The sequence below is a fragment of the Acanthaster planci genome, linkage group LG12 (assembly GCF_054643075.1).
Source record: "Acanthaster planci isolate LZ-2023a linkage group LG12, COTS_SCS, whole genome shotgun sequence".
Taxonomy (NCBI): Eukaryota; Metazoa; Echinodermata; class Asteroidea; order Valvatida; family Acanthasteridae; genus Acanthaster; species Acanthaster planci.
This window is the reverse complement of record NC_141788.1, coordinates 9,132,592-9,647,585: the sequence shown is the minus strand read 5'-3', so window position 1 is coordinate 9,647,585 and position 514,994 is coordinate 9,132,592. Positions and strand designations below refer to the sequence as shown.

Genomic DNA, 514,994 nt, shown 5'->3' with positions numbered 1-514,994 from the left:
GTGAGATACGCCGGTCGCTGATGGAGGGGGGGACAGGGATTCCAACGGAGCGAGCTTTAATGGTGATTATTTTCGGTGGAATTAGGACTTGAGACAACAGACCCACACTCATGGTTCGGTCATTTTTAAATGGAAAGCGAGGTAAAGTCTTCATTTCAGGAGGGAGCTTGAGAGTAGACGTGAACGAAATGAAATAAAAGCGCATTACAAATCAATACCAGTCTCCTTAGATGGGTAGTACAAAATTGCGATAAGACACACTTTAATCTTTGAAGCCAAAACGAACACAGCAAGCAAGACATCGCACGCGTGCAAACTATCAAATAGTCTGGTACCGTCCCAATCTACAGACTTATATTGCATACAACGGACTCGGGGAACACGACCGAGGATGACCCCCCCCCCAAGGAGCGGAGAAACCGAAGTCCTGCGAGCACGGCAGTACGCTGCCGGTTCGAGGTTCGTTTCCTTCAAGAGGAAGAACTCGGCTCAACTTCTCGCAGGGATATCAGGCAGAAAGTGGTGCTGAACGAAATCGCACGCTGCGCAAGAATCACCTGGGGTTCCTTGACGTCTTATTTATTTTATTTTATTTTACTTATTTATTTATTTATTCTGATATCAACAGCGGAGATCCGCCACTTACAGGTATCATGGGAAAAAAAACAACTAATAGGGCCTAATAAAAACTGACTTAGGGATAAAAAAAGGGACAAATCCAAATTACTTGTAAATAAATAGGTTGCTGTGGAGGCAGTCCAACTTTAATATTCTTCAGACTTCTCACATTTTGGTGATAAATGCTCAAAATTGTTTCCATCTGATGGTGAGAGTTTCTGGCTGAAGGTTGCAATTGATGACCAGGATGGGGTGGTCCAGGATTGGTTTCAACATCTCCAGATAAAGGTAGGTTGAATGTTGCATCTGAATTGGCATAATACCTGGCAGGCATATGCCCAATCTTGATTGTCAAACTGGTTTGGGGGATAGTCAAATATCCCTTTGTTCCGCCGTTTCCGCTGTTTTTTTTTTTGGCTTAGCGCTGCAATAAGAAAGCACGTTACTAGACGTAATCATGTCAAATGCACGGGATTCAGACGTAACACAGCGCAATATTATTGTCATGTCATGTACATGTACAGAGCTATACTGTGCTCTAATTTTAGATCTTAATGATGCCCGAACGATGTAGTTTTCAAGCAGTATTTGTAAAAAGCAGTATTTGTGTTCAATTTAACTTGGTTTCCAATTTTTGTTGGGAGATTTTAAGGGCATTGTCGTGTTTTCATTTTAATGCAACTGCGAGTTTGAGTATGCGCAAGAGAATAATATCATCCAAGGCATAATCCCCAGTGTTGGAGAATTCTGAATAATTTGCCAGAATTTCCGATGGTTTTGCTGTTGTAATTATTGAGGGGGGCCTTTGGTGATTCGTTGCTGTTCCTGCTGCTCGTGACAGCAGGCCAGTTCCCTCACAGAATATGAACAAATCTTGGGTTAACCATTTGAACAGGGAATCTTCAAAACGCAGTGTCTTGATCCAATGATGTCACAGCAACAGCGCCCTCAAATTAATGATTATAAAAAAAATGCTTTTCGATAATGACAGCAACCAATATGCGATGTCGGACAGTTTACTTACATTCGAAAAGGAAAGAAAGTTACAACAAACGAAACATGCTGGTCCAGAAAAATATCATGATGCACCCTGTGAACTTCGATTTTCTTGATTTTCAAGTGAAACACACGGTAAACCAGGGCTCTGTCTAGTCCTCGCCAACCGTTTGGGGATAATTCCATTAACAATGGCAGGCACAACTAAATCGGGAGGGAAAAAGCACCCTTGGATGACAAAAAGGCAGATCTCTCGACGTGGATTCCTGGGGAAAACTATTATTATACGGAACGCGCGCTTAGATAAACCATCGCGGGGGAATATCGCTATCCAAACGTTCCCACAGGGAAACCATTGTTTGTCGCCAGAAGAAAATTACAATCTTTTTCCTTCTTCGTCCAAGCCAAGACCTCTTAAAAGGCATCCGACACAAATTGATTCCCGTTCACTTGGGATATCAAGCTTTTTTTCCGAAGGGTAAAAGTGTACAAGAAAAGACGGGGAAAATCACTTTCTCTCGCCGAGTGGAAATCAGCGTAGGGAAAAAAAAAAGCGCGCGGTACAAAAAGCAATATTTACCGATGAATAGTCCGTTCACGTCGGACGTTAAGAGCGCCGGTGCGCCAGGGAGATGGCAGTTCACATTTGTTCCGCAACTTGACTTTTTCCTCCCCCCACCGCAAATTGAAGCCTCTTTTCAGCCGGCGAACAATGCCGTTTCCCCCTCGGACCCGCGCTCAGTCGCCCGCTGCTCCGTTCGCGCAAGTCTTTCTCGGCGTCATTTCGGTTTGTTTGGGAGGGAAGATTGGGGGGGGGGAGAGTTTGCCGGAGAATTACGTGTATTTTCTTTTTCTTAGCCAGGCTCATTTTCAGCGCGATTGTCATCCGTCTCCCAGTAATTGGATTAGCTCCGTCCATTTAGTACATGCCTTCTATTCATTACGGATCAATATTTTGGCATCGCAACGTGGCATGCAGCGCACACTGTAACATCATGTGGCGCGTCCATTACGTTTGTACATCTCAGCGCTAATGGAATAATTTCAGGTAAACCTTTACATTCGGGTCAATATGCTTTATCATCTGGTCGTGATTTTACTTTAACGAGGGACGAATCCGATTCCGATCCGCGTACATTGCTCATACCAGGAACATTATACATCTCATCAACGTGATTGACAGGGCAGTCCCCCCCCCCGAGGCTCAATGTATATATCCGCTGAGTATATACGGCTCGATGCTGCTCGATTCAACGAATTAATTATGGCGTTTCTTTTGAATACGACATTGTTCGCCTGGGCATATCTCTCATTTCGCATTTGTGCCCTGATGATCCTTTCATCTCTGCGTGTGTATACGCATTTGTAAATGTCACTTCTGAAACATCCCAACAGATTTTCAACGATCTAGGATTATAAGCAAAGACGAGAAGAGACAAAGGGGTATTTTTTTTTTTCAAACAAGGATCCGAACGCTTTCGTCGTCTCATTTTAAGACAACCAAAAATATCATGGTTGGTCATCTCTTGCCTGATACTCCAGCCGGAACTAAAGACAAACGAAGAGTGTGACTTTTGACATTAACTGTGCGCTTCTGCAATTAATTAGCCCTTCTTACGAGGATGAATAAAGTGCAGTCTGTCGTGTAGATGCAAAATATAGCATCTACAAGACAGACGCCATTTGCAATACGTCACAAGTCCTAAATACACGGAAAACGTCGAGATCGGTTTCACAAGAGGATCTGGCGACCGTTTGAAATAAATTCTACCGAAGAATGCGATGTGATCTATGGAACTTTCATCAAAGATCACATTTAGCGTACATTATTTGTATTCATTCGAACGAAAAACAACAAGGTCTGGGGAATTTGGGGAGAGGGTTGTTTTTTTAGGGCATTTCGTTTCTTCTTCTGCCTTCAGTCGCGATGTATGGATTTTTAGTCTCGTTCGATTCCCGGAAATGCGACACGGTGCCGCCGGCCACTTCACCCTTCCAACCCCTTGCGGGGCCAAACGGAGGCCCCCCATCACGCGCTACATCGACGGCGCTCAATATAATACGCACGGCGAGCAAGGCGCGCTCACGAAGGGGACTGGCTCGGGGCACCCGTGTGTGTCAATGCCTGCAGAGGGTCTCCCGCTCAAAGTTCCGTGTACTTTCAGGGTTTTTTTCTCTGTCTCTTCCTTGTTGTTGGCTATTCTAAGCTCGAATACGAAGCCGCATCATTTATCTTGAATAGAGAGACTGAGCATACCAAGAAAACTGATAAGTACAGGCAGACTGGAGATAGGTATACGTCAAGAGAAAAGCAAGGTGAAAAAGAGATAAACAACTCAGCTGACACGCGAGTGAAAAAAAGACTCTTACAAAGATTCAGTGTCTGGTACTGTAAACTTGTTACAGCACGATGCAAAGTACACAAAAAAATGCCCACCTGGCTTAAACCCTTTCAATCTCTGAGGCCCCACCCTGACTTTGAAAATCTGTCTAATCTTAAAATTCAAACTCACTTCCATGAATAACATCCCTGATCCATCCAGCAACAAAGACAATCTCCAAAAATAAATTCCACCTCCCAATCTGATTTCGTCTCATTCTCGTTTCATTCGGTAAAAGCCGAGGCCACAAATCCCTTCTGTAAGGTAGGTCTCACCACACGTAGGTTCTCTCTCGAACCTGAACAGCATTTTCCGCACTCTTTCTTACGCTCAAACCTACACGTAGGCCTCGAGTTGGACCAAGAGAGGGCGCTATTTTCTCACCAACAGAGGTTTCTGTGGTCGGAACTGAACTTCGCTGGTTCACGAGCGACTAGGAAATGCATGCGTCAACGGTAGCATCGCTACCAACAAATTATAGAACACTCCCGACCAACGCGGCTCTTTCCAACCGATAAGGGGGTGCTTCTACTCGAGGCGGATACTCAAACAACAATTTCCCACTCTTTTTTTACTCAAACCTACATTCAAACATTTCCTGCACTGATTCTTATACTCGAACCTTTGCTCAAACATTTCCTGCGCTCACTCTCGTACTTAAACTCAAACAACATTTTCTGCACTCACTCTTATACTCAAACATTCATACTCAACATTCTCTGCATTCATTCTTGTACTCAAACCTGCACCGCAATACATTTTTTCTATACTCAATCTTGCACAAGGAACATATGTTTCCGAACCATTTCCGATAGTCGCACTCTTGTACTCACACCACATTTCTGTATGTATACTTTAGCATCATCTTCCGCTCCCAGTATTTTACTTTATACGGAACTGGGCTAGAGCACTGTTGGGTACTCCTTGAAATAGTATGGACCGTCTTCGAGAGCTGCACAGGGGCAAAGTGCCCCCCCCCCCACACCCTGATATCTGGAACAGATGCCCTGATTTCTGGCCAAGTGTCCCCTATATACAATACCTTACCACGCCCTTTATATTTTTGAGCAGGTGCCTATCAAAATGTGTACAGCGAAGTGCTTGGGGAACAAAGCCTATAGACGCACTTGTCTCGTGATACTACATGTATAGTCGGCCGAGTCTTTCTCCGCGTATGTCTGTTCCTGTAGGACGGACAAGCCGATGACGCCATCCTCAAGACATTCCGGGCAACCAGGTAAAGAAAAGTTTGTTTTGACTAAGCCAGCTTCAACGGACCAAATTAATTAAAGACAGGTGTTTCTCGGTGCATATATACATATATATACACACACACTGATATTACATTTCACCAGCTCCCAGAATACGTGGCAAATAGTCTCTTTTTTCCCCCCTCCTGATATCAGGGACTGCCTGACCTGCTCCAAGTCCGATAATAGACATGCAAACATCACTCCTGCATTCTGGAGTGTTAAATGAGAAATATGCGGACGATGGCGAAGTCCCAGCACGCACACTCGTCGTCCGTTCGTTCCCCGAACCAACGTCCCCCCCCCCACCTCCTTCAGCAGCCCCCCCCTTCCCGTGCACCCTCTTTTGCAAATCGATGGTGTTATTCCTGTGGAGAAATGGAGGGAAATAATGAAGATTCCACCCGATTGGACCCGGGCCGATGGGATGGAAGCGCGGGACAGGTGCAAGCCGATGAAGCAGACGAGCCGAGCCGAGCTGAGAGAGAAAGCAGGCATGACAGCGCGCGCAAGGCAGGCCACTCACACCGAACTCGACAAATAACGCGCCCATAGAAAAGGAGGGCATCATCCGGCCAAATGCACACAGACGAGGGACAAAGAGCGAAGTAAAGCCAATGGTGACTTCCGCGCGAGCAACATGGAATGTCGAGATGTAGGTCAAACATCGCTCGCCGTTTACAGTCGTCCTGTACTGGACAAGCTGTTGACGAAGCCGGATTTCTAAATTTCTATAAGTTTTCTGTGTCTGAATACCTTCCCGGACGTTCAAAAAGTCCTTCTTTCCTTCAATGTTCCAATCATACATTAGCAGATTTTTAATGGGCTTTACGCAATCGTTTGTTTTTCAGTCAGATGTGTTATTTTCACAGTTTATGTTAAAGATCAACTTACATAGTCCCTCCACTTACAAAATCCACAGTAGAAGGCTATTTTGAGCATCTAGCCTAGCCAGCTCCAGACCTGTTTATAGAGAGAGGAGCGCTAACTTTGGAAACAAAATGGTTGATCTTTATGCGTGCAGCTGCACAGCATGCGGCTACTGTGTGCTAACTTTCCACGTGCATTGACGCATTATCCGCCATTTTGGGTCCAACAACTGAGATGCTCATGTTGCAACTCTATACATCATCTCTGGCCAACTTATGTACTACCTTTCAACCCTGTTGGTCGAAGAGGCATGTAACGCGCGCGTACCACCTGTCCACGAGCGTTATGCCACTGCAGTAATGGCTTCTAATTCTGCTGGTCGAATTACACTACACTGTGTGGTGTAAATTTGTTCTGGAGACTGGGGAAAGGGAGGACTTAAGATGGAAAAGTTGCCCTGCCGGGAAAATTCAAAAAGCAGGTGGGGCCTAGTGGACAATACATCACACAGGGGGCGCTAATCACGATACACAAAGATATTTAATTATGTAGGCCCTACGTACACCCCTTAACCTTACACCCAAACGGCGTATTTAATTGGAGCTTTTGTACCCCCCCCCTTTGGCACCACAGTACCACTGGATACATTTTGGTTTCTAGGATGCTCGAAAAACACCTCAAGATCCGGCCCTTTTTTCCCTTCACCGTTAGAAAGTGTGTGTGTGGGGGGGGGCGTGATTTCACAGCCCATTCCCCTGGTCAATGAGTGGGGGATGTTATAACTCCACCCACCCAACCCCCGGATTTTATATCAACAATTACAATTCCCAAAAGGCCAAAACATGAATTATACTTTGAACAGCAGGCATGGGGGGAACATTATGAAAGTTATGCTAGAGCAGGGACTGGGTTGGTTGGCACGAGGAAATCGTGACTGGTCAAAGAAGGCAGGAACCGAATTCATCCAGATTTGGTACTTGGGGATATCATTCGCCCCCGTGTTTACACGTATAAGAGAACTGAAATTTGTTACATCGCTGTCATCTCTCCAACAAAAATCCAGTTGGAGTTCAATCCAGCTGGAGCAGAACAGATTTTTTTTATATAAAAGACACAAAGTAAAATAATCAGGAGTCTTCAAGGCGAGATTGATACACAAACTCCACTCGAGTGATTACAGTTAGACACACTACCGTCTGCGGAAATAATTAACATTGGCCGACAGGCCCGTCTGGTTGGGGAGCCGACTTCCCAACCGGCTCCTTTTGTCAGCCGTGTGCGCTCCAGTTCAGGGATGACCGAGCAAGCCTAAACAAGCTGACGTGGGCAGGTGACACAACCCGCAACCAACGGGATGCAACTGTACGTATGCGACTCCTCGCGATATTAGACAGTTTCAGCATCCAAGTTAATTTGTAAGTGTCCGTACACGTTGCTGCGTGACACCGCACGTACACAGGCACGTATAAATTCGGCAAGTCCGTACGTGATGCTGCACGCAGCAAGTAAGAATTTTTTTGTTGTTTTTAGGAATACAATTTGGTACTAATAACGTGGTGCGCAAAACCGAAGCTTCATAATTGCCGATCCAAGTTGCCTTCATACGTCGCCGTCCGTGGAACTTCTCCGCATTACGTATAACCAGACAGCCGAAAGTGATGACGTTATCAGCGAAAAAAGATATGGATACGTGATACGCTAGCGGATCTTCTGTTTGCCGAAACTGTCTATTTCTGTCTAACGCACTGACCATGAACTTCAACAGTTTAGTAGAAACTAAACAACCACCGTCTTTCTATTTAAAAAAAAAACTATTTTTCCCTAGGAACCTACATGGAAATTCGTATTATTATCTTTTCGGCTCAGTTGTATTTCGCATTCGATTTCTGTTTTCTCCCTCTAGAGGTGGGAGAATATTTTAATGCTTTATTCCAAGTATGGTTCAACGATCAACCCGATGTAGTGTCTTTGAACTTCAGCAGTACCCAGGCTGAAGATTCAACAGAGGGCGCCCCCCTTTATTCTTATTGGCTACTCAGCCTGAATTATCATTTCAGGTGCGCGTGAGGTGGCGTCTTTTGGTTCAATGACATTTCTCTTTTTCCTATGCAGGTGAGCGGACAGTGTCACTGTCGGAGTGGAAAAGTCGTGACTTCAAGGATGAGCCACAGCAGTATTCAAAAACGGAAATTCCGTCTCGTAAAAACACACACCCGTATAAGAACACCCCCCCAAAAAAGAGGAACCTTTCCTGGTTCCAATTCTGTCAGAATCGTTTAACTCCGGGCACCGGGGTACAAGGTGTCAATGAAAACAAGGCAATCGCTACCAACATTGGCATGATTAAAGGCACGCGCACCTGTACGCAAACATTAAAAGCCTTACTAAAAATCATTAGAAAACCATTTTGCGACTTTGAGAGTAAATATCATCGACACTCATGTTAAGGCTTTTATTATTTTTTTTCAAATGACATTTCTTTGAACAGCATCGAAATCGCTCCCCCACACACACACACAAATACTTTGAATCGGGCGGGGGTTGTGTCAAAATATTAGCGAGTACATCCCCTTGAATGCACACCAAACTCCATTATAACTTTCATGTCCCATTGACTGGTTTAAACGAATCGCTCCTTCTGTGAAAATGGGTGCCGTCCGTCTGTCTTTTTAGCCACAATTTCAAGATTTCTCACAGTTGCTGCAACAAGTTTATTCATGGTTAACCATTCATCTATCACTTTACCTTTTCTTTATAAAATGTTACATCATGACAATTACAGGTACAAAAAATCTGGTGGACGATTTGAAGGTCATCAGTATCTTCCCTCTTTGCAAAAGCGCCACGTTTTGATTGGAGGTGTCAAATGGACACGCGTACATTCGGCACCCTTTAACTCTGATGCAGACATAAAAACCATCCCGCCAGGAGCGGGAACCTAAAAACAACACGGTCCCCCTTGTAACAAGTTCTCACTTTCCAAAAACAAACAGCACATGACACAAACAGACACTCCGGGTACCTGGGGTGGAATCCGGTCTGTCAGGAGCGGCGCAAGTGCTCCCCCCCCCTCCCCGGCCTTAGCCGCTGCCTCCAGTCGGGGAAGTTGTTTACTGTTTGTTCCCAGATTGTGGAATCGGCCTTAGCCGAAGGATGACAAATACACACCGCCCTGATCCCACAAGTCAAGAGCGGATACCCTGAACCAACATCCCGACAAATCCCCTTCTCTTGACCGTCGTGCCGCCCTCCTCGCACCGGGGGTGAGGGAGGGGGGGTGGGCGGATGGGACGACGCAGACCTGGAATGTTTGTGCAAGCGTCCCATCCGAATTTCACAGATTGCAAAAAGGGGGATGCCGGTTTTCTGAGAGACACGGAGGTCAACCGATCGGGGGTAAAACCGCACCTGCTCGCGCCCTACAGACGGAAAAATGCAAAGGTGCAAGCCGAGTCCAGCGATGAACTTCTCTGGATTCTCAACTCTTGACGGGAGCTGTTTTTAACGGAAATCGCCTGAAAAAAGCGAGTTGACTGACTGTAATGCGATTCCTGCTCCGAATTACATGTATGCCCAACGACACCGTCAGTGGGTGAAAGAAGGTTAAAAGGAGGGTCGCGGCAGAGGGGACGGGGTGTGAATTTGGCACTTGACTGGAGCAGAGCAAAAAAGAAAAAAAAGAAAGAAACCATCACCCCTGATTTTTACCCACTCCCCCCCCCTCTTCTCCCCGGCCCGAAGACAGAGTCGTGGCAATTAGTGGGCCCCATTTGACACAGCTCTCTCCTCGGTTCAGCAAAGCTTTCCCTTCCAAAGTAAACCGTCATGTGACAAGCCAGTCTAAGAGACACAAACATTGCTTCATCCGGCGGTAAGGGAAGGCGGCCTTGCTCGTTTTTTTCCCCCTTCTTCTCCTATAAAGCCAAACCGTCGACCAGGTATATGTCTGCTTTCACCTGCAGGCCTCTCAGACTGGAAGGCAGCACATGTCGGGCCCGATTAAATGTTTACCCCAGGTGTTTAGAGGCACTTGGGCCGTCTGATTGGACGTTGTGAAAAACATGGACGTGCGATCTAGCCCCCCCCCCATGTCAAGCAGGCGGCCTTCGCTAACAAGAGAGAAACGGTGGCGACTGCAGCTTCGACAAACACCAAGGAATTCAGATTCCTGCTTGGGCCATTAATGTTATGAACAGCCTGAAATAAGACAACTCTAGTTAAAGGGATGATGCAATATTTACCACAATTACTGCTTGTAAATGTACCTTTAAGTTTTAATTAATCCTACTTTCAATTTTTGTTTCGCCAATTTAAGAGGTACTTGGATGCTTTGAGGGTTTTTAACGCTAATGCAAATTTCCATATTCATGAGCAAAACTGTGATGTCATCCTAGGGGGACGGCTTTAATGTTCAAGTGATTTGTATACAAATAACACATACAAAATAAAATGGTCCACGAAATAGACAACTTTCTAAAAGGTCGATTTCTTTTTTCAAACTCCACTTTGTTTCATTTCAAATCATCCAGTCCCCTCTTTCAGAAGTCGAATCAGTGAGACTCCAATCTTTGGAAAGGAAAATGCGAAATTTGCCATACATGGCAAGAAACAGTCTGCCATTTTCATTCAAACAATTCCATCGATGCTTCAATCAGTTCGTCTCTTCTGTCGGTTGGTCGATGCCTCAGTGCATCTAGCTGTCTATCATTCCCATTTACTGCCTTTGATCAAGCCTTCCTTCACAGAAGCGACTGGAGGTCAGCAATATCGGGTCCTGTTTGTGTACCTAATCTGCCTATAGGTGTGTTCAGGTGTTTTGTGTTTGTGTACAATTTTCTCCCCGTAATCAGGGCCCCCGCCAAAAATTCTTGGGAGATGTGACCTTAGGGGCCATCTGCGTGTTCAATCACCGGCTGCCCAGCCCTCGGACAGATGAGCTTTAAAGGGAGAACTCGACGGATACAGCGAAGCCGGTAGGACCGTAGAGAGAGAGGACACAGTGAGGCACACTTGGGTCGGGCAGCCGCGGTGACATCGTCCTCAGGAAAATCTTACCCAAGGCCCGTACACATTCCCTAACCGTAGCGTCAAACACATTCTCTAACCAAGGCTAAAGTTTCAAGATTCAAGCTCAAAGACTTCAGCACTCAACTTTTTAGACTCAATTCCTACGCTCAACCTTCTACACTGATCATCGACACTCGACTTTCAGAATTCCACTTCTAACATCCAACCTCCAATTCTAAATCTCAGCCCCTCAACTTTTAACACTCAACTTCCAATATTCAACCTTCAGCACTTGATTGTCAGCACTCCCTCTAATTCCACTTTAAACATTCAACCTGCAACTGTAAACCTCTGGCACTCAACCTCCAACCCTTGACCTCCAACGCTCAACCTCCAGCACTCAAATTCTAACACCGAATCTCCAACACTCAACCTCCAACATCCAACTCTCAGCATTCAATAGTCAACACTCACCCTACATTATCTCGGTACTCAACCTCCAACACTCAGCCAACAGCAGTGGCTGCATCCAAAAGTCGTGACTACGGCTTACCGTAACACATGCGTCTTCGCACAATACTTGCCTATCACAATAGTAAGCCTCCAGGAGTTTGCAACCCGCTGACCAATCACAAGGCCCGAAATCTGTCGACCCTTTCCAAACTCGCATTGGGTCGACAGATTCAGGGCCTTGTGATTGGTCAGCACTTTGCAAACTCTTGGAGGCGCACTTTTAAGAATCGCCCGTATTGAGTTATTACTCACCATGGCTGGAACATTTCGGAAGCAGTCACTCAACCGCCAACACTCCTTCTACAACCCAACGGCCAACAACCAACATCAAACACTCAGCACCCAACACTCAAACCAAGCAACAACACGCCATCTCAAACTATCATCCATCACATAAATCAACCAACACTCAACTTCCACCATCAAAAGCTCAACCGCCGCACCCAACCTCCAACCAAAAGGTCAATTTTACACAGCCCCTAGGTTTTGTCGGAAACAGATTCCCACAACATCCCTTAGACTTTTGACAAATCCTTAATAAGTCTATGAATAAAACTTGTAGCATATGGCGTTACTAACTCCAAATTTTCATGTGGGTTCAGTTCCACTGAAAACAGGTCAATTTTTTTTCTGCTCCATCCACGTGTCTTGAATCGAATGGCAAACGTTCAAAATGTCTAAAACTGTGTTCACGTTGACGGGAGACACATGTGTCAAGGTGAATGGAAGATTTGTTTACCTCTGCACGTCAGCGCCCCGTCACCGGCATCCGCTGTTTTCACAAGGACCGAAAAGTTTGATCGCGCAAAGTGCCAAATGTATATTACTCTTGGCTGGGCGTAAAACACAAACAGTGTGTCTTATTTGTGAAGGGGTGGGGGTAATGGCGGGGGGGAGGTGGTGATTAGAACCTGCCTGTTGGTGGGCGGGCAGGCTGTCATCGTCTCGCTGGCAATTACAGGTTGCGTATATCAGGGAGATCATGGATCACTGTCAAGTTGAACAGTAGATACAATGTATCCCCAACACCGCTCCGAGTCCAACTGGGGCTTCGTCAGATGGCTAAGTGGCTGAAAATTGGGCCAATTACAAATTATTGTCCGGATATTCGTCAGGGGGTAACTCCACGGAGACTCTGTAGATTTATGTGCGAGGGGTGAAACGCAGATGTTCGGCCCTCTTTGAGTTTGTTTATTGTTTGTGTCATATGAGCGTAGATTCCAATGACATTCTTGAGTTACCAAATCAATGCACGCATGCCAGTCAAATTCACCCCCTCAAAATTAAACCAATACAAAAACAAAACTTTCATTATTCCCATCAGACTTCAGAGTAAACTCTTACAGGGGAGTTGATCCTGTCTCAGACTAAATATCAGACACGACATTAGACCAGAAACGTGAACAAGAAAACAATATCTCCAAATAGCCTAGCGCGAGTCCAGACTCGTCCCATCACCAACTCTCGCGCGTCCACCCACACTTACAGGTACCTTACTAACCTACTGTGTTTAAGAAAACTCAGTGAAAATACTCGTTTTCCTTGAACTGGGAACACGATTTTCAGCTATCTTTTTGTACAAGGTTTCCTAGACTACTCCTCTTCTTTTTACGACACATGACCCCTACCCCAAAATGCCTCTACACTTCTTTTTCAGAGAAGGGGAAACGTCCCGTGGACGTGTGTAAGTCCACAGAACGTCTTCCTTTCCTGCATCGCGTGGACACCCTTTTTGTTCACAAGTCCACACTAGGTATGTAAGGTTAGCGCGCGAGCGTCCACAGTTCCAAGCAGTTGTTTTGTGTGCGGGTGTAGTGTGTTCAACCTTCCTGACATGCCCGGGAAGACTAATAAACACGAGTCTAAATGATGAATGTTGATTTTTACCGGGGGCTGCCCCCTTAGCCACGTCACGCGACAAATTATTGTCAACAACCTACAATATTCCGGATCAATTTTTCCCCCAATGCAATTCGTTTTTTTTTTATAACTTGCAACCACTTCGCCGGTCCCCCGGCGAGTCCCGTGGCCGTTCCTCATTTGGTGGAAGGGACGCCAGCGAATGATTTTTAGCTCCGACCGAAAGATTGAGCATGGGGGGAGACATGTGATGTACAATAGACCCCAGTGCTACGTGATTTTTTTCTTAACCTGCCAAACGATTTCCCAAACTAGGATGTCAAAGAGTACTCAAATTTGTAATAAAAAAAAATTGACGCAGAACAAAGACCGGCTTCTTCCATCTTGTTTTTCTTGGGCAGCAACACAAGAAGCAACTTTTTCCCCCCTACATTAATTGAAAATCAACAATCTCCCAGCCACTTCTGGGTGCATTCTTTTGTTGATGTGAGGCTGAAAGGTCCAGGGGAGATGCCCCAGTGGAGCGGGGCTTGGAGTCAAGACGGAGAAGACAGAGTAGAGAAAGAGAGAGAGAGAGAAAGGAGGGGGGGAGGCTTACATCTCAGCCCAGGAGGCTTCGGACCATCTGCCGCCGACAGAGAGAGCTGGAGGAGTGTTAATCCGCTGCCGTGGAAACAGACGTGCGTCCCCTCCAGATCATGGGAAAATGTTGCCCAAAGTTTCGGGGTCAGTTGTTGCAATCTTGGGCACGACACCAACAGGGAGAGGTCATGAACCCTATTTTTTTCTTTCTTTCATGTTTGAGATTTTTCTACTAGCGATTGGCTGAACTGCTTTTCCAAGTGGGAGCAATTTCACCCCAAATAAGTGATTTGTTTCCCTACAAATTTTTACCTCAGACAATTGTTGGGTATTTCAAAGAAATTTACACACCACGTGGGTACTAGCAACACCACTCAGTACAACCTCCGCGTGCCCAAATTGTAGAAATGATATGACATATTGAGCATGTCCCAAACTCCTGCCACTAGGGAAAAAATCAAATCAAAGATGCAGTACGGTTACATCTGTACACAGCAGATTGAACCGGTTGGGTAATCTTAACCATCGCTTCCCCCTGCGAAAGTAATGATCTCACCGGTACACTCCTGCTCGAACAAATAAACAAGCAGCATCTCAGGTGTTAAGAAAAAAAAAGATGCAGCCCGTCATTAGGATAACAATCAAGTCGGCTTTCCTGTCTTTAAAGGTAACTCGACACAGAGATGGGCCGTACGCATTCCCAGTCGAGGCTCGGTGGCAAACGGAGCAAGAATTTCTTTGAGGGTTGTGGGCAAAGATGGAACCATAGATTGAAACGGACGTTCTCCAACTTGACGCGCGCGTGCATTTATCTAATCACGACACCCTGTTGGTCGAAAAGCATGTAACGCGCGCGTACCACCTGTCCACGAGCGTTGTGCCACCGCAGTAATGGCTTGTAATTCTGCTGGTCGAATTACACTGTAAAATGGGTTTTTCTACAATTTTATCTCAACAAAATGAAACAAACGAACGTCCACTCTAGGCGTGCAACTTCACCGAGTTAGTCATTCGGAGTGTTATTGTTTGTGTATGGTTGTTTGCGTTGTGGACACGGAATGTCTCAAATTGAAAGCGCTTAGCTGGCCATTTTTTTACCCAAAATAACTGCTCAATGAAAACAAAAATACAAACGTAAAAACTACCAAAATCAAATGAGTCTCTTGGCTCGATGTCAGAACATCCACGAGAAAAAAAAACGTTTGGCTTTTGCTTTCTATTCTGCTGTTATTTGTCTTCTTTTGGTTAATTGGCAGTTATCATCTGACCTCCAAGCAGTTTGAAAATTCTAACCATTTTTTTTTTCAATAAACTTTACTTTTCATGTGAAACAAGGTGCCTTTGCCCCGAGTTCACCAAGCAGAAAAACAGGTGGAACAATCTTCATGAACTGGACCAAACACTTCAAGAACCGTCAGCGGAGGCAATCATCCTTTTTCCAGAAGAAAATTAACTTTCCACCCAGGAGGAACGTGGCAAGACATGTGGCTCTTGCCGAGAACGTGTAGGCCTACCTCTTTCAATAATGGAAAGGGGGAAAAACAAGTGATGTGTTTAGATAACTTTTCCACACACTGCCACATCTCCATAATACTCCGTGATCTTGTCCGCTCATTATGGAATTCCTAGACCACAACCATCCAGCGAGTAAGAATGCATTTACGACCGTCAACCCCCCCCCCCCTTTAAAAAACAACTCCTCGCATTAATGCGGCGCAGTAATTCCGTCGGGTGATAAGCACACAAGCTCGTCCCTGCGTCATTACAGTACACGGATCACCGACTCAAGTTGACATTGAATCACAGCTTTGGAATGACCAATAATCTAAACAATTTTCCGGCGGGGAGGAGGGGGGGTCCACTTGTCTAATTTACCTGAAAAGCATATAGCCCATCCGGTGACTTCATGGCCCCCTGATTGACAAAGCTCTGAGCATAATTGCAGTGAAATATGGAGAGCCAGGTCTGCCAAAGTTAGCAGGAAATGTGGCACAATGGGAAAGGACAGTCAAATGACCATGGACACATACGAAGTTGCCACGATTTGGTAGTTTTACATTAATACACGATTACACCAAATCTCTCAGCATAGTTTCAATCAATCATGAAACTCTCACAGTTTAAACACATGTTGCCCTCACTTCACTTCCATGTCAGAAGATGTACAAGCAGAAAGTAAAACACATTTGCCAAACAGTTCATTTTGAGTTCTAAAATATCAAAAGCGTCACAGCGCATAATAAGTTTATGGTCAACTACACAAAACAGAATGTAGAACTCACTCAAATTTTGTAACCGTGAAAGAGAATTTTGTAAAAGAAGGAGAATATAAATTACAACTGTCAGACAAATTTTGTCACCGCGAGGTCTAACTTTTACCATTTGGGTTCTAACCCACGCCAAAGTTTGGAACAATTTGTAACTGAGTTTGTTTGCACATGTAAGCATCCATTATATCAAGGCAATGCATGTTTGTACTCTGATTTGACTCTTGAGCAAGGATGAAATGGGGGAAGAGGGAACGCCCACAAAACATCTGGCGGAAGGGTTGAAACAATGCCAATACACTGAATAAAAACACAGCGACTTTCCAGGGCTGTTAGTACCTTTTAAATCGGGAATTCATTCTCTCCGAAATGAGTATGATAGATTACAGACCACTAGACAACATTTAAACATCTCAGAAACAACAATCCTGACATCCAAAAGCATCCTTGGGCATCGCACCACCTGTCTGAAATGACCCAACCCAGCGACTACACACCACCAGCAGAGCAGCAGGCCCGCCATACCGTACCACCATCAAATGATTCAGCCCAACTTTCAAATTCCACCGACCGACCCCAGGAAAAGTCCAAACCTTGGCTCTGTGGCCAGGACAGCAAGCAACAAAAGGTCGAGGAAACTGGTTGGCTGTGAGATTTTTTAAAAAAAGGAACAAGAAGAAGGAAGTATAGGTGCTGGCAGGCCCAAGTCGGGAGGTGCTGACAAACGCATCATTAACTTGGAGCATTCTAACATCTGTTACAAATGGTTACGGTGTTTGCTTAACCTCAACAAGCAGCTCCTTTTCTCTCAACAGGCCGGCCAGATATGCACCCGCAGACTCTTTGCCTTTTTTTAACTCATTCCCAGAGAGAGTTTTTTTTTTTTTTTTTAGCTGAGTACTCTGCCTCTGCCCCAATGCGCTGGTTGCCTGTAATCTCACCTTGCCACATTCTTGTTAAAGGACACGCCCGACAGCCCCCCCCCACTGTCCCAAAGGAAGCGGTTGGAAAAATAGGATCCCGACTATGGGAACAACAAGCCCTGATTGTGCCAAAGGTGCGAGACAGGGGCGAGATTGGAGGGACTGATGAGAAATCCAGGAAACATCCAGCGGCGCGGTCGCTCACAATGACAACAAAATGCTGTCAGTTTTTAAAGGCTTGTAGTGGACAGCTAACAAGGTACATGCACAAGTTGTCACCCCAGTGGCCATGATTATGTGAACCTTGACTTTAGTTTTGTGCACAAAGCAGAACACATATGTAGTGAAACCCGAGTGACTTTAGCCCTAAAAGGCCAGAATTTTGAGGTCAGAAATCCTGGATTCAAGACACATCAGGAGAAATTATTCCTCGGGTCAAGTGATGTAAAATAAAATGTAATTTTCAATGCACTCAAACACAACAAGATGACAGTAAACAATCACTCCTGTATGATAAAAACACCAGCGAAAATGCAACAGAACAGAACCAATGACTGCTCTCACTAAGCCACCATCCCTTTAAACCTATAATTCCCTTCAAGCTTGCGTGTGTGCGGTCTAGCTCCCAGTCCCCCCCTCCCCCCCACAAAGACTTAGAGGCTAGATGTGGCCCCATCTGCACATGTCATCAGTGTCTGAAATTGCCTTCGCTGGGCCTTGGAGGAAGGTGGAGGGCTTGGGGGGGGTGTTGGGGTGGGGGGTGTCGGGCTTGGCTTTGGCAGTTGGTGCCGGGCTGACTGTGTTTGGGTGGCATGGGCAGGTGAGGGGCCACCACAAGAGGGCGGTATTCCAGGGTCTCTGTAGGTAACAGGTCAGTTTAAACTGCCATAGCCAACAGTGATAAATACCCATAACTTCAAAAAGTCAGGAAAAATACTCAAGAGTTTTTCAGGCGTTCGAGACGCACATCAAATCAAAGCCCAGTTAATGATTTTCATTTTCTTTTCAAATTTCCATTCATAAACCGCTGATTTTTGAAGATATTTATTTCCAAGGAAGGTCACCCCTAAAATGCAGTCTTGAAGCCCCTCGCCATTTTGAAATATCGATGCCTACACTTAAGACCGTTTAAGGCACCGATTTCTCCCAAATCTCACTTAGACGCAAGCTGGTATTTTCTTTGCCCACCTAAACCCCTCTCTTCTGCAAATTGTCAAGTTCATGGGCCACAAAATGCTCCATTTCATCGAGAATTCGAGTGCGTACAAATTGTGATTAAGCCCGTGCAAGCAGTTTTCGGGCCAACTTACTGACCTGCAACCAGGGGGGGCCCTGAAAGAATTATACTTGGAAACGTCTGTGTTATTGGACAAGGAGTGCGGAGGCAGTACTGTTTCCATTTTAATACACAAAATGGCAAACTGTATGTTGCTGAAGCTCTAGCATACGACATTTCAGAGTTTACTTTAATGATAAAATTCAACGCTCTTGCTGAGGGGATTCAGATGTCATTTAATTAAAGTGCAAATGCTTTAACGTACGAATGTATTTTTGCCATACTTTGTGAGCATACGCTATTTCAGAATTGCTTCATGACAATACTGGGTAAAGTAAGTTTGCCCAAAGGGATGCAGATTTTCAGAACTCTTATCAATCTCTCTTTTTTTCTTGCAACGGTAGACCGCACACGTGCCTTTTCCTGCATCCATGGTCCCATTCTGTTTCATTTCTCAAGGTATGCATTTTGCCACTCTTCTTGGCCCCTTTTTCTCCTTTTCCTGACTCATCCGTAAAAAAAATGAGGAGAAAGCGAACTGAATACTTGCACCATCCCCTTGTGGGGTTTGTTATGCATGATGACGCACACAATCGCCAGTAGTTGAGGCCCCTTAAAACCATCACAACCTCCCCCCGACCAGCACATGACCAGCACATGACCAGCACATGACCAGCACATGACCAGCACAAGACCTCCAGCCTGACCTCCAGTCACAAGCTATTTTGAAGGAACTCCAACAAAAGCATTTTTTGCCACTGTTCACCTGTACTTGTCACTAGTCCTGCGACAGGTCTTGTGTCTGGTCTGTGATAGGTCTTGTGTCTGGTCTGTGATAGGTCTTGTGTCTGGTCTGTGATAGGTCTTGTGTCTGGTCTGTGATAGGTCTTGTGTCTGGTCTGTGACAGGTCTTGTGTCTTGTCTGTGATAGGTATTGTGTCTGGTCTGTGACAGGTCTTGTGTCTGGTCTGTGACAGGTCTTGTGTCTGGTCTGTGATAGGTCTTGTGTCTGATCTGTGATTGGTCTTGTGTTTGGTCTGTGATAGGTCTTGCAATTGGTCTGTGGTGGATCTTGTGACCGAACCTAAGGCAGATCTTTGTGACTGTACTTCTGACTAGTCTTGTGTCTTGTCTTGTGACTGGTCTTGCATCTGATCTGTGACAGATCTTATGACTGGTCCTGCATTTGATCTGTGACAGCTCTTATGACTGGTCCTGCATTTGATCTGTGACAAATCTTGTGACTGGTCAATTGACAGGTCTTGTGACTGTACTTCTGACTGGTCTTGTGTCTGGTCCTGTGACTGAACTTGTGAATGGCCTTATGTCTGGTCCCTGCAAATGGTCTAGTGCCTAGTCTTGTGACAATCTCAACAACAAGAAGATCACTCACAGAATATGCGCACTTTCGGACAACTATCATTTTGGAGTGGCGGTGACACTTTCTTCCCTTTCCAAGGTCCCTTGAAAAGCATAAAGTCGAGCAAATAAGCAAGGCATACAAATGTACATCAATCCCTGTATAGTAAACTTCAAACTACCTTCACAGTAAACATTTTGCTTGCCTTGACAATTTACACGCGCATGCACAGTCAGTGTCGCATCCACTTTCTTCTTTCATCAGGCACATTTTACTGCTCATTTAGAAGAACCCCAGGTGAGGGGATGGCATCTTAGTGTGTGGCCAGACACCCAGCCGTACCCCCCTCCCTCCCTCCACTTCCTCCCCCCCCCCTCACAAACAACGGACAATGAAGGTTTGGCATGTCAGGAATGCTGAGGTTCTGCCACTAATTGATTCTGATTGCAGACTCCCCCCCCCCCACGGAGGAGCCAGCCGGTCTCAAGGCATGCAGGTGTGAGGGCTGGTGGGTATTTACCACTAGAGGGTGCTACACACACTATACAGTGTCCAATTTCTTCAAATACTTTTGACAGGTACTGCATGAAGTGAAATCAATTTGTGTACTGGTCACTTCAAAAAAAATCAAGAGAATAGCCTCAGACTCAAATTTTGACACTCTAGGTAAAGAGTTGGCAAATGAGACTCAACTTTTGAAATGGCATTTTAATGTTTGAATTTTATTGTGTGACTTTTAGAAGATATTTCTGCCCTCTCTAAACTTTGTATTGGAGATTTGTCCGGGTGAAAATCCTCTGACACTTGTTGGAACTATACAAGTAGATTTTGTAAGGTTTTTTGTTTATGGTTTTACGTTTTTAAGGTTGAAAACAATGCTTTGTTTATAATACAGTCATTTGCAAAAGTTAAAAACACCAGGAATTTTATTGGTATTTCTGTCACTGGGCCTGCATTACATTGTCTGATTGGATAATTACATAACATGTTTTTACAGTGGTGCATAACATCAGTGTAGTGCTATGTGCCCATTTGAATGAATTTTTTTGCGAAGGCAGGTCTTGTATGACATTTTGCCTGTAAGGGAAAAAAATGCCAGTCTAAGTAATCAGAAATAAAGGTGACTGTTAACATTTCAAATCATGGAAATGTAGTCAGATAGCTGTTAACCATGATACTATGGTTACACATTGAAAAGAAACATAATTTTCCATGATTGATTGGTTTAAATTTGGTTTTTCTTCAGGTTGATGCATTGATGCATGACTGTGGCACTCTGAGGCAGACTTTTCTGTGATTATTGCAATGAGTTTCTCTATTGTTATTTCACTTTTGTTACATTGATGATTCAACTCAAAACGGATCATGATCCATTTTAAAAAACTCAGCCCCAGTTGTGGTTGAAAGTTTGGCTGGATTGAGCCAAGCGAGGGCGCTGTAATTGCTGACTGGTGGTGCAATTTTTACGTAACATCTAAGCTGCTCAGCACATTCGATTATCCACGAAATATGGTATTTGTATTTGTAAAAGTATTTGTACTGTTTTACTTTTAATGTTGAGGTACAGAACTTTGTTTTGTTTTGTGATATTGTTTTATCTTAATTTTTTTTCTTATATTGTTTTATCTCAAATCGGAATTTTGAGTTTTGTTTTTTTTTATGTAATTTTTTCCAAGTCCATTTTCTTAACTGTGCCTTTCTTACTCTAACACACTTGGGTTTTTAGTTTGATTTGTGTAGTTTTCTAATTTTCTCCATGTTAGAATGTATTTTTCGTCATTGTTTTTATGTCTTTTATGCGGCCTTCTCAATTAGTTTTATTCAGTTTTAGTCTTACTGTTCATCTAGCTCATGATGTACCCTTTAAAATTTGTGCGACTTTGTCATTCTGTGTTAATTCTTACCTTTGGGGCTTTTTTTTTCTATGTCTTAATGTTTTCCTGTTTTACAAAGTAGTTTGGGTTTAATTGTTGTCTTCTCTTATTTATGAATAACTTTTGACCAAATTTTGTAAATTTTTCGTTTTGGTTTCTCTGTTTTATATTCCTGTATATAATAATTGGTTTATATGTTCAGGGCCCTCATTAATAGCAGTAAGTCTCATTGACGAGGCTACCCTGATTTAATCAAACAGTAAATAAAAATAAATAAGTGTTCATCGGAAGTTTTGAGGGCCACCCAGTGGAGCAAAGTTGAAGGTATACATTACTGTTTACCTCAAAGTACCCCTCAAAAATACCCATTTCTTGTCTTGAACATGTACATGTATGTACAAGCTTTTAGACATTAAAAGAAATCTTATTAGTAAACTCGGGATTTTCCAGATTTTTAACAAGGGCTCTTTGCAAGATCCTGAAATAAGGGAAATCTTGATGAAAAAAATCCTGAAAACATTGGCAAAAACCCTGACAGATCTCAACTCTGACATTACAGAGGGGTGTGTCAAGACTCTTCAATCGCGTGAAGATTGGGGTGGATTGGGTAACGGAGTATGCAGGTTTGGACAAGACTATGACATTGGCCGCCCCAATGTGATAAAAATTCTCCCACGAGAGCATCTGAACTTATAACAGTGTCCAGCAAGCACCTCTAAAAATCTCACAGAAAAACAAGAAGCGGGTTCAAAGCAGGAGAATCCTTCTCCTAATAATTACATCCTCTGTGTTCACGTGAGCACAAAAATTGTCCAAACTCTCTAAACGTATCGAGGGCATTCTTCGTCTTCAAGGCGACTCGATAACTGCCTCGTTCGCAAGATTATAAATCTTTAGAAATGGCTTTCATGACTGGGGCTTCGTCTGTTGCCAGCCTGTGCCCTAGTATTTACAACAGATGAAGACCTAGCAATAACTCTAGACACAAGACGCGGGCATGGCATCACACCAGAAGACAAGCCAACACGTCCAAGTCACAACTGGCGACAGCGATCGCAGACAGAGGCCATTACAGGAGAAGGTCACGCGATTTAAATGGCCGAGCAAACTCCACGGTCAAAAGAAATGGCATTGTATTCATAGCAAAGAATGACATTACCGACGAATGTCCATAAGTACCAAAAGCTGGAAAAACCGGATGTCTGTGTCAAATTCTATTCACCCACGGTCTCTCAAAGAAGACAGCGTCACCTTGATTCACACAGTAGATTTCAGTTTGAACACCTGTGTTCAGAACAGAACTTTTTGGCGGTCCGATTCTAGGTACAGCGACCACAAGGCACAGATATGTTCAGATTACCCAAATAAAAAAGTACCAATTGAACCGCCTCTGTAACCAATGGCAACTGTAAACTGGCTGGCAGCTGATGGCTCCCCGCAGTAAAACTGGTAAACTAATACAACCTATTGATTATTAATTAAAATATCAACGGTCGACAGTTAATGGTTGCTGGGCCATACGAGCTACATGTTAACATTCCACTTGAAGAAATAAACTGATCACTTACCTTCATCCTGAGAATTTCCATTGGCCGATTCTGTTCGTCGACGATACTCTTTTCCCAGAGTAGATCCTACAAAAGTAGAAATTCCAAACTTATAAAGCCTGATTTCCGAGAACTTGAGTGACCGTGTTTCCGCAACATCGGAAAACAGACTGAATTTGGCAAGAATAAATAAATCACAGAGATATGCATTTGTGCAATCTGCACTATGCACCTTTAGGGCTATAACGGTTTCATTGAACAAGACAGACAGAAACCCTTACGCAAGGCAGCACAGTGCAATTTCAAAAAGACTCAAAAATTTCTCAGGCAAACAATTTTTTTTATTAAACTCGGTAGATCAGCACAGATATCGGCCTACAAAGAACAAGGATGAAAACAACATCAAACCTCCGTCTGGGCAGACGACCCGACACCCACCTGCATAAAGGTGTCCAGCTCTTTGGACGCTATGCTGCCCTTCAGAGGCAGCGTCACCGTGGTAACCGAGGGGTCTAAATGATGACTGGAACCTTCAGATACGATGGCCTTTTCCAGACCCCTATCTTGTAGAACTTCTAGCCCACTGTGAAGAGGCGAAGCCAGAGTTTTCCCCGAGCATGCTGGGAATACGGGCATTTCGCAACAGTGCGCCTCCAAGAGTTTGCAACGCGTTGGCCAATCACAATGCGCGGAATCTGTCGACCAGATGCGCGTTTGGAAAGGGTCGACAGATTTCGAGCGTTGTGATCGGCACATTGCAAACTCTTGGAGGCGCTCTATTGTGAATCGCCCGTATTTTGAGAGGATTGTCTGATGGACTTTTAACACACGACCTGCTACCACAGACATTGTCCACCAATGGAGGCTTTGCATGGTAGCCATCTTTTGGGGCCATTCTTTTGTTCCAAAGGGAAACCTCCTTTGTGCATACCCTCCTCAACAAAAGCACTGGCCTGCAAGATGGCAGCCATGCAAACCCTCAGTCATCAGTCTGCTTTATGGCAAAAAGCCTACAAAGTTACAGTATTATCACAAATAAATTAGGACACTGTGATTGCTATATGTGTAACTTCTGAACAGGGTCGTCAAGACATCTCTTCACATTTACAAAGTCAACATCCACCTGCTCATGGGGTCAAATCAACTGACATCTAACTACCATGTGACTACATGTACATGGATTCTCCAAGATTGGCCATCACTGCAGTGGGTAAGCATCTGGTCAGCAACCGTATTTTGGAGTTAGTAATCTAGACAAAGGGGCTTGTTTTCACATAAAACAATGGTGAATTCTTTATCATAGGGCATTGAGATCCAGCACTGGGAGCTCGCTTCATGTTCGTCCAATACTTTTTGTCATTTGTGAAAGCTTCACAGGTGTGTTGGTAAGAGCGCCCTCTATGAGTTACAACTGTGACTTTTGTCAGCATAACCCACGTAATAGTAAGATTCGGAAAATGGTCCTAGTTTTGCCAACCTCTGACCCCCCCAGCAAGACTCACCTTTTCTCGCCTTTGCTGTCGTACGCGTGGAGATCTAAAATCATATCTAAATCTATCCTGTTAAATATGAAACAAAAGCTCTCAGTAATTAAAAAAAGCCATAGATCATCCAACTCGATTTACACAGCCGAAAAATTTCAGAAAATAAACAATACTGTGCAGGTTTTCATCAATTTAAATTTGGCATGAAACATCACGAAATGATTGAAGATCCTTTTCTAGTTTCAGAGTCTTAGTGCTGTAGACTTTTTCAAAAACTGTTCATTAAAAAACTGGTGGGTACACTTTTCATCGCGATGATGCACAAAAGCTACGTAATTAGTGAATCAAAATAAGCATCACCAACTGACTGTATTTAAGAAGCACACGTAGTCACTTACTTTGATCTCTGCGTCTCCACTAATTTTGCGAGACTGTTTATCGACCTGAAAAAATATTTTTCAAAAACATTTGTCTCAATCAAACAAGATGGGAACTCTCCAAGTTCACAAATCATCAGACTTGTCAAAATGTCCTAACTTTTGATCAATCTTCCCTTCCTCAAAGTTGATCCAGAAATTATCTTTTCACAGGGAAAGCAATGCCTTACAGCTACAAATATTTTCTGAGTAGTTTCTCCGAAGAACTTCACAACTACTGTGGAGTTTGTCTTGACAAATTCTGCGCCGCAGAAACATTTTGTTGGACACTAAGTCAAGACATACCTGATCTGTCTGTTGACATCGCTAAGCTCTTCCTTGGTAACCAAGTCGGTCTTGTTGAGAAGAACGAGATCCGCCAATGCCACTTGTCTGGTAAGCGGAATACCAACCAAATTCAAATCACCCCTTGGTTATGATGTATTCTTAAGGGATAGTTTGATCATTCCCATTGGCCAAACACAGATCTGTATTTATAGGGGCAGCTGACAAGGTCAAACATGTCAGCCCTGATACATGTCTAATTCCCAATTTGCTCTGCAGACGTTGTCCAGGAAGTCTGGACTTAAACCCGGCTACTGAGCACGGCTTGTGTTGTGTGGCAAATATCGCTCCATGGCCTACCTTCCAAATGTCGCAAATGTTGAGGTTTCGGTGAGAAATATCGTACAAACAGTAAACAAACATGGTTCCCAGCATTTCATGAAAGCCAAATTTTCTGATTTATCCCTGATGAAGTTTCCAAATTCCAGGACAACTGTTGCCACCCATTCCGCCCAATAGCCTATCCTAATCTGTTGCCCTATGCCGATCTTTTGAATAACTACAATGTCCGGACTCTTGGTGCTAGACACAGTGAATTATGCATCTTCATTAGAGTCTGAAAGATATCGTTCATTTCTGCCCCCAACTCGTCCAAATATTTCTGGTGACAATCTTAGGCAATCCCAACTGCTTGATATCCCCATTCAAGGACTCAGCGATATAAACAATCTCTGATCCCCTTCATGGCCACGCTACTGAATGCCGGTACTTGACTATAAATTTGTCTTGTGTTTTTGTTTGGTGTTATTGTTTATTTTTCATTTTTTTTTTTAATTTCATTTTATTTTTGCTTATTTTTTGCTTTTTTGGTTTTACTTTTGATTTCTTATTACATTTTATCCATTTATCTTGCACATCGGACATTGTTAGTCTTTGGTCAGGTTGTTTAATCAGTTTTAAAATAAACCGTAATGAATGAAATTTCCAGTTTGACACATCTTCAGTGTTGTCGAAGGCATGTCAGATGTGGACAGTATATAACAGAATGACCACATTCTCTTTTGAACCAAAAGTCACATTCTCTGACTTTTCCCTGACTGGAAGAAGGGAAACTCATCGGGCTTTTCCCTGATTTTCAGGACGGCTGGGAACCTTGTCAAATGACTTTTCCCCGGTCAGTGTTTGTAGCATTTGGCAGTATTTGAAACGTTTGCCGATACATTTTGCCTTTGTTGAAAGTTAGCTTTTCAGTGAAAACTACTACCGTTGGTTGCCTTTAAAGCAAGGCTATGCATGTGATTACAGCAAATAGTCAGGCTCCTTCCCAAGTCAGACTGTTTGCTGAATAAAGCGGATCAGGGAGAATGATCCAAAATGGCCATCTTGTGAATGAATCTGATTGGTGAATATAGTTCTCTGGTCAATCTTGTGCATTTCCTGCAAAATGTCTAAAGACAAATCCCTGCTACTTTTCCCACTCATTTCTATTCACCCAACAGTTCATTCAAATTCACCTGATGGCTTCATTGATAACCCCGTCCGGTTTGACTTCGTCAAGGTGTCGCGGGCCGTACTTGGCGTCAACTACTACCACAATGCCTGTCACGAGAAAAATGAACCGCAAGAAATGAAATCTTGGAGTTCGATTCCGCATTTTTGGTTTTAATACCTGACGCCTCCTTCGCAAATTAAAAAAAAAACACACAAAGCACAAGTTTTCATCAGGAAAATGCTGAAAAACATTTAAAACACTGTCATTTTTTTTCTTTTTCAGAAGTGTGACAAATACAAACTACTGCGACCTCTCTCCCGAAAAGAGTGACCTGAAATATACCAATCAAGGCAGTTTTTTTTTCTGTTCCTTTTAAACTGTTTAATGAATAATTTACTTTTTAAATCGTTGTAAGACTTCTGATGCATTTCATTTGAATCTGCTTGAAAGAAGCCTCCATAATGCAATTTTTCTCTTTTAAAACAGAAGAAAATTTTTCCTTCCTTTTTATGAATTTTGCATTTGAATATTCAAATTCGAAAAATAATATTCGAATATTTGACAATCGATCGAATATTCGGTTTTCAGATATTTGGCACAGCCCTATAACAATGTACACTTAGTGCTTGTCTGAGAGCATCAATACATGCGTCTTTGCATAAACCTGTACTCACCATCTAGGTATATGTCGCTTCCCAGTTCGTCGTCCAGCCAGAATATTGAGGCGATGGGCCCTGCAGAGCAAACGAGCAGTCAAAATGTTGGGATACAAATGAGGCCAGTGTTTTCCCCAAAACTGTGAGCTGCTGTGTCTCAAACTCTTGGGTTCAGAAACAATTTTGTTTTCAAAAATGGCATCCTTTTCCTGCTGGTATGAGGCCCAGGCGGGCCCAAGAGAGGGCGCAATTTACCTTGGAGCGGAGGCTTCTTTGGTAGGAAGCCCACTTCACTGATTCACAAACGCCTATGAAATAAATCCATTACAGTCGCATCGCTGACAACAAAATGAACACTACCTACCAACATGGCTTTTTTTCAACTGATGAGGGGGCACTTCTGCTTAAAGCAAATTGTGTTGTCATTAAGACTCAGGACGCTTGTTTTGGTGTCTAATACTTTATGAAGTTCAGTGCGGTAGTCCAGGTCATAAATAATGCACTGCGTACCTGGGTCGGCCAGACCTGTGGTCTCTAGAAGAATGTAGTCGAATTTTCCTCTCTTCAACATTAGGTTCTCGATTGCCTTTACACCGTTATCCCTGAAGGAGAAACAAATGCGTACACTGATATCTCAGCAGAACATTGGGCGGCACATATCGGTTTGGACGCAAATGGCATGCAAACCCAACTTTCACCGGAATGAGCACAAAGCCCGTAGCGTCTTTAAGTATGTGCTATAAGTGCACAGCAGTAATGGCATGCAAGATTTTTTCATCTCCATCAGTGGTCAGGTGGTGTGTGTTTGCAGACAAGGCAAAAGCCACGGCACATGCATGGCCAACTTTCAACAGAATGTGCACAAAGCCTATAGCATATTCATGTGTATGCCAGAAATACACAAGCAACAGCATGCAAGCATTTGCCATCTCGATAACTTTTGACGGCACAACAGAATCCATAGGATGTAGATACTTTATTTGGTCAGATTGTCACATAATCGATAACAATGAAACTGCCGAGCTGCAAACAATCAGAATAAGAATTAACAAAAAATTGACCGGAACAGGATTCGAGCCTATGACCTCCAGAGAACGGTGCCGGCAATCTACCATCTGAGCATGGTGGAGCACAAAGACAGTATTCTGGAGGTCACTGGTTCAAAGCCTGCTGCTATCAATTCTTTGTTCAGCGTCACAGTCTGGTCAGACCCAACTTACTTGACAGAACAGCAGAGGCAACCGTTGCGCAGCTCCAACCACTCCTCGTAGAGCTCACCTGATTGGCCAATCGACATGGACTTCTCCACAGCGCTGCCTGCAATTAGAGTCAGTACAACACAAACCGTACAGCCACTTTTTAGTTTACTGCCTGATGAAATGATTCATTGATAGGAACGGGTAAAGACCCATTCACATTTTGATACTGCACAGTTGCAGGGATCATAATAATGTTTTCATCTTTTTCAAAAGCGTACAAGATACATAATGGTGTGTGTTTGTCATATGCTTTGAAAATGGCATTTGGATTTCGTTTAAAAGAGTGGATGAACCTTTACTATTACAATAGAACTATAAACACAAACCGTTATTCAAATAGAGTTATAATCTTTTATCACTTCCTGAGTAGTGAGGTTTCTACTGCGACAGTCCTATAAGCCACTTTCAAGTCCAAGTTCTCCATACAAAAACTTGCTTCTAGGCGTAATCAGTTGACTTTGCATCTCGGGACTGCTATTATTAACTCTGATAGACATCGTCAATTACTGCCTTACCCACATCAAGTTACATCTGGACAAAACCTTAGACAATCACAATTATTACAAATTCCGCGGTGCCGAACACAGAGATAAGAGCAATCATCTGTCCCTTCTATGGTAAAGTTGCAGAATGGTTATGTTGATGATTTGTGATTGTCTTTTTTTATTGATGTTTTGCTGTTGATATTTGTTGATGGTTGATGTGAAACTTTTAGCTTTTAAGATAAAATGTAATTATGATACTTTTATTTTTATTAAAAAATTTTATTTTAAGTAACGGTTGCTTTAGTGTTTCCAAATACTTTCTAATTTTTGTGTAAATCAAACATCTTTAGCCTTCTGACTTGCACGTTTGATGCTTTTAAAACAAATAAACCATATCTATCTATCTATTAGTATAAGCAGCCAAAATTTGTAGAGAAATCCCTCTTTGGTTGACTTTCAAATTCACCTCAATGTCATTGCACATGTACATATCATCGGACACACCACGAACTGACACTCAGTGGTGCGCGAGGTGATGCAATTTGTGCACATTTTAGAGAACCGAGGTATTTTCATTTTCACGAGATGGCCCCCAGTACAGTGCGGCACTTTCAGCGCGCACTCCATGCACTTTTGTTTTCATGAACTGACACCGATCTTAATTTCACCAGTTAAAATGACTTTTCATGAAGTATACATGTGGATTCGATTCGTGTCAAACTTTCCAAAGATGTTTTCTTCGCGCAGTATCGTTTTTACAAGTTTGGCTGTCAGTTCGTGAAAAGGAAAATCAGTCTATTTCGTGTCTGCCTCCAATGTGCGCGTGCGCCCTACCGGGTGTAAGTTCGTGAAATCGAGTGAAATTCCCAGAAGTGGCTCCCTCGGGGCGGCCTACCTTCTCCAAACTCGTTCAGAATGACAGCGATCTTCTTGTCGTGCTGCTCAGTCAGAATGTAGTTCAAGAGCGTCGTCTTCCCGGCCCCGAGGAAACCAGTAATAATGGTGACTGGTATCTTGGTGGTCACCGTGGCAACCAGCTCTGGGCACTCCTCGTCAGAACTGTCTGCCATGATGCCAAAACGAATGCGTTCCTGAGGCCACTAGATGGATCTGTGTGCGACAAGAGCGATGGAATAAATAACATGTCTGAAATGTCTACAAGTCTGAAAATATCACGTTTGGATCTACACACACATTAAATTTGAAATGCCATTTGACCACACGTCAAAATTTGCAATTCATACTGTGACTTGTCTGTCTAACCCTTGCTGTTCAGCTTGGGAAACCCACTTCTACGGCTCATAACCAGCAGACTCTTCAAAAAAAATCTTTTTAACATCTGGAAATAATGTGGCAGAAAGAGTTCACAAACCCTACGAGACTGGTTTGAAAAATTCTAACATCCTTGACCTTGGCCATATACCAGAGTGGCCAGGTCCCTTATTTTGCCACCTATTATCACGTCTGATTGGCATTCACAATAAGGGGCAAAATAAGAGACCTGGCTACTGTACCGTCACAAACTTTGGGCGAAGTGTTTTTTAAATAAAGCGCTTCCACATTTTCCCTGTTGAATTTGATTTTTTAGGACATGTCTAGTCCACTGCAGGGGAAAATGAGTGATGACCGCATACACAGCTCCTTCCACAAAGTGTTTTAGGCCCTAAAATTTTAACAAGCAATCTGTGAAGTTATATTTACCCTGCTCACCAATAACAACAACATGCTAACTGGTTTATGTATTACACGGACTGAGCGATAAGATACTACATGTGCCAATGGGCTCTTCAAAAACTTTGGCAGCAGTTTAAATGTCTTGACATGGAACAGCCATCGAGACGATGAGGGGGGGTCAAGTGACGTAATGTTCACCGACCTTATTTCAAAGATGGCGACTGTGAGAGCGAGCCCGTTAGATTGAATGGGTAAAGGCAAAAAGACTGGAAAATACCTGAATAACGTGAGTGAAATCATTCAATAAATGGTTTTTAGAAAGCGGAAAGGTCAAGAATCATGTTCGTGCGCAAAAGAAATTGCGCCCACGATGATAAGTGGGTGCGCCGAAAATGTTCAGTACGCCGACAAGAAATTGCGTATCTGTGTGGTTAAGGATGGATCGGGGAGTGAGAGTCCGTGCCACACACGTGGGGCCGGCTAACGGCATGAATGATGTTTTGGTCAAAAAACTGTTTCTCCCTTTGGAAAATGAAAAGCACTTTTGATCATGTTCGTGATAACAACTTGAATGCTTACAATATAATACAAACAGGCAACCTGAATACAGCGGCGGTGAGACACTTACCGTCGTTACAACACAGAGATTCAGCTCTTCACTGCGAGTGCGAATGCAAGGGTACGTTTTGAGGATCGGATATTAGGACGCGAGGAAAACATTAGGGCGCCCTCTTTAGTTGAAATTATTCCATCCACACCGTACCGGTACAGGCTGATCGAGGGCGCCACCGGATCGGACGTGAGGTAGAAGGAAGGGGGCTGAATTAAATTTAGAATAAAGCTGGGACTCGGTACTGTCATGGCTGTGGACGTATTCCCAGTTGATAAATAAAGCTCACTGCAGACAAAGCCAATTGTGTACACAAGATAGTCATGTTAACTGTCTACCGCAGCTATGCCACAGTTGGAGGCAGCAATTATTACAAAGGCATATCTAAGTGCGCTGGAACAAGGGCGGATCCCGATTCCTGAGCCCTATCTCGAGGGAGGAGTTCTGAGGGAGCCAAAGTGTTTGAACATTTCCAATGTGGCATTTCCTGCGTCTTTGAGACGTTTTGGGACTTGTTACCCGCTTTAATTTGGTCGAGAAGGTGAGGAAAGGAAAGTTTGAGTCCTGTCCTTTACCTCTTTGTTTTTAAGACACAAAGAAGAAATTGACAATCGACGGGCGCAGTATGAATACGGGCCGGAGCTGTAGAAAAAAAATTCTGGGGGAGGGATCAGCCTTCGTCAGATTCTATATCCAGTTGTTGCCTATAGGAATATGCCAACCACGGTTGAGATGACTCGGTCGTGCTGTAACGAAAGAACAATCTCAAGCCGAGCCGGGTTGCATGTGCCTCGCCAACATCAGACTCGGCCAATAAGGCAGTCCAGCAATGATAGAGCGCGTCGCTTTCATCGCTTGCTTCTATTTTCTACGATGGTGAAGAACTCTAACGGGTGGATTGATGTTTAACTTTCATTTCTCCACTAAGCGTAATGAAAAGCCCACAGAAGCTACCTCATAAAGGGTAGACAAGGTTACATGAAAATGTCCCCTAAATATCCCCTCCCCGAACACACGTTTGGTCCGATCCCCGCAAATTAGACCCGTCCTAAGGATTCTATAGAGATCCATCGTGTATTCCCAAAAGAGCGGCGGGGACGGACAGTTTTTCCTATATCGCCACAGTAAATTTCTTTCAGGAGTCCAGCCTTTAGAAGTGTTTAGAGTAACTCTTTGTGGTCATTTTTACACTAATTTTGTGAAAATCGAACAAACCGTTTTTGCACTGCGCACATTTTTTCCGACACAGGTCAGCCAAAAATGTATACACTTTACTTCCACTGTACGCGCGGCCACGTGAATTGAGGCTGGCACGCTGTAGCCTTCTAACAAATGACCGAAACAAAAAAATACACAAATGTAATAATAAAGAGTGTCATTACATGCGTGCTAAGTTTAAAAAAAATCGAAACCTGGCACAGCCGAATGGGGGGGGCGTCCACCCCGGCCGTGAGATGGGCCCAAAAGCCCCGGTTTTAGGGTTAAGGGGTTAGATCTTATTTATGGGGAAGAGATGGTTGAAATATCCTGTAATCGGACCTTAATCGAGAACCAGGCCGTCTAACGTGTTTGTGTGCCAACAAAGACGAATTAAGAGAGCGGGAAATGTTTTCAGTGGAAGATTTCAGGCCTTTCAAAAGGACAGAAATATAAGAAATTCGAGAAACATGCAATAGAATATTCACAACGATCACGAATCATCATCGGCGCGATACTGTAAGCAGCAGATAAGGGCCCCAAAATATTTGCCAGGGACCAAACGGTCTTAAACTGTCCAACAACTACCTGGCATGAATTCTGGGGATATGGGCGGTATACATCCCTCCCTCCCACTTTTTGAGGGGGGTGGACTTTTGAATCATCCCCCACTTTTTGTGGTGAGCAAATAAATCAAAACGGATTTTGAAAAAGGGGAAAAATGTTAATAATCCATAAACATGCCCTTCTAATCTGAATACATATTACTGATGTACCGGTACATAAATATCATGAACATCGACCTCTATATAGAGTCATATGATGTCACCCTCTCCATTACTTTCAAATTTCCATAACCGGGCAAGTCATCCCCCCTCTTTTCTCAATTCCCCAATTTCCGGCACAGATTAAGAAAAAAGATGGATCAGTCTTTACTGCGTGAAACATAGGGCAGATAGGTACATATCAGGGTCAAGTCCCCCAAAAAGACACAAAAAAGAGTTTTACAAAATTTTGTCTTTTTTTTAAGAGAAAAAGGGCGTTTTCGGGTTCGTTCATTTCAATTCATTTCTTTTTCCCTTTTAAAACGTTCAAAAGTTCCCAGAAGGTGTCCTCACTCCTTGGAAAGTCCATATAAAAAGGTTACATAAATTTTGCCCTTCCCCATTTTTGTCCCCTCCACAAAGGTCCCAAAAGGCCTAATTTTTTGTTTGGACCCAATGTAGGTCCCAAAAGGCCTAATTTTTCGTTTGGACCCAATGTGACCTCATTTTAAATAATTATTTTCATTAACTTTAAACATTTTTCTAAATTTTCCTTCTCCTGGATTTCCTGTTATCTTTTCATTTCCTAAAACTATCCCTTTCGATCCTAAGCACTGCCATGCCCAACACCGTCCGGGACACTTGATAATAACATTCTGGCTGAAGCTGGGATATCGCACTTGACTATAGGAGGCAGATCTAGCCGCTTCCTCCGGGCCAGGGTAAGGGGCTATGGCTTATCAAGAAAGGGTGAACTCTTGAGAGCGCCCTTTACAGAGACCGGTGAAATCTTTTTGTTGCCCGCAGTCAAGTTGACGTCGATCACTTGAATTGAGTTTAGGAGGGAGCTTCACTTTGAAAGAAAACAGAAGTGGTTTGTAGTATCATCGTTCCGTCGCTTACCTCAGAAAGTGAAGGATATTTCTGTTCGATCATTGCTAAACACGTAAGTTTGTAAAATATGACGTACGGTGTTACTTTTAGTTCTAACTTCAAATGAAAACCTGGCTGTCTTAAAATAATAGGCCCATAATGTAACAATCCTAATATGCATGCCCGTATTACCGGGTACTGTGGGTAGAATTCAATTAAAGTGTACATGTGTAGCTAGGCCCACATGAAGTAAGAACTGGACTAGTACTAATGGGGTCATGGAGGTACACGTTCACCACGTCAGCCTCCTTTCTTTCAAACCATGTTGCTGTATCGACGTGCCGCATAGGCCTAGTTCAGTAGTTGGTAAATTGGCAGGAAACCAGGAAAGAGTCCCAATTACAAGAACACCACCCTGCAGTGCATGGAGTCATACAGTGTATCACGTATGCAGCCATCAGAAAGCGATGACATGTTTTTTAAGTAAAAAGTCAACTTAGCAGGGAAAAAACTGAAGCATGTGCACAGGGTGTCAAGTGATGTGGATCAGGGGAGATATATGCAACCATAAAATGAAGCCAAGCCACGGTGGTTGTGTTTGTATTGCACATGCCCAATGTGTATTAGACTCACGTTGCAGCCGTTCATCCGTATATCAACAGTAAAAACACCATCAACCTGTGTGAATTGCGGTAGTCAAGCGGTTACAGCATAATGGTTTGTGATGCATGGGGTGTGGGTTCGAATCTCAGGTCGAAATTGTGGGCAGGGAGGTTTTGTTTTTAAAGGAAAATAAAGCCCGAATGTTATAGGAGCCTAATTTCACACGTGAAGTTTTTATGGTTGGTTGAGCATCTAGATGTCATGCATTGTGCATGGTTGTGAACTGTGGTTTGGCTTCATACATGTGCTTGCATATATAGCTCGGTCAGGGTGTATGGAACTCTTTCCAAATATACATGGCCTACATAGGCCTACATACATACATGTAGCTTTGTTGGTCACGAGATGATGCCAGTATGTACGCACAACATTAAATTCCACTTAAGAACCGAGCAAGCACGTGTGCTTGTAGTTAGCACATTGGACCACTGTTGCAATGTTCAGCGCAGCGTTTGAAATCTACAAATTTAAAGTTTGCAGATGTACTTTTTATTTTAGGTTTGTATGAATTCAATGTAAACATTGGGTCTCTTGGTCCATTTTTGAACGTGATTTGTGATGCAGGATGATTTAAGGCGTGGGTTTTATCGGGCACAGGTACATTTATACATCTGCCATGATATGTCAGAAGAACTCGGACGTTTAACTCGGACTTCACCGGTGCTTCCCTCTAAAAAATCCTTAGAGCCAATAAATGAAAACCAAAAAAACAAAATCTGTTATAAGAGTAGGATCCCAGACAAAACAAATAACAATCAGGGAAAATAAGGATTTCGAAATGACCCCAAAACATCTTGTTTGTTACTGGAATTCTACGTGTAGCCTTTACGCAAGGAAAGAGTTTCCCAGCTTGACTGGTGCCAGACAGCTGGAGACTTCAAAGGGAAAGGAAACCAGTCTATATCCCAGCATCCCTGCCCGGTCGAATGTTAAACATTATGACTCCCTATCTGCCCCGAGCTGAAGTGCACCCCCAATTGGCGAAAGAAAGACAGGTTATAAGCGGGTTCTTGCACGCGTTTTGCTTGTATACAAAGACCATACATGCCAGAATAAATTAGTTAGGCAGACAGTGTGGACATTCCTTTGTTCTCCTGTGTTTTTTCTCCAACTAAGATAACTCCTCTGAGCTACATTTTTGATGATGATTTCATGGACTGTTCCTCTTCATTTTGCCACAGATAACCTTGACCCCAAAATGCCTCTGAAACTGTTTTTCAGAGAGGGGAAAACATTGGGTGGACGTGTGCGAGTCCACACAATGCCATCCCACCCTAAATTCATGAATAATTCATGAGTTTAATGTTAGCCTACATTCAACTGCAAGGAGCTGGAAATTGGGTTGTTGTTTTTTTTGCAGTAGAAATATGATGACAAATCAGTCCTCATATTGTTTTTACTACCCACCCGCGTGCCAGTGAACATACCCGTAGGGTGGGACTACATGTAAGACATTTCACCACGACAAGTCTTTGTTTGGTTCCAACTTTTGTGCTTAAAGTTACACATACATGTGTGTACACCCATGCAGGCGTGGTGGACTTCTTAACAAAAGAAGCCCACGTAACTGCTTTGCAAGCAGTTGAGTTTTTTCCTCTTTTATTTCATTGATTTAATACACATGTATTTGATATTGAAAGTAGTATTCAGATATATTTTGTAATTGATTTAATATCTTAATATTTGAATATTAGGCACAGCTTTAATTTACATGTACATGTAATAGCTTACTGTGTGAGCTTTCATGATTTTCTCATGCAGCACAAGGTGGAGAGAAACCCAATTACCCTTAACTGCTTGTTCCTCTGTCCCAATGCCCGTGTGGGTAGCCCTAGCCCCGGGCTGTGGCTGCAAAATAATGCATGTGTTATATGGGAAATGTACCAAGCTGCAAGCCAACAGCCTCCATAGCCGCCTGTGCTATTTTTTTCAGCCGCAGCCAAGCGATTTCGCACTCGGCTGGGGCTTCTCGGGGCAGCACGGCTCCCTCTCAGATGCAAGGATATGACGGGGCTCGTCGGATAGGAAGTGACAGCTTTTCTTCACCTGGCTCAGTTCCCTCTCCCCGTAGTCACTTTGACTGTCAACAGGGGCCGTCCTGAGGGTTACAGACTTGCACCCCCCCCAAGGCACTCGGCCGTGGGGATGACTTGCCTTTTTGGCAGTAATTTATTCTGGCGTGCCATGCCAGTTTCCTCCCTCAGAAGGGAGTTACCTGTGTCGTCAAACTTTTACCTGTGTCTTGTCTAGTGTTGTTTTCAATTGTTTAACGTCTGCAGACAAGTTTCTGCAAGTCTGCCATGCAGTCTTGTTTTTCCTCAATTAAAAAAAAAAGGTGTTTTTTTTGTTCAACATTTTAAAGGTTAGTGTGCTGTCCATTTGTCAAGCAAATCATGAGGCAGGGCGCCGCTCCAAACCTACGTGTACATCAGTTGGAAATTGAAAATTACAGTCAGCTATAAGGATTCAGAGATTAAATCACACGGAAATAATGAGAAGCCAAACGAGTACACTTATTCCGTCTTTCTTAGCATGGATTTGTGTCCAGAAATAAAAAACGACTCTGTGACCAAGCTGAGCAAAACTTCCAAAGATAAACTGGTTTGCCAACAAACTCATTCAAAAATCTGGATCTTGAAGTCCTGGCTTTTCTCCACTCTCATTTGCTGTTCTTGATTACTTATTCTCTTTTTTTTTCCCCCTCTGTCTCTTTTTTTTCTCCTCTTGTCTATTTTTTTCCCGACTCCATGATGTATTTGAGTAGAAAACATTGGGGATGCTCTATTTGTGTTCCTGGCACCGTTCAGCATGTTGGGCAGACATCTCAGACATGTGTCAGAACAGCTCCAAGCCCCCCTGCCCCCACTCCCCAACGGTACCATTAGCCTATTTGTACCGTTAATCTCTGAACCCTTGGCCCCGAGAAGTCCTCCGAGGTCCTCGGCTTCCAGAACTGTTCTTCAAGACATTGGATACACCTTTTCCTAAACGTCAACGGCTGAGTCTGCAGCAGTTAGCTTTCCTCCCCGAGGCGCGCCGCTCCTTCTTTTAGGGCCAGACAGCTCCTCTCGTCAGTCATTTTGTAGGCTTCGCAGCTTGCCTGAGCATGTATCCAGCTGTTGTGTGCGTTTGACGGTCAGGTTTGTAGGGGAACCAAAAGTGTGTTATCTTAATACAGTCTTACACATTCCCCGAAACTGACCGCACTTCAAGCAAATGGCCTTTGTCTGTCTGTACAAGCATTGCCGATCAACTCACTAACTTGTTGAGGAGACAGAAAAGTATGAACTTGGAATCACACTGGAGACTGCAGCATCTGGTACTTTCCCCTCCAAAAGGATTTTCCCAACGAGCAAAGACAATTTGTGTAGCTAGACGTTTTATTGATTCGTCTCCTTGAAACATTTTTGTTTTCATGAAGTGCAGAGGAAGCTTGTGTGGCGAAGAAGGAACTTTCCCAGCAGACGTCTGTGAACTCTAAGCAGCGGCAAAGGGACAAGCCCTTTTGACTGTCAGTGACGGAAGGCCAGCATCATTGTTCCCCGGGGGCACCCACGTTGATAGGTTATGGCGTCATCGTCACAATCTAGGAGTGATTCCTCACTTGACGTCAATGTGGAAAATATCGAAAAGGTACGCACAAGTTACGTACGTTTCGGAATGGATAGGGAATAGTGCTGTGTTTGCAATTAGACTAAGCGTTCCCATTCTGCTTAATAGCAATTTAATTTAAACATCTTATAAGCTACATGTAGTGAGCATGGTGGTGTAGTTGGACCTCCTAAATACCAGTTCCAAGCTTACCGCCAAATATTCAACTTGTGCAATGAGATGTGTGAACAAAGCTAGGAAATGTGGGTGTTGTGGATGATGTAAGATTACAAAATAAATGTACATGTAAGACTTCAGGCTCTTTTGTTGTTGAAATTCAGTTTATACCGAGAGAGAGTTGTTGGCTGAACACTTTTTGAGTACTTTTGTCGAAAGAATTTCAGTTTCACAGCACTGGTAGTCCGTAATCGTAAATTTATTTTGTAATCTCAACTTGTATGCATTTTATGTTCACGAATCTTTATTTACAAGTACCGGTACATGTGGAAAGCATATGGTTATGGGTAAAAAGAGCATGTTTGTACATGTACATGTAAGATTGATCCTTTTTTCAAGCTAGCTAGCCAGCTTGAAAATGAATGAATGAATTATGAATAAACATGCAGAACGGTGTACCGAAAATTGGAGTCTGGTGTTCACCATGTACATGTACATGGAGGTAGTAAGTTTGCATTTGTTATAATGTTTTGAATTTAAAAGAATTTGGTTTATTGTGATTTCTGGGGGATTGGGTCGGGTGACCAGAAACAAACCTTTTGGGGGGCCCTGATCTCTGACCTTTGACATGTTGCAGGCCATCCACCAGCTGTACTATGACCCCCACCCAGGGGTCAAGGACACGGCCCAGCGTTGGCTGCTGGTGGCCCAGCGGTCCCAGCACGCTTGGCAGTTCTCCTGGACGCTACTGAGCCCCGACAAGGTAAGCCATTTGGGAACAAACATGGGGCCAATCGTGCCAAAAACCAGGCTGGAGTTATTAAGAAATCTCCCAAACGTTGTGACCGACTGTACAGTCGCTGTTTGAAGTGTTGTCCACGTGTAACCTGCCTGTTAAGCTTTGATTTTTCTTCCCTTTTTCGTTTTGGACAAAAGATGATCCTTTCAGCAAATTTTCACAGGCTTCCAAGTTTTCTGTTGTTTAATTCTCTAGCTTTACTATTCAGTGTGCCCCCCCCCAATAAAGGTGCATGCAGATGGCAACCCTTTAAACCCGTAATGTCAACGAGTGGTGTTTATACTGTAGCCTACCTGGTTTTAACCACTTCCTGCCGGGGAGCCCGGTTTCGGGCACCATGTGTTTATACGCGTGGCCGGGGTCTCGGAAATTGGACAAAGGGAACTGGGCCTTGTAACAAAGGCGGTATTAGTAACAAAAGACCAGGCTGCCGGGCATTACCGACATTTTTTCACTCTCAATAGTGGAGATAATCCAGCCTTGCTTTGAAACAGTAGTCCACGGTTTGGGGCATTTAGTGCGAGCGGATTACCTCCGGGGACAAAAGCACTCCCCCACCGCAGCGATGAGCCACACAGCGCCGCTGCACGCTAATCTGGCCCCTATTGAAAAGAGGTCAGCAGTGCACTGTGCCAGGTTCATTTTTACATAACACCACACAATCTGGGCTCTTTTTACAAAGCTGCAGGCCTGGCTGAAATACTCGGGCATCAATAGATTTTGTCTGCCAGACTAGAGTGGCCACCAGACAGTAATTCATGGGGGTTTAAAGGTCCATTAATTGAAATGATGAATTTTTGAAGAATTTTGAAAACTGAAAATCTTGAAAAAGTCCCAATTATGTGCACGGCATTTTTCAAACCACCTGGCAGCAAGTGGTTAAAGAGAGCATTTGTAGGTTGGCATGCTTTTTTTTATGTTATCTTACTTGCTGTTGCTGATCTAGAGGTGCATGTGCGTTGCAGTAAACAGACTGCCTACTGACACTGAATGTGTAAACTGGACAATACAGTATTTTATGACCGTTTCCACAAATAGACAAAACTTACAGCACATGTACTTTACAGTGTAAAAGTAATCTTTCCAAAAACTCACATTTGAAGTTGGTCACTGTTTAAATCAGAATTTGTAGAGATTAACTTGAAGATTTGATTAATAAAGCACAAATCCCTTTATAAAAGTTCAGTCACAAGTCCCTTCACAAGTCCAGTCACAAGTCCAGTCACAAGTCCCTTCACAAGTCCAGTCACAAGTTCAGTCACAAGTCCAGTCACAAGTCCAGTCACAAGTTCAGTCACAAGTCCCTTCACAAGTCCAGTCACAAGTCCAGTCATAAGTCCCTTCACAAGTCCAGTCACAAGTCCAGTCACAAGTCCCTTCACGAGTCCAGTCGCAAGGCCCTTCACAAGTCCAGTCGCAAGTCCCTTCACAAGGCAAGTCGCACGTCCCTTCACAAATCCCGTCAAAAGTCCTTTCACAAGTCCAGTCACAAGTCCCTTCACAAGTCCAGTCACGAGTCCCTTCACAAGTTCAGTCACAAGTTCCTTCACAAGTCCAGTCACAAGTCCCTTCACAAGTCCAGTCACGAGTCCCTTCACAAGTCCAGTCACAAGTCCCTTCACAAGGCCAGTCATAAGTAACACGGTGAACAATGACAAAGGAATGCTTTTGTCACAGCTCATTTGAATGAATCGGCCCAAGACAGAATGACCTGTAAAGAACTCGAATGCAACACTGTCACGAAGTACACCGCACAAATGCATCTTGGTGTGCCATAGAAGAAGAAACTTTCCTCTGTGACAACTCCAAAACTAGGGAAATATCCACAGTGTGTGTGCTTTTGCCATTGGACATGCCAGGTGCCAAGTTGTTACATTGGTATGCAGCCCCTTCCCCCCCCAAGTGATTTGTCGCTTTGTAAAAGCGATCAAACAAGTTTTCACCTTCATTGCGTAAATCCTGTGGAGCACACATTTTGTCCTTTGGTGAAAACAAAAAAGAATCAAGATTTCAGTAGATTTGGCCGGAATGATTTCACCAAGTCGGCAACGTCACATACAGGTTGCTTGGTCGATTTGGCCACAAAAACTCTAGCCATTTGAAAGAGTGATGACTTTCGGCCAGTCTGTCTCTTCTCGTAAATCTTGACGATATGCTTGCTTTATTTTTGACTCACTGTTCATGTACATGTATAGGCGTAGTAAAGTTGTAGGCACAGTGGATGCCTACTGTAGCATTTGCGAACGCAGTTTGGCCGTTGTTAAAATTTAAATTACATGTACTTGCTATTTCTTTCAGGCCACAGAAGTGCAATATTTTGGAGCAAGTGCTCTTCACACAAAGATCTCTCGATACTGGTATGATTGTTACTGTCATTTTGAGTAACTAATTCAGTGTACTCATGGTTAGTCTTTATGGCTGTCATTGCCTCAATTTTGTATTGCGGGAATGATTTTACTTGAACTGTTCAGACGGCCTTATTGTTAGTCTGGTTCCTTGCCCTAGCAACCCTATATCGCGTCAGGTAACCTCTGCCAGCACAAATAATGTATGGCATAATGCCGGGGATGCAGGCCTGCTGCAGTACACATATGCCTACTACATGTAGTTTGTAAGATGCTGGTGGTACCAAAAGTTGTGCCAAGGTGACAAGACTAGTAGTTATTCAAAAATACGAGAAAAGCGGAGAAAAGCACGTTAGGATTGTGTGGCACAAGGGAAGATCAGAGAAAAGAAACAAGGCAGACATTTTACCCACATGTATGTAAAAACTGAAACATTGATGGCAACATCTACAAATAAACAAAGGATTTGGGAAATTTGGGCCAGTTTCAGAAATTTCCGGAAACAGGAAGAATTCGGCCCATTTTGGTCATGTGACTGTAGCAGCCACCGGAACTACACATTCTTTCAAAATAGTTGTCAACTTGGTTGTGCTTACGGTCGCTTGTAGAGAGATTTTTGTTGGTTTTGTTAGTACTTTAAACAAATTCTTCCCCCCAGTTACTGTTTGCAATCTCCATAAAATACACAGTCTCTGTTGTCACCAGTGTGCTTAGCAGCACTGTCAAGTTGGCCCATACAAAAACACCAACCAACCTAAGGAACCAATAACTCCAACCAGTGTGGAGTCCATGAGATTCATTCCTGTAGAACTTACCCATACATGGGCATGCACCGTGGCCACCTGTTGATGTGATATACCACTCACCATGAGTCCATCGGCCACACATGCCCTACAGGAAGGAAGCAATGCTTCATTTTCCCATCTTGCAGATTAAACCCACGTTCCTCAACCCCCCGTCCCCCGATCAATTCTGACGAGAACATGCCGACAGGCTGTTCTGTCGGGATCATTTTTATCGCAGCTCAACACAGTAACCTAAATGGCAAATTGAGAATTTCCCGTGGTGTTACCGAGTCCCAAAATGTCACAGGAAATCCCAATGTGATTGCGGCAATTTTTTTTTTTTTTTTTGACACTCAACTCTCCGAGTCGTCTCTTTTGGCAAACAGGGCGGAGATGCACCCGGAGCAGTACGACATACTGCGGACTCAGTTGTTTAGGCAGATCTTCACATTTGGCACTGGAGCCAGGATCGTCTTGACCCGTTTGTGCGTTGCCGTAAGTACACACGCCCCTTCAGGTTATCTTTGTTTAGATCGGATGTTTCCTTGATATCCCCAGTGCAAGGTACTTTAATAATTCATCAGGCCCGCAGTATTGTATACGGAAAGGTACAGTGCATGATATCCACTGGCCCGGGTTCGATTCCCAGCTCGTTCCACATGTGGATTAGGTTTTCAGTCCCTACCTGATCTTGTGGGGTTTACCTAGAAGTTTCTTCTCTGGGGTTTTCCTCCCACCTTTGAAACTCTAACTGTTTGTCATTGTCTCCTCTCTTTCCACTCTGAGTGGAACAACAGAGAGCTTAATTATATATAACAGGTTTGCCCTTACCCAACGTATATTAACAAGCACTGTATGCTCAGTGCTTGTCCGAGAGCTTGCAAAAAAAACCTCACAAGCTTACTCGGGTAGGTTTTTTCGCAAGCTCTCGGACAAGCACTTAGCATACAGTGCTTATTAATATACGTTGGGTAAGGGCAAACCTGTTATATATAATTAACATCTCCCCAAGGAAAAAAAAAAAAATACATCTTGAAAACAGAGAGCTTGTTTTTTTGAGTACTCACCGCATAGGCACCTCATACGCATTTCATGCTGAGTACGCGTAACTAATTTACTCCAGCATGTATGGTCTTTGCGTATGCATGGAACGTGTGCAAAAACCTGCTTGTAACCACCCGTCCTTCTTTTGCCGATTCGGGGTGCACTTCAGCTCGGGGCAGATAGATATATAGGTGGATGTGGGTCGTTTTGCGGCTGCCTGAGGGCGCCCTTGCAGGTCATGCGCTCGACCACTTTAAATGTCTCCTTTTGTACAGCACATTTGAAGATATCTGTATGAAATTTGCACTTTATAAATGAATAAATTATAATTATAGCAAGTTGTGAACGACCACCATGTTTCAAATGTTGGTACCCAGAATATATTATGTGTGCAGGCTACCAGGGAAAATCGATCTGTGGGAGACAAGTGGTCATTTGCTGGAATCTTTAGCCTTGAAATATTGTTGGCACATGCGCAAAACTCCTTCATGCTTTCTGCGAAGGAAATGTATGTGACTTTCCACCTTACATTACATGTACATGGACAAGAAATGATCATTGCAAAAGGAGATTTCCGTTGTTTGCGGTACATTTCTGATTTTAAGCAGCTGTTTCGCCTGGGGTTAAGCTTTTGCCATGCTTACTGCTACAAAAACCACCCTGATGGATTGGAGTGAGGCTCCGTCAGCCAAAAAATCAGATGCTGCATGTACATAATGCCATGAAGTAGTGCCCAAATTCGAGAATCCAGTCAGAAATATTGAAACAGAAATGGACTCCTGCCTGTGTTGTAGTGTTATTGGAAGGTCCAGAGCTGACTTACAGCAAAGAATAGCCTGGCCCTCTGCTCAGCTGAAGTTGTAAATTTAAATGCAAAGTTATGGATGATTCTTTCTTTGGATGAAAAAAAAATGGGGCAATTGTTTCATAAAGATGCTGATCTTTCTCGTGACATAACATGATGGTCAAAGGTATTTCGGGAAGTGTACCATGTTTGTGGAGGCGCGTGCATTTCCGAATCTGTATATTTCTGTTGGCAGTTTCATGTACGCCAGAATATTGAGAGACTTCGAAAGCATGCGCATTTCCGCGCACCTCTGCGTAAATTGAACACTGACTGTCAAAAATCGCGTCACTGAAAATTCTCTATACTACCGATCTTTTCTGTGATGTAATGCAGCTGTCCTCGTTTGCCCTGAACACAATGCCAGAGGTGTGGCCCGACGCCGTCAAAGGAATAATTGACACCTTCCAGCAGACCGATATACCGCAACTCGACGTAAGTGTGACATGCAGTCCACTGTCATTGTCATGGTCATGTTTGTTGTCGTCATGTGTATTGCATTCAGATTCCTGAGATCTTTGAAGTATAGATATCTTCCAGCAAACATATACCACGACTAGATGTCAGTGTGATATGCAGTTGGCCGTCATTGTCACGGTCATACATAATTGTCAACATACAGTATATACAATGCTCTCTGTGAAAACGAGTCACAAGTCGCCAGAGCCTCTTTGGAGTGTCAGTTTGTACTGGAAAGAGGACATTGAGCCCTTTGTTGTGATATGCCATTCAGTTTGGTATCCAAATGAAACAAACTAGTGTCAGATGAAACAAGTTATGGATTCCTATTGCTTTTGCGCAAGATTTTTTAAAGACCCTCAACTCGAAAGTCCCTCTAGCGACCTGCGACTCATTTTGACAGAGTATTGTGTTCTGTTTTTGTCTTTCTGCAGGCAACTCACCGATGTACAGCCCTTCTTGAGCTCTTAACAGTCCTACCAGAGGAGGTAATGGCAGTTTGCAAAGTTAACTATCCAATCACAGCACTGTAAATTGATGTCATAGTGTAGTCACGTGAAATTTGACCAGTCACAGGCAGGCAAAATGATGTCATTCATCGTCTTGAATGTCGTTCCACCAACAGTGGTTCTACATGGCTGCCATTTTTCTGGTTAGAGGTTTTGTTCCGCAGGGATCCACATGAGTAGACCTTGGTATTATTCCTCTGTAACAAAAGCAGAACTCAAATGCAGCAGTGTGGAAGCGGGCTTGCATGCGAGCCAAATTATATTCAGTCTGCATGGTAACACACGACCCTTTAATTTTTTGATATCCCAACTTACTGCATCAAAGAATCCAAGTATGGTAGTACGGTGAAGTCGCCATTTTGATTGAAATTCAGCCAAGGAAAACACGGGCAGCAGATATTATTTATCTGACTGTGTACATCTCCTATCCACTCCAACAAGATAAACCCTTCAAAATGGATAGGTATTTCACTTAACTGACTCAGGTATTTTTATTTTCTTTTTAATTTTCTGTTTTTTTTCCTGTGGATGACCAAGCATGAGCCCATAAATTCCTCCCCAGAGTTGTTGGTGATGGTTTGCATTTCTTTTTGTGGAATTTGTTTCCTTCAGTTCCACACGGCTCCCCTCCCTCAGTCCCGGAGAGGAACGGTCCGACATGAATTAGAGAACGGCCTGCAACATGGTAACAATTTTCCTTGTCAACTTTACGTTCTCTTGGGGATGCTACAAGAACTCAAACCTTACGATCTGACACTTTCCCAGTGCGAAAGGGTGAAGCTTGATTTTGTTTTGTCTCTTTCGTTAACAGGGATTGAATTTTGAGGGGAAAAAAAAACAACTGAGCCACTGGGCCATTTCTTCATAAAATTTACCGGACTGGAGCATGTTACAAACAGACACTGAAAAAAGTGATCATGATCCACCTGTTATGCCTTTGGAACATCTTCTGTCTCAGAAGTTACTTGTGCTGGTACCATCATTTCAGAGAAAATTAAGCTCATAAAAATTCACCATTTGCGAAACATTTTGAATGATTTGTACAGAAATACATGTATTTCAGACAGTAGGCTTCTTCTCTTGCACCAATATTGATGCTACAAGACAGATGTTAAACTCACTGGGCTTGGTTCACCGGTCCCGTGGGCATTTTCAACAACCCCCCCCCGCATTAGTAAACTATGGCCTTTTTAAACTTCTGACCCCCCTCCCCAACTCCCCTAGTCCTGCCCCTCATCAAGACCCTCCTGGGGCAGCAGGACTCGCCCGACGCCGTCCGCCTGCAGGCCCTCAAGTGCTTCTCCAGCTGGGTACAGCTCAACGTGCCCCTGCCGGACATCGAGCCCATCACCGAGATGCTGTTTCAGCTCCTGCTCAACCACGACCTCTTTGACCTGTGCATCGACTCGCTGATCAGCGTGGTGTGCCAGCCGGTGGCCTACAAGTGAGTGACAGCGACGAACCAGTAGCCCGAGGGGAGGGGAGGGGTCATAGAGAAACAGACTGCTGGGGAATGGCGACTTGGAAAGCAAGATCAATCAAAATCTAGGTGCCAGTAAAACAAAATTGGTCAGTGGAGGAAAGGTCCTTTTTTTGTGACGGGCAAATGTAGGAACGTTGAACGTTGGGTTGGATAGGACAAAATGCTGTTTTGGGATGGGCAAACAAAACCATTGCTGCAAGCCAGATCTGACATTGTATAACTGCTTAACATGAAATCCTCAAATGTAAGCATTCTCAACTCGCCACTTTCCATTTGTTCAAGCAGAATGTAAGCATTGTCCTCCGCAGCGATGCGAAGCTCTTGGTATGCAACATTCCAAGCCTGTAGGATTACAATAATCCTGTGCCTTTGTTTTTTGGTTGCAGGTATCCAACTTCGATTCGGAAGGTCATCAAGCAGGTCTTGCAGCTACAGGACCACTTGGCCTCGGCGGTCCGAGACAAAGACATGGTAAGCAGCCAATCACAATGCGATGTGGAGGTCCCACGATCAGAGCCAGTCCCCGATTTCTTACAGAAACCTACAGCTCAGAACTTTCCTGCACTGCATAGTTTGCGGCCAGTTGAAGAAGTTTGAAATGCGGTAACAGACCATCATTTAATAGTCAAGAGTATCAGTTGGTCACCTGAGTCATAAGTCGCAGTGCCATGCTCTATTCAGGAGCTGTTTTACCCTTTTTTGAGCAATTATTGTCTCTAAATTGGGACTTTGAATTGTGTGCAGTTTCAAGTACAGCCCCGTTACAAAACCAGTAACAGTTGCTGTGGTGTAGAAGTTTCTCTCAACATTGTCCAAGGTCTCAAATACTTTCAATTCTTTGTCCCATGGTCACAGTGTAAATGTGTACCAACATATTCTTGCAGACTCCAAAAATAAGGAGAAATCTTTTTCTTTGACAAACACAAAGTTGAAGGTGAGAAATGAAGCTAGTGAGTTGTTTGAAGGTGTGGCACGTATACTGAACCCTTCACCCTGATTCCATGCCCATTCTCCGGACTATGACCCATTTGAATTTCAGAATGAATTTTCGGATACTTTGATGCATTCTCACAGAATGTTTCACTGCCAATGTTTTCAATGCAGAAGTATAAAAACATGGAGCAAGCATCAACCAAAATGTCAAAGTCCTCTGGGTTCGAATCCCACCTGAGCCAGCTTGCAATTTTCTGTCGACTCTAGGACTACACTGAGATTGAGAATACAGTGTGGATATGCACTGGAGTGTGGGGGCAAAACTTGGTGTAAAAGTAATATCGCCGACTCAAAACCAAATTAATGTCACTGATGTCAGAGTACGCAAAATTGAAAGGCTCCACTATGCGTGTGTGACTTTCTTACTTCGAGTTCACCTTTTCAACTGGCTTTTGTTTTATCTTGGTCAGGACGTCGTTCAGGGTATCTGCCGGCTCGCCGTTTCCCTGGGAGAGAACAACTCCAAAATCCTGCTGGAGTCGGAAGGAGAAGACAGACAGCACGCGGTAGAGTTCACCAACCTCATCATTGTGAGTCCCGAGCCCATGAACTTTGAACCATGACCCACCCTAGATTTTTTTGACACAGGCTGATGGTTGCACACCAGTATTAAGATTAGCTGCCACAGGCAACAGAAATACCCCCACTTAAAAAAAGTTTTTAATCTGGCTTCCCAGGTGTTCAAGACACAGCAAATTAAAGTTGGTGTCCCCATCTTTCATTTTCCTGTCAATTTTTAGTGGCTTAACCAATGACTTTTGAAGATATTTCTATCCAGAGATAATCACCCCTTAAAAGTTTTAAGAAGCCCATCACCATTTTGAAAATTGAGGCCCACACTCCTTTGCAAAGCAGAGCAATTTAAAGGGCCCGTTTTGGCCTTTAGTTTCAGAAATACAAGCTGGCAGTCCTGCAGGTAGATTCCGTCCTCGGTTTACAAACCATCCAGCTCCACGTGCCACAAAATTGCAGAGAATTTGACATCATGTAACTCATGATTTGGTCCACGCAGGCAATTTGGGACCTACTTACAGGCACAAGTCGGCATCCTGAAGGGCTGTGTCAAATTTATACCCGGCTAGGGCTAGGAGTAACATACATGTACGTGTACATGGAACGTGACCGCAGCCATCAGGTAGCGGCTTTCATATGTGCCTGTGTACTTTGCAGCCACAGCCACAACTTTTTGACGCAGCCGTATCAAGGATTGTGCTTGAAGAATTATAAGGAAGGTTGACTGATGTGTGTTTATGGTTGTGTGGGGATAATTTCTCTTATTGGGGCTAATTCTTTGTCAGGCAGGGATTGTTGGCAACCAGACAGTGTTGTAGTTCAGGCCATTCACAAGATTAAAGACCTGTAAAGAAATTATTCACAAGACCTGTAAAGAAATTATTCACAAGCCCAGTCACCAAATTATTCACAAGACCAGACACAAGATCATTCACAAGACCAGTCACAAGACCTGACACCAGACCAGACACAAGACCAGTCACAAGACCAGACACAAGACCAGACACAAGACCAGACACAAGTCCAGTCACAAGACCAGTCACAAGACCAGACACAAGACCAGGCACCAGACCAGACACAAGTACTAGGGTGAACAATGACAGGAATGCATTCTCTGCAGTTGCATAATTTGAATAGCTAACAACTTGAATTTAGGCTGGAGGTCTTGTGTTGGTCTTGTAACGGTCTCTAGTTGGTCGTAAGAGTTCTCGACCACAACACCACATGTAGACAAAGACACCAGTGCACTCATGCTAAGGGTGGATCTGAACCAAATTTTCAGTCGGGGGGGTTGAGGGGAAATATTTTGGGGGATGCCAAAATATTTGGAATTTTTTATGTAACCTTTTATGGCCTTCACTAGAGGTGAGGTTGCATTTTGGGGCTTTTACATTCTTTGGGAAGGAATTGAAATGAAATAGACCAAGACTTATCGCCTTTCTCTCATTATTTTTCAAGATTTAGGGTTCCCTTTCAGGGGGGCATGGTCGCCCCAGATCTGCCCTTTGACCATGTTTTCCAACCCAGCCAATATTCCAGTTCATTTTGATTCAAAAGTATAAAATGTGGTTGTGTTCTGTTCAGGGTTTCACAGCTCTGCCTGGTCACTACCCCGTGGACGAGACGATAAGCAATATACCATTTGGATTCTGGTACATTCTGCAGGTAACCTTTGACCTCTGACATTTGCACTTGGATGAGAGGAGTCGTTGTTTTGCATGTCTCTTCCCTTTTGAGTAATGTTAAAGGGGCACTAGTGGGCCTTCCCCCCATCCCCCCGATTTAAACATTCCAAAGAGAGAGCCTGATTGATACAGCAAGTGAAGGAAAACATGCAGACCGTTCTACCCAGCCTCCGTCTGATATAGCTCACTAAAATTTTCATGAGACAAAGACAAGGTCCTTAATGTTTCAACTGCCAAGTGTTGAGGTTTCAGTTCAAATTGTAAAGGTGACTTTTCAACATTTTGCACCTGATGGTGAAGCTAAAGGATTTTGGTTCAAGGCCTGAGACTGTAGATGGGTGCACATCCAGTTTTTTTACAGAAGATTCAATAGTGTGATGGCATGATAATGGAATGAATAGAAATTGAGTCAAGGTTTCAGATATTTTCTTTGGCACAGTTGATTGATGCAGTACGAGTGAAGTGTTTTCTGGTTTTTCATTACCTTGAGTGGTGAGACTTTGATTTGCAGTATTGAGCATTCCAAGTAAACAAATCTGTGGCCTAGATTTGAAGGCATGGCACACCCTTTGCCTGAAAGCTCTGGGACGTGGGCACATGTCTCACCCAGATCAGCATGTGCGATACATTTGTTAGAATATTCCCTAGGTATGCGGCAGGTTCCATGAGTTCGGGGTTTCCTCCCTTGTGATTGAAAACTGAGCCTTTCAGAAATTGCTGCCACTCTCAAAACAACTCATGAATCAGCCTTTGTCATGTCCCAGCGGGCTAGTTAATGTGTTGCATGGACCGTTTGTTTCCTGTCGTGTCCCCGTCTCCCTTCTTGTCATCCGTCGTCGGGGTGTTCACAACAGTATCTGTCTCTCGTCAACCGTCAGGATGACATAGTTTCCTCGGACCAGGAGGAGTTTCGGGAGTACGTGCGCGTCTTTGCCCCAGTCTACATGCACCTCGTCGAGGTCATGCTGACGAAAGTGCAGTACCCGCCGGACGAGGAGTACAGCACCTGGAATGCAGGTCGGGTCAGGGGTCAAAAGGTCATTATTAGTAGAGCTGCTATTCGGCACCGAAATGTGCTAAGTAGAGAAAATATATCCCGATAGCAGACCAGGTTCACACCCTAATTGCTGGGAAAAGTGTACCAACTGAGACTGGTATTTTGTACATTTTTGTAAACCGTTTGCAGCAGCTTAAGTATAATTAAAGTTAATCCAAACCTCATCCCCAGGGTGACTTTATTTTCCACTTTGTTCCATTTTACTATAAATCACTGGATGGGAAACTTTCCTCCCATGTCCTGATTGGACGAAATGGCAGCGAATAATTTATTTATGTCATGTAGTTGATCTCATTAATTCTAATATGTACTGTGTGCTCTTATGCTTGCTTGGAACTCTCGTATCCCCACTGCTTCGTGAAAGTGCCTAATCTTTCCATTGTTTTCGTATTCATATGGCATGGAAAATGACGGCATGAAGCAGTTTTCTGCTGTTCAGGTTAAAGGCCTGTTCCGTACGCGCATGCATTGTTTGCCACGTATTGAAACTTACATTGGGAGACTTCAAATCTGCTCAGTGGCGGCAAATGTACCGGTCCCATGTGACCGGTGCACTGTTGTTTGCAGCATTTTTAGTGTGTACAGATCACTTCAAGCCTGACGCAGACAATAAAAATATTTGTATGTTTGCCGCCACCAAGCATCTCAAAGGTCTCCCTTTGCAAATGGGTCATTCCATGAAGTTCGGGCACAGTTTGTTATGGTGTCTTTTGTTACATCGGTAACTTTTATTGCCCATTATTTTCACGTTACAACAGATTAAGTCATTATTATTTGGCAAAGATGAAGCACACCACTACAAGAACCTAGCAAGATTTAGGTCAATGTGAATTTAGAATCCACATGCAGGGAAAAAAGATGTTTATTTTCAATGATGTAACAAGGGACGCAGTCACAAACTGTGCCCGAACTTCGTGGAATGACCCAAGCGCGATTACCAGTTTCAAAAGATAGTAAAATTAGTGATGGTGCTCTTTCGATATTTTGTGCCCTCTCTGCAGAAGAGAAAGAGCATTTCCGATGTTACAGACAGGACATAGGTGATACACTTGTGAGTAAATCCAAAAACTTTAACAAACTTGAATGTCAGAACCTGAAACTTTCCTTAAACCTGCTCGCCTTTTTTTCATTTCCCCTTTTTCTTACAACAGTTCTGTTTAGTGAAGCCCATGTTAGCTTCAGTTTCCCACAGCGGAATTCTCAAGAGCTTTTATTTCATGGCTGTTTCGAGATCAAAACTCTTGGGCTGTGGTCAAGTCTGTTACAAGCCATCTAGGCCCAATTTCACGGCGCTGCTTAGCGCACAGTTTCATGGTAACGGAGGCTCCAAGTATTTCAGGTTATGGAGACCATAAGCAGTAAGCATAGCCAAGGTCGTGCTAACTTTGGAGAAAAAAATTTGCTTAAACTTAATGATGTAACAATAGAAATCTTTATACGCATGCAAACCCCTAGCACAACCACGCCAAGCACTGCCGCGAAATAGTGCTTAAGGTAAGAAGTTAACTTTTCTGCTGTTAAGCAGCTCCACGGAAGTGGGCTCTCAGTCCAAGTCACAAGCTACGCTAACTGAGACAAAAGAACCCCTTTGTCATCGTTCATCCCGTTGCTTAAGACCGGTCTAGTCTCAGTCCAAGTCACAAGTTACTCAAACTGTGACCAAAAACCCCTTTGTCATCGTTCATCCCATTGCTTATGACTGGTCTAGTCTCAGTCCAAGTCACAAGTTACTCAAACTGTGACCAAAAACCCCTTTGTCATCGTTCATCCCATTGCTTATGATCGGTCTAGTCTCAGTCCAAGTCACAAGTTACTCAAACTGTGACCAAAAAACCCCTGTGTCATCGTTCATCCCATTGCTTAAGACCGGTCTAGTCTCAGTCCAAGTCACAAGTTACTCAAACTGTGACCAAAAACCCCTTTGTCATCGTTCATCCCATTGCTTATGATCGGTCTAGTCTCAGTCCAAGTCACAAGTTACTCAAACTGTGACCAAAAAACCCCTGTGTCATCGTTCATCCCATTGCTTATGATCGGTCTAGTCTCAGTCCAAGTCACATGCTACTCGAACTAAGACAAAAGAATCCCTTTGTCATCGTTCATCCCGTTGCTTATGACCGGTCTTACATCCGCACTTTTTAAAATGATTGTTAACTGGACCTTTGATGAAATCCTGTCAAATTCCTCTGACGACAAAAAAGAGCATTGTCTCTTTGTCTAGCCAGTAGACTTTTTAGCTGAAGTGACAGATTTAATTTTTCCCCTGTGAATGACATTTCTGGAGCCTGGCATACGAAAGGTTCTCACTCTAGGGCTGTGCCAAAAAAACCAATATTCCATTTGTTATCGAATATTCAAATATTATTTTCCAAATTTGAATAGTCGAATGCAAAATTCATGAAACGGAAGGGAAAATTGCTCTGTGGAGGTTTGTTTCAAGCAGATTTAAATGAAAAGCGACAGAAATTTTACCATTCAAAAAGTAAATTATTCATGAAACAATTTAAAAGGAATAGAAATTTTCAGCAGGGCAAGAAATATTGTTCTCTTAAATTTTGCTAAATCATGGCTGGAGATACTCCTAGATGTGAGAAGCTATTATGGTGATTATAATGTACAATTGTGTATGTTATTGCAACTGATTTTGTATATGGTTTGTTATCAACAGTCTGCCGGTGGATACGACCGAAGATTCAGATATCTGATCAAATTGAAGGTCAAATAATTATTGAAAGAGTGAATTATTCGAATTGACCCAGCCCCATCTCACTCTTTGTGTTAAATATTTGAGTTACATGAAACTGGTTATCACTAATCATTCCAGATGTATTGCTACACTCTTCTGAGGGAACCACTTCTAAATCATCTCTATGCAATACTCAGCAGAATACAGGAGCAGCAACTACCTTGGCAGGTATAAAAAGCAAATCAAAGTAATGATATTGACACTTTGTCATTTCTGTCATGACCCTCCCTGGGTATGCCGTCACCACGTCGTGGGGAAGTTTTTATTGTTTGGCACATACGGGCGGAGTTGTCGCTGTCCTCACAGCAATGTCAAGGTCCCCACAAAGTTGGCGTAATGATGAGCATAATGTCCCCACAACGACGGAACAAGTATGTGTGGGTACGGGGTAGACCTGCAGGCTGAAGGGGCAATTTCTTTGGATGGGAAATTTGGGATCAGGTTGTGGGGACAAAAAAGCTGTCCTCGTAGCATTTTTGGCCTCCTCAAAAAAGGTGAAAAGATGAGTGTACCTCTCCACAACTGCGGCACTGTGGTGTGTGTGTCACCCTTTCTGGGCCATCATGGTTACTCGAGGCAGACTTGGAGCGTTGCCACTGTTGCGAAAAACAAACACCGTGGAGTCGTCTTGAAATGCAAGTCAGACACGACGTGTTTAGGACTTGATGGGTAGTTCACTAGTAGATTCTTGATAAAGCTCGTTGAATTGGAGGCCACATGGTAACGAGATCAGTACTACTTTATCTCACATAGCATCATTTTTTATTTTTGGTATAAAACTGATCAACGGCAAATAATAATAATAATTTATTCATTTATAAAGAGCAAATGTCATAAAAATATGTTCAAATGCGCTCTACATTAAGCTTCCTTTAGTTTTACAGCACAAATATGCACAAGTGCTCAAGGTCACTCTCTTGCATGTTGGTGCAGTGCACAACACGACACAGCTGTGCTTCTTTGAGGTGTTTACCAAGTGACCCAAAGAGTGACTTCAGCATAGGAGGGTTAATAATATGTATAAATACATGTACATTAACCCTAACCCTCCACAATCCATCACCTGTTGGAGGACTGAGGAGGGTTAGGGTTAAGAAAATATATGTAACGGCGGTTAAAAACACTAGATACAGCAAAGCCAAATGATAAAATTGAAGATATTGAATTTGACAGCAATCAGTAACATCTGTAATAACATGTAGCAAAAAGAGGAGACAAGAAAAAGACACCTGCCAATGACATTTATCCTAACCACCAAGTGAAGCAAAGTAATCATTGCATAATCAGTAAGAGAATGCAGAAAAACCCACGGAGCGTTAAGGAGATTTCAGAGATGTACAGCAGCTTGTAGGGTTTGAGAGCTGCAACAGTAACCCTTGCCTCTGTCCCCGTCGCAGCAAGTGGAGGCTTGTCTGTTTGCGTTCCGCTCCATCGCCGAGGGGGGCGACTACGGGGATGACCAGTGCGTGTCGGACCTGCTGCAGCTCCTGGCCCAGGTCAACATGTCGCACACGACGCTAGCCTCTACGGCCTTGTACATGCTAGGTGAGGATTGCGCAATGCGCCGCTCTATGCTTGATAACCCCCCTCCCAGCTGTGAAATGATCCAAAAGAACCCGGCTCTTTTCGATTAAGATAGTTGCTTGTATGTCGTAAACCAACTCCATAAGTCGCCGTATGGTGGCACTACACTCTTTCTAATTCAAGATCAGATGTTAGTGCCGTCAAGTGTGTATAAATTTGACCTTTCCGGCTGCACTTCCATGCAGAGAGGCCAGAGTCCTGTCACGTTCCGATCAATGATGTTCTTTCACAGGTGCCTATTCTGAGTGGTTGGCCGACGCACCAGAAGCCTTGAGATCAGTGATACCAGTCCTTCTCACCGGTAAATATTGGTGTCCTTCTTTCCACCACCCGCACTTGCACTGATGAATTTATGAAAAACCCGACATTGCACTGGATGGGTTTGGACGGTACAGGGTCCCATGGGTTGATAAACTTGTGTCACGGTGCTTGAATATCCAATAGGCACAGCTCATACGAGGACCAGGGTCTAGGAAAAATGAAAAGGCGCACGAAGAGAGTAGGGCAGTAGGAAGAAATAGGACACACCCTTTTATTAAAAGTTTTGATGCCTTTCGTTTTATGTTTGATTTTGGAAAGCTATAAAAGTGAATCTGCTGCACAACTTTGTACAGGTCCACCAACCTGGCTCTTTCCAATCAAAGAGGAGGTGCTCCTGCTCAAGGCAGATAGAAGATCAATCTGAACTGGTTTTTGTGACCAGACTTTGGCTTTGTCTCAAGTTGTAGCCTCATCCCTGGTTCCTGAATCAGTCACAGACATTCACATTTGGATCCCCCAAAAATACTCCTAAGTATAGCCAGTGTTGTATTTGAGTCCATCACAAGTCCCTGTAAGTCCATCACATGTCGCTGTAAGTCCATCACAAGTCATTCAGTCTAAGCCAATGCACAAGCTATTGAAATGAGCTGTGACAACAGCATTCCTTTGTCATTGTTCACTGTGACAACAGCATTCCTTTGTCATTGTTCACCCTGTTACTTATGACTAGCCTTGTCAGGGGACTTGTGGCTGGACTTGTGAGAGGACTTGTGATGGACTCAAATTAACACTGAGTATAGCTTTGCATCAGACAACTTGATATTCTTGTAGGAGACAGCGTTTTGGAGGTGGAGCTACTAGTATGTGGGGGGGATTCTAAACTCCAACAAAATTTGTGAAGTCTCAACCTCAAGCCTGGAATGAAGCCAGTGTTTACAAACAAATTCCCAGGTGTGTCGTCGATTCAACTGGGGTTCGGTCTTTGAGATGGGTTTTAAGTTTGTTGATTGCTTTTGGTGTTGCTGTGGTTGTCTGCAGGTTTGAACGACCCCGAACTAGCGGCACCAGCCACCATGTCCCTCAAGGACATCTGCTGTGAATGTCGCAAAGAGATAAAGCCGTATGCCGAGACTATCCTGAACGCCAGTCAGGAAGTCTTGAGGAGGAACACCATCAAGGTCGGTGCCCCTCACTTACCTTTGACCTTTCACCTTTGACATTATGACCGTCTAATAATGTAGTGTCCCTTGCATTTCTTTGGTAAGCATTTCTTACTCTCTTGAGTAGCATGGACAAGTTTGATTGGGTGCTTTAGGGCTTCCTCAAAGTCACCCCCAGTAGGTACTGGACAAATCCAGTAACCATGGTAATGCTATCACTAGTCATTTGCAGTTGCCCCCCAGCGATGGCGGTAAGCAATGTGAGTGACTATTGAAAGTCTCCAAAAGAAGTATTTTAGCTGCAGTTGTTCAAAGCTTCTGGTGGGTGATTTTCTGGATATCTTTTCGTCCCCCCCGTTCCCACCCCTGAATAACTTTCCATTTCTCTTTTTTTTTATTTTTCTCAGGCGAGAGAGAGCGTGCGGCTCATGTCCATCGTGGGCCTGGTCCTGTCCACGCTGTCCCTGCAGGAGATCCTGAGCTACTTACAGCTCATACTAACGCCGCAGCTGCAGATCCTGGAGAGTGCAATAAACGAGCAGGTGAGAAATGGAACTTCACCCCACTGGTTACCGCTCTGTAGAGCGCCAGCGGCACTCAACCCTGGAAGAGTCAGGGGGGGGGCCCGACATTTCCTCCCACGTAATTGCAGTCAAATGTTTCAAGTGCCACGCCTTAAGGAGTTTTTATAGTAACAGACATGTACTCTCAGTCTTTTTGACATGATACTGTGAGAATGGAATGTGGCGTTCTTGCGCAATGCACAGCTTTCCGAGACGGGTCAGCGAAAAATCGATACTTTTTCCGTTCACAAGTTCAATGTACAACAGATGTGAGTCTGTGGACTTCAAATGACCTTGTCACAAAACTGTGCGTCATATTGAAATTGAAACTTCACATTTGTACTGATAAGGAGTGTCTTATTGTGCATGCTAGTTATTAAATGATCGAATGTGTGACAGCCAAGTTTTGGTGGTTCCCCTGTGAGATGGTCCCAAACAATCCGGCTCTTTGAGGGTTAAGTACTTGGTCACATCACGGGAGATTTAAAGTACCCACTTAAATGAATTTCACTTGCGCGTAGGTCTCTGGAATGTATTGAAATTATTTCATACCCTTTTGGTTAATCTTATTGAAAGAAGGAGTTCCTCAAAGATTTGAGTTTTCCTTGCATTCCCTCACAAATGAGGGCGCTGTTGCTGTGATGTCATTCTAGGAAGACTCTGGTCATTTCAGGGTTTTCTGCACAATGTATAGTCCCCAAATTAAATCGCCTGGGAAACGATAATTCAGGACAGCAAATGTACCGAACCCTGGCAGATGTTAGTGTAACTTCTTGAAAGAGCTTGAGATGCCTTCCTGATTTGTGATGCGATCAAGCAAGATGAGTCGTTCGTCGCCCCAGGCCAATTTGTTTAATTTCTGTCTTTTGAAAGGTATGCAGTGTCAACTTTTTTTCTGTGAAAATCTCAAGCTCGAAACAACCCTTGGATCAACAGCAGTGGAAGTTGAAAAGTGAAAAGATTTGATTATGGACATTTTATTCTGAGAACTTTCTTCAAACAAAAATTTGAGCAACGGATTCATTTTGCTTAATCGCATCATGTTTTATATTTTGGTGCTGATACTTTCTAACTGACTGTAACTCGCTGTCGTGTAGGAGAAAGATAGTGGTAGCACCTCCAGCAAAGACAACTCGGGGTCTTGCAAAATCCAGCCTGCACCCTCGGGGGTAGGTGTGGAGGCAATGCATTGTGGGGATGTGCACCTGATGCATGCTGGAATATGAGCCTGCTGCATGCCCCTTGCTTGGAGGAAACAAATACTCCTACAGAAATGTTTTTCATTTGTTATTTCTTCTTTTTTTGGCAGCGTTTGCCAAAGAAATCCTCAAAATCTGTTCAAAATACTGATGGAATGTGTGACTTTTTTCCCCTCAAATTTTGCTTTGCTGAATATTGTCTATGATTTTACAGCTTGCAAAGATCAATCTGTAGTGCATGAGTCCAGATTACTCAAGCAGTGTCACATGCAGTTGGGCTAGCCATTGGCTAGCAGCTGCCGCTCACTGCAGGCGTGCATTGCGCCAAGCCTCAGAGCCATAGGCCGTTTTCCAATACTCAACTTCGTCTCCATCTCAGGCTTCGTCTTTGAAACCAATCCCCGATTGTGGGCCTGAAGCGTTCAAATTAAATTGAAGTTCTGTAATGTTTAGCTCTTTTGCATCTTACTTGATGTTTTGTGGCACAATCAGACTTACCATTGCGCTCACAACCTCAAAGTTAGAAAGTAAAAAAACAGTTGAAGCCTTAGACGGAGCCCAAGTCGAGTATTGGAAAATGGCCATAGACTCTGCAAGAGTTTGAGAATGTTGTCATGTTCCCAGACTGTGATGACACAACAATTGCATTCCTGCATGGCCAAGCAACATGTTCTTTCAAAGGCTGCCGACTGGTAAATAGCGGGTGCCACAGACAACAGTGATTGATACCACCACATAAAAAAAATTCAGAAAAAATATTTACACGTTTCTCAGGTGTTTAAGACTTACATCAAATTAAAGCTCATTTCCTCATCTTTAATTTCTTTTCAAGTTTGGTGGCTTCACGTTGACTTTCGAAGATATTTCCATTCTAAGGTGATTGCCCCCTCCCAAACACGTTGTGCAGCGCTTTGCCATTTTGAAAAATTATGCCTACGCTCCATTGCAAAATAGAGCCATTTGAAGGGCTCCATTTTGTCCAAGTTTTTCAGGTCTGCAAGATGGCAGCCCTGATTAGCCCTAACAGTCCTCAATCCTTGAATTTCAATGTGATTTCACATACATCCTATGGGGTCAGGGTTAGGGCTTCTGCACCTCTTTTTTTACAAACCTGCCAGTCTATGGCCTGTAAAATGCTCTCAGAGCAGAGATTTGAGGGCATGCGAATTTTGATGGGGTCCGAGCAATCAGTCTGGGGCATAATGCTGGCCTGCATCCCTAGTGATTCAATTGTTGATTTGTTATTCTGTAATTTCGTTTTCTCCCTCGTTCTCACCCTCGACATCAAGCAGCCCGCCCCCGTCACCAAGTCAACCATCCTGCTGAAGATCAACATGCTGTCCAACCTCTGCTCCACCCTGGACCTGAAGCGGCCAGACCGGCCGGAGGAGGAGCAGGAGGGGGCGGAGTCCATGACGGTGAAGAGGGCAGCGCCGGCCCAGGACGAACCCCAGCCGGTCCTGTTGATACTGCAGCAGACCTTGCCCATACTGCAGAACCTCTTAAGTGTCTGGATCTCTGACGTGGGTGTTGTGGAGGTGAGACTTCGGGGGGGGGTATGATTACTTTGGATTTTTGTTTGTCCAGATTTCGGGATTTTGGACCCAAGAAATCTGGTTTTGAAGAGGTTTAATTGTTGGGATTTTTCTGCTTTTTGAGGGAGACTTGAAGTGATCACTGGCACTTGGGAGAGAACGCAAGCCTTGTTAGCAATTAAAAGCTTAAAAAAATTACAGAATTATTTTTGTTACCGTTACCTCTACGGGGTTTCTTGTTGACCTTTTCATCCTGCAACCTCTTCAAATATGATGTGTAAGCTCAAGATAAAAATCTCTTGTTTTTATCATGCCAATGAACATCAATATTATGAAGCCTAGAAGTTTTTTAAATTGCAACCTTAATTTTAGATTTTGTTGTATTTAATGCAACAGTGTGAGATAAGGCTGTTGCCATCTTGTTGACGTCAAAAGTGAAGAGAGAAGACAACAAATCGCACATCTTCCAATGCGAGGCTTAGATTTTGTTGTATTTAATGCAACAATGTGAGATAAGGCTGTTGCTATTTTGTTGACGTCAAAAGTGAAGAGAGAAGACAACAAATCGCACATCTTCCAATGCGAGGCTTAGATTTTGTTGTACTTAATGCAACAATGTGAGATAAGGCTGTTGCTATTTTGTTGACGTCAAAAGTGAAGAGAGAAGACAACAAATCGCACATCTTCCAATCCGAGGCTTTGTTTCACATCTCTGGCTTCATCCCTGTTATCAAACTTGTAGTCACTTGTAGTCCTCTAATTTTTGAATTAAATGATAAAACTGTAATCTTTTGCTTAATAGCATGTGGGTCAATGTTTTGATAGCAACTGTTGTTAAGGTAACAACTTTAAAGTCGGAGGATTAAAAGCAAGGCCAAGGCAGATACAGAGATGAGTCAGAGTTTTGGAAAATTCCCCGTGCTCCTCCCAAGGCAGAGTGTAACTCAGCAGTCTCTGTTTGCGCACCCAGGCCGTCTGCGAGTTGCTGCGGCGAGCCAGCCGCACCCTGCTAGACGACATGCAGCCGATGATACCCCAGCTCGCCGAGCTGGTAGCAACCATTTACAACGCTCTGCCACAGTCGGCCGTCTTGGACCTGGCCAAGCAGGTACGTCACTGTTGTTCAGCCAGGCCCAATTTTCTCCTGGAATTTCACTTTGTTTTTTTTTTTTGTCAGCAATAACATCTTTGATCTCTAAGGTTTAAGGTTTCGTGGACATACATGTTCGAAGGGACCATGTTGGTTGCCAGGGATATTTCAGGTGAGTCTTTTCCCAGCCCAAGTCTGTATCAGACTCAACTGTGTCAAGCATATTTTCTCAGTTATTATTATCATTATTATTTATTTCTGGTGATGACACCAAAGATTTCTTAAAAGCACCCTAGGCACTGTAGCTCGCAAGCCCGAAGAAACCTGTAGAGAGAGGACAATGAGATGTTGTTACAGTTTTAGAGGTGGGGCGAACGCCCCAGAGGAATATCTTTGGTAAAACCGAGAGAATCAGGCACATGCAGGGACTGAAAACTCAATCCACTTGTGAGCCGAGCGGAGAATCGAACCTGGACCTCGAAAAGAACCACTACGCCAACTTGACTCCCCCGTTTCGTGTCCTTCAGACTTCCATAAAATTTCTCTATTTATGGCCAAAGTTTCTTGACCCATTGTGGAATGCGTAAAGACAGTGACTTTTAAAGACCAACTCCAATGATGCTAACTTTTCTCATATTGAATCCAATTCAGAAGAGCCAAGTCTAATAAAAGTTGCAAATATCAATATCTCCCTGGCAGGACACATTTTTGTGTCAATAAAACACAAAAATATACCCATTTTCCTGCGAGTCCAGTCCGGTATTGTAAAAATGGGCGTGTCGTCACGACTCATTAGCATCTCATGAATATTGATTTGTGTGATGTATGACCGTGGAGAGGAGATACTACAGTGCATGCGTTTTAGGCATGCATGGACGACAGTACGAACTTGAAGAATGCTCTCATCCTTCGGAAACTCAAAGAATTTCCATCCTGGTTCTTTTGCAGAATTTCCAATACATCCACCAATGATGCGCAATTTTGGCATTATTGTAAATCTTGAAGAAAGGAGCACAAACTTTTGACGGAAGAGAAATAATGTGGCACAGTAGACCCGGCCCACAGATCGATCCTCGGTACGCGGTGCAGGCACATGTAGCTCCATGTTCATGCACATGTACGTTTGTTGCAGAACCACTCGTGCCATGGGTACCAATTTCAATGTTTTCTCCAGTATCAAATCATACAAATTTTGTTTCTCAACAGCCCTGCCAGTGGTCAGATTTCAGAAATTTTTCATAAAACTTGAAGTTTCAAAATTTTTAAAAGCGTTGGAGTTGGTCTTTGACATCCGAGAAATCCAGGTGTGTTTTATGAGTTGCAGCCTTGGGAAACCTACCTGTAGCTCTCTTCAACACTTTTGCATTTTATTATTTTTGAGTTTGTTGTAGTTTACAGGGTAGCATTTAACTTCTCACTTTAGGACTTAATTGTCAAGTTCGGGCGGGCCTGTTCTTGACACAGTTTTCGCGTTCTCGTGCTTGAACGGTGGGAACATGACCCAAGAACACTGTTCTCGGAACAGGTTCACACACCACCTCCTCGTCAGGGTTTTACACGAACACACAGGAAAACTTGCGAGATTTGATTTTTGAAAAGCTGCAAAAGCTATCGAGATGGCATCAATAATTTGCCATGACAGATATGACTTTTTTTTTTCGTTAGCTCAAATATTAACTCTCGAAGAATGCATGAGGACGCCGCCATGTTGCACGCTGCTTGTATGCTATAAATAACTAGTAACCACAACCGGCTGTACATTCCTAGCGTTTTAGCGGCCGACTCACGAACAAGAAATCAAGCTATTCCTGAACATTCGAGAACAAGCTGCCCGAACTCAGCCAATATTTCCGAGCATTTCTTATCATGAGCTACATGTATATTTGTCGGCTTATCATAAGCTGGGGGATATATACTTGAGGGCAGTGTTATGTACAGAAACGTGTACTTTATTACATGTATTAATTACACAGTGCCCATGTTGTGTTATCGTAAAATGAGTCTTGCAAAGTTCTAAAAAGGGTTCAAGTGGGTACAACTCAAACTGTAATGAAATTACATTAAAGTTTGAGTTGTACCCACTTGAACCCTTTTAAAACTTACCCACAAAGTCAGTCACGGGCTAGCTTAATCAGATAGTAGTATTGAGGTGGACATAGGTTTTGACCCAGGACCCTCCTTTGGTAATAAGAAAACGTTGAGCTTTGTAAAGCTTGTTTCAATATCCTTTAATCTGGGTTAGTTATGTCGTTACATTGTATATTTGCCCTGATTCAGGTATTTTTTTTTTTCTCTTTGTTATTTGGTTGCCTTCTTTTTTAAACTTGTACTTCTAAGGCAGAAACTAAAATGGGACCTTGAGACCATCACAAGACCCCGCAAGACCATTATGAGACCCCGCAAGACCATCACAAGACCCCGCAAGACCATTATGAGACCAATGCAAGACAAGACCTCCAGTCTGAAGTCAAGTCACAGGCTATTCAAATGAACTGCAACAAAAGCCATTGTTCAACCCGTTACTTGTGACTGGTCTTGTGCCTGGTCTTGTGACTGGTCTTGTGCCTGGTCTTGTGCCTGACTTTCTGACTGGTCTTGCGATGGCCTCGACAATATCGAATCAAAGTTCTATAGGTTTTTCTGAAATACCATGTGGGTCACTCTGTAAATTTGGAGACCAAAAGTGTGTCACTTTGGTGTCCCCTTTTCAGCTGACCTGTTTAATATGAAAACTACCTTTATTTGTGCGTCAAGTTATTTGCATTACTCAAACACTGTTGGAAAGTGAAGATGGCATTCTCAACAACGTGTCAGATGCAGTCCACTCCCTGGAATGCATTTCTGCTGTGCGTGTGTTCCTTGCCTGTGCACAGTGGCAGTGTATTATCCACCGACAGGGGGTCAAACACACAGAATTGAGGTGTGAGCGTCACATCTCTCCATTTAATTAACGGGCTTACGTGTACGCGTACGTGTACAAAGTTTTTGCACAGGGCGGTGAAAGAAATGATAAACAACTTTCTGAACTGGACTATGTCAGATGTGGCAGAGACGTCAAAAAAAAAATTGGACCAAAATTTATAGCACGACCCATACGAATGTGTTTGTCTCCAGATTTGTAATAGAGTGTTTTTCACTAGACTGAAAACAGAAAGTTAGAATGTGTCTGACCTGCCTGGGCCGGTTTTCCCAAGAGTTTCTCTCTATGTCAAGAACCCTCTCTGTTATTTTACGTTTCTTCAGCTTTTTTTTATATTGAATGAATGTTTGAGCGCAGTGAAAATTGGAAGTACTGTACCGTACATAGACGCTGCAGTGAGGGTTTGTGGGTCTAGTTATTATTTGATTTCACGTTTTGTTCTTTTTAAAATGGTTTCGAAGCCTAGTCACTACCATACATGTAAATGACTTTCTTTCCTTGCAAAGGTAAGCCAATCTAATGGATCCTGAGTGGGCATGCTCGGTGCGCACCCCCCTCCCCAATTATAATTAACTTTTCAAAAGGAAATACCTTTTCATTTTTCAAATTTAATAATCGAGAAGACAAAAGGTATCACTGCAAATATGCCTCGCGTGTATTTTGGAGTTCACCTCCGTCAGAGCTGGGTCTAGTTTCGTAGCACTGCTTAAGCAAAAAAAATTTTTAAGCGTAAAAAACCTTGCTTGACAAATCAGGTTACCAGCCAAAACTTCTTGTGATGTATATTGCTTTGGAATGGTATTTACCTGTCTTTTGGTTAGCATGACAATCACAGAGAGTTTGAGCTGGTAACCTTTGTTTATTAAGCAAGGTTTTTTACGTGCTTAAGCAAATTCTGTGCTTGAGCAGCTCTATGAAATTGGCCCCTGTGCATGGAGAGAGTTGCAACGTGAGTGTCTCAATTATCGGAACCAAAATGGCGGATTATGCGTCAGTGCACATGGGTAACTATCACACAGCAGCGACACGCGGTACGGCGCACATAATGAACGGCCATTTTGGTTCCGCCTGGTCCTTCCCTCCTTTGTCAATACTGTCCTTCCCCTCCGCCCCGTTTGTAAATGCTGGCTCCACCACTGAGAACGAGGATTGACAACTCAATCCACAGTCTACCTAGATTTTGAACAGCCATCACAGGAATTAAAGTAATGAATGGATGATTTGAAAGACTCGCCTGACCAACAGCATGTCCAAATCCTGTGGCTGTGACTAGGCCAAACACAGAGCCAATGGTAATTGAGTCTTTGCTGCCACTGCATGCTTTCCCAAGCCGCAGCTACAACTTTCCGATGCCGCTTCATTTTCCTTCCACATTTTGTATTCGTTTCACTGATTCCGTTGACAGATTATCATCCTTTTCGGAGACAACGAGGAGGTGTGTTCCGCAGTGGGCGCCATGTTTGTCGAGCTCTGCTCTAAGACAGTTAGTCTCTTTCCGGCACGTACGTGCAGAGAACTTGTTTCTTTGTCATGAAATTTTACTTTGCTTTATTAAAAATTACAAAAATACATACAACTTCAATTTGGGATTCTCAAAAAAACATTGCAACCTCACTATTACATATTTGAATATTTGCTACCAAGTGACACATTTTTATGGCAACTTTATTTTGCTTGTGTTTTCAGAAATTCTGCTTCAAAATTTCAGCAAATTGAATTGAATTTCATTCACTTTAACCACTTCCTGCCGGGCGACCCGTTTTCTAGTACATAGGCTTTATATGCAGAGCCGGGGAGCCCAGAACTGGGACAAAAGAGTTTGGCCTTATGACAAAAGACTCTGCTCAGCACAAAAGACAGCTGCTGGGCATTACCGTCATTTTTTCGCTCCCAATAGTGGAGAAAATCCAGGCTTGTTTTCAAACAGTATACTACGGTTTGAGGCATTTAGAGCGAGCGGATTGCCACCGGGGACAAAAGCTCTCCACCACCGTAGCGATGAGCCACACAGCACCGCTGCACGCTAATCTGGCCCCTATTGAAAAGAGGTCAGCAGTGCACTGTGCCGGTTTCGGGAACAAAAGAATCTTATATAACACCGCACAATCTGGGCTCTTTTTCCAAGGCTGCAGGCCTGGCTGAAATATTCAGGAGTCAATGAATTTTACCTTTCAGCTTTAGAATAGTGCCCAAAGAGTCCTTCATTTTGGTATAAACGGCCATTAAATGAAATGATGAATTTTTGAAGAACTTTGAAAACGGAAAATCTTGAAAATGAGCCGGCATCTTGTCTTGCTCAAGAAAAATCCACCCGGCAGCAAGTGGTTAATATGTACACTGTGTGATAAGCAGACATTGCTGACATTTTAACCCTTAATGCAGACCTTCTCCAGAAACACACCTCTGTCCATTGCTTCCAAGTTATGCATTTTCAATCCAAAAGTGCATCCAATTTTGAGTTTTGAATTCCAAATGTAAGTCATGATCCAACCTAATTTTTTAAAAAGAATTCATTCTTCCCCTACCTGAATTCTTTGCTCCTTCTGTTTGGAAACCAGAAGCCCAAGACCAAACTGACGTCGTCGAAACGTTCATGGCCGTCTGTGCAATCGTAAGTGTGGTGGTTTTAATGTTTTGGTATAAATCAAAATCTTTTCGATGAACGAATGAGTGGATAGTTTCAGCAGAAGCGTGCTGTTGTATCTAAGCCTATTGGCCCCGAGTGGGACCGAGAGAGGGCACAATTTTCCAGCAACGGAGGCTCCCTTGATGGGAACTCTACTTCGCTGGTTCACAGATGACCGAGGTGCAGGCGTTGTGTGTGCGTCGCTACCAGCAAAACGAACACTCCCCAACATAGCTCTTTCAACTGATGAGGGGCGCTTTCTGCTCGAGGCGGATTGGAAGAAAATTGGTTATACACGCCTTCCTTAGCGTATTTTCCTTGTACGTGTACAGATATTTGACAATGACGCTCTTTCCAATTTAAGCTATTAGATTGTCTTTCTTCCACCAACATAAATTATGCTCATTGTATTTTCCTTATAGTTCCTTTTATGCATCTTAATTAAAGTTACCCTTATAAATTGTTACTTGTCAAATTAAAGATCTTCCTGCAGGTATGCATTTTTAAGAGTTCCTGGATTTCCCGTGTTTAGGAAACTCTCCTTTGTATGTATGTTAACAACATTTTTTGAGTGTCAAAGCAGGGTAGGACAAGGCAGATATGTGCGTAGAGTGCAGATGACCCCAGTGTAACCAGTGGAGATGACCTATGATCTCGTTCTCTTTGTTTACTCCACTGCAGCTATTGAAGAAGCAGAGCAGTGTGTTTGTTCGTGAGGGCTGCAACCCGGCAGCCATTTTCCAGTGCGGCCTGATGGCAGTCACGCTGCCGGAGAACCCCACGATCAGGAGCAGCTGCAACTTCTTTGTGAGTGAATCCATTCTCAATCGGGAATGTGCAGGAAGTTGGGATTACTGCCGATGAAAGTCAGGAAAGATTGGTGTGCGTATAGACAGTGCAGGAACCAAATTTACTGACCCTACTGTGGTGCTACCCTACTCACCAGCAGGCCTTTATACAGGCATGTTAAATGCCCCTGCTATCAATCCGCCCAGAGCTGCAGTGCACCCTCACAAGCGGAAGAAAGGCAGATGGTGCTAAGTTTTCCGACCAGGTTCTTGCACGCATTCGGCGTTCACGCAAAGACCACACATTTTACACTAAAATCGTTGCGCGTACTCGGCGTGCTCCACGTAAAATGTGCATAAACTGGCACACCTGTGCGTGCGTAAGTACCGAAGGACTGTCAATTTCATTTCAAAAGACGACCTCTTTCGTTCCTGCTCGAAGCGGATAGGATATCTTGACTTAACCAAACTGCAGACATCCACATCAAGTCCAAATGAATGTACATAATGGTGCCAGCTCCGATTGGTATATAGAAGATTTAAGACCTTGGAACATAAGTTCACGGTTGTAAGAAATTTCATCTTTGTCTTTTTCTCTTTGATGTTAGGGTATGTTGCACAGTAATGCCAAACTGTACGGGCATCCCACATTTTTGTGAAATTAATGGTCTGCATGGGCCTCTAGGCACTTGTCTCTAGGCGCTTGATCTGTCAGAAAAGTAGTTACAAGAACAGACCAGACAACAGACCAGTCACAAGACCCATTTTATAAAGCCAGACACCAGACTAGTCACAAGAGTCGGACACAATTCCGAGATTTTTTGACAAGATCAGTAAAAAAAAACCATTCACAAGACCTAACATAAGACCATTCAGAAGACCAGTCACAAGTATCAGGGTGAACATTGACGAAGGAATACTTCTGTTGCAGCTCATTGGAGTAGTTTGTGACTTCAATTCAGACTGGAGGACTTGTGCGGGGCTTACGGTCGTCTTGTGGGGTTTTGTGGTGATCTTAAATTGCGACAGAGCATTGTGTGAGAGCTTCACGGATGCACCATGTGCTCTCATTTTCCTAATGAAGGCCATCCTTACCGTCATTTATTCTCTCACTAAACAGAGTATGGCAAGTGTTTGACAAATGCGAAGAAAGTCAGTGCGGTGGTCGAGTCCATCACAAATCCATCACAAATCACCCAGTCTTAAGGCCAAGCTAAGAACCCTTTCCGTTCAAAGAAACTGTGACAGAACACATTCCTTTATCAATGTTCGCCCTGTTGCTTGTGACCGGTCGTTTTGAAGGACTTGTGATGGACTTGACTGCAGCAACAAACAGAGAGTTGTGAAAAGTCAAGATGATTTTTGCCCATGTTTGACGAGAAGCTTGACGTATTTGTCCATCCCTAGATGTCGTTCATCTCCCAGTCTGAGAACCTGCCAGTACTGAGCGAGGCACTTGCGCAGCACGGCCGGTCACTGCTGGAGTTGGTCCTCAAGGTAATATTTGTCTTTGGATACATCATAGTGTTACTTCTCTCCTCAAAATCAGAGATTGTTGAAACTGCTCAAACGTCACCGTGGAAACAGAAATAACTGTTTTGATGACAAAAATACGGAAGAGGGTACAGATTTCTGCTGTGTCACACAACCTCAGTGTGGCCTTTGAAATTTCGTTCACACTAAAATACACTTTTTTGTAGATGACAGTCTTTAGGGACAGCCATTTATCTTCTCTTTGAAGGAGTAGAACCTTTAACATTCATTTCATTTCTTAAGCGCCATTTCTATCAACAATATTTAATAGTGCTGTACGTACCAAAATAGCAAAAATAATATGATTACACAATAACAGTCGTTATAAAAACTACCATTAAAATTATAATTAAAAGTTACGAATCTACATGTAAATTACAGGTTCAGCCACATGATTGATAAAGTATAAAGTTATATGAAGAAGACCTTGTTAATTATAACATTTATTAAAAAAGGCACGTCTTGATTGCACGCTTAAACTCGTTTTCATTTCTAATATCTTTCTGGTTTGGCAAAGAATTCCACAACCTCGGTCCAGCAATAGCAAATGCCCTGTTAAGTTTATTATACAATTGAGGAACCTGAAGACTCAAGGTATCCTGATTGCGCAAGTCATAAGCACAAAAAGATCTGACAATCAAGTCAGTCAGGTAGCTTGGTGCTTTGTTCTGCAACACCTTGAAAACCAAAAGCAAGATCTTAAATTCCACACATGCACGAACTGGAAGCCAATGCAAATGACTGTGTAATTCTGTTGTACTTATGCGATCCCAGAACCAATCAGGCTGCATTATTCTGTAAACACTGTTTTAGGGAAGGAAGAGGGAGAAGATCCGATATTAAGAGTTATTATCAACGTTTCAATGTCGTAGTTTCATTCATTGTTTCATTCTCTCAAATGATACCCACTTCCATGTGACACACACACAAAATACAAAGGGGCCTGTCTTGTTAGCACTATTTCCCCAATGGCTAAGAATTTCTGGAAGTCCCGTCTGCAGTCAAAAATGGACGGAACAAAATTTACCGCTCAGTTTATGCATTTAAATGGACATTGATTAAAAAATCTCTGGTGTGGATGTTGGGCATTGTTTGTTCCACCCGGAAGGGGAAAAAAGGAAGGAAAAAGCAAAAGAAATTTTAAAAAAGGATGAAAGGTCATGAAAATCACCAATATGCTGGAATCACCCAGAAATTGACCCTCATCCACTGAGAATGGTTCACCAGTTCGTTGCTGATGATTGCATTTCCCCCTCCCCCCCCCGAATTGCCTCTGCCCAGAAAATAGGGCTGAGTTAATTCGAATAATTCACTATTCGAAGACTTGACCTTCCATTTGATCAAATATCCGAATATTCGGTCGCACCGGCGGGCAGATTGTTGATGAACAATTGTACATTATGATCAGTATAATAGCTTGTCACATCTAGGAGTATCTCCAGCCACGATTTGGCAACATTGAAGAGAAATTGAACAAGACTTCTTTTCCTGTTGAAACTGTCTATTCCTTTTAAATTGTTTAATGATTAATGTACTTTTCAAATTGTAAGATTTCTGACGCTTTTCATTTGAATCTTCTCGAAGCAAGCCTTCATAGTGCAAATTTTCTTCCAATAAAACAAAAGAAAATTTTCCCTTTCTCTACATGAATTTTGCATTCGAATATTCAAATTTGAAAAATACTATTCGAATTTTCGACAATCGATCGAATATTCAGTTATTCAAAATATTCGGCACAGCCCTACCAGCAAAGGTGCTTCCCATTCCCCCCCCCAAAAAAATCTTGGTGTCTCCCACGCTCTTGGCACCAATCCAGTTATGGCCACCCCTCTGAGACACCCGGGGAATAGGTTGTGTAGTGCTCATGACATAGCAAAATTGTAAAATTATTTGGGAATACACCGTATCAAATAACGGTAATTTACTGGCCTCCTTTTTCTGTGTTCTACACCGCGTCCCTCTACACAGGCCATTGGGGGTGCGGCTCCGCGCACCGTCATCGAGTCGCTAGCCGACGTGCTCTTCACACTCAACAAGCACTGCTTCAGCCAGCTGTCCGGCTGGCTGCCGGAGCTCATGCTCAGCCCGGATCTGAGCCTGCCCCGGGTCACCAAAGACCAGCGCGAGCAGTTTGCCAAGACCGTTCTTAGGTAAGGCTTGTCCTTTGAGTTTCCCCCACACATCGTTCCAGTCCACCACCGTGACTGACCTAGCCCATGTTCGGGGTCATGGCCAAGTTGGTGATTGCGGTACAGGTGGGTCAACGGTATTGTGCGAAGGAGAGGGTTGTGGTCATGTTCTTACAATTCCGACTGAAAATTTTCACTAGTAAATCAGTTCCAAGTCGTCAGCTATTCAAATGGACTGTAGCGAAAGACGTTCAGCTGTCATCTCTCATTTGCTGCCAAAAAAAGAAAATTGGGTCTTGACTTGCGGTAGCCTCAATCGCATCTGCTGAGCTAGCATTTATTTATTTTAGTCACAGTGTTAGAAGCAAAACACATTCCATCACACCCGGTGGAAGTTTTACCTCAACCCATGGTGGAAGAATTCTTTCTGTGTGTGTCTGGTCAACCTGCTGTTGAAAAGGGAATTTCTTGGGCGAGTAACTTGAAACAAAAATTGATTGAATTCTAACAAAAGTTCGGCCAAGAATTCCAAAAATGTTCAGAAATGAAAAAAATCCCAACTTGGTGAGACGCTGATCCCACAAGACTTGAAAAGCGGAAAATGAAAATCAGCTTCCTCAAGAGGTAAATTAGGTTACTGTGAGCTTCATTACAATTCTGTTTGAAACATCAAAGGCCGGCTCAGAAAAACGACGACTTTATGCAGAGAGAAGATGCTGAGGGTCACCCAGGTCATTGACCTTTGGCAGTTGTCCGTCCAATTCAATTCTTAATTATGTCGAATCTAAGCATTCTTAATGAACATGACCGTTATCACCCGAAACAAGGTTCTTAACGTGCGCCTCTCTTGACGCTATTGAGCAAGGTGAAAAAGCCCGGTAAATTCGGGAAGTGATGTTTTTGCCCGAGTCTGTCGATTTATCAGACAATAGTCAATATACAGGTCAGTTCTACTTGACCGCTTGGTGACCATTGGACTGGTCAAATCTGTTGCTCCGGTCAAGTCATGGTAATGGCAATCCAAACCCGCCCGATCGAGTCTCTCTCTGTAGTGTTTTTTTGGCTTTTGTTTAACTTCCATCCATTGGTGGATGCTTCTATGCTGAGCTATTTTTTTCCTAGTTTCTCTCTGGAAATGATGGATTTTAAGTTCATATCCCATTGTTTGAATAATCTGTGTGCAGTTTGTGAAAACATCAGGCATTGCATCCTGACTGCTCCAATTGTTCTGGTTTATACATTGGGCCCCCCCCCCAACTCAAGTGTTTGGCAAACATTGATCTGACATCAACGGTATTGTCGTTCCAAAAATAAGCGGATGATGAACGTGCATTTATCTAGGCCTTGCAAATTTGGGGGTTGATATAGAGAATACATGGGTTAAAGGTCGAACAAACTCTCTCTTGAAAAAAAAAGAAAGAAAAACAAGAATGGACTCTGAATCTTCGTGACAAAAGTGTTTGTTAGGTTTGTTAAAAAGTACTAGTCGCAGGACAATGAGCTGTCAAAGTTTTGCTTGTCTTTCAGTTTTAAAGTAACCTTTGCTTTTGCATGGCGGCACTTGTATTTCGCAACAAATCAGTTCAAGGGACACACCTTGAATGCTTTGTTGAGAGTTCATATTCGATCATTAATGCATATTCATGAGATGACACAATATTGTTCCATCTGTTTTTGTTGTAGATTTTGGGGTAAATGATATTGAGTAGCCTCTCCATATTTGTGTCTGTTCGCGAAGTTGAGAAAAAGTTAACAGGCCGAGCCTGCATTCTGTAAACAGTTGACTTAGCTTCACGGTTTCTTCAAGATCGGCCGCCACTACATCCTATTTTTCTCAAACTTTTTGAAATTAAATCAAACTAGATGAAAATCTGCCTTCAGCCTGCCCCATGAAGGGGGAGGAGTTGCGTGGATCAATCAGGAGGGGTGTTGGTTAAACCTTTGGGTTTTAATTTAACGGGCAAAGAATAGAGTGGAGTCCCCTAACGTGGCTCACTTCAGCGTTTCTCCAGACTTTCCTCTCGCAGTGTTCCCAAATGTTAACCTCTCTGTTGCAAAATTTCAAATTCATTTAGTTAAATACCGTAGCTATTCCCTTCACAATATGGCTGCCGTTGAACCTTTGGGAACAGTGTCACTGTCATGAAAGTGTCATCCAACACAGTGGCGTCCGGATATTGGGCACAAGTTCAGCTGAGTGGTTTCCTAACATGGCGCCCTTGAACAGACCTCAGAAACTTCATTTCAGAATTTATTTCATGTGGATCAATTCTGAACAAATGGTCTAACCTCCCCTCTCGCTTCTGACCACAATTTTCTCACAACTTTGCGGGGAAATTGTTTTCTTAATTTTGGGCATGTTCTAAAAGGGTTCATTGGGCAGGTTAAAAAAAAAGTCGGAAAATGAGGCCCAAAATAGACTTTGATTGGAACTTTGTAGAGGGTACGTAAACTCAAGATTTGTGAATGGGAATGCTGAGGACCTGATGAATTTAACCCATTGAGGAAAGGAATTTTTCTCTGAAAGCGGACTCAGAGAATTCCAGCCTCACTTGGCCACAAAAGCCACCTGCCAAACCGCCAATTCTCGGTTTGTCCCTGGCCCTGCGTGCTCTGCACACTTTGATTTACACAGTGAAAAGGTTCATTGTTCGGTGGCAAGCAGCTCTACTCATGCTTCCACATTCCCGTTGCCTCTTTTCAAAGTGGGGACTATTGTAAAGCTGGTGATTATGATGCAAATTCAGCCTTTTCATTTCTTGGCAACACACAAAGGCAATCACCATATATACAAGAGCCAGGGTCTGCCTTCTTTCACCATATTCGCTCGAGTGTGGGCCGAGAATAATAGCCGAATAGCCGGCTGAGGCTCTTACCGTCATCCGTCGCGAAGGGATTAACTTATCGTGAAACTTTAGGTTTAAGTATTCTCTAGCTAGGCACTGGAGGTGAAAAAATCAATGTATGCCATGTTTGGGTCCGCATCATGTTAGATGTACATTGTATATCAACAATGCAAGCCTACAAGGCAGGAAAATGTTTATTAATATTACATATCTACATGTAGGTCAGGGGTAGTGACATAGCAGTGAAACAGTGAACCAGGCTAACTCCATGTACTCTTGTTTATGGCTTTGGACCTCTAGCTAAATTGTGCTTCTCAGCTTTCAATTTCAGTTTCATGCTACATAGCATTCTTTAAAAGGAAACTTATATCCTTACATCCTTACATCAGCACACAGCCAAAATGCCCGGCATAGTGCCAATAGTCCCCCCTTGCTGTTGATAAAAAGTCTATACAAACTCGCAAAATTCCTTTATGTTGAAAAAAAACTTGTATCAACATTTTGTACTGCACACTACCAGCTGATTGGCCAAGGATGCAGAGATAGCCTATCATCTGGGCACCATTTACTGGGCTAGTCTATACCATGTGTGGCAAAGTCAATTTGTAGTTAACATTTGACAGGAAGCAAGTTTACCAACACTAGTTTCGTGTGTCACTTCCACAGTGCAACTTCACAGTCTGTCACAGGTTGTGGTAAAGCGATACCAGTGAAACCCATCCGGTGAACCGGCTTTGCAGGTCATTGTACCAGACTTCTGGGATCTTGTTCACTTTCAGTTGGGGGCCTCCCTTCAAGTATTTGGAAACCGATCTTCACTCCTGCATTTCACCCCAACAGTTTTAGCTTTCCTTATTAACATGTTTGCCAAACATTGTCCTTAAATCTTAACATTGAAACGTTGCATTGTGAGTCATGATTTATCAGAATTCTGTTTACATTACACAACATCGAGCACGATTCATCCTTTCAGGTCATCTGCTGGCCCTGTACATTAAACAACATTCGGCACATTTGGATGTGATTTGGCGTGTCAACACGAACTGTGGATAACATTTGGATGTGATTCGGCATGTCAACACGAACTGTGGATCTATTTTTGAAGGCTACTCAAATGGCGTTGTCTGTTCACTTGCCTCCTGGGTTGATTGCTCTTCTCTGACTGGTGATGTTCATTGTTGTCCCCTCAACTCGATCCCAACTGTCCTTGGGAAAGAAAGTGTGCCCTCAATCCAGTAAAGGCCTGCCCATGGGTCCCTACTAGTGCAGTTATTTTCCAGGATACAGACTGTGTACATTTTGCCACAGAGGATAGAACACAAAGAGAATAAAAGATGTTTCCCTGTCTTCAGTAGTGGGTCTGACGTCCTCGGTTGTTGGTCTCTAGTCCTCAGATGTCAGTGCCTGTGCTTGTGTGTCACATTGCAGTATCAATAAGGAAACACTGGCGTCCAACCTGGGCTAGGAGTCACAATGCCTTTTCCGTAGCAACACAGTAAAAAACAATGCTTTGAATAATTTGCATTGTATGAATATGGAATGCGCCGAGTTGTTTTCCACAATGCTAAATCGCTTAATGTCTAACTCTTGCAAAGATATCATTTGTTCTAACCTTCACCACTAAAATACACTGTATGCATTGTTTCTGTATCTTCAAGATTACCGAGTTTGTTGCCAATGAAATAAATTATTTGCTCTCTTAGTAGTACATACTTCAAAAGGTATTAAAACACCCCGTTATTCACTGACAAACAATGATGGTCACATACTTCCTAGAGGTTGTGTTGCCATAAATGTGAGGGGTAAACCAGCCTTGCCTCCAGGCTATCAAAGATACAAGTACCTCAAGAGCACATTCATGACTTTTGCCCGACAGAGATAAGAACATATTTAATCATGAAACATTCAAGGATTCACCATGGGATTAAAGTACAGTGCGGTTGAAAGTTAAGCTGGGGATTGGGCATTCTTGTCACACTTTTTTCTCTTCCCAGAGATTTCATTTTCATTTCACAGAATGTGAAAAACAATATCCGAATGTTAGGAACCATTTTCGTGCCTTTTCACATAAGTGGGAAAACATTTTTTTAAGCCTTTTCACGCAAGTGGCAAAAACGCTTTCTCACCTTTTCACTCACGGGGGGAAAACATTTTTCATGCCTTTCATGCAAGTGCAGAAACATTCTTCCCATATTTTTCACACACATTTGAAGTTTTTTCCCTGTCTTTTCACAAAAGAGAGAAAACATTTTGATGCCTTATGAAATGTGAATGTGATTTTGAATTCTTCTTTGAGTTTTCCATTCCCTTTCACAGTGTTAACTTTCAATCACTGTATGTGTGATCTGCATTTGGAAACTTTTCTGATCAGTGACATTTGATCTTTTATTTTTCTTTTCAATGCTCGTGAATACAGATAAGAAATCTCTGATGTAACTCCAAAGAGTTGGGGGGGTAGGGAGACGGAATCCACCCCTTAATATGTGACCGCTCTAGAAAAATGGGTAATAAGTCACCAGATTCAGGTTATGAGTTTTGGTATGGCTGGATTCTGTACATCGAAAGCTACAATTTGATTTACATGTATGAATGACCCCTGTAGTGCACTGCGTTCCAGAGATATATAGGCATTTGTATGTCCACATTTTCAGATTCAATAAAAGCACTTTTTTAGAAAATGCTCATAAAGTGTCGTGCTTGGAAACACAATGCTATGTAGGATTTCTTACTGAATGATCAATTTTTCATCTTTATTCAACAGTATCCATGTTTGTAGTCGCAAATTCTGAAATATAAATATTGTAGAAGCCATTAAATGAAAAAAACACAAAATCACGTTTTGAAGAAATTTTGCCCTCTCCAAGTTGAACTGACCATTACGTGTTTGGCATTGCGCGACTCAATGCCCTTAATTGCAGTCACATACACGTGTATTCTCTGATGATGTCACAGTGCTGAGCCTTCAGGAGTTTTACAGTAATGTGCATGCATAATAGTCATTTTGACACCAATATTTTTTAAATTTTGACATAATCGTGTCTTCTTTAAATGCCCGTTTTTCCCAGACATTTTAGCCCCAAAAGTTAAACGTTGCCATTGAAATGCTCAGAGCACACGGGGGACCTCTGTGAGCAGTAAATAGCCATATGGACACAAACATGTCAGATTGAATTGAAACTTCACAGATTTAGTCATAAGGAATGTCTTTAACATGCATGCCAAGTTTCAAACTGATCAGTGGAGTGCTATGACTCAGTATGACTGGAAAGTCCCATGGGATTCATGGTAATAGACCGCCAAGTTATTTAACCGGAGATTACATGTGATGTGATCTGCAAAACCTCTTCACATGGTGATCTTCGTCATTTGGGTGCATCTAAACTTCATGTTAATATAGATACATTCTTGTTATTACGTGTAGATGTGTATTGCATTTATTACCCTAGGTCGTCTACAACATGAATCTACTAGTTGTCTAGAATCCCAAATTCTAGAATCTAGAATCACTGTCCTGTTTGAAAACAGGACAGTGTCCAGATCAAGTTTATATGCACCAAAATGACAAAGCTCACCGTGGAAAGGGTTATTGCAGTTCACATCACAAACTGAGTTGCTTTTGGCTCAGTGGAGAGTTGCTTGAGAAGCTCTGATTTCATGGCACAGGTCATTTTTTCTGATTTGCTGTGGCACAAAGCAAACAATCCAATTTCGTGGGTCCAACTTTTGAAATTCGCTATCAGCAAGAACGTAGGTTGCTCAAAGCATTATCAAACACCTTTTGCTCTCCGATAAACCCTGGTCCGTTTGTATCAGTTCATGTCACTCCCTGTGCGGCAGTCACGATAATGTGCTTTTTAATTAAATTGAGTGCCGATCTCCATTCTTCACAAAGCTTCAACTGAAATTTGGGAAGCTACCCTCCAAACTACCCAATCCCCCCCCCAAAAAAAAAATTTGTCAGCTGCTCGGCCAATGGGATCTGTGTGTAAACATGAATAAGGGACCTCTTTTCAATGAAATTCTCCTTCAAGTTGTAGTTGTTTTATTATCCCAGTGCTTTATTATTTCTTTTTCGGACTTCTTGCTTCAAAGCTCTTGGCTGCTGGACTGCTGTATAAATTTCAGCAAACCTAAGATCCTCAACCAAACAGTAAATTCAAACCTGTGACCAAAACTCGGAATCAAAACCCAAAGTTCATGTTCAAAACTCTATAAATGAGAAACCCAAAAGCAAATCCCAACTTTAACCCCCTGACCAAACCCTTAATCAAACTTCAAACCGACCATGCTCAAAATACCAAACCCCAAACTATATCCAAACCCCATACCAGCCCATCACTCAAAACCGCAACTCAAACCCTAAACTCACCACTCGAAGCCCGCAACCCAATCCCCAAGCCGAAAGCCTGTCCCGAGACTCAAAAACCCAAACTATCAAACCCAAAACTTAACCCTCAAATCCAAGCTAGAAAAAAACTCCAAACAATTAACTAACACATAAACTTTAAACTTGTTACACATAACTTTGCTTTTCAACTTCGACGTTGTGTGATGTCATTACTATCCATTTCAATCCTTGCCCTATCTCCTGTGGACTTTATTCTAGCACCTGCCCAATATTTAGGTTAGGTTCACAAAATTTATCACTTCAACCAGTTGTTTACGAAAAGTGCCATGCTCCCTTTGACCAGTTTTGAGCATAAACTATCTTTGCAGATATTATTTTATTTTTTGTTCTGAATTAAGCTGGGGCGTAGAAGTGTGTGCTGTCCTGATTGCTTCCAAACCACCCTCCTTACGTTCACTAAGCGAATGACTGGATCAAAGTTGACTTTTTCTGAATTTTTTATCAAGAGATTTTGGTTTGTTCATTATGAAACTGACTTGTGCAGAAAAGGGTGTCATGTCATGAATTTTACTTTTATTTGGAACTCAGCTTGTACAAGTTTCAAATCCTCAGAATTTTATGAAAACTGTGGAAGCCCAGAAGGGCCACATCACGATAAGTTATTGTCCATTGCATGTCTGTCTACTGGTGAGTAGTATCTCTTCACTGTGAGATGGTTACTCACCACAGCAAATAAGTGACTCACCATGGCCTTTTTAAGCTTCCATAGAAAACTGTATGAGATCTGTTTTAGTTAATTTTGTTGAAAATTGCACTCTTTATAAAAAGCCATCCAATATTTTCTAAGCAGTTCCCGACAAATGAGGGCACTGTTGCTGTGATGTCATTTTGGGAAGACATTGCTCAATTCAGGCTTTTCTGTTCAACTTGTGATCCTACAGTTAACTCATTCAAAACATTTTTGAGAAGATTTTGCACAGAGCCCCAACGACCCAGAAATGACAGAATCAAGGCACCATAATATGCAATGAAGTCAACTTTAACCATTGACATTGCTGTAAGCTGGAGGGTTCATCGCCCTTGCAACAGTGGACCTAGAGTCCATCACCCGGTCCCTGCAAGTCCCTGTCAGTACATCACAAGTCCCTGTAAGTCCATCACAAGTCCCTGCAAGTCCCTGTAAGTCCATCACAAGTCCCTGTAAGTCCATCACAAGTGCCTGTAAGTCCATCACAACTCCCTATAAGTCCATCACAAGTCACTCAGTCTTAAGCAAATTCACAAGCTAATCAAATGAAGCATTCTTCAGTACTTGGTCACCCGGTTACTTATGATTGGCCATGTTAAGGGATTTGGGACTGGACTTGTGAAAGGACTTATGACTGGTCTTGTGAAGGGACTTGTGAAGGGACTTGTGACTGGACTTGTGACTGGACTTGTGAAGGGACTTGTGACTGGACATGTGAAAGGACTTGTGACTGGACTAGTGATGGGACTTGTGAAGAGACTTATGACTGGACTTGTGAAAGGACTTATGACTGGTGTTGTGAAGGGACTTATGACTGGACTTGTGATGGGACTTGTGACAGGACTTATGATGGACTCGAATGCAGCACTGCCTCGCACTCCACACCTGTTATTTTAATTTATAATCAAATAATGATAAATTTATCAGCCCCACTGTAATGGACTCTATACATCTAAACTAAATTCAAATGGCATTCTGGATTTGTGTTTGTCGGTTTTCTTATCAGTGTCAGAAGGTTGGCTGTGCATTGTTGGGATGGTAGGCCTGACAAGTGTCCCACCATAAACAAGGTTAACAGTTTTTATCAGACCAAAGACAACAAAGTTCCAAGATCACTGGCAGAGGCCAATTATGTGCTGGTATTATCGCTTACATAGACACAGTTTGTCATCCTGGCATCATGCCAAGTTCAATATTGTTTTTAGTCCTCCGTAATGTAGCCATGTTGGTAGAGATAATTTGTTAATCAACTCAAGGATTTCAAAGACCTCAATAGTTGTGACGGCCACAACAGTTATGTGTTGTGTAGTCTTCTGATTTTGGCAGTTAATTCTGGGAAGAAGGTTGATATTTGAAGTTTGGATAAAGACTGGGCACTTGGCAACCTTTTGTTTAGTTGGCACGGTCGTGATTCAAGGTGGAAGTCTTTTTGCGTCTCAAGATAAGTTGATGAAGGCCTCGGAATGCGTCGGCTGTTTGCATGGTAGAATAGAGGATCACGTATGCAAGATGGCTAGCTGAAAAAGGCCTGCTCCTTGAGGCACACCCTGGGTTCATTCTGATGTCAGTTGCCTCGTCTACAGTGTAGAATTATGACACCCAAAAAGTAAAGGGGGTGCCAGTCTTATTAGCATTGTTTCCTCAAAGGTGGATGCTTGTAGCCCAATACCCAAAAACAGTTCATAAATGTGAATAAAAGATGTGCATGTAGTTGTTCTTGTTCCCTATTGTCTATATTGAAACATTTGTTTTAATTGAAGAGGACTTTCAGGGGATTTGTACATGATTTTCCGACTGCGTTGCCTCACTCAAGTTTGGACGCATCGTCATGATGAAATGTTCATACATCGTGCATTGCATAACATTTGATGTGTCATTTTTGCCCCGTGTTTGGTAAATAAGATACGACGAGACCTGACCTTCATGGCTCTTATATTGTTTTTAATCCTTAACCTTGAACAAACTGCAAATAAACAAGATAGTTGCAGAAATAGTGCCGTGTCATCACTTATCGGAAATCAGTTCTAAATCAGAGATTTGTGCCAGCGCAGGTGGAGGTCTGATAATGGAGTCCTTGGGAATATGACAACTGGAACAATTTCTGCAAGTCTGCTTGTAGTCTCGTCGCATTCTGGGGTGTAGCCAGCCTTGTCGGTTGAGGGAGGGGGGGGCGATTTTATGAACTTTGTCTAATAGCAGACGGAAATTGAGATACTTCAGTGTTATGTGTACTCAAAGCATTGTTTTAGTAACCGTAAATTGGATAAAATCAACCTGTGGCCAATTTGGTGGTGGGGGAAGCATCTGACACCCCCCTCTCGCATTCCTTGGTTGCCCTCGTCAGGTCAGGGTGGGGGGTTGGTTGGTGGAATTTTCCGTCATCTCAGATTTAACTCTGTTGACATGAGAATCTTCCATGTGTACCCAACTGGTTTCACAATAGGCAAAATCCAAAAGATAACATGTGCTCATCGCAATCTTGTCCTGAATAAATAGTCCCTCCTCTTAAGATAAAGCTACACAGCCCCCCCTTTTTTTAATAGATAAAGCTATCCCGCTTCAGGGGTATCAGTTCATAAAGCATCTTCTCCCAAACATCTTTTTCTGTCATTTTTAATCATATTTTTTTGAGTTAACATGAGTGTCTGATCTTGCTGTTACATGTATGTCTGCCTAAATGGACCAGTAGTTCCAGTAAACTGTCTTGGTTTGCATTCCTAGATTCTCAGGCTCAATTCATGATCTTTTTCTATTGAAGTCGCCGGTTATTTCTTACTTTTCCGGCATTTCCTGACGTCTCCCTCTGCCCTGTGGGTAGTCTTGGGGGATATTTTGTCCCCCAACACAGATGTCCACCCCTCCCTTCCAGAGTGGCAGAGGAGGTAGCAAGTCAATTTTTGCAAGTTAAGCCAAGTCATTTGGTCCAGTCACAAGTCAAGTCACAAGTCATTTGATCACAGGTCAAGTCCAGTCAAGTCACAAGTCATTTGGTCCAGTCACAAGTCAAGTCACAAGTCATTTGATCACAGGTCAAGTCAAGTCACAAGTCATTTGGTCCAGTCACAAGTCAAGTCACAAGTCATTTGATCACAGGTCAAGTCCAGTCAAGTCACAAGTCATTTGGTCCAGTCACAAGTCAAGTCACAAGTCATTTGATCACAGGTCAAGTCAAGTCAAGTCACAAGTCATTTGGTCTAGTCAGAATTCACGTTGGAGAGCCCCTCGACAGAAACCATGTTTGTTTTGGGTAATCCAGCGGGAGCTGGTTAGATACTGTTTATTTGTCTTTTTTATGTCTTGTGTTTTCTCTCTCTCTCTCTTTTGTAAACTGTGTTATTGTATTCCGTGAAATGTTGATCCCGAAAAATGGAATAAATGAAATGAAATGAACACTGTTCCCCAACTTTGTTGGAAAAGTGCGTGCGCAGCTGCCAGTGGGTTTCCACGGTGACACTGAACAAATGGCATTACCAAATCCTGATATCTAATTTATTTACTCTCAAGTTTGCCGAGGTGTAGCTAATGCTGGCATCCAGCAACAACATTGCGTAAGTGTAGATAGGGTTGAAGAGGAGCCCCTCACTTAAGCCCAATTAATGCAAACACGATCCAAAGAACAATGAGTTATTTATTGAGTTTGAGTTATGAGTTTGTGCAGTGATACGGTTGAGTAGATATGCACAGGCCTTAGTTGATTACGAAGCTTCTTTTTTTTTTTTGAGAAAAAAAGAGGGCAGAAGAAGAAAGAACAGTTATGGAGTAAGGCTACTCACTGAAGTATGTGGCACATCTGCCATTCCCAGAGTTACCTAGAGGTTTAGTGAACAGGGTATATTGAGGCCAGGTACAGTAGAGTAACATTTGTGACTGGCTCTAGGAGAACTCTACATAAGTCACGCTATTTTGTAGTTTGAGTTTCAGAAATAGGACAAGACAGGAGTTTCAGCATTTTTATGCTTTTTCCGAGTTTTTTTTAAATGCTGCAAACTGCATCCTCGTTAGAGTGACCTGAATTTGACACAGAGCTTTGTAAGATCAATGTGAGAGGGCGAGACATTCTGGTTCTTGCAGAGTTCCTCTCGGAGGCAAAAAGAGAAATTTTTCTGCTGGGATTGAAATGCCAGGTTAACTTTAAATACTTGTTTCTTCAACCAAAAAAAATCGCAATCGGGTCTTTTCACACAGTCGTTTCTGGTTGCAAGTTGGTTACAGAAATAAGTACATGTTGTGATGGCACATTTACTGTTCCCCCTCCCCCCCGCAGAGGCAGGTCTGAAGGTTTATGGTCAGAAGCAAAGCAAACTGCCTCTGGTGACAGATTTGTACCCAATTTGCAGGCTGGAATGCCTGTTTGTGTGCACAGAATAATTAAGAAACGATTCCATGAGATTCCTTTTTCTCTTTCCAGAGATATTTCATGAAATAGTTCGTTCCATTCTGTTCCAGTGAATATCACACATTCTCTCCAAGAGTTCAGTCCCTCCCGACTGAAACTACAAGGACAAGACAACCTCGAGTACAATTTACTCGCTAAAATAGATGGAGATTTTATGGGAGTTTCCACCGTGAGTAGTTTTCCTCAAACTCCTGCCATCCAAGTTCAGAGTGATATTTTGGGTTAAGGGATGAATGCAATGCGATTTTGTTTTCTACAGCCCCCAAAAAATGCATTTTGTGTATCGGTTAATCTTGTTTTCGGCATTTTAATTCGCCTTCTTTCATGGAATTTTAACGCCTCTGGTTTTATGCTATATGTATATTTCCATATTCATGAGTAAAACTGTGACGTCATTCCATGGAGAAAACCTCAATATTTCATTGATCTGTGGACAAAACTCTGCGGGGAGTTTTGACATGGTGCTGTTGAAAATTTCCTCTTCTTTGGTGATTTATTGTTGTGAGAGTACATGGCATAAAGCGAGTGTGCAGCGCTCTCTCAGAAATATTTTCAATGAGCGAATTTTGTGTTAGCAGTTTGAACAAAATACCCCACAAACTGAGTAATGTCTCCCTTTAGCAACATGACAGCAACAGCGCCCTTTGTTGTCCACGAAAGCACTACAGTTTTAAAAAGTGAAGAACTCTCCACTTGACCCAACTTGTTTTCATGCAGCGAAGAATACAAAATTGCACAAAAAGTGCATGTTAGAAAACCTTCATCACCTTTTGACCCTTCAAATCATCTGGCCCTGCTTTCAGTCTTAAAAAGTAAGAGATGGCATTCAATGGACTTTTCTTTTACATTCTGGGGTTTTCTGAGAATGGTTGCAAGGACACTCAATTTTGCTAGTGGGGTCAACAAACTTTTCCCAGCTGTGTCAGCGGCCTTGTTTTTCTCTCTGGTAAGCTCACTTCCTCAATGCCTATCCATAAAAGTGACCCAACGCAGCAAAAAGAGTCACAAATCGCCTGAGCCTCCTTTAGGTTCCAAGTTTTAGAAAGAACCGTGCACAGTTTAAATTAATACAGACCCTCAACATCTTTCCGCCTATGACGTAATGTCCATTTTCATTGGAACGCCAGACTGATTGATAGTATGAAGCTCAGTTTGCTGACAAACTAAAACTTAGACTCATTCTTGGACTAAAAAAAATTTGGACCCATTCTGCGGGAACCGGTAACACAAACTGGTACGTGTATTTCTCAACACCTAGTGCGACTGTACAAAAGAAGTGGTTTAAATTTGTGGCCTAGAGTTCATTGGTGTCATATCCTCTCCAATCCATTGTCACGTAAACCATGATATATACATGTCTATATTTTCTTCCCCTTGGCATGTCCTGGGGATCTGGGACTTTCAATGACTTCCTGGTAATGCGTGAGGAAACGTCCTGTATGAGCACACTGGTACACGGAATGGAATTACCTGACACCGAACTGCGTGGCCCTCTGGACACGTCCTTTCAAGCTGGAGTTCGTAGCTCCACGACAATTTGCACGTTCCGTGTAGCGCCAGAATTGGGCCGGGGTCAAAAGGAAAGTTTGGTGGTTATAGGAAATCGAATAAAATTCTCTCTGAAGCACTGTTTGTCGCACCTCAGTTGGAAAGTCCCTTGACAGGATATGGCTCTTGACATAATTCATTTATGGATATGTCAAAAAATAAAATACATGGGAAAACAGCCTGACATTTTGAATGTTAAAAATAAAAGACATCAGTTGTTTTGACATAAGGGACGCTTTTGTACTGTGCTTTTGATAGTTGCATTGGCATGCATAATATTTGAAGAAGATAAACATTACAAATGTCAGTAAAATTGAAAATGAAAAATAATCATCCCCATTCATTTTTTTTAATATTTTGCTCCACAATAGACAGTTGTCTAATTCTGCTATTATGCCAAAAAATCTCCAGCAATGAGCATGTGTCGTTCCGAGTTCGAACACCTTCCCTACAAAAAGAAAAATATGGACGGACGCATTGCAAATACACCTTTTCTCAGAAGGACCTCAAGGTGAAATTGAGCCGCTGTTTTCCTCAAAGCATGATCAAAGTTGCCAGCTTCCCATGTGTTTTGGGTTGAACACCATTGTCATTTCATAGTACCCACTCCCCATTTACAATAATAGTGCAGTGTAACCTTTAATATTACTGTGAACGGAGCGAGGAATATGTACCCCGCCCCTTTAATCCACACTCCACAGTAACAATTGTTGAACCAAACCCCTTCGTATCTGAGGCTTGGCAGAACATTGAGCAACTCCAACGTGTTGTTGTGCTGGCCGATCGCATTGTATGCAGATTGCATTGTGGCAGGCACTGAGGGCCCAGTCTCTGGATATTTATCCCAGTTGAGATCTTTTCCCGGGTGGTTCCTATTAGAGTGGTTCCAGTCCACCGTGTGATCTGCAGCATCGTGGTTCTTGCCTGGCTTGATTAATGAGCACAGTGGGCAATAAATCACCAACTTTTCTTTGGAATTTTTCTTGGCCTGTGTGGACAGCCGATCATTGACAAGGGCAAGGTTGCATGTTGCCTGCTACATTTGATGTTAGGTCACAGCTGCTCTGTGAGGGGTTTCTTGCTCTCACATTCATTGCTGTGATTGTATATACGGTCTCATGCAATAGCAAGAGGTATATTGTATTCAGATATCATTGTTCAGCAGAGACCACAGTCTCACAAAATCCCTCTTTTGTGCTGAATACTGCTGAAACCCAAAAATTTCAGAGAGTACTTTTGTTGCTGAGGTTTTGACACCTCAGGTCTGATTTTTAGTGATTTTTCCGAGTTTCTGAATGTGTGAGCTTATAACAGTCTGGAGTTTTCCCACTTCGTTATTCATGTGTGCTGGTCGTTTTTCTTCACTATGTACACAAACCTATACAAGATCCCGTCCGCACAATAGCTGGCTGTTAAAAGTTATCAAAGTCGCAGCATTTTATCATCGTCGTACTAATCTCTCTGCTGGATGTTTCAAGCATGTTTGAAGAACCTCTTCACCCTGCAATCTTACCCCTGTGCAGAGATTCGACTCAGAATGGTTAAATGTGGTATAATAAGGCGTGACAAGTTCAGTGGCTGAGGGGGAGGAGGGGGGCTGGCCCTCGTTCTCAGGGTTTAATTGTGACTCCAGATCGGAGGATCCAGGGTTCAAATCCAGCTGCTGGCCATATAGGTTGCGTCCTTGGGCCAGCCTCTCGAGTCTTGACTCCCCGCCCCCTCTCGCCTCTCTCCACCCAAACTGTGAATATGTTCGATCATTAGGTAGGGGTAACCTGCAGTGGACTGGTTTGTCATCCGGGGATGGATCTCGGTCGTTTCGTGAATACTGAAACTAGGGATGAGTGCCGACCTGTTGAGTCACATTTTGACCATAGCAGACTTCACTGTATTTTTAACGCCTGGGAGGAAAGAGTGTGCAGGTGTGGCATACATAGTGTGGACCTCTGCACAAAAAGAAGTCTACATAATGTAGGGCGAGGTGGCTTTGTGTGGACTCGCACACACAAGTGTGTATTTGCCTGCAACTGGGGACCCCCTATTGTTCCTCTTTTGTTTGTACTTTAACTTTTTTAGAAGACCACCCATATGTTTTGTACACAGTTGTCAATCGGGGACCCTCTGTCAATCAGGGACCTTATTGTCCTCTATTGTTCAGGGTCCTCAGTTGAATGCAGAAACAAACTCACGTCCACACAAATCCAGAGGCATCTTGGGGTTAGGGTTATCGGTGGCAAAATGAAAAGGGAATAGTCATCAGGAAATCATCAAAAATCCAGCTCGTTATCCTAGTGGGAGAAAAAGGAGCATTTACCTTAACCTCAGGAGAACAAAGGCATGTCCACACTTCGTATGTGAAACAAGTGTGTGTTAACCTCCCCCACACACTCTTAAACCCCGCCCTTAACACCACCAACCGGCAGATCTACCATCGGTCAATATTTTTTTCCCATTCATTCGTTTTGGTTTATTTGAAAAATCACCATTGCAGCCCGAAGGTTGAACTGCGATAGGTGAAAATTAAGAACCGAACATTAAACTAAACACAATATCGTTAGAAAACTTTGAACTTACAATTCATAGTCTGAATATAAAATTTCACTGAATATGTCTAGAACTGATGATGCTTGGCTCGGTGTTTATTGATTTAAACAAATAACACAAATAATTGTGAATAAACAGTGCACATGAAACCTTCTCTCACACAAAGGAAGCCGTCTTCACTTTGTTTTTTGTTTTTTTTTCTGTCTCTGTCGTGGCACGCGCAAGCAGAAATCGGGCCCAGAAACGGCAGCTCCGCGACCTGGTGAAGGAGTTCAGCCTGATGTGTCGGGGCCTGCACGGCACGGAGTACGCGGAGTATTGACTAAAGTGTGCAAACTGGATCAGGAACAGCGAATTCTCGGCCGCTGACATCCTCGGGCTTTGAGCAAGCGACAAGTAAGTTCGGATCGGAGGTGCAACTCCGACATGTCACACGCTGCCAAGACCCCGGGAAACTTCTGACTGCCGCAAGTGAGTGGACAACGTTTATCGCAGAGTGTCCTGCAAATTCATTGTTCGGCATTCTCACTTTTTACACCGAGTAAAAAAAAGAACACATTTTTCTCGTCCATTTTTTTTAAGGAGGAGGCAGCCAATTTTCATTTTTACTTTTCACCGAATAGATTTGGGTCAAAATGGCGGATGGATCTTCTGGACACTTGCTTTATACAGCTGTTTTCATTGTAACCGGTCTTTAACTTGCACATACAGCTAGCAAAAAACCTGGAAGGCAAAAAGAAGCTGACAGGGACGAGAGACTGTATTTGTTTTTTACTCGGCCACACTCGTGAAATAACACTTCAACTTTGACTGTAACACCACATAGACTTTCATTCTCTGAGGCCTGGCGAGACACCAAAGAACACGAAATTGGACCATCTCACAAGGTCCCCTAGAGCCGTTAAAAATGGCTGTTGTCAGGCTTGATTCAGTTTGCACTTATCGTTAAGGTCGAGGAAAGTCCAAAATATTATTTTTCCTCTTTTGTAGTATTTGTTCTTGTCCTTTTTAACAAAGTTCTCTCGTCGCTCTTTTTAGTCTAAAGGTGTAAAGGGTGAAAAAAAAACACCGAATAGATTTACCTTTCAATAATGGACTCTCCTTTTCACCCAGGTAAATTAAGAAGATACCACTTATCACGGTGGGTGTTTCGCAATGGGGATTATTTCTCTCTCATAACTTATTGCAATATCAGTTGTGTAAATATTTTTTTGCGTAAGTGACGAGAGATAAATGGTTGAAATCTCTGCAAACAGGAGCCTCTAGGGGGAGTGTTTATCGCGCAAACAACGGAGTGATTTTTTTATGCCTAACTCAGCAGTTATGCGTTTTAATAACAGGATTTTTTTAAAACAGAGAATAGTCAGAGAATGCATAAATCATTGCTGCCACTGAATTTATAATTGATGGAGTTGATTGCTTGATGGCTTTTAATCACGCCAAATTTTCTATATTCGGCAAGTTTGGGAGCAGCAGTGTACCTGTTGCTGAACTTCAATTCAAATCCTTCACACAGCGCTAGCCAGCTCAGTCTGCCGCGAGTTTAAAAGGGGGATGTACTTAGCACATAGTGGTGTATCCAGGTCTTCGGTCGGTGGGCTGGGGATTGGAACCTGTGTTCTAAAATTAACAATCCAAATATGCTCATTGGTACAGTAATCCTCAACCTCCACCCCCTCGAAAGGTGGTCGTACCGTTCCTGAAATGCTGGCATTTCAACCCCTTCCCCAATAATAATATTTGCTACACGCCCTCTCCCCCTTAATTTTTTTTTCTGAGTCCTCCTCCTGATTACGGCTGGTGGTTTCATAACTTCAAGCTTGAGGTTTTCAGCCAGGTAAAAGCGAAGTATGCCCTGTCTGTTCAGGTTTCAATTTTGTTTTGAAAAAAATATGGAACGAAATGTGGGACGATCACAGAGACAAGTTGCTTTAAACTTTAGCGGCACTGCCGTCTGCTAACCTCTCTATTATTATCGACTAAACCTTGCGTGAAAATTAGCGGGAAACAAATTGGCCGTTCTTTTGATTGAACCTGCCATCGAAGAGGGCATACGGTTATTCGACTGAAGAAAAACAGAGAGCAACCAACGACCTGCCGGCACTCGTCTCATTGAAGACGGGTTTAGGATCGGAAAAATTCGTGTGAAGTCTCGAAAAATCTCTCTCTATTAGGGCATTCTCACGTACTTTACGCTGCCGTTCAACGGTGAAAGTGCCGTCACCAAGAATTGTGGCAAAAAAAGACTGGGACCAGAACATATCTAATCAATCCAAGTTTCATTGCTTCAAGGCCGGTTCGTACTTCGCGCGAAAACGAACACGAGCGCGAATTTGTGACGTCAGGAGACCAAACATGCGCGTCGCGAATTCGTAAAAGTTGAACACAAAACATGTCCACCCGAGCGAAATTTCGCTGCAAAATTTTCCGTGACGTCAAATTCGCTTCGCTGTCGCATTCGCCTGCCGTATGAACTGGCCTTTTGTGATGATCTGTGATTCATTTCGTTTTTTAACAACCCGTGTTTTGCTCAGCATTACCCTTTTCTAACAAACCGGTTCGTCATTTTTTAAAATTCATTTTAAGTCATCTTATCAACTCATTACCAAGCACTCAACCTTTACCATTTATCTTTGGATAGCACGCGGGGTTTTTATGTAGGGAAGCAAGTATGAGCTCCCGTGTTCTTTATCTCTGTATTTTCATTAACTTGTTATGGGAAAAGCACTGTTAAATATCGCCAGGCATGTTATGCTGATTGATTAATGCTGATTAATTTCTTGTGAGATGCAACTTTACCGAGAACGGAAATACATGTATTTCAGTTACACGTGCTCTCTTCAGTTTAAGCCAGAATGTCATGAACCAGGCAGCAGGTTACAGCACTCACGAAGGCCGGTTCATACATCGTGCGAAAGCGAACACACGCGACTTTGTGACGTCCAATCAAATATTCGCGCTGCGAATTCGCCAAAGGCGAACACATTGCAACTCAAGCGACATTCGTTTGCAAGACTGTTTCCTGACGACGAGTTTGCTTCGCAGTCGCATTCGCCTGAAGGGGTGAAGCGGCCTTCGAGTCTTGAAAGTGCTGTATTTAGAACGCCTCCGCGGAAGGCATTACCCAGCGACATGCATCTTTTGGCGTACAACATCGCATGACGTGACTGACGGCCATGCAGTTTATGTGTACCAATGAAACTCGTTTAAAAAAATTAAAGTGCTAGTAGGCTTTTACGATTAAATTTTGCAGCTGTCACGTAAGTGTCTTATGTAATGAGAACGTGCGCTTGTATGTAGTATTTTTCTCAATGTGTATGGTTAACGCATATTCAAGTCAATGCTTACATAACGAAGATTTAAATAAATAATAACCATTAAAAAAAAGCAAATTACACCTCATAAATTGTCTAACATACCCAGATGCTGTAGGACTTTCGTAAAGGTACACGAAAATGACTTCCACCGAGAGTCAAATTGTCAAGTGAGACATCGAGAAGGTATCATGGAAGTTAGGGAAACTGCAAGTGAGATGTAATTTGTTTTCCTGTTCAAAGTAAGAATTCATGTACAATAAAAAGTCTCTCTTTTCAGAAAGACGTAATATATTGCAAGGTAGTTTTCATTGCTTATATAAAGTATTTATTTCAATAAAGACTGATGCATGATTGTAAATATTACCCAATGCCTTGTTGGCCTTCCTTTGTTGGTGTTTTTGTCCGTGCCTTTGTTACTAATTCTCTGCACGCGCGTTAACGTTGTCAGTAGTCGACATTGCAACCCTCGTTCCAATACAGAAATCCTTATATGTACACTTGTTATCACTGTGGATTCCCATCGACTATACCAAAATAAAAAAAGAAAAAAAACACACACAAAGAAACCTCTCATCTCCAGGTTGGCTTGCATGCTTGCTTGTGTGTTCGTAGAAAACTTACAAATATGCAAATTGAGGGATCGACTTCTGACCAATCTGAGCTCTCATGCGTGATCAACTTTAGTCTGGATTCTCCAACTCGCACCCAGAAGCACGAATAGCGCGTAACCGTACTTTCAAGTGCTGAAAATATATCGACTTTGTACATAAGGTGTGGCCACAGGTACATAGGTTGCGTGCATGACCAAACCGCTGCCTGTTCTAAAGTACAGCAACCCGACCAAAATGACAGCATTTTTCGCGACCTAAACCTTTGTTTACCTCGCTACTTCACTTAACAATACATTGCCACTCCGCTTTGCTTCTATAAGCAAACACGGAGTTATGAAACTGAAAATATCGCATTGTTCAGCTGTACCTAGATCTAGGATTCGCCTGGAAACCTTTGGCTTCAAATTCGTGGGCTTCAAATAATACCTTTGTTGGACGTAGCAAGATTTTTGTCGACTGCACAGGCCAAAAAAGAGCCGAGCAAACACAAATGTATGAATGAATTGGTTTTGCGTCTGGTAACATGCTTCCTCGATGACCTCGAAAGCGCTTTTCGAATGGAGATTTGGAAACGCCAGTCTGCGCGACAGAAAAATCTAAGTTGTAGGCTGAAACTTGGCTCATCGTGGCTGAGATAATATTGCACCAATCACCGAAGGAGCTTATGATAATGCGCTCTAACAGGTGCAGCAGAAAGAAAATTCTCAGAATGTCGGATTATTTTCAAACTATATTACTTGCAGTGGGACTGTTTTTCCCCCTCTGGGATAATGTGTGTTCCTCGTCCAAGGCCCCACAAGTTCGCTGTCCCGGCCATGACAGTGACCTCTGTGACATTCGTGTGTGGGACATTTCGAGGATCGCTGCGAATCACCCACATTTCGATCAATGTGTCCGCACTTCCTAAAAAGTCTTGGATATACAGCTTTTGATCACTGAAATGTTTGAAAGCCGATCGCAAAGTTCAATTTCCAATGAACTTATACGAGTAGATCACATTGCAAGTAAGCCTTTTTAAATTCATCATCCCTGAATCCAACATATTCCATGTAATCTGCTGTATGAGGTGGTGCCACATTATTACGGGTTCCATGCCTCTCTCTCTCTCTCTCTTTTTGGGGGGGGTGTTGCTTAAACGTTTAATAAATCACCTGTTCTAAATTATTCTCCATTGTTAATGAAATTAATCTAAATGAATTTCTCTTTCTCGCATGTTACCCGAATAAAAAGTTCACCTCTCTTTCAATTCAGTGTGGCCTACTCGTAAAGGTACAGCGTCTCCTGAAGTCAATTTCTCTGAGCATCTCGTTTCACTTCCTTCCTTGTGTAGCGCTTATGGTGCAACCTTGGAAGATTCAGACATATTGTCAGAAAAGACAAACAAAACCTCGGTCTCACGCAGGAAGTTGAGTGAGACAGACTGAAGCAAACAAGCTTGTGTCTAGCGAAATGCGTGGTAACTTGTTTGGGTGTGTAACTTCCGTGTGTGATGAAATGGAATTTCGCTTGACCGTGGAGATCGAATTTTATGATCCAATCGTGGTCATCCTTCCTGTTTTGAATTACGCAATGTGTACATGCAACAAGAGTATTCTAGAATGATCATGAAGGCTTACAGTTACTCTGAGCATGCATTTCTTTTTAAGTTTAAAAAAATTCTCATCACGACAACGGGTTTTGTTTTATTCACAATTCGATTTAGATCGATATGAAAATGACGAACGTCCGTTTTGGGTCCAATGCAGTTTCCTGTTGACATAGTTCTCGTCGGAGAGAATAAATATTAAATATCTATCTACCTCGAGTTTTAAAATCCCTCTGTATTTATTTTGCTCTCCTCTTATTGTTTTACTAGTCCTCTGAGTCCCAATTTCGTGGAGAGAAAGTTTAGTGAACTCGCGTGAAACCACACAATTAAATTTGCCTGCGCATGTGTATAACACATTAATCCACACTATCTACTCTAGCCCTGACGTTCATGTCAAGGAGAGGATGTTATAATTGTTTGAAAGGATTCTAATAATGAAGCATGGCTTTTGTTCTTATTTTTTACTTTTATTTTGGGGCTTTAAATCGACTTATTTTAGGTTTTATTCGGCCAGCGAGGGGAATTGTGTGTGCTAATTTTCATTGTAGTGTTTAAAAGAATTTGACAGACTTAAAGTTAAACACCAAAAAGATGCATCGTTTGTGAGTTCGCCCTGCCACACTTTTCGAGGTATATAAGAGATTGTGAATCGCTTAGTTTCACCTTGAAGAGCTTCCCAACCCCCAACCCCCCAAAAATACAGCAGAGATGTACCCCCTTATGCAGATAAACAATATTACCAAAAAAGCACACTATCAAGCCTTGTGCTAACCAAGATAGTTCGATGACACTGGGAAAACTTTGAAACCGCCTATTGCGTGTACGAAGGACATTCCTTGCTTGCGTTTGGAAGTGGTAAATCAATGAAGGACGTGATCCGAAATACAGTCCTGATGGACATACACAAAATACTTTATTCACAGAGTTCACCATTTTCATGTGTGTCGTTTGAACAGTGGAGCCTTCTCTAGACACCGGTATGAATCACAATCATGGTCCCCGTTGTTAGCTCCCAACATATTGTGCTGTGCACTTAATACTACGCAGAACAATGAAAGACGATATTCACGTTACCGCCTAGTGCCCAAATATACGGAAGCCCGTTAGGGCCACGTGTCTTTCTCTTTCACGGCGGTGCGTTTCTCTTTCGTTGTTTCCAGTAACTCGCGGTCGCCACTTATTAACTCGCGGTAGCGACTTATTTAACTCGCGGTAGCGACATATTTATGCGCCATGTCACCGTGATGTCTTCGTTGTAATTGGATTAATTTCCCAAGTGTCTACAAGCTGAGAGCATGGCGCTAGATTAAAGGTCAAATAATGTTTGCTGGTCATTTATGAATGTATTTATGTATCACATATTACATACCAACAGCCTCTCCACATCTTAAAAATATCGGTTCATTTTCGGTGTGAATCTAGGAGGCTACTATATTTGCTTTCCTTGGTACAAAACAGTACAACATACCACGCGAGTTAATAAGTGGCGGCCGCGAGTTAAGTAAGGCGGCCGCAAGTTAAGTAAGTCGCGGCTGCGAGTTAATAAGTCGCGGCCACGAGTTACTTGCAACAACAAAAGAGAAACACACCGCCGTGAAAGAGAAACGTACGGAGCTCTGGAAGTGCCATCCAACTTGTTCAGATATCGAGATAGGTTTTCTTATTAAGTCGACTTATAAAGCGTGTTTAGTCGATTTAACAAGATAAATGATGAGTCAAGTCGACTTACTAATTCTAGTAAGTCGACTTGGCGAGATAATCCATGTCAACAAGTGTACAACATGCAGGCATGAACTGACTACTCACAAGAGAACGTGACCTGCAGCGTATTTTCTCGCCAAGTCGACTTGCTAGATTTGGGAATTCGACTTGACAGCAAAATTTATTTCGACGAGTTGACAGAGTGAATTTTGAAAGTGGACTTGATGACATGAATTGTATCGCCAAGTCGACTTACTAGTAATAGCAATTCGACTTGAGTATTTAACTTATCTCGCTAAGTTGACACAAGAAAAATCCGGAAGTAGACTTGACAACAAAAATTATCTCTCCGAGATGACATACCGAGTCCTGGAAGTAGACTTCATGACGTATGTTAAGTCAATATAAGGAACTCTGCAAACAGGTGTGATGTCATAAAATATCTCGCGATAAAGTTAGGAAGTCGGTTTAGCTACATAATTTATCCCGTTAAATCGACTAAATACGCTTTATAATTCGACTTACTAAGATAAATTATCTCAGTATCTAAACAAGTCGGATGGCACTCACAGAGCGCCGTAGAAACGCACCGCCGTGAAAGAGAAAGACACGTGGCCTTAACGAGCTTCCGTACAAATACGAGCGCGTGTGCGGTATCCACACTGGAAAATGCCATTGCACGTACATGTACATGTACATTGTATTTGACCGTGCAGAAACATGGCATTGAATACACGACAGGCGAGTGGAACTGCAAGTTTTTCGCGTATTCGAAACCTCGTTCTCGTGTTAGACGAACACGAGAACGGGGTTTCGAGCGGGGAGAATCAACACGCGAACATTGTTCGCGAACAAGATTCTCACTCCTCACTTTCTGGGGAGTGGATGAATAACATCAAGAACAAAGATGGCGGATATAGGTACATACTGTAACTTTGGTTTTGTTACATAAACTAGAAAACACTCACAATAAGGAAAATGAAACCCAGGGCAAATACTCATGGCTATCGGAGGGAATTTACCCTGACCAATTAATATGGATATTTGGGGGTATTATTTAATGTGAGATAGTAAATGTCATGCCATCATTTCATTTGGTGTCAAAATGGCGACTGCTATCTTCTTGACCTTCAGCGCAGCTGCGCTCCTGGCCTTTTGCACTACGACGTTCGTAATCAACGACCCAAGAACAGTGTTCGTGAGTCCCATGAAAATGGGGTTTCAAATACGATCATGATTGCGCGCAAAATGTTGCGAAAGAATCGCTGGTACTTTCGGGGTGTGCTTCATGAATAGGATCATCAATCCATTCAACTTTGCAATCTTTTTTCGGGCCAAGATTGTGCGTGTAAATATGGCTTTATTCTTTGTCGATATGCGGCACAGTGCACAAATAGTACTAGATTAAGATCATGGTATGGTATATAGTGTATTGTCTCTTTTTGCTGAATGTCCCCAAACTTCTGAAATTAGAGTCTTGCAAAAGCAAGCTGTTTGTTTTTCGTTGACATACTTAACACACCAAGGTAGTCATTTTGACTTAATATAATTCCTTTCATGGGTTTGGGGGGTGTTATGAATTAATACAGGAGAGCAATTTATCGCTCTTTATTCACATTTGAAATAGGTTCCAAGTTTAAAGAAAATTTTTTTTAATCTCCTCTTTACAACGTACCTTGCTAAAATCCTAAAGAATTTGCTTCTTTGCCAAACGGGGATTATAGTAAATGTAAGCAAAAATTCTAAGGCTGCTCTTTCAAAACCTGAAACCCGAATAATAAATCTTTTTCATTTGGATAATTTGCGTTTGCTATACCAGTTTCCCTGTCTTTCATTCTGTGTCTTTGATAACCCCGCCTCTATCCTTCCATGATTTCCTTCCCCTCAATTAGAAGACAAAACTTTAAACCATCTATTCATTCACAGTTATTAATAGCAATCTCGACGAATATCATGTGGCTGCAATGTATACGTCGCTTGGCACTTTGTTGGGGGTTTATCGAATCCCAAGGCTTTGGTAAAAACTGTTTTTGCTGACCTGTTATTTTAATTATTTACTCGTTGAGAAATCATCTCTCGTATCGGCTCGGGGACGTCTAGATTGTTCTCTGAAAGGATTAAAATAGCTTGTGTAATAACAACTAAAATATGCTTTGTTGGAGTCGAACAATTGACACCTGCTTGTCAGATACCGCAAAAAGACCAAACATGGTGCTCGGGTGGTTCCCAGGTTTATTTATTTCCAAGGTTGCACGCTATCAGTATTGATACAGAGCACATTTTTAACGGGTGCGTCGCGTCCGTATCACGTATTGCCAGGCAAATTTGCTCATCATCAAATTCAAGTTTGCCAAACAATCAGGGTTCAGCGATTATCTGACCGCTCTCAAGTTGTAATCGCTCGGTCCCCTGGCTTTCATGAAACTTTGACAGCCTTGGTGTCCAACAACAGCTACTTGCACATACATGTATTGTGTTTCTGAAAGGCACTCATGAAAGAAAATATGAATCGAGTATTCATTGTTTTTCATTTTCCGCTGTTTTTGTTTCCGGGGGGCTTTTGCCGTTCACGTGTAACGGCGTTTGTGATTGGCCAACCAAGTTCGGCTATCGTGCACGGCGCGTGCACGCGCGTAGAGAAAGCTATACTTGACACAGAGAAATCCCACCTCTCTTGATTGTGTTTTTGAAAAGGCATTTATAGATAACAGGGAATTTTCCATCGAAGGGCTTTGTCCGCTGGAGTGTTTGCGGGTTTTAAACGTCTTAAAAACTAATATTTGAAGGCAGAATACTTTGTCTTGAAACTGTTTCTTGTTTTTGAAAAAGAAATGAATTATAGACATTGCCGTGGTCTATGTTTCAGGAAACTATCAGCTTCGAAAAACACTGAATAAGCAAGATCGAAATTATGTACAGGCCCCTAGCCAAACAGAAAATGCGAAGTGTCAAGTCTGCAACACAATGAACACATGACATGAAATTAATGAATAAGTCAAGATTTTAGTTTCCTAAGCAGTGTTTTTAATTTTATCATTCATAGTTATTCCCTTGTAGTCAACAGCTCACCATTTACCATTATTTTGTTCACGTCACAATAATTAGGCTCTCGTCGATTGCACCCCCCCTACAAGTCTGCGTACACCACCCCGCCTTTTTGCTTTCTATTGTCTAATGTAGGTTTTGCCGGTTAATTTAGCACGGCCTTCTTTCATTTAAAAATGCTTAAACGAAATTTAATTTCGTCAAAGAGGGGTCACTCTCTCTAAATGTTGATTCCAATTTCGAAATTACACGACTGGATTTCATTCTCAGGGCATTGAAAATCACGAAAGAAAAAAACACACTGATTCGTCTCACTCCGGGAATGGCGTTGAATTGGAAAAGCAAATTCGGGTTTTTTGGCCATCCATTTTACCGATTTAATCATTCAATTTCGTCATAGAATGTATCGCTAAGATGGTTTGAATTAGGCCTAGCGGTTATTTGGGCGTAATTTTTGTTGTAATTCAAATTGATTAAGAACGAATAGGCCGAAGAAATCAGGCATAATATGTAATTCACTGTTATTTGACTTTCTCTTGTTAATTAGATTAAGGGCTGATGCTCATCAAACTTAGGCTTTTATACTCCGCACTGCTGGTGTTACTTTACACACCTACATGTGTCACGATGCACTGGATGGTGGTAAATGTCACACCAACAGTGTTGAAATGATACTAAAACTTTGAACACTGGTGAAAAGTATTGGCATGGTCCCCTGTGAGCAACGATTTTTAATTTGTATTTAATTCTTTTTTTTTTTTTTTTGCATTGTTGTATCTGCCGGCTTCATCGAAACCGAATCGCGACAGAACGTGTCCCTTAAATTCGTGCGGCACTGTTCTAAGTCTTGGTTGGTGTAGCTACGTGTGCTTATTTCACACAAATTCATTTCCATTAATCCATGTTCCAGCAAGGCCCACTTCATTGGCCAGTGCGAGCTAAAGCTGTAACAAGACTGTGTATTAAACGACATCGAATTTTGTGGCGCCGCTGTCAAATGTTGCAGTGGAAATTTAGAACCATTAAATCACATCTTATCGTCGGCGACATCACGAACTAACCCACAAGTCCTAGTTTGGTTCAGCTTGTGAAAACAAACAATTCAGGTTTCACGAATTAACGTTAAGGAAAGGGGGTATAATGCACGTGCACTTGATACTAGTCTTGGGATTTATTTATGGATTGTATTTTTCGCGAATATGCGTATCGTGGATGCTCGGTTCAAACGAAATACACGGTAAATGTTTAACACCAATCACCCATTCGTGTACTTGTGGATCATAGTAGCATTGAGCGAAAACCATTCTTGCTTGGGAAATCGACGAAGATTTTATTACTTGAAAGCAAATACGTCCTGAGACTTACGCGTGTTAGTTATTGAAACCGAAAATTGCGGGAACTGTTAAGTTTCTACCCAGAGTGTGCACAGAGGTTCACCCTTGCTGTAGTTCGTGATATCCTCTTAAATTTTTACGCATTTACTCAAAAAAGTCAAACAAGAAAAATTTTAAAAATCACCCACTGCTCAAGAAAATCTATTGTAATCTCCAATTAGTGTAACCTCTTCGGGGGAAAAAGTATTTTACGCTAAGCAAGCTAAGCCTTAAAACGAGTGAAGCCCCTGCCCTAAAAATTCTTTCCGAAGTTCAAGTCAAACTCAAAGTATATCATGGTGAAAACGTGTAAGGTGACAGCATTGAAAAGTTTGTCCAGTAATACTAGAGTAAAGTTTGTGTAATATCAGTTGACTGATATACGAACACGATCAAGTCTTTGTTTTTGCAGTCTCAGAATCGCTTTCAAGTTCGTTTTAATCAATTGAGGTATAATTATGCCATGCAAGGATTGCCCGACGCGTGATCGACTGGAGGCTAGTCTAGCTGTTGAGGCAGCCCGTAAGCTGCAACTCGCCTCGTCGACAATAATAACCGGGAGAAATCCCAGGGTCGCGGGGGCATGTCTCTCGTATCGGAGGCTGGCCGAGGGGGATGCCCTTTGCACGGTAACAAGCTTCCCATTGGTCAGTCGCGGGGGGGGGGTTGATTAATTATTACTGTCAACAAGGCAGGCATGACCGAAGATCATGATCGCTGAGCTTTCACACAATTATGCAAGGCCTCAAATCCTCCCTGGCAGCTGTGATATACTGTGGAGGCACTGATTTGGAAACTCCTCTAAAACCCACTCCCACTCCAAGAGCTGTCGCAATCATTCACGGGGGGTCGAGATAACGGAGTATATAAAGCGCGCTCTGGTTGATTGCTGCTAATTTCCACCGAGTTCGTCTTGTTGTTTGGAGCCACAAGATGAGATTCTGCGTACTTCTCCTTACGGTGACCAGCGCCTTGGCCTGTGAGTATACCTTCTAAACTTTTTCATTGTCTTTTTTTTTAATGAAAATAACTTTCTTTCCTTCCTTTAAATTTTGGACAATTTTATTTAAATGTGGTAAAATGTTGTCTTATGTTATGCTTTTTAGAATAATTAAAACGTTTCGCTTTATTTCATTAACTACGTATAACTTGAATAATACCGATGATCTTTGAAAGTTAACATCTTAACGTTAAATGATTTGTTGTCAACCAGAATTAAAATATGAATGTTTCCGGTAAAAATCAGTCAGTTATGGTTAAACTCGTCCCTCTCCGGCTGAGATTGGTAAACTTGTTTAAACAAAGAGCAAAGTATAATTTGAAGGACAATCATGACAATACGTGAATAAAACATTGAGGTAATCATTTTTCTAACAGTCGATAAACTTTATTACTGAGGTCCTTGCTTCCTACATGTCATTTATAGCCTGCTTATTAGTACCCGGAAAGGATTTTATCCGTTCATGAACACTGCTTTTAATTTTTTAATTAGATCTATTTTAGTCATGTCACAGCCAGAAAGTACTGGTACCATTGTTCACTTTTCGGGACCTATTTCCCCCCGGCTTCTGTGTTCAATTAACACGAACTGCCTCACTTGTCCAATCCGCACACCGTTGTTAGGTGACAGTTTTACAGTTGAAACCTGTCAGAAGCCGGCAACTTGTTTACTTCCCACAGCTGATCGCAGGAACGGAAGGTCATTGTTTAACGCACACTGCGGTTCGTGGGTACTGCGCATGCCCGGCTCCATTGTATGCTAATTGTGTTTGCGCCAATAGCGAGCTCTTTGTGTGGGGCGAAGTTCGCGCGCGCAGGCGGAAAAGTTCTATATGGCGGTCAGAAAAATTGCGAAATCGCTGCATGCGCCCTCCCTCTCTGTACAGAAACCTGTGATGATTTATTATGAATGACTTGTTCTAAACAAGATCATAAAACGTCCACAAGGGCAGCAAACTTTAACAGCAATGTTGTTCTGTATTTATCTCGTTTTAAGAGGACAAGACAATTGATAGTTAAGCTTTCTAACTTGATCTTGGGAATGGAACAGTAATGAACAGCTTGGGTCGAATGCAAAAGCTCCAAGTTTCTTTCTTTTTAAAAATACGTCAAACAACTTCGATCCTTTGCTGTAATGCGTTCACGTTTGAGTCGGGGTGGGGGAACGGGGATTTTCTTCTTTGAAAAGATAGACTATAGGACCCCCCCAAAGGAAGACGCCAAAGTGTTGGGCGCTATCAATTCCTGAAAGGGGGGAAGCAGCCCCTGGGGGCAACCTAGCTTTAAAATGAAATGATAAAACTGACACAGAAAAACATGAAGTTTTCAACATCTAGGATGGAAGCGTGCACTATCGTGAGTGTTGCCTTGAACTAAGGCCAATTTCTGGAAAGAGGGCACAGGATGGTTTTTGAAAAGCTGTGACTGGTTCCCCCCAAAACCGCGGACATGTTTTATCATACTTTTCTTTTATAATAATTTCTTTTCTTTTATGCCGACAGGGCCCGTGGCTTGGAGGGGCGACGAACAGCAATGCCCTCCAATGAGTGAGTGACTGTTTTATTTCTTTGGAAGGAATGAAGCTCGGACTTAGAAAAACCATTGTTTCACTGCAGATTTCATAAGATTTTGGGGGAAAAACCACAGTTAATGCAGAACTTTAGACCCTATCCATTTTTTTTTACTGCACTCTGAAAAGTAGTATTCTCAGTTGATGTGTGGGCAATTTTGTTTCATTTACCGACAGTTGCAGAACATATAACTTTTTAAACCCAGCTTTTATGTCTTTTTGCCCAACAATTAAGGGATTCACCTGGTACCCAACTTTTGGGGCAAAAATTATTCGTTATGTTTCTTGGTGTATGACGCAGTATTATGTAACATTTCTGGAAAAATTTCGCAACATCTGACGCCCGGGTGTTCCACCGTTACCTATTCCATTTCGTAATAATTTCTTTCGCATTGTTAAGGTCGACCCAAATTGGCACTGTCATTGACAGTATCCTTTTTAGCACCTTGTTTCCCCAAAATTTGATAAATGACAGGTGTGGATGGGGTTTAAAAGTGATCGCTGATCTTGTTTGTTGACTTTTGATAATGTTATCTAGATGAACAAGGATCAGCGCTGAACAAAAGCTGCCCAATTGTCCACGCCGTTCCAAAAGTCGGGACCCGATATCGCGCACACAATGGCCAATAAAGTTAATTGGTTAGCGCCGGGTAAATAATAACGGGCCGCCGTTATCTCTTGCGCATTGCAAAATTTCTTTTCGAATCTGTGCCCAAGTTGTAAAGGTGGAGCTGCCGTAAGATCGATACAAACAATTCTCGTTTCATTTTTTTCAGTCGGGATCAAGGGTTTAAACGGCTGAGTGAAAAAGTCGGTGTTGAAAGAGATGGGGGAGCTGAAATAGATATAAATAACTTCTGTGTCTGTGTTAGTGGCGACGGAGCGGTGTCGCTTTTTGGCGGGAAACTCAAATCTAAATTTTGGCCATGTGCTCTTAATCTGGCATTTGGAATTCCTTTACTAATGTGACTTTTTTTTCTGTTGTAATGCACATTTCCCTTGCGGTTTTCTTGTCTTTTGAATTTAAATGGGTCAGGACTTGTTAAGAATATGATGTGTGGATTTTTTTTCTGATTTTGGAATATTTTTTTTCTATTTCTGTTTTCTTTTTTGTTTTTTCTTAGTTTTTTTCTTTTGGTTTTCTTTTTCTTTCCGGTAAACCTTCTGTTGGTGCAACGCACGACCTGTCAGTGTCAATATACTGGGGAAATAGATGGATTCTTAACCAGATAGTAATAATTTTTTTTGGAGGGGGGTCTGATCATGGTCGTCTGCTGCATCATGATACTCATCGCCTAAAAAGTCAACGAATGCCACAAAATGTTTTGATATCTCAGAAATGTTTCGATAATAAGGCTTATTCTTGTCTTGTTACATTTGTTCTTGTCGAAATGATATTTGACCTTGAAAACAGTGGAATTATTAAATTGTATTCGACCTTCAACTTAGTGAAATTGTTGTCAAATTACATTTGACATTCAAAACAGTCGAATTGGCCTTGTTCATATTTTTCCAAGTCTGATTTACTGCTCATTTGTCTTTGCTCATTCTGGGTAACTTTTGCCCCTTCTGAATAAAATTTAGCTTTTTGGGAAATCTGCATTGTTATTTACATACAGCTGAAAATTAATTTATTTTGATTCAAAACCATTTTTTCTTTGCACGTTACATTCACATAAAATTTGGTAAAAGCTTCGAGTTGAACTCATAGAATGTGAACATACTTATTCTCCTGAACCATTGCATGTTGTCACTGTCATTGTGTCATTTTCAGGTGACAGGCTGTTCGAGTCTGGCTTCAGCTACCTCCTCAAATATGACACCTCGGTGACCACCCTGATTAACGGCACCAGCGATGAAGTGACCGGTATGACCATCGACTGTGATGTCACAATCGAGGCACACTCGGACTGCATGCTGGTCTTAAAAACTGAGAAATGTAACCTCAAGAACACGGACCGACAGCGCCTGACCAATAACCGGGAGTTCTCCCAGGCGATGAGCGAGCACGAGTTGGTGCTGAGAATGGACAATGGCCGGCTGGTCGAGATGTATGCCCACGAGGATGAGCCCATCCACATCTTGAACATCAAGAGGGGCATTGTCAGCACCTTGCAGCATGACCTGAGGGAGGAGGAGATCGTCTCTGAGACCACCGTCAACGGAAACTGCACGGCCAAACGCACTGTGACCGACCGCTCTAAGTTGGGACGCATGCAGAAACTCTCCATTTCCACCGACCTGAACAACTGCAGCCGACCGCAGCAGAGGGCCGTTACTATGTCTCCTACCTCTTTCCTCACTAGCATGGTACGTTCCCACTTCTCCACTTTCTCCCACTTTGTTAGCAGCTTTACACTTCATACAGCAGCTGCCTGGATAAGACATCTTAATAAAATCGTGAAATTTCAACTGCTTCTCTGGAGCGAGAAAGTTATTTTTAAGAAGTAAAATGTCGGAGTCAAACCAGCTTTTCTTTGGCTTCATCAACAGACTGGCTGTATGTCACTGAAGCACAAGCCTCTTCAGAATCAATGTTAAAGGTTAATTTGTCTGCATTTCTCCTCTCCTTTTCAGCAAATTGCTGACAAGTTCATCAACTCAACCAGAATGTGTACCTATGAGCTGCGTGAGGACAACATCAAAAAGGTTAACTGCACGGAAAGCCATATCTTCAATCCGTTCAGCTATGATGGGCAGCGCGGCATCATGTCTGTTATCAAACAGGACCTCAAGTACAAGGATACCTTCAAGATGAATGCCATCTTGAAACTGAAGGGTGAGTGTTCCGCTTGAGAAAAAAATCTAAATATTTGCTTTTGTTTAAAAGTGCACTTATTTCACAAGAGCTGTCATAAACACGAGAATGTTAATTTTCATTCCCCAATATATCTCCGACACTTTTGTGATGACCACAATCCACAATACTGTAATTGTTGGATTACTAAATCATTTGTCTAAGTAATTTGGTTGACACTGTAAGTCTTGTTTTCATTTCAACCTTTTGATGTTTTCTGAGGTAAAATATTCCTGTCAAAAATCAAGGCTTTCCATTGTTACCCTTCAATGAGAGTGAGCTTCAAACCTCATTTTCTCATAGATTCCATGGTCAAGAAGAACCTGACGTACGAATTCGAGGAGCAGCCAGAGTCCGCCTCGGAGAGCGCAGCTCACACCCGTGACATCCTGGACAGGCTCGTTCGTGGATCCCTCGATGAGGTTCAGTTTGATTCGGCCCGCCTCTTTGGAGAGTTCGTGGTCAACATCCGCACCCTGAACTACCCAGCCCTGAAGGAGATGTTTGACAATGTCAGGATCCTAGATGTTGAGCTTGCCAAGTGAGTAGGATGTTTAATTCATTCGTTCAAAACAGAATCTCAGTATTGATGAGTAACTCTACCAAACCGTCAATATTCAACCATTTAGTAAGAGTTTGAAATACCTTCACCATTTTACAAATCCTGCATTGAAAGATTACTTAACTTGTAAATGGTGGTTTTTATCCCTTGTCAGAAGGGATTATTAGCGAGTAGTATGTTGTAGTTTTCCCAAAGGGGTGTTGGGAATATTGGCCAAAACTAATCATTATTTTATTTTCCCTAAGTAACTGATATTTATTATTTATTGTGTAAAGGAAACAAGGCTCTGGAGGTTTGGTATTTACTGCTTCCTTGCTTGAAAGCAGCCTTAATGTTGACATTGCATCTTGATGTTTTGATGTTTTTCCTGTTTCTTCTGGTCCAGGACCTACATGTATGATGCTCTCCTGCAGTGCGGTAGCATCCCTTGCTTCAAAGTGATGAACGATCTCATCATCGACGAGACTGTCCCCGCACCCATCTCGGATGCCATCATGTACATCATGGCCTTCCGCCAGTTCCCACCACTGACACTGATTGAGGAGAGCTTGCGCGTTGCCCAGACCCACAAGAGACAGTCGGTCCTCCTACCTCTCAGCATCATGGTCCACAACTACTACATCCAGCAAGAGGCCGAGCTGAGAGATGCCCGCAAGGTATGTGGGAAAGTAATGTGCCCTATACCAAAGGGTCAAATCTGTCTCGAAATATAGTAGAATATATATAATGTGACTTAGTGAGTATGGATATGATTTGTGGGTTTGATCCTGTGTCTCCTATGTATTAAAACAAATATTCTCTGATGTTATTTGTTCCTTGTGTGTTTGTAGCCAACTTTGTCGTCAAGAAAGTTCATATGCAAAATGTTACCAAAATTCTTAAAATGTTTTTTACAGTTTATCAACTGAAAGATTGCATTGCAAATTCTGAAAGTGAAAAAATGAGGGTGTCTTTTTTTCCTTTTTACTGTTGTGTTGTGACAAACTGCATTTTTCTTCCATCAGCTTCCCGATCCCTTGAAAGAGTCCATCCGTCTGGTGCGCGACATGCTCCTCACGGACTGCTCTGTTCCAGAGGACATCCAAGGAGAGGAGAAAATCGAACAGAACCGCCGCATTCTTTTGGCCCTGAAGGTGAGTTTCCTCTTCAACTTTTCCATCCTGCCAGTGGTGTGGTCGAATACTTTGCAAGCACTCCACGTGCACTTTTCACTTGTCATCCCAAGCTTTGTCAGAGAACTCTCATGAAAACAGCTTTGTTGTATGTCATGTGTTAGTAGTTAACTTGCAAAGCTGTTGTAAGTGCTTGCAAAGCACTTGACTTTAGCACTGGATCTTGCTGTCTTAAGATATGGTGGCAACTGAAGCAGTCTCGGACAATCGTCATCAGGAACTAAACTGTCACTCAACTTTACATTTCCTCAGTTTCTGTACAGCTTTTTTTGATGCTGTTTCTCCAAAAAGTGAAGTAAATTTGATGCCACTTTCCGTGTGGGCTAATGTGACAAAATCACTCTGCATAAGGCTTCCACTTACAGAATATTTCACTGAAAAGGAGCTGTCTCAATGACCAGTATGGATGGATTGAGCCAGCATATTTATTCTTAAAAAGATTTTGCTCAACAATCTAAGATAGATTTGTGTTTTCTTTGCAGAGCATTGGCAACATGGGTGAGGCCGTCCAGAAGTTTGACCACGATGAGTTCTTCACCTCGGAGCAGATCGTGCCTCGCCTGAAGGACTGCATTGCCCGCAAGGACCTGCACCACAACATTACCATGGCTGCCATCCAGGCATTCCGTCGCTTCAACATCCCAAGGTAAAAACCCATGCACTCGTTGTGCTGAATCCACTGATTTGATCAAGTGTTGATTTAAAATACCGTTCCTTTTGTGAGCCGAATCCACTGATTTGGGCATACGTTGGATTGAAAGCCTATTCATTCTGTGAGCTGAATCCACTGATTTGGTCAAATAATTAAACACCCACACACTCAGTGAGCTGAATCCACTGATGCAGCCAAGTATCTGTCAGTTGCATCCCTGTTACTTTTTGGCACTTTAATGAGTCCGTCATATATCATTTGGTAGAATAATCTTTCATATATTAGAATCAATTTTCTCAGCAGGAATTTGAGACAATGTTATACATTATTCGCTCTTTTCAGAAATTTATCTACTGTTCAGGGTAAAACATTTCTTGCATCAAAACATCAGGTGTTATTTAGTAGTGATGGAGCAATTTACAAAGCTGGTTTCATTCCCATAGCACTGACGAGAAGAGGGTCCGCACTGCCCTGAAGGACGTACTGGCCGATTCCTCAAGGGCTGTCCATGTCCGAATTGCTTCCTACCTGATGGTCATGCGCAGTCACCCCTCTGTGGCTGACCTGGAGTTCATCATTGACATCATGCTAAATGAGCCCCTCATGCAAGTCAAGGCCTTCGTCTTCTCTCACATTGAGAATGTCATGGAGTCTGAAGAGCCTCTGATTCAAGAGTAAGTCAAAAGAAATAAACTGTACAAATGCTTTGTGTTTTAAAAATCACACAAAAAGCAGAAATTGTTGCTGCGGTTTGATGTTGCTTAGACCAGGAAAAATTGGGCATAGCTACAAATGGACGGAGAGCTCAAAACTGGTTGTGGGTGATTTTCAGTGACTGAGAAATTTGTGGAACTTTGTGGTGTTCCTGATATTTAAAAATGTTTTGTAACAGTTTCAAACTGTGATTTGAAGTATTTTTTTCACTAAACCAAAACTTCTTTCGAACAGTCTCATTTCAAACTTAATAACTTACTTTAAGAGTGTCTAAGATGAAAAAGCAGCATTCCAAATGGCAGGCTTAAAGCTTTATACTTTGAATTCTTTCTCAAATGTGCCCGATTTTGATATACCATGTCAAATTTTTGTCTACATCTAAATATTCAGTTATTTATGATTGCTTGACTCTGAAGAGGAGTAATTTTTTATTGGTGTTTTATTATGGAAGTTCATGGTTCATCATGGTTCAATAAAAGATTTTCTCTCTGTAACCGTAGCCTGAAGATGAAGTTCACTGCTGCCATGGGCAACCGCCAACTCCCAGAATACCCGAAGGACCCACTGCGCTACTCGCGCAACATTGAGAAGTCCAAGGCTGTCAATGTGCCCTACTTCAACAAGACCCTGGCTACCCAGATTGAATCCAATGTCATCTTTAAACCGGAGCACTACCTGCCTCATCACGTCATGCTGAACACCACCATCAACGTTCTTGGACAGAGCTGGAACCTGTTTGAGGTTGGTTGGATTTCTTTCGCTCATTTCAAAATTTAAGGAAAGGTCTTTTTGGAGTGTATGACAAGGTTTCTGCACACGCAAGGCTGCATAATCAGGGCTTGATAGCTGATAGACTAAGGCACCACTGTTCTGTAGGTTCAACTCCGTCACAGGCACCAGCACCAATTTCGTGGTGCTTGTAGGGGCTGGGGGCTCCCATTTGTTGATGCTCAACTTAACCAGTAAACTGTGTACTGGCTTGGGTGAAGCTGTTCAAAATTTGAAACTTAAAAGAGACTTTAGCACTTTTTGGTACCTCCGTCAAATTTTGTGTAGGCCCTTACATTTCTTTGTCCCTCACATTTTGTAGGCTAAGGGCAGAGTGCCTTCTAAGCCCATTGGATAAATGGTCCTACTCATGGTCTGAGGAATACAAAATGCAAAATTATGACCTTGTGACTTTGAAGATGTTTTCTAGAGGTATCAACATTTTAAAGTTTGCCTTAGGAGTGATGATGCCTTAATAATACAGATGTATGTGTGCTTTTTCAAATCTGTAGACTGGTGTTGAGATGCAGGGATTTGAGCCAGCTTTAGAGGCCATCTTCGGCCCCATGGGCTACTACCCGGATGACGTCCTGGGCAGCCTCTTCAAGCAGATGGACACTAGGATCCTGGCCAAGATGAAGGATGCCTACACCTTCCTGTTGGAGGAAGCCAAGGTCCAGATCGAGGAGCTGCGGAACACTCCCTGGTCCGAACTGGATGAACTCCTCATGGCCAAGCTGAGGGATGCCAAGCAGGCCATCTTGGACAAGTTCAACCTCACCCGCCCAGCTGAGACAACACCAACAGAAAGCCCCATGGCCGAGCACATGAATGAGGTGGTAAGTGAAGAGATTACATTACTTTACATCCACACTGAAACAAAGTCCTGACAGCTGTTTTCAATTCAAAGTCAGCATTTTTTGTATACAATGGGGCTGTACTTGGATTGGATCAAGATTTTTGCCCCCCCCCCGGATGGTAGTAAAAAATATTAAGGAGTGAATGCTGACTTCACGAGAGTCAACAAGAAATAAGGAGTCTCTTGCTATTCCATGTTTGGCACAAACATACAAACTCGTGCCTTTACGAAGACAGATGTTTAATCACCAGGTTTACTGGACTCTGCTCGCTGAAATCACAGTGTATGTAACACAGGTACCAAAAATTTTCTGTCAAGAGTGTTGGTAAATGAAAATGTGATATGTCCATGCAGCCTGGGTGATTTCATATGATAGGTATGGGATTTAAATTATCACAAATTCCATCACTGTTTCCATTCTGATACTGCAGCTCCGACAGGCCCTCCCTGATGAGTTTGAGGACAAGCTGAACAGAATCCACAGCATGATTCCCCAGGGATCCAACATGCCTCATGCCTCCATCTATATCAAGATGCTCGGCAATGAGCTGGGCTACGTCAGCCTGGACAACATCAAGTCCATCATCCCGAAGCTCAACTTTAGCATCGAAAACATCAAGACTGTCGCCAAGAATGTAAGCCCAGCTTGACTTTCTTTTCCTTTCTGTGCTAGATGATTTTAAAACCTCTCCTAGATGAAAACCAGTTGACCCCTTTGAGCTCCTGATGTTTTCTCCAATATCAAGAAAGGGGATTTGATTTGGCAGAATGGACATTCTTTTTAGTCGTGATTTATTTCTCTCCATATTCAGTACGCACAGGAGTTGATGGAGAAGGTTGCTCAGGGAGTGGAGAAGAACATCACTAAGAGCTTCATCTTTTTGGAGCGTGACTACATCATCCCCACCAGCTCTGGTCTGCCTCTCAACTGCACCGTCAATGGAACTGCTGTGCTCAGCCTTCGCATGCGAGCAGCCCTGGGTATGGAGCCCATGACAATGAGGGCCTACGCCTCTGGTAGGATCAACCCAAGGTAAGTCCGTTTGCTACACAGAAATATCAAGATCGGAATACGTGGTTAACATGATAATAGAGGACTTGCACCATGTTCTCTTGCTGAACACAAATTTTGTCTGTCAAAATCAGTGACAATAAAATTACAAAGGCTCTACATATGTATACCATGGTGGAAGAAAGATGTGCCCTTAATCATGGCACGCGATGCAAGCCCTCGGAGAACTTATATTGAACAAAATGTTGAAACTTACTTATTGCTTAGTGGAGACAAAACAGGCAGAATATGTCTACTAAAACAGGCACCAGTTTTACATATCTTTAAATATAAGCATCAAAACTGGAAACAAGTCTTCATTGCATTCTCCATCAAACTTTCCCTGAGTTACTCCCCTACTTGAGATTAAAATCCAGACGGCAAGCTGTTTGACACTGTTATTTCAACCAATATTAACCTTTGAAACAATGTCCCATACCTGCTATGAAGATATTCCTCAACTACAGATCCTTGATAATGAAGGGCTCATGCCCTCACCCATGCCATATCTTCACTTTGGATTTTTTGTTTGGTTTGGTCATCTTTCCCAGTGCCTCGGTAGAGGTTGTTGGTACCATGGGAGTCAACGTACCCATCCTGGGTCAGGCCGCCGTCATGGCCAATGCCACCACGTATCACGCCTCCCACATCGAGGGCAACGTCACGCTCAATGGTGCCCACCTCAAGCTGAACCTGAACAACACGGACAGGCCCATGAACCTCCTCAATTTCTCCACCAACTTCTTCCTGATCAAGTGAGTGTACATCTCTGACTTTTCTGCCCGAGATGCCGTGGCTTGCACAGCTGGAGATGAACACATTAGAGGCTGCCATGGTGGTTTGGAAGATTTTATGAGATAGGTCCCATGTAAAACACTTCATTTAATCCAGCTGTTTATATCCATGTTAAAAAGAGGAAATGGACAAAATTGACAAAAGTAATGTGTTCAATACTTTGAGATCCTGATACCTCAAGCTCAAGTAAGATACCTTTACACATGCTTTTAATACAGAAAGGAGTCTGTTGCTAAAATAAACTTTAAAGCAGCTGAAGTAGTTAAGCTGTGAATGACAATAACCAAACTTTGACTTGGTGCTTCACACCAGGTAAAATGCCGTGTTCAAGTTTGACCAAACTTTATTCCTTCTTCCAGGCCGGATGGTCAGATCCAGTGGATCCCAGGGGTTGAACAGGACCGTGTTGAGGTCCAGAAGTGCCTCAATGTCACTAAGAAGGTTCTGGGCGTTGATCTCTGTGTCTCTTGGGCCTACCCCAATGCCAGCTATGTCAACATGGCCCCTCGATTCCCTATCACTGGCCCATCCAGCTTCAATATCACTCTGGATAACACTGACAAGTAAGTAGTACCAGAGCCCTCAAAGTGTTTTACTGTCAAGTTGTGAATATTTAATGGTTTCAGATCAAACAAGAAGGGAAAAAGCCTTGCCGCTGTTTATGGGCTTTGGTTGTTGTATTTTAAAACTTTATGTTTTCCTGCTTGTTTTCATTTCTGCAGGGCCCTGAAGACATATACCTTGGAATTCCTGTACAAGATGATCAAGAAGGGAGGCAGCCCCGCCAAGAAGACGCTGAGCATGATTGCCAAGAAGAAGCCCAGCCAGCAGCCAGCTGAGATCACCGATGTCATCTTGGTCAATTTCACCGCCCCAGGTGAGAACTTGTCTTTAAAGTAACCACATGTGGCTAAGTTTCCATTTCGTTGTCCAGAGAAAAGGGCCTTGTGGGCTCGGTTGAGCTCTCTGTCCTCTCCCATTGTTCTTCTCTGACAAAACCAGAAAATGTGTCAAGAATTTAAAATTTACAAAAAGCTAAGCAAATGTGGCTTGAGGCTATCTATTTTCTATCATGGTAACCCCTCACCAGCCCAGAAGAGAAAAGAAAATGGAGCTCATTTCAATTGGGCACCAGGAGCATGTGGTAAGACTGTACTTTCCAACAGAAGTTAGTCACATGTGCTTATGCATGTGTGTCTTCCGTGCCAAGCACAAGAGGGCCTGTGCATTCATGCAGTATATCCCCATCCACTACATTGCTATGGAAAGGTACATCTCTTCCATGTACCAGTAGTCGATCTGGATTAGAAGACTTAAAAGTTTCTGTATAAATGTAGCATAGTCAGGTGTCAGGCCTGCATTGTGGAAATCATGCTAAATGCTGAGCCCGCTGCATTCACTCACAGGTGCTGAGCTGCGGAGAGAGATCTCCTCCCTCTTCACCTTCAACCGTGCCAAGTTGGAGGCCAAGTGGAACTTCTCCATCCCAGAGCTACAAACCTATGTCTTTGCTGGCCTGCTCAACCTCACGGACCCCAGCACCTCGACCTCCGGCTTCCACCTGGTCGCCAACGCCACTGCCGGGCCAAAGTACACCGCATCTGTCTCCACCACCCTCAAGAACGTGACCACCCTGGAGAAGACCAACTACACAGCCGTGTTCAATGCCTCGGTGATGAACCTGCACTTTGCCAATGTGGCACAGTACGTTGGCATGGCTAACAACTGGAGAGCGAGTGCCACCAACTACTACTACTGGTAAGTAACATAGCCATGTCGAGTTTTTCACAAGTTCAGTCACATGACTATAGTCATAACAAGGTGAACAATGAGAAAGGAATGCTTTTGTCATAGTTCATTTAAAAGATTGTAAATGGGATCGTTTGTAATTTGGATACAGACTTGTTAGCACTTGCAGTGGATTTGCAACTTGTTGGGACTTGTTAGGACCTGTGATGTGACTCAATACAAATTTGGACCTTCTCTTACAGGGACAACATTGTCATTCAAAATGTCCTCTCATGGAAATGTGAGGACATTTCAGATATAAAACAATCAAGAGATACTTGAGACTTGAGAGGGAAGAAACTGTGAGCCCTAACAACATTGTAACAGTGTGTTGAGATCTGAAGATGTGATTCTGAAAGTTACCGCTTCTGTTCTTAATGCAGGGATGATGAGACACCGCTGTACAGGCAGATCCTCTTCCCCTTCTACAACTACAGCATCAACCATGAGAAGTACCGCCAGAACACTCTGCTGATCGAGTCCAACAAGCAGGTGCTGGGCCCCGAAAACCGTATCTGGGACTCACGGGTGCTGCTGAGTGCCTTTGAGCAGAACCTGACGGCAACGAGCCACATTGACCATATCGATGGTAACTACAACAATGACATGGAACTCAAGTTCACCAATAACAAAGTGGTAAGACTTTTTGTCATGACTTCAGTATCATGGACTTGCTTTCAAATGCTGGGCAGCATTTTTCAGAAAATGTCGCTGGCCTATTAACATGCTTAAAAGCCGGCCCGGAACCATTCAAAAGCAGTGCACAGTGCATGACATTTTGGCTACCTTGACTACCTTGGCTAAGTAAATCGTTTATGTGCTTATCAAATTTGGGCCTGGATCTTAATGGTGTGCTGAAGTAATTTATAATTGGTATGTTTAAGGTACATTTTGGCTGTTGTTGTTATCTCTTTTCACTCAAAAAAATGGTACGTTGAAACTGTTAAGATTCATCAAGGAAAAAAAATTAAACAAATATTCCCCTAAGTGAGGTTTTAATTAACTTCCCATTTCTTTCATTTTAATGTTTCAGTAGTTTCAATAACATCTCAGAAATGTAAACAAATTCTTTAGTGGACTTAAGGAAATTGAGCTTATTTGTCATTTTTCTCTTTGGTTGCTATGTAGAATTTCTCTATTTTGAACTCCACAATGTCCATCGTGAACAGCGTCTTGGACAGTACCCACACCAAGACCGACTTCAAGGTCTCTCTGAGCCGTCACAACAGGGCCCTTGTCTATGACCACCTGATGATCTTCAGTCCAAAGGAGCTGAACACCACTGTTACCATGGGCTATGAAATCACCGAGAAGGTCCTGAGGCCGAGCTTTGAGATCTACAAGGGCTGGTCCTTCATGAGTAAGTAAAGATTGTCATCACTAGTGATCCGAGCATGATATCTGAAGTGAGCAATGTGCATAGTTTCCAATCAACCGAAATTTATTTACATATTTAGGCGAGTTTTTAAAAGAAGAAAACATGCACTGTTTTAACATGACATTCACTGCAAGGAAACAGCACTTTGGTTGCTGATGATGGGGCTTCTAGGCATCTTTTGCGAGTCATTGATAATTTGCACTTTGCCCTTGAGAGCGAAACTGTTCTCTTTAACAAAACTTTCGTGGCTACCCCTTCCACACATCCAGTTGTATTATGCTCAAAAAGTATTTCATGAGTTAAAACATGTTTGAAGATGACTTTGCGATGGTACCTTAAATGCCCCAGTGTCTGTTGATCATGACCCTTTGTAAGATGAATTTTTTTGTTCAATGATCCTCTTCTCCTGCCATAAGGTCTGTATGGTGACAAGGCCTACATAAATGAGAAGACCTCCTACAATGTCTCCACCGAGCTGTGCCTCCGCAATGAGACCCTCGACAGCGAAGAGCCCACGCCCGCCGTCTACATGGCCTACTTGAACGTCAGCCTACCTCGCCCCTACAACGAGGAGCGACTGACTTTCAGCGTGAGCGGACGTGTGGCCAATGAGACTTCCCTGGTTGATAACTACTTCAGCTACTGGAGCCAGTTCAACACTACCGTCCCATCTCTCAAGGTGATTATAAAGTTGCAGGAGAATTTAAATCATGCCTTGTCTTTCGGGTATCTAAGGCTACAGTCTAGTCCCTGACAAGTCCCTGAAAGTCTGTCACCAGGTATCAAGACATGTGTGAATGATCTGTGCAAAGGAAATGTAATGAAAGCATTACTCATCTTTGTATTTGTTGGTGGTTAGGTGGCCAAGCCCGTGAATGCACTTATCAGAGGATTTATCCACCCCAAGCTGAAGTGCACCCACAATCGGCCAAAGAAAGACAGGTGGTTGCTAGCGGGTTCTTGCACTCATTCCGCGTGTACGCAAAGAACATACATGCTGCAATAAATCAGTTACCCGTACTCAAAGTGGACTGCATCAAACATGCATATACTTGCCCACCTCGTGGCATGCCTATGCAGTGAGTACCAAAAAACATGCCCTCTTTTGTTCCACTCGTAGCGGATAGTCAATGGATAAGTGGCAATGGAGAAGTATTTCAGTCATGAAGATATGTATTCTTCCCACAATACGAGACTATCAGTTCTCATCTAGACAATTTTTCCCCTCCAGTTCAAAACAACAACCCAAGGTGCAATCCTGAGTTCCGAGAAGGACTTCATCCTTCACCTGAACGACACCACGATGACTATGGATGAGAGGCCCTTACTGATCTTGGACTCAGATCTTGTCAGCAACATTGACGAAGGAAACTACTATGCCTTCCGCATTCTGACCCCAGTCTACAACTACACCTTCAACGTCACCCTCTTCAAGGATGAGGAGAAGGGTTGGGTACTGGGCTACAATTCCACCCACAACAACACGTACATTGACCTGCTGAACATAACCCAGACTGGTAAGACTTTTGTCCTGTAAAATGTGAAGTTTGTAGGTATCAGCAAATATAAAATGACCGCGGAACTGACGAAACCCCTACCCCCTCAACAAAAGTTTGATTGAGATGTGAGAACAGTTTCAAGACTGACCGGAATAGTAATCATGCTTTTCAACTTAGTTTAAGTTTTGACATATTTGTCGGTTAATAATTAAGATACTCACATTTCTTTTTCTGAAATTCGTACTTCATATTATCGTAATGTAGAAGACGAATTTTTATTTTGTAATATCAGTATGTTCTTATGTAATAAAAATGAATTTGGTTGTAACTGAAATCTATTTGGTCTAACATACTACTCTTCCTCTGTGATGAAATTCATATGTGTAATTTCCTATATATGTTTTGCTTTATATGTAGACACAGTTTTTAAACTTTTAAGTTATCAAACTGTCAAGTTATTTATTACTGTCACTAGAGGTAAGATGTATTTGTAAATTGACTTTGATTAGAAAAATGACTCCCCCAATTTTTTTTTTTGTGATCTACACAGCTAACATGACCTTCAGCCGCGATGCCATGTCCCTGAATGCCATGTTCTATCACCCATGGCTCCAAGCCACCACAACCAACATCTTGACTCCCGGCGGCCCTATCAAGCGATTCCAGCCCGTGCACATCAAGGAGTTTGCCCTAGAGATCTACGAAAGGACCAAAGAGCTCAACTGGGAGCGGCTGCAAGAGATGACGGAGGAGCTTGTGCAGAGAGTTCGTGACTCTCGCCTGGAGATGATCAACATAGTCCGTGCTAAGACACCCAAACTCGCCAACATGACCCTGGACAACTCCTTCATCATTGATGGCAGCATCATGCAGAGCATCTTTGAGATGGAGGTCAACCGCACCATGTGCGGATCCGGTGTGCGGTTGAACACATCTGCCCTGCTGAATGAGGAGGGTTGGAGGAGCGGTCTCACTTACCTGGTCAAGGGCCGTCGTCTCCCAGATGTGTCTGGTAACCACACTGTCAGCATCCTCAAGGTTGATCCAAGCAACCTGGGGGTAGATGTCCAGAACGACTTCTTGTTTGGCTCCCGCTTTGCCAACCTCACTGTCAATGGCGACTTCAAGATCACCCAGATGAACCGACCCTGGAAATTTGAAGCCATCTCTGGTGGGTTGAAGCATAACCTCAGCTCCCCACTGATAAATTCCTCCATGGATTCTGGTGTTAATTTTGACCGCTTTGTCAATTTGACCAACTTTAATGCCATTGAATCTTTCTTGGTGCACAATGTCACCTCCAAGTGGGCCAACTCATCTCTGGTGACTGGCATCAAGTTTGATGACTTCCGGTCTCTCTTCAATTTCAATGATATCACCACTGGGCTGACTCACAGCTTCAACTCAACTTTGACCAACATGACCACCGCTATTGACTTCAACCTGAAAAATGTCCGTTCACTGTTTGAGTTTGAGCGTCTTGATGCTGGGGCTAGGTACAACATGACCTCTCGTTGGTCAAACATCTCCACTGGGGCTGTCTACGTCATGGACAGATTCCGCTCTCCCCTTGACTTCAACCTCGTGGAAGGTAAAGTCCACCACAATATCACGTCTCCATGGTCTGAGATGACCACTGATGGTCTTCTTCAGTTCAGCAACTTCCGTTCTTTGTTCGACTTTGACGGCATCCATGCCTCTGGGGAGAACAAGATGAGTTCCTTCCTGGCCAACTGGACCAATGATGCTGTTGTCGACTTAACAACCTTCCGCTCCCTCTTTGACTTTGACCGCATCATTTTGAGAGCTGGTAACCGCATGAACACCACCTTGATCAATTCAACCAATGTTGGTCGCATGGAGGTAAATGGAGGTCACTCTCTTTTCAACTTTGATGAGATAAGATCCTCCTTGATGCACAACACAAACACTACTTGGGGCAACTGGTCAGCTGGAGTTGGGATGGACCTCATCCGCTTCGAGTCTCTCTTCAAGTTTGAAGATGCTGTGTTTGGAGCTAAGCACGACATGACCTCCCGTTGGTACAACACCACCACCGAGTCAGAGCTGACTTTCCATCAAATGCACTCTCCATTTAACTTCCAGAAGGTGATGGCAGTCATGGAGCACAACACCAACACTTCTCTGGGCAACTGGACAACATACTCCGGCATCTCGCTGAATGAGTTTGATTCTATCTTCCACTTCAAGAGCATCGATGCTGCTGTTGGCCACAAGATCGACTCTCGATATGTCAACTCGACCATTGACTACAGCATGATCCTTGATGATTTCAGGTCCCTCGCTGAGTTTGGCAGTGCCAACAGTGGATTCTCTACTATTCTCAACACGAAGTGGGGCAACATGACCACGAACTCTGGTCTTCAACTGGCCGAGTTCCGTTCCTTGATGGACTTTGACAGGATCACAGCCTTCTTCCACACCTACGTCAACACCAGCATCCTGAATGCCACCCATGTCTTTGACAATGAGATCAGTAACTCCAGAGGTCTGTTTAGCTTCGAACGGGCTACCAGCAAGATAGCCACAAATGCAAGCAGCATTCTGGGACTTATGGAGCTGTACAATGGCATCTCACTGGACAACTTTGAGAGTCTCATCAGGTTTGACAAGATCAACCACACTCTTTCTGCAAATGTGACATCCCGTTACATTAATGCCACCACCTTGAGTAAGCTGATACTCCAGAACTCCTTTGGCATCTTCAACTTTGAAAAGTTTAAATACCGTGGAAACTCCAAGATCCAGTCCCGCTTCATGAATATTACTGAAAATAGGCACATAAAGCTCAACAACTTTTCATCTCTGAGGAGGTTCAAGTCTGCCTCTTTTGAGATGCAATCCAATTTCACAACCCCGTTCACTGGTATGAATGCAACGCAGTTCTACAGTCTTTACAACATGCGTGACATCTTGAGCTTTGAGAAGGCCAATGCCACCATAATCTACGAAGGTGAGGGACCACTTGGGCAGCTTAAATTGAAGCACGACCAGGTGATCGAGAACATGTCTGGTCTCTTTCAAGTGGAATTCACCAACCTGATCCAGGAAGCCAACCTGACCTCTCGCCTATTTAATCTGACCGCAAACCACTCTCAGGTGACAGAACAGATGAACAGCCTGTTCTACTTTGAGCGTATCAATGGCAGTGTCAGCTACAACCTGAGCACCCCACTTGGACAACTGAAGGCCTATGCAAGCTCAGATCTAAAAGATTTCAGGAAGATGTTCAAATTCCGCCTGGTCAATCACACTGGCCTCCTCAATTTCACCAGCCAGTACGCGAACCTGACCCAGATTAGCAACCTTGAGTTCAAAGATTTCCGAAGCCTGTTCAATTTCCATCTAATCAATGGCAGCACCTCTGCTAACTTCTCTTCTCCAGTTGGGCAGGTGGCCACCACTTCTGCTGCTGAATTTAGCGACTTCACAAACCTCTATGAGTTCGTCCTTGTCCGTGTTAACAACACCTTCAATGTCTCCAGTGCTCTGCTAAATGTCACCAGCCTACAAGGCATGGAGATGAACAACTTCAGGAAGATGTTCTCCTTTGAGAGAGTCAATGCATCCAGCCGGGTCAATGTCAGTTCACCTCTGGTGGTTGTCAGCAACGTTGCTGAGATTGGATTCCACAACTTCCTCAGCTTGTTCAACTTTGAGCGTATCAACTTCACCAACAGTGCCAATGCAAGCAGCAGGTATGTGAACGGCACCAGCCTGACAGATGTTGAGCTCAACACCTTCACCAGTATCTTGACCTTCGAGCGCATCATTGCCACCACCAACAACAACCTTAGCACTCCTTTCTTCAACTCCACTGGCTTGGCTGGTATTGAGATGCACAACTTTTCAAGCCTGTTCAATTTCTCTCGCGTCAACGCCAGTGTCCTGGCAGCGCTGAAGAGCAGGTTTGTGAACTCATCTGGTGAGGCCGCCATCGAGTTCCACAACTCCTCCAAGCTGTTCTCCTTTGAGCGAATCAATGCAACTGCCAAGGCTAACATCAGCACACCCATAATCAACACCACAGCCATGGCATACATTGGCTTCCACAACTTCAGCAGTCTCGTGAATTTCTCTCGCATCAACTCCACCATCGAAGCCAACGTGACTAGCCGATTTGCTAACCTTACCACAAGCGGAAGCATAGATCTGAAGAACATGACTGGCATCAACCAGTATGAGCTCCTCAATGGCACCACCCGAGCAAACTTCACTAGCAAACTGTTCAACATGACAGCTGCCACCAACATGGAGATCAGCAACATGACTGGCTTTGCTCGCTTTCTGCGATTTATCAGCAATGTCAGCCTGAACGTGACAAACAAGCTAGCCAACTTGACCACTGTGCTCAACTCTGAAGTCAACAACATGACAGGTGTGATGATGTATGACCGCATGTTGGGAAATGTCAGCCTCAACTTCACCAGCAAATTGGCCAACCTGAGTGCAGGCACAGGCATGGAGGTGAACAACATGACCGGATTGATGGTGTACAACAGAATCTTCACCAATGCCAGCTTGAACTTCACAAGCTGTCTAGCCAAGCTCAACGGCAGTGTGAACATGGAGATCAACAACATGACAGGCTTCAGCAGATTCCAGCACATCATTGCAAATGCCAGCCTCAATGTGACGAGCCGATTTGCCAATTTGACAACTGGTGGCAAAATACTCATCCGCAACATGAGTGGAGTGGGGCAGTTTGACCACATCATGGGAAATGTCAGTCTGAATTTCACCAGCAGGCTGGCTAACGTGTCCACCCTCCACACTATTGAGATGGAAAATTTCACCTCTCTCATCACTTTCAAGAAAATAAATGGCACGAGCCAGCTCAATGTGAGCAGCCTGATTGGTGATGCCATCATAAAGGGAGGCATTGAAGCTCATAACATTACTACCTTGTTGAGCTTTGACCGCATCAATGGTAGCCTGTCCGCAAATGCCGACAGCCTTGTCGCCAACTTGAATGCCTACGGAGAGTTTGGTCTACATGGATTCACTAACCTGACCCACTTTGACAGGGCCAATGCCAGCCTCGTCTGGAATCTGGTCTCTGACTACTTTGCTGCCGGTCAGAATTCCTCCATTACCCTGAACCAGTTCCGCGGGCTGCGTGCTTTCAACAGCATCCTAGGTAACACCTGGATATACCTAAACTCCAACATATACAGCGGTGGCATCCGCACCATCCTGGATGTGGACAATGCGCTGAACTTCTTCCAAGAAGCAGAGATGTTCTCTGACCTCATCTTCTATGGAGACCTGTATCAGTTCATCCTCAGGCAGTCCTCCAACAATGAGCACCTGTTGTTCAATGTGACCATCCCATCCCGTGGTTCCCTCTGCCTAGACAACTACCTCAATGCATTCGGTGATGAGTTCATCATGACTATCTTCCACCAGACCGAGGTAAATTTTAAAGAAGTATTATGATAGAATTAACTGTGCTCAAAACACAAGACAAAAAAGTAGTACGTATTTATGTCAGTACTGCGAGGCAATTGAATGTTATTTTTCATGCTGGTGTCAGAGAATCTGTAATAAAGAACAGTTTATTGCAGAGAATGAATAACATTTGTTAAATAATGAATTTTGCACATGTTCTTGGTCTTGTAGGATGTTAAAACTGTTGACCTGAGTTGGCTTCTGAAACTGAACAACACTGGAGTGATTTACAGCAATGTCAGCTGGAATCCAGAGACTGTCCAAGTCATCAAAGAGTTCACTGAGAACGTCTACCTCGATCTTCTGCAGATAGCCCGTAACGTCAATGAATCCACCCAGATCTACCTTGAAAAGGCTCTCAACCAGACCTATGAAATCCTCAACCAGACCCTTGATATTGCAAACATTATGTTCCGTCTCCTCAACTACACTTACTACCACCCACGTGAAGCCTACGAGACTTTCCGTGAGAGGGAGGAAGTTCAGAAGTTGGAGGAGAAGATGAGGAATTCCATCCAGAAAATTGAGGACTACCTCCAGGAAGTGAATGACACCATCCGAGACATCATCAACAGGATGGACTTCACCACAATTGAAACCACCATTATGACCTTCAAGTCTTTGGAAGAGGTTCACCGGTTCCAGAGGAGACTGAGGGAGGTTTACAACAACTACCGTGAGGCATTCAACAATTACACGGAGAGAGCCCTTGCTAAGGTTGATAACATAGTTGATGAGGTAATTGCGATATCCAAAGATCCAGAAAACCCTATTAATCTTGTGCTCCTGGACTGTCTAGATATGACCATGTATGATATGAGCATCATGAGCCTTGAGTACCGTGACCTTTTGTATGAAAGATCACTGGTTCTAAGCCGCCTGGTTAAAAATGTCACTCTATACTCTGCCGAATGGGCCCTTAATAACACAAAGAACTTCACTGAATGGGCTGTCTACCAAGCTGGTAACTACACTTTCCTAGTATACAACAGCACAGTCAACTTCTCAAAGTGTGCGCTAGAATATGCTTTCAACTACACTGACATAATCGCCAATTACTCTCTGATTGCCCTTGATTATGCCAACTACATCAAGGACTGGGCCGTCAACCAGACGGAACTAATCATGGACGTAAGCAGGCCATATGTCATCTGGATGATCGAATACAGCGAACCTTACAGAGTCAGCGCCGTGCAGTATGCTAAACAGCTTGCCCTAGAAACCGGCAGGAAGGTGGTCATTGTCTTTAGGGAGACTGTTAAGCTGGGCAACATTTCCATCAAATACGCTGAGACTGGTCTCAAAATGGGCAAGCAGTATATCACTGACATATCTCTCTATCTGGAAACAATCAGCAAGGATCCCGAGCACATCATCAACAGGGTGCTCATGGATTATTTCACTAACAGACCCCTCTATGAAATTGCAGCAGAGCATTACAATGTCATCTACACTTCTGCTGAAGGGTGGTACTTGAGGACCAAACAGCTGTACGATGATTACTATGACAGGTTTGAGGAAGTGTATCGCAGATACTACTCCAGAGTTGAGGATATCTACAGTGACTACTACCTGAAGTTGGAGGAGTTCGTCCTGGAGACTATGAACAAACTGGAAACCTTCAGCATGGACGAAGATCATGTTGTCAACACCTATCTGCGCAAATACCTTGACAGGAACCTGTATGAGGTAAGTTTCATTAGTAATGATGCCCCCGTCATGTACCTGCTTCAAATGAATTCTGTTACTGTTGCTAAAAACTAGATTATTGGAATTATTTTATATGGTCAAAATCAAAGAGGAAAAATGTATCTTTTGCTTTGTCTGTAATAGGTTTATGTATTGGCTGAGACTAAAATGGTTTCCCTGAAGACAGAAGCCCTGGCCATGAAAACTGAGTTTCTGCAGTGGTTGAGGAGGGTTCGCACACAGCCTCTGGAAGTGACCAGGGAGGAGGTCAAACTCTTCTTCGAAGAGAAATATGAGGAGGTCAAGCTCCTGATTGAGGAATTCATGGCAAGTGAAGATGTAGTGAAAGCCTTGGAGAAGGTCAAGATATCTTTGCGTTGGCTGAACCAGACCCGTTTCCAGCCCATAGAGGAGACAATCGAGGAGGTGAAGGTCTTCATGGGAGAGACACGTGAGCTAGTACTCAACCTCACTGAGGAGCTCAAGCAGAGTGAAGTATATGGGCAGATTGTGGAAATGGTGAGCAACTTCATGGATCGAGAAGATGTCAGCAGGGCCCTGGATGTTATCAAGAAAACCCTGCAGTGGGCCAACCAGACCCGCTTCCAGCCCCTTGACGACACGATTGAGCAAGCCAAATTCGTCCTGGAAGAGAATTACAACATTGTCAAAGGAATGATTCTCACCTTCCCTGTTGAATCCAATGTCCGGAAGGTAGTTGAGATTATCAAGATCTGGGCCAATGACACTGAAGTACTTCTGGTCCGCACCTACAACATCACCAAAGAGACCTACTACCTTCTCAAGGACCTTGCTGAGGAGAACTACCTCCTTGTCAAGGAGTACACTCTTGAGCAGTGGCACTACCTGAAGGAGGAGACCCCTTATGTGGAGAAGGCCAAGGAACTCCTTGAGAAGACAAGGGTGTTTGTTGAGGACAAGATTAATATCACCAAGGAGTATGCTGGGCTTGTGAAAAATTTCACAGTCAATGTGACCAAGGATGCCATCACCTATGTCAATGGCACCATGGCAGGTATGTGCATTTTTAATGGAAAGATTATTTCTGTAATGCAATAATGAACTACGTTTAGCCAGTTTTTCTTGCTTCCATATAATTTTACCTGTTGAATTTTACAATTTTTTTACAGGTTGGATCTACCGTTACTATGAGCTTGACCAGCTGCCATTCCGTGCCTTTGACCGGTACATGGTATTTGTCTATGACACTCCAGAAATGGTCGGGTACATCGTGCGTATTGTGGTTGAAGAGATCCCGTTCATCGTAGACAGCAGCCTGATGGTCATAGACAATGGCTTGAACACCGTGGGCCGAGTGGGCAAGCACAGCTATGCCATGAACATTAGCCACCCAATTGTGTGGGCCAGCTTCCGCCAGATGCCCACCTTGACCGAGGAGCAGTGGCGTATCATCAATGAGACCGCATACCTGATTGACAGCAACATCATCAAGCCATCCATCATCAAGATCAAGGAGTGGCTTCAAATTGCAAATAAGACACAGAAGGAGATCCGCATCTACATCCAGGTGAGTCAAAATTGAAAAAAAGTCATAGATTTCCTGTGCCTAAAGAGGAAAGTGTCATTTTAGAGACACTGTTTTTCTCATGTTTGTTTAGTTTTTGAGTGTAGAAGAGGGGAAGATACAATTATCTTTAGGAGATAAATGGCAATACATTGTTACCGAAATTCCATTGCCTGAAGATAATTTGTGCTGAGAAAGAACCCAAGGTATGTTTGAAAAGGCCAATGTTTTTTCGTGTGTGGTAATTGTTTTTGTTATTTCAGATATATTTTCCGATAAGAATTTAGGGAAAAAGACAAGTTGCTCTTTGATTGAAAACAAAATTGATTTCGATTTTTCAGGAGGTGTATGAAGTCAACAAACCAATTGTAGAGAGGCGTCTTGAGGAGCTGAAGCAGAAGATCCTGGAGCTGAAGCACAACATCACCGAAGAGTACAAGAAGCTGCCAACCCTGGAGCAGCTCAGGGACTTTGACCAGCTGGCTGAGAAGTACCCCGTCCTCCTGGAGATCAAGGCCAACCTGACGGAGCTGAAGAACAAGATCGAGGAGCGGATCCCAACCATGGAGGAGCTGCGGGGCAACTGGACCCAGCTATGGGAAACCATCAGGAGCTACATCCCCACCCTGGAGGAGGTCCAAGGCAACTTGACCATTCTGCAGCAGAAGATCGAGGAGGGATGGACAATGCTGAGAGATGACGTGGAGGACAAGTGGACCCTGTGGGAGGGCTATATCCAGGGCAACTACACCTTACTAAAGGACACCATCACCGAGAAGTACCCCATCTGGAAGGAGAACACCATTGAGTTCCTGACAAATGTTACCGATAAGGTGAGCATTAGATAAACTTTCGCTAGATCTGTAGAGGGTAGCTTTTTGGAAAAAAAGAAACTTGTCTCACAAACTTAAACACAAGTCCCCATTTGTTTCGGAGTAAAACGCAAAGTGTCTTAATTCTTTTTCAATAGGTGCAAGAGATCTATGAACTTGTATTGACTGAATACCCCAATGCTCGTGAGCATGCCATGCGCTTCATTGAGTACATGAAGAACAAGACGATGGAGCTTCGTGACGACATCCCCATCCTCTTCGAGAAGACCAAAGAACTGGCCTGGGAGTACTACGACTTTGTCCTTGCCCAGTACCCATTGTATCTTGAGAAGATCAATGTCACCGCTCAAGAATGGATTGAGTACATCCGCGAGCAGTACCCGATTTACATGGAGAAAGCTAATGAGCTCATCCAGGAATGGATCGGCTTTGTTGAGGAGAGGTACCCTACCTATGTGCAGAAACTGAGGGACTGGGTTGAGGAAATCCGCAACATGATCGAGACTGAGTATCCTCAGTACCGTGAGAAGATCGAACAAGGTATTGAGAAGATCAAGGACTTCTTTGAGTACCTGAAACGCCTTCCTAGGCTGATCCCCTCAGACAAGATTTTGGCTCTGAGATACTACCGCCCATTCAGTTCTGAGGGTAAGCAGACCTTTTCATTTTAAATGACAAATATTGCTTTGGTACTTTGGCACACTTTTTAATTAGCTCTGTTGGCTTTTGTACACCTCTGTGAACACTTTTCGAAAATATCTAGCACTTGTGGTGTGCTGCCTTATTTCATAAGATTCAAGCTGTGACTTGGAGAACTTACACATCCGTATTTGAGCAGAATAATCAGATTGTTTACTAAAGTTCTGTTCATGAGGTTGATGCTCGCTCCAAAGCAAAGCCTTTATGATGACGGTGATGTTGTTTTGCAATCTTGATGAAACTTCAAATTCTTAATGGTGCCTTTTGCTCCTCATATTTCGTTACAGCTATTGCCATGATATTTGAAGATCTCCACATTTTGACCTTCGACCACCACCTGTATGAGCATCCTGGCTACATTGATCCTGAATGCACGTACGTCCTGGCCACTGACTACATCGATAACAACTTCACCTTGTTCCGCAACCAGTACAACATGTTCCTGGCCCTCAAGGGAGACCACGTAAAGATTGGACGAAACAACGATGTCTACTTCAATGGTGAGGTCCTTCCAAAGAACATCCCCTTCCTGTCAAAGGACAAGACGCTGAAGGTTGTGTACGACTTGCCATGGGTGAATGTTACCTCCATGTATGGCATTAAGGTCTCCTGCAACTCAGAGCGCCCTCTCTGTACCGTCTCCCTCAGCTCGTGGTACCACGGCAAGACCCGTGGCCTCCTGGGCAACCTGGACCGCGAGGCCCGGACCGACCGCATCAAGCCCAATGGGGAGAATGCCACCGACCTGGTTGACTTTGTCAATGCATACGAGACCACCGACCGTAGTCAATGCCAGATCAGCCGCTTCAACTACCCAGTCCACAACATCCTGGGCTGCAACGAGGAGAACCGCAACATCCTGACGGAGCAGTGCACTGAGTTCTTTGACAATGTCAACTCACCGCTGCAGCCAGCGTTTGAGAAGCTCAGCCCCACGGAATGGAGAAACGAATGCATCAACCACGCAGAAGAGTGCCATGATATCTGTGCACTGACTTTTGGTTATGTCTCGCTTGCTCGCTCCAAGGACATTGGCATCATTGATCCTTGTGGTAAGGAATACTTTTTAGTTTTGTCATTCTTCAAAATTTCTGTCTACTAGTTCCAAACAGTCAGTTCATGAGCATGTGATTATGGATATTTTCAAATTTTTTCAAATGTGGAAAAGTAATTTGAGTGATAAGTGCTAATACTGCGTTTGTGTTTTACGTATCCTTTTCACAGAGCAATGCGATGACCGCCCAAGGAACTCCGTGTGGATTGAGAACAAGATCATCTACGGCGCCGACATCATATTCACGGTCTCCGAAAACATGCGCTTCCGTGGCCAGGAGTTTCTGAACAACCTGAAGGTCCTACTTTCTAACCTGGAGAGCACCCTGATTGGGTCCCCGATGACCAATAACCGCTATGGCCTGGCAGCTTATGGTGGCATTGATGTCCATGAGGGGGCCCACAGCCACTCTATCCATGGCCAGCTGATCAACACAGCTGCCAGGATGCCTGAGGGCCTGGACGGCCTGGAGTTCAACGGCACCTACCCAACAGATGCCTTTGATGCCATCAAGCTGGCTTCTGACTACAAGTTCCGCCCAGGTGCTGCCAAGGTCATCATTCTCATCGCTGAGAGCGAGCGCTTGGTAAGAACCAACTCTCCTATACACACTGCTCTTCTGTTAATTATTTTCTTAGTTAGTTCAACCAAGATCTTCTAGCTTCTTTTATTCACTTTTATTTTTTAAGTGACTCATTAAAATAACCTTCTTGAAGAGCATGAACCCCTCGGAGCTTGACCAAGAGATGGTGCCATGTTCTAGTAACAGAGACTCCTTTGGTGGGAACTGCACTTCACTGGTTCACAAATGGCAATGACATGCAGGCGTTAAAGTTGCGTCGCTGCCGACAAAATGAATACTTCCTACCAACATGGCTCTTTTCACCTGATAAGGGGGTGCTTCTGCTCAAGGCAGATACCACAATGTTCTCATCTGCTGCATGGCAAGATGTGTGAAAAACAAGACCCAATGCATATCTGCCAGGCACATGATGATAAGTAATGACTGAAACAATTGTAAGAAAATGCACTATTTAAACGTGAACCATTCTGTTGGCACGCTTGCTAATTTTTCAGTTTTCCAGTACCAAGCTTTCATAAACCATTCCTTCTGTTTTCTTTACAGTACGAGGACTCCAAGTACAACTTGACAAGTATCCAGGAGTTCCTGACCCGCCGCGGCATCACGCTGTACGTCGTCTCCAACTACGAGTCCCTGCAGAAGTCCTACTCAGGCGCACCAGTGGGAATCCGGTATGACAAAACCATCATCTCCACCAAGAAGAGCAAGGACGCCAAGATCACAAAGTTCCTGGACATCCCCAGCGGCAACTATGCCAAGCTGGCTATCGCCACACGCGGTGAGTCATCTTGAAATGACACCCACTTTCTAGCTGTGAATGCAAAAGCTTTAACACGGGCCTTGCTATGTTTTTGTGATAAGCAAACCAGACGGAGATATGATATACACTTTCGTCATTCTTGAAGTTGAAATTCCAATTCCAATTCCACATTATGTCTTGGCTGGTTGTGGTAAACCCATTTCTGCTAGAAAAGTCTATGTTCTGCCCTTGGCTTATTCCTGAGCTCAGCAACCGTCTAAATTAAACCTGAAGTCAGGATGTATTGTGCGTTCGCAACCAGTTTTCACCAGAATGCACACAAATACAACATATCCTTAACAGAGCATGTGTGCATGAGGTGACACTCAAGTGCCCCCATTAAAAATGAAAAGAGTCAAAGTTGTTATGTGCAGAGATGGGGTACTATGCACCTTTGAGAATAACCATGACTTTCATCAGTATAAGCCAGAAAGAATAAGAGTGGAATGCCTCTAAGTTTGGACTATCTTAATCCTGACTTTGGTTTTAATTTTTTCTTACTACAACCACAATCAGGTTCCATCTTCCGCCTGGACATGCTGATGGATGGAGACAAAGCCCTGATGACGACGCTCCCAAAGATCGTCCGCAACGATGCCAATCCGATTATGGCCGGAGAGGTGGAGCGCGAGTGTACGTGCCTCATCAACCAGTATGGTTTGGCGAGGGTCGAGTGCCGGAACATCTGGAACTAAACTCAACTTCACACAAAAGTAACCTCTGAACCTTACCAACAACCAGTGTAAAAATGAAGGGTTTCTGCAATTAAGAGTTAAGAACAGGTGCTGCATAGAAAAAGAACATTTGTAGTTACACAAAGATGTGGGCATCAGATTTTCAGAATAAGGAACTGTTGTAAAAAAAAGAGAAACGCCTTCATTTTTGAAAATTTGGGAATATTAATTGCCGTCGACTGTTCAGTAAACATCCACATAACCTTTTTGAAAAAAAATTTCTAATTTTGTGATTCATGTATTGATGCCAAGTTTATTTAAGTTGCGTTGTGTTTTTATCTTCTTTAGGCAAGGTATCCATTATTATATTAACTCCATTCTTAAACACATCAATTTTGACTTGAGTTTTGACTTGAAACTTACCATTGTGTGATCTCGGTTTAACTTTAGTTCACTTTTTACTCATAGTCAGCACAGTACTGTTTATCCGCAAGTAGACTTAGGAAACTGCCGGGAAAAAAATGGGAAAAACCAGAAAAAAAAAATGCCTTTCCATCTGTCGTAGGAAATAGCTGTAGACATTGGGATCAGGATGTGTTCTATTACACATTGAGTTCTTGGATTGCCTTGCCTTACAAATTCACTATCAATGCAATTAGACGTTTTTTTGAACTAGAAGAGGAAATTATCGGAGAACTAATCAAAGACAAGTTTAAATAAATTTGTTGCAAGCATTAATTGGACTTTTAACCCCTTTTTCTATTTTTCTTTGTACTCTGTGACACAAGTAGCTATTTAAGTTTTAAAAAAAAAGGAAAACAAAAAAGGAGCAATTTCAATTCAATAAAAGTTTATTTCCTTGCAAGCTGAAACTCTTGCGGATGTTGGAATATGACTGTTTCGGTTCTTCTACACTGGATAAAAGGTAAAATAACCAGAAAAAGGATGCCTTTAGGTAATTACAGGATGTTGAAATTTCTCTCGTCCCTTTTACCAGTTCTGTTCTGAGAATGCCTGCAATAGTCATGAGCACGTGCAATACCGTGAAAAAGGACCGGTGATGGGTATATATCTGCTGCCACCAGCATTTCAGTTTTTATCAATCTGCCCGATCTGCCCGCCCATCCACACCTGCTTACTCTCAGCAGACAATCTCTGAATTGGAGATTTCAAACCAATGCAAACAGCTAAAATAACATCTAAAATACCAGGGTGAGGGCAGTGATTCATCTGCACTACTCAATCACAGATGCTCTAAATCTTCAAACCTTGAAGAACTCCTTCAACCAATATACATTAAAACAACTACGTACTTTTTAAAACTTGCAATATAGAAAATCTCTTTAAAATTCAAATTTATGATTTGTTCCACTCTCTACACACAATCAAAGCATTTGTCACGCAAACTAAATAAGATAAATTATATTTAAATTTACTTTAGGAGTTCAGATAATCCTAGGACAATAGTAAAAATGCACACACACTCTTTTAATTATGGATAAAAGCAATTTCACCCCAAATGAATATATGCACACACTATTTTACTCCGTACAGGTTTTTAGAGTGAAAAAAAAAATTAAGGTCTTGGCATTGTCTTTATTTGGTTATTGCATTTAACTAAAAACTCAATCCTCGTACATTTTTAATCCTCTTCATCAAACACAGCATCCCTTCTTGAAAAAATTCCTGCTTTGAAATACGAAGAGGTTCCAAAAAACCCAGTCACCAGAAATTTGTTGAAATAAAAGAGGAGGAAAAAGCAGTACAGGAAATACACCAATTTTTCAGGTAAAGGGAAATTCAGGACTCGTGGGAAAAAAACGGTAAAGACTTCTTGGGAAATGTTGATTCTTTCCACTCATGTACCCTCCCGAGTAAATCTTGACGTCTTGGTCAGAAGTGGTCTCTGGTTGTGATGGGTGTACATGGGATTGATCAGACGGCTCACGTCTCGGCAGAAGAATGCAGGGTTGGAGGACGGGGTCATGAGGAGAGGCTCTGTCGCAAAGAAACCAAAATGGGACGCTCGTATGACAAATACATGTCTGCAGATGTCACTTTCCCCTATCCATGCTTTGGCTTCAGTATCGAGGCTTTAGGCTTGTGGGCATCACCGGGATTTAATCTGGGGGATGGGAGGGGCAAAGCACCCATTAGCAGCTGATGGACAGACCATTAGTGGTGGAATGGATCAATTCGAGGTATGTTCACACAAATTGATGGGTTTCATCCCCTTTCCTACAATTGCTGGTTTCTTTTGTTATTCTCCCCTCCCCTATTTACAAAGTATTTTTTACAAGTTTGCAGGGGGACGGGGTTCAAGTGCCCCCTTCCCCTCCCTCGATGCCCATGGGGTTGGGAAGTGAGACTGCAACACAGAGGCTTTTCTTTCTCATCTGAAATGGTTCTGTGGAACAACACGCCATATGCTAATTTCATGACAATTCTACCTGCTATCTAATACAAGTAATCTAGGCTATAGAAGGCTCAGACTACTGGTCAACACGGGATCTGAGTTCTCTTTCTGCTATTTGTTTCTATCAAATACGTCCATATTCAAACATTGTGAATAAAAGTGGGCACTTTTGAGCTATGTTTGCAGACTGAGATCAGCGCTTCTAAACTGGGCAATAGACTACAACCGAGCAAAAATGCCATCTAGCTACCACAACAGTTTCTGAATATGTGTCAACAGCTGATGCAAAAAGCCAAATCCAGTTGCTCCCTTTCTTCTGAATTTCTTCTGCATCTCACAAAAATGAAATCATTCAACGACCACTATCCCTTCATCCCTAACTTCCAAACCTCGGACAAAAAACCCCAATAAATTCCAGCAAAGTAATTCCAAACATGCTAAACAATCACCAATAAGTGATACCACTATCCAAAGACATCAATTCAAAGCATTCAACCCTAATAATGTCGTAAATGTTAAGGTGCTTTGAAAAAACTCCGGCACACTTTCCAAACAAATCATCCATGCCCGCTGTGAAAAAAAGTACAATGCAAATAGCAACTGTTACATCTCTATTAGTTTTAATAAATGGTATTAGCAAAAGCACATGCAACAAAGCCCACTTCGTGCACATGGTTTCCAATGAAAATGCTTGTGATGAGGTGGAGCTTTCAAATCAAACAAGGGGAAATCCGTGCATGAAAATCAGAAATGTTAGGTTAATAATAAATCATGTTGCAAATTTTGACATCAAACAGTTCAACAATCCGACGTAATACTTACCTTGAAGACTGTAAAGTTAGTAATCTCACAAATACTGTAATTGCCAGTAACCTTTAAGCACAGTTTGATGCAGGTCAAATGGCACATATTGCACCATATGATTATTTTCACTGTCATTCAAGTTACGTGTAATGACTTCATTGAGTTGATGACATTAGATTCAGTAAAAATGTATGAAAGTGAACTTTGTTTGGCAAAAGCTTGCAATGAGTGAAAGGCACGCAGCTTATATTGTCAGCTGAAATTTGTCAGACAACATTATCAGCAACATCAAATATCCGCAACTAAAACTCAGAGTGTTAGCGTTTAGAATCAGCACTGCAGTCCAGCACACTAATTACCGTCGGCCGAGAAATAAGCTTGCGGGATGTTAACATGGGTTGGATGCATCACTTGATTTGCATGCTCAGTGGCGAAGGTGGCCTGTGTGGGCCACCGTAGGGTGGGGTCATGGACCTCTGGACAGGTTTAGAGTGGAAGTTATGCTGGCGAGCCTGGCGGAGGTAGTCCGGTTCCAGGTCGGTCAATGGGAAGTTCAAATCAGTGGAGGCAGGTGACGGGGGAGGCTGGTGAGAGACTTTGAGAGTTGCAAGGGGGGAATGTGGTAACACCAAATCTTACTGGTAATGAATTATGCATATGGTTGTTAATAACAAAGGAGACCATGAATTATGCATGTGCCAGCAGGCGAGCTTTTACGACTTCTTGTTAACTTCATACATTTTCATAACATTAAAACCATCATTACAGCATATTGTGCCATTGACAGTTTTATGGGCTTTCGAAAGGTTGAACATTTCAATATCCAGCAAGACAATTTGAAACTTACTTGAAAATTCAGTCTCATTTGAAGGGAGGTCTTTACCAATAAAGTAAGCACTAAATGTGTGACAAACCTAACAGAAAAATACTTACAAGTTGCTACAGCCATTTCTGAGTAAATATTACAGGGTAGATCTAAATAGAAATTGTTGACACTTTCACCAACATAATTATAACGTGCATTGTCATCAGGCTATCAAACTGAGTTACACATCAAAAAGGCACTTGGTTTGTTTTTTCAAAAGCAAACTAAAGAAGGATAACTAGAGGTGTGGGTGAAACACTAGCCTCTCACGACAGTGGCCCGGGTTCGATTCCCAGCCTGGGTTAAATGTGAACACAGACTTGTTCCTTGGTTCACTCCAGAGCCATGAGGGCATTCTCTCCGGGTTCACCAGTTTTTCACCCTCTGTAAAAATATCGACCCTCTCTGGACCTCTGGGAATTGCACTGTCGTACGTCAGACATGGGTCATAAAGCAACAGCATAAGGCTTCTTTATGGCTGGAACCCTTTACAAAGTGAGGATGATTACCTCTCAAGTAAATCAACTAAAAATTATTGTAAGACCCATTTGTTTGGATCTTTTCATATCACATTATGCTGGGGCACCACCTATGCTTCATCACATACCTGTGTATGTTGAAGACCCTTCCCTGGACATGCCGGCAGACTTTATCATTCTTCGGTTGTTCTGTCTTGGTGGAGTCCTGCTTGTGAAAGAAAAAATGACACACATATTGGTATCTGTGTCAGTGAGAAACGGTTGATCAGCTTCACGGCAGCACATTTTCACAGCTGCATTTCCAATGAATTGAACAAAAATGAGTGATGATTGCTTACAAGAGGAACAATCTTCCTGGGCCAAATGGTCTTTGCAAGTTGGCAAACTTTGGTAATTGAAAAGAGGCAAAAGCTGGGTATTCACACTATGACATGTGACATCACTCTCGGCAGTTCTATTCCAGAATATGAATAAAAAGATACTGGGTTTATACATCTAGGGAGGGTGCATTTTCCAACCAAAGCTATCATGCTTTTAAATGTACATGTAAACACCCTTCCCTCTAGGCACTACCTGTGACTAAAATTCACTCCAAGCCGACACCTTCCATGACCAGTCAACGCCAGAGGACGAGTGCACCAGCGGAAAGTTTCAAAGACAGTTTTGTGAGGATTCCTAGCACGCTCGGCAGGTTTAAAATCTGTTTAAGAATCTTACAAGATTTCCCCGAGTCTACGACGGAGGGCACGAACAGATGTTTCATGCCCTAGTGTTTTTTGTATGCACATGTCTAGCAAGTCGGTCGGACTGACCATGTGTTCTACCAAGTTTGGCCTATCAGAGTGAGTATTGCTCCGTGGTATTTTCGAGGGGCGTTGCAAAAGATGCATTAAATTGACAAGTGTCCGAAAAATGTTGTACAGTGGACTTCCTGGGGAATCAGCAGTTTTGTCGTGTTTGATTTCATTTTGAGACTTGGCTGGCACATCTTGTCTTTTTCAAAAGTTGTGCTTTCTGGCCGTGCTCGGGTGAGTTCCTTGTGAAAAAAAGTGCCAACTTGAAGCGGTTCCGTCTTTAAGTACCTGACCACTCACCTTGACCGGTTTGGCCCCACTGACTGGGGACGTCTGCCGGTCATCCCTTCCATCCATCCCGGGGTGTGGTGAACCTTCATCTTATTGGTCAGCCTCTCAATGCGGTGGACGTTCAGGCCGCCAGCTAGCCAATCAGTGCCCTGCTGGACCAGCACCGGACTCCCTGAGGGCTCACGATAGCGCCCTCGTGTGGGCGTAGAAGAACGTGATGCTTATAAATAAAGAAATTAAGAAAATCATCCCCAATTTCACTTGATTATAAAGTTTTGTGCCTATAGCACAATTAAAGAGTAATTATGTTACCCCATGCAGTAAAGGAGATTAACCGCAGCTGTCAAGGGGAAACTCATTTCTGTTCAAATACTAGGGAAGCACATGTACACGCAGCAGTGTATCAATAGAGTTTATTAGACGCCACAAACCTTTATCTCCAAAGTCTACTTTTACCCACGATAATATGACAAAAGTCAGGCAAACTGGGAAGTGAAAAGAATACCAAAGAAACTCAAAGCTGTACAAGGGTTTTGTGCAGTGCTTGCCCAATCTCTTCGTTATGGCATTCAGTACACTGCACTGGGCGTATGTACCGATGATATCACACCGTTTACATGTGCACTTTTAATTTCCTATGGAGCCAGTGGGGGCCCACGGTCCACGGAGGACCGCAGGAGAGCACGCACATTAACGACTTGCGATGTCATCAGAACAGAGGTCTATGAAACGTTAACACTCTCAATGGGGATGGGGAATTCTGTGGAGAGAGAAGTTGCGTTCACATTCTCATACACATTTCACAAGGTTTGAAAACGTTTTTCCCTCTTGAGCAAAAAGGCGTGAATATGTCTTCCCGCTTGTGCGAAAAGGTGTGCAGATATTTATCCACTCGTTCAAACAGGCGTGAAAGTGTTTTCCTACTTCTGAAAAGGTGCACAAAATGGTTTTCCCACTTGTATGAAAATGGTTTCCCCATTGTGGAAAATTGGAGTGAAAATGAATTTGCTGAAAAGAGTAAAAAGTGTGAAAAGAATTTCGCACTCCAAGGTTAACTTTCAATGGCAATGTACTTTAGTAACAACATGATAGGCTGTATTTAAGTTGCAAGCCGCTTTAATGTCACGAAAATAAACTGACTTTTCAAGGCAAAGATTCCACATGAAAACAGAGCGATAAACATGACATGCTTGAGGCTTCGGAAGAATAATTGGGGAATAACCTTTGACCTTGCATTTAACAAGTTTGTCCAATGAGGGCGCACTAACAATAACTTGGCTACTACAGTACTATACATGTGAGGAGCCCAGCTGATCTGAGGAAAAGAGCAAACTGTAAAATAAAATGGTTCTAAAATACTCCTGTATCAAGTTTCTGTATCACAATGCTTTTGAACATGTTATGCTTCAATGCATCTAAGAGACTGTAAGCATACACACAGAACGTTCACTGGCATTTATTGTAGCTGCCCAAAGTTGAGAACTCTCTGAGGAAAAAGAAATGAGTTGGTGAGTAACCCAATGAGCTTCAAGTCAAGGATGGAGGATGGATCAGTCTCGGAGACCCACACTCACCTGGTCCTATGCTCTTTGAGGACTGTGGTCTTGTGACTGATGTCCTCTTCCACTCCTCGGTCCGGGTGACTTGATATTCAGACAGCATCTCGCTCTCCGGTCGCAGGTCGACTTCAATGGTGCGGGATCGCGTGCTGCTGACGGAGACGTCACTGACCACCGACCTGCAATGGTTTCATCCCAGCTTTGTAGTTCCTCAATTTAGCCGAGTCTTAATTTAGTCAGCAATCATTGGCCAACCACTGATCAATGTTGCCTGGTACCCGTGATATACCAGGAAGGGGTTAACATTCAAACTTCATTAGTGGTTGCTGGATAAATGGTCACCATTTAAACTTTGTCCATGAGGATGACAGGTGTAGTGCAACTTGACTCAATCTGATACTTACATCCAACTTCAGTTCAATGATCCAGTGACCATTAGGCAATCACTTGTTAATTTTTTTCCAATACCCAACAAATATTGTGCTGCGGTTACCAGGTAGAGTGACCAGTGAATAGCAAATGGTCACCAATCGAACTTGGCTGAAGGTGGCAAAAAGTGTGTTGTGACTAGCCACTCAGTTGCAGGCTGCATCCAAATCTGCTATCTAGAGCTGGGTCTAGCTGAGGCACACTGACAACAGATGAAGCTGTTGCCCGTATCGGAAAGCTTTCAAGCAGAAACCATTGTTCTGCAAGTAAGTGAGCTGAGCAAAATGAGCAGAGCACAGTCTTTAGTAATATACTTTGCACTATACTTTGTCCGGTGACCAGTGTCTGCTAAGCATGAATTTCCTCTGCTTAGCAATTTTAGAGCTCAGTAGCACTTTGCCAAATTGGCATCTGGCTAAAATTGAAATCTGACCTGCTGGACTCGGCAAACAATCTTCTAATATAGAGATTGGCAGGCACGTGATGCACACCGCGTGACCGGCGTACTGCGAGCCAGTGCTTTATCACCCATATAAGACTGGCCACATGATGGGCTCTCGACCAGTAGCAATGGCTGAACTGTCTGAGGTATTTATGAATGACTACACTTCCTGAGAAGAAAGTTTTAGTGATGGCATTCTTACTTGGCAGATGTTGCTCTTGGCTGTCCAGTGGCCATCTTGGGTTTCACGGCAGTTTCTCTGTATAACAAAACAATGAATGCATCAAAATTCTAAGAAACCTTTTTTCAACTTTATAACCCTGGAATAACATGACATTTACATTTGATTTCAACATTTTGCAGGGTCCCTCCACCTTTACAGCGATGCAATACTGTGATTGTTCCCATGACGTTTCATTGACCAAGCTGTGAAGCTCCACAACCTAGTCCATCAAAATATTAAATCTGAACCAAAAAAACCTGTTCTGTGAAAAGGGCTCCACATAAAAAAACATCAAGATTACAAAAATGATTTGACAACAAAATTTGTCACATTTTGGGGAGCAGATTTTCCAATGCTAAATTGTGAATGAACAAAGTCTATAATTTACAGCATGTCAGTTGCTAAAGATAACATGACTTGTGTGGGACTTCTGTCAATTTTAAAAACCTTCCAAGGCTTTTCTAGACCTTGAAAATGGAAATAAAATAAAGCAGTTTTGTCTTTTTTTTTCCCAGGACACCGGAACCCTGATTTGCAATCAAACTGACCCCAAGTCAGCCTGCTGGGCCAAATTTTCTCCCAGCGACTCAAAGCTGTTTCTCCTTGTGGTTGATGCCGTCTGTGAGTTAGCCTCGGACACGTCCTCCAGGATGTGATTATCAATAGCTCTCTCCGTCAAGCCACTTGATTAAAAAAAAAAATGAAATATGGGATTACAGATATCGAAAATCAAAAGAAGAAGAAAAAGAGACATCCGGATTTCTTACACCACCAGTTTACATTTTTAAACTGACCTCAAGGAGCGAGCAGACGAAGGCTGTTCCTCTCTCCTGCTCGTCCTTTCCTCCTTCACTTCCTGCTCCCTTTTCTCGGCATCCGTCCCTGGGCTCACACCCTCGTTATTCGACTTAACCACCTCCATGGCACACTTCACACACTCATACAGCACGCCCTCTGGAGGCTCCATGCTGACGGGGGACTGCACTGGGCCTCTTTCTTTGGGCTGGGAGGGTTGGTCTCTCGCTTGGGAGGGGATGGGAGTGGGGACATTGAGGTCTACTACGTTGATCTGCGGAGTGAGTCTCAGGCGTTCACGTAGGAGGACCGACACAGAGCGAGGCAAATCTTCAGTCTGATAATTATCCCGAAAAAAAGTGAACAAAAGTCAACATAAAAGAAATGAAATCTATTTTTTCAATAATGGGCCCATTTATAGAATGAGAACTATTTGTGTGTAGATCTAGATTAATTTCTTGGGAGGTTTCAAGTGGCAAGATGGAATAGTTGAAATTACAGAGTTGAAACGCTCTGCTGCATCCTCAGGTATTCGATGGCCTAGACACACTGATCATTGTACAAGACTTCCACTTTCACTTTGCTGCATCAAAAACATAATTTGTTTGCTGTGGTTCATTCCAGCCTCTGAACAGTGAAGGCTCTAAAGTTGAGGTGCAAAATTTACTTGCACTCACACTGAAAGTGATGTAAGTGCTATTTTCGATTCTGAACGTTCCTGGTAGCCTTTTTCCCCTATTGGATTATCAGCAATTGGGTCCCCTACATTATTTCTGCTCTTTATTGACAAGTTGATTGGACATTCTGAATGCTCACCAACAGAAGGGTGGACTACCACTGAAGCAGCCTGACAACAGTGTGCATCACTTCAGACTAATCACCTTCTCTGTGACATCATTAGGTACTATCCTGTAAGTTCCACTCACCTCGCCTGCTGGTGAAGGGGGCAGTTGTGGGTCTTCTCTAGGGCTGTGAGGGGGCGTATTCCCTGTTCTGGGGCTGGCGGGTGGGTTGGCTGGAGGTAATTCATCAATATTCTGGATCGTAATCCTACGGAATATTTTGATCCACAGTTTATCTATCAGTTTCCCATTAATATAAACAAAAGAAAACAAGCAAAAAAGAACCAAAAAACAACCCAACCCAACTTAACCCAACTCAACTAAACCCAACTCAACCCTAGCCAACCTAACCCAACCCAACCCAACTCAACCTTACCCAACCCAACTGTACACAACTCAACCTTACCCTCCCCAACCTAACCTAACACAACCCAACTCAACTCAACACAACCCAACCCAACCCACTCAACACAACCCAACCCAATACAACCCAACCCCCAAAAAACCAACATATATACTTCTGACAGAAAAAACTATATAAACTGAACTTTTGTGGAAATAAAAAAAATCTTTTTAAAGGGCCCAAGGCCAATCAGAAAAAAATCCTCACCTTCAACCCAACTTGTTTTTTCAGTGCATTATGTTGTCCTTTCCGGGTATAAATCTTAATATAATACATCACAATGCAAGGGATACTAGAGAAATTCTCAAGTCCAGACAAACTGCTCATCATTTTTACTCAAATACACCGTTCCAGAATTAAGAACCCACCGGTCGCCAATGGTTCCAACTGGTTTCCAGTACTGATACTGCGCATCCCAAGTCACTTCTGCCATGTCAATGTAGCAGTAGTTCTGGTCCACATCACCGGTACTCGTCACCACTGACCCATTGGGTGCTACAACCACGGGTCAAAGGTCAAAGCACAGAATGAGTAATAAGCAGCAAAGTCAAAGTTCATTACGTATCCCAACAGTTTTAGCCTTTTGTTCAAGCAAGCGTGACCTGCTAGTCATTCAACTCAAATTTGTCATGAGCATAATTATTTCAGTGTATAAAGAAACATTCTGTTAGGTGATAGAGGTAATGTTTTTAGCTATTTTTTGCTAAATTACATGTGGCAAGATCCTGTAAGAACCCGTTAGGGTACTGTGCATGTATTAGAAAGAGCATTCATGTCTGTTAAGTGTGACAAAATGAAAACAAATTAGCTAAAAAAATCAGGTGGTTTTGATTTCAAATGAGGGTCAAACATTAAACCAAGAGCTTTCACGTCAAGCCAGCATTAGCGAATGGCCAACTCAGCCTTTTGTATCAGGCATCTAATGTTACCAATCTGAATCTCTTTGAACATAAAGGTACTTTGGCAAATTATTGGAAGAAGAACTTTACAGATGCATGTACATCGACTACATGGCTGGCAGAATGGTCAGCTGACCCGGCTTCCTCTGAATGCAATTCTGCCCAAAACAAGACGTGATTCTATCTGCGTAAAACTCTTTACTAGAGACACTCGGTGCAATAGTGCAGAAAGCAGTGCGCCACTCTCTTTGCTAACAAAAAAAAAATTCTACACAGGCCCAGCGAGTGATGTAGACAAAGATGTAAAAATTCCCTGAAGCTGAATATGTTCGGGAAAAAATGGGTTAAATATTTGGTGCCAAAAACTTCCTCAGGCAGAAAAATCAGCTCGCATCTGCAAAAAAAAGGTTGCTTATCAATTTAGCCAATGAAAACAAGGCTCACTTACACTGGCCAATCGCATGCGAGCACTGTAAGCGTAAATGTCTTGGTCAAATCTACAAAAAAATAATTCAGTTCCCACTGTCTCTAAAGATGACGAACCTTATACGTGTATGTGGATCCTACATTTTAATCAATAGCTCCTTTACACAAAAAACACAACTGTGTATGATGCTGCCAAATGATGATTTTATTGATGAATCTAGCAAAATGATGGTTGCTACAGGCAGAGCTATAAAATGATACTACTCATTAGGCGTAAGGCAAAATCCATGATGAAAAACTCTATAAATAACACAGTTATCAATGGGTATTACAATTTTTGTAAACAGCAAACACAACAATGCTTTCTTTTTATATTTTTTTTGAGCACAGCAACCAAAATCACAACTTCTGCAAATACCTTGAGCTTTAAGATTTAAAATGAGGTCTGGGAGAAGTGGACAGGCATCAGGAAAAAAGAAAAGAACTGACGGTTAACAAACAAAATATAAACAATAAGCATACTTGATGTATATATCACGTGAAACTTACGGCAGTCCAAGAAGCTGGTGGGCTTAAAAGTTAACATGTTAGAAGAAGAATGTTTGTTGGTGTGATGAAACATTAAAGTGATGGACAGAGGTGTAACTAGGGTAAAATTTCTGAGGTGGGACACTCGGGGGGGGGGGGAAACAGGGCTTACTCCTCAGAATGTTTTAGTGCACAGCACTGGCTGCATTTCCTTTGAAGTCGAATTGTAAAGGTGATATAGGAGTTTTGTTATTTCAATAAGGCCTAGCAATCAGACTAAAAATGGCACACGCCTTTTTCCCAATACTCAACTTCGTCTAAGTCTCAGGCTTCGTCCCCGAAACCAATCCCCGATTGTGGGCCTGAAGCGTTTAATTTAAATTGGATTACTGTAATTTCTGGCTTTCTTGCATCTTATTTGATGTTTTGTGGCACTATTAGACTGATTACTGTGCTTACAGCTTCAAAGTCAGGTAGTAAAAATACAGGTGAAGCCTGAGACACAGCCAAAGTTGAGTACTGGACAACAGCTACAAACTCAGTTTTGACGGCTGGAGTTTACCTGGGGTACGTCTTTGGATCGGCAAAGAGCAAATAAGATGAAGTAAAATGCACCACGAGCTAGCTGTGTCCTCTTTTAAATCATATGAGTTATAAATACCGAAAGTACTTGCTTGCACTGTCCTTTTTTGGGGGGGGGGCGTACTGTATCTTGCAATTCCATTCATCCCACCCCTGTAAGTCTTCTCTCTAATCCAGCACCGCGTCCCTCTCACTATTCCAATGCCACTCACCTGGTATGCTGTCCATCTGCACCAGGGCTATGTCGCACTCAGGCAGCGCAATGATGAACCCAAGGTTCTGAGGCGCCACCAGCACCTTGTCGCCCAGCTTCGGTTGCCGCCGCTGCTGCAGCTGCCGTAAGCCCGTCACCCTCAGACCCTGGGCAGTGGCCGGCCGGGTGCGGGCGGAGGTAGGAGGGCAGTCCGGGCTGGGCCGGCCGATGGCCAGGTACTTGCTGGCATGGACTGGGGAAGACTGTGGTCTCCTAGGGAGGGCCTTGGGCGTCTGAAAGATCAAATGTCAAGATTTAGGAGAACTTGAAAGCTGGAAACAAGTAACAGCATCCTTAACAAGCTACAAACTGTACCTGCCTTGGATTTGAAGTGTATCTTTTCTGGTGAATAATCAACAGACTGGTAGGAAGTTTTTGAAGTGATGCACATGCCCAGCTCACGCAAGACCAAAATTTGTATTCAAAGTGATATTGGTCATGCATGCTCAGCGTGTCCTGTGCCAAATGTGCATGAAACTCTGGACGTACGTAGTGCGCTCACACCAAAGGACCACCGTTGCTACGCCAAAACAAGCTTTCTCTTTCTCAGAGCAGATCATTTTGGCTGAAACTGTTGACTTTCGAAAGAAGCAAGTTGTAGTGGCCAATGTTGATGCACGGCCATGTGCCACAAAGACCGACTTAAGAGTCATTTGAACCGCACTTATAAGACATTTCTTATCATAACCTCATATTTTCAACACTCCGGGGCATGTCCATGGAGCAATATGTACCACCACATGAAGACATTCACCGCAGCGGAATTCAAGTTCAACACACAATCGATATCAGTGGACTCCTAAGACTTTGTGTGCACAAAACAAATTCAGGATTAGCATGTTTAAATGACAATTATCAAAAATTTGTATGAGAAGAGTTTTGTCATGTGGTAAAAACTACCCACGTGACAGGCTCTAACCAATGAGAACCACCTGTTTGAAGTATTAATGGATGCTACTTACAGAGAGGACATAGGTTGACAAGCTTTTGACTGGGATTCCCTTGTTGAGGACATCCTTAGTATTTCTGTTAAGGGCATTAATTAGAAACTCTGCCACTTCTTCGATAATTCTCCGAAGCTCGCCCTTTACCAATAAAACAAAAATCAAGACGGGTGAAACATTTAATTTTACAGGTTCAGGAAACAACTTTGTTAGACTTATATTTTAATACTCTCTTTTATTAGTTCTTACTTATACCGCTGTTAATTTGAACACAAAAAATGGCAGGAAGATTTATCAAGTCAGAATTCAGCACCGAAAAACAGGTGACAAAACTTGATTGTCAACTTTAAATTTCAAAGAGAGGAAACAGAGAGAAAAACACCATTCTGGAAGCTAACCCCTTGTTGCTTGATCCTCTCAATGAGATCTGCAACTTTGTCCACGATAGTGGTGTCTGCGGTTGCCACAGATACCAGGCGCATCACGCCGGACTCCTTGGTGATGTAGTCGAAGAAGACAGGCACAATGCAGAAGAGCTGAACCACCTCTGCAGCGAGCAAGGACTTAAACTCTTTGATGCTTGGATCAGAAAAAAAAAAAGCCAAGTGAATGAATAGGAAAAGACCTCTGGTGCATCAGCCGAAAAATTCTACAATCTCGGGCATGCTTTCATGACTCTGACCAGAAACACGTTTCCGATTTAGTGACCTGTCGGGCATTTTTTGGCAACTTAATATGCTTTTGTGTGATTGCTCTTCTAAAATGCAAAATAACTATTGAAGATTGGAGTTGGTTCATTGCTGGTTGAAAATGGCAGCAAATATTGCATTCACACGTTTGATGCTGCATGCAGCAAACCAAAACGTGATTTTCGTTCTGAGTGACAATGGCGTTCGTCGACATAATACTGCGTTTCCTTGTATTCTGTCTCTGTCAAATGATACAGCCGTAGACCACAGACAGAATGAAAATCAAAATGGAGGGTGGCAGCTACTGTTTCGTTTTGTTGCCGTGGCTGCCTATCAGCATGGCTGCCTGCACTTACTCGCTGGTTGCCACAACGCTCCGTGGTGAAGTTTGAGGTGATCCAACGCCAGCATGTGCATGCATCTTCTTGTACAGCTCGGTGACAGCGTGATAGAGACAGAGATACAAGCGGTCATACAGGCCTCCGTCCTGCACGACACACAGGGGAGGAAAATGAACAGAAACGCCGGGGTTTGGTCACTGAATTGTGTTGGGGTCAGTTCTGGCCTTGAGGAGGTCAAAAATGGCACACATTTCAGGTCAGTGGTCTTGAAGTGGCCGGCACAACTGCCAAACTGCATGATTTGAAAATCGCCCCCATTATGTTGGTTTTCATACAAACTAGGCCTGCGTATCAATAACATCAGACTTTGTCTACATGCACGCTTTCTTACAGAGCTTCACGCCTACTGTAGGTTAACAAAGTGTGACATCATATGAACATGGCACGGGCGTCACCAAGATTTTTTTCCGAGGGGGGGGGAGTGCTCATGACAAGCAAACTGACAAACCACCAGCGGTGGAAGGCAGTCCATTTCAAGGTATTTTTAAGCAAATTGGAGACTTTCATTCCTTCTCTTCCCCACCTCCTTCTTTTTTAAATTTGGGGGGGGGGTTGTTCTAATTTTCTGTATGATCTTCCATTGTTGGGGGGGGGCCCGGGGGTTAGGGGGCCCTTGCTGTGGCCGTGGGACTTGCGCCTACTGGAACCTGGCAAGGAAAAACAGCATCTGGTGTGAAATATGAAAGGGCTGCGTAGCACCGTGATTAGAATATTGACAAGAATATAATGTAAAATCAGTGCTCTGGAACATGTAATTGCCAAGCTTTCGGTAACTGAGTACCTTCTTCAGGGTAAGCAGATTCAGTTAAGATTCAACTAAATCGACTTGCCCAGAAGAAGGTACTCAGTTACCGAAAGCTTGGCAATCACATATTCCGGAGCACTGATTTCATATTATATCAGATGTGAAACTTTGTTTTCAACACAAGCACAGCACTGTTTCACAATGTAAGGCTACCTTTTTATTGTCTCTGTCCACTTTGACCGCACTGAGCAGTAGGGAAGAAACCTGGCACCGGTGGTCCCTAGGCATCAGGAACAGCTCGATTGTCTCCACGCCCCTGAAAGTATTCGACAAACACCGCAGGTCTGTCACCTACCCAGTGCTTCCACTGTTGCAGTACTACTTTTTGTAAAATATACTTCACAAGTGCTCACAACTGCTTCACAAGCACCCCGCTTCTAATTTCACCCTACAAGAGCCCTCAACATTTTCTCCAGTGCTTTTTTTTTTCCAGTGGAGCATTCAAGAGCTTTTTCAGAATGTCTTGCAATCATTTGGGCAACAATCTTAGACGAGTTCATCAGAAGTCCACCACAAGTTGTCAAGTCTTCCGTCAAGTCGCCAGCTATTCTAATATACTGTGGCAAAAGCATTCCTTTGTCACTGTTCAACTGGTTCCTCACAACTGGTCCAGTGAAAGGAACTTTTAGGAACCCTATCGCAGACCTACCCAACGTCGGTCAGCTTGGCAGCACTCAGCGTCTCCTGGACGAGGTACGTTGGCAGGACGAATTCCAAGGAGGCTACCAGCAGGAGCAGCAGGACGTTGCATCGGTCCCTCTCCTTGGGTCTGACATCCAGAAGGCTTTCCATGAAATGGGTCTGGTAGATTTTTAACCTCTGGTCCCTGTTTAAGCATTCCAAAAATGTCCAACTTTTCACGGCTTGTAAAATACAACAGCATATGTGACTGCCGTGCAGCTTTGAGGGGGACAAACGAGCGTGCAAACAGCAATAAGCCTTTTGTTGGTTAAATTTGAATAAATTCGGGTGAACTGAGTTCTTAAAATTCACGTAAACGTAATTTGAATTCTCCATACTAAAGACTCTGTTGCTATACCTTGTGATTCGGGGTAAGCTTTTCCCTAGTTACATAAGAGACGTCATGCATCAATACACTGTTTTCAACGGACAAGAAGGGTACAAAGGAACCAGTCCATTCCAGAGATGGTAGTCGCTATGTAAAAGCTTGCTCCGAATCACAAGGTACCAGTGCAGAAACAGTGTCTTTAGTCTGGGGTATTGAAATTGTTATTTTTATGTGCAATCAGATAACTCAATGTACCAGATTCTATTCAAATTTAACTCGCAAAAGGCTTATGAACTGTGGCTTGTATATAGGTAGTGTACAGTTCGAAATTTCAAATGGGGAGGGGTGGGGCTAGGAGGCATATGCCCCTCCCCTGGCCCCCTTCTACTGTACATTCGATGACTGGAAAAGAATAGCAGGGGGGGGGGGAATACACGGTAGCATATTGAAATGGGATGGAGATTTTAAAAGCAAAATCAGGAAGCTGATAGAGGCTAACATCGGGACGCTGACAAAAGAAACTTGGGGTGGTGAAAATGAAGATTGTGAAGTACTGGGGTAAACATTGACGAGTTATGACTTTGTAGTGGGCAAAAGAAACCCTAGTATTGAGCCGGAATAATTGGTCACCTGGCTACAAATTTGGCTTTCTTGGCACTCACGTTTTTCTGTGTCTCATTTCCAGCCGAAGGTCCTGCTCCAAGCAGTAGAACAGGTACTTGAGCCTGCGGTGGTCGGTCTCCACGTTGAGGGAGCCATTCGTTGGGAATCGCATCATGAAATGAGTCGTCTGTACAGAAAGACGGGGAAAAAAAAGATCATCAACATGTAAGTTTGGCCTTTTAAACAATGCTTGGTTCTGACCTCTGGGAAAGTATTGTAATGCTTGATTATTCCTTCTGCCCCAAGTGGGACCAAGGGAGGGCTCGATTTTCCTAGCAACAGAGTCTCCTTTGGTGGGAACCGCACTTAACTGGTTCACAAATGACTATGAAATGCACGTGTCACGGTTGCATCGCTACCAACAAAATGAACACTCCCCACCAACGTGGCTCTTCATCAATCGATGAGGGGGTACTTCTGAGACGCTTGGTGGCGGCAAACATGGAGGTCCTTTTTTGGCAGTTCTGAGCATGCGCGCATTGTTCTGAGCATGCGCACCTTCTTCTGAGCCTGCGCGCAGTTCTGAGCATGAGCATATTGTTCAATAGTGTGAAAAAATGACCAGTAAATCTGCTGCTACCAAAATCTCAAGGTCTCCCATTGGAAAGCACTCCGATAAATGCTACCTTGGCGTTAGCACTGACTGTGAAGGTGTGACTTACCCTTTCCCCGTAGATTCCATTGACCTCAATTTTCTTCAGTGGTGTCGGCACAAACTGCTCCCGTGTTAGCTTGTGTCTCTGTGAATGCAAAACGGACCACATGCAACAACTACTCTTCATCTCAGGGCTGAGAAAGATTTGCTATTTTCGAAAGAAAAATGCTTTGATGTTACCAATTCATTAATAAGGTATAACATACATGTATGGTTGACCGGGAAACAGTTTTCACAGGGTTCCTGCAGAAATTGGAAAACTAAATTCCATGAATTTTCCCAGGACTTTCCAGGGCCAAAATATGACAGATTCTATGATGTTTCATGCCACTTTGAAGAACATTTGTTTGGTATTATAAACCGGAAGACTGTCATAGATTGACAAGCAAGGAAAGCCTTTAAATTGATCACGATTTCATTGTCATATCAAAAGAAGCCAATCCAGAAAAAAAAACCTGCATGAATTTGGTTTCCATCACCATTTTTCTTTTGACAAGAAGATTCCACAGCACTGTTTTTGTTTCCAATTTTCCATGATTTTTCTACGACTTCCCAGAACAACCTTTTCATCCAGGTTTTTCAAGGATTTTCCATGACTATGGGAACCCCATTTTCAAGAACTTATGTAATGCTTAACATCTGCACCTCCTTTACTGTTATAATGAATGGATTTTTTTTCCAATGACAGTTCATTCAGAAAAACCCAACCAGACGTAAATAATGAGAGGGCTGACACATGACTCTCGAGTATGCTTTTGTATTCAAGAGCAAAGCATGAATTGACCGTGATTATAGTGCAATGCCGGTCTACCGGTCTTTGCATTAAGGGCATTTGTACTCACAACTGGTCGTTTTGAGAGCGCCGAGTCTTGGAAAAACTGCTGGACCTGTATCCGCTCTGCAGCTGTAAAGAACACATGAATGTTTCCAACTTAGCTCATGCTGCTGAAGAGTTTGAGGTGTACTTAGCTTTCTGTCTCCTGGATCTCAGTATTCATGCAATGGACAAATTCAATCACCAAGAAAAGTCTCTTTATGAATCTGCCGGGTCTGAAAACTTACGATGATCCGCTTCCTTCCGTTTAGAATAAAAATAAATAGGAAAAAATACAATTCATGTACAGAATCATGACCGGTACTCATGTACAGAATCATGACCGGTACTCATGCGCAGAATCATGACCGGTACTCATGTCTGTATTCATGCAAACAGGGAGACTGAAGTGTGCGCTTACATGTAACAATCCTGCCATCTAACGTCCACACATTAGGCAAGCTGTCAATCACATGGATACGACCTATATGCAAGAGAAGGGCAGAGAAAAATGTGCATGTAGATATTAAAACATGAACAAGTATCATGTATTCCTTAGCTACATGGACACCAGTCCAAGTTGAGACTTAGAACATTTCTATTCTCTCCTGGATAGGATGCTAACTTAGTCATCCATTTCCACGGCAGGCTGCTCCCAAGCTAAACACACATCCCATTTACACTCCTGGATGGAGACAGGCAAGTAAAGTGGCTTGCCTAAGGACACAACACAATTGTAAGCAGCTATGAGCCACTACACCAGCCCGAGTCTGGCTGTCTCCTGATGATGAACAGAGCATACCATTCAAAAAATCGATTTCAAACAACCGCTTCTTTCTCAGAACCACACAATTCAAGAAACACAATAACTTCCAAAGTGCTACTGTACTGTAAAGCTTTCATAGTTTGTCTATGACCAAGAGCTAAAAATTCTATTCATGTGGTCACAATCCCTCTCAAAAATGAGACAAAGAAAGGGATATGACAGGTACATGCTATCACTATTGCTGCTGTTTCTCCACTGTTCCTTGGAATGTTACCGATTTGTGTACATTCTAACGAAAATTAGTCTGGTGCCCTCTACCCTATGCTGTTGTGAACCAGCAGAAGCGTAGTGTGTAGTGTGGTTTACATACTATCACAAACAGCTATCTACCCATCCTGATGTTAGCTTGAATTGCGACCCTGTCATATCTACAAGTGTGCAATTTCATTAGACGCAATTAAGTCTTCAATTATGTGCATCTGAGAATTCAAATGCGGTCTTCAAAAATGGCATGCACAGGACTTCCACGGAGGGGAGGGGTTTAAAAGGAATTGCTTGAAGCACGAACAGTATTCATCCTTCTCCAGTATCTCGTTGCCATGGAGACTGAGGTCAAGGATGTGCATGTGACGTATCTTCATGAGCTCGCCCCACTTCAGATCGTTGTTGGCAAGATTCAGGCAGCCCAGGGCGATGAATTTAGACAAGCCATCCAGATTGCTTATCTGGATAGGAGGGAAAGAGAGGAATTGAAGATAAAAGTGGAACTTGCTAGTGCACACAGATGTGAAATTGACACATTCAAATGTAACAACTCCCAAGCCTGTGTAAAAATTGTCAAAAACTTTCAAGCTGAACCTAACTTTTAAAAAGTTAAAATTTGTACTTGGTATTGACGGCATTTGCTTTCTAGGTTAATTTTTACAAAGAACCAACAATGGTCAAAGCAGTTGATGTACACAGTACACAATTTAGACAAACAGACAAACATTAAATGCATATGCATTAAACAGTCTTTGTCTAGCAAAACAAAAACATTTCAAAACAGCAGTGTCCTAGTCTAGACCACCATTAGGCCATACGCAAGACCTCTCACGAAGACCACTCACAGGTTACAGAGTGAATAGTAACAAAGGAATGCTTTTCTTGCACTTCCATTGGATAGCTGGTGACCTGAATTCAGGTCTTGCGACCGGCATCTTGTGACGGTCTTAAGGGGTCCTGACTGCAACACTGCAGAACAAGTTGGGGTAGTCCATTTTATTTTGTCATTCTCAGAAGAGTAAAAAGCATCCTCTTTTCATCTTAACCCTCTGAAGAGTCTGCAAAAAAAAATTATCAGGGGCTAATGTAAATTTTGCCAGTGTTAATTGTTAAGTGTACACAAGTTGATAAGTTTGGTACACTTGTGAAAATACCACAAAAAATTGACAATCCCTTGGTTAAGATGGGGAAGAAAAGTTTTACACACCCTCTATCAAAAACTAACTTTACAAAGGGGTTTGAAAGATTTTTCTCTCTTTCTACCTTGCAATTGGACAAATCCAGTCGCCAAAGGCTGTAACATGATTCCAGGTTCTGCACGATGGCGATGTTGTTACCTTGCAGTGACAGGGCCTGGAGCCGGCTACATTGTTTCAGCCCATCGATGGTCACTGCATTCAGAGAAGTATATCACAAACTTTATAATACCTTCATCAATCCCTGTGATATGATTGGTGGATCCTTGATCACATGTCGCTGATTTATTTGTTCTATTCCACGGTGCCCATAGAATAGAACTTCACTCAACTGGTTCCCATCCCCATCCCTTCAATCCAAATAATGTACTGACAGGCACTATCTAACATATCAAAGTTTTCACATTCATGCAATGGTAAGAATAATTTTATTTGGTGTTCGATTCCATAAGGCCCATAGGTCAAACTTAACAACTCTTCATGAGCTGAACTGTGTTGATCAGCAAGGGGAAGGGCTGAAGGTCATTTAGCTTCAGTATAGCCACTATAAAAGTGAGGGTTGAAGAAATTCACTCCCCTTAATCTGTTGCCTGCTGCCTACAGGTGGCGATATACATGTACATAGAACAGTAACTCTGTCAGCCTATGACCTTATGCAACAGAAAGACTGTGTAACACTGCATATGTTTTGCAATCCTCAGGTAAGAAAAACCCAAGATCAATCAACGGCATACAATCACAAAACTGCCAGAATAGTCTATGTGTGAATAAATGAACTCACCTATTCCATGATATGAAAGATCCAGGTATTCTACGGAGTAAAGAGGTCCACGTGACCTGGACCGCACCAACTACATGCACAAAAGAAAAAGGAAGCCTATCTATAACTGTCACCAGATTCCACAATATGGGCCCTAAGTTACCTTAATGAGTAACAGTTAGGCTTAGAGCTTCTTTCTTTCACATGGATCTGAGTCTCAATCAGTGATCTCTCACTGGTTTACCCACCCCAGAACCTGCCTAATGGATAGAGTGAACCAGCAATATGATCACTAATCGAGATCCAGTTCCATGTAAAATAAACAGGACCTGAGCCTAGGCTAAGGGTCGACAGCGAGGCCTACATAATCATGTAGGGCACACTGCAGCTCTGTTGTGCTCTTTTTGTATTTATGAGGGGCCCGATAATGTTCACTGATAAGCTTAGTCCAGGTAATTTAAAGTGAGAGCAATTAAGGCCGACTGATTGATATCTGCACTTGGCACATGGACTCTATTTCGATAATCACGATATTCCGGTTGTGTGATGTAACGTGACAGCAGCTGCAACAAGTCGGGTGCCTGTACTGTAGTTTAGTTTGATCATGTACATGTAATTGTTCATTTGAAATGCTCCAATTTCAACCGTTCCTCCACCAGTCCATGATCTCACTGAACATAAAATACTCACACCTTGGCATAGGAAGTTAGAGTTACGGTCATCTTTCTAGTAATTTTGCTTTAGTGGAAAGTGCGAAGTGGAAATGGGGCGAAGTGACCGACACCCAACCTTAATTAGGCCTACACCTGTTCAGGAAGTAGCGGTTGGGCACACATTTTATGATTGATTGACTGTAGCCTGGCTTTCAATCAAAGGTAGTTAATACAGCATTTAACTTGTTTTTGGTCAGCTGGGTCACTACTTTACCTACTGACACCATCACATTGTAAAAATGCCAATGCTAATGGCATTTTTAGACAAACCTTAGATGTTAGCCGCATTGTATTTGTAGTACCAACTCCATCACGTCCCGTCTTTCGCGTTGCTGGTTGCACGGAGACAAAATAGTTGGGAGCTCTACGAGTCATATGCACACAAAAGCGTTCACAACTTGATTGAGCGAGCAGGACTTCAGACGATCAACTTTCACGTCAGATTTAATAGTGTGAGTCCTAGACTTCGTGTCACCTATTTCTTACGATTCGTCTTCCCAAGAGCAGACTGAAACTAGGGCAAGTTTTCTTTGGTGCGTACGGACTACGAAGTACGATGTTGGAAGAAGACTGAACTTCGACAATTAAAAAAGTCTTTAGAAAATGGATTCTTCAGCGCCTACGGACCTTTTGCAGTCAGGAACAGCGCCTGCGGATCTTATGCAGTCAGGAACGATAATTGAGGGTGTTGGAGATGAGCTTGTGCACGCTTTTGGGATATTTATTGTCATTGCAGTTCCACTAGTGGTTGCTTTCGTCAACCATGTCAACAGGTGAGTTTCCCTACGTTTTGCATGTTTTGTATGCCTGCCATCTGCTACTACTAGTCCAGTGGACGTCGTCTACATTGCATTGCGATTTTTTTTCAACGTTTTTCTCACAATTTTACATGGCGGAGACATCTGAATATGTCGTTCACAAGTGCCTTGTGTTAACACGATTAAGTTGTAAGTTGTAGGCCTAGCCTATCCTAAATTCCATAAATTCCGTGTTGAACTTGTTACGCCCCAACTAATGTAGTTGGGACAATCCCAACTGCAGTGCTGCAGTTGGTCTGGCACAACCATTGTTGATTAATTTGTATAGAAATTTTCTCAACCGTATCCAAGTTTATGCATCATACACTCTGCAGCGTAGTGAGGGGGGTGGAGTGTTGCCCCCCCCCAATAATTCTTTTCAGTCGGCAAATAATGGATTAGTCAGCAACTGGAACTGAAATTGACGTCGTGGATTATTGACGTACATCGACCAGTCGGCAAATGGACTCCGGCACACACCCCCAAAGAAGATGCCTTTGCTACGCCGCTGCTTACACTTGACACAATCATCTAAAATATGGCACTCTATCCACGACATGACAATGTAAACAATAAGTATGACTTTGGCACATGTTGGACACATGCACACTGGTCCTCTGTGCTGTAATTGGGCCGGCTTAACTATAGCACTGTAGTTGGGACGGGCCCAACTATAGTTGGGAGGGTCCTAGCCCAGGTTGGACGTTGTCTTCATTTCATTACGACTGATGTCCAGGGTATAAAGTTGTGTACAAAACAACCAAAAATTTGGTTCTAATTTGTTCTTGGTTTACCTTGTTGAAGAAACTATTTTTTACGTTAACAAGTTCGTCGTGGCCTTAGCTATCCATCGGGGGGGCTTAAGAATATTAGAATGAACCATGGATTGCAAAATCAAGGAAAATAAGTGAGTGATAACATTACTTTTGTTGGTGTAATTCATCCGTTCTCCAGTTGTAAAGTGCACGCACGTACAGGAATTCGTGCGCGATTTCCAGGGGAGGTGTGTTGCATGCCTGCTACATGGACGCTGTGACTGGTACATGTACCTGGCTTTAACCAGCCTACTGTCGAGCCGAAAAACAAAAATGCAGTTCCATTTTGTCGGATCAAGGGCTTCCCTTACGAAATGCTGAATTCAATGAATATTAAACATATTTGAACAAAATCAATCTGTTTGTGTTAAAAAAGAATTGTTGTTTAGGTGAGAAATTGTATCAAAAACAACAACAAAAAAAAGCACTTAGAATCAGGGCTGGAGTTACTCAAGCCATGCTAATCAAGTTGTTCATGATGACCAGTTAAAATAAAATTTGTTGGAGCCCTCTGGAGAAATGCAGCTCGTCTTTAACAATTCTACTGAGATTGAATTCGTATCTTTGTTACTAACCATGTTAAAAAGGGAAAACTTTTCCTGGGTTTACTTTTTGTTCATTTTCTTATTCTTTGCTGCGTAGCCTGCAACATAATTTCACAACATGTCATGCGAAAGTCAGATATATATTAGTTGGATAATTCTGCGGTTGTTCATTTTTAACAAAATTTTTGTGGACAGTAGAAATCAAGTGGATTCTATCCACCCAGACAATGAACAACGAGTTTATGAAGCCAGGCAGCGATTAGGAGTGGATAGAGAGACAGTAAACGGTGACAGTCCACAACAGCAACAGCAGCAACCACAGCAACAAGAACAACAACAAAATGGCCCCGCCTCAGCACCGCCGCTGCCCAGGCACAGATATAGCACGGACCCCACTTGTCCCGTCTGCCTGAACGAAATGGCATACGCCACCGAGACGAACTGCGGCCACGTGTTCTGTGGTAGGTTTCACTGCTGGATGGGCAGTCACAGGTTCCCTGCCTGTGAATTAGCGTGACTAGTCTACCTGGTTATTTCTACATGTAGCTTAGATTCCTGTACAGGGAGTGCTGACTTTTTGGCACTGGATTTCAGTGATGTTCCAAGTTTTGGCGACTGAATCTTACCGTAAATCTCAATCGTAAGTCTAACCCCAAGCCTGGCCACAGGAAATGAAATTATTGCACCCCAACTGTAACATCGTTCCCGACTGTAGTTAGGTTGGTCCTATCTACCCGTAAACGAGTTGTAAATCTATTCGATACAAACCCACTGTGTGGAATTTCTCTTTCGTTGTCTGCCCGCAATTACTTTGTTATGCCGCTGACTGTTATGTAGCATTGCTGTTATGTAGCAGTTGGGCCGGCCCAACTATGGTGCAGTGTGCCAGAATTCACCACAGCATGCCCCATTCCTTGCTTGTGTTTAATAGAAACTTTTGTCAACAGAATCCACTTTTTGTTTGTGTCTTCGATGAAGCAGCAAATCTGCTCCATTTTGATGTATTCTGCTGGGCATGAGTTGCTAAAAAGTGTAGAAGGTTGCAAAATTCTTGCTGACTACAGTTTACACTTAAAATAGGGAACCATATATTTGTCAAGCGTACAAGTGCGTATCCAGACGCCTGCGTTAGTGTTCAAAGATAGACAAATGGGCTATAGAAAGACCAAGAATAATATAAAAATATTTCGTGACAGAGTATTGAAACTTAATCCATCTTGTCTTTGCTTTCATTCTCAAGGAAACTGTTTAATTACTTACTGGAGGCACGGGAACTGGCTTGGGTCCATCAGATGTCCCGTCTGTAGGCAGCAGGTAGGCAAGACAAAAGTCTCTCCGAAAACTCTCCAAGTAACTGTGGTTGACGACTGCACGTGTAGTGCAGCTGTAATCCTAACTGTAGATTTGTACAAGGACCGAATTATTAATGGGGATCATTTAATAACTTGGGGGTCCAAAAGCGCGTCATTTTTCTGTCCCCGTTACACCTTATGAGTAAATTTTAAGCAGAAATATCACTGAAATTGACTTCAAACTATTACTATGTGTTGGCAGGTAATTTGCATTAATTCATCACTCTTGGAAATCACAGAATGTGTTGTGAACTTACAAAATCATACGTCAGACGTGACAGGGACATGAAAGAAAAATTGGACCCCTAATTTATAGAATGACCCATAGTGCGGTCCTCTGGTTTGGTCGTGTTGTGCTTTATAACGTGTGACCTGAACAGTGCGTCTCCTCCAAAGTCGGTCTGCTATTTGTTCTGCGACTCTACCGATGAGCGCTGTGCTGGGTCTTCCTCTCTTTCTGAACCCATCTGTTTTGCTCTGGGAGGTGTGAGAACTTGGTCACCCCATCCTCTCCAGGTCCAGAAAAAAACAAATCATGACAGGTACATGCAGGTGTTTCATCAGAGAGGCAAAAGAACTTTGTTGGGTTGATACTGTAATATAGTGGGTGGTCGGTCGCACCTCCCAACAGTGCCAACACAGCTCACCAGGACATGGCTTTGCAGGGGATAAAATGAGGGGATGAAGTTAAAGTTACAAGTTTGTTATTTTTAAAAAGAAATCATGTTTCGTAAGCATTCAGTCTTAATGGGAATGGGTACAAGTATCAATAACAACTTCAAATGCCCTCCCCTAAATGGGTACCAGTTTCAATGATAACATCAAATGCCCTCCCCTAAATGGGTACCAGTTTCAATGACAACTTCAAATGCCCTCCCCTAAATGGCTACCAGTTTCAATGACAACTTCAAATGCCCTCCCCTAAATGGGTACCAGTTTCAATGACAACATCAAATGCCCTCCCCTAAATGGGTACCAGTTTCAATGACAACATCAAATGCCCTCCCCTAAATGGGTACCAGTTTCAATGACAACTTCAAATGCCCTCCCCTAAATGGGTACCAGTTTCAATGATAACATCAAACACCCTCCCCTAAATGGGTACCAGTTTCAATGACAACTTCAAACGCCCTCCCCTAAATGGATACCAGTTTCAATGACAACTTCAAACGCCCTCCCCTAAATGGGTACCAGTTTCAATAACAACTTCAAACGCCCTCCCCGAATGTTCATTTCTTTGATATGAATGTATTCATTGTTGCACGTAGGTGACTCTTTTGTTGCCATGTTTTCGAGAAGTTGACCACACCACTGATGATGCGCAAGCTGTGACCCGCGAGATCAACAACTACAACAGGCGATTCTCCGGTGAACCACGGCCGGTAAGTTCAACGCATGCACAGCTTATTTCGAACGTGAGTGGATCCCTCAAGTAAAGTCTCACAGATGTTTTCTCTCACAGGTTTTTGTGTTCACAAATTGTGGCATCCGTTATGAATGTGACTGTGTGTGGGTTAGTTAAGAAAATTGTAAGTGTCCTCGTTTGTTTCCGCTGCTTGTGTGGACTTGAGCTCTCTCACCACGGTGGGACTGATCGGAGAATGCTTCTTAACAACAGGTTGCAAGGACATCTAGTACTCAGGTCCGCACACCACAAGATTGGCAAATTTGGTGGCAGTGACATTTGCAGTGTAATACAACCAGTAACCCTTCAACTTTGACCTTTGCTTCCCCCCTTCCCCACCAGCTGATGGACTACATCCATGACCTCCCCACCCTTCTGCGCCACGCCATCCGTGAGTTCTTCACCCTCAGTGGGCTTGTCTGGATGTTTCGCATCCGCATCATTGTCTGCTTCTGCGCTGCCCTGCTCTACTTTATCTCACCGCTGGACATCATCCCCGAGGCGGTCTTTGGCATCCTGGGCTTCCTGGACGACCTGCTCATACTGCTCCTGCTGCTGATTTACGTCACCATCATCTACCGGGGGTTCATCGCAGCCCGCGCGGGAGCCGTCTGACGGTGACGTGCCTCCCAGCACAAGCGTCTCCAGTACCACAGACTGTTTATAAGCCCAGTTTCTGCACAGTCATCATAAACGCCACAGCACGCAAAGGCTGCATTCGCAAGTGTTACTCTCAATAGTCAGAAACTTGGTACAAGAAAGCGTCGCATGCGCAGTGCTCTCGGATTGCATCACGTAAACGCTCAACATTTACTTTTCTGCCATCTTGCAAAATCCAAGTAGTGCATGATTCTACCCTCAGCCAACCTCGACTCCATGGGCTGCATGCACATTGCTTCACGAGCCCCTGGTCATGTAGAATATGAAGATGACACTGACTAGCTATTTAGGATGAATATACGTAAACGTAAAGTGAATCACGCACATATTTCAAAAGCTACATGCTCGCGCTCACGTATTCTCCTGCACGTCACGGGTCAATCTGTGTCACATGTATAGTCCTAATCTAAATCTCCCAGACAGCGGGATATTTAAATGATACAATACAAGGGGTTAAGATGGCAGCAAAGCATGATGGGAACCAACTTGGGGCAGCAAGATCATACCCGTGAGAACGAGGTTGACCCTTGGCCCGATAGGCTCTCGCTTGCTTTTGGGTCACGCTCGTGCCATTTGTGCGCACAGGAGTATACGGTACTCATGTCAACATATCTCTGTTGCAGCCAAGATGTCCTGCCACCTAAAATTGAGCAAAATTACATCCAAAATTCCCCAAATTTTCCCATAAAATGCCTAGTTGACATGATGATTCCACCCTTTGAAGTCAAACTGGTACTCCAGTTCATTTTGTTTATGGCCAGCAACTTTGATGACAATTGACAGCCAGGGGTGGTAGACGCGATAAAGCGTACTAGCGACATGATTGCGTGTCTTTGGGCCTGCTTGACAAGGGCTCTCTTTGTCGCTTCATTTTGATATGTGGACATAAGTCGTGCACTTTGTACTTGACTCTAAATAAACTTTAAGAAAAGAGACAAACTTTTTCTCTCACCAAAGTGTACCTTTGTAAAACACGACGAACGAAAAAGTTGAATTATTCAAAATGTGCCCCAAAGTGATAGCAAGTAAACTCTGTGACAGTATAACAAACCTTTAAACGTGAGACACCTATGTTTAGCATGTCAACAACTTCTTGACGAACACGAGTGCGTCGGCGTCCAATAGCTGTTGTGCATGTATCAACATATACAGGTAACATCCTGATAGTTTATCTTGACATTCACATCAGCGTCGGTATTGCTTTGTGAAAAATAAAGCTCGTGTGGTTGCACCCCAACTCTTGATGTTGCGAATATTCCCTCAAAATGTCTTTTAGAAGTGCCACACTCCATTTGCATATTTGAGCAGTGTTGTTGCTGAATACGAGCAATACACAATGCATTTTGCCACCAAAGGTTGCCGCGTAGCAGCTATTCTTAAATCCATGTTTGACCCAAAAATGGCCAACTTCCCATGAATTACGTGTTGGCAAATATTAATATGCAACTTGAGGAAATGTTTTGATAGATCAGGGCGTGCCGTGCAACTGAATCCCTGGTTTTGTGGAAGTCTTGGAATACAGATTGTTTAGCTCAGCCATTTTTCCCCTTACGGCTCTATGTACGAACTTTGATCATGAACAGAGAATGTACCTTTGGCTGATGTGCATTGTGGTAAATGTTAGCATTTTCATTTCATTGGTCTTGTTTGAGAGCTAAAACACTCTGAGGACACTCATAAATCCTCATATTACTCCGAGGACACTCGAGGTCCTCACAAGACTCTCACACCCCAGCTCTCTGAGGACGCTTGCGGTCCTCACAATTTGGGCTCAATTTCCTTTTCAGTGAAAATCTGTCCTGCGTTAAAGATCTGTCTGAGGGTTCAGTGTGTGAACCTGCAAGATGTAGACTTGCCAGTATAAAGGCTACCAGCCATATTTTCCGCTACAAAAAACTCTGATTGAATCAGTAATACAATACATGTATTTGTAAAAGTGAAGTCTACTGTTGCAGCAGATTAGACTTTATTTCCCAATGAATCTTGAAAAATGCAGGGTCAGTCAATTGAGAAATTGTGCCTTTTGTACGCGATTCTTTTCTGTAAATTGGATATGTAAATATTCATATTGTCCGTGTGGATTAAAAAAGCCTGAAGGTATATTCAGAAATTTAAGGCCAAATTGGGATTGCTTGGATTTTTCATAGTTGAAATTAATAGTAATGTCTGAACTTTCCTATTGAAATGTGTGGCCCGGAGGCTCTAAGAATTATAACATTGTGGTACATTTTTGTAGACAGCCAGTGTTTTTCAACCTTAAATTAGCAACATAATGGGAAACTTGATGATGCTTGGTGGCGGCAGACAAGCCAGCCCTTTTCCACAATTGTGCACATGCTCTGAACCACGCGTGCATGCCTGAAATTGCGTGTGCATGCCCGAAACGGGCAGAAAGGACTGGTTGGTCTGCCTCCACCAAGCATCTCAAAGTCTCCCGTTTTAAACAGATGGGGGTTTTAAAGATTTGATTTTTCCACTTGAGTTTTAGAGTGCGACAAAAAACTGTGTGAAATTTCCACTTGGAAAAAGACAAAAGCCACAATGGATGCCTTGTTTGGGAGTTGGTTCGGACTCACAGAATTGCATACTGAAGAAGTTACTGGTAACTTGACGGGAATACGTTTAGCAGAATTGTTGATTATTTCATGTTCAAAAGCTGAAGGGAGGTGATAAAGTTTGGTTAAAATTCTGAAATGTTGCACCCCAAAACATCTTTCCAAATTGATCTGACTTCCATCCTTTGAAAGGGGAGACTGGATTAGACTCACGGACTGAATGTTACAAAGCTCAATAGCTCTGCTGTAGCATTACTGACAAGTGACCCGGAAATGCTATCGTCGCAAAACCAATTAAAAGAAAATTGAAACTGCACATTTTTTTTAGAAAACAGAGAGTGTGGAAAAATACTGAAAGCTCTTCCATGAAGTAGTGAATGTTGCAGTTGCCGTAGAGAGTAGCAGCTTTTTGGGGGGTTGTGACCGCAGCGGTCGTAACAGCAGCTTGGAAATGCAAATCAGTGGCGTAACAATCATGAAACTTCTGTGGGCGGCCGAGATGTGCTCACTTTTAAGGGGTCACCGATTACATATGAATTGTGGCTTTTACGTGAACATAGGTCGTTTACATGCATGTCGAATGTTTGAATGGGCTGCATAGACCTCGGGGAGGCCTCTGCGACATCACATCTGTTTAGACACCTGTTGCGGAGCCAGTGTGAACCCACTGTTTGCAGAGCTCCATAGGAAAGCGCACTCTTAAAATTGTCACATCATCTGTAGAGAGGCCTGTTTCATCTCGTTGCTCTGACGCCGTCGTGCTGTACATGTATAAGTAATCCCCATTCTGTGCACGTCATGGAACTAGTGTCTATGCAGTCCCATTCGCTGTGAACTAGAAACCTTCGGTGGCAAGGAGAAGTTAGCAGTTGCTTACCCACAGACCAGCAACGGGGTGACCAAGGGTAGATTCCAATTTTTTTCAGTTAGTGGACGGGGTGGAGTGGGAGGCACAGGCCTGAGAAGGGAGGGGGTAGTCCCCGTTACTTCTGTTAGCAAAGCAGAATGGATCCAGAAGCCAATTTTTTTCGGGGGGGGGGGGCCAAATTAATATGGATTTTTGAAACTTTTTGGGCCTTTCTGAGGAGTGAGGCTATAGAAATTTGCTTTCCATTAGTTTTGCAGAATAAACAAATGTGGGATTGTCCCCCCCCCCACCAGATTCGTCCTTGATGAAGAACCAGAAAAGATTTGGTCCCGAAGACAGTTACAAAATTATCCCTTGCCACCAACAGTGACCCACTCACATAACTTAAAATCTGAGTTGTGCTAAGCTTACCTGAAGATCAGGAGAGAACAGTATTTATTGTTCATGTAATAATTGGAATGTTTAACTCATTGCTTAGAGCATTGCAGCATTACATGCACTTACTTAGTCATCTCATTTTATTTTTTCAGCCTTTTAAATTCTTTTTTTTTTTAATGATTCCACAGGGATTCTGTGTCTGAACATGTTTTCAAAATAAAAATCTCATATGCCTGTAAATGCACTTTCTAAATCTGTATGGAGTGTTCCTTGTGGTGTGTTGCTCTTTGAAAGCACCAGCTGGGCTGACAGGTGCTTCAGAAGAGATCAAAGAACTTGCCGTTGTTCAGTGGAATCGCCTGTTCCTTTGCGTCATCATAAAGAAAATTAAAGTTGGATCTAAAGAAATGGGGAGGCTGATGATAGCAGAAATACATTTTTAGCAATGCTCCAAAAATTTGCCTCTCAAAATACAACGTATAATTATAAATATCAACTGAAACCGACAAAAAGAGGTTTAGTACCTCCCCCATATTTATTTCTATTTACCTCTTATTGTTTTGGTATTTTTGGTTTCTTCGCTCGTCGCCCACCTCGGTGTTTGGGCGCTGGTCAACGAGCGAAGTGTCACCTGTACTTTAGGGACGTCCCCGCGACGGTGCACGCAACAAGCAAGCGGTTGGTTCGTTGACAATCGGACTAGCGCCCTCTACTGTCGCGTCCTGTCTTAATTAATTGCAACATGGCGACGTACAGTGCGAACGAATTTGGGGTGTTGCCGTCCTGAAAAACATTCGGCTTAGTTCCATTTCCCAGACATTTTCGCCGGAAATCGCTACAGTTTTCCAAAATCCCTAGCAAGCCGATCAAACTGACCATGGAGCCGACCGAGGACAACCTACAGATGCTCGTCAACATGGGCTTTTCCGATCTAACCGAAATCAAGCGGGCGCTGACGCTGAGTAAGAACGACGTCAACGAGGCCGTGGCGATCCTTACCAACGAGCAGCCGGGCCTGTCCTACGACACCGTGGACGAAGTGGTGGAGATGATGGAGGATGTGGGCGGGTCGGGCTCGTCGTCGGGGAAGTCCAAAGGAGAGAGGTCGGAGCCCAGGCATCACTCGGATCCAGCGCCTCCAAGCTATGATGAAGCTGTTGAACCCGAAGAAGTTAGTGGACAAATTGGAAAGCTAGAAATTTTATTTTGGTTTTGTTTTGCTTAAACATGGAACAGCATTTTTATGCCAGTTGCCACACGTCATTGTTTATTATCTTTTTTTTTTGGCTTGTTAAATTGATGTAGGCTTAGTGTTTGAATTCTCACTTGCATTTTGGAATTAGAACTTAAATTCAGTTGACATGCAGAATACCCCGCCACCCTGCATGGTCCACCTTTGCATACATGTACATGTATGCAAAGGTGGACCATGAGAAAAATATATTTTTTTTTTAAAACAGGTTGCAGAGCGACTTTCGTACATCGTCATATGTCACTGTCCAAAAATCAGTCAGTAAGCACATAGTTTGCCAAATAACAGAACAGAATGGTAATATGGTGTCTGTCATGTCTCTAAGTTTTTACACTGGGCTTCTAATGAAGAGATATTATGCAATGGCAGTAGATTGACTCAGATTTCCTTGGATTACGAACCGTTAATTTTGACAGTCACGCGTGTAACAGCTGCACCGACGTGAAGACACATCAAAGGTCGTGACCCCATCCTTGTTCCCTGTTGTAGGAAACGTTACATGTGCATGTTGCCCATACATACTGGCTACGAGGCTGTGTTTATATGGTTTACACCAGCAAGTGTAGGCTTGACGTGGTACACAGTGCATGCTCGTAACACGTTACGAACAAGACGCGATTGCAGTCACGGTGAGAAAAGTCTGCAGCTTTAATTTGTGGCAACAGTTGCAGATTCCTTGGGCATTCTAAATTTACAAATGGGTTATTTTTAATTGATTGGGGCAACTGGGCACACTAAAACTTTTGGCAGTGATAGAGCAGCATCAGCGTGCACGCTCGCAACCGCTCAGGACACCAGTTACCACAAACTAAAATGACTTTACAAAATACATGATCTGTCAGCTATTCAACTAAACATATATACAAGTATTCAGAAGGCATAACAATATCAAACACAACGGAAAAAAAAATCAAACGACATTTATAACAGTCATTACAGACTTTTTAATCCGTCATTATTGCCATGTCACATTTTGATGTCTCATTTGCAGTCGTTACCATCATGTTTAGTTGTCATAAAAATGTGGTGGTTGTGTTTATATTAACAAAATTACTGCATTTATAACTTCATGTATTGAGGTCCACATTAGATACATTTCACTTGGGACTACGCATCCAGATTTTTAAAATCAGTTTTTATATACCGTACCAAATCTCATGTCTCTATAGCATTGAATAGTTATACATTGTCAAGTGCCTGGAAAAAGGACGTAAGTGCTTACGACCTTTTGCCAGGAAGCATGATCACTGAAAAACAAGACAATTTCCTGGCAAGAGGATGTATGTATGCAACTGTTTTACTCTAATGAAAAATAAAGATTTCTTTGCAAAAAGTTAGAAAAAAGTTCCCAAGTCATTTAATAAGTTGTTCAAATGTTGCCTTTTGAACAGCCTGTGTTGATTTTGTTTTGTAAATGTGTGACTGCTCTCGGTTCATTACACTGTGTTAATAAGTTCATTGTGTCCCACTACACCATCGTGACCATGTACGTGTAGGCTGCGTACTGTGTGACTGCTCTCGGTTCATTACACTGTGTTAATAAGTTCATTGTGTCCCACTACACCATCATGACCATGTACGTGTAGGCTGCGTACTGTGTGACTGCTCTCGGTTCATTACACTGTGTTAATAAGTTCATTGTGTCCCAGTCCTTTATTTATTTACCCTTACATAATGCATGTACATAATATTGTTTTTCACACATTTGTATTACAAATAATGTTGATAATCACGCATGGGTGTATTGTAGGGACTCATTCATAGTTCTGCTAATTAGCGTCAACAAGGATCTACATATACAGCGTCAACAACATATCAAGAACTTCAGTGCTGTCTATTAAACTTTCCAAGGAATCATCATAGGCTTACGGGTAGATAGCAGACTCTCACATTTACTGTCACAAGTACATGTAGGTCTATATAAGACAATAAGTGAATTGGCATCCAGATTTCTGCTGGAAGGGAATATTTTCATGATGGGTGAAGGCCGCCATCTTTCTTTTCAAGATTGCAGCCAGTTGGGCTGCGCAAACGGCACCGTTGCTTTGATACCTTGTCACAAAAAATGCACACTCAAGATCATTCCAATGTGTTGTATATGATATCCAGGAGCCTGCATGTAATGACGATCACAAATACATCATTTAAACATGAAAATACTTATGTTATTTGCTAAAGCTGTGTTGATGCTAAATAATAGGATCTCTCATCCACCTCCGGTGTGGTATGTCAGTTTATAATACATATACATATGTACAGTTATGTCATCAGGTCATGCTCAGTTGGATATTGGGTATTCCTTGGCAAAGCCGTGCCTTTAATACACGTGCAGTGGACAACATGTATGTACATGTACATGTATCATTCAAAATCTTGCGTATCCGTATTTTGAAGGACCTGTGGCCTTGGAGCTGGCCAAATTAAGGTTCAGTGAAAATTCTTTTATCGCCTGCCAGTTAAATCTGCAAATCCACAGCTGTTTTTTTTTGTCATCGTTTTCCTCTGACGTGCTCCACAGGAGGCTAAGCTCAGCGCCAGGCCTGACCAAGATGCGGGAGACGAGGACGATCCGGAGGTGTCCAAGGAGTTCCCTGCCACCAACCTGTATGAGTTGGAGGGGCGCGTCTTCACCGACCAGTGGTCCATACCCTACAAGAAGGAGGAGTCGCTGGGAAAGTGCCTGATTGCCTCCACCAGGTTCGCCAAGGAAAGTAAGTACCTGTTCCCGTGTACCAAATGTCGGATGGTTTCACAGAACCAACTGAACCATACAGCAAGGAATGGTGTTGTAGGGGGAGCAGATGTCCTTCTCCTTCCCCTCCGCTGGCTGCTACAGGCACTTCTCGGTGCCCGCTCTGAAATTTTCCCCCCAGTCACTCAACTGTTAAAAGACTCATGCAGGCCCCGACCTTAACCCTAACCCCCTAGGCTCCTGCACTAGAAAGCATACTGAACCTCACAAAATGCAACAGGTTCATGTACTTGTCTATGTACTTGCACATGCAGGTTACTGTACCAAACCTGATAAACTCCAACAGAATGTCACCTCTCCTCAGCGCAGACAACTAAATAACATCGAGAATGGGTATATAGACGAGCAAACTAAATATGAAAACAAGCATCGCACATGGTGCCCCCAAGACATGATATAGAGCATACAAAAAACGACAAAGATGTGGAGATAAGGGTGTTTACAATAAAAATAAGACTTGAATCGAGAACAAACCTCACAGGTGATTTGTATCAGAAGAATCAAGATTTGGAACGGAGGCCGTCAAGCAGAAAGAAGCGGAAGACTATTGAGAGAAATTCTGACATGTTTCGTTAGTAGGATCTTCGCGCTAAAAATCCAGGAGGGCGCTGTAGCGATTTAACAGGCACAACTCGAGAGTGCACTCTTGCGGTCAGCACAGTTGTAGCGCTCGGGACGAAGCCTGCATTTCCACCATTTTATGTTCACCAAAATGCTTTATCTTTTACAATGCAATGATTGAAGTTAAGTTACATGTACCACGTAGCCTTGTAAAGCCCTCCCTGACACACTGACCTCACTGCAAAAAAAAATATCATTTTGTAGAGGTTGCAGACATAAGCCATGAAACTGTAACCTGATTTGGCAGTTGGAGGTAGGGCTGAGTCAATTCGAACAATTCACTATTCAAATATTCGACTTTAAGTTTGATCAAATATCCAAATATTTGGTCGTACCGACCTGCAGATTGTTGGTGACCAACCCGTACACAAAATCAGTTACAATAGTGCACACAACTTTACATTATGATCAATATAAATAGCTTCTCACATCTAGGAGTATCTCCAGTCACGATTTAGCAAGATTTAAGAGATGAGCAATACTTCTTGCCCTGTTGTAAATTTCTGTTCCTTTTAAATTGTTTAATGAATAATGTACCGGTGCTTTTGGAATCATTGTAAGATTTCTGTCGCTTTTCATTCAAATCTGCTTGAAACAAGCCTCCATATGCAATTTTCCTCGTTTAAAAGGAAAAGAAAACTTTCCCTCCCTTTTCGTTAATTTTGCAGTCGAATATTTAAATTCGAAAAATAATATTCGAATATTCGATAATCGATTGAATATTCGGTTATTCGGATATTCGGCACAGCCCTAGTTGGAGGGGTGTAAAGTATTCATTATGTGGGATCAGGGTGCTAACAGCATGTACTATGCGGGAGCTGATATGTTTAGCTGAACAGAAGTTTGCCAAGTGTGGCTCTTCCAAAATCAACCCAGTGATCGAATGTTTATTTTTCAAGCTGAATATTCCTACGTTAGCATGTAACACAGTGAAATAAGACAGAAAGAAATTCACTCTTTACTTACCAAATCGCCTGTTGATTGTGCTGGAAAGTATGGTAACAAGTTTACTCGTTAAACACAAAGGTACATGTACATTGTACAGACAGTGAGTCCATTTAAACAACTTGTTATCAGGAAAAATATTGTCACCAAAGCAACAGGTGTTCCTGCAATTGTTGTCCCATGCTAATTCTATGGTGAAGGGTAACGCGTTCTGTTGTGCTGGCAAAAGTGATAATTTCAATGATTGTTACGAGTTGGTCTGCGAACTGCTTCTCCCTGGAGGCTGGTTGACCGAGCAATATGGTCAGTGATGTCGATTTTCAGGTGTACATTCGGTCGTTCGATCTGAGTCAGCCCTGGCCAGCAGGTTTATTGACATACATGTATTCAGTGTTTCGGGGCGTTGAAATACCGGCAGAACTTTGTAACCGTAGGGGAAACACTGCCATCATAACTGGTCTCTTAACCGTGTTGTGTTTCACATGTACATGTATAGGTGAAGATAAGGAAAAGGTACATGTATTTAGGCATTGGTTGCTGAAACAGAGTAGGCCTTACAAATCAAACTTCCTGAAATCTGAATACATGTAATGCGTTAAGATGGTTGTAGTAAGTACAGTTTGATAAATATTGCTATCTCTGTGTAACATACAGGACATATGCAGTATCAAGCTTCGGACCTTCACTTGCCTGTTAAATTAACCCTAACATTCCCGAATGCTACAAAGTACTACTTAGTAGTAAAATGTAGTACCCGGCCCTGTCGCTTGTAAGAGGACATGACATTATTATTCTCTGAAGCCATAAAACAAAATAGAGAAGAAGGGTACCATACATTGCTGTGGCACGATGAATGCATTGGTTTCATTGTTCTCTATACGAGTAACAACGGAATAAACCTAGCCAGGAGTAGTAATCTGTAGCGCTAGGTCCTTCAGGCTCAGAGTGTTACTTACTATTTTGTAGTACTGAGTACTCTTAAGCCATACAATGCCCGGTACTGTTAGGGTTAAGTAAAGGTCTTTAATATCTGTTTGCTGAAATATTAAAAGTAAAAGAGAAACTCATCATGTCTCAGATCTTGATGTACCGGGCACATGTGTCCCTTGAAGAATCAGTTATCAGACTACTGGCATGTTGCAGGCTTGTGTCAGGAAGATAATGCTAAACTGATGTTGGGCGTGATACGGTAGAAGAAGGAACAGCAATTTTTTTGGTCAAAACAGTTGTGAATTGCTCTGCAAAGTGATTAGGGAGGGGGCAGATTGTCCATTTACAAGTCAATCTGTGGGGTGGAATAGGCTTTGTCACTCATAATTTGCATTGTCATATTTTTCATTCTCTGTTTGTTTTTTTCAAATATGTACATATCTGAATGTGCAACAAACTGCTCAGTAACTGCAGTGACGTGAAATACACACAGAGCACGAAGAGCCACGTGATCAGTTCCCCCCCCCCGCACCTCAATTCCTAATCTGTAAATTCTCTTTAAAAGAGACGTGCGTGCATCATGTGCAACATGGATTTTTTCCCCCCTGTGTCACCCACACTCTTTTGTGCCAGTGGACCACACACCCTTAAATCATGTCTATTTAAATTGTAAATGTGCTTCTTCACAGGGACTGAAAAGCAGAGTACCAGTTGGTCACACACCACTTACGTTATCAAGTTGTATGACTCAGAGTAACTAGTAATGTCCACCACAATCTTCATTCAACCTTATGGACAACTTCACCCTCAAACCGGGCAAAGTTTACTTGTAGTTATCATCGGCTTCAATCTCTGCAAACGATACAAAGTCCAAGAAAAGTATAGTAGATCACGTTTTTGGTAGGCCTATACTGTACATGTACAGTGTACATGTCGGTACATGCATGTATGTACACAGTTTGGTTTCAGTATTGTGTGGGGATGCATGTTCATATTTTGTAAGTGTGTGTTTACTGAAGGGTACATAATTGGAGACAGGAAACTTTCCATTTTACACCAGTTCATCCCGATTCCACCTGTGTGTTTTTCTGGAATCCACAGGTGGGGCTCAGTCTGTCTTTGTGCCCAAAACTTTTGGCGGGCATCAAGTCCCATGTGCAGTAATAGTGGCTCGGATCGTTACATGTAAATGTACCTTAGCAAGGTTTGCAGATTTCTCCCCAAAAACTTCCTGGTTGATTGAGAAGAACCCAGGATGATTACAATGAAGATATTTTCACCACATCGAAGATCAGCACCATGATATACCAATCAATTTTCACGAGTATGTTTATTTTGCTTGTCTCTGGTGTGAAACTATACATCCTCTGAACGTGTCTTTTCCGCTCTCCATTTTGGCACCTCGTTTAAATGTTATGTTTCACATGTACTCATTTGGAAGAACTGTATCGAAACCTCTTTGAAACCAAGCAATTACATGTATATACGAAAAAATGGAATTCCCCAGAATTTTCCACAACATACATGTACATGTAGCAATGTGCATTCTGTTTGCACGGGTATAGTCTGGATATACTGAACTGGATATAGTCAAGACTTTCAGACTGGCTACTGTCTAATTCCAGTGGACCAATCTGCAGCATTGGACACAGGAACCATACCAGCCTAATATAGACAAGTGGGCCTTAAACTTTATTTCCCACATTAAAAAAACTTCTGGGAGTAAGAATCTGCCTCCTAAAAAGAAACAAAAAACACTCGTGGAAAGTGAACACAGAATTTTTTTGGAAAAAAATGAAAAAAAAAAAATGACAAGAGTGACACTGTAGCACCGTTCCAAATTTGAGGTACATGTACGCACCGGTATCCCTGGTGCAGTCTTTTTGTTATTTTCCATCTGCCATTTTGTTGCCCCTTGTATGAACAAAAATGTTCCAGTACTGAAAACTTCATAACCTCAGACAATGCTTGCTACCAACAGTGAAAACGTACCATGTGTTTTTCATATTTTTGCACTTGGCTTTAAAAGAACAAATAGGTTTACTTTCCTTAAATCCATCAGCTGCTAACCTACCGGTACATTGTGCTGACTTTTAACCCTTCATTTTTTTCTTTGACTCTAGAAGCCTGTTTTAGGGTCAACTGTTTAAATTAACCCTAACCGCCAAGCATATTGTTTGGCTTACACTACACAGTGCTACAAAATACTAAGTAGTAGTCTGAGCCTGAAGGACCTAGCACTACAAATTACTACTTCTTGCTAGGTTACTTCCATTGTTACTCGTACAGAGAAAAATAAAACCATGCATTCATAGTGCCACAGCACTGTATGGTACATTGTCTTATTTATTGTATCTTATGGCTTCACAGAACAATAAAGTCATGTCCTCTTACAAGCGACAGCACTTATTACTACATTTTACTACAAGTAGTAATTTGTAGTATTATGTAGGTTTAGGGATAATGTTAAGCTTCACATTTCCACCCAACTGGGTTGATGTACGCTTGGTTGGATGTTTTTTATGTTTTACTTCTTTGTTTGAAAGCGCGTTGTTTTTTTTCAGACATATTTTAGAACAAGTCTACTGTGTCATTTACATGTACATGCACTTGCAACTGTCAGACTGTAAAGCTATGTTGATTCGGTATTCCACAATACATTCATGTACATGTATATAGCCACACAGGTATGTTCACAGACAATTCCCACACATTGCATGTCTTTGCAATAGTACCACATTTACCCTCAAGACTATCTTTCTACTTCGATGCAGCATACAAGCAGGTGTTCCCATCAAACTGACCGTACATCGTAAAACAATAAAACTACTTGGTGGTATTTTAAATTGAATACGTATAGCTTTCATGTTTTTTTTCCCTCCTTGGATATGTCACTGTGTATCAGCCTTTTGCCCTTGCTGTTTCGCGTCAGATGTGAAGACACAGAATAAAATGAAATAAATTAATTAACCACCCTATCAATTTTTTTGTTAAAGTCAGTGATGTAAACCTCAGGATTAGTTTGAAAGGATCATAGTTGTTTGCCCTGAATTTCCTCAGAATTTGGGGGAAGTTGATGTACATTCTGGTGTACACTTTGAGGGGACTTAATGTGTACTGCGTTTCAAAATATTTACGCATGCTTTCTCTATTTGTTTTATAAGTACAGCTGTTTTTCTTGGCTAGCACTGAGCCCAGACAGTTTGAGTGTTATTTTGGTCAAATGCAGGGCATCAACAGGTTTTTTTTCTTCACTCTGTCGCGTGAAATTTGATGACTTTCCCGCATGCTTGTGTGTGTCTACCCAATTGCTGGTCAGACTTGCATTGCTTGACATTGTTCATTACTGATCATTACAGTTCATTACTGATGTACAGAACAGGAACGTGACAGAGTATTATCCCGGCTTGCAAGCTCGTATTTTAAAAGAAGACATTCTCTACGTGTTTGTGAAGACCCCAAACGTGGTGTGTCTTGAAATGCAGTCACGTTATCATTTAAGCCCAAGTTGAACTGATCGTGAAGTTCCGACAAAGTCCAATAATCCCTGTTCTCCAATTTTTGAGTCTGGTGAAGAGTTTACAAGTTTCGTTGGACACATTTTTCCCAGATTCCCCCGAAAGATTGGCAAGACGTGCCAAAAAAAAGAGCCTATTTTTGACAAAGTTTACATTGAGGATCTGACTGAAGATAATTTTGGTTAATTATATTAAGACCCGAGAATGGAAATCACAGAGTGGAGGTTTTAATGGCATTTGTGAAAAGTGCACCATTTCTGCCCGATATTGTGCCCCAAACATGAACATGTTTGTGGCCTTTTTGGCTTCCAGATGGAGTTTGCATGCAAGGCGCTGACAGTTTTACTTTGTTTTAATGCAAAAGGACGAATGTTTCCGTGAACTGTTATGAAACCCATTGACAACGAGGCTGAGCAATACTGTTTTTTTCAGGAAACTTTGAAGTCCTTCCCCCCCCAAAAAAACAAGTCAAATTTCATCATCAATGGGGATTCCATAATTCACATGTACAAAACAGGTGCTTCCCAGAGTCTCACACCTTTTGTGTATACATGAAAACACTCGCAGAATCCCGTCTTCCCATACACTGGCTCAAACGTATTCAAAGTACCGGTAGAAATTGTACAATTCCATGCAACTTTCATTGGTGACCTTGATGCATCACATGCTGCTCTATGCATTGTGTGGCCTTAGGCGAAAAGGAACAAATGTTTAGCATGCTCATTAATGTACATGTAAGCCATGTTATGCAGACAGTGTTCATGTACATACATGTACATGCACCTATGCACCGAATATTTAGAATTGAGTGACCTGCTGAGTGAATGGGTTCAAATCGTTAACCCAAAATGCATCTTGTGCATTATTGTCCTGTATGTTTTCATTTTTATTATCTCAATTTTGCAACTGAACTTGCGCTGTCATAAACGTGCATGTGTGCATTCGTGGCTCTGGTTTAAAAACGTCCACGTGGCATTGGATTATTGACAAACATGTGCAGTACATGAGTGGGCATGTCCCCTCCCCCCAGCAAAATGGAAACTTCAAGCCTGGATTGTAGTAAGCGGTACACTTTCTGAATACCGTTGATGGACATGTATGGATGTGTTGCCAATATGTTCATGTAATGTACTCATTTGGCAAGTGTGTAATTGTAGATGGGCGAGGGCTTTATCTGCTGGCTCATGCACGGTACATGCATACTGTACAAGGAGATGGATTTGTAGCCATTGGCAGAAAATGGAATTTGAAACCTTAAATTGGAGAGCAAAAGGGGGCAGGGAGGATTTCATGCAACTTTTTGTCATGTGTTTCTTTATGATTTCCAGTCTGCTATGAGCCTGTATGAACTGGTCATGTGACTTCTTGGTCCCATTTTGGCACCCATCTCTATTGTTGTCCAAAATCACTTATTCCCCCCTATACCGGTAGCTGCATGGCAGAAAATACAGCCTGACAAAAGTATGTGTTAAGCAAAGCAACGTGGACGGTAACCAGTCTGAAACACTGAGCATTACACGTGTATTGATTTTTGGCTGGTTAAGGGGTTCTTTTGTGCACTTGGCAAAGTTCTTGGCTTTTGTAGCTTTGTGGAATTGGTGCTAACTTGACTGCGTGGAAGGCCCGTTGGTGGCTCCGTCAACCTTTTGCAGTCGTTGACCATGGCATGCCTGACATCAAGCTTCAGGATCGTGGGAATTGGAAAGCGTGGAGTTTATCTGGGACTAAAATTCAGTCTGTGTTTTTGCTGGGGTTTTTTGGTGGGGGGGGGTTGATGTAACGGTGAACCTACAGGTAAATTCCTTTCGCTGCAATGGATTTTACAATCTTAAGGTGTCCAGTCTATTTAGCAGGGTTTCCGCGGCCTGGAAAAGTCATGGAAATTTTTTTATGTTTTCCAATCCTGGAAAAGTCATGTCATTTTTGTAAAAATGACTGAATTCATGGAAATGTCATGGAATTTTTCGAACACTGTGTGCAATTTCTATTAATTAATAGATATTAATGCATAAAATGTGTGATTGTATCCGCAACATTAAAAGTCTGAATAGTCCAAGAAATTGCGTTATTGGATCACAGATTTTCACGAATTGGTCATGGAAAAGTGGAATTTAATTGTCCTTTAGGTGCAGGAATCCTGATTTAATCTGCTTGTTCTATTCTTAGATGTTATACATGAATTTGATGCTGGGGACTGCACATTTTGGTGACGGGTGAGCAAATTAAATCATTACAATCCCGAAATGAAGCTTGCAGACCAGTATATATTTTGTGGCATAATATGTGATTAAAAGTGCTGACACACAAAAAGAGGTTTAGAAAACACCGAAATATAGATACATGTACGTGTCTCACTTTCTCCTGTATTTATTCACACTTACATGTACGTACATGTACGTGTACTCAGTTGGATGCATATATTTGTTCTGCTCATTCTTGAATCTGAAAAAGTACTTCACCGACTCTTCCCTCCAACAAGAAAAAGCCAGCGCTCCAATTTTCCTCGCCACAACCATGCCTCTGAGAATTACTAATGTCTGAGCCGTACTTCCCGCAAAAATTTAACCCATCACCAGATATACATGTACATGTATGTACTGTATCTTACTGTTTTGCTCATCCCATTTTTTGAAATTTTTTTGCCAGACCTGATCGAGTCAGATGAGAACTGCAAGCGCTTTGTCAGCCGCTGCATGCCAGAGGCCATCAAGAAGCTGATGGTGTCCAACGCCGTGCACCGCTGGGGGGCGGAGATCCAGGAGGGCATCTACAACATGCTGCAGCTGACCGTGGACCTGGTCGCCGCCAGGCTCAAGCACAAGCCGGTGCCCGTCGACTTGCTCGGTGTGCTCACTATGGTGAGGAGTAGGCATATGGTCCATCATTCCCTGTCCAGAGACCTTATTTCCAAGGAAGCGATTTTTGATCATGTTCCCTAACTCTATCTTATTCAGTGAGTCTGTCAAATGGGGTGGTGCCAGACTAGTTGGGGTTCCATGCCTGACTTTCATTTTTTGAAATGTTGCTAAAACGTCAAGATAAAGTGAATTACATGTACAAATGTTAAATGATTCGTTACCATAACTGAACTGAATCTGCAACAAACTTTTATTTCATTGCTTTCATCTTTATTATCAGGTTCTTCAAATAAAGACGCTAACCTCACTTTCGATTTTAATTTGACCGACTTGTGAATACAGTAAATGAACAGTTGCAATTAACGCTGGTACAACAGATGCTAGTGGTTGGACGACTGGTTGAGACTTTATCTGGTTTGGAAAAGCTGTAAGCATACCTTAACCCTAACCCTCCTCAATCCTTCACCTGTTGGAGGACTGAGGAGTGTTAGGGTTAATAACTGCTTGTGCACAGTGGAATCCTGTTTTACAGGCTGAATTTATCAATGGACGGTACTCCGTACATGTACCCGTATATCAGCTTTTCGTCTAGCACTTGAATAAATCTCCTGTCATCTGATTGGAGGGTCATTGACCATGCGTCATTAAATCACAGTGTTGTAGCCGCGACCTCTTAAGACCGTCACAAAACCAACACAAGACCTCCACTCTGAATGTCAAATCATCAGCTGTTTAAATGAATGGCAACAAAAGCACTCCCGTGTCACTGTTCGCCCTGTTTACTCGTGACAGGTGTTGCAAATGGGTTTGTGTCTGGCCTTGTGATGGTCTTGACTACAACGCCGACAGACTTTTTGTCCCAGTACATGTACTTGGCAAGAACAAACAGTGCAGCTGCGCTGCAAAAATAGAGCATTCTAATCTGCAGTGTGCTGTTAGGAGAACACCCATAATCATACAAAACTGTATTAACAGTAACACTAACAACAAAAGAGGTTGCTGGACCTAACCTTCCCCAATCCCACAAACTTCAACAGTACCTCCTTCTGCAACAGTACCCAATCACAAACTTCAACAGGTCTTTACCCATGTAATTGTGTTTGATTGGGTACAGCAGGCGCACTGCACAGTACAAAGAGTATGGACAGGCAGTACCTATTCAAACCAACTCACACACCATCATGCTGCATATCCATCCCCGGCTGCTGGGATCATTGTGGTCAGAAACAAGGAAGATTGTCCTTGTTATGGTATTTATTACATAATACATGTATTCCGTACTACTTACTCAGCATTTCAATGGGAAGCTTTCTATCATTACATCATCTTTAACAGTACTCATTTGAAATTTTTGATGGTGAAAAGTGAAAGGGTCACAGTACCCATTCAGTCCAAATTCAACAGGGTAAGTGCAGGCCCACAGTACCCATTCACACCAAATGAAACACCAAATAGTAAGCTACCAGTACCCAATGCCACAAACTCACACACTTTACTGGTGTTGGATTCTGTGTGGTTAGGGAAGGTTAGGATTAAACTTCATCCTTCAGCAGGTCAAGACATATATGTACTTGTGGGTGGGAAAACAGGCTTCCCTCTGAGTTAGTGCTGTTTTAATTTATAAAGATCTATAGTTTTACATGTATTCACCGTTATACACAGCTTTTTACAGTAGAGTTTGTTTGCGATATGTTGCTCTGCTAGGTACTGAACCCAGAAACAGAGTTTCACTACAAGAACCGCTCCAAACACTGGGACAAGTTGTTCTGGGAGGACAAGTTCGGGATGAACAACACCTTTGCCGTCAGTCCGCCGTTCAGCTCCTACAAGGACCCCTGCGGGTGGCTGGTCAACCTCATCAATAGGGTGAGTGCACAGGACAGGTGACCTGATGTTCCATCCAAGGGGCATGAGCCGTATGGATGGTAAATGCCGGTCTTACGCCCAAAGATTGTATAGCACTGCGCAGCAGCGCAAGATGGAGAACTTCACCGTGAATACGCGTAAAACGTTGTTTTTGCATGGGCGCCATTTGGGTAGGAATACGCTATGTTAATGCAACCGGTGCGAGTGCCGCGACCGGCACATTCACCTGGTATGCCTGCGCCTATGCATTAACGTTCACATTTGAATGGCGCCCGTGGTGATAACACCTTTTTCGCAGAGTTCTCCATCTTGCGCCTCTACGCGGCGCTATACAGTCTTTGCTGATGCCCTAGGTTAAAATCAGCAAGTAATACAATTTGTAATACAGGTATATGGCTTGGTTTCTTCTTTTAAGTGTAGACCCCTTTCACGTCAGGCTAGCTGGCGTGTTGATCATATTTGTAATTGATAGCACCAGGTCTAGTTTGGATTGAGAAGCCATTGATACTGCTGTCCACTTGAACAGGATTTCTTTTACGTTTTCATACACTCATTTTGATGATCTGTCACTGCCAGTGAGATGCCATTTTCGAACTTGGACATGTTGGAAAGGTCTGTGTTAGTTTCGTGTTCTGAGTTCTGGAGATCATTTTGCATTTGGCAAATGGACTGTGAATAAAATCATGTCCTTAGAAGTTACAAGGCAGAACATTACCAAAGATACCTAAGCCCCATTTCTTTTTGTTTGATGATGCAAGGATGCATTTCTCCTACGCAAAACAATGTATTTTTGTGCTCATTCAAATGAAAATTTGGGGTGCACACTTGCTAGCTTCATATCATCCATATGCCAATTACAAGTACACGGTCATCTAATCTTCCACATTTTGAAGGAAATTCAGGCTCTTTTGTTTTCACTTGAATAGTTTGGAGAAAAAGGCGGCTTCGAAGAACTCAAGACCAGAGCCTTGGAACCATGCGAAGAACTGGACCCAACAGTAAGCAGACAAATTTTGTAGCCAATCTTTAATGGCACAAGTTCCACAAACGGCTTCCCGTCCAACACAAGTTCATAAATTTTAAGCCAAATTTGATTTTTTTGGCTGAACTCAAGCATTTACTGAAGGCTGTGTCCCTCTGACAAGTATGGAATCGTCAAAAAGTTGTAAGGAAATAGAAGAATTATGCGACATAAATTTCTTTTACGGGACCCTCTACAGGGCCACCTAATACTGTCGGTCAGTGACCTGTTGTAGTGATTGTGGGCAGTACCACTGTCACTTTGGCAGACTGACTTTCCACACTGCAGTAAAACCATGCAAAAAGGGCATGTTGCATTTGTTATCGGTTCCTCATCTTTCTTGGCAGATCATGGCAGCCCTCTTGCAGCCCCTAGGGGTGGCCTCCGAGTACCTCAACACCCTGCGGGTGGCCCCCTTCCTGGGCCCCGTGTCCAAGCGCACCCTGAAGTATGTCCGGGAGCTGGCAGACAGCGACTTGAAACAGAAAGTACGAACTTTTCAGAAGAGTTTCAAATCGGATTTTTGGACAGGCTTTGTGCTTACCTGGAAATTCTTTGGCCTGATCTCATACACACAAAAAAGCTGCTAAGCGGGAAAGACATCGTATTGATTAGCCATTCATTGAGCTAAAACAAACATCAGCAGGGAACCAGTCGGAAGAGGTATTAAGCATGTGGCACTTTTACTGGCAACCTATTTGTAAGCAAATGGGACTCAAACTTTACAAAATAGGTTGCCAGTCACCAGATCCACTTTTGAGTGAAAGGCCTTCAAAAAGAATCTTCCATAATGAAGCTCCATGGGAAGAAAAAAATCTGCGATGACCTCGGAAACCATGAACAATTTTCCCCACACTGTGTCAGTAACCGTCAGGATCCCAAACCGAGAGATACGTCAAAACAGCAACACCAGTTTGCTCTTTCTCATGCAAAATGAAACAAAATTACTAAAAAAAATTGGTATTTTCGTAACTCCCAGATTTGAAAAGGTCACCAATTTCTCATTTACATAGGGTCTGAAAGAATTAGGCCTACCCTTTGCACAAAATCTCAGCTTTGCACCTTAATCAGAAAAGAGTATATAAGCCTCTAACAATGCTCCCAAACAAACAGTACTTCTTAGGTGCTAAACAGTGACAAAGCACCCAAACGTTCAGCTGATGTAACAAGAAGAAAAGATACCAGGTCAATATTTTAATTTTTATTGTTTGATATTTAAAAGTATTTAAAGAATTTTTTAGGCAAATCTGATTTGGGTCACATTTTGTATGATTTGGCGCGGAATGAGCCCATGATAATATCGAGAAATCCTTGTTTTTTGGCCGAATTGTTGAAGGTCTCACAGTGTTTTTCCCCTGGTTGCTTGCAATGGCAGAAAGCCGGCAGCATCTCTGATCTGCTGTCCACCATGAAGCTACTCTGCATGAACTTCTGGGCGGAGGACGTCAGCGAGGTGGACACCCTGAGACTGGACGTGGCCCTGAGGATGCTGAAGTCGCCCCACTTCAATGCCAAGATGAACAGCCTCAAAGAGGTGCGAGCCGCGTCAGCAGCACACTCGGCTGCAATCACCAAGTCTTGCATGCATTTCAGTAACAATAATTGCCTTGGTTGGTCAGTCGCATTGATGTGCAGTGTCGTAGTCGAGTCCATCACAAGTCCCTGCAAGTCAGCCACAAGTCATCCAGTCTTAAGCCAAATCACAGTCTTAAGCCAAATCACAGTCTTAAGCCAAATCACAGTCTTAAGCCAAATCACAGTCTTAAGCCAAATCACAGTCTTAAGCCAAATCACAGTCTTAAGCCAAATCACAGGCTGTTCATGTAAACTGAGACAAAAGTATTTCCTTAGTCATCGTTTACCTTGTTACTTGTGACTGGTTTTGTGACTGGACTGGTGACCGGACTCGTGAAAGGGTTTGAGCTGGACTCTACTGCAATACGACTGACTTGTGCAGAAAGCAGACAGCAAGATCATCAGCTTGTAATTAACCACTTGCCAGTACCGAACACGTATTCTTTATACGCGTGGCCGGGGTCTCCGAAATCAGACAAAGGGAACTTGGCTTTTTAACAAAAGACCGTACTCATAACAAAGGACTGCTTGGCATAATCAACATTTTTTCACTCTCAAAAATGGAGATAATCCAGCCTTATTTTGAACCAGTATACCACGGTTGTGGGAATTTAGTGCGACAGAAGCTCTTCACCGCAGTGATGAGCCACACAGTACCGCTGCACGCCAATCTGGCCCCTGTTGAAAAGAGGTCAGCAGCGCACTGTGCCAGTTTTGTGAACAAAAGAAAATTACGTAACACCACACAACGTCGGCTCTTTTTACAAGGCAGCAGGCCTGGGAGAAATACTCCAGCATCAGTAGATGTTGTCTGTCAGATTAGAGTAGACACCAGACAGTCCTTCGTGTGGGTGTAAGTGTCCAGTAAATGAAGATGGGATTTTGAAAACAGGAAAAAATGATAATTATCCCGCCCTAACATCATCAACATTGATAACTGCCACTGGCGCGAAGTGATTAAGACCCCAGAAAAACCTTGGTCAATCTTGTCAACCTTCCGCTTGCGTTCTCTCATGCGGGAATTAACAGAGAGTTTTTAGTTATCTGGTCTTGTTCCTTTCTTTCGGCATTCAGATTGCTAAATTGATTGAAGACTCCTCCACAAGGAACCATCGTACTGCCATTCAGGAAGAGGTCGTCCTGAATTGGCTGGTGGACAAGAAGGTCTTGTCCATAGCACTCGACGGTAAGTCTGACACTCAGGCAACTTCATTCTCATGAAGTTTGCAGCACACAAGACAAGCACATAGAATTTTTGGTCTTACAATATCCGTCGCCCTTCTATCCCAAAATCCCCACAAGTTAAATTTCCAAAGGAGCGATCTGTCACTGGATATAAAAGATCATTTCTAGAAATCTCCCACCAAATCTAAAGCTTCGAACAACATAGATGGCATGTATTTCAGATAACTGGTACATCTGTACAAAGAAGAAAGCACCTATTTATGGGTGAGTCGGATATGGGTTTTCAGTCCACAGAACACAAATTGAATGTTGACTATGCACAGTCAAGAAATCAAAGTCCTTCCTGAATACTGCTACCCCTGATCATTGGGCTTAATCATCCTTGGATACACCACGATTCTCCGATGAACCTTCACCGCCCTGTTATTGACATGTTCCTAATTGGAACGGGTTGTTCCCCGAGTGTTAACCCTAACCCCCCAAGGGTTGCAGGCCCCAACCTTCCCCATTCACACAAAGTTAAACATGGGACTTTGTGCACAGAGGCTGTTAGACTTTGTTTTCTGAGATATGCCAAACCCAATGCAAAAGCCAGCTGTTATGGGCCTACCAGACCTATCCCCACAGAATTAAACACTTTACTACTGTTTAATTCTGTATGGTTGGGGAAGGTTAGGGTTAAAGTGCACACGAGCATGGATTGCTCTTCTATTCAGGATTACATGCTGTCCTGAAGCTGTTTTAAGTCGTAACAGTATCTACTTTCAATTGGAAAAGGCAGTATTCCCAATCAGAACATCATTGTTGCCTTCTGACTTGTGAGATGTGCCCCTGTAAAATGCCTCATTGACGGGGGCCTTATAGACAAATCCGGCCAAAAGAATTAGAAGTCATTACTGCGGGGCCATCTGATTCAAAGGGTGTTGCACCCTTAGCAAAGTGCACTCACTCAAGCTAAGACGTGCGTGAGTGTGCTGGCCCCGCAGGAATGGGGTCTCCTGGGAATCGTCTCTAGGTGCTAGAACTTCGTGTGTCTTCCATTCATTTCTGACGGGTTTTGCCCGATGATTGGTACAGGCAACATCGACAAGTCGCAGTACTGCGACCGGCTGAAGGGCATCGTGGTGTTCCTGGGCACCAAACTGTCTCAAGAGGAGTTGACCGGAATATGGAACATGCAGGTGAGGTCCTTCCGTCTCAATTTGGTTTGCTTTAACTGATTTATTGTAATAGAGAATTTTTTGTTTTCAATCCAGAGAGGGCTTTCAGTTATATTCCAGGGTACCCATGGTCGTAGAGAAATCCTTCAGAAGAAGTCCTGTAAAGCAGTAGACAATTCCTGAAAAATTGTGAAAGAAATATGGCGTCCTCGAATCCTGTTGTCAGTGGAAAGAAATCGTGGAAAAGTCATGGAAGTCAATTGCCAGTGCAAAGAAATCGTGGAAAAGTCATGGAAGTCAAGATTGTGCAAGGATGATTTTTTGATGAACCACTTTTGACGGAAAAACGGTCAAGTTACAGGCTATCCGTGTCCATCTATAGTCATTGACATGGCAGTCTTCCAGTGTATAACACCAAGCAGACCTTTCCCTGCAGTATTGAATGTCACGAAAATTGTCGTATTTCAGTTCTGGAAAACTCATGGAATTCGGTCGTCAGATTTCTGTGGGAGCCGTTTTTGTTACCATTCTGTAGCACGCACATGAGGCGATTTGGAGTAGCCACATGTCATGAATACAGGTTTCCAGTTAAGAACAAAGCAGTCTGACGCCAGTTGATAAAGTCACACAAAATTGATGCAGTCCTTTTTTATTCAAACCTTTTTCTTTATCCTCTAATAGAATGACCAGCCACTGACCGTGGTGGAGAACATCCACTCCATCATGTCTGCTGCAGCCGTCAAGTTCAACACCGAGCAACTGGAACATTTGTTCTACCTGATACAGAAGGTATGCCAAACACCTGGCATTCCATTCATAGTTGGAGTCTCTGTGCACTTTTAGTTAGAACGGGCAGAGTTTCCCATTTTAAGGCCCTGGACTGCCAAAGATCTCCACAGTATCACATGGCCATGTAGATTCTTGGTGATTAGATACTAGACATTTCAAAGTGTGGCTATGTGGGGTTTTTTTTTTGGTCTTATCAAGTCGCGAGTTTTTTTGTATCGGCTACGTATGAGCTCATGTAAAACACAGACATCAACTCAGTAGGATTCGCACGTTGTTTTTATCTAGCGTCTGTTGTAAATCATTTACGCTCGCACGAATGGGCTTAAAAAGAATGAACCGTTGAAGATGTTGTGTCATGTGCGTGCGTAAGAACTGACAAACGTGGCATGCTCAGTAACAAGCAGGAAAGGTTCATCCGTGGCTGTTATTTTGGATTACACTTTCGTCATTGTAGTATCTATGGAATGACAGTTGAACACATGTGCATGTGTACATTCTAGATACTATTATTATTGTTATCTCTAATTTTTGACCATGTCAAGGGTCGTGAACAATACCTCAAGGTCCTTCTAAAATCAATTCCCGGATAAAATGATAAACGATTAAAGATAAAATAAGAAACGCTCCACATATTCTATGAACTAAAAAAGCTAAACTAAAAACTAACAACCAAATAAAACTATGCAAAACAAGAAGAAAAATGTTGTTGCATCCTAGGCAAATGAGACAGCACAGACACATTTAAAACAACGACTAAAATATAGGCCAATGAAATAGACAAAAACTTTAAACCAGTAACGATAAGTGACAACAAAAAAGGAACCAATGAACTGAAAAAGTTAGCAGGAAAAAACAAAAGGTCGTAAAACTTACTGAATGTAAGCACGAAACCAAAACAGTAAGAAAGTATTTAAAATGCATAGTACAAAAATTAAAACAAAAGAAATAAACAGTTACACGATAAGATAAGATACTTGACCTTTCTATAGACCTTGGGCGTCACGTGAGAATATGCAAATTTTAAAACTAACATACCGTATGTAATTAAAGTGTGGGATTTTGTCAAATTAAAAGAAATGTGATCGGTGACTCTTGGGATCTTTACAACTATGCCTTAATGAAAATCCCCAAGGCCTGGACTACCGAGAACGACCGCATCCAGGAGAAGCTGCTGAGCCTGATTGGCCGGATCGGCCGCGAGGTGCGCAACGCCAAGACCACCTGCAAGGTCCTGGAGCTGCTCTGGGATCTGGCCCACCTGCCGGCCATCTCCACCCCCCACCTGCAGCATGCCCTAGAGGAGCAGCTGGCCATCCTGTGCGACTCCATCACCGTCAACATGACGGTCAAGCAGAAGTACATCAGCAGGTGCGTCGGCGACATCAAGAAGGTGAGAGGCCTGTTTAATCCTCCTCGAGCGGGAACAAGAGATTGCGTATTTTTACATGTAGCTAGAAGGGACAGTCCTTTGGTGGGAATTAAGCATGTTCACGTACAGTCTCTCAGGCATTAGGTGTGGGACGCGCCAAGTTCATACCCAATTTCTGTTTGAAAATACATACGATCGTTGTTTCTGCGCCTGGTACGTGCACAAGCTTGGTTGAAAAACTTTGACAAGCTTATTTCTTCTGTTAGAGTGCACTTGGGGTGCAGAGTCAGTTGTGTGGCTGTAAAAGTGGCGCGCTCTTTTCCTGAAGTGGATTAAAAACATCACCTAAAGTGCTAGCAATTATTCTGCCGAAGGACACTCTGTTCAATTAATTGATCTTTAGTGTAGTCATTGATGTAACTATTCATGGTTGGGTTAATAAGTGAATTTTATGCCTTTTGGCAGTGAAACTGGTCTGAAATTACCAGACATGGCTATTTCTGGAGAGAACATGTTTTTTGATGGCTTCTTCGGGTTCCCATGGATTCCTGCTATTTGCAGCCGATTCAAATCTTAATATGAAAGATTTCTTCTTTCCCAATCCGCTCCGAGCGGAACAAAAGAGGGCGTGTTTTTTGGTACTCACCACATAGGCCCGCCATGAGGCGCGCAAGTATATGCACGTTTGACGCGGAGCACGCTGAGTACGCGTATGGTCTTTGCCTACATGCAGAACGCGTGCAAGAACCCATTTGTAACCACCTGTCTTTCTTCCGCCGATTGGGGGTGCACTTCAGCTCGGGGCGGATATGTAGCATAGCCCTCCCCCCTTTACTATTTATTCACTCTTCTTTTTTTGCATTCAATATGAAGTTTTCCCTCATATTCTGTTATCCGCATGCATTGTTTTTCCTTTCTTTCATGGGCATGGTTTCTGATATAATTACGCAACGTTAGTTTCATCTGTATTTTTGTGTGTCAGACTGTCTTTTTTATTTTGTTTCGTTGCTTGTTTTTGACTGTTTTGTGTGTGATTACCTGATATAGTTTGTCCAGGCCGTTCCACCTACAAGCCTTGGTTTATGTCAACGGCCTTGCACTGTCCTATTATAATAAACTCTTTTTTAATTCCCTGTCTGTCAACCTTAATTCAATTGCTTACCTTTGGTGTCTTATTGTTACTGGTGACACTTAAGTTCTTTTTGTATTAACCATCACCGTGTGGTATTTTATATTATTTCACTTTGCATCGGGTTTTTAGAGAATTCAAAATATATGTCTGTTTAATTGGATTTGTCGATTGTTTTGGCCCTGGCCTAAATCTCTGTCCTTGCATGATATTTTGACATTGTTCTTGTGTGGTGATTGACTGATCTCTCACGCAGGGTTCGTTGGTCGTACCAGCATTGAGACAGCTGCACTCTATCACCAGAGCTATCACCAAACAGAGCTACACAAAAGACAAGGTACGTGTATTTCAAATACCTGTCATTCTTCTGGGTTCTTTGCAATTCTCCCTTTTTAACTGCAAGCCTTGACGAGGGCGTGTTTGTGTTTCGGATATACGTGCTGTCACTTTCAATCTTGTTTTCGCTATTTTGAAAGGTATTGTCATCGGTAATTCCAGAAATTAGGGGTCCATTTTTTTCTGTGTCCCTGTTACATCCGACGTGTGATTTTGTAAGTTCAGAACACATTGGATGAATTAATGCAAATTACCTGTCTAACAAATAGTAATAGTTTGAAATCAATTCCAGTGATATTTCCATGTCAAATAACAAAGGTCAGATGTAACAGGGACACGAAAATGTCACACTTTTGGACCCCTAATTTCTGGAATTACCCATATGTCTTTTGTTTTATGCTAATGTGAATTTCCATATTCATGACAAGACTGTGGTATTCCCCCCATGGGGGGGAACTTCAGTGCTGGAATGTTTGAATTTTGATGTCCTAAATAGCCTTCTGGTTCCTGATTCATTGTTGTATATTAAAGTATTTGGCATTAAGCTAATTAGCTTATTAATTACTAGTATTAATTTACTCTGAATTGAGTGGTTTGGAAGATATCATTTTCCTCCTCAGACCAGTCTGTTATTTTTGGCTCTAAAAAGAGTTAAAAGCTTATTCAAAAATACCTCAGACAGTCTCCCTATTCAACAACGTGCAACTTGACTGTATATTAACATTTAATAATGCCCTCTGAGAAGTGATAATGCCCGCTGCGTAAATCACATGGTGGCACCTGGATACAAGACAATTTCATCGATTCTGATGGGTTAAGAGTCAATGTGCACATGGCTCACCATGCAGGCGCCAATTGGACAACTTGCAAAAGGAATATTCCAAAAAATGGACAGGGGTGTTCAGGAAAATTAGAGTAAAATGCTCAAACAAATCACTGGATATTCCATCAAATATTGACTTCTTTTGACTCTCTGACTAAGAAGGTATTTCTGAATAAGAATAAAGATGTGCTTGGCTGGTCTTAAACTAACGTTTAAGATCGGCTCAGGAGACCGAATGCCGATCATGCCCTCACCTGCTGCTTGGGCATTAGTCGCGTCCATTCTCCTGAGCTGGTCTTAGATGTATGTTTGAGACTGGTCAGGCTCATATGTATTCCCTCAGTAACAGATGGTTCTATGTGTGTGGTATCATCCAGATGTTCAGTTGTTGTTTCTTTTTTGGTGGCCTGTAGGGTTTGCCTCAAGAGCTTAACAAGAACTATGACATTATCAAGCTGACCACTCAGAGCCTCTTGAAATATCACAAGATGGCCGTCACCGCACTGGAAGGCAAGCCGCTGGGGCCCCAGGTGTCAATCGACGGCCGCTACACGCATGAAGAGGTGAGAGAAACGACCATTTGGACAAATTTTCACTTTCTGCCCACTCGACCTCACATTCCTCGGTCGCAAATGCTGAAGGGTTTTATTTTGTGGCTCGAAATCTTGCTCAGCGCAACATACAGCAGTTGGAATGGCGAGAAGCATGCATTGTGAATGCGCATATCTGGCATCCAGATCTAGGAACTATTGCCATGGTGACACCACATTTGCTCGGAGGTGACACTCTCACACTCAGTGCCTCCTCAACTAATAGTTGTGTGTCCTTTTCTCTGTCCGAGATATCCACCCTTGTCGTCTTTTTGTTCCGACAGTACGTCGATGTCCACCTGCGATTCCTGGCTTTCATTCTCCAAGAGGGGGCGCTCTACCTCCACTGGCACCGTTCCAGGGAGATATGGGACTGTCTTGTGGCCAACCCGGACGCCTGCGAATTAGACCAGGAGGTAACGGCATAAAATAATTTAGCACATTCGATCAGATTTCTGCAACAGGGATCAAACAGTGAGCCATCCTTTAACAGTTTAATTGACATTCCCGGAATTTATCTCAAGCTCTGGTTCCTGCAACTTTGATATGAAAGGGAAGAGCCCACTTAAAAACCTTCCCACCAGGCTGTCTCTTTGCCAGTGAGTTTGTAACTTGCTTGTAATAGTGTATCATGGTTCTGCCGCAAATTCTTTAAGAAAAGGTACTTTACTTGTTCATGTTGACGATCAGAACTTGCAGAAGATTCATTTAAATATTCATTAAACAGTTTTTTTGCTTTGAAAAAGCTCTGAAGGCATATTCGCACTGAGCCACCCTGATTTAACCAATTTCTCAACCGTACTTTTGAGTAACAAGTGGACTTTAAAACGTGTGAGAGCTTAGTGTCAAAGTTGAAAATCCATGCATTGCTTTCTCTGTCAGACGTGTTTTGAGTGGTTCCGTGTCGGCCTAACCGACCTGGAGCAGGACACCCAGATGCAGCTGTTCAAGGAGAAGCTTCTGAAGCTGGACCCTACCACTCTTTCCCCGACGGGCTTCGAGTGCGTCAAGACCTACTTTGAGACTGTCAACATCAACAGCGATGCCCTGAAGAAGATGGCCACAGGTCTGGTGAGTTGGTCTGAATTGTAGCAAACTCTCTCCCACGTTGGATGCATCATACCGGACATCTGAACTCGTCATTCAGACGGGAACAGGGCTCAAATTGCATGCCAGACCAGCTGCTGGCCACTGGCTATGTTCTTGGGCAGGCCACTTTACCTTTATTTGCCTCTCTCCACCCAATAGTGCAAATGGGTATAGGCGTTATCTGGGGAACAACCTACCTTGTCAGCTTGAGACAAACTTGTTTCTGTTTCTTGCCTTTTGTACTCACCTTCGCTCAAGTTTAAGATTCTGGGATATCTCACAATTGAGTTTTTGTTTGCATTAGCACCAAGTATGAACAAGGCCTATTCCCTTCATATTCTCATAGATGCCTTCCTCAGTCCCATGAAATCCTTCACATTGCAGAAGCACAGTAGTGTTTTCTTGGTACTCAAACCTTCCAAGGGCTTCAAGTCCCTCATAAGATAAAAGAAGCTGGGATGTGCCTTTCTCAGTCCTGCCAAATCCTCTGAAACCTTCTGGAGGTCTGTTGAGAATCTGGGAGGCCTAGGGTCCATTGAGTAATGACGTGTTTGGAATTTTACCCAGGATACCATGCTGGGCATAGACCTCCATCATTCTGCAGCCATCTTGCTTTTCTACCATTCAAAGCAATGTAACCAAACTGAGGCTGGAAGGAAAAATAGTCTGTTCCATTTTTTCAGCATGTGAAGTTGTATTGCTATTGCCAGTGGATCCATAGGGAACAAGACAAACATGGCAGCATGGTGATAAAGGTCTGTTGTAGAATGAATTCACTTCTACTTATTCCCCCCTGGAGGTGGTTGAAAAGTTGGACCTGTACGGCTTGGACTTCATGTGGCAGATTGCCCTGGAGACGCCATGCGAGGAGATCGCCGATCAGGCCATCAAGCAGCTAATGAAAATGTGCTACACCAACCTGTCACGCAAGCTCAAGAAGGTAAGCTGTTAGTGGACTGAAAAAAACCTCGGCCACAATTGCCGCTCGCCCCACAAAAAAAATTGCTAAGCAGATTTTAATATGTGTTCAGCAAAAATCAGCCAGGAACCGGTCTCAAATTGTGTACACTTGTATGACATTTTGATCGGTCTTGCCTGTCTTGATAAGCAGGGATTTTATGTGCTCAACAAATTTCTAAGTACAGAAACTCCATGAAATAGACCTTCTTCATGGAGATAACGGTTTCCGAATTCTGTTCCCTAAATTTGTAATATATTTTTCCCAATGCACACAGTTGGTTATATACAGTGGTCAATATTGCTTAGCTTTTTGTCAGGAATGTCAATTTTTTTCACATAGAGGGATCCCAATACGATGCTTTTAGCGTCAATCTGCGCACTTTCATGTTTGAAAACGAGGCTGTATGTGTCAGCTTCAATTCTTAATACGATCAGACGATGGAAAGTAAGGAGTCAAGACACAAAATACATAAAGGAATGTTAAATTAAGACTTTCCAGGCTTCAACTTTTTGTGAAAGAGTCTTTCAGAATGACTCAACACGTAAGATCAAAAGAAAAAATAACGGCAATTTACCGCGGACTAACATACCTGCGATGGTTGTGTATCACACTTACGAACCGAACCATGTACTGTGTCGACTCTGCGGGCGTGCACGACGAAGTTCCAACACAAAGAGCCGCGGTTTCGATGCAGATATGCGCAGATGGAGCTAATGTGAAATCCCTCTATTAGGGTTTTCCCTTACAATCACACTACTTATGCATAAAGTTCGAATGTTCCAGTATACGTCAGCATAAGGGAACAAAGTTCCTGTCCACAGATATATTCTGGTATCCGTTCCGGCTTGTTTTCTAAGTACTCACCGCATAGGTGCACATTTATAATTGGGTCAGTGGCGCGTTTGACACGGAGCATGCTGGGTACGCATAATGAATTATTACTGAATGTATGGCCTTTTCGTACACGCAGGATGCATGCAAGATCCAGCTTGGAAAACTTACTGCCATCTGTCTTTCTTTTGTCTCCTGGGGGTGCACTTCAACTCGGGGCGGATAGTGTAGTTTTTGGGTCAGTGTATTTAGAGCTGGGTATTGTGATACTAAGTTTTTAATAAGAGGTTTAATATATATTAACACTAATACTCAGCTTGCAAAAAACTTCACAAGCTCACCGGGGTGGGACTCGAACCCGCAACCTCCCACTTACTAGTGCAGACATCTTAACCACTCGACCACTGAGCTTGCCGGGGCGGCTGGCCGGTCCGAGTCAGATGAAACGTATCCCCCAACGCAAAGTACATCTTGTAATACTAATTTTTACCCCCCCATAAGTGTTATTTTTGGCACCCTGTGATCATTTGACATTCTTCCCTTTACTCTTAGGATCCTGTGGCTCTTCACAAGAGCTTCATAGCTCAATGCTACCAGCGGCTGGAGCAGGCAACTATCACGATAGGAGGCACGGCCGTGGCCTTTGCCATATCCCAGGCGACCAAGACGCTGACCGCCGCCACCGTGCCGGGGGTCGCCGCCATACCCAGCCCGTTGAGGTGAGCTGCTGCACGCCATTGATTCATTAAAGCCTTAATTGATGCCCTGATGTCAGGATTTTCCAAATTGCATTCATGTTTTAGGTTTCTAGAAATATATCTGTTAATTATTTTTATTAAGTCTTGAGGTACAAAGTTGCTATTTAGTTTATCCCAAAATTCGGAAAGCTACCGCTCAGGATCAATCTCTGATGCATGCTGTGGCGAATCTCGGTTGGTTTGCAAGTACATAATGTTCGGTAGGTTTTGTGCACAAAATATTGGGAGCCAAGGACGATGTTTGGTACAGCCGAATGTTCGGTATAGCGGTGATTGGTATAGCGACATTCCACTGTACATCTCAGGTTCATATGCACTTCATGCAGGCCGCACTGAGCACAGACTGCTTATTTCTTTTGGAATGTACAGTCATCTGCTTGTGTGCCGCACCGCATCTGATGAAATGATACCCACCGCATTTTTCTCTTTTCTCTTCTTAAGGAGGGTATCTTCTTCAGGGAGTGGATAAAAATTTGAACTAAATGAAAAGTCTTCCCGAATTACCCTGGAATTTTCTGATGCAAAAATCTAAACAGTTTGTGATTCTGGTTTTAGGAAGAACACAAACTTGATGCTCGTACTTATCTTACTCATCTGATAATCCAGGGCTTTAGCTCACTTAAATCCTAACCTTGGAATTTTTGCTAGAGTCCTTCCCAAAGGTGTGGCAAGTCAGTGACATATTAATGCATTCTTTCACTTACCAGAGAGTCACACTCCTATAAAGTAGCATTGGTTACAGGCTCTGCATTCCATAATCCTACAAAATCCATAAAGCCATATTCCCATTAGATGTTTCTTCTGTGCCATCGTGGAAACGTACCACAACTCACTGTAAGCCTCCTTTTCTGTGGGTGCATTTTCACTTGGACATGTTTAATAGCAACAGAACGTCAAGGCTCTGTGCGAGGTTGTTCAATGTAGCACAGCACCGACAGCCAGAATGCCAGGGAACCATTCTTCCCCAAGGCTCTGTGGAAGTTACCCAATGTAGCACAGCACCGACATCCAGAATGCCAGGGAACCATTTTTCCCATTAGGCTCTGTGGAAGTTACCCAATGTGGCACAGCACCGACAGCCAGAATGCCAGGGAACCATTTTTCCCATTAGGCTCTGTGGAAGTTACCCAATGTGGCACAGCACCGACAGCCAGAATGCCAGGGAACCATTTTTCCCATTAGGCTCTGTGGAAGTTACCCAATGTAGCACAGCACCGACAGCCAGAATGCCAGGGAACCATTTTTCCCATTAGGCTCTGTGGAAGTTACCCAATGTGGCACAGCACCGACAGCCAGAATGCCAGGGAACCATTCTTCCCACAAGGCTCTGTGCAAGGTTGCCCAATGTAGCACAGCACCGACAGCCAGAATGCCAGGGAACCATTCTTCCCCAAGGCTCTGTGGAAGTTACCCAATGTAGCACAGCACCGACATCCAGAATGCCAGGGAACCGTTCTAACCACAAGGCTCTGTGCGAGGTTGCACAATGTAGCACAGCACCGACAGCCAGAATGCCAGGGAAGCATTCTTCCCACAAGGCTCTGTGTGAGGTTGCCCAATGTAGCACAGCACCGACAGCCAGAATGCCAGGGAAGCATTCTTCCCACAAGGCTCTGTGCGAGGTTGCCCAATGTAGCACAACACCGACAGCCAGAATGCCCGGGAACCATTCTTCCCACAAGGCTCTGTGCGAGGTTCCCCAATGTAGCACAGCACCGACAGCCAGAATGCCAGGGAAGCATTCTTCCCACGAGGCTCTGTGCGAGGTTCCCCAATGTAGCACAGCACCGACAGCCAGAATGCCAGGGAAGCATTCTTCCCACAAGGCTCTGTGCGAGGTTGCCCAATGTAGCACAGCACCGACAGCCAGAATGCCAGGGAAGCATTCTTCCCACGAGGCTCTTTATTGTAAACTTGTAAAAGTTTTACGCCGCAGTGTTGTTCCTGCTGGATAAATAAGCCTTATGGGAGTTAAATTTGAATAAAATCTGGTACACTGAGTTAATTACATTCACATGAACATAACAGTTTGAATTCTCCATACTAAAGACGTTGTTGTTATGCCTCATGATTCAGGGGAAGGTTTTGCTTAGTCACATAAGAGACACCTTGCACCAATACACTGTTCTCAATGGATAATAAGGACCAGTCAGTTCAGAAATGATGGTCGCTATGCAAAAGCTTGTCCCAAATCATGAGGTATAGCAACAGTGTCTTTAGTCTGAGGAGTTCAAATTGTTCCGTTTACGTGCAATCCGATAACTTATTGTGGCTCTGTAAAAAAATTAGTGTGACTCAGTGAAAATCTTCTGCACCACTTTCTGCTTGTTATTGTTGCTGCACTCATGATGTAAAAACTATATTTTTTACCCCCAAAAGTCCAAAGCCACAATCCCCACTCCGCCTTGCCCACTTGTTGTAGCACTGAACTCATTTTAAAAACTCCACCTCTGTTTTCCTCTGTTGTACACTCAAGAGAGCAATCATCATGTCATCTAATGCCGAGTTATCCAAGGTAAGAGACAAGTTCCAAAAAGGAAAACTCAAATGCCACCAAAAAAATGACATAGAGTGTTGGCTTGTTGCCTGGGTAACAGTTGCTTTTTAACCCTTCCTTTTCTCATTTCCACTTTCCCAACTTTCCCTTGTGCAAAAGTTGTTGCCTAGTGAACATGGCGACTGCTCTTTTGAGTGGGTACATGTGTTGTACATGGGCGTGCTGTGTTGTCGGGTGTATTTTTGCGGCGTTTTGTGTCTTGTGGACTTTTTCGACATCAATGGCTGTTTTGCCAGTGTCAGATTGTGCCAAATTTTGACGGTGTTGTGACAAAGTTCTTTGACATTTTGCCACTGTTGAAGAAAGTGTTTGGGGTTTTTTAGGGAGGGCAACAATTGTGCAACATAGATGTTGAGAGATGCAGATAAATGTTGCATCTTTTTGGGTTATCTGTATTGCTGTTGTGTGTGTACACTCGTGAGTGGCTTTGTGTTTCCTTCTATACCAAAGTGGTTTCCACGTTTGGTCTGATCGGTCACACAATTTGACCTCTTCAGAGAAACAATTTGACAACAGAAATTGACAGCACCTCTCGTTGCATGTCCTATGATACATGTACCTCACATAGGTTTCCATAGGATTCTAATCCCTCACTAGGGGAGAGATCCCGGTTGACTAAAATTTGTTTACATTTTTTGGGGTGTGATTGTAAGTTTAAGAAAGGACAGACAACTTCAGAAGTTGAAGACAAAAACCTTCCACTTTCACCACTTAGTTGCCTCATTCACCATTGCAGTTACAAGGTCCAATAACCTCCATTACCAAAGCATGGAAAAACGATCGTCGGTCGACTCGACTCATGTCTTTGGAAGGACCGGTACCACACACATTTCTGACTGTTGTGCGGTACATGTCAATTCAACATGTCTGCACACCTGCAGCCTCAGCTGTAGACATACACAAAGACGAATGGTGCATGTAGTTGCAAGACACGTCGTCATTATGGCTGTGCGCCCGTGCTCTACTGAAATTGGTTTGTGCGCATTCTGTCGAAAGTTGGCTATTTGCACAAGTGATGGGTCTTTCCTCACCTCTTGGGGTAGATTGCACAGACTCACTTGCATGCACACTTGTACTTGTTCCGTAGTTGCGGGGACAAATGCACACATATTGCAGCCGTTCTCCGGCCTCCAAAAATGTTATGGGGTCAGAGAAATGCCCCCGCAACTTGGTCCTAATTTGCTTCACAAAAGAAATTGTCCCCTTAACCTAGTGAAGCCCTGCCCAGAATTCCTCATTTGATCCGTTGCCCACAAACCCAACTCAAGTGTGTATTTGCCTGCAATTGGGGACCTCCTATTGTTCCTCTTTTGTTCTTTAACTTTTTTGGAAGACTTCCAATGTGTTTTGTACACAGTTGTCAATCACAGACCTCAGTGTCCTCTGTTGTTCATGGTCCCCAAAAAACAAACTCTCTGCCCCTTGTTTTAACTTCTTCTTGGCATGGAAACCATTATACCTTTGTTTTTGAGAGAGTACCTCTTCCCTCAAATCACCTCTGCCCAAAGAGACAGATTGACCAATGCAAAAGCTCTCCAATGAATCTTGTGGTGCTCAGATTACTAAACCCTTCTTTACAAACATGCACATTGGAGCCATAAATGCTTTTAGTCAATCAGTCGACTGGTCTTGACTGTTAAGAATTCTTTACCTGTATATATGTACAAGGTGTGGGAAAACCTTGCCCTGTTTGAGTGCTCTCATGCTGCCGTTTCCCAGGGTTGCAGCCTTGCTGATGTGGTCAGCATTGTGAATTTAGTTGTGGTCCGTGGCCGTATGGCGCATACTTGTTTATGGCTTCTGCCATGCACCTTTTGAGCAAAGATTGACCATTTTAAAATGCTAATGTAGGGCTGGAGAGCTCGGTTGGTATTTAAAAGCACTGATGCTGCGCTGCAGAGGTCCCAGGTTCAAATCCCACTCTGGTTAATTTCTCTCCCCAATCTAAATTTCTCTCCATGAGAAAGTGGTGTTATTCTCTCAGAGCACTAGCCTGCTTTATATAAATTTGGCCCAAGGTGGCTCAAGACAGTGGCTCAAGCTAACATTCTAACATTAAATAGGAGCTGGCGTATTTTAGAAGTCCAGAGCTGGGTTTTCAAAGCCTGCCTGTGGTTCATGTCGAGAACTCATCATAATCACTGAAGATCACAGAAGGCAGTGATGTAGTCGAGTACTTTTTAAGAACCAAGTTCTCTACCAAAAATTTAACTAGTTAGGAGGGAACAAAGCTGAAGTACATCGGCATTTGATGGTACATGCATAAAGGTAAGATTACAAAGCAACATAATGACTCCAGACCAAAGATCGTATGGCGCCGAAGGTGCAAGATGGATAACTCTGCCCAAAAGGTGTAATCACCATGGGCGCCATTTGAGCAAGCGATACGCCTGGGCAGTTTACAGTAATGCTTGGGTGGAGGCTCAACAGGTGCACTTGCCTGCCGCAGCGCCTGTGTATTAATGCGCATTGCGCAGACGTATCACTTGCTCAAATGGCGGCCATGCGATTACAACGTTTTACGTGTATTCACGGCGATGTTCGCCATCTTGTGCCACTTCGCGGCGCTATACGATCTTTGCTTCAGACCATCACTGTTTGATTAAAATTAACTTTTTAGGACAAAAGTACTCGGAAAGTACTCGGCCGAGTACTTTTCTCCTTAAAACTTAAATTTTACACAACTGGGAGTGTCTGAAGTCTAACATTTATTTTGTAATCTTACCTTTGTACATTTACCATCAAATGCCTGTGCACTCTGGCTTTATTCCCTCTTACCCAGTTCAGTATTTTGCGGAGAAGGTTGGTACTTGGAAAGTACTCGACTACAACACTGTCTGAAGGATAACGATAATAGAATATTATTGTCACATGTTGATGTCATGGCGCACTTTTTTCGCTGAGTGCAGCCCACACGAGTATATATGTAAATTCTACAGTACACATACAGTAATGTACTCCCCAGACCGCACCTGATTATAATGCATATACAGGTGCACTTATTGTTTCACACGTCTTGCATAATGACGTCACCATCACGTGCTCTAGAAGGATGGCAGATTTTGAAATAACAGGTATCGCCGGCTGTTTAACAGGAAAAGTCAACCAATCTTTCTCCAGCTGGCTTGGAATGAAGTATCTTACTCATGCAGTAACCGTGTAAATTACCCGCATTCAGTAACAATGTAAAACTTGTCTGTTGTGGAGGTTTTTAGCAAAGATCGTATAGCGCCGCGTAGCAGCATGAATATACGTAAAACATAGTAATCGCATGGGCATCATTTCAGCAAATGATACGCCTGCGCAGTGCACATTAATGCACAGGTGCAGGTGCGGGCGTCGCAGCACGTACACCTGGTGCACCTGTGCATTACCGCGAACCACACAGGCGTATCGCTTGCTCAAATGGTGCCCATGGTGAATACACCCTTTGGGCAGAGTTATCCATCTTGCGCCTTCGGCGCTTTACGATCTTTGGTTTTTAGTATGGTACTGCTCACAAACTGACTTGCGGTTGCCACTGTTGAATAATTAGGAGTCTTGGAGCTAATCTTGGGGTTTTGCTGTATAGCACTGCTGAGTTGTAGGACACCTGTGTGAGCCTGTCACATCCTGGCGTTTTACTGGTACTCCTGCATTTCTGAGTTTTTAAAACAAAACAATTGAAGCAATTTGGGATTTTAATTACTTTGTATTTATTCACAAATGAATCAGTGTGTTGTATGTGTAGTTGAGTCAGTCCCAAATCTCTGCTGGTCCCCTCCACGTCCACCAGTCTGAAGCCAAGTCTATCCGTCACAAGCTATGCAAATCAACTGTGACAGAAGTATTCCTTCGTCACTGTTTGTCCTGTTTGTCGTGACCGATCTTATGAGGGGAGTTGTCAGTGGACTAGTTGAGGGACTCGTGATAGACACGACTGCATGAATCGATGAAAACTGTACGGGGCTAATGTAGCTTTTGGCACAACAGAAAGTAACATGCAGGGCATTGTGGGACAGTGCAAGCATTAGTTATTCAATGCATTTCTTTCTTATTAAGTCACAACCCTTTTCATCTGTTGGATACGACAAAATAACACGGTTTCTCTACTTCTTTTGGCACTTTTTGCCAGGGCGGCCAAGTTGTTGGTGATCGAGCGACTGCTCAAGCTGGCGGAGACCTACATCACCACGGTGGAGGACCAACACCTGGCACCCCGCACCATCCTGCCCCACGGCGCTTCCTACCAGGGACAGCCCATCACCATGCAGGTTGTCTGCGACTCACCCAAGTATGACTTCATCCTCGTGGTGAGTTCCCATTACCCAGTGCAACCTGTTAGCATCTGTAATATAATGTACATCTCTGTAGCGATTTGCTGGTCAATTCAGAAAACCTGATGGTGCTTTAGAGTGGTTCTGGCCAGTGAAGTCATGGCTGGTTTTGACTTGGCCCTGACTCTGAGACTAAATTCTTCTTAAGTTTAGCTGGCATAAGTTGAAGCTGAATGTGGGGGAGTGGGCTAAAAACTTTTAAGTAAAAGCCGAAACTTCTGAACTGAAAGGGACAAGTTTTGACATTATCAGAAAGAAAGATAGTGCTGTGAACTTCATATGATAGGTACTGATTTTTTAAATTTATTTGAGAAATAGTGCAACAAGTATTGCTTGATTCAAATTTTGTGAAATATTTCCAGTCCCCAAAAAATTGTAGGACTGTGCGTCTGAACAGGGTACAGATTGCCCTATCAGTGTCCTGAATTGGTGATAAATTATGGAACAAGGCATTTTAAACTGCTTACACAGATTACTTTGTAATTATATAATAGACAAACAAAAGAAAGGTTCTGAAGGTTTTTATGGGGAAATTATCAGGCCTCAAATTTCAATGATTTTTGGGCACTGCCATTTTGGCCTCAGGTGGACATTTTAAGGGGCACCGGGGCCAAAAGCATGGGCAACGAGGCCATTTTTTGGATAAAGGAAAGGCACCAAGGCCAAACACTGTTTGGGACCAATTATTCTGGAGTCAAAAAACCCGCTAGATACGATTGATGATAAATCCAGGCTGTACAGCATGACCATTATGGAATGGACGCGACTTTGCGTGAAGTGAATTTTGTGGAGCTTGTAGCACTAAGACGATTGTCCGTCGTTCGGCCGCACCACAAAACTAATTCTTTGCGTGGATTTAAGATCGGCAACTTACGGGAAATAAAATACAGTTTCAGGGGGCACCACGGCCGAGATGAAAGGGGCACACGGCCATTTTTGGCCGCGGACAGAGTGCCATTTTCAAGGCACCGCGGCTAAATGAAAAGGCAACGACCGCCATGGCTACAGTGGCCGCAGTGAAATTTGAGGCCTGAATTATGAAATGAAACACTGAGTTACATGGAATGTCTTTCTTGCTTATGTGCCAAGGTTGTTAATAAGTATTTCTGTTTAAGACAATTTTGGTAGTTTGAATGCATGGAAACATTGATTGTGCTTGTTTCCTTGCATTTTAGGGTTTCTACAAGCACCCAGCCGTTCATGCTAAATACTTGAGTTGTTCTATGAATTTGGGTCCTTTTTTTTACTAGGTCCCTGTCAGACATGGCATAAGATTTTGTAGAAGTTTGAAACCCATTCTCTAATTTCCAAGAGTGACTATATGCAAATTATCTTGCAAGCAATTAAAAACAGTCTGAAGTCAATGTCAGCGATAATTCCATGTCAGTTTACGCAGACCAGGTGTAAAAGGCACACAAAAAAGTGACACTTTTGGACCCTTAATTAATAGAATGAACCACTCGAAAGATTACCTGGTTCTTGTACTTGCACTCTCCATAACCAATAGGACTGAGGAATGTAGAACCCAACACTAGCATTTCTGTGGACGTACTGGCCTCTTGAAACTTCACCAACAAAAAAAAAAGGGTTGTTAATTTCTGGCTCACTGGAGGACTGATGAAGGTTTGGACCGTTTCTTTAATATCCATGTAAAATACGCCTAGAAAAGAACCTTGAACTTTCCTTCGTGTTGCATTCACAGGGCCACGGGAATGAGACGTTGCAAAGTGTCCGGCAGCGGATAGCCCAGCGGATGCGGACGACCATCGACAACATCCAGATTGCTGCGAACGAGAGGATGGTAATGGAGGAAATGGTCCACAGACTGGGATTTGCACCGCCATAAACGGCAGCTCTGTCTCGTGCATTGCTTGAATAGACCTGAAGCCAGTTTTGATTGTGTCTTGTTACCTGCAATCTGTTAATTGGGTGGTGCCAGACTATTTTTGGTTCCACGCCTTACTTTTTTCTTATACATGTATGTGGCTTACATGTAATTAATTACAAATTCTGAGTTATTCATCGGCATGACATTAATTTGTGATGATCTTTTATTTGTTGCTTTCATTTTTTTTCTCGGATTCCCAAAACAGAAAAATCAGCCGCACTTTCAATTCAATGTGGCCGACTTGTGAATGAGTCCAATCACAAAGCCCAGTTGGCATCACCAGCAACAGCTTCTACATGTATACCCTGTTCATTCTTGGCCTTGTCAAAGTCACAAAATGACTACTGTCTGGCTGTTGTAATGTCTAAGCATGAGGGGCTATTTTCAGTTCTTGGCAGTGAACTGAACTGCAACCTGTCATCACTTTCTGGTCCCCGATGCTGGAAATTTTTACCTCACGTTGCTCTCAGCTTCGGGTCTCTTGACAGTTGTAAGGATAAATTAAAAGTTCCTGTGAATACTTCTGCCAGACGAAAACCTCTTTCTGTAACATTTCCGCTGGGGTTGTCCTTAGTTGAATCTTGCAAAAGTGTGTGTTTTAAAAACATGTAAATATTGAAACTGGTTTTGTCTGATTCCTTCTGGCATAGCTGATGTCCAACAAGTACCCGAAGCTCCTGAGGCAATTAGAGTTTGAAGACCAACAATTGTTAACCGTCAAGCAGTTTGGAACATCTGTCTCAAGAATTGATGAGGTACTCTTTTTTAGCAAACCAGGACACAGCCCTAACAGTTATAAACTGTTTTCCTAGTTTTTAGAGGCGGGAGGAAAACCTAGGACAAATATTCTTGGGAAAACCGCAGGAATCAGGTAGGGACTGAGAACACAACCCATTTGTTGGCCTAGGCAGGATTCGAACCCAGGTTTACACAGGTGGTCGACAAGGAAAGAACCATTATGCCACTTTGACTCCTTGGGTACAGCTAGAGAAATGTAAAAATGTGATCATTTAATTTTTGAGGGAAATTTGCTAATTCATGGAGCTCTAACTATAAACAGACTTTTATGAAAAAGGGACATTTTGAGACGACCAGATGTAAATTAAACCCAAAAGAAAAAGGTGAATGGATCTATTTTTTGTTTGCTCTGCAGAGCATCCCGTTCACTGGTAGACAGAACTACATCACCGATCTGGAGAGGTCGTTGCCGGGTGTTGTCATGGCAACAGGAGGTCAAGTCTTTGAGATGCTGTACCAGCTTGCGGAGCTGGAAGGATCCAGGTTAGTTTTAGTGGAAAGAAATTGGATTTCTAAGCAGCAGCCCGAGGCCAACCTGATGCCGTCAACTTTTCGGTTAGTCAACTGTCATGCTTGAATTGATTTGCTGAATGTGGAGAAATTGTATTCCTCATTATCGTCATCTTTCACCTGATCCACTGTGGGGGATGTAGAGCCCCCCCCCCGATCAAGCGATCGGATGCAGACTGCCACGGCTGTCGTGCTCCTGTTTCATTGTCAACTTTCAGCTGGTGCACCCAGGTGTTGCATGATGCTCCAACTTGACTTGGAGTCTGAAATCAGTCCACAGAAACAAGATTAATCTTGCTCCACTTCCTGGTTGTTCCTGTTATAGAACGACGCATTCTCATTCCCAAGGGGCGTTGTCATCATGAATATTCCAAGGATTTGTTTGTCGTTGCTCCAGGTTGACAGAGAGAGTGCGGAATTTGCTGATGCTTATCCCAACCGATCCCACAGTCCAGGAAGCACTCGACTCTATCTGTAGGCAGGTAAGATTGGATAATTCTCGCTAAGCCCTGATAACATTTGCTCAGCAGAAAAATAATGTGTACCAGTCTAAATGCCCCGGAAATTATATCTTTTTGAAATTGGTGCCCTGCTCATTGGTGCCAATCACAGGATTTAAATGAAATGAGTGTTTTCAGGGCAACCAGTTTAGCCCATGGTTCTTTGTTTTCTATCAACAGACAGAAGGGACCTCTGTAGATTGGGGCGACAGTCTCAACTCCCCGAAGGAGACCTCCAAAGCCACCCTGGAATCCCTCTTTAAAACCAACTCTCAGAGCATGTCGGCGTTCAGGCTACTGTATAACCTTGAGGTAGGTCCGTCTCAATTTTTTTTTTAGATGTGCTGGATTGCGGGTTAGCCCAGCATGAAAATAACAGCTCCACGCTTGGGCCAGCACCAATATGGGACCATTTTCTGTAGTAAGAAGTAATGGATAGGGGTTGCGAAGTTGACAGTGTTTGAAAAGAATTTAGGAAAATTGTAATACGAAATCATTGGAAATTGGAATTTTTAAAAACTTGTTTTGACTTTCCGGCTCAACGGTAGTTATGCATGGGTCTTCATTTAAGACTGGCCAAACACATATTTAATTCTGGGGTAGTATCTTTATTGCAAGGATAGTGTTTTCGATACGGCTGTTTCACAATAGTGCGCCACCAAGAGTTTGCAACGCGTTGGCAAAAATCACAGTGCGCGAAATCTGTTGACCAAACATGCGTTTGGAAAGGGTCGACAGATTTCGCACGTTGTGATTGGCCAACCCATTGCAAACTCTTGGTGGCGCGCTATTGTGAATCACCCGTATTGTCATACTTCTGTTCCCACCTCCGTCGACCTCCCAAAGGTCCTGAGCAGTCGCCTGGTGCCCTCCCTCCAAGAGGATAAGGCCACGCAGGCCAGCGCCCAGACCTTCCGGGAGAACTTTCTCAGTGCTGGCGGGCTGAGCCTTGTGATCAGCGTGCTGCAGAAGGAGTCCATTCCCCAGGACCTGGACGAGGAGACGCGGAGGGGTTGCTACATGATCTGCCTGCACCTGGCCAGGTTGGTCGCCAGAGCACATGCTTAAGAAGGTGTAGAGGAGGTCGTGAAGGAGTGTATGCTGTATGAAGCGATCTAAACACATGCTGATGGATGTAGTCTAGGAAATGACGTACTTTCTGATGCTGTAAAAGTTTGTTTTACAGAAAGTGGGGGATCTTTAAGAAGTGTTGATCAGAGGGCAAAAATCTTTATGGAAAGTGTGACACAGGATTGAACCTTGTCTTTGACATCTTACTGGGAATCTTGAATGCATTTGATTTGTTTTAGAGATTTCCAGTAACTGCCTTAGGAGTTTAGCACTAGTGCTTTCAAGAAGTGGCATTCTTACAAAGAAATATCTAAAAGTGGGAACAATATATCATTGTGAGGTCGGCTGTTAGGATATTTGAGAAGAAATGGATGGTAGAGTTGACAAATGGGGAAGAGATTTGAAGAATTGGAATTTTGCATATCTTGAGTTTTTGGGGCATTTTGGATGGCAGGTTTCTCCTTTGTGGTGAGACCACTACGGCTGAAATGGAGAGTGACCTGTCGCTGACCGAGGGCCAGGCAAACCTCTCAGCCGACAGTGCCACGGGGGCCCTGTCTTCCAGTTATGGAACCTCGCCGCGCAAGATGAGCCTGGTGGAGCGGATGTCCAGTGTGGAGGCCAGCGGGGATGTCGCCAACCGAGAGGGGACTTCCAAGGCCATTGCCGTCATACAGGTATGTCCTCACAGTATCATTGTGGGGACGTTGTCAACCAAAGAGGGCATATAGAAACTATTGTGGTCCTGCAAATATGTCCTCATAGTGTCATTGTGGTGACATCACATATGGAGAGGGGACATCGAAGGCCATTATTGTCCTACAGGTATGTCCTCACAGTGTTGTTTGAGATGGGAATTGAACCCGGGCCGCAGAGCTGAAAGGCGAGGAAAGAACCATTATGCCAATCATGGTCCCTTATTGTAAGTCCACAACGGTATCACAACTTGCAACAAAACAAAGGATTTTCATTCGGTTTGAAAAATAAAGAAGAATCCTCATAAAACTAACTGGATGTTTCTCTTCTCCACCCACCCAGACGATGAGCACGTCAGACTTTTCATCCATGATTGGCTGCCTGATGCGAGTCTGCTGGGCGGCAGCCGCCGGCCAGCTCCGCCTCGCCAGCTCCGCCCACCAGATCAAGGAGAACCCTGGGGGTGGGTTTGCCATGGGCGTCAACAGGCGGAGCCGTCACAGTAGCACAGGTACAAACTCGTCTCGCTGGCGCTCATCGAGTCCATTAAACTTGCTGTTGTTGTTGGATTTTTGTCATCCGATGAAGTCAGGGGTTGAAATCCAGAACTTGGTTACACATGTTGAGACCTGGGGCAGGTCACTTGCCTCTCTCCACCCCGTCTGCACTTAAAATTTACAGGCTCGATGAGCAGGGGTAATAATAATTTCAGCAGCACATTGAGTCGTTAAAACCAGCTTTGTAAGCAGGGTACCCACAGTCATAGAACATCATGGAATAAAGTTGTCCTGGAAACTTATGGAAAAATCATGGAAAATTGGGGGGAAAATAGCATTTCCTGGAATCCTGTAAGAGAAAAGAAAGTCACTGAAATCAGTGGCAGTTTTCAGGTTGATAATGCCAAATAAGTTTCATTTATTTATTTTATTTTAGTCCTGGAAAGTCCTGGAATTGTTTTCAGATTTCTGTTTTGACCCTGAAAAGAGGAATCTATTTCTCGTGAAGCCTCTGTGAATCATTTCCCTCGTAGCTTGTGAATTAAAGGTTTCAGTGTATATAAAAAAAAATCAGATGGCGTTGTGTTCAAGACCGATGGCTGTGGCTATGTTGAGTGGGAAATTACTACAGCAACCAGCCAGTGGCTACCATAGACCAGTGTGTTATTTCCAGCCTCGACTATTAGATTTGGACGTGGCTCACCCCCCGTGCCTTCACATTTGTTCCTCGTTGATGTTCTGCAGGGAGTTCGTCCAGCGATGCCGACGTTCAGAGCCTCCACGCCGGGGTCTGTCTGTTAGCGACCCACGTCTCCACCAAGGATGCCATGATAGCGCGGGAGGCACTGGAGCTGCTGGTGGCCTGCCTGCAACTCAGGAGCCACAACCTTTGTAAGCCACAGACTCTGTAGGATGGGATTTGCCCTCGAATTGGAGAGATGGTGGTTGTGATATGGGAGACAAAATGTGATTTGGGCAGGCATCGTCTAAAAACGACAACTTTGCCGGAAATGACATTCAGGCTGGCGATGGCATTTTGGTGGTGTGGATGTGACTTCAGACGATGCCTACCAAAATCGCATCCAGGCCAGTCCTCTTTCCATTTTTGTAAAGAAACCACGTCCAATCAGTGAGGAAAGACGAAATGTACAAACATGACAAATATTGACTGCATCGAGTCTGTTGCTAGTTAGTTTTTGTGTTTTTTGTGCCGATTTGAAGCTCTTGGGCAACTTTTTCCCTCGAGTATTCAAGTAGTTCAGGCCGAGGACTATCAACTGTTTTCATTTCCCACGCAGCGTCTTTCTACCACATGCCAGCCATGAGCGACTTTGTCATCGACATCCTCCTGGCCTGCCCCCACAGCGAGGTGCGCACAGCCGCCATGGAGCAGTTCCACACGCTCAGCGAGACCGGGGTTAACCCGGAGAGTATACGCACGCTCCACCCCAGGCACTTCCTGCTACAGGTGACTATCAGCTGCCTTGCCCCCTCTTTCCCGTTGCTGCTCGAGGTCTTTTTTTAGGTTTTTTTTTCACGTCCTGCCAAGCTCCAGGGTGAAGAATTTGGTCCCTTACAAATTTTTTTGCCACTGGAATATTGAAGTGGTGTTGAGTGCCCTAGCCGTGTATGTGGAGTTGATGTAAATTTTGCCCCAGGGGAAGGGATTGGTTGTATTTTTCAAGCCCCAGGGTGGGGATAGAGTTGCTCATGAACACTTTGTTAGTGTTGGCATGCCATATGGAAAGGCAGTCAGTCTCATGTGTCCGCTGTGTATGTTGCAGATTGGCAATTTAATGTTGCCCCAGGGGAGGGGATCGAGTCACTTCAGAAGTCACAGTCCCCTCATCTTTAGTGGGCCAGTTTGGGGGGGGTGGGCATGGAAACAATTGGACACATCAACATGACATTGGCAGTCGGAGGGATTCGCAATGTCACAAAGCATTTGCCTCAGAGGGGACCAGCCTCTCTCTTAGCTTCCTGTAAATGTTGTCTTGCATATGAACGGCCACACTTTGTTGCTCAAGCGTAATGCCAAAAGACACAGACGCGCACTCATGAGTATTGTGCGCTACAACAGCAGTCGGTTGGAGGAAAGATTTCCAGGCTACATTCGCCCCCCAAAGCACCTTGGACCGAAAGTTCTTGTCTCGTGTTTCAAGAAACTAAACCAGAAACACGTTGCGAGTGTACAGCTTTAGTGTTGGGTTACATTGCAGGTTTTACTGAGCGTACCCGTGCCACTCTGGACGTCGAGCTGTCTCGTCAGGGGAACAAACCAAAGGTATGCTTGACCCATTGCTGACAAATATCAAGGCAGCTGTTCTGCCTCATGCTATAGTCGAGAATAGTGCATTTGTAAGTTGACAATATTGTCACTTCTAAACACTGAATTGTAAGCACTCCGTCTGTCGTGGAAGTATTTTTCATTAAAATGTAGCTAGAAACGATACATGTAGTTGCACTGAGATCGATTTGTAATTTTCCACTGTTTACCTTGGTGAACAAATATTAGTTCTCAAAATTTGTTAGCATGTCATGTATTCCTTACAGATACTCTGGTACATCTTAACATAAGGAGCTACTAATTTCTTGCATGTTTATGGTGTACCGCATTTTCGAAATTTTTTTTTTCGTCTTACAGGATAATTATGCAATGTTCACAGTACTTTGAGCTGAGGTGTCGACTTCTAGAACAATTAACAGGTAGGCCAAACTTGAAATTGGTTAATGTAATGTAGCATGGACCATTTTTGTTCCAAATGGTGCAGTGTTACTCTGCTTAAATATTTCGCTGGAACTTGAATTTGACAGCAGTGTATGATTTGTCTTGGTAATGTGTAACACCGTGAAGTATCGATTCAAAATGTGAAAGAAGCCTTTACGTTTTGGTCCTGCAGTTGATGACCAGCGCTTTCTGGACATCAACCCTACGTCCATGATCACAGACGAGATTGACTGGCTCAACAACTTTGAGCCCTGCGACTCGGAGGAGTCCAGCTTCCTGCAGACGGACAACATCATCATCGCCGGCCACCTGCAGCTGGCCAAGACGTTGCTGACGTGCGAAGGGGTGGACAAGAAGAAAATCGGTAACTCCGCCCTCTTGTTCCCCCCCTTGAAAAAAATAGATTGTCACAACAGAACAAAGAGAAATACAAGGATTCCTGACACTTTTTTTTGGTTCTGAATGATTTATACTCTGCAAAGGTTGACTTCATTTCGAATTAATTTTTGCAGTTATTCCTGGGTGCAGAGTGCAGTCGCATTGACAGCGAATGAAATTTAAGGAAACAAGAATTGGATCTTGTCATTTTTTGGAACGGCATTTTTTTCTGAATTGACTGTCTCGATTTGCTCCTGTATTCTTTTGTTTTCCCAAATCTCAACATGGTCTTGTGTCTGGTCTTGTGCGTGGTCTTGTGTCTGGTCTTGGGTCTGGTCTTGTGTCTGGCCTTGTGCCTGGTCTTGGGTCTGGTCTTGTGTCTGGTCTTGTGCCTGGTCTTGTGTCTTGTCTTGTGGCTGGTCTTTCAAATGGTCTTGTGACTGGTCTTGTGTCTGGTCTTGTGCCTGGTCTTGGGTCTGGTCTTGTGGCTGGTCTTGTGTCTGGTCTTGTGTCTGGTCTTGTGCCTGGTCTTGGGTCTGGTCTTGTGTCTGGTCTTGTGCCTGGTCTTGTGTCTTGTCTTGTGGCTGGTCTTTCAAATGGTCTTGTGACTGGTCTTGTGTCTGGTCTTGTGACTGGTTTTGTGTCTTGTCTTGTGGCTTGTCTTTCAAATGGTCTTGTGATGGTCTCGACTACAACACTGATGAATATGTGTGTCACGTGTTTACCATGTGGATTAAGATAGTCACCGATGAGTTTTCATAGTGAATGTTTGTTGGGTGTGAAACTCAAAAAAATTAGAGAGCCCTGGCAACTTGGAGATCGTTCTGCTGGGTTGGTTCACACAGCAATCTGTTCAGAGGATTCAAGTGACGATTGTCCTCTTTTTGCCCCTCCCCCCGGGGGATATCAGGGAAGCAGCTGCTGGACAAGCTGTTGAATGAGTTCCTGTTCCCTGCATCCAGGCTAATCCTGGACAGTTCCAGCAATCCCGACAAGCTGAACCCTCAAGCGGAGCATAGTCCCAAGTAAGATGCTGTTAAACTACTAATGGCTACGAGTGAACTGGTCAGAATAGTTGGTCTGTAGTTGACTTTCGATATAGAAAATACCGCTGTAACAAAGTGCTGTTAATGAAGTGCTGATTCGGAGAAGCCGAAGTTCTTGAAGTATGTTTGTCTTTGTTTTTCCACACATTTTATTACAAAGTCCTGGTTATGACGGTAATTTTTCTGATCCCTGCTAGTTTTTTATTTAACGAGAGTTGACTGTATTTCCCAAAGTGAAGCCAAATGGAATGGGAAATTTGGTCGGCTCTGTTATGAAATTGTTCTTTTTCATGGCACAAACGTGAAACTTTTTTTTTTACAGCGCTTGAATCAATCTTTGTGTACAAGGTGCCATTTTGCCTTTCCATTTCAGTTCAAACTAGACCTGCGTACTAATGGCGCCACACTTTGCTTTCCTGTGGTGCTGAGTGGACTATGGGCCCTCGCTGGCTCCATAGGAATATGCACCTGTAGACAAAGTGTGATGTCATCAGTTGGTAGCCCTATTGCAAAATGCTATTTGGAATAACTTAATGCTTCAACAGACGCTCCCTTGTGTCTTGCAGTTTGCTCTCGTCCTTCGCATGATCTATTTATTTCCTTCTGTTGGAAGTAGCAGCGTCTATTTCAGATTTTGGTTTTTTTCCGTTATCAGATTGAACAGTGTTTCATGCCCATCGGTGTTGTGCGATACTTTTCTTTCTTTCAGGATCTCGGGAAGAGAAAGTCGCGTCGCGGCCTTTGACCTCTTGCTCGTGCTGTGCGAGGACTGTCCGGAGAATCTCCAGCTGGTCAGCTGCCAGCTCATCGCCATGCACCACCAGCAGGATCCAGCCATCGCCAAAGAGTGGGACGTGAGTTTCCCGACGAGACTGGACGTAGGCTCGGCTGACGTTAAGTGTGGGTCTTCGTGGTGTGCACCCACAGGGTTGCAAATGCCAAAACCACACTGGAGACCTGTGGCCTGGTGGTCAGGGCTCGTAACACCCGAACAGAGGGTCCGGGGTTCGAATCCAGCCGCCGGTCACATGTTGTGACCTTGGGCAAGTCACTTTACCCCCGTTGTGTGACTTTTGTCCCTCTCCATCCAGAGATTTTGGAAAATTTGTGGGATTGAGGAAGGTTGAGCCCGGTCACTTTAACTTTTAAATCTGCTCCGATAGCCATTGACAGTCTGAACCGAAAATATGAAACATGGTTTTCTCGGATTGTGGAGAATTTTTTTTGGTTGGATTCGAGAGTGAGCGTCGCAAGAATGTTTAGGGAGAACAGATTAATACTGAACCAGGCTCAGAGATTTGTGTTGGTGTTTCTGGTTTGTAGTACCTTCCTCCTGTCGAGGGTCGATCACCCAGCAACTACGTGGGTCTGAAGAACGGTGGGGCGACGTGTTACATGAACTCCGTTATACAGCAGCTGTACATGACACCAGGCGTCAGAGAGGTACTCTCACTCAGACCGTTTGTCAGTTGATTGTCCTCACCGACAATTGTCACCTTGGCCCAACTTGAAGGTTTGGAGCACATGCCACTTAGCCTTATCCCAGCTGAACCTAAACCAACCCGCAACACCCCATGCCCATTTTCAATCCACTCCACCCATCCGCACTCCCAAACCCACCCCACTCTCAATCTCCGTCCGACCCACCCCGTCCACCTCCACAAAATCCGGCTCAGCCCGGCACAATAGCACCAAACCTAATCCGCATAGCCCAACCTAACCCCATGTTTGGCCCCATCCAACCCCATAGTCTTGTGTTTGAGCGTTTACTTCTCTGTTGGTTGAACTGAGCTGTGGGCTTGGGCGTGTTTGTTTTGTTCGTACTACAAATGAACGTTTTCCACTGCTCTGGGATTTGACTACTCTGGACGGGATGATATTCACTCGTGCCGAATAGTTATCCACCGTCAGCAGGACCAAGAGAGGGTGCAATTTTCCCAGCAAGGGAGGCTCCATTGGCGTGAACTGTACTTGGCAGGTTCACCAACAATAATATGAAATGCATGCATTGTGATCACGTGGCTATCGCCAACATAAACACGCCCAACCCCACGGCTCTGTTCAACCAATGAGGGGGTGCTTCTGCTCAAGGCGGATTTATCCACATCTAAGGCCTACTCTCGGACACAGTGACGTGATCACAACTACAGTAGGCCTGATGTAAACTCGCTCTGGATAATTTGCCGTATTACTTGGCCCAGCCAGAGGAAACTTTGATCAAGGACCAGTAGTTGGTCTTTCAGTCGCCTAGTGCATGTGCAATGAACTTAAAGTACGGATGACTCTAGTCAACTGTTGTCCGGTCATTTAGGACTATCGGGAGAAAAAGTGGCTGTGGGAAGGGCAAGAGAAAGGTCGAAATGACCATTTACTAGTGATATGCTTACATTTTCTGTTTTTCGACCATTTTTTCTTATAACTGGTCCTCTCGGCACTGTGCTACTAAAAACAGCTACTGCAACCAGTGACACGACCAACCTCGGTGGGCATGTTGCGAATAGTCAACTAGACTGGTCCCAGTATCACAGACCAGCCTGCATTAAATCAGAGTTAGTCCAACTATGGTTAACTATAGTCCTGGATCCGACGTGCCCCAGCCTGGTGAATACCCCCTCCAATCTCAAATCTGGACACTGTTACAGGGCCTGCTCAAGGACAGCAACCTGGACCTGGAGGAGGACAGCGTGTTCTACCAGATGCAGATGGTCTTCGGCCACCTGCTGGAGAGCCGGCTACAGTACTATGAGCCGGAGCGGTTCTGGCGCGTCTTCAAGCTCTGGGGCCAGCCAGTCAACATCCGGGAGCAGCAGGACGCCTTCGAGTTCTTCACCAACCTGACGGACCAGATGGAGGAGTACCTCAAGGTCGGTGGAGAGGGTCCATCTTGTCAGCACTATTTCCCAATAGACCTTATTCACGGGGAAGCCACGTTCGGTCTTGTTCCCTAGATCTATCATATTCAGTGTAATCTGTTAAATGGTGGGGGGGGTGCCAGAGTATGTTGAGTTCTAAGCCTCACTTACTATTTTTGTAAATGTGGCTTAAAACATTTAGATAAAGTTAATGACAAATTTTAAACTTCTAAATGTTAACTGGTAAGAATTTGTCACGATCTTTTATTTCGTTGCTTTTTTTTTTACTCTCAAGTTCCCAAAATTAAAAGTTAAACTTCACTTTGATTTGAAGATGGCCGACACATAAATACAGTCTAAAGGCTTCTGTGCCGATGCCGTCAGACTTTGGACACATATTCACTTTCCTATGGAGCCAGCGGGGGCCCACAGTCCTTGGAGGACCACAGGAAGAGGCACATGGAAACAAAGCGAGGCTCACAGGGGTCTATTATGCAACATGTTGGCTGTTGACCAGAAGACATTTGTAATAATGGTTGCAGTGGACTTTGTCCCAACAAGAACATTCTCGTGGGAACTGAATAGGTTTTGAAGTGTAAGAATGCACCGGCAGTGCTGTCAGTCTTTTAAACGAACCCCTGGCACGTTGGAGAACAATCCTTTTTTTGCATTGTGCTTAAAACAGGTGCATATGCCTTTTGCTTTGCAAAGAGGGCGCCCTGTGTATGTATCATTGGTGGTCAGTGTGTTATCCTCTTATTAAAGGGCGTGGTTTATGAAACAAGGTCTGGGGGAGTGGATTTTGTCGCAACCAGCCAACCCCCTTCCCTAATCTTGACGACTCCGTGACCCATTTTTGTTGATACGAAACTTGGTGAAGAAAGACATCCATTTTAGTTTAAAAGAGAGGGCTTGTGGGAACACTATGTGGATGGAAGAGGTATGGTTTTGATGAGAACCAGCGAGCGTGAACTGGCATGTCGTCAAGTTCTGCTGCTTCAAACTCACTGGTTCTGATCAAAACCGTACCTCTTCCAGAAGAGATCTGTCCACGAATTGTTCCCGCAAGCCCTCTCTTTGGTCTATCTTCACCATGCAAAGCTTCAAGTCTTATCGATTGTGAGTGTTTCTAGAGAGTTTGAATTCATTCCAACAAAGAAGTTTTGTTGTTACATTCTTGCTTTCAAATACGTCATTGAGCGCATCACTGCTAAAAGTTAACAGCCAACTCTAATTGTCTTCAAATTGGCATCAAAATGATTGCAAGAATAATACCATACATGTAGGTAGGGTCAGTTCACTGACAAAAATAAATTCATTGAAAAAATAGTGAAGGTAAATGGAACACTTTCCAACATTGTAGATTTTCATTTCAGAAAAAACTTATATCAAAGCCTGTTGAGCTTACAAAACAATGGTGGGGGGGAGATGCTTCAAAGGGAATCCAGAAATTAATGGTTGCCATGTTTTCCTTGCTTGTTTACCCTACGCAGAAGAACAAACAGAAGGAGATCTTCAAGCCGAAATTCAAAGGGGTCTTCTCAGACCAGAAGATATGCGAGGACTGCCCACACAGGTAGATATTGTAGCATAAAGGATGAAATTAACACTTTATCTAAACAATTAAGACATACTTGACAACTGGTAATATTGAGTATTGATATTTTTCAACTCTGACGAACATGGGCAAACCCAGTGCTTGTTGAAGTTACCAACAGTGCCCTCTTTTGACCGGGAAGCAAAATGTGTTTGACTTGTTTAGGCAATGTGTTTCATCATATTTGAAATAAAAAGCCTGGCAGTACCTTTAAATTTGACGTAAATTTTTGTCTGAACAGGAATTATGTAATTTTAAAATTACTTCTCGGGCTGAAAACTATCAATGCACTTGACAAATCACTTGTGCAAAAATTTTGGGGGGATTAATGAGATATATTGACTTTGCATAGTTTTGCAAGTAAATTGTTGCTGTAATCAAACCGTGCACATTCCATGTACTCAAAGGAGAGTTGACCCGGGATCAGACGACAAACAAATTCTAGCCAATAAGAGGTCAAGGAAATTACATCATGCCTCTTAGAATGTAATGTGCGCCAACATCCTGTGACAGGGTAGTGACTCCAGCCCAAGTTACACTTGCCCTGCAAATTTGATATTGCATGAAGTATTCAGTACGGGACAGTGCTAGAGTTATTATTAGTATTTGTTCATCGTTTGAATTTGAAGCGCTTTTCACAAAAATCTCTCTCCTTTGTTCAGGTACGAGAGAGAGGAGGAGTTCTTTGCTCTGAATTTAACTGTCAAGAGTCACAGCCTGGAGTCCTCGCTAGACCAGTTTGTCCGAGGCGAGCTGCTGGACGGAGACAACGCTTACTTCTGTGAAAAGTGCAATGAAAAGGTGAAGATTTGTGATTCAAGATCCCCAGAAGTGTTACATGAGAGGATGCGATTATAATTACCTCCTGCTCTTGATTTAAAGGTTTTTTTCTAATAACGAAAAACGAAAACCAAGGCTTCCTCCAAAGTACTTAGACCTGGAGAAATGTAATGAAAGAAGCCAACAAAACTTTCAGTTTGTAGAATAACAAACAGGTTTAGTGTTTTTATGAAGACTGAAGTGTGTTGGTGGAGATTGAATGTTTTTGTAGATTTTTTTCAAAACCAGTAAATTTCCATCATTAGGAATGAATTTGAAAAGTTATATTTTTGTTGATGCCATCAATGAGTATACTGATGAAAAGGTTCTTCTAGTGTTACCCTTTCATCAGAATGTGCACAAATTAGGAAGTCTTTTTACTTAAGAGGAACATGCCGACCTGTTGAAATTTGGCTCATGGCTGCACTGGTGCTCAATTGGCTTTTTGTAGCAGCTGTGGCTAGAGATAACACATACACCTATGGAGGCCACTGGCCAGCGGCTGCAGCTCAACTTGAGTGCTGCTGCCAGCCGTAGCCGGCCAGTATGGACACAGTCTTTACTGCTTAGCCATGCTGTGGCTCATTGACATGTCTGGTTCCCCGTCTTCACACCACAGAGGAATACCATCAAGAGAATGTGCATTAAGACACTGCCCCCGGTGCTGGTCATCCAACTCAAGAGATTCGACTACGACTGGGAGGCTGGGAGGGCCCTGAAATTTGACGACTACTTCAAGGTAAGACGGTTTATCAGCTGAAGAAGATCCCTACATCAGACAGAGTTCAAACACATGAAACAGTGGCAGCATTGGCAATGCTGATCTCCACGTAAATAAATTGGAATAGGCCCTTGGCTGTTGTAGAAGTTAAATAGCCAGTGTAAATTTTGACCGATTTGCATTTTTCCCATAGTTTCCCTGGGTATTGGACATGGAGCCATACACCGTCAAGGGCATGGCCAGGCGGGAGAGTCCGCAATCAGATGAGGCATCGTCAGGGGAGATGCCGGACAACAGCCAGCCGCACACGATGGAAGACTTGTACCATCTGGTGGGAGTGATCGTCCACAGCGGGCAGGCCAATGCGGGACATTACTATTCCTTCATTAAAGACCGGTGGTATGTTCAACATTACAAGCAGCCAAGTCAAACGCATCCCACCAACGTGGCTCTTTTTTAACCCATGAGGGGGTGCTTCTGCTCAAGGCGAATGACCATAGGCTTGTTGTAGAAGGGGAGGAAAAACGAATATGAGTTCAAGAGGTTGGGATCCTGAGAATTTGTGCTTTATCTGGGCCAACTTAAAGGGGCTGCTCGTGGGTAAGGAAGGGACAGGTTGGTGAAAATAATCTCATTGGGGCACTGGAGGCTCACACAGAGACTCTGAATTCCTTGGAATATAAATCAGTGGTACATGGCCAGCTCGTCCTGCACCAAACGCGTAATAAATCTGAGTGCTTTCACTTTGAGTTCCAACCCAGCGGCCATCGTGGCTGGGCAGAAGTAGGCCGTTTCTTGTTCCTGCACAGAGTAGATAATAGTTCGTTACAACGGTGCTCCTTACGTTGAGAATCGACCTTGTCTTTCTGTTTTCTGGGATTACATCACTGCTGGTCTGCAGAAGGTGTTTTGTTCCCTGATGCTGTCTTCCGATATCAGACCAACCGTGACAAAGGTTTTCCTCTCGGATTTTTTTGACTCCTGTCAGGGGCACGACCATGACCAACAGCAACAAGGGGAAGTGGTTCAAGTTTAACGACACCATGGTGGACGAGTTTGAGATGTCGGACGCTGCGCTGGAGGCCGAGTGCTTCGGCGGCAGCTACAAGCCCAAGATCTATGAGCCCAGCGGCAGTGAGTGGCCAGAAGTGCCTCGTGGGGGGGGGTTATTTGTTGTTAGAGTGCCCTCTCTTTTCCAGAATGAGAAAGGTTCATTATTATAATGTCTCGTCTTGGCATAAAAAAAATTCAACATTTACTCTGTGTGACTCTGTTACATACAGCCAACATGGCTATAATTCATCATATCTCATCCACAGCTCTGACAACTTAATCTTGCAACTTCATATTCTTGTCAGTACATATGATGCTACAGCTATTCCAATTTTTGTTTTCAGTAAGGTAGGTTGAATTTGGCAACTTTGTCAAATGTCCAAACTCCAAAGTTATGCAGATATAAAACAACCTTTCCTTGGTTTAATACTGATGCTGACCCATGAACTGCAAGTAGAATTTTTTCAGGGAGATGGATGGGGGAGGGTTAAACCTTATCATGAATTGTTCATCATAGGAGCTTCAGTCTTCAGTAGACAGGTCCACTGATGATAGTCTGCGTCTCCTCTGTCCTAGGCTCTTACTCGTCTGAGACCAGACTGCGTTACTGGAACGGTTACATGCTGTTCTACGAACGACTGGAAGGAGCGGTCACGCCCGTGGGACCGGCCGGTAAGGTCCTGGCCGGCACCAACCGAGTGACGTTGCTCAAGCAGGATAGCGAGGGCGAGATTCACGTGTGAGTTGGCCACGTCCAGAGCAAGTCATTTTTGTAAAAGAATACATCATCCCTACACAATTTGTTCACCACTTGGGGCTGAAACCATTGTAGCTTTCCATTTTCTGCTGTCAAAACCAATGACACCATTTGGTTTGTACACCCGAACTCAACATTCGGGTAGGCTATGAAGGCAAATTATGCGTTAAATGTACAGGGCCTTGTTTTGTCATTGAAAATGTCACTCCGTAGCAGCACCCTGGAGGGTCGTAAAAGATTTGGTTGCGGGGAGAAGTAAGATACAAATATTGTAAAAGATTGCTCTCAAGAGTTGGTATGTATAGTACTTGGCTGTGCTTGAAAGTTTGCCCAGGTATCTTGCCCATTTTTAAAAAGCGTTCCTTTTTATCGAAAATCTATGCCATCCGCAAGTTGTTAGGGGAGCAACCTGCAACTTCAGGCGAGGCTGCACTACTTAACAGCCAGGCGATGCCTGGGCCTCCAGGTCTGGAATCTCCCCTTCGTTAGTCAAGAACTACTTTACAATGGCGGAGTTAGCAAACAGTGAAGCCAGGGGTGTGTTCAGTAGTGCAATACGTACTGTTGTATTGGAATACCCGGTGTATTTTTATTGTGTTATTGCGTTATTGAATGCCATCCACTCCTCAAGAAGTGCCTGGTCAGGTTAAAAGTCCTGCCCATCGCATGAGTCTGTGGCTACTGTTCAGTTCCATTCAGTGTGTGGGCAGCTTGCATCAAAGCTGACTGGGGCTGGCAAACGAAGCAGAGGGAGCAGTGGCCCCGGAACAGAGCAGAGGCTGGTAGTGGACAGCCCGCAGTTTATTAAAGGCAAGGGATTAGCATGGCCTGGCTTTGAAATGGCAAAGCCTAGCCACCGGTTCCTGTTTTCTCCCTGCTGCTATACTCATTTTGCCGTCTTCCTCCCAGCTTGGATCCCATCAGCTCCCCCGAGCTGTCCCCGCGCCATGACGGGGACCGACTGAGCGAGCTCACGGCGCTGGTGCGCAAGGGGGAGCACCGAGGGATGTTCATGGACCGCATGCCACCGGGCATCCAGCGTGTCATCCGTGATGATAACCTCCAGTTCCTTCGCAACCGCGCCATCTACGACATGGACTACTTCAACTTTGTGCGGAACCTTGCCTCATGCAACATGGTAACTTTTTAAAAAAATTAAGTCCTTAAATTACGTGCTGAACAACCCTCAAATTCTGGACCCTTTAAAAGCTTTCCTGTGATAGTTTTCTTTACACAACTCTGTTCTCTTCAGAAAAATAGACCCTTACATTTGAGAGTAAAGAACTTTACAATTGACGAAACACTTCACTTTCCAGGCTTTCACGCTGAGCAGCCATTATGACTCCTGTGCCGTCACTAGCCTCCAACTAGCCTTCCAGTTCCTCTTCAACAACTACTTCCGAACCAAAAAGAAGCTCAGGTGAGGCTCCGAGAGCTCTGAAGGCACATTCTCAAAGCTTCTAAGCTGTCACACCTTAACCGCAAGCCTGCTCAATGTTATTTAACTTGGATAAACACTTGTGACTGAACTGTCACAATATGGTCGGAAAACTTTGACCATCAGCGACGTGTTCTGTCAAAACAAGGCACTTCCGTTCACTTCAGCAAAGAAGATACACTGTATAACCTCAGAACATCTTTTTTTTCGGATTTGCAAATTTGTGTTGTTAAATATGTCCCAACACACTGTAAAAGTTTTTGGCGATAGTTTCGTCTCTAAGGGCTTGATTTCTCGTTCTATATCTGACCAGCTTTCCAGAATTGTCATGTTCTGACAGAGCGTGTCGCTTGTCTCCATGGTGCAGAGTCCAATTTTTCGTACAATTTCTAACCACTAGTTTCTAGCAAAGAAATTTTGAGCAATCTGGCTTGCAATTGGTCGTCAACTATTGTTGTCAACAAAGAAAATGTGTTTCCGTATACAGCACTAAAATTAAAAGGAAGAGAATTCTTGCGGAAATGAAGCCTAGAGATCTAGACTCCTCCTGCGTTTTGGTTATGATGTATTTTTTAGTGTCATTTGTGGTTGGGGTTGCAGGTGCGATGTCAATGACTGGTGCAACTGCGTAGACCAGCTTGTTGCCAACAGCAGAGAGGGGTCCTCGTGGGCTCTGACCTTCATGGCCAGCCCTCAAGGGCATACTTACATCAAGTGAGTAAAACAAAAATCGACAGTTGAAGAACTGAGACTGGAGTAGGTGATCTTGACACGGACTCAGCACCTCAGACTTGAGTGTGACGTGCTAGATGAGTTGGTTTGAACCTGAGTCTAATCAGACTCAAGCCTTGTGAGTCACATTCCGTAGGCAGATCATCTTGATCAATCAGACTTGTATCTCATTTGAGCATTGAGAAGAATTACTGCAAAGTGTCCTGCTTAGGAACACAAGGACACGGTGAGTTGGTTAAGTACAGAGTGGTTTGCTCGGGCTTAATGTCTGTAACTCACTGTGAAAGTCATCCATAGTCATCATATTTGTATCACGTTTTTGCATTGAGCAAACTTAGGACGTTGTTCCACATTTGAACCCCTTAGCGCAAGGAATAGGATTGATCCAACCGGTCCTCATGGTACAACGGTGGGAGTCGAACCTCATCCATCAGAGGAGAAGTTGAGCTTTACAATGCCAACATAATCAATGAGTGTACACCGACAGAGGACAAGTTCGATCAAGGATCATAGTTAACCATAGTTCGACTAGCTCACGTTAGTCGACAAAAGTTGGACTAGTCTAGTCAGCTATTCGTGACCAGCCTAGTGAGGTTGGTTGCATTGTTGGTTGCCATAAACCATTTTGAATAGCACAGTGCAGAGAGGACCAGTTATAAGACAAATGCTGGAAAAACAGTATGTCCCTAGTAAATGACCGATTTTACTTTTATTTTTTGCTATTTTACCCTCGTGCAGCCATCTTTTTTTCCCTTCAGTCCAACGACCTGACAATTGTTGACTAGGGTCATTCGCACTTCAACTTCACTGCATATATACGAACTTGCCCATAATAGATGTTGGATAATAAAAATGTCAGCACTGTAGTCGCGTCCGCCATAAGTCTTTTCGTAACTCTAAACCTTTAGCGAGGAGTGCAGTGGTGCAGTCCATTTGAAAAGTTTGTGACTTGACTCAAGACTAGATCAGTTAAGATGGACTTGCAGGGACTTGTGATGGACTTGACTACATTACTGCCAAATGTAGGACTTTTAAGGTATTTTATGGGAAGAATTTTTTTTTTTTGGTCATTTTCAGGCAATTTCTGCTTGAGAGCCCAACCCGCGAGGTGCGCATAGCCTTCGCCCGCATCATGCAGTACGTCCTCCAGGGCTTTGTCCACTGCAACCGGGCCGCCGTGTCCGGCTCCCCACCTCTCAACAGCCTGGTGGAGTACCTGCTCTCACTGCTGGACAAGGAGGTGCCCGACCACTGCAAGACGTGCCAACAGTATTTCTGGTTGCTCAGCTCCTACCTTGACACCGTGAGTGACATTAAAATTTCAGAGGGCCAAATGGGACGCTCATGTTGCTGATTTTTTTCCTGATATTTTGTTGTAATCATGACACCAGTTCTATGAAAATCAGGCATACCATTCCCAGGAAATATCTTAAGCAAGACGTGATGGCCAAAATCTGTTGTTTTTTCTCAGAGACATGTGCTCAATGAGCACGTACGGACACACAAGAGAGCCTTGAGCATAGGTACTCAAAGAACAAACTTTTATGTCGGATTGAATACGGGCGATTCACAGTACAGTGCGATGCAAAGTGGTTGCCGCAGGCCATTTATCAAGTCTAAGGTTGATGCAATTTATATTTGAGCAGTTGTCCGTAGACAACTCTAGAAAACTTGTAATCCTTTGCAATGTTTTGCAATGCTTTGACACAATCACAATATGCGAAATCTGTCGGCCCAATGCGCGTTTGGAAAGGGTCGACAGATTTCACACACTGTGATTGGTCAATGCGTTGCAAACTCTTGGAGGCGCACTACTGTGAATGGACCGTATCAATGAGAGCATTTCTTGCCTCGCTCAAAAATAAATTCAGTCTTGATAATGAACGCAGATACTCAAAAACACTTTCAAATCTTCACCCCAGATAAAACAAACACTGAGAGCAAAGCAAGTTCCCTGCACACGGCGTAGCTGACAAATAAGACTGTGTCAACCATTTCCCCATAATGCACTGCCACAAAAACCTCTCCCTGGCAACCTCTTGGTGGCGCACTGCATTGTACATTGTATAGAAACTTCACAAATGCAATCATAGTGGATGTCTTCACATGCATGCCAAGTTTCAGAAAGACTTGCCTTGGCACAGCCTCACTCTTGGGGAAGAACAAGCAGTCCCTCCTGCCCCCAGCAGAGTAAATTCCAAAAAACGAGGATCTTTTAGGGTGAATTACTAGCTAGCAGGGGCAAAGTTTAAAGCAAGTCAGCACTGGGAACGACTGGTACCTCTCAATCCAACTCGCACCAACGGTTCTGAAAAGCAGAAATTCACTACCTACCTTGTCTGTGTCTTGTATATTTCCAGCATATCGAGTGCTGCAAGCAGCTTTTCAGCAAATCCGCTTTTCGCCGGATTCTGACGTTCCTCCTTGGCCCCCACACGCCTGAGAACGAAGAGGTTTGTAACGCAAAGTGGACCCTGGGTCACTCACTTTTGCACCCGCGCTCATGCCGAAAACCCTTTTGAAAGCGTAGCCATGGAAAGCATGCAACACACAACATTTGATAAATTGGCCTGTGACATTGACAATTTTCCTATGATGGTCGTAAAGTTGCAGCCATTACTCGAATGCCCAAAAAAGCCCGTTCCAACTGTAGATCTACATGCCAGCCAACGCCTGCCGTTAGTCATCTCCACAACACAGCACCTGCTGTGTCTTTTTCTGCAGCATGGATCATATGAGTTTCAAAGCCAATTTACAAGTTTCATTTTTCCTGGGCAGGATGTTCAGACGCGGCGTTGGACCTCACTGCAGACCCACGAGTTCACGTACCTCCACACCATGCTGGCGGTCATGGTGCTGTACTGCGACGTCTCCAAGTTCAGAACGATCGGTGAGTCGGATTAATGTTAATTGCTATGCACATGCACTGCAGAGGGCAGTGTTCTGCATGTTCGCAGGGGTACTTAGTCTACCTGAATTAAGACTCGTCAATTCTCTTCGGCTTCGTACTCTGCTACAGGAACAACACCAACTTGTTTAATTTTAGAACAGGTTTTGGATATTTTGTATGTGATTCCAATACGGGTTCTGCATGGTCGCCATTTTTCCGGCAAGATCTTTTATTCCACAGGGTTTAATACACATGAGTAGACCCTTTGTGCTATCCTGCCGTAACAAAAGCAGCTACTGGAAAGATGACTGTCTTGCACAACCTCTAGAGTATTTCCTTTCATTTCCAATGGATTTTTTTGGAATCAATGGTTGAGATTTGTGAGACCCGATCAAAGGGTTGGGGGTTCAAATCCGGGAGCTGGTGGTGTGTTGTGACCTTGGGCAAGTCTCACACATGGGGGATTGTGGCTTAGTGACAAAGGGTCTGTAACTTGTGACCAGAGGGTCAAGGGTTCACATTCGTCTGCTAATCATACGTTGTGACCTTGGACAAGTCGCTTCACCCCCTGCTTGCCTCTCTCTCCACCCAGGAGTTTAAAAGGGTACCAACGATAACTGGAAACAACCTGTGATGGACCGGCATCTCATCCAGGCGGACTGATAGAAATGTTGACCATCATTTCACACTAATAATACCAAAATTATCCTTGGAATTTATGTTTGGAGCAGATCAAGGTGATTTTCCGCCCAGGCAACGGACGTTGATAATCCCCACCAGCAAACCGCTAGCCATGCCCAGCGACATGCAGCAGATCCTGGCTGGCACCGAGGGCATCAAGTACATCCGAGAGGTCAGCCTAAGTCACCGTGTCGACTTTGATTCAGTTCACCTGAGTCCTTTTTTTTGTGTGCTGTGCCAAACCTTGGATCCGAGCCTTTAAAATTGTTGAAGCCATGCAATGGAGCTTCATCACTCTCGTTATAGTCATGCCTACGTGGTGTGGAAAATCTGGGTAGTTATGTATTCACATTGCACAGCTGTTTTACCCAAAACATTATAAGCAATAAGCATTTCACATCCACATTACAAGTTTTTGGGAGCCGTTCAAGTATCCTTAACCATTTCCGCCTAAACCGTCTTTACTCGAACCATTTTGTAGTGGACCCTACTTTTGTTGTCCTTGCTGATGTAAACCTTCAGTACTTTTACCAAGTAAAGGCTCTGGGATTTTTCTGCATGACATGAAATTCTCATACTCCTCCCCCCCACAGGTCATATTGATGTTCCGCGAGGTACCCGCTGCGACCACAGCGCTCCTGGACATGCTGCTGCATTGCTGCTACTGCAACGAAACCTTCACGCTGTCCGTCATGATGATGATCCACGTGAGTAGACGCTGTTCCCAGTACAACACGGTTTGCTTTTGTTCTTTGGACCAGTGGACAAAAGTGGTCCACATAATGGGTCCAACAATGTCCCGTCTGTATGTCCTTCAATTAAAATGTAGCGCCACATCATGACTCAAAAGCAAGGTCATTCGGGAACAAAGTACTCCTGCCAGACTGCGTAGGGCCGCGCTGATAGGACAGACCTCGGTCGTGCATCTGAACGGCCTCTTATGCGCTCCCTTTCGGGCACGCACTGTTGGAATACGGCTCATCAGAAATGCATTGGTTGTGCCATTTATATTGGTGCGCTTTATTCAAAATGTATTTTTTACGAATAAAATTTAAATCAAAAGACGCACCCCTGAAAAAAATCGGCAAAGCCTTCGCATCCTTGGTTCCCCTTTGCATAATGAACAGTGTTTGCCCAAATCTATCTGAATAAAAAAGCAGAATGATCCTCCAGAGACTCCCTCGGAATGATAACAGGATTATTCTTGGGGGGAGGGGAAACGTTTCTGTCGAGATTCCCTCTTTAACAAGTCTTTTTTGCGAAACCTGTGAATTTCCAAAATGTGCCACTTCATTTTAGGTGATTTAGTTACAGAGAGTTTGATTTTACAGAGGCACAGATTACGTAACTGTGGTTGGTGCTGACAGATTTGCTAAGCAAATACAGATCACTGGTTTAAATGGGTTACCAGTTTTAAAACAACATAAAGTCACTTGTGTTGCATTTGACTTCTGTGAGGGGTACTTTGTCAAATATGTGGCAAAGGGAAAGATGACAAATCCTGCATGAGTTGCTAGGCTGGTTACATTCAAATGACTAATCTTTGCCTCATTTCTGATTGGTCAATGCAGGGTCAGGTGTCTGCGGCGCCCACCAATGAGCTGAAGCACATCTTGATCCTCTTGCTGGAGCTGTTGATGATGGAGGACCCCCTGCAGGGCAAACGCCTCAAGCTGGCCGTGGAGGGCCACAGCAACAACGGCCTCTTGGGTAAGGCAACGGCGGTCGCGCTCGACTTCTTTAATCATGCCTCCAAGGTTCACTGTACAAAGCAGTCTGGTTTCCATAAACGAGCCCTACCACTGTGGTGAGAAGGAGCAATGGGCCAGACCCAGGCAGATTGTATTTGTCGCTTCTAGGTGGCAAAGCGGCCCCCCTCACTCCTTCAGCATTTTGGTCACGTTCTCATGTGGGAAATTTTGTCCTGAAAACTTTGTTTTCACTGCACTGTGATAGCTTAAGTCTGGTGCCAAATTGTGGCTTTGCAAGGTGAAAAAGACAAGTTTGCATTGATGACTCTTGCTTGTAAGTTGACAATTTGGGCAAAAGGAAAAAATTTCTGAGACAACTGGGTTTTTTTTTCAGTTGTAACAAAGTCCTCAATAACCCCCCCAAAAAATAAAGGTTGTAATACCTTTTCTAAAATGCTACTCTGTTTAATTCCTTAATAAGAAAAAAAAAATTGTAACATGTCCCCATGGGGGCAACATAACCCCTTTCCCCCTGGATTTGCCACTGTCGTGGTGGTGGTGATGGTGGGGGGCTGTTCCTGGTCAGAGCAGATGCTGGAAAGCATTTTGGCCCAGTAGGTTGCATTCACACTGACAAATCCTGATTCTCGTCGCCAACCTGCAGAGATCATCCGTAAGTGCACGTCCACCGACAGCCGTCGGTCCTACCAGTGCATCAAGTTCCTGGTCCACCTGTCCAACAAGTGTCCAATGGCCAAGGAATATCTGATGACCATCTCCGTCCGCTGGCAGTGGGCAGTCAACTGGCTCAAGAAGAAGGTGAAGCCCCTGTCCACGTCTAGTTTTCTGAAAGCTTTCACTCTTTCCGTTCTCTCTGTTTTTTCGTGATAAAAAAAATTCCCCTGCCCTCCATTAAAAAAGGGTGATATTTTTTTCTTGAGGCGTCAAACTATCAAGCATCTCTTTCTGGCAGATTTAAAACATGGACATGGATAAGATTCTATCATTCATATTACAACATCCTCACAAGGTTCTACCATTCTTACTTTTAACATCGCGAAAATATCTCTCTACTTTCTTCGAAACATCTTCAACTTACGAAATGTGGTGTTTTGGGGCAATACTGAACAGAACAGATCTCTCCAGATTAATTACAATTATTTTCACCACCACAAGAAATATACAAGAAATGAGCACAACAGAGTACTAAATTATGCATACAGTTTAAATATGGAATAATTAAATAGCCATTAAGTAGAAAATTTACATATATGAATAATACACCACTCCATGCTATGCTTGATAATCAATATTCATGTACAGTGTACATGTAGGTGCAAAGTTTATGGTAATTCAACTTTCAATAGCCAAGATCTCTTTGTTGTCTCATGTGCTCTCACCATTTCAATTCGAACTCAAAATGGTCTGGTTCAAGGGTCAAACCCTTAAAGCACAGGAAGAAAAGAACAAACAAGTGCTTTTATGCGGCTTCTCCCGTGCAGATGAGCGAGCACTACTGGACACCACAGAACGTCTCCAACGAGTCCAGCACGGGCCGGTCCTTCCAACGCACCATGAGCGCCCAGGACACGCTGGCCGAAGCCACCGCCCTCCTGGACGAGCTCAACACGCGGGACGACGAGGAGGCGGAAGAGGAGGAGGAGTTCGTCGAGGGCGACTCCAACACCAAGATGGAGGTCAACGGGTCATCGGAGGGGTCGGAGGTCAACGGAAACGAAGACAGTTCTGAGTCCTCTAAGACCCTGGTTCAGGACGATGTGGGTGATCTGGATGATATCGATACATAGCAGTTGTCCATTGAAGAACAAGGAGACAGAAGGTTGTCACAGAGGTCAGCGCAGAGGTCAGAGGTCATCACAAGGATTAGAGGTCATTTCAGAAGAAACCAGGCCACTTCCAACTTTCTAAGGCATCTTTGATCGATGTAGTACATTGCAAAAGCATCGCTGGCATTAAGCCTAGCACTGAAGAGGTCCAAGGTCGACGCCTCCAAGGCTGTGATTGTGAGGAAGAATTTAGCCAGACTTGGAGTTGCTCAAGATGTGTAACAAAGTGTTGAGAGCACCCTCTGCCGCCAACATGGCATTTTCACAGTGAACCGGTAATTATCGCCATCCAAACAGACAGCCCCAGAGATGCGATTGCAGTACTGGGTAAGCCAAGGGTAAGCACATCAGTTTTATTCAGATGAAGTACTGTACCTAAACCACAGTCAGAAAGCCTGTCACCGGTACCCAGCAGAATTAATCTCTCCATTAACCAGAAAGCACACTTTGTTTGTTGCCCGGACATTTCTTTTTTTTTCTAGCCAGTTTGGACGCGGAAGTGGACTTTATTTTTATTCAAATGTAGGTTGTAGTGTGTAGAAGCAATAATTGTATGAGGACTGACAGAATACCGTACAGTTGTACATCCATATTTTACTGTTAAGAGTGAACGTCACAGAACAATAAACTTTAATTAATTTTGAATGATCACCGTGTTCAAGGGTTGGGTTTTGATATTTTCAAATTTGTAATTACTCTCAATGTGATTTTTCCTGTCCACCTTCAGTTTTGAAATGTGTGCTAGATGCCTTTGATCCGATTTCATTTCACTCTTTTTTTCTACTTGTCTCATAAAAATGTCAACAAAAATGACAGTACGTAATTCAAGGCAGGGATCTGAAAATGCGATGCCTTTGCACAGAAATACCGGTAAAGCTTGCACTTCAGATATTGTCCAAGGTGTAGGGGATAAGATGACTCCTCGATGAACATCTAACGTCTCTTGTGATTGGACGAAAACCACAAGGAAGAAAATCTGCAGAAGTGTCATCTGTAAATACTAAACTGTGAATGAAAATGCAACAAAACGGGTTGGTATTTTAGATTCTTCACAAAGCTGGAATACTTTGAGAAAAAAAAAAAGATAAACTTGTCAACATAGACACTGCCAATGTTGTAGTCAAGCACTTGTCGAGTACCAAAGTTTTCTGCCAAATATTGAACTGGGTAAGAGGGAATGAAGCTGGAGTACATTAATATTTGATGGTAAATATGCAAAGGTAAGATTGCAAACTAGACATAAGACTTAAGACACTCCCAGTGTTGTAAAATTTAAGTTTTAAAGAGAAAAGTACTCAGAAAGAGCTTGGCCGAGTACTTTTCGAGTACTTTTCGAGTACTTTTGTCCTAAAAGCTTAGTTTTTATTAAACTGTGATAATCTGAAATCATCATTTACTTTGTAATCTTACCTGTGTGCATGTACCATCAAATATATCCATGTACTTTAGCTTTGGTCCCTCCTATAAACTAGTTAAATATTTTGCAGAAAACTTGGTACTGGAAAAGTACTCAACACTGCCACAGTCTAAAAAATTGACAACTTGAGAAAAATATTAATGTACATTTCTACATTTGGACAAGTCTAGTTTATTACAACAAAACATCTAGTTTCTGTACTGAAATAAGATACGTGTACAACGATTTGAACATATAGGACTGCTTTCAACTAGAGGTGTTATTGTATTGATTTTATCAACCTTTGACATTGGTGTTCCATGAGAACTAATCAGATGACAGAGAATTATATGAATAATTCATTATATACAAAAGCACCCAATCTCTTAGGACTAGCTGGTACCCTTTCATCCAATAGCTGCTGGTTTTACCATTGCAATATTTAATTATGCAGGTTCATCAGCTTCCATGTACATGTACAGTAGATTGGAGATTGTGTAGATAACATGTACCGAGGGAGACGTTATTTTAATATATTGAAAAATGCAGATTTTTTTTCCAGTAGTGTGACATCAGTTTCATGTTGATTTTTCATTTTGTCTGGAAAGCTCAAATCGTGAACAATTAAAGTGTCCAGTATTTCCTTCAAGTTTCATGATGCATATGTTACTGTATATGTCACACTTACCATGTCCATGTAAATATATCATGCATAAAGCTTCAGATTATGACATTTCAAATGCTAGTATTTGATTTTAAAAATACATGTACACTCAAAGCCAAGAGATCACGGGTTATTTTACTTTCCCCCGTGTTGTGTCCAGGGCTCCTTTTTTGAAGATTATTATTAAAAAAAAAGAGAGATAACAGAGAGAGACAAAATTTGCTTTGCAAGTTGTCATTGCTAAATAAATTCAGCTGGGAACCAGCTGCAGGCAATACATATGACGCATTAGTTGGTGACCTGTTGTTTCCAAGCAACCCCCTCGAGCCTTTCAAATAGTGAAAATATTGGACTTTGTGAAAATGGTTTTCAAATTTGACATTTTGGTTTGTCTCACGTCCATTTTTCTAAACCCAATCTTTATCATTTCGTATTTTAAAATTTGACGATTGAAGAACAAGAACAGGAAACCTTGGAAGAGGTTTATCACAGCTTTTGAAATCAAGCGAGTATGAAAATGTACACTGTGAATTTGTTTGGAGAGATGTCATCAAGTTATTTTGTTACCGGCACAGCTATAATAGACAAACATTCATCAAGATTTGCAGAGGCTGGGTGTCCTCAAGACCTTGGAGGTCATTTCTGCAAACTTGATTTCAGGCTAATCTTTTTTTTTTTACTTAGTTTCTGTGAAGATCCGAGTACGGCCTGAACTGCACCGTTCAGTTTTCCAGCTGTTACAATTTTTTTTTCCAGGGAAGGTCTGCTCGACCTCTTAAATTTATTAAACAATATCTGTAACATTAATTATTCTGGGCATGTACATAAGTTTTGTACTTTTGATCAAACTCTAATCTGTTTTTTGTTTATGTGGAGAGGTGGTTTTTTTGTGTTTTTATATGCCCAATTTTGAAGGAGTCTGAATTTTCAAATTTTATTGAGGTTGTCGAATATGGTGCTTGTAGCATAACTTGTAAAGTTCCATTTTTTTTGTTCATACAATTTTTTTGTTCAATCAGCTTGCTTATTTAAACTTATGCATGTTGAAGGTTTTAATGGTTCTCGTTATATCAATAAAGTTTTGAGCTTCTCTGTTGATCCTTACATGAAAAAACCTTATGCTGTGGAAGCTTTGGTTGTTTTAGTGAAAACATTACTTGTGTTTCTGTACTCGGTGAAATGATCTCTCAAAAGCAGAGTTCTTTTATACCAGACTTACCCTTTTAAATGTTGTGTCCCTGTGTTTAAGGAAAATTTGCGTGCCAAGTTCCCCTTAAAACAAAATTGATATTAATGGTTTTTTCTCCTGTAAACTAGAGAAATATTTTTACACAGTACACAGGAAAAAGTTTGCCTTACTCCAAACTACTGTATGCACATAGGCGGAATTTCTTTTTAAGAATACAGAAACAATGGAATTGTAATAATTTGTGGTGTGAAAAGAAATGTAGTTTAATGATAAAGAAATATGCATAAATTTGCATACATTTGTAAATATACCTTAGTACTGTTTGGTACAATGCAAGACATGGTTTCACTCGGATTACGACTAGATTTAGCGACCTGTTTTGTCTATATTAAGAAAATACATGTATATGAGTGTTGGTTCCAATCCGGATTGAACCGGTTCAAGGCAGATTCAACCGGTTCAAACTGGCTGTAGTTGAAGAATGTGCATATGGTTTAGTTTCATGGGAAGGTTTCTTATGAGGTAACACTAAAGGCTCATGTTAGTCATTCTTGTACATGTGTATATGTATATTTTAATTATTGATCCAAAAAATGCCTAATACATTTCCAATTTTGTTCAATCGCTTCACAGAATCTAAACTTGCACATTTGCCAAACGAAAAACAGAGTTCCTGAAACCCTTCGTATGCACAACTTGAAATGCATGTATCCATGCTGTGATAAAATAATGCAAAAGACATACTTCGCGAGTTCACACCCATCCAATTGCACTGGATTATTGAACAACAAAAGACCCACAATTGATTGTTACGAAACAGGTGTAACAATGGAAATACAGTCCTTGATACCCTTATTTCCTGTCTGCAGACGTGTTCAAAAAGAAGGTGAACTGTATCGGGCTACCATACAAACAAAAATGACTCTTTTCATTTCTTTTGAGGGGAATGCCGCGTCGTATGGTGAAGCCAGAGGGAAACCGTTGATTTGTTCATTATCTGGGCAATCCTTTCTTTCAGGCCACGATTATTTGTCTACATTGCAAGGAATGTTTTGTCTTGTATCTTGGTACTCGAGGTTGTGGTTAGCACAATGCTACTTCTGGTCATTTGTCACCATAGCGGCAGTTTACATGTGATAACGATTGGAAGAATTGTGAGAAATGGAAACTTTCTAAATGAACTTCACGATATATGTACAGACACGTGCAAGTTTCGAATAAAGTTTAACACTTTGGTCATTTTTAACACTCTGTTGCATTTCTTCTGCCAAGCTTGGTTTTGTGATTTGGTTAGTGCATGTACGTGAAGAATGTAATTGCTTCACTGTCAGAAAGTGATGTTCTTTTTGAAGATAGATATACAAATATGACTTTTTTTTTGGATGTCTTCCATGCTTGTTCTGGTTTATTTTTCACTGCAATGGATTACTTGGATAAATTCCGCAAATAACATAATACACAGTAAACAAGCATGTTGAATTCAGATTGGAAAAAGCAGCTATTTTCCCATAACAAAAATACATTTAAAAATGTCCAATATTTCTTGAAATTCAACTGGTCAAGTGTACATTATGTCCACTCCTTGAGGACTAGATTCACTTCGTTGTAGGTTAACACTGGCCCAAAGAGTTCTGAGGGATTTGCTTTAAACTTTAAGGTTCTTTTTTTACCACTAGTAATGGAAATTGAAGTGTGGAGTTCATCAAATTATCAATTTCCATTCAGGACAAGAGCGGCAACGTGCCTCATTGTTTTGATGTCTACCACTAAAAGTAAACAGCGCCCTCACTGAAGTTCCAAGCATCTTTTCATCACAACACGTTTTCATACTTGAGGCTTAAACATAGCAATGCATATTTGGGTACGACATGATGTCATTAACTACATTTGACGCGATTCAAAGTCACCGACATGGCTACTGCCAAACTTGGCTACAATTTACCATCTGAGGGTTTTCAGTTCCTATGAGATAAATTTCACAACATTTAGAATATACAATAGAATATTGTATATTCTATTGCATAGAATATACAATAGAATAGAATATATTCTAATAGAGAATTAGAATATAGAATACTTATGTACATATCTCACATTTCAATTTCAGGAGGTAACAGGAACATGTACAAAATATAGGGAAAAAAAATATAATGGCATCTGAATATCAGCTTCATCTTCAATAGCAGCACGCTGTTCAGGATACATGTACCTTGCGCATTCTGGGGGGGGGTCGGAAAACTAAGAAATGATGCTGATATGCCCCATTGTTTAAGATAAGGATGAGGTCTTGAAGACAGCAAGGAATTGTATGTTAATTTTTATTGGTTTTGAGTAAATCTGTGTGGAAGAACACACCAACAATGCTAGCTTTTTTTTTTCCCGGCACAAAGATGACAAGGGCAGAGACTTTGGCCTTTTGACTTTTCATTTCAGATTGTCAAACGTAACACAATTGTCACAATGCACTCTCCCACTCGTCTGGAATTCTGGAAGAGTCCCCTCAATATATATATACATAATTAGTTATCACACGAGTGTGAGTTTCAGCTGAGTGGTATACGGGGCACAGACGGGCTACATTATTCTGTGTTCAACGAACGGAAGCGTGATAACCAATTTATCTTCAAGCAAACTTGACACACAGTAAAGATGCTGTAGGGGCCTCTGCATGCAAATGCGCCACCTTTGCATGTAAAGTAAATTTTGCAGTTACACGTTTCGCTTTTAGCATAAAAATAGCACAATGCAACGAGTTAGAACAGCGCATTACGCCCGGTTTGTATGAAGCGTGCAATGGAGTTATATATCACACTGTTGGTTGCTATGGATCAACCAATCAGAATTCAAGTTCGCCTGAAGATAAATATAAAGTTACTTCACGCCGAACTGAGCACCTTTCCTTACAATATGTACTGGCTTGGAATAAAATCCATGAGTATCATATTACAGACACACGCATGAGGACAGTTCAGGGGTCAAATGCTGTAGACATGGCGGCGATGCAATTTGGTAGCAGAAAAAAAAATTTAAAAAACAAAAATTTTAATGGGCATGCCTAATATACAGCCCTGCTTAACAACCGATGTTGCGCTAACAGAGCCTCCCATCTGCTTCACAGACCCCGTGAGCAATAAGCACAGCAAAAGCAAGATTAATTCCAACAGGAAGTTAATTAAATCAGTGACCTTGCAACACAAATCTCCATCCCCATGCAACTACATGTATCGGCATATTCGAGATAGTGCTTAACCAGAGCACGGTTTTCTGCTTAGTAAGCACATTTTTCATGCTAACTGTTTAACAGTGCTAAAAGAATTCTGGCCCTACATATCATCCCCTTGAGGTACGCTGCCCACTTATTTCTGGAGACAAGCTGTCTGCAGGCTTCTATGCCGGTGATATTCACTAAGCACTCGATAGCTTAGCTGCTATGCTCATCACTCAATGCTCGGGCTTCTAAATCTACTTGGGGGGGACAAAGGCTTGGAGTCCCGTGATGCTTCGTCCCAGGATCAGGGCATGGATGTCGTGTGTACCTGCAAAAAGAGAATCCGAGGGAAGACAAAAGTAAGAGTTTAACGACAACTCTTTCCACACTTTTCACATTCATTTGTTCTCTTTACTCTAGATGTACAATACTTGCCATTTTGCAGCACAGTATTGATAAATCTCGAGGAAATATCTCCTTAATTGTTTGCGGTACCCGCTGCTACATTCGATTCAAACCAGCCAGCTGACACCGGCAAGCTCAGTGGTCGAGTGGTTAAGACAGTAAGCAGGAGGTCGTGGGTTCGAGTCCCACCCAAGTACGCTTGGGGTTTTTTTCACAAGCTTTCAGGGGCACACTGAATATATATTGTTAAATACACGTCGGGCAGGGCAAATCCAAAATGAAGAAATATCATCACTTGTGTAAATACCACACTTGTGCAAGATGTTGCAAGTATTCTTGAATCTTACCCATTTATCCAGTTTGGTAAGCTACAATATCCTCCATGCCATCAAGGCAATTAACACGACTCTTTAACCTCAATGAAAGCGTGACTGCAGCTCACCAGGCCAGCACTGATCTCTGGTTTCCTTGGCATGGAATGACTGAGAATATGTCTATTCCTTTTTGAATGGGATGGCAGTCCATCATGTCCAAACCGAACCAGTGTCTCACCTTCGTATGTGTTGACGGCTTCCAGGTTCATGACATGTCGAATGACGTGATACTCGTCCGAGATGCCGTTACCGCCGAGCATGTCTCGTGCCATCCGGGCGATGTCCAGTGCCTTACCGCAGGAGTTGCGCTTGATCATGGAGATCATCTCCGGTGCAATCCTGGCCCAGATACAAAAAGGGGTTCATCGATCAGTCAGATCTGACTAACCACCTCCACCATAGCAAAAATGACAAGGTTCATTAATACTGCACGGCACCTTGATGGTACTCTCCTAATGAGTATATGTGACAAATTTGTGCACATTCATTTGCAAACTCTAACCCAAGCCGAACATGCTCACTACTGCGGGCATTTGATCTAGGTGCCCATTCTACAGAGCACAGAAATCTGCTAAGCGCCAAACAAGTCTGCCCGGCAAAAACAGGTTACTGATCAGAGTGCCATGGATAATACGTCAATTGAGTGTGGTTCCCCTTCATTGTTGATGAGCACCCAACAAATTCCTAAACAAGGTTTTTGTTTAACTGTGCTCAGTTATGACAATTTCCGGGTGGAATTGTATCTTTGGCCGACAGGCTGTCAAGTGTGGAGTTGAGGAGAGAGTTGGAGTGGAGGCGATCGGCATCGGGTTAAGGGGGCATAGGCTGGGGTGGTTGGGTCAAGTGGAGAGAAAGGATTGTACCAACTGGGTCAAGAGGTGCGCAATGTACCAAAGTGTGGGCCCATACTTGTTGGTCGACCACACAAGACATGGCACAGCTCCAAGTCAGATGATAAACGATAAGAGTTGTAGATCTTCAGTCACAAGTCAGTCCACAAGTCAACTCACAAGTCATTTCACAAGTTAAGGCGGAACTAAAGGAATGCCATTCTTTTTAACAGCTTTTGAGTTGACTTCTGGCTGAATGACTAGTGACTGACTTGTGGTGACTTGCAGTGGCTTGTGACTGACTGGGTAGCAACTCTACATGTGATTGCATGAAATCAAAGCAAGGGATGCTGCAGACAGGGCCAGGTGGAGGAGAGCCATAGGGAGAAAGCAGGCCAACCCGGAACGGACTGGATATAACGGCTTGAAAACCGGAGATGATGCGGCTTACTTGTTTTCATCCTTGAGCCGTCCCACCTGCACGCAAGCCTGCAGGCCAATGGATATCTCGGTCAGCATGTCAGCCAGCTTCTTCTGGATAAGTTGGTTCTTGGCGAGCGGGGATCCGAACTGAATCCTGCGCAGAGCAAAGGAGCGAGTTTAAAGTTGGTTACGTTGGTAGCATCTTACTGTAACTCTGTAGTGACTGCAGTGTTTTTTGGAAGTGCAATGTTCGATGCCTGTAGAATTTCCTGAGTCCAAAGTTTGTGTCTTTATTCAAGTGGATATGTCAAAACATTAAACGTGCATACACAAAGTGGTACGTTTTGTGACAACGCCACAACTGCACTATGACACTGGTCAATTAATAAATAACTGTAACATCTCAAAGTGAAACTTCAAGGGACGGACGTCTCCTCCTATTGGCAGATTGCCAAATTTTTCCAAAGCACGACAGATGTGTACCTGTCCAGAGTGTACTGCCGGGCAGTCTCCAAGCAGAACTCGGCTGCACCGAGGGCGCCCCAGGCTATGCCGTACCTGGCATTATTCAGACATCCGAAGGGTCCCTGGAAAAGAAAAGAAAAGACACGAAAGAGCTTAATCCTTCATAATGAAAACAAATAGCACTCACTAGGAACGCTGGGCAATACCCACAAATAATTTCTCACAGCCTGACATGAAAAGGCTCTATCAAGTTACAAAACCAGCCTGAGCCAATAACGTCTACACGGGCAGGGAATTCCTGGCTGTTCATTATCTCTTTCTAGTCTTGTCACTATGGCCAAACGAAACGTTTGTTGCGTTTCCTATAACAATGAAACAGAAAATCAGAGTGAGTAAGATGGGGTTTTTCAGCCCTTTAATTTTTTTTAACTTGGGATGATTTGTTTTTCCCAACATGCGACTGTCAGATTTAAAACTCCCTGGTTGATTGGTTAAAAAATGTCGTAACTTAGAAAGCATATGGTCATGGCTCCAAACAGGAGAGAAAGCCATTTTTTCAGCTGAGCCATTAAAAAATATAAATAAAAAAGACACAGGAATTACATCCAGGGGTCGTCTTCCAGGTGGGGTCAGGTTGCTGGAAACGCAACCTACTTTTTGACTGGCCTAAAAGAGGAGGAATGGCTTTTTTTCTTTGTGTGCTCACCCCCAGCCCTTGGGCGTTGGGCAGCATGTTCTCCTCGGGAATCTCTACATCTTCCATCACGATCTGCCCCGTCGTTGAGGCACGCAGGGAGAACTTGCCCTCGATGGTGGGCGTGGACAGCCCCTTCAACCCTCTCTCCAGCAGGAAGCCCCGGATCCGGCCGCCCTCTGCCTCGTTCTTGCCCCAGACCACGAAGACATCGGCGATGGGGGAATTGGTGATCCTTCGTGCAAATCGGAAAAATAAAAATTCACACCCGATCCAAGGCTTACATTTTGTACCACACTCAGGCAATTCAGCACAAAGGTGAATTCTATCACAGAGCTCAGTGCTATTCACAGGTCGAAATGAAATTAGTTTTCAAAAACCTGGCAAAGAAAATGCAAGGTTACTGTAATGGTTCTACCTATTCCATTTTTTCAAAATTCAATTACGACTTTTTTATTTTGGGGAAAAATTTGTTTTCTTTTATGAAGAACAAAAGCAACGAGTTCATGAATAAAATGACACTTTTTTATGGAATTTTCCACGTGTGCATCCTCGGAGGATGAAGAAATTAAGACATATAAACATGATAAAAGCCAGAGTACGGCTTTTAACTTTTCATGACTTTTCACGGCTTTCACGATTAAATCTTCAATTTTTTTCCTCACAGTTTTCACAGAGTGAAGGGGTTTTTACAGATGAGATGATATTTTAATAATCAGGAGAATGCCTTAATTGCTTTGACGCATAAATAATTGAATACCTCTTTAACTGGATATGCAATACCCCTCAAAAAAATTTTCATTTTTCATCCATGTTTGTCTTCCACAACCCTATGGTATCAGTCAAACAAAGATGCCACAAACAAAACCTGAAATAACACGATAACTGGCAGTTCTGTGAGATGAAAATTTTCCCTTCATTTCTTCGCCTCAATAATTTCTCACCATGACTTGGAGCCATTCAGCGTGTAGCTCTTTCCAGCCGGATTGTACCGCGCTCTCGTTTCCATGCCCGATGGATCACTGCCGTGGTTGGGCTCCGTCAGCCCGAATGCACCAACCAATTCACCAGTTGCTTAAAATGTCAACAAAAAACCCCACTACCTGTAAGTTACGCGATCTGAATAGTTATTGTTTGATGCAATTATAAATAAAGTTTTCAATCTGTCAGTAAGTAAAGTTTGAGTAATCTTAAAACTTTAAAGCTTAAATTCTCAAAATAAGGTTGGCTGGTTCATAGCTTCCAATAAAGCCTAACTCAAGTTAGATGATGAATAGAATGAGTACATGTAGGTGCGGTGTGTGGCTATGGCAGTCCGTCGCCGTCAACGGGCTGAACAAGTTTGAAAAGTGCACAACGTCCCCATAAATTTGATGTAGATACCACAAAAACAAGAAATTACAAACAACTTTCTCACCCAGCTTTGGAAGGTACAGCTGCCGTTGTTCTTCCGTACCATAGGCATGGATGGGGTGCATAACCAGCGACGATTGAACGCTCATGGCCGAACGGTAGGCGGAGTCAACCCTTTCCACCTCCCTGGCGATCAGACCATAGGCAACTGAGGACACACCAGCACACCCATAGCCCTTGATGGTGGGACCGAGAACGCCCAGCGCGCCCATTTCATTCATTATCTCTCGGTGGAAGACTGCATTATGAAACGGGTAGTAATCACAATGTATTCGATTTTCGTTAATTACTGGGACACTTTGAGGTGAACCAAAAGACTCTGACAGGTCTCCATAGCAGGAACGATCACAGACTGTCTCAACCTTCACATGACGGCAAAGAGTTTTAAAGCAGTTGGAGGGAATCACACATTTCAGGCCAAGGTTTGTTGATTAATTGGTCCACTAACTAGGGGAGTTGCACTACTTGGTTCTGAGAGTCCAAAAAAGTGTAATAGTGAAACATGTTATACAAAAAAAAAAATTAAACTGCTTACGGTTTCCAATCTCTAACTACATTCTCTCCTACTCCAACTGACAGCAAAACAGCCTAGCTTTCAAAATTTAATTGCTGAAGTGTAATGCTTCAAATTCAAATCACCTGTCTTTATGGTGCAAAGGCTCGTGAAATATGCTACCCGCTCAGAGAAAATGAGTCGCGAGTCGCAATAAAAAAAGAACCTTGCATCATGGAATCAACGGGAACCCTCAACATTTTCTCACCCAAACAATGTCCAGTTTCTTCAGGATGCCAAACTGAGTGATACATCACAACAAAAAGCCTCTTCTTGTGCCAACAGAAACAAAATTATTAAAGCAAGTAACCTCATGGCTCACTATCACAGAGCAGGTCACGCATTTTGAAAATTTCATAGTCTTAGGAGTGAGCTACGTTGGCATATTGCTCTAGACGTTTTGTTTTGCGAAGATCTAAACTCAGAGTAGATCGTACAGCACAAGACATGAACTAAGTTTCAGTCCTAATTGTGAAGTCCTGAAGCCATGAACATTAGGGCCGGGGTTACTCAAGCTATGATTTTGAAGGGTAGCGACGCCAGTCATAAGCCCATCTTAACCTGGGCTATGTACATTCCTCACAAAGCCCTCCCACCACCTGTACCTTCATTTCTGTTGGCCATCAGGACCCTGGGCATCAGCTTCTCCTGGCAGTAGGCGTTCATCTGATCCCGGACCATCGCCTCCTCTTCCGTCAGGTGACACTCCAGGTTCAGGGCATCCTTCCAGTCGAACTGGACCTTCTCTGGTGGGGCTTGCCGAGCGGCGGCCCGAGGGTCGGCTTGGGGGTGAAACTGGGTCAAAGAGAATACTAGGGACGTGTGGAGGCTATTGACTGCGTGCAAGAGCGATTGAGGGCGCTCTGCTGCTTCTTCATGATGGAGCACCACCTGAGCGAGTGATGATTTGGACCATCTGGTCAGCCATTTTGGAACCAGGCTCTGTGCAACCACCACGTTTGCATTCAATACCTACATGATTGGCCGTCCAACTGATTAACTGTATGGCATCAGTTCAATTGTGGTTGTTTAAAAAACAACTAACGTGTGATGGGTTGATGGCTGACAAACTAATGTCGGGCACAAATGGTTGATGCTGCTAATCAACCAATCTTTGCACGATTTGTTTGTTTGTTACTTTAACCCAATTACCTTTTCTTTCTAATTCACGATTGTGAAAGACTGTTTCAAAATATGGGAAGTTAAGTTGGATCAGCCTATCGATCGGCTAGAGCAATCAGGCAAAGGTAGATTGGCCAAGTATAGCCTTTAGAAGCTAGCCCTTATCTGAGTAACTAAGAAGACCCTGGGTTCCAACTCCAGTGTTCGTCTTTATTTTTTGGTCCCAAAAAATGAACAATTTCTCTTGTTATCTCAAAACTGACTCCAATACGTATTTACAGAGTTTTGCTTTTTTCTGATTCGTGGCTCTAGAGGATTTGGCCTAGTAGTAGGGCTATAACCCTGACACGCCTGAAAAATGTCTGAATGCAGGAGGAACAGGTTTACAAAATAGGGTAACCATGGCCATGGGCCCACTTTGTCCGAACATCACATGCACAAAAGCCAACAAAATGATTTTAAAAGGATACAAATATGTGTCGCAGTTGCCGCAGCTGTCGATGCCGTGCCTTGGAATCGTAGCGACGACAGAGACACAAGCGGTCGCCAGATCTGTCTCGTCACAACGTTGTTCAGAGCCATCGTGTCCCTTGTCAGTTACAAGTGTAACCCTTATATATTAAAGCAGAATATAAATAACCGTGTTTGACAACTTCGCTGATAATTATATCAAAAATTCGAAATGTGAAATGTGTGAAAATGATCAAGGATACACACGATACACATACTTATACTACGTGTTGTATAATTTAGTCTGGTACCTTTAATCGCATTTCGTTTCATATGAGCATGTCGTGTTCCCAAACAATGAAAACTCAAGGTCATATACCCGGACGACATAAGCGAAGCGTTTCACCGTGTTCACTTTTTCCTCCGACTATAATTTGATGAATATTCATAAGTATGATGCTGCGACGCGCGCATTTGCTTGCCCAAAAAGTTTTAAAAAGAAATGTGAGAATCAGCCGAGTAAGGCTTCAGTTCTTAATTGTAAATGACACAACAGCAGGAGGGTTTAGTGAGAGCTGTTTAGGTGCACCAGTGAAGAAGAGCTGATATTCGTGGGTGTGTAGATTTCTCAAATCCGAACTGAAGATAGCTTATGCATCTTTTCATCGAGTTTACCTGGGCCTATGCGTCTCCCTACTACATGGTGCTACCTAACTTCCAAGTTCCAGATAGGCTTGTGTAGGTAAAAATGTCCTCAATTCTAAAAATACTGTCAGTGTGTGTAAGCTAAGATAATATCGTGCATGTTGTAATTAAACGAAAGAAAAATTGATGAAAATGCATGGGAATAAGTCTACCAATTATTTCCACATTCATTTTGTGAAGAACTTTTGATAAAGTTATATTTCTACTTTGCAGTGGAATTTCCAGTCAACTGTTCAAGTGATAGGCCTACCTCTAATCTAATATTACAAATGGTGTGTGAAGAAAAATTCCATGGGAGTTTTCCTCTTGGTTTGCCGGAGTTTAATGAAAGAGGGCTAGGCCTAAATTAAAATTGCATGGATCAGGGATGACTGTCCGACTAGTTTTCACTGTACATGTATTTTTGGTTTGGGTCTGTAAACAGCATTTTCGTTCTTGGTGTTGACAGTTTCTGTGTGAGCCCAGTGCTATTGCCTGTCAGTGATTTTATTGTGCGCATGAAGGTCCGACAGAGCTAGGTTCTTTAAGATCCATTTCTTTTGTTCTGTGTCATTTACAACCACTCACACTCCATGTACATGTAAGTTGACGTGCTTTTTGTTCTTGTTTATAGACATGTTTTGCTTGTTTTGAATATGTATTAATTCCCTACATGTAGCTCTCTCCAGGCAAAACATCTACAACAAGGGAGACAATGTTCTCACACTACCAGGCTAACACACTTTGCTGGAATCGTACGGGGAATCACATGACAAAGGCATCTTGGCAGTTGGTGTCTGATGCAATAGTTTTCATATCTTGCACTTTTTCTCAGCACAACGTGATACACATGTGAAACTCGAAGTCCATACCGAACTGTTGTCCAGGAGTGATTTGTATACACTGTATATAAATATACATGTACATGTGGCCTGAATTCCAAGTTTGTTTTGAAGTTGAGCCAAGTCATGTGACAGCACCTGCTGGGCACATCCTAGTAAAATGAGCCTGTGTGTCTGTTTGCACGTCAGCAGATTTTGTCCACGTCATATGGATGGCCTAGTCCATTCCATGGTGGGGTTGTGACCTTGGGCACTTAATCTCCACGGTCTGCATAATGTACAGTACGTGTACAGTGTACATATACATGTACATGTACATTCCACTACCTGCTGTGTACTTCAGGGAAGAGGCCCCACAACCCAAGTTACAAAGCTATGGACTCCTGCTGTGTGTAATGTACAGTGTACTGTAAGAGTGGGTTTGCCTAGTGGTAACACTGTGCAGACATACATGTACATGTATTGCACATTCTCTCCAGCCTCTGCATATGATGTCAGCAAGCATTACTCTCATGGTGGGCGGATCTTTGAAGTTCCAGACTGTGTTTTCACTCGCAGCAGGATATGGGGCGCATACCACATCCTAGATCCTGAAAAGAACGTGTTGACTTTCACAATGGTTCCAACTTCCATGTATTGCAACCGCATACCCAACAGTCAGGGTTCTTTCTGACAGTAAAGAGTGGTTGCGTCACTGCACCTGTAGGCATTGGTTTGGGCATGTTTCTGCCTCCATCATCCATGATCAGGGATTTCCGTACAGATATATATGAATATGTATGTACATTGTAGGTCTTTGATTTGCTCTTGGAACACAGAAAAATGCTGAAAGTCAGCCATTAAACCACCAGTGCTCAAAACATAATTTTGTGTCAACTTTACAGAGTTGCAGTTTGAATTATGCATCACATCATTTTTTACATCTATGCAGATGTTCCTAAATAGTATGTATGCACGGTGAGTGCAGGCCCTACATGATGTAACAGCCAGCTTGAGATTGTTAATCGAAAAATGATTTCTCCCGTAGCACCCTAAAACCATGCAACAACTTCTTCCTTCTTATTTTGCATCAGTCTTCACCCTGGACAAGAAAGTACATTCATTTGCATTCTAATTGCCTTGGGTCCAAAGCAGGCTTGTGGCAGATTGGTACCCAAGACCATGCCATGGAGAAAGAACACAAAACCCAGGGCACTTGTCATGGTGGCAGTATCTTTATATAGTTACCATAGCACATATGGTTTAATAGCTCCATGGTTAGAGCATCGAGCAAAGACCCCATCTACTGCTTCACTGAGCAATAAATTATTCTTTCCTGGAATTCAGAGGGTCAGGCAGGGATTACCATAACAAACCCATCTGCTTCTAATATCAGTGCAGTGTGTTGCCTCCCCCCTTGTGAACCGTGGACCAGTCCATCTTCTACGCAAATGGAGATAACCTAGACTTGTACAAGTCTTTTAGAGTTGTATTTTAAATACGACTTCTCAACTCAAAGAGGAAGAGATGTTTTGAGCCTTAAATGAGAAATGAACATTTTGATCTTTTGTCCTTTATTCACTTTTCAACAAGGGCGTTATATTTTTTGCATATACCTAATAAATGAGGTGGCACCTCATTCCAGAGGAACGTGCAAAGGTGACTGTGACAAGTTGAGTATTTCCAGAACAAGGGACCCCTTGGGAGGCAATGGCCCATGTTGATCAACACAGCAGTCTGTTTCTGGCGAATCAGGTCAGTGTTAGGTTGGCAAGCTACTCAGCCGGGAGCAGGCAGCTCGGAGTGCAGATGCAGAGCTCGAATGCTCCATTGTGGGGTCAGAGTCTGTTGTTGTGGCTGGGTTTTGTGAGGCACTTTCGAGTGCTAACCTCTCTTATTTGCCTCAACGGACTGGCTGAAGAATCGGACTGCTTCTTGGACTCGCAGCCTACGGATTGGTGATTCTCCTGTGTGGGTGCCTAGCTGGATACCTATCTGCTCTGCATTTGTTGACTGCATTTGTTGGCTTGTTTTTCACGAACCCGTGCACAGTCACAACTCATTTGTTCAAGGCTGAGGGATCTCTGTTTACAAGTAGGTAGGTGACGGTTCCTTTTCCTGTGCATGTACGTGTATGGCAGTCACCATGGTCACAGGATGTATTGAAAACATTTCGATGTTATCTTATTTTCACTGCAGTCGTGGTCATGATTGACTCCAGACTGTATCGTATTTGTATGTGTAAGCAAAACTTCCGTAGCACATCTGGTTTCCAATTTATTTTGTAATAAACTCATCATTTTATCCTACATGTACATTGTTCCTTTGATTTTCAGTTCTTGTATGAATGTGCACATGTGCACGTAGAGTACGAACTTTATCATATGTTGCCCTGTTTACTCCTTCATTATTTAAATCTGGAGAGTGCTTGATCTGTACATGTATAGTTACCTACATGTATGCACTTGTCATGGTTTTATAGTGAGCCATGTGAGGGAAATCAATAGAAATCAATTGGAAGCCTGACCAGCCTATTGATCAAGTTTTCCTTCAAGGTGAACTTGTTAATTCTGTGCCGTATGAGTTTTCCTTCAAGGTGAACTTGTTAATTCTGTGCCGTATGAGAGCAATTTTGTTTGAGTTTTAAGCAGGTTGAATTGTAACACACAATATCTGTGTTACATACATGTAGATGTACGTATGTACTTGTATTCACTCTTTCACTTGACCTTTGAATTTGCAACGATCAACTAGGCGGTGTCTCAACAAAGTCCCAAACAAATGTGACGTGTGTCAGCAAAAAGAATTTTCTTCATCAATTGACAGATGGCCGTAGTGGGTGTGTACTGTATGCAGTGTTAAAGCAGTGAAGCTTGAGAAGTTTTGTGCCCGTGAAATTCAGCTTCACTGAAGAAAGTAAACACTGCCCGTCAGCCAAAAAATAGGGCAACTCCATGTTGTGCATAAAGCTTAGCAGTGGATGTTATGCATCACCCGTTTTTATGAGAGACATGCCCTGTAGTGTACGGTAGGATATGTACCTTGAAGGCATAGGCTGGAGTGGGTAGCAATCATATTACAGGTGTGCAAATTTTCCTTGGATCAGCTGATTTCCTCAATTTTCACTTCACACTCGTGCCAGTGAAAATTGGGAAAACACTGTACAAAATGTTGTAAAGGGTGGAATTTCCTCTTCCTGGGACCATATCCAAGCTGCATGCCTGACATTGAATACAGTTCCGAGCCTACGCGTGTTTATTGCTTTGGTGGTGTGCACAAACATACTGGTATTTCTTGCATAATTACTTATATTTATGCCCAACATGAAACTCAGATCTGCTGATTTATTTTAGGAACACGTATCAAATGTAAGTTACATGTCCCACACCATATTTGCTCCTTTCCCTTCAATCCATTCAAGTAATGGTGTTTGTTTGGGAAAGGGCGGCGCTTCCTCAACAATGGAATTTCTGCTTCAGTGGATAAGAAGCACAGCATGAAATTTGCTGTTGAAAGTGATGTTAAAAGTAGATGTTGTTTCCTGTTGGTCGGGTTTTTCCCTGTGAAATGACTAGCTTGTGCAACTGCCAGTGTGTTTCGTCGAGGAAAAAAGAATGTTGCTCAATCACAAAATTCCTGAGTGGTTCCGTATTCCACATATTGTAGGCAGCTTTGAGTGTTTTTGCATGTGACCCTCAGATCTATGCCATAATTTATTGGGTTACTGTTCTGCTTCATTGGCTACATTGTTCAGCGTAGTCACACTTTTGGGTTTGTGCCAATTTCCGAGTCCTCACACCCCTTCTGCTTGTACCCCTGCTGACTTCTGTGGTGAGCCCACAATAACCTGTCCCCCCCCCAGCTGCGAGCAAATAAATACAATGGGAAAAGACCCAGCAGTGACTCAATAACATTCCCCCAAGTTGCTCGTGGAAATGATGCAAGGTACCCATTCGGGTACAGAAGGCTTGGTTCACAAGAGAAGGAAATGCCAAGAGAAATACGTCCACACCCCATCCCCTTAGTTGAGAAAGAGAAATTCCCCACATTTGAAGGGCTTTTGCAATCAGCGTCAGGTGAGAACGACCAAGTTGACAGCAAAACACCTCGGCCCAGATGTACAGGATGCTGAGCGGCACATGAACGGGTTGCCTGCAAATGCAGGTTGGGCTTCTTGCCAAGTTTCTTGTTTATTTAGTTTCCTGTATTCGATTAAGTGGGTAATTTCCCCTGGTCCAGTGTACATGTTGCAATGGCCTCCATCCAATCACGTAACGCATGGTACCCTGATGCACATCGAGGGTAATAACGGTCTCATCTGTCATGTCTGTGGTGTTTACTTTTGTCCTGTGCATGGATCAGGTCATGAGACATGATGTATTCTTGCCCAAGAAGTCCAGAATATGATTTTTCAGAGCAAAGTCCCGCAAGTAACTCATCGTAAACTACCTCATGTACATGTAAAGGAGTCAAACTACTGATCAGCCCCCCATGTCCCTTGTGGAACCATGTTGAAAAACAATACACGCATGTTCTCTATATGTCTCTATATGTTTTTTACTTCAAGTTCAAGCTACTGGTGTCAGATCGTAGACCATTAGATCCATGCTACGCGTAGCGCATCCCTGCACAGTCCATTCGTTGTTTTTTTTTCAGAACTCTGGCATCTGCGTGCATACAGCTGAACGAACAGTTAAATTTGACATGAGGATTACCTTTTTGAGAATGCACATATGTACATGTACATGCTGCCTTAAAATTTACGTTTGACTTCTCAGATTGTGATGCAAAACGTGGCGGCACTGTTGTTAAAAAAAATTGCATCTGTTTGCGAATACGAGTACATTTACGGTATATGCGTATTTATAAGGAAATGTACATGTACAGACCGGTCCATGTACATGTACATGTAAGCATGCAACTGCATGTGGAAATGTATCTCAAGTGTAAACTGTATAACATTTGTCATACATTTTACAATGTACATGTCATTTTTAACTACACTTGTGCAGGTACATGTGTGCATATACATGTACTGGTGTGATCCAATACCGACACACATACGGTAGATTTGTCAATTTAGTGTGTGGAACGGAATCTACATTTTTGATGTACATGTGCAGAGGTGAAAAATTACATATACAAGCAAACTGTATTGTTGGCAAGGAATATTGTTAAGCTTGTAAAGTTGGTAATCACATGATTCACCTGTTTGGTGACATTCTGAATATGGGACTACATTGTAATGACAGCATGTCATGGCTATATACTTGTATGTGTATCGCTCATGGAGTCTAACATAGCCTGTTTGTGTAATTTTTCTGATCGTTAGCAATAAGTGACCCTCCCCCCACAGTGTAGGCCTACATGCACTCCTCAGTTGGCCGATTCTGTAGTCCGTGTACAATGAACTTGTCTGGACATGTCTATGGCGGGTGGAGACTCCAAATCAGTGATCTTAATGAGGTGGTGATTTGTTGCCAGAAGAATGCCATCATTGTATGCTGATAACGGACCATTCCAGTAGGCGCATGTCAGCCAGCTGCTGTGTGCTCAGACTTATTTGTGGAACACAAATTTGCCTCTGCGGACCAAAAAAAAAAAAAGCAATACTGGGAGCATTTCCTCAGGGAGGGATAACCCATATGATGGAATACACTTGAATGCAAAGTACCAGTTGTGACATTTGCCAGGTGATTGTCCAGTCAGGTAAGACTGCTTTTGCGCCTCCAGGGAGACCGTGAATACAATTGATTTCTTAGCATTGATGTATACCGGTAATTTGTTTTGATGTTTACTAGCTCTCAAATATTAGTAATAGAAATGAAATCAGTGACTTCTTGGTGGAGTACGTCCGGTGTCATATTTTGAAAGGGAACTCTTTTGTTGCCCCAGTGTAGATTTTGTCGTTAGTTTCCAGATGGTTGTGAATATCATTATGAAAGTTGTCCGACGTTTAGGAAATGAAAGTCCTCTACTCTTTTTTGTGTGTTTACGTAGTTCTTGATTTGTTTCACTTCTGTGTCTCAACAGTTTTGTATTTCACTTTTGTTCAATTAAAAAAAAAAATCTGTAATGTAATCCCAAGTTTCTGAAGAGGAAACTTCATCTACAGAGCGTTCAAAATCCAGCCGGAGGTTATGAAGGCTTTCGCAAGATGTTGTGGGGACCGGGAGGGGACAGTGCCTCCTAAAAGGATCTGGGTCCCTTGAAGTTCGACCAGTTTAAAATGGGGAGGGGTTGCAAATGTACATGTAACTGAATTTTTTGCTTTTTACAAATTTTAGTGACCAAAAAGAAAACATGGCTTTCCTGGACTGTTTCCTTTTGCCCTCCATTCCAAAGACCCCCAAATTTGGCCTAACACCCCCCACAAAGGCCCTGAAAAAAAAAACCATGATGGAGAAGTACTCAAATTTTGGGCTCCCCAAATCACCTGCTTTTTCAGGTGTTCTAGAAGGGTATAGAACAAAGCCTGCAGGGGGTAGTACGTGTTGGGTTTGTAGCACTAAGCTGTCTTTGGCCGGTCATTGTACATGTACATTGTTCCTGTATACATGTAGGAAATCACTCATGTATCATATATGTACAGGTAATGTTTCCTGGCTCTGTGTGTGCCAACACAATTAGCATACCCACATGTACATGTAGCTGAGCTCTGGGGATTCTTGGTTGCACTTCTAGACCCAATTTACATTTCCCTGCATCCTTGAACGTATCCTTTCACCAGTTCGTTCCACCCTGCCCACACCATTCCAGAACCTTCCTGAGTGTACAGACTACAGTGTGCATAAACACGTAGGCCCGGGCATTTCTTCTCTGAAAGCAGAGGGAAATCATCAGTTTCATCATGCCGGATGGCAAGACTGCCCGGACACATTAACAGTAGGTGGGGGAAAGGTTGCATGTTATCCCTGCATATGATTGCTGAAGAGTGGGCAGAATATCTTTACCATTCAATTCTGATGAGATACGAGATTTTGGTGGCAATAAATCAATAAAAAACAGGAGTAGTCCATAGCTTGTAACTAGCCCGGGCATTCTCTCATAGCAGTCTGTTATTACCCACCCCTCAAAAAATAGTCGATGTTCCCAGGATCCATGGTAAGTGGTTGAAGCCATTTACAAAATTGGGGGGGTTTGATTAACAGGACACTGTGCAGAGCAGAGGGATGACTCATCGCCTTGTGCGTTGTTAGACTTGCACGAGCCATTTTGGTTCAGTCTTGGCAGTTTGTTGGGTACGTGAATCATGTCCTAATGAAATCAAAGTTAGTGCATGAAATCATGTTTCCTAAAATATGTTACATGCATATTTAGTATTACGTTTTTTTGTGTTGGTATCAAGTCTGGGAAATCCCGGAGTTAGTCGTTTTTGTTTTCTTGATAAAGCTCACTGAGGGAATGGGCCAAGTCTATTAAGCCACATCACTTGCATTATTTCCCCTTGTGGTGGCATGTTTGTGGCGATACGTCAGCGCAGTTGATGCAGGGTGTTGCAATCTATTTTTATGCATCGCTGGCTCAGTTCCTCCTTGAACACCGAGGGAAGCAGACCAGTCCAGAATGTTCTTGCGTGATTGTCAAAGGATTTCAGTAGAATTGGAAGGTAATGAATTGCCACATGTGCATGAACAGGTTTTTGGACTGCAAAAAATAAAATATTTTACTCAAGAAGGTTGTGTGTACCAGCAAGTGTGCAGAAGCCAAACTTGTGGAAGATTCTAGGTAACTTCCAGAGGCCGTGGCTAGCTTGAGGAAAGTTTTGGCAGTTGCTTGATCAGGCTGATAAACTGACTTTTCAAGATATCCCTGAAAATAACATGTTCATAGGGTATACGTAAGTACATGTACATGTAACTGATCATTGTGCAATGTTCATGTACTCATGGTGATTGGTGAACGTACATGTACATGTACAAAAGCATTAGGCTTGTATACATGTACGTGTACATTCCGTTCAATATCATGCATATTGCAGCCTTGTGGCGGCACGTTCAGCATTGCCCCTCGATTGCCCCCCAAGCTGCCACGTCCACATTGCCAGCAAACTTGTTTCCTGTCCAAGCTGCTGTCGGCCGGAGCGTAACCTGAATTCAGTGCCATTCTGGACATTAGTCCTTGGCCTTAATCGGACTGCAAGTTTGACCATGGAATGATTTCATTAATTACTTCCACGCTGTTTGCAAATTTTACCCGATTGCTGTGCGTTTCCCCAAGGAGAAATGAGATTGATTCGAGTGGAAGCAATCTAGTTACATGAACATGTGGAGCAGATTTCAAACATTCTCACTAGCAGTGAAGCTGTGTGACCTTCATCTTTTATTCATGAGGTCAGTGTGGTGGCACGTAAGCATCGGCCATCAGATGACTACATGCACTTCATTGTTTCATTTTTGCCATGTCCAAATTTGGAAGTGTGGGCATTGGGAGGGGAGGGATTGGAGGGGCTTGTCTCCCCTTGGTAAAAAATGCTTGAAAAGAAAAAGGGGAAGAAGCAGAAAGAGACGGAGAAAGGAAAGACAAACAATAGAAAGTATAGGGTTAAGTATTGCCAATTTGTGTTTAAATGCCTTGATATTGACCCCCTTGCTGCTGATCTGCGCTTTGTCCCGCCCCCCCTTGGAAAGAGCTGATGCCCCCTTGGAAAGAGCTGATGCCCCCTTGGAAAGAGCTTATGCCCCCTTGGAAAGAGCTGATGCCCCCTTGGAAAGAGCTGATGCCCCCTTGGAAAGAGCTGATGCCCCCTTGGAAAGAGCTGATGCCCCCTTGGAAAGAGCTGATGCCCCCTTGGAAAGAGCTGATGCCCCCTTGGAGAGTCCCCCACGGTTGGAAGCACATACATGCGCCTTCTGCATGTTTAACTTAGGCCGTGTCCGAAACGGGCTTCTAGAGCTACGGCTAGGTCTGCTCGTCTCCACGCATTTCCAATGGAGCTAAGATCGAGACCTAGCTCTAGACAAGAGATTCGGATGCAGCCTTACTCTGTAGTTGGTGCTGCCTAGTCTCCGACTTTGACTACATTTGTTTCTCTGCTCTCTGGCCCATGAATCATCTACATAGTGTTCATAATAACATTTTGTACATGGTGTGTTCCAGCTGAATGGAAAGACTCCGGACTTAAAGACATGATTCGACGATGTTCTCCCTTCACACACACACACACACGCACCAAAACATCCCATTGTGTGACCCTGAGCCCTTCGCATTGTTAATGTTGCCTCTCAAGCTTTCTTTTGACCTACTCAAAGACACTGAAATGCGTACCAAGTGATGAAGACATGATTGGACGGGTTCGACAAATATTGATATGAGTATTAGTCAAGATGATCTTACCTTCAGTAAGCAGAGGTGCATTGTGTAAAGGTCAAGTATGTCTTGACTGAATTCGGTGATGACTTGTCATGTAGGTACTATTGTCAGTCTACCTGACTAGGAAGTCACTGACTCGGGCTATTCAATTTCCATGGTGGTGACTACCATTTTGTAAAAAAATTGCAAATTGTAAAAGCTGTAGAAATGATTTAAGAGATGAAGATCAAAGTGTATTACAGAAATTGGCAAGGTCTTGATCCCTGTGCGTTGGTTATCATTTACATGTGCCTTCAGTGAGGAGCACTGAAATAATACAGAATAGCATGAAAAAAAGATGAATCTTGAATGTTTTTTTTTAGCTATCCCTTCTTCTTGTTGAAGTGCCACAGAAGGGGAGAGTGTTATCCCCCCCCCATCCACCGTGATGTATTTAGGGTTTGCCCATATAATTGCTGGTTAGCATGCACTTTTTAATTTATGACAATATGCTTGATCTCAACTCCGGAGGAATAGAACAGTATTCACTCTAGATTAGCTTAATCCTGTCCACAAAAAGAAACAATCCTGCCCCTGAAAAGAACAATTGCCATTGTGTCTTCCCTCCCTCCTTGGGAAGTTCCAAGGGGTGACCTCTCCTGCTGCAGGGGCCCAAGTAATTGTTTGACTTGTGTGCGTGTCATGCATTGTGGTCAGTTTGTCCTCTCCAGCAGAGAGGATCCCAGACACAATTAGACAGACCAAGAGACAATCACAGGAGATGCTCCAGAGACCTTGGGGCCCAGGTTGATCAATAAATGCAAAGCAGGGACCAACTGGACGACCATTGTGTGGCAGTAGGGGCGAACACGAAAGGACGCTGGCTATAAATACCCGCTCCTGCAAGAATATTTGGGCGCATTACGTCAGCCTGTGTTGTCTGTCTGTCAGAGGCCGAGTGGATTGACTGTGGTGAAGTTGTCACCCGAGGTGATAATGGGAACTTGGTGCTGTTGACGGCCTATTTGGAGTTGGTTGCAAATGTTACGTTTTCTACAGCTCTGCTGGTCAGACCTAATCACGTCCTTGTTTTTCTTTTCCTTTGTCGCAGTTACTTGCTCTTGTATTTTTTATTTCCAAGTCATGTTTCAGAAAGTGAGACAACCTGTGGAAAATTCCAGCCAACGGTTTTAAGTTTTGGTGGTTTTTTCGCAACTTTTGCCGAACCATAGATACTGATTTGTTTGACTACCAGATGTTATTAATCTCACACCGTAATTGATCGTTTTACTTCCTGGAGAAAGTACCTTCATGCGTGACTGCGAGTTTCCTCAGTTGCGTTACCAGAGCACTAGCTTAATTTGGTGCTTATCCGTTTGTGTTTATTTCGATACAGGCTATGCCAGCACCAGCGGAGACTCTTACACACGGAAACCAGGAGATGAACCCACTGTTACAGAATCCATTTTCAGTGAGTAAAGTGATCTGGTTGAGTGGTGAATTCCAAATAAAAACCGCATGCGTGAGCACGTTGCTTCAATGGCAGAGGAAATCGAGGGTGGTAGTCGTGGAAATCTGATCGTACCAGAAACATGATTTCTGGGGATTTTCCCAAATTCCAGGATTTTTTTCCCCACAGCTGTCCTAATCATTGAAGTCTTGGTGTCCTGTACCACTCCATGCCAAAAAATAATAATTGACAATTGGCAATCGTGGCCATTTGGGAGGGGACTCGTGCTTTGTTACTTGCTGGAAGCCCGAAGAAGTTTACCCCTAGAATTTATTGTAATAACTCCTGTGCTGGATATTTTCTGCATTTCTCCTCTTCCCTCGAGCCCTCCACTGCCTCATAAACTGGAAAAGTTTCTTAAACTGAACTGCGCTTTTTGATTCTGTTTGCAGTCAAGTGAAAAAAAAAAAGGGATTTGGAGCACCCTCGTGCGGTCATGCATAACTGCTATTGAAAATATGTCTCTTTTTTGCTCCCTCCCCCCCAGCTCAATACGTGCAACACTCCAATGGATGACAACTACCAGGCCATGTCAGGGCGAGTAGCCTCCCTGCCCATGGACATCAAGCAGACATCAACTTTGTACCACCACGACGCCAACCTCATCAACAACAACCTGATAGAGAGCAGCGTCATTGGTAAGCACAGTCCAAAGTACTCTTGGGACACCCCCCCCAAAAGCGAGAGAGAGAATTCTATCTGGCATGTTTGGTGTGGGAATTATCACTTTATGAAACAGGTGGCGTGATGAGTAATGGTCCCTTGCCGAAGGAACAATGGAATTAGCTTTTTTTTTATCAACTGGGTCTATTTGCTGTTTTGTTGGAAAGTTCCAGAACTATTCAGTCATCGAAAGTAGATCAATTGACTTGCCAAGCTCTTGAGGGCAGCGAGCATAAACACCTGTTCTTTCTGGTTCCTGCTCTCTACATTGTCAGCAATCAGTGGCATGGTTTTTTTTTGTTTTGTTTTTGGTAGACTTGAAACCAGTTGGCCGGTTTTAGTCCACCCGCGCCACTGCCAGTCTAGCGTGCAGTAACATTCGGGAACGCTCAATGCGATCTCGGACCAAAGATGCGTGTGCGTTGTCTATCAGTGACCACATGTCGGGGCGCTCGTTCATATCGGTGGTGCCAGGGAACAGACACGACTGCCAAACGACTTGCTTTGAAGTCTCATTTTTTAAAAAAAATATTTCTGCCCGAGGCAAATGTTCCTCCTCCAGTGAGAGGGCTACCGAGACTTGCTTTTTGTTGGGTTGAAGAAACTTGATACGGAGACACTCTTTGCCACCAACTGAAAAGGTTGGTCGTCAAAGGCCAGAAAGCGAGAAGGCTTTTGAATTAGGGGGACAAAAGTAACAGTGAGGCGTTGGCGCTAAAAGACTAACTGCAGTCAAAGAAATAACAAACTTCAATTGATTTCAGAAAATATCTCTCTATCCCTCGGGTATGGAGGGGGCCCAAAAGAGAATATTGTGTCAGTTGTCAGATGGTCAAACCTGATTGGCTATTGTGATTGTCCTATTTTTGGTCCTTTTATGGTGGGAGTGGGTTTGTATATATGGATGTGTAACCACAGCAAAAGTTGCAGCATCAACTCCAGCAGTCGGGAGTCAAATCGTATCGGGATGCGGTGGTCGGGGAAAGGATTGTGTGGATGAGGAAATGTTTCCCAGGTGAAAAACGATAGATACCCACTGCACTCGGTTCCCTCACCGTTTGACCGAAACCCCGTGTACCAGAAAGCCAAGTTGCCCGATTTCTTAGTCCCAGTGTGTACCCACCGGCGTCTGACGCTTTGGTGAGCATGAATCCCGTTTTCCGCCCTTGTAAACCGCCGGCCTTGGTGGTCACCTCCTTGATAGATTCCGCGGAGAGCCAGCTGAGCCAGTTGTCACTGTCGTCCAGCGGAGACATGAACCAGGCGGGGCTGGGCTTGGACGACAACCAGAACAACAGACGGAGGAGGAAGAAGAAGAGGCGGTCCGCTGTGGGACCCAGCAAATTTGAAGGTAAGTGACCAGTACCTGACCTCCCCTCCCCCCCCGGCATCGCATTTAGGCAAGGCGTAACTTGCATCTTGATAACCTGCATTTCCGTGCCCAATTTCATCTGGTTGAATTGCTCGGCGAGAATATGTGCTAGACAGAATTGCATGCTGTGCCAAATTTAGCTGGAAACCAGTCGAACGCTTGACGGAATATTCAGCTGGAAACCTGTAATCACTAAGCAGATATTCTCTGTACTTAATAGGTTTCTGGGCACAGTTGCTCCGTATCTGGGAACCAAGGGCCAGTTGAATTGAGTGCTGCTAAAACCAGAAGTTTGCTCAGCACTGCTGTTGTAATATTTAATTAGGACATAAAGCATTGCTAAACGGTATTTTACATAGACATTTCATTACATGAGGCCTGATTGTGAGTATTTTGGTGTTTAACTTTTCATGATTTAAAGAGAGCATTTGATTTAAAGAGAGTGTCTGATTTTGCACGGGAACGGTGTTAGTTAAAAATGTCTTTTTCCCGAGTTGGTGTTGGTAGTTTGTTGTGCAAATATCAGTTTCGTAAAGCAACTGCTTGGTCGTTGAAACACATGTTTGTGTGTTTTCTAAATCAACAATTTTCAGTTGATGGAGTAAACCATCGTTAACCAATTTCGATTTCTCTAAAACACTGACTGCTGCAAAAATCATGAACTTTTTTTTTCCCCCAACAACTGGCAAAAGAATTAACAAGGGCAGGCGTATTGAAATTTGTTGATGCATTTTTCCAAAAAAAGATTGATGCGTCCTTTATCTCTATCAAACGTCACGAAAGAAATCTGATGCACAACAAAACGGCAGAAATTGAATACGCAGGTGCAAACAGGCCGGACTGAGGAGTAGGGACGGCATAATTGACCGGCACCTCTGACATTCTCGGATGGATGGTAATCCGACCCGTTTGTCGCCGGAGTCGTCCTTAATAGCCCTTTTTGCCCGTTCATAAATGGTCGAGGGATTTGTGCGGCTAATTGGCTCAGCTGTGGCTCTGCGCCCCCCAGTGAGAGAGCCAACGGAGGAGGTGGCTGTTTGCTTGATTTTAAGAGGGAAAACGTGGCATTTAGCCAGCAGAATTCAATATCTTAATGTGTTTGCGGTTTGGAGTACATGTTCGCTCTGGTGGAGATTTCCAGTTTTAACGGCCTTTGCTGATATTTTTCTTCGAGGCCGTTATTCCGGAAAAGCATGAAAGGGCGTTAGTGTGGCTCCAAGAGGCATGTTTATTTTTTTTCTCTGTTCAGCCATTCTGGAGAAAAAAAATTCAGGGAAAACTCTTGCATGGTTTTTTAAATCAACAAACAGAATTATCACCCAAATACACGCATGCCATTTGCCGAAGAAAGGGACCTTTCCCATGAAATATGCAGATCAGACAGGTGCATGCGCACTTCTCGTGACTGGTTGGCAAGAGCGGCCGTCAACTTAATCGGCAGTGTAGGCAAGCTGCTCTAACCATAACCTGGCCTATTGAAAGTAAATCAAAACTGTATTACAGCCTCTGTCCGATACTTCAGCACAATTTTCTCGAAACAAAGTGAATTTTTTTCAGTGTCCTGAGATTGGAAAGTAACAATTCCTTGCCTTGAAGTTTGGCACTCATGTCAAACTACACTAGCACAGAAATAGCATGTACGTGCTCATAGTTACGCACACATGGAGATTGGTATTGTTATGTCGTAGATTGAAGCCACTTTGCCAACCAATGGTTAGTAATGCGCATGCACCTGCCTTATTTGCATATTACATGTATCTGCCTTGGTCCTGTGTACATACTGGCCCCAACAGACCCAATCTCCAAATTAATACGGTTCAAAGTAACAGTACACAGCTTACCGACCGGTGTTACACCTTGTTTTGTTACAGGGCATTTTGCCCTGTTTCTTATTCCTGGTTTTTCTCTTTATAGCCATTTTACTGTGTCTTTATGGAAGTTATCCCCTCACCTTACATAGAGGTGTTTACATTTCTTTTCTCCAGATGTCTACCTCGTGACAGACGAAGTACTAGGGACAGGTGCCTATGCGTCGGTCATAACCTGCACCCACATAACTTCAGGGAGGCACTACGCCGTCAAGGTGAGCAGTCTCATGAACCTCTAAGCCCTCTCAGAACACTCTGAACTCCTCCTGCATCTGGGGGGTGATATTTATGTAAGATTTGGGCAGGTTGGAGCCTGAGTAACTGTTGTTCTCTGTTAAGCCCGATGTGCCTTGAAAGCGTTCATTACAAAGCACGTGTATATGGGTAATCCCAGAAATTAGGGGTCCAAAAGTGTGACAATTTTTGTGTCCCTGTTACATCTGACCTTTGTTATTTGATATGAAAATGTCACCGGAATTGATTTCAAACAATTACTATTTGTTTGGCAGGTAATTTGCATTAATCACTCACTCAAATGTGTTCTGAACTTACAAAATCATATGTCGGGTGTGACAGGGACGCACAAAAATAGACCCCTGATTTCTGGAATTACCCATAGGTCATTGCGTTTTCTGCACAGTGGAGGATTTTGTAGGAGTCCAGAAAGATTTCCAGCCAAAAATTGCAAAGGAACTTAGATGGAAGTTTAGTAATAGACCTAAAATTCCTTCTTGAAAGATTTTAACGGTCTGGTCCCAAGGCTACATGATCAAAGAATCATAGTGGATCTCTTTTGCGTTATCTTCTGATGTTATTTATTTACATAAAGGGAACTTTGGCACGGAGGTAGGGTCAGCACCGGGGATGTGTCAACAAAGGGGTGTCTGGTTGTCTTCATATCTTGTAGCATGTTTTGATTTCATATCAAATCATCAAATATTTAATGTAGAATCAAGAAACGGAATATCTGTCTTTGAAAACAAACAAGGAATAAAATTGTCGAGGTGTACCTGCAGTTCATGTGAAATTGTTTTTAGTTCCAGAGAAAAGATGTTAATTTGCCAGATGTACACGTAATTCACATGAAAAAGTACTATTTTTATTAGATGTACAGATAATGAAGGCAACCATGAGGAAAAATGTGAAATAAATCTCAAATAATAGCTCTCCCAAATGTCCGAGTAAATTTTCAAGATTTGTGGCGTATCTAAGAATCCCATAGTTTGAAGGCATACTTACTCTACAAATATCCCACCGTACAGATTGTTCAAAGGGTTAACCCCCACTCCCTAGGGCGTGAGCAAAATCATATTAAAATTTGAGGATTCAGGACTGTTAGGGCCCTTGATCAAACTTGTCCAAGTCGTTGAAGATCCCCACAAATCCGTTTCTGTTGTGTCTCCTTCACCCACAGATGATCCAGAAGAGACCGGGGAACAGTCGCTCCAAGGTGTTCCGGGAGGTTGAGACCCTCTACCATTGCCACGGCCACAAGAGCATCCTGCAGCTCATCGAGTTCTTTGAGGATGACGAGAGGTAATTGACAGAGAGCGAGACGGTAGCGGAGCACGCTATCGACTTCTTCCACAGGTCTCAGACAATAGAGAGCATACAGTGCTTAGTTGATGAACGTCGGCGAAGAGCAACATGCGGTGTAGAATCTGGCACCTGCTCTGCACCTAGGGGTGTTATTTCTCGGTGGTTTGGCTACTTTGTTTGGCACTTTCTGCCCAGCAACCTCTTGCAAATTTCACTTCAACGGTGCCATTTGGGAGAGACCTCAGGTCTCATATAGAGATGCTCTCGTTACTAGAAGCCCTGAGCGGTATTTTATTTCTGTCCTTGGTTCCTAACCACTACCCTGGATGTTTTGTTGATGTTTGTAATGGCCCTGGGGCCAATTTCCTAGCACTGCTTAAGCGAAAAATTTGTTCAAGCGTGAAAAAACCTTGCTTGACAAATCGGGTTACCAGCCAAAACTTCTTGTGAAGTCTATTGTTTTGGAATGGTATTTGCCTGTCTTTTGGTTAGCATGACAATCACATGAAGTTTGAGCTGGTAACCTTTGTGTATTAAGTAAGGTTTATCCGTGCTTCAGCAAATTCTGTGCTTCAGGAGCTCTATGAAATTGGCCCCGCCCCAGTGGGACGGTTCTTCTGGCTAACTCTTCTAAGAACACTCCCCACCGTGCCAATCATCGATACCCGATACTCTAATCTCCCCTCCCTTTTTTCCTTGCAGGTTCTATTTGGTGTTTGACAAGATGGAGGGGGGAGCCCTGTTACATCACATCGAGCAGCGCAGGACCTTCACCGAGCAAGAAGCCAGCATGGTGGTCCGAGACATCGCCAGTGCTCTCGCTTTCCTTCACAACAAAGGTAGTGAGAAAAAAAACAGAATCGGGCCCCGTTGATGACAAAAATACAATTTAGGTGCGGAAGTAGATCCGGGATATTTGGATCAGGCAAAACGAAACACTAGTCAGGAATTGATGATATTGTGTAAAAGGGTAGGGTAATGATAAGGCGGTCAGCCGACTGGTTGGTTTGATGGTTAATTGGGTACATTTTCTGAGTATGTTTAATGTATTTTAGTCCTTATGGTTTCTAAATGCTGGTTCTTAGAGGTAATCCTTTTATATGCCTTTGAACGATATGTCCAAAGTTTTAACTACCTTGGTTTTAGCTTTGGTTTTGATGTGATTCTTTGTAACAAATTTTTTTTTTTTAGAAATTTTACTTTGATTGGATTATTTTGCCAATTATATAGTTTCTGGAAAGCGCCTTGAACATCGTTTTAAAGGATTTGGCGCCATATAAGATTATTATTATTTTCTGGTGTACATCTGCCACAAATTCTTCAGAGGACATACATGTAAGAGTGTACGTTGTTTTACACACACACTGCTGCCGACAGCCACAGTATCTTGTTTACACAATGTACTTGATATGTTGGCATCTGACAGATACACAGGTTCAGAGGATTAGGCTAATTCCGTTTCCCAAAGTCCGAAAACATCACCTGATTCAGATGAACCCAAAGTCCAAACCGTCAATAAAGTTTATCTGTGTTATGGAGTATTCAGGTGTATTTGCCTTGATGGGTGACTGGGTCACTGTTAATTGTCCTGTCGTAACTAAAAATGAAGTTAATGGGCTATTTTTAAGTGGGCAGATATCACTCTGTATATAGCAGAAAAAAGGAATTTTTGTCAATCTGTGTATAAACTTTTATTTTTAGCATCGCTTTCATAAAAACTTGCATACAATAGGAAAATCTGAGCTTGTTTTAGTTTTGTGTGCAACATGTTAGTTTGATTCTTTAAAAAAGTTAATTTCAGTATGATACTGTCTCTAGTCATTTTTACAAATGTTCCTTAAGGGGAATTGGATGTATAGTACCATTCAATTGGGATATGTTTTGACATCGGTTAGGACCGACAAGCAAATATTAATCCCCCCATTGAGGTATACAGGCATTGAAAGTTTTTTTTTGCATTTGATTGCACAGTTCTGCATGATTCTGCCACTTCTGGGCACTTTGATCGAGGTACAATGTGATATATATCCCTTAATCGGTGGCCCTTCTATACCCCGATATGATCCAGGTATTGCTCACCGTGACCTGAAGCCCGAGAACATCCTGTGCGAGAGCAAGCACTCCATCTCCCCAATTCAGATCTGTGATTTCGGCCTGGGCAGCGGCATCCATATGAACAGCAGGTACAACACGCCGCTCACCACCCCAGAGCTGCTCACCCCGGTAGGTGAAACTGACCCCCCCCCACCTCCCCCAATTTGATCTGATCATTGGATCAATTTAGTTCACTACACCCAATAAGTCGATAGCTAGGCCAATCAAAGTATAGCAACAAATAACGATATCATGGGCCAATTTCATGTAGCTGGTAAGGATAAAAATTAGTTTACCAGAATTAGGTTACCGACCAGAACAGCATATATAGTATACCATTTTAAACTGGTTCTCGGTGAATATTTGCTTAACACAAAATCTTGCTTAGTGATTTCTGCTACATACTGAAAATGGACCCCATTTAAAAGAAGAAATTGGCTTGAGCAGGAATGGAATCGTCGACTTCCAGAACACCACATTGGTGCTTTCCCAACTGAGGTATCCAGCCACATGTTGGTGGATTTTCAGTTTGACAGACTCTTTTGAGAGGTACTGAGGAACAAAGGAGAGGCATTCACTTAAAGTTTTGCTTCCCTCGTTTTTCCACGTCAAAGGTCGGTTCGGCTGAGTACATGGCCCCTGAAGTCGTCAACGCCTTCATTGACGACGACGAGGCCTCGGCCTACGACAAACGGTGCGACTTGTGGAGTCTGGGCGTGATCCTGTACATCATGCTGAGCGGCCGGCCGCCCTTTGTCGGGAACTGCACTGAGGACTGTGGCTGGGACAACGGCGGAGCCTGCCAGGAGTGCGAGGTGAGTCGGTGTTTTGGCAATGGAGGTTTTGCGTGGCAGCCATCTTGGAGGTCGGTCCTTTTGTGCCACAGAGATATGCATGAGTGGGCCCTTTGTGCATTCATTGAGTTTTCATATTGGAGGATTTGTTGTCATTGTCTGGCAGGACATGTTGCTGCACAGCATCCAGGCAGGCATCTATGACTTTGATGGCGCCGAGTGGGAGAACATCTCGGAGGACGCCAAGGACCTCATCTCCAACCTGCTGGTGCGGGACGCCAGCAAGCGCTACTCGGCCGAGCTGGTGCTGGCCCACCCCTGGGTCGGACGGGCCCCAATGACCCCACTCCACACCCCCTCGGTCATCAAGCGCAACAACAGCGCCAAGGACCTGTGCCAGTTTGCAGCCGAGGCGGTGCTGTGCAACCGGCTGGTGGCTCAGAAGGAGGAGCGGGAGGAGGAGGAGGAGTCCGAGGCCACGCCCACCAATGACTGGAATATGCGCCCTGTGCCCTTCGGGCTCTCGCCCCCCGGGGAGTCGGCCCTCGCCAAGCGCCGGGCGGCGCTCCACAGCTCCAGCAACGGAGGAGGCATCTGCATCACTGTCAGCTCTACCGAGCCCTGACTTGTCCCATCCGCGCCCCTTCCACATTATTTAAGAGATGTACAATATCCTTCGTTTGCCATCCAGTCCGACAAACTTGGCTCACTAATCACCTCATCCTTTTTGTAGTGAAACAGCCTCTACTCCTGACTCTTGCAGATCAAGTCAGCAGCATCCGAGGATTCTGGGTCAGGAACGAATAAGCTATGGTCCTCACTTGTACTGTCTGTCCTCACAGAGCACAGCATTTGCCTATGAGTCATTTTGTTGGCTCTCGTTCAGTGGTTACTGTCTGTCAGATTCCTTTACCCGCAGTGCTGCATTCTTTGTCCAGTGCGAATCCCCCCCCCCCCGGAAAGATACTTGTAAATTGTCCGTCTTCATCAGGTCAGTGCTGTTTTTAGCCCAGCAGGCAGCACTGGGGAACTTAATCGTTGGCCCTTCGTTGCAAGGGAGGGAGAAAGGGAACAAGCGTAGGTCCATTTTGTGGAAGCCCAGTTTTGTGCGAGGGGGCCCCCTAGCTGTTGGAGTGGCGCGAAGCTAGTCGAGACAGCGAGAGGTCTGTGGAGTGACGTGACCAGAATGAAAAAAAAATGAAGGGGGCCTAGTGGGAGCGGCAGGAGAGGAGCGGAAAGCCTTTTGCTGGAGGCGAACTTATTTTTCTCCATGAGAACAGAAAAACGGCCTGCTGTTTTACGTCAAACTTTCTTGTATTTTAGTTACCCCTTTGTCGTTATATTTGCGTAAATTAAAAAAGCTTCCACCAAATTTGTACTTGTGGTTGTGTAAAAAACAAAACAAATTTTTATTTATCGATGAGAACTTGCTTTTTTTAACACAGTTTTGAAGAGTCATATTATTGGAATGCGTGTGTAATATTTTAAGATTTGCCTTTACTTTGTATGATTTTTTTTACAACTATAGAAACACTGTATTGACTTTACCAACAGTAACGGTTGTCTTGAATTGGAAGAGTGTTAATCGAACAGTTCCAGAATTTGAATTTCCTACGTTAAATGATCTGTACTATGGCATAGCTTGTACTACCTCAAGAAAATGTTCTGCTTTGATTTTTGACTTACGCTTTCAGAATTTCGGATATTTTGTCTGTTAGATCGGCGTTTGCACCCAAGTGCGCCCCGGCACATGCACACATTATTGTTTGTGACTTCCCCAACGAACCAGTGAATTTGATCAGTGCCCAACCACATTTCTGTCGGCTTGAAATGGCCATGGCTTCCCCTCTGGCAGTAATCATCATTTGTTTCTGTACAGTTTTTATTTACCTTTGAAATGCTTGACGTCGGCAGTTCATTCACCCGAAGTGGATCATATCACATTGACTTTTGTGGACAGTGGGGTTTTTTTTGCACGGTTGGGAAGACTTTTTTTCTTTGTAAATACTGTATAACTTTTGTTTATATTTGACCAGAGATCTGATCAGTGTAAAGATGTAAATTTATAAAAGGAAAAAAGGGTGGCTTATTTTGCACCAATTATGGACACTTGTTTTTCACCCTTATTGTCCATATTTATACAACGGTTTATGTTGTCAATGCTCCTTGTTATTTATACCATTTGAAGAAAGCTTTCCACTCAGCATCACAGTTTGCTTTTGAAGCTGCACTGACGTATTTAAGCATAGACACTACAACTGCGAGCAATCCTGTGAGTTGTAAGTTTCTATGCTTGGTACTAGGTGCATCGTTTCAAGTGTTACATGTTAATGGTTACATCATCTTTTCGTACTTTCATACATTTGCAATAAGAGCAACTGTGCAACTTTAGGTCCTTGTCAGAAAAATCCATTGCTTTGTTTTTAATTTCAATAACATCATTAGTCAATGTATTTTGAGAAATGTGCGGCATATTTCATTTCTGTGAAAAGTATGAGCTACTGGATTATTGAAATGCATCGAAATGGTTTTTTCCCCCGTCTTTGTGGTGAGAGCGAATGTTTTTGAGCTTGTTCATTCAGTTTTGTGTTTTTGTCCAATTCATCCTTATTCACTTCAGATTATTAAGTTTCAGATGTTACCAAAGCACCATGGAAAAGGAAAAGTATGGTCATTGAATAAATAGAAGCAAAACTGAGTTTCATTTTGGATCCATTTTATTTGAGAGAAATGTGAAAGGTTTTGGGTTTTACCAACCATGAACAAGCAATCATAGTTGGCTTTCTCCCAACCAAATTTGAGTGTGCCATGAAATAGAGGGAACCCCTTAATTGGCCTTGCTCATTTTTTTTTTATTTTGTAATGCTTATTTTTACATTATTTTTCCATTGTATAGATAAATTTACACATTTTAAAATCTTGTTTTTGTTAACCTGGGTAAATTATTTGTCATGTAAAATGCCACACAAAATCTGTTGCCATCTACGAGATTTTAATATTTTTGTATGCCCATCAGAACTTGAATTGGAGATATTGCCAACTGCGCACAGGACGCACGGGATTTGTTCATGGAATTGTCACTGTGTGTATGCCCCTTGGTGAAATTTTGTGTGGAATTTTGCATAACGTTGTTGAAGAAAAGAAACTTTTCAGGAATTCTCACTGAGACCCTGTTGTACTGTTGAAAGAATTCGTGAGAAGCTTCTGTCTTCATTTTTCAAAATTTCAGGAAACTATCCCTCCTTTAAGAAAAATAAAGTGCAATTGAATGAGAAGTGTTGTGTTGTGTTCAAGAATATAATTGAGTTTTAGTATTTTTTAGTGGATTTTGTCAGAAGCAGGCCCTTAGTCAGAATGTTGAAATCTTGGCAGGAACCTGAAGAGTTTAACAGACTGAAATTACTCTTTTCTTGTTGCTGTCATAAGTAGTACCTTATTTGTACATTTAAGCCATTTTACAAGGCATTGGAAAATGACACACTATCTTAGAGACAGCAGGCAGACAGGTCAAAGAAATCTGGCTATGGGCTTGGCTTATGCAAAATGTTAACATGTAATTAACAAGGGACATGTTGTTGATCTTGTGAAACTCTACTTCCCATTTCCGTATACGTGTATCTATAGGTCTCAGAAGATGGAATAATTCTGAGCATTTTTTCTAAGTTTGTACAGTATTTTCTCAGAGGTTAATTGAATTTGTTGAATCGGGGGCAAGCTTCCATCTTTGATTTGTGGAAATGGGGAGTGGAGGCTTTCTAATGCGTGGATTTCCTCTGGTCAGGAATTGTGATGTGGTCATTGGCATCAGAAAATATTAAAAAAAAAAACAATTGAACACAACTTTTTAAATGCAAGAACGTAGACAATCTTTATGTTGAGGCTGCTGTTCAATTGCAGACTGATTCCTGACCAGAAGGGTCCTTTTTTAGAACTGCAGGAGCAGTTTTTGGAGGGAGGCTTTTGTGGGTGGGGCAGTGGGGAGCAAGTTGGGGGGGGGTCGGATAACAATTGCATTAGTGTCTTGAAGCAGAATTGATTGACTGACTTCAAGACGCAGTGCTTCAGTTTCAAAAGCCTCCCCCATTCACTCTTGTGAAATTACTTTTGCTTTTATTGACCAATCAGAGTACAGGATAGCTCACACTTGTACCCAGGAACTGTTTCAATGTGCTACTAGGCAGTTGAATATTGTGACTAAAGGCATTTCTAAGCCCCCTGTGAGTGTACAGCGATGTCCTCTGATTGGTCCAAACTTTCATTAACCTTGTCCTCCAAACTTCAATAGGATTTTTGTTTCCATATGCCTTTGGAGGTTAGGGTTGATTTGAAACGATGGGGAAATTGGGATGTTAGCCTTTGGGCCTTAATATGGGGAGGGGGTGTTTTAACAGTTTAGTTTGGGAACCAGACACCTATTTGTGTTTGATGGTGGGTAGTCTGGCGCCAGGGGCCCATTTCATGGAGCTGCAGAGGGGGGCAAATTGCTTGGCACAAAAAAATCTGCTTAGCAGAAACAGGTTACCAGCTAAGATGCCGTGCAGCAAACACTGCTTGTGAATGGTTCCCAGCATTTAAGTTTGCTCAGTGGTAACTTGAAGAGCTCCATAAAGTTGGGGCCGGGGCACATGGGAAAACAATAGAGGATTGGGTTGGATGGGTTTTAGTTGGGTTGGAAGGGGTTTGGTGGGTTAAAAGGGGTTGGGTTGGTTGGGGATTGGTGGGGTGGGTGGGGTAAGCTGTAGGATGGCTATAGGGATGGTATGGAGAACGTATTATTCTAGTGGGGCAGGGGCAGAACTGGGGCTGGGAATAGTGAAGTGGGACAGGCAGAAATTTGGGAGAGGGTTGTGGGTTTAGGCGGGTTGATAGAAATATCTTGCATGAGCATCAGCCGATTCGGGGTTCAATTCAAAAGAAAATTCACCAGGAGGGGAAGGGATATGGGTTTGCCTTACAGGTGGCTAACCACTTAAACATGTATGCACTCCTGGACAAAATGGCTTATATGCCAGCAAACTGAAAGCTAATCATGGATCACTTGAGTTGAACGTGAAAGTCTGCCTGACTGTTGCCTTACGTACACGTATTGCAGCAAGTCTAACCATACTTGTAGGCGGGCATACAGCTAGCACACCAATTAAATGCCTTTTCGGACACAGCTGCCAAATTTCATACACCTCATAAGAAGCGTTTGCAGTACACAAAAGTTGGTCTCCTACATTAATGCACCAAAAAAAACACCAGTGTACATGTTTGTAAAGAACTTTAACAAATTAAGCTACTAAGAATGTGCACTTAGGTACTTTTTGTAGAATGTATGTATATTTTCGAGACAAAAAAAAAAGAGATGGCATGTTACTATCAATTCTGGCTAATTTTCAGAGAGACATGTTTTTGTTTTGTTAAAAAAAAGAACTTCGTTCAGTTTTCATAATTTTGGATTGGTACGTATAGTTAAACACTTTGGGTGTGTATCAGTGCATTTGTTTGTGTTTTTCATTTTTCTTTATTATTTCAACTGATTTACCTTTACAATTAACTGGGGTGGGGCGTCTTCTTTTGATGCCAGCTGCGTGTCAAACTTTGAAGAGAAGCCACCCCACCCATATTTAGCACCTGTGACAAGCCTAGGTACTATCGGGCTCAAGTGCTAAATTGCAGCATGGACTATAACACCAGGAAATACTTGAATATTCAGTTATTTGAATATTGCGGGAATTTTTTTTGTTGTCAGAGCACTACATGTGATTTGTATTTTCATGTACTTGAGGTTCTGTGGTTCTGCGGGTCAGGGCTCTGTTTTGATAGATATATAGAGGAAAGAGGTTTTTGTCTTTCTGTGTGAAACCTTTTTTTCCTGAGGTTTTTGTGATTATGTTTGTGATGATCAGCCTGTGCAGAATAGGAAGATTCAAATTGGGCGCTGAGATTCCAATTGGGCCAGTCCACTGCTGCCCCGCCCACTAAGCACATGGGCCATGAACATTTGCCAGCGGAATGAGACATAGTGTGCACGCACATTGGCGAATGTGATTGTTCAGAATACCACAAGGCTTGGCTTTTTAGATTGGTTTATTATAAAAATGCTTAAACAAACAGCAAACATGAAACTGCTTCAAAAATGGTCATTGTATATTGACACCAGTCCTTCAATACTTCAGCTTTTTGTATTGGTTTGATGTTCTGTTTTTGACTTGAAGTCATGTCTTTTAATGGGTTTGAACTACACAAATCTCTGTGGATTCAGCCCTAAAATGTGATCCACTGATTACCAGCTCTGCGCACCCTATGTAAGGATGGACTGGTATTGACTAATTGTTACCTGTACCCTGTTTGGGTTTTTTAAATTCATTTTTTGATTCATTTTTGTGGCCACTTGAAGCAGTTTGTCCTTTTTGCTGCATGATTGTATTAAAATCAAGCACATTGTGATTTGATTTGATTTTTTTTTCCAACACATCAAAATATTTGACACCACACACCACAACCGGGCACTTACTGGTTACGGATGAATTGTAATTTAACTTCAGAGTAAGTTTCAAAAATTGTTTTAAGTGACCAATGTCTTTGGATTATTGTGTTGTTGGAATGGCATTTGAACGTTCTAGAAACCCCAGATTTTGGTATCGGACGTCACGTCCTTCATAGAGATTTTTTGAAGGGTATTGATGCGTGCCTCCGTTTAAAAAACTGTCCTACCACGCTAAGTTAGGTATTGCCTTAACCTTACCCCAACCCCCCCTAAAAATGGAAACTTTATTGCAACTGTTGAGGAGAAATTTTAGTTCTGTGGTGTAACAAAACTCGGCCCATCCATGGATAAAAGAATTCTTTAAACACTGACATTCTCTGATTTAAATGTCATTGTAAAAAATCAGTGGTAACAGTCGGTATCCAAATTGTTTTCAAAACCCTGGTTTTTGTTGTCTTTATGGATGCTTATGCAAATCTGCCAAATAAAATGAGAAATTTTTGTAGACACCAGATAGTTTTCTGTGTTTCTTTTGTCAAATTTATTTTTGTCTCTTTGATTTGGCAAATTTGATGTCCTTTTACACTGTACAAATCAGTGCAAAAACAAAATTTCATGAACGATTCTCAATTTAAACAATATACATCGTGATATCGGAAATTTGTATTTAATAATAGCCCTTACATTCAGACTTTATTGTTGCACAGATTTGGATAAAAATGTCTTTCAAAGTGAACATGGAAGATGACTGAGAAATCGTAAACCAAAGACCAGACCAAGACTCAACCAGAATGGGTCCCTCTAAATCCACTGTCTAGCCCTCTCATCCTGAAGATATTAATGTGTGTCCCACAAATGTGAATACTGAACAAACGGCAAATTACTCGAAATCCTGACACAATTTGCACTGATTTTATGATTTAAGACACACTCCCGCTGCAGTCATCTGAAGGAGATGATTTCAAATCCTACTCAATTTCTCACACTGAGAACTGATTTATGAACTTGTTGTTTATTTGCCACTCAAATGCGTGTGATATCAGTCTTAGCAGTCTGTAGAGCATATTATATTTTAAGGTGACATATTTTGGGGTTGCAAATTTAACGGTCTGGTTGTCACTGTCAGAAGAGCGCGCTGTGTGGAGTAGTTGATCCATGGTCTCAACCTTTGTGACAAAGCTACATGATGTTCGCCAAACTTGGAATTTGCCACTGGCTCTCGATTTAGTTCAGTGAATTTTGCCCCTTGAGCAGAGGTGCTACGGAGCTCCAATAGTCACCTTTTCCAAATGTGCACAGAAGTAGCAAGGCCCCGCATGACTGAATTCTCAAAACCCGGAATTTCTGAAATGCCAAAAAAAAAAAAAAAATCCTGAGAAATCAGAACCCTGCCACGCACTGGTGATCTTCCTTAGCCTGTAGACTCCCCGCTGTAGCTGGCTGCTATGCCCAACCTGCCCTCCACGGCCTTGGCGACGGGCGTCTGGCCCAGCTGCTGCTCCAACCCTTGCCAGGTTCTCCCCGCCAAGAACTCGCCTGCAGAGAAGAAAATGGAGAGCACCCTCAGCTGAATTTGAGCCTTAAGAATATGAGCCTTAAAAATGGTTTAATTTTGTAGTGGAGTAACGAAAGCAACTTGGGCAACAAGCCATGACCCGTAAAGCCTCTCGGCAGAAAATCTTGCTTAGGAAATTGATGCACTTACCAAAAAGGAGCCGAGAACCAGTCACATGAAATGCACATACCATAAATTTTTGGCTGGTAACCTATTTTTTCTAAGCAAATCCTATTTCTGCTGAGAAAATTTTTGAGCTCGGGAAAATTGTGACTCACTCGGTGAAATTGAGTCGTAAGGCCAATTTTTTTTGTAATTTTTGTTTCAGTTTGTTAGAGCAAGCTCGGCTCTTTGTTTCACTCATATCTGGCATCCTGATGAAACTGGACATTATGTGGGTAAAAAAAGTTGAAGATTCCCAATGATTTCCATGATGCAAGATTCTTTTTAAGGCCTGTTACTCAGAAGTGGCTCGGGTGACTTGTGACTCATTTCCACAGAGAGGGTGATCCATCAGTAGCCTAACACATTTCCAATGTACAGGGGTGGGCAAGATTTATAAAGGACCATAGTTAACCATAGTTCGACTACTCTGATCGAGCACACGCTAGTCAACAATGGTTGGACCAGTCTAGTCATTTATTCGCGACCGACCTATCGAGGTTGGTCGCATCAGTGGTTGCCATAAATCGTTTTTAATAGCACAGTGCAGAGGGGACCAGTTATAAGAAAAATGCCAGGGAAAACAGTATGTCGCTAGTGAACGACAACTTTCACTTTTATTTGCGCTATTTTGCCTTTCCTGCCACCACCTTTTCTCCCCTTCGGCCTGATGACCTGGCCACGGTTGACTAGGGTCATTTGCACCTCAACTTCACTGCACAGGCACATCACAAACCAACCACTAGTTAACTAGTGGTCCTTGAACGAACTGGCCCAATGTCTCTCTCCAAACTCAACTTCTGGCCCAAGTTTCCAACCAGAGATTGGGAATAAACACTGGACCCTTTTTGAGCAAAAGAACCGTACATACTGGCATTGGCATGCACTGTGCCCACCGTCATCATTTTGTCCCGTCTGACTAAGGCGTCGGACGCAGTCACATCAGACGCTTCCTCCGTTCTCCCAAGGGACCTCAGTTTGCCCGTTACCAAGGAGATGTCGGTGGGCACTTCTTGCTCTTCTGAGTCACTGGAGGGGAGCTCTACTTGCTTGGCTGCTCCTGTGTTGGGGAAAAAAAAGAGTGGGGGTGGAAATGCACTGAGACCTCGAGGGAAGAAAAGTTTGCAAAGCAAAATCGGGTCAATTAGCTCACTCGGTAGCCAATAAAGATCTAAAAAATTGCCCACGAGGCAAAGATGAGCTCCCCTGTAAATCTTGTTTTACTGGCCAAGTTGGGGTTTAACTCTCAGGCCCAAAGACCCTTCCAATCTCACCGGAATTTTTGTGAAGGTTTTGAAGGAATTGAGGAAGGTGGAGTCTGGCCATGATTACTTTGCATAGGGTTGGATGTCGCTTTGTCACTGGGGATGGCGAAAATTCCACAGGGTTTGCAATGAAATTTCATGTGGAATTCAAGACACTTCATGCTCACACTAACACTGGGGAACAGCAATTGTAGCAAGTTGTCTTGCTCAGAGACATAAAGTGTGATCTTGTAGAAATATTTCTGAAACCTCTTGAAAACTTTGCCAACCAGCACTGCTCTCCTCAACACTCAAGTGGAAGGTATGCTTGTTCAGATTCAACAAAAGTCGCCTTTTCGTTGCAAATAAAACTAGAGTGCCCCCAAAAATTACCTGGTAGAATCTGTCTGAAGTCTGTTACATATTCTCCGGTCCATTCTCGGGCTCTGTTGCAAGCAATTTCCATCTCAAATGGTGTGACAACAGGCTTGTAGAACTCGGACGAATCGATGAGACTGTTCTCTGGGCAGGAGACGAGCACGTAGATGTCCACCTCCATGAAGTTGGCAAGCTTGGCCACATTGAGTTTCCCCACCACAAATGTGTAGGTCTTCTTGCCTGCCTTCTTTAGGAGGGTTTTGAGTTGGTTTATGACGGTCAGGTAGTCCCTCACACCGAGTGTCCCCGCGACGATGCCCACTACATTCGCATCCCGTGCCCTCTCGATCAGATAGTAGCGTTTCATGAGCGCCCGGTTGACGTTCAGTGTCTCGCGATGGCTCCGCCGTTGCTCGGGATCGTAGGTGAAGAACGGACACCTGTTGTAGGTCATCATGAGGTTGGTAAGCGTCGTGGTTTGAGCGCCGACGTAAAACACTGCGTAGTCCTCGAGCGCGTGTTCACAGCCAATTGTGAATCGCCGGCCAAACTGGCAGAATGTGTTCGACATGGACAGAAGGGCTAAATCAACATCTGTTCCATCATCGTCATCGCCTCCACTGCTAGTCCTACTGTTGTTTAGATTTAATGTATTTCTGCCAAGATCGATTGCCGGATCCACAATCCTTGATACGACAACGACTGGCAGGACTTCCATCAGTCTCCTCGCAAGAGAATCTGGGACGGTGGAATAAACGATGATAATACATCAATAATTGGTGGTCACTGAAGCATAAACGTTTGCTTCAACTGGCTTTTGGAATAAATTACTTGGAGTGCATAATCGCAGAGGCTTTTGGAAACAAATTACCTCAAATCGGTGTTTTTTCTATTTTCACTCTCGCCTTTGTTTCGTAAAATGTTTGCATATTCCACAGCAAAGGTGCACACATGACAAACTGACTCAAAACAGCAAACTGACTACTTAAAGCTCTTTATCCTTTGAAACATAACTACCAACTCCAAGCTCTGAAGACTTTGCCCTTAATTCTCACAACTTGTGTCACCACAACCTTCCGTTTGTCACTGAATTCAACCCATACAAACTTCCAGGTATGTGGCCTTATGTTTTCCAAGGTAACAGTTTTGTGCACTGCAGGGGACATTTGTTTCTATCAAATAAAAAAGGAACTAGGGTGCTTTTAAAAGTTTATTATTCCTTGACCACTTTGTAGATGAACGTACCTACGCAGTGTGCGTATACAACATCATACATGACTACAACTGGCTTGGAGCTGTCCCCAAAGAATTCCTGGAAGATTTCGCAGCAGTGGTCTTCATCGATGGGTCTCCGGCCAAAGACGTAGAGGACGGGGAGGCGTGACGTCGGGCTGAGACAAGCCCTGCCGAAATGGATGATGCTGTCTGCGTTGGCATGCTGAGCAGCGATCTCGTCCACACAGCAGCTGTAGAAAATTGGATTTCAGTGAGTTCAGTCTTATAGTACACTACCTCAACCCAGACAACATAACGAAGGGTGCGACGTGCATTATTTTGATTAGCTCTGCAGTTTTGGGAAAGAAACGGCAGCAACATGAGAACTGCCAATTACGAGGCAGTAGGGCCCGTAACATCACCGGACAGCACCACCCTTACACTGATTTGTTTGTTTTAGGCTAGTTGAGACACATCTGTGCTAGGTGGATCTTTTTACATCTAATAGGCTTCTCCATGTGATAATTGGCGTTTGTTGTATTATCTAGCATGGCTATTGCCACTAATATGTCACAGACGCGATTCCATACTTGTGACTGGTTACAAGGTGAAAATCCCTTGAGAAGCGTGTGACTTTTTGACCTGTACCTGGCTATGAGGTTGATCATGGGGGTTGGCGGGGCATTCTGCAACTGAGCTAAATAACAACAACTTTATGGGGAGACGGGGTTAGAATGTCAACTGGTAAACACCTCAAAGGTAAGCAGTGCTGTGCACAATGCAGTGTTGTAGTTGAGTTCACTCCCATGAGTATGAGTCTGAATAAATCTTCGTGAGTATGAGTACGAGTACCAAAAGAGTACATACATAAGAGTGCGAGTAATGCTACACTGGCACAATACAAACTGCAGCAGGAATATACACAGAGTGTGTACCTTCCATACGAAGTATCTGCAAGAATGAAGACGGTAGCACTTGTCTCCTGCTGAAGAAGCTTGACGATGGAAGACGAATCTGGAAGGAGTTCATCAGGAAACTGCAATGCAACCTACAGGGTAATGCATGATGCATGCGCATGAACATTGACCAGCACACAGACATTCAGTCTGAAATTCAAGCACACTCAATAAATACACCGTATGCTGTTTAGCGTTACTGCATGAACACTGAATCCTTTGAAGAAGCTGGAAATTAAATGAACTCTGATTTTTTTTATTCTATGGTAATCATATACATGATGTAGATGTAGATGGTTGAGCACTTTAATAGTGAAAAAAATGAATGAAATTGTCCACGAGGATGTACCTTGGAATAGCCATTCTTCCTGATAAAATCCACACATCGAGGTACTTCATATGCAGAGGGAAGGTCAGCTTCAAGTGATGCCTGTATGGCACTGACCTCAATCGACCTCTGGATGATTTCTGAGCCATCACTGCTGAATGCTGTGGCCATCTCTGCAAAACAGTTTCGGCTACTGCTGGCTCTGAATAATCATCTTTTGTAAAATGTGAAAAAGTCTAGTAAAAATTAAAATGTAACTCAATCTTCAGTCATGAGACTAAAAAGTTGTCAAAAAAGTCCACAACTAAAATAGTCCCGGAACCATTTTTTTATAAAAACCTCTTTAAGTTCAGGCCTAGGTGGCAAAACTTTCCATTTTCAACTATGGAAGGAAATTTACTCAAACAAAGGTCTCATCACAGTGTTTATGCACTAGGCGGGTGTCATGTGATGTCAGTGAACTAAAAATCCTCTTTTCCGATGACAAGGCGCCCTCAGGTCATTTGCAAAACCCATGTAAGCCCTACGCGTATACGATGTATGCGTGAGCGCTGCGCGTTGTACGTGAGCTAGAGCAACACCGCCCAAGCAGCCAAGTGCGGCTTGTGGCGCGGCTGGGGTTCCTCCATGGTTTTACAGGACCACATGATCATTGACTTTTCTATAAAAACAAAATGAAGTTTACATATTCTGTTCAAAATGATAACTCAGAAGCAAATAAATACCTACTAGTACTTGGTTTTTGTCAAAATATTTTCACTAGTCAGCCGCTACGCGAAAAATCAGATGGGCGCTGCCATTTTTAATCGCAAAGATTTATGGGAGATTGTGCGCGTGCGCATTTCTATCCAACCGTCGATTCGGCGCCGATTTTGACTGAGGCAGCATTTGTACATGTAAAGGTGGACGCCGTATCATTGGGAGTACCAAATATTTTTCACTTTTTATGGCATACAAGGGAATTTCAAAATGTATATCAAGGAGATTATCATAGATGGGTTTAAATCCTACGCTCAGAGGACTGAAATTAAGGGATTTGACCCTCTCTTTAATGCAATTACCGGACTGAACGGATCGGGAAAGTCCAATATTTTGGACTCCATTTGTTTTCTGTTGGGAATCAGCAATTTAACACAGGTAATTTTGGTTTGTGTAACCTTATTTGTACCAAAGCAAGAAAAGATCATGCTTATTTTTACAAGAACGTGAAGGCAATCTTCTTTCTGTAACCCTCCTTTTGCTGTAACCGTCAAAAAGAGTCACAAATTTCTTCCACTTGATTTGCCCCAGCCCAGTCATGCCAGTACAGTAGGCCTATAAGTTTATAACTTAAGGACATGACATAGGGCCTAGGCCTATGGGGAATTTGACCATGACAATTGTGCCAATAATGTATCTTTGCATACATGGCATATGAGGGTTGAAAAAGCTTATAAACATGGTCAGGTGATGGTAGGCCTATTTACATGCCACATTCATGAATGGTTCACTGTCATGACTGTTTAAAAATGTTTTGTCATGATTGTCAGATTGTCAAAACCTGACTTTTGATTGACATGCAATGTGTAAGGCAACAGACGACCATCTGACCATTCATCATGTTCATGCCACGGTCATTATGGTCATGATTAGTCTGAGCCAGTCATGTTTAACAGTTAAATGTTAAAAATGGCGATTCGTAGAGTCCATTCAGTCCAAGATATTTGGACTAGGTCATTGATAATGATAGGCCCAACGTTAGTTGTTGTTGTTGTAGCAGATTATATTTGTTTTTCAACTTGTTGAATTTTCAGTTTCACTCTTTCCATCTTTGGTGTTTTTTTCCCCTTTTTATTGTTTAACTCAACTGATATACATGGCTGAGAATGGGATGTATTTGGACTCCACTCCTGGACACCGTAATTCTGAAGTGAAGTTTTATAAACTCTAACAAAGTTTTCAAAATATGACCTAGGCCCACATGCCTTAACAACTTATGTTCCTGCATTGACCATGTTGACTTGTCTGTAACATGACAGTACAAGGTGAAGGAAATTTCTTGTTTGGTGGCAAGTAGAAGTACATGTAGGTCTATGTGATGACTGGATACACAAGTCACGCCTGGCAGTACAGCCGTTTCACAATAGTGCGCCCCCAAGACTTTGTAATGCGTTGGCCAATCACAGTGCGCGAAATTTGTCGACCCAATGCGCGTTTGGAAAGGGGTCGACAAATTTCGTGCATTATGATTGGCCAACGCATTGCAAACTCTTGGTGGCGCACTATTGTGAATCGCCGGTATTCCTGCAACTGCACATCTGTCATGAGTCAGGGGTGTGAGAATTCACCTTTTTTTTTGTTTAGATGTTGACCCCGTATTTCAGCTTTTTTGTACACCTGGTCTGTCCAAAAGTAAGGGAACTTTTTTACATTTCAGCTTTTTCCGAGCTGTTTTCAGCTTTAATTTTAGGTGGCCACTCACACCCCCGATGAGTGTTCAAGGATTTTGAAATGTTAGCATGTGTGAGAAGTGTTTGTTTGGTTCCATATTTACATGTACATTGCCTTGATTACATTGTCATTGTGAACTCGTGTTCGCGAGATGGAATTCAGACACGTTGCATTTTCGGGCCCCCCTCCCCCAAACACAAAAAGAGTAAAATTCACCATATTTGCAATGTATCTTTACATTTAATATCAGAGTGAGTTTAAAACAGGAAAGGTCAATAGTGGACCTTTCTTTTCTTTTTTTTATTTTGTAGAAAAACAAATTCGTCACACAAACCAGGAATTAAATTTGATACACTGAATTGTTTGGAACCTCAATCTACACTGTATACCTGTGACCTGATCCACCACTGTAACCACTCGTTGCATTCGACCTCTGATTTAGGCACTTCAGTATCCCCTTACAGATAAATCAATCTTTTCTTTAACGTTATCTTGTTATTCCAAATGATATCAGTATCCGAGGTACATGTAGCTTTGCAGAATTAGAGACTAGCAGTGTCAGCCGCCTTCCAATAAAGGTGGTTATTTGTGTAAATTTGAATCGAAAAGTGAAATGTAATGTACACTCGACATCTTGTTACACCTTTGTCAAAACAGTTGCATGGAAAGGCCTGCGTTTACTTGCTTATACTAGTACTTCAACTTGTACAAAGATTAGAATCATTTGAGTCACTTTCGGTGATTCATTATGCACTTGGTCAATTGTTCAGGTCCGCGCTGGTAGTCTTCAAGAGCTGGTGTACAAAGGGGGCCAGGCTGGTGTTACCAAGGCTACAGTGACCATCACCTTTGATAACCGGGACAAGAAACAGAGCCCATTGGGATATGAAACGTTTGATGAAATCACCGTCTCCAGACAGGTAGGTAGCACTTGGCACTGGTTGACGGTCCTCAGTCGTCCAATATGAATACAATTTTGCCCTCAGCCTTCCTCCTAACCGTCTGGATATTAATTTGGATGGATGGACCCTAGACTACAAAATGCTACATGTACATACTTTGTGTCAGCTGAAGTACCGTATACGCACTAAGAAGTACTGCAAGTACATGTACAGTGCACCAGTTGACTGGAGCACTGGATACTGCAGTTTATTAGGTCCTGTTTGTTTCACATGGATCTGGCTCTCAATCAGTGATCCTAACGCTGGTTCACACTATCTATTAGGTGACTTTTGGTGTCTGTAAACCAATGACAGATCACTGATCGTGATCCAGATCCATGTGAAACAAGTATTCAAGTATTTATCCTTTTTTCAGCAGGGTAGGGCAGCTTCTGAAAGTTTCAGTATTTTGGGGATCTTTGGAACATTCTTGGAATGGGCAATTAAAAAATAAACAGGGATTTATGTTTCCTTAGCAATTGAAAACCTGTGGTTAAGTTACATGTACGTGTATTATTTGGATTAGCGGAAGACCTGATTTCATGGGGGCATTTCCTTACACATCAAATAACTTCACTTGTTGCAAGAATTCACTCAAATGTTAAGCAGCACCAGCCAAATGCTCTTAAGAAATAGGTTTGCGGGTACACCATGGAATAAATCTCTGTGGGTTGAAGTGTGGTTCTTAGAAGAACCGGTGAGTGTTAACTCGTCATTTCGGCCAGCGTGCTGTGGCCGTCCTCAGGAGAGTATGCCAGACTCGAGTGGATCACTGCGTTATAAAATCCTCTTAAAGGATCCAGATGTTGTTCCATTCTAACCCCTACGATTTTCACACTTTACTCCGTGAATGCCAACCTGTCCCAGGTGGTGATTGGTGGGCGCAACAAGTATCTGATTAATGGCAGCAACGCCAACAACAGCCGGGTGCAGGACCTCTTCTGCTCGGTCCAGCTCAACGTCAACAACCCCCACTTCCTCATCATGCAGGGGCGCATCACCAAAGTGCTGAACATGAAGCCCCCGGAGGTGAGTTGCGTCTCACCGCTTGTGATTTGAATTTGATCGGGCTTGGCTTGGCGGAGAGGGGTAGATGTCACCACACTCGTTGTACAATTGTTACCTGCTATGTAGGGGTCCGTAGTGTTTTGTAAACCTGAGGGGGTAAAAGGCACTGTCCGCTTTGCCTTGGGCGACATTTGCCTCCGAAGGTGTACAAAAGCCATGGACCCCCCATGCCACATAGATTATATAAACGCAAGAGAACACTCACTGTCTGAGCCTACCAAGTGTTCTGCAGAGGATTTCATTGAATTAGTTGTAAGCACCAGCGCATCTTCGTCAAGCGTATTTTGGGCATAATGTTGATGATTGTACAGTCATCAGGATGTTCTGTGGAGAGTTGTTACATTTACAAGTAGATGTGGTTTGGCAAAGGTTCAAACTCATTCCAAAGATCAGGGAAATTGAAAACCAAAGCTACATCAGACTGTTACTTCAGAATTGCAGACTGATTTGAAAGGGAAATACTCTTCTACTAAACTATCAAAGTTCATGAAACTATATGTAGATCTTGGTCTCTTACAAAGGAATCGCTTCTGGACAATCACTGGGAGATAGTCCTTGCACATTTATTCAACCATTACCAGTGGCAACAGTGGGTGTGTCCCAACTACCAAGTCATCAGCGCTGAAATTGGCCTGGTCAAGATCCTCGGGAGGGAAAAATACCTTCACATCACATTGTTTTGGAAAAATGTGGGGGTATGGTGACCTAGAGAACATTGTATCCCAGCATGAATGTCCCTTGTGCACAGTTGTGTCAAGACATTTGTGTGACGCTCACCGCGTGTGTGTTTGCACAGATTTTGGCAATGATTGAGGAGGCTGCAGGAACCCGAATGTATGAAAACAAGAAAGCTTCTGCCCAGAAGACCATTGAGAAGAAAGATGCTAAACTCAAGGAAATTGACTCGGTAAGAATTCCAGTTTTCTCATTTTTCCTTTCCTTTACTTGATTTTAGTTCCCCATTAGGCTGCAAGCAGATAAGTTTCCCTTCTTTTCACTTGATTTATTTGCAGCTTATTACACATGCATGCAACGGTGGTTAAGTATTGTACAGTTTTGTTGATCAACTTCAGTACTGGATTAGTGAGATTGCAGCATTCCTTGACCGAAAATCTGTGGAAGTGAAGTTTATCTTTACATTTTTTTAAATCAGGTAATCACGTGTGAGATTGATATTTAGGCTAACAATTCCTCATTCATCGCTAGATTACATGCAAACCGAATGAACAGACTTGAGTTTTGAGTAAAGTTAGAATTTACTGCCAATTAGTGAAAAGGTTGTGCTGAGCCTTATCTCAAAAACAGAAAAGTCCAATTGGAAATTTAATCGCAGGAGTTTCTCATAAGGGCCAATCATCACACCAAATATTTAAATCCTGATTCATTGAGGGTCAGATAAAAGAAATGACATTGAAACTACACAGAGTGATTTCGTTGGCGCTCGTAGCCCAGAGAGCCAGTTAAAAAAGAACAGGATGAAATTGGTCCCTTCCTCCTTTGCGACGCAGATCATGTCTGAGGAGATCACGCCCACCCTGACCCGCCTCAAGGAGGAGCGCTCCAACTACCTGGAGTACCAGAAGGTCCTGCGCGAGCTGGAACACCTCTCTCGCCTCCACATCGCCTACCAGTTTGTGGGCGCCGAGGAGATGTCCAAGAAGTCGGCCGAGGACCTGGCCAAGATGGCCGACCAGATGAACCAGCTCCGAGACCGGCTGAAGGAGGTGAGGAGCCACTATCCAAAATGCCGCGTCCAAAAGTTATGGCAGTGGCTAGAAGTGACACATGTGCAATGGAAGCCGCTGGATAGCAGCTCTATCTGCTTCCCATAGGCATGAGTGTTAATCCTAGCCATAGATGATTCGGATGCGGCCAATCGTACTGCGTTCTCCTCTATTTCCCCTTTGCTATCGAACACGCTCCCTGCAATCTTCAAATTCTCTTCGTCTGCCGAACAACTTGTAAGCTATCTCGAGACATCCTGTATGCCTACACGTGCGTGCACAGTGTGCACAGGCAGCCACATCTTGGCTGAATTCCGACCTTTTGAATCCAAAATCCTTGCGACTTTCTTCTTTGCACATGACATTTTCTGTACAGCAATACAAAAACACTGTCCTCTGCACACTTGTAGACCTTTTCGTAAATTGTTGCTTGTATCCTTGGTACCACACGGAATATGCATGACAGATTTTCATCAGAATGTGTACAATTATATGGCATCTTCACTAGGGTACCAGGCACACTGTGGCGGTCCTGGTGTGTCAGCTGTTTCTCACATGTTTCTGTCGGTCACCAGTGAAGACTTAATTAGGAAAGTCAGTTCATGACTATTATGATGACTCCATTCATTGCCTTGTCATCCCCCTCCCCCAAGATCGACGACAAGATCGTGGAGCTGGGCCAGCTGATCAAGAACCTGGAAAAGCAGCGGGACGCCGAGGCCGGCGGGAGGATGAAGGAGCTGGAGAAGAGCCTGGCCGAGCAGCAGAGCGTGGACGCCAAGATGCAGAGCTCGGTGCAGCACCAGCGGGAATCCCTGACCAAGGAGAAGAAGAACAAGAAGGCCATACTCAAGAGCTACGACGAGGTCTGCAGTTTTGTGGTGTCAATGTTCTTTTCCTCATGTGACAGGTTTTCCTGCGTCGTATTTCAGAAACTTGCATTGGACACACTGGAAGAGGGAGCAGTTTTGCATAGCAGCTGTCACAGAATGAGATGAGAATTTGTAGCTTAACGGTTGCTTTTAATTTCTGTTTAAACTTGGTTCTTTGTCGAGCTAAAAAGATACCACACTTTGAGGGTTTTATCACATTTTGAATAGAGCAAAAGCAGGTATGGCACTTAGGTCGCCGGTACCTGTTAAAGAACTTCCACCTCTGTGACCCAAATTCGCTTCCCAGCCCAGGCCACATGTGAGTAGAGTTGTCCTTCGGTTCTCGCCAGTGCCACAAGGTTCTCTGGGCTCTCTGGTTTTCCTACCTCCATGAAAATCGACACTTCTGATCTCTATCTGTTCTCTGCTGTCAAATAAGGTTGCTTGATGGCCAGCCAGGGCACCCTTTATATCTCTGGCTTGACCACATTGTAGGGGTGTCCTTTGTAATTTAGCCTTGCAGCTGCGAGGAAGAATGACGAGCCCCCATTGAAAAAAATCAATGATGTTGTCGTCCACTCCCTAGGACCAAGCTACCCTGAAGAGCAAAGAAAAGGACATCGAGAAGAACAGTGCCAACTTTGAGAAGGTGGCCTCAGCCTACAAGGCCAGCACGGAGGCCGTAGGGGCCGCCCAGAAGCACCTGCAGGCGGTGTCTGCCGGCCTGTCGAGCAGTGAGGACGGCGGGGAGGCCAAGACGCTGGCCGACCAGCTCATGGGTAGTTTCCTTATTGGAGAGTAACTCAAAGTCTGAATGCTATACCACTTTCCAACAATAACATTCGTAAAGTTTCGTCAAACATCAAGAAAAGTCCTAAAATGTGGCAAGTGCTACACAATACATTATCGAAAATAATAGGCCAGAAACAGCCAAAATGTGACTTTTGTGTTCGAGGGCCATCTCTCGTAGTCATATTTTTGACACACTGCTGAGGCTCGTTTCAAGATTTTCACACAACTTCTCACCGTTCATGCGCAACATTTTGTGACAGTGCTCACATCGTAGTCCTCAGAGAGAGAAGAGTGTAGAACAGAAAACACTTGGAGCTTTTCCGCTGATTTTTCACCAGCCTGCAAGGACGAGATGAACTCGGCCGAGACAGGCCTGAAGCAGGCCCAGAGCACCCTGAAGACGGCCCAGGGCGAGCTCAAGAAAAAGCAGTCGGAGCTGAAGAAGACAGAGAAGGAATACCAGAAAGACACGACCAACCTGGAGGCAGTCCAGAAGAGCAAAGCCAAAATAGAGGTAAAGTTACAGCCGGTAGGATCTAGTTTACTGGTTACAGCCAGTAGGATCTAGTTTACCGGTTACAGCCAGTAGGATCTAGTTTACCGGTTACAGCCAGTAGGATCTAGTTTACCGGTTACAGCCAGTAGGATCTAGTTTACCGGTTACAGCCGGTAGGATCTAGTTTACCGGTTACAGCCGGTAGGATCTAGTTTACCGGTTACAGCCGGTAGGATCTAGTTTACCTGTTACAGCCGGAAGGATCTAGTTTACCGGTTACAGCCAGTAGGATCTAGTTTACTGGTGATCTTTTTGAGATACAACACATGATCCTGTTTGTCTTGGTATTGCTGTCAGATTCTGTTAGTGATAACAATTACTTATGAAGCATTTGCAGTGACTAGTATTACCGACCAAGATGTTACATCGTAACCCCTGCTCCCTGGGCCCATAATTCTGAAAAACCCTCTAAACCTCCCAGTGAGCAATGTTGCCATATCTGGTACAAACAGCCGATGAATGACGACGGTCGTTATTATACCGCTTGGTAGAGAGATGTGGGAAGTTGACTTTGCCTGAGTCACAAGATAATTCCAGCTGCTGGATCAAACTCCTGACCCTCTCCTGACCCTCTCCTGACCCTCTCCTGACCCTCTCCTGACCGGGCGATTTTTAATATCTTCAGTTTTCAAAAATCTTCAACAATTCATATCTTTTGTTCCTCAATGCCTAAACCCCATCGAGTGACTGTCTGGTGGCTTCTCTAATCTGACAGACAACATCTATTGATGCCCGAGTATTTCAGCCAGGCCTGCCACCTTGTCAAAAGAACTCAGATTGTGTGGTGTCACATAAGTTTCTTTTGTTCCCGAAACTGGCACAGTGCGCTGCTGGTATCTTTTCAATAGGGGCCAGATCAGCGCTCATCACTGAAGTGCTGGAGCGCTTTTGTCCCCAGTGGTAATCTGCTCGCGCTGAATGCCACAAAAAGTGGTATAATCTTACAAAATATTGATGGATTTCCTCCGCTATTGACAACTGACAAAATGTTGGCAATTCCCAGCAGCTCGGTCTTTTGTTCCCATTATGGTCTTTTGTTACAAGGCCCAGCTCTTTTGTCCAATTTCGTACAATTTGTCCAATTATGCGTACGAATACAAGGTACCCGAAACTGGGCTCTGTGGCAGCAAGTAGTTAAATTATGGAGGAAATAAATTGTGCTGTCAGGTTTGCATACAGTCTGCTTCTCATCATCAGTCAGGACTAGTATTACCATATTTGGGCGGGCCATTACATCACACACATTTCATATTCTGACCAAGCAGCCTACAAAGGATTTTGTGTGTACTTTGCCCGATGGATGGAGTATATGAAGCAAAAAACAATGAGTGAAGTGTTCCATGACAACAAGTTGATTGATAGAGCAAAAAAAAATGGGCAGTACAGGCGTCAGCTTTATGTTCTAATCTTTACTTGTACCAATGCAATAAGAAATTCATCGCCGCCGACTCAAGATATGCAGCGTTCAAGTTGACGAAATATTGAGGCATCTTGCCCTGCCTCATGCCAGGCAAACAAATTGCTTGACTGACCATTCCCATCTTAAGGTATATGAGGACGAAAAGGGTCAGCACAAGCGTGGAGTTTTGGATAAAGATGGCGCTCATTTTGCTACTAGACCTAAACACAGAGCCAGAACCGTGCATCAGAATGCATTTAGAGTGACGCAGTGGCCCATCTATATATGGTAATATCCTTGACCAAGCCAGACTTAAACACTTTGCCTACCATGGGAAAATGTGCACTTGCTGCCTGCTCACAGAAGTTTTTTTAAATTTTCACTGACGTTTGATGCTGATGCCTCAATCGTGCTCTTCGGGGTGATTTTTATTCCAAACAGGCGGAGATGAAGAAGCTAGGCTTTGAGGACGGCAAGGAGGACGCCCTGGTGAAGCAGAAGAAGCAACTAGGGGAGCAGGTGCATCAGCTGCAGGACAAGGTCAACGCGCTGACTGCCAGGTGAGAGAGAGAGAGAGACAGTGCCTCATCTCCCAGGGAAGTTCCCAGATCTCTGAAGTCCACCATTGTGCTGGAAACTGACTTGGACACCAGCGCCGTGTTGAGAAACAGTGGCTGGGCTCTCGCCTTTCCTAGTCCGGTGTTGTAGTGAAATCATTTGAAACCTGATGGATTTTGAAAGATCTTGGAGGGGTGCATCGAAACACAGTGAACTTAAAATATCAATCGCAAATACTGGCTTTTGTGCTGCTTAAAAGCACAGATTTGTCTTTTAGTAGAAACTGATTTTTACCAGCTTATTTTTTGCCTGTTATTGTTTGTAGCAGTATTCAATTATGCAAAGATTGCCCAATTCTGAAGGTATTATGTTGGTCCTTTCCCGTCCAAGGTTTCCCAACCTGCAGTTTGAGTACAGAGATCCGGAGAAGAGTTTTGACCGGTCTAAAGTGCATGGCCTGGTAGCCCGCCTCATCCAGGTTAAAGATGTGCGGAATGCCACAGCTCTAGAGGTCACAGCTGGTCGCAAAGTAAGACTTAGGCCGCATCCGAATCTCTTGTCGAGAGCTAGGGCTAGGTCTTCACTCCATTGGAAATGCATGGAGACGCGGAGACAGTAGACCTAGCCATAGCTCTGGACGCCAGTTTCGGACACGGCCTACATCACTTTCAATCTGCACCACATCCCTTATTAAGTAAGGAATATTTACTCTGTCGGGGAGAAAAGGACCAGAAATCAACCGAACAAGAGTAAAGTCGTCTCTCTCGAGAGTCGAAGATAGAACTTACCTCTAGAATACGGGATTTTTGGGGGGTTTGATTTGAGTAACATCATTACAAGTGATGAGACTGGTCACTGCGTGCGTGCACGAGTTCAGGTGTATTTGGCACAGGATGCATGGTACACACATGACCAATACGGGCCATTCATAATACAGTGCGCCACCAAGAGTTTGCTGCAGACAGGACAACTTCCTAAATTTACGGTTGACACGTTGCCGCAATTGAGCGCGCTGTGGTGCGTAACTTGGGGATATGTGATTGAGTCATTCCCTGTGCCACGCAAAACCGTCATTTTGACTACCTAACACCAATTTGCAATTTCAGCAATTTTGAATTTTCAACCAAGATAAACAAACAGTCGGAAAACTTAAAGTTTCCCGAAAACTTAAAGTTTCCCGTGCACAGCACAGTTAGGGAATGAGACTTTGTCAACCAATTATCCCAAAGTGCACTACAAAAAGGCCTCTCCAGGACAACCTCTTGGCGGCATAGTACATTGTGAATTGGCCGTATTTCTGTTGATGTACAATCTTCACATGCGCATCGTGTGTCAAGTCGACCATTTTCCACTCTCCTGTCTCGTCTTTACCAGTGAGGAGTGCTTCTGGTCAAATCAGATGACCTGGTTTATGCAGGCATGCTAATGTGTAGACAGTTTTCCTGCTGGGTCGTGTCCAGAAATTTTGATGGCTTGTGATGACTGTGACTTCACCTTGACATTCTTGTCTCTCGTAGTTGTACAACGTCGTGGTAGACACCGAAGTCACCAGCAAGAAGTTGCTGCAGAAGGGAGAGCTGAAGCGGCGCTACACCATCATACCCCTCAACAAGATTGCCGCCCGCTCCCTGGCCCCTGACAAAGTCAAAACTGCTGAGAACCTGGTGAGGACATGACGGCAACCTTAAACAGCTGCCATGCTTCCCAAAACTTCGGGTTTTGGAGAAAAAGATAGGGTCTCCCCAAATTGTCTACATCTTATGAAATCTTTTATCCCAGAAAATATTCTCAATTGCCCTTGCTGTAACCTTTGATTTGCATTTTGAATTGCATCGTGTTTGAAAAGTGTGAGGTTATATGTGGGAAATAAAGACGCTTGCTTCAGTACTAGGAAGTTGCTACACTGTTGCATAGAATTCGTATTCAGAAGGACCACAGCTTGTCGGCACATAGGTATTTTCAATAGCTTTCAGGATCCGGCAAAACCTCCAAGTACGGTTCCTGCACTTCACAGATTTTCGTCGTCAGTTCACTGAAGTGCATTATATCAGTCAGCAGCGATGCTTTGTTAGACAAACTGTGAAGCGGTTGCCATAGCAACAAGGCAGTGATCTCCAAGTGACATCATAGCAACAGTGACAAAGAGACTTGACATTTTTCTCTCCCTCTGTCTCGATTTCCAGGTGGGCAAGGGTAACGTCCACACCGCCCTGTCGCTGGTGGGTTACAAGAGGGACGTGGAGGCGGCCATGCAGTTTGTCTTTGGCGGATCGCTGGTCTGCAACCAGATGGACCATGCCAAGAAGGTAGGGCCCAACCCGCATATCGGCGGATACCCGTGGAGAAATATTCAGCAATACCCAGCCGGGTTCCCCCGATCCCTTTTCGCTGTAAAACGGTTTTGAACCCAAACGTGAAATTTCTGTTAGACCTTGAGACGTGAAGGCACGCAACTTTTCCTCGGATCAGCTGATTTCCGTGTTTTTCATTTCACGCTCATGCCATTGAATATTTAAAAACACTCTACAAAGTCTTGTCAAGATTGGAATTTCCTATTTTTTCCCATTTTTTGTCAAAGTCCAAGTCGTATGTCTGGAAGTGTGCTCTTTAATTTCTGAATGGCAAACATTCTTACTGTTCGTGTGACTGGTAAGAAATGTTTGAAACACCCCCTGCAAAGTGATACAAGGGGCAGAACAATTTGCAAACAACTTTGATGTGATCGCATCTAGTTCTCTAAATTCAGTTTTTTTTTCCCTTCTTTTTTAAACTTTATTTTAGGTGACCTTTGACCCCAAGGTCAGAACTCGGAGTGTGACCTTGGCTGGGGACACCTTTGATCCTTCAGGGACACTAACAGGAGGTGAGGTTTACTGAGAGCTGTAGTTGACAGGGAAGCCACTATCAAAGCCGGTATCATTTAGGTGAAAGTGGCTTTTGCCAGTACCCCACGGTGGAGATTAGCCATAGCCACAAGCAAAAACCCCTCAATAGTCTTGTGCACTCTGTTGCACTTGGCAATCAACAGCAGCCAAACAAACTGGCCATGTTGAGACAACGGGAGCTAGTCCCATCGAACAACGCCACTGTTGGATCTTGTGGTGACTGGTAACCACAGACTCCCGGGCTGTTTGGCCTTGGGGAGAGTTGACCTGTTGGATCTTGTTGCACTGGGCAGGCAAGCCACTTTTACATATGGTGCAGACCAATGTGCCTGGCAGAGTTTGTAGCCATAACTACCCGAGAGGGTTAGGGTTAACGTGTCAAGCAACTTCTCGACGAAAAGTTTGCTTTAACGCCAGTGCTTGTGCTCGATGCTTTTACTCACTTACTCATCTCTCGTAGGTGCTCGCGCCAAAGGCTCAACAGTCTTGGCCAAGCTGAGCGAGCTCCAAGATGCAGAGAGGGAATTGAGACAGAGGGAGCAGGAGCTGGCGGCCGTGGACAAGGGGCTGGGCACCCTCCGAGGGGCTGCTGACAAGTCAGTCATCAAAATATCTAATCTTGATCCAAATTGTTCGTCCTCTGTTTTGCTCTTTGTCATTTTTTATATATAGTATGGGGAGGGGATCATTCATACTCCCAACTGCAATGTTGCATTACGTAGGATGCGCGGTATCCACAATTTGGTCGAGCCGTAGTCTTGGAAAGGTGCCCCAGACGGTTGCCAAACTACCCATCTCCGACCACAGAGCATAGCCAGAGATCGTAGGTGTTAATTTGGGAGGGGGGGGAAATCACCCTGGAAGCACTGTAGAGAAATCAAACGATTCACTCTCATCATGCGTGGCCCCGGCTGGGGATCAAACAGGATCGTACTGTTGAGATGCGAGCGCTTTTTGCACGAGCCACAGCTTGTGTTTTGAACCTAACCGGTCTAACACTGGGCCACACTGTAACCCTTGGCTTGACAATCTCGCCCATTGCAGGTTCCGTCAGCTGAAGGAGCAGTACGACCTCAAGGTGCACGAGGCAGCTCTGCTCCAGGAGAGACTGCAGCAGAGCTCCCACCACAAGCAGCTGGAGGAGATCCAGGCACTCGAAGCTTCAGTGGGTAGGTGGCAGCTCTAACTTCGGTTTTCTTCCTCACCAACACCCCAATCAGTGGTTTTGGTTCTGCGTTTCTAGTCGTTCAGCTCCTTGGTCTAGTGCGGGTTGACACTGACGTATCACGTACGGTTGCGGTCTACAGTTTACTTACATTTGGACTGTGTTTAGTTTGAAGTTGTAACACTTGATCTATTATTGGAAATGTCTCTTCTGCAGCTGACCAATTGTAATATTAATGCACTTTTGAAACGTTATTTAAAAGAAATGAATACGGTGGCTGATTGGCTAATGAATGAACACCAAGAATGGATTCAATCTCAAACATTGTAATGAATAACTCAATCCAGGTGTATGTAAACTTTCGACAATATTGGCCCCCATCCTGTCCTCCGTAGTATGCATGCACGTGTCTGGAATGCACCGTCTACTGACCTTTGCCTGCTCTGTCAGGTTGGGATAAACTATTTGAAATTCAAGTGGGGTTCCCGCGGTCATGGAAAATCGTGTGAGAGAAAGTGGTCCTGGAAAGTCATGGAAATCACTCTCTTGCCTGGGTTATTTTTGATGGAATTTTTTTTTTTCATAAAGGGATAAATTTATAAATAAATTTACAGTAGTGGCAATGGTAGTCTTCCAGTCAGTTATACCAAACAGTTTTGTTTGCAAAATGGTGTTAAATATTATGGAAAATTGTCATGTTTTAGTCCTGGAGAGTCTTGGAAAAGCCACGGAATTTGGTTTTCAGATGTCAGTGGGAAATGTGTCAAGCATTGGTCTCAAATTCACTGCATTTTGCTGGATTTTGGAGATTCAAGACCACTCTTACAGAAATGCATGCAGGTCAAAAGTAATGAGTGAAATCCCAATTGCCTGCCTGCAGCGGAGCAGGAGGCCACCATTCCGGCGGCCAAGGAGAAGCAGCGGGAGCTGGCCGAGAGGAGCAAAACGCTGGAGGCCAAGATCAAGGACGCCAAGTCGGTCCGGGAGAAGGAGCTGAAGGAGGCAGAGGCCGGGGTGACCAAGGCCAAGAAGGCGGCTGAGGAGGCCAACAAGGCCATGAAGCAGAAGCAGCAGGTAGGGGAGTTCGGTGCCTTCAGAGGGCTATCTTGGAATAGGTCAAAAACTTGTGTGCAGCTGTCAATTTAAGCCTGCAGCCCAGACGCAAAGCATTTTGGCACTGTTCCTACACGAGTTGTTTCCCAATACGAGCAATTCACAGTATTTCCTACCAATGCCACCAAGCGTTTGTTGCTCACAGGCCACTTTTCACAGTCGACAGGCTGCTGTGATTGAGCGCACTTTGGAACGTAACTTGAGGATATTTGATTGATTGAATCATTCCCTACACCACACAAAACCATTTTGATTACCTATCATCCATTTGTAACAGGCAATTTTGAATTTTCAATTAAGATAAACAAACATTCGGAAAAATTGAAGTTTCCCACACACAGTGCAGCGATTAAGACTTTGTCGACTATCCCATAATGCACTGCGAAAAGGCCTCTCCATGACAACCTCTCGGTGGCGCACTGTATTGTGAATCACCCGTATTCACCCCCTACTGGTCTACCAAATATTACTTGTGTTTGAAACTGGTCTTTGGCTTGTAGAACTGTTTTATTTCATTTGTTTTGGAGGTTTGTTGTTTGTTTCATTTATTTGGGGTTTGGTTTTGTTGTTTTGCTGTCAAAGCAGAAACTAGTGAAGGGTTGTTTTGGCAAAACAGTTTTGATTTCGTTTTTTCTTTTACAATAACGGAGTCTGAAAAATAAACCCAATCTGTAAGCGAAGAACAGCAGTAACCTTAAAATCATCCCCCGAACTGTACCTTATCTTACCAGGGTAACAAAGCACAGTTAGTGCGTTCTCTCACATGCAAGCTATCACGATAGCCCCTGGAATCTTGCTGTTTGTGCTACAGCAGTATTGAAAACGGGCTGCTCGGAAACTCCTGACCCTTATTTGGTTCTTTTGTTACATGTAGGAAATGGACACATTGCGCCTTGAGGTTGAGGATCTCAAGAAGGAACTCACCAAGTACGACGACCAGCTGGCGGCCGTAGACAAGGCTATCGCTGGCTTCGAAGAGCAGGTCAGAGAGATGGAGGAGAAGGCTAAGGAGACCAAGGTACAGTACTGACGGCTGTTAGGGAGTCTAACTGCCCTCCTGGGTACTCGAGATGTACTGTCACTGAAGTTAAATAAATGTTCAGCTTCTGTGTTGTGTCAGGCAATTTGGCTAGGTGAATGGGTAGTCTTTGAAGTTGGAAAAGGACTACTGTCAAATTAATTGCTGATTAAACTCTGAGTGAATAGACTACGGCACAGCAACACTGCTTGCTTCACAACGACCATGTGATTTATCAATCCTGTGACCTGATAGGCTACAGTTTTGTCCTTAGCTTCAAAGATAAGCCCACTTTGACAATGCAGTTCCAGCAGTTTAGTCACAGTTTCGAAGGACCTCCTTTTAACCACTTCGCGCCGGTGGCAGTTATCAAATGTTGATGATGCCGGGGCAGGATAATTATCATTTTTTTTGTGTTTTCAAAATTCTTTAAAATTTCATATCTTCATTTACTGGACACTTACACCCACACGAAGGACTGTCTGGTTTCTACTCTAATCTGACAGACAACATTTATTGACGCTGGAGCAATTCAGCCAGGCCTGCTGCCTTGTAAAAAGAGCCCAGATGTTGCGGTGTTACGCAATTTTCTTTTGTTCACGAAACTGGCACAGTGCGCTGACCTCTTTTCAATAGGGGCTGCGGTGGTGGAGTGCTTTTGTCCCCGGTGATAATTTTGTCCCCAAAACTATGGTGTACTGTTTCAAACAAGGCTGGATTATCTCCACTATTGAGAGTGACAAAAAGTTGGTAATGCCCAGCAGCCTGGTCTTTTGTTACGAGTACAGTCTTTTGTTACAAGGCTCAGTTCCCTTATCCGATTTCGGAGACCCCGGCCACACGTATAAAGAATACGTGTCCGGCGGAAACCCTGGTGGCAAGTGGTTTATACCAGAGTTATCTCATCAGCATTGGTAAAAATATGAAGACATTTACTCCTCAAATGGCCTAGCACAGTAATCATAGTATTTTCAAAATCAAGGCTTTTATGTGTAGACAACATGCTTTGGTTTTCCCAGTTGGGCATTTACACAATGTATCTTATGATGGAGTCCATATTGCACGCCCTCGGTTTTTTCAGACGTTGTGTATTGAGTTAAATTCTGGTTAAGTGCCAGGCGGTTATGAGTGAGTAACAGCTATTTGAGGAAACAAGAGGTTTGATTTTTATCTGTTGGTTTCGCAGAAAACCGTCGGAGAGACCAAGAAGGCCCTGGAGCGGCAGAAGGAGTTGCTGAAGGAACGCAACCAGGACATCCAGGCCAAGATCGCCCAGCAACACCAGCTGAGCACGGAGGACCAGGACACGCAGGTGGAGATGAAGGAGCTAGAGCACCAGATGGCCAAGTACCAGCGCGACAGTAAGGATGCCGCTAATAAGGTGGGTGATCGCCGTTACTGCCCGGCCGTCGCGCCACTGTCCATTTCTGTAATCCAATGCCTGGATTCCTGTTTGATTGTCGTAATGGGTGCAGAAAGCTACCTCGGTGACTACAGTGCTATTGAACCTGAATAAGTTTCTTGATTGTTTTTAACTTTCTCCAGCTGATGGGCTTGAGGTCTCTTTGAAATGTTGCATGCATATGAATGCTTCCGTCATGATGAGTCCATCAGTGACGTTTCATTCCACACCAGCATAGGGTTTTGGCTTTGAGTCATAAATAGTTCATGCTCTCATGCATGTCATTGCTGCGTACATGTCGATGGACAAAGTCAACTTCTTGCCCCCCCCCTCTTGGATGAAAAGCCATCAATGTTGCCATCTTGGATGTAGCCATGAATAGACTGATTTGCTCATTTCTGCTTCGAGACAATGCTTCCTAGTCAGTAACTGTGTCTCATTGGGACCCAATTCTACCAGAGTGCTTCCGAAAACCCAACTCTGCAGTGTTGGTCTTGAAAGATCTGTCTCACCAAGCCCTTCTCAGAGCCAACAGTTTTTCCCCTAAGAGATTGATCCGAACGCATACTTGTACTTGCGAACAGAACATCAAACAACACGTAATTTTGGTGTTTTTTTTTTTCATCTTGGACCTGCAGGTGGAAACCTTGATGGCCAAGTACGAGTGGATTGCTACCGAGAAGCAGTACTTTGGCCAGCCCAACACGGCCTACGACTTCAGCAACACGGAGCCGCGGGAGGTGGCCCGCCGCCTGCAGAAGCTGCAGGAGACTAAAGAGAAGCTGAGCCGCAACGTCAACATGCGAGCCATGAACATGCTGAGCAAGGCCGAGGAGAAGGTGAGATGAACCGGGCTGTTAAGGCTGCGACTTGACGGTTATTCTCTTATACGGTTACACTCGTACTGCATGAACGTTGAACCACAACACAGCTATTGGTAAAAGTATTCTGCGTGTGGTCACTCTGTTCGGAAAAACCATCAAGCTGGTTTTTTAGCACAATATCTAGCACCATCTTGTTGTGCAGTTTTCACCTGCCTGCATGCTTTTGTGAAATATAATATTTGCAACGTTTTTGTTGTTAGCAAAACTCAGGAAAATGCCTTTCAAAGTCCTCTGTAAATGCGCGTGCCATGTGCATACCGTTATCTGAGTCGTCACTATTGCAATCAACCAGAAGAGTGGTATGTTTATCCAGAAATACAAATCATTCAAAGCCAGAATATCAAGCTGGCTTCAATCCATGAAGAACCCTCTCCTCAGTATGGATATAAAAAAGACGTCGACGACATTTTGAAGAACTGTTAAAACACAGCGTTGCTGGACGGAGAAAAAGTCTCGGGCCAGAAGTTAGTGGGTCCTTTTGATGGACGGCCTCCAATCAGATGGCTTGAGGGAAATTGCGCCCTCGACGTCAAAAGTCACCGTGCCCTGATTTTTATTTGCTTACCGTGCCAAAAAGTACAACGACTTGATGAAGAAGAAGCGCATCGTGGAGAACGACAAGAAGAAGATCATGGCCACCATCCAGGAGCTGGACGAGAAGAAGAACGAAGCCCTCAAGAAGGCCTGGGCACAGGTCAACAAGGTGGGTCTTTGGAAGCTGGTGTGCAGCGCAGTGCTGAGAGTAATTTTATGAGGCGGCAGATGAAATGTTCCATTCCACGAGGCGATACATTTTCATCTGTCACCCAATAAACTTGTTTTACTATTGCACAGAATTAATGGGAAACATCTATTATTTGTTTGATGCAATACCTGCATAAATCCTCTTCGGTCAGAGCAAAAGGTCCTGCTCGTGTCTTGACGTCCGTCATTTTGTGACCGGACCAGATTTGTGTGCCACCCACTGTTAGAACCGTGCAAAGTTAGACTGGTCACCAGCCCTACATTATTTTCCTCTTTCCTACTGAGAATGAGATATAAATGGGGTTGGGAACCAGTCAAATGAAATGACGTTCTATTCAATGGGTACCGTTTAATATAACGAATAATTCAGTGACATGTGAGCGACGATCCACCAATCAGGGATATATGCAGGTGTTATACAAATACAGTTTACTTGGAGAGTCTCAAGAAGACGTGACTGCAACACTGCTTGTGTCCCTGAATCACAGTGCGAATGTCGTGCCGCGCACGCATTGCTCTTGTATTGAAACAGTTTCTTTCTGTGACCACCCCTCCCTCAGGACTTTGGTTCGATCTTCTCCACCCTCCTGCCCGGCACTCAAGCTAAGCTGCAGCCCGTCGAGGGCCATTCCATTCTGGACGGGTTAGAAGTGAAGGTTGCCTTCGGTGACGTGTGGAAGGAGAGCTTGTCTGAGTTGAGCGGTGGCCAGAGGTAAATTTTTTGTTCAATTTATGAATAGGAATAAAAATCTCATTTTGTAATTTCTACAACCAAAGCAAAAGATGTCCGTTTTTCTTCAGATGTGAGGTTGATTTAGAACATATCTTCCCCTTTAAAGCAAAAGTAACTTCAGCATTCTGTTTTTCAATACAAATCAATCACCCATATGAAATTACAAGGATTTGATAATGCGCTGTAACAACATTATTTTTCAGTGTGGCCATCCTTGGGGCTCGTTATTGATAATCCCCATGATACGCCAAGGAGCTGGCCATTTAGTTTCTCCTCATTGTTTCTCCTAGGTCGTTGGTGGCTCTCTCCCTCATCCTCTCCTTGCTGCTCTTCAAACCGGCGCCCCTGTACATCCTGGACGAGGTGGACGCGGCGTTGGATCTGTCCCACACCCAGAACATCGGCCAGATGCTTCGCACCCACTTCAAGCACTCCCAGGTAGGCCGCAGAATCGCCACAAGTCTATGTCCTCTGAGTATCACGCTTTGCCTTCTTTTGATGGATTTAGCCCCCAAGGGCTCTAGGTCCCATCACAGAGATAGAGTTTGCTGTCGCTAGACTGTGCTGTGTTGGATTTAGGTGGTTGAAGAAATATTCTCATGTTAAAATGCTCCAAAGGAACACTTTCAGCAGTGGTTATTTTCAAGCACGAAACCCCACAAAGAGTAAATTCCTAGAGGGCGAGTTTCACCCATAACAATTCTGAAAACTTCTGTAAAAGTTGGTGCTGGATTTTGAAGGATCTTTGTGGGTTTCTGGCCAGTGTCAATGATTTTAAAACACTCTGCTTACTTGGAATAAACAGTGAACGATACTTAGGGTAAATGTCTTTGCGTATACCAAATTTCAATCAAATCTGTCACTGTACTGTAGAGATCTGAAGGAGTTGTGAAAAGTTGTTTTAAAGAGGGCTCAAATCACAATATTGAAGAGTGTTATTTGACCCTTTTTTGAACAGATATCTACATATAAGTAAGCCCTGTCTTCATGATATTTTTTTAATCAATTCAAACCAGTTCATCGTGGTGTCGCTCAAGGACGGCATGTTCAACAATGCAAACGTTCTCTTCAAGACCAAGTTTGTGGACGGCGTCTCCTGCGTGACCCGTTACGCCCAGAGCCCCTCCTCTTCCTCCACGGCCGGCCCAGGCCGCTCCGGTTCCGGCGGGAGCGTGTCTGGAGGGGGCGTCGGCAGGGGTAAAGGAACAGCCAAGAAGCAGACAGGCGGGGCCAAGAGGGCCAGGGTGGAGCCGCTGATGGAACTGGCCCAGTGAGATACAGAAACCAACTGGTAATTATTTTCATCTCAGGCACCATTTATGACAAGAGAAATGTGAAGCAAAGAATTGATTCAAGTAAGTGTATGACCGTCTAAAATATCAGTGTAAAAAGTCCAAGATGTAGCATTGCCGAATGGATTTCTTGTAGCCCAAAAATATGGGTCCGATTTTGACAACATTTGACATGTCCTTACTGACCACGAGGATCAGTGAATCCGAAATCAATTTCTGATACCTGCTTTGTAAACCTGCGGCCGATTTCACAAAACGTGGCCCAACCTTAAGCCATGTGTAAACCTGGCGTCACAAATTTCTTGCTGCGCAATATGCTTGCGTTTGATTTCACAATACGTTGCTTAGCTGCACAACGCCCTGATTAGGACAGAGACACAGCTTTTACAATGCCAGTTCCGTTGCAGTGTTTAACCCCTTCACGGCAGAATTATTCTGATCGCGACTGCTGGGCCGTGGTATGCCCTGAATGGAGGGCTTTGTCCAGCCTGGTGTGGTAATCGCAGTCCTCCGTAGCGTAGCGGTTAAGCAGTCGTCAAATCACCTCCAACTACCATTTTGAAGTTTTCGTCTTTTCTTTGCCAGAACCAGACGTAAATTTCAAAGTTCTTCATTACATTCTTAAACAAAGTTGTGCGTTTCTCGTACAAACCATGTTAAATTCAGCAGTGATAAGCCCTGAACGCACACCAAGAGTTGGTGAAATCATCAATTTTCGCGTTGGTGCAACTCGCGTCACCTGGAATGACGGCATAAGTCACATGTACGCCATGTTAAGTTTTGTGAAATTGTTCTTAATTTTTAATTTGGTGCACAATTAAGTGTGGCATGGGTTATGTTATGTCGTTGCTTAAAGTTTTGTGAAATCGGCTTCTGGTCTTGGAATATTTCAGATTCAATCTTTAGGCTCTCAGTCCGATGAAGCTTACGTTTTCCACTGTAATATCAAGAGTTCTGGAGAATTCAGGAAGATCTCAGTTGTTTATTTACAATTCATCATTCAAGTATATATAGTACATAGATTTGAGGGTATACATTAGCCTGCTACATAATATGACATGAGTGAAGGTTCTTTTTCTCCCAGTGTTTGATTTCGGTAAGACTCAATATTCCTTGCTTCCATTTTTCGTGTTTAGAGCAATCTTGGCTCCAGCACAAATTTTTCGTACTTCCTCCTGAGCCGATTATCCCATGAACTGATTTCATTCAAAGGCAAATCAACTCAGGATGGAGTGCAATGGAATTTGCGCATGATTCAAGACGGCGCCAAACAGTCACATTACTGGAGTTGTCCAGAAACCTGAAGGGGGGGCCTTTATTTAGAATAAGTTTCAACTAACCTCAACAACGTCTTTGGCACAGGATAGCAGTGTCTCCCAAAGAAATAACAACTGTACATATATATATTTCATACCAAGTCAAGCCATCACTGTTTGGGAACAATCATGATTTGCAAATGCTCCTCAACAAACTTTGTTTTGTTGGTACTTGTACACAGAGTAGTAAAAGTCTCAGAATTAGGTAGATTTGGTCCGCTGAAAAACAAAGAATTGCTTAAAGTAAATGTACATACATGTAAACAGTTCTTTATGGTCTCTTCTACAATAACACGGACAGTGTATGATATTCAAGCTCATTTTGTCGTTTCCAGAGTGAAACTTACAGACTTGTCTGGATTATAAGAAATACACGTAGATTTGCAGTGTGAAGTGCAAAGGCTGGTTAATTATTGTAAATAATGGAATGTTTATTGCAAAATTAATTTCACTTTTTCAATCTAAGTTGGAAGAATCAAAAGTATTCAATTTTAGTTGGAACAATCCAAAGGGAAGTTCGTGGTCCTCTAACTCCAATGCATCATAACGATGCATTCTTCGTGCCAGGGTGTACATATGCCAGCCGTAATTCTCTTACAATTTGGAGTTGCTTGGAAGTTCTTTCCAAAGTTGGACTCACATGTATATACGTGTACTGCCCATTTGAATAGTATTTTGACAAGTAGGAGAGTAGGAAACAGGAAGGTATTAAATCTGAGCTGATATTTAACAGGATTGCATCCTGTCCAACTGTTGACTTCCTCTGCCTGCCAACCATTCTACCCAAGGACAGTGGCTGATGGATTTCACATCTTGGAAACTCCAAATTTTCTATTATGACCATTGCAGGGGGGGGAATGGGATGCTGTTCCCTCCTCGCCCCTACCTCCCCCCGGAAAATAAACAGATTGAAAGATGAAAAATGGGCGAGTGAAGAGATAAACTTCAAAAGCTTTAAAAACTGAACCCCCCCTCCCCAGTAAAGTGGTTGCCCTCTCTTTCCCTTCCCCCTCCCCTCTAGAAGCATCCTGGCAATGCCAACGCTCGTCATCATTACACAGATGCATGCTCAAGTGGAAATATTGACTCTGGTTCACGGATTACACAAAGACATATAAAAAAAACATCTGGACTTGCAATGCCTTTCTACCCAATGAAGCCACTGGTGGCAATGTCAGGCATGCAACTTGGACTTCCACAAAAAAAGCAAAGAAATTCCAATCTCTAAAAGACTTTGAACGACGTTTTTCAATATTCAATGGCATGAGAGGAAATCAGAAAAATTGCATGCCTGCTGTGATACCATACCGAATACAAAGGTGATGGGCTGGCTCACAAAGGTAACTACTGATGTCACGAATGAAATCTGATTCACAAAGGCTTACTGATCATGATCAGTAATCCGGCATTGGTTCATTGACGCCAGCACTCGCCAAATGGAAAGAGCAAAACAGCCCCGGATCAGCGATCGCGATCCATGTGAAACAAACAGGCCCTTTGTACCAGTATTACATGTACATGTACCTTTGTATTTGGCATGGTAAGATGGCCGTTGGTGACCTCTGTGACATTTTTGTGGGAGAGTTGACTATAAAGGGCATTACAGGTCAAGATTTTTTTATATAAAGTCTGTCGGTGTACACCTACAGGAAACAACCAGCATCCTTGAATACATTAAAACAGGACAGCATGTACAAATACGACCATGAATGGTTTTTAACCTTGGACATGCATACGTAGACATGGAAATTGACTCAAGGCCGGATTAGACTTCAGGTAAATGCCAAAGCGAATCTGACAGTTTGACAGCAAAATTTCACTCAAGTTGAAATGTGTTCAACTTTTGCAAAGTCACAGGGTGATTATTTGATCTGACGTCTTTAAATTCGCATTCACGTGAAGTACGAACGAGCCTTGAAGAAAAAAAGACAGTTTTGGTTTACACAGACATGTCTTGCAGAGAGCACTCTTACCACACCGGACTGAATGGACTATTAATCTCGCCTGGTGGAAGTGCTCCATTTCAACAGGTGCCCAACGCTGACACAATGTCATCCATTTCCTCCTGTGATGCAAGGAGATCAGTGAACGGCCTCGAGCAAAGCAGGGAACCTGCTACCTGTAGTAGCGTTGCACCCAGCAGCCTTTGAATGATGTTAACCGCACATCGACTTCGCCTAACTCCAGCTAAAATTAAAAAGCAAATGAAGCAATAGAAATATATATAATTAAAGTGTCCGGGCGATTCATTTTTCTTAGACACACTTTTTGTGCAAATTCACACTCTTCTTTGAATTAATGTTAGACAAGTTAAAATATCTGACATCCAGTGTATCAAGACGAGCACTTGACATCTTAATTTGGTCATGCTTTTGCAGACAACTGGGGGCGCTGTTGGTGTGATGTCATTCAGGGAAGACTATTCCCCTTCTTTGCTTATTCCATTCACACGTTCAACCTACATGTAACATTTGCTCATTGAAAACATTGATGACAAAGGCTTGCTTGTTGGGTTACTGCCACAAACTCACACCAGAGTACCAGTACATCACCAAAGGAAAGGGAATTTTACAGGTGGGAAAGCAATTCATCAAAATCCCCACCTTTTTTGTGCACAAACAAATGCATTGTAGCGGTCTTCTCTCTGAGATGAATAGCTTAACTACTCATGAATATGGGAATTCTCAGCCCGAAAAAAAGCCATAAAAAATTCAAATAAAATAGCAAAATAAAAGTTCAATACAAGGTTAGTGAGTTGAAACACGGAGGTGTATTTTCAAAGGCTGTGGTAATAAATGTATTGCACAGACCCTTCACATGTTATTGCATACATGTATGGTCCATGGTCCATGATGCTACGGATTTAAGCAAACAGTACATGCACCCATCTAGTCAATTCTAGGAATCAAGGTGCCTGTAACATTTATCAAAAAATCTATATTAAGGAAGTGAAAAATTCCCCGTTTGATTTTGATCTTTCACAATGCCTAGAGTTCAAAACACAACAAGGAAGACAAACCCTGAGTGGGTTGGATTTCAAGCTTCCACAATGGTGTTCACGTGGACTGTACTTTTCCGCTGGACTGCTTCATAGAAACCTGAAATACAGTGACAGACAAAGGCTGGTTCACGGGTCTGCCTGTGTGGGTGGGCTCGGTCGACTGCTACTGCATAGGAACCAACTGAGAATTTTACATCTATTCTATACAACAAGCCAACCGACTTGACTGGTTTGAGGGTACAGCGTCATGTTGGCCTGCTGCAGGTGATGATGGTCATCTTCAGGAAAGAATGCCAGGAGCCAGATCGCACCTTGGGCATTTGAGCATTCTGGCCAGCAAAACTTTCACAAAAGGTTTTCGTGTGGAGAAGAATGAGAAGGAAAGTGTAGCAGAGACAGGTACCGACAACTGCTGCACAAAAGCAAACAGTCAAAGCTTTTCTGGGACATTTTAATAGTTGATCTCAAATCTGCCAATGTGCACTGCATAAAGTGTAACTGGAAAAACCTGTCACCAGCCACATGAAGAGTGCTGTGCTTACTAATTGGACAAGGCTGAGCTTTGTTGAGTCTACACTGAGCTTTGTGAGTGTACACTGAGCTTTGTGAGTGTACATTGAGCTTTACGAGTCTACACTTAGTTTTGAGTCTACACTGAGCTTTGCGAGTCTGCACTGAGCTTTGTGAGTGTACAGTGAGCTTTACGAGTCTACACTTAGTTTTGAGTCTACACTGAACTTTGCGAGTCTACACCGAGCTTTGCGAGTCTACACCGAGCTTTGCGAGTCTACACCGAGCTTTGCAAGTCTACACTGAGGTTTGCGAGTCTACACCGAGCTTTGCGAGTCTACACCGAGCTTTGCAAGTCTACACCGAGCTTTGCGAGTCTACACCGAGCTTTGCAAGTCTACACCGAGCTTTGCAAGTCTACACTGAGCTTTGCGAGTCTGCACTGAGGTTTGTGAGAGTGTACACAGAGCTACATGGGTCCACAAGTTTGTGAGTCTACACAGGACAAAGCTACACTGAACTTTGTGTGTCTAGCATACACTGAGTTCTGGGTATACATGTACGTGCAGTGAGCCTTGTGAGATTACACTGAGCATTGTGAGTCTACATCAAGTGCTGTGTCCAGAGCAGCATACCGAAGGATTGAATGTGTACATGTACATACCGGTACATGTACAGGTGTATTGCTGACAGTGCGAGGCCTGTACACAATTCACAACCATTAAATGTTGAGTTTCACCAGAGGCTGAGCGGACCGTGAGCAGTGATGGCCACAGTCCCTACACCAGAACTGGATGATGTTCCTCTAACCCTGGCCGTCAAGATAGTGTACAGTTCCATCGCATTCCTTGGGATCGTGGGAAACAGCCTGGTGATCTACGTACTGGCCTGTAAGATAGTCTCGCGACGAGGCAACACCAACATCTTGCTAGTAAACCAGTCACTGATTGACCTCGTGGCCTCCGTGTTTCTGGTGCTGTGCTATCTCGTGCCAGGCCAGAGACCACCGGCAAACACACCAGTTCAGAGAGCATTTGTGTGCTACGTCTGGAATCCCAAGTACCCGTTCTGGGCAACAACCCTGGCCTCTACCTTCAATCTCCTGTTGCTGACGTTCGAACGCTACTACGCTACCCTCCATCCCATTAGGTATCGCAACAGTCGTTTCTTGGCATGGCCCAGGTCTCTCTTACTTGCAACACTACCCTGGACTTTGGGCTACCTGCTGCAATGTAAAACACTCATCGTCCACTACCTGGACAAACATCAGAAGTGCAAGTTGAAGCATTTCAACCATGTGACTGGTATCGCATACTCGGTGACCGTTCTGGTCCTCGATTACATCCTACCCCTCACCCTGATGGTGATCGCCTACGTCAGGATCTACAAAGTGCTGCAGGCTAACAAGGCAACAGGGGACACTCCCAACGAGCGGACCCCCATCCTCCGGCTGTCTACTCAGCGGGGGGATGCACACAACCACCCTGCCCGCTGGAACATCCTCAAGACCCTGGTCACCGTCTGCGGGATCTTCTTTCTGCTGTGGCTGCCCAACCAGCTGGCTTACCTCTACTACATTGTCAACAGCGTACACCTGAACAAGGATTTGTATGCCGTCAGCATCAGCATTGCCTTCCTGAACATGTGCGTCAATCCCTTCATTTACACATTCCAGTACCATCAGTTCCGGGAGGGGCTAGGGAGAGCTATACCCTGCCTGGCAAGGTTTAAGATCCTGAGAATACCACAGACAACGAACATCTACTAGACTTGTTGTTTTGTCATGTGAGTGTGGTAAGGTGCATCCATTTGTACATGTACACGTGTGCATATATCCTGAAGATGAACATGCACTTTGATGGACAGGTGTATCACGTGACAAATGACATGAACGAGGTCATCATGACGTCACTGTCATTTTTTTCTCCTGCATGTACCATAATTTTCTTTTTTTCTCGAAACTAGAGCAGTTCGCTGCTGGCAGGGCCAGATGAGCGTGCAGTGGTATTTGATTGTGTTGCTCAGCACTGCAGCGCTGGAGGCTTTTGTCTGTGGTTGTAATCCTTCGTATTGAATGCCACAAATAGTGGCATAGTGTTTCAAAAAAAGGACGGATTACTGCCACTATTGACAACTGAAAAACTGTCTCCAAGTCCCAGCAGCTCGGTCTTTTGTTCAGAGTACCGTCTTTTGTTACAAGACCCGGCTCCTTTGTCCGATTTCGGGCTCCCCAGCTATGCGCACAAACACAAGGTACCCGATACTGGGTCCCCCAGCACAAAGTGGTTAACCCTCACCGGTTCTTTTCAGAATCTCATCTCTTCTTGAAGGGACAAATCCCATGGTGTACCCACAAATCCATACCATATATGTATTCAATAAAAATACATTTCCACTGAACAACTTCACATGAAAACCAACATACTTTATGTAGTAGATTCAACGGGGGTAAAAAAACACCTAATTTTTAGGTTTTCGTTTAATAATTCAATATTTTATGGAGATACCAGAAAACAAATGTGTGGTTTTTATGCAATACATGTCCCCAATGACTCCACTACCACAGGCAAATACGATATAATGTCATGGTCATCTGACAAAGGACAACATTTTTCCTCCTTTTGGGAGGAAGTCTGGCAGCCGATCTTACTCAGGACTTGGGGTAATCGCACTTGCAAAATGGTACATGTACATGTACCCATATTAAACTTGACTGAAATAATATTATTCATTTATCATTATATAATGAAACTTTCTCAATCCTTCTTTAAAAAAAGTAAATTCATGCCAAACCGTGGCTAAACTGCTGACAGTCAAGTCACTGAACTTTATTCTACACTTTTTCTCAACAGCACAGGTCTCCATACCCTTAAAATGTGTGAATAAATTACATTTCAATTACTGTTAACTTTTCTGTGCATGGTACATGTACATGTACTTACACGTATTAGAAATATGTTCCAATCAGTACTGTATCTTTTACCTTTTATTCACAGCTGAATTAACCCTTCCCCCAGGGCGTATGTAGAATCATATTGAAATCGGAGGATTTGGGACTGTCAGGGCTATACATGTATGTACGCATATAGGGGTAATTCCAGATATTAGGGGTCCACGAGTGTGACATTTTTGTGTCTGTTATCGGTACATCTGACCTTTGTAATTTGACATGGAAATATCAGCCGAATTGATTTCAAACTATTGCTATTTGTTTGGCAGGTAATTTGCATTAATTCATCACTCTTGGAAATTAGAACATGTGTTCTGAACTTAAAAAATCACATGTCAGATGTGACAGGGACACACACAAAATGGACTCCTAATTTCTGGAATTACCGATGTCAAGTGGGAAAATTCACTCCGGGGAGTTGTCATTTAGTTACCCTACATTGTAAAAGCATTGTGCATTTCTCATTAGCCCTAACCATCTTCAATCCTTCAACATCCTCTGAGCGGTTTGGAGGATTTTAGAGGATTGAGGCTGCACGGCACATTGCGCTGCTGATGGCGAAGGATGCACTGTCTCGAGGTTGTGGGTTAGACCATGTGTTGTTTGTGTTCAGCGACGAATAAATCCATGCCAAATTATAATAGTACAGTATAAATCCTCCGTACTATTCCTGCATACTGGGTACCATACATGATGCCTCACGATAATAAGAGGAACAGCCAGAGGACTTTGAAAGATTGAGGCAGTGGGCACCCCTCCAAACAACATATACCCAAGAAATATCAGAGGATTTTGGAGGACTGAGGCTGCATTTCATTCTTTCATGGGGGCAGTTGCAGGATTTTGAAGGATTGAAGGTGTATCCTAGCCAAAAGGGCCTGGGCGGTTGGGGTTAAAAAAAACATAATTTACGCACATGTACACGGAGTCTGTAAAGCCTTCACGGGCAGGAATTTGCATTTAATTTGATAAACATAAATTTAGCACTTTAATGTACCATTTAATCATTTGAACAAACCACAGACCAGAGGCAGTACTGTACTTCAAAGACCAGTGATCTCACATTGAACCCAAATACACTTGTATGTAGATACTTTTTGATACTAAAGAGATACAATGTACATAGATGGTAGAATTACCAGGATATCCATTGGAACAATAAAGCTGTCAGTCAGAGTTGATTCATTTGTTTTGAGAATACACGTAGCTTACATGTATGTATACTGTTTGATGGCTATTTGACATTGAAGATACCGTACTTTGTCAATGAGAGAATTAACCCTATCCCGTCTCCCCCCCCCGGTGTATCTACTGTACATGTAAAATCATATCGAAATCAGGGGATTTGGGACTGTTTTGGCTATCACCAAAATTTCGTTCTTTCACCCTAACCACCAAGCATATTGTTTGGCTTACGGTACTCAGTACTACAAAATACTAAGTAGTAGCCTGGGCCTGAAGGACCTAGTGCTACAGATTACTACTTCTGGCTGGGGTACTTCCATTGTTACTTGTAAAGAGAACAATAAAGCCGTGCATTCATAGTGCCAGAGCATTGTATGGTACATTGTCTTATCTATTGTATTTTATGGCTTCAGGGAACAATAAGGTCAAGTCCTCTTACAAGCAACAGGGCTGATTACTACATTTACTACAAGTAGTAATTTGTAGTATTATGTATAGTTAGGGTTAAACAAAATGAAATAGGTTCTGTTTAAATATTCTGGACAAATTTGTACATGTAAATGGATTTGGAACCTTTTTACCTCAAACGTTTAAACATCTCACCCTCACATGTAAATGCTTTGAACAAATATGACATGTCAGTGATGATTCAATGAATCGAACTTCCTGTCATGTGATCCTGAACTACGAAAAAAAATCTATTCAACGTAAAAAGAGAAATCCCCCTTTGGAGTTTTAATCTTTCGCAATGGCTACAGGAAAGGTCCACTCCATAACACAACAAGGAAGACGAACAGAGAGCACATGTAGGTGTGGGGTTCCATCCTTGCACTTTCATACTTGAGTCATGTACTTTTCCACTGCACTGAATCAACAAAACCTTTCAACACCGCAAGTTACAGGTGGGTGTATACATGTGCGTTGTACCGGTAGCTAACTTGAACGTCTGCAAAACGCAGAGCAGAAAACCGTGAACTACACATCAATTTGCAACCTGCAAGTACTATACACGCACATGTGCAACCCGCCAACCAATCTGACTGATTCAATTCAACAGCCCACTGCAACATACTGGTGCGTGTACCGTACTTGTACATGTGTGTACATGCATGTGGTGTTTTTCTCAGAGAAACTGGCCGTGAGGAGTTTGAGCATTTTAGTCAAGTCCTTTCAAGACCTTCAATGTTGAGAAGAGAACCGTGCTGAAGAGAGAAATTAGCGATACACTGTACTCAACAACAGATATGTTGACAACGTACATACCTGGTACACTATGCTGCCCAGTATGAACAGGTAAAATACAAAACTTAAAGAGTTTAGCCAAAAACTCTATGTGCAACACTTTGTAATGGGGAAACATGGTCTTCATCTGCAGTGCAAAAACTGATCTGTGTATCTAATACCTGCTACATTTGAATTTATGAATGTGCATTGAGCTTTGTGGATCTACGTGTATACTGATCTTTGAGTCTACACTGATAATTGTGGGTCGACCGTGATCTTTGTGAATCTACAGATGGTTTTGAGTCTACACTGAGCTTTGTGAGTCTACACTGATCTTTGAGTCTATAACGATAAAAGTACGCGGTAGTTGTGAGTCTACACTTACATGTAGCTTTCTGAGTCCACAAGTGATCTTTGAGTCTACGGTACCGGTACACCGATAGTTGGGAAACTACACTCGGCTTTATGAGTCTACGGTACACTGAACTCGTTGAGTCTACACTGACCTCTCTACACTCAACACTGTGACTTAACAAGGCTCCTCTTGGTGTGTGTGCACATGTCCTGAATAACAAACACAAAGACTGCAAGCGTACATGTACATGCACCTGTCCAGGTCTCATGCACCTGTCCAGGTCTGTACATGCACCTGAAAGTGTGAGGCTACAGAGTTTGCATCTTAATTTCGAGTTTCATCAGACACTGGGCAGGCTGTGAGCAATGACAGCAACAGGCCCTCCACCAGTGCCGGATGACGTTCCCTTAACCCTGGCCGTCAAGATAGTGTACAGCTCCATCGCGGCCCTGGGAATCACAGGCAACAGCCTGGCTATCTACGTGCTAGCCTCTATGGTCATCTCGCGCCGAGGCAACACCAACATCTTGCTGGTGAACCAGTCCTTGATTGACCTGGTGACTTCCATGTTTCTGGTGCTGTGCTATCTCGTGCCGGGACAGAGACCACCTGCGGCCACACCATTTTGGCGGGCATTCGTGTGCTACGTCTGGAATTCCAAGTACCTGTTCTGGGCAATGACCGTGACGTCCATCTTCAACCTGCTGCTGCTGACATTTGAACGCTACTATGCCACTCTCCACCCCATCAGGTATCACAACAGCCGCTGCCTGGCCTGGCCCAAGTCTCTGTTACTGGCCATGCTGCCCTGGGTCCTGGGATACCTGCTGCCCATTTACAAACTGATGGGCCATTACTTAGATGACCGTGGCCGTTGCCATTTACGGCACTTCCAGTCCCTGCCTGTTAAGATCACGTACTCTGTGCTCATTCTGGTCCTCGATTACATCCTACCCCTGACCCTGATGGTGATCGCCTACGTCAGGATCTGCAGGGCACTGCGGGCAACTACTATAACAGGCAGCCCTCCTACCGAGCAGACGCCCATCCTACCGAAGGGGGAGTTGCGCAACCACCCAGCCCGCCGGAACGTCATCAAAACCCTGGTCACCGTCTGCGGGGTCTTTTCTCTGCTGTGGCTGCCCAACCAGTTGGCCTACTTCTACTACAACATTGAAGACGTCCATCTGAACGAGGACTTCTTCGCTTTCAGCATCAGCTTCGCCTTCCTGAACATGTGCGTCAATCCCTTCATTTACACATTCCAGTACCATCAGTTCCGGGAGGGGCTAGGGAGAGCTATACCCTGCCTGGCAAGGTTTAAGATCCTGAGAATACCACAGACCAATACAGTCACTCCTTGAATGTACATGTATTGGTTTGTATGGACTAAAATTCAAGCTAATTCAGTCAATTTGCACAAGTCAGTACATCAATGTACAATGTGCCCTCGATGAAGCTGTCAAAGAATTTTTGACTGGGTGAAGTACCGATATGCAAGCACAGGGATCAACCTTGACACATGAAAAGATTGAGGCACACGCAGAATGTACATGTACGTGGTGATCATGCATGAAAATTAAACATGCATGTACATGTAGGACAACTGAGTACTGTATGTACCATACGAGGTGCATGGGGAATAGTACTCCTGTATCATGGTTTAATGTACGGTGTAGACCTTTTGACAGAGAGTCGGTTAGTTCCCTTGGTTTCAATGTACGGTGTATACCTTTTGGCAGAGAGTCGGTTAGTTCCCTTGGTTTAATGTACGGTGTATACCTTTTGACAGAGAGTCGGTTAGTTCCCTTGGTTTAATGTACGGTGTATACCTTTTGACAGAGAGTCGGTTAGTTCCCTTGGTTTAATGTACGGTGTATACCTTTTGACAGAGAGTCGGTTAGTTCCCTTGGTTTAATGTACGGTGTATACCTTTTGACAGAGAGTCGGTTAGTTCCCTTGGTTTAATGTACGGTGTATACCTTTTGACAGAGAGTCGGTTAGTTCCCTTGGTTTAATGTACGGTGTATACCTTTTGACAGAGAGTCGGTTAGTTCCCTTGGTTTAATGTACGGTGTATACCTTTTGACAGAGAGTCGGTTAGTTCCCTTGGTTTAATGTACGGTGTATACCTTTTGACAGAGAGTCGGTTAGTTCCCTTGGTTTAATGTACGGTGTATACCTTTTGACAGAGAGTCGGTTAGTTCCCTTGGTTTAATGTACGGTGTATACCTTTTGGCAGAGAGTCGGTTAGTTCCCTTGGTTTCAATGTACGGTGTATACCTTTTGGCAGAGAGTCGGTTAGTTCCCTTGGTTTCAATGTACGGTGTATACCTTTTGACAGAGAGTCGGTTAGTTCCCTTGGTTTAATGTACGGTGTATACCTTTTGGCAGAGAGTCGCTTAGTTCCCTTGGTTTAATGTACGGTGTATACCTTTTGGCAGAGAGTCGCTTAGTTCCCTTGGTTTAATGTACGGTGTATACCTTTTGGCAGAGAGTCGCTTAGTTCCCTTGGTTTAATGTACGGTGTATACCTTTTGGCAGAGAGTCGGTTAGTTCCCTTGGTTTAATGTACGGTGTATACCTTTTGGCAGAGAGTCGGTTAGTTCCCTTGGTTTAATGTACGGTGTATACCTTTTGGCAGAGAGTCGGTTAGTTCCCTTGGTTTAATGTACGGTGTATACCTTTTGACAGAGAGTCGGTTAGTTCCCTTGGTTTAATGTACGGTGTATACCTTTTGACAGAGAGTCGGTTAGTTCCCTTGGTTTAATGTACGGTGTATACCTTTTGACAGAGAGTCGGTTAGTTCCCTTGGTTTAATGTACGGTGTATACCTTTTGGCAGAGAGTCGGTTAGTTCCCTTGGTTTAATGTACGGTGTATACCTTTTGGCAGAGAGTCGGTTAGTTCCCTTGGTTTAATGTACGGTGTATACCTTTTGACAGAGAGTCGGTTAGTTCCCTTGGTTTAATGTACGGTGTATACCTTTTGACAGAGAGTCGGTTAGTTCCCTTGGTTTAATGTACGGTGTATACCTTTTGACAGAGAGTCGGTTAGTTCCCTTGGTTTAATGTACGGTGTATACCTTTTGACAGAGAGTCGGTTAGTTCCCTTGGTTTAATGTACGGTGTATACCTTTTGACAGAGAGTCGGTTAGTTCCCTTGGTTTAATGTACGGTGTATACCTTTTGACAGAGAGTCGGTTAGTTCCCTTGGTTTAATGTACGGTGTATACCTTTTGACAGAGAGTCGGTTAGTTCCCTTGGTTTAATGTACGGTGTATACCTTTTGACAGAGAGTCGGTTAGTTCCCTTGGTTTAATGTACGGTGTATACCTTTTGACAGAGAGTCGGTTAGTTCCCTTGGTTTAATGTACGGTGTATACCTTTTGACAGAGAGTCGGTTAGTTCCCTTGGTTTAATGTACGGTGTATACCTTTTGGCAGAGAGTCGGTTAGTTCCCTTGGTTTAATGTACGGTGTATACCTTTTGGCAGAGAGTCGGTTAGTTCCCTTGGTTTCAATGTACGGTGTATACCTTTTGACAGAGAGTCGGTTAGTTCCCTTGGTTTAATGTACGGTGTATACCTTTTGGCAGAGAGTCGCTTAGTTCCCTTGGTTTAATGTACGGTGTATACCTTTTGGCAGAGAGTCGCTTAGTTCCCTTGGTTTAATGTACGGTGTATACCTTTTGGCAGAGAGTCGCTTAGTTCCCTTGGTTTAATGTACGGTGTATACCTTTTGGCAGAGAGTCGGTTAGTTCCCTTGGTTTAATGTACGGTGTATACCTTTTGGCAGAGAGTCGGTTAGTTCCCTTGGTTTAATGTACGGTGTATACCTTTTGGCAGAGAGTCGGTTAGTTCCCTTGGTTTAATGTACGGTGTATACCTTTTGGCAGAGAGTCGGTTAGTTCCCTTGGTTTAATGTACGGTGTATACCTTTTGACAGAGAGTCGGTTAGTTCCCTTGGTTTAATGTACGGTGTATACCTTTTGACAGAGAGTCGGTTAGTTCCCTTGGTTTAATGTACGGTGTATACCTTTTGACAGAGAGTCGGTTAGTTCCCTTGGTTTAATGTACGGTGTATACCTTTTGACAGAGAGTCGGTTAGTTCCCTTGGTTTAATGTACGGTGTATACCTTTTGACAGAGAGTCGGTTAGTTCCCTTGGTTTAATGTACGGTGTATACCTTTTGACAGAGAGTCGGTTAGTTCCCTTGGTTTAATGTACGGTGTATACCTTTTGACAGAGAGTCGGTTAGTTCCCTTGGTTTAATGTACGGTGTATACCTTTTGACAGAGAGTCGGTTAGTTCCCTTGGTTTAATGTACGGTGTATACCTTTTGGCAGAGAGTCGGTTAGTTCCCTTGGTTTAATGTACGGTGTATACCTTTTGGCAGAGAGTCGGTTAGTTCCCTTGGTTTAATGTACGGTGTATACCTTTTGGCAGAGAGTCGGTTAGTTCCCTTGGTTTCAATGTACGGTGTATACCTTTTGGCAGAGAGTCGGTTAGTTCCCTTGGTTTAATGTACGGTGTATACCTTTTGGCAGAGAGTCGGTTAGTTCCCTTGGTTTAATGTACGGTGTATACCTTTTGGCAGAGAGTCGGTTAGTTCCCTTGGTTTAATGTACGGTGTATACCTTTTGGCAGAGAGTCGGTTAGTTCCCTTGGTTTAATGTACGGTGTATACCTTTTGGCAGAGAGTCGGTTAGTTCCCTTGGTTTAATGTACGGTGTATACCTTTTGGCAGAGAGTCGGTTAGTTCCCTTGGTTTAATGTACGGTGTATACCTTTTGGCAGAGAGTCGGTTAGTTCCCTTGGTTTAATGTACGGTGTATACCTTTTGGCAGAGAGTCGGTTAGTTCCCTTGGTTTAATGTACGGTGTATACCTTTTGGCAGAGAGTCGGTTAGTTCCCTTGGTTTAATGTACGGTGTATACCTTTTGACAGAGAGTCGGTTAGTTCCCTTGGTTTAATGTACGGTGTATACCTTTTGACAGAGAGTCGGTTAGTTCCCTTGGTTTAATGTACGGTGTATACCTTTTGGCAGAGAGTCGGTTAGTTCCCTTGGTTTAATGTACGGTGTATACCTTTTGGCAGAGAGTCGGTTAGTTCCCTTGGTTTAATGTACGGTGTATACCTTTTGGTAGAGAGTCGGTTAGTTCCCTTGGTTTAATGTACGGTGTATACCTTTTGGTAGAGAGTCGGTTAGTTCCCTTGGTTTCAATGTACGGTGTATACCTTTTGGCAGAGAGTCGGTTAGTTCCCTTGGTTTAACCACTTCGGACCGGGGCATTTTTCAACGTTGAAGATACTGGGCCGGCATGACTATCATTTTTTCCATTTTCAAAATCCCTCAACAATTCATCATTCCATTTAACAGTCGTTTATAGCCGCACGGAGTAATCTTCAGGCACTACTCTAAGTTGACAAGTGACCTTCATTGACGCCCGAATATTTCAGCCAGGCCTGCAGCCTTGTAAACAGAGCCCAGATTGTGCGGTGTTATACAGCTGTCTTTTGTTCACGAACTTGGCTCAGTGCACTGCTGACCTCTTTTCAATAGGGGCCAGATTAGCATGCAGCGGTGCTGTGTGGCTCATCGCTGCGGTGGTGGAGAGCTTTTGTCCCCGGTGATAATCCGCTTGCTCTAAATACCCCAAACCCTGGTATACGGTTTCAAAATAACGCTGGATTATCACCACTTTTGAGAGTGAAAAATGCCGGTCATGCCCAGCAGCCTGGTCTTTTGTTGGGAGTACGGTCTTTTGTTACAGGGCCCTGTTTCCTTTGTCCGAGTTCGGAGACCCCGGCCACACATATAAACCATACGGCTCCGATCCCGGAGTCCCCGGCTGAAAGTGGTTAATGTACGGTGTATACCTTTTGACAGAGAGTCGCTTAGTTCCCTTGGTTTAATGTACGGTGTATACCTTTTGGCAGAGAGTCGGTTAGTTCCCTTGGTTTAATGTACGGTGTATACCTTTTGGCAGAGAGTCGGTTAGTTCCCTTGGTTTCAATGTACGGTGTATACCTTTTGACAGAGAGTCGGTTAGTTCCCTTGGTTTAATGTACGGTGTATACCTTTTGGCAGAGAGTCGGTTAGTTCCCTTCAGGGTGGGACAGTCCCACACAATGTACTGTGTACAACCTTATTACACTGTGGCACTAACATGCAAACTTATGCACAAGAAAACTGAACAAGATTGGATACTTGAGAACAATCTAATGCAGTTGAGATTCCCTCCTGTGGGTATTTTGAGCTTGTACACTGAAACTAATTGCCCAAACAAAAAACTGACAAACGCCGCAACCGACGTCGAAATGTACAGTGCCGATACACCAAAATCTTTTGCAGACATGAAAGATGAAAGTGAAAGGAGAGACAGGGGAAACAGTGTCATTTGTTGATAGCAGAGACGAGACTAAAATGCTTTATTAACCAGGAAATTAAGGAGCGATCCAACCAGGAAATGCACGGTGGATATTTGCTCTGCATGTCTCTGCTGAGTAATATCTGAAAGCGACGAAGTTGTGAAATCCAAAGTTCCTCGCATTCCCGTTTCCAGAGTTCATGCTCAGTCATGCTTTGTTACAAATCTGCAAGCAGTTGTCATGCTGACTCACTAGTCTACACGTATGATATAAAGTGCTGTTGACATGACATCACATACAGTGCATTCCATATTGTAATTATTGGTTTTAAAGCAAACCTTGAGCTTACTGGTACACTTGTCTGGTATTATGGTGCTTTTTTGTTTTTACAATGTATGCTAATAAATGAAAATTTCCACACATGCGGCCAAAACTCTTTTATCATTTAGGGTAGGAAACTGCTCTGTTACATTGATTCGTTCACACAAAAATGCTTTTTAAAAGGTTTTAATTAATGTTTTGCAGTTCTGGAGTCTTTTTCTTCTAGTGATTTACTGTTGTAGAAATATTGCAATAAGTCAACAAACGAGTGTTTAAAGGAAATGTTTTCAATGAAGAAAATTTGGGGTTCACAATTTGAAGTGGAAAACAGGTACATGTACACTGAATGCTCACTGTCTCCCCTGACTGACATCACAGCAATGGTGCCCTCGCTTTAAAGTCCAGGAAAGCACGGACAAATTGACCTGTGCACCAAAAGTCGAAGGGATTCCAAATGCAGTGCACTGCACATGTACAGATATATTTAAAAAGCACACTCAAAAACCTTGGCCTGTATTTGGGGACAGTGGCTAATATAAATGTTACAATGCAACATCCAATTTCGGATTTTTCTCTAGTAACAGCACTGCACTATATCACCATGTATTAAGTTTTGGATTTCATGCAACCAATTGAGGTGCGACAGTGGCTCATTCAATATATGCAAAAAGGAATGTTTGTTTTATTTAATTTTCTTTATTTTTCTGATCAAATCTCAAGTTACTTTTAATAAGGTTTTTTTTATCTGTTTACGGTACCGGTAGATTCACACCACAGGAGGATTTTCTTCAAAGGGACTTCCAGAATCCATTCATTACATACTGGTCTGGTTCCTGTAGAGGGCAACCAGTCTAAAGTGCCTCAAGTATAGCCACAGCATTTAGGGAACATCTCACAACTCAGAACTTTCCTGCTTTTCTTTCCATGGGAAAAGTTCTTTACGGAATGAGATGAGTTCCCAATATGTTCCAAATAGGAACAGGACTTTTTCAGAATGTACCGCATGCTATACCCAGAAGTATGAATAGCAAATGTTCCCAATCACCAATCAGAAAATGTTCCTGTTGGAACCTTAAAAAAGACATGAAATCTGACAGATTTTTATGACGTGAATTACATGGATGTGTTTTTACTGTGACTTTCCATCGTCTTTGTGGGAGAAAATTCAACATTTTGGTTTTTCTGCCAGTGAACAATTCCTCATTCATCAGCCACACCATGATGTCATTCAAGGTCAAACAGTTAGCGTCTCCATAGCTCTATGTGTACATGCATCGTGTACATGTACACGTATGTATTACACGTACATGTATCACACTTTTCTTGGAGAACGTAAGTTCCACTTCTTGCCTGTTCATCGTCTTATGCAGCTTCATTGAACAGCAATGAGCAATATTTCTTCAGAACTTTGTGGGTAATTTTAAAGGGCAAATTTTTGTACCTTGTTTTGTGCCCTTTCAACAAAGAATGCCTTGTGACAAGGAAAATAACTAAGTCTTAAAATCTTGTCCGTGAAGTGTTTCAACTTTTTAGACTTCCTTGCACAATTTGGCGAAAGAAACAATGCACAGGGATGTTGGGGATGTCACACCTCCCCCCCCCACATAATGCCTGTTAGCCCCACCCCTCAGCACATACACATGCCTGTATGGGTGCACCTACCTCGTCGTGAGCGTACAACTCTTGATAGCAATCTGGCGCAATGCACATTCGGCCGCAGCGGATGAGATCCAAACCTTGCACCTGACTGCATTCCGCATTCTGTTCGCACTGACGCAGGTTGATCTTGTACTGTCGCTCCTGGGCAGAATAAGGAACACATGGAAATCACAGCCAAGCTTTCACGCTAGCCCCTCCCCTCCCTGTTAAAGTGTTTGATCAGACCTGGGTGTTTGAACAAGCGGCAAAGCGGCAAGAATTCTACAGTGTCCCAGGCCACAACAAATATTACATACACAGACATGTACACTGTATATGTTACGCCCCAACTATAGCATCAGTCCCAACCATAGTTTGGCCCGTCCCAACTAAAGTGCTATAGTTGGGCCAGCCCAACTACAGCACAGAGGTCCAATGTGTGCATGTGTCCAGCATGTGCCAAAGTCATTTTGTTTACAATGTCATGACATGCGATATTTTAAATGAATTGTGTCAGGCGTGAGATGCATACACTGGATAAGGTTGAGAAATTTTCTATAGAAATTGGTCAACGAGACATGTAGGGGGGGCCAGCCCAGTTACAGCACTGAAGTTGGAACTGTCAAAACTACAGTTGGGACTGATGCTTTAGTTGGGGCGTAACATATACTGTACATGTACGTACTGAACAATCTAACAGAGTAAAGGGAACAACTTCAACGCATTTGTAAACTTGAGGGGGGGTGTCAAACCCCAAAGTTGACTTTTTACACTCTGAACACATCTTTTTAAACAAAGGCCAATCATAATGTGCTTGGAACAATTTGTCACCAACTGAAGGACTTCATACTAAGACTTCACACTCCAGTCTTCAATATTCACAGCGCGTCATTAATTGGCCTAGTATGAACTTGCTGAATGGAGAGACATTTTTAGCATGAAAATCAACATATAAGCCGTGGCTTATATTCCAAAAAATTCTGGTTTATAAACAATATTAATTAAAAAAAAAACACCAAGTGCAAAAGTGAGTGGGCGGGCCCCATCCTCCCAAGCCAATGGGCCTGGTTCCCGGTAATCAACTGAACAAGTTTGAACATTTCAACAAAGAGGTTTGGTAACACTGCATGAGGAAAGCCGAAGGAAACTTTGGAAAGAGTTCCAGTTCCTAGCTCTATGCATACGGACAACACTAATGAGTAATGTTCCCTTAAAAATTATAACAGCCATTAGAAAGTGATAACACATCCTAAAAGTGAAATTTAGCTAGGAAAATTCCAAAGCATTTACTCAGAAAACTATTTTTTTTGACAAAGGGTTTTTAGACAAGTCTCAAACTGTAGATTTGAGCACAGGAGCAGGACGGACGTCGCACCCCAAAGTTCTGTTGGTCCACAGGGACATCAAGTGTTGTCCGTGTATGGAATTTTTCCGAAATGTCCAAGTACACTAGGTCTACCCCGCCAGAGGTCCATCGTTCATAGTGCTAGGGGGCTGTCCATACAGAACGTTCGTGTACGTGTGAAATGCCAACTTCTCAGAAACCCCTCTCCCGGTGCGCATGGCGTATGCAGTGGCTTCAACCCACCCCCCATACAATTCTGGAAGATGCTGCTGATTTTTGTGTCATAAGTATAATAGTGATGTTGTGGTTTACTAATAATGGGCATTGGCGCAGGAGGATAAATGGTTGGGTGGACGATGGAAAATACTTTGAATTTCGACACACAAAAGCAGCCCGATTCTGGTACTTTTGGTAGTTATTTGTATGAGAAAGTGATTGTAGGTCAACTCGCCCCCTGGCCAACACACCCCTTACCAGCTCGCCCCCTTGCCAACTCTCCCCCCAGCCAACTCGCCCCCTGACCCACTGGCCCCCTGGCCAACTCGCTCCCCTAAGTTTGCCAGGCTTGTATGGCCGGCCCATTCACCATTTAATAAAAAAAAAAATCAAAATCAGTCGGAGATGGAATAGGTGAGTGCTGCCCATAAAAATAGGTTTTGGGGTTTGCAGCCGGCACTCAAAGTTGAGAATTATGAAAGTTAAACTTGGTGGATGTTTACTTTCCGTGGAATTTGGGGTAAAACTATTTTTTTTTAATATTGGTAAAACTAATTCAGTATTATCGTGAGTATGGGCAATCTGCCCAGCTGCATCCCTTCTGCGGACCTCAGTCACATACCCAAATATTAATGGGACAGAGGGTTTGAAGTTGTTGATCCTGAGGGTATGTTTGATGTACAAATAACCTAATCAGACAGTGGATGTGGGAAGCGCTACGACGTTTGAATAAATAAGTGATTAGTGCTGATGTCCAAATATCCATCACCGTCCATGAGTTATTCTTGCCACGTCGTTTTTTTCAGACATTGGGCGGTCCATACTTACTTGATGTTCCTAGGGGGCGAGTCGGTCAGGGGGTGAGTTTATGAGGGGGTGAGTTTATGAGGGGGAGAGTTGGAAAGGGGCGAGTTGGTGAGGGGCGAGTCGGTCAGGGGGCAGTTGACCTGATGAAGATTCATACAGGCAAATTTTCGATTTGTGTACTGTACACACTGGCTTCAGCCCCCTCCCCATCTGTACAAATGGTGTACGCAACGGCAACCTCCCCCCCTCGTGCGTACCATGGAGATAGGACACTTCCTCCATGTGCGTACGACCTTTTTTTAGGCTAAAAATAAAATTGTGTTTTTTCAAGTGCGTCACGTTAATACTAGCAATCGCCAAGCTACACCGTAGCTATGCCCCATCATCAACGTCCCGTAACTTACAAATTTAGGCTTTTTCTTGAATGGGTACCTCACATATTCGTAAAGCACTCGCTGTCCCTCAACTCCAACAATGAAATATTCGGTAAAAACGAGAAAAACCAGTACTACAACGACGGCGCAGCACCGACTTTCACCGCAACAGGGCATTTTCATTCCACCCTCGCTCCATCTTCTATACCGAGTGCGCCCTCTGTCGACGTATTTAAAAATAATGAACTTTAAAAGTGTCAAAAGTCAATTAAAGGTTAAATTGACTGCTTGCAATAAAAATCATTTTAAAAGGCTTTACTAGGCTGAAATAAGGAAACCAATCCTGCTCATATTCTAAGTACTTCTAGAGTTCGTGTTTTGTTCATAAGTTGTCTGCATTTTCCGATATCATGGGCCGCACGCACAGATTAACAATTAAGCTGCCATCAAAATATCTGGCTAGATTTGTCCACAGGACTCAGAGGCAAAGAAGGATTTTGCCAAGATTGAAAGTGCAAAAGGTACTGCCAAAATTAATTCTTGAATCTGCGGTAAAAATAGCTTAAGGGCAAATATAATTTGATTTTTAAAAAAGCCATTTTTGCCGTGGGCAATTCCCGGTTTCGACTCAAGTGGCACTTGAGTCGAATCCGAGTCTGGGTCAATAAGCCATTTGCGAGTGAAATTAATAACATCTGGTAGGGCCTATACACTCTGTTATCTGATATTAAACATAAACGTAACATTCGAATTCCTCAGACTAAAGACACTATTGCTATACCTTGTGATTCGGGTAACGCTTTCACATAGCGACCGCCATCTCTGGAATGGACTGGTTCCTTTGTGCCCTTCTTAACCCACTGACAACAGTGTATTGAGGCAAGGCATCTCTTATGTAACTAAGCAAAAGCGTGCCCCCTTATCACGAGGTATAGCAACAGTGTGAGAATTCAAATCGTTAAGTCCACGTGAATTTCAAGAACTCGATCAGTGTACATGTATCAGATTTTATTCAAATTTATCTCGCAAATTACCTCTCGAATCCACGTCCTAGCTAGCTCGCCGAGTCACTTGCCTCGAGTCCAAGTCCAACCTCTAGTAACTTTCTCACTCACTGCGCCAGTGGTAGAACATGAAAATCAACGTCACGGTTTACAGGTGCCATATACACTTAAGAGTAATTAAAATAACAGCTCGTGTTAACACTCCTTTGCGCAACATTATCATGTAGCATGTACGGATGACAAATTTCTGTGCATTATAATACAACACGCCGAACACTTACAAGCTTACACAAGAAAAGGCCTCAGTAGAGAAGGATCTTCAAGAAGTTACGGCAAGTCTCAAACTCAAGCAGGATCTCGCAGGATGTAACTGATCTTTCTAGTGACCTATAGAAGCAGGACAGCTTGAAGCCAGGAAATGGTCCTGTCGAAGAAGATTGGTTGAGTGGCCTTCAAGGAACTTATGGTTTACTGAATTTAACTACTTACGAGCCGGAGAAAGTATCAGGACTGGGTCACCGAGAATAATTATGACACCATGTCTCTACTCCATCAAGCATCACCTCTGGATAATTCATAGAATCAAAACATGACATATAAGCTGTAAAGAAAGCAGCTTTCACCACCATTTGCTGGAAAGTCCCGGCCACGGCTTCGCCAGATGCAAGATGGCTCTACGCTTAAGCAGAGGAGACCCAGAGCCACTGGTGCAGACAGGGAACATTTCCAGCGCTTCTCTCTGTGGCCTGCAGTCCTGCACAGTCCCTCCTTTAGTGCAGACTGGCCAAACCTCATCACAGCCCAAATCCCAGAGATGGGACGAAAATGTCCGTCCTGCATGCAACGTCTCTATAGTTGGACGCGTCAACCAGGAATTAGACACGCCACCAAGGTACAAAGAGACTGAAAAGGCCATGGGGTACCTAGTACCTATATGTCAAGCCTGCTGTTGAACAGGTCTGCACCTCACCCAGAGACTGGCAGACCGGCTGCTGTTCCTGTCCAGTGGGAGCAACTATACCTAAGGACTTCAAGGACATTCCACGTTAGATCCCTACGAAAGGAAGGAAAGCGTAAATCCTCATACACGTGACAATACCAGGAGATCATTCATGTCCACAGCTGGCAAGATCCTTCAATACGGTCCTCCTCATCAACCTTACCCAGCTCCTCGAGTAGGGACACCTTCCGAGAGTCAGCGCGGCTTCTGTGACGGAAGAGGAATGGTGAACATTATATTTGCAGCAAGACAGTTCCAGGAACAGAACAAGGACCTCCAACATTGCCCTTTTAAACGTTACAAAGGTCTTTAACATTATTGATACTGTCATGGAAGACTGCTGGTAGATAAATGGCCACGGTTGGATGTCCCGACCGATTCAACTCCATGGTGCGTAAATTTCATGACGGCATGATGGCTCGCAGTTACGTGCAGAATAACGGGGAAACATCACAAGCGTGCCGAGTGACAAAAGGTGTGCTTATTAAGACGGCCAAGACATATGCCGGCCGTAGTAGGAGCACACACACACGAAGAATCACGCCTCGCTGAAGTTGTACTGAGGATTTTCGCATCAAAATACACCTACACAAAAAATAGATACATCAATTTTTCGCGTATACCATCAATTTTTCGCGTATACACGAAAACGTAAATTAGCTTTGTTAGCTGTATTCAAAGAAATTGCCATTACACGTAATTGTTTTGATAACAAGTGACTCGATAAAAACAGCCATGGCACTACGGCTGGCCCTTTCATTGGTCTATTTAGTAGACACTTAATCGTGTTAATTGCCGAGACGAGCAAAACTGCAATCTCCTAGCCGTTGATGGGATGACAGTTTAGGCTAACATAACTGCACGCTGCATGAGACGGAGTGCATAGGCATGTGCGTTATGGAAACATTGTTATGATTAAGCGCCTTGTGTGTCGACGTGCGTTTTGCCCTAAAATTGTAGTCACATTTACACATAGGAAATATGAGGAAGAAATCTTTTTCGTTTGGGAACACAGGGGTCGTGAGTTTCAGGTGGTAAGTCCAAGCCATCAGATGGCCATATTGCCGATGTGACTCGATTTAAGTTCAAGTCACAGATGACCTGTGTCCCCCTGTCCTAGAACATCCACAAACCCGTTACCAGCTGTTTCAGGATAATCACTGATCTGGATTTTCCGGGCACAAATTTCCCCTCTGTACGGACCCCCAATGCGGGTACTCCTCGAGTGAAGGATGCGATCCAAGCACAATTAATGGGTAATGCGACGCAGCAAGACAGTAGACCTGGTGGGTTGACTCTTTGGCAAGGACAGCAGGACAGGAGGGTATATGTAGGCCTATAATGATCATTTCGGAGTGCTCACCTATGCAAGCCCGAGACAGAAGCTGCAAAAAAAAAATCCAAAGGCTTTGACTCGATGGCGCTAAAGGGTAGGGAAAAGATCGACTCAATCAGGCTGAGAAGCAAACCACGGAAGCGTAAAATCCACAGATGAAATAAGGCCTGTAATGATCGTGCGAAAGGAGGAATATTCTCCACTTATCAACGTGGGTTTGTGAGCACTGTATACAGCGTTTGAAGTCCACTTCACGGGGTTAGATATTAAGTCCACATTATTAAAGATCCTTGACAGTGGATTACCCTCCAAGATGACGTCCACAAGGTTTAACCGTGCAACCATGGATTACTAGGGAAATCAAAAGGCTGACGGCGTAAAAAGCACAGCATTACCAAGACAAAGGTGTCTAAGAAACTAAGATATTTTCAACGTTACCATCAACTGAAGAAGGCAACAAGATCAGCTTGCAGACATACCAACAGTGAGTATATCAATACAAATGTTTTGGGGGTTCATCCTAAGCAAGAAAAACAAGAACCAAGTGCTGGTCCTGCTTTACGACCTCCCGGACTGTATTTCGGGAGGTACAACAGCCATATTATCGGTTGGCGACCGTGTCCTATATTGTACTACCAAGACAGAGGGTAATGGAAGACTGCTACAGCAGGAGTTCGACCATCTTTGGCAATGGGATAATGACTGGCAGATTGGGTTCCGTCTACAAAATTGCCAAGTCATTCCTCCATCAACAAGAAACCCATCAAGCAGCCGTACATCATCTATAACCACATACACATGTACTAGAAGAGACCGAAATTGTGTTCACTTCCACAAAAACCTGAATTAGCACAAACACATCGACTACTACCAAAAGGCAAACTCTACCTGAGTTTTCTTATGACGTAACATCCATCAGTGTCCTAGGAAAACCGAGATAAGCTGTATGTAAGACTCTTGTGGTCAAAACGCGTCACGTGACCATGCATTAACATTAAAATGCTTGCTGAGAAGTGACAATGCCTGCTGCGTAAATCACGCACTGGCAAATGGATACGAGACGGTTTAATCAAGTCTGATTGGTCAGGAGTTTGTATGCACGCGACGTGTCACGCGCGCCAAGTTCACTAAAGGGGATTCTATTGGACAACTCTGAAAAGGAATATACCATAAAATGGACGGGGGTGTTCGGGAAAGTGAAAGTAAAGTTTTAGAATAAAATTCTTGGAAATCCATTATACACTACTCAAAAAATGTTAAGGACCTCTTTTTTGTACTTGTATTTTTTTCCGAGCAACAAGTGGGGTCTAGTTCTTTCCTTTTTTGTTTGTCTAGATGGTGTTCTCATCGGAATAAAAAAATGAAAAATGCTTCAAAACATCACATGCACAATTTCAGCAGCAAATATCTCAAATAAAAAGTATACACAAAGTAAAAGGTAGTCCTCAACTTTTTTGGGTATCGTTTGTTGACTTCTTTTGACTCTCTGAATAAAAAGGTATTTATGAAAAGGAATAAATATGTCCTTGGCCTGTCTTAAACGTTTAAAACCTTGCTCAGGAGAATGGACATGACTAAAGCCCAAGCCCCACATTTAAGACCGGTCAGGCACATATTAATTCCCTTAGTAAGAACCAGATCTTGAAAAGTATTTACAAATTACATCATGAGATAAAAAATACCAAGGACTGTCATGAAATTCAGGAAGTCAAAAACAGACAACTTCAATCAATGACATGTACAAATGCAATCTGTCCAGAGTAACTGTATTCTGGAAATCACTGGAACAGAAAGACCCATTTTTCTCGCCTTCAATACAAATATTTCAATGACTAAATCTAAATCATATTGTTTCACTGAATATAAATACAAACAGTGAATGTATTTGACATCTCAATTTGAGTGTTGGAGCAGGGACTATAAGATGCATCTGAAATTCTAACCAATACAGGCAGATTCACAATAGTGCACCTCCAAGAGTTTGCAATGCGTTGGTCAATCATAATGTGCATTTGGAAAGAGTCTTATTTCTTAAACCTTATGATACATTTTCACTGCATGGCCGTCGCCAACTGCTAGCTTCCTATCTGGTGTGGATGTAATTCCAAACGGAACATGCAGACCCTGCACCACACAAGCAAGGAAATTGCCATCGAGGTCATAGTGGTGGATGTGGCCTGTGTCAGGCTCATTGCACACTGCAATGTAGGTGCCTGAGCTGTCGCAGCAAACACCGTGGCAATGCTGCACTTGCTGACCATTGATGGAGGGTTTGATGGTGGCCAGTATGGTGCCATTGCTGGAAGCAATGTCCACTTTCTGACTGCCACCTCCGCTGACCACAACCCTATCAGTGTGGTCATCCACAGCAAGGAACCAAGGTGGAGTCTGCACTGGTATGGTGCACAGCAGTGCACCATCAGTGGGCCTGTGTTCAGTCCATACCATCCTGTTCACATCACCCACAAGGATGGTACCATCTTCCTTGACTGCTACACTGCTGAAGTTCACGTCAGCCTTGTCAACCTCGCTCTGTGGCACTGTAGGGAACTGGAAGGCCAGCTCGTTCTTCTTATTGAACACCTTGACATACTTGGTGTCATCTACAACCACCAACTGATTGTCATGATTGTGGATAGCTGCGATGTCCCATGGACCTGGGGGCAAGGAAGAATTAAGATTGAAGAAAAACAGGAAATAATATTTCTCTTGGTAATTTAAAGTAATTCACTTTCACAGGTGACAAGCCCAACTATTTATTAAATACAATGTGTCAGGAATGTTTTTTAACTGCTTGCAATCAACAAACCTTAGTCATGAACATGGATAACTGTGAGTGCAAATGTGTGAACCTTCTGCCGAGAGCAGTACTGAAAGTTGCTTGTGACATTGCGCATTATGCCTATTAGGTAACCCTGTTAATCAGACAGTAATTTAGTTACTCTTCCCATGATGTCTTGCACATGGATGATTTAATTTACATCAACATAAACGTGCATAATAAGAGATCCATGAGTTAACGGAGGCCATGGCTTGAGGCTGGGGCTTCCCTCCCCCCCAAAAAAAACAGGGGGAAGGAGGGGGGCTAGATGAGTTTCTTGATATGAAGATTATTTGATTCCCTTCCGCTCGAAAGTGGGAAGTCCCAACATTTAGCCTCACACCGACGCTAAATAAATATAATTTTTTCCCCTCCTTGTAGATCTGTGGCAAATATCTTGAGTGTGTAGATATATTGGATCGCGTACCAAATATTTGATTTTTTTTCTGATTTTGAAAATACCAATGCAAATGCACGAAAAGAGGAGCAAATTCATTTTTTATGACAAAAATCACCATCTTAAGGTTATTTCAAGGCAGTTAATAAGCCCAACAGCAGAATATGGGATCCATCCTAGCATATGGAAACAGGTTTCTAAACAAGTCAGACGTAGATTTGCAAGTCAGAAGTCTTTGTAATGATTTACTCTACAGTAATGCAGAATTTGTTGAAATAAATTATGACACGTTTCAACTGATAATTGGATGACTTGAGGTCCTGAAAGGAAGTTGGCTGCATCACACAATATTGACAATTGGGTGTTTAGGGTGGTCCAGCGACCACAATTTTGACATTATTTGGCTCAGCCCTATGTCTTTGAAAAAACGTCCCGCCCCCAAGTTTGGTGCCAGATCCAACCCTGTGTATTTGTGCTTGAACATGTACATGTATGTGTATACACCAAAAGAAACTTACTTGATTGAACAGGGATTTTTTCCTTCACCTGTCCATCACTACTGCAGAGCAGAACTTTCTTGTTGAAATATTTTACCAGAGCAATTTCACCACATACAGTACCAGTAATGCCGACAGTGAACATAACCCCTCCTAGACCTCCTCCTGTATGGTCAAACTTGCAGCACATCTCCCACTTCCTGACTTTCTCCTCCAGCTTGCCCAGATTGATTTCAGTCTGACCTGGAGTGAAGCTCAGATATGAAAGCTCGCTATCGATCTGGGGAGGTGTTGGACCCTTCAGTGATTTCAAATCTTTGCTGATGACAGGATAGAGGGACAGGAAGTCATTGTCTGAAGCAGTGCTTGTGACATCTTTGGCCACTTCCACTGAATGTTGTTTTCCTTGTAGAAGCTTGCTCACTTTTTCTTGATGCTCGTCATACATTCTGTTGCGATCCTGTTGAATTTGTTTGATTTCATCAAGCAACTTTTTCTCTTGAGTTGCTATCTCAGCTCTAAGTCTATCCGCTCTCTGCTTCACAGCTTTCACAGTCCTTGTGACATTCTTTGCCAATTTCTGCTTAGCTTCAGATGAAGCAGCTAAAGACTGTTCAAGTACTTTTATGTCCACATCAAAATCTGGCAACATATCCTTCAGTGATTGTTTGTACTTGATAGAAGCCTCTCCAGAGTCCACGTAGTGATGGTTTGGTTTACAGTGGTCAACAACAGTACAATCCCGGCAGATCAACTCTTGACATGTCTCACAGTAGAATCGTCTTACCTCTCCACCGTGTTTTTGGCATCTAAACTTTGTGTCATTTTCAGATTTTTTCACGGTCACCTTTCCTTGACGAATTTCCTCAAAAGTTGCCACTGTATGGTTTGATGTAGCGACACATCGCAGGTGCGTCTTGCGACAGTTTGGGCAAACATTTTGTGCACAGTCTAAGCAGCGATGCGTAGCTTCGTTTTCCTCTTCACACAACTCGCAGCTGACCTTCGTACTCTCTGAACGTGCCACTTTTTCCTGCTCAGAGATCTCTTCAATGATTCCCATCAAATGAAAATTTGTTTTCAGGCCTTGGATGCGTGTCTCTGGTAGTGCTGTCACCCGCCGGCACACAGGGCAAGGAATCTCTGGAGCTTCTTTGTACCTGCGTTTGTAGTAATCCTGGAGACATTCTTGACAGAAACTGTGCAAGCAGTCGAGAACCTTTGCTTGTTTGAGCCTGTCCTGGCAAATTCCACATTCAAGATGCTGACTGATCTTCTCAAGAGCACTTGCCATTGTTACTGTATACAAATAAAGTTTGGACAGAAAATGGACTGGCAAATTACTTTACAAAATTATGACTGTTTCACTCTGTGAAATGTTTTTCCCTTCAAATCTGATCAAACACCTTCATGTTCTCTAAATGTAGCTAAATAGACAACAAAAGAACAGTCATGTACCCCGTCATTTGACTGTACAGATTTCTTTAAGACCACTACTACTGGAGACTTAGTGACAAGTCCGTTAAAAGAAAGTACAATGCCTCTGGTTTTGATACCTAGTATTGAAAAATTCCATCAGTTTTTATCTAAACTTCTATACCTCCGAAAACAACTCTGAATATCTTACCTACTACTTTGACGTTTCAGTAAAACACTTTCCCGTACACTCAATCTGTGAAAAATAGAGTCAGTAATTTTCCACCTGTACAACGTACATGTATGCGACAAGTGCAGTGCAAGCAGTTGGCTAAAAGAGGCCGATCCCATAAAGATGGCACTGGGCTAACATAGAATCATTCAGTAACATGACCTGGTCTATTAATAGAGCTGGGGAATTTTGAGATTGCTGTCTACACTACACTTGCATTAACCCACACAAGTCTGCACCTTGGACTGTATGGTTCCCACATTTCATGCACTTAAGCATCATTAACAAGTCCACATGTTGTACTGTAGTTGTTGAGCCGTTTAGTGAAATGCATTGTTGTTGCTTTAAAACTTATTTCTTAAAAGCTTATAGAAATGTTTGTTATTCTCATGAAGGGTAGATCCGGAAAATATTCCGGGGGGGGGCTTCGGTGCTTTGCTGCCCCCCCCCGGCTCGTGATCAAACACGGAGTACATGTATTGTATTTTGGGGGTGTACATGTATAATGATGCCACAATACACTGTGCATCATTCTCTTAACCACCAGTAAAGGCAGTCATCTGACATGTGCTGCATGTATTTACATTCATTCACAAAGTGGTCGCATGCTGGGCACGTCCACTGTGATTTATTATCAGATGTTTGCAACTCTGAGCAACTTCTACAATTTCTTACTTGTTCTGAGTTAGGAATGGGGACACACCGTTGCAAAGCGAATCAAATCTATCAGTAGTTTGACGATTAGAAATGTACATTGTATTGCATGTAAGTTTCCTGCCAGTTGGGAAGTACTTGTCTCTCTTTTTTCAAAGGTTTACAGTGGGACACAGCAGGTCACACTTTGAAAAACTGTTTTCCGGCTTGAAGTTTATTTGTGTTCCGTAACAAATTAAGTTTACACAAATAAATGAGTATGTCTCTACTTTGGAGTAAAAGGCAAAATACTTCAGCTACAACGTTGGCCAGGACTTCATCGCTCATAGCCTAACATACCAAACACGAATGCTAGGTGTAGCAATGCCTAACTGTGAATGAGGTACAACAGCTGAGGCTACATCTGTGGCTAGATTTGTTCACAAGACCCTGATGAAAAGAAAGCCTTCATCAGTGTGAAAAGTCCACAAGATAAAATCTTGAATTTAGCTAAAAAGAAAAAAAGCAAACAGATATCCCATTCGCCGTTTAGTTTTGGCCTTAGGCAAGTTGCAATTTCACACTATGTCAACTTCAAAACACAATGACAATATGGAAGCTCCTTAAATAAGATAAATACATGAATTTCAACTCTACAAATAACATTAAAGTAACATTGTAATCGTTATACTATGTAAAAAGGGCCAATATCTTCAACTGTAAAATCTTCCATACCTTGCTGTATGGATTTGTTCAAATAACCTACTGCATTCTATTACTCTTAATACATGTACAGTCTCTAAAATAAATCTATAGGTTAACAAGAAAAGTACACTTTTTCCTGCAGTTACAACATTTCAGATGTTGCAATGTAAGCTGGATGTTGAGTGATACGGAGCAGGTTACTTTCAGTGGCCGTGCAAGTCTACCACTTGTAAAAAGCGGAGGGGATGCAGCCTTTTATAAAAGAGGGAGAAATCATTCAAAACTTAGGAGATAAGCATGTCTACAGGACAAAGGCACATATTCTAGTGATTATTTGTGTCCTTGGACTTTTGAAAAGGCACTTGAGAGAGTAAATAAGACAAATGGACAAAGGACAAGTTATCTCTCTAAAAATATGAAGAAAAAAAAATTGATCAAGGAAGGACACCTTCAACCTGGTAAGCTACTGAGGGTGTATTGTTGGTGATTATCATAAACTTATAGTAAACTCTTGAAATCTCAAATCTCGGGGGAATGAAAAAAAACAACCAACAGTTATTCGGATTTCAAGCTAACGACACTTCCCCAATCTTTCCCACACATACACGCGCCATGCACAAACAACCCTACTTGCCCCTGTGGTGACTACTGGAGTTGCCGTAAGTGGTTATTCCCTTATATCCAAGAATAATTTCTTCTAAAAACTATCCGTTTGCCAAGATTTCCTGTTTTTCTTACGTCAAATTTTCAATGGACTAAGTTGATATAATCATGCTCAAGTGAATCTGAATGGCTTGAGTGGATAATCATGGCCAGTGCTAATTAACCTGAGTAGCAGTGATACGCAGCACATTAAAGGTGCAACTGTGGCGGCTTACACCCAATTGATGTGAAAGGGCCAAGTGGTTATTACATGGCCAAATCCGACCACTGCCACAAGGCAGTGTGACTTCCACAATGTCTGTGAAACAAATGAGGTCTTCTTTGGACATGTCAGAAGGGCGAGGCAAAAGGTCACTGAAGGAAAAAAAAAATCAAAGAACGCCCAACATTTTTGAAAGACAATCCATTTAACTCTATAAATATAATGTACAGTAAGTCTCCGTTGAAAATTACAGTCTTCAGATTTTTTGGAAAGGTACCAGTTTCCTCGTCATAATGCTTGTTCCAACGAATAAAAGCAAATATCACGGGCGTACTTACTTCAAGATTACTTATTTCAATTTTGCTTTTTAATCTTTAAAAAGTTTAGCACCATGTTAAACAAAATTTGAAGAAGCAAAGGTGCTTCTATGTTGACAGAATCAACTGCACCCATGAAATTATTTTAAATTCAGTTTTGTAGTAGAATCCTTTGACTAAGGGATTTAAGGAAGGACTCGCCTACAAGCCTTGAAAATCCTGTTTCTCACTTGAAGCTTCTGTGAGTGACTGAGTGTCATTTCAGCCAAGCGTGTGAAGAATTATGAACCAGATTGAAACTTTGCCTATATGAAGGCCTGATCTGGAGAAGAATTCACTTCTTTTATTCTGTATTGAGAAGGAAGGATGGCTCTTTCTGTCTTGCCTGATTTCCTTAATTTCTTTCAGTTTAATACCAAACATATCTGCAAACGCTTAAACATGAACCCTGGCCCTTCATCATCGTAACTGCTTCTCGCACATGTACAGCTGTCGGTTGTTCCTGCATTTTTTCTCGATCCACCTGGCGCGGCTGTTCTGTGCGACGCAGTTGCGATTGCCGTGGGTGTTGAGCACCGGTGAGCCCACCTTCCAACGGGTGAAGGTCACAGGGTCACCAGAGATCCACTCCCATTGGCCTACAGCATGCTTGTTGTTTAAGCCTTTAAAAATGCAAAAGTGACAGGATGGAGAATCTTTAAAAGTCTGGTTAGTTTTCAGAATACTTTCGTAAAGGTGGATAACGAAAGTCGACTTCAAGCAATTTCTTACATGATTACACCTTTGCAAATCATGCTTAAATGACTCAGGAATGCCAAAGACGGTCATTATCAGGGATTTTCATGTTCTTTTGGAGTCTTACCTATCCAAATTTCGCGTTTCTCAACCAGCGAACGAATCCAGTTGTAAATTTTACTGCTTGACACTGTCACAAGGTTGCCTTGGTAACTTGGAAAGAAAGAATAAAATATAACAGTGACCCAAAACTGGAGTAGACTTAGTGACAATGAAGTTGAAAATTAACTGCATAAATTACAGCTTGGAAGCTGATCCTTTGCGTGTCAGTTTGCAAACCGGAGATAGTCTCCACAATGCTGATGAACCATGGGATACGTTCAGACAAGATGTCAAATAGGGGTTGATCTGAAAATATTAAGTTACCCCTCTGTTTGAATGCTCTAATCCACCTGAGGTGGCGTAAATTACGCCAAGTTGGCGTAACTTGGACCCCCAAAAATCGGTGGATCAGTGTAAGTTGCACCAAAGATAACGATCTCCCCCCGCAGTGACAAACAGCAAAATAACACATGGACCAAACTGTCCTTACTTCCAGGCGTAGTGCATTCAATTTGACCCAATGCATAGGCTACGGGTCCTTCGCGCATGCAGCGTACTGGATGGAGACACATGCATATATTTTACACTGAATGGACTTAACCCTAACACTCCTCATCAGTCCTCCAACAGGTGAAGGATTGCGGAGTGTTAGGGCTAAAAATACCATTGAATAATTCAAGTGTTTTGATCGCCTGCAAAATGTTTTAACTTACATGACAAATGAAATACCGTGCAAAAGAAGTAACATTTATATCCACATATGCACGAGGGGGACGTACCCACTTTATACACACCCACTGAATGCCATTTTTAATCACAGTTTCTGATACGAAAGCCCTCGCATGAGCTAGTTGCTGTCTAGACTCTTTCCAAGATGAATAAAGTTGCAAGGGGTTTTGGTTTGGGCACCTGACTTGCAGACTTAACTCAGCTCTACGCTAAAAGTTGATGCTCAATTGAGCCGTATTTTGACTTGAACACTGAAGCAAACCGTGATATGCATTGTCTGCATGGACATGCCATCTTGAATAAGCACGCTCAAGCACTAGTATTTTCGACAGCCGACCTAGCTGCTGGTTACTTGCGTTGATGCATGGAGGAAGGAAAGGTATTCCGATGCTTCATTTCTCCCGCCAGTGCACTTTCCTAGAACTTCCTCTAGGTCTGGAGGTACGCAAACGTTGCATAACTGCAGTGGGTCAACTGGAGCCACTGTTTGGTTTGGTACACCGGGTGGTGCTGGCGTAACTTCGTTGTCTTAATGAGAGCATCTTATGGATTATGCTCTTCTTATCTAAACTCAGCCCAAATTTAATTAAATTTGGATCAGCTTTTTCCATGTCTGAACGTACCCATGCCGACTTGATGGAGTGTAAACCCCCTCCCCATGGCCAATTGGGATATTTCCTTTCTATGGACTTACCTCTCTCTGCAGATTCTCTGCGCGCTGTCCCACGTTTCAGGTTCTGTGGCCAGCAGGTAACACATACCATCTAACTCACGCCAGCCTACATCCAAGGAAAGCACGCAATCATTTCAGATATCTTGGTTGCAACGCCCCCGTTGGTTGTCATTTTCATATTTGTCTTCGCCAACCCCCCCCCACATTTCTTGTTCTAGTTGCAAAACAGTCCAACGATTGCAGCAAAAGCAGCTGTGCTTGGTTTGTGCTTGTACTGTGCTTATTGTTGAAGTTGAGGCTTGGTTGCATTTAGACAAATTGTGTACACCTGGATCGCAACCAAGCAGTTTTAAAAAATGACCTATACCAGACTTTGATGAAAGTTGGAATAATGCATGCTGTCTTGCTGTCCTTCCGAGTTTGTAATTAATCTCATCTTTAAAGAGTTTTCAATTTCAAAGAAGTAATTTTGCTGTTTAGCTCTTTCAACTGATTTTTCCATCACTTTTAGGCAAAAACCAACTAAACTTAATAGAAGGCTAAATTGTTTTCCTGTTTCTTATTCTCCTGAAATAGACAAACTCACAAATTAAAGAAATCTGTTTTGGGTCACTGCAGCAGTACTACAAGTTACTTCTACAAAAGGTCTTCTCTTTACCTTAAAGGTGTGAGCTTCAAGGTCGAATCTGTACCATACACTATTGGTCATTTCTTTCTCACCTTCCCTGCATCCTGCGTCCTGATTGGCTGCGTCGTCCGCCTGGATGTGACTCCACTCCACCCGGACCCACTGGTTCCCGTTGCACTTGTACAGGGCACCGGTGGCCTCCTCCACCAGAAAGTCGTCCTTGCTGGTCATTGTGCAGCCTGGTGGCGGCTGCAGCTATACAATGGAAACAAAAAAAAAAGCTTTTGGAATCAACTTTAAATCCCAGTGTTGCTCACATAAATGTACATAAAGCATTTTGGGCGGCAAACAGGGTGCCAACATTTTTCCAAGGGGGCACTGAGAGGAAATTTACTGTAGCTTGTACACTGGTCAGGTACAGTGAAACATTTTCTGAGCTTACGGATTGATCAGGAGGTACTGCTTCCTCCCTCGGCTGGACTGGCTCTCGAGCAGGAGGTGCTTCGGTCACGCCCCTATGATTGGGCGATCGCCCGCCGTCGGGCACAGGCCCCAAACTGGGTGCAGGCCCACCACTGGGTACTGGCCCACCAGAGGGCCGCGTGATCGGCCCGGGTCCAGAGGGAGCACCGGGTCGGCCCTGCACCACGGCAGGGAATGGCTGGAGCTGGTGGGATGAAGACCCCGAGGATGAAGGAGAGGACGAGGAGTGACCTTGGACGACCGTCGGGGCAGATGCTATCCCGTGCAGCTGGATGCACAGATGAAAAGAGAGAGAAAGAGAGCTCAGTGGATCCTGGACCAATCTTACGGAATGGACACTGGTTAAGTACAAATAATGTGTGGGTAGCAACAGCAGGCTATGGACCAAATCATCAGGCAATATGCACTGCATGTAGCGGGCTGCCAGCAGAATTTAGCTAAGTAACCTTGTCCAGCAGTTATTGGAAATCCATCATGTATAGAATTCTTCTGACTCTGACTAAAAAGGTATTTACGAATTGGAATCAATAAGCACATATTTATTCCCTTCATAACGATACCAGCTACGTGTACATAAAAGCAAGGGGGCTGTCTGGGCATTTCAAGAAAAGCCCATTTAAGGTGAACCCTGAATCTTTGTACTGTCTCTTTCAAACAATTCCTTGTATACAACCAAAAGAAGAAACAAAAGAAATTGGCCTGAAATAATCCAAGAGAGTTTCAACATTAAAGAATGCTGACTCATGAGAGAGACCTAAATGTTTTTGAATCTGATGCTAATATTTGTGGTGTTGGCAAGACTCGCATGCATTCCGGCCTAACTTACTGTCCAGATGGTTGTTGAACCATTGGTCCATACTTCCACTGGCTGGCCTTGCACCTTCTCACCCGGCCTGGACTGGATGCTTTGTCCGTTGGCCACCCCGCCTGGTCCTTGGGGCCTACTGCTGACAGGACTGGGGTTGGGGTCCTGACCAGCGTAAACCGGAGCTCTGCTGGCCGACTGGAAGGTCTGTCCTGATGGTCGGAACCGTGGATTGGGGCCCTGGCTACCAGAATGGCCGTAGGGGTTGCGTCCTGCAGCTTGCTGGTACGGATATTGTCTAGGGTCTCCGGGGTAGTAAGGATCTCCAGGGCTGGGCTGGTGGTTGACCCCAGCCGAGGGCGGATGCTGACGATTCCAACCCTGGCCTTGTGGATAGTGAGGAACGGAACCTGCCTGTGCTGGGTACTGGGGATCACCGTCTCCTTGATGGTAGGAAGGACCACCATGAGCACTGGGGTTAATGGCTTCCTGGCCTTGATAGTGAGGCCCTCCAGGACCTGGGTAGGGACCTCCCTGGGTGGCAGAAGTGGTATCACCCCCTTGACTGGGATAGTATGGCTCTCTGTCTCTGCTGTACCAGGGCCAGACTGGCTGCCCTTGGGCATCGGTTAGAGGAGGCTGTGACCCATCCGGATATGTTCTGGGTGGTACACCTCCACCATGGCTGCCAGCCGGGTACTGTCCCCTGCTGCTGGGGAAACCTGGGTTCCACTGCCCATGTTGGTGGTTGGCAGGGTACTGTGGATCTGAACCAGAGTCTTGAGGGTGCACTGAAGGATCTTGGGGGTACACTGCAGGATTCTGGGGGTAAACCTCTGGGTTTGCTGGGTAGCCACCTGGGTTTTGTGGGTACACTCCTGAACCCTGTGGGTAAGTCCCTGGGTCTGCCGGGTAAACCAACGGGCCATGAGGGTTAAAGTCGGCACCTGGCTGCTGTGGTTGGTAAGAGCCATGCCTTGGATCTGGCTGTGGAGGATAGGGATGACCTGTGTCCCCCTGTCCTGGAACAAGGTCGGGTGGACAACACTCTACCCCAGGACCTGGCACGAAATCATGGCCTTCTCCCGGATAGACAAATCCTTGATCTGGATTTCCTGGTACAAAATCCCCTCCGTAAGGCGCCCCCTGAGGCGGGTAACCCTCAGGCAAAGGATGTGATCCAGGTACAGACTGGTAATTTGGGGGTTGACCCCCATCCCCTGGCTTGGGCGGGTAGCTGAGGGGTTCTTCACCAGGTATGCCGGGATTCTGTTGGGGGATGATGGGGCCTGGGTAGGGGAGCCCTGGCCCTTGGTCTGGGCAGCAAGACGGCAGACCTTCTGGAGGGATGGCTCCTTCGCCAGGGCAGCAAGACGGAAGGGTATCTGTGATGGTCATTCCATTGTTCTCACCTTTACAAGCACCTAGGAGACAACATTGCAACAAAACATTACAAGCTTTTACTCGGAGCGCTTAACGGCCAAAACTGTCATCAAAGCATGCTCAGAAGTATAATATGCTGTGGAAAAACATACATCTATCAACAACAAATTATGCCACCATTCGCTCTTACAGAATATGTCATAATTTACTACAACTGATCACTGGATATGAAAAGCTAAAGATGACATAGTTGGTACCAGTACTACTGAAGTGTACAACAAAGATAACGTAACATACATGTATGTACAAGTTTATTCCCTCCAATTTTTTCAGGGCGAGGAAACTCTGCCTGCAAGCAAATTTATTACAGGTAGCACCTGGAATCGTCACACTGACGGCTGTAGTCAGACTCCCATGGGAGCTGAGTTGGCTTATGGGATTGTTCCTGGGCCCAGTGAGCAGGGGTAATATGGTGTAAAGCACACTGAATGTCCATCAGGTATTGATTGGAAATCAATACATGCACGTAAATATTGCGTTATTTAATACTTTCTCTTAATTAGTGCACCTGGAAATTGGTGCACCAAGGACAATGTACCAGTTAAAAAATTTCGAGCTTGCTATTCTCTCTATACAGTCCACAATTACCGGAAGAACTCTGACGAATCTCTGGGTTAATAAATATAATGTAATACAATGTATTTCAAGGCTTTGATGGTTGAACATTACCATCTTTGGAGTCCTTGATGATAACTGTCAGTCGGTCGTGCTCCCCCAACACAGCATTCACTGGAGAGGTCAACGTCAGACGGAACCGCTCCCGGTTCTCCTCCAACTCGTCGGCGATGATATCGACATTCCAGGTCGCCATTGTGACCCCTGGGTCGAACTGGAGCTGCCGGGCCCGGGGCGGGGAGTAGTCCTGGCCTGTGATGGCCGTCAGGTCACTCACCTCGATGTCGACAAAGGAGGAGAGGGCGTGGAAGCCAGCACGCATGACGTTGATCTGTAGGGTGCCAACCGTCTCGCACACCATGTAGTCGCTGCGCGTGAACTGGACAAGTGGCCAGCGGAATTCAAATCTGTTGATAGACATATTGTACTCTCAAAAGTAAGGTAAAATGAGAACCCCCACCACCAGCAAATGAGTAATATGCCAGAAACACTTTCTTTGATTAAGTTTTTCTAAATTTGGATTTTAGCCCTGCCCGACGTGTATTATACCACTGTATACTCAGTGTGAGCCCCCGAAGGCAGGATGCCATCAAGATGCCAAAATTAACGAGTGATACATCAACAAAAAATGATCAGTTTGCTCTTTCCAATGCAAACTGATACAAAGTTACTGATAAATGTAACTACCCCCCCAAGGCCTTATGACTCATTTTCACAGAGCGGGTCACAACTGTAAAGATTCGTTTCAACATATACTTCAAACTTTCCATTTTTGGAGGTGGGGTAAATCTGCTTAAACTTCAATTCATTTCATTTAGCAAAAAATACGGCATACTCCTCTCAACCTCTACTGGACAAGTTATTTGTTCAACTCATGAGTGACCAGCTGTGAATACACAGCGAATGCAAAGAACCCTGGCAGATAGTTCTGTAAGCATAATTTTAAAAATTTGATGAGCAATTTCAGAAGATCTGAAGCAGAGGGTCAGATACAATGTAAGTATAGCATAACCAGACTGGATGGCAAAAATACAATAAACAAATTTAAGTGATAAGCAAAAATAGGCAGAGAGCTGGTTACAAGCAATATACTCTACATGCATTTTGGGCTGGAACCTGGTTTATTGCTCAAGGTTTTTTTTTTACTTAGTAAATTTGTACCTAGCGACTTTATAAAACTAATACAAGTACACGTATATGGGTAACACCAGAAATTAGGGGTTCAAAAGTGTGCCATTTTTGTGTCCATTACATCTGACCTTTGTTATTTGTCATGGAAATATCACCGGACTTGATTTCAAATGATTACTATTTGGTTGGCAGGTAATTTGTTTAGAAAAAACTGTTCTTCGTACCTTTGGCCCATCAGTGCATTTCCATTGCAGTCATAAACTGAGAAGGTGAAGCTGTCATTGTTGACGTGGATGTTCTCCCTCATGATGTACATGATGCTGCGATCATTGACCTCATGCTGGGTGAACTGTCCCTTCACCCTCTGCCTTGTGGCCAGGTTCTCAAGGTAGCCATGCTGTGGCTCGCGCGTGATCGTGAAAGTGATTCCGTCCGCAGTGCATTGGTCTTCTGCATAGAGGGTCTGCTGGCTCAGGATGAAGGCGTAGCGTCCGTTACGGGACTCCATCTTGATTGGAATCTCATTGGTGATCAGCCGCGGTGGATCGCTGTCCATCCGGTCGATGCTGATGGTGAATTTCACGGGATGAGTCACGACAGAGTCCCTGATGAGGAAGCCCTCGTTGGTGTTGTCGGTGACGACGAAGTAGAAGCAATCAGCATCAGTTTGTCCGAGGTTAGGGGCATGCTGGTAGGATAGATCGTAGTTGTTGAGATCGTGTTGAGTGAACTGATCGGTGATTGGCATCCCAGCCAGAATGAGATGTCCGAACTGCGGGGGTTGCATGATGATGAATGTCACTATGTGTGGTGGGGTGTCCTGGTCGATTGCTTCCAGATTGGAGGGCGGAATCACTTGGAAGCCTCCCTCGGGAACCACAAGGGGCTCGTTGATGATCAGGACAGGGAGGGAGTTGTCAACTGGTATGACCACAATGTGGAAAGTGTCGTTTCGTGTCTGGTACCCGTTGGTCACACTGAACATGAAGTTGTCATTGCGGATGCGGTCCGTCCGCTTGTGAACGTAAATGACCCGCTGCCCCACGAGGGCCATCTGGGAGAAAGAGGAGATGGGGACTCCGGGCCGGGATATATCCTCAAGCTGTCCCTCTGTGGGAGGGCTGTTCACCCTGAATAAGATCTCGGCCAGGTTGTTGCCATTGTCGAATGCTGCCAGGCTCTCTGGGGCTATGATGACAAATTCTCCCTCCAGGACCTCAATGCCCGTGTTGATCAGCTGCAGTGGCTCCCGTTTTGTGTTAGTGATCTCAATGCGAAAGCTCTGCTTGCCAGTGGTGTGGACACCATCCGTGACAGAAAAGCGGAACCGGTCCAGGCCTTTAGAGCCTAACTCTGAGGTGTGGAGGTAGCGGATGAGGTTCAGGTCCAAGTCTTCCTGGGTGAAGTTGGAGCTTAGTGCAGTTATGTCCCTCCAGGTGTTGTCCGGGAGCTTACGCTGGAGAACACCTCTTCGTGGGAGGGTCAAGATGCTGTAATAGAGCTCGTCAGCGGTTGTGTCTCTGTCCGTTGTAAGAAGGATGACTGGTGAGATGATGCGGCTCTCCCTTATGTCTAGTGTGATGCCAGCATTTTTGATGATCTCTGGAGTTTCGTCATTGACAGGAGTGATTGTGACGAAGATTGACTTGCGCACTGTGTGCTTCCCGTCTGTGACCCGTATGGCAAAATTGTCACTGTTGCTCTCTGAGCCGTCATGAAGGTATGTGAGGCGCAGCGTGTTCAGGAGTTGGTTGAGGTTGAAATCAAAGATAGGAAGGCGGGATTCAGCTGGTAAGGCCCAGTCCACCAGGCTTCCATGTTTTGGGGACTTGACGACCGAGAACATCAGCATCTCCATGGGGATATCAGCATCACTGGCCGTAATGTAGTCAGTGCTGAGCTTGAAGAAAGAGTTCTCATAGACGGTGAAGTTCTGCACTGTCAGAACTGGCACTTCGTCATTCACGGGGATGATGTTCACGATGAAGGACACATTTGGAGAGGGGTGTTCCCCATCTGAGACATACAGGATGAACGAATCTGCCATGGGTTCGATGCCAGAGTGATTTAACTGGACGTAGTTGATGTTTCCATTGACTATATCCTGGTAACGGAAGAAGACTATGGGCTTGCCAGCGTTACTCTTTTCGTATCCGGGGCTTGGCAGGATGTTCTCAACCAGCCCCCACTGCGGCTGGCCAACGATGTGAAAGGTCAGCTGATTGAGGTCAGAGTCACGATCGATGGCACTCAGGACGTCGAGAGTCAGTGGTGCCTTGCTGCCCTCGCTGACAAAGAAGGGATTCCCGAAGACGATCCCCGGAGCTTGGTTGTCAACAGGCGTGATGGTGATCTGGATTTCGTGTACGGGCAGGTCGGGGGAAGAGGGGATTGTCTTGTCCGAGACCACAAAGCTGACAGAGTCCTGGACTGGGACTTTGCCCGTCTCACCGCCCATGTGCACATAGCTGATGCTGCCCCGCTGGACATCCTGCTGTGTGAAGCGGTTGACGATGATCCCATTCCGCAGCACCACCCCTCTCCTGGGATGCTGGACTACAATGAAGTGTAGCAGCAGGTCGTTGGTGTCCACGTCCGTTGCGGCCAAGACATCCGACGTGATTGCTACCTCCCCTCCCTCTGCAATAGTCAGGCTTGTTATTAGGCCTGGCAAGATCTCTGGGAGTTGGTCGTTCACGGGGGACACACTCACAATAACGTTACGGGAGACGGTGTGGACGCCATCTGACACAGCCACTTTGAAGCCATCAGTTGGAACTTCAGATCCACCATGGACATACCTAACAGAGAAAAGTTTCATTAAAGTTCATCTGCCATCTGACCCAAAATGCACCACAGGCAGCTACTCATGTTAGCAGCATTTCTCCCTTGTTTGTGCAATTTTTTCCGTTTCCCGAATCTACCCCATTGAAAAAAGAACTGTTTTGCCCTAGTGCATTAACAGAATTTGATTACTTAAAAATGCTCGCATGTATGTTCACTGGCTGAAAAGGGCAAAATTTGTGGCTTCCCTCTGGTCACATGCTGCGGTACATAAATATTCATTTCAATCTTGGCCTTATTTCACAGCATGACTAAGCAAAATACTGCTCAGCCAACTGAAGTTGCATTAAAAGACAAAGTCAGAGGAGAACCAAATACAAGAGATACAAAGGGCAAATGTGTGGATAACAATTTTGCTGGGAATTTGTTTTTTTGGTGAAGCAAAAAATTCTTTGCTTACCTGATTTCTGTGTTAAGCAACTCTCACTACAAACATCTAACAAAAGAAACACAGTGCACTAACAATGAGCATCCATTGTTAGTGCACCGTACTCCTTTTGTTAGATATTTTAGAGTGTCTATGAATTTGCCCTAGCTGGAACAAAAGGTAACTTATATGTACATGTTCCGATCCCCTTTATCCAATTTTCTGTAATACACTTATTAAACCTAGGCGAGTTCATTATTTCATCTCTCTATTTCAGGTTATCTAATAAAAGGTTCGATGAAAATTTGGTGTTCATGTTATCTTCAGTGTCATCCTTTATCAGAAAATGTCATCCCAAAACATGCATGTACAAAATCCTCAATCCTCTGAAATTCTCAGCACACTTTGGCATCACACTTAACGTAAGACTGAAAGAACTATCCTGACTTTGCGGTAAACCGTGAAACCACAATCCCATGCTCAGATTGTGTTCCGTTCTACGGACATGTGAGAACAATGATTGCACAGTAGGGAAATTACACGTCAGCAGTGGTAACGATAACTTGGCGCTAACTAAGCAGGTAATCCGTTTTCCTCCAATGGAAATGCCATGTGTATAAATGCCAGCAAGTTTCTGGGCAAGGTACATGTTGGTGTGCAATCAATTACTGGTATTACGAGGCCCCAAAAGGGCACCGTCAGTAGAAATATGAAATTGAAACTACTTTCACATTTAACCCCCCCCACCCAAAGATTTTTGCTGCTTTTGAATGCGAACAAGGAATTTTCTCCAACGCTAGCCCGGGGACGGAAAAGATAGTTTACTGAGCTTTTGGCTGAATGTTCAATCTCTGACGCTTGTGGGTAGGATTATTTTTGGCTAAACATTTCGTAATGTTAGCTAACTTTGAAAAAAAAAATGAACTTTTTCTATTCGGATACAGTACCTCACTCTGCCGCTGCTGAGATCAGCAACCGTGAATGTTCCACCTTCGGTTAGATTGACGTTCCCAACAACAAGCACTCCGTATTGGGGCAAGGACATCAGCGTGATCACAAGATCGTTCACTGACGTGTCCATGTCGGTGATCATAAAGTGGGTGGGTAATATCCTCAGTATTCCTCCTTCGGGAACCATTAAGTTATTGGTGAAGATCACAGGTGGTTGGTTGTTGACAGGAAGAACGGTTATGTCAAATGCCTGTCCAAGAACGACGTTTCCGTACAGGTCCGAGACAGAAAATAAGAATCTGATTTCACGAGGGTCGGGACCAATTTCTTTAAATGGAGGCATGTAAGCAATGGTGTGGTGGTCAATGTCGCGCTGCTGGAAGGTACGAACTGCTGGGATGGTGGGGTCTTTCATGGGCATGACCACGCCCGTGGTGGAGAAAATCCGGCCGGCGCCCGTCAGGCTGTGTGTGGCAGCCACGTAGGGTGGGGTGGTGATGGTGTAGCGTAAGTCTGCATCATCCGATTCTGCGTCAGTGTACCGGAGATGCTCCCGCGTGATGAAGGCAATCTCCGTCTCCAGGACAGTGAGGGACCTGGTGGCCTTGGGTGAGACTTCTGGTGGGAGGTCGTGGACAGGGGAGATGCTGACCAAGACTACCTGGGTCGGGGAAACGTTGGGTGGGATGTGGTTGTCCAGGAGGACGATGTCGAAGGAGTCCATGAACTGCTCCTGGCCAAGGTGGTGGTAGTAGATCATGCCTCGGAAGAGATCTCTCTGAGTGAAGTCAGTGACTGGGTAACCAAAGCTGTCTGCCGAGTACTTCTTTAAGATTTCCCCAGCAATCGGAGGGTTTGTGATCCTGTACACAATAAAATCATCGTTGGAATCCTTGTCGGCAGCAAGAAGGGTGAAGCGGGTGATGCGCACCGCTTGACCCTCATTGACCTCAATCTGGATGTTGCGTATGAGCGTGGGGGCGCTGTCATCATTCGGGAGGATGTTGATGGGGAAGGACGTGTGGACTGTGTGAGTCATGTCCGTGATTCGCAGCTCGACGCTGTCTTTTAATGTGTCGCTGTCATCGTGACGGTACACTACTGAGCCTGCAGTGATGTCGCGGGGAGTGAACATGATCATTGGACGATTGTTTAAGAGCATTCTGCCATGATGGGGGCCGCCAACAACTTTTATTCTGACCATGCCAAGATTGTCGTTGTCCACAACCTCAAAATTTTCTGGGCGGATCGGACGGGATTGCCCCTCCAACAATGTCAGCCCACGGTTGACGGACACTCTCGGGGCATTGGTCTGCGTGGGATGAACGGCAACCGTTAATGTGATTGGCTCACTCTTGGCAAAGTAGTCGTCGTAGACGACAAACTCTATTTCAATCAGTCTAACACTGGGGTAGCTGCGATCTGGAGCTTTGTAAGCAATGTTCAATCGTGCAAGGTCGGCCTGGCGAAAGGATTCAATTGGCCTGCTTTGGTCATCTAGATGGACAATACTGCCTTCACCTGGGCCTGGAGGTTTGCTCACATAGAAAATCAAATCGTTGGCACGGGTTTCGTCATCTGATCCAGACATGACGTCAGTGGTGATGGTCGTCAAGATGAACTGGTCCACGTCGAGGATGTACTGCGCCAGGAACGCCTCCACAGGATGCTGATTCTCGAAAGCGGGCACAATGTCCACTGGAAGGTACAGCCGCTCCGTGAATGGTTGATTGTATTTCTGGGGATCGTCAAGCTCTACCGTGATCTGGATGTAATCCATGTTTGGCGACGGGGGCAAGACGTGCTGGTAGTGCAGGTTGAGGTACAGGAAGTCGTCGCAGTTCTCGTATAGCACCCTGACATCGCGGGCGTCATCCCCTTCCCCGCGGATCAGGTGGCCGTACCGCGGCAGCCCACTGGCCAGCGTGTCCACGCGCACAAAGCAGGAGACGGCCTCCGACGAGCGGTTGAAGTCAAAGTCCAGGATGCGCATGTCGATGGGGTCCGAGATCCCGTTGAACTCGTCCACTTCAATGTTCATCATGGGGCGGACCACGTGGTAGGGCTCGCGGGTCACGTTGACAGTGAGGTAGAAGGTCTCGATGATGGTGTCCGTTTGAGTCAGCATGTAGGCACGGAGCTTGATGATGTCCTGGTCGAGAAGCGGAGACCCCGAGTGGATGTATCGGATAGTGCCTGGGAAGAACTCACAGTCAAACACCTGATGGATTGAACAGGAAAAAACATACTTTAACCAACCAACCAAACCTTTTTAGATAGGATTAGACTAAGGTCCTATTTCACAAAGGTACAGGAAGTACTTGGTATTTGTGCTAACACCACCGGCGGCGGAACACTTGTTAGACCATCAGGCATCAGCCATTTAGGGCTCACTCTCTTGAGCCCCACCCAATTATAGGACCTGCAAGTGGGAGGGGGAACAGGTCCCCACCAAAAAGTACCCCCCCCTTCCGTTCCCAGTGACTAACACACTGCAGCAATGAGTAAATGTGCATGCTAAGCCAAATATCAACTGAGATCAATCCGCTAGACATATGTCATACGGCCAACACTGACACGTTACACAGAAAAACACTGCTCAAATGAGAACTACCGCAAGCCCAATGTCAATCCCATCAAACCGAGCTTACATGTAGTAGCCCATTCTTTTACAAATGTAAATACAAGTACATGCAAGGTGCAATTAAGTTTCCACAAGCAGAAACTCAATCAATGCAATAAGTCATTTGCGAGTTAAATTGGAATAAAATCCGGCACACTGAGTTATCCGATTGCACATGAACATAACAATTTGAATTCCCCAGACTAAAGACACTGTTGCTATACCTTGTGATTCGGAGCAAGCTTTCGCTTAGCAACCTGTGGAGTGGCCTGGTTCCTTTGTGCCCTTCTTTTCTGTTGAGAACAGTGTGTTGTTGCAATGCATCTCTTATGTAACTAAGGAAAAGCTTGCACCGAATCATGAGGTATAGCAACAGTGGCTTTAGTATGGAGAATGCCAATTGTTACGTTCACGTGAATTTAAAGAACTCGGTGTGCCAGATTTTGTTCCAATTTAACTCACAAAAGGCTTATTGCCTTTTGATTTGAAGGAGAGGCCCAAAGTGTCCATATCACACCATAGAATTCCTTCATATTTCAAGCTTGACAATACCTGTCCATTAATTTTGACAGTGTGAATGGCATTGAGTATGTGTATTTACACGTAACAGGGAAATATGGCACACTATGTGGGAACTCGCAAAACAACAAAAAAACTCCAACTAAACCAAGGATCTTTGGGGAAAAGGTCGCAGGAAACTGACTTAATAAGAACTCAGACACCAATATTTGACTTCAATAAAAAGTAAGGACACAAAAGAATTTAATGAAAATGTACTGAAAAAAATGCAAAAAAACCAAAAGGACTGAAGGATTAAAAACCAACACAGTGTGTCAAAATAGATCTAATGAGGAGAGTTTGACTTTCGATCACTGACTCATAGAAGCAGACAGAAACCAGAAACACCCACTCCAGTGAGGAGGGACAAATACCGGTACATGAGCAGTGATAGTGTCTCTGCTGATTTGCTCTTCAAAACTAAATGGTCAGAGCGTTGGGGTCAAGTTATATGGGTAGAAGCATGGGCCAAAGTAAATAAACAGGGGGATACACTATTAGAAAAATACAGGGGAACTCTAAACAAGAACTGTATTTTTAGAGGGGAACTACTCCTACGAAAAGACGCTTACAAAAAGTATAACAAATTTCTAGCTCTGCCACATACATTTACAGCCATGGAAGGCACTTTTCTTACATTCTCAAATTTTTTTCAGTCAGGTCAGTGAAGGAATTTTCATGGTTAGTGCAAAGATCTATGACCACATAAATGCAAGCTGCAAATCTAAGATTGACTAATGAGCATTTAAGCTGATGGTACATAAATGCATGGCAAAAAGGTGCATGACAAGAGGTAACAAATACAAATGTACACGTGAGGGCTGATTTCACCTATCGGTTTTGAGGTACAAGTACAAAGGAACAATTTGCAAATGATGCACGTGCATTGGCATTCCTCCGAGAAATGTAACCTATCCTCAACCACGGTGAAATTTGATAAGCACCGCACTCTAAATGTACTGTAACAAAAGTTTTAGGTTTCCCAGCCTGGGCTTGGAAAACTTGCCCCTTTTAGGCACGACCTCCCAAAGGGGATATAAAAGAAATTGCTGGAGTGTGCTTGAACCTGTCCTTTGGACCTCTGGGAATGATTTACCTGAACTTCGGAAGGACTTACATGTATATATACAAAGTAAACACCGGATTTATTTTCCCCAAAGGCTTCTCCTCAAGCCCTCTGATTTCTCTGAGTTGGACACACCAGTAGCAAGTGGCATTTATCAAAGAGATTGATAGATCAAACATCTACAATAATACATGCAAACTGACCTTTTTTTCACACTGCCTCGAGGGCTAAAAAAAAAGCCATCTGTGTTTTTCATAAAACTTTTTTCTCATCTACTAGTAGCTGAGTATGCCCACATGCTAGTACATGTATACATGACATACATGTACCAGAGTAATCCAGCATGCCTGCAAATGGAAATAACATTCACTTGTGTGCATCATGTACATGCTATGAATATGTACCATTTGCCACAATAATACAAGGTGTATGACAGAGTTTTCAACACAGCATGTGATAAGATATAGCTGTCCAAGATTTGCCTCAGACGTAAAGTACCGGTACATGTACATGTAAGTCTCCCTACATCAAGATATAATGAACAAGGTTTGAAATCATCTAAAATCCAATTACACATGTAGTCTACATGTATTTTAAAAACGATCAGGGAACCAGTACTGTGGTGAGTGATTCACCAATAATTGGAAAGCAAATGAGGCTACCATGGCTACAGAAATGCACACAAGATCCTGAGTCATCCAGTAGCGTGGTGGGACTTGCCACGTAACGAAAAGCTGGTCAAATCCGGGGAATTTGTGAGGAAATTGCGGAAGGTTGTCTACTAGGAACCTGGCTGTGGGGAACGGATATTGAAGCTTCTGGTCATCACACGAAGCCGGGTGCTCAATACACTGACCTTAAAATAGAGGATTTTTTTAAAACCTTTTTTAATGAAGTACTTTCCTTCTTTTATGTCATAATTAAACTTCGGTCTGGCTGTAGCTGGAGTATTTTAATTTCAATATTAGCAAATTAAGCCAAACCTCCATTTCTGAGATGCTAGTTTTTAAGCAGTGTTGCAAGAATAACATATATTGTTTTCCTTTAACTTTTTTAACATTACTTAAGTTCACCTTTCTATTCTTTTGTAATTTAGCATTTGGTTTTGTTGATTATAAATTTTTAGTTTTTTGTAGGCTGTTTTCAATTCAGCCACTAAGCAGCAAAGAGAGTGATTAACAAACAAGATTTGAATTAATAAACAAGATGTGAATTGAATTGAATTGAAAGCTACGTGTAAGACTGGGCACAAGGCAGAGGAATCCCACCTCTTCAAATCTCAGCTACACAAAGATTAATTCAATCGAATTTTAGTGTAAGCTCAGAGCCATCAATTAATGATTTCTACATCTAAAAGATGGCAATATATGTGTATACATCCACATGGTCAATAGTAAATCACACTATACCATCCAAATGTTACTTGGTACATGTACCTTTTCCACAGTACAATCCATCCAAAATTTGGTGCAGGCAATTTATGGGAATGGTTTTGTCCCGAAATTTAACGATTTAACAGTCCTATCAAATCTTTCAAGATGATTCCAGTTTCGCGGGCTTAAACTTTAATTTAAAGCCAGCTTTAAAGTGGCTTTAACTTGTAGAGTATTTTTTTCTGGTTCAAAGTAAAAAGCACCAGCCAAAATTCTTTTGCACAACACATTTACCAACATGTACATGAATTACAGAGCCACAACCTTTCTCAAAAGGGCAAGGCCAATTTCCTAGTTTAGAGTAAAGCCATCTGAAAATCTAAATGTGTATAATCTCAAAGGTCACAGAGGCCAAAACCACAGTTAAGGAGGCCACGGCCTCTTGAAAGTCTAGACATGTGTATTTCTGAAAGACTAGAATAATTTATCAGAGTCAAAGGAAACAGCGGATAAAACAACAGTGATTTCATTTCATTGATGAAAATTGGGATAAATTGGATTAGAAAAACTGGGTTAGAGCAAATTTTTTTCCAAAAAAAATCAGAACGAACTAATAAATTGACAACCTACTGTACATGTACATGTAAGTTACTGATTTTTTCCGGATTTTTCTTTAGTTCTGATATGCCCTGCATGTCTCAAACTGATTTACCGGTACAAGTCTCCATTTTAATGACTTCTAATGTGACTTTCAATGTACTCTGCATCAATGGATGGGAAGCAACATACTTGAAAGAGTTCAGTCTAAGATTTAACAGGCACCAAACCACTCTGTACATGTATGGGCTCAGGTAGAAAATTATTGACTACTTTCTTTTTTTTCCAACTGTGAACCTGTTTTTACCAGAGCTGAACTTTTTACAAGGAGTATGCCCGTACGCTGCTGGCATGAACAAGTACTGTCCAGTCCGAAATGTGTAGACTCTGAAATTCAGCCACTGACATGCAAATCCAGATTGGCGTGTTTCATGTCTTCATCACTCTGTGGTGTATATTTCAAGGGCCAAATGTCATGACAGCACATTATTTTACACATTAAATTGTCACTTAAATGAACTGCAAGAGGAGGGAAAACCAATGTAAATATTTCTCAGATCAAATGGAGGCCGCAACACTGCCACAGTCTAAATGTGCTAAGTGGACTCAGGCTAATACCTCAGGCAGGCTCCGACTGTAAACTCAGCTCACGCTGGGGGGGAGGGGTCTAGCTATTTGAACTTTGCACATTTTTGACTGGGCCAATGTCGCCAAGCTTCAGTGGCATATAGGGGGAGGGGCCTGGGGTGCACGTGCCCCCCACAAAATTCCTGGTGCCCTCCCAGGTGCCCCCCTCTGGAAAAAAACAAAACACGAATGGATATTGAACAAGGTTAACAAAAACTTGCCCCAATAAACCACACTACTGAAAGCTGGTACCCTCCATAAGATGCTGGTGCTCCCTTTGTCCACCCCCCCAGGTAAAATCCTAGCTACGGTATCCACTGCCAAGCTTTTGGACAATGTCGCCCAGCTGTTGTTTCCATGAAGGCAGCAATGTTAGACACGCAAGCCACAGCAATTCCTGACGGGCTGTTTGAGAATAAATCAAGTCATACACAAGCCACTCTGACCCCATCCAGACGCCCTGAGAATCTATGCCATTGCGGCAAACATAAATCGTGCATACTGCTTGTGTTGTACGTAATTGGTGTCACTTGTCCACAGACTCATAGTGCATGTATCTGGGCGGATTGTGATGCACCCAAATGATTTAGTTTAGTGAGATCAAAAGCCATCTGAAAGTTATTTCTTGGGTCATTCCATGAGGTTGGGACACAATTTGTGATGGTGTCCATTGTTATGTGGGTTCCCTAAAAAATGAACAGCTACATTATTTCCCTGCTTGTGGATTTCAAATTATACATTTTGCAAGGCTGAATACAGAGGTGTGTGTTACATTCACAGAGTAAATGACCTACTCTACAGGTCGTGACAGGTGGTAAAAGTTACCCATGTAACAAGGACACAAATTGTGCCCCAACCTCATGAAATGACCCTCCTGCCAGTATACAGTTGCCCACTTATTACATGCCGCTGCCGAGCTTAACATTTTTACCCTGAATTAGGCTCTACTTATTTCACAAGAGGCACACTTACCTTGGAGGAACATTCACCCCTGCCATAGTGCTCCCCGTTTATAGCAAAATTTTCTGCTACAGTGGGCGCAACGGTTCTGCTAACAGCGCTATAAAATTGTGCTCAGGACACAATCCAATGATGTTCCTATGCATTAAATATTGCCCACCAAATTTAGGGGCTGAAGAAAACTTGTTGCATTTATGTATATCACATGTGCATTTTGGATGGTAATCAGTTTTATTTATGCCTCACTACCTGGGCCATTCTGTCCTGATCTCTTGGTTCTGCTAAGCACTTTTGTTTGCTACAGATACATGTACATGTATGCTTGGCACTTTCCTGTGCTCAGCACGTGAATTGCTTGGTATCTTTCTATTCTAACTTTCTTCTTGTGCTTAGCATTCTCCCGTACGTACATGTACTAAGCACTTTTACATGCTGGGCATTTTTCTGTACTGAGCACTTTCCATACAAGTTTACATTTTTTTTTTGCTTTGCACATTTCCATGCCAAGGATTTTTCTGTGCTTGGAACTTTTACGTACTAAACACTTTTCCGTGCTCACTTCTCCTCCGTGCAAGCCATTAAAGCACTTTGCCATGCGGAACACTTTTCTGTGCTCACTTCTCCTTCATGCATGCCATTAAAGCACTTTCCCACGCGGAACACTTTTCCGTGCTCACTTCTCCTTCATGCATGCCATTAAAGCACTTTCCCACGCGGAACACTTTTCCGTGCTCACTTCTCCTTCATGCATGCCATTAAAGCACTTTCCCATGCGGAACACTTTTCTGTGCTCACTTCTCCTTCATGCATGCCATTAAAGCACTTTCCCATGCGGAACACTTTTCCGTGCTCACTTCTCCTTCATGCATGCCATTAAAGCACTTTCCCATGCGGAACACTTTTCCGTGCTCACTTCTCCTTCATGCATGCCATTAAAGCACTTTCCCATGCGGAACACTTTTCTGTGCACAGTGCTCTTCCATGTTTGGTACTTTTCTGTGCTCATATTGCTTACATGTACATGTAGCACGTTTCCGTTTTGAGCTTAGCAATTTTTGTGTGCTTAGAAGAGACATGAAACTGACTACTGGTTTCTCCAAGTTGAACGTTATGTAAGTTACAGTCTGCAACAGATTCGAGAACACAAGTACCTGAGGTTCTAGCCTCCCCACTCGTTGATAAAATGGCTCATCCACAGCTACCTCCACCTTACACTGCTCGTCTTCGCCTGGTGCCTGAAACGCCAGCACACTCTCATCCAGCATGACAGTCCGGCCGATCGGCACCTCCAAGGGTTGGTTGACCAGCACCAGCTGGCCAACTGAAGTGGCTGCCAGGTGGAAGGTCAAGAGAAGAGCTGGCAGGATGGGCCGTGGCAAGGCAGCCATGTTGGACTAGTACCCCGCCTTCACGCTATGCACAGCTGGTGGTTGGACTCTCCGGCTGGAATGCCAGGGCTAAGACATTCCAAAGTCCATACAACCAAGATCTGCTAGCTTGAAGAAGACATAAAGAAAAAATGAGCAATATTAAGGCTGGTTTACACCAGCATGACAAACGCAATAATAATTTTTTTTTTGTAAAAGAGCGGCCAATTTAATATCAACACTCGTACACAGCAAACTTTATCCGATTTGAAGTGTGTTTACGTGTAACTGTTACAGATTTCCAGTACTGATATTTGATCTGACATCAGGAAATCTAAATTTGTGCTTGCTGTCATACCAAGTATTAACTGACCTCAAAGTAAATAAACAAAGTATAGAGACTTGTATACCAGAGTGGAATACAAGAACAAATCTGCTAGTGACAACGTACGACCATCACCCTTTGCTATGAAAAAGTGACATAGTGAAGTTACTTTTTTTAACAGGAGAAAAAAGTTAACTTGGTATACCCCCGGTAGCAGGGGCAGAGGTGTGCATGACCTTTCACAGGTTTGGGATTGAAGTACATATAGGGTACATGTAGCATGCCAAACTCTAAAGCCTGCAACACCCACGAACCCATCCACAGAAATGCTTCTCCCCCCCTAACAAACACAAGTTGAGCTTTTACAGAGAAATTTTGGCAGCATTCCTGACAGACTTGCAGACAGGCCCCTCAGGCGCACAACTGGGTCAGAACTTCTGACTGCCCCCCCAAACCTACTGGTACATGTATGCAAGTCCTTTCTGTGTAAAAGCCTTTTTTCTGAACAAAGTCTGACAACCAGACTGATTAATATACATTTACTCAGTACCACAGTCTTTGTTGGCCCCGCTAGCTGAGATCACAAAAAGGGGGTTCAGTTGGCTGGCTGTTGTTAAGCTTCTACTCAGCTATTACTAAATAAGGGTTTACCAAGAAATTTCTGAGTTTTTCTTGAATTTTAAAAAAATGCCTGGAATGCCAACGTGTTTTTCAATTCCCCTAAATACAAGGTAAACATATGGTCCTAAACACTTGGTCACAGTCCAAGAAAATAATTATTGCCGTGTTTACACAGACGGAATTTCGAACTGACTATCTAGAGCACCTTTCACTACTGTCTGTCTATTTTAAATTGAGAAAAGTGTACTGTGTTTGAATACTGCATGATTGGGCCGTGTAAAGAGACTTGCCTCTCATTAGAAAAACTTCCACAAACACAGCACAAAGTTGTCACAGATCAAGGCTTCTGGACAGAAACGTGCTGTCAATGTACATGTACAGGTACATGTAACAAGCTGTGTAAATGCCACTTATACATGTACTAGGGTTGGGCCTGTCACAATGCTCAAAAACTCTGGCAAAGAAAAAAAAACCTTGAGAGCAGAGAGGGGAAAGATTACCCATTGAATCTTCTTCCGGACTGGGGAAAAAAAACCTACATGACACACACACAGAAATGCCTATTAATTTCCAGTAAATAACAAGTCAGAGAACAGCATAAAAAGAAAGGGCTTGTTTTCTACAATTCTCGATGCAATGTGACCCCAAAGGCAATAATTTACATAGCTAGACACAGCCATTACATTCTTCAGAAATTCAGTGGGTACGTGTACCCTGCAGCTGTACCCTAGTTTATGTACTATTGTGGGCAACTTGAGCGGCCTTTTGTCAGCTGTGCAAATCCCTGATTTTAATGAAGCGATGGAGTGGTTTCCACAGACTTAAAAAGCACTTCAGGAAGCACTCTGAAGTTTCCGGAAAATATGCTATACATCACTGACCACAGACGACATGGCTAGACAGTCGGTATATATTCACAGTGGTTGAACTAATATGTCTGAGTAGATGTGTCTCAAACTATTTGTAATTTGCTGTAGTGAATGGCTTAATCGTTTGCACAAAACAAACCATGAACTTGATAGGCCTACAGTACGTAATTCATGTACATGGACATGTACTTTAAATCCTTAATCCTTGAAAGTGTGCAAAAAAATAATACACGGTGTGCTTGCATTTACATGAAAGTTCATCTGCTAGGAATTTTGACATTTCCATTTCTCCTAATAAAAGTCATTCAATATCCTAGCACTAAATGACATCAAGGTACAAGTAGCCTGCGGCGATGACACCACAATATCTCTCTTGTGATTCTGATAAAAACCGGCTGACTCAATGTTTTAAGAACCGTGCCCTGCCTGTCATCGGGAGACGAGTGCGGTGGCTTTGGAATGGAATCCAACATTCTCCTGACAGAGGCCAGACTACACTGCCCTTTTAAAAACCACATCCATCAGGATCGCAGAGCATGGAAAGTTTTAAAATGTTTTTGACACGTGTACATGTGTGTGCACTATTCTATAAAAAAAAATAACCAAAGACAGATGTCAAACAATTTTCATGCAGGTTCAGGTTGAGCACACATTCTGACAATTTCAGGGTTTTTTTTCCCTGTTAACTCCACACGGTTATGCAGTAGAGCAAATGATTTGACTTGCAGGCTCCGCCCCTTGTGGACGTAATGCCTGCAGGCAAGACACGAGCAGCCTGCATTAAGTTCAACGTCCCCAAATTCCATTCTCAACCCCCCCCTCCCACCGTCAACTTAACCTACATGTACTTGAATATATATACAAGCAACCTCGCACATCTCGGGGCCAGGGGAGACTCCACTAATGAATAGATTTCCCCTCGGCCTTCAGGCCTTCCTGAACTCCGTACAACCCATGGATTAATCATACCCAAAAAGCTGGGTTGGAAAGAAGCGCCGTACCCCAGTAGACTGTGTAAGATTGGCTGGTCCACCACAAGGGGGAAAAAAAGCCTGATTTAATATCCAGATTTACTCAAAGTTAGCAAAAAGTTGAAATTTTCATTGCTCTTGATTTCGATCGGGCACATTTACTGTTTTCTGTTTACTTTTCTTGGGGGGGGAGAGGAAAGCAGCTCTTTAGCTGTTTAGTTACAACCACTATCTCTAATTTTGTTTTAAAGTGATTGTGGCTTTTGATTAAAACTATTCCAGGTTAGGAAAAAAAAAACTCTCTTTATTCCTGATTTGAAAATTTAAGAGAAAAATTCTGTAAAATAAGTTAACAGGACAAGGGACCACATTATAAATCCCATGCTTATTCGGTACTTTTTCCTTAGGTCAAAAGTATTTTTTTCATGACTACTTGAAAAAAACTCACAAATCTAATTAGTTTATCAACAGAGATTTGTTGTGAGAAATTGGCAGCAAATTGTCAAAACAAATCTGACGCCAATCTGGGGTGTATTAACCACTGCAAGTGATGATGGCAATGTCATGTACACGTACATGTTACAGCCCTGTAACCCTGGTTGACGATATGTTCACAATTCCAGTGAAGGCAAGCCTGAAGCAACTGCCACAGTCTAGTTGGGGTAAAGAACCTACAAGTTGGGAGGATTTTACGAGTGGGGATGGGGCACAAAGGGGCACCAGCATCTCATGGGAGGGGCACCAGCATCTCATGGGAGGGGCACCAGCATCTCATGGGAGGGGCACCAGCATCTCATGGGAGGGGCACCAGCATCTCATGGGAGGGGCACCAGCTTTCAGTGGTGTGTTTTTGGGGGGCAGGGTTTTGTTCGCATTGTTCAATATCCATTCATCCCTTTTGTTTTTGATACTAGGGGGGCACCTGCGAGGGCACCGGGAATTTATTGGGGGGGGCCACGTGTCTCCCAGCCCCCCCCCACACCACTACAATCATGTGCCATATGCTGCAAATGTGGAATGCATTTAAATTTGCAAGAACTGAGTGTAACAGTATAAAGCTGCATTAACAGAACTTAGAAGCAAACAAGAACAAAAACCTAACCAGTTGTGATGTAAGTTTTTGAATACGTAGTACTCTTAATATGGCAATTAGTATTTGCTCAGAATTGTTCTGAAACAACAAATCTCACCACAAATGTCTTCAGGTGTAACCCTTTATCAGTAGCCCTTTTTAGCCACGAGTTGCCAAATCTCTCACTCGAAAATTAATGGAGAAAACGAGTTCCAGTGAAGGGAGAGATGCCATGTAACATAAATTTCCCCATCCACATTTCACTTGACACTTTACAATCAGACACCTGGTGTGCTGTGCATTCCAATGCAACAATGGCAGAGTGCAGGTTGAATCATGGAAGCCCAGCTAGCTCTATGGTTGAATCAACCTGTTTGTCACCTGCTTCAATGGCTGTGTTATTTACGGTACCTGGGGCGTTGTTACTTGTAATAACCCTGAGTGACTGATTGCCCAATCCACCATGCAAGTAATTGGTCAATGGGCCCTTAGAGTAGTGAGGGCCAGTGGGAAGATGGGGAGTGGGGGAGGAACATTCCTCTCCTTGAGGTCAGGAGTTTGGACCTGTTTGTTGAAAACTGACGGATCTGATGAAGAAAACTAGGTGGGCTTTTGGTTTTGAAGTGGCAATGTTGTGGTTTGAGTCCTTATGAGAATCCACAGGGGGTACATTAGCTAAGGCCCAAAAAATATAGTTACACACTATAACGTTTCCTGTTTCTCTGCCTGCTGTACTCTATTTTGACAGCACAACCCTGATTCTTTGGGGGGGGGGCAGAAATCGTTTTAAAATGTGACATCAATTGGAAATAAAGACAGAAAAACAATGTGCCTATCTTAGTTCGGATGTGGTGCAAACAAGGCTCAATGTTTTGATGCCTGCAACTAGTCCCATTTGAAGTGTTATTCGCTTCACTTGAAACAAATGCCCCCCCCGATCTCCCTCGCTGTTCTTTTTTTAACCAGGGAACACTTTGCTGCAGACAGAATTGGTATTTCAGAAAGTGCACTCAAATCCTACCCACCCGAGTTTCACATACCTTGTACTGGAAAGCAGAAATTGTTTTGCCTTAATTAGCAATCATGCTTGAAAACTAGGCAGTCTGCGAACCAGTACTTTTTTGATTATAAAATGAAATTTAAGTGCTTGTATGCTGAAAAGGTGCAAGTCTTTGCAAGGCTGGATCCATAGCCAAATTAGGACGAGGGGTCAATTTTTTTTTCGGGGGGAGGGGGGGCTTAAATTTTGGCAATTTCTTTATGTAGCCTTTTAAAGCCTTTTGGAAGGCAAGGCTAAAGTTTGAGGCCCTTTAAAAGCTTTTGGAAGGAAAGGAGGGCAGAGAAAAAGGCAACTAAACTTCCCTTTTACAATTATTATCAAAAAAGTCAACTGCTCCTTCGTGGAGCTACATTTATGGCACACAAGACAGTCGAGTGTCTTGAGTCCTTTTGCAAATACACGCACACCTGTACAAATTTGTCTCCCCCATCCGTGTAATCTGTATGCCAAGGGTTCCTGCACCTAAAGGACAGTTAAATTCCATGACTTTCCCATAACCAAATTATGAAAATCCATGACCCAATAACCCAATTTCTTGGACTATTAGGCCTTTTCAGTTGCAAATACAATCACACATTTTATGCACTTATTTCTGAGAATAGAAATCACATACAGTGTTTCAAAAATTCCATGACTTTTCCTTGACTTCAGTCACTTTTACAAAATTCCATGACTTTTCCAGGCCTGGAAAATGAAAACAAATTTCCAAGACTTTTCCATGACTTTAGTCACTTTTACAAAATTCCATGACTTTTCCAGGCCTGGAAAATTAAAATAAATTTCCATGACTTCTTCATGACTTTCCAGGCCACAGGAACCTTGGTGTGCCTATGCAGCTACACCAGGCCCTAGGCACCAGTGTTCTATAGGCCCGACTCCTATTCAGTCACAGGCACCAGCCTCAATGTCATTGTAGCCTGGTTAGCATCATGTCGATGCTGTTAACTAGCATTGATAACCTATAGACATGCACTGCGTGTAGCTTTTCCCAAACTGGAAATTCAAAGAGAGAAGCACACTGTGGTATCTTTGTAGGCTCTCAACTTTTTCATAGGCACTCACATTTTTTGTTGGACCTTGGGACCATGCCTCCGGTGCCCCAGGTGCAGACTTGAAAGGGGAATCATCTACACCATTGGCACCATGTTTAGTATCCGAAAAACTCTTTGAGGAAGATGACAAATGATTCTAAAAAGAAGATTAGCCAGTGACAAAATCTCACACGGATGCAACTTTTTACTGGCTCTGAGTGTTACTGTCCAACACAATGCTCTTCAATCCTTGTCCTACTCATGTTTTAGCAGTACAGCTGATCCAATGGGGAAATACCAAGCATGCTCCTCGAGCCCCCCCCCACCTTAAAATTAAATTTGTTCTTCTTTTTCCTTTCTCCTTTTTTTTCTCAACTCGTTATTTAATAACTGTAATGATGGAAAGTATCAGGAAAAATATGCCTTGTTCATGATTCCAGGTTTTCCTGTGGTAGCCCCCGAGGTCCGTGCTGCCCTCCCTCCCCGAATGGACCCAATATCCAAGACATTTCATCACGTGTCTTACCCATAACATCTTCCTTGAATCAAAAACCGTACAATCTCTTCCTGAAAATAAACCTGATGTTATTCCACACTCTACGACTTCTTACCTGCTGTATCGATACTGTAAAAAAAAATCAGCATGTCATTTACGCTGTCATTTGTCCAGCTGCTGTTACATTTTGATGGAGGGAAAACTGGGCCCTAAATATCTAACAAATGACATAGCCATTCATTCATTTAAAAAAAATCTTTAACCAGATAAGGAAATTATACAAGTTCTGAGTTCTGGAATGTCCAAACCTACTCCCTCCTGAAAAAAAGAGAAAACTGGACACAAGCAGAAACTGGGCATGCACCTTGTCAACCATTCCATTCATGACAAATTGCCATAAAATAAATTTGGATTAGAAACAGTACTGGATGCCAGTGGTTAACGGTCCTTGGAATCTGGTTAGCCGTTGGGTCAGGCTGTTCCTTGCTCTTTGGGTCAGGGCAGCCATGCACTGCCCAGACTTCCTCGTCACGAAGTCCCCCCCGCCCGCCAACTCCACTGTCAACTGGTCAACAACGACTGCTGTGGTACTACTAAGCTGTCGGCTACAACGGCCTACGCGAGGGGTACGCAAAGTGTACATGTAACTTGCGGAAACTTTACAATAAAATGTACAGCGTATGGTTTCTTTTTTATATGGTTAACTTCACTAACTCGTCATGCATTAAAAAGTATACAACGAAGCCTGGATGACAGAAAACTTACCAGGTTTTACTTCTAAATAGACATGGATGAACTGTGGGTAGACAACTGTGGCCCGCTCGACTAGACTCTATAGTCGTCTGCCGGTTACAAACTTCAGTTTAGAACTTCATTCCTATGGAGCACCTTTTTTCCTACAAATAACATCAGCTTTTAGGACCGTGGGATTGCAGAATTTTCCAGGAATTCCCCCAAAGTTGCCGTGCCATAACTTTATTTACGTTGTCTCAAGGTACAGACTCCGACTGAATTCTTCTTTATGACTTTGAGCCAAGTTTATCAATGGAGTGACATCTTTAGGAGTATTTGTCTTCCGTGGCTGCCCATACTACTGTTGCCGAGACCGTGGGATAATGATGCTCCCCAAAATAAACTAGCGGCCGGTAATGGCCTTTTGTTCGCTCTCAAATCACGGGAAGTTGCGGCCGTTTGTGTGTTAACGGACAGGTGCTCCTCATGAATGCCCGCTAAAATCTTTCGGAAATGCAAACAACCGGCGCCACTGTTTGGACGACACCTTAAGTGTTTGTCTGGACTTTCAATTGGTTAGTGTTCAAGTGGACCCGTTTACAACCTCTTAAGCGCAGACTAAAGTGGTCTTTTTTTTTCTTTTTTCAATCCGCTAACACAAACCCCAGATGTTTTTCTGCGACCCCATTAGCTTTCTGGGGCTTACATAAAATCCCCTGGCTCCCCAATCAATAAAAACCGCTTTAAGGTCCATAACTCAACTCCAACCACTTTTTTTGGATAAAATTCACACGTTCCAACAATAAATAATTACCACGATGATCACAACACATATTATTGCTGAAAACATCGATTTTATTTCCATAAGTATCGATTTTAAACACATCTCTTGCTTTTTCTTCTTTAAAGTGAGTTGTACATCAGTGCTGTACAGTATATTAAATTGTTGCATGGGCCGAAAGCCTAGATAATTATGGGCTACTGTAAGTCCCAAAAAATCTGTGATAACTTGAAAAATCGAACGGCTTTTGGAAAAGTACAGGCTCAGTGAAATCAAAAAGAATTCAGAGAAAATGTCATCAACTTTTAGACACAAATCAGACGTGCTGTCGATTCTCCTGACAGGCTTAGTTGTTCTAAAACAAGAGTTTTAAGTTTCAAAAACGTCTCCAAAAGGAACCACCGGAAATGGGCAATTAATTCCTCTTCTGTAATCAGTGGATTTTATGAATGTTTGATCTCATTCTATATTACAGACAATGAAGTTGTGATTTGTTTCGGTTCTGTATTTTCTGCCATGGTGAAAATTTGGCTGAAATTGTTAATTTGTATATTTGACATTTTAAACAGCACAATGAAAACACAGTGGGGAAAAAACAACAACAGCATATTTTGAGCATAAATTATGTTTTGGGGTCAGGAAGAATACATACAAAGATATATCAAACAGGTTTCAATAGCATTGGAAAAGATGAAAATCTGTGAAAGCTTAAAACTATCATCTAGTCTCTTTAACCATTCAAAAGATGACTTTGTTCTTCAAATGCTTCTAACGAAGATGTTACTTATGTGGCATATGCGCATTAGGGTTTGCATGAAGATAAGTGACTTAAAGCAAAACAGACTAAGCAAACAAAATTTGAACTTAATTTTAGATTTTTTATGATCTGGCAGATTTCAAATGCTAAAAGGCAGAAGAAATCGTAGTAAAACAGTGATAGTGAATTTAAACACAATCCCTGGAATTCATATCTCTAAGTATATACAAAATGAAGATGCTGTGACAATGTAATTAAGTCACCAACTTTTGAAACTATTTTTTGGCTCACATAAAAGTTTATAATCTGGCAATTTTTATTTACACTCTTTAGTACATGTACATCGGGTCATGAACAAATTGCATAATTTTGAAGAAAAAAAAAGTAGTGGCTCCGCGTCTCAATCAAAATAAGTGTCCCTGGGAATTTTTAATTACAGTTTTTTTGGCTGAACATACAGATGACAATAAAATGTGAACTGTTATAAACTTGGCAAAGTCTGTGAAAGCAGGTCTTAATGGACAGCAGACAGTCTTCTTATAAGAGAACTTTTCATTACTTGAGCTTGACCAATATCAGTCTCCAAGGTACCATTTTGACGAATGCATCACTTGCAATCTTTTACGAGTGCTCTGGTAAAAATGAATGAATGGTGTTATTTCACTGAAGTCACTAAGTACACACATTCGCTGGGCACAGAAAACATATGCTTAGCAAAAAGAGGTTACCAGTTGGAATACTATGTGGTCTGTGTTTCTATTAACTGGTTCTCGGTAGGTTGGTGATTGAATTACAAACTTGTTTAGCAGCTTCATGACTCTTGGTCAAGATGTCCTCAATGGACAACTTTTCACAACACAATGTACACAATGCATGGACTGTCCTATGCTAGATTGGTACCATGTCTGGCAATCATAAGTGGTATGCCCGGGAGGGGGGTGGCATAATCCCGGAAATTGGACAGGGAAGGAATTGATTTGTGCTATAAAAATGGCACATTTTCAGTTACCAGAGTGAATGATTTAAAAGCTCGCAATGTTGGCAATTTGAAAAGGGCGGCTGGACGTCATATTACACTGAACGATTGTTTTAATATCAAATGTTTCATGTATTGCATCCAATCAAATTTTTCAAAAATACGATCTACCATTTTTTCAGAAAATGAAACATTCCCTCTTTTTTTCCCCCTGAATGTAAAAGATCAAACTATGCAGTTTGCTGCTTAGGTAACGACTGGCTGCTTCCATTGAAAAGAATTTCTTCTACAGCACTCTGTTGCCTGCCATTTGCAACCAACAGAGGGTGCCCTACTTGCATGCATGCAACATCATATTTGACTTTTAAAAAGCTCATTAGTGACAATCATGATTACATACTCATTGGAGGAAATTATTGCACTTTGGTTTTTTTATCAACTGTTAAATTTGTTGCACGCCATTTTCCATCTCAAAATAACTCTGATTTCTCTTTTTTGTTTGGTTCTGTCGACCAAGTCTGACCATGCACTTTGCATAAGAGCCAACACAGCCTCCTTCATATTTACATCAACATAACAATCTCTTTCAACCGTAGAAGGAAAATGTGGCCACCAGAATGACCCCAAACAACAAAATCAACAACAAAATGCAAACAATAAACAGGATTGTGTTTTTGTAGACCTTTCAGAAAACTACAGTGCTGAAAAAAAGGTCAACATTTAGTAAATTTAAGTAACATTGATTCTCTCTTAAAAAATAAATCTGCCTACTTTTTACACAGTCGTCTCAATGTTATAATATACTCTGTCAGTGAGTCCTTTTTTCTTCTTTTTCATTATGGCAGCACAATTCTCTACAAAAAGCTAAAAATGTAAATATCTTACTGTCAATTGAGTATTGGCAACTTGCCAAGAATCTGATCGATCAGATTTTCATTTTTCTTAACAATGTCCAATTGCAGCCTTTATGCAAAGTGCAACTGTTCACATTCAGTCTACGAATAAATTACAAAGGTAAACTAACTTTGACTGGTCTCGAGCCGTTCTGGCTCCTCGGTCACCACAAACCTCTTCCAGGATTCTTCAGAGTGGCCCAACTCAAAGTGGCCCTGGCAAACTACAGTATAGAAGAAGCGAGACCGGCCACTGTGGAAAAAATCACTTGGTTTGGACCCAAAAACAATTTTGCGGGCCTTTGATTAATTAACTTAGAAGCCTCAGAAGAATGCCTGTTTGGAATGCTCAGACCTCCAGTATCTACTGGTCGTTATCAGCGAGTTGACGGGTACTCCATGAACAAGCCTTGGTTGCTAACTATCCATTCATCTGATGTACTTGCCACTTCACTCCTCTGCAGGTAAGCTCTTGCATCCACCAACACAGTCTGGACGCCGATTCCATACGGCTGCCAAGCACAGAATTTTCGCTGAGCACAGAGAAATATCTGCTCAGCATAAGTAGGTCGCCGGCCACAATCTCCTAACACGTTTCTTGTGCTGCCACCCAGCTGAAGTTTTGCTAAATCGGATGAATTTGCTGAGCACTTTTGTCTTTTGCTTGGCAGCTCTGTGAAATTTGGCCCTGCAGTCGGCATGCCAAACTTGTGGTCTAGGGACTCCATATGAGAACAGTAAATGGCACTGAATGGACCGTTAATGAGAGGCAGTGTGCTTGCTTGCACTGGTTTATGTTTGTGTGGTGTGGAGAACATTGCATGGCGTGGAGAACACGAGACCAATTTTCGTCCGAATGTGGACCAAATTCGTAACATCTTTGCATGGCAATTGGCATTCCTAGCAGAAATGTCCTTCAAGAGTTGGTCGTCTCTCTCCGTTTGACACCTCTGACAGGGAACTTGCGCACGCGGGACTTGCAATTCCACAGCCCAGCCCAGTGGAAGAGTGAGCGGCAAGCTGGCGGCCTAAAGCAACGCTGGCTGTAGTACTTGGAGGAAAACGTGCCCCGCGTCCTTTCTTTATTCACAGCTTGCTCAACAAGCTTGTGACACCAAAAACCCTTTCATCACGAGGGTCGCGCCCCTCCGGTGGTCCCTGCACATTAAACAATCCGGAAACTACTCAACCATGGAACGAGTACCAGTTTGTGCTACACAATGACTCACTCCCTTCACTCCTGGACAAGAGTGCCGTGTAACTTTAGCAATATTTTCTACCTGTATACAAGTGTATTCTACAGCATAGCTTGGACAATTTCATTTTGTGCCCAGGTAAAATTTGCATAACCAACAAATTCTAAATTTGTGCTTATCCTCTAAATACCATTTGCAGCAAGAAATTTGATAAGTACTATAAAAGTTGGTCTAGGTAAATGACATCTCTCCATTCATCCGTTGTTGGTGCAAGCTGTTATGCATTTGGCTTCCAGCCGGTGGCTTGCAATCTACAGGCCAAATGACAACCTGGCCTGGGATTGTGGCTACCAGAAATGATACCGGGAAGATACCAGGCACCTATCACCCAGAAGAAAGTGTGAATCTGCTGGCCGCTAACATGTGGCCTTCAAAAAAGGCTTCCAGCCAGCAGGCAGCCAGCCAGTTATTCTCCAGACCACCCAGTTTTCCACCTTTGGTGAGTGGCCACTTGCTACTGGCTAGTGTCTTGGCAGTTGCCGGTCTAAAAAGCAGGCTGTCTAAGAAACAAAAAGGTCTTTTAAGAATTGAGTAGCAGGCCAATAACTTACAGGCCAAAAGACAACCACTTCATTCCACTGGTCCAAAGGTTAGCAGCCACCTGAAATTCTGCTTGCAGCCAGTTTGGTGGCTGCCAGTGGCTCCACCTTGGACCAAAAGTTAGTGGCCTCCTAGAATTCCACTGGCCATTTTTTTTGGGCCGACAATCATAGAGACAATACACCACAGACCACCGTCTTGCCCCAACGTTAGTGGCCACCTGAGTTCTGTTGGCCACTGATTTCTTGGCCGGTGGATCAATTACAGGGCAGACCACCGAACATGAAGACTTCATCAGTTACATGCAGGCCAGATCAACTAGGCAATCAACATGGACTATTCAGCCTGTGGCCTCACTGCACCTGTTCCCTAAAACACCGCCAGCTAATGAATCACATCGTATAATGACAGGGTCCAACTACTGGCAGACGACAGAAAGAATGTTGCTTGTCTCTTCCAGCTGCTTCCCTGCTTCCACAACCCCTTGGATTTCTTTGGCCTCTTCAAATAACTGCAAAAGTCAAACGAGACGAAAAAAAAAATCATTTGGAATAGGTCTCAAGTACACAGAATCAGGTGATGCCAACATTTCATTGGTTCTATTGCAGTCGGTCTCAATTTTCTTTCAATCTCGTTGACTAGTTTTTGAAACTAGGATACTGAACTACCTCGTGAGGCAGGCATTAGCGGGGTGTGCAAGTCAAGCTCTCTCTGGAGTCTCCAAGTACACCAAATATAAGAAGGTAAAGTGGTTATTTAGGCCAAGCATGCAGGCTAAAGAGAGGCAGAGAGAGGGTAAGAATACGAACGTTCAGACACACAACCTGGCGTGGAAATGTGTCACTCAGACTTGAGTCTGACGCTCAAGACTGGGGCACAAGACCAGGACTCAAGTCCGCCACTCAAGTCTGGCTCTCAAGTCTGGCACTCTGGTTCAGCACTGAAGTCCAGCACTCATTTCCGGGACTCATGTCTGGGACTCAAGTCCAGCACTCAAGATCAGGACAAAAGTCCAGGTTTGTTACAGGATAAACATTTCAACCTTTCTCGCAAGTTCTTGCCGAGCGCTGTCCCCGTTCCACACAGATCTCTTTTTCGTGAGGCAGAGAACCAACTTACCTCCGAGTATTTCACATCTTGGAAAAGCTCCTGAATGAAACGCCGGGCCGAGAGGCGATAGCTGCAGTTGCCCAGGAGGTAGGCAACGTCAGAATACAAGCAGGCGTTCTCAAATGTGGACGGGAATTTCTCTTTCAAGCTGATAGTTGAGAGGTGGGAAAGGAAAAGTTAATCAATCGTGAGAGCGAAATGCTGCATACAATCAGCAATTATCAAATGCCTGTATCAATTTCTACGGTGCAAGAACAGTTCAGCAGATAATTGTTATTGACTGAGCTAAATTCTCAACAGAACCGTTGGTCTTTTTAGTCCCTTGAAATCTTTCAGATGTGGGCCACTTTGATGAGAGGTTTTACTGCCAGATGGAGCACTGATTGGGTTCATCAGATATATGACTTGGACCGCCTGAGATTTCTGGGGAGCATACAGTTCAATTCCCATACAAACTGCTATTAATTCCAACATAAGAAATATACCCGTCTTCAAAGCCAACTCTGTACCTTTAAATGGAAACAAGCAATTGTGATAAAGTGTTCTGCCTCAGAACAGGCGTCCGATCACCCATCAGGCTGGACTTGACCACTTGATGCACAAAATGACCCATAAGAGATTTTACCTTAATAATCCTTGTTCCTGTGCCTTCATGCCCACCGAGCTGCTCAAGTTGATGACCAGGCGCAGCACCTCCTTGCGGATGAGGGCCCGACCCCGGGGGGTGTCCTGCCGCATCCGGGTGGACTGGTTGGAGTCTGAGCTGCTGTGGCCGCTGGCCGTGCTGGCCGAGGACATGTCGGCGCTGGTCGGTGTGTAGCGGCTGCTGGCTGCGCTCGAGCCGCGCAGCCGGGGCCGGGTCTGGGGCAGGCCGCTGTCTGCTTCGCTGATGGAGCGCAGCCGGTCATCATCTGTGGAAACCGGAGCGAATGGTAATTTTGAAAAGAAGATAAAAGCGTGAAGTTTCTGCATAGCAAGATAAGTTACCAGCCCGAAGCTATGGGCATGAGCATTAAGAGGGCACAGTTATCCAGCAATAAGTACTCTTTGGCATCAACGGCCAGAAATTCCCTGGTTGTCACATACCATTCCTCATTTACTTAATGAGCCAGGTACAATGTAGACTGTTCCCCAAAAGACTACTCACACTGAAAGGGCATACGGAGGCTGGAACCTGACACATGGCTCAGGCTTGTTTGTATGCGCAGAGTGATGCTGCTTAGCAGCTCTGTGAAACTGCGCAAACTTTCACTTAGCTGCCAAATGTGTTAAGCATAGTCCAGCAGAGAACCAGTCTACGGCAAAATACGATGCATTACATTCTGGCTGGTAACCCACTTCTGCTCAGCAGATATCGTTTTGGCTGAGCAAAGTTTGTATGTAACAGCTCTGCGGAAAAAAATAGACCCTGGTCGCTGAGGTTTGCCGGTTCTCCTTTGTAGGCGCGATCAAGTCCAAGAATGGACATAGTGGCTACAGCCACTTACTGTGAGACTCTAATGGTAGAAACCAAAGGCCTTAGCTGATAAAAATCTGAGACATGGCTGAGCTCCGGGACCGACACAGTACCTTCTTCATCGGGATCGTAAACGCTCCGTGCTCTCATCTTGGTGCAGAGGAGGCAGTGTTCGGCCTGGTGCTTGGTGTCCTCGCTGAAATCCACCTCGGCCCGCCCAATGCCAATGCCCACGCTTCCGCTGCTCTTGCGGCCGCGGTAGTCACTCTGGGCGTCGTAGCTCTCGTTCACCTGGGACAGTGTCGTAACCGAGTCAGTTTTCTATGAGTCAAATTCGGTCACAAACCGTTGTTCTACTAGTCACGTCACAGGTCGATTCCTCTGGAGTTACAACCCCTAGGCCATTTTGTTCAAATTTACCGGTATCTGCAGTCATAACAGACATGACACATGTACGCACAGGCCATGCAACCAGGAATTGTGAGGCAAATTACAAACTGCATTAGATTTTACACAGAAAGGGAACAATGGAAAACAACGACTGATCCAAGAAAAGCGCCATGCTATGCTTCAAAGCAGGGCCTGACTTGCCTGCCTCATTTTTTCTATCACACCGTACAAGTTACAATGATAAAACGCATGCTGAATAATTGAAACGGGTTAGCTTTTGTAAGAAAGTCGAGGGATTTTGGCATAAATGTGACCTGATCCAGGGAGGAGAGTCCTAAGACCACTTGTCGAGCAGTTCTGTTGCAGTTTGCATAAGAAAGAGCAGAGTGAGCGCTCTATGTTGAGGTTTTACTCACTTTGGTGTCGGGATCAAACTGGATACAACAGGGCCAGACTTTAAAAGCCTTTAACTCAAAACTGGCTCTGGAGACATACGACTCATTTTGCTAGGCTGGGTCACAATTTGTTCAAGTCAAGTCCTGTCCCATGTCATTTCTTCCAAAGTCAAGTCACAAGTCGTCCATTTTCCAAGAAGAGTCATCAGTCAAATCATGAAGCGATTTTAGTCCGACTCAAATGGGGATCTCGAGTCAACTAAACACAAAAACTGACCTGCGGCTCCAGGAAGCGTGAGATGTCCGAGGCCTCCATCTCGTGCATCTTCTCGACGTTGTCGCGGTCATCATCATGCCGCAGCCGGCCGTCAGGGACGAGGGCGGAGGGGTCCAGGCAGCAGAAGTCCTGAAAGCCCGAGGTGTTGGAGGAAGTGCGGGAAGGGGGGTGCCTGCCACCACGGTACTGGCTCTCGTCGGTCTAAAATCACAAACGGAAACAAAACAAGAAGAACATGTTGACCACTTCGTGCCAGATGATGTCTATACATGCAAGGATTCCTTGTGTCGAGAACACAGACTGAAAAACTCACAAGTTGACTCCAACGTCACGTGAGTTAACTGAGTGAAAAACTCATGAGTTGACCAAAACTATGAAAAAGTCATGAGTTGACCACAAGTCTGATAAACTCACGTGAAAAATGAGACTGACGTCCACCGGCAGACACAGTCCGAGGTACTCCCCGCTCTGCGACTGGCTCTGGGTGTTGGAACGCGGCTTGGGCACACCGCGTATGACGTCCAGTGACTTGATGCTAACCGCTCGGCTATTTTAAAAACAAACAATTCAAACGAACCAATGAGGACAGTTGTTGACAGGCTGATCGACAACCGTGTGCAGCAACAGAAGGGGGGAGGCACCCAGCACAGATTTTTCAATGGGGGGGTGAAGGAATACCTAGTCATTTTGCATTTCTTCTCTGCTCCCGTAAGATTATTGATTAATTTTTGATTCCCAGATACGAAAAGATGTACCCCAATTTTGCCTCTGTTTACGGGTAATCCCTTATCCTTAGCGTGAATGTTGAATCAGCCACCGTGTACAAACACACAGACATGTACATGTAAGTGGGTTCTGACAAATCAACAGATTTGATCACATGTGCTTGCACAACTTAGCGCAGAACTTGTAACAAACGTACAAGTTCTGCAACTGAGGATTAACTCACAGTGCGGCACGTACTCTGCATGCTTGAACAACGTCGATGGTGGTTGACCACTTCCTGCCGGGTGGAATTTGCATATGCGGGACAAGTTCTCGGGTGATATTCAAGGTTTGCCATTATCAAAATTCTCCACAAATTCATGACTTCATTTACAGGACATTTACACCCACATAAATAACTGTCTGGTGGCTACTCTAATCTGACAGGCAACCTCTGTTGATGCCCAAGTATTGCAGCCAGGCCTGCCGCCCAGTAAAGAGAGCCCAGATTGTGCGGCGTCGCACAATTTCCTTTGTTCCCCAAATTGGCTCAGTGCATTCCTGAATGGCAGTGATGTGTTTTCAAATGCGGCCAGATTAACGTGCAGCGGAACTGTAATGCTCATTGCTGGAGTACTTTTGTCCCCGCTGATAATCCGTGGGCACTGAATGCTGCAAACAGTGCTATACTGTTTCAAATCAATGATGGATTACCTCCGCTAATGCCAGTACTCTGTGCTGAAAAATGTTGGCAATTCCCAGCAGCTCGGTCTTTTGTTTCAAATACGTCTTTTGTTACAAGGCCCAGCTTCTTTGTCTGATTTTGGGCACCCCGGCTATGCGTACAAACCCAAGGTACCCGGTCCCGAGAATCCCAGCACTGAGTGGCTGAAAGTTATTCTTAGCTGACCATGATAAAAACCGACAGTTCTTATATTGGGCACTGCACACACAGTCTCGGTGCACTGATGTCACATGATATTGTTATTTACTCAGCAAAACGCAAAAATTTACTGTTCAATACGAGCCAACTGCTTTTCAGAAGTTTGTGAGAAAAATCTTACTCTGGTAGGAATGGAACCTCCGCCCACTCACTTACTGGTGAAGATGTCTTTACCGGTCAACCACCATGCTTGTGTAGGGGGCCGGGCTTGCTGGTATTGCAGATTAAATGACTTTTGATAGAATTTCATGTCATAGAGATGTAAAAGTTTAATGATTTTCCCTTTTCTCCTGAAGACGGACAGAGTACACTGTTCGAAACGTCGAGTTATTCCCCGGTTCTTCTCAGAACCACACATACTCAAAGAAGAGATAAATACATGGTGTTACCGCAATCTTTACTATAGATCTAGTTTCTTTCACCATGAAAACCTTTAAGTCTTATATGATTTTCCCTTAACTTATCCAACTTTACAAGAACTGAACATTCATTGTTGTTCAAACGTTTGTGAAACAAATGATACAGTGGCCCTCCCCTAATCAACCCAGAAGATGCCGTAAAGCCAAAATTTTTTTGCTTGCTTGTCTTTTGTAGAAATACTTACTCAACTAGAAGGCCCTTCTTCCTCTCTTCTACATGATAGGCCAGCTCATCGTGGCTACTGATGGATGCTGGGCGGTGGGGACTTTGACTCGTGGGGTCACCCGAAATCTGCCGATGAATACGCAACGCCTTCAAGGCCGCATACCCATGCGCGTCTCGGCTGGTGGTGAACACGGCGCTCGTTTCCAGCACGTTTGAATACGGCGTGTTGAAGTTGGAGGAGACAGTCTTGGAGAGGCGCTTCATGAAGCTGGGAGTCCGGGTCAGGTTGTGCTTCCGGCGCAGCGTGTCCGAGGAGTGGACCCCCTTGACCGTCTGGCTGCTGGTGATGGTGTTGAGGCTGGAGTTGGAGGACTCAGGAGGGGGACTGTTAGGGTTGGAGTGCAGGGAGCTGATGCCACTGGTCTGGGTGGTGTCTGTCGCGAAGCTCTCGCTGCGACTCTTGGTGCCAAAGCTGCTGCGCCCGCTCTCATTACTGTCGCAGCGCCTGTTGAATGTCCGCTCCCGCATGGAATGCGCCCGCAGCCGCTCGGGTGTGCTCTGCGACTGGAAGCGGGCCATGTTGGGGTTAGGCGAGGCGGCCCGGTGGTGGTGAGGCTTGGAGCTGGCATCACTGTTGCTCCGTAGCTTGGTCACGGGCCGGCCATTCTTGCGCGGCTGGCCCGAGCCGGGGCCTGGCTCCTCCATGGCCGGCATGGTGGCCACACGCCGCAGGATGCTGGTGCGTGGCACAGCCCCGACGTGCCCGATGGTTGCGTACTTGGCATACCGTGCGCTGTCGTGGTTCGGAGTCCGTTGTGGAAGGTCACTGTGTGACCCGGATCTGGTCCGCACTGCAATTTCCACACTGCTCGTACCTTTAGTCCTGATTTCAACCTCACTTGAGCTCATGCGAGTCCTGTGCTCCACTGCCAACATTTTGGTGGGGCTGGATTTCGTTCTGTCACGCCTCCCAATCCTCTGAATGGGCGGGGCCAGTGATGGCGACTTCTCGTCCGTGACGTACTGCTGCCTTTCCTCCCCGTCCTCATCCTCCTCCGAGAATCCCTGGTGGGGGCTGGGGCTCCGACCGGGGCTGACCTCCCCGCTGACGAAGAATGCACTCTCGTCGTCCGGGTCATTCTCCACGACCAGCTTGGGACTCTCCAGCTCGGGCACCTTGTCGCAGGGCTCCAGCTTGGGGCTGTCCAGGGTGTAGAGAGACTCGCTCAAGGTGGAGCAAGGGGACAGCGGGCCTGTCGGCTCTGTGAACCGGCCCAGCTCGTCAAAGATGTTGTGCCGCTCCTCCAGGACGGGGAAGTAGGCCATGCGAGAGTGGCGGACGCTCTCCCACCCCAGGGAGCTCAAGAGATCTGCCCCCTGGCGAGTTTTGGAGAAAAGGCCTAACACGTAGAAGCAAGTTCTGAGGACAGAAACAGTCCCACAAAATGTCTGGGGCTCAATCTATGACTTAAGAGCTTGGCAACGCATGACCAATGAGCAGTGCTGTACTCAAGACCATCACAAGACCGTGCACATGACAACTCAAATGGCCAGTAATGAGCAACAGGATGAAGAGTGACAAAGGAATGACTTTTTTTAAAAGTTCGTTTGAGTAGCTTGTGAGTCGGATTCAGACTGGAGGTTTGTGCTAGTCCTGTGATGATCTTAAGAGGCCTTGACTGAAACATTACCCCTGACTGAAGGAGATGCCTTACATCAAGTGTCAAAACATTTGAACTTCACTTAGGTTGAATATCATGGTGTTAGTTAACAACTATCAGAAAGTATGGGCTGATTTTACCACAATTTAATGCTAGCCTCAAGCAAAATTTTTCAGGTAAAATTGGCAACGTGGCAAGCTCAGACCTTAAATTAGGAAAGCAATGTGAACTTGGCACCTGTTTTGAAACAATTTGGCATATTTGTGGCGGTCCGTGCTTACGGTAAGCACTAATTCAAACTCGTTTGTTTCAAACTCGCGTTTCTTCTAAGGAGTCCTCCATCTAGATAAAAACTAAACGTGCCTTCATTTGAAACTTCACTCTCCACGGGCAACAACCTATGAAGTGAAAATGGCCTGCCTGAAACTCCCAGAATCCTGCAAATTCCTGAAACCTTTTTATAGTGAAGGAACTTTGCGGCTAAGAGTTGAATAAACTCTGCTTTTTGTGGGCAGATGTTGGCGCGCTTCAGTAAAGTCCCAAAAAACGAGCCAAGATCTCTTACCCTCTGACTGAGAAGACCTCGCATTCCTCGGCAAGCCTGATGATGTCCGGTACAATCGATTCCGACGACAGTAGCTGGAGTCCGTAAGACGAGGTTCCTGTGTGGCCCTGAGGAGGGCAGGATGGGGGAGCAAAACATGCGATACTCTTGGACTGCAAACTGTGACTGAAGTTTTGGCACGACTTATTCAAGAGTGTGCATGTTAGGTCCGCTGTTTTGTGGGACAATGTACTGAATAGGGTAGGGATTCGAACATGCAACCTTCTGAATGCAGTTCCTGTGTGCTGCTAGTGTTAGGCTACCTATCCTTACTGTCACTCTGCTTTTCCATTTTTCTGGTATGCAGCCAAACAACCCAGTTCCCAATTCAGTCAATTTTATTTGTGTAACTCAAAATTTAAGAACTGAATCCTTACAGTTTCTAAATTGTTTTGTGGCATTTTTTAACGTCCACAATAACCATAATCCACCTATCAATGGTCTCCCTCTCCACAAATGTACCCAGATTTGTTGCAGGTTTTGGCAATCAGGGTGGGGATTTCAGTCATTCGTTCATTGGAGATGATAAAACTACAACCTCTGTCCCTACCATGATGACTCGGGGGCAGAGTTTGGTCAATCAGTTAAGTAATGATCCCCACGCCTGGGTCATGCTAGCTGGGGGAGGGGGCGGGGAAAGGGGGAACGGAGGGGGCGGGGACGGGAGGGAATGCAAAAAGGGACACACAGAAGAATCCATACCAATGCCCAGAGAGCTGCTTTGAGGCTGAGAATACTGGAGTAGCTGCTGGTGTCGCCGTACCGAACGATATCGCACAAGGTGTGGATGTGTTGCTGTGGGTACGGAAAGGAGTGGGTTTGACAATGTGAAGTAACCACTGTACAAAGGCTAAACAGGACTGTCACAGTGAAATTCTCCGCTAACTGTTGGCTCCACGGCATCGAGAAAAAAAAATATCTCTCGTGGATTGCTCGAAAACTTTCAACCCGAGGAGAGGGGTACAGTGTGATAACACCAAACTGTGACTGCACATCAAAGCTTGCCAAGATCGTGTGTCTCGATGAGGTTTGTTTCAATGAACCAACAAGTTGTGAGACACGATGTCCCCCTTTTTGGGGTGTGGGTGTGGCTGTGGCTGACATCTGGTTACTAGCTCTGTGAATGCTAGGTCAAAATTCACGGAGCTGCTAAGGTCACGAGACTTGGTAAGCACAGGAGATACCTGCTTAGCAAAAACAGGTTGTCAACTACAAAGTCACAGTGTGTGCACTGCTCCTGACCGGTAACCTGCTCCTTTTTGCTAAGCATATATATTTACTGAGCAGTTCTACAGATGCTGGACTTCCCCTACTTTACCTGCTTATCCAAGGTCTCTGAGCCGCCCCTGTGCTGCACTAGCTGGCCGTACAGGTGCACCGGCACGTAGACGTCCCGCCGCTTGCGCTGCTCGTTCTGCGAGCGTCGCACGAAGCCGCCCTCGTAGACGGGCTTCTGGTAGCAGGTGAAGGCCTCGTTGATCTCCGTCTCCACCAGGGTCACGTACTTGCGGTTGTAGACTGAACGCCACTTCTCCAGCTCATGGGTGACGAAGTTGACCTCCGACAGGTACTTGAAGCCTTTTGGGGTGGACAGGAACCTGACCAAGTGGATATTGTTAATGGATGTTTGCTTTTAGAGACCAAGAACATCGCGCTCCTCCTTCGCATACTAGACCATTAGGGTCACACTGATGAGGGTAACGTTTACCAAACTGGTCATACCCCTGGTCATACCCCTGGTCATACCCCTGGAAATGTAGACATTGTGGATTCATCTGATCCTCCCCAGTGCCTTTATGCACCGGGTCCTGCAGATTGCAGTGTCCTTGTGCCCTTATCAAAACCAATCAATGAGTGACACCTGAACCCTCTCCAGTATCTTGTTCGGACTAGCTCCCCGATGTACCTCAAATTGTCTGATGTCCAAAACAGCCTTCAAGATCGGTGTCATCAATGCACTCCCCATCCAAACCCACGAATGGGCATCGCCAAAGCCCTCCCTGGGCTTTTTTAGGAGTGCCACCCCCTCTGTAATCCCACCCCGTACCTTGTTAGGAGCAGCACCCCTCTGTCTCCCATGTGCAGCAAGGAGGGCCTGATCTGCACCAAGCTGTGCAGGTTGGTGTCGTCCTCGCAAGCCTCCTCGATGATCTCGATGGCCTCCGAGGCCACCGTGGCGCTCTTGTCGTACAGCTGGGTGACCAGCAGCTCCATACCCCAGTTCTGGAAGAAGGGGATCTGGGCGCGGAGTTGGACTCTGAGGTGGCCCGTGGCGTACAGCCGCATGGACTGAGTTTTAGGTTACAAGAGAGAGAGAAAAACGTTAGGTCTTATAGTCTGTCTCGACTTGATTGTGAAGCATGAACGACACATCCATTTACGGACGGCCAACAAAATGTGGGCCTTAATTCTGCCCGCTTCAGACTTAGGCTTAAGCATCATACAGTGTACAGGTGTAAGACGGATGTGCATCAGAGCTTTTTTGGACATGTACTTTCTTAGCTTTCACGGGTCAAAACGTCAGCAATCAAAGCTTAATAGAACTGTCCAATAGGGACTTTTTTGCAGGGAATTTTGACAAGACTTTGACATTTGACATCAACTACACATGAATCTGATGACTACGGTAATGCTATCACTGGTCACCTGAGATGGCCCCCACCCATGGCGGTGAGCAATGTGATAACTACTTTGATAACTATATAACTATGGCATTTCAATACTTTCTGCCACAGAAGGGGGCCATAAGGACAGGAATTTGCCTCAGATAGGTAAGATTTTTTGACGCACAAGTCAGTTTATGTGTGCATTAACCACAAGAGGTTGATATAGAATATGTGGCTTCCGTATATAGAATATGTGGCTTCCAATGCACAAGTAACTGGTTAGCTGACGTAATTGAAGAGGTGCTACGTCCTGACGATTTACCTCTGAGGTGGAGGTGAGGAGTTTGCTGAGGATGGTCCTGCCGAGCCCTTCCCGGCTGCAATTGAGACAGGTAGTTATGAGCTTCTGCAGCATCTCGGGGCTCTTGGATGAACACAAGTCCAGGATGCTGTAAGCGGAGAGAAAAATATCCCCTGACTCCACTAATCCCTGGGTTTCACATTTCCACGTTTTCCTCAATTTTTCGTTCAATGCACCAAGTCAAAGCTATTCAGAGAAGCTGTCATTCACACGACCGTTCATTAGCACTTGTGCAGGCTGATATTCTAATGTTTTATTGATTTGTTTGTTTGTTTTTTGGCAAACCTTGTACAATTCTTGCAAACCTAAATCCAGCGGCGTGAGTTCAGCTTAAAGCTGAAAACAGCTAGCAAAACTCTAAAATGTAAAAAGTTCCAAAACTTTTGCACGGACCAGGTGTGTAAAAAAGTTGAAGTCTGTGGTCAACATCTACACTCAAAAAAGCTGGAATCAGCTAAAAAAGCTGAATTCTCACAGCCCTGTGAGTCGGGCAAATACCCTGGCAAATACCCCAACGCTGAGGCATGACTCCTTTCCATTACACCTCATTTCTCATAACATATGACTGGGTTTCAGGGTTTAGAATTTTACACATAGTGTGGTTTCACTCTTACCACGTTAGCACTTTCTCTTTTTCAGTGTTTCAGTCATTGAATGGTTATCCATCACGGTGATCTAAATCTTAAGCGTAGTTGTAGTTCCTTGTACAATTCTTTGTCCTTTTTTTTCTCTTCCTCTGTTAGAGCTTCTCTCGTTACGCATCTTTATACAATGTTATTTTAATTTTGGGTTTCTTCAAGTTTCTTATTCACTACTACAATAAGCCTTTTGGGAGTTAAATTTGAATAAAATTTGGTACTTTTGCTTAGTTATACGTGCTATAAGAGATGTCTTGCACCAATTAAAGCTTGCCCCGAATCAAGAGGTACGGCAACAGTGTCTTTAGTCTGGGGAATTCATATTGTTGTGTTTATGTGCAATCAGATAACTCAGTGTACCAGATTTTATTTGAATAATTTAACTGGCAAAAGGCTTATTTGGCACTCTGGGCCCCAATGGTGGCGATATTAAACCAAGTTGAGGTGTCACATGCACCAAACTGGAATGAACAAGTCTGAGGACCATGTAAGACAGCTTCATTGGGGCTCATTGGAAAGGGGGGTAACGAGTGGGTAACTGGAAATGCCTACCAACCACCAAACGTAAGGAATGTGAAACTAAACTTGTCATTTACTCCAGGTTTCACTGGTTTTTTTTTAGCTACCTTGGAGTAACATTTTGAGTAACCACCTGTCCAGCCTTGCACTTTCCCCAATACCTAGAACTTGCCCAAAACATTGAAAAAATCCTTGTACTGCGCTGGACCCAAAAAATGGACACCGCAGTATTGACGATGGGGTTCTAAAGCAGGAGCCTCTTAGAAACACTTTCAGACGAGGTGAGGAGCAGGAAGAGACTTTTACATTCACAACTACTTACTTCACTGGGAAATGGACCGATCCATTAGGCTCCGACCAATCACAGCCATGATTTATGTCTGCCATGCGCACACAAAAGTCTGACATGTTTGCATGTGCATACAATGCCCGGTTCTGGAACATTCAAGGGCAGTGGAGCAAATCAGGTGTTAAATGCCCACGTGCGCGGCGGCCGGGGCTTACTGGATCGGTCCCCAGGGACTTACTACTGGAACATGCCGGTCTTCTCCATGAGCTTCTCGCCCTTGGAGGAGTGGGAGATCTTGCCGATGAAGAGGAAGTAGTCCTGGCTGAGCGTGGTCTGGACGCTGATGGGGCTGAAGACGGCCTCGGGCGGGATGTTGTTGTTGGGTACCAAGCTGATCTCCAGGAAGCAGTCGGCGATGTCCTGGGCCAGGTCCCGCAGGAGGCTCTGGGCTTCATTCTGGGGATCAAGGCAGTCACCGAAGAGGATTAAATCAGCCCAAGATTTCGACAGAATGTGCACAAAATGTGTGGGCTTCAGTCTGGGGGAAAAAATGAGGCCTGATTTGACAAGATGAGTAGGAACTTGCAACAGCCACTTTTCAGTTAATCATGACCCTTAGAAGAACCTTGCATAATGTAAATCAAGGGGAACCCTTTCCATTTTCCACCTAAGTAATGTCCATTTTTCATTGAGATATCAAACTGAGTGATAAATCAAAACCAAGAACTCTGTTTGCTCTTTCTTTAATGCCAATTCATTGACTACAAAATGGCAAATAAGACTCATTTTGTGGGATCTTGTCACACATGGAGTATTTACATAGCAAACTGTGCCACCCACGGATTCTAAATGTATGGAATGTACATTAATGTTATGCCTGCTCATCGGGCTCATAAGCATTTCTTGACCCATCTCAGCACCTTGGAGATTACACAGCTAAAATTCTGTGTCTCAGGTGCAAACCGGCTTTTTCAAACCACAGAAACTCACCTCATCTCCGTCAAACAGGAACTCGATGAGTTGGCAGCCGACGAGGGTGTGCGTCTGCAGGTTGGCGGGTCTGACCAGCGACTTGGGCAGCTCAATGTTGGAAAACTGCTTGCTGCTGGGTTTGTAGAATTCCACTAGCCGTCTGAAAAACCTGGTGGACGGAAAGCAAGAAGGGGAAACAGATCGATGTCCATGATAAAAGCAATCAGCGGTTCTCATACACAGGCAACATGCAATGTTAGTTCTGGAACATTTAAACAAAAAGAATTTCCCGGGAAATCGGCACAGACAAAAACAAAAGCCATCTGAGAGATTTCCCAAACAGTGTTTTCATTTAGGCTGACAGGTTCACAAAGGCTTGCAAAAACAACATGAATTGGAAACGATCAGAAATGAATATTAAGAGTATTCATGTTTAATAACGACAAATTCCAAAATACAATACATTTAAACAACTTTATACTTGCCCTGAAAGATATTTGTACAGTTCGTCCATCTGATGCAAGTAGGGCAGGCTACGTCAATTCTTAAAAATAAAACTCACCTACTGATGTTGGCATCTTCAAATTTTCTTAGGCAGGGCCCTCCTTTCTGTGTGGTGAGGTAAAAGAGAAAAAATCATTGGCTTGATATTAAAACTGGATTGCAGGGCGCCAACATTTGATGAAAATCAAAGTCATTCAGTCTGCCAATTCACAAGCTATTCAAATGAGCTGTGACAACAGCCTTCCTTTGTCATTGTTCACCCTGTTCCTAAGTTATGACTGGCCTTGTGAGGGGACTTGAGACTGGACTTTTGAAGGAACTTGTGAAAGGACTTGTGATGGACTCAAATACAAAACTGGTATGTGGCAAGCGCATAAAGTGGTACTGTTGCAGTAATTGAAACCACCACCCATTCCAACCCGTTTGCAGAAAGCTAGACACGCCCCCCCCTCCCCCGCTCACCTTGATCAGACAGCTGATGACGTCCCAATTCCAGACTGTGTAGTCCTTGCCGGTGAGGACCTGCGTTTCTTTCAGGCTGCCTTGCGTGGCGATGTCATCCGTGTCCTGAACGCACCCAGAAAAAAATGCACGCTCATATACTGGAGCAGTATGACAGTGGACATTTGTGGGCATCGACCGCCCCCCGGACTCAAACTATCACCTGGCCACTCTGCTGGACAGTGTGACACGGTCCTTACTATACTCTACCCTAGATCTGTTTTCTTCGCATCCTTCCCAGGAGGATTAATTCTATTGACCATAGAATACCGAAGTGAATACGTCACACGCACAATTCTGTGTGTAAAAGGCATTACGGTGAGAACCAGCCAGATTAGCGTGCAGCGGTGCTGTGTGGCTCATTGTTGTGGTGGTGGAGCTCTCTTGTCCCCGGTGGTAATCTGTTTGCGCTGAATGCCCCAAACCATGCTATACTGTTTTAAAACAAGGCTCGATTATCTCCACTATTGAGAGTGAAAAAATGTTGGCAATTCTCAGCAGCCTGGTCTTTTGTTACGAGTATGGTCTTTTGTTACAAGGCCCAGTTCCCTTTGTCTGATTTCGGAGAATACGTGTCTGAAACCGGAATCCCCGGCAGCAAATGGTTAAAAAGGGTAGTCTCCCACCTAAAGCCTGTGAACAATGAGTGATTTGAACTTTAGCCTATTACTCATTGTGGGCCAATTTTTGTGCCTCACTGGAAAGCTCCCAACTTATACATGGCCCAAACAGTTGCCCGTCACTTTAGAAAAAAAATCATTCAGGGTTCTCATTGCCAGTCGTTCAAACTTATGCTGTGATCCTTGGCAACTGCCAAGGAAAAATATTCTATTTATCAGTGCATAAAAAAAAGATGTGGCGACAAAAACAGTGCATGAAGTTGAAACTTTGATCGTTTTAAAAGTCTTGCCAGTGAAACCCTGTTATTTCAAAATGTGTAACGTCAAAAAGTGGACAAAGCAACTCGTGACTGATGGGAGTTCCTCCTTAACGAAAATATCTCTGTCGGTACTACATACTTACTTCAGAGCTTAACGGAAAAACTACCAATTGAGCAACACTGGCAGTTACCTTGTTCATGCATTGTTTGATCTTGTCCCGGTTGAGTTTGGATTTCCGGTCGGCCATGAACGTCTCCGACAGGCTCATGATGAAGCTGAGGAAGAGGCTGCAGGGGACCGGCCCTCGCTTGTTGAACTCGTGCAGTCGGTCCAGGTGAGTGACAGCAGCGCTCGCGCGACTGACAAAGAAAACAATCTTCATTTTTAATTTCCGTCTCACAGCACCATTCGGTGCCAGTTATAGGATGATCATGAGTGACAGTGAAGAAGGCAATAAAGGACATATTCAGTTTTAGAGATGGGCGGAATATCCCGGATAAATTTTTTCCGAGGAAAACCTACAGGATCAGGTAGGGGCCAAAGACCCAACGCCAGTGCAGAAATACGTGTGTATGTGGAATTTGACACCCCAGTTAAAGTTTTCCAGAGTAAACCTACTCAATCAGATAGGGGCCAAAAACCAAATGCAAATGCAGAATTAGGTGGGATGTGAACCTGGGCCACATAGGCGGGATGTGAGGAAGAAGCCACTGCGCCAACCCCTGACTCCCCTGAACAGCATTTCTTGATTGGTACATGCACAAACTGCTACAAAATGCTTACAAATATACAAATCAAAAACAAAGACGGCCTAACATATCGAACCTAGAGGAGTCTTTCTCAGCGGTCAAAAGAGAAAAGATTCTGCTGGGATCGGAACATCAGGCTAACTTTTTCGAAATTTTGAAGTTGCCGTGAAAGTGCAAGAGAACGGTTACCAAACATAACATAACAGGATAACTAAGACAAGCATTGGGCCAAGTCGCGCAGCAAACAAAGCGTTCAAAAATGAGGCTCAAAGCCGATTCTTGGTTGATTTCTAGGGCGATGGAAAACTGGGGACAGCTTTCTGACAAACAAAAGCTGGGAGGAGGGAAAAATGCTGCGTTCCCCAAAAGTGCCTTTCCTGTCCGAATGTATTTGTCCGTCCTTGGATGAATTCTGAATAAAAACCCCACTACTGAATGAAAGCCACTGGCTATGACTGTTTGAATTGTCCGTAGGCAGGTGTGGCACTCGTGGCCGTAGCCAGTTGATTTCAGACACAGGCTTGTTTTTCGGTCTGGGGACAATGTTATGCTAGTAGTCCATGAATAACATTTTGGCACATGACTCCACTTACTTTCTTTGGAGGACCGGGACATCGCAGGATGCGGCCAGAATCATGAGCGTCGGCAGGCAGTGGTGGTGCTGCTCGCACTCGGGGGGCAGGATCCGGTCCGCCTTGGGATGGGGAGAGGAAACATAGCCAGGTCAGTCTCACGGCCTTGCCTGTCGCCTTCTGTATTATTTTTTTTAAAAATCCTTCAACAACAGGTGCAAAAGGAACCTGTTTCACTCATAGGGTCGAGTCCCGCCGGTGGTTCAACATTCTTACCTAAACAAGCATTGGCCAGTGATGCAGCGACCGCTTGCACACTTAAGTCGAGGTTTCACGGCTGAATACTCACCATGTGGAGCAGTTCTCCAAGCAGTATGGTGGCCATGATGGATAAGTGCTCACTACCCGACGTGATCACTTCCACGATACTCTAGAAAAGGAGACAAAGATATCGCATTATTCCTCATGCACCCAATACGGTTGAATCAGCAGCACACTGGAGGCCTGACCTAGTGCAGGTCAAGCATGTGAGGAGAGAGCAATGTCCTCTAATCTGAAGTCATACAGACCGAAGACCCGACTTCATTGATACGTGTGAGGACGGTCAATGTCCTAAAAGTCAAAACTTCTGAATTCTAGGCCCGACCTAACTTTTTGTGTATGAACATAGAAAATGTCCTCACAGCTTCTGTGGAATGTATCCCACAGAAAAGACCTCATTCCTTTAAGAGGACATCCAATGTCCTCAAAGATTCATTTGTGCTCATCGAGGCAGTCAATGCCCTCAAAGCATCTGAAATTGCACCCCCCGCTTGTCTCTCCTCAAACAGGTCTTTTTACTTCTTCATAACATTTCGAGGAAAGGAAAAGCGAAAGATATTTTGGCACAAAGGTTACACGAAGAGGAGAACCTTGACATAGCCAAGTGTCACGTATCAATGATGAACTGCTACTTTTAAGCAGACATCGAAATGTATTCGTGCCTTGATGGATTCTGGCGTCCTCGACTACGGGATGTGGAACATAGTCCCTCTTCGTGCTTCTTTAGCTGATGAGTTGACCTACTGCAGTGCAGGTCTTGTGGACAGTGCAACTTGCTGTTCATATGTTTGGCATGGAGCTCTGTGTCCTCAACTGTTGTTCAAAAGGAATTACCTATGTCCAAACTTGACAAAAACGGTCTGGTGTTCATCTTACAATGCTGACCCATTAAGAAAAAATCCCATCAAAATATCCCAAAACATACCCTTAAACTAATGGAATGGCCCACGTCATGTACGCCAACCTTACCTCTAGCAGTCCGGCGTTGGTGAATGCCAGCAGGATCAACGCGAGGTGGTTCTCCGTCAAGTTGGTTCTCGTGGCCGCTCGGTGGGGTAGGATGGCTTTGCCTTCCTCCACGATAAAACCTTCGCTCAGTTGCCATGATGGCTGCATCTCATACCGATCTGATTACCAAAAAAACCCATTTGATATAGATTTTGTGTCTCAGGGTTGAAGAAAATCTCAAATATATGTTTTCGTTTTTTCACCGATTCCGCTGCTCACTAATCCAGCCGCGTATGAAAAGACGCTACTGGCATTCACCGGAACAAAGAAAATTACGCAACACCTCACAATTCTGGGCTCTCTTTTACAGGGCTGCAGGCCTGGGCTGAATACTGGGGCATCAATGAAGGTTGCCTGACAGATTAGAGTAGCCACCAGAGAGTTGTTCGTGTGGGTGTAAACGTCCAGTAAATGAACACATGAATTTTTGAAGAATTTTGAAAACGAAAAATCTTGAAAAGGTCCCGCCATCACATCCCGCTCAAGAGAAATCCACCCGGCAGGTAGTGGTTAATCAAGTTCTTAAAAATAACGACCATGCACTCTAGCTAATTAAGGATTACACTCCAGTATCACTAAAAAGTTCACGAAACACCTCAATCATTAGGCATAGTTCTACTGTAAAACGTTTTAGTTGAGCTAAAACTTATAGAGTAAACAATCTGGATGAGCATATTCGTTTGTCATTGGCCTTGAGTTTTCTCATTACCTATACTTTGTAGGGCAACATCAAAGTCGTCTGTCCATTCCGGTATGGGGATGTAAAAGATGTCAAAGAGGACTTGTAGCAGGTACCTCTGTAACAGCAATGGGGGAAATTAGTGTATCAGGCTTGAGGCACAGTACGTGTCATGGTACAGAGTCTATTCTAGGTGCAGTTGATGACCTGCAAGGCGCGAGGCAGCTACAAAGCTCATATCTGTCCCCGGACCACAGCTTCACATTCACAGTGCGGCTGTGTCCGAGTTACTGGCTGTGGGTTGAAAACTTACTCGTGACGCTATGGGAAGTGACAGAAGCCACAACTATTGACTTGTGCGCAATGTCAAGCTACAGCCAAGAAATAAATAGACCCGATCTGTCGATCTCTGCAAAGGGAGGAAATAAGATGAAGCACAAGAAAAATTCTCTACAACTCTGCTCACAATGTGTCATTCGCTCCGTCAAAATGAGTCACAAGCCTATTTCCCCCCCCCAGTTATTTTGCTTAAGTGTGCATAACAAACAGCAAACTCTTGTGTGTTGTTCTATATCTCCCAGTTTGGCATCCTGACGAAAACGGACATTGTAGGGGTGAAAATGTGGAGGGTTAACATTGCTTCACATTGTGCGAGACTCTCAGAAAGGCCTTTGTCTCATAAAGTGGCACTGGTGACTCAAGACTCATTTTCACTGAGCGGGTGACACTTTGCCCGGTCCGAGAATCGAGACTGGGACCACAGAGGTAAGAAGCGAGTGCCTTACAAAACTATCCAGCCCTACAAGTCGAGGCATTGACAACTTACCCGATGCTCCTCGTGTGGAATGCACAGAATTGACATGAGCGAGGTGAGACCGCTGGCGTCAGGTCGGCAGAGCCGTATCATTCCTGGTGACAAAAGTAATGGGGGAAATAAAATTACAGGTCATCCTTAATCACACATTGAACCCAGGGCATCAGAGAGATGTGATAAATTCTTGAAAACAGATTATACAGTGGACTCTCAATGTTCACAGCACTGTTGTCACAAAATACCGTAATTAAGAGCAGGCTGGTCCCTAGACCTTGTCCTAATGAAGGTTGACTGTGTTCTCATGGAAACCTTTACTCTGTGAGGTCTGCCCACCAACCACTTTAAAGGTAAACGGTACTATGTTTTTGCGCAGCGATAAAATGCACCACTCATTCTTGCTGGAGCGTTTGCTCTTTGCGCGGGTATCCTGAGCCCGGTTAAAATGGTCGCCCAACTAGCCTCTCTCACCCTCCTTACCGGGGCAGTGAGTTAATTGCATGATTGAGAACGCATTCGACATGTGCACCACTGGTGCCCATCGCAATAGCGGCTTCTAAATTCTGGTCACCGGTATAGTATATACTGTAATGATGCAAAGTTTGTAACATGCAATTTATGGCGTCAACGAAAATAAAAGCTTCAACCAAGACAGAGAAACAAGTGTATTTTTTTCCTACCTGGCCATGACCTGACGAGTGTTACCACGGCCAACCTGCTCGCCAGATATCTCATTTCCCTCTCTTCACTGGGAAAAAAGCACAAAGAAACTTTGAGGGTTTTGTGAATCATGAATTCCAAAACACCACTCTGAATTGACGCAGGTTTTTGTTTTTGGCACCATGCCTTTGAAAATGATTCAAACACCAGGGCCTCATTTCATGACGTTGCTACAGCACACGATTTTATGCTAGTGGCTCGTTATACTTCATGGAGACCGGAAACAGTAAGCACAGCAAAGTGCGCACTAATCTCGGAAAAGAAATCTGCTAAACTTGGTGGCGACGCAATGGAAATCTCTATGTTCGTGCTAAGCACAGCAACCGTGAAATGTTTGCTGTGAAATACGCCTACTGTCAGGCAAAGTTTCGTGCTATGGTTAGCCCCCGTAAAAAAAGTTGCTTATTTGGTAAGCAGCACCATGGAATTTGGCCCAGGTTTTGTTGTAATTGGCTAGTTCACTGAGTGAATACAGTTGGAGGTTAGTGACCATCCATGACACGGCATGTTTCTAATAAAGCAAAGACAACGCTCATAGTGGGAACTCATCGCGTGCACGCACAGGTTCGTGCGCGCTTGGTGCGGCCACATGGAGCACGCAAGACCAGCTTCAGGCTTAAATACACGGTCTCTGCGTATGCAACGCGCATTTGCATGAGCAAGAGGCAAAACACTTCCTCTGGCTTGTTATTACTACGAAGAACCAATGCGTACATGAGCGCCTACATGTATTCACAAACTAGCATGATTGGAATTCTGGGAACACAATTGGCTTGCCCAGATAAAAAAAGGGCCTCTTTCCATTTCTGTTTTTCGCTACACAGTTCTATGCATTTTGAATTGTCACTTACTGTGTCTGTTCGTTGGTGTCTCCATTATGCCTGTAGTGAAAGTCTGTGTAAGGGGCTATTACTTGCTGAAATACAAAAACAGAACTCTTAAATAATTTGGCTGAGAGTGAAAACAACATTTTAAAAGCAGAGCTACACTTCCCCTACTCCGTATTAAGAACAAGGAAGAATTTCGTTTAGAAAATGTAGAAAATTAGAACCAAAAAGTTTAAGTTCTATCATACGTGTAAAGTCTAAGAAGCCAATCTTTCACTTCTGAACATTTCTACTGGTAAACTATCAGAGATGACGCTGTGATACTTTAAAAAGCTTCTAAATAATGAAAATGTGATGTACAGTTTGAAATTAAGTGACAAGGAAAATTATGGTATATTGCCAAAAAATACATTGAAGTCCAACCAAATGCGACATTTGCCAGAAAAAAGCACCCCGGCATCAACTACCCAAGAGGTACAGTCAATCGCACACTCAGGGACACGACGGGCACTTGCCACGGACTTGACTGCAATGCTGAAGGGCAGGTTTGAGTGGTGGCTAGAGTTAACTACAGTCTGACCGACATTACCCAAATGATGGATGGTTTGGACCGTTTAAACAACCATTTGGAACAAGGCTCTGGGGTGTGGTTGTACCACTGGTTATCAATAGCCGCTTTCATTAATCGGTACACAGGGAACCATTCGCATGACAAGGCTGAACAAGGTGTCCTTCACCATGCGCACCACGAAAGTTGCGACTAGCGGCAAATGTGGGGGGCTACGGGATGTTACAAAAACAGTTCTGTACACTGTTAAGAAGCAACTGACAAGTGGTCTCACTGTCCACCTCGAGCGGGACCAAGCGATGGCACAGTTTTCCTAGCTATGGAAGCTCCTCTGGTAGGGAACCGCACTTTGGTGGTTAACAAACGACTATGACATGGAAGCGTTTTGGTCACAACGCTACCAACAAAATGAACGCTCCCGACCAACATGGCCCTCTTTCAACTGGTGAGGGGGTGCTTCCGCTCAAGGCGGACAGTTGGCATCTACATGTAAACGTGCTTGTAAATGAACCTCTCTTTCCGAGTATCTTCCCTCACCTCTATGTCCACATCAAGTCGGATGTACTTCCTTGTGTGCGGATGGTTCAGCAGGTGTAGCACCGTCAGCATAATGGACTCGTTCATGCGCAGAGACTGTGTGTCCAGTATGTTCATGATAAGTGTCGACAAGCCACCTGCCGCTGCAAACACGTCCGTGTTCTTAATCGCTGAGAAAACAAAATATTGACGACGGTATCAGTCAAACTCTGTGACCTCAAGATCTCAATACCTCTGGCCAATTTCTGAAAGTTGCTGAGACGAAATAAGCCTAATGCCAAGGTAACAGAGCTTCACTACTTGAAAGAACACTCATACGTACACTCTATGATTTTGCACAATGTAGAGAAATTGTGGATCCCAAAATCGACGTTGTTAAATTTTGCTCTGTGCACAACACAATTGAAATAGCAAGTTGGTGTATTAACCCCTATGCATGTATTAACCCTCCTTTGGTTTAACAGCACAAATATGCACAAGTGCCCACAGTCACTCTCTTGCATGTGTTTTCTATATGGAACATAAACATGCACAGGTTCAGTGTGTACACAGTTGGTTGCCAGCACAAAATGACCCAGGGTCTTTTGTGCAGTCCTCTTCACTGCATTTGGTTTACTGCACAATGACGCACATGAAACAGTGAAGCACAGTTGTTGGGCAGCACAAAAGTGCAATCTGATATTCCTGTGAGGGACAGTTGGTACAGTACACAACACAACACAGCTGAGCTGTGACCCAAAGAGTGACTTCAGCATAGGAAGGTTAACCCATAGTTAATACTGTGTGTACTTTTGCATTGTCCATCCCACAAAAATGTTGTGACTGAAATCAAAACAAGCAAAAGCAAAACAACACAGTTTCCTCTTCAGCAGTATTCTTTATCTCTGTGTCAAGAGAATTCCGGAGGTTGACTTGTGCCCTACAAGACTGGGCTGGGTTTAAGGCTGAGTCAATTCGAATAGTTCACTATTTGAATATTCGACCTTCAATTTGATTAAATATCCGAATGTTTGGTCGTACCGACTGGCAGCTTGTTGATAAACAAACCATATACAAAATCAGTTGCAATAACACACAATTGTACATTATAATCACTATAATAGCTTCTCACATCTAGGAGTATCTCCAGCTATGATTTAGCAAGATTTAAGAGATGAACAATACTTCTTGCCCTGTTGGAAATTTCCACTCCTTTTAAATTGTTCAATGAATAATTTACTTTTTAAATCGTTGTAAGAGTTTATTTGCTTTTTATTTGAATCTGCTTGAAACAAGCCTCTGTATTGCAATTTTTCTCATTTAAAACAAAGCAAAATTTTCCCTTCCTTTTCATAAAGTTTACAGTCGAATGTTCAAATTCAGAAAATGATATTTGATAATCGATCAAACATTCGGTTATTCAAATATTTGGCACGGCTCTAGCTGGGTTCATAGCTCCATGTAGGTCACACTGGGGGAAAATTTTCACAGATTCAAGGCGGCATGCCATGGACAGATTGCAGGGAGCCTCCAGGCAGAAAAAAATACCGCTAAGCAAATTTCCATGCCACGCAGAAACAAACAGAGAGCCACTCCCAACTACCAGACTTTACATGGCACTCTAGCCGGTCGCCTGTTCTCACTAAGCATTCATTTTCTATGCTTGGGGAATAACTGCTCCATGACACAGGGGGCCCCTGGACTGTTGGGGGGGTGACAGTGACTCACCGAGTTCGCTCAGTGTCTCCAGGGAGGGCCGGACCATCCTGTCTCGTTCCTTGGTGCCGTTGTTGGCGATGGCGACCAGCGTGTGCACCAGTGAGATGGGGCAGAGTGATGGGGCGATGGCAATTATCTACATGTAGTAAGCCCAAAAGGTAAAGGTCCAAAGAAAATAACAGGTGCATCGTGGGAATTCTATACATTACCCAGGGATCTTTCAATGGCAACAGGCCTGTGGTTTGTACAAATGTATGTGACATTTGGACACATTTTGGACCAAGCCGCAGCCCACTTTTGCTGCAGAATGTTGCAGCATTCAGGGTTGGTCAGTGGCGTATCCAGGTATTGGTTGTGTGTGTGTGGGGGTGGGAGAAACATGGAATTTCCTTTCCAAAACCGACTGTTCAGTTTGTTCATCCGTGTGAAAATCCTCACCCTCCTGACAAGGAAGGTGACTGTACCGTACATGTACATGTACCGTACCATTTCTAACATGCTAGCACTTCAATTCTTATTTTTGAAAAAATGAAAAAAAAAAGAACAAAAAATGGCAACTGTCTCCAGGGGGGGAGGTGTGCCCACCCCCATCCCTGCTTGCTGCACCTCTACAGCTACCCGGTACTCTGCACGACACTGGTTGCCAATTTACCATAGACACCGCACTGTGTATGGCAATTTGTCCTGTTCCTCAGACAAATATGTACCGGAAGGTGGAACACAGTAGACCATTCCTAACTTGTGCTTCACAGTCCAGGAGTGGCTCTGAGAAATCTATCCCCGGACACACAATTTCAACAGACTGATATTCAAAAACCATCAACATGGACACAAATGGTCGCTAACAGTGAGACCTAGATTACATATAACTGACAGACTTATAAATTAGACTCTGAATAAATTTAACGAGAATATCAGTAACAATGTGTGTTTGCAGTCAGGACGTATGTTAACCTACTGTAAGTGCTTTTCACGGCACTGGCCCTGCATGCAGTTTAGGAAATATATTTAGCCCAAGTCACTTTTAGATAAAATTATAAATAACTGAACGGACATGTCTGTGCATAATCAGTTGCTATGAGGTGCTCTCAGGGTGATGTCCGCAGAACGTGACGCAGAAAGGCAGGAACCATTGATGAATGTGAAGGAAGCAAAACCATTAACAATTAATGTCTTACAGGGATGTAGAACATGGTTTTTAATCACCTTGGAGACGCACGGCAACCAAGGCAAAACGTCTAAAAGCATCAGGCACCTGCACACCGGACCACGTTACCACTTCAAAGAATACATGCGTGATATTCAATTTCCGCATTAGTCTTGTTTTTGTGGATTCTCTCTGTCACGATTTTGTCCGGTTTCACTAGTGTTGGATGAAATTTGGTTCTGAAAGCTTACAATTACCTGAAATGGAGGGTTGAGGCAGGATGCCTACTGATACATGTATCTGGGTTTACTTGCCGAGGGGGAGGGGGGAATTGAGAGTGCGTCCTGATTCAGAATCTGGTCATTTGGGGAAAGCTACGGCTGGGTGGCCTGAAGAATGGGGAGGTGAATTTTGAAGGATTGAAGGTACACCTTATTTATTCAGAAGGAATTTTATTAATGGAGATTCACAGGACTTTTTAACTGTCACTATTTCATGTACATTGTAACATGTACATGTACATGAATGTCGATAGCTGGAAGAACAATAAAGCTATGTTCTTAGAGAAGAGACCGTGAACAGACATACCATTCCAGTTGGCATGAGCATTAACTTTTTGAAAATTACATTGACAATGATCAATGTTGGAGGAGTGCAGATGCAACCTATACGAAAGGAACTTTGCAGTTCTGGGATCTGTTGTTATTTTCTCACGAGACCAGATCCCACAAAATGAGTCTTAAGCTCGTTTTTCTCAGTAATTTGGTTTCAGTTTGCAATTTCTAGGAGCAAAAAGAGTTCTTAGTTTTGAGGTATCCCCAAGTTTGGAATCCCGATGAACGCGGATATTATGTGGGTGACAGGTGTTGGGGTGTCCTGCTGATTTTCAATGTGCAAGATTCTTTTCAAGGCCTTCAACTCAAAACGTTGGGTGGCATCATTTTATCGAACGACTGTTTAAACTTTACCTAAGTGGAACTTTAATAGTCAGTCTCCCTGATGTTGTTTCACTACATGATGCGTCATACATGTATGCTTGTCAGTTCAGGTTAACACTCGTGTTTAGTTCCTCCTCAGCACCGAGAGGAACTGTACTCGGCCGACACGACTTCCAAGCAGTCCACGGCGAGAAGTGATTCATAGTGGAGTGGTATGTCCCAGCACATACAGGAACATGCGTCTCCGTAGACCATCCCCCCACGGGAGTGGGGGGGGGGAGGGAGAGATGTATGCGTCACTGGTCGGTATTCCCCACTCTTCACGGGTAACCAGGCTGCCTGGCCTAATTACAAAATCCCACGTAGGCTTTTGCCAGGAACTATGAAGCCCAAACAAAGAACCTGTTTCCCCAAAAAACGATTCTCTAGAGTGTTGGCTATTATCTGACTTTTTGTAAACTTTACATTTCCACAGTTACAAACGGTTGTGGATACAATGTTGACGCAGATTCAGCCTGATCGTATCAATAAGCCTTTTGTGAATTAAATTCGAATAAAATCTGGTACACTGAGTTCTTTAAATGCACGTGAACACAACAATTTGAATTCTCCACACTTAAGACACTCTTTGCTATACCTCGTGATTTGGGGCAAGCTTTTGCTTAGTTACATAAGTGACGCCTTGCAACAGTACACTGTTTTCAATGGATAAGAAGGGCACAAAGGAACCAGTCCATTCCAGAGATGGTGGTCGCTATGCACAAGCTTGCCCCGAGTTACGAGGTATAGCAACAGTGTCTTTAGTCTGGGGAATTCAAATTGTTATGTTGATGTGCAATTGGATAACTGTGTGTACTAGATTTCATTCACAGGTACATGTAATGCAAAAAAGGCTTATTCATAAGTGTGAAATGCTGTTGAATGTTGAAACACGAGCAGAAATCGGTAGCCATAAGGAAAACACTACAGATTGGACAAGTCTCATTTACAGTTTTCGTTACATCAAAACCAAAAGCAAAATCTTTTTGATAATGTATCCTGCTCAGGGACAGCAGCTTACCCTTCTGATGAAGCGTATGGCCTGAACTCTCTCTATGTCGTTGGCCAGGCAGATGTCCAGAGATCTCATGACCAGGTAGTCGATGTGCAGGGTCATCATGGCCTCGACGGCCATCTCGTCCTGCAGGAGGTGGCGCAGCGCCCGGATGCCCGCGCTCCGTACCTCCTTGGTGCTGTGCAGGAGGGACAACCTTAAGCTGGAAAGAAACAACGGCAAAATGACCACAACTTGCGTTGAAATAACAACAGCAAAATGACCACAACTTGCGTTGAATTAACAACAGCAAAATGACCACAACTCGCGTTGAAATAACAACAGCAAAATGACCACAACTCGCGTTGAAATAACAACAGCAAAATGACCACAACTTGCGTTGAAATAACAACAGCAAAATGACCACAACTTGCGTTGAAATAACAACAGCAAAATGACCACAACTCGCGTTGAAATAACAACAGCAAAATGACCACAACTTGCGTTGAAATAACAACAGCAAAATGACCACAACTTGCGTTGAATTAACAACAGCAAAATGACCACAACTTGCGTTGAAATAACAACTGAGGGCGCAGCAGAACACTGAGAACTGCAGGGTCAGTGTTGTATGGCAGCCTAGCCCATCACAAGACCCCACAAAACTAACACAAGACCAACATAAGACCAACACAAGACCCCAAGCCTGAATTCAAGTCACAAGCTATTCAAATAAACTCAACTTCCTTTGCCATTGTTCATCTTGTTACTTGCGACTAGTATTGTGCAAGTTCTTATGACGGTCTGCGTTCAAACGGAAATCTGAGGTCCAAATTCCATGACTTCTCTGGGACTTTCCAGAACTAAAACATGACAACTTCCATGACAGCTAATGTCACTCCCCAGATAAAAGCTGTTTGGTATTATGAACTGGAAAACTGCCATGACCCTACTATGGACAAGGACAGTCCATTTATTAATCAAAACTCCATTAAACAAATCAAAAAATAGACAATTAAAAATGACATTTATGTGATCTCGATGTCAAAAATAATTCCACACTTTCTCCTCTAACAGGATTCCAGAACATCTCCTGTCATCCAAATTTTCCACACCTTTTTCCTTTCCTTGACTTTGTTCCCGGCTTTTCCAGGATTTCCTTGACCTCTGGCAACCCTGGAATAGGGACTAGGAACCCAGGGTGGCTAAGGAGAGAAACTTACTTGGCAAAATTAAAGTTCGAACCAAGAAATGGTTGAGGACCAGTCAAAACATATGTATCCCTTGTCATTTTGGCTGGTACCCTCTTTCTGCCAGACGAGCCTATTTGCCATGCTTTGCAAATTTCTGCGCAGGGCAACTGCATTACTGGGCATACATGTACACGAAAGTTCATTTTCCCTACATTCAGAATGGCCTGTTGAAAATCATTCATTCAAATGTTTTGATTCCAATCCTTCACATCAATTCTGGGCCTCTACTGTACTTCTGTACAGCTAACGATCTCTCCAAAGTCGCACGGCCCATAATGTGAAAAACACATATTCTATGCACGTAACACACACTAACTTAATACTAAGTTCAAAAGTTCGTAAAACAACATGTGCACACAAGGTCTGTCTGCCACATAACATGTCTTGGGCTCAGGCAGTGCAGCACTGTCTTCCACTGGGCAGGCTCCCAGCCGAAGTCTGTCTGTAGCAAAATGGACTTTGCACTTGCTGCACATGGCATTGCGCAACACATAACCATGGCTATGTCAATGGACAGTGACCCCTACATGTAGATCTAGATTGACGGGCAATTTTTACCTTAACGGCGGGAGGACAATACAACACTCTGAAAGGCTTGTTTGTAGTTGAGTGATGCTTTTTCATCTGGGCCTCCTGATGTCATGTGTAATTATAGGAATGACTGGGTTATCGCACGACAATTTCGACGTAGACCACTGATCTCACGCCCTTGGGAGCGCGAGGATAATTTTGTTTACAGCTGCATGTATTATTGACACTATCTCTCGAAACTTCTTGCTGGTGTGAAGATTTCTGTGTGATCTGTGTACGTGCGATTTGTAAGCCCTTGAGAAATGGCACACATGAAATTTCAGCTGGGGTACAAGTACATGTACATGTATATACATGTATATATTCTATAGTGTAGAATTATGGGTAATATTCCAGAAATTAGGGGGTCATTTTTTTGTCCCTGTCACATCTGCTACATGATTTTGTAAGTTCAGAACACATTTTCTGCGGTGATTTCTAAGATTGATGAATTAATGCAAATTACCTACCAAACAAATAGTAATAGTTTGAAATCAATTCTGGTGATATTTCCATGTCAAATAACAAAGGTCCGATGTAACAGGGACACAAAAATGCCGCACTTTTGGACCCTTAAATTTCTGGAATTACCCTCATACATGTACATGTATATCGCTCCATGGGTCTGTGCCATGAATTTCTTTCAGACACAGTTTTGGGGTGATTTCATACTCTTACAAATGGGTCATTAGGGAGACATTTTGTGGTGGATTTTTTCGATCTTAGGGAGACATCGGTCATTAGGGAGACATTACAATGTCTCCCTAATGCCCCGGCTACCAGAAGGAGGCCGAATTTTACCATCCAAATTTTGAGAGATGATAGATTAGGGTCTAAATTGAAAACATACAGAGTTTGGTTCAGATCAGATTAGGGAATATTTAATTATGGGACGGTAAAGTTTGTGCACGTTCTTATGGGAATGTCTCCCAAGTGACCCATTTTCCGTAAAATGAACTCTTCTTCCATATGTGAAACCTACTTGACATCTCCTTTGGGTGAGGTGCAGAGAAATGTGCAATTGGGTCAATCTATAAATTTGGGGTCGAAAATGTGACATTTTTCCGTCCTTGTTACCTCTGACAGGTACATATACCATCTGACAAGCTTGACAAGGGATGTATCACTTTTTTTATTTGTTGGGCAGGTAATTTGCAGTCTTATCAGTCTAATTTGCAAGACTTATCCAGTCTTGGAAACTGAACAATGAGTTATAAATATTAAAAATCAAATGCCAGACGAAACGGGGACAGGAAAAAAACGGACCCCCAATTTATAGAATGACCCAATTTCAAGGTGCATCGTCTTTAACCCCTTGTCAGCGAGAATTTCTCTCCGAAAGCCGACTCCAAGAATTCCAGCCTCGCTTGGCCACGAAGGCCACCTGCCAAACCGCAAATTCTCGGTTTGTGGCCCAGCGTGCTCTGCACGCTTTGAATTACACGGTGAAAAGGCTCATTGTTCAGTGGCATGCGGCTCTACTCAAGCTTCCACATTCCCATTGCCTCTTTTCAAAGTGGGGACTATTGTGAAGCTGGTGATTATGATGCAAATTCAGTCTTTTCATTTCTGAGCTACACACAAAGGCCAATTACCATATACACAAGAGCCAGGGTCTGCCTTCTTTCACCATGTTCGCTCGAGCATGGGCCAAGAATAATAGCTGAAAAGCGGACTGAGGATCTCAATTTTTACGGTGTGTCTTAGCGCGTCCCGCCATGAAGGGGTTAAGCATTCAACACTGTCCACGCTTTGTCAGTCAACTGAGGGCGCTGTTGCTGTGATGTCATTCAGGAAAGACACGGCTCACTTAATTCACACACGTACTTGCAATTTTTGTACAGCTTTTTCGGTTGAAATTGCAAACCCAGATTTTGCTTATTGGAAACATCACCAAGAAAGGGTACTTGCACAATAATGAATCACCAACGAATAGGAAATTTAGAAAATTCCAGCGTTATTCTGTTCACACGTCATTGCAACACTGAGATATTCTTCTTGGATTGACATCAGGTTTGCTCCCGTCAAGAAACAAATATGCCCCCAAATACCTTTAAGACTATGCAGTCAAACAAAAATGGAACTATGTAACCTTTAACTTCTGGCAGCCAACATGAATGAATGTTTCAGCTGTTCCAACGGGACTGCGGAACTCCCCTACTAATACATTCGAAATGCCAAGTCGATTAACATGAGCCCTCAAATACCCCATCCGACATGTCCGACTCCTGGAGGAAAATCGTGCAGGAAAAAAAACCAACCAAAGTCAACATCACTGTTCAAACAAAACCCCAAATGTGAGTGCCATATGCCTGCATGTATCGTGTTACAATGCAAGCAGAATGTGACGTTCTTTCCACCGTCTTTATGGTCTTGGATTCCAATAATCGTCTTGTGATTCCCAGAGGGTAAGGGGGCCTTCTGAGGCCACATCCTCGCCATCCTGGCTGGCTGTGAAATGTGAATCTCCAAAATCAGTGGATTTTAGGATGACCTCTTAGCCAACTGCCTGTCTGAAAAACAACTCATCTTCTAGATTTTAAGGTAATACATATACCCTGATCACGAGAAAAACAGGAGGGGGAAATCACATGAGATTTGAACGGTTTACGCGAAAGTCTATCATTCATTTGTACGTTGTGCAATTCATTAAAAAAAAACTGTGCTACATTTTTCAGATCAGGGAATTTGAAATTGAAGAAGTTGTACACTTTTTTTTTCCAGTGAAGGCTATTTCATACTTTGAACCTTCCAAAATCAATTTGTAAAATGGCAACCCATTATTTCAACCAAAATCCACAAGGCCAACGATGTACTGTACATGTACACGTACGAATACATGCCAGAACTGATTGAAAACACCGTAAAAAGACACTTGGACGGTTATCAAACATTTCTTTGCATGAACATGTATGTTTCCAATATTTACCCAAACATTCGACCAACATGTAAATGTGGTTGAAGGTACTATGTGAAAGACACACAACATTAAAAGTATTGAATTAAATTCATGACTAGTTTTATCTGCAAAGACATCACTCTTAAGTTATACCCTCCAAACATGACAGGCCGATGAAATACTTATGATGTTGCAGCACTTTTTTATGTTTAATTTCACCCTCCACGGCAGTGGGACAGTATTCAGCGAGTGGCTACCATTTCTGGGGTCAATGACCCCCCTTTCGCTTTCGTCTGCACTGAAAATCAGCAATGCTGAACGTGTACCGGTGGGCCAGTTGTGTAAGTGTGTAAAAAGTGCACATCGCCATGGCTGATGCCTAACCGGGCAAAGTGCCACCACTATCGCAAGCCACTTTGGCAGATCGATGGTCGCTGCTCAAAACCAAGACTGACACTTCCCTCACGCAACAAAGCAGCAGGGCTATCGGTGGAGCGATGCCGGCGGCTATGAAAACACACGGTATCTTCTTCACTAAGTATGTGTAATCAATCAAATTAGACATTCCTGCATGGAAAACATCAGTATGATATATTGCTCTGTGCGATGCAATGCAAGCGCACTATTCTTTTCTCATTCGTCAATTTTGATCTCGTTTGAAAGACCCCATCTGTGATGGATTAGGAATTTAATGGAGTTTTCAGCCGTTACATTAAAAATATGTGCGAGCGCAGACGCAGGTATAGAGCTCAACTGTTCAACCACTGACATGTACATGTATGACCTTTGAAACAGTTGGGGTCAAATGAATGAAGCTCAGCATTTTGGGAAATGCAAATTCCCAGACACTTTGGTTTGGGGTGGAGCACATGAGAATGTAAGAATAGCACCTCCATGATTCAGAATCCACTGACACATATGCATACTGTGTTTGTACAATTCTGCTCTGCATTGGAAAGTATTACAAATGATGCGACCAGTTTTGAAGAACAGCATAATACTGAGGTGGTTTTCTGTCATTTTCTTTCCAACTGAGAATCTACTTCGTCCAATTGTTATTTTAGAAAATATCTTAGATACCGGTTAGTGATCTACCCATTTTGTACATGTATGTTGATATCTGGGGCAGGCATTACATAAACTTAACTGTCGAATGCAGAGACTAGTCTGACCTCAAGGGTGGATCCAGTCTCAAATTTTTTTCATGGGGGGGGGAGATTTGTTTGGGGGAACCCAAAAATGTAGAAATTTCATTTGTGGCCTTTTTACGGGGTTTACTTGGCCTTTTGACATGTTTTGAAAGATAGCAAAGTCAAACTTTCCCAGAAAATTTGTGCATGTGTGTCGTGTATCAACAAACGCATTTCCTGAAGGTGGGTGGGGCAGGGAAAGGTTCCCCTCCTACGTACACATGTGTCTGAGCGCTAGATAACGAACTGATTGCCAGTTGTAAAATGCACAACATGACTTCAGTACTTGACAGGTCAGGCAAAGAAAAAAAAAATCTCTTCAGCATTTACCAGACAGGTTAGTTGGTAACCTAATATACAACTAACCTGTCTTCTCCCATGACTTCCTTTAATATCAGCTTCTTGGGAATAAACTGTGCTGTCATGCGGAGTGACTTGGCATGAATTTAGTTCCAGACCAGCCTGCTGCCCTGTCATCTCTTGATAAACAAAGACGCCAAAATGAATGAACGATGTAATTTCCAAGACACGCCAGCCACTCATGCGCTGGCACTAATGAATCCGCTGACGGACTGCGGCATTACCAGAACACGCAGGCCGGGCAGCAAAACCAACCTGACATTTGTTGTGCCAATAAATGTCCCAATATTCCATTGCAAACTCTCGGGGCAAAAAAAATCCACCGGGGCGAGGGACAGTGAAGCTTCACGTCCCAAATGTACACGTATTCACACATGCAGATACGTAAAAATGATGTCATAAATTAACGTGACACTCACAAGCGTGCGTAACGGTGCGTGACAGTGTGTTGGTGCCTGCAGGGGTGGGGGAATCATGCGAGTAACTGCTCAACGAGGCAAATGTTTAAGAACTTCAAGGTCAGCCTGGCAGTGCGGCTGATGCGCCAGAGTCCCAATCCAGTGCACAATAGATCGACCTATGGTGGGTATCAATCCCAAAGCAATGTGTGTTTCGAGTGCTGTTTACAAACAATACAGTCAAGTTACGAAATAGTACCCAGCACACCAGTAGTCTGAGTACGGTACCAACCGTCGGCTTTATTTTTGCTAAATGATACTTATGAAACACTTTGCTCTTGGTGGATGCCATGTTTTGTTGATATTTAATACCTATTACAGGTCATGTGATTTAGAGGGCACAATCGGACTGTATTGGTCAAGTCTGTTCCCATAGAGTTGACGATGAGGTGGGAGGGCGGGGGGTTCCAACTCCTTCCCTTTCTGCAGTCAAGTCCAACAAATGTCCCTGCGAGCCCTTAACAAGTCACCCACTCTTAACCCTACAAGAACTTTTTTCGACCAAGGAGGGGTGGATTCTGCCCCCTCCCCAAGAACTCAACTGTCCCATACCAAATCTTTTTCAAACTTGGCACATAAATGTATAAAGACACTCATTATCGACACAAATGTGAAGTTTAAACTCAAATCCAACTCATGCTTTGGTTTGTTATGGCCATGTCAAGTTCAAGGCTGTGCACGTGTGGCCCGCACGCATCAAGCAAATCGGTGGGGAAAAAAGTGTACAGTTTTGGCTGATCTGTCTCAGAAAAGATAGGGGCTGTGCAACAACAGTAGGTCCCATTTCACAAAAATTGCTGTCAAAATGACTGCAAGACATTACTGTAAAACTCCGGAGGGCTGGGCGTGTAAAAGAAAATGCACTGTGACAATATTACCAAAAAATCGAGGAGGGCAGATTCCCGTCCTTGCTCTTTTAGAGTTAAGCCAAGTCACAACCTACATTGTAATCCAATGAACTATCACAAAAGAATACCTTCATCATTGTAAAGATGTCACTCAGGACTGGTCTTAAGAAAGGAATTGCGACAGTGCAGCTAAACTCGTCAAGGACCCCGTGAGAGGACTCGAGACGGAATCGATTAAGACACTGCCTGTTACGTTTGTCGGCAGTTTTCCATTTCCTCCAAACAGGTGAGGTGACTGAAGACAACTACAAGAATATTCTCGGCCACACATTCATATCAACCCAACTTCCGTTGGGTTGATATGAATGTGTGGCTGAGAATATTGTCTCATGCTTTTTAAGAGCCACTGTAACATCCTCCTGGTATGAGTTGCCTGTCACCTTGAGGCAGCCTTCCCCCCTCCCCCAAAAGCCCAAGATCCTTTTTCTCCACAAAAAGAAGAGTTTGAACAAAAATGGAAGTTTTTCGTACGAGTGAAATGTGATTTAAAGTCAGGGACCTCGTGCATTTAAAATGGCAACAGATTTGACAGTGTCCTGAGAACTACTGAGTCATTTTTTCCCTAGGGCCCAAAGCGCTGATAGCCTGCCTCCTCCTTTTTCCACATCTGCAATTCCCACTTCATGCGCATATAGTCTCCCCTTATTTCCCTTGGGGAGGGGCATCTTTCTGTTTATATGCAAATCCCGAAATGACATTTTACTCCTTGACTGGGGCGTGCTGTCATGACCATTTGTGAGTGCACCGAAATGAAGTTCCAATGCTTGTTGTCGGCGCAAGACTCAGCTTCAAAACTGTCCAGTACTTTTCGCCCCAGTAACCACTTGCTTTGATCGGTTTCAAAACAGGTTCCCCCCCCGTGCACTGACGAGCATGGGGTGCCCAAACGAAACTTAACAATATGAGAGTGCCCACAGCAAACGTACACACTGCTGGCTGTTTTGACGGGGTCTGATACAATTAAATGCTCTCAGGGCGCATCTACTCTCGTTCCAGTTCCTCTGGATGAACCACTATTCCATTCCGCGGCCTTCTTTGCCAGCCAGAGCAACGCCGAGGGGAACTGTTCCATAAGATTCTCGAAAGTCTGTTATTTCCCTTCTGTTTTATTTTGTTTTGGTGTGAGGCGGCAAGAAGGGCCCACAAACATTGGTCAATGAAATTTGCGAGGTGGGGCGCGTCAGGTTTGAAAAGGCAGGGAAAACCTTAAACATGTACCAGCCTTTTGGACTCGGGAAGGGATAAAAACCAAGGAATGCATTAATCAATTAGTGCAACAACCTCGACCAGGACACTATGGTGTTGAGATCTTCATGGCCGTACAGGTACTGTACATGTGTACAAGTACATGTATGTCGACTTCCAATCACTAAGTCAATGTATACATGTACTTTGAAACGTTTGTTTTTTGCGCCTTTTTTAGGGAGGGTCGCAACCCCCGCCAAGAAAATGGCCCCGGGGATATATTCTATTAATAAGGCCCAGGGCGTTATTAATAGATGTGAGAGTGCGTGAGCACAGCTTGTGCCCTAATTCTCATCAATAATTGACTAAGACTGTGCACACGTCACAGTCCGTGTGGGCCGCGTGTGTGCACTGTTTGGGCCTAGGACAGCTGTACGCTTCCAAACACACTGGGCCTCACCTTGGTTTCACTGCAGATGGCAGTTGCTGCTATAAAAATGGTGTGAGTGCGCTCATCTTTAGAATCAAAGCACCCAAACAATGCAGTTTCTTTTTTAAAACAACATCCTTAAAAACTGACATTTGTATCCCATCTAACCTTATCTTATTTTTTTTTCCATATTCATTAACAACCAACTGCGATATCATTCTTAGCAGAAACCTCAATGTTGCAGATACATGTATGGAAAATGCTACGCACAGAATTTGGGCAATTTGGCTGTTATAAAAGATGCACATGCACATGTATTTTCTTTTCATTGGTGATTCATTGTTGTGTAAGTCCATCTACGGTACACAGCAGTAAGCCGATGACTAACCCTTTTGCACAATTGCTCTCTGCAAGCAAATTCCGGATTCATAATTTGAACAGAAAATCCGTAATCTGAACTGTGCCTCGCAGGAACGACATCACGGCAACGAGGTACCCTCAGTCATCCGGAAAAGTGTAGACAATTGTTTAAAGAAGTTCACTTTTCGATACAGTCGACCAAAAACGGACGCGGAATAGGTTTTCAGACATTTGCAAGTAAAGAAAAACACGTGAAATATGCATCTGAGAAAAATTCATTGTATGGGTCTTAATACATGTAAGCAATGCCATCCGGAAGTCCACGTCTTCAGAGTTTGTTTGTTTTTTTTTTCAGAGCAGGAGAATCTTTTACAAGTACACCACCCAGCAAAAGCTAGTTCGGGATCGGGGCAAAGTTCGACGAGCAGCTACTGCTGTGTCAAGGAGCAAAACAAGCCTGGACGGGACCTTGCAACCTGGGATCACACGCCAGAATTTTAATCCAGCTCTTTACGAGAATCTACCGTACCTTTTTAAGCAGATACTTTGTGTCAGCGTACACGTACATGTTTGGCGTTAATTTTGAATTTAGCTTAATTGTCTTACTGATTTTTAAGCAGTTTTCATGTCCCATGTTTTTAGCTTGTTTTAAAACCCTCCTATGCTAAGATAAATCCTTGACACAGTTGTCATATCAGTCAAAATCAGTCAAATTTCTCATATGTGTCTGTGTGCTGGGGGAAATCAAGTGGAAGGCATTTTTGACTGTTCTTGACGGTTAAAACAGAAGGAGGGATTTATTTTAATGAACACTGTAAGAACAATTTGATGGATTGGGCACTTTAGAAAGCTTCAATTTTAATACTTAAAATATTGTTACCTTGAGTCCTATTTGTATTAATTTCCTTGGTTTTATTACATTACTATCCAAATTGGAAAAACATCACGAAGGATGGATAATCTTCAATGGCATGTAGTTGAGTATGGGGTGATGGTTACAAAAAGTCCACTGAAGGGGTGGCAGAAGATGAGAAAAACAAAGACCCATATTTTGCAACAGAGAGGGGAATATGTCATCGTCACACCTTAAAATGAGACTAATCAGTCTTTGGTGTTTTATCTTTGGGCATATGGGGATGGGAGTCTTTCCACGTTCAGGGAAGAAAATTCTCCTGATAACCAATTTCACTCCAAATAGTGGAGTTACTCAGCCCCGAAAAGACTCCCTTTGGGGGACAGTGTGGGAGATCGCACACATAAGGTGTACATGTAACTTTAATCCCCTACGGAATGGTGAGTGTCAAATAATGAAAACGGAGGATTGAGGACTGTTAGGGCTAATGGTCATACACAGACATGGAGCAAATGTAATGAACTGTACACTGTACGAGGAACATAACCTACCAGCCAACCATCTCCATGATGGGGTGCCCAAGCTTCTCAATGCTGGATACATGGTTGATGACCTGCAAGACAAAGACATAACGAGGGAAATCAATTTCTGCAAACGGCAACCTCAAACGGGCATGGCCACATCAGTCCGAGTGGTGGGGATGCGGGCAATACATGTACATGCACCATCTCTGAATGGTTCTTTAATAGAAAAAAACAGACATATACATGTAAAAAAGAACTGCAGCAGGAAAAGGGTGAACATGTAAAAATTCCTTTTGTCATGTACATGTACTTGGCAGCTTTTTACTGGATGTTTTCTTACTGAGAATATTGTTTCACATTGTAGACCTACTCAGACAAACACAGCATTCATTTTAATAGCTGATTTCTGTCATTTTACCGGCCAAATCATTTTGTCTTCGGGACAACATGTATTATATTTTGTACTAGTCAACACTGCTACATACACATCTCTGCATTAAAAATTCATTGCGCGATTGTGCCCAGATAAAGATAACCACAGTTCGACCATATACACCCCGAGAGACCAATATTTAATCGTTGCAATTTCGTAAGTAAGAGGCGATGTACAGAGTGCTTGCATGGACCGGGGCCCGTCTCAGCAACCCTGTCGCGTCTGTCCTCGATTCTACCCCCTCGAGGAGAGGGGGGGGGAAAGAGGAAGTAAGGGAATGCCATCGCCTGCGATACCGTATCTCATTCATCATAAACACTGTTATGAATTCATGCATTCGGAGTAAAATGTCAACAGCGCTTCGAGGGGGAATAGGTTCCCTTAACAACCCCCCCCATCGCTGCCGCCGAAGGGATGATCGATGAAATTACAATAGGAATCACTCAGCAAATCACATTCATTTTTTTCTCCCCCACTTCAGTTTTATATCACTCTTTGATTCAGACTGAGACACTGCAACTGACGGGGTAAGAGAATATTGCCAAAAAAGTACCATTTAGACAAATTAAAAATTACATTCCAGAGTACAGGATTTACACAATCACTACGCCCCCCCCCAAAAAAAATTATGTACATGTATGTATGTTTTTCCGGTCCAGCCCTTGATGTATTTTGATGGCAAAACCTGTCATATATTCTTTTTTTTTTTTTTTTTTGAGGGGGAATTTTAGGGGAAAACGTGAAATTAAAATGAACAGAAAAATGCGCCTACTGTAGCATGAAGGAGGTGCCAAGAGATTCAATGGACTTGTTCATGCATGCGTCTAGTACCCTTGAAAATGCTGCTCGTTTTCTTTGCAACAAATGGCAGCCGGCCTCTCTTGCTGTTGTTTAGTGTTATCGCTCAGCACCTTTAAAACCCTACCATGAATCAGCATTTAAAAAGGTACTAAAAACAAAAACATTTCCTACATATCCTAGACGTACAAAGTACATGTACCTACTGAAAACAATTCCTTATGTCAATGATAACAGATGTGCCATGTCACAGGATGCGGAACTGTTTTTGTTTTGAGGGAGGGGGGTGGGGCTTACAAGTACATACAGAACTACATGTACTAATATGTACATGTGCGTGTTTTTAAACATGTGTCTTGATATGGACTGGGGAATCAAAGCTGTTTGTGCATGGTGCAGAACACTGCAGCCATGTACATAGTTTTCATATCACAGAAATACTTAAATACAGGTGCATACTGTACTTATGTATGTGCATGTTCAAGTGGGTATGATTACGGAAGTCAGACAGATAGAGCACACTGCCCTTGCGGCGCTGTCAAAGGAGGGTGCCACAGAGTGGCAAAATGCGTAACGCTGAAACATTTAACGGCAGCATCGGGACGCTAGCAAGGGGTAAATCGGGACGGCGCACGGATTAGGACTAGAAAGTCGAGAGTGTGAGAGAAAGAGATCACGAAACTGAGACGGCACAAAAGAGACGACCTGGGGGATGAATACTGAACAAAAAATATGCCCGGAACGGACTATTAATCCCGACGTCTGCACAGTCTAATTTGCTACTTGGCCGGCCCGAATTGAGACCGGATATCCATTCCACTTTGCAAAAATGGGTAAACAAGATTCTGGCAATACCAGAAATTCTGGCGCCACGCACTACCCTTATGTGCAATGTCCCTGTGCATGTACCGATACATGGACATTATGAACCCGCTTTGCAAAAGCTCTTGAAAGGGGATTTTTTTTTAACAGTTGTGCAACGAAAATGGGAAAGCAAATATTGATGGCTTCTCGGATATGAACTGACAGGGGCCTCATTGGATAATGTGTACAAATGCACTACCGGTACATTGTGTGCACGGCACATACATGTACCAGGTACCAAGAGATAGGACCATGCATTGTAACCCATTATCTGAACTACAGTACAGCATCTGACTACTGCATGTACATTAATTTATCATTCATTTATTGAAAATGGTGAATGCTACGGTTTGGGTAATTTATATTCAATTATTCCTGCTGAAGGAAAAGCTCACTCTACACTGCTTATCAAGTACACGTACATGTACACATACATGTACCCACATCAAAACGACAAGACTAAAAACTGCATCACAAAATACTGTGTAACAAACCCTGCACATTTGTTAGCCAAACTAACTAATCCCATTCTCTATAAACTGTGAGCGTCTCTGGAGTAATTATTTTCACTTTCAATACCAAATTAAATCTGACATGCATGCATGTGGATCACACACATTACAGACCTAGTGTGGACATTCCGTTGTTTTCATGCAGTTAAGAAAACTCGGAGAAAATAATAGTTTTCTAGAACTGGAAGCGTGATTTTCAGCTGGATTTTTATGAAACGTTTTCCTCGACTGTTTCTCTCCCTTTTATGGCGATGACCCTAACCCCAAAATGCCTGTTAACTTCTTTAGAGAAGGGCAAATGTCCTGTGGACGTGGGTAAGTCCACAGAGCATCTTCCCTGTGGACATCTTTGGCTCACAGGTCCACACTAGGTACATGTACACGTATGTAAAGGTTAGTGTACCAAGAATACTCCAGGGGCATTCGACTCAATCACTCTGCAACACTTAACTAACGCTTAGGGGAAAAAAAACACAACAAAAAAATAATTAGCAAAATATCTGCCTCCTGGAACGGACTGTACGACGGGCTACTTGAGTTACGAGCATGTGTAGGCGCTGCATGTTTGGGTGAATGCAGACATTATAGCATCGGGTTAATAATACCCGGTACCACCAACAGTTTAAGAGATTCTGTGAAGTGCACGCCACGGCAAGGACTCGCATGTTGACAGAAGGTCTCACATTTCAGACATTCATGTACGTTGACATTTTGCACCCGGAAGAAATGAGGATCTGCCGCACAGCTGAACAACACAAGGTGCAAATGACATGAATAGTCTTTTCCGTGAAGGTGGTTCATGTGTCGGGACATTCTGGCACATTTGCCGAGGGGGTCAGCCAGGTATTGATATGGTTGGTTGTGTCATTTCTAAAGTTGCATTCCAGCACATGAAAATATCCACACATACATGTACGTGTATATACAATTGTTACCACATTTGATTAACATGTCAAGTTTAATCACACTGGTTTCTTGGAGTTATTTTTCACAGATATCAGCCTAACCATGAGTAACTTAGAACAGAACCAGCCATTCCTGTAAACCTGGAAAACTTATGCATTTGTAGAATTCTAAGGTTTAGTGCTGTTCCAAACAATCTTCTAAGGAACATCAAAATCTAAGAGGTTTGACATTATTAAAAAATCCATATACATGTACATGTATATATTTCACAGTGTAGAAAATAGATATTACTTTGAAGATATTACTTAGGGGTGCAGCAATGGTTCATACACATTTAGATATTAACCTCAGTTGAATTGGGCCGTTTTCCAATACTCAACTTAGGCTCCATCTCGGCTTCAACTGTTTTTTTCACTACCTAACTTTGAAGCTGTAAGCGCAATAATTAGTCCACAAAACATCAAATAAGATGCAAAAGAACCAAAAATTTCAGGCCTACAATCGGGGATTGGTTTTGGGAACAAAGCCTGAGATGAAGACGAAGTTGAGTATTGGAAAATGGCCCTGGTAACCAAGTGACCAGTGTTTAGGACTCATTTTCAGTGAGCGACCCCAGTACAAGGGACCACTGTATCCATCTTGAGCAGAGGCACCCCCCATGGGTTGAAAAAGATCCAGGTTGGTCGGGAGTTTTCATTTTTGCTGGTAGCTGGACGACTGCAAGGCACGCAAAATTTCAAAAGTCGTTCGTGAATCAGCGAAGTGCAGTTCCTGCCAAAGGAGCCTCCATTACGTCCCTCTGTTGGTCGCGCTCAGGGCTCATACCGGTGCTTCATGCACAAAGACTGATTAACTTTCGCGTCCCGGAGACAACTCAATCTTTTGTGATATTTTGCACTTGATTACGATGTACCGGTATGAACTTGGGGCTATTTTCAAACAATAAACATTTTCCAAGTGTACATTATGAGCCATTGTTCAACACTTTTGTCGAATTTGAATTTTCATAAGCCTCTGTCTGAATAACCCTCTTCAAAAAATGCAATTTACGGATGATACATGTATTCACTTCAAAGGATGTGTGAGTTCTTATATAATTTCCACATAGTAACTACTTTTGTCTTCTTTCCAAAATATTCAGTCACTGTCTTTGCCTAAATGATGAAACCTGAAGCCTCCACACGGTTCATCCCTTTCACAAATCCATCTGCCTTCTTTAATTTCTTCTCCCATCCCTTAAAACCAATCTCCACTCCAAACCAATCTCTCCGGCCAAGAGACGACAGAGACAAGAATGCCAGAGACAGGAGACCCCCCCCTCGCCTGTTTCAGTCAATATACCCATCTTTCATATTGGCACCTGACAAAACCAGACCTTTAAGGTGACGTGACGTGACCGGGCGACGGACGGTCAACCCCCCTTCCTCACAAGCTCTCTACAGTTGGCATGGGCACCAAAGCCACTAAGTCTCTGATTATCCTGGGGTATATGTACATTGTACACATAATGTATCGCTCACGTTTTGAGATTAGAACAAACACGGAATGACAAAAGTGGGGAGCTTTTTCAACAACTCCAACATTGCTACATGTCCATGTACATTCTGTCTGTCAAGTTGGACTTCTTCTAGTAACATGCCCTACATGCCCATACACACACAGAATACTTATGGGTACATGTGCACGACCCAAATCACGAGTACACCTTTTTTTTTACAAAGACCTGTCATAATGGCAGAGCAATGTAGAATAACTCTTTGCAAAATTTGGGTTTTGCCAAACTTAAAATACAGTTTACTTTTAGCTGACATAAAGCTGCATGGCTGATTCATGTGTAACCTAACCATGTTTAAATCATTGTTCTGAACACGGTGTTCATAACATGGACACCCAAAACAGGTGGACCCATGACAGCGGCTGTGCACATGGGTTTTTTTTTTCCCTGAAATGTGCAGATTTGAGAAAAACTACAGGCCAGCCATGACATGACTGAAACACAGGGAAAGTAACGGCTGTCCACACAGTGTGATTCAACACTGACGAAATGAAGGTTTATAACAGCAGACCGACCATAGAGTCTGACTCGTAAATAAATAAACTGTGAAGAAGAATCATATTAATTGGTTCATATCGCCTGCTATGACCAGTCACACAAGAGTTGTGCAAATCTTGTCTCTGAAACCCTAGGTATTTACATGCAAAAAAAATAATGAGTTGAGCAACCCACCTTGACAAAGTTGTTGAGGTAAGCCACCCGCCTGCCCCGGTTGATGTTCCGTTCCTGTACCACATGGACGAGGATATCCCGCACATTATCAGCTGGCTCTGAAAATTTCAAGAGAATCATGGTTACGTGCGGCGGGCCTTGGGCAAATTGGCTTGTAAACTCCTGCCGTGGCGGCACCCACGGTCCGCAATGGCCAAGTGACCACCCGGCTGTTGCAGCCTCGTTATCTAATACCCGTATTACGAGAGAAACCGTGAATTTTTTTTCCCCATTGATTTCTTTGCCCTCGGCAGGATGAAATCATACACCGAGATGAGGTGCCCAGAGATTCCAGGGAGATAATGAGGCCACAGAGTTGGCTGTGTGTGTCACCCAGACTAAAGGTTAATTGGAGAAGAAAAAAAACAGCAAAAAATCTGATAATGGTGGGGCGTGTAATCAAAACTCCCCACAAACTTTGGGCCAATACTTTGCAATCATGCACAGGCAAGCCCTTAGACCGTTTGTGCACACATTTGTTTTTTTTTTTTCAGGGGGCTAGAGGTGCACACTGCCGTCAGAATATTATAAATTCTGTGTTATGGGCTCGGAAAGTTCACCTGGAAAATTCATAGATTTAGATCGAATTTCTTGCAAAAAAAAAGATTGGCCATGCAGCACTGAGAAGATATTTTTTAGAAGAGTGCTTTTGCCGTTGACTTATGTGTAACTTTACACTTACAATGTCCGTCTTTAACCTTAGGGGCATGTACAGTCATTTGCAAAAGTTTAAGACCACCTGGGATTTTATTGGTATTTCTGTCACTGGGCCTGCATTACATTGTCTGATTGAATGATTACTTAACATGTTTTTACAGTGGTGCATAACATCGGTGTAGTGCTATATACCCATTTGAATGAAATTTTTTGCAAAGGCAGGTCTTGTATGACATTTTGTCTGTAAGGCAGCTTGGGGAAAAAAACCCAGTCTATGCAATCAGAAATAAAGGAGGGAACACTGAATATTAGACTGTTAACATGTCAAATCATGGAAATGTAGTCAAAAATGTGCAACCAAGGTACATGTACCAAGGTTACACATTGAAAATAAACATAAGTTGCCATGATTGATTGGTTTACATGTAAGTTTGGTTTTCCTTCAGGTTAATGCATTTTCTGCGGGTGGTCCTAAACTTTTGCAAATGACTGTCCATAGATGTGCAATTTTTGATATACATGTATCATACCCTTCAGTGTACCTTCCAATTCCAAATGGTTTGGCATTGCAGAAACAGGTCAATCTTATAATGTACTGGTTCAACATGTACATACACCACCTTTGCATTAGTGGCCCTTGTTTTGGATTTTATGGGATAAATGACTTCAGAATGATTTCTGTTTGATAGCACCCTCGCACAAGATGAACAGGTAACACCAAACAGGAATGCATGGGCGTTGCTAACAAGGTTGATTTTGTACTGTCGATACATTATGTTCAGTTCTAGGGATGTGCTAGAGCTATTCAGCCGAATAACTTTTACCACTGGCTAAAAATACCAGACCACTCCACTGCATCAGACTGGCATCAAAATCAGCAAACCCTCGCCAAAAGGAAGCTCTTAAAAACCAGAAACCCCAAGTCAAGGTTGACTGACTCATTAATCGAATATTTAGATGCTTCCACTCCAATTATAAAGATGTACATTTTCATGCCATTCAGAAAACTGAATATGCGTGTACCTATATTTCCTCCTAAATATCATGATGTCTATATGGCACATTGATTCATTTGTTGGGTTTGGCGCCAATTGCCACACTGGGCAAAGCCTCGTCAATCTTACAACAAAAATGAGGTGTAAATGTACATTACCAAATGTACTTGTACATAGATGTACGGTACCTGTACAGCCTCCTGTATAGTGCATGCACTTTTTTTTTAATGAAAAGGGCCAGGCGGTACAACGCTCTTAACCGACAATTAAGTGTACACCAAGGTCAAGTGCACTGATTGGAAATGTCAAGGCATGGGAAAATGCAGTTCTCCGACACAGCACACAGGACTTGTACAGCATTTGTAGAAATCTGACTGGTAGCCAATCAAGGCTTGACACGGACACATGCAGCATTGCCATGCGACAAAATCGCGAACAGATGAGTAGATGGGGCTGGAGATTTCACAGGAGTTCAAATGGTTCTGTCGAGAATTGGGCTCGTGTGTATCACTGAGCACGTGTATCATGTGCATTCAAACCAATCTAAAAAAACACCCGGTTGTTGGATGCACGTCAGCCTTAGCCCAACACAACCGCGTCATCATTATTACAACCATTTTGAACTGGACAGGTGCACTTTAATTGATCAAAATCTTTGAATAGTTTTTCATGATTTGGAGTGGGAAGCAACTGTAGGTACATTTAACATGGTACTAGCAATATCCTTATAGATCTACCGGTAGCATCACGGGGTGCAGTCTAAGTACGTGTGTACATATACATGAAGACCTAAGAGCGTTAATAACACTGTACCTGTGGCAATATATCACTGCTGCTGGTGACATTTAATGAGGTTTGACGGACGGACAACTAGTGTTATGGTTGAAAGTCTTTCAACTGAGAAAGAATACTGAACTTTTTGAGATAATTTGGCAGAAATCAAGCTGAAGTAGCGATGACTGTTGCCATGCTCGCCAAGTGCGACCAAAAACAAAGGTAGTGGCATTTCTGGTAATCCCGCCCAATCTAGGACTTTTGCGAAACCGTTTTTTTAACGGTGCCAGCCCCCAAAAGTTACGGGACCTATTTTTTTGTGCGTAAGATATATCATCCCGCATTTTGTAAAGTTTTGAGCTTCATATATTAGCTTGTTGGCTCACAAAGATGAGCTCGGTCTTGTGTGTTTGTACCCGTGACTATCTGCTGTCGAATTGCATTAACCACTCAACCAGTGATTATAACAGTGATGTGTAGGCCTAAGCAGTGTTAACGTACATGTATACAGTGAATAATAAGTCCAATTATGTATATTGAATATGTATCGTCGCATATCAGACAAGCCGACAAATATGAAATATCACCGCTTTCGAGAAAGCACGTTTTCGGTTAAGCAGATAATGTGCATGCTCATTTTCGATATTTAATTCAACCCTCTTTTGATCTCTGATACATAACAGATACCAAATTGGTCTTTGAAATCGTTCCCTAATTTGTATTTTGGCTCTGTGAGCAATGCTTTGTTTGAATACTTCTGTCAAACCTATTTGTCAGTTCATGAGATAACCCCTGAAAGTCGCCGCAACGGTCAATTCGCTGGTTCGTTAGATATGCCACAGTAAATGTACGTATTCAGACCTTCAGTAAATGATACAAACAAGTCTTGCAGGGACAAATACGTTATGTAAGACACATAGAATGAGGAATCAAGCTACACACACGTACCGTAAGACAACGAACCATTAACTACTCCGACTCTAAAAACAATGCCTTTAAAAATTCGGACCGTAATTTCAGTTTCTGTGACAGAAACGACACTTCTTTGTTTGGCCTGATTAGAAAATAACGTGTTTAGATAAACAAGGATTGTACAAAATCAGTCTCGGACCTGGACTACAGTCCAAGTTTTGTATTTTTTAGTGTCGGGCATTTTCAGCATATTTCTTTTGTCCAGGTACAAGCGCTCAGGTTCCCGGCCCCTAATCAACGGCCCACAAGCCCAAACCAAATTGCCTCCCAAGGTTCAGCATCCTTGCTGTTTTGACTGAGAAAAGAACCCAACTCAAAAAAAAAAAACCAAAAAAAACAACCTCCCCCCCAAAAAAATACATGCCCAAACATATTATCAGTAGATAAAATTCCTGGAATCGAAAAAAAAAAAATTGATGTGGGCGGGATTGATGAATTCCTGATTAGTTTTGGAGAGTCTTGTTCTCTCGTCTGAGAGAGCCTGCTTCACTTTCACACTCACAGCTTGCGCGCTCATGACAAGTAATTTGAGCAGGGCGACTCATTTCAAGAATGACCTGCCTATCATGACAACAACAACGTAGCAGGTGGAAGGGGGGGACTTATCTGATGCATCGTCTTGTAATGAAGCACGCTGATTAATTTGTTATTTCCACAATGGTTGATCTGGGGACACAGTATCTTGTCACGGGGCCACAAATTAATTCCTTCCTCGTGTGCAATGCCCCACACTATGTACGTCCACACAGTGACAACCGTAAGATAGCGACGGATTTTTGGTTCTCGTGGGTGTCAAAAATAGCTGGAAGGGCAATCCAGATATAAAGCTAGGAGTGTACCGTATAATACTTGTAAAAATTTGATACACAGAAATGTACATACATGTACATGTATGCAAAGGTCTGAATCATATGGATCAGTCTTGTTCTCAGGTCTCCACAAAGACACTGTATTAAGTTGGAATAGATGATATTTGCTAAAATGTATACAGTTCCTTTGATTAAAGAGGTGTATCTTCATTAATATTACTACTGGCCAATCAAAATCAGGATTTGAAACTCTTTCATTCAGAATTGACCAATCACATTTTTCCGGCCTGGTGACTCCATATGCAGCAAGGTATGAGGCGGAGAGAACCCCCCCTGCTTTGTGTTGGTCATTGTCTAGCAGGAATCTGGGGAATTCCTTTCAGACATCTTGGGGGATGTGTTAAGTAACAATAGTCTGGAATGTGTATAGGGATTGGACATGTTGGGGGGGTACCCCTTGGTCTCATTTCTTGCTGGGTATAGGTGACTCTGGCCTTTTTTTTAGCTTGCATATATAGCACCCATCAGCAGCATTAGAAAAAAGGAACCAGACCAGTCTGCAATGATTGGATCTCAGACTCATTACCCTTTTGAAATAATCTTCCAGGGGTATGAATTTCCCAAGGTCCACCTCAAAAAGGAAAAAACAATATCTCTAGAAAGTAAATATGGGATATGATAGGCAAAAAAAGAACTGAAGACAAAAAAAAAACAGAAATGGACACTGAAGCATGGCTGAAACCCGGATCCTGGTCCACGGCAAACATTCTGCACATGAAGCACCTCAGCTATCGTTGCTAGTTTGGTGGAATCCAAACTTGACACTGATTTGACAATGGGTAATTTACAATGCCACAACTATGGCCTTAAGGAAATTCCATTCCAGCTGCTTGTAACTATGGCCACTTTCTTTTTAAATATGAAACTGGAAGGCAAGTCTTTCTTCTTACAGGGTACCTTTGCTTTTCAAAATGTTTACTTAAAACATCTATTTCCTATAAATTGTGCGTGGATGAGGCAGTTCTAGAAAAGTTATGAAAAAAATACTGGAAAGAGTTCCATTGCCGGCCAGCACCTTAGACCTATTGCACAGAATCTATGGTCTGCAAAGTGGAAAAAGTCTAAGTTTTCTTAAGACAGGGGACATTTAGCCATCGCCAGCTAAATTCAACTACAAGTAAACAGTAGTTTGCCGTCTACGAGTAGACAACAACCTCTTCAATACGTATACATTACCACTACTTTCCAAGGGTTACGGACAACTCATCCGTTGGGACAACTCGACTGAGTCGACTCAGGACAACTCGACTGTTAATGCAACTCAAGCGATGGACAACTCAACCGTTAAGACAAGTAAAGACAAGTTGACTCCAAACCAGAGACAAGTACGTGTCAAGCACATGCGGATGTTAAGCTATAAGCACCATTGATCTCCATTTTAATGGAGATCAATGGAGAATTTGTGCTAAGCACTGATCTCCTTATAATAAATGGAGATCAATACTTAGCACAAACTGCTTGGCGATGTGCTTGGGCAAAATTTGCACATATTTCACACACAGGCCTCAGGACACGGCACACTCGGTTTCGCGGCTAATGGCAACGGATGGGGCATGCATGGCACAAAAAAGGAAACACGGCAGCCGGCCGCATCCCGCACGCACTGCAGTGCGATGGATTACCGGCGCTGACTTGAATTGTGAAGTCAAACTTCATGGGGGTTATCCTGTCCGGGACCGGGAAATTTACTAAACAGCCAGACACGACCCACATAAACAAGTCGACTTGTCTCAATGGAGGACTTGTCTCGACAGTCGAGTTGTTTCAAAGGTCGAGTTGTCTTAACCGCCAAGTTGTGCTCAGTCGAGTTATCCCAACAGACGACATGTCTGGACCCCCATTCCAAGTAGGGTCTGTGGTTTAATGGAAAGTGCACACATCTTCACATCACATGATTCGCTCAGCTCCCAGCTGGGTTCCATTCTCAGCTGTCTCAAAACAGTTACTGCACGAGTCTGGCTAAAGATCGTTTAGGCTAGTTAAATTTAGCCTGCGACAGGTGAATATTACAGGCCTAACATTAGGCCTACAAAAAAAAAATGCCTACATCATACATTGCTTACAAGTATTCTTTAAGAAAATTTTTTACCTCCTCGACTATTGTTAGATTTACACCTTTTGGTAGTTTTCAAGTTTAGTAACTTGTTTGTTATCCAATCCAAATGGCAATGATGCAAATTGCAATGGCAATGTCCATAATGTCAAAAAACTGACAATCGTATGTCATCATCAGATCATGCATGGTCATGTTTATCTGTTTACATAGTTTAGGCCTGCCTACCAATCAATAAAAACAGTCAAATCATATAATTGTCCGATATCCCATCTGATATCCCGGAGAGGAGCAGACGTCAGACCCCATAGTTCTGGGGGTAATATCCCATGATCAGTGATACTATTAATAGCCCATGTACAGTACACCATAACCATCACGACTGACTTTTGACATGTGATAGCATAGGCCTACTTGGGGAACATGACAAATTGACAAATGACACCGGCGATGACGATTTGAAACACACCTTTGTTTAAATCCAGCGGCACATCCGCGTCTCCGCTATCATGGCGACCTGAAAACAAGCAGACAAGCAATCATTGCTTCCTCCATCAGACTCTTCCCAAATAGTCCAAATTCAGCGCCCAGAATTCACAGTTAGTGCCTTACCTTTTGGACGCCTGCCGCTGCGTCTCGGATACATGGTCGCCGCCATGCTAGATGGTACAATGGCGCATGTGCACTCGATATGTGGCAAATGGATAGTCTGGTGCTTCAGCCGCTCACATTATCGCGTTTGTGTTGGGATCCAATCTGGCGACAAAGTGGGGGGGGGGGGTACAAAGAGTTATATTATAACTCGGGGGGGGGGTTATCGGTGCAAAGTTCACCAACTGATAGCGAAGCCACGAATGCGTTTGTCTCTAAACAACCCGCAACATCATGTCCTGTAATCGCAACAATTATGAAATTTTGGCTGGAAATTTTGTGCTTGTAAGTTTTAAGCTGATCGACACCGATAAGTGACAAGGGGGGGGGGTCGCCCAAAGTTCAGCCTGCCTTGCATGAACCAAAGCCAGAATTAAATAAAAACTCTGATGGGACCACTAGAGGGTGCCAAATAAAGTTTCGGCGACACTTTCCCAAAACAAAACTTTAGGCTACGCCAAAGTTGGAAAGTTTGCCAAGAGCCCAGGCTCGGTAATTCACTACCACGAGCGCATCAAATATCCCACACCGTCTCTCATTGTTTTGTTTGTTTATTTTATTTGTTTGCTTGTTTTTTTAATAAAAATAATAGATAGGTGTTTTGGTCAGTTTAATTTGCGTTCCTTCCAAAGCGTGTAAAAGCCTCGCATAATACGAAATTTCCATTTTTTTTCCCCAAAACGTGACGTTGCCCCCTCCACCCAAAATATTGTTATGGCTGGTAATGCCCTTGACTCGTTATTTTGATTTTAATCTGTATCAAGGAAAAACACAAAATTAATCAAAATATGACAAGATGACGAAGTAAAAACAAACAGGGTGTGTTTCATGAGAAAAAACCTGTCGAGAACAATAGGTCATAAGCGACAACGTTTTTATCATTCCTCCAAGAAATCATCCCCGCTCCTTCAACTGCACATTCTGCTTTTAGCCCAGGACGGCAACCTTTTTTTTTACAACCAATTTATTTTATGGCATTTGCTAATGGACAAGATGATGCGATTTTTCCTCAGATCTGGTCATTAGACCGATGAATCACACAAGCGTACGGCGGTCCTTGTCAAATCCCGCCAGCAATGCCGTGTTTGGGTTGTGGAGAGCCCTGATGCCCTCCCATAACACGCCTCGTGTACTGATCGTATAGGTTCATCTGGGAAAGGTAAAAATTCGCATGCAGCCACAATCTGCATACTGATTACCTTAAGGACTGTAGTCCAACTACTGTCTTGGGTGCCATGACAATTGTCTCAGCCGATTTAGGACCTGATAAAATTAATAGAAACGTTTGGATCCATCATTACTACAGATATCAAGATGCCTTGCTCGAGGCTGAAAGAAATGCTACACGACACAAACCCGTAACTGTCGATAACTATTATGAACGATGTCTCAAATGGGTAATTACAGGCCAGACAAAATTGATATAAATATTGAGGTTGATCATTCGAACAAAGTAGAAGTTGTTTCGCCGAAGGGCCACGTACGGCATTACTTCACAGTGCCAATGTAGACAATGCCTATAGTCTGTTTAATTACAAGACAACATTGATCAAAATCTGCATTTATCATCATTACAGACACAGTCAAGCTGAGTCGAGACATTTCAAAATCTAGATATTTAGACGGGAAGGGATGTGGCTTTTCATCTTTTACACATCAGACATGACAGCGTGAGCTTTGAAGATATTTTAAATGAGTTTAACTTTAAAAATGTTTCACCGTAAAAACACTTAAAATCGTATACAACTTGTACATGAAAATCATTAATTCAAAGAAAAAAAAACAGTCCAGTGCTCTAGATTTCAAGTATAAGGTCGAAGCTTTCAGTTTAATAGGGTGTACGTTTATTTAAAAGGGGGGCAATGTCGGAGATAGAAGTCAATATCGACGCCCGCGGCCAATATTGTTCCCGATCTCGATAGGTTGGTCACATCAACAATTCAGAAACTTTGGATGCTTTTTTGGCTGCGAAATAAGGATGAACTTTAAATTTCATACATTTCCTGAAATTGCTATTGCAGTAAATATAGGCCCCCCCACAAAAAAGGTCGGTGAATCCGTATAATACAAATATCTTTAACAGAGGCCCGCAGAACATGTTTGACATGTGACTTAACTCTATTCATATTCAATGTCTTTCAAGCTTGTAAAAGGAAACTTAACCTTAAAAGTTAATGGCGCAACGTGAATAAAATGTTTGCCCCAAAACTCGTAAGTTTAATCCTAAACGGATCTGGAACCCAATTTTCGTAAGACTTAAACGAATCGGAAATTTCTTTATGGAACGTTTTATGGCCTTTCTAAGGGTCAAGTTAAATGTAGGGGGCTTTTGACACACTTTCAGGAGGTAGAACATCTTTTGCTGAGGGACTGCCGCCACGGTTTCCCCCCGGGGACCACCAGTGCTTCTAATCATGACAACTTAGGGAGGATCTAGAGGAGGCCCCGACTCCGCCCTTCCCCAGGGTTGGTGTTTGCCAGCGCCAACAGCATGAAGCAGGATGGTGTTTGCGAGGGCGCCATTTCTCTTTAACAGCTTTTTCACTGCACGATATTGAATTGGCGAGTTGAACGACTTGAATTCAGGCTAGTCCCTTACGATACGCCGGCCGCCGCTCACTCTGTATCACCAACTTTTGATTGCAGTTTGTGAAAGAAGTATATTCTTCAAAATGTCGATGTTAAGGAACATTCTTAGGTTATCTGGTTCCGTAAAAGTGTGTAGAAGCACGTTCAGAGTTTCACAGTCGCTTAGATACTATGCAGAAGACGCAGCAAAGCCGGCGGCGGCGACGCAAATGTCATTTTCATTCGGCATGCCGGGACAGGTAAAGCTAAAAGTTGTGCACAGCATGGAATACATGTACGACAGTCGGCTTGTAATTCCGACAGTTTCCGCTAGTTTGCACAATCCGTTAGTAGAGGTTTGGTATCTGTAAACCAATGGCAGATCATTGATAGTGATCCAGATCTTGATGAAACAAACACGGCCTGGATCTTGATCAGTGATCCCAAAGCTGGTTCGTGCTATCCATTAGGTAGGTTCCGGAGTCAGTGATCCAGATCTGCATGAAACAGACAGGCCCATAGAGTCGTACATTTATTAGAAATATATTTGCAATAATAGTGGGATCCCAGACAAAATGATAATCAGGGAAAATAAGGATTTTGAAATTACCCCCAAAACTACTAGTTTATACTGAAATTGTAGCTTTTACTCAAGGCAACAGCTTGACTGGTGCCAGACAAATTGATACTTCAAAGGGATTGGAAACCCCAACACTGCCAGCCTAGCCCGGGAGAACGCCAGCCATCATGACTTTCTTTAAAAATCACAGTTTGAGGCACATAATTGCGCACGTTCAAAGATTGCGCTCAACCTTATCTGAGCAGATTTGATATGCGCAACCTAATTGCTGAAGGAAAATTTCTCAAGTTGCGCAAATTTGAAATTTCCGAACTTTCAAATATTGCGCTGAATGGTGCTGTCTGTCTAGAACCCGTAAAATAAATTAAGCCCAAGTGGCAATAATACATGTACAACAGTAGTGGAATTCTGGCATCATCGATTTCGTTCAACAGATGTTTTACAACAATGCTGACGTGAAGCAGGTCGATGTACCCTCAGGAACCGGCACCTTTGGCATTCTGGCCCAACACGTCCCCTCACTGGCTGTCTTGAAGCCTGGTGTGATCAGTGTACACGAACACGATGGCACCATCAGCAAATATTTTGGTAAATCAATGCACAAGAAGATGATTATTGTAACTAACCACACGGCTAGTTGGAACCGTTGCTTATTTATTCTGCACACCAGTTTATGGACAGTATGGAAGAGTACGTTCTCAGCGGTCTTAAAGAGAGTTATGAGAGACATTACACAGTGTGGCCAGAACCATTGCAAAAATGCTGTGTGATTGTGCTCATTTAGACGAAAATTAGCTGCTCATTATTGTTCTCCTTTACTAGAACTGTCGTGTGTGCAAATGGTTTCATGTACATGTACTCGACATTCATCCACTGTTACTGCATTGAATCCATGAGAAAATGTAGTGATGTAGTTTTTGACTTCAAGTTGCTGTGTCTTCAAATCTTGAGACAAAAGTTGGCGTCTTTGTTGTTGCAGCAAGTAGCGGTTCCGTGACGGTAAACGCCGATTCATCTGTGCAGATCCTAGCAGAGATGGCCGTACCCTTGGACCATCTAGACCCGGCAGTAAGTGAAAATCTGTGTTGGAACAGACATCAGCCCTCTCCCTGCCAAACGCGAGAAACTTCAAAACTACACAAAACTGGGATCTTAATTTCGCAAAGTACTCGATAGCAGAAGCATACATTTCCAATGTTGAGATAATGGGAGAGGTCTCGGGGATCCTGCGGTGGCTGGCAGGCACTCACAGGCCATTTGACCCAGGGATAATTGACCAGTTACCCTGAGTAGAGTACAAGATCTAGCGCCACTCAACAGTTGGCACGAAAGTTGTGCTTAGTGTAGCAGAAAAATTAATGCTGTTTAAGTACATGTACGACTTCATCATGTTGATGCAGGGTTTCAAACCAAAGTGGGGGGGGGGCTTAGCGGGTATGTTATTTACAATGGCTTGGATGTGTACATGTATTCTTACCAGCCCACTTTAAGTTAGTAGTGCAAGACTGAACATTTGTTGCTTCCTTCCGGCAGGCCGTCAAAGAAGGCTTGTCCAAAGCCCAGCAAGAGCTCGCAGCTGCCAGCACTGACCTCGCGAGGGCAGAAGCTCAGATAGCTATTGAGGCACATGAGGCCATGGATCAAGCCATTGCAGGCAAATAGAGCCTTGCATTCTGTCTTCTAGTGTATAGGATTGTGGTAAGCATTTCAGCCATATCTAGACAGCTATATCATCTTTCAGCCCTGTATGAAGAGAGAACTGAACTTCTTTTCATGCAACTGAAAGTAGATTCTTAAATAGACGTAGCAGTGTTATGTGGTCAGTGGATACTTCAAAGCCTTATCACTGAACTCGTTTAGGAAAATGTAACTTGCAGGCAATATTTCAAAAAAAGGTTTCAGATGAAACAAGAATGATCCCAGTTTGAGATATTTCCAAGGTGAAATTCCCTGCATTACTTACTTTGTGTATTTTGTGTATTTTATCCCATTTCCACAGTTTTGTTGGCTGGATTTTACAATGGAAGGACTTAGATATGGGTGGAAGTCGGCAAGCTGTTTTCCCTGCTCGAGAGTGACAGACATCCCTGAGTTGACTTAGAGCCAGAGCAATGTGTCAGATGAGAAATGGCAGATTTTTGTTTGAGTTCAAATTAACACCACTTCGTCACCGTTACTGTTATTTATTTTAACAGATCAGTCCCAACCTAATCAATTCCCCATGAAAAGCAGATTCACTCTTTATCAATTTCTGCACCTTTTAGGTTCCGTCTTTTGGTGTTCGAAAACTTCATGTTGAAAATTTTCACACGGGATAAGGATCAATAAAGATGGTAACTTCCCCTTCCGTGGCCAAATAGTGACTGGTCAGAAGCGTAGGATACATCGCCATTCATGCATTGAAGAAAAAAATGTCAGAATTGCAGATTTAATTAAATCTTGCTTTAATCTGCAGAAATCCGCTTTTTTTTTCTTCCTCTGTCCACTGTTACTGAGATAGGCATGTGATTTTTCAGTGTGAAAATAGATTTTACGACAAATAAAATACCTGTTGAAATACATGTATTCGGTCTGTATCCTTTTGTACTGAGGTGAACAGCCAGTCAAGTGAGTTCTTTAAAAAAGTCCTCAATCCTTCATCTGTTCAAAGATTGAGGTCTGTTCGGGTTAATAAGCAGTGGTGCATGTGAAACATTGACAAAGCTAGTGGGGGAATCTAGTCTTAAAGTTGCGCGTGTGGCAGGGGTCCAGTAGCCACCTTGTGCCGGTCACAGCTGCAAGTATTTCGGAGCGGAACGGGTCACCAAAGGACAGAAATTGTTTCCAGATCTGTGACCGACCTTCCTACAGCTTGAAGGTGGGCACGGGAAGGACGCAAAAGGCATTTTTATTCGAAAACAAAACTGGACGACACCATCTCTGAATGTTGGCAAACTGGTTTAAGAACTTTATCCTAACAAATCATAAAATGCATTCACATTCAATCCAAATCATTAATTGAGCCTATCAAGAAATAAATGCAAATTCAGATAGTGGCTATGTAATGTTCCTTCGTATCGACCTTTTGAAAATCTGCAGACTTGCAAATAGAACCGACGCACTTGAAAGTAACGATCATCGGCCAGCTGTTGATTAAATGGAAAATTAACTTATTCAACGCTATACTTATCAATTAAGTTAAATCAAACTTGGAACAAGTGCCTTTGTGTGCCGTGCACTGTTTGGTGGCACTCAAATAAGTCACAACGCACCTGTGGCGCTCCATATTATGTTGCATCTAGGGTTGGAATCCAAACAAATGGTTACTTGCAACAGGTGTGTCGGTTTTGTGACAGGTGGAAATTAAAATTTTGCAAGAGTATGTACGTGTACTTGCATATGCACACCAAATGCTAAGAGAAGGAGTTGAGCATTGCTCGCAGGTACGGACATACACTTTTTGGCATTGACGGAGGTCTGATACCGTGGATACAAATTTTATGTTAATGACCACAGGAATTAAATGTATACAAATTAACTTAACACTACACAAAATGGTATCATGCAATTTGAAAACTTGAAGAGCTACAACATCCATTTCTTTTTTACAATTTACTTTGAAAACGGCTGAGTGGTTTGGGATTTCAGCTAAAAATCGGATAGACCTATCTTCTGTTTTGAGATATTGAACCAATCTGAGGGATGCACACTGCGTCTACTCGGCACACTTTGGGGTTGGAAGCCAAATCTGGGGCATGTGGTGGTTTGCAAGTTCCGGAGGTGTGTTCATGCATGACGACTGACGTACAACGGGGAAAGGATCAACTGAAGTAACAAAAGCCTGAGTGTTCACGTCATTTCACATGCTTGAAGACCTTCTCTGCAGCCTGCAGGAAAACACGGAGAGGCAAAAACATTTGCCATGTGGAGATGAGAAAAGGTTTGCATATGAGAAATAAAGCCATCGGTTGTGAGGTCCTGTATGCATCATGGTACTTGCCACATGCACTTGGCACTGATTTTCTCATTTAAAATAATCCATAATGTGCAATGCATGTACATGTACTTGCAGCTTTTATGACTGGATTACACGATTGGCTTTCACACCCTCAGGGGTTAAAAAAGCCATGCCCCATACCAAACCAGTCCGCAAATGATCAATTCTGGAATAATGTTCACCCTGACCATTACAGATTCTTTTTGGAATCTAAGGAGGACTTTGCAGGTTTGAGGAAGGGCAGAGCCCAGCCACTACTTCATAAGGGTTTTGACGCTCCAATGAAGTTTTGAGTACCAAGAGTGTACCCACTGGTCTCTTGCACAAAGGAAGGGGGGGGATTAAAGATTCCCAGCAAGAGTTAGGGTTGAGAACCGGTACAAGTGCACTCTAAGGCCAAGTCATTTCAAATTATTATACATTTACATGTATATTTGAATAGTCGACCATCCATTAGATTGAATATTCAAGTATTAGGTTATGCCAAATTCTCAAACTATTAGAAATAAAATGCGCATGCTCGTGTGATGGTCTGCTTCACTTGGTGCCAGGACGGGGATCCGGTCTCTACTAAGAGGAGCGGGCTTGGAATCCAATTGATATTCCGTCCTAAATGTTGATTTATGCCCACTGTCTATGACAGATCACACATCACCAAAAAAAAAGCTGAAAAGCCAAAACTTGAAGTTGAAGGAAAAGAAATCTTCTGAACTTATTGCTGGGCATATGCCTTTCCCTTTCAATTTACCCATGCCACCTTGAAAAAAGCTTTCAGAGGGCAACTTTGTAACCAATTACATGTATCTGAGTTTTCTGTTTTCAGTTAACCTGTTTTCACATTCGAATATTCAATTTTGAAAATAGATATCAAATACATGTAGAATATTTGACTACAATATTCAACATAGCCACAGGCCACTCGTCAATGGTCACATGTCCCCAAGATATCTGGTTAATGGCATGTCCTCCCCAGGGTAAGTCCTCCCCAGGGTAAGTCCTCCCCAGGGTAAGTCCTCCCCAGGGTAAGTCCTCCCTCCCCAAGAGGGGTTGCCAATTTTTATTGCTCCTTAGTCTCCCCCCAAAGATTGAAACCACACGTCATCATTTTAGAAACATTTTAGAAATGGTACAAGTAAAGCAAAAAACTGGACGGTTGTTTTGGGGAAAAAATTCATTCCCCCCCCCACTACCCTGGACAACCCACTCCACTCCACTTGGTGCACACTCACACAGTGGTCAACGCAGTGCAAGAAATCAAACAGCTCCTGGGTGCAGGTCTCCTCCGTGTGGCTGCGGCCGGTCACCCGCTCCGTGCAGGCCTCCAGCTCCTGCTTGAACCCCGCGCAGTGGCCGTCCTGACGGCAGTTTTCCATGACCTCCTCGCGGGGATCCTAATCAGAGACAGCAGACCGATTCACGTGATAACGTACGGTGGATTAGCACATTAAGTGTGGCGCTACGTGGATTGCAAATGGACTTTCCAAAAAAAAAACCATAGAACCCTCTAGTCTGAGACAGGATTCCAAGACGAACATCATACAAATTGAAATATAAGAAACTTCCCTCGGGAACAACGTTGACGGCTTCCAGCACCTTGAGGAACTAATACGGACCATCCAACCGAAACAAAACCATGTAATATTGGTTTTACTATGCCTCATGCATATTCAATTATTCTCTGTGAAATACATGTACAATCATTTGCAATAGTTTAAGACCACCTGGAATTTTATTGGTATTTCTATCCGGGGGGGGGGCCAGGGGGAAGTAAACTTTTCTTTTACCACTAAATCTTCTTCCTCCTCTTCCTCTTCTTCTTCCTCTTCCTGAAAAGACAAAAATGAAAAAACAAAATTAAACAAGAACTGCTTCGAACGTCGACACTTCTTCTCCAAGAATCTAAATCCCAACCGATGACAACCGAATGGTTGGAACTCCTGATTTGAGTGTGCGTACTCAAGGTATACCGCATGACAAAAGAGTTCACGGTTCCTGCACCTAAAGGACAATTAAATTCCATGACCGATTTATGAAAATCCCCGACCCAATAACTGAATTTCTTGGACTATTCAGACTTTAAAGTTGCGAATAAAATTGTGCATTTTATGCACTTTTTTATCTGATAATAGAAATCACACAGTGTTTGAAAGATTTCATGACTTTTCCATGACTTTAGTCATTTTTACAACATTCCATGACTTTTCCAGGTCTGAAAAATGGAAACAAATTTCTATGACTTTTTCATGACTTTTCCAGGCAGCAGGAACCCTGGATTTGTCAAAGTGCATATGCCTCTTGTAATGCAAAGGCTCTGTTTAGCATTTTGGGGAGATGAAGCCTATGCGAATGGTAACTGACTATGTCTAGTGTGGGTCAACGTGCTGGGGAAATTTCGGCTTAAAAATACAATCTGGAAAGAGTGTTCTATGCTGACGCCACGTTCATCTTCGTATAATATCGCGCAGTGAGGCTCGGGAATAAATAATGTTCAAAAGATGTGAATCCGAAATGGCAAACATCTTCAAATTCTTTCAGACGTCCGTTCAGTTAGAAAAGTTTGCCGACTCTCTTCAGAAGAATAATGAGGCATGCACTCGCCTCAATCCCAAATTGTGAATTTTCAGACGTCATGAGCAAGAGGGCTTAAGTTAGGCCTTCTCGAAATAACAATAACCTTGTTGGTGCTCTGCAAGTAAGGTTAGGCCTACAAACATGTACATGATGTTCACACATCATTCAGTAATGCTAAAACATGCATGCCGAAGACAAAAAAGGTGCTTATGAAAATAGGGCACACACAGGTAACACACCAGGGGGAAAACCTACCTACATGTGTAGGCCTACAGTAACTTCACATCAGCAGTTTGTATTGTGTGAATAATTTGGCTAACCCACCAAAAATTGAAAAGAGAAAGACTAGCACTGACTGGGGACAATGCCATGAAGACAATAGGCCTAATTTAATTGTTGTTTGACGTGTTCAAAAAACTCCAGTAATGTCGGCTTGCAATGTTACTGAGGATGTCGAATAACTTGACCGTTTGCCAACTCGACTTCTGACAACTCGACTGTTGAGACAAGTTGTCCGCTCAGCCAAGTCATCTGCTAAAACGATCATGTGAAATACTTTGCCTTAATAATGCCATGGGAGGGAATTTCATGTAGTAGGGCCTAGGCCCTAAATAATTGAAATAGACAAGCCTAATTTCTGAGGTATATTAAAAATGGTTGCCGCAGTAAGTCGATTTTTGCGCAATCTATTCATCTTCACCCTAGCCACGTAGTAGTTCCAGATTTTTCCTAGTTCCCACAGTCATGAAAGTTCTGGGGCCAGTGGGGGTATGCCGCGCGCTCCCCCCCCCCCACCATGACCATGATGACATGCATGAACGCGGCGCGGACGTCGATCAGCGTTGGATTGTAAAAGATAGATCTTACTTAGGCTACTTTACGAATTCATGAAGTATAAAAAAAACCTGAAAGTACACATGATTACATAAGCAAAAAAATCCACCGTTTCTTCAGTCTTAAAAGCTTGGATTATTTACCTCAGGAGGATCGTTCTCGAAAAGTCGTTCGTCGTCGATCGCCATGTTGCACCAAGAGCTGTATATTGGGCCCTACCGGTGTTTGCTAATAACACATTGCATCCGATTGGTTAGGATGCTTCGCTACTCTATCTCGGATCCAATGAAAATTGCCTTATCTTTCGATGCTGGTATCTACGAAATTTATACCACTTGAGGGCGCTATTAACACTACCCGCATAAACGAGAAAAAAGTGCAAACTTTCGTCGAATCAAAATGCAAGGTATGTTTTAATTTTTATGTGATAAAAACTGGCTGATGTCCTTATAACATTTGGTAAGCGTTCAAATCTTTCCCCACATTTGCAATAATGTGTCATTTTGAAAATCCAGACGGCGCACTGCCGAGGCAGGTTAAGACTAATAACAGGATGAGTGTATAGCCTGGGGGTGTGTTTCAAAAGAAAAGTTTTTAATTAAAAGCTGGCCTATCAATTTAGACGGTTTTAATTATGCCAGGGAAGAAACCTTCCATCTCCCAGTTTGTAACAATTTACCTTGTTTCATCTCTTAAATCTCATCTTTTCCAGACCTAGTTAGCATGGTTAGCCTCATAACCTACTATTATTTTAATTTCCAATTCTGTATTACTTGAACTTCAATACTAGGCCTACATACTTTATGCGAGAGTTCGATTTTATATGATACAACCTCTTTTCCTGGTGAGGGGAGTCCAGTTTAGGCTTAGCATAAAAAGAACCAAAGCACAGGTAAAACAAGACCAAAAAACCCCAAACACATAATAACTGAGCACAACTATGTTATCTTGATATATGCATGTAGAATTGCACTGTGCAATTTTTTAATGTAGTCTTTTACATTATGTACAAGTTGGTTTAGAATACATGTACATGTATACAGCATAAACTAAAAATCAGGCCAGCTTCGATTATAAAAGCTACAAACATGAAGCTGTGAATGGATCTGCCCTTCTGATGGTGCAAATAATAAAAACGCGTAGAGCTGCAGCTAAAGCTGTGTGTAGATAGAGAGCACAGTCCTTCCTTGCTCTGTGATTTCAGTGACAAGGTGAACGTTTCGAAAAAAGCATTAAAAATAGATTGACGCGCCGCACACAAGCCGGACATTTTGTTGTGAAAATAGGGAAAGAATACGTATTCTAAACTACATGTGCGTGCTTATGCAATCTGAAGACCACATGTTCACGGGAAATATGTTTGTAGGATCTTAGTTATTACAAAAGATGAAGAAAAAAGCACTTTCAAATGTATGCAAGTGGAAACAACAACTGGTCACAAGTTATTACGTTACTAACAAAAATAAAACGAAAGGGTTTTAAAATTATGGGGCTGCATGTAAAAGGTCTTGCACAGTGATTACTTGCTGACAAAATTGGCATTAAATGGAGGGGTTACTCTTTCAAAATATTACAAAATGCCAAAATTGACCTCCGCTTCAGTATTTGACTTTGAACCCTCAAAACCGGAAAGAGCAGAATGCGACTTCACGCTCATTTTGTCGTGCCAGGTCACACATGTGCGGTACTGATTTAAATCAGGGAGTAAAGTGACTGAAACAACGCAGGTGTGGACCGGGGGGGGGGTGAACCCCCATTCTTAGACATAAAAAGTAAGAAAATGGGGAAAATAGTTATTACAAGAGTGCGATTGGAACACAGAACAAAGTAGTGCTTTTGTGTTCTCACTGTATTATTCTGCGTTCCAAGGAGCGCGGGAGTGATGACCAATTTATCTTCAAGCAGTGGACTTAATTTATCTTGTTGCCGAGCTTTCGGTAACTGTGTACCTTCGTCAGTTCAGCTTGCCCGAATCTGCTTACCAGTTCCCATGGAACTCGTGGGGACCGTCGACCACAGACTCCTAGTCTGTTTGGCCTTGGGGAGAGTTGACCTGTTGGATCTCGATACCCTTGGCGGCAAGCCACTTTGACAGATGGTGCGGACCGATGTGCGTGGCAGGGTTTCTAGCCAGAATACCCTGGAGGGTTTAGGGTTAAGCCAGGAAATGGAAGCAAAGCTACACTGTACAAATATATTAATGTTATGTATCAGGCTTGTATTATGCAAGCGTGTTATGCATAGCACTGTTCACATCCACTGTCACCGAGCCCCTTTGGGGTCGACGCGCACACTGTCCTAACGAATGCTCTGCCGTAGCTTGAGGGCGCTAGACGGGCCACTGGACGTGCTGCTCTTCTTGGCCGTCTTCCGCTGCTGGTCGGTCTGGAAGCACTTCCACAACCGTAGTGTCTCGTCGCCGGCCGCCGTGGCTACTGTGGTGCCATCGGGACTCATGCACATGTGCAGGATGCGTGACGTGTGACCTGTGTAATTTTGTAAGGGGGAAACGGATTGGCGGAAAATGTTAAAGGCACTCTGAAATAATGGAATTTTTTTTTTAATGGAAACCCAAGTACATGTATTTTTCTCAAATCGTTTTTTTTTCTTTTAATTCAAAAGTACAGACTAATGTTGACAAAGGGTTTTTGAAAAGCAACTTTTATTTTACTAGAATAAAGCAACTTTATTTTATTAGAATGAAGCAGTTGCTAAAATTCCTTAGCAAAGCTGTGATGTCATGTTAGACTGAATATTCAATTTTCAGTGCAAATCGAAATCTCTGTCATTTCACAGTTGAATTTGTAAGCATCTGGAAAAACGTGCTAACAAAAATGTCAAAAATGTAAACTGGTGAGGCATTCATCTGGGACTCCGTGCGCGCCAGCACCAACATGAAATGTCACTAAAACTCAGTCTGATGATATGGGCCCAAGCACGGATTTGGGGATTACCGAGGAGCTCGGCTATTCTGCTCATGGTGGGGTATTTCCAGATGATGAGTTGATTCTGGGCAAAGCCGTGGGCCGACACCAACTCCCGGTGCTCTTTCGACCAGAGGACGGCACACACCTGGCCAGAAAACAATACCCCAAAATACTTGGTCATTGCCTTTTCTGGTCGTCAACTTTCTGGTAGCAACATCAGGGATGACGAGGGTTTCTTTTTTCATTGTTTTCATTCCTGATAATACAAGATTTCTGTTATAACAAGGGAATTTGCCAAGTCCAAAGGACCTCTTATGAACGAGTTTTCGACTGTATAATGTTACAATTCCATAACTGATTATTGCGATTTACAGAAGATGCACAAAAACAAAAAAATTACAGAAGAAACTATACAACTGTATCTTCTTTATAAAAAAATGACAAGAGAAAAAATTGAGGGAACACAAAACAACAGCCCCCAAAAAATCAGTCAAAAAGGTGCATTTTCAGGAGATGCGTGAAAAACTCAGGGCTAGGAGCCAATAGAAGGATAGGACATCCCAAGGTCTATATGGGGGCAGAGAAAGAGGTACCATACCTGTGATTTTGTGTCCACGCTGTTCAGGCAAGTGCCGCTGTTGACGTTCCAGAAGCGCAGATGTCTGTCTGCCGTGCCTCCTCCACTGACCAGGACACTGGGTTGCCAGGGGCACCAGGCCAGGGCCTGTATGGGGGAGGGGGGGGAGAAAGAGATTGATTAAAGGGATGTAACCAATCATCATCAGTTGCTAGTGGACGCAATAAGCCTTTTGCGAGTTAAATGTGAATAAAATCTGGTACACGGAGTTCTTTCAATTCACGTGATCATAACAATTAGAATTCTCCATACTAAAGATACTGTTGCTTTACCTCGTGATTCGGGGGAAGGTTTTGCTTTGTCACATAACAGACACCTTGCACCAATACACTGTTCTCAATGGATAAGAAGGACATAAGGAACCAGTCCACTCCAGAGATGGTGGTCGCTATGCAATAGCTTGCCCCGAATCACGAGGTATAGCAACAGTGTCTTTAGTCTGGGGAATTCACATTGTTATGATGATGTGCAATCAGATATATCAGTGAAACCAGACTTTATTCAAACTTAACTTGAAAAACGCTTGTTGGTACTGTGACTTGGTCATCAGTGAGCACGCTTGCCGTCTGACTGTTCTTGGGGCTTACTGTGAGTAGCTGCTGCAACACGTTGACTCTAGATACACACGTAAACGGTTGCTGAAATTTTCTGACTGGAAGGAACAAGTTTGGTATTAAAACAGTGCATGTTCAAAATGAGGTGCGTCGCAGGTCTTTCGAGAACATCAATATCCAAGCATGAGGTTGGCCTTATCAGGGTGGCCGTATGCCGACTCACACACGCTGAACATGTTTGATTAGACGGAAATACCAAACTAGCTCAGTTAAATTGCAGGAGTAAGCCTCTTAACCATATACTGCCTGGGTAACCCGGTTTCGGGCACAGCTTTATACGTGAAAGCGGGGAGCCCGAAACCGGACAAAAGAGCTGGGCCTTGTAGCAAAAGGGGATGCCCCATCCCTCCCAGTGGTGCCTTTAACAAGCCTTACACTGATCCCCCGTTATGTTCACTCCAACTGCAAACAACCAGATCCATCCCTGGGTTTCACATAGTTGGATCAGCAACCATTTGTTGACCACTGTTTGATTTTTTTTCCCTGTAACCTGTGCGCATAACATATTCAGGGGAACCAGGCAAAATTGATCAGTCAATGACTGGTGGTCGCTGTTCGATCACCTTGACAGCAGCCTGGTGCTGGGTGAAGGTGTGGACCGGCGTGGTGGGGTCGCCGTGCGATGCCGCCGGCCAGATGTTCAGCAAGTTGTCATTGCCCCCGCTGGCCAGGTAGCGGCCCTCAGGCGACCATTTCAGCCCGCACACCTCCTGGGTGTGGCCCGTGAGGGTAGCCACCTGGTGGTTCTGGACCCGGACGTCGTGGTGGTGGATGGCCCCCGAGCGTGAACCGCTGGCAAGTGGGAAGATTGCGGAAAGAGACACTGAGAACTCTCTAATGTTAAATACCGTGCTTAAAGGAAAACAGGATATTTGTGCATCACGTTGAAAATTGCGTGCATGGATTCTCGTGTGTGTAATATAAATAGCAGCAATGTTGGACTGTCCTTATATGTTATTCGTAAATGTACCTAAGCCACTTTAACCATTCCTATTGGCCAAGAGCCCATCAGGTGGCAGGTCTTTACCACTTCCTGCCGGGGATTTCCAACATTTTTTCACTCTCAATAGTGGAGATAATCCAGCCTTGTTTTGAAACAGTATACCACGGTTTGGGGCATTTATGTTAAAAACTGCCTATCCGTATTTCTGAATGCCAATTCACTTTGGGTAAATTTTTAAATCTTTATTTGCCAGGCCGAGTATTAAAGGATTTTGAAATATACGCGAGGGGTTTGGAACTTTTGTACTGCCTGCCCTGAATACCTTTTGCCCGTTGGCTAGATGAGACACTACACTGGAGGTGATAAAATAAGTAGGGCACCAACCTGCTGAGGATGAAGCTATTCCAGGCGAGGGAACCCACTCTAGCAGCGTGACCCAGCATGTTGCGTAACCGTTTGGTAGCAGCCACATCCCAAAGCTGAAAGCGGAAATGGAACGATTGGCTTAACAATTCCAAATCATGAGGAGTCACTAGGTAAAGCGATCAGGTAAAGCGGGGTACTAAAGACAGTACACCTTGGTTAATTGTGGTTAAATGCTTTTTTTTTAATGCCTTCTTAGAAGTGCAATTTTTTCTAAACAGAGTGGTAAACAAACATTTGACATTTTCCAAGCCTTGGAGATCAAAAAAAGCCGATTGGGAATTTTGACCATATTTATTTCTCTATTTTTTGCAATCTGAGAGAACTCAAGAGAATGTCTCCGTCACACTTGTCCTAAAAGTAGACATCTTTCTATTCTGCTACAAGACAGGCACATTTGTGACCTGCTCTGTAAAAATGTGCCACAAGTCTTCAGAGCTACTTCTGAGTTTTACTTTGTATTAGATTGAGGAATTTTAGCTCTTTCTTTTGATGTGGCGCTCAGTTTGGTATGATGAAAATGGACGTTGAGTAGACGTTAAAATGTTGGGGATACCTGTCGCTTAGACACTGTGCAAGATTGTTTCAAAGGCCTTTAACTCAAAAGTGGCTCTGGTGACACGTGACTCATTTTCACTGAGTCACGTGTCGTGGTGGTCTAAAAGTGGCCATCAGTTTTCTGCTCGCAAATTTACACAGACTGAAAAATATCAAATGCCTGTATACTGCTACGCTCACCGTCAAAGACAGATCGCCATACCCATCAGTTTAAACAGACAGCAATATGAACACTGACGTATATTAACTCATATGCTGTATACTCGGTGTTGTCCGAGAGCTCATGATAAAATTCACAAGCTTAGTCGGGTGGGATAGAACCAACGACCTCCTGCTTACTGGTGCAGACATCTTGACCACTCGACCACCAAGCTTTCCAGGGTCGGTTGGCCGGTTCAAGTCAGATGTAGTAGCAAGGACTGTTATCAACTACGTGTATTTCCAAAAATGTAATTTGCTTGGGTTAGATGCTGATTTGTAACTATCGGTTTGCTTTTGAGTTTGTGTGGGGCAATATCATTTTATCAATGGTGGTGTGCCCTTTCACCGACGTATATCAATTCATAACACTTGTGTACTTTGTTGTCCAAGAGCTTACTCGGTTGGGACTCGAACCCACAACCTCCTGCTTACTAGTGCGACTAGTAAGACTAAGACGTCTTAACGGCATTAACATCTGCCCGATGCAAACTTTGGGAGTAAATGACCACTGCGCGACTGACCTGGACCTCGCCGCTGCTGGTCCCGATCCCCAGGTAATTGCCCTCCTGCACCCACGACACCGAGCAGACGTAGTCCTCCTGCCCCTCCAGCTGCATCAGGTGGTTGATGCTGCCGCTGCTGGCGTCCCACAGGTACACGCTGTTGGCCAGCGCCACCGCGAGGTGGTTGTGGATGCTCCAGTCGATCAGGTTCAAGTCTGCGGGGGAGGGGTGCGGATATTCACAGGGATGTTAGCTGCCACGCTTATGAATAAAGCCAGTGGTATTTTTGCCTTTACCCCTAAAAGAATGGGAGGGTGGAATCCACCCACCCTTGTACATACATTTCAAAATAATTTTTATGTCATTAATTTTTTGATTCTTGCTAAACCTTAACCACTTGCTGGCGGGTGGTTTGAAAAATGCAGTGCACATAATCGGGACTTTTTCTAGTTTTTCAGTTTTCAAAATTCTTCTAAAATTCATCATTTCAATTAAAGGACGTATACATCCACATGAATTACTGTCTGGTGGCCACTTCATTCGGACAGACAAAATCTATTGACGCCCGAGTATTTCAGCCAGGCCTGCAGCCTTGTAAAAAGAGCCCAGATTGTGAGGGTGCTATGTAACTTTCTTTTGTTCACTGACCTGGCACTGTGCGCTGCTGACCTCTTTTCAATAGGGGCCAGATTAGCATGCAGCGGTACTGTGTGGCCGATCGCTGCGGTAGTGGAGCGCTTTCGTCCCCAGTGGTAATCCGCTCACACTAAATGCCCCAAACTGTGGTATACTGTTTCAAAACAAGGCTGGATTATCTCCACTATTGAGAGTGGAAAAATGTCGGTAATGCCCGGCAGCCTGGTCTTTGTTCCGAGAACGGTCTTTTGTTACAAGGCCTGGTTCCCTTTGTCCGATTTCGGAGACCCCGGCCACGTGTATAAACACACGGTGCCTGAAACCGGGCTCCCCTGCAGGAAGTGGTTAAGGAATTTTTAAAGCACATTTTCAAGGAGAGATAGTGCACTTTGGAGAGGCAGTGCTTGAAATCCATCAAAAACAAAGTTTACAAGCCACTTAAAATCACAAGATTCACTGAAAAACAACAGCAAACAACACTGATGCTCAAGGAGTAACACAGTTTCTTCTTTAATCTCATGTTGAGGGTAAATATGCACCGGAATTTCTGAAAATTGTGCGACGTTCAGGCAAAAAGCGACAGAAGCGGGCAGCCGGCAAAATGAGGGTTTGCTGGTGTACTGGGAAGGAGAACAGTATTTCTCCTTGTACTCTTTGAGACAAATTACATAGGAACTGGCAAGATCGTTCCCGGTATAAAAAAGACTTATGAGGCTTTTGAACCGATAATAGATCTTGGAGTGCAAGGTCTTTGAGGTCTTTATGAATGCATCTGACTGCTGCGGACACTACGGGGGTCAAAAAGGAGGTGAAATGGGACTTAGTCCTTGTCTGAATTACTTGCTAAGGATTGCAATTACACAGGAGTCTATGGTAGCGGCTAAGGCCAGTTCCCATACAGTCTCGTGTAATGTCAAGCCGCAGCCAGACGAATCGGAAGTGGCCATATTTACAGTAATCATCCAGCATGTCTGGCGCATCCAGAATCCTCTCTGGGACCTGGGGTATGTGTCTCGTCGACTTCTTGGCGGAGCCGGGCGTCTTGGTCTGGCTGTAGAGGACTCGCAAGTTGTTCTGGAAGCCTGAGGGAGAAAGGTCAAGGGTTAAAAACGTAACGTATACGAACTGGATGTGCAACATGGCAATCCCCTTCTACAGATCCGCAGATTGCAACTGGAGGATGACGCGCTTGGATTTCAGATGCATGTATAAAGAGCAGCATCTGCTTATTGAATATTTGTGAGAGAGGAGACGGCACTGTTCGATTCAAGAAAGCTGTATACCCAACAACGGGTCACTCTATAAATTCAGGGTCCACAAGTGAGAGATTTTTGTGTCCCTGTTACACCTGATTTTTGTTATTTGACATGGAAATATCACTGAAATTGATTTCAAACTGCTTCTATTTGTTTGGCAGGTAATTAGCATTAATTCATCACTCTTGGAATTGAAAAAAAATTACGTTCAGAACCTACAAAATTATATGTCAGGTGTGACCTGGGCATGGAAAAAATTGAACCCGATTTATAGAATGACCCCAAAGCTTGAATGTACAAATGTAGGCAGTGTGGGCAGGCTCCTGCATGAATAGCATGAAAAGTGCATACATGTATCTCATTTTCACCAGAATGTGTACAAAATTCATGGGCCATGAGCAGCTTTTCTCTGTCTGCCTGGACTTGAGCCTGGACTCGCTGGCAACGAAGAGACAGGTCAGTGGGAATTGTTTCATCTGGGTACCTGCTGTACAATGAAGATTCTAACATACTTTGATGATGGGTGCCCTATGTGTCCTGCAGAAATGCAAAATCTGTGCGCACACGCAGTGAGTTGCAAGCAAAGCGACCATCCATGCTATGTAAAAGTTTGCCATCTCTTTCTTCGGCGCAGAGAGAATCCTGAAATGATCGCCCGTGTTGTCAGAGTAACACTTACCTTCAGGAGCCACCGGTGGCCTGTTCTTGTAAGACAGAATCTTGGCATTCAGCAGGTCACCGTTCAGGTTGTCCGACATGGTCTTGCAGTAGTCGATCTTCTGGGGGCTCTGCAACTCCTGGTTCTCCTGATTGGAGACAGATGAGTTTAGGAGCTTGAAAGCACTGACGTCAAAGTTGGTGCCGCTACGGTTGGGTATGAAGCGGTCTCCGACGGGTACCTTGGAGGGAGTCCTGCCTGTCAAAAACAAAACAAATGCAGAGTTTTATAACCAGCATTTACAGTTTAATCACATAAACTGTGTCACAGATGTTAGTCTTACAGTTTAAGCTGACAGTAATCCCACTCACATAAAACCTTAAAAAAAAAACAATGAGTTAATAGCCAACTTCCATAACTACCAACACTGTCTCCACACAATGATTTGTCGCCCATTTTCTGAACACAAGTCTGAAATATTTCCCCGTTATTAAACCCTTACAGTCGTGAAACCTTCAGCTTTGATAAAATGATTGAAATAAAACAGGGTTTGAGGTTAAGGTATTATATTTTAAGTTGTAGCAGTCAGCCAGTTTTTTCCCCAGAAGCCATCAGACATCACGACGTACGTATGATTGGACGCCAGTGATGTGAGAAAGTCCAGAACTGGACTTGTGACCTAGAACCCCCTCAAAATGGAATTTGTTTTGTCTTCCCTATTGAGGCTGGTTTACGGTTGGATGCACAACTGAAAAACTGACATACAATCGTCTCAAACATGTTGATGTAAAAAATACAGTGCGCCACCAAGAGTTTGCCGCAGACAGGCCAATTTTCAAGGCTACGGTCGACACGCTGCTGCAATTGAGCGCACCTTGGCATGTAACCTGGGGATATTTGATTGAGTCATTCCTAGCATTGTACAATCCGTCATTTTGACTACCTGCCATCCATTCACAATAAGCAATTTTGAATTTTCAACCAAGCTAAACTTTGGGCAAAAATTAAAGTTTTCCGCGCACGGCCCAGTTAGCAAATGAGACTTTGTCCACTATCCCCAATGCATTGAGAAAACACCTCTCCGTGACACCCTCTTGGGGGCGCACTGCGTTGTGAATTGCTTGTCCTGAAGTTTGCGCATTTTGCACAAACACTGACTGTCGCGAATGGCTATGAACTGCCTGTGAAGATTTTATCACTGACAGTCAGTGTCCGGTGTTCACCCCTGCACAACCAACTACATGTATAAACCAGCCTTAAAAGGCTTAATGACAACAACGACCAAGCCGTGATTTTTGAGAGATCTCTCCACACCTGGTGTCTTGGATCTCTGGCCGCTGGGCGTCTTGGACTTTGAGGGCGTCCTGCTCCTGCTGAAGGAGTGGTTGGCCCCCTTCATGGGGGAGATGCCGCTCACGTTGCCTAGGCTTTTACTTAGGCTCCGGTTAAGGCTCTTGTTGAGGCTCTTGTTGAGGGAGGTGTTGCACATGGATGTTTCAGTCGTCTTACGCTGCCAGCGCATGGCTGGGCCACCCGTGGGTCCGTCCAGCCTCAAGAGGCTGTTGATGTCATTGTCAAAGTTGAGATGCGTCATTGCGGCATTTACTTTAACAAAAAAAGGAACAAAAAAATTGGTGGTCGATACATTTGTGATATGAACAGACTCACAAACATGACAAAGTTATAAACTCATTTTTATGAAATAGATTACCAATTCAAATGGTGATAAATGCATTTTTGATATACGGTAGCATTCACGTTTATTTTCCTGAAAAGACCCCTGAGCTTCACGCAATTTGGAACAGCATATTCTTCAAAAATGGATGGAAATAAGATAAATTTTAGTCAAAATGCTCAAGTCAAAGAAGTTTATTTGAAGTTCTGCAACGTTTTAGAATTTCATTTTAAAAAAATGTATGCATACAGGCCCTGTTTGTCGAAAAAAAGCATCCAATAAACTGTTTAACATATCATGATGAAGACAGAAATCGTCTGATATTTTTAAAATGACAATAATTTTAACTCGTAGTCATACAAAGTGAAAACCAAAAATCTAGGCCTAAATTAATAAATACCCTTATATAAGTACTAGGCCTAGCTTGTTTAATGAAGTTACAGAAGTCAGATTGTTTTTTTTAATCCCTGATATGAAAAACACGCCAACTCATAAATATGAAGGTATAAATGGGGAGAATTAACTGCACGCAAAGTAAATGAGGCCTAGGTCGACATTAAAAAATTGAGGCACATCGTAACGGTTCTTGGACGACAATGTTTACCATGAAAATTCACTTAACGCACAGTCACAAAACAAACTGAAATCATAGACCTGGAGAAAAAAAAAACAATCTCCTCCAGGTCTATGCTGAAACAGACTGTTCTGGAAGCTGCAAGTCACGAAAATGTTACCTTTTCACGCTCGAAAAAATCGTAACCAGTCATGCCAATTGACCATGTATATGTACATGTAATCAGCTGTGCTCAAGCTTTGCACGCGCATGCAGCATTTAAATGACCCGCGTTGTGATTGGTTCTTAGCGACGCAGATGCCGTCCTCTGGATTGGTCCGTCGCTGGATCATGGAAATAAACATAATTTAGCATGATCTTCTAATACATCTGAAAAGTGCATTTAATTTAAGCTTGCAGTTTCAAATAAACCTAGCAGAATTCATTTTGTTGTTCTAAATTCTGTTATTTGTTTTACAAAATAACTGCATGTTTTAAATCTCATCACACGCGAGATTTGAAACAAGATGGCAGCCTACACAACGAGGCGCTCTACGTGTCAGAAGCACCTGCGGTTTTTGTGCACTATTTTTGTGGTTATCGCCAGTACTTTCCCAGTTCCCGTTTCTGCAGCCTATGACTTTTATTCCTTTTCGGCTGATGATCCAAGGGGGGTAGAAGTCTCTCTTAATGTATTCAGAGGAAAGGTGATATATATTTCCCACCGTCCGCTCCATGCATGAAATTGAAAGAACGAAAGACTAACGTTAGACATCGACAAGTGCATGCCGTGCGAGAACACGCATTAACCCACACTCATTTCAGCATGATCAGCATGCATGGGTTCAGTGTATTGTGATCACGATTGTGGCTGCGTTGGCGAATGGCAAACTTCCTAACAATGCGGCATCAGTGGCACTAAACGCTCAGGAAGTTAGCTCCGCTATGGTACTGTCAGAACTGCAGCGGAGCTAACTTCCTTAGCGTTTGACTTTAGATTAACAATGAATACTCTCAGCTTTAAAAATTCAAGTCCCGTAAATAAACGCCGGCACAGCTGAGTGAGCAACCATCATGATAATGCACGTACATGTACGTGCAGGGCCTACACTTCGAGGGTGGATCCAGAACCAAATTTTGGGGCAAAAATTAAATTTGACTTTTGAAAGCCTTTATGGGTCATTCCATAAATTTGGGGTCAAATTTTTGTCTGTCCCTGTTAAGCTTGGCATATAATTTTTTAATAGAACTCATTCTTTAATTTCCAAGATTAAATAAGACTTAGTACTGGAAATTACCTGCCAAAGAAATAAAAATAGTTTGAAATCAGATTCTGTGATATCCCTTGTATATCCCTTGTCAAACTACACGTCAGTGTAACAGGGACGGGAAAAGGTCACATGCTTGACCCCAAATCTATAGAATGAAGATGAAGCTTTTTTGAAGGGGGGGCCTTTTGAAATGAATGCCTACAGTTCCCCAAATTGTATGTCTCATTATTACAACGTGTTGATGCAATGGTGTCGTGACAAACTTGGTATGTTCACCACATCCTGTACTGTGCCAAGACCCATACACAAGAGACTAATATGCATATTCAAAAATAAAGACAGGCCTACATGTTGTTCATGTATATTTGCCACTCTGTTTTTTTTTGGGGGGGGGAGTGGGGGAGAGTATGGCCCCTGTTCCACTTGGTGGTGCAGTTTTAAGGAGTTTTATAGCCAACAATGATTTAATGTCGTGGAAGGTGAAATATATTTTCCATTTTTTGGCATTTATTTCAGAAATCTGTTTCAACTGTAATGCATTCTCGTAAATGATTGACGGTGACTTAACTAAAATTTCTTTTCAAACAACTTCGTAACGTTGCACTTTTTCAGAAAAGAGGGAATTTCTTCTCAAATGTTGTACATCTATAGTCTGCTTGAACTTGATTTAAAATGTTCTTTAAGTACACTATAAGTGAAATTTTTACGCAGCTATCGTAAGAACATAGAGGAAGGACACAGAAGGAGTTTGAACTGCCTGGGCTGTAACATTTGGCCAATCGCCGCTTTCTTGCATACCTGTATGTCCATGGCGGAGCGCAGCGAACTCTTGCTACGCACCAAATGTTTCACAACCACGAAAACCCTTTGTACCCTATGATCCCCGCCGCAATTTGTCGATGGTAATCTGCATCCTTAAAACTTCTAGTAGGTCTACCGAGGTACAGGAAATTGAATATTCATGCCTTTGTTGGTGCTTGGTGTGATCTCATGACAACATCAAATTTCTGCTCGCGCAGTTGCTTGCATTACGCTGTGTGCCCTAAATCTATATGTGCAGTTATTGCCCTTATTAATTAATGAAATCTTTCTCCTGGAGTTATTTTGGGAATAAATAGCCCGGTTGCTTACAAGATTTGGGTTTTGTTTAAATTATTTTTATAATGGCATTTGTACAAAAGCGTATTTTATGAGATTTCACGATCACTCCCTGTGATGAAACGGTGCATTTTGTTCCTGATGAAGTAAGCTTTCCAGTTGCAATGAACATTTTGTTGGCCAGTCTTAGCCAAATTCTACCAAGTCTTTGAACACTGATGTATTGGACAGAGGATAATAAAATTACAAACTTTGCATGGATAATGGAACAGTGTATCAAAATTCAAAAGTTTATTTACGATGGCAAAAGTAGGTCTAATATCAGGAATTTTTGTCTCTCTATTCCCTGGTCACATCGATAATTTGTATTTAATTGCAAGCAAAACACTACAAGTATTGGTAGGATATTACTGGCCTCGCTTGTCCGGCTAAGATGCAGTCAGAAATCGGGCATTTTTGGAATGTTTTCTGTTATTCGTCTGACTCGGCGGCGACCATCATTGAACACTCTGAAGTGCCTGAGTTGCAACTCCTTCTGTGTCCTTTTTCTATGATAAGAATAACGCCAAATAATAAACGCCAAGAGCAAATACTAATTGCCAGTAGTAGCAACTCTCATTCCCAGACAAATTACTTTGTTATAACCCAGACTTTGTTAGAAATTTAAAAGGAGTGGAAAAACAACGAAACACGAGAATTCCAGAAATTTGGATTCTCAGAATCTGCTTTTTATAACAGAGAAAATGTACTTTGTCACAACCGTGTCCTTTACGAGAGTCGACTATACTTCCCTCTTTGGCACTTCTGATGCAAAATTTGTCACTAAATCAAGAATGGTCCTTCAGCAAAGCGCAAACTTTAGCTTTCATGAAATAAAAGGTAGGCAACAAGAGAAAGGTTTGCTGTACTTCTACCATGCAAACATTAAAACATTATCGGATGCCGTCATCTTGTATATACATTATAGGCCCTCATGCAGAGTTCATATGTCACATTCTGTGCTGATGCAGTCGAAGACTCGTTTTGTAACAAACCTCTGCGTGCGTCCCAAACGAGCATTCGCGGCAACGCTTTTGTTGGACGTGCTTTTGTCGAAACTGATTGACATGACGTCTTTGTGTTGAACCTGCATCGTGTCTCTGTTTATGATGCACCTTGGAATTATATGTTTGTGGGTCAGGTGTTATCAACGTGGGCGTGCGTGTCTCAAGGGGCATAGTCGTTTCTTTTTTGGGGGGACACCAAATAGTGGAATATTGACAACGAAAGGGTTAATTTCAAGGCATAGAACCCGTTGATTTTTCTTCCAGCTCCTGTTTTTCCCTTTTCTTTTTTTTTTAAAACATCCCCATTTCCCCCTGCTGTTGGTTGAGTGTAATATACTTCATGCCGGCCAAAGATTTTAAAATGTTATGTTTTAACTTTCTGAATGTTTCCTTCATGTTGAACACATTCCTTGGGTACAGGCACTAAGCATATTTGGAATACTCTCCGTCCTTTCATTGACTGTATTTTCATCACTGGATTTTTACCGTTTCACACTTACTTGCACACAGAAAAGTTTTTCAGTGTCTGTTAGTGAAACTCACGGCTTTCATTTGTTGCGCTCCTAACTTGGCATAAAATCAGTAAGAGCACACTTGCCTCATCAGAGAGTACATCCAATCTGGAACAGAGTTTGTAGGATCAGGCGTGGATCCAGGGTGTTTGGGTCAGATCACCCACCCACCCCCATTCTGACACCCCCTCCTAAAAGTTGAAAAAAGTGTATTATTTTAAAAGTCGTCATACCACATGCATAAATTAAAGTGCGTTATCTATGTGTCCACCTGTCAACAACAATCAGTCAAAGAATCTGATGAGCCCGACCCCCCCCCGGAAAATCTTATGGATCCGGCGCTGTTTATACATGTACATGTTTTACCGAAAGTAAATCGAGCAGACATACGACTTGCTTCAGAGGTCTCTAGCTATACGTGGTGGTGTTGTGTCAGGGGGATATATGTCAAAATTGGGATGCGAAATGTTTGAGAAGTACAATGTATTCTTAATTACATTCTGTGTTTATCCAAATACACGAATGAGTATGAAGCAACGATTTTTCAAGGGGTGGCACCCTCCAACTTGGTCCCCAACCTATACAGGCACGTCACTGGCTATACATTGTAACGTAGCGAGAAAGTTGCTTATTTGTCCCCGCCTTTTTTGTTGGCATTTCCTTCCTGAGCTACAGCCTGCCCTAGTCGTCAACGTGGCCAGCGAGTGCGGCTACACCGAGGGCCACTACGAAGACCTGGTGTGGCTGAGCAAGCAGCCCGAGATGAACGAGCGCCTGCACATCTTGGCTTTCCCCTGCAACCAGTTCGGCCAGCAGGAGCCCGCCAGCAACCAGGAAATCCTGGATTTTGTCCAGAAAACGTACGGGGTGACCTTCCCCGTCTTTGGCAAAATCGACGTCATCGGGAAATATGCCCACCCAGCGTACATTTACCTCAGCAGTAAGGAAATGCATATAGATTGCCCGATTGCGCCCGCTAACTCACGTGACCTGTATTGGGTATAAAATGTCAATAAACATGGCGTCCTGCCATAGCAATGCGTGTTTTCAAAGTGTTAACTAAAAATAAAGCCGGTTTTTAGTTTAGCTCTCAGCACATCGGTAGTTGATTACTTTACCGACCATCAGCTTTTATTTGGTAAATGGCACTAATGACACTTTGTTTTGGTGGACACCCATGTTTAAGTATGATACCCACTGTGGGTCACGTGACTCTTTACTTGGCGCAATCGGTCTTTGTACACGCAGTGCCATTTCACATACTGTGTCCACTCCTCGAAAGGAACAAAGCTTGATAACTTATCACCATAGAACAGCCTAAAAGGTTAAATGAAATTCATCTTTGCCCCTGCCACCCAAAAAAGATTTTGGCCCCAAAAGCACTGGTTCTGGTCCAACTTTGCCTTACAAACTGACGCCACCAATCGGACACCAGTGCACATGTACACGAATAGAGGCTATAGATTGGCCAATTTGTGATCAGATCTTCGGTCAATAAGCTCTGGCGGAAACGCCATTGCATCATAATGCCAAACATAGCCATGGCTATAAATATAAGGTAGCTAACAAAATAGAAACCAGCACAGTTGTAAAACGAGGGTCTTTTAATTCTTTCATCTGAAACCTGATAGTTTAACTTTTGGACAGACCGACAATGGTAAGGGGCTGGTACATCCCACGGCAATTTGCCATTCGGGGCGATTGGATAAAAGAATGTCCACAGAGGGTCGGGAGTCGACACGATCCAGTACATGCATGATGCACACATAAAAAATGAATGGAAAGCACAGGCTCCAGCGCTCACTGAAAAAAAGTAAATGTACAGTTGACTCTCGAAATAAATTGCAAGTCGAACGGCAAAAAGATGCGCCTTATGGACGGCTCTTATATCGCGTACTGTCCGTATACAGTGCAGCCGAAGATTGCAGAAAACCCGATGATCTGCCCTTTAACATACATGTACTTTCATTTGGTATTTATGTTTTGATAGCTGCACGAGATTAAAAAAATAAACTTATGACTACTTCGTTGCTTTTTCACAGGGTCGGATCCAGACCCTGGGAAGGGGTGGCAAAACAACCAAGCAGCGTCCCCGATGCACTTTAATTTGCATTAACTGATCGCATCAGGCAGAATTTAGCAGCTGCTCGGAAACAATTTCCTGAACACAATGGCTCTATCCATACAAAAACGCTCCATTATTTAAATACTTAATATCAACTTGACTGATTACAACCAAAAAAATCTTTATCTTTTGGAGGGGCCACTGCTCCCATAAGTCCCCCCCGGAATCGCCATTGCTTTTACATGTACATAGCCAGCCACAGTTAAGCTGCCACTGGTAACGACTGTGACGTAAAAAGGGGGGAAGTCTTCTTTCCTGATCAGGTACTGTTGGGCCTTGATTGGTGTGCGTGTACATGCATCAAGATTAACAAACTCGGCAATAACAAAACCAAACATTGCATGCGTGAAACGCATGTAGACAAGAGATGCCATATTCCGACTGAAGTCAACTTCACCTAGTCATGGATTGGTTACAAATCTCGGCAGCATGTGAGCAGTGAACATTTTCCATACAATTTCTAAGCAGATGCCTCCGGAAAACAACCGACGTGGAACTTCTGGAAGTACCTGGTGGACAGGCAGGGCCGAGTCATCGACGCCTGGGAACCCACCACAAGCGTCAGAGAAATATACGACTTTTTGGTAGCAGCAACACAGACGAGGTCTGGAAGACGGGACGAATTCTGAGCGTCGTATCTCCCCGCACTGATATCCGACATTGGACCGAAAGATAACTAAAGTATTTTTTATACTTTTGTTTAACAATGGATTGCCCTTGTCATAATAGTTTAGGTCAACACGCATGTACTTCACCCGTGAAGTTACATGGATTAGAGTCCCCTAGTTGTTAAGTCACGAAGTCTTTGAAATTTCTTTAAGTCTTCAAAACATAGTTCACATGGCTTAAAAGTATCCTTTCAGTAGATACTTTTCGCTCATAAAGAAGTTCTCCCAGTATTGCTGACAATAAGCCAAATCATATAGGTTTGATTTTTTATGAAATCGATGACATTTCAAAGTTGGGATATCAGAAAGTTGTTCAGTGAATCAAGCTAAAGTCTTTTTACTGAGAAGCCATCGACAATCCTGAACATTGTTCACATGCATTTATTCAAGGACCACGGAAGTATCTTCCGAGGCTATTGAATTGGTTCATGCATTGTCACAACAACTCAAACGTAATACCTCCGTTGTGGGCGGTGTCCTTTCATGCAAATGCCCTCAAAAAGCTCGAGTACATCGAACTCAAGCTGGGACTTTCTTTTGACGAGTTCAAGGATAAGTTAAACCATTTGATAGGAGGATAGGTCTGCAAGCGGGTCAATTTTTTAAATATTTCAGAGGATATTGTATTCATTATTTGCACCAGTAAAATAGCCACTGTTATGCTATACCAACGTACATTAACTATTCAAACATACATTTGTAGGCCTAGTATTCTAGCGAAAAGTGCCGGCTTGTACTGAACTTCAAACGTACTTGTTATTTCACAAATAGACAACATTGTTCCCCGGGCTTCCGCTCACAATAAAATTGTATTTTCTGTTTAATATAGAACAGTTGTACCTCCTAAATAGCTCGTAACACACGCAAATGAGCACAACCAAACTTCAAAATGAACCAAGCGTGAACCCAGAATCAATGTTTGAGCGTAAGATGATGCGGCCATCAGTCGGGAGACTTCGTGGTTGATTCTTTCAAGTGCATAAATGGCAGTATGTGAGCACAGCTGAAAAAATTGGTATCACACAGCTATGCCAACATCTTGCCTTCTCCACACTCGTTCGCTCAGCCAAGTGCGTCTAACCTGTCCTCCCTTGAAGTCTCGCCTGCAAGGAGAGAAAATAGAGGACGAGAATGAGTTCGGGTCGTGAATTCCGAAAGACTTGGGCTTGAGCTGCTGTCCGCAGGTTGGGAGCGCCTTCCCTCAAAATGGCGGAGATTTGGCAAGTTGAGAAAGGGCAATATGTAGGTACAGCTGGGCTTGGGCGACAGCAGCTATGCCAACATCTTGCCTTTTCTACACATGCAAAAAGCACTTCCAGAATCCACTAGGCACGGCTGGTAATCCCGTACCGATCCCCTTTTGAGGGCCTCGCTTGAAGGTTACGTAAGACTTGTGTGCCCGTCACACAGACACGCCTGCGGTGTAAAAACGTGAAGATCAAACAATCGCAACGTATCCGAAATGAATACAAGCGGGAAAATGGCTTGACAAGAACAACTAATGTTTGAACTGTTGCCTAGGGCACGACTCAGTTGGAAAAATCAATGTTCGTTTTGTAGGTTCTCCGTCTGGACTCAAATGGTTGCTTCTCTAGAGGGCGTGCAAGCGACAAAATGGCAGTATGTAGGCACAGCTGAAAGGTGGTCATTGCACACAGCTATGCCAACATCTTGCCTCTCTGACACTGGCAGAATATGCAGAGTGGAGTAAAAAATACAGGCACCAGATTTATAAAAACCACCAAGCTGTCTTGGCTCTAATACGAACCTTCTTTATCAAAAAAGTCGAAGCCCGCATCTCACTAGGCCAATTCGCGAACGCTGCCGGACGCAACAGGTCGTTGGTATAGTAGCAACCTACATACATGTACATACAAGTAACCTTGCGTCCAGTGGAAATGCCCGGAGATAGGTACACAATTGATGTGATCGCAAATACAATCATGAGCCATGATATGCAGTGGCCTAACGTGTACTATATATTTTATGAATGCACAACGCGCATTGTCCAATGATACATCGGTCGCTCGGCCGTATCAAGGTTTCATTACACTCGGGTGTTTATCAAAGGGCAGCAGAACTACCAATATACCAATGGATATCAATACCAAACCTAAAATTGACCTTCCGCACCGCGTGGACACCAAAATCCTTTGTCGACATAGCTAACTGCAAAATCATACATCAGTCTAATGGAGGCCCCGTGTTTTCCATTAGACGAATCATGGCCGAATGAAGTCAATCCAACATAAAACGTACACGGTAAAGCAAAATGAAAACGCCGAGTGTAATGGACGACCAGCGTGTGAACTGACCTTGAGTACCAATACCGCTGTATAATTACACAGCGAAGTAGCGCGGCATAAATTCTCCCGTACACTACGCAACGCGAAATGGACCACAATTCCGTGGCATATTAGCAACGGGCCAAAGGTCCTTCTTTGCATTGTGATAAAGATAAGCCGGGGTGTGTTTTATGTATACAGGTTGATTTAAACCGTAGCATGGCATATTTACCTTATTGATTGAGCAGTACCACGCTCCGTTTAAATACATGCACGAAAATCGCACGCGGGCAAAATGGGGAGGAAAAAAAATAAATTTTCTTCTACCCATAAAACATTTACAACAATAAGATTAAAATACCAATTCATCACCTTTACGCATACTATATGGATGAAACAAACCATGCGTAATTATTCAGTTAAAACTTCAAAGTATTCATTATGAAATCGAGCTGCTGTATTACATTTGAACTTTCCCAAAGGTCACACCAACGAAGAACAGAAACCACCCATTTTCTTCAATAGTAACATGCTCTACAGGGTACAACGTCCACAGCAATAGAGTAACGTATATACAAAAGGCCTCAACAGCAGTTCAATTTAACTATTGATGGCAGTGTTCCCATGACGTGACCAGCCATGTGAAGCTCTCACGTACGTAATAGCTCCACGATTGTACATGTACATGGATTATTCACAAGCAAATACCAAGATAAGGTTGTTACGTAACTAGCAATTGTGCCAAACGTCCATGAGTGGGTCGCGTATTGACCGAAAGCCTTTGTATTTAACACTACACGCGTGAATCATGCTCTGCATTTAAATGTGCTATGGGGACCAGCGTTTTCTGCGAAAAACAAATTGGCGGGAAAAAGGTGACCGCAGAATGCAGCTCTTGTTCGACAGTCGCCTTGTCGACCTTGCCATGAAAAAAAATCACCTTTTTTGGTGAGAACCGCGTTTCGAAACATTTGTAAACTCATAACTCATTCTTTAGTCATAGATTCGTTCTATACAGATATACATGCATGTACATGTTCATTGGCAGGTCAGGAGTACAGCAAACCCAAATGCCCTTAAGCTAGTAAACCACCCTTCCAAAAACAACTGTTTAGGCATGGGCAACGTTATCTTTGTGTAACCAAAAATCAGTTCTGTTTTGAGGGCATTTTCTGTCCAATCGTCTATGGCGAGATCAAAATAAAATTCTATACATCCAAATCGACCTTTGCCATTGTTACAAGAGAGGTTTATACAAACAAAACGCGTACCACATTTGCCGTACACGCAACAGGGTCATGACGAAGCAGTGTGAGCGAACTCCTATTCACGCTGTCGATCACGGTGGGTTGCAGTTCCTGATCGATGTTTTCATAATGAGGAATATCGGGTCAGTGAACACTCGATAGTGGTTTGAGCGTGCACCAAAATTTGGGAAAAATGGCCTCCCAATTACAGGGGTATGTACATTACATTTGCGACATGGGGAAAACGCGGTTCGTGTGGGCACTCCACTCTTACCGAATTTCAGACTTGATAAATTTGATTGAAATGGTCAAGTTACTAACGCAACGGCTAATGCACAGGATTAGTCAAGAGATTGAGCCACAAACATAAAAGAAAACAGCAATCATGACAACCATTGCAACATTGGTTTCAGTAAAGATAAGAACCATAAGCCCATTTTTGTATTTATGTGCAATACATTTTGAAAATTCTGAATAAGTTACATAATTTCGTACATACCACTATAGTACCAGCAGAACTCACTGTGTTCTGTCGTGAGAACACTACCCGTGCATGCCATGCCGCTAGCAGGCCGTCATGGTCGGTCGATCTCCCGCCGTGCCTCACACGCGGTGGAGCCGGGTTGGTGATGGTATCAGCGCAGGTCGTTTGGAGATACGATCGTCGTCACATTCATTCCGAAGTTCACCATCGTCAGGCGGTCTCCATTTCTACCCCGCGAATGCCGACTCAGGTCGCAGGAACCGCCTTTTAATTCGCACGGATGAGCGCCTCCCATAAAGTGTGTACCAAAGGAGGCTTTGGGGCCGCTTCTATCTTGCGGTTTCAACAAGTGAATGATGGTCCAGCACGCCGTGGCCAGCCCCCCCTCTCCCACCTTCATCGCGTGTACTATCACCAACCTCTGCGTCGTGCGAGGCAGGATGCCGCATTCCACTGCTCTATTGTCGACTGGGTGGTGTATTATGGGCGTTTTTACGTACACCAAGTGGCAGTCATTGACATTCAAATCGGTCGGCTTTTGTGTTTGGGCTGACCCTCTCCGTGACGCTGAATGCAGGGTGACGACAGCCACGCATCACTGCATTTTCAAAAGACAGCATTCTGGCTAGGGCAGGTACTAGAGTGCGCGTGTGACCTGAGTGCCGTGGTGGAAAAAAAATGGGCGGGCTTGTAGATGACCGGCAAATAATGAAGCGGCGGTTAATTACCTAACACAGCAAGGAATTTAGTTTTTTTAATCCGGTCTCAGGATGCCTCATGCATAACAATGGCCGGTCAGTGATGACTGATTATGTTGTCTAGGATACAGCAAACGAACGTGGGTTCTCCCTACAAAAGCGACTGCGCCCCCAGCCCTAGTACAAACACTCAACGTTTTAGCCACTCACATCGGTCTGTGTAGATTAGAGGAGAGAGAAAACCTCTTAGCCGAACCAAGCTTATTTTTTTTGGCGCGAAGCCTGCTTATGCAAAGAAAGCACGTTATTTTAAAGTTTGCTTTAATTTGACAGGCGAGTTGAAAAGGAGTTAATTGACGACAATACACAGAAGGCAGGCTTTTGTTTTGCACGCTGGTGTGGCAACACGACGTGTAGGCATTGACGGGTCACTGCAGTTAATATACATGTACATGCCAATCGTACTTCCGTTAGTATCACGCGATTTAAATTTCAACCAATTTTTAAGGAAACTTTTGAGACTTTTTTTTTTAAATTGAATCCCATGATATGACTTATTCAAGTTCCTTACGTGTCAATTTGCCAACACCAAATTCTTCATTATTCAGACGATTCATGGGGATTTCCATGCTTACAAGATCACGCAAAATATACAGAAGGCTGGCGATTAGGCAGAGCTTTTCTGAGCTGAACAGGTTTTTCGTCTCCACGATGTCCTAAAAATGGGAGCATTCCGATCCGAAGTCGCGTGTGATGGTTGAAATGCAGACAGGCGATGACCATTGTCAGGGTGTCGAGCTGCTGCTCACAGATTCTGCTGTGTGATGTGGGTTGCCCGCATTTTTACACAACTCCTTATAAATAAAGAAGATGCAACACAGAATTCCCCTCTAAAGACAAAACATAAGCCGCAAAGTACCATTACATTTTCATAGAATTTGTCATTTGAGTGTCTAGCAGATTTGAATTTTGCTCATTGATTCGACTACGTGGCATGCGTCAGATGGGATAGACTCGTGTGAGACCCCCCCCCATACGTGATCCTGCCTCGAGAATGCCTATGTCAAGCTGTAATTTCAGGAGGTGGCGCTTTTTATTTTGTCTTTCCCAAGATTTGTGAAAAAAAGGGTACACTCTGTTATTTTCCAGAGGAGAACAACCCCCTCTTACTGTTTTCAGAAGCCACGATTGTGCGACGAACGATTCCAAGTGCCCAGTGCGGCATCACAAACGCAGTAAAGGGAACAGACAGTTAAACGTTGCAATGCTTTTACGATTCTTTTGCAACAAGTGACAACACCTGTTGGAATTTTCATGCAGTAAGGGGCAATTTAACCTTTCAAGAAGAGTACCGGTCGCGAAACCCGTAAAGTACTCTTGAGAGTGTACGAGTTTCCACAAACACCCCCACCCGTATACATGTGAAGAACCACGGGTGGCTCGCGGTTGTTACATCTTGTTTGACTCAAAACGGGCTCCTCTAGTAATAATACATGTAGTACTAGGCTTGTTTGTTTCAGTTTTTTTTTTTAGCTCTGTGGTTTACTTGAGGGCTTAAAACATCACACAATTGTACAGGGTTTGTCGAGCGTATGTGTTCTATGGAGGAATAAGAACGCATTTTGCTGAACTCTATGGGCAGATGCCAGTGGTGTAAATTTGTGCCTGAAATTGGGAGGAAAGGGGTGGGTGGGTACAGGTGGCGGTGACGTGAACATTTGGAAAGAGGGGGGGGCACAATATTAATCTATAAGAGGTTGGTGTTCATGATACTAATGCTTATCTGTAATGTGTATTCAAAATGGCATATTTATGGCTTTTTAAAAATTGTTCTCCCCTTTTTGAGTGATATTGAATGCATTTTAGTCGGTGGAAGTCTGAAAAGTTCTTCACAAACCACTGCAATATTTGGCTCACCACAAAAACGTGGGGGATATGTACCCGCATCCCCGGGATTTACGTCCGCGGCAGAGACCAAAATCGAGGAACGGATCATCGGATTACCGCGTAGAAAGACCGGGCTGATATGATGACTCGCCCTTGCTTGAAACCAAAAAAAAGGAACCTATGAAAATACATTTAAATGGTAAAATGTGGTGAAGTTCAATGTTGCTCAGGAGAACGGATATTTAGAATTATTTGTAACAAGTGACGCCACGAAGGAGAGAGTCGCTTGTAAAATCTTTTACAGAAGGGTTTTGTGGGGGCGGGGAAATGGGAGGAGGGGGAGAAGGCAGGTGCATCAGACTTTGAAGATGTATTCCTTTTTCGACATTGTTGTAAACCCGCATTTTACCAATCTTCAAGCCGGGTAACTCGAATCTGAAGACAACTTACATAGTAGTTGTATTAATGCATGAAAAATATTGCTTTAAAAAAATTGAGGTTCGAGAAAAATCCACACACTGTCATCAAGTTCAATCCAAGGTTACAGATCCACGGGGGACAGCATAGGCAAACAAATTTATGGCATGAACTAACTTTTTAGGGGAAAGGAGCTTAAAAAATTGATTTTTTTTTCACGTATCCTTTCATGGCATATGTTAGGGGCGAGGCTACATCATGTTTGGGGCTTTTAATACACGTTTTTGAAAGTAAGGAGATGAAATAGTTTCAACGAATCGCCTTCTCTCATTAAAAAGGCTCCGGGTGGGGGGGGGGCATGGCCTCCATTGCCTCCCTTCCTTGATAGGCCCTTAGTTTGGGTTTTGATGGACGCTGAAGAGAATGTGGCGTGTTTGTGCAGGGATTAGTATAGGTTTTACGAGGGAAGGGGCTTCCAGGCAGCAATGGGAGGCTGGGGGGAGCGTGCCCCCCACAAATTCCCGATTCCCCCCATTGAAAAAAAAACCCGATGAATGGATATTGAACAAGGCTAACAAAAACATGCCCCAAAAAACCACACCACTGAAAGCTGGTGCCCCCATAAGATGCTGGTGCCCCTTTTGTTCTTCGCTAGCAAAATCCTAGCTACGCAACTGCCAGGCAGCGGCTGAGGCTGGCTGGGAAAAGAGAGGACAACCATTGAAGCTCTGCACGTAAATGACGTAGTCTAGGCCTACTTCGAATTCAAGCAACTTTATGGGTGCACTGTTCCAAATCAATGAAAATTCTCCGCCAGGTGGAGACGCTCAAAATGTATCCCCTACAAATTCTTTCGAAAAGAGGAATCTGTGTGGGCCAAGAAATTGTGGAATTTTTAAAGTTTGGCCCAGGATCATCTCTGTAGATTCAGGGGCTCCCATCTGGGGGCAAAGCAGACAACAATGTTATTGAAAAAATTGTAAGAGGAGCCCGAGAAAGGCGAGAGATGTCATTTGAAAACGTTCACTTGGGGGTGAGTTTGCTTTGGGCGGATAATTAAAAAGCTTCCTTTTAGCAGATTAACCACCTGCTAAAATTTGAAAATCAAATGAAATCTGAAGGACCAAAATAGACGCTGTTTTTGTTTGAGAGGCCTGAGGGACTTCAGTTGCCTGCAATGGGGCTCCAAACTTGGTTGATTTTACACTGTTTTCAATGGAGCTTGAATTAGTTGGATGCACCCTTATATCATGCACTGCTCCATTCACTTCTGCTTCCACGTATTGATCTGCCAATGCATGTTTAACTATAAGATAAAACGCAGACAAATTGATCTATATTCGTGTTCGTTATTAAATGAACAGACGTTATGCATGAAAATTCAGATCTGGGATTGTGTGTCGCCCGTTACTGCTCTCTGCACCTGACATGGCACGATGTATAATTCTAATGTGTCGTGTCGTTTAATTTGATCAGTATTTCCTGCCCAGATATAAATGAACAAACAATTGACAAACTGTACAACTGCTGCAGGCCCACTGGTAAAATGGATGAACAAAATATGGAAAGCATTGTTTTGAAAAGCATCTTCGGGGCTCGTGAAGACGCCCTATTAAAGACAAGTCATTATCACCTGACAAAGGCGCCTATTTATTTTCTGTGCACCAGTTCCACCATTAAATAATTAAGCCCAGATCGTTGCTTAGTGACCCAGCGGTCTCTCTTATTCGCGCTTGCGCACATAACTCAGGAGAGAATTATGTGCTCCCAGCTCGTTTCTAATTGCAATCAGTGGCGTAACTGGGGTACATTTTCTGGACGGGGACTCAGTGGATCCTGTCACAAGTCTACTGACCGTCAGTAGATTTTGCCTTCACGAATTTCTGAGGGGGGGGGCCTCTAGCCCCCAGCCCCTTAACTATACGCCATTGCTTGCAATGCGACGCTTTCAACGATCTCAAAAGATATGCAGAACAAAACAGAACCACAGCACGGCCACCGCACTACGCCGTAACACCCCCCCCCATGTTGTTTGGTTGCTGTTGGTATTATGCAAAGGTTTTTGTCTGGTTGTTTTTCTGCTCAGAACACAATCACCGTGCCATCGAAGGCGTCTAAAATTCCAGCTTTTTTTCTTGAGAACGCACAAATATTTGACCAAAGGATTCTGGACAAGTTACACTGTTGGTGTGGGTGTTGTTCTTTGTGATTCAGGTTAGGTTGTCTTCGCGACTTGGCAGAGCATATCGGGGCTTTGTGCTTGTACCAGACTGCGTTAGAGGAGACAAAGTCCTCAGTGGCGGGGAAACTTTAACGACGAAGTTCAATACGGGTAAAAACGAGTAGACACGTTCATCGTATATAAGTCTTTAAAAAAAAGATAAAGTCACTGATCCTAGAAAGTGTCAAGATTTCTCCGCACGCAAAACAAACACTCGTTTTCCAGCGTGTATTTCTTCCATTTTTGTTCACTGTGCCACTCAATTTGCCACCCTCATGAAAAAAAAACTAGGCCTACGTGGGTTGAATGTTTCTATTATTCGCAATGTGATTTCAATTGAAAAGTGACTCTACTGGGGAATTCTGACTACTTTTTAAACCCCAAAAGAGCCGGGTAATTTTGGCCCCTCTCACAGCCGGGGGGGGGGTAGATTCCTCCCCAGAACTCGTCTGTGCCGCCCTCGATTTTTGTAAACTTGGTATGCATGAAAAGACACTCCTTGTCATAAAAAGTGCGCATTTGAACTCAATCAGATTTATGGTTTTGTTGTTACGGTCATTTGAAGTTCAAGGCTACTTGCGTGCCACCCCGCATGCATTGAGCACTGCAGTGGAAAAAACTATACATAAACCGGTTGACCAGTCTCGCTGCGGAGAAACTGCGCGCTACGCACGAACGGTATGTTCAAAATGACGGCAAGGAGTAACCCCAAATACTCCTAAAGGCTAAAATGCTTTTAAAAAATGCACTGCGACGATATCGAAGAAAATGTCGAGAGTGCGGATTCCGCGCCCCCAGATCTTTTACGTATAATTATTTTGGTCGTGTTTGTATCTCGTGTTTTTAAATTTCATACCAAAACTTTCCCTGATGAATGGCTGTTTTGTACGGAGCCCCTAAGGGCACAGGCACAATGAGATCTTTTTTTCATTATTTTCCCTCAAATTATTATTTCGTTCCCTAGAAATAGTTTTTCCTTCCCTCAAAGTATTATTTATTTCCCTCGAAATACCATTTCGTTCCCTCAAAATAATATATTCCGTTCCCTCGAAATACTATTACGTTCCCTCGAATTAATATGTCATTCCCTCGAAATATGCTATTTCGTTCCCTCGAAATGTTGATTTCCTTCCCTCGATATACTAATTTCATTCCCTCAAAATACTTTTGTGTACTTGGCGCCATTGTCGTGTACTCGTGAGACAGGAAACCTTTCCCGATTGAAATGACTCCAAGGTAAGTAGTGAAAACTTCAACCGGGAAGCGTTTTCCTGTCCCTCGAGTGTACGAAAATGGCGCCAAGTACACAAAAATATTTCGAGGGAACGAAAAAAAAATTTCATTGTGCCTGTCCCCTTAGGGGCTCCGTATTTTTGGAAAGATTTTTAACGACTTGCATAAACCTACCCCTTTCTTCCTTTGCATCTTGCAAGAGTGAAGTAATTCCTTGAAGGGGTTTACTTGTATTGAAACAACTGGTTGAGGGTTAGTATTAGAGGGTTAAAATAATTGACAGTCTTCCGAGTGGGGTATGCTACCATGTGCCTTGTCACACCAAGTTAATAGTTGCTAATTAATACCCCCTCAGATTTTCGTTTTTCGTGGTAGAAGGAGATGGGATTTCCAAGTGTCACCCCATCCTGTCATGAATATGACTCTAACAAGGAATGTTTTGAATTATTCGGAAAGATTTCAGGATAATGAAGACGAGAACCACCAATGCGATCAAGCCCGCCCTCAGCTCGTCTTCTCCATTGAAGCTAGAGGGCGCGCTGTACTGATCTCACGGCTAGACTGGGTAAGCAAACCGGAGGAATAGAGCCCGAGAGTAAAAAAGTCACTCATTGAGCTTCCGGAACCCTCGCGCGGTCCGCCTATGCATGCTATGTAGATTTTACATTGGGCCGTCCTGTCACGTTCGATAATTTTTGGAACTTTGGAAGAATGATTCCTAACTGAAACCATTTAAAGAAACACCCATGTCGTAATTTCCCCTTTGTCCTCGTCAAGTATTTTTAAGGAAAACTCACCTGGAGATTGGTAAAAACGAATTTTATTAACAGCCTTTTACTTCCGGCAGTATCGTTCCTAGGTCTCCTTGTTCGTGCACATTTGTATTCACTCCCCGTGCTTACGTGGAAACGAGATTGTACAACGTTGCAAAGATTTACCTACCTGCAGTCGATGGACTCTAGATTCAGTCGAGTTGACCCAACGCAGTTCTTGTCAGCAAAGGTTAGATTATACATTAGAATCTTTCGTTAAAGCAGGTTATTGCATTAAGTTTATTTTGTTATGAATTATAAAATCCTTAAAACATTTTTGGTCTGTTTTTATTTTGGCTTTTACCGAAAGACTGTCATGAAGTACAATTCCGTAACTGTTCATTTGCGTACGAGACCACCGAATTGCACTGTTCATGTATTTTATGTTTTTGAAAGTGACAGGTCAGTTTTTGGCAGGATATGTCTCTTTTAGGTCAGGTGATTTTTAAGTTTCCGTAAATTGAAATGCTAGCAAATATTTTATGTAGGGCCTTTTTACGAGTAGAGGGTTTAAAAAGCCTGAAGTGAACCAAAAAATTCTTAAATTTTTGCACGTTAGTTATTATTATTGTTTATTTTACTACAATTTAACAACACCACCACTGATTTGAAATAAGTTGCCGTAAAATAATACATCGATGATATTCATTAAAAACAAATTACCACACTGTGATCAACAGAAGATCATTGCTGACTCAATGCTGAAACGTAATTCACATGAGCATTCCGGGAGAGTGCGTTAGCGTGGTTTGCAGCAATGAGGCCTAGGTTCCAGCTTGGCCCCGGCTTTAAGTGAATTTGGTTTCCAGTTCATATAATATACTCGCCCTCGCAGGTTTTCACTGGGCACTTCTGAGTCCAGTGTCATCAGCCATATATAATGCTAACGGTTCTTTCTTATTCCTTTCGAGGAGACAAGCAGTGGCCACGCTACCCATTTTTTGAGAATTTAGTCAGTGAATTTGACATGCCTACTGCACATGTTTAATAGATAGGCCTACACGTAATGAACTTTTCTTGGACTAACCTTTCCTGCAACTTCGTACTCTTTCGAAATACAAGCCCCCAGTCCTGGTTTCACTTTGCCTGAGCGCCTAAGATCAAAAATGATTGTTAGACAAGAAATAACACTTGGAAAAGTAAAGTCACCAATGGCAGAAAATCATTCGAAAACGAGAAACCTTTTCGTCATGCTTGGACGGAGCGTGTTTTTTTTAAACAGCATAACCACGTGACCGAATCCGTCTGCGCAGTGGAATGACCAGTAAGATTGTTGTGGCACAAAGGAAGATGACGACGATGACAATAAGGCTGAGGAGGTAGTCACCCGTAAGGTCATACAAAACACCTGTAGAAAAAAGGAAGAAAATGTAGGCCTATCATAAATAAAGGATGTCTATGTCAAACGATAAGGACGATAAAACTAAAGTACATGTAAAACTAATCATTTTTCCGTTTTTTTTAAACAGATGAGACAGATCTTTGATTTAAAATTTTCCAAGATTGTTGCCTGTAAATCTTCACAATGGAAAATATTGCTTTCCTCCCTAACTTTTTACATGTTCCTTTTGTACACGTAGTCTGGATTCGTGTTTATAATGATACCTGCGAGAAGTGCGCTAACAAACGTTCCAAAACCTGCCGGGTACATGAACAGAATCAAGCTGCCCCTGGTCCCGTAGGTCCGGTGGAATAGTTGAGCCGCAGTTGCAACGCACGCACCGTACACACCAGTTCGGCAGACGCCAGATACTAGAGAAATTACAGATCGAGAAACAGATGGAGACACGTGATCATGATTCATTCGGGGGGGGGGGTATAAGCACCCGAGATTTTTGTTTCACTTACAGAGAGCAAAGGAGACTTTCAGCATGTGAGGTTTTCAAACAATAGTTTCCAAAGATCTTTTACCACGAATAGTGCCGCCCCGGCAGAGAGATTAAACGGTTTTAACCGAGTACAATTTAAAATTATTGATATACTATTTTCTCTTTTGTTTTTGTTTTCTCAAGAGGTTTGGAATCTGCAGATTTCTGAAGTCGTTTAAACCTTGCCAAAGATAGCGAAGCTTTCGCGAAGTAGCATACCGACTCCGAGGACCGCCACCGTGGTATACGTCTTGGAATAAGCCAGCAGCGACAGTGTTACGGTGCCTCCCAGGCAGGAGGCAACTACCACGTACAGATACATGAAGGGTAGACGATCTCCTATCACGGCTAGCAGGATTTTCCCGCCAAGTTCCCCGCAAGAGAAGAAGACAATGTTAGAGGCTATCTGGTTGTCGTCGAACCGAAGACCTTTCATGAAACTGGCCTGAAATAACAACGATGGCACACCTCATCAAGCCAGAACAATTTTGTGTCTCTATAATTTCGAAATTACCCTTCATTTTTAATCAAGATTTTAGCCTTTAATCATTACGTTTAAGTTCATGTAATAGTCAGGTAATTTAGTTTTAATGCTGAGAACTGGTTTGCATGTGTAAATGAATAAATGAAACACTTTACATCAAGTCCGATACTTTACAATTCATGTATTTTTAACCCACACTTGGAACATCTGTAAGAGGTGTTAGCAATGAAAAAGCATATACATGTACATGCATACATTGCTGACGAATTCGAAGAATTTACATGGCTCGAAGAATCACTTTTGCGAAACAAAACGGCATTTAAACACTCACAAAATTGATATTGAAAAATGCCCAACCCATGAAGGATAGCAGACTTGCCACAGACCAGAGCCACGCCTCCGGGTCTTTTAGTATGACAAACAATCTATGGGAGTTTGCAGCGTCCGCGACAGCCAGTTTGTCAGGGGTGACAACGGCGTCGCTAGCCTCTTCTCCTGCGACCTCGGTTTTAACGTCCTCGCTGTCTTTGTCGTCTGTAGGGAGAGGCTCGTGGATTCCAGAGTCCTCAGTCTCCTCCATGCCACAGGCTGGTGTCTGCTCCATCATGGTGACCACACTGTTGGTGCCGCATTGTTTCTGATCCCGGGAACCGCCTCGTTCCCATGTACCGCAGCACTCATCGGCCGGTGGGTCGGTGAGAAGCAATCCTGCCGCAGCGCCCACCACGAGTATCCCTCCGCTGAATACCCTCAGTGCCCCGCGCCATCCGTAATGGTTTGTGGCAGCGGTGAGCAAATAGCTTAAACTGAGGACACCTTTAAGGGGAAAAAGACACTGTGATATGCTATTTCTTTCGTAGCCTCCGATGGATGGTTTTAAAAGCAATAAAACTTTGATAGCCCACATGCACATGCTAATTGAGGGCGCTGTGCAATGAGCCAACGCAGAGCTGTAAGAGATGCGACATGAGTGTCTCTCCTATTGACACCAAAATGGTAGATCGCGCACTATGACAATTACCAAACATAACGGCATGATGTAATGCGTACATGATGAACAGCCATATTAGTTCCAAAGTCTGAATAAGGCGCTTCTACATGTATGGACAGCTCTTAGCCGAGAGTTTAGGGGAATGGTTCCCCTTTCAACTAAAATGGCCACGCTATAACAGCATTAAAGAGCCTCGAGCTGCACCAAGGGAGGGCACAATTTTCTTAGCAACGGAGGCTCCTTTGGTCGGAACTGAATTTTGCTTGTTCACGTACAACTATGAAATGGACCCGTTGCGGTCGCTTTGCTGCCAACAAAATAAACACTCCCGACCAACATATAGGCCTATGGCTCTTTTCAGCCGGGGGGGGGAGGGGTGCTTAATTTACTCGAGGTGGATTAGTCCAGCATCTGTCAAGCAAACAACTTTATGCCTTCGATATTCGGCACAGTATACACACCAACTGCATAATTTATCATCACAATTTTCCTGGATGACAATGAATCTCCTCAAAAGAAGTGGCAAGGCCGCTTTTTCAGTAATTTTTCTTTATTAAAGGACCCATGAAATGAAATTTTCTTAAAATCTCTTTTTGTGTATCTCTGTACTCCTCTTAAATGTATGATGACTGATTTGTTTTTGAGATACGTTGACTGAAAAGTGCAGTTTTTAAACATTCCAAATTGACCAGGCATTTCTGGACAAGTGAGGGCGCTTTTCCTTAGATGTAAATCAAGGAAGTCATGGTTCAGTTTGCATGGTTTCATGTTCAAATTGGGAACTCCAAATTTGCCACCTGAAAACGTTTCTGTGAAAAGGCTGTTTGCTTGCTTATTGCTTTATACTTACACAACAATAGATTGAAAGGAATAAAATCTACGACAGTAATTTCGAAATTTTCTGTGCACAAATCAGTACAAAATTGAGGCTCGGTGCCTTGCATGACATCACAGTTTTGCTCATGAATATGCAAACCGTGCATTAGCATAACATTAAAAACTTCAAAATATGGCTTGAAATTGCAAATTCAAATTTTTAAATCAGGTAAATTGAAACCCGGAGGTACAATCTCAAGGGTTTTAGTACAATTTAGTAAAATATTTCTATTGAATGGCCCCTTTAAGTTTGCTGTACCAAACCTTGGATGATTGAGTTAATTAGGCATTCAGATGAAAATCATGTGGGTAAAAAAGTAGTTCCAGAACGACGGGTCGTAGTTTCATTTACCACAATTCGATCCCATAAAAACGGTGGCGCTGTAACGAGAAAAGTTCCGCCCCACGAACCAGTCCATCAGCAGCCCCAGCGACGAGTTCGTCATGAAGCTTCCGCCAACGCCTGTCAGGACCCCAAACGTCAGATAGGCGTAGCCAAGGGCCGGCACGAATGACGTCATGAACAGACCTGCACAGATGGTGGTCACCCCTGTCAGGACAACGACCCTTCTGCTCAGCTTTCGCTCGAGCAAGGGAGTGAGCGGGCTGGCGAGGCCAACCAAGGCGTGCGAAAGAGATCCAACCCAACCTGTGGATAAAAATATACCAATATACGCGTAGGGCCCACAGAGAACAGGCTGGGAGTTGTTACGTTTACTGTTGTTTTTAAATAGCTAAGATACACAGATTCAAGTTCTCAGGTCAAAAAGTGCGATGTGCTGAATGATCATAACCCAGGTCATAATATAAAGCACCTTGCCAATAGAACGCAGGTTGATTGGCTGTGTGCTATCACCCCATGGAGAATCATCCCTCAAGCATAAGAAATGCTGAAAATCACGTGCACATATTTAACAACTGCCTAATCACGACATGATATTTACTATATACAAGTTACACTTACATGCAGATGAGTATAAAGGCCGTTGGGAATGCTTTCGTATTGAGGTATGATGTTGGCATCAAACCCTCGATACAAAGAATGACCGATTTACCTATTCCGTTGCACACGAGCTCGGAAACCCAACAAAAGTGATAAAGTTTTGGGAAAAAACAAAGCCTAAGCTTGCTCTGAATATCGTATCTGCTGACTTTCTGCCAGAATCCGAAAAATGTCCGAATTCTGCAAGAAATCTGCTAAAAAAAATGCTCATTCTGCTGTTCTGCCAAAAGCATTGCCTTCGAACAATCGGTCGAATCTAGCCTAAAGTCTGCTAAGATAATCGCCATGATAAACATACTCTCACATGAAAGTCCGGCATACTATTTGTTACCCCACGAGCATGAGTGGAACACAGGATAATTGTAGGAATTATCGGGTCTGGAATCCAGACTACGTGCGCTGAGGTTCACGCTTCATAAAGCCCACGGTGCACATGCACGCTCTCACCTGTAACTGCCGAGCCTGAGTGGAATTCGCCTTGTAGACTGACAAACAGAATGTTGTAGTTGTACAGAATCCCGAAACACAGGAAAAACTCAACGAACACCAGCCAGGGAATCAGCCACCGCCACCAACCGCAGCGGGGTTGGCAGCAAGCCATGACCGGTGACCCTAACTCAGTGCCGACTCGTTAAAAGAAGTCTTTTCAGCCTGTGGATTTGACAAATGAAACTCGAACATAGGTGTCTAAAATCTTATTTGATTTTTAAAGGGCCTGTGCAGTGCATAATCAGAAAATTAAAAATAACCTTAGAACCGATCACTCACAATGGTATGTTTGGTGCCTCTTTGGTTTTTAAGTCAGTACGCATTTCTAATATGTAGTGATAAGCAAAACTATAGTGTCATTCCGGAAACAAAGCATTGGCGTTAAATTTATTTCTGCACGCACACCAAAAAAAAAAAAGTCTCTTGAAAATTTCATGTTTTGCTGCAGCCTATTTCCCTGTCTTCGGTGATTCCGGTTGCTGTGTAAGTACGTGGCGAAAAACCAACGAGCAACCTTTCCAAAAATGTAACCCGCTCTGCGAAAATGAGTCACATATGTCGCCAGGGCCACTTTGAGTTTAAAAGCCTTTGAAATAATCTTGCACAATGACTAAGCAATACAGTAATCCTCAACATCTGAAGCATTTTTGATCTCAGATTTCTCAATCTGATATTATATGCAAAACTCAAAAGTGGCTCCGATGACTTTTAGCTCATTTTTACAGAGTGGGTCGCAAATGTTTCCAAAGGGTAAATTTTGGGTTTCAAACATTATTAAACGGAAAAGCCTATCCAATGAAATGTGTTTTTCTGATTGACATCACACCAAAAGCGACCTAAGTTGTCCAAAAAAATACGGTCAATTTTTAATGCAGGATAAAACAATTCACTTAACCCAAAAGGGGTGTCAAATTGACTAACATCGATTGAAATGCATCCAATATCACTCAGAAAAGGAAAAAACAATTTCGAAAAGACAAACTTTTGAAGATTATATATATTACAGATGTGCATCAATACCATGGACATTAACCTTTATATAGAGTCATATGGTGTCAACCCCCCAAATTTTCGGCACAAAACTCACCGTGGTTATGCCGACCTCTCCCGTTTCTCAAGTATTCTTGAGGTCCTTGAGAAAATTCCGTTCTGCTGGACAAATTGCGCTACCGTTTTGTGACTGACGGGTCTTCCGTGAATCTTTGACTGTGCACTAATACTGCACTGTATCCCGCACCTTTTCGATCACACACTGCCTCCTTTTACACCCCCAGAAAAGATAAAACCGTCATCCTAGCTATCCAGTGGATTAATTATTTTGTCGGCAAAGTAATACCACACAGCATGAGATGGTAGAACCAGCAAAAATTTGCCCAGCCGATGGATGTTAACTTGCCCCTTTTTGTCAAACAAGGTGATGGCCATGAGTGTTTATACCATTCAAACTGTATGAGTTAATTTGATCTTACACAGCTAACACGGACTTTCATCATGGGATCAATGTTTAATGGTCGTGAACCATAGAGCTAAATATAGCTCTATACTAGGGACCATTGTCTAACCAGGACATTCCGCCAATTTTTTGCGGCCTCTCAGCCAATCAGAAGGCGGGATTTGGCCCGACGTGACCCTTATTAACATACAACGGAGAACGGGAATATTCCTTTAGTGTGAGGGTGTTTGGTAATTTTATAAGGGGTTAGCAAAATGAACAATGAAAAGGGCAAAATTATGTTCGTTTGTTAATTTGTTGTTAATTTGTTTTGTGTTCTTATTGGCCAGTATGACTATCCAGTAATAATTCTCGGGTCCGATACCGGCCGGGAACTTCTGTACTTTAATCCATAGCACAAAAGGTAAATTTACCCCTTTGCTAAAAATCAGAACTGACGTTGTACCGCCCACGAGAATTTAAAAAGTTTGTATAATGATGTGTTTTAGATTTACTCCACAATGAAGACCAACAGTAACGCTCCGCTTATTTTGAATTTGTAAAAACCGTATACATGTACTGGGTAACGGGACGTTAAACACCAGTTCAAATGATTAAAAGTTCAGCCAGAGCCAAAACCATATACTTGAACATGTACGGGATAACGGGATCGACCTACAACACTAGTTCAAAGGATTAAAAAATTCAGCCAGGGCAAGCCGGCTGGGCCTTCTTCCTGTGTCGAGCAGATCTCGGTAACCTTAGTACGCCGAATGCAAGACCATTATCATGTGCGCGCCCTCTCTCGTTTCATGTCCAAGGATTAAGTCAAACCATAGAGGGAGGACACACCACGGACGTATATAAAAAAAACCTGGACTTGCAACGCCTTTGTATGAAAAAGAAGCCAACCAGCGGCCATTTTACCGAGCCGAATACAAAGGCGTGGGTTGGCTCCCTACTATTGACGTCAGGAAGAACAAAGGCGGGCATTACCAGGAAAGCTTTGTATTCGGCTCGGTAAAATGGCTGCGAGTGGATTCAATGATTCTATAAGCTGATTAAGGGCATTGCGAGTCCAGATTTTATCATACACGTCCGTGGGACACACAAGGAGTTGCAACTCTGGAACTTCAAAGTGTTCAATGATTGTGACCACCGAGTCATACGAATAATAGAAAACATTCCAAAAATGCCTGATTACTGCCTGCATCTTAGCCTCTATGGTCAAACCAACGCTCACTTCCAATGTACACAATATGGTCATAAATACATTATGGTTCGTAAATGACTTCGTCACAAACGCGGACGAGCCATGATTTGCAGGCTCTCATTGGACAATCGCTGAAGTTGCGCGTTGACTTCCGGTTCCACGGTTTCATGTAAACGGCGATGTAGGCCTAACTCTACGTGCAGTGCACGTGCGCAGTGGGCGTGGTTTAAACTGTGACGTCACACTCACGAACTGGACACACAATGAAAACGTACGTTAACTCCAAAACCCTACTTAAAATGGTACGCTCCTGTGATAATTAATTTACCGTAGGCCCTCATAAAATTACCAAACACTCCTACACTAATGGAATATTCCCTTTCCTCATTTTATGTTAATGAGGGTCATGTTGGGCCAAATCCGGCCTTCTAATTGGTCGAAAGGTCCTAAAAAAACGGCGGAATATCCCGGTTAGACCCTGGGCACTACTCTTAATGAACGAGAATCGATTCAATCGGAGTTTCAGTTTCTTCAAGGCACGGCACAGCCGTGTTGGGAACTTCCCACGTGTTTACGCACGGGAATGGGGGTGAACATTGGTTCCACAAGGGTTCCATGCAATGCACAGGCAAGACGCCAAAGCATCGCGGCAAGGCGCGAACTATGCTTTGTAATAACTTCTTCACTTTCTCATCGTTGTGATACCACTAGCACCAGTTTCTAGACACCGAAAATCATTATAAAACCAGAAAAGTTTCACCCCATCACATACACTTTTACCAACGAGGAGATACGTTTATTGGTCTGGTTCTTGACCCGAAGATGATTCCTGCCTGGGTAAGGGATCGTTTACGGTTGAAAATAGTCCATGATGCAGCATGTCGGGGGTCACCGAAGAAACCCCATCTGGGTGGGAGACTATTTTATTTTATTCATTTCATTTTCGTGACGTTCTTTTTACACAATACATTATGCCACGAAATACCCCAAAAAAGCCCACAAAACAGCTAAACGTTAAAAAGAATGTTAACACAATTATTCAACCACTGTTATATATGTAATAGTACCGCGCACAACTCTGTGTGTGACCCGTGTTTGAGACCAGGCCGCGGTGAATGACCTTACTTACGTACTCCAGAAGTTGTTGACTAGTGTACGTTCTGGAAGTTTCTTGTAAGAATGCGTGATGCCAAATACTTTATTTAAGAAACTTACGTAATGATTAAAGAAGTTTGTAGAAACTAAGAAATATCTAGAAGAGCTGGAGACTATAAAAGACGAGCTCTGGCAGACAGAATTTTGATCCGGAAGAGACAGTTTGTGAACTGAATCCAGGTCCAGATTATGGGATCATCAAGTCCCCGTAATTGCGACGGTCATCAAACCCTCGCCATTTCGTCTCGAGCCCGGTCATATTGGACGTGGTCGTCCTCGTTGCAGCTAACGTTTGCACCGTGAAGGACTGAACTGTTTTTCACCATCTATGGAGTCAAGTGTTCGTCACTGAAGTGCCTGCTAAGCTCTCGCCTGTAAGATCAGCTTGTTTATATAAGATCTTTTCTTTATTCTTCACTTCATCACTGTAAACTAGTTCCAATCAGTACTTTTCATCTTGTTTGATTTCTTTGTTGCATCGGAGAAAATTCATTATTCAGCGATCTTGGTGGAGATACATGTAGTGAAGTTGTAGTTGAAAAACACAAAATAAACCAGGCGCCCAAAGGCAGTAGAGGCCCGTCTGGTCCTGTCCTGCACCTCATCTGTGATACTGCTGGACGACGACAGGATGCTACCTAGGTAATCGAAGCTGTTTACCTGGCTGAAGACCTCAGTGCCTGCTTCCAATGCCTCGGCTACGTGGACACCTTTGGGCACGACCTCTCTCGGAGAACCTCTTTCTTCTGGGTATTGATGTCCAGCTCCACGCTGGAGTACGACTCTGCGATGGTAGAGAGAGTTCTCTGCAGGCCGTCCGAGATGGGCCAAAATTACCCGGCTCTTTTAGGATTAAGAGAGAGTTAGAGTCCGTTTGTGGATCAGCGAAGTTCAGTTCCGACCAAAGGAGCCACCGTTGGTAAGAAAATAGCGCCCTCTCTTGGTCCAGCTCGAAGCTCATATAGACTTACCGAATTCGGTAGCCCTCAACCTGGGCCAGAAAAGTCTTCATGGTCTTAACAAATAGCTGTCTCAAGATCTGATGAGCTGAGACAATGAGCTTCAGAGTCCAAAGACATCAGGCCACCGGTTTGTTCTTATTCTTTAAAAAGAGACAGCAATGGCCACGCAACAGGTACTTTTTTGGCGAATTTTGTCAGTGAATTTGACATGACTACCGCACGTTTAATCGATGCATGCGGTGACTTTTTCTTGGACGAACCTTTCCTCGAACTTCGTACTCTTTCGGAATACATGTACACGCACCCTGTCCCGGTTTCACTTTGCGTGAGTGCCTGAGATGAAAATGTTTTGTTAGACAAGAAATAACACATGGACAATTGTCAAGTCATCGATGGCAGAAAACAGTTCCAATCTGAGAAACATTTTTGTCATGTCTGGGTAGAGAGTGTTTCCTTTAAACAAAACAAACCACGTGATCGAATCCTCCTGCGCAATGGAATGGCCACTAAGATTACTGAGGCACAAAGAAAGGTGGTTGCAATGACAATAAGGCTGAGGAGGTAGTCACCCGTGACGTCATACAAACCACCTACAGCAACAAAAAAAGGATGATAAATCCGAAGTAAAACTAAAAAATTTCCGCTTTTTTAACAGACGAAACACACCTTTTAATTTCAATTTTTCTGAGATGGCCACCGGTAAATCTTCACAAAGAAAATTGTTCGTCTTTTAAAAAACTTTTCCATACATTTTTACCGTTTGTACACGAACTCGTGTCAGTAATAATTATGTACCTGAGAGAAGTGCGCTGACAAAGAAGCCAGCACCCACCGGGTACAGGAATAGAATCAAGCTGCTCCTAGTCCCGTAGGTCCCATGGAATAGTTCCGCCACAGCTGCGACGCACACACCGTACACACCAGCTCGGCAGACGCCAGATACTACAGAAATGACAGATCAAAAAACAGATGGAGACACACGATCACGATTCATTCGGGAGGGGGGGATAGGCCTAAGCACCCAAGACGGTTCTTTTCACTCACAGAGCACAGGAAAATGTCAGTATTACCAGATGTTGAACAATAGTTTGCAGAGATCTTTTACGACAAACAGTGCAGCCCCGACGAAGGGCTTAAACAGGCTTAACCGCAAAACTGGAAAACTTCCCCCACCATAATCTTACCATCCTCTCCTGTTTACCTCTTTCGTCATCGCAAGTGAGCGCAAGTGAGGTAAAAAATGCATGTATATCGTTCCAAACTTGAAAAGTAGGAATCTAGATAGGGCAACAAAATAATTCATTATTTCGTTGCCTCCGTTTAACATTGTCGGATCATTATGCACGTACAAATCATTTGCGTACGTGTATTTTTTTATTTGTTTATTTGGCAATGAGGCACTGAAAGTAAACGAATTGCGAATTTCCTCGAGAATAAACATCCCCTCTTCGGTTGAAATGAGCCATGCTGGTCTGGAGTGTTCATTTTGCTGGTAGCGACACGACTGTAATGGGTGCATTTCACATGCACAATCGTTTGTGAACCAGCGAAGTTCAGTTCCAACCAAAAGAGCCTCTGTTGCTAAGAAAATTGCACCATTTCTTGGTCCAGCTCGAGGCTCGTTGTGTACACAAGATGTAGCAGCTCATTGCCAGATTCAAAACAGGGAAAGCGGCATTTAGGGGGGGACATCCACTGGGGGGAATGTGTCCCCCGTGGCCCCCCTGCACTGTAAAAACCAATGCCCATTAAAAAACTGTCTTTGTGTTGATTCCAAACATGTTCATGTAACTGTATAAAGCAAACATCTGTTTTGAAATTAACGTGTTTCGGTATTTAGAAAGCGTTACCACCCGATAAACGCGTTCTTGTGTCTGGTGCCTAAATTTATTCACATATCCAATTAACGTATTTGTCTGAACGATAAACACCGTAAGGTGTTTAGCTTTGGATCACACCACAACAAGTCCATTCAGTGTTACCAGGAAGGCGAGGATTAAACATTAACGTTTCCTTCTACAGTGTGTGGTTTTGCCACCCAGTATTAGCGGGATGCTCCGATAAGTATGCGTGGTTTTAAATTATTCATAGACGCTCATTTCTTTTGTTTTTGTCCACTTAAGAGGTTTGGAAGCAAATGAGGGTTCCACAGATTTCTGAAGTCATCTAAACTTTCTCAAAGACGCCAACCACGTTTTGGAAACCCGTCCCCAACGAGTATACCGTACATGAAACATGGCCGCACACAAATATTATCTATTACCAAAAACTAACCGACTCCGATGACTACCACCGCGGTGTACGTCTTGGCAATGGCCAGCAGCGACAGCGTTACGGTACCCCCTAGGCAGGAGGCAACTACCACGTACAGATACATGAAGGGTAGACGATCTCCTATCACGGCTAGGAGGATTTTCCCGCCAAGTTCTCCGCAAGAGAAGAAGACAATGTTGGAGGCTATCTGGTTGTCGTCGAACCGAAGACCTTCCATGAAACTTGCCTGAAATTACAACGATGGCACACCTCATCAAGCCAGAACAATTTTGTGTCTCTATAATTTCGAAATTACCATTTTTAATCAAAATGTTTGAACCCACACTTGAAGCATTTGTAAATGGTAGCAATGAAGAAGCATACATATGTACATGTATATATTGCTAACGAATTCGAAGAATTTACTTGGCTCAGAGATCTCATTTGCTAAACAAAAGAGTATTAAATCACTCACAAAATTAATATTGAAAAATGCCCAACCAAGGAAGGCTAGTAGATTTGCCACAGACCAAAGCCACGCCTCCGGGTCTTTTAGCAGAGCGAACAATCGGGGTGAGTTTGCAGCGTGTACGACGGCTGGTTCGTCTAGGCTGACAACGGCGTCGCCGGCCCCCTCTCCCGCGGCGGCCTCGGTTTCAACATCCTCGCTGCCTGGGTCGTCTCTAGGGGGAGGCCCTTGGATTCCAGAGTCCTCAGTCTCCTCCATGCCACCAGCGCGTATTTGTTCCAACACGACCACGTTGTCCGTGCCGCGTTGTTTCTGATCCCGGGAACCGTCTTGTTCCGCTGCACCGCTGCACTCGTCGGCAGGTGGGTCGGAGAGGAGTGATCCGGCCGCAGCGCCCACCACGAGTATCCCTCCGCTGAATACCCTCAGTGCCCCGCGCCATCCGTAATGGTTAATAGAAGCGGTGAGCAAATAGCTGAAACTCAGGACGCCTATAATGGGAAAACAAAAGTGTTATGTTATTATTGTTATAGCCTCCGATGGAAGGGTTTAAGGGGGGTACAGACCAGTAAATCAGTTGTCATAGACAACAGTGATATATATCCCCACTTCAAAAAATAAGGAACAATACAAGTTTCTCAGGTGTTCAGGACACATAAAGCTCATTTCCTTATCTTTCATTTTCCTCTCAATTTTCTGTGGCTTAACCGATGACTTTTGAACAAATTTATCTCCAGAGAAAATAACCCCTAAAAACAGTCAGGAGGCCCATCGCCATTTTGGAAATTGATGCCTACACTTCATGGCAAAAGAGAGCAATTTGGAGGGCCCCTTTTGGTCCAATACTTTCAGAGATACCACCTGACCGTCAAGCCCTGCATTTCATCCACCTTTTTAGCAAACTACCCAGTCCACGTGCCACGAAACCCACTAATAGCAGAGAATTTGACAGCATGCAAATCGGCATTCAGTCCGCGCAGGCAATTTTGCACCTATTTACTGGCCTGCAACCTGTAAACTGCCCAAAAACTGGAATGTTCCCCCCCAAAAAAAAATGTAGGAGAAAGGAAAGGGTGTGTTTAATTCAGTCGCCAATGGAAAATGGAAAAACTTGTCTCCCACTGCAGTTGTAGGCCTATGACCTTGAGTGTTGTTATAGCATATGGCCATGTGTGTAATACTGAATTTCCAGCTTCCCCTGTTGCTTTCAATAGCAGCTAGTGACTCCAAACTAGGGTTGGTTATTTCGAACTAGGGTTAGGTTTTGCATTTAGGCTTAGTTTTCCCCTAATTAGGATTAGCTTCTGATGATAAGAGTTACACTATGTTTAAATTGGCGGGTGCAGATGCCCAATTTATATCATTTCAACATCACAACTCTATGCTGGCCCTGTTGGTTCAAGGCATCCGAGAGTTTCAAGTTTGGTGAAGGCACTCGAAACAATTATTTCAAAAGTCCTGTTCAGTATAACCCAAAGACAATTATTAGACAAAATTTTTCACCAAGACACGACCTGATGATTCATTTTAGCATCTAGATGAAAATCATCTGGTTATAAACGCCGTTCCATTTATAGGAGAGGTCACAACTTCTTTTACCGCAAGTCGATCCCATTAAAACGGTGGCGCTGTAACGGGGAAAGTTCCGCCCCACGAACCAGTCCATCAGCAGCCCCAGCGACGAGTTCGTCATGAAGCTCCCGCCGACGCCCGTCAGAACCCCAAACGTCAGATAGGCGTAGCTCAGGGCCGGCACGAATGACGTCATGAACAGACCTGCGCAGACGGTGACCACCCCTGTCAGGACAACGCCCCTTCTGCTCAGCTTTCGCCCCAGTTGCAGGGTGAGTGGGCTGGCGAGGCAAATCAAGGCGTGCGAAAGAGATCCAACCCAACCTGTGGACAAAATATACAACTACAGTACAGGCAACTTTGAGCAATGACCATTTTTATGTTTTACCTGGTACGAAGGATTTCGTTTGTGCACAAATCGGCTATAATGGTCGACACAAGTTGTAAAGGTCGGAGGAGACCCTTAAAGGGACGACACAAAGGCTGGGCCCACCAACCCACTGGTTCCCACCTCCGTATTTAGATCTGGTAATCTTTAGCAAGACAGTGAAGGGCTGGGAACCCGCCACATGCCACCATCCCCGCAAGCGAGTTACAAACGGCATAATTATGCCAACCGGTCAAGTGCAAACAACAACTATACCAGGCAAGATACGGGACGGAGGGGTACCCCCTTACCTGTCCAATCCCTATACACACTCTAGACTATTGTTACCTAACACATCCACCCTGGAAGTCTGTAAAGAATTCCTGAGATTCCGACCAAACAATGACCAATGCAAAGGCGGGGGGGGGGTTCTCTCCGTCCCATATCTTGCTTCAAATGACAACAACAACCGGTATGGTGGTTGGCCCGCCTACAGGTCGATGCTATGGAGTGCCAAGGTGTGACGTCTTTTTGAACCAGAAAGCGTTTGAGTGCAAACGACTGGAGTGCACGCCTGTGTTGGTTCATGCGCTGGCCCTCGCATAAAAGCCTTTTTCACTTTGAAGGGAACTAAGTGATGTCCTCTTTGTTCACGCTTTATAAAGCCCATGGTGCACCTGCACGCTCTCACCTGTAGCTGCCGAACCTGAGTGGAATTCACTCTGTAGACTGACAAAAAGAATGCTGTAGTTGTACAGAAACCCGAGGCTCAGGAAGAACTGAATGAACACTAGCCAGGGAATCAGCCACCGCCACCAACCGCATCGGGCCTGGCAGCAAGCCATGACAGGTGACCCTCTACACGTCCTGACGCAGACTCCGTGCAGACTCGTAAAAAAGTAGCCTTTTCAGATCAGCCTGCGGATTTGGAAAGTAAAACCTGACCACAGGTGTATAAAATCTTTTTTTTCCCAAAAGCCCTGAAATACACCCACGTGTCTCAACCTTATTTTCATTTCTTTTTTGCTATCTGAAAGGGTATTTGAAGTGCCTCGTTGGTTTTTATGTCCATGAGACCTCTTTTCTTTCATGAGCGAAACTGTGGTGTCATGCCGGAAAGAAAGCACTGACATTTAATTCACTTGTACACAAAAATGTGCCGTGAATTTTCATATTTTGCTGGTCTAAATTTCCTGTCCGGGTCTTTGGTGATTCGTTGCTGTGTAAGTACTTGGCGACAAACCCACGTGAACCTTTTCAAAAGTGTGGCCCGCTTTGTAAAAATGAGTCACATGTCGACTGAGCCACTTTTGAGTTAAAGGCCTTTAAAGAATCAACTATCCAATCTAACACAACGCAACACTCAAAGTGGCTCCGATGACTTCTATAACTCATTTCTACAGAGAGCGTCACAAATGTTTCTAAAGGGTAAATTTTGGTTTCAAACATTTTAATCAAAAAGCCTGGCCAGTGAAATGTGTTTTTTGGATTACATCACACAACAGTCTGTGTCAGTTGTCCAGAAAAGCCTCCGTGTATAGTCAATTTTTAGGATATAAAAGGTGTACCCTTCAACGCACTTAACCATGAAGGGATGTCAAATTGTATTTACACAAAGAAGAGTGGTATAATTATGCACAAAAAGTTTGAGCTTGAATTTTTCATCGCTGGAACCCTTGCTAGGATGCATAATAATGAGATGTTTACCAAACTGTGACTGACATCTTTTGGACTCGTGAAACGGCAATTTGGTTTCGAAATGGAAACTTGCCGTATCAGATTTTGGATTTTCGAATCTGGAGAGTCCCAAAATTTGCCGAACAAAAAAAAACAAAAAAAAAATTGGAGCGACGGTAATACTGTCGCAATGAGAACATGACATTTGGCCAAGCCCCTCATAATTGTTTGAATTTCTACAGCTGTTCACTTCCAAGAGGGAGTACACGTCATTTTTTGCTTAACGAATAAAAAAGCTTATGCCACTGCCGTGAAAACTAGGTGCATATAGGCCTGCAGTGGTAGTTAAAACAGGCGACTTCTGTTGATACAGTGAGAGCTAGAGCATTTTGTGGGCAAAAATAAAACGTGAAGGGATTGCACAGTAAAACCAATCGGTAGCTTATTTGAGTTTACTCTCCGTGCATGGCTGCTCACACAGTGTCATGTAGGCCTCAGTGGAGAGTGGGAATCGGTTTACGTTTCCACTTCATCAAGTGGAAGGGTCGAGTAACATGCCAAGCCAATGCACTCACCGTGGTTGTGCCGACCTCTCCAAATGTTTCTCCAGTATATCTTGAGGTACTGTATGAGGTGTACACGAAATTCTGTTGTTCGACAAATTTGCTCTACAGCGGTGAAACCGACGTGACCGATGGGTTTTCCGTGTTGTAATGCGCACTACTACCGCACCCTATCCCGCGCATTTACGATCACACTGCCTCTTTTTGCACATCGGGAAAGGCAAAACTGAATCCTGGTTATCAAGTGTTTTAGGCCCTAATTGTTTGTTGGCAAAGCAACACCTCACATTGTGAGATCCCTCCCTCGAGGGGTTGACATGGCAGGACCAGCAAAATTTCAACCAGCCGATCGATATTAACTTGTCCTCTTGCCGAACAAGTTGATGGCCACAATCCGAGTGTTTGGTCATGCGATTTGATATGAGTTGACTCCGTAGCCAATATTGACCTCTCTGGTGGCGAACGAGAGTAGACTTGATTCAAGTCGGAATTTCTTTTTTTTTTAAGCCACAGCACAACCCCCTTCCCCGGTGGGTAGTACGCGTACGCACGTGGTGGGGATGGGTGTTACGCGGACTGAGAAGGTTCCATGCAACGCAAAGGCAAGACGCCAAAACATCATGGCAAGGTGCGATCTGTGCTTTTTAATAATTTTTTTACTTTCTCACATTGATACCACTAGCACCAGCTTCAAGCTCTAGACATCAAAAATCATTATAAACCGAAATAGTTCACCCCATCACGTGATACTTCCACCAATGATGGGATACGCCAACTATAGTATCGTCTGTTTCCCTGACTTGAAGATGACTCCTGACGACTCTTGGTAAAATCTTTGGCGCGGCATCGTTTACGGTTCAAATTAGTTCATGACGCAACATGTCAGTGGTCTCCAAGGAAACCCCGTCTAGCTTGGAGGCTATTTATTTATTTATTTCACTTTCGGGATGTTCTTTTGTGGGAAATACACTATGGCGTGAAATACACAAGTGAAAACTCACATTTTGTCTTGATTCTTGAAATAACAATTCTCTTACAAATTGATGGACAATCAATTCAAGCAAAGGTTTGACCAAAATACCAATAACGAAGCCTTTCTGTGTACAGTTGGAGAATGGAAAATGACTAGAACAGAAAGTTAAATTCTCGTGGATTCTATTTTAGCCCGTTTCTCTGATCTTGAATTTAGCACCTAGTCTACAAGTTGCTTTTCAAATTTCAAAGGTACAATTTCCCGAGGATCTCTTAAGAGAAAGGGCAAAAATTAGCATTTCTCAAGAGCGCGGAGGTTGAAGGTATAAGTGAGGAAAAAACACGAAATGGCTTAGTGAATTTCAAGTTCAAGATGAAAATCATATGCTTTGTTGAATGTGGCCCATGTTATGGACCCCCGCCCGATGCCATGCTACATTTTTGGACATCACTATTGTAAGGGGAATTATTGTACGGAGCCAATCTTTGTCACTGTCTAAAAAAGGCTTTCCACCATTTAAAGGAATCATTTTCAGACATTGTCGTCGAACGTCTCTGGGTTCCTCTCTATATAGGATTTGCATGACTGCCATGTTGCAGGCCAATGCTGTTGTTTATCATGGTATGCACAAGGAAAGTTCCCCGTGGAACAATAGAACTGTTCGGCAAGATGGCTACCACTCAAAGCCTCTATATGCTTAAATGTAGCGTGTTGTGTATGCATACTATGTCAAACATGCACTGGTGCGGCCAGCCGGACTTTGGAGATACTCAGGCTATATCTGAACAGGCTGCTCTGCCACACCGTCCACGCGATCTGCACTTCCTGTGTACGGGAATAGCCGCAAACGTCGCCGACGCACACACGAAAAGGACGGCGATGACCAATATGCCGAGGGTGTAGTTACCTGTGGAGTCGTACAGCACACCTGGGCGGAGATCAGATTGAACACCTGTTAGCACTAATCTGTATTAAGGCCATGTCAGCCGATCAGATCGCCTCAGCTGCCATATGCAGCAAAGTATGAGACGGAGAGAAACCCCCTGCTTTTTGTTGGTCATTGTCTCGCAGGAATCTGGGGAATTCCTTTCAGACATCTTGGGGGGATGTGTTAAGTAACAATAGTCTGGAATGTGTATAGGGATTGGACATGTTGGGGGGGTACCCCTCGGTCTCATTTCTTGCTGGGTATAAACAACGCAGCCTGTGGAAAGATCGACGGCGCATTTCGAAACATCCAAATGTGACACGGGTGCTAATGGGAGTATAATTATAATTATATGCCATGCTGCTTTGAAGAGTTTATCCGCCCAGTGAAACAGGAATCAACTCGGCGCAAGTAACGATGGAATATGGCACGAAGTAGGTTACTGCAATATCTAAAGAACACAACGTCTCGCAAGGTTGACATTGTTTCTATACATGGAGTTCTACTGGAAAATAATTGCTCGTTTGCTGGTTGAGAGAGCTTAAAGGGTGGCAGCGGTGCAATTGTTGAAATGCAGACCTCCAACATGCACCTTTACATATCATTTAACATCATTTCTAAATTTTGTTTCACTATTTTAAAGGGTGTTATGCTGCCTTTTGGGCACTCTAAAAAGTGCTTAGAGTTTTAAACATTTCTAAACCCACTTTTGAAAACATGTTTAATCACAACATGTTTAATGTCATGCGTTTAGGAATGTGTTTACATGCTCAGTAGATTTCAAAAAGCCAAACATGAACCACGGAAAAGATGTTAAGCATTTAAACACATACCTAAACACATTTTACTAAAGATGTCACAGGTTAAACGTTGGAAAAAGTGGGTACAAAAAGTCGTTAAACTGTAAACGTTGTTTTTACGGTAAATGTTCATAAGCAGAACTGTGATGTCATTCCAGGAAGAGAATCTAAACATACTGCATTAGTTTGTACACAAAACACTGCTGAATTTAGAAAAAGATTTTTTTCACTGGCCTCAGAATGTTCTTCTTGGGTGCCTCACTGTTGTGCAATACGCAAGTATACCACACTTCCTCATAAATGTTTTTATGGAGTTAACTTTGGGTTCACCCTTGGAAAAGAAAGATTCATGCACAGAAACGATGTCTTCCCAAGATGAAATCCCAGCAACAGCGCACTAAGTGGTCCAGGAAAGCATGGGAATTTTTTTTAAATAATATTTTAGACATTGCACATGTCAAAAAATTTTCATACATTGGACAAGAGTGTAAAATTGCAGAGAAAGATGGCAAAGAGAAATGCTACACTTTAAGTTTAAGCACAGGCTTCACCTGATAGAGGGGCACTTATCAATGTTCCGACCCCCGAAGGAACAAAGGATAGCACCATGACAGTGTTGGCGCCAAAAGTCTGGTAAAACAATTGCTCTCCAGCTGCGATTGTTGCGCCGTACAGACCAGAACGCAGAACGCCAGACACTGTTGGGGAAAAACAAGACAACAGATTTGATGTTATAATGGCGCATACCAGAGATAGGCCGATTATGATTGGAGGACAAACACAAGGAGATTAAGCGTTTACTAGTTCAAGAGTAGCCTAGTCTGCAAACTCAAACCACAAAAGTTGGACACAATCCAGTTGGCTGCAGTCCAAAGTTTTTGAAACGCCGCGAGGAATGTTTATCACGAATATGAACGATTCACAATAGTTGCGCCACCAAGAGTTTGCAACGCGTTAGCCGATCAGAACGCGCGAAATTTGTCGGCCCTTTCCAGATGCGCATTGGGTCGACAAATTTCGCGCAGTGTGATTGGCCAACGAGTTGCAAACTCTTGGACGCGCACTATTGTGAAACGTCCGTATTTGAAAAGTTGAGTCTGGTGGTGCATAGGCCAATATACATTTACAACACCGAACTTGCTGGGTGTTAAATTTTTATTTCGTTTAGAGTGATATTGCTAGTAGCGGCAAAACGAAAGCGAAGGGGGAAAAAAGATAGAATGTGAGAAAATCTGGGGATAATAGTGTCTGCCTCTCACTCCTTTCAAAACCTGAAATCCTTGGTGCACTTTCAATGTGTGCTGGTGCAACTCGAAAGTATATCAGTTAAGCCGAGTCAGCTTGTTCACCTAAAGCAGAGATATCACAGAGGGCAACGGTATCAACTTACAAACAGCAACGATGACAACTGATGTTAAAGTCTCAACGATTGTCAGTAGGCCCAGTAAAACAGCACCCAGGCTACACGACGTAAAGATCAAGTACACACGTAAGAACGGCAGGCGATCTCCTGTCACACCTATGAGGATTTTCCCGCCAATTTCCCCACAAGCAAAAAACATGATGACAGAGGCTACCTGGCTGCTGCTGAAGCCAAGCCCTTCCATGAAACTGGCCTGTAAAGAAAGACAAGCTGACTTTTGATTATATGGGGCATAATATGGACTTCGTGAAGGTTTCGTTTGTACTCATGATGGCAAAACACTGGGCTTGCAAGGCAGAAAAAGTCACTCTGCCATTTCGAGATTGGTGAAAGTGTTAGTACTGCTTCACACACGCCACAAACATAAATCCTCTTCGCAGTAAGACAGGTGTATGCCGACAGACAATTCTTGCTTCCTCATAATTTTTTAGGTAAGAATTACAAAGCTCAAAGAGCCTCATGGGTATAGCTATCAACCATAACTTGCTTGCGTGTATCATGCGCACAATTAAACCCTCGTATCTGCTGCAGTGAGTTATGTTATTAAAGTGCTCCAGGAATTGACGCGTCAATGGTCTAAACGTTGGGATTTCTCGTCCCTGAGCGTAACGCGCATGCGTTGTTTGTTGGATATAGTTCTATTGGATTTTTCTTCCCTTTGACCCCCAGGCAGGAACCGGGAAAGGTCGAGTAATAGTCAAATGCACTAAAAGCAAGTTGATAGGTTTGGGGAACAGTTTGGAAAACATTAAAGCTGGCCTGTAATAAGCCTTTTGCGGGTTATTTTGAATAAAATCTCGTAGGCCTACATATACACTGAGTTATCTTACTGCACATGAATATAACAATTAGAATTAGAATGTAGCACTGTCCTTGGTCGTGGTCCCTGGGTTGTAGAAAATATAAGTTGCCAACAAGAGGTTGTTTCATGGATGAAGAAAACACGCCCTCTCTTGTTCATGTATGTAGCAGCGCTCAGGTACACTTACAAAATTGATATTGAAGAATGTCCACCCAGTATATGCAAGAACGGAACCGATAAACCACAGCCAAACCTCAATGCTCTTGATCAAAACAAAAAATCCAGGATTGCTGACAGTATTGCCTTCGGCCTCCTCAATGTTTTCTTCTTTCTCGTTTGCCTCATTATCCTTGCTTCCGCACTCTCCACTGTTCTTCCCTTGGGTACAACCCTCGGGATCTTTCTTAACTGGAACCATAGTCTCCATTTCCTGTTTCTTCTCCAGAGACTCGTCGGCGGCTGCGGCGTAGTCTTCGGTAGGCGGGTTGGTCAGGAACGCGCTGCTGGCGAGGCCCGCCGCCAGTATCCCACCGCTGAGAATTCGCAGAGCGTCGCGCCATCCGTAGTGAGTAATGCAAATCGTCACCACGGGACTGAAGACCAGCATACCTGGAGAGAGAAACAATGCAATGGAAAGGAAGACGAGACGCCAGACAGAGTTGTTAATAATCATGTTGAAAATACATGGCTGACATATACATGTAGCCACGAGTCCAGGTTCAAGCGGCCTTTATGACTTTCATGCCCCGATTTCGTTGGTGTCTCCCCAGACGCCAATCATTGAGGGATGAATGCAACGGTTGCACATACCATCAGCGGTCAGCCATACTAGAGAAATTGTTTGGGAACGCTTGACGAAGCTTGAGGAATTAACGCCAAGTTTGAACCGTTTAATCTGAGCAAGCAAAAATTAACGCCTATAGGTTTATAGATCTGAACAACACACAAAAACTCGTCTTTGTCATAGAAAAAGGCTGGAAGTGGCGCACCATAACAAAAAGCGTATTCGATGTGCTTTAATTTTGTGCATAAACGGCCAACATGGCAGTTATCATTTAGCTTTACACAATCAGTTAATGTACCACAGGTTGATCCCAACACAGTAAACACGCTAGCACGATAGAAGTTCTTCCCGACAAACCAGTCCAGCACCAGCGCAACGGACGAATGACACATGAGGTTGGAGCCAACCCCCGCCAGGACCCCGAATGTCAAGTAGGCGTAGCCAACGGCCGGCACGAAGGACGTCGTCATGAGTCCGGCGCAGAAGAGGACGATCCCGAGGTTGACGACAGCCCGTTTGCTCAGCTTGCGTTCCAGCAGAACAGTGAACGGGCTACACAGACAGGATAAGGCCCCGGCTAAGGAGCCGATCCAACCTGGATATTTACACAAAGGTGGACGACTTTACATAATCAAGTAACGAGAAGCTCAATATGAAAAATGAAAATGCCGTAAATTTAAAGACAATCACCCAGAACCAATAAGTTTTTCCCGATCTGGAAAACATAGAAAGAACTCATCTTTGTTGTAAAGAAATCCTTGTTACATAAAGAAGCAATTTTGTCTCTTCCCTCCAAGTTTTTTTTTACAAGACTTGACTGCAGTTAAGTACAGTACTCATCAGCACGACCACCTGATTGAAAGTGTACATTTAACAGTTTCGCAAGAGGTCAGCATGAAGCCGACACTCACGCAGTTTTACCTGTTACTGCCGATCCAGAATGAAACTCTGCCTGTAAGCTCACGTAGAGGATACTGTAGTTGTATTGAGGGCCCAGGGAGAGGAATATCATGTTGAATGCGGCGAGTGTGACAACCCAACGCCACCACCAACAGTGGGACTGGCAGCAGGCCATAGCTGGAAGTTGAAGTGTAGCGCCTTTTCTATTCGCCGTAAATCCGATCCCTTGGGGGGGGGGTTCTTATCCAATCCCTGCTCAACCCAGTGAACGCACCAACTTTACACGGTTCAACAATCCCAGAGAGAAACACAGGCTCAAATTAGATGTCCTGACTGGCGGGTCAGGAAACTGGCGGTCCCGGAATCTGAGACAGGAATAGAGTGACCTGTTGACTCCTATCTAATGCAGATGATGTACGTACGTGAACCTGGTCTGGAAACCCTATAGGCTTTGTGCTCATGAAAAACAATTTGGCCTTGTTCAAACTTTATTAGTTGACACTGACAGAGAGCCACCAGCGCTCCGGGTCAGTATAGATAGTGACCCTTTTCTGTTTGTACACCTTCTATGGGGATTGTTGGGGAAGCAGCGGTGGCGGGCAGTCCACAGATAAGAGGTTTACTGGGTGTATGTGTCCTTACTCTATGGTAGGAATTATGCAAGAGTTGTTTTATGACTGTCATTGGTTTAGTCGTACAGAAGGAATCATCAAGCGAAACTATATTATATTATTACCCTAATTTGTTAATACAAACCTAGTTGACACAGTTCCGTGTTAAGAAATGAGTAAAAAAACGGGACCAGTGTTTCTTAGATAATGGTAGATACTGTACATTTAACCTAACGGGCCGCGATCTCAGATTTTATATATTGAAGAAGAGAACGAAGTTGCAGATTGGGTCTGCAGTAATTCAGTACAGTTACACTTAAATGCCTCCACGTTGGCAGCACGTACACCCATAATGCCAGAACGCGCTGTTTCCCCCATCGTGGGCGAAAGACAAACACATAAACAACATTGAAACGTCCTCTGTTTACCGATGGTATCAGTTACCTTATGGTGGGCAACACAGGAAGGAAACGGGGTCGATTACAGTCATCTGTGTTTAAGCCTATTACAAAGCAAGTCATGACACCAAGTCGTCGACAAAAAGGATGAAAACAAACTGACGCTTACCACAGACATGCGCATAGTCTGTTTCCAAACACGCGTGTGGTCTACAACACTAAACTTGGCCTACAGCGGTCATGGTATGAGAATCATGACACCTGCTTACATTATTTATTTGTTTACTAGTTTACGCCTTTTATTACAAACCAACCAGTGAAGATTAATTCGTTTCCAGTAAAGGTAGTGAAAAGTTTTCGTACGCTGTACGAAGAATACATGTATTTAACAAGGAGAAAAACTCAGGGATTCTATTTAACAGAAAATAATTACGAATTAACAATGAAAATAAGAAAAGGGCCTAGCTTGAAGATGATCTATGCGTTGAAGTTGGGGATGACTTGACTTGTCTTGGCAAGTAGCTGCAGAGCTTACAGTAGAAAGGCTTGCAGTAAGAGAGCTTGAATAGGTAACAATGATGTGTTGGGCTACGTGGAGATGATGTTCAGGGTTCAAATGCACAATCTCTCCTTCCTTCAGGTCTGTGACTTGAATTAAGTCAGACCTACGTTGCTCAGGCTTCCCCAGTCAGCCATCCCTTTAGGAAAGACCTTTTTTACCCACGTGACTGGATTGCGCCAAAGGTAAACAATACCACCACATGTGGACTGCCGTGGCCACGGTGATCGCATATATTCCAACGGGCAGCTTCAACTACGTGCGAGTGCTGCATGCTTGACTAGTTTATCTTGAAAAGGTAGACTGCCATCACAACACTATGCACCATTACCATCACAACACATAGGCCTTTCAGCATCTCAGGTTATTAATCAGCATCACATTACAATATACGGAGTAAGGACAAAGGTCCAGTTTTACGGGCAGGAGGAAACCGCAGTACCCGGAGAAAACCTGCGAGAGCGAGTATGGACTGGAAACCAAATGCACTTAAAGCCTGGGCCAAGCCGGGGCTCAACCTGGGGCCTCACTGACGCAAAACAAGGAATGTACCGCTACGCTCACTAACCCTAGTGGTAGTCACATATGGGCCTTGTATACTCTGCAAGCAGACAATCAGTGGAATGTTAAAAGCAGACCATTGTACCTCTGGTACTTTACATCAATAGACATGGCCCAGCACCCCCCCGTAAGGAATGCACCATCACGCTGAACATACCAACAGCTGGGAGTGCTAATTTTGGGTGCGTTCGATTAACTTCCCTGAATACAGCAGTGTTACACTCAAGGGAAGCCTAGAAATGAGGGTAATCGAACGCTGCAGTGTACTCGCCAAGGCATTCTGGGAAAAAGGTCAAGTCCCCGCCACATTCCATCACGTACGTCCATGCACGAACAGTCCTTCATTACACTCGGGCAGCCTCCAGAGACCCGCTCAACCAGCCGGGGTAGTAGTGGCTGACACCAGGGCAGGCACGAGGATCACGTGATGGCTAAACGAACGCTCTCGTGTAAGTTTGACTTACATGTGTAGTAGTAGAGAAGAGCCGGTTCTGGATCACACGCCCCTTTCAACCCCTTTCACCCACCCGCGCCGGGGATTTCCACTTCACTGACCTTGAACTTTTAACCCCGGCTGGCTAAACAACTCGTGACAGAAATCCCGCCCGAATAAAAATGAAAAAAATTTAGAAACCTAATTATAAATAGAACATGTCAACTCAAATGTATATCGTCTCAAATGACCACGAACGTCTAAATGCCGGCAACAAAAACCCGAAAATTACTTATGGCCCCTTTGACTCTGAAAACTTAGTCATTTTAAGACCTGCAAAGAATTCTTCTAAGATTCTCTATTCTCACGAGGGTCAACAGAAACGATTGTTGATTAGGCTTGAAGACCCTTGTTACGGTATCAACCCGGTTTACAAATATGGCACTAAGGAACCTACTGGCCAAGATCAAATTTGTTATCAAGTGTCTCCCGATACTGAATCGCTGCTACTATGTATAAATGAAGCATTTTATAATTATTTTGAAAAATTAACAGATGATATCCTGGAAGATCTCCCCGTGATTACGCGTAACTCTTTTAAGGTGTCTCAAAAACTAGATGACATACCCGATCAAATCAATTATTTAGTTAAGCCGGCTTATACCGATAAAAGTAGGATGTACGTTAAGATCGCCTATGATGCCTCTTTGGTGGATAAATCGTTTAAAGAAATTGATCGCTCTCTTTTTGCTAATAAGAAATGCCAAGCGATCTCTTTGATCTCTCCTAAAGATATTTACTATGGTGCACACGGTTCACTTTCTTGCGGCGCGAGTGTTAGGTATAGAGTTATATCGGCTATGCTAACGGTTGAAGAAAAACCTTACCTTTTGGACGCGTTTGATTAAATAAAAGTTAGTGAAAGTCAATTTAACCTCGGTTATCCCGGGGTTAAATTTTTTTACTTTAAATAAATAAACCTTTATATAAAATGACTGATGCGGAACTTTGCCACTTGCTGAATCTAAAGGAAGTACACATAATTGGGGCAACGAGAAATGTCCAACCGAGAACGCCTTGTAACCACCAAATAGTTGAAATGGACGAAAGATACACGTGTAAACATTGCGGTCAAATTTTTGGGTGGGTTTCTTCGTTCGGAGCCGCAGACGTGGGAGATCGGTACTTTAATCATCACGTTTGGAGGAAACCTAAGCCGCCAAAATCGAGAAAAACGTTGCTGAAGTATAATCTGTCTTTTCAAAACGGCGAAGCGGGTGAAATAGAATACAAGTTGAACCAAGTTTTAAACGGTAAAATCTCTCGAGGTAAACCGTTGGAGGCTTTAATTGCAGTCTGTTATCAAGATGTCACTGGGGAAATCGAATGTGAAGTTAAAGAACTTTTTCAAGTCTCGGACAAGCACTGGAAAAACGCTATGGAGAAGTTTAACCTCGCAAAACAAGACGTATAAAACGTATATAATAAAATGGGGACGCACACTTTTCACTTGACCGAGAACCCGCAGACGTTTAGATTGAAAAACGAGATCAACAACACCAAAGGCGACAAAGTCGTCCGAGTAAAGAATATTCAGTTTGAAGCTGGATATTTTAACGTAACAAACGCTACTGAAATTGAGTGGGATACAAACTTGGACGGTAGGCCAGCGGGGGTACTTGGCGAACGACCACCCGGTATGCCCTCAGTGGAAAGAACGGATTCATCCCCCAATCCAGAATTAGTACAAACAGCTAAAAACAGATTGATCGAAGCAAATAAAAGAGGCGAGTTAGCGGAAGAAATCAGAATAATCGCTGATGAAATTGAGCAGCTAAACCAAGAAATCGCAGCTTTAGAAGATCAGTTAAACCAAAGACAACCATCAGAAACGCGAGCTCGTTTACATTTTGATCTCGACGATAAAAAAATCAAATCAGCTTCACTGCTCGAGGGGCAAAGACAAGCTTTAGATGAAATATACGAAGGGAATCCACCAACTCGACCTACCACCACCACCAACTCCCCCAGGAGACCCAGAAGAGAATTAACTAAAAGACTTTTTTTGACGGGACTAACTGAACCTATATACGACAGACTTCATTCGCGAAGCTCATCTGAACCATTACCTCAGGATCAAAGAGGAAGCATCGTGGTATCCCCTGGTTATTACGGCATAGACTGGTTTCACTTTTTGTTAAACTCGATACCGGGCGTTTCTTTTAAGGTTCACTCGGAATCTAAACGGGTGACTTTGGCCATTACGGACCCCAATCTCAAGTTGCGACTAAACAAAGAAGTGTCCAAGCTATTAAACTTACCCAAAATAAAACTTTTACCCAACGTTATTTACGAAGGCAAGTACGATTTAAACCCCTTGAAACTCGCGTTTATTCATTGCGAACAATTAAATACATTTGACAACTTTTATAACGGGCGTACTTTAGACTTGCTGTGCGTGATAGCTACCGAACCTCGCACCTACTGTGAAACGCCTAAAAAGTTAATCGACAGGAACATCAGTGAATTGACTTTTTCTGTTAAAAACGACAGAGGTGAGCTCGTGAATAACATCGGCAAAATTTTAATCGAGTTAGACATTTTTTAAAACGCGTAATTATAAAAGTAATAAGATGATATACCCAGATTTGACTGAACAAGCGGAGACAAAGGTTTACAGGCTAAGAAAGATCGAAGAAATTAAATCTCAAATCCAAAGAGAACGCGACGCGAGGGAAAATAGTTACAAAAAGATCAAACGACTCTTAACCGCGCTCGGATACGTAGAGCACGGCATGGAATTAATTGGAGTCACATCGGCAGCCGTAGGCATTCCCGCCATTTTGGGCGTCATTACCGGACCCGTCGGGCTCGTGATGGAAGGCGCTGCTATCGGTGCGTTTGGCGCTTACGCGATTCTAAAGTACGCCTCCCGTAGACTCACCCACAAAACTAAAAAACACGACCAAATTCGAATGTTGGCAGACGCTAAATTAAACACCATCGAAGATACGTATCTCACGCGATTGAAGACGGTGACATATCCCATGAAGAATTTGTCCTTATTTTATCTGAGCTGAAAAAGTTTAACAAGATGAAAGAAAAGATCAGATCGCGTACGTCTACAAAATTGGAAGAAACTAAAGCTCATATCAAAGAAGAATTTGAACGTCAAGTCAACGAAAGAGCAGAAGCGCTAGCCAACGAACGGGCGGCGGTTTTAAAAAAAGATCTTATGAAAAAACTTGGCGAATAAGTTTTACAAAGTCGGTTGAGTACGAAGAGAATCCACCCACTTATCGAGAAGCGACTATTCCAACGGCACCTGTAAAAGACTGGTAAAGATTATTTTTAAAATTCTTTTAAAATAAATGGGAGGCAATTTTAGTAGTTTAAATATTTTAGTAAACGAAGACAATTCCTTTACAGCCGAGTTTCCAAATTTAACGCATGCGTATAAATTACCGAAAGTAACCACGGATGAAGCGGTAAATAGGTGGTCTGCCGAGTCGATATCGTTTTACCAAAATCAATTTAATTTCGCGGTCTACTGCGCGACGACGGCCTGCGGTGTGGGTTTTGATCTGCTGTCTGACCCTAATCCATACGTCTCGGCTTTATTTAATTTTCACGTGTATTACACCGTACGAAAAATATTTTACGAATGCGTGATGCCCATTCCGAGCGACGACGTATTTGACGCGTTACACAATAATTACGACCATCGGAAGTTTACCGACACGTGTCTTTTATACGGAGTAGACCCGAATAAATCATACAAACAAACGAGGGACACTTTGTCGAACGGATTAGGCACAGCTTACTACTACGACAATGGATATATACCCGTTCCGGGTAAAAACTACGACGCGCACGACTTACACGTGACCAACGGTAAATACGCGGGATCTACTTACATGGGATTTGGATGGGAAAGCTCCGGTCACGCGAGCACATACACGGTTACCTGGATTTCACAGTCGGACGCGGTTACATTGGCCTGGTGGGACTTCGTTCCTAAAAAGTCTAGGTTGACTGACGTGGGAATCACAAAAGTAAATGAATCAATTCGAGCTTACGTCTACGCATTACTAGGGGCACAGGCGCAGACCAAGACCAGCGTTTTGGCTACCGGCACCGGATTAGACGCGCGACGGCAATTTATTACGATCGTAGATTCTTTAATTAATTCGGGTCCCGATTTGGAACAGTCGATCGACCAATATCAAGATTCGCTACAATACGCAAAAACGCCTTTAAACTTCGTAGTTGCCCCAGGTTTGTACCTGGTACCCTCGGATATGGACTTACGCGTCGGAACGTTTGAGGGATACAACAATAATTTACAAGTCGCGACTGAGGATATGAAGACTGGATACGTACCGAGTTTGAATAACGGAATGAGCGAGTGGAGCGAGCGAGTTACTAGCGTAGCGGGTACGACCGGAGGGAGTACGAGCGCAGCGAGAACGAGTACTAATGAAGAAGCGATTCAACCAGAAGTGTTACCAAAGCCAATTGTAAATCCAGTTTTAAGTAAGCCTTTAGACGCCCACAATGAAGAGAAACTATCCTTAACCGTTGGTGCCGTTGCTTTGGGTGTTGTTGGGTTTACTTTATACAAGGTTTTCACTTAAACGTTTTGAATTAAGACGTAAAAAAAAAAAAATTCACCCCAAATTTGAGGTGAATTTTTAAAATCTATTTTTACCCATTCTTTTGTACGTACGTCAAAAGCAAAACACCCGCGCCCACGAACAAGGTCCAAACGTGTTCTGCCACCCATCCAACAGCTTTACTCGCCACGTTAAAAATCCAACTCAAAATGCTACCGATGATCCCAGGCAAAGCTCCTAAGGCACTCAACCCAAGTTTCTTTAATACGTTGGCTAAATTTTGTAATTGTCGTTTGATCCAATCGGTGACCCCGCCCTTGGAAGGAGGAGCAGGCGTTGGTTTAGGTGCGGGTTCAGGCGTTGGTTTGATCGCTCCGCTAGTTCCGGCACCCCTGACGCTAGCCACTATACTACTAACGATGGTGCTCATAGCTAAACCAAAAGCCGCTAAGATGCTAGCGATTGTGACGCCTTGCTCTCTAAATATCGTTCGAATCTTATCACCCAGTGTGTCATCTGAATGTAAAGCGTAATTAATTAAATCTTTAACTCGCGATATTTGACTTTTGAGTTTACCGTTTAATATGTCTCTTTGAGCTTGTAGTCCTTCGAGTTGATCGTTTAATTCACGTAAACGACCCGAATCTTCAGAAGTCTCGAGTCTACTTATTTCTTCTTGAATTTCAGTAATTTTAGCTTCGTTTAATCGTATCTGTCCTCTAATAGTTCGCAATTCTTTGTCTAATCCTAAGAGCTCTCTATAGTTTAATCCTTCTGTTTGAACGTTTGTATCTTGGGTGAGCTCTTCTACGATGTCACTAACTTGGTCGGCTGTTTTGGGAAGATCTTCCATTGGAATGATCTCGGGTTGAATGGATTTTAACTTTGTTTGTGCTTTTTGCACCGATCTTCCAAGGTTAAGACCGACAATAAAATTTGGGTTTGTTTTGCTGGTTAGTAGCACATCACCGTATTTGCCTTCACTTTTGTAAAATAAACCTTTGTCTTCGCGGTAATAAAACCTTTCGTAGTGAAGTAATGATGGTATATCTTTTCTTCCGGTGAGTTTAAAATATTGGTAAAAGGCTTCTACATTTGGATTAGTTTTGAATACCGCTCTCCCCCGTTCTAAAGGATCATCGGGTAACATTACTGGTCTTGGGGTTATTTCCAATTTTGATCCAATCGGTTTTGTTGTTACCGTTCCTCCGTATGGTTCTTCTTGTTCAATCAGTACTGTTCCCACTCTTAGTTCATTAAATGAAGTGTTGGTATCGTCAAATCCAGGTTCAATAAAGGACGTTTCTTGATCTTGATCTTGATCGTCCAAGAGAGGTTTTTCCTCAATATCGAATCCTCCTTCTGCCATTTCTTTTATAATAATAAGTTTTTAAGCGGTTGGCAGGCTCGCGGGTAGGATACCCTGCGCCACCAACCAACCTTGGGTAGCCAATGCGCCGCTGGACAAAGCGGTTAATTTTAACGCGTCTTCGGCGGACAACCTATTTAGATCTGGTGGTTTAATTTTAAATAGCTTACTCGACAGCATGGCGTATCCGAGTGAGATTCCTGAAACAACTGCGCCGTGATAAACCGTATTGGCGATTCCGTTTACGTCGATTGATTTAGCGTTACTCATATTTAATAATAAGGAACTTTTATTCCATATCTAAAATTGGTTCTTGTTTGGGAATAGTCGCTTCTTGCTTTGGCTGAACACTAATTTGTCGTGAACTGGGCTGGACACTGCTCGACTTGTTTCTCCAAATTAAGTAGAGAAGAACCCCCGCAACCCCCAACGAACCGAGTATCAAGCTTCTGTTCTCTGTAACCGTTTGGTAGATCTTGATCTCTTCGTTGCTTTCTTCGCCCGCTAATTTCATCTTGACTAGTTGTTGCTTCATCTTCTTGTTATGTTCGGCCAATTTTTTACCTTGTTCTACACGCTTCGGATTTTTGGCTTTAGTACTCCTTTCAGTCGTAGTTTCTTCTACTCGCTTAGTAACTTTCTCCGGTTGACTTTGTTGCTGGCTCACTTCTGTTTCCTGTTGCTGATTCACTTCCGTTTCTGTTGTCATCTTCTTTTATAATAATAGAACTTTTGTTAAACTCCAGGTGTTTTGTTGTAATCAGCATAGTTGTAAGTGGAGACAAGTACACACCGTACTTGTAACAGACCTCTGTAAGTAAATGACCCATCGTTTGACTGATGATCGGGTCGTCACTTAGGTCCTTAGTAAGCGCTTCCTCTGATTTTAAGTTGACATTGAATCCGAGTAGATCGATCGGAGTAGCTATTCCTAGTAGGCGAGAGTACAAACTTAAAATCGAGTGACCAAGGGTTTTGACAATTTCTTTGCCAAACTTAATTTCGTAGAGGTTAAACAACTTTTCTTGATCTTTTGGTGGCAGAGCTTCGATTTCTTTTATCGTGTATTCTTTGCCTAAGTATTTTTTAGATTCACCCGAGGCAGCTATCGCGCAGAGTCTATCCTTTACGTTTGAGGCCGATTCGTTTGATTCGCTTTTTGAATCGGTGAATATGCTTTTTATGTCGTCCATTTTAATAATAAGTACTCTTTAAATTTGTTGTAGGTATGCTTTAGTCGTATGTATTCAACTGTATAATAAGTCAAGTTAGCTGCAATAACTAGCTGAATAACTAGCTGGACGTATTGTAGCAGGGCTATCATTTTATTAATAACAAAAATAAATTTACTTGAGCACAGCTGGCGTAGCTATGCTCAAGCAAAGAGTAACTAATTAGTAACTAGTTAATAAGCAAAGTCAAACAAATAATTAACTAGTTAAACCGTATTGCAACAAAGCTATTATTTAGTTACAACTGGGCTGACGTAGTCCAATTATAACAAAATTAACTAGCTTCACAATAATGGTGATGCGAATACTCGATCTCAAGATTATTCGACTTTTTAGCTAAGTTACATTTTAAACAGCAAAGCACGCAATTAGATTTGATATGACCAAATTTGTTATCTAATCTTTCAATAGTGCCTAAATCGTCTCTTTTCTCTGAGAACTGCATTTCGACTTCACAATCTGGGTAGAAGCAACGCGGATAGTCCTCAATTAACCCGCGGCAGAAATCTGTGTCGATAAATTTCTCGGGATTAAATCGATCGTTTTTCTTATCTGAATGTCGGGCGCCACTAATCCAATTTCGTATAGTTACTTTGATTGGACAGCTACAAATTTTGCAATAATGTTTTTGTTTTCCATGGTTGCAGATACCATTCCCGTGACAATCAACACAATGATATTTTTCTCTCCCGTGCTCACAGATTGATACTCCGTCGCACTCAATGCAACGAGATTTTTCTTTTTTATGTTTACATATACCATTCCCGTGACAATCAACACAATGATATTTTTCTCTCCCATGTTCGCATTTATGCCTATTATTAGAAACTTTAGCAGCGGCGTTACAGCTGATACACCCTGAGCAACGCTTACCACTATTCGTAACTTTAAAACATTCTAGCGCTTTTAACTCATGACATCTTTTACAAATTTTACTTTCCATTTAAATTAGATTACATTCGTTCATACATTATCTCATTTTTAATGAACAAAGAAATGAACCGGCGCTTCGGTATTTAAAACCAACTTACTAAATTTAACGTTGCGTAGATGCCTTTTGATCTCTTCTCTCTTTTCGTCTGGTACAATGTCGTTTTCGTCTAAACACTGATCAAATGAATTACGATCCTTACAGTGGAATATTGCCGTCCAGGCAGTATTCTCTCGGAAATCTTTTAAAACAGAATTGTACTTTTGCGTCAAAAGCCAGCAGCTTTGGAGGTAGTGCCTACCCGAGAACGCCATTTTAGACAAAGCACAAACTGAACCACTCTTAGACTTCTTACGATATTTGATAAACTGATCGGCTGCACAATCGTCGATAATAAATAATGTATTTACACCATCGAATACTCTCTGATAAAGTTCTATCGCCTCATTTAATTCTAGTCTTTCTCGATCCAGGTCACAAAGATAGACATTTTCATCGGTGTATATCCACAGTCGTTCTAAATACGTTTTATTCTTAAATAGCGTCGGGCATATGATCACGATAGCTTCAAACGCAAAACGATATTCTGTCTCTAAAAGATTTAAGATCCAGTTAGTCTTCCCGCTGCCAGTTTTGCCCACGATCAAAGCGCAATGCGGATTCTTAAACATCTGGTTCTCACTTCTTTCATAACTCGCTCGCTCGTTCATTTTTAATAAACAAGATTTTTAAAGTTCCCGTCCTCCACCGTTAGTTGAGAGTCCATCACCAGGAATACGTACATCGTTAGTGGTCCTGTGGTCTCAGCCGTTCGTTCCATCTGTATAGATATGTCTCCTCCTCCACCGAGAGGTCTGCCCGATCCGTGTGCAGAATTGTCGTCGGAACTTCTGAAGTCGAGCCACAAACCATATTTATCTTTTAGATAGTCCGCCATATCTACTCCCAATAAGGATAAGTCCGAGACAACTCCTCTAGCCAATTCTTTATCCGAGTCTCCGAAATATTTAGTAACTTCATTCCAATGTTGGTACTCAAACAAACCCTGTGAGTACAATTGATTAGGTCTACCTTCAACTGTCACAATCGTCTTTGTAATGTGTGGATTATAAAACTTTTGCGGGTTGCGGGTCGTCGGGTCTTTAAACAGGATCAAAATTCCTTTTAGACTTTTAATACTCTGGTCTATGCTTATATTCCATAGCGTATCACTCTTGTTTACCGCTTGCTTCTTCCACGAGTGAATACGGTCGAATAGATAATACATCGTCTTCTTGTTTCTCAAGGTTTGCGCCAGGTCTCGATTGGTGACGACTTCGTATTCCAGGGTCAGATCTGAAATGGAGTACTCCGCGGCGGTATCTGACGAGTTGACCACTTTGTCGTGCCCGTTAAAAGTTAGTTGGTACGTTAGAGGCTCTTTAAACCACGAAGGATAAAATGGGGTATGGTCCGTCAACATAGGCGTGTCTAGTGGAATCGCGTACCTGTTTTTAAAAGCGTCGGCAATTGCCTTGTCTTTACCGTCGTTTGCAGCGTCATTAGCATCGTCAGCCCCTAGACGTAACTTAGCTATATTTTCTTTCTCTAGTCCAAAATACGCCATATTTTTGGTCTGCGACGGGGGTAACCAATTGTCCTTAAAATTGTGAAATACGTCCGCGTCTCGGTAACTTACGATTTTATTTCCCTGGAGAGATATATTTATTTCCGACACCAGGTTTCTCGCCACGTTGTTATAAACCGCCCGGTTGTCGTCCGAACCGCCGTCTAGATCCAGTTTAAATGCCACCTTTGCCGTGCCGGGTACAATGACGTCGTCGGTGCCTAGGGCCGGGAATTTTATGTTTAACGTGTGGCCCGCGTCTATGGTGCTTGGGTTGTGCGTAATGGTGACTTCGCGCCGCTCGCCTTTGATCGCGCGAGGAACTTTAAGTCTTCGACTCGGGTTAAGCTTTTTGGTGTACATCTTACTTTTATATAATAGTAACCTTATTTTAAAATGGCTAGTGCATTGATGATGGTTGGAGGAGCGATAGTAAACGCCTTGGCATTTACAGGATCTAATTTTTTATTCAGCAGTTTATCAAAAAGTAAAGTCGACGAAGAACGAAGGCGACACGACATCGCGTTGGAGCAATTGGCGCAAGCGAAGGAAGAGTGGGAACAAAAACGTGTCCACATGCTAGACTTTTTGAACGAACGAATGCGACAAGAACGCAAGAGTCAGCAAACATTTGTAAACGTGGACGAAGCTTTACGAGCTTATTCAGAATTGACCGGTAAGAGTATTATCCCGTTACCGCCAGAACCTAGGTTGTCCGATTTTTACGAGCCTTCAGAAGACCAAAAAACCCGCGAGTTGGTTTGGATTTTAGGTGGAACTGCGATAGTCGGACTGCTAGCTTATCGGTACTCGCTACGCTCGTAACTCGTTACACTCGATCGGTACGCGTAACTTTAAAAACTAGTATTTTTAAAATGGACCAAACTTTGAAAAAACTATTTTACAGTCCACAGGGTTTACTGGCGAGGAGAAAGTGCTGTCGATCGTCTACACGAAAAGACCGGTGCAAACAAATCGGTTATTAGGAAGTGGCTAAAAAAGCAGGCCGTTTGGCAAATATATTTACCCGCACCACATTACGTACCCAGACCTACAATGTTGCAATCAGAATCGGTCGAACCTAATTACGCGCATCAAATGGACATACTTTATTTACCCTGGGACCGAGTTAAAAGAAAAACATTTAAGTACGCTTTGACCGTGGTAGACGTGGGTTCGCGGTATAAAGAAGCAGAACCGTTGACCAGTAAAACTGCCGAACAAGTGAGTGAGGCAATAAAGAAAATTTACGAGCGATCACCTCTGACCTGGCCCAAATTCGTAATGGTAGACTCGGGATCTGAATTCAAAGGCGACTTCAAACGGTTAATGACAAAACACGGAGTAGAAATTCAAGTGGGTGAACCTGGGGTACACAGATCTCAAGGAATCATAGAAAGGTTTAACCGTACTTTAGCCGAAAGGTTATTCGGCCACCAATACGCTCAAGAGATGTTAAATGTAGGTGTGCGTAACGTGGAATGGGTGGAACGTTTGCCTCAGGTCGTGAAATCGTTAAACGAGGAAAAAACGCGGTTAATAGATGCCGTTCCTGCAGAAGCTATAAAATCAAAGCGAGTGAAACAAGAACCGAGTACACCTGTAAGAACTACCCAAAGAGAACTTCCTCCAGACGCAGTCGTCAGGTACCTCTATTACCCGGGTGAGCAAGAGGGTGGCACCGTCAGAAGGGCAACGGATCCGATATGGTCCGTGGACGTCTATCAAATTGAAAAGCGCACCAGTCAATTTAAACGAGTGAAAGGAAAACGAGTCAAAACGGGCCCAACATTGTACTACCTATTAAACGGACCAAATAGGAGTTTCGTCAAAGAGGAACTTCAGGTAGTACCCGAGGACACCGAATTACCGGAGTAGCTCGCTCGCTTATGCCCGTAAGCTAACGTATCGATTCCGTTCGGCAATATGTAACGCTTTGTGTCCAACGGCGACAAACTAAGTTTATTTTGTGAAATGGTGAACACCCGATGTTTATCCGATCTAAATAGTTGTTGTTTATTGAAATGAGAAACCCTTTCAAATAGGCATCTTTTATACATCTCGTGGGTCAATCGTTTCTCGGTTACTACCTTGGAGACCCCTTTCGCCTTCTTTAAAGAAAAGTACTCGCTTCGCTCGTAGCTCGCTGGCGCTCGCTTTTGATCGGTAGTTAAGATCGAATACATTTTTGGTCTGATACAAACGGCTTCTAAAATTGTTTTACCGCCAAACTCGTCTTTCATTTTGCCTATGACTTTTTTATTTTTGACGCTGTAAAGCGGATGACCCGGTGGATAATTACTAAAGTCAAACAAATGGCGCTTTTCGTTTAGGTAACCAGTTAAATCGTCAGAGCTTTGCTCGATTTGAACTAATAGAGAATCAGTGTCCGTATAAAGTAAATTTACTTTTTCACCAAAAGTTGATTTTAGTTCGTTGTAGTAGAAATCATACATCAACGTTTTTGAGATATCGAGAATACTTACACCGCAATAGATTGGCTTATTTAATTTTGTTTTGGTTCGGTACATCTCCACAAACGAAAGAGAACAGTCCCCAAATGGCACCGTCGATTTATAATTCGGTTTATACGTTAATTTTTTGTATTTGGCGGCGTCTTGTACGTCCCTTAGGAGGTGGCCGTCAATTCGATGTCTTACATTTTCCATCGTCTTGCCAAATACCGAATTGTTCATCAATTTGAAAAAGTCTTTCTCAAAATCATTTTTTGCTTTCTTGCGCAATTTTGTGTTTTTATCGATGTAGCTCTTCATCCACGGCTTTTGGCGGAAACGCAGTACCCGGTGAACTTCTTTGATCCACAACCCTAGTTTGAGATATTTTTGTAATGTACGATAGTGAACCACGTATTTTCGTTTGGTGCCCAAAGTAGCCACTAGTTTGTCTACCGAGGTCACTTGCTCGCCATTACCAATTAAATCCAGTTGGTAACTCGAAAACCATTCGTTTGGTACCGTGATATTTTCGGGTGCGAGTGGAAAGTCATTATGTTTGTCATGGTGACGTTCTGGATAATCCATGGTAATCTCAAACATGTAACCGTAGTCGTCACTTAGCCGCAACTCTTGGATGTAATAGTAATTAAATTTTTCTAAGTCTGTTTCCCAGGTAAATTCCCCTACGGGCAGATATTTGCTCATCGCCCAGCCGTATAAATTATTTGCGTCTAGGTACATGATCTGTGACTACGGCTTATTGGGATCGTAGTTGGGTAGTTCTGGGCTATTTGCCTTTGCATATCGCTTTGCACCCACACTCGAGATACCGCCTCTTTTTGCCCTTTCAAAAAACAAGTGCTTGTCGATGTCTGTCAGTAGTTCCAGTTGGATACCCGAATGCTTTAAGAGGGCGTCCCACGATAGGCCTGGCGCCGTATAATAGTTGGCTGGGTCAAGGCCGTAGTTCTTCTTGCATACCTTCCGGAAGTTCTCAAATACACCCGCTAGCAATAGCGCGTCCGTTTCCACATATAGGTCGTGGTAGTCGCCTAGGTTTTGACAGCCAAAGGCTTCCCATACTTTCTCCGCACGAGCATATTCTTGCTGGGTTATCCCTCCCTGCTTCAGAGAACTATAGAAAGCGTCTACTGGTGGGAGTTGTCTCTCTTGGAACCGATCAAAGGAGTCTATATACTCATAGGGGTAAATTCCCTTTTTCAAGAGTAAATGACTATTATTTGGAAACCTTTCGCAAAGTAATTTAAAATCATCTGGTGAACAATTTTTAACCAACCGATCTAGCGAAGCCGCCATAAAATGAAAGGAGTCTAAAAATCTGAGTTGGCCAAAAGAAAACGAGATGTAATTTTCAGTATTTTTAGCGATCAACTTGATTGATTTCCCATAAAATTCGTGAGCGCCTTGCATAATTAAATGTGCGTCGTATTTCTCCAAGTTGTGTAAGATCACCGGAATGGGTGTTTGGTCGGCCACTATTCTTAACTTGAGATTACAACTAGCATGCGCTGGGCCTCGGTACTTCCCCGTCACGTGACAATGATCGCGAACTTTTCTAAAATTATTGATGGGCTTTTTGCAATCTAAACATTTCCATTCTCTGAACTCTTTATCTTTGCCTTCAACTTTAACTTTAACTATACGACAAAACTCGATTTTGTCAGCTTTTGTCTCTGGTGTTCTTGGAATATCACACTGGCAATGAGATTCTTCTTTTCTCTTGTCTATCAACTTTTCGCATATCCAGCATCTATTACATTGTTCGTAAATTTTTTGTAACTCGGGTGACCAGACTAACTTCGCTTTGTTTTTAAACGTTTCGTTGATATTCTCTGTTTCCTGAGAAAGTGACCCTACAAAATCAACAGCCGCGTCTTGACCTCTGTAAGTCTTTTGACTGGTGCAAACTCCATCGCATCTGACGACCGCGTATGAGTATCCGCAAGGCCTGTGAATCTGTGTTTTCACCGTGTTTGTGTCTGCTGGCGGTAATTTTTCTAAAACAGACTCAAAATCGGCGTAAATGACAAAAGGCGCGTCTTGCTTATTTTTGTAATTTTTAAACTTGAGTATATTTTCACCCTCGGCTGGCATTTCAACTTTACATGTAGGAACGTTTAAGCCTTGGCAATCTTCTTTGTGGCTGGCTAACTTTTCTTCCGTTTGGAAATGCGACATGCACTTGAAACACCAGTGTTTCTTATGCTCGTGATGATCGATATCACTCGTCAACCGAGAAAAGTTTTTAATCCAACAGTAGTGATTCTCTTCATCTCTGGTAAAATAAAGTAAATTGATCGGTTCTTCTGGACGCTTGCTTTTGTGCAGAATGTAAATACCGTCTTTTTTGGTGTAACCAAACACATTGATCGCCAAGTTATTTTGCGATTCGATACGTGGAATTTGTGAAATCGGTGTTGGAAAGCTTATGTTTGTAAAATTTAGACTGTCTGCTTCTGACCGGTAAGTCGAAGGTCGCTCCTTATTTATTTTATATTTTGGATTTGTTTCTAGCTGACTTTTGACTCCGTCTGAATACAGCTTCAAAGCTGCTCTCAACGCCTATCGGATGCATTCTTGATCTTTATTTTGGACGTTTATGATTGCTTTTTTGTCTAACAGTTCCTTAGGCAAAGGAATGTAAGAAGAACCGACTGGATTATATTTAACCACGTTGATGTAAAAAGCGACAACTTTGTCAAAGATCCAACCCGAGCCTTTTTGCGTATGGGCCTCCACCTGTTCGATTTGTTCTTCGCGTTGCTTAGCGAGTGAATTTTTAACGTCGGCTTTATTTGCTACTACATCTTGATCGCTCTGAAAGGGAAAGGTGCCGTAGTCAATCGTTCCGTCAATTTTTTCCAATCTAAACTGCACTTTAAGATGTGTTTGTAATTTGTAACTCCCGATTTCTTTGAGTTCGGCCAACGCTGTTTTCTCTATCAACTGCTTGTAAAAATCAAAAAAATGTATTAGGTCATCTTCATAGAAGCGAGGAATCAACTCCCAATTACGAAAATTATTTTTAAAACGCCACATACGTTTAATGTCCACTTCCTCGAGTTCTTTAGGCTGTGTATAAGCTTTAATCGCATTGATAAAGTCTTGTTTTACGTATCTGTCTTTGTTTGCATAAGGAATATTATATTTTTGTACCGTTTTCAACAGCTGCCGATATGACTGACTCTGGAGGTACCTAAATTGTTTTTGATCCGCTCGTATAGCATTTATTAGTTCAGATCGTGTATGATATTTACGTTTTGGTGCAAGTAATGGGATGTTATACCGTTTGACAAAATCTTCTAAAAACGCCTTCTTAGATCGTTTGAAATTCGTTAGTAGAGGTCTGTGTTGCTGGTTACTCATCTCTCTATTTTTATATAGGTTTCTAAAATTTTTATCATTTTTTATATCGACTTGACTTGACATGTTTTTTTATATATTGTTATTTTTATATATAGACCATTTATTTAAGGCGGTTGTAAACATAGCGTGTTTTGCTTTGAACAGAGCCATGCTTTAAGTAGAGGTCACGAGTTCAGGTCGGGCAAGTCTCGACTTGTAGCAAGGGGAAATCCCTTTTTTTGTTTGCGTAAGTCAGTACCAGTCACGAGTTGTTTAGTCAGCCGGGATCAAAAGTTCAAGGTCAGTGAAGTGGGAATCCCCGGCGCTAGTCACGAGTTGTTTACAGCGAGCAAAGCGAGCGGCGCCGAGGTCAAAAGGTGAGTGGAAATTCCCCCGAGATTCTTGGGTCGATGTACTACCCAAGGGCTTTGATCAAAAACTGGGGATCTCGCACTATTCTGGATTTTCCCATTTTTTCCCATTTTTCCCCACCAAAAATGTTTCGACGATTTTTTGGGTCGATGTACTACCCAAGGGCTTTGAGCAAAAACCGGGCAAAAAGGGGCGTGTGATCCAGAACCGGCTCTTCTCTACTACTTGTGTAAGCTAATCGAACGCACCCATTGTGACTTGACCCAGCACCCAGAGAGCTTTGTTACACTATTTCAGCCTATCCACGTAAAATGTGCACAGATGCGTGTGTGCGCATGATGGACATCGCAAGATATCGCACACTTACCTCTGGAAAGCAGAGACGAATCGGGGAATAGAACAAAAACGGGTAAATGGGAGGCCAAGTGCGCTTTCTCGGCCCTTACCTTTTCTGGGACAATCCCCAAACCCTCCCACGGCAGGGGCCGGTGGCTTTACACTTCCTCCCGGAGAAAAATCTTGGCAACAACTCCCGTGGTGCGCATACGAGTTTTGCATGGAACCCACATCACTCACTGATTTCGCGAGAAGTCACAGAGGCCTATCGCCCCGTGCTCTCTTGTTGTGGGCCCACATAATACGTATGTTCTCTCACTTATCAGTATTCAGATCATAATTGGATAGGCTAGGTTCTGTCTGAGCCACATCGTCCACGTGACCTGCACCTCCTGCGCACCGGAATGGCCACAAACATCGCTGAAGCGCACACAAAGATGGCGATGATGACCACAATGCCGACAGTATAACCACCAGTGGTGTCATTCAGTACACCTATCGATGTAAAACAGTACCAAAACATATGACCGTTGTGTGCTTGACATCATCTTATCCAGGCATGCGTCTTACAAACATACACAAATAAATGTAGCTGTAAACTTTTGCACTCAGGGCTCGATGTTGCAAGAAAGTCTGTTTTTACCTGATAGAGGAGCACTTATCAGTATTCCGATCCCTGAGGGCGCTATTGATAGCACCATGGTGGTATCTACGCCGAAGGTCTTGTGAAACACTTGTGCACAAGCTGTGAACGTTGGCCCATAGGCACCGGCTCGCATTACGCCAGACCCTGTTGAAAAAAATTAAAAGCCCAAATTATACACACGACATGAAATCGAAGGAACGGCCATAGCCATGAAGGTACAAATAGAGTTAATAATTATTATGGAGCAATTTTACCGAAAGCGACGGCCGCAACGGCTGCATAAGACTTGGCAATGACCAGTGATCCCAGGAGAACTGTCCCAAAGACACAGGATGTGAAGATCCAGTACACATGCATGAAGGGCATGTGATCACCAACCACACCGATGGACATCTTCCCGAGGATTTCTCCACTGGCAAATATCATAATGCAGGATGATATCTGCTGGCTGTTGAAGTCAAGCCCTTCCATGAAACTGGCCTGCAAAGAAACAAACAAAATAAAATACATAAAATACATGTACCCATACCTCGCCTTTTTTCAGTAAATGTCAATTTTATAGCATTCGGGACCATCGTTGAATCATTGTCTTATTAAATTTGAACCCCCCCCCCAAAAATAAATAAGACTCGTAGGTTTGCATGGTGCTTCTACAAACCTTCCATGAGTAGAAAAGAGAACCACGGTTTGCGCAGAACAGACAAATCAAATCATACATCGGGACAAAAATAATCAATAATTAACGATGGTATAAAAAGATAACTTTGTTAGAACTCATTGGAAAAGTTTGTCATTCCAGAGTGACTATTCAAAAGGACAACGGTAGGCCTACCATTCTCATGTCGATTTGTTCTACTTTGCAGGTGCATTTGCATTGCGGTATACTTACAAAATTGATGTTGAAAAAAGTCCATCCGAGGAAGGCGAACACTATGCCAACAGACCATAACCAGACCTCGGTGCTCTTAATCAAGACAAGAATTCCAGGCTTGGCGATGTAATTCCCTCCGGCTTCAGTGTTCTCTTCGTTTGTGTTTGCTTCATGATCCATGCTTTCACCAGCAGTCTCTTTGATACCGCCTTCAGGATCTGTCTTCATCGGGACCATGCTCTGCAGATTCAGTTTCCTCTCCGGGGACTTGTCGGGCGCTGCAGCGTAGTCCTCGGTAGGTGGGTTAGTCAGGAACACGCTGCTGGCGAGGCCTGCACCTAGTATCCCACCACTGAGAATTCGCAGCGCTTTTCGCCATCCGTAGCGAGTAATGCTCGCTGTCATCACGGGACTGAATACCAGCATACCTGCCAGTTAAAACATCGGCATATTAATGACGGACCGTGAATATATTAAAATTTGACACAAGGGAATCTTCAATTTCAGATTCATACACAGCTTATTCACGGCGCCTTTGGGCAACATCAATTTAATACACCAATAGGGATAGGAATAAAGACATTAAACTCGATAAGTTTCAATTTTAGAATTTTAACGGATTGTACTTTTTAACATTAACGTTTAAGAACTGAACTGAACTGAACGAATGTTTAGCTTCCCATCACCTTTACAAATTGACGAAAAGATTTTGTTTTATGTAACCTATTTCTGAGCACTGAATTCGTCAGTGGGTAAAGCCGTAGGTCGCGGGTTTGAATCCAGCCTGGGGTCATGGTACATGTGCCCATAAGCAAGGCACTTTGTCGCTATTAAAGTTAACATTAGTTTATATTTGAGACATTATGTTCCAGAGTTGTGTAGAGGGACTGCAGTGCCAGGTTCAGATTTTGGAAACAAAATGGCGGTTCATTATGTCCACAGAGCAATGGAGCGTGCGGCAGCGGCTACTGCATCTGTGTGCAGTGGTGCATCCACCTGCCAGTTTGTTTCCAACAATGGTGACACTAATGTCGCACTCTCAAAGTTGAGTACACTGGCATAGAGCTTGTTCCTAGCTCTATGGTAACAGGTTAAGGCATTACCACACGTTGATCCAAGAACGGTGAACACGCTTGCTCGGGAGAAGTTCTTCCTGAGGAACCACTCCAGCACCAGTGCTATGGAAGAATGCGAAGTAAGGTTCGTTCCAACTCCACATAAGACGCCAAACGTCAAGTAGGCGTAGCCAATGGCCGGCACGAAAGACGTCGTCAAGAGCCCGGCGCAGAAGAGGACGACCCCGAGGCTGACGACAGCCCGTCTGCTAAGTTTCCGTCCCAGCAGAACGGTGAGCGGGCTACACAGACAGGATAAGGCCGTGGATAAAGAGCCGATCCAACCTGAAGATTTACAAAACGGTGGACGACTTTAGTTAATCAAGCGAGGAGAAGCTCACTGCCAGCGATTCTTTGAAAAATGTTACGGCAAGTAAAGGCTCGTTTAATATTTCCCGTAAAATTCCGTTAATATGCTCTCAACATAATTTTATGTGACTACAATTTACATTTTACGGGAAAGTATTGGCACCCATGGCTGCCAAGCAACTTCCCGTAAATATACGGGATATTTGTCACAATGGAGAATAGAGTAGGCTACAGCCAAAGAAACAATAAAGTATGGCGTATAAACTTCTTGTATTCGTGTACATTTTTATGAGTTTATGTCCATGCCAAGTTTTCAATAAAATGTGTCACACACTTGCTGGCTTTGTTGAAATAAGACCGCGTCTGAATCGCTTGGCTTTGACTTGGACCTGTTTGTTTCACGCAGATCGGAATCGCGATCAGTGATCCTGGGTTGGTTCACTGACACCAGAACCCATGTAACGCGGGCGATTCACAATAGGTGGACAGATTTCGCGCATTGTGATTAGCCAACGCGTTGCAAAGTGTGACGTCACTTCAGTTTCAACCACACCCACTGCACATTCACATAGAGTTACATGCATTGATCGCCGTTTAGGGCCTACATGGAACTGGAAGTTAACGCGCAACTTCAGCAATCGTCCAATGGGAACCTACAAATCGTGGCGCGTCTGCCTTTGTGACGAAGTCACTTACGGACCGGATTGCGAAACGCCCGTATTGATAGCGCAAACCAGCTTTGGGATCACTGATAACGATCCAGATCCGAGTGAACAAACAGGCCTTTAATGTAACACACGACTCTATGGGGTCTGACTGCACCCAAGTGATTCGCATGCGGTGCCTTTTGCATCAAATCCTTCACGGCTTTTTTACACCGAGACTACCGATGTAGTGCCAAATGGGAAACAAAATGGCCGTTCATTATGTATGCAGTACGCGTAGCTATCACCTGTTGATTGTCCATGTGCGCGCAGAGATAATCCACCATTTTGGTTCCAACAACGGAGACACTCATGTCACAACTCTCTCTACGAACAGCTCTGACATTAACATGAGAAGATTCACTGCTTTGGTCTTACCAGTTACTGCCGATCCAGAATGGAACTCTGCCTGCAAGCTTAGATAGAGGATACTGTAGTTGTATTGAATGCCCAGGGAGAGGAATATCATGTTGAATGCTGCTAGTGTGACAACCCAACGCCACCACCAACAGCGGAGATGGCAGCAGGCCATGGCGTAGGAGTCGACCTTTCGCGGCTCCAGATGGAAATTCCCTCATTCGATGTCTTGCTCAGACCTAGGCCTATATAGCACGGTTATGATGTCTTCCCGTCTCAGGAACCGAGCTCACTATGATGGCATTAGCCCAGAACAACCGTGGGCAAGTTCTCGATGTAAAGTGTGTTGTTCTGTACGTGAATGTGGTCCGGAACACCCGAGGGCCTTCCTTGAATTGATCAGTCACAGATCTGCATAAGGAGTATGACAAGTTGAAAATGACGGAAACCCAATAAACCTTCCTTCATCCGAGACTTCCACATGCATATTGCTGATGTAGGCTTCATAAAATAAGACAAATTGAACTGAAAATCAAATTTCGACTCTGAGTTGAGTCACTTCGCGTTGAGTCAGGGTAATTTGGGTTCTTTAAGTCGAGTCCAAGTACCAGTGTAATAGTGATCCGGACTCCGTGACATACGGACTCATACCCTGCGTATTTGTTTTCTGAGGTAACTTACAATGACAACTAAAGGGAACAAAGACGTCCAGATTGCGTGGGGCCAAATATTTCATATGAAATCGGTAGTTTCGAATAGCACGAAGCAACAAAGCAGGCATTCCGAATGAGAACTTAGTACACTCATCCCGACGTTACGGTTAACCAAGTTTCGTTAAATATCTTCACTGCACGAAGTGTGGGAATCTAAATCCTCCTTTAGGCCTACTTTTTTTTTTAATATTCGCTGTAAATTTACTCTCATTTTCATACAAATAAATATATAAATGTCTGTGGTTCAACTGTCTATGGTCCTGGACGTGCACGGCTCATGCTAAATGTGGGCCATCATGTGGCTCGTAAAAGCACATGATTTAAGCTCAGCTAGCTGTCAATCCTAAAATGCTACCTTTCTATCGCCTGCTTTACTCATGGAAGTCTATTCATGTTCAGTTCCTTACGATTACGCTGCCCTGAGTGTGTTTTGCTGAGATTCAGGTCTCTCACTCTCGTAGTGGCCAGTATAAAATGAACCGAAACCCAAAACATATGGAACAGCACCACAGACCACCCATTCCTCAAGGCTTCACGTTGGGATCAACCACACAGGAGTAAAACAAAATTCGATACACGGTGGATGTAGGCCTACCTGTACGCTCGGCACTCTGAAATTTCACACTCAACGTGCGAGTCATTGACCATGGAGCCTTAACTCTGCAGTGTTTCAACCAAACCAACATGATCAGGAAACGCGACCAGAAATGAGCACAAACCTTGAATGATAAACATCACGTAATAATCACGTAATGGGTTGGACCTGCTTGTGGATCATGCTGTTTCTCATCTACGTCTTGTATAAAGAGAGGTGGTACGTCCATCCTGTCTGTCTGTGACTGCAGGCAGTGCGATACATGTTCACCCGTGCCTATGAATTTCCGCGTTGTTGTTCACCAATTGAAACCATCGTGGTGAACATGCCGCAATGCCAGCGCTCTCTTCCCCACACGAACGACTTCACCCATGCCGGCATTCACAATGCACGGACGGCAGCATCTAGGGTTACAAGCGAGTAAATAGGCCCCAAATCGCCTGCACAGACTGCCGTTAGAGCATAGAGCTAGGAATTATGTTAGCGTTTTGTGGCACAAAAAAATAACAGAAGCTTTCATCAGGACTGCCAGCTTGAGGTTCCGAAGGTTTTGGACAAAACGGAGCCCTTCAGTTTGCTCCATTTTGCAATGGAGTGTCGGCCAATTTTTAAAATACATGCTTCACATCCGTTTTGAGGAGTGATCGTCTCTGGAGAGAAATACACGTAAAAACAATCAAAAATAACAAACGGCAAACAATTGAGTATCTTCGAAAGACACACTCAACTCCTCAATTCAATTTGATGACGACAGTGAAACGGTGTAACAAAGGTTTAAACAGGCTCACAACTATCACCACGAACTTCGAGTTCGCACACGGATTTATTTGTGCATTACTTAAGTTCTTTAATGATCTTTAGGCTTAGATAGTCCTTTATTAACTGCATCACAGAGTTGACACGCACGAATATTTATGTTTTTTATACTTGAAGACTCTCTTGTTTAATTTCGTTAAATGTGGTGGTGCATTTCTTTGATCGATTACGTAATCGTAGTTATTTCTTGAAGGTCTGTTAATATTTCCTTTCATACTTTTGTATATTAATTCAAATTATGGTTGGGGACCAGGAAATGACACATCTGTTTGAACGTCTTCCCTTTTCCTGTGTTTTCCCAGAATAAAACTCCTCCAAGGCCAATTTACCGTGCCCTCTTCCAAGTAATTGACCCCAACAAGCCAGGGTCACATTTGAATTAATGATAAAAAAAATTGCGAACGAGAGATTTCTAACGGCAGAGGTAATTAAAATAACAATCATGGTTCCCCTCCCTAGGAAATCTTGATAACGTTCGTAGTGCACATGCGGCATGTCGAACACACTTGAGATCTCGCGAGAAGTCAAATAGCAGCGTGCTCTATCTACTGTTGTAGGCCCGCAGTTCTCTCCTGCAAAAGTATTCAGATCACAACTGGACAGGTTGGGTTTCGGTGGAGCCACACCCTCCACGTGACCTACACCTTCTGCGCACCAGAATGGCCACAAACGTCGCTGAAGCGCACACGAACATGGCGACGATGACCACGATGCCCACAACGTAATCACCGGTGGTGTCGTATAATGCACCTGTACATGTGAAATGTTACCCCAAAAGTTACCCAATCTATATGTGCTAAAGCTCATCTTATCCAGTCATGCTTCTCATGAATATAAAATAAAGTGCCTCTGGACCTTTACGTCGGGGGGCTACTATAGATTGTGCTCCCAAATTTACACACAATTGACAAAAAAGACCCCTTTTTCACCTGACAGAGGAGCACTCATCAGGATCCCGACCCCTGGGGGAACAAATCCGAGCGTCATGGTGGTATCTGCGCCGAAGGTCTCCTGAAACAATTGCGCACAGGCTGTGAGCAATGGTCCATATAAACCAGCTCGAATGAAGCCAGACCCTGTCAAAAATAAACAGTTTACAACTTACACAGACAACAAGAAGTTTAGGGAATGGCTTTATTTATTAAAGTTATTTCTTTGGATTGGACAGCCGTGACTAAAACCTAAATAATATGGAGCAATTTTACCGAAAGTGACGGCGACAACGGCTGCGTAAGACTTCGCGATGGCCAATAATCCCACAAAAACTGTTCCAAAGCCACACGACACGAGGAGGCAGTACACGTGCGTAAAGGGCAGGTGATCGCCAACCACACCGATGAGAGTCTTCCCGACAATTTCTCCACTGGCAAAAATCATAATGCAGGAAGATATCTGCTGGCTGTTGAAGTCAAGCCCTTCCATGAAACTGGCCTGTAGAAAAAAACAGCTATACAGTTGTATTTTCCCCTTTCTAAAATGAATGCCAACGTATCACTGATGGCCCGAAGGCTGGTGAATGATTGTATTATTGAACAAAAAAGAGACAAATCGGTTTGCATGGTGTTGCTGCAAACCTCCAGGGTTTAAGCAAATAATCGAATTCTTTTCACAAATAACAATTAAGTTACATCATACACGGCTAAAGCTTGTTATTTAAGACTTAAGGACATTTGGATCATTCTTATGCTAATTTTTGCTTTTTACTCCTCTGCTTTGCTATTTACTCACAAAATTGATATTGAAAAACATCCATCCGATAAAGGCAAGCACTAAACTGACGGACCACAACCAGACCTCAGGGCTCTTAATCAAGACAAGGATTCCAGGATAGGCGATGGTATTCCCTCCAACCTCAATATAAGTCTCTTCCTTTCTGTTTGCTTCATGACCCTTGCTTCCGCGCTCTTCACCATCAGTCTCATTGGTACCACCTTCTGGATCTGTCTTCATGGGAGCCATGCCTTCCAATTCCTGTTTCCTCTCCGGGGACTCGTCGGGCGCTGCGGCGTAGTCCTCGGTAGGCGGGTTGGTCAGGAACACGCTGCTCGCGAGGCCCGCCGCCAGTATCCCACCGCTGAGAATTCGCAGCGCGTTGCGCCATCCGTGGTGAGTAATGCTTGCTGTTATCACAGGACTGAATACCAGCATACCTGCCAGTTGGCAAATTAATAGAGTTAAGAAATTTTTTAAAATGTAAGTCTGAAATTTCTATTCGGATTAATAACTGCGTCTGTGGGCTGTGATTAATTCATACAGCTCTTTCGTTAAGATATTTAGCTTAAAATTTGCGAGAAAGTTATTAGAATTAGTTGAATTATTTTCATTGCGGCAGCACACTCAAAGTGTCTACCACACTGAAAAATTTCCTGGGTTAAATTTCAACCCAGGGAGGGTGAAAACTGCAACTACCCAATGGTTTAGGTTGTTTCAACCCAATCTGAGTGATTGAAATTAATTTCTGGTTTGTTTTAACCAAACAATGGCTAATATCCACTCATTTTGTGGGTGAAAAATGAAACAGAAAGTAATTCTCATCCCAAAATTGGGTTAACACAGCCCATATTTGGGTAGTTGCAGTTTTCACCTTTCCTTAGGTTTAAATTTGATCCAGGCAATTTTTCAGTGCATAGGTTGTGTACAATAAATAATTATGGTCGAGGCATTACCGCACGTTGCTCCCAGTGAAATGAACGCGCTTGCTCGGGAGAAGTTCTTCCTTGCGAACCACTCTAGCACCAGTGCCGAGGAAGAATGCATCATGAGGTTTGTACCGACTCCCGCCAATACGCTGAACGTCAAGTAGGCGTAGCCAATGGCCGGCACGAAGGACGTCGTCAAGAGCCCGGCGCAGAAGAGGACGAGCCCGAGGCTGACGACAGCCCGTCTGCTCAGTTTGCGTTCCAGCAGAACGGTGAGCGGGCTACACAGACAGGATAAGGCCGTGGCTAAGGAGCCGATCCAACCTTTAAGGATTTACACGGAGGTGAACGACTTTAGTAAAAGTGTAGCTGTGATGAATTTGATACTGTATTTCTGCAACTACCTTCTTCAGTGTATGAAAACTCTTTACATTCCTATTTGGTTAAATATATTGAAAAGGTGCACTTTTTTAACATGTAATATTATCTATGCTATCCTAGACAACTGAGGGCGCTGTTACCGTGATGTCATCCAGGGAAGTCATAGTTCAATGCGTTCATTTTCTGTTGAAATTGTGAACCCAGAATTTACTCACTGAAAACATTTCTGGAAAAGGGTTTTTAATGCTTGCTTATTGCTACGCACATAGATGACGATGATCAGCGAAGTCCAGCAAGATTTACAAAAACGCAGGACTGTTTTTGCATACAAAACCAGTGTAACTTTGGTTTGTTTGGAATACCCACGGTTGCTAAATAATTCCCGTAGATTTACGGGATATTTGTCACAGTGAGGAGTAGATAAAAGAATCAAGGAAACAAAGAAACGAAAGAATGAATGTAACATATTTTCCTGTACATTTCTGACATTCCGACATCTATATGCTAAGTTTTCATTGAACAGTAATTGTTGACTACTGTGATGTGGGATTTGACGTTTTTAAACACCCGACTGACCCAAAGCTCCCCGAGGCGAAGCCAACCGCGCTATGCGCACCCGAGGGTGTTCAAAAAGTCTTATCTCACATCACAGTAGTCAACAATAATGTTGTTCCCTATCTCTATCTTGACGATGTATTTCCCTTTTTTGAGGGAAATTAAGGGCGACAAAGTAATATTTGAACATTAGCAACCGATTAGCGGTCGCAGCATTATCAGGTAAACTGTGGGGACACAAGTGTAGTATGCGGGCGACGCGCATGCGCAATATCATACAACGCTGGCTGACGTGATTTTTTTTACGCTTAATGTGACATGCGGTTATGTCGCCCTGTCACGTGATCACTCTGGGCCGATGTAAAACAATATTCAAGAAAGAGGTGTGCCAATGAAATCGGTCACACATTGGCTCTGTTGCATCCCCCTTTAGAGTTTTTTTTAAACCAGAGTTGTTAAAATTAATATTATAAGATTCACGATGGTTTTACCAGTTATTGCCGATCCAGAATGAAACTCTGCCTGTAAGCTCACGTAGAGGATACTGTAGTTGTATTGAGGGCCCAGGGAGAGGAATATCATGTTGAATGCTGCCAGCGTGACAACCCAACGCCACCACCAACAGCGAAGATGGCAGCAGGCCATGACGAGAAGCCGACCTTTCGCGACTTCAGCCGGATCAAGTCCTTGCTCAGCCTTATCTACAGCGCAAACACCATGGCACGCACGTTCGTACTATGCAACTTGCGGAGCCGGCAGGCAACTCGAAGATGAATGCTGCTTTCAGGAACCGAGCACACTATGACTTATCTGGCCCAGAACCGCCAGGCAAGTGTCCCATGCAGTTGTTTTTTTTAAAGCTGTATATGTAAATGTGGTCTGGACACCTGTAGGCTTGTAGTATGAAGCAATCAGTCACCGATGTTAGCCATCTGGACAGGGAAAACATTATGCTCTCTACAAAAAGGTGAACGTAGCGAAGCTCCACATACATGTACCCCTCTGTTATATATCGTTGTATCTTTCTTTCACGTGATGCTGACGTTGGCTTCATTATGTGAGAGAGTAAATTTCAAAAAATCAAACATTTGACTGAGTTTGAGCAATTATTGAGAGTACTGTTGAGAACAAATTTTTTTAAAACTTTTTTTCTCTCTTTGTGATTTTTCTTCGTTATATGAAAACTCGTAAAGTTGAGAAGAAACTTGTCCCTGCAGTCATAATTTTGAATTGACAGTAGAACGAGGCCTTAATCTTCCTGGGCGTCACCAGGTGGCGCTTTTCTCTCAGGTTTTTACGCTGTCAACGACAGGCGCGTATTTAGTGTAATGCAATCTTATGACAACGTTTCCATACCGTTAACAACACGCACATGTCCTGCGCTACACAACACTCATTGCGCCGCGTACCACTTCTTAGCCGGTTCGGAAGTGACATCACTTCAGTTCAAACCACGCCCACTGCACATGCAGAGCAGATAGGGTTACATGCATTGATCGCCGTTTACATGGAACCGGAAGTTAAATCGTGGTGCGTCCACCCTTGTGACGTTACGAACCGGATTGCTTTGCCAATGCAAACAACTCTTGTCGCATGCGCACTGTGAAAAAAACCCGCAATCGTGAAGTGAATCAACGCTTATCGCGCTGCGAAACACTTACCACGTTGTGTAAGATGGCCTCAATAGTACACCATATTTTTAAGTAATAACAGACACTGGAGTCTGGAAGTGCATTGGAGAAAAAAAGCGTGACTGACTGAACTTTGTGAGACCGAATTTCAGCAGAGGAAGGGAGAGGAGGGGGGGATTTGTTTCTAAGATCAATCCAGTTTCAGGAAACAGTGCTTACAATTTCAGTGCACGGCTGAAGTGTAGGAATTGAAATCTTCTTGATACCTATGCTTTCCTTTTTTTTCGCTCAAAATAAACTGTAAATTCAAAGCTGCTCAATGGTTCTACCATTTTATACTTACCGTACGTGCACTACATGAGCTGGACACAGACTGTTGTTCAACATACGCGGGATGATGACTAGCCTTTGGAACTAGACGAGCATGATTACCCCAGGCTATGCTAGCAGATCAACAGAGAAATATCACTCTTTTATCGATTGCACTCCCCATGAAAGTTCAATTCTTCCACGTTCACTTGCTGATCACACTGCCTGATTATTGTCGTTCACAATGCATGCATGGGCTCCAGGTTGGTTGAAGTTTGGGTCTCATAGAATCACAACAAACAAACAGTAAATTTGAAAGAAAAAAAAAGAAGAGAAAACCAACCAACAAACAAACACATGCAACCAACACGAAACCATCAAAATAAACAAACAAGCAAACAAACAAACCAACAAAGAAACAAAAGCGGCTATCTGACTAATACATGTCGATCCGCCGGTCCGACAGGGAGAGTGGAGCCTTCCCTTCCTTCACAATGGAACACAATCCATACATGTACAAGTACATTTGAACACGTTCACTCATTACATGATGAAGGCTATTTGCATGTGCAATGCACGGACTTTATTTGGCCATGGAACAGCACTGTATTTGAACTGAGCATTGCGAAGAAATGCAACCAGAAATGAAACAAAATGAATAGCACCTGGTTGTCGATCAGCTGGTTTTCATCAGCATCCGCCAAAAAGAGACTGCGAATCATGTTCTTAGTGTGATGACAATACAATGGTGCTAGCATTATTTTGTAGACACAAGTCATATGCATTGCGTGTAAAGTACATGTACATGCATACGCTGCATGCTCGCCAGTGGGAAACCCTAACGGTAAGCTTGGTATTAACTGTTTTGCCGTACTCTTGCATAATGCGCATGAACGGTATTAGAAATTTTATGACGACAGCATTTGCATTATTTTGTATCTCATTACTGGTAAGCATTTGTACACCTTTTCAAAAGTCATGTTTATGATTTTCCAAAGTAAGTTTGTACAAGATATATACGACATATCTCCCCAAAACAACGATTATTTCTCCAAAAAAGATCTTGTACAAACGAACTGAAAAAATATGTCTCATAAACGAACTAGGAAAAAGTACATTTAATTAAAATACATATAGTTAATGCATACAGTCCATAAAAATGGATTATGGAAAAAATGTACTTATTAAAGTTGAACAGGCGAATTTAAGTCTCGGCCTTAGTTTCCTCCGCTTCCTCCATGTGTGTGTTTCAAAAAACGAAATCTACCAGGAAATTGCACCTTTGTATTCCAATTAACATTATTTCCAAATGGGTTACTATTTTTAACCAATTTTTGAGACCTTTTGCAGATATGAATTCGCATATTGACGAGCACAACTGTAATCCATTCAGTCTGAGAAACTGAACCCATGTTGCATTGATTTTTGCACAACAACTGGCTAGATTTATATGACGGGTTTAACTGAGCATACAGTGTTTCTTATTAATATATACGTTGGGTAAAGGCAAAACCCGTTATTTAAATTAACATCTCCCCAACGCAAAAAAAATACATCTTGAAAAATTGCTAGATGTTGTATACGTCACTACTCAAGCTTTCCATTTCATTTAGCAATTTATTGTTGCATAAGTATATGGCAAACAGCCAGTGAACAACCTTTTACCAATACTGTTAAAACAATACTTTTTGGTGTTATCAGAGGACCACACCAAAAGTGTTACTTTAACACCGCTGGTGTTACTTTGTACACCTACAAGTGTTACAATACATAAAAGAAACGCCAACTGTTTTGAAAGAACATCAAAAAATTTAACACCGATAAAAAGTTAAAGTGGAAAGCTTGTGGTAGCACCATGCAAAGATACGATCTCTTTGTGAGTCTGTATGGTTCTGAAAAGAACCGTGAGGAACTCAACGTTTCGGACAGTGCGCGGAATTTGTCGACCCAATGCACGTTTGGAAAGGGTCGACAAACGTCGCGCGTCATGATTGGCCAACGCGCTGCAAACTCTTGGTGGCGTACTTCTATGAATAGCCTGTATTACTCAATTAGAAAATAACTCAAGGAAATTTTACATTTACAAGACAGACAGTCAATGATTTGTAGAAGGGAGGCTGGGGCGTTGGTAGGGTTACGGGGAGCGGGGACAGGTGGGCTTCATGCTCAAATGAGAGGGTTCTTTAATGCCACCGTTACATCAACAACGTAACACTGCATGACATATGGACGAGTTGATGCTTTGAAAAGTTTCTCCTTGTACGGCGGCAGTTAAACGTGTTTGTTTCACTTATAACGCTCACACTTATCATGAATCATGATTCCTTTGATTCCAGTTTTTTCCTATGCCCCTTGCACAGTACCTACCGGGTGCTTACTGGATAAAATCCGGTCCGGGGATGATCGTGGCTCTTAAAATTTTAGGGGTCGAGTAGGAGCGACGACGAAAAGCATAGTAGGAATCCTACCACGTTCGGCCTTCTTTTTGTCAGAACCGTATCGAATATGTGGTCATTGGGGTAGATATGTTTGTACCTTATTTTAACGGCCGTGGTAAGTTAACTTAAAGGATTTTTTTTATCGAGTACTGTTAATCGAGCATGAGTACTTTGATGCTCGAGTACAAGTTTTGGATGTCGAGTTCCGAGTATTTCGTAGCCCGAGTACAAGAACTGTAGTTCGAGTACGAGTACTTGGACGTCCGAGTACAAGTACGAGTACGAGTACTCTGAAAACGGTACTCGAGTAGTACTTGAGTACGAGTACCGAGCACAAGTACTACAACACTAAGTAGGATCCCCAACTCGTCTTCGAAAGTCTATATTCTTAAGGAGGGTATTGGAGATTTCATCACCAGGATCCAAAAAGCAGATCTACAACTGCGCTATTATCAAGTAGACCGTATGAATAGGGGATTTAGGGGTCCTTGATCTGAAATTTAATATCCTGAGTGGCTTCGCTGGAAAAAAAAGATATTATGGCACGGACTTTACCCAAAGCAATCCCCACAACGGTTGCGAAAGTCTTCGCGATGGTCAGCAAAGCCAGCTGAACCGTCGCAAAGACACAGGACACGAGGAGCCAGTACACATGCATGAAGGGCATGTGATCACCGACCACACCGATGAGAATCTTCCCTCCAGATTCCCCACAAGCAAACAGCATAATGGACATAGATATCTCGTGACTGTTGAGGTCAAGCCCTTTCGTGAAACTGGCCTGTAATGGAAAAAAACAATTGAATATGCTTTTTTATCCACTTCCACAGGATGCTTGAATAAATAATACTTCTTCCGAACGGAAGTCACACCATGAGGTCACATTCACCGACGTCCCGCTATGTGATAATGGGCCCCGAGCAAGCCCAATAGAGGGCACAATTTTCCTATCAACGGAGGCTCCTTTGGTGGGAACGCCACTTTGCTGGTTCACGAACGACTCTGAGATGCATGCGTTGCGTATGCATCGCTACGAACACTCCCCACCAACGTGGCTCGGGGTTGCTTCTGCGTAAGGCGGATCGATACATTTGGAAAGCCTGCCATTTTAAAGTGCTGAACTTGTGTTTTATACATGTTTGTTTAATGCTAACGGTTTATTAATTTGACAATACCGTGCTCAGCATGATCACTCGACAAAATTGAGCGACCTACACTACATGCACGCTCTCTGAGTCGTGTACTGAGAAAGATCATACGACAGCTGCAGCGTCTTATTCGGCGAGGAAATAAGGTGGCGGACGAGGCCGCAAACGCTGAACACTTCTGAAGTGTGAGACGTATTGGACTCACAACAATAGGCACCATTACGAAAGCATGATTTGGATTCGTCGCTGCTGGCGTGAAAATCTGAGATTCCTCTCTGGACACTTACATTGCATTCACGGTATATCAACTTACAAAGCTGACATTGAAGAACGTCCATCCCAGGTAAGAGAGCACCAAAGCAGTGGACCACAACCAAACCTCAACGCTCTTGACGAGAATTCCAGGATTGCCGACAATATTGCCTTCAGCCTCCTCATTGTCCTCTTTTTTCTCGTTTGCCTCATTATCTTTGCTTCCGCACTCTCCTCTGTTCTTCCCTTTGGTGCCACCTTCAGGATCTGTCTTCACTGGGACCATACTCTCCAATTCCTGTTTCTTCTCCAGGGATTCGTCAGGGGCTGCGGCGTAGTCCTCGGTAGGCGGGTTGGTCAGGAACGCGCTGCTGGCGAGGCCTGCACCCAGTATCCCGCCGCTGAGTCCATCCACTCATGTCTAACAGATCAGTTGTCCATTCCCTGTGGGTTTTCCAGACAACACCACTTTGTACGTTACAGTCACGTTGGCGCTGGCAAAGTTTGCATCAACTGCGCAAACGGAAAATGTTAACGATCTTGAACAGCGAAATACTTCCTACAAAAGGCTTTGAGCTGTTGAACTGAAAATGAACACTTTCTTTTTAAATCGTGGATTGGTCGCTAAGTTTTTGTGAAACGGCTATCGTAGATAAAATCTATAGTTTAGTCTTCACCTCTTACCACGGGTCCAGACTCTGCCTGCAAGCTCAGTCACGTAGAGGATACTGTAGTTGTATTGAGGGCCCAGGGAGAGGAATATCATGATGAATGCTGAGAGTATGACAACCCAACAGCGAAGCTGGAAGCAGACCACGTCGAAAAGATGAACTGGCGCCAGCTTCACATCAAACCTCCTTTCGTTACAAACCCTTCAGCCTCACAGAATCTGCTTTTTAATGTCACACTCGTAATTTTGCCTACATATAGCAACAAGCGAATATGCTGAATTTATCCGAAGTTTAATTTTGTGATACTTAAACATCAAACAGCTTCGGGTTTTGTTATTATTTTAAGATGTTACATGTATTTTTAAGAGAGAGTGCATCCTTAATTTTTCTCCTTTTAATCCCCCCCCCATTTCGAACAGGTCGAGGATTTAAAAAAACATCGATGGCAATCATGGGTTCTGAGGGCAGCTGCACTGACACCCCTCTCAGCCCACACGGACGATGAAACAGATACCTATCGGCCGAACAAGTTACGGAGGTAAGCACATGCCATGTTGGGTTCCAAATAAAATATAAAAACTGTATTAGCTTTCTAAACACTTTCTGGTTTGCGTCTCTTCACTTTGAGAAATGGCGGCCATGCAACGCGTCTTGTCCGGTATGGCCGAAAAACGTATGTATTTGCTTCCATAACTTCTTCGCTTCATCCATGTCTGAAGCACGATATTTGGAAAGATCTATCAAGTTGAAAAGCGAATCTAGGGAGAAAAAGTCCAGACCCCAAAAATGAGGAGTATTCAAAGTGCAAGTCATACCAACTTGCGTTCATAAATTACAGAATAGATGTGGATTTTATTTTGGTCATGTTGTACTGAAATTATGTAATTTTACAAACTTTTTGCAATTACACTTTTTATCATTATTTGTGTAGGACTTCCGTCTTGGCTACACACGCTGCAAGATCCTAGCAAAAATTCAGAAGTAACATCACCCCCTCGAAAGTACACGGGTGTTGCACTGGAAGTAATGAAACGTTGAGTGCGCATTGGCATAAGTACAAACAGTGGAAGAGTCTCACGGCTCGTGTATTTTAAGCGGGGTCAAAATGCAGTTTATCATGCACCTGCGACGTGCAGGGTTACACGTAATATGCTGATTAATAAAGTACGGAATAAACCTACGTACGTACGTATGTGTACTGATCAACGGAGACACTTTTTTAAATTGCAACCGACTCTCGGTGGCTCAGATATGAATAAATTGACATGCAGGATTTTGAAACCTTTGGTCTAGTGGAGTGGACAGCCATCGTATCTACACTAACTGACTTCACAGACTAACCAGTTATTCTGCTTACATAAACCAGAATTACACTATCATGGACAGAGCATTGGACAAATTTGAGAGAATCGATGCCAGAAGGTTGGCATAATAGCGGCCATGGTTTGTCTACAGACCCGTTGTGGATGGTCACGGTGGCGTTGGGTCGTCACTTTCGCCACTTTCGGCCAGTTTTTCTTGTCTCTCGGACCCTTGTTCAACTTCAGTACTCTGTTCCTCAGCCTGCAAGAGGAGTTCCATTCCAGCGCTGCATTAACGGGTTAGTTTCTGCATGGGTTTCTGCACGGACGATATTTGCCTATAGATCATGTGTTCGTTGAACGCGTACGTGAACGTGTGAAAGGCTGCATTGTTTGGACATAATATTTTAGAGGTAGCACCATACCCCCCGGAACTGTGGGGCCCGTCTTCGACGCCTCCACTGCGCTCATCCCCACAAACTTGGGACTCAGCGCGGCGAACGACGGACCCCACATTTCTGGGGGTATATTTCTACCTCTATGGAACCTAAGAAAGAATATCTTTTACTGACGCCGCTCCTGTGAACAAATCCTAGGGGACTTCTTATGGGCTGAAAGTGTTTTATATAATATATTTGAACATCTCAATATTCTCGAAGCTAAATTTGACTTTTAGAACATTTCTATTGCTCCTAGGTGGCTAAGTAAATGGATCGAGAGAAGAATTAATGGATTTCTTTCCAAAATCAATTGGTGCCCTCAACATTTTCAACCCATAGTAATATTTATGGTGTCAGCGACCTCACCCCCTTTTTAAATGTCCATGGCTGGGCAAGTCAACCCCTCATTCACCATCCCTCAATGTCAGCCATAAATTTTCGCCGCTGTTTCTGAGAAAAGGTTTTGGCGATCTTTAATTTGCACCACCAGTGAGATGCATGAAACCTTTTTGACAGCCAATCTGAAGGTAATTTTTTTTATAGAAAATGTGATCGAGATGAATTGAAAGACATTAATGGGAAAACTCATGTCGTAAGCTCTGTGCAAGTAAGGAAATGAACTTGGAGTTCGGATTCAGTCCACAGAATGTAGGGCTTGCGATGTTGAGAGAAATGATGTTTCATTTTTTTCTGCAGTGCCGTAAGGGGGTTTGCCTTCTCTGATTAAAGACCCTTGCTGTACGTTACTGGAAATATTGCATGCAGTTACTTGGCATAATTGGCTTTCAGGTTGGCTAGGATCTCTCTCGGGTTCACTATCCTGTCTCGCCAGCCCTCTCAGCGCACTCCTGTCGCTGAAGGTGCGCCACCGTACTGTCGCCATCTTCGGAGTGGTCGTCTTCTGCGCAGGACTGCTGACGACGTCATTCGTTCCCGTGCCAATGCTGGGATACGCGTTTTTCACGTTCTCGGTCTTGACAGGTGTTGGCGGCAATCTGATGACGAACGCGTCCATCGCACTACTTCTGAACTGGTTTGCGAAAGGGAACTTTTCTCGGGCGAGCGCTCTGGCTCAAACGGGCTCCTCGACCGGTAAAGTGCCGTCCTGTCGTCTCCCAACATTTCTGTCGAAAGCTACGTCCGAGAATTATTCTTGCTGCGATGATGTAATATTTTTATTGTTTATTTTTTGCGTTTGCAATGCATTTCCACATTGCAAAGTATATTTGCTGAGTTATACGGATCAATAAACGAATGATTTGAAAAATAATCTACTAGTAATAATAAGTAAAACGTAACTGAGAAGAAAGGGGGAAACACGGAAGCATATTCAGGAGGCAAAGTCTTACACAGAACTCATTAAGAGAGAAACTAGACAAACAAAATTAACAAAGAAGCCATTTCTTATCACACGTTCCCTGAATCTATATCTGATTCAGCGGAATCCATGCCTAGTTTCCATTTTTTAAAATGTTGCCCAACACCTGCAGATGTGATAAATAACAAATCTTAAATTATTAATCAGTGTAAATATAAAATAAATTAATCCGTATAAATGTTCCATTTTATTGCTTATTTCAATCCCAGGTTCCCAAAATAAAAAAGTTAACCTTGCTTTCAATTCGATATGGCCAGGCATGCTCGTCTTTAGCCCTATGCTGACGGCTTTCATTACTCGGTATGGATGGCGGAATGCGCTAAGAATTCTTAGCGGCGGCATACTCGCTGTTGGGATCGCCGACTGCTTGCTGTTGACCGACCCACCGTCGACGGAGGGCTACGCTGCAGGGCCCCGTGAGACTCCAACTGAGAAACACGAATTGGAGAGCATGGTCCGAGTGGGGCACATTGGCGATGATGGTCACGCCGAAGAGGGAGGCGGCGTAGCCAGGGCGTCTACTGACGAAAGCATCGAAACGGAAGCCACCATTTCCTGTTCAGAGTTGCCTCAGATGGAACCTCAAGTTGACACGGATTGTCGTGGTCGTCTTCATAGCTTTGTGACGGACGTTGAGGTTTGGGCGTGGTGCGTGTCCGTCACGCTGTCCCACTTTGGCTGGGCTTTCTTCGATCTCAATTTTGTATGTATCATGCATTTGAGAAAGTAATGCATTAGCGTTTCTTTTTTGTTTTTGTTTTGTTTGTTTTGTTAAGGCCTGAACATTCACGACACAGAGTTGCTAGTGCACAGGGGAAATAATTTCATTTTCCATTTAGTTTGGATTGTTACTTTTGGATATTAAAAAGGGAATGGAATTACTGATTTTGCCTGGATGTCCAACTTAAACGGTTCAACTGCCACGTATACATTAATTTCATAGCAACAGCTTGGTGATTGTCCAAACATGCGTACTATCCACCGTTGGTCATTTTATGACCTTCTGCCATCTTCCTTCAATTATTTGCTTATTTTATCATTTGCGGTGAAATTTATTTCCCCGCTTACCAACCCAACCCAGCTCAACTCGACCCTGACGCCTGTTGGGACCCCTGCCCAACCCCAAATTTGGCTCGGATAACAAAGGGAAAGTGGAACAAAACGAAGTCGAAAACTAACATTTGATATGTCTTTCACAGGCCAGTTATCTGAAAGATATTGGTCTGGGCAGTAACCAGATTTCCACGGTCGTCATGTGTTTTGCTCTGGGGGAACTTGGCAGCAAACTCGTGATAGCCCTTATAGGAAATCGTCTGCCGTTCATGGAAGTGTACATGTTGCTGGTATCCAGTCTTCTGGGAACCGTAGTGCTGGGATTACTCACCATTGCCAAGACGTTTGGATTGATGATTTTCTTTGCCATAGGTGAGTCATCACTGATTAAAACACTGGCTGCGTGAGTTCTGGTTACAGCAACAAGAAATGATTTCGTCAGTAGAAAACAACAAGTCCCGTTGATCATATTGGCAAAATGATGACACGATATTCGCAAAACTATACAGCCCGAATAAGCACAAGGATATTACATGGTGAACAGTCGACTTTCTGGATGCATAGCTTTCATCGGAAGACACTTTCGCGCCTATTTCCACCGTAGGCACCAGTGTGTCTTGGTTGCATCCCTGAACTTTTCTAGTACGAGAGCACCATCACGGGCATGGACACAATATGACTCCCTCAGGAAATATCTTTTGGACTGACTTGTCGTTGTATTCCTGTCCTTTCGTCTCCTAGTTTCCGGTGTCCTACGGTCTGGCGTCAATGCCAAAGTTTTCGTCGCTGCGGCCCAACTTTTCCACGACCAGTACGGGACAGAATGGGCCATTACCATGTCGTTGGTTCCAAACGGAATTGGCTATCTGATCAGTTCGCCTTTAGCAGGTAAGATCCAATGGCTTATCCATTACGTCCGGGGCGGGGGAATTGGGAATTTCGAAACGTACTTCTTTCAATCTATAGGTATTAACAGGATGACTTTTTTGTCTTATTTCATGCAGGGATTCTGTATGACGTCACAGGTGACTATGTCTTCAGTCTTCTCGTCATGACGACCGCCTTCGTGGGCGCTTCGTCGGGCTATTTATTTATCGCAATAAGGAGGAGAATCCGGTCACGTGGTTCGTGTTTTCGGTCCCAACGAACCCTACACCCCACGGGGGCGTAGTTCAAACTGCGGCGTCTTCCAGCTCTACTCTTGAGCTCTTAATACAAAGAGTTTAGATTAAATATTGTTTCTATATTTGGGAAAAATAGTTTTTACGAGATATGTTTTTCCAATTTAAAAAAAATATATTATTTGATTATTATTATTTATTTCTCTTTTAGCAGATAAAAAATAAAACTTGAAAATATATATGTCTTGAAAATTAACCTGAAAAAAATATATCTCATGAAAACAAACTTCGACAAAATTATTTCGAGTATTGTTTCGAATCATTTCGGGCGATTCACTATGGTGAGCGAAATCTTTTGACCCTTTCCAAACGCAAATTGGGTCGACAGATTATTATTGGCCAGTGCGTTGCAAACTCTTGGAGGCGCACTACTGTGAAACATCCATATTACTCTCGTGCTTTGAAAAATTAGGCTGCATCCGAATCTGTTGTCTAGAGCTAGGTCTAGGTCTTCCCTCCATTGGAAATGTGCAGATATGCGTAGACATTAGACCTAGCCGTAGCTCTGGAAGCCCGTTTCGGACAATTACAATTACAATTGTAATTTAACAATGCGCTAAATACCTAGAAAAATCAGAGTTGGTTTACAGTTATTATGAAAACACAACAATACTAATGGCATTTAATTTCTATTTATAGTTTATATAAAACAACACCTTAATGACTTGGAAACAAAAGAATAATAAACAATAATAACTTGCCTCATTTTGTACAAAGCAAATATACCTCAAATGGTATAATTATACGCATCGATCGGATTTCCCAACCATTGCCAATACACGAAAGAAAATAATTATTGAACAAATTGGCAAGTATTTCTGAGTCAAAGGGTGGCTGTAAATACTTTCTGTACGCAATCAGTTGAAAACATGGCAGGTCAACACGAGTAATAGGCGAGTAATACGGAAAAACTCTTCAACAAACTCTGGACTCAAACGGAGCCGGCAACTCGCTAACAACGATCCCTAATAAGTCATCGTGACTCCACATTCAGTACAGTGGCATAACTACCATAGAGGGGAGGTGCGCGGTCCCAGTGGAAGTCTCTGTCCCTTGGTACCGCCCGTCCTTCCTAAACTGAAATTTTGAAACATATATATGTACAAACACCAGCTAATTTGGCACCCCGAGTGTGCTTTTTTTGTCTTTTTTTTTTTTAAATTACAACCCTCTGAGGGTACATCATGCACTTTTCAATGGAAAAAATGATGTTATTGCCAGTCTTGAGAGGAGACTAGTCTTCACGCCTCCCTCGTTGAAATGTACGACTTAATTCCTTTGGGCGGCCAAACGAACAAAATTAACAATGTAAAACATTAAACGAATGACTGAAAAACAAAGATTTGGGAAATAGGCCTAAATCCCTGTTGATTCCAACGCTTCGCAAAAGAAGGGTAGTCGCTCTCAATTTTATTCCCGTGTGGCTCATTAACTGGCACAGTCAGTCGTTTCTTTCTTTGATATCGATGTTTATATAGAGATTCTGCAGTCGGTAGGCCTATTTGTTTTTGTCAGTACTGCATGCACTTTTCGACGATTTTTATTTCCCCCCAAACTAGAATTGTGTTTGGTTTCTTTATTAAATTTAAGTTTTGTATTTGTTTTTCAAAAGCAACAAAATAATAGGCCTACAACGCTATTTTTTTCCGTGGTACTTTTTTAAAATTAATTTTAAAATCAGAATTTGTTTTTCAGTCTTTCATTTAATTTTTAACGTTTTTCATTTTGGTCCTTTTGGCCGCCCATATTACTCAAGCCGAGGTTCCCAAGCGTGTTGTGCGCACGAAATAATATATGATCGCATCGTGGGTGCTCCTTAGAAAGTTTCCACCTACCGTTACAAGCCTTGAGCCATTGTCCCACAAATTTCTGACTTGAGTCAGACTATCTCAGATGTGATATACACGTTGTGTAGATTTTGTAAAGTGTCGGATAATTCCAACGCCCACTTTTGGCTGTGAATAATATACACACAAAAATAGTTGACGGCTTGTATCAGCCGATATTTTCCAAGGGGCGGGATTCCTCAAAGACTATAACATATTGGATGCCTGGACATAGAACCAAATTTTAGA

The 514,994-nt window shown here is 43.3% G+C and overlaps 27 protein-coding genes across 57 annotated transcripts in view; 12 read left to right on the top strand and 15 right to left on the bottom strand.

Annotated features, from left to right (window-relative positions):
- Positions 1-8,231, top strand: part of LOC147797135 (importin-13-like) — a 19,982-nt gene extending 11,751 nt beyond the window's left edge. The window contains exon 9 of the mRNA XM_087144314.1: positions 8,228-8,231. Coding sequence (XP_087000440.1) covers positions 8,228-8,231 — 4 coding nt within the window. The remainder of the gene's footprint in view (positions 1-8,227) is intronic.
- A 14,892-nt stretch (positions 8,232-23,123) lies between these two features.
- LOC147797134 (zinc-regulated GTPase metalloprotein activator 1-like) lies at positions 23,124-31,786 on the bottom strand. 2 transcript variants are annotated; one of them, XM_087144498.1, is made up of 11 exons: positions 31,704-31,786; positions 30,297-30,511; positions 28,878-28,974; positions 28,168-28,259; positions 27,676-27,735; positions 27,024-27,108; positions 25,531-25,617; positions 25,207-25,251; positions 24,827-24,883; positions 23,763-23,907; positions 23,124-23,411 (listed from the first exon to the last, which is right to left on the bottom strand). In XM_087144498.1, the coding sequence occupies exons 2-11, from the start codon at positions 30,469-30,471 to the stop codon at positions 23,256-23,258; spliced, it is 999 nt and encodes a 332-aa protein (XP_087000624.1). In that variant the 5' UTR covers positions 30,472-30,511; positions 31,704-31,786; the 3' UTR covers positions 23,124-23,255. The 2 variants fall into 2 exon arrangements, with proteins under 2 accessions (XP_087000624.1, XP_087000625.1); XM_087144499.1 differs by lacking the exon at positions 23,763-23,907 and having other exon boundaries at positions 23,221-23,411.
- A 2,640-nt stretch (positions 31,787-34,426) lies between these two features.
- Positions 34,427-91,710, top strand: ipo13 (importin 13). 3 transcript variants are annotated; one of them, XM_087144141.1, is made up of 28 exons: positions 34,427-34,592; positions 38,604-38,815; positions 39,588-39,713; positions 42,048-42,106; positions 43,266-43,374; positions 45,104-45,202; positions 45,661-45,714; positions 46,348-46,420; positions 46,960-47,179; positions 47,605-47,689; positions 48,622-48,741; positions 50,309-50,389; positions 51,288-51,426; positions 52,468-52,517; positions 54,291-54,380; positions 55,610-55,757; positions 56,029-56,097; positions 57,096-57,235; positions 57,625-57,759; positions 60,272-60,517; positions 61,485-61,622; positions 65,930-66,026; positions 67,083-67,135; positions 67,832-67,957; positions 69,346-69,435; positions 71,440-71,621; positions 83,989-84,107; positions 88,259-91,710. In XM_087144141.1, the coding sequence occupies exons 2-27, from the start codon at positions 38,750-38,752 to the stop codon at positions 84,074-84,076; spliced, it is 2,883 nt and encodes a 960-aa protein (XP_087000267.1). In that variant the 5' UTR covers positions 34,427-34,592; positions 38,604-38,749; the 3' UTR covers positions 84,077-84,107; positions 88,259-91,710. The 3 variants fall into 3 exon arrangements, with proteins under 3 accessions (XP_087000267.1, XP_022101729.2, XP_022101728.2); XM_022246037.2 differs by lacking the exon at positions 83,989-84,107 and having other exon boundaries at positions 38,609-38,815; XM_022246036.2 differs by lacking the exon at positions 83,989-84,107.
- Positions 91,711-100,495: 8,785 nt separating this feature from the next.
- On the top strand, positions 100,496-130,356 carry LOC110985170 (uncharacterized). The gene is made up of 31 exons (XM_022246003.2): positions 100,496-100,644; positions 102,167-102,211; positions 104,009-104,544; positions 104,812-105,013; positions 105,335-105,572; positions 105,979-106,249; positions 106,598-106,726; positions 107,248-107,411; positions 107,861-108,091; positions 108,632-108,872; positions 109,412-109,738; positions 110,190-110,393; positions 110,571-110,791; positions 111,361-111,564; positions 111,964-112,167; positions 112,327-112,481; positions 113,011-113,362; positions 113,776-114,028; positions 114,521-114,752; positions 115,187-115,449; positions 116,002-116,287; positions 116,820-121,705; positions 121,913-123,430; positions 123,575-124,466; positions 124,582-124,979; positions 125,318-125,809; positions 125,947-126,457; positions 126,796-127,560; positions 127,733-128,148; positions 128,689-128,923; positions 129,461-130,356. The coding sequence occupies exons 1-31, from the start codon at positions 100,599-100,601 to the stop codon at positions 129,637-129,639; spliced, it is 15,096 nt and encodes a 5,031-aa protein (XP_022101695.2). The 5' UTR covers positions 100,496-100,598; the 3' UTR covers positions 129,640-130,356.
- Positions 130,357-130,451: 95 nt separating this feature from the next.
- LOC110985171 (uncharacterized) lies at positions 130,452-152,707 on the bottom strand. 4 transcript variants are annotated; one of them, XM_022246004.2, is made up of 25 exons: positions 152,598-152,707; positions 151,636-151,705; positions 150,922-151,049; positions 149,963-150,119; positions 149,050-149,112; positions 148,657-148,718; positions 147,822-147,899; positions 147,159-147,286; positions 146,137-146,313; positions 145,641-145,743; positions 144,638-144,768; positions 143,991-144,171; positions 143,611-143,733; positions 142,608-142,881; positions 141,704-141,730; positions 140,329-140,455; positions 139,642-139,765; positions 138,715-139,052; positions 138,469-138,603; positions 137,900-137,956; positions 136,842-137,005; positions 135,277-135,487; positions 134,311-134,387; positions 133,198-133,433; positions 131,476-131,616 (listed from the first exon to the last, which is right to left on the bottom strand). In XM_022246004.2, exons 1-24 carry the CDS (start codon positions 152,700-152,702, stop codon positions 133,246-133,248), a joined length of 3,228 nt encoding a protein of 1,075 aa, XP_022101696.2. In that variant the 5' UTR covers positions 152,703-152,707; the 3' UTR covers positions 131,476-131,616; positions 133,198-133,245. The 4 variants fall into 4 exon arrangements, with proteins under 4 accessions (XP_022101699.2, XP_087000560.1, XP_022101696.2 ...); XM_022246007.2 differs by lacking the exon at positions 133,198-133,433 and having other exon boundaries at positions 130,452-131,616; XM_022246006.2 differs by lacking the exon at positions 141,704-141,730.
- A 102-nt stretch (positions 152,708-152,809) lies between these two features.
- On the top strand, positions 152,810-161,946 carry LOC110985172 (E3 ubiquitin-protein ligase RNF170-like). Of its 2 annotated transcripts, none has more exons than XM_022246009.2 (5): positions 152,810-153,100; positions 154,680-154,945; positions 155,725-155,798; positions 157,105-157,218; positions 157,584-161,946. In XM_022246009.2, exons 1-5 carry the CDS (start codon positions 152,931-152,933, stop codon positions 157,854-157,856), a joined length of 897 nt encoding a protein of 298 aa, XP_022101701.1. In that variant the 5' UTR covers positions 152,810-152,930; the 3' UTR covers positions 157,857-161,946. The 2 variants fall into 2 exon arrangements, with proteins under 2 accessions (XP_022101701.1, XP_022101702.1); XM_022246010.2 differs by having other exon boundaries at positions 152,814-153,100; positions 154,683-154,945.
- A 477-nt stretch (positions 161,947-162,423) lies between these two features.
- On the top strand, positions 162,424-228,618 carry LOC110985137 (ubiquitin carboxyl-terminal hydrolase 24-like). 2 transcript variants are annotated; one of them, XM_022245933.2, is made up of 53 exons: positions 162,424-162,873; positions 165,473-165,665; positions 174,367-174,578; positions 176,283-176,444; positions 177,371-177,442; positions 177,813-177,953; positions 178,841-178,999; positions 180,115-180,226; positions 181,303-181,406; positions 182,067-182,174; positions 183,307-183,564; positions 184,929-185,009; positions 186,245-186,394; positions 186,706-186,837; positions 187,304-187,492; positions 188,310-188,450; positions 189,855-190,021; positions 192,537-192,575; positions 196,732-196,909; positions 198,636-198,734; positions 199,472-199,576; positions 199,975-200,102; positions 200,527-200,611; positions 200,810-200,941; positions 201,476-201,672; positions 202,155-202,377; positions 202,739-202,907; positions 203,638-203,784; positions 204,192-204,361; positions 205,113-205,177; positions 205,538-205,599; positions 205,794-205,985; positions 206,910-207,024; positions 207,755-207,899; positions 208,369-208,488; positions 209,688-209,909; positions 211,391-211,473; positions 212,157-212,295; positions 212,933-213,052; positions 213,228-213,433; positions 214,023-214,168; positions 214,664-214,826; positions 215,754-215,982; positions 216,161-216,264; positions 216,883-216,996; positions 218,092-218,317; positions 219,375-219,467; positions 219,793-219,904; positions 220,636-220,757; positions 221,179-221,292; positions 222,157-222,295; positions 222,941-223,095; positions 223,779-228,618. In XM_022245933.2, exons 1-53 carry the CDS (start codon positions 162,580-162,582, stop codon positions 224,082-224,084), a joined length of 7,839 nt encoding a protein of 2,612 aa, XP_022101625.2. In that variant the 5' UTR covers positions 162,424-162,579; the 3' UTR covers positions 224,085-228,618. The 2 variants fall into 2 exon arrangements, with proteins under 2 accessions (XP_022101625.2, XP_022101626.2); XM_022245934.2 differs by lacking the exon at positions 192,537-192,575.
- A 1,055-nt stretch (positions 228,619-229,673) lies between these two features.
- Positions 229,674-237,619, bottom strand: LOC110985138 (glutaryl-CoA dehydrogenase, mitochondrial-like). Its single transcript, XM_022245935.2, has 9 exons — positions 237,330-237,619; positions 236,343-236,519; positions 235,189-235,422; positions 234,716-234,845; positions 233,784-234,006; positions 233,096-233,199; positions 232,641-232,766; positions 231,538-231,698; positions 229,674-230,908 (listed from the first exon to the last, which is right to left on the bottom strand). The coding sequence occupies exons 1-9, from the start codon at positions 237,439-237,441 to the stop codon at positions 230,835-230,837; spliced, it is 1,341 nt and encodes a 446-aa protein (XP_022101627.1). The 5' UTR covers positions 237,442-237,619; the 3' UTR covers positions 229,674-230,834.
- Positions 237,620-237,802: 183 nt separating this feature from the next.
- mknk2 (MAPK interacting serine/threonine kinase 2) lies at positions 237,803-264,739 on the top strand. 6 transcript variants are annotated; one of them, XM_022245950.2, is made up of 10 exons: positions 237,803-238,047; positions 249,502-249,576; positions 250,103-250,253; positions 251,483-251,629; positions 253,636-253,733; positions 254,933-255,054; positions 255,760-255,896; positions 257,126-257,280; positions 257,766-257,966; positions 258,112-264,739. In XM_022245950.2, the coding sequence occupies exons 2-10, from the start codon at positions 249,505-249,507 to the stop codon at positions 258,568-258,570; spliced, it is 1,542 nt and encodes a 513-aa protein (XP_022101642.1). In that variant the 5' UTR covers positions 237,803-238,047; positions 249,502-249,504; the 3' UTR covers positions 258,571-264,739. The 6 variants fall into 6 exon arrangements, with proteins under 6 accessions (XP_022101642.1, XP_022101639.1, XP_022101643.1 ...); XM_022245947.2 differs by having other exon boundaries at positions 237,803-238,051; XM_022245951.2 differs by lacking the exon at positions 237,803-238,047 and adding an exon at positions 240,556-240,908.
- dph2 (diphthamide biosynthesis 2) lies at positions 264,276-271,063 on the bottom strand. Of its 5 annotated transcripts, none has more exons than XM_022245953.2 (7): positions 270,985-271,063; positions 270,277-270,469; positions 269,907-270,019; positions 269,002-269,222; positions 267,772-268,494; positions 267,006-267,194; positions 264,276-265,953 (listed from the first exon to the last, which is right to left on the bottom strand). In XM_022245953.2, the coding sequence occupies exons 2-7, from the start codon at positions 270,424-270,426 to the stop codon at positions 265,829-265,831; spliced, it is 1,521 nt and encodes a 506-aa protein (XP_022101645.2). In that variant the 5' UTR covers positions 270,427-270,469; positions 270,985-271,063; the 3' UTR covers positions 264,276-265,828. The 5 variants fall into 5 exon arrangements, with proteins under 5 accessions (XP_022101645.2, XP_022101646.2, XP_022101648.2 ...); XM_022245954.2 differs by having other exon boundaries at positions 270,981-271,062; XM_022245956.2 differs by having other exon boundaries at positions 270,277-270,491; positions 270,985-271,061.
- Positions 271,064-271,106: 43 nt separating this feature from the next.
- LOC110985141 (structural maintenance of chromosomes protein 2-like) lies at positions 271,107-293,882 on the top strand. Its single transcript, XM_022245940.2, has 23 exons — positions 271,107-271,392; positions 273,456-273,605; positions 274,494-274,655; positions 275,491-275,601; positions 276,203-276,418; positions 277,072-277,284; positions 277,877-278,069; positions 278,421-278,596; positions 280,479-280,597; positions 280,986-281,124; positions 282,113-282,259; positions 282,779-282,901; positions 283,377-283,458; positions 283,941-284,076; positions 284,525-284,649; positions 285,526-285,719; positions 286,633-286,776; positions 287,963-288,157; positions 288,817-289,017; positions 289,640-289,765; positions 290,367-290,518; positions 290,830-290,977; positions 291,556-293,882. Exons 1-23 carry the CDS (start codon positions 271,225-271,227, stop codon positions 291,811-291,813), a joined length of 3,678 nt encoding a protein of 1,225 aa, XP_022101632.2. The 5' UTR covers positions 271,107-271,224; the 3' UTR covers positions 291,814-293,882.
- Positions 292,794-313,673, bottom strand: LOC110985147 (uncharacterized). 3 transcript variants are annotated; one of them, XM_087144440.1, is made up of 4 exons: positions 313,475-313,673; positions 310,727-310,864; positions 296,167-296,245; positions 292,794-295,334 (listed from the first exon to the last, which is right to left on the bottom strand). In XM_087144440.1, exons 1-3 carry the CDS (start codon positions 313,625-313,627, stop codon positions 296,204-296,206), a joined length of 333 nt encoding a protein of 110 aa, XP_087000566.1. In that variant the 5' UTR covers positions 313,628-313,673; the 3' UTR covers positions 292,794-295,334; positions 296,167-296,203. The 3 variants fall into 3 exon arrangements, with proteins under 3 accessions (XP_087000566.1, XP_022101650.2, XP_087000565.1); XM_022245958.2 differs by lacking the exon at positions 296,167-296,245 and having other exon boundaries at positions 313,475-313,671; XM_087144439.1 differs by lacking the exons at positions 292,794-295,334; positions 296,167-296,245 and adding an exon at positions 300,942-302,581.
- Positions 296,253-300,808, top strand: LOC147797133 (galanin receptor 2a-like). Its single transcript, XM_087144437.1, has one exon. It carries the CDS (start codon positions 297,425-297,427, stop codon positions 298,424-298,426), a length of 1,002 nt encoding a protein of 333 aa, XP_087000563.1. The 5' UTR covers positions 296,253-297,424; the 3' UTR covers positions 298,427-300,808.
- On the top strand, positions 302,644-304,158 carry LOC110985146 (galanin receptor type 1-like). The gene has a single exon (XM_087144438.1). The coding sequence runs from the start codon at positions 302,738-302,740 to the stop codon at positions 303,734-303,736; it is 999 nt and encodes a 332-aa protein (XP_087000564.1). The 5' UTR covers positions 302,644-302,737; the 3' UTR covers positions 303,737-304,158.
- A 4,502-nt stretch (positions 313,674-318,175) lies between the features above and the next one.
- LOC110985142 (E3 ubiquitin-protein ligase TRIM56-like) lies at positions 318,176-322,424 on the bottom strand. Its single transcript, XM_087144435.1, has 3 exons — positions 322,127-322,424; positions 320,521-321,798; positions 318,176-319,441 (listed from the first exon to the last, which is right to left on the bottom strand). The coding sequence occupies exons 2-3, from the start codon at positions 321,791-321,793 to the stop codon at positions 318,816-318,818; spliced, it is 1,899 nt and encodes a 632-aa protein (XP_087000561.1). The 5' UTR covers positions 321,794-321,798; positions 322,127-322,424; the 3' UTR covers positions 318,176-318,815.
- Positions 322,425-322,981: 557 nt separating this feature from the next.
- Positions 322,982-352,931, bottom strand: LOC110985173 (FRAS1-related extracellular matrix protein 1-like). 3 transcript variants are annotated; one of them, XM_022246012.2, is made up of 11 exons: positions 352,555-352,931; positions 345,129-345,469; positions 336,170-338,394; positions 332,236-334,812; positions 330,935-331,287; positions 328,844-330,246; positions 327,977-328,285; positions 327,627-327,789; positions 326,928-327,012; positions 325,530-325,615; positions 322,982-325,329 (listed from the first exon to the last, which is right to left on the bottom strand). In XM_022246012.2, the coding sequence occupies exons 2-11, from the start codon at positions 345,363-345,365 to the stop codon at positions 325,127-325,129; spliced, it is 7,641 nt and encodes a 2,546-aa protein (XP_022101704.2). In that variant the 5' UTR covers positions 345,366-345,469; positions 352,555-352,931; the 3' UTR covers positions 322,982-325,126. The 3 variants fall into 3 exon arrangements, with proteins under 3 accessions (XP_022101704.2, XP_022101703.2, XP_087000558.1); XM_022246011.2 differs by having other exon boundaries at positions 345,129-345,473; positions 352,555-352,930; XM_087144432.1 differs by lacking the exon at positions 352,555-352,931 and adding an exon at positions 351,325-351,425 and having other exon boundaries at positions 345,129-345,473.
- Positions 352,932-353,353: 422 nt separating this feature from the next.
- On the bottom strand, positions 353,354-408,570 carry LOC110985175 (rapamycin-insensitive companion of mTOR-like). Its single transcript, XM_022246014.2, has 31 exons — positions 408,431-408,570; positions 408,288-408,335; positions 401,460-401,557; positions 395,747-395,808; positions 384,757-384,952; positions 381,621-381,747; positions 379,914-380,083; positions 378,833-378,897; positions 377,942-378,009; positions 377,277-377,359; positions 376,481-376,568; positions 375,733-375,890; positions 374,792-374,872; positions 374,464-374,564; positions 373,312-373,480; positions 372,202-372,306; positions 371,798-371,844; positions 371,254-371,404; positions 370,502-370,719; positions 368,779-368,905; positions 367,898-368,139; positions 367,169-367,448; positions 366,553-366,645; positions 365,812-365,918; positions 363,605-365,005; positions 361,767-361,899; positions 361,353-361,553; positions 360,404-360,581; positions 359,460-359,745; positions 358,844-358,982; positions 353,354-358,235 (listed from the first exon to the last, which is right to left on the bottom strand). The coding sequence occupies exons 1-31, from the start codon at positions 408,474-408,476 to the stop codon at positions 358,143-358,145; spliced, it is 5,361 nt and encodes a 1,786-aa protein (XP_022101706.2). The 5' UTR covers positions 408,477-408,570; the 3' UTR covers positions 353,354-358,142.
- A 2,475-nt stretch (positions 408,571-411,045) lies between these two features.
- atp5f1d (ATP synthase F1 subunit delta) lies at positions 411,046-414,178 on the top strand. Its single transcript, XM_022246001.2, has 5 exons — positions 411,046-411,297; positions 412,052-412,205; positions 412,597-412,685; positions 413,151-413,315; positions 413,617-414,178. The coding sequence occupies exons 1-4, from the start codon at positions 411,142-411,144 to the stop codon at positions 413,277-413,279; spliced, it is 528 nt and encodes a 175-aa protein (XP_022101693.2). The 5' UTR covers positions 411,046-411,141; the 3' UTR covers positions 413,280-413,315; positions 413,617-414,178.
- A 359-nt stretch (positions 414,179-414,537) lies between these two features.
- LOC110985167 (cytochrome b-c1 complex subunit 6, mitochondrial-like) lies at positions 414,538-419,278 on the bottom strand. Its single transcript, XM_022246002.2, has 4 exons — positions 419,142-419,278; positions 417,378-417,419; positions 416,823-416,984; positions 414,538-415,483 (listed from the first exon to the last, which is right to left on the bottom strand). The coding sequence occupies exons 1-4, from the start codon at positions 419,184-419,186 to the stop codon at positions 415,451-415,453; spliced, it is 282 nt and encodes a 93-aa protein (XP_022101694.1). The 5' UTR covers positions 419,187-419,278; the 3' UTR covers positions 414,538-415,450.
- Positions 419,279-419,941: 663 nt separating this feature from the next.
- On the bottom strand, positions 419,942-430,872 carry LOC110985164 (cell division cycle protein 20 homolog). 2 transcript variants are annotated; one of them, XM_022245996.2, is made up of 10 exons: positions 430,764-430,872; positions 429,669-429,959; positions 428,376-428,612; positions 427,394-427,522; positions 425,823-426,019; positions 424,504-424,598; positions 423,740-423,968; positions 422,524-422,649; positions 421,953-422,070; positions 419,942-421,484 (listed from the first exon to the last, which is right to left on the bottom strand). In XM_022245996.2, exons 2-10 carry the CDS (start codon positions 429,946-429,948, stop codon positions 421,297-421,299), a joined length of 1,599 nt encoding a protein of 532 aa, XP_022101688.2. In that variant the 5' UTR covers positions 429,949-429,959; positions 430,764-430,872; the 3' UTR covers positions 419,942-421,296. The 2 variants fall into 2 exon arrangements, with proteins under 2 accessions (XP_022101688.2, XP_022101689.2); XM_022245997.2 differs by lacking the exon at positions 430,764-430,872 and adding an exon at positions 430,634-430,757.
- Positions 430,873-431,086: 214 nt separating this feature from the next.
- gpx7 (glutathione peroxidase 7) lies at positions 431,087-438,133 on the top strand. Of its 2 annotated transcripts, none has more exons than XM_022245999.2 (3): positions 431,087-431,289; positions 435,185-435,449; positions 437,100-438,133. In XM_022245999.2, exons 1-3 carry the CDS (start codon positions 431,110-431,112, stop codon positions 437,261-437,263), a joined length of 609 nt encoding a protein of 202 aa, XP_022101691.2. In that variant the 5' UTR covers positions 431,087-431,109; the 3' UTR covers positions 437,264-438,133. The 2 variants fall into 2 exon arrangements, with proteins under 2 accessions (XP_022101691.2, XP_022101692.2); XM_022246000.2 differs by having other exon boundaries at positions 431,091-431,289; positions 437,103-438,133.
- A 10,649-nt stretch (positions 438,134-448,782) lies between these two features.
- Positions 448,783-455,915, bottom strand: LOC110985196 (uncharacterized). Its single transcript, XM_022246042.2, has 7 exons — positions 455,385-455,915; positions 454,256-454,459; positions 453,158-453,454; positions 451,270-451,754; positions 450,674-450,899; positions 450,192-450,338; positions 448,783-449,934 (listed from the first exon to the last, which is right to left on the bottom strand). Exons 2-7 carry the CDS (start codon positions 454,407-454,409, stop codon positions 449,801-449,803), a joined length of 1,443 nt encoding a protein of 480 aa, XP_022101734.2. The 5' UTR covers positions 454,410-454,459; positions 455,385-455,915; the 3' UTR covers positions 448,783-449,800.
- A 1,796-nt stretch (positions 455,916-457,711) lies between these two features.
- On the bottom strand, positions 457,712-466,420 carry LOC110985177 (monocarboxylate transporter 13-like). Its single transcript, XM_022246016.2, has 7 exons — positions 465,973-466,420; positions 464,412-464,638; positions 463,381-463,677; positions 461,788-462,272; positions 461,334-461,559; positions 459,855-460,001; positions 457,712-459,649 (listed from the first exon to the last, which is right to left on the bottom strand). Exons 2-7 carry the CDS (start codon positions 464,563-464,565, stop codon positions 459,489-459,491), a joined length of 1,470 nt encoding a protein of 489 aa, XP_022101708.2. The 5' UTR covers positions 464,566-464,638; positions 465,973-466,420; the 3' UTR covers positions 457,712-459,488.
- A 422-nt stretch (positions 466,421-466,842) lies between these two features.
- On the bottom strand, positions 466,843-491,653 carry LOC110985178 (monocarboxylate transporter 13-like). 2 transcript variants are annotated; one of them, XM_022246019.2, is made up of 7 exons: positions 491,527-491,653; positions 472,592-472,747; positions 471,969-472,265; positions 471,074-471,495; positions 470,052-470,277; positions 469,213-469,359; positions 466,843-467,861 (listed from the first exon to the last, which is right to left on the bottom strand). In XM_022246019.2, the coding sequence occupies exons 1-7, from the start codon at positions 491,636-491,638 to the stop codon at positions 467,704-467,706; spliced, it is 1,518 nt and encodes a 505-aa protein (XP_022101711.2). In that variant the 5' UTR covers positions 491,639-491,653; the 3' UTR covers positions 466,843-467,703. The 2 variants fall into 2 exon arrangements, with proteins under 2 accessions (XP_022101711.2, XP_022101709.2); XM_022246017.2 differs by lacking the exon at positions 491,527-491,653 and having other exon boundaries at positions 472,592-472,749.
- Positions 491,654-491,765: 112 nt separating this feature from the next.
- Positions 491,766-497,082, bottom strand: LOC110985180 (monocarboxylate transporter 13-like). Its single transcript, XM_087144027.1, has 7 exons — positions 496,851-497,082; positions 495,440-495,829; positions 494,037-494,333; positions 492,952-493,361; positions 492,317-492,542; positions 492,060-492,206; positions 491,766-491,911 (listed from the first exon to the last, which is right to left on the bottom strand). Exons 2-7 carry the CDS (start codon positions 495,591-495,593, stop codon positions 491,766-491,768), a joined length of 1,380 nt encoding a protein of 459 aa, XP_087000153.1. The 5' UTR covers positions 495,594-495,829; positions 496,851-497,082.
- Positions 497,083-497,437: 355 nt separating this feature from the next.
- On the bottom strand, positions 497,438-507,573 carry LOC110985229 (monocarboxylate transporter 13-like). Of its 7 annotated transcripts, none has more exons than XM_087144456.1 (8): positions 503,723-507,573; positions 503,092-503,191; positions 501,609-502,165; positions 500,209-500,505; positions 499,271-499,692; positions 498,748-498,973; positions 498,472-498,618; positions 497,438-498,292 (listed from the first exon to the last, which is right to left on the bottom strand). In XM_087144456.1, exons 3-8 carry the CDS (start codon positions 501,760-501,762, stop codon positions 498,132-498,134), a joined length of 1,407 nt encoding a protein of 468 aa, XP_087000582.1. In that variant the 5' UTR covers positions 501,763-502,165; positions 503,092-503,191; positions 503,723-507,573; the 3' UTR covers positions 497,438-498,131. The 7 variants fall into 7 exon arrangements, with proteins under 7 accessions (XP_087000582.1, XP_022101791.2, XP_022101790.2 ...); XM_022246099.2 differs by having other exon boundaries at positions 501,609-502,049; XM_022246098.2 differs by having other exon boundaries at positions 501,609-502,049; positions 503,092-503,186.
- A 1,199-nt stretch (positions 507,574-508,772) lies between these two features.
- Positions 508,773-513,651, top strand: LOC110985228 (monocarboxylate transporter 13-like). Its single transcript, XM_022246097.2, has 6 exons — positions 508,773-509,166; positions 510,097-510,399; positions 510,943-511,388; positions 511,885-512,110; positions 512,480-512,626; positions 512,743-513,651. Exons 1-6 carry the CDS (start codon positions 509,007-509,009, stop codon positions 512,907-512,909), a joined length of 1,449 nt encoding a protein of 482 aa, XP_022101789.2. The 5' UTR covers positions 508,773-509,006; the 3' UTR covers positions 512,910-513,651.
- Positions 513,652-514,994: the final 1,343 nt, after the last annotated feature.

Excerpts from the sequence above, each read along its gene's own strand:
- LOC110985142 (XM_087144435.1), bottom strand. The coding sequence starts at position 321,793 with ATGGCAAGTGCTCTTGAGAAGATCAGTCAGCATCTTGAATGTGGAATT. Across the intron at positions 319,442-320,520 it reads AAAAATCCCTGTTCAATCAA|GTCCATGGGACATCGCAGCT; the intron begins GTAAGTTTCTTT and ends CCTTGCCCCCAG.
- ipo13 (XM_022246037.2), top strand. The coding sequence starts at position 38,750 with ATGGCGTCATCGTCACAATCTAGGAGTGATTCCTCACTTGACGTCAAT. Across the intron at positions 47,690-48,621 it reads CGGTCCGAGACAAAGACATG|GACGTCGTTCAGGGTATCTG; the intron begins GTAAGCAGCCAA and ends TATCTTGGTCAG. Across the intron at positions 52,518-54,290 it reads AGGACATAGGTGATACACTT|ATGTATTGCTACACTCTTCT; the intron begins GTGAGTAAATCC and ends TAATCATTCCAG.
- LOC110985177 (XM_022246016.2), bottom strand. The coding sequence starts at position 464,565 with ATGGCTTGCTGCCAGGCCCGATGCGGTTGGTGGCGGTGGCTGATTCCC. Across the intron at positions 463,678-464,411 it reads CTCAGGTTCGGCAGCTACAG|GTTGGGTTGGATCTCTTTCG; the intron begins GTGAGAGCGTGC and ends TTTTGTCCACAG. Across the intron at positions 461,560-461,787 it reads CATTTTTCAATATTAATTTT|GCAAGTTTCATGGAAGGTCT; the intron begins GTGAGTGATTTA and ends TTGTAATTTCAG.
- dph2 (XM_022245953.2), bottom strand. The coding sequence starts at position 270,426 with ATGGCCACAGCATTCAGCAGTGATGGCTCAGAAATCATCCAGAGGTCG. Across the intron at positions 269,223-269,906 it reads GCAGATACTTCGTATGGAAG|CTGCTGTGTGGACGAGATCG; the intron begins GTACACACTCTG and ends AATTTTCTACAG. Across the intron at positions 265,954-267,005 it reads CACAGTGCATGCCAATGCCA|GCGAGTTCTTGGCGGGGAGA; the intron begins GTATGTACGGTT and ends TCTTCTCTGCAG.
- LOC110985171 (XM_022246004.2), bottom strand. The coding sequence starts at position 152,702 with ATGACTCGTAGAGCTCCCAACTATTTTGTCTCCGTGCAACCAGCAACG. Across the intron at positions 149,113-149,962 it reads ACTGGAGAAGGATGAATACT|GTCGTATCCATGTGATTGAC; the intron begins GTTCGTGCTTCA and ends TCTTGCATATAG. Across the intron at positions 138,604-138,714 it reads TCGTCTGCTCGCTCCTTGAG|TGGCTTGACGGAGAGAGCTA; the intron begins GTCAGTTTAAAA and ends TTTTTAATCAAG.
- atp5f1d (XM_022246001.2), top strand. The coding sequence starts at position 411,142 with ATGTCGATGTTAAGGAACATTCTTAGGTTATCTGGTTCCGTAAAAGTG. Across the intron at positions 411,298-412,051 it reads CATTCGGCATGCCGGGACAG|ATGTTTTACAACAATGCTGA; the intron begins GTAAAGCTAAAA and ends TTCGTTCAACAG. Across the intron at positions 412,206-412,596 it reads CACCATCAGCAAATATTTTG|CAAGTAGCGGTTCCGTGACG; the intron begins GTAAATCAATGC and ends TTGTTGTTGCAG.
- LOC110985137 (XM_022245933.2), top strand. The coding sequence starts at position 162,580 with ATGGAGCCGACCGAGGACAACCTACAGATGCTCGTCAACATGGGCTTT. Across the intron at positions 200,942-201,475 it reads GGCTACTGTATAACCTTGAG|GTCCTGAGCAGTCGCCTGGT; the intron begins GTAGGTCCGTCT and ends GACCTCCCAAAG. Across the intron at positions 202,378-202,738 it reads AGGCCATTGCCGTCATACAG|ACGATGAGCACGTCAGACTT; the intron begins GTATGTCCTCAC and ends CCACCCACCCAG.
- LOC110985229 (XM_087144453.1), bottom strand. The coding sequence starts at position 501,762 with ATGGCCTGCTGCCATCTTCGCTGTTGGTGGTGGCGTTGGGTTGTCACG. Across the intron at positions 498,974-499,270 it reads TGTTTTTCAATATCAATTTT|GCCAGTTTCATGGAAGGGCT; the intron begins GTGAGTAAATAG and ends TTTTTTCTACAG. Across the intron at positions 498,293-498,471 it reads GATGAGTGCTCCTCTGTCAG|GTGCATTATACGACACCACC; the intron begins GTGAAAAAGGGG and ends TCACATGTACAG.
- LOC110985138 (XM_022245935.2), bottom strand. The coding sequence starts at position 237,441 with ATGGCTCTGAACAACGTTGTGACGAGACAGATCTGGCGACCGCTTGTG. Across the intron at positions 231,699-232,640 it reads CGGCTCAAGGATGAAAACAA|GATTGCACCGGAGATGATCT; the intron begins GTAAGCCGCATC and ends TATCTGGGCCAG. Across the intron at positions 230,909-231,537 it reads AGCCGTCAACACATACGAAG|GTACACACGACATCCATGCC; the intron begins GTGAGACACTGG and ends CTCTTTTTGCAG.
- LOC110985173 (XM_022246012.2), bottom strand. The coding sequence starts at position 345,365 with ATGGCTGCCTTGCCACGGCCCATCCTGCCAGCTCTTCTCTTGACCTTC. Across the intron at positions 338,395-345,128 it reads TGGGGAGGCTAGAACCTCAG|GTGTTTGACTGTGAGTTCTT; the intron begins GTACTTGTGTTC and ends TCAATCCATCAG. Across the intron at positions 327,013-327,626 it reads GGACGCAGGATGCAGGGAAG|GCTGGCGTGAGTTAGATGGT; the intron begins GTGAGAAAGAAA and ends CCTTGGATGTAG.
- LOC110985146 (XM_087144438.1), top strand. The coding sequence starts at position 302,738 with ATGACAGCAACAGGCCCTCCACCAGTGCCGGATGACGTTCCCTTAACC.
- LOC110985170 (XM_022246003.2), top strand. The coding sequence starts at position 100,599 with ATGAGATTCTGCGTACTTCTCCTTACGGTGACCAGCGCCTTGGCCT. Across the intron at positions 105,014-105,334 it reads TGCCATCTTGAAACTGAAGG|ATTCCATGGTCAAGAAGAAC; the intron begins GTGAGTGTTCCG and ends ATTTTCTCATAG. Across the intron at positions 125,810-125,946 it reads TGACAAATGTTACCGATAAG|GTGCAAGAGATCTATGAACT; the intron begins GTGAGCATTAGA and ends CTTTTTCAATAG.
- mknk2 (XM_022245950.2), top strand. The coding sequence starts at position 249,505 with ATGCCAGCACCAGCGGAGACTCTTACACACGGAAACCAGGAGATGAAC. Across the intron at positions 251,630-253,635 it reads GGGACCCAGCAAATTTGAAG|ATGTCTACCTCGTGACAGAC; the intron begins GTAAGTGACCAG and ends TCTTTTCTCCAG. Across the intron at positions 257,967-258,111 it reads GAGCCTGCCAGGAGTGCGAG|GACATGTTGCTGCACAGCAT; the intron begins GTGAGTCGGTGT and ends ATTGTCTGGCAG.
- gpx7 (XM_022245999.2), top strand. The coding sequence starts at position 431,110 with ATGGCAGCCTACACAACGAGGCGCTCTACGTGTCAGAAGCACCTGCGG. Across the intron at positions 431,290-435,184 it reads TTAATGTATTCAGAGGAAAG|CCTGCCCTAGTCGTCAACGT; the intron begins GTGATATATATT and ends CCTGAGCTACAG. Across the intron at positions 435,450-437,099 it reads AGCGTACATTTACCTCAGCA|CAGATGCCTCCGGAAAACAA; the intron begins GTAAGGAAATGC and ends ACAATTTCTAAG.
- LOC110985147 (XM_022245958.2), bottom strand. The coding sequence starts at position 313,627 with ATGAAAATGCCCTGTTGCGGTGAAAGTCGGTGCTGCGCCGTCGTTGTA. Across the intron at positions 310,865-313,474 it reads TCAAGAAAAAGCCTAAATTT|GAGCGACAGTACAAGATCAA; the intron begins GTAAGTTACGGG and ends TATTCTGCCCAG. Across the intron at positions 295,335-310,726 it reads AGTTGTACGCTCACGACGAG|CTGGAGTTAGGCGAAGTCGA; the intron begins GTAGGTGCACCC and ends TTTTAATTTTAG.
- LOC110985175 (XM_022246014.2), bottom strand. The coding sequence starts at position 408,476 with ATGGCGGCGACCATGTATCCGAGACGCAGCGGCAGGCGTCCAAAAG. Across the intron at positions 361,554-361,766 it reads ACGTCAGTCTCATTTTTCAC|ACCGACGAGAGCCAGTACCG; the intron begins GTGAGTTTATCA and ends TTGTGATTTTAG. Across the intron at positions 358,983-359,459 it reads CAGGAACAAGGATTATTAAG|CTTGAAAGAGAAATTCCCGT; the intron begins GTAAAATCTCTT and ends CTCAACTATCAG.
- LOC147797133 (XM_087144437.1), top strand. The coding sequence starts at position 297,425 with ATGGCCACAGTCCCTACACCAGAACTGGATGATGTTCCTCTAACCCTG.
- LOC110985196 (XM_022246042.2), bottom strand. The coding sequence starts at position 454,409 with ATGGCTTGCTGCCAACCCCGCTGCGGTTGGTGGCGGTGGCTGATTCCC. Across the intron at positions 451,755-453,157 it reads TTTTATGGGATCGAATTGTG|GTGTCCTCAGTTTAAGCTAT; the intron begins GTAAATGAAACT and ends TTCCCCTTAAAG. Across the intron at positions 449,935-450,191 it reads TGTTAGCGCACTTCTCGCAG|GTGTTTTGTATGACCTTACG; the intron begins GTATCATTATAA and ends TTTTTTCTACAG.
- LOC110985180 (XM_087144027.1), bottom strand. The coding sequence starts at position 495,593 with ATGGCCTGCTGCCATCTCCGCTGTTGGTGGTGGCGTTGGGTTGTCACA. Across the intron at positions 493,362-494,036 it reads CGTTCTTGGATCAACGTGTG|GTATGCTGGTATTCAGTCCC; the intron begins GTAATGCCTTAA and ends TTTAACTGGCAG. Across the intron at positions 492,207-492,316 it reads CGTTGCGGCCGTCGCTTTCG|GGTCTGGCGTAATGCGAGCC; the intron begins GTAAAATTGCTC and ends TTTTTTCAACAG.
- LOC110985172 (XM_022246009.2), top strand. The coding sequence starts at position 152,931 with ATGGATTCTTCAGCGCCTACGGACCTTTTGCAGTCAGGAACAGCGCCT. Across the intron at positions 153,101-154,679 it reads TTCGTCAACCATGTCAACAG|TAGAAATCAAGTGGATTCTA; the intron begins GTGAGTTTCCCT and ends TTTTGTGGACAG. Across the intron at positions 155,799-157,104 it reads GTCCCGTCTGTAGGCAGCAG|GTGACTCTTTTGTTGCCATG; the intron begins GTAGGCAAGACA and ends TGTTGCACGTAG.
- LOC147797134 (XM_087144498.1), bottom strand. The coding sequence starts at position 30,471 with ATGGCAGACAGTTCTGACGAGGAGTGCCCAGAGCTGGTTGCCACGGTG. Across the intron at positions 28,260-28,877 it reads TGCCTCTGCTGTTCTGTCAA|GGATAACGGTGTAAAGGCAA; the intron begins GTAAGTTGGGTC and ends TTTCTCCTTCAG. Across the intron at positions 23,412-23,762 it reads AGCTGGACACCTTTATGCAG|GATCTACTCTGGGAAAAGAG; the intron begins GTGGGTGTCGGG and ends CTACTTTTGTAG.
- LOC110985178 (XM_022246019.2), bottom strand. The coding sequence starts at position 491,638 with ATGCAAAACTCGTATGCGCACCACGGGAGTTGTTGCCAAGATTTTTCT. Across the intron at positions 470,278-471,073 it reads CATTCTTCAATATCAATTTT|GCCAGTTTCATGGAAGGGCT; the intron begins GTAAGTGTACCT and ends CTTTCTTTACAG. Across the intron at positions 469,360-470,051 it reads AGTTGTCATCGTTGCTGTTT|TGTCTGGCGTTCTGCGTTCT; the intron begins GTAAGTTGATAC and ends TTTCCCCAACAG.
- LOC110985228 (XM_022246097.2), top strand. The coding sequence starts at position 509,007 with ATGGTTTGTCTACAGACCCGTTGTGGATGGTCACGGTGGCGTTGGGTC. Across the intron at positions 511,389-511,884 it reads CTTTCTTCGATCTCAATTTT|GCCAGTTATCTGAAAGATAT; the intron begins GTATGTATCATG and ends TGTCTTTCACAG. Across the intron at positions 512,627-512,742 it reads GATCAGTTCGCCTTTAGCAG|GGATTCTGTATGACGTCACA; the intron begins GTAAGATCCAAT and ends TATTTCATGCAG.
- LOC110985167 (XM_022246002.2), bottom strand. The coding sequence starts at position 419,186 with ATGGCGATCGACGACGAACGACTTTTCGAGAACGATCCTCCTGAG. Across the intron at positions 417,420-419,141 it reads TCGAGAACGATCCTCCTGAG|GAAGAGGAAGAAGAAGAGGA; the intron begins GTAAATAATCCA and ends TTGTCTTTTCAG. Across the intron at positions 416,985-417,377 it reads AGGAGGAAGAAGATTTAGTG|GATCCCCGCGAGGAGGTCAT; the intron begins GTAAAAGAAAAG and ends GTCTCTGATTAG.
- LOC110985141 (XM_022245940.2), top strand. The coding sequence starts at position 271,225 with ATGTATATCAAGGAGATTATCATAGATGGGTTTAAATCCTACGCTCAG. Across the intron at positions 289,766-290,366 it reads CCTGGGCACAGGTCAACAAG|GACTTTGGTTCGATCTTCTC; the intron begins GTGGGTCTTTGG and ends CCCCTCCCTCAG. Across the intron at positions 290,519-290,829 it reads GAGTTGAGCGGTGGCCAGAG|GTCGTTGGTGGCTCTCTCCC; the intron begins GTAAATTTTTTG and ends TGTTTCTCCTAG.
- LOC110985164 (XM_022245996.2), bottom strand. The coding sequence starts at position 429,948 with ATGACGCATCTCAACTTTGACAATGACATCAACAGCCTCTTGAGGCTG. Across the intron at positions 427,523-428,375 it reads GCCACCGGTGGCTCCTGAAG|GCTTCCAGAACAACTTGCGA; the intron begins GTAAGTGTTACT and ends TTTCTCCCTCAG. Across the intron at positions 422,650-423,739 it reads AGCACCAGGCTGCTGTCAAG|GCCCTGGCCTGGTGCCCCTG; the intron begins GTGATCGAACAG and ends TCCCCCATACAG.